The 454,684-nt window shown below is 38.1% G+C and overlaps 9 protein-coding genes, 1 long non-coding RNA gene and 2 other non-coding genes across 17 annotated transcripts; 7 read left to right on the top strand and 5 right to left on the bottom strand.

Moving 5' to 3' along the window:
- Positions 1-15,583: 15,583 nt before the first annotated feature.
- On the bottom strand, positions 15,584-22,509 carry LOC150076286 (major facilitator superfamily domain-containing protein 6-like). Its single transcript, XM_090387308.1, has 4 exons — positions 22,376-22,509; positions 19,834-21,285; positions 16,066-16,233; positions 15,584-15,741 (listed from the first exon to the last, which is right to left on the bottom strand). Exons 1-4 carry the CDS (start codon positions 22,470-22,472, stop codon positions 15,584-15,586), a joined length of 1,875 nt encoding a protein of 624 aa, XP_090243434.1. The 5' UTR covers positions 22,473-22,509.
- An 83,922-nt stretch (positions 22,510-106,431) lies between these two features.
- LOC150076285 (major facilitator superfamily domain-containing protein 6-like) lies at positions 106,432-116,524 on the top strand. The gene is made up of 6 exons (XM_090387307.1): positions 106,432-106,484; positions 107,568-107,646; positions 110,893-111,010; positions 111,640-113,103; positions 116,053-116,214; positions 116,361-116,524. The coding sequence occupies exons 2-6, from the start codon at positions 107,581-107,583 to the stop codon at positions 116,522-116,524; spliced, it is 1,974 nt and encodes a 657-aa protein (XP_090243433.1). The 5' UTR covers positions 106,432-106,484; positions 107,568-107,580.
- Positions 116,525-116,877: 353 nt separating this feature from the next.
- LOC150076284 (major facilitator superfamily domain-containing protein 6-like) lies at positions 116,878-174,575 on the top strand. The gene is made up of 7 exons (XM_090387306.1): positions 116,878-116,987; positions 163,552-163,655; positions 164,685-164,848; positions 166,577-166,685; positions 166,840-168,273; positions 170,871-171,035; positions 174,505-174,575. Exons 1-7 carry the CDS (start codon positions 116,878-116,880, stop codon positions 174,573-174,575), a joined length of 2,157 nt encoding a protein of 718 aa, XP_090243432.1.
- A 16,659-nt stretch (positions 174,576-191,234) lies between these two features.
- On the top strand, positions 191,235-219,221 carry LOC150076283 (major facilitator superfamily domain-containing protein 6-like). Of its 5 annotated transcripts, none has more exons than XM_090387015.1 (7): positions 191,235-191,400; positions 196,767-196,802; positions 200,120-200,212; positions 204,064-204,175; positions 205,727-207,184; positions 216,775-216,939; positions 217,511-219,221. In XM_090387015.1, the coding sequence occupies exons 3-7, from the start codon at positions 200,195-200,197 to the stop codon at positions 217,651-217,653; spliced, it is 1,896 nt and encodes a 631-aa protein (XP_090243141.1). In that variant the 5' UTR covers positions 191,235-191,400; positions 196,767-196,802; positions 200,120-200,194; the 3' UTR covers positions 217,654-219,221. The 5 variants fall into 5 exon arrangements, with proteins under 5 accessions (XP_090243141.1, XP_090243138.1, XP_090243139.1 ...); XM_090387012.1 differs by having other exon boundaries at positions 200,116-200,212; XM_090387013.1 differs by having other exon boundaries at positions 191,235-191,436; positions 200,116-200,212.
- Positions 219,222-231,738: 12,517 nt separating this feature from the next.
- TRNAQ-UUG (transfer RNA glutamine (anticodon UUG)) lies at positions 231,739-231,810 on the bottom strand. Its single transcript has one exon. It is a non-coding gene; the product is annotated as a tRNA-Gln (tRNA).
- Positions 231,811-237,625: 5,815 nt separating this feature from the next.
- Positions 237,626-251,417, top strand: LOC150076281 (major facilitator superfamily domain-containing protein 6-like). The gene is made up of 6 exons (XM_090387305.1): positions 237,626-237,653; positions 239,921-239,982; positions 242,300-242,378; positions 243,949-245,406; positions 247,493-247,657; positions 251,242-251,417. The coding sequence occupies exons 1-6, from the start codon at positions 237,626-237,628 to the stop codon at positions 251,415-251,417; spliced, it is 1,968 nt and encodes a 655-aa protein (XP_090243431.1).
- A 9,498-nt stretch (positions 251,418-260,915) lies between these two features.
- Positions 260,916-267,110, bottom strand: LOC150076280 (uncharacterized). The gene is made up of 4 exons (XM_090387304.1): positions 267,095-267,110; positions 265,501-266,955; positions 261,358-261,522; positions 260,916-261,136 (listed from the first exon to the last, which is right to left on the bottom strand). The coding sequence occupies exons 1-4, from the start codon at positions 267,108-267,110 to the stop codon at positions 260,916-260,918; spliced, it is 1,857 nt and encodes a 618-aa protein (XP_090243430.1).
- A 2,919-nt stretch (positions 267,111-270,029) lies between these two features.
- On the bottom strand, positions 270,030-354,886 carry LOC150076278 (uncharacterized). Of its 2 annotated transcripts, XR_016547809.1 has the most exons (5): positions 354,864-354,886; positions 288,128-288,208; positions 282,505-282,685; positions 271,404-271,522; positions 270,030-270,119 (listed from the first exon to the last, which is right to left on the bottom strand). It is a non-coding gene; the product is annotated as an uncharacterized LOC150076278 (long non-coding RNA). The 2 variants fall into 2 exon arrangements; XR_016547810.1 differs by lacking the exons at positions 282,505-282,685; positions 288,128-288,208; positions 354,864-354,886 and adding an exon at positions 279,525-279,629.
- On the top strand, positions 288,594-288,675 carry TRNAS-UGA (transfer RNA serine (anticodon UGA)). Its single transcript has one exon. It is a non-coding gene; the product is annotated as a tRNA-Ser (tRNA).
- Positions 312,889-356,996, top strand: LOC150076277 (uncharacterized). The gene is made up of 4 exons (XM_090387303.1): positions 312,889-312,979; positions 313,926-315,365; positions 319,316-319,480; positions 356,959-356,996. Exons 1-4 carry the CDS (start codon positions 312,889-312,891, stop codon positions 356,994-356,996), a joined length of 1,734 nt encoding a protein of 577 aa, XP_090243429.1.
- A 9-nt stretch (positions 356,997-357,005) lies between these two features.
- LOC150076276 (uncharacterized) lies at positions 357,006-375,477 on the top strand. The gene is made up of 5 exons (XM_090387302.1): positions 357,006-357,020; positions 358,668-358,776; positions 362,366-363,835; positions 367,881-368,045; positions 375,404-375,477. The coding sequence occupies exons 1-5, from the start codon at positions 357,006-357,008 to the stop codon at positions 375,475-375,477; spliced, it is 1,833 nt and encodes a 610-aa protein (XP_090243428.1).
- Positions 375,478-397,517: 22,040 nt separating this feature from the next.
- Positions 397,518-443,776, bottom strand: Polr1D (RNA polymerases I and III subunit AC2 l(2)37Cg). The gene is made up of 5 exons (XM_090387625.1): positions 443,626-443,776; positions 434,112-434,212; positions 423,725-423,801; positions 412,325-412,404; positions 397,518-397,709 (listed from the first exon to the last, which is right to left on the bottom strand). Exons 1-5 carry the CDS (start codon positions 443,656-443,658, stop codon positions 397,638-397,640), a joined length of 363 nt encoding a protein of 120 aa, XP_090243751.1. The 5' UTR covers positions 443,659-443,776; the 3' UTR covers positions 397,518-397,637.
- Between the last annotated feature and the right edge of the window lie 10,908 nt (positions 443,777-454,684).

The following is a 454,684-nucleotide window of genomic DNA, read 5'->3' as shown; positions in this document are numbered from 1 at the left end:
CTGCTATACACAAGGATGTGCTTTGCTTGCTTAAATGCCTGATCTGGCCAACGTTCACCATCAGACCAGTAATTCATATACCTTTATAAATAATCTAAACTTAGGTTATAGGTTGTAGTTTATGCTCAGTGATCACTGAGCATAAACCTACCTAATACCGTGTTGGTCCACCATTCGCACAGATAACAACCGCTATTCGTCTAGGCATCGACTCCATTAGATGTCTGCAAGATGTTCCACTAGAAGAAGTCCTTAGGGATCTCCAGCCATGCTGCCTGCAAGGCTTTCCACAGTGTCAGAACAGTTTGCATGTCCATATGCCTCACCTCCCGTTTTAAATCAATCCACAGGTGTTCAATTGGACTGAGGTCAGTCGAATTTGAAGGCCAATCAAAGCGAGTGATATCGTCACTGTGTTTCTCGAAGAACTTATTAACATTAAATTTAAATATTTCATAATTTTATATAGACTATTTTTATCACCATCACAGCAGGATTATACCCATGGTGGCCGGATGTTTCATAGATAACTTTGATTATGTACGATTATAAATTAAAACAAGATATACGTAGAAAATAGTTTAGAGGAGTTCACTACAACAGTGTATCATCATGTCAGCACGTTACCAACAGTGCTGAGTCACATACAAGATATCTGAAAGAAGGAGTTGCCTCAAAGGTGTTTGTTACACTCACAACTAGATGTCTACGTTTCCTGACCCTTACCAATTTCTGTAGATATATTTCCATTTATGGAGCGCTTACTTATGTTTTGCAACGTCAGCATTTTCAACTGTTTTGCTTTATCTGTAATTCTAATCTTGAATGGGGGTGGCTCTTGGCAATCGTCCATTTCAAGGTCCTGTAATCGGTACTGAATATTGGCTTCTGTAGTGAGGGAGATGCTGAAGCTCAGATTTCTGTGATATACAGGATTGCTGGACGTATCTGCTTGTATCTGTTTGTTGTTTCCCTATCGTGAGTGTAGAGTAGGTGTTGCATCGCTCTTCATCGAGGGAGCTGAACCGTTTGAGGAAGTGCTCGATGCGGCCTGCGAATCTGAGCTTGAGATCAAAGTATACTCCGAGATAAACCAGCTCTGAGCACATCTGAGATCATTACATTAGACGCGCTTCAGCCTTACCAGTTGAAGCGCATGTAATGTAGGCGTTGCAGTGCCCATCTGTATTACTGAAGGGATTGTATATTTCCATCAAGAGGCGAATCATAAACGTTTTTCCGCAACCAGACGGGCGGGTCAATAATATTTGAGTTAGTTCGCGATTGGGAGATAACAGACTCCAAATTACATGTATCAAAATTCGATACTCGATGTAATGGTAGCTGCCAACGGCCGCTTGATAGGTTAGGGGTAAAAAAAAGCCTGCTTTTACTTTCGTTTTCTTTGAAGTAGAATCTTTTTCTACTTCAAAGAAGTTGCAGAAGTCCTCGTTGGTCATCAAGTTTTCGCGTTTCTTTGCAATTGCGCTGGTCGGTTGAGCGTGGCGAACTTTAGATCCTCATTCATCACTCTGTTTGGATGATTGTAGAAGTTTCGAAAGGGGTCTTCTTTTCGCAGTCGCGTTACAAGGCTATGCAGGTCATTACTGCATGCTTCGTTAGGGTCACCGTCGTTATTGTCTTGACGTATTACATATATTACACCGTTGTCACCGTCTTACATATTTAAATCGTTTTGGGAATGTCCAAGTCTGATTCGTACAATTTACGATCTAGTGTGAGCTTTTCGTTGTCGTCGTAGATCTTGATATATTTCATCTCTGTTTCCTCATTGCGAAATGGAATGTGCAGCGTTACCATCTCGCGCTTGTACTCGTTGAAATCCTGAGCCAAGTCGTAGTTTCGATAGCGTATTATGCGTGGATACTGTAGATTCTTGAAGATGTCGTTAGCGTTGCATTTGTAATTTGCGACAAAGCATGACAGAGTAACGTGATAGTATGATTGTAACAATACAAATCATGCTTTTTTCAATAAATTACTACGATCAAGTAGGTAATTAGGCTATTGGCCTAAGCTCTTCTAAATATTGATTCCGTAGAGTAACAACAGCTTCAAAAAAGAAACAAGTCCTACAAAAGATTGGCAGTCAAGACAGAATCGTCCTTTCCCGTGTCAGGGCCCACTTTAATCGAAAAAGCTGCTGCAATCTAAGAACATCTTGACTGCACTCTGAGGAAAGGAAAGCCATACTATGCTGCCCCACAAGGTGGATTCAATCAAATGCTTGATCCTCAAAAATGGCTCAAATACTTCGCCATGTTCTCAAGTACAACCACAGTGGCATCTACAGCTGTCCTGCCTGACTATGAAAACCCTTCAGATGTCCTGGGGGGGGGGAAACTATCCAGTTAACGAAACAGGAGCTCATACGTGCCATCAATTCCCTTCCTACAACAGCCGCTGCTGGGAGAGAATAGAATTCCGCAATTTATGGTCAAATGGCGGATCCCATTTATTATAGACCATCTTCTCTAGATCTACAACAGATGCTTCACTGAGCATTACTTTCCACCCGAATGGAATACGTAAAAAATGTACCCTATCCTTAAAAATCAATTTGCCACAAACGTCAGCCAGTTTAGACTCATTTCAGTTGCCTTCAATCAGTTAAAAACTCTCGAAAAGGCTTTGCTACCCAAACTTACTCACCAAATCCTCCAGAAGAAACCACCTGAAATCCACTACGCCATCCCAGGAAAATCATCAATCACTAACTTGGCAGCCACCACAGAACGCATCCTCTCAGCATTCGAACAAAGATTTGGGCTGGTAACCATATATCTCGACGTAAGTGAAGCCTTTGATGCCGTTTCGATCCCCTTGCTCCTTCTACTTAAGGAGAAATTTAATATACGAGGTGATATGCTGTGCTTTTTCGAATTTCTGCTCTGTCACAGAATTCTCCATCGGGAACAACACACCCTATCCTGTGACATCACTGCCGGACTACCGCAGGGGATATCCCATCTGGTGTCCTGTTCACGACCATCGTCGTGCCCATTATTTCCTCCATGAACGGGCTCTTATGCTATGATGATGACCTCAAACCGCTGACGCAAGTTAACCCTGGCTTAGCAACAGGATCAATTCCCAACTTCAATCTAAAAATCAACCCACAGAATTCTGCTCGGGTTATATTCTCCCTTAAATCCGTGCCAACAACTGCTCAACGTGTCACTCGGAGGGATACCAATACCGAACGTACTCTCGCACACAGACCTTGATGTTCTGTTTGATCGAAAGGTGTCCTTTGTCAACCAGATCAACAAAATCAGTACCAAAATTTCGCGTCTAAGGTGGATCTCAAAGCAGCAGCTGCAATAAGTTTGACATCCCTTCACTGCTAAAAAGTTCATCACCTGCACGATCTACCCCGCCATTCTCTATGGTGCAGAAATATGGGCCTCAGTCGCACCTCTAAACCTTAAGCGGGTGTACACCGCTGAATACTGGTTATTGAAATGGGCCAATAATAAGCTTCATCTGCCTCCCGCTACCACAACCACCATGATGGCAGAAGCACTCGAAATCCAGAGGGTAAAGTTCCTGATCGTGGAAAGGAGGCTGTTCTACGCAGGCAAACTCATCACAGGCCAGATATCACCTCCCAATATTTGGAACGTTTGCTCTTGGAGGATCGCACATAGTGTGCATAATGTTAGGGTCGGGCACCACCTGTGGTGTCCCACATCTGCGCCATATGTACGCTGTGAAGAGATAACGGTACTCCTGTAAATGCCAGAACGGTGTTGCATGATGTAGTTTTGTGTTGGGTTCTGTTGTGTGTCCTGGCATTTGGCCGCGGGGCCCCCAGTGGAACCCCACTAAAAGTAAAAAAAAAAAAATAATAATAATAATAGAACACTTGTGGCTCACCACAAGAGGCTTACACTCACTGAGAGGTTTCTCCCCAAGCAGATGCTCGCCGCCCTGAACTGTGTGGACGCCGACTCTGACAGACTAATAAGTAAGAAGGACAGATACAACTTTATCAAAGCCCTTGAACCCTGACCTACTAAAAGAGGATCACGATGCTCCCGTCCCCGTGTACAAATCTGCCCTGCTGAATCATTGCCAAGTCGTATTCTGTTTTTCTGCATTTGTATTCAGTTCTGTATTTGCATTTATTTTTGCATTTGTACGCTGTATTTTGTAACCTGTTTTGTATTTGTATGCCGTACTTGATTCTGCTTTTCTCAAACTGCTACATGGAAACCTTTGACGCTCATCGCCGTGATGGGATATTGTGCTGTAACTCTGTATTTCGCGATAAACATTTATTTAAGCAACGGGCCTGTGTATCCTATCACCAACGTTGATTCGGTAGAGTAAGTAGCGGGCGTGAGCATAAATTACATCGTTCATGATTTCGGTTCTAGCTCTTCGAGGTGTCGTCAAAGGTATTTACACAAAAAACATCTTTCGTGCGTACAAGGTACACACGCGATGTTTTTATCCTCTGCATATACTAACTAATCATTTCGAGGGCATACGAAGGGGATAAGAATCGCAGTCAATAGAAAGCCAGACAGGACCCCATTACCACCTCCTTGGATAGTGGAACTATGTACGATTGGTCCATGCACTCTTGTTACTTATATTTATAAGAGTAAGCTCCGAATTAAATAAACCGTATGCGTTAACAATATCGATCAAGGCAATTTAAGCATTTATACATATTGTTTATTATATTTAATTATGCAAATTGTGTTTAACTTAAATAAAATATTAACTGAGATGTTGGTAACATGATAATCCAGATCGTGTCCCTGAAAAGCAAATTAAAGTACTGTAGACTTTTTTATACTTAAATTCATATAATACTCTTTCTGTCATCTTCGATAAACACTAAAGAATTGATTTCAGAACAATCACCGAAATATCTGGAATTTGGAGCTGTATCTATAACGCGATTACTTCCTGGATCATATATAGTCACTGAACGTACTCAAAGCTTGACTTATTTATAATCACACAGTTAAAAAAAAGGTCAATGGGAACGGAATGTTTATTATATTATTCGCGGAAGGCTTGGAAACATTAATCATCGAGATGCAAACAACTTGATAGCTATTACTCATTCGAAATGTAAATACACGAGTGCACAGTTCAGTTGATGTCATATTAGACGAATCATATTTCCAAGAAAGTCGCCGTTCGTTCCAGCTATCAACTTTGTAGAGTCTACCCATTAAAAGTCCCTGACCTGTCTCAATCAGTGAGGAAACGATCAACCTGTCAAGTGTCTGTTTGCAAAAAGCGCCTTAAAATGCGATATCATGTCTCTGAAAACTTAAAACTTCGGAAACTTATTTTATCTCACCAAATATCCGATTTCTGTATTTGCTATTGAACGTTTAATCAGAAGAGGAGATGGGGAGGCGCTATGAATTTACTGCACGTTGTTGGTTAGAGTGTGCGCTATGTTGGATATATGCAATCTCAGCTTTCCGAAGTTGGAGTGGAGCGATATAATATTAATCGGTTAATCACACTATTCGGGATACGCGTCAACAAGTAAACAAATCTTGAACCTTTGGGTTTTATGACCGGCTCTTCACCCGAGTGTGCAGTACAATGTCCTTCTGGAGCAGCCAGCCAACAAATTAAAGTCGTAGTTATATAGGGAGACTGGATGAAATGTTTATCTGCTTCGCGTTATATATTAGTTCCCATATATCAGATTAATTAATACACTGGTGTGCAAAACTTAAGGACCAATACTATTTCTAAAGGTTACAACCACAAAATCTTTACTTGAGGTACTCTTTACTGATGAGAGTAGATTCAGTCTCAGCAGCGATTCTGGACGTCAGCTAATCTGGCGAGAGGTTGGAACACGGTATCTCTCCGCAAACATCACTAAAAGGGATCGATATGGCGGTCGAGGTGTTCTCGTCTGGGAAGGCGTTATCTTGGAAGGACATACACAACTCCAGATACTGAAAGGCGGTACTGTAACCGGTGCACGCTACTGTATTGAGGTAATCCTTCCCCTTGTGCATCTGTTCCGAGGTGCCATTGGCCCTGAGTTCGTGTTTATGGATGATAACGCCACGCCCCATTGCACTGCAGCTGTTAATATGTTTTTGGAAAGTGAGTACATTATTCGTATGGATTGGCCTGCCCGTTCTACCGATCTAAATCCCACCGAACACATATGAGACGCTCTGGGAAGACGTCTAGCGGCACGTACACACCCACCAGAAAATGTTTACCAGCTGAATATGGCGCTGACAGAGGAATGGACGATGTTATCGCAAGAACTTATCAACAACATTGTTCTAAGTATGGACAGGCGGTGCAAAGCTTGCATCGACATTACGGGTGGCCATATCTCCTACTGAGGACCACCTCTTCCCTTTGTTCCATCTTTGGCAGTAATGCATCTGTATCATGACAGCCAGTTCTATGCTACTATTTTTTAATAAAGTCCCTCTGTACCGTTTTGTTTCCGTTGTTGTGTCGGTGTTGTTTCCTTCATCATTTCTGTACCTCACGAGGTTCCTTTGGTATGCTTTTCCCATATCCAGGCCACTCCTATGAGAAGCTACAGGTGAAAACCTGACTGGTCCTTAGCACACCAGTGTATATATCAAACAACAAGCAGAACAATCCCCTCGTGGGTAGCACAGTTGGTAGAATCGCTGTTCTCCCCACACCGGACGGAAAAGACCTGAGTTCGCGTCCCGGAATTTTTATGGGTCTTTTTCACAACATGGCTCAGTTAGTCGGTCTCAGGCGAGGGTAGGATGATTTTTTCTCCTGAAAACTTGGGTTTTTCGTCCAGAAAACAGAAAATCACACGCTGGTTACAGACAATATGGTTTTAGGAGTACCATCGAGTAAGGCTCACACGCTGTTTACAGACAATATGGCCTTACTCGATGGTACTCCTAAAACCTTACCACAAGAACAACAAGCAGAATAAACTCTGTCCGATAGATGATAAACCCGGAATACAACAGGTAAAATTACATCACATTTCCTCCTGAGACTGAATATTACAGTACCAAAACGTGGTTAGAAGCTTGTCCAGTTCCAGTTGGGATTACCCAGGCTATGTCTACTGGAAATACCAAAATGTAGAATCCGAACTTCGTGCTGTTATGAAGTGTCTGTGCTGTGAGACTCTTCTTCAGCATATTGCAATCTTATACATTGGAAATTTTACCCATCAAAGAGTGTCATCTGATGATGGCTGCCTTTTGGGTTATTCATGAACTTCTGTCAATTCAAAATTAGCAGGAAGAGTGGAAGAAAAGGGAGAAAATCGATCGGTGAATGGCTGTCAGACATATTGTTGATTCTGCTGACATATATGGGGCACGCATATATCGATCAATATAATTGATATGTGCAAAATGTTTTCAATAGAAATAATGGGTAAAATTCAGAATCTCTAATTTTGCGCGCAACATTGCCCAGGGTGGTTCGCAAGAGATTGAAACTTGATGCTAACAAAGTGCGAATCATCCAGGAAATTAAGATTCATGAAAAAACACAACGAGAGGACTTCACTGTTCACATTCTTAATCGTATAGACGAAGGTGAGCACTTTCTGAAAATGTCGTTTTCAGTGTTGAAGCGAAGTTCCACCTTTCTGATAAAGTTAAGAGACACGATTGTCGCATGGGGGGATCTGAAAATCCCCACTCATTCGTGAACACTAGCGTGATAGTCCCAGGATAAGCTTGGTTGTTCACTGTCCTTCAGTCAGGTGATCGGGCCGTTTGTCTTCCACAAATACACTGTGAATTCCGCAAATTAGCTAGATATGCATCTCAGATGGAAGATGTGCGTGTGGTCACTGTGTTCTCTCAGCAAAATGAGGCATCACTACACTGAAACTTGCATGTGAGCGATTTCCTCAATAAAAATTCACTTAACCAATGCATTTCCATGGCTGAGTTAGTCGGTCTCAGGGGTAGATAGCAAGGTTTTTTCCCCAGAAACTTTGATTTTTCGTCCAGCAAACAGACAAATCGACCATAGAACACACGCAATTAACAGACATAAGACACAGCACGGCAGATTAATTTGATTATTCGGCTGGCTTAAAAAAAATTAATAGTGACCGATGGATTGGCCGATATGGTACCCCCTTCCATCGCCTCCTCGTGTTCGGCTTTCATACCTATGGGTTTCTTTTGTATGGGCTATATAAACGACAATGTACTGTAAATGCAAAAAATAAACAAATAAATAAAAAGAACAATGTCACAGAGTTAAAAGACCGATTTAACAGGTAGTGGGTGACTTCCATTTCTCAAAAACACTTGCAATGGCTATCGCCTTTGCCATTCTACGTACGTACTACCAAATGTGCCCGTGTGGAGATTTACTGAAGTACAGATGTGTGATATAAATTCTTTGAGTTGCTTTATTAAGTACAGCAAACCGTTTTACAATATCTAGTACAATAAAATTTTCATCAAGTTTCATAATCAGCTGCATAATCTATAAACCCTGCATACGTGGTCCTTGAGGATGTCACAGATATTCTCTCAGATATGCCAGACAAGCTGTACTAGCTACCTGGGAGTCTAAAACGCTGATGGAACTGATATTCGGGTACCATTCAAGTCAAGTAGACCCAATTTCGGAGAAGTCCGGATGGTCTGTGACAGCCAAATCCTCTGCTTGCACCTTCACGATGGTGGGACTGATAGTAATCCTGGGTATAACCTCCATGTAAAAGTACATGGTGTGTGACCACCCAGGTATGAACCAACGTAAGTAGAAGTCAAGGTGTGGTGCCCACACCACATGGAGGAATGCTGTCCCTCTGTGTAACCAGACAATACTAGGTGGTAGATGACTCTCATCAACCGGTGCAATACCACCACTTTGCTTATTGGAGGCTTGAAGTGGTGGAACCCATGTTTAGTCTCCAGAGCTAAGTTCCGGTCAACTCTTCCCCATCTCTTCCATCATGCAGTATGATTGATGACTTTTGAGGTTATGATGAACATCGTGGCGAGATCCAATCTTCCTTACATTTCAAGGGTACAGCTCTAAAACGGTGTTCGCAGGCCAGCCGCTAGTTAGTACAACGGACCGAACCTATTGGTGACTCTCTAGGAGGCTTCCGGATCAGCTAGTGTATAATCTTGCTACCTCTACTCTGCTAGATAGTGACTGGAGGGAGTCCGAGTAGTGTTTATGCGGGGGGCATTGTCGAGGCCACGTTATGTCAAGGATCTGGGTATATTCTTACCATGTGTACGCCATATCCAAAACTTTCATTACTTCATACACCATGTTCCCCCCTCCCCACTTTTTCTTAGTATTGAATACACAATGAATTGTCAAACTAATAGAGTAAGCTTATCTGCTAAAAGATCTAAACCTCCCAAACACTTCCTAGTTCATTTCACAAATATACGTGGGCTGAATTCTAATCCCAACGATGTCCATTTCCACTTGCAGTCTTCCAAACCCCATGTACTTTTTCTGACAAAATCTCAGTTATCGGTTGATTCAACTTCCACCTTTCGCCTCAAAGGTGGTACTTGTGCACATGTCCGATATTCCCTGTCAGAGACTTGGTAATTTGGAATCTCCTCTCTTCCATCATCTCTGGCTTAAAATCTCTCTACCTCATTGTGTAAGATTCATCCGTTGTCTCCCAACTCCATTAATCACTTGGAGCTCTTTGACTTCCTCTCTTTGCAACTTGACTTTCTCCAGTTCAACTTTCCTAACAGTGAGGCAATTTTCCTTGGTGATTTTAATGTTCACAACTGCAGCTGGCTTCCGTTTTCCAGTCGCTTTTGCAATTTCTAATGACCTTGCACAGATTGTACATTTACCTACAAGAATACCGGACAATCCTAACCACACAGCAAACACGCTTGATGTTTTATTCACAAACAACCCTTCTAAGTACACGGTCGAAGTGAGTGGTCCTACAAGTTCGCATTGGATAAAAAATACAGGCAGAACTTACTCCATCCACTTCCTTCTCAGGACCGCATCACATGACATTAGAACCTGCCCCCAGAGGCCCTGTCTATCCCTGCCATGGATCCATCACTACAGCGTTCGAACTTTCTGCGCTTGCTTAGATGACCCCAGCACTGTAAAAAGCTTGCTTCCTGGACAATAATCTAACTTGATGACATGCTGTTGTGTAGATATGTTCATATGTAAATTTTTCATTTGCTTTCCTCCACTTGTATAATTAGTAATAATATATTTTTTTCTACTATCTCATCCTTGTTTATTACATTGTATTAGACTTTGTAACCTTGTATTAGCCTTTACTGTAAACCCCTGCCTTGTAGCCGTGAAGGGTATTGTGTACGGCATGTGCGTTCTGTATGCAATAAAGAGTTCTTCTTCTTCGTCCTTTAGGTACCTCAGATCACAACTTGGTGATTGTCTCTTCTCCAATGGAGCCTTTATCTCATGGCTATTCCCAACCTCGTATTGTTTGGCATTACAAGAATGCAAAATGGGATGACCTACGAGATTTCTTTTCTTCTTTTCCTTGGTCAGATTACTGTTTCAATACTTCTGATGTCAACGTTTGCTCAGATCGTGTCAGTGAAATTATTCTTGCAGGAATGGAATCCTTTATCCCACACTCCAATTTAAAATCTCGTCCTTTATCTAAACCTTGCTTTTCCAATAAATGTGTTAAGGCTGTTCAAGAGAAGAATGTTGCATATCGTAATTGGCTTGTTTCCAATTGTTCAGTTTCATTTTCTGCCTACATCAAAGCTCGCAACAATTCTAAAGTAGTCATTAATCAGTCCAAACTAGATTTCGAACAGGCTAAGAGTAGAAAACTTGCTTCTAGCCCTAATGGTAGTCGAGCATTCTGGTCTCTTACCAAAGCTATTGGCCGCAACTTTTGCCCATCTCTGTCCCACTTCTGTCAAAACCAAATGTTTCTGTTGTTATTTTAGCCAAGGATAAAGCTGACTTGCTAGTATCCCATTTTTGTTCCAACTCATGTATTAATGATCTTCGTAAAAAACCTCCCACCATTCCCAACACGATCCATTCAATGCCTCCTGTAGTCTTCCGTCAAAAGGATGTCAGAAGGATTTTGACGAACATCGATTCTAAGAAAGCTATAGGTCCTGATGGTATTTCTCCACTTGTTGTCATAACCTGTGCTCCTGAACTTACTTCTTTGCCGCCTTTTTTCACTTTCTTATTCCAAAGGTATTTTTCCTTCTGTTTGGAAATTTGCTCATATCCAGCCAGTTCCTAAAAAGGGTGACAAATCCCTCCCATCCAATTATCGTCCCATTGCAATTACTTCTACTCTTTCTAAAGTAATGGAGAAATCAATTAACCGCCAACTCTTAAACTACCTAGAAACCTCCCGTCTGATCAACGATCGCCAGTATGGATTCCGACAGTGCCGATCCACTGATGATATTCTGGCTTATGTTACCCATTTATGGGCTAATTCAATGGAAAAGTTTGGTGAAACACAAGCAGTTTCTCGTGTATTAATGACCTTCTTCCATTTACTGGAAATCCTATCCACAGTTTTGCCGATGATAGCATATTGCATTCCACTTACCATTTTGAGAAACCTTGTCCTGCTCAATCAGCTTCAACTTCTCGAATACCTTCTACCAATTTCTTAAATGCAGATCTCCAGGTAATTGTCCAGTGGGGCAAAGACAATTTAATTGATTTCAATCTTTCTAAAACTCAGTCTTGTCTAATATCTCTCAAAAAGGATTCTTCTGCTCCTATGCTTATCTTTAGTGACACTCCGATTTCTAGGCAAAATGATATATCTCTTTTGGGGATTATCCTGACTTCCAATCTCTCTCTTGGCACAAGCACATTACAAATATTGCTTCCTCTTCATCTAAAAAACTTGGTTTTCTCTTTCACTCCCGGCGTTACTTTTCTTCCAAACAGTTGTTCACTCTTTACCAATCGCAAATCCGCCCTGCCATGCAATATTGTTCCCACATGTGAGGCGGTGTCCCCAAAACCTCTCTCAGGCTTCTAGATTCCATTCAGAAGAGGAGAATTAGGTTAATTAATGACTTTTCTCTAATAGAGTCTCTTCACTATCGTCTCATAGACGTACTGTTTCTGCTGCATGCCTTTTCTACAGATACTTCCATGGGCACTGTTCTTCTGAATTGGCTTCCATAATTCCCGCTCCCTCTTTCAAAACAGTCCGAACACGTGCCGCCCCCAGCCAACATCCATTTACTGTCCAACTTCAAACCCACAGAACCAACTTTTCATCTTCCTCGTTTATTCATTGAACTGCCGTTTTCTGGAACAACCTTCCTTCATACGTATTTTCTGAAAATTACAATCTACAGAAGTTCAAGTCCAATGTCAACAAATATCTTCTTTCGTCTTCTCAACCTCTAACCCATGCACTGTACTAAGTACTATAGGTTCTAATACCTCCCGTGTTTGGGGTTTTCATAATGCTCCACACAATTCCATGGTTTCATAATTCAATGTTGGCCTCTGATGACTTGCAGTGATGGGTTATTGTGTGCGCGTTTTCTGAGCAAAATAAGAATTCTTTATTTCCCACTCCACCAAAGTCACGCCCTTCAAGCATGACACATCGCTTTTCATACTGCACTAAACATCTTAATGAAAGATTTGTGTGCCGCAGTTCGTCCTTGTAACTTCCTGTTGATGCGATATTCGACCAACAGTCATGGAAAACAGCCTTCTGTACCTCACGGACACCGTTCGATGATTCTTTTGCAATTTTGGCACAGTTTGTTTCCGGTAACTTCGAATTGTTCCGATAAAATGTTGTTATTCGTTCGTGTCCTCTTATTTTTGGTAACGCCGTATTTGCTGGGACGAAATAATTGAGATTAAAATCATGTTGGATCTTCACTAAATGCAAATTTAACAAGCACAGATCGACAACAATCTAGCAGGAACAAATAAGAGAGAAACTTCTTCATATAAATACTCTAATCTATTGATATATGCATTTTGGGTCTAGGTCGGAGTTCCGACGTGTTGCAATGTCTAGCAGGCGGCTAGCCTGTTTGGGTAGGAGTCAGGGTTCAAGATCCATGGGGTGTTGTTGCAGTCCTAACCAGAAAAGGTTACTACAATCGTATCTGGAGGCAGCAACGGGGGAATACAACTTGATCCAGATTGTAGCATAGCATTATTTTTTTTTTTCACCGAAAGCGGTTGTATTGAAATTCTTAGCGCTCGTGTATATTAGGCATTAATAAAATTTGTATCTGTATATTGATAATTGTACGTTGTATATTTATTTGTACCTAAGTTGCTGATGCGCCTAAACCATACAACAGCTGTGTTCACAGATGTTGTCACCTGCTTTGGAAGGAACTTGTCTGTCAGTGCAGTTCTTATAGTGAGACTCTGACGCAGATGTTGATCTTAGGCAGAACTGGGAATTCTCCAGGAGCTAGCGTCCTAGATATTGGAAGATATCTGGCTGGCAAGTAGTTTGGCCATAAAAACTAGCCTCTTCTCCATGGCCAAGGACTTCATTTTTCTATTCCCAAGACCACACAGAAGATCAAGGAGAAAATTCACGGCATGGTTGATAGCCAACCTATCCTCAATATCGCGTCATTCATTATAGGCGATTTGAAGATGCCTACGCTGATACATGAAGAAACTAAAGATTTATTATAATTATTGGGACAATCGACTTGGTCCAACTGGTCGCAACCTCCACCAGACAAACCGGATGCTTCATCCTCTATTCTAAAACCTCCCACATCTTAATCTGATTGCTTAACATAACAGCAATCAGATCATTGATTACCTGATGACTCTCTCATCCGTTTAGCGTCCAGAATTACCGAAGTAGGTGGAATTAATGAAGTGACAACCAGAACAATATACTCTGTGATGGTTCTGGGATTTTCTAAATCATGGAAGTAAAGCAGTGTTCCAACGATTCACTGAGCTTTGATCATCATAAAGCAGTAAAAAATCCGCATATTTTTTTATCATAAAGGAGAAACTATAGCCAGCTGCTTTAGCCCCTACTTGGGACCGCCACTGTCCACCAAATACTTAAACCCATAAGTAATTCTTTCATATCTCACGGAAGTGAACTTTAAAGATTGACAATGTGAGTTAACAGATTTAACATATTCCAAACTAGCAAATAAAATTGTTTAAATTTCCATTCTAAGCACTGCTAAGCACATATGAATTTTGAAGTCTAATTCATAGTTCAACGGTGAATTAAGAAGCATTAAACAAATAAAATCACATGAAAGAAAAGGCATTCCAGGAAATCGATTATATTGATTGTTGGCCCCTAAACCTAAATGATCTCATCGATAAGCTAAAACATTCTTTGAACTATATCTCTAACCAAGAACACCTTATAAATAGTAACAACAGGTTACACAACAAATCTAGAGCTTGAGCTTTCCTCTATCCATGACTGAAGTTCAGTAGCACTGAATGGACTCCACAGTGTTATTGTGGAGTCCGTTGTAAATATTTTAAATCATATCTTGTAAATGTGGGACAATACCGGCCATATGGATTCATTGCGCAGTACAACCAACATAAAGACGAAATCCCAAAGAACCCAAGAATTAGGACTATCTCATTAGACTGCTCGCTATTGGCCCTCTCAGACAGTACGAGATCTGAAGACGTACGTAACAAGTACAGGGCAACGTTGGGAAAAAGTCAAAAATTAGGATGATCTTATAGGGGAACAAAAATGGTGATATTGTTATCCTCCTACTCTCTTGATATCATTAGTACCAACGTATACACGTTAGTACTAATGATATTAAGAGTAGGAGATCTGAAGACTTACTTAACAAGTACAGGCAACGTTGGGAACAGTCACGAGTTAGAATTAAATTTGAAAGTGTCTGCAATTCTGCTCAGACGCGATAAGAGGGAGTACACGTTGAGAGCCTTGTCAATCAATTCGGCCCTGGAGAGAATGTGCACGACTCATGGGGTTGAATTTTCAACATGGTCCGTGATTATTAACAGAAGACTGTTTTTACAGGGATGGGATTCACTTAAACAGAGGGGATGCAAGAATATTTGTTGAAGAGGCAGTAATAGGCTGTTCGGAAAACTGCTAGCTTGAGGGTGGGGGACTCTTTCATCTATCCGCCATAATACTTTTAATGAATTCTTCTTCAGGATTACCATTTTTTTTAGTAAAAATGGTAATCCTGATTTTTTTTCATCAGATATTTGAGTCTCATCAACAGAAGTACAGTATTAGAAAATGTAGAAATTGGTTATTGAAAACAATAAGCAATCCTACTTTGTACCAATCATATTCTTTAAAATATGTTGTTGTTTTTACCAGCGAGTTTTTTCTAAATGTTTTTGTCTGTGTTCATAGTTATGTATGCATACAAATTACCTTTTTAATTAAATATTACTGTAATTCAACATGCAAGTTTTCATTAATACCTTTTTCTAGTTAGTTTCCTTCGTTTCAAATTCCTGGTATAACATATAGCCAGCTAACATATATCTCAGAAAAGTGAAACCAATGCTATATGATTTCCTTTTGAAATTTTTGGGCCATGTCGTGTCTGTCATATATTTCAGAATCATTTTAGATAATTATTTCAGTTCTATTTTTGAGCAGTTCAGATATTTCACCTTCTGATGAATGTTTTTTGGAATTAAGATTCCTACTTTCGTCTTGTTCTTCTTTTTCATCTTCTCCTTCCATCCGACAAACGAGATCGTAATCACCACCTTGTGTCTTCCCTAAAAAAAGAAAAGAAATATCACCGTGTTTTAGAAATTATCCTTCACGTTTTCATCTTATAGGATATGCTTATACTTTCTATTAAAATATTAAGTTATATTCGTTTAGAATTAAAAAAAAAATCTATACTTTCATTTGCTGGTCGAATTGCATCGCTAAAGGGCAGCCACCAACAAACTACTTCTGAAGAGATGTGCAAAAGTAGCTCTAATCTCCGAAGACAGACTGGAACTCCTCCATCCCTTGGAGCGTTTATTAAATTTGGTTATTATCATCATATTCTACTAGACATTAGATAAGGCAAATTAAGTTCAGGCACTTACTTTCATTGTCTTTTTCTCTGACTCGCCTACATTTTGGAATGATAAATTTGTATCCGAGAATGTATAAAATTCCGGTGGCAGCTGCCACTGTACCCATAATTCGAAAGGCAATGCGGGCCCCATAGTAGCTCATAATGCTACCACCTATAAGGCTTCCCAAGCCGCGTCCTGAAAGGATAAACAGAATATAACAATTTCTAAGGACGTGTGTAAATTTGTCAGAAGTTGGTCCTCCCAACGTTTAGAGATTAAATTGTATTTTTTAAATTTTAAACTTAAAGTAATGTGTTTGCGATTTGAATCTACCTAAGGAGGCAAGAGCTTTTGGAGGTCTAGGCTGAAGGAATAGAATTTACTACCAAGGGAGGCAAGAGCTTTTTGGGTCTAGGCTGAAGGAATAGAATTTACTACCAAGGGCTATAACTGTATCTGTTTTTCTTAAACGAAAATAGAGGTTTCTTCATATTTTGCTATGAAAGATTAACTTTGCCTCGGTTATGACGCTGATGGACTGCATGATACCCTTGGAAGAAAAGATAAACCAAAAGAATGGAGGTTTCTCATTGAGTTTTCGAAATTAAGTCGAAAAGCTGTTCTTCTCCACGATAGAAACGTACGTCCATCTAAACCATCTGGTTATGCTGTCCATATGAAAGAATCCTATGAGGACGTCTCTTAAGAAAAATTGGGTATGTTCAATGAATATAGGTGGCACATCTGCGGAGATTTTAAAACTATTGGGATCCTTTTAGCTGGACTAAAAGTCTGTTTCAATTAGTCTGTTTGCCTTTTATTGGAATCCTTTTAGCTGGGCTAAAAGCCTGTTTCAATTAGTCTGTTTGCCTTTTATTGGGATCCTTTTAGTTCGGCTAAAAGGATCCCAATAAAAGAATACAATTTGGCTAAACAAAATATTGTTACTTTTTGTGCGAGTGGTCGGGTCAGCACCGTTCATTACAGTTCATTACTATTCGTCCCTCTCGCATGGTTTTTGTAGTTGAACGAACAAACATATTTTTACCATTGCTTCACAAAGTTAGATCTAAAGAAGAATTTCTTACTGGACAGAAATGGACATGGGCTTTCGATGTTTAAAATTAATATTTGCACGTATTAGTGATGGAAAAATCAAAGGTGTATTCGTCGGTCCGTAAATCAGAGACTTACTGAAAGAAGACTGTTTCGAAAGAGAGTTAAATCCTTTGGAAATGGAAGCTTCGAAATCCTTCAAGAAATTTTTTAAACATTTTTTGAGCAACAACAGAGAAAACAACTATAAAATCTTGATCGAGAATTTTGTTCCAAACCTAGGGAATCTTTGTTGCAATACTTCTCTAAAAATGCGCTTCCTCCATTCCTATTTCGATTTTTTACCAGACAATTTTGGACAACTTCGTGATGATCACGGTAAGAGTTTTCTTCAGTTTATTGTTACCATGGAGAACGTTACCAAGGAAGGTAACGCATCTCCATGGCCCAGAATTCTGGAGGTCTATTGCCGGAGAAAGCAACAATTTGTTTGTTAGCGCTAGGGTAGATGCTTACAACTTTGCACTGCCAAACAGTCTTTGCCCTGAAAAATGCTAGAAAGCGTTACAGATTGAGGTAAAATTATTTAAAAATTGCTTAACTGGCATATGCAGCTTGTAATCGGGTTTTAGACGCATCAGCAACTCAGGCCATATATATACAGGGTGATTCACTACCAGTGCGACAAACTTGCAGGAGGTGTAGGGGGCACAAAGATGAATCGGAATCACATAGCATTGCAGGGTCCGAAATGCCTTCGTCATGCAGTAGAGGACGTTGAACGGGAGGTCGCGTGAACAGCGATCCCGCTGGAAGTCAGCATTTGCGAACCGTTTCTGTTGAAGAAACCAAGTAGCAAAAGTCCTCCGGAGTGGATAATCCGCAGGCTCCAATGATTGGACGCGTTGCAGATGGTATGAACTCATTTGGTTTGTTGACAGTATCCTTCATACAGTGGATTGGGAAATACCCAATCGTTGACCTATCGCTCGAGTACTCGTACTCGGATTGCCTTCTGCAAGACGTAGGACATTCTCCTCATTGTCTGGCGTCCTCGTCGTTCGCTCTCGATTCATGGTACCTCTCGTGAAACAACCAGTCTCACGTAACCTTCTGTGCACACGTGCGAAAATCGTATGATGAGGAGCACGCCTGTGCGGGAAACGTTCCTGCTACAAGTGCAGAGCGGCGTGCCCGTTACAGTCCGCAGCTCCATACGCGAGGTGCATGTCGGCCAGTTCAACGTTTGAATACTCGTCCATCCTACTGCCTCCGGAACCGGTTCGCAAATGCTGACTTCCAGCGGGATCGCTGTTCACGCGACCTCCCGTTCAATCGTCCTCTACCGCATGACGAAGGCATTTCGGACCCTGCAATGCTATGTGATTCCGATTCGTCTTTGTGCCCCCTACACCTCCTGCAAGTTTGTCGCACTGGTAGTGAATCACCCTGTATATTATGTCTCTAAAGTGGATGTGTTCAGTGGTCAATTAGTCTGTTTGCTTGCCTAGTTGCGAAAAAGCCTCACAAAAATTCTTCACGTCATCGACGGGATTCGAACTCAGCTCTTTTTCACTCGGCTTGGGGAGGACGGCCCTTCTACCAATTGGGCTATCCGCGAGGGCTTAGATATAGCATTGCAATTTCCATATCCGCTAGTGAAGCATACACTACATTTTCTTTTAGATGTATCCAAAGGAAATAATCGAATTCGAGTCGGAAAAATGACTTGGCCAGGCCTCTTGTCTTGTCTTCCTATCTATCGCCCAGGGTAGGCAGTCTTAATGTAAGTTTATAGTGATGCGACTGAAATGGGTTGGAGTACTGCCATCAGTGAATCACATGTTTCGTCGAATATCCAAAAATTGATGTTATTCAGTCAAACATTTTCCGATGTTTGATTGGATAATTGATGGGATTATCCTAATTGATGTGATATACAGTTTTTACATTTGGGGTGTAAACTAGTAATAGGGTACTTTTGTCATCTTCTATAATACGGAACTCGTCTGAACTAGTATTTCTGGGCAGTTGTTAAGTTGCAGGATAAAATGCAAATAAAACCTAGTTCAAACATTTAACAATACAAAAACATCAAAAAGACAAATAGCATTAAAAAACACGGTTATAACGTAATTTTTGGACACCAGTGCGTACCATTTAAAAAAGAAAAGGCACGAAGAAAGTGTAGGAGAGGTGATGCTACAGTTTGTATTTCCACAAAGGAAACCTATTAATTCACATATCCCGTGCTAACACACTGGGCATACGTAACATATTACAAAAACAGCAGTACGATATGTTAGACCAGCGATTCCCAACGGGGTAAATATTCACCCCACTCTAGGGATCAGTGGTCTTGAAGAGGGGTCGATATACATGCCAAGGGATCGAACAGGGGTCGACGGTCAAATTATATAATAATAATAATAAATATAAGGAATATAATAATATGATTTAAAAATATAACTATGAACATATGACCATCTTAATTTTTGTATCAACTATTATCAATAGATTTTTCTTATAATTCATCCATTAAAATTAAAATGTGTGTGTATTTTTTGGATGAGGGGTCGATGAGGGAAATATGCGTTTTTAAAGGGGTTGGCAGGTAAAAAAAAAGGCTGGAACCCTTGTGTTAGACAGTTCCCATAAAAGAAAATTACATATTACTTTTAATCTTTATAATACTTTATACAAGCAGAAAAAATTTTAAAACTAGCTACGTGTTCTTACCAAATCCATGATAAATTGATCCAAGAGTCGAACTGACAGTTGCCAACATGCCATCGGGAGAGAGTTCGGCGCCGTAAGTTACAACTGCAACCCAAAACAACTGATAGGTAATCGATTTTGTGGCTTCAACTAGCAAAACCCATGACGGATCCACAAGATAAGAGTATCCAAAGCAACGAACGAAGTACGCAAAGAAACCGGAAAATACTAAAGTAATTCTTCCAAACTTCTTTATCAACCACTTTGATGATAACAGTAAAGGAATTGCCAATAATCCCGACACAGTGTTCCTAAGCCCAATAATGTATTTAGGGCAGTTCAGGTCAACAAGAAACCATGTCGTGAAGGATCCTACAAATCCACGAACTGCACCGAGAAGAAGCAGGGAAATTGCAAGCATCATAGTTTCTGGATTTTTCAATACATGTAAAGCTTTCCGTGACATATTTCTGGAAGGAGGAACAATCTCAAGTTTCAAGATGATTGCCATAACTAATGTAACAAATACAAGTCCGTTAAACAAACAAAATGCTGGAAAGTATTCTGTTTGACCACTCTTTTTGCTGACAAAGTCAATTAAATATCCTGATATTGGCGAGGAAACTACAGTAGCCAAGGATGCCCATAGCCTTTCACGACCAAAGTCTCCGTTATACTTCTTGGTCATCATCAACGTGGTTACTTCCAGTAATCTGTAGCATACGGTTGTGCATGTGATGTACGTCAGGTACAAGATAAATGACAATACAACAGTAGTTGCTCTGTCTTTCCACTCATGATGACATCTGGCAGTGAATAGCTCGGACAGCGTATGTTCTTTAAGATCTGCAAATTCAGCTGCACACGCTATGGTACAATTGTGTTGAGAGGCAGAAGAAAACACACATCGGATATCATCAACAGTTACGTTGTCTTTGTTCATTGATTCTATGTCGTAGACACACACGTTTTCTTCGGAACTTTCGGAATTCGTCAGTGTCAAATTGGTAAAGTTCATAAACAGTGGGGTGAAGCCACACCAAGTGTGGTCATCATTTTCCAAACAGATGTCACTAAATGTTCCGGCGATGGCTGTTGTTCGATCGCACTGCAATTTACATTCTAGTAACCTTAGTGACGCTGTAATATTTGATTGAGATAAACACTTTGTACTCTGTCCCGTCAAGTGAGGACTTTGATCATGGGTGCATAGGAAGTTCGCCGAAGTGTCTTCGCAAATTGGAGGTGGAACAGCCGGAAGGAACAGCAAGCCCACTGAAACTGCCATTGTGGTGAACAAGAAGAATACGAGAACCAGCTTGTGCTTTCCGACCTTGTCTGCTACGATCCCTGCTAAAGGAGGACCCAGAAGGGCTGGGATCGGAACGAAAGTCATTATGGCAGTTGCTTCACCGACGCTTATACCTTTATGTTTCAGATGTACATTTAGATAAGGTCCAAGGCTGGAGTATGCTTTAAAAAGAAGTTTTCGGTTATTGTACAAATATCGAGTTGACAATTCATATAAATTGATTTTTAAAGCTTAATCGTCAGAAATCTAAATAATAAGAATCGAAATCTATATATAAGAAATTGAAAATAGATTTCTTATATATCTATATAAAAGAAATCTATTTTAGATGTTCAGAAATTAAATGAGAATATATTAAAGTAACAATCGTAATAAAATTAGTCATAGCTTTCCTTTAGTTCAGGTGGATGACAATTCAGAACATTGAGACACCAGTGAGCCTAATTCAGTGAAAGGAATCACGGGATGGGAATATAGTGTATGCTAATTTCAATAAAATTATTTTAGTGGACCTGAATTAAATTAGAGTGTTTCGATACTTTGTCAACGTTGAATGAATAAAAAATGACATTCTTAATATTTTGGACAAGCCATACAATACAGATTCGCATAATCAAACACATGCTGGGAGAGGATTGCATGCAACACTTCAATAGCACTCACTATCACTCTCATTTACACGAATATAACCTGATACTTGAGGTAAAAACGGTCCTTATGGTTGAGATCCTAGTATTATATTTGCAGTTTATTTAAATAATTTTAAAAATATATATTAATCCTCTATATAAGGTATTTATTTATTTATTTGTCTTTAATTATGTCTCCATAATATCTGTCCAACGTTGCCTTTGTGACTTCTTCCCCTGAGTGGGAGAACCTTCTCAAGATTTCATCACCAACCACTTTTGCTGAAAGTAACCAAGTGTTTTCATCAGCCACCTTGTGAGCTGTAAGATCTCAGAAATACAGAAATCCTTTAATTATATTCAGACAACCGATTTTTTCTCTGTAAAAAACAAACAGTTTTTTTCCCTTGTAATAGCACTTGAATATTTTATGTTGGTAAGCCTATTATTCTGACAGATGCTCTACAAAGAAGAATTTAAAAAATCGTCGGATAACTGTACAGTAAATCTCTAGTTTCTAGATTGCCCAAATAGAAATTTCTGATTTAAATTCGGTTAAACATATTAAGGGAAAAAATCGTTTTACAGTTTAAAATAAGTGCAAACATTAGAGAAACGTTACCTGCAAACCAGCAGAATAAAATGATCTTCACAGGTATTAGATTCCTGTTGAGTCTTAAACACTCCCATCTGGATCGATTTTGCTGGGAGAATTCCATTGGCTTATTCTCTCGCTGAAAGAAAAATTATACAAAATGATTTAATGCTTACGTTCTGTAGTATGTGAGTTACATCCTTTGACTAATTCACTCTTCCGATTAACACCAGTTCGATTATACAATTTACTTCATACAGTATTCCGTTGGCTGATTGAATCGAGCCCGACTCGTTCGTATCTCGAACAGACAGTTGGAGACGATTGTCTGTTCTGCACACGAAACTTACAAAACTCTCCTCAAGTACGCCAAATGGTGCGCTGCCAGTAAACTATTTTATTTAAAACGCTGAGTTCTATAAGTAGTACTTAAAATACACACATACATTTGCCAGTTTGTTATTTTGTTCAAGTCTGAAGGTGTTTTTTAATCATTCAGTAATTCGCTACATTTAGGTATATTGTACGAACACACTTATGTCCGGACAATATCGTAGGTAATTGTGATGGTTTACTACGAGAGAAGTTAAAATGAAGAGAATAAAACATTTAGACTGAAAGTTAAGCTTCAAATAAGCGTCCAACTTGGAAGAGGAATCACTATGGAAAAGTGTTAATGCCATCAACAAATCAACTTGCATACTAGCTATAAGAGCAAACAAGAGGCTGTAAGATAATGTTTTTTTTTTTCTTTTTAATGAAAATCATAAACCCAAAAGTTATTAGAAATTAGCATCGTGTATAGATTGTAAGTTGTGAACTCATGGAAGCGTCTCTAGAAAAGGCATGCAGCAGAACGAGAACATTTATGAGACAGAGCGTGGAGAGACTTTGATAAAGACCGCCGGTCACTAATTAACCTTCTGCTCTCTTTTCAGCCGTGTCTAGAAGATCGCACGATGGCTTTGAGGGTACCACCGAGATATGGGATCAAAAGAAAGTGCAGCTGAGAGAGAGAGAGAGAGAGTCATCTACCATCACCTGCAGAAAACGATCAGAGAAGAAACCGGATACACAATTTCAGAAAGCAGTTGGTAATCCATAAAATGGAATCCCATTTTATGGATCACAGTTTTTTTAGCAGTCCTTCATGCCCAGTACTACCAAAAGTCTTAGAAATGTCAAGAGCATCTGCTTCGGTTTCATCAAACTTTTCCATTAGATTTATCCAAAGATGAAGAATATAAGCCAATATATCGCCAGTTGATCGACACTAAGGGGGATTCCATATTCATAATCATTTATCAGATCAATGATTATCAACATGGATTCCCTAATTAATCAGATCAATTAAGAAGGTTTCGAGATTATTTAAGAATTGATGGATTTCTCTTCACTACTCTGGAAAGAGTACAGGTAAGTGCATTAAGGAGATAACTGTATAGGGGACAGATTTGTCACCTTTTTGAGGGACGGGCTAAGTATGAGCAATTTTCCAAGCAGAATGAAAACCACTGGTCGAATAGGAAAGTGTAAAAAGGACAGGAAACAGAAGCCGGCTCAGGAGGACTGGTTTTGAAAAACAAGTTGAGAAATGCCATCAGGATCTGGAATCCACTTACACTACTCGGCAAAATTAACAAAACAAAATGTTTTACATGAATATTTTATTGCGAACAGTATTGCCGAAGGCGAATATGTGATATAATAGGCATCCTGGCATGCAAATTCTGAATATTGTTTGAAATCGATCTACCACCTTACAGAGCCGCATATTATCCGAATTATTCATGCCTATAAAAACAACGGGTTGCGACCACATCCCTTCATTCCCGTTTATTGACTTGCTCAGTGGGATAGCCACATCTCCAGTACTCAGGACAGGAAGTCATCATCGTCATTCAAATGATTCTTTGAGATGGCGGCCGTTGGACGACCTGAAACCGTGAGTTCGTAGGGGGAGGTAGCATGTTGGCTTACTGTGTCACTCAGTATCATAGCACTATGGAGACAGTCTGAAACTGTCTCCATAGCAGTATGGTGACAGTTTCAGAAGAGAGGAATCATTACAAGAAGATCTGGCCAAGGTCGCCTGAGGGCTACATCAACCAGAACAGACTGCTATCTGGCTCTAACAGCAGGTTGTTGTTATTGGCTTTTAGGAGCATCGGCGACTAAGGCCATGTTGCTCCGTGTATATTGTCTGTAAACTGCGTGTGAGTTCTGAGGTCGATTTTCTATTTTCTGGACAAAAACCCCGAATTTCCGGGAGAAAAAAAAACCATGCCACCCTCGCCGGAGACCGACTAACTCTGCCATGTTGTGAAAAAGATCCATAAAAATTCATCCCATTATTTATCGACGGGATTCGAACTCAGGTGTTTCCACCCAGTGCGGGGAGGACAGTGAACCTATTAACTGTGCTACCTATGAGGGCCTAACAACAAGACGAAGCCCTACGAAGCCCTGTTAACAATTGTCTTTTGAGGTTGCTGTGATCACAGGTGAAAACATTTGCAACTGGACTGTGTTAAGACAGCGCAGTTCAAGTGGACTCTACACAAGGAAGCCAGTGGTTTGTATCTCATTAACTCCAGACCTCTTCGAAACTGTGCGATCAACATGTAACTTGGAGCCTTCACAAATAGAGAACAGTTCTATTCTCTGATCAATCCCGTTTTAGCCTACAAACAGATTCTAGACGTCATTTTATCTGAAGACAACAAGGAATGCAGTATCATTCCTCCAACACCAGAGAAAGGAACACTTATGGTGGAGGCAGTATTCTCGTGTGGGACGGAATGACGATAAACGGCTACAGCCCTCTTCATGCTTTTGATAGGGATACCGTAACTGCGCTGTTTGTTATTTGGTTTTTAGGAGCATTAGCAACTTAGGCCATATTGCTCCGGGATATGCGGTGGTCATTCCCTGACCTTTCCGTATCCTCCGTATTTGGTGGTGACGGGCTCGAACCCTGGTCTAATCAAGAAGCGTGTGCTACGCACTGCTGCTCCTTCCCACCTGGCTACGGAGGCGCCATCCGTAACTGAGCAGAGGTATACGGAAAACAGACTCTCGAACCCTATATGCGACTTTTTAGGGGTGCAGTTGGCCCAGATTTTCTTCTCATGCACGACAATGCCACTGCACATAGAGCTCAAGTGGTGGAGGAGTATCTTGAAAGTGAAAATATCCAATGATTGTCGTGGCCGCATGATCACCAAACTTAAATGCGATCGAACTTGGTTAAGACGCCACTGGGCATCGCATTGCCCAATGGCGCATTGCCCATTGCACGTCGACAGCCAACTCCTCGGTTACTTATTAAACCAAGGTCTGCACTGGTGGAAGAATGGAATTTGTTGCCACAGAATCGTATAGACAACGATGCATCGAGTATGGTTCACCGCTGTTAAGCCTGTTTAGACATTGGAGGGATCGTACACCGTACTGATGTCATGTGATCATATTTTGAGAATCTTGTAATGTGACCTTTTTTATAATTCTTATACAATCCCTATAATGTCCCTTATATCTGTTTGAAGTTCTCGCTGTCTCCCCATTTCATCGTTATTCTATATAACGAGGCAAAATTTGGTACACCACCGTACCAAATTTTGCCTCGTTTCATCGCAAGCTCGACGAGTTACGCCATGTTTTCTGTGTTCTAGTAATTTTGTCGAGCAGTGCAGCATCAAGATTGTTTAGAAATAGAAATCTAACTAATGGGACGACTACAGAAAAAAAGCAGGATAATAGTAAGTTGGCTTTATCTTTAGCTACATGAGGATTTAACAAAATTAGAAGCAGACATGGACAGAAGTTGAGGTCAATAGCTTTGTCACGATACTAGAATGCTCGATTACCATTTGGACAAGAAGCAAGTTTTCTACTCTTAATTTATTTAAAATCAAGTTTGGATTGCTTAATAACTCTCTTACAATTCTTTAGTGTAAGCAGAAAATGAAGCTGGAGATACGGATGCAAGCCAATTGCGATATGCAACATTCGAAACATTCTTATCTTGAAAACGCATATATTGGAAATCCAAAGTTTAGATAAAAGACGAGGTTTTAACCCCTTAACAAGTGGAATAAGGGATTTCATCCCTGCAAGAATAATTTCCACGATACGGTGTGCGAAAACCCTAGAATCAGGAGATTTAAAACAGTGATTTAGCCAAAGAAAGAAAGAAAGAATAGAAATTCTGTAGATCACATCATTTCGCTTTTTTTTTTTTTTTTTTTTTTGTAAGGCCAAACGACACGAGGCTGAAAATAGCTAAGAGAGAGAGAGGCTCTAGTGGTGAAGAGACCATCATCAAGTTGTAATCTGAGCAGGCTGGAGGATCACTGACGTTGTTCGTGTGTTTGGGTTGCTCGTAAGAAAAAGATCAAGAGCGTTGGGTGTATGATTAGAATTGTCTATTCTGGTAGATAAATGAACAAGCTGTGTGTAGTCAGCTGGACGAGAGTCAAGCATCTCGTCCAGCTGGGTCCGTGCATCTAGAAAACTGAAAAGTGATAGAGGCAACGGTTGAATTTTACAGAAAGGGGTAGTAAAATTTTATGCTACAAGGAATTCCAAATTAGGAAGTCTCTAACAATGAATATCAATGCAAGACGTATGCAAAACTACCGTATTTGAAGCTAAAGGATAAGGTGAATAAGTACGAAAATTGAGATGAGTAGTGGTTGAAGCAACTGATAATTTGGATTCTGTCAGCAAAAGTAAGTGGGGCTTAGCAGACTGTAAGGTGGAAATGGACATCATTGAGATTGACACTAAAACCATGTTATATTTGCGAAATGAATGAGCAAGGTTTTGGCCGGTTTAGATCTTTTGGATATAAGTTTGTGCTATTCGTTTCCTATTCACGATGCATTCAGTAGATAATGTAAAAGTATCCGGAATGCTTGATTGGCAAGAATAACAAAAAGTCATATTAGGGCCTCTCGAGAACTAACTCAGCTGCTCACGCGTAATATGCCCATAAATTGCTTGTGTTTCCTAGTCGATTTTCCAGTTTTCTGGTCGATTTGTCTGTTTTGTTGGACAAAAACTCATGTTTCCATCGGTGGAGAAAACCTTACTGCCTAAGGACCGACTAACTCAGCTACGGGGTTAGATGGTCTAAAGCCGACTAACTCCTTGTCTGAGTTAGTCAGCTTGAAAAAAAAATTATAACCACTGTGTTAAACGTGCGGTGGCAAGGATAAGATGGAAAAAGGTGACTATGGAGGGATTTGGTGCTGAATTAAAGGATTAATTGCAAGATTACGACTGCCTAAATTTAAAGTATGTAGCGCTCCTTATAAAAATTTAGGCATTGGCAGTATGTCCTTCTTTAGAGACCTCCTTTTTGATATCTCGAAAGTAACCTTTAACACAGGTGCCCTTGTAACTGTTTAAATAAAGCTAGAAATACGTTGTTACATTTTAAGAACTAACAGGCAACACTGAACTTACTTTGATTCTGTTGCTAATTGCAGAAACCGCATACTTGACGATCCCAGTGCTCTTCTTCGGTAACCACAGTGCAGTGAACTTAGGCGTAATGTGAGTCAAGTGTTTTGTTTCCGACTAGGATTAGTCGTCCTGTTTTTTTTTTTTGCTGGGGAACTTCCGAACGTGTTGTAAGCGTTGAAGGTTAATGGCTGAGGGTAGAGAAGGGCGGGGGGGTTGTCATTAACGTAAGTGAAGGCTGTTTGAAGGTCAATAGAAAGCGCTTTTATATATTATATATATATATATATATATATATATACACTGTGCTGTCACTTTATCAGGTACACCTACCTAGTAGCGTGCTGAGCCTCCTTCAGCCTTCAAAACAGCCTGAATTCGTCTAGGCATGGATTGAACAAGATGCTGAAAACGTTGTGCAGGAATCGAGTACCATGCAGACATGAGTGTGTCAAGCAGTTCCTTGAAATTCGACGTGGGTTTAGGTCTGCAGCGAACAGCCCTTTCCAGCTCGTCCCAAAGATAGAATTAAGATCCAGGGACTGAGCGGGTCACTGCAGCAAAGAAAAGTCATTGTCATGTTCCTGGAACCATTTCATAGTGATTCGGGATTTGTGCACCGGCGCATTATCATGCTGGAAGTAACCATCTGACTGAGGATAAATTGTCAACATGAACGGATATTCAGGTACGATGTGGCATTCAGACGTGAATCGATGGGTATCAATGGACCCAACGTGTGCCAAAAAAACATTCCCCACACCATGGCACTTCCTCCCCACCACCTTGCACAGTAGTCGTTAGATATGACGGGTCCATGGATTCATGTTGTTTTCGCCAAATTCTGAGCCTTCCATCAACATGATGAACCAGGAACTTCGAATCGTCAGACCAAGCAACTGTTTTCCAATCCTCGATAGTCCAGTGCTGGTGTTGCTGTGCCCACAGGAGGCGTGCTCTCTTGTTCTTCATTAATAACAAAGGTACACGATGTGGCCGTCGTCTGTTGTAGCCCATTCGCGACAAAGTGATTCTGAAGTGATGTGCGACATTGTGGCCTGTCTGTTTGCTTGCACAATTCTAGCTATCCTCCTCTGACCTCTCTCATCAACAAGCGATTTTCTTCCACAGGAGTGATGTTGAGAGGATGTTTTATGTTCGTTGCACCATTGTCGATACACCCTTGAAACTGTGGTGCGTGAAAAGTTCAGGAGAACTGCCGTTTCAGAGATGCTTTGTCCAGCACGTCTTGCACCTACTACCATGACACGTTCGAAGTCCGTTATATCACTCCTTTTCCCCATTCTTTCTACGGTTTGTACGCTTAACTGATACTAGAAAGGTTGTTCTGCTGCATTTATATCCACAATTGTGATCATGTGTACTTGCAACGTTGTGGGACAAACCATTTGTGTGCACAGCAGGGGTGTACCTAATAAAGTGGCAGCACAGTGTATATATCTGATGATGGGATCCGGAAAGGATACTGAAACGTCACCTTTGTAATAACTTTACGAATTAGATCAAAAGTTAAATTTATATAATCCACGTGATAAAACAGTGATGTGATTCATTTCAAAATTAATCAATGTCCGAAATGCCGACCGGGCTAGCCGGGTAGGTAAAGTGCCTGCCTGGCAACCTAAAGGTCGCGGGTTCGATTCCCGCCTCGGGCTGGATATCACGATGGTGCCGAACCAACCGGTTGGTTGGATATCCCGGCCACAATACACGAAGGAAGCAAGAAAAAACTGGTTCCTTCGTGTATTGATCACATCATACGAAATAAGAAAAAAAAATGTCCGGAATGAGGTTAAAATAAAAGATTTCATACGATTAAAAACAAAAGATGGCAAATTAAATTGCTTCCTTGAAATTTCTCTCTCTCTCTCTCCAAATTCCACAGTCGTAATGTTTGTTATAGACACAGATTTAAAGAAGTTATTCTGGATGATATCTTTCATAATAATCTAAAAGACTTCTATCCAGAGAAGAAAGAGGAAAACAAATTATTTTTAATTTTCAGACTAAAGCTAGATCAAAGAATCCATTAAACAGGGTGCTCGAATTATTTCACCAGATTCATTCCATTGTGATCTCGCTGGATCGAATTTTTACGATGGTCATGCTATAACGTTAAAAATTTTACAGTCATGATAAAATGTTTTTGTTGTGTGATGTTTGTTACACATCAGAAACCTTCACACAGAAAGTTCCTACTTGATGTTATTCTACCAGGCAAAAGCAATTAAAAAAAATTCGTGTTAGGGTTACCCGAGGGAAAAAACTCATCCACCTATGTGTATTATTGTCCATAAATAGACTCCGTTCTTTGGTCGGCTTGCCTATTTTGCTGGAATTAAAATCCTGGATTCCGGAAGAATCATGCTCTTCTCTGCCTGATCCTACTAACCCAGCCAGTGTAAACGCCTATAAAAGTATCTCACGCCATTAGCGGGATTCGAACCCAGACCTTTTCTACAGAGCGGGGAGGCTGGTGATTATAACCACTCTGCTACCTCGAGGACATATATTCAACGAATGTCCTCCCAAAGAAAATCTACCCATTTACACCATTTTTTAAAATTTATTTATTGAAGAAGGCGTCCCAGATAGTTTACCTGGCAACCCCACCATCTATCGCAATACTGTACAGGTAATTTTAATTTCATCAAGCAAGATGTCATTATGAGTTTTCTCTCCTCAACCAACTGGGATGCTCTTTCCACCCTACCGATTGGTGAAGCCACTAATGGCCTTGCTTCCCTCCTGACGGCAGTGGCTGTTCAGTGAGCTTCAAAAACCATTAGAATCTCTAAATGGACAAAACCATGGTTCTCAAGCGGCCTGAAGCCCGCCTTTGTATATAAGCAGCGTGCCTTCAGGAAATGGAAGAATTCTGGAACCACATGCGATTTTATTAACTTTTAAAAGAAAGGTGCATCTTTTCTGAAGCAAAAACGACAAGCCAACTATAGATATATAGCTAACAGCTTAGTATGCTCGAAGCGACCATTTGTAAAGTACTTCAAGGATAATCAGATGGATGAGAGTCTCTTCATAGAGTGAGCAGACAATACTTTTGGTGAGAGTTGCGTAAAGGAAGAATCCAATCGTTCCTTCTCCATCCCTTTACGTGATTTGACTCCCCTATCTACACTTAATATCACAAAGGAAAATCTGTTGAAAGTAATAAACGAGTTATCGAACAAAGCTACCGTCGGGCCTGATGGATTTCCTTTGTTCATCATTAAAATATCTTGTGTCTTCATTGTGGATGCTCTTTTACACATCTTTAACGAAATTTTGCGAACATCTTCGGTGCCTCAAATTTGGACACACTACTGCGTCAAACCCATTCTGAAGAATTCGAGGCGTAAACCTGCGAAGGATTTTCGTCCGATCTCAGTGAGCTCTTCGCTCCTTAAAGTTTTTTAAAAGACAATCCTAGCGCAACTTATTGAGCACTGTTTTCATCACAGACCATGCCACCTTCACAACGTTGTCCCTGGCAAATGTACTACCACCAATCTCTTCCAAACGCTATTTCACATACAGGAAGCTTTAAATTCTCGAACGGAGCTCGACATAAATTTTCTTGACGTTAAATCTGCATATGATAGGATTTTAATCACATCTTTACTTAACATCTTGAAGAACTATGCACTTCAGGATCTCCGATAACTCCTCACTGTATTAAAAAAAAAAAAACATTTTGCAGGAAAGACGGGGTCCTTGTTGAGCACAATGGTCTCTCCAATCCTTTACTATCTTCAGAGGGTTTCCACAGGGTAGTGTCTTATCAGAAACACTGTTTTCAACGGCTTTGGAACCTCCGCTAACAAATTTCCAAAACATGATATCGTACGACGTACGCCGACGATCTGAAGCTCTTCATTCATTGGGATCAGCCGGAGAAAGCGCTCTCTGTCCAAAGAGCTGCAATAAAACAAATCTCTCAGATAAGCATCTTTCTTCAATACATTGGTCTTGAGCTAATCGCCGAAAAATCTGCCCGGATGACGTTTACAAAGAGGAGTGGAATAAATCCAATGCACGTCTATATAAATGGACAACAAATTAAACTTAACTCTCACAAGGACCTAGATTTGGTCTGAAATTCGAACCTGTCTTTTCTGGAACACTTCAAGGAAGCAAGAAATAAATTCTTCTCAGCCCTTTGGTCAGCTCGACAGGAACTTGTGGATTACGGAAATAGCAAGCTGATAACTAGGTTTGTCCGACCTTGTGTGGTACCGATAGCATTCTATGCATCGGAAATCTGGTCTTCTTGCCCCTGTAACCTACATGAGGCAGTTCTTGGGGATTGAGTGTTGTCTTCTTAGATTCCTCAATAGGACTTTGGGACATCCCCTTACTATCTCTAGAGGTGCACTACATTCGCTGCATGGAATGACCTCTTGGAAGCAAATCATCACCGCTCGTAACATAATTATCCTCTCCAAGCTCCTTTCGGGTAGGTAGCCTGGATGCTCCCAGCATCGATAGCCTCATCATCCTACCAACGAAGAACAGCAGAATAACTACCCGGCAAACATCTATGATCATTGGAGCTATCAAGATTACATCAGGAATTTAAAAACATACTAAAAAATTATATATTAAAAACAATTCAAAAATGTAAGTTAGAATCCTGGAAAAAAATTTAAAAGCTGCTAGAGACCAAGATCTCTAGGGCCAGATTAAAAAAAATGCAGAAACAAAATAAATTCTGAAGATATCATTACGGTTATCAGAAACAGTGGTGACTCTTTAAACTGAAACAATACAGCCATATAAATTCTAGATAGATTCTTCCCACGGGATGATTCAACTCGTGATTCCTCTTTGCAGGCTGACATCAGAAATTTAAATGAATCATATTCGCTTCAATGTTACCTTTCTCATCAGCAGAATTAAAATCTTCAGTTAATATCATGAAAAAAGAAAAAGTGCCGTGAACTAGTTCTATTGGTATGTACTTTTATCAAACGCGACCAAATCAATTGCTTTTTTTCTCTTAGTAAATATTTGTTTAGTATTAGGTACCTCTTCCTTTTTTGTCCCTTTTTTAAGGAAAAAAAGCCATAGATACTGAAAAACAATAATACCGAAACAAGGAAAATCCTCAATATGACCCAAAACGTAGTAGTAGTAGCAGTAGTGGCATGTGATGCAAGAAAGTAAGTGTATGAGCTTATGCAGCATCAGCCAAAAAAAAAAAAAAATCACACCATTCCCTCCAAATGCCTGTCCAGTTCCTCCTTAAATTTATTTAACCTATCAACTTCCACAACGACAAATGGAAGTTTGTTCCAGCAATTAACCACCCGCAGGCTAAAGGCAAATTTCCGCACATCTATTCTACAGCTGTCTTTTCTTAATTTGAATTTATGCCCCCTTAGGTTCGTAATCTGAACAAGTGGAAGGATCCCACCAGACTTCAGCGTGCTCAATCCATTCAAGGCCTTATACACCTCAATCAGATCACCGCGCAGTTGCCTAGTCTCCAGCCACTGCCATTTGCAGAACTTAAGCCTCTCTTGGTAAGAGGATTCCCCTCACCAATCTTGTTGCCCTTCTCTGTACGCGCTCAAGCAAATCTACATCCTTCCTAAAATGAGGCCTCCAGCCCTGTACGCAGTACTCAAGGCGTAGTCTGAGCATTGCCTTATACAGAGGGACAATCACCTCCTTTTTCCTGCTAGCAAAATTCCTATATATCATTGACAAAATCCCATGACCTGCCCTGGCAGCCTGTCTGCATTGTTTAGAAAACTTCATATCTGGCTGCACAATTACTCCCAGGTCTTTTTCATTTTCTACCACCTTAAGTGTAGTACCACACAGTTGGTACGTTTCTCTGGGGTAACTTCTACCCATACGCAGTACTTTGCATTTGTCAAGGTTAAACTTCAGTTGCCACTTCATAGCCCATCTGCCCAAAATATCTAGATCCTGTTGCAGTAGCACACTGCCATTACTGTCATTAACAACCCTGCCAACCTTTGTATCATCTGCAAACTTCGACACTAAGCCTGATATACCTTCATCAATATCATTGATAAATATACAAAACAACAGAGGACCCATCACCGAACTCTGTGGGACTCCACTAATAACATTAGTCCACGAAGAGCAGACCCATTAATTACCACCCTCTGTCTTCTCCCACTCAATCATCCTTTTATCCATTGTAGAAACTTATCCTTAATACCATTCTGCTCCAATTTGTACAATAGTCTTCCATGCGCAACAGTGTCAAAAGTTTTCCTGAAATCCAAATATATGATATCAAAATTTTATTTTTTTCATCCAGTTCCTTTGTAACCACATCATAATATCCTATCAGATTTGTCAGACAAGACTTTCCCTTAACAAACCCATGCTGTGTCTGAATTATTGCTGCAGTCTTGTCTAGATGATCCTGCAATGCATCTTTAACCAGTGACTCCATTATTTTACCCGGAACAGAAGTTAAACTAACTGGTCTGTAATTACTCGTTGCACCCTTCGATCCCCCTTTGTGAACTGGGGATACATTTGCACATCTCCAGTCCGTGGGGACCTCTTCTGAGTCCAAGGATGCTCTCATAATTATGGCTAAGGGTTTGCTTAGTTGCTTTGCCGCTTCCTTTAATATAACTGGATAGATCCCATCCACCCCAGGTGCCTTTCTTACGTTTAACTTCAACAATTTCTCCTCCATTTTGCTCTCAGTTATTACAAAATCATTAAGCACCCTGCATCAATTTGATGACCTTCTGCCATTTTCAAACCTTAATAACTTCTCATGTGTGAATGTAGATGCAAAATACTCATTCCGGTTGTTTGCTATCTGAGCAGGATCATCAATCAATAGTTGAACCACCGATATCAAGTGGACCAATCAGATTCATCCCCTTCCATTTAGAGTTTATATAAGTAAAGAAATCCTTGCTGTTTTTCTTAGCATCTTTTGCCAAAGATTTCTCGTAATCTGCCTTCGCCTGCCTAACCTCCGTTGTGACCTGATTACAGACTAGCTTATATCTGCCTTGGATTCTGAGTCGCTTGATAATTTATATGCATCCCATGCAATTTTCTTCTCTGTAACGATCTCATTAGTTCATTTAATAACCATATAGGCCTAAACCTTGAACAATATTTCTTAATAGGTATGAAACTTTTAGTAGCATCCAAGATTAATTCCATGAATGCTTCCCACTTAGAATTTACTGTTGGTATCACCGTCAGTTGATCTCACTGTACAGAATTTAAAAACTGTCTGACACCACTGTACTCACCTTTAGGAAGCAAAAACCCTTTCCTTTACCCCTGATGGTAATTAAATCTTTAAGTAAATCCTACATCAGTACACTGTGATCACTGCCACCTAGTGGTTCCTTTATCTGCAAATTCTTAATACGTTACAGGCCAATTGCTTTGCTTTCACTTTTCAGGGAAAACTACTTGAACGTTAATTAGTCTCAGAATTAATTCACTCCTCGCAGAAACAAATTTCAATTGATCTGTTCAATGCCAAATTCATACCAGAACGCGGGTACGAAGATGCATTGCTTGAAATGAAAAAGCTTATTTATAGAGTTCGAAGGTGCATTCGACGTACTATGATGGAAGAGTGTTCTTCGTTGTCCTCAGTCATTATACCTTCTCATAAATTCCGACTACTTTAGTAATGATCTGCCTTGATAAAAACTGAAAGCCAATCAGTATCAAGACATAGTACTCGGGCTGCTCCCCGGGGTTTAGTCTCTAACTCCCGGTGTTGAACTTCGTTCTAAATGAGTGGTTTCACCTCCCTCGTGGGCAGCAAAGTTGGTAGAATTGCCGTCCTCCCCACACCGGGTAGAAAAGACCTGAGTTTGAGTCCCGTCGATTACGTAAAGAACTTCTATGGGCTTTTTCATAACGTGGCTGAGTTAATCGGTCTCAGCAGATGGCAGCATGTTTTTTCTCCTAGAAATTCGTGTGTTTCTTCCAGCAAACAGTAAATCGACCACAGACCTCACGCAATTTACAGACAGTATACATTGAGCAATATGGCCTTAGTCGCTGACGCTCCTAAAAACCCTACAACAACAACAACAACAACTGGCTTCGCCACAATGACGACCTGACAAATATACAAACAACAGTTCACGCAAATGACTTGTCCATCCATGTCCAAGGGAATTCCAGAAGGGAATTAGAAATTGCTGCAACCGATATTAAAGTTGCAGCAACCAAAATATCAAAGAAAATCACTTCCTGTAGTGTCCTGACGAAAACACATAGGCGTTCTCATAAGTGATCGTTTGGCCTTCTCTTCAAACTTGCAACATTGCTCTAAAAGATTAAAAACTTACAGCAATGCTCTTCAGCATACCTAGAAATGAACTGGAATAGAAGCAATGCTCTCGGTCCATCGTTCCGTCTTTAATCCAATTCTATCATATGCTTCTTGTATCTGGTTCCAAAGAGCTAGCCTTCTTATTGTACAGCCCCAACTGGACACTATAAAAAAAAACTCTCCTATTAGGGCCACCAGAGAATTACCTTTTCTACTCGTGCGTGCTATGTCTGTAAACTGAGTATGTTCTCTAGTAGGTTTGCCTGTTTTGCTGGACAAAAAATCAAATCAAGGCTTACAGGGAACAGAACCTTGCTGTTCTCGCTTGAGGCTGACTAACTTAACAAGGGGTGAAAAAACCCATGTAAGCTCCCCGAGTCACTGATAGATTTTGAATCTGGACCTATTCTTAGAAGCCTATGTGTATTATATACATAAATTGCATGTGTTCTCCGGTCGATTTGCCTGCTTCGCTGGACAAAATAAAAACAGAGTTTCAGGGAAGGGGTGACGTTGCTGTAAACAGCGAGAGACCGAATAACTCAGCTAAGGAGTGAAAGTGAAAAAAAGCCAGTAAAATCCCTGACGTTATTAATAGGATTCGAACCCGGGTCTTTCCACCCGGTGTGGAAAGGAGGGCTGTGCTATTCTTTTGGCCTTGTACGCACATGACGTACATTCTTCACACCGGCGCTACAAGCAATTTCACACACCTCACCTCTTAAATATCTTTGGCAGCTTAGTCTGCATGACACATGGTCGTCCTACGTGTTTGGAGATGCTTGCTTTCCGTCTACGACTAGAGGAATTTCTCAAGTCTTCTTCAGTCTAAACCGTAGTTAGCTGACCTTTGGTGAAGGGCATAGGAGTTTCTTTCATGAGTTATTTCGGGTTTCCCAGCTCGCACAAAATGCAAATCGCAGCGAACAGACGTCTCTACAGACATTATACACATACAGTTATGAGCGTACGCTTGGAGGGCTGTAAATACCAATATATACACCTTCTTAAATATATATTGATCGATCCTATTGATGATCCAGAGAGAGAGAGAGAGAGAGAGAGAGATAAAGAAAAACCTGGATTCTACTTACCAACTCCTGGTAATAACAGGTGGTCCTCACTATCAAAAGTATTGTATTCCTGAAAATCATTTGTCTGCTCTAATAATGTACAGAAATGGTTCTCCTCGATCTCTGCACGTCCTCATTCTTGAAAACAGAACGTAGATCATTGAATTCAAAGCTTTTAGAGTTCAATTTTACCTCTAACAGAATCTTGCTTTTGCGGTGGGATTGGCAACACATGATTTATTCTTGCCCATTCCATGACCTCAGGCAAGATATCTCAATTATATCGCATCACTTTGCTCCTGCAAATGAACACGATTTAATTTCAAATAAGGAAACTTTTAAAATCTTCCAAGAATTGCCAAATAAATACAATAACTAACCGCCTCTATTACTATCAGGATATCTACTTTAAAACTCAGCGCATTCTTTTATAAAATAGTTACCTGCCCCGAACAGAACCTATCATTGATTAATGTTCATGCATTTATTCTACTTCATACAGGGCAAAACCAGAGAGCCATCTGTTTTCCCTCTGTCTTCCGATTTCGTCCTGGCTTATGTGTCTACCTGAAATTTCATTACAAAACAACGTCTATCTGGCTACGTCCGCCCGCCTCATTATATCCTCTGACGTGACTCCTGGCTGAACTCCAGATCGTAACTCCCTGATCTGGCTACATGATAACGGCTGCTTGTTAAATCTTCCTATTTCACTATTGTTCCAGATAGTGTGATTTTGGAGTTTAGTATTCTTGACTGTCCTTCCTAGACAGTTGATCTCTTTGTTTTCTTTCTTTTTTTTGTTTTTATTTATTTATTTATTTTTGCTGGTTCTACTTTCTCGTGTTCCATCCTAATTAAAAAAAAAAGATTAGGCAAACCACTTCTGATCTAAAATAGGAGTAATGAAATATCGGGCATATAAAGAGAGAGACGAAAATTTTATAAAATTTCATTATGGTGAGTTCAGCATGTTCAGGAAGAATAGGCAGGATCGAAACAAAAAAGGAAGGGAAGAGGGAGTTATGCTTCTTATCAAAAGCTCTCTGAAAGCGATCAGGCTGTACCCGGAGACAGGTCACGTTGAGACAGACATTGAGTTTGCGTGGCGCAAGATGACCTACGGTGAAGGGAAGATGAGAGCCGGGGGTGTACTGTATAATGAACCGATTCTGAGGAGTATGGCAAAATTCTCTATAGGCAACTGGAACGGGTAGCCAAGAGTGATTGCCTCATTATGAGAGATTTCAATCTACCTCTTATAGACTGGAAATCATGAAGTGGCCATAATCTATTTGGAAACAGATTTTAAGCCATATAATTGTTATATTTTTTCAAAAATATAATCTCAAAATAAATGAATAATAATAATAATATTATTATTATTATTATTGCTCTTATATTATTTCTACCTGGTTGGGGGTTCCACTTCGTGACGGGCATAGCTACCAAATACACAGGGTGGTTGTTGTTATGTCTGGTCGAGGAACAACAATAGTAACAACTATTGGTCGAGGAACTCTCTAACTATCCTACAGGTGTTGAGGATTGCAACTTTCTGGAGATCCTTGTACGTGTTCGCTCGGAGACCTATTGTTGCTAGACTCTTGTGTAGGGTCTTTGGCACCATACCGGTGATTGAGGCGATGATCGGGATGGTCGTAACTTGTTGCATATGCCACACCTCTTTGATCTGTGGCATATGCAACATTTTGGGCAGTGCTATGTCAATCAGATAGGTAGCTTTTTCCTTCTTGTCCACAAGGGTTTTGTCCGGTCTCTTGTGTGTTACTATTATTATTCGCTAATAATATTCTCGACTTGGTTTTTACCAAGGATTCAAACTACATGCGAGAGCTCAAGAAACCAATGTCATAAAATGGGTAGTGTCTAAGAGACAACCCATTGACCCTTAAATGTTAGCTCAACTCCGCCATGTTATACTGTGATGATATATAAAACGCTGTAAAATGGCAGAAATAAGTGTAGCACTGTGTGCGTGCATGCGTGCATGTGTGTGTGTGTGTGTGTTGTTTGGTGGTTTTTGACTCATTTGCTACCAGGAAGCAGTGAATATCAGGACGGCTGCTTTCCAGTACTCAAAGTGATCAAATTAAAAGATGAAGGCTTCATTTCAAGAGTGAGGACTTAGTGGATTGAGCACATCTTGAATTTTATAAATAAGAGCGACAATTATACGCTATTGGATACGAGTATATATGAAGTATGGGAAATGCTAAAGGGATTTATCCTGGAAGCTACAAACTCATTTATTTAAATAGAAAAGTTCAACAAAAGAAACATGCCCAAGCGGATGATAAGAGAAGACGTGGGTTTCATTGAGCAAAACAAAAAGCATAGGATAGTTATAAACTTTCGCGATATACTGTTTACATGAATATTATGTAACAAAACCATTGATAGATAAGATAAGCCGAAGCTGAATACGAGATATCACTAGTAAAGATAGCTAAAATGGAGACAAAGGGTTCTTTTCGTGATTTCAAAAAGGAACAGAGTGAATCAGACAGACCCCTTACTTGATCGAAGAGGAAGAGCTAGCAAAAGTGACAGACGAATGGAATAAATACTTTGCAACCATCTTTACAGTGGAAAGTGCATTCAAACTAGGAGGGAACAGTAACAAGGTGTCAGAGTAGAGTCCTGCGCGGCTCCACTGTGTTAAACTCGCACTGCTGTAAGGAAACCACACCCGAACCCGACCAGCATTGTCTGTACCTGGAATCTGACCTGCGACTAGAAAAAAAAAAAGTAAAAATAAAATATATAAAAGCAAAAGAAAAATAAATGATGTATTATGGAAATTTGCATTAAATTGTATACACTTCAGTTAGTTTTAAATTAAAATAAATCAATGAATATTTTATTGTATATAATATATAAAAATTAAAAAGAGAAAATAATTAAATCGAAAAATATATTTAAAATATAATTAATTTTACAATTTTTTTGGTAGATGATTGTGCATAAACTATCAACAGTTTCTGAGTTCAGCTGTTTTTCTGAACCAGGAAAAACTGTTTTGTTTTAAATCCCTTCAGTTCTCCCAGAGAAGAGGGAGGAACGTACTTGGAAAAGACCGAACGAATTTACGCAAATCGCTTAATCAGACGCAACTGGAACTCTAACACAACAGCCTTGGAAATGGTGAGGAAGGAGGATGCGTCCATCCTTGTCTTCTCCCGATTTAAAACTATAAATACTCATTATTTATTAATTATATGAATTTGCACTTCGATAGCGCTTTCTCACGAGAGGGAATCAAACGCGTCCTCAAAATCAATGATTATAGCCAGCTTCGTATTTGGCTGTTAACTTATTATCATAAAGGAACAAATTCACAATGGCATTCTCACAGGATCTCCCGGAAGAAAAATTCCTGCTCGTTGAATAATAGTTGTTTTTCATAGAATAGATTATGTATTCTGAGGGCGATCATACATTAATTTTCCCATATTTGATAATTGCTCAATTCGTCTATAGACTTTAGGATCTGATAAAGGTTTCTCCGATTTACGAATTAAACGTAATAGAGAAATATTTAAAAACAAAACTGGAAAGATACTCTCAGAAAGATATTTATTAAATATTAATAATAATATAATGTTAGAAAATAATTTAATTACTCTCAAGGTGATGTCATCTTTTCAATGACATCACAACCCAGTCATTTGGTAGGCTTAACCTTGGACACATTTATGCGGAATGTCCGCATAAATGTGGCCACAATTGCTACCGTGCCCACAAGATGGACTTTTGTGCGTGCAGTATTAGAGACGTATGTCTGTATCCTGGACAAACGAAACGCTGTCTTACCATTGTAAATGGTCGATCTCTATGTGCATTCTGGCCAATATAATTTCTTGGTAAACCAAAAATACACTCTAAAATTCTTGGAGTGAAATTTACTCCAAGAATTTTTGGAGTGAGATTCGGTGCTAAACTTAAATACTGTTGTTTCCTGCTTAATATCCTTATAAGAGAAACCATAATCAATTAGATTTTTATTGTAAGTGTCCTCCAAAATATCCTCACTAGAACAATCCTTTGGTACATCGTAAACGAGCACTGGAGGATCAACCCTCTTAGGAGAGGAAATTTTGATACCTTCATTTGTAAGTGACCCAGAAGAAGCTAAATTATTGACAACAGCTTTATTTGCTGTCTCCCGAATGGCTCCTTTATTTCTTGCCATCCTTATAGATTTTACTTTCATTGTATTTAAATCTTGTTTCAACTTGTTAGCAGCTATTTCTTTGACATAATGAGTTAAGTTCAAAATATTAGCCAGTAGGATAACAACGTTTGTTTGTTTCAGAGGTTTTTTAACTGGAGATCCAGCACGAACTTGTGAGGCAGTTTGGCTGTAAACATCTTGAGATATAGCTTGACTAGGAAACTCTTTTGTAGCACTGTAGCATGTGTTTCTTTTATTTATTTACGGTAGTATTTACACCAGGACTACCAACATGAGCAGATTTTACCACCATGGAATGGCCTCCCGTGATCACGGGAGGCGATTCCATGGTGGTAAAAATCTGAAGAATGGTCTTCGAACCATGTTCTAGTCACCGTGGCTCTATGGGGAGGTGCATTGTCCTGCTGGAAGAGTCCTTGCCCTGTGGGTCCATGATGACCATGAAGGGATGCAGATGATCTGCAAGGATGTACACACGCAACCTAGACCGTTCAGAGATGCATCTAGATGTACCAGAGGTCCCAACGTATGCCAGTTGAGCACGCCCCAGACCATTACTGACTGTCCACCTGCCTGAACAGTTCCTAGTTGACATGATGGGTGCATAGCTTCGTGCGGTTTCGCCAGATACGCACCCTCCGTCCGCTCGAAATAACTGGAAACGGGACTCATCGGACCAAGAGACCAGTCTCCAATCATCCAAGGTCCAGTGCCGATGTTCTGGTTCGCCCAGTTGAGGCGTAGAGTCCTGTGTCCTGGTGTTAGCAATGGGACGATGGTGGGTCGGCGGCTCCCAGAACCTATTGCGGCTAACGATTGCCTGATGGTCTTGGCATAGACGTTTTTGGCATCTCCTTCGGTGAAGTCGGTGGGGATTTTTGCCGCTCTCGCTCTTCGGTTGGCTGAAACAATGCTAGTCAGACGTCGACGGGCACGTTCATCCACCACCTTTCACCGCCCACAGCGCTGTCCACGATGAGATGTTATTCCAGAAATGGCGTGTTCCCGATACACTCTTGACACTGTCGAATGGGGATAGTGCAATTTCTGTACCACCTCCGCAATGGACTGACCCATGAGTCGGGCATCCACTATCATCCCTCTTTCAAATTCGGTTAACTCACCACATTTATCCATAGTGACATCGAATTACCGTCTATGTGAATGCAGTGTACATGTACCTATATACTTGCCAAGAGGTGGGTTCGTCCACTAGCGAGAGAGGTGGCAGCGCATTGCCCACGAATTCTGTCCTTTCAGTGCGTATACAACCTCGTAAAACATACCAAGTCAATATGTATTTTACATACAGTACATTTAACAAGGTCAAATCACATAATTTACTGGCATACATAGGTAACATTTACAAATTTGTGTAGACTAAGCTTTAATAGGCCGTGCAGTATGAGTCAGGACCGGACCTTGATACTTCAGTAGCTGGATCTCTCGGACTCTTTCTACTGGATAGTAGATCTAGCATCTCCATCAAAGTGAAGGTTTCTAGGTTGGTGTAATAACATAATAATAATTGTTATTGTTATTATCCCAACCTAGTTAATTATTATAAGTAGGTCATGATACAGTTAGATGCAGGAGCGCCTTGATTTCAGTAAAAATTTTGATACACCTTCCTTTGAAAGGCTATTTATATAAGATGGCACAAATTGCAATTATTGGTAAGATCCCTCGTTGCATTAAGGGCTGGCTAAAAGATAGGAGACAAAGAGTAGTTATTATTGGACGTTCCCTAGGGTGAACCAGAGGAGTTCCTAAGGGATCAATATCAGGAGACCTAAATATCAGGAGACCACTCTTCGCCACCGCAAGAAAAACAAACACGATTTACATGATCTACAATGATATACTGCAAAGGTGGAAAGCGAATTAAATGACGATTGAATTTGCTTGCCACAAGGCGCAGAGTTTGATAAAGTTCAAAGCAGAACTAGGAGTTACTGTTTGAGAATTTTTTTCTCTTTGCGTTTTTGGCCGATTCAGAAAAAATGTGCCTTCTTGCATCATTTAGCCATTATAATACTAATAGAAAAAATAAAGTTATTCCTGGAAATTTATAACTACACCTTGTAGACATTTAATTGTACAGCACAATTAAATACATTTTGAGCGTTTCTGGTTTAAGCTGTATAAACGGCACTTAAAAGCACATAATTCCAACCGTCCTGGATTGAAATAGAAGCGTAATTGTTAAATCTGCTAAAGGTGGCATTAGGTGAATGCTAATCTTAAAAATAGTTTAGTTAGCCGGAAAAATCAAGTGGTAGGACACTAACAGAAATGCTTTACATTTTGGTAAAGTCCTTTGGGTTCCATCAAACAAATCTATTTCACTAAATGTTATGCAAGGAGGTAGATATAAAAGGATAGGTAAATCTTATGTGAAACACATGGGGTTACATAACTCAAACCGTAATCTGATGAAACCTTACGTAATTCAAATTACAAAATGATCGTTTCAAAGGTCTAAGATTCCGATATCCGTAATCTGAGGGTCAGTTCTTATCAATCGAAGGTCATACCCAAATTCTGCAGTTCTGAAAGGCGTACAATATTGGAATCCATCCAAATCTTAAAAGTGACAATAATCGTGATAATTACTCAGTCACTTGAACACAAGTGTAGGTTGTAGATGACTTCGATGCGCTCAACATTTTGGCATTTTATTGTTAGCTATTCATCAATAACAATTTTATTAATTTTTAGAATAAGTTTGGAAGCTTAAATTATTTTGCTACTTTAGTTACTAAAGATATAGCTCTCCCAGAAATACTTTGTTAATTACACAGTTTGTCCAATGATATAAATTTTCCTCCGTTCTCATTACCACGGTAAGTTGAATAATAAAATTATTATTATCAATTTATTTCTCTGTTGAAGAGCCACCCCGTGGAAAACAGACATTGGCTAGAAGGGTGAGAGTTACATTCTAAGGTGTGAAGCGGACCCATGAGCAAAAGGTTACAAAGTCCATGGGATGTTCACCCTGCAAAGTTTAATACAGAATTTTGGAATACATGAGTAGTAATGATTTTATAATAGAATATTTAAATTTTTGGCATCTTGGAACATCGTAGAATATTTAAAATTTTGACATCTTAAGTTGACATCTAGAATACTCAGAATTATGTATAGTTAAAAGGGATCAAAATTAAATGCAGTTTTTGAGCCGAGTGGCTGTGCACTACAGTTGCACGAGACGATAGGAGTCAGCAAAGACTTGCAATCTGTAGGCTTTTTCGTTACAGAGCTTTTCCGGTTCAATTCTTAGTTGATTGAAGAGTTCTCTCGTGTTTGCTGGAAAAAAGCGACTTAGGCTGTCCAGGTTTTTTAAGTTGCTTTGAAGAGGATGTCTTGTTTCAGCAATCCTGGTGGCTTCTCGACGAGAGTGAAACAAGCAGTCAATACTGGGAGCGTCTAATCTTCCTGTTATCTAATTTCAATGTTTATTTTAAACATCCCAATAACAATTAGAAATCTTTGCCGTTTGTGAGTTGAACTATTTTTTCTTTCGCTTTTGAGTTATAACAGGTATGAAAATGATGTCTATAAGAATAACAGCAATATTCCAATCTTTATAAATGGCCACTTTACAAATTACCTTAAGCAGTTGTATTGGGAAACCAAACAATTAATTAAAACATATGGGGGACTCCACTAATGTTATTAGTGGAGTCCCACAGGGTTCGGTGTTAGGTCCACTGTTGTTTTGTATATTTATCAATGATATTGATGAAGGTATATCACGCTTAATGTCGAAGTTTGCAGATGATACAAAGGTTGGCAGGGTTGTTAATGACAGTAATGGCAGTGTGCTACTGCAACAGGATCTAGATAATTTGGGCAGATGGGCTAAGAAGTGGCAACTGAAGTTTAACCTTGACAAATGCAAAGTACTGCATATGGGTAGAAGTAACCCCAGAGAAACGTACCAACTGTGTGGTACTACACTTAAGGTGGTAGAAAATGAAAAAGACCTGGGAGTTATGAAGTTTGTGCAGGCAGATATGAAGTTTTCTGAGCAATGCAGACAGACTCCCAGGGCAGGTCATGGGGTTTTGTCAATGATATATAGGAATTTTGCTAGCAGGGAAAAGCAGGTGATTATCCCTCTGTATAAGGCAATGGTCAGGCCACGCCTTGAATACTGCGTACAGGTCTAGAGGCCTCATTTTAGGAAGGATGTAGATTTACTTGAGCGTGTACAGAGAAGAGCAACAATATTGGTGAGGGGAATGAAGGGATCCTCTTATCAAGAGAGGCTTAAGTTCTGCAAATTGCAGTGGCTGGAGACTAGGCACCTGCGCGGTGATCTGATTAAGGTGTATAAGGCCTTGAATGGGTTCAGCACGCTGAATTCTGATGGGATCCTTCCACTTGTTCAGATTACGAACCTAAGGGGGCATAAATTCAAATTACGAAAGGACAGATGTAGAATAGATGTGCGGAAAGGATTTGCCTTTAGCCAGCGGGTGGTTAATTGATGGAACAAACTTCCATCTATCGTTGTGGAAGTTGATAGCTTGAATAAATTTAAGGAGGAACTGGACAGGCATTTGGAGGGAATGGTGCGATTTTTTTTTTTTTTTTTTGGCTGATGCTGCATAAGCTCATACATTTGCTTTCTTTCATCACATGCCACTACTACTACTACTACTACTACTACTACATACAGTTATAAATTTTTATGGTTAAAATATGGAAGGATTTATGTCAAGTCATTCCTTTATAAATGGCCACTTCACAAATTACCTTTAACTAATTGTATTGGGAAACCAAACAATTAGTTAAAACATACAGTTATAAATTTTTATGGCAGGATTTATGTAAAGAAGAATGAATCATCAAAAGCCATATTTTGAGTTCAAAAGATCTGCAGAATATAAGATAGACTCTTTTTATTTTGTATGATTGGAATTTATTGAAATGTGGAGTAAAGTTAAAACTAAGTTATCAGGTATGCTTTTTGAGGAATCACAGGTTTTTAATTTACCTTTAGATTTTTTGAATAATCCTATATTGAGGCGCTCGTAAATTAATAAAAATCAGTTCTTTCCGTTAACAATGAATATCAGACCATTAAGGAAAAATTGGTTTAACTTCTTGCATTATGGTACATGCAATGAGAGAATATATTTCATGTATGGTTTTAACTGAAGTTAACATTAAAAAAAAGATGAAATTTCTCATTATGACATACATATATGGTTATGACAAGGTGTATATTGTGAGAGAGTTTAGGAGAGGTGGTGGAATAACTCATTCTTGAGAAAACGCTTAATTAATTCTTGTGAAAAGTGTTGTTTGATATTATTAGGAGAAGATCTTAATAACACACTCATGATGATTTCTATAAGCTACCATCAGAATCTGTAAACAATTTCCTAATCCTAATAGAAGCGGAAAACACAATCTTGCAATGGGATGACATACGGTCTTATAAGACTATACTTGTAGGAGATTTTAATATTAACATTAATATTGGATTGCATTACAATAACCGAAGTTAAAGGGAAGAAGGAATAGTTTTCTGTACTCTTGGTGGAGGTTATTGCACGGATGTTAGAAACAGGGTGCTCTCCAACTAATTTACTTTCATCTAAGGTAATTACAATATATAAAAAGGGTTCACCGGATGATTATTATAATTATAGATTTATAACAATAGAGTAAGTATTAACTAAGATTATAAATTAACTGCTTCCAGCTCTTCTTGCCTGTATGCACATTACGTTTCTGGGAGCATCGGCAAGAGGAGTCTGTCTGCAGGTAAGAATTTAATCTATTTTTATTTACCTAATTTAATATCTGGTTCTATTGTAACAATAATCCAAACTTGTAAAATCATAACATTGGTAATTGTAATCGTAATATCGATAATTGTATTCAAATTTGTAACCCTTTCAATTTTTATTTTTGTTCCCCCAACACCAAGCAAGGTCTGATGATGGGTATCGGTAAGACACGTGAAATGTTACCTTAATATATAATAATTTAGGCGAATAGCTTAATAAAACTATATTATTAATTTCACGTGGTATAAGAGTGATATTAAATATAGTAATAATCTTAATGGAAAACAACCACGTAACATCCTTCCCTAACTATATTAACTTTTCTCAACCCGAGAGGTTGAAAACAACCCCTCCACAGCAAGACCAGTTTTCCTCATTTTCCACTCTATCAGACCAGCTTCTGAGTAAATAATCTCCACTCATTGTTCAGAAATGTACTGATTCTGCTGCAGGGTTACCGAAATCAGTAAGGCGACTCCAGTCCCCCCCCCCGTCTATCTTCTGGTAGAGATACCCAATCTTAATACTCCATAAAGCTATTAAGGGTGGCACCCTTTAGCGGATATTCAAAAGTCTTCCCATGCCACCCTAAATGTGCAGTATTCAAACTGTCAGCCTCAACTAACTGAGAGGGCAACTTGTTCCAGCTATCAAAGACTCGCTGGCTAAAAGAAAACTTCCAACAATCTAATCTAAACAACAAGCCCTGAAATAAAACAATAAAAGATATTGCCATTTCCTCATTGAATGTCCTCTACAATCAACTATCCGAAAATCCAGCTTTCGTTCGCTGTTCAACTTGCATGAATCTTTCACGTTGTTACATATTCTTGACAATGATGCAAATTTTGAAGAACTGTTTGACTTTTGAAATGGTAAATTTGTGTAATTGTCTTTGATCATAATAACATGTAGACTTAGTCAAAAGTAAATCATGAACAGGCACAAATGGCCCAAGAGGCTCTTGTGCCAAACCCTCAAATACAATAACAGCAACTTGTACTTATGTTAACTGAGGTAAACAAACAAGCAAAAAAAAAAAAAAGAAAAAACCCAAACTATTACATTAGGGTCACCCGGAAAGTTAATTCATATACCCATGTGTATTCTGTCTGAAAACTGCGTGTGTTCTCTTGCTTTGATGGACGAAAAAAACCCAATTTCTGGGGCGGAACCTTGCTATCTACGCCTGAGACCGATTAACTCAGCCACGGAGTGAAAAAAGCCCATTAAAGTTCCTCGCATTATCGACAGGATTCGAACCCAGGCTTTCCACCCGGTGTGGGGAGGATGGTGTCGACACCACTGATCTACCGTGCAGACAACTGAGGTTAACAAATACAGGGTGTCTCAAAAATACTGGTACAAACGTTTAGGGGAGGTAAGTAACATCTAAAGGAATGTGAATCGCATAGGAACCCATAACCGGAAACGTCACGGGAAAGTAGTAGCAGAGGCACAAGCAGAAATGACACAAGACAGTAATTAGTGGCAAACATTTATTTGACATAATATTAGCAATGGAGTACGAGATGGATGCATTTCATGATGTTACAACAGATGCTCGAAGGTTCCACCATGAGACGCGATGCATGCGTGACACCGACGCAGCATGGATTGCTGGACACGGTCGAACACACCTGGAGTATCTTTGACACTCGCAGCAGCGCAGACGAGTCTCCCCCCCCCCGAGATCCATTTCCGTTTCCACAGGCGATTCATACACGATAGATTTGAGGGTCCCCCCACAGAAAGAAATCAAGGCTCGATAAATCAGGTGAGCGTGGGGGCCAGGCAACGGGTCCACCACGGCCAATCCATCGACGCCAAAAACGCCTGTTCAAATGGTCACGAACACACCTTCCATAATGGACAAGCGCCCCGTCATGTTGAAACCAAATGTTGCGTCTCACATTTGCTGGAACATCGTCAAGTAACCCTGGTAGAACTTGTTCAAGAATGATCCGATATTTAGCGGAGTTCGTGCGGGATGGTAACAGGTATGGGCCGACTAAGCGGTCACCGACCATACTTGCCCACACATGTATTGCGAAGCGATGTTGTGCCGCATGGGGCGCATACCGTGCCGTGTGGGCCCTCTGCTAATCCATACACTAGGTGCATGTCTGCCAGCTCACAGTTCGTATATCGATGCATGCTCTTCGTGCGGCGACTACTGCTTGAATGAGTTGGGTTTTTTTTATAGGGTAGGGTCGAACAGGAGATGATCGCCTGTTGTCTTCGCTAATCGTGTCAGCTTAATTTACAGCCTACTTTCGTCTCAGTGTTATCCTGATCCCATGTTTAGTATATACATTCCAATAGTGAGTTGGGTCCCATCAGGTGGTGATCGCCTTTCCTCAGTTCTCTTGTTTTCACTCATTGCTTAAGACAATACTACCCTTTTCGTTTCAACCACTTAAACCATTTGTATATCGAGCACTGTTTTTTATGAAATATGAATTGGATTGAAGTATCAATTAATTAAATGTACTGAATCATGTAGAGGAAAATCTTAATCAGTTATGCAGAGCTAGTAAGGATTTCGAACAAAAGATGAATATGGCTAAACAAAAGTAATGATGAACAGGATAATGATGAAAAGGATATAATCGTTGAAGGAGCAATAATTGAAAAGGTGGAGTCATATAGTTATCTGGGACAAGTCATTAGCTGTAATAAGGATAAATGGCTAGAAATCAAGAGAAGGATAAATTTCGGATGGATATCAGGAAATATAGTCACATACTGAGGAGCAATGTCCCAATTTGTCTGAAACGTAAAATAATGAACCAATGTATACTCCCCACCATGACATGTGGAAGTGAAACTTGGGCACTCACAAAACGAATGGAAGAGAAGCTGAGAACTACACAGCGAAGAATGGAACGAATTATATTGGGAATCAGACTGTTAGACAAGAAGAGAAACACATGGATTAGGCAGCAAACACAAATAAAGGACATTCTTACCAAAACTAAAGAACTGAATTGGACTTGGGCAGGACACATAGCTCGAGGACACGACGACAGATGAATTAAGAAAATAATAGAATGATGCCCAAGAAGAGCTAAAAGAAAACCTGGAAGACAACAGCGGAGATGGACAGATGAAATTCACGAGTTCGTGGGTAGTAAATGGATGGCCATTGCACAAAACAGAAGAAACTGGAAAGTTGCTGGAAAGGTCTTCATCCTGCAGTGGATTGAAAACGGTTGATAATGATGAACTCCATAAAAATATGTTTAATCGTAACTTTTGCCAGACCTGTTTATTTTCACTTTTTCTGAATTGGAAACGAGAAAATTTAAGAGGACTGAAAGGCATAAAAATATGAAAACTTGTGATCTGCTGGGGAGTCGCTTGAAAGTGAGCTCTTTTTTTAAGAAAAATTATTGCATTTATCTTTGATATAACCCGACTACACTGAATACCATCAAGTTCAGGATTATCCCAGCTATCTGAATCTGATGATTCAGAAATGTCTAAAAATAATCAGGTAATTTATAACAAAAAAATTCTATAGTTCTAACTGACTGATCTTCATTGTGCGAGAAAATGTCACACCGCACAGCTATTACTTACTGCACTTATCTGTAAAGTCTTCCCCTACTAGGAATTAATGGTGTTCGTCACTGATGGGCGTAGACTCAATGCACATGTGTTTTTTTCACAATGAAAGACAAAGTGATAGGTGTATTATAATAGACACTCCATTGCATCTAAATTATATCATTGAAAGCACCGGAATTTGATATTCTTAACAAATTATGACTCGAATTTCAGAGTTTTGAAGTATTATGCTGTAAAGCTGCGTTCACACTAGTTGCAGAAATTCGCAAATAAATAGAATTTACTGCCCCTATAAACTAATAATAATTATTATTTATATTATTTCTTATATTATTTTTATATAAATAATAATATATTATTATTTATATCGATTCTGAATGCGTTATTGTTGTTGTAGGCTTTTTGTAGCATCAGCAACTTAGACAATATTGCGCTGTATATAATATCCGTAAATTGCGTGTGTTCTGAGGTCGATTTACTGTTTTCTGGATGAAAAATCCGAGTTATTGGGAAGAAAAAAACCATGCTAGCCTCGCCTGAGACCGACTGACTCAGCCAAGTCTGATGGCAGATGGAATATTGCAATACACAATGTCTTTCTTACTCTTTGCATTGTATCTCTCCACATTAATTAAGCAAAAGTCATCAGACTAATCACAGTGGTTTGCAGGTTCCTGCCAAATCATGAGTATTGCAAATGGCATAGCTTTCTTTTTACCATTTTTCCACGATCTCAATGCTTCAACACTGGTTTTGGAAACTTTATGATGTCCCCATTGTTTATCTTGATCACAAGAGTTTCACTCAAAAACAAGCACAATACACAATTTTTACAAATTTTGTAATATCTTGTCTTTGCTTGAGGACTAATAACTTCTACAAATATAACAAAATAACTTCGGATTGTTCGAACATTTGCGTGAAGACCTTTTACTAACTTTTCAGCACAGGTTTAACACGATAACCTCAAAAATAAGCTCAGCTCATATTGATACGAATAACGAATAACATATCTGAAACAAACGTAAAAAAACGGAGTTAAAAACATCTATTAATTTACAAACATCGAAAAACCATGGTGAGTGGTGTCATTTAAAACTTTATCCCAAGTGATGTGACTGGAAAAATTATAATTTTAGAGAGTAGTACATTAAATAACCACTTTTTTGAATAATAATGGCTATTTTATATATAACGCGCAGTGGTTTAAGTAAAGGTTAATGTAAACGAATTATAACTAATAACATAGAAAAAAATATACATAATTAATGAATAAAGGATAATCGTAAACCAATGTACATGTTATCTTATCAAGAAGCCACGAAGCCACAACGTGATCGCGGTTTTATTGAAGCACAAAGTATTACGATTAGCCAGAACAGTTTGGGATAATTCTACAAAAAATTGGTAGCTTTTCCAGTTAAATTGATATACATCTAACCTGAATCGTAGTCACTTCGATACTCTTTAGAATGAAGGAAACTATTATTAAAATAAACAAGATACTTACTTTATCGGCCGTTCCCATGTAGGCCAAAAATGAACCTCAGCGAGCTGTCTTCATTTACTGCGATGAATAATTAGCGCCGCCTGGTTTTTATGCAAGTGTTACTAAAAGCAGTTACCATTTTAAAATTATAAGCGACCCCTGGGTGTTTGGACTTTCAGTCGCTTTGATATATGAAAATAAATGTAGATGTACTAAAAATATTACATACCGTACATTACAAAAATAAAATAACGTAACGTAATGATATAAAATATGAAATTAAAATAAAATAATAAAAAATAAAAGGTAAGAGTATTGCTTTTCGAGGAGAATGTTTTCAATGCACTCTACCGAACACAATAAGGATGGCTTAGTGCCAAGATTGTTATGTATATCCATATCTAAGTGGTGTAAAGGTAAATTCCGATGTGTAATATACAGCTATGTTGCATTCTTTGCACTGTTATTGCAGCTGAAGGAACCACTTATTTTGTAAAGGCTGTTTTTTGTATAGAATATAATTAAATTTGGAGGAATGTTGTTTCTAACCAATTTTTGGTAAGTATTTTTTAAGTGCTTGTATCAATATGACTTGTTTATTACAAACATGTGCATATCTAATAACACTAGCCAACACGTTTTATACCTCCAAGAACTTAAAAGCAATTTTGCTTCATTCTGGCAACGAATTTCCACCAGTTCCTGTGTTTCATTCAGTTGGACTTAAAGGAAAGTCATGAAAGCATGTCTAAGGGTCTACATGCAACAAAATACCAGGATTATGGTTGGAACATATGTAGTGATCTTAAGGTTATTGGTTTGCAGGGGGAGGGGATTCACAAAATATTGTTGTTTTTTGTGTTTGTGGGACAGCAATGCGACAGAAGAACATTATGTTGTGCAACACTGGGACAAGCGGGACGAGTTCATACCAGGACAATGTAATTTAAAATATATTCCTTTAGTGCAATCAAACAAGGTTCTTCTTCCACTCCTGAACATTAGACTTGGATTGATGAAAAATTTCGTGAAGGAACTAGATAGAGAAGGTGACGCATTTGCATACTTGAGAAGTGTGTTTCCTAATTTAATCTATGCCAAACTTAAGGAAGAAATTTTCGTAGGACCCCAAATTAGGACACTCCTGAAAGACGATGTATTTGAAACCAAGTTAAAGGAGGTTGAACTGGCAGCTTGACGATCATTTAAGGCTGTAGTACATGGTATTTTTGGGTGACAGGAAAGAAGAAAACTATGAAAAGTTGGCACCTAATTTTTAAATGAGTTATAGAGAACGTATAATATTTTTTTACAGTTGTATTACAAACTTGAATTATACGTATATATCTCTTTATTTTAAAATTAAACGTTTTTACATCTTTTGTCGTAGACGTGATAGAGACTTTTATGGTGATTTTCGGAATCAGCCCGTTTATTTCCTCCAAATTCACATATTTTCATTGCGGAGGTATGACAAAAAAATATTTTTTTGTTGGCTAGTGTAATATTTTTTATGGATTTTGCGGGAAATATTAGAATCCCAATGACAAAAGTGTGCAATTAAAAATTTCGTTGTATTTCTTTTATCCTTTAGATTTAATGTAACTCTTTCATTTGTGTCTTTTTGAATGATCTCTAAATCTAAGAAGATTAAGATGTTGGTGTTGTCGCTAGTTTTCTTTAGTTGAGTTCTTCAGGGTAGATTTCTTTTTGTCTTTTGTCAAAGTCACAGTTGAAAATGGCAAGGTCGTCGACGAATCGGAACGCGGTTAATTTTATTCCATTTTGTTTTTGGAACTGTGATTCGAAACAGTGTAAAACAGGTTTGCTTTTTAAGAATAGATTTTTAAAAATATTATTAAGGATCGATGCAAACTTTTTGCTTGGATTGTAACAGCCACTATTTTGCTTGGATTGTAACAGACACTATTTTTGTTACTAGTAATAAATCTAAAACCTGTTGGTTGCTTTTGGAACTTTGTGAAATATGTACAGAAATGGAAGTTTGGTTATTTAAATTTTTTGCTTAAGCTTGTTGTGTAGAGCTTATTTAATATACTTTTTGTATCAGTTTAAACCTGGGTGTATGTATCACTGTGACTTATTTCTTCCGTAAGAGTATCAAAATAAAACTTTTTACTGAAAATGGCAAAGTTATTTGCTGCTTTATCAATTTGTAATGATCAAATTAATCTGCAAATCTTTAATTTGGGTTGTTTTCATGCTTTTAATTTGCTTTTGGGGCTAGGTATGTTAATTAATTTAAACACGGCGTTGAACATGATCGTATAATCCACATTTAAAATGCTTCAAATGCAATGTTGTGCTTACATGCTAGTTTGAAGCAAAATAAATTATTTTGTATCGAGAATACAGAATAATTCATTTTTCTGCAAATTTGTTGAATTGACATTTACACCGTAGTTCATGAATATTTTGAGATCTTGACTTTTAGGTTATTAAGGACACCCATTATAATATGTCCTTGGAAAGGATCCAAGAATTTGGCATATTCTGGGATACTACATAGGTAGGAAAGATCTGACTCTCTTAGTTTACCAAAATTTGTTCCTAAGGGTAATAATAATATTCCTAGAGGTGGACAGAGTTTAAATCTTATTTACATTTCTAGTTTAGTGTTTCGGGCAAGAGCTGCTTATGTTGGTTGAAAATATTATTCCCCATTTTATGCTTCGCAGAATTTATGCATGCATAAATTTAATATAGCAGAATTCTGGTGCTTTTTCGTAGTAATTATTTAGTGTTCTGGTTTTGCCAACGTCCCCAATGATATGCAGCAAGGGTTTATTGTTAAACGTGTGCTTGTGGAAAATTTTCATAAGCTCTTTTAGTACGATAATTTTCATCTTGGTCGTGTCGATTACTTAGTTATCCAAATATATTAAGAGTTGTGTTGAGATCGAGTTTTTAGCTGTAGGAATTTTTGTCAAATTTGCTGCCCCGATATTTCTTTTTCTGGTTGAGATTATATGGTTAAAATGAAATAAATTATGTACACTGAGTGGACAGAACTCATGGGATACCTACTTAGTAACGGATAGGCCCACCTTTCACCGGGATAAGGGCAGTCACAAGGCGAGGCACTGAGTTCACTAGTTCACGAAAGCGTTCCACAGGTATTTCCATCCATGCTTGTTACACCACAGTCCATAATTCCGTCACATTCCTGGGTGGAGGATCCAAAACTATAATGGACCTTTCCTCAGCATCTCTGGCTCTCATAACCACAGGGTTCATGTCCGGTGAACGCGGGAGGCCATTCCATGGTGGTAAAATCTGAGGAATGGTCTTCGAACCATGTTCTAGTCACTACGGCTTTGTGGGAAGGCGCATTGTCCTGCTGGAAGAGTCCATTGCCTTGTTGGTGCATGATGACCATGAAGGGATGCAGGATGGTCTGCAAGGATGGTCACATAACCTGGGCCGTTCAGAGATGTGTCTAGCGTACCAGAAGTCCCAACGTGTGCCAACTGAACACGTCCCAGAGCATTACCGACCGTCCACTTTCCTGAACAGTTTCTTGTTGACATGACGAGTGCATAGCTTCGTGGGGTTTCCGCCAGATACGCACCCTCCCGTCCACTCGAAATAACTGGAAACGGGAATCGTCAGACCAGGAGACCCGTCTCCAATCATCCAAGATCCAGTTCCAATGCTCTTTCGCCCAGTTCAGGCGTAGAGTCTTGTGTCGTGGTGTTAACAATGGAAATCTGGTGGGTCGGCGGCTCTCATAACCTATTGTGGTTAATGATCGCCTGATGGTCTTGGTGGGCACGTTTATGGCACCTCCCTCGTTTAAGTGGCGGTGTTTTGCGCCACTGTAGCTCGCCAGTTAGCGGAAACAATGCAAGTCAGACAATCGACGGCCACGTTCATTCAACAACTTTCTCTGCCCACAGTGCTGTTCACGATGAGATGTTATTCCGGAAATGGCGTATTCCCGATACACTCTTGATACTGTCGAACGGGGACAGTGCAATTTCTGTACCACCTCTGCGACAGAATGACCCATATGCGATACAGTGATCCCTAAGGTATGTGTTTACATATTCACATGTATGTTATATATTCGCAGCCCTGGGAGGGAGTACAAGGGAATTAAATTTTATATTTGTGTTATAACAAAGCTTATACATGGTTATACAGTATATTGCGATATTGCAAAGCTACAACAAAGTGGTGCTGTGGGAACTCGTGTTTTGTTTAATTATTTTATGTCTCTTTATAGAACTATATGTTTATTTGCCCCTAGTACTTTGGAACCCAAATTGGTAGTTGTCATAATATTTCAAAAGAAAACAATGGTACATCACTCCTCCAAAGCCCACAACCTAACTGACTACCCTAAAATTTTATTTTTAACCATTTCTTTTATCAGAGGATTCTTAATTATGGAGTTTTCTTTTATTTTCCCCAATCAGGATAATTCTCAATGAATTTTTCTTAGAGCTGTATGAACTTCTCTTGAATAAAGAGACATAGTCATAAACATAACATAAACATAGACATAAACATAACAGAGATTCATTTTCAATATCAAAATTTACACATAAAATTACAACATTCTAAGTGAAATGCAATAATATATTTACCACCTTATTCTCAGCTATATATAATTTGAGGAGCACCTCTGTATATTCCCTTTATATATTCTTTTAGATCTGAACATGCAATCCTTACATACTCTGACGTCTCTCCTCAAACCATGAACAATACACTTGCATAATGTAAGAGTTCATTATATATATATATATACTTACATCAATATTGACCTAGAACATAAATCCTATACTTTAGCTAAGATTTCTTTTAAACAAAGAATTTCAAAACCTTCGTTCTCACAATGCTTTTGAGCCATAGGAAGATAACACATTCTCTCTCATCACTCTTTTCTTCTAATTAACACAGTTTCTCCACTTTATTTTTATGTTTTAGTTAGTTATTTCTACAACGCTACCTTACTCACTGTTATCACTAGATGCAATTAATTCCCTCAGTCCTATTCATACTTTAGTTTCTAACAGTCAATACTAGGGGACTTACTTTCTCTGCCTTTCTCTTTCTTCCTCCTCCAATTGGCGATCCTTCGTTTTTGGTCTTTCCTACGCTTCTACGCGGCTGCCTTCCTTGAACTTGCTTATTCATTCGCTACGTCTACATCTCTGGAGTGACTCTTGGATCCTTTGTTTAGGGAAGTCGGATAAGCTATAATTTGCATTATTTACTGGTTCTCTCAATAAAACAAGGTTCCTACTTCTGGAACATTCATCTGGCTATCCATTTAGACTTTCTTCTCTCCTTTCTGCAACTACTTTTACTCCTCTGCACTTTCACCTCAAACCAAAGGCACTCCTACATAACTTGTTTTAACAAACCTACCCCTTCACCTTTCTCCATCAATTCAACTGACCTGTCCCGTCACTTCTTTTTAACTCTTCTCCAAAACTTTCTTCTCCTCACTCCTTCACATCACTCCCGTCCGCTCTCAATTGCTCCCACTCTTCCTCTTCCTTTTGGTTCTGCCTCTCTCTTCTCCTTTCTTGACCAATCACTTTCATTTTCTCTTTCTGCATCTTTATTCTAATTTGCTCACGTCTTCCTCCTTTGTCCTTAAGTTTGGTCCTAAATCTTACAGCGCTTAGCATAAAAAGAAGAGCCAAATACAAAAATTGCTGCTTTAGCGGTTGTGGTAAAACAGGAATTAGACTTTTAGAATTTAATTAGGATTTTTAGAATTTCTAGAATTATCAGAATTATGTGGGTTCAGGAGGATACAATGCTCAGTACAGGGAGACATCAGTGCACTTACCTCAATGTAAAGAGGGGTGAGGTGGACAAAGGCATACGAGGGCTTTCTACGAATTTTTTTAGGGGGAACAAAGGAGAACAGAGGTATGGCTAACGCATGACATGCTTATGAAAATATGGCGCATACTTAGAACGTATAATTCGAAATTATACGACTCGCATTCCTGCCAGCGATAAGCAGCTATAGTCGAGAAGGGATAGTAATATTAAATAAATTATAATCTTAGAGAATAGTACTTTAAGTAACAAGTTTTTGGATAATAATTGCTCTTTTATCTCTAATGCGCAGTGGATTAAGTAAAGATTAATGGAAATGAATTATAACTAATAACACATCAAAACATATAGTTAATAAATAAAGGATAAACTTAAACTTACATATTATCTTTTCAAGAAGTCACAATATGGTCGTAGTTTATGGAAGTAAAAAGTATTTCGATTAGCCAGACAGTTTTGTGCAAATTCTGCAACGGAAGCAAGACTTTGTTTCCATTCCTTCATCACCGCAGTCGCCAATTCAGCAGTAAATACAGTAGATGCGCTCTGATCGAACTTTCCAGCTTTTCTGAATAGTATCAGGTCAGAGGTATTAGCATTAGCATTATCATTTTACCAGGCTGCAGCAGAAAAATGGGAGATTTAATAACCTTGAAGACGATATCTTCTACGTATCCCTATCTTGGTGAAGACGCCCCATTTTTGTTTATTAAAAAATCAAGAAAGGTGAAAATGAGATCTTCTTTCTCGTCCTGAAGAGTTATGGGTTGGCGAGAAAAATTTGAGCGGTTAACATTATCGCGATTTTTTGAATGGGAATGGGTGCACTCCCTAAATTTTGTACGGGTGTAATTTAAGTCTGAATGTAAAATGCATCATTAGCTCCTGTCTGAAATAGTTAACGAAGCTGAATTGTTCGAGGGCAGTCCAGTCCTGGTAGCGGAAATGTTTTTCTGGCTTACGTACAATTCTTTGTTTATCCAGAATGGGGTTCTCCTTTGGTGTGAAACCAGTTTCCTCAAAGATGTCTTTATGTGTATGAGCAGGAGCGAATGGATCGGGATTATTCCTGATGTTTTAATGGTGGCGAAATAAACGTCATTACAATACACCATAATGACAAATGCACTTGCACTTCGATCCACTGTTTCACGGTTACTAAAGGCTGTGATGCAGAACCGAATTATACCTCTAACTTATAATCGTCCGTTTCGGTGCTGCACCTTGTGTTAGAATGGCTAAATTACAAGAAAGTAAGTTTTTTTGCAATGGTGCAATGGTAATAATCACTATATTTCCATATCGGGTTGAACAGCTCTATGTTCGAATCGAGTCAATGACGGGAGAAATTTTTTTTAAAAATTTCCTAACAATAAATAAAAATTTCCCAATCGTTATACTTTTCCCATCGCCAAAAAGTGACTTTCTAATTCAGATTTTTATTTTACCAATAAAAGACGCCTAAGATTACAACTTAGTGATGGTTTCTCCTCCAGTGGAGTCCCCCATTCTCACGGCTTTTCTCAGTCTCGTGTTGTTTGATATTACAAAAAACGAAATGGGATGATCTGTGAGATCAGCCCATTCCCTCTGCCTGAGATCGACTAACTATAGCCTCGATCGAAGAGGACTTCAGAAATTTCCCAAGTCTTCGACGGGAATCGAACTCAGACCTTCGAAAGTGTGGCAGAAGGCGATGTATTATTCCTACTAAGCTGCCACGGAGGAGAGCACAGAAAAGAAAAACAAATATATCACATTTAGGATTACTAGAGAACACAAACTCATATACACCCATGTATACTATGTCCTCAAACTGCTTCACTCTGTTCTTGGATGAGACGAAGAAAGGAAATCGAAACATTCTTCTGCTTATTGTTGGCGATTTGTCGCCATGGAACAAAAGTAATGGTAAAATTCCTTCTGTCGACTCTGACATCCGAAATTCAGAAAACAGTTCACGGGCAATGCGAACTGTTAAAGTTCACTATTAAGACACAATTCTACATTATTAATCGCAAAAAGCTGTCCTTTAAACCAGATGTTTCATTTAAATGAAACCTAGTTTTTTAGCCAATACCTCTCATGGAATAACTTTCTTTATACAGAGTTAAAATGTCACTTCTTTTTTTGTTTTTTTAACACTCAGTAGTTCCTTATTTCTTGCCATATTTATCACGAAACATAAAAAAAACTTACACCAAATACTCTTTCTGAATGACGGTATTCGATTTTATAAATTGCATCTCTTACTTCTCAATTTATATTATTGCAAAGCATTCTAGAATCATCTACAATCTTCTGTAATATCGCAAAGCATTCTAGAATCATCTACAATCTTCTGTAATATCGCAAAGCATTCTAGAATCATCTACAATCTTCTATAATATCTATACAATACTCCCACTCTCTACAATATTCTAGAATCATCTGCAATCAGAGTATGACGACAGCAGAATGAATCAACGGACTCATCGTGTCAGATGTCAACACTGCAGGCTGGTAGCTGAAGCTGAAGTATGATGATGGTATTATTATTATTATTCAATTTATTGCATATGCTGCACCCCCGAATAGCCTTCAGCTAGGAGGGTGCCTATATATTGTGCATTATAACTTAGACAGAACACATAGAAGTCGTATATAAATTACGCTTACATAAACATATTCTGGTGCAGCATAAGCCTCAGGCTTCCTTGCACATTATGGCTAATAATAATAATTGGTTTATATAATATAATGCAACAAATAACATCTAATGCCAACAAATAAAGCACACACACAAATATACAGTGACACGAGAAAAATATAGAGACATACGAATTCATACGTATCGTAATATGTACAGCTAACACATAATAATAATTTTAAACAAAATTAAATACAAACAAATAATAATTTTAAACAAATTAATTCTTCTCTTTAGAGGAGCAAAGTAGGATTCAACGGAGATTCCATCCTGAAGGAGATAATCAGGAAACGTCTACAGTTGTGTGTGGTGGTACATGTCCTGTATCTTCTGAATTTTGTACACTTTCTCATCACAGAACTTGTGGGATCAATCTTCAGGGTGTTGTACCTTTGGAGGATGTTAGACGGAAAAAATCTTGTGAGCATTGTTAAATTCTGTTATAAGATTCTTAGGGGAATCCACGGGTCATTGCAAAGGCCGCGAGAAAGCCGGGCCTACAACAAGATTGTGGACATTTGGCGTGTCAAGACGATCGGTGAGGAGTTCACAGAGGTTGTGCAGATTTCTTGCAATAAGCAACTGATTCCAAGGGGTGCAACCAGGGTTTGCATACATGACTGATCTCGAGATGGTGAAAGGTAGCCATTAACACGGTTCAACCACCTTAAAATCCAGTACTCGATACCCATGAATTTTTTGATGTTGGTGAGGGAAGCAGAGGACCAGAACGTCGAGGCATACATGGGATAAAAAGTAAATTCATGATTTTATGAACACACACGAAGAATTGAAACAAACTACAACAGGGAGTGTTTAATTTTTTTTTTTTTTTTTTTTGTTTTTTAAATGACAATTCTAGAATGGGCTTTAATCCAATGGTAGTCTGGGGCGCATTTTTTCCCATTTCAACCTCTGGATTTTGTAGATGACTTGAACGTTGGCCAAAGTGCATCAGAGCATCCGTTCATAGTCACATTTTATCCGTCAGATAACGATTACTGCAAAGATAATGAGGCATGAGGGTGATTTTTTGACACTGCATTGGCCTACTCAGTCACTGGATCTCAACTCGTTGATTGTCTGTAGGAGGAGAAGACACAAATTCTTCGCGAGAGGGATTCCAGTCGTACAATTTGAGCTGGCTGAGGGATGTGAACCTGTCTATATGGGCCAACAGTCCTGTAGAATGCTTTTGGCTCCTCGTGAAGATCATACCCTCATGGCTTGCTTTTATGTCGATGAAACTAATAGATCTGCCACTCAGTGTCCATTATCATTTTCTAAATAAAAGTAGGAAACGGGTAGAAATATCCAGTTTCTAATCTAAAACAACAACTGGCATTGTTGTTTTAGATTAATTGCCTATGCAGCTAAGACAGCTGTGGCCAATTTAATCACAATTTACGGTCCGTAAATTTTATACATTCTAAGGTCCATCGGCCTGTTTTATGGAAGAAAATTTGAGTTTCGGGGAGTTAAAACCTACTTAACCCTTATCGAGAATAACTAACTCGACCGCTGTGTAAAAGCTGTAACATAAATTTGAAATTAATTTTAATACAGCCGATTGCACGCTTTTTATCACCGAGCTATCAGCATTCTAATGCTCACTCTTCCTCCGTGTTTAACCGAAACAAAAAAAGAACCTGAAATACTAGGTGGCGCAGTAACAGAGTCGTGTTGGTTGTTATTAATTGTAGTTCATCTCATTAAATAAAACTACGTATAATTCCCAATAACGCAACACATTTATTCGCTAAAATTCTGACAATCAGCCGATGCTACAAATACAAGTTTCTCATGAACAATTATGAGAAAGAGTAAATTCATGATTTTATGAACACACACGAAGAACTGAAACAAACTATAACAGTATTTACTATTTTTTTTGTGTTTTAAATTGCAATTGTAGAATTGGGCTTTTATCCAATGGGATAAAATGACCTTGAAAATAATTACAGTAGGATGAAAGGCAGTTAACGATAATTACTGTATTTTCGCAATACCAAAAAAATTCTTTGCTCTGTACTAAACGTTTAAGGTAGTTTTGGAAGATAAAATGCTAATACAGGTCTGTATTTATAGCATTTTTCACTTTGGCTTTCATCTCCTTTATATAATCGTTTTTTTGGAGGAAAGCCAGGCAGTAGAAATGAGGTAAGCAGAAAATGATGCATATAAGCTAGATAAGTGTTCATTAAGGCTATAAGGCATCAGTACTGTGTATCCCGTAAATTACTCGCATTCTGTGGTAAGCTGGCCTTTTTATTGGAATGACAAAGACTCGGAAATGCTCACTTTGACTTTAAGTTGGCTTGCATTCTTGTAGTTCTGCTTTGGATGAAAGCCAGGCCATAGAGAACATCCTGAGGTAAGTTAAAAATGAATGATGAGCACCAGGATTGTCTATTGTTCTAGATAAATGTACCAAAGTAGCTAAGACTATGTTGTCTATAAATTACTTAGATTTTATGGTCATCTTAGTCCTTCCCGAAATCGAATCATTCTGTCACCGTTTGAAACTCCTTTCAGAATTAAATGTCGTCAACGGAATAATCACTCCCCCATGCTTTCCTCAGAGGGAGGGAAGTGGCATACCCACCATGGCGGGTATGCCATAAATGGCGATAAACACTAGGAAACAATTTTGAAAGAAGTTTGTTCATTCAAAGAATTTTAACTATTGCTTAAATTTAGATCTGATGTTTCTTTAAAACGTGAAGAGTTTAAATTTCGCAATAGAGATAATTTCTGGCAGGTCACGACCATTTACTGGTTAGTCACCGACATATCCACAATTCCACCTCTTCTCATCAACAAATTGTTGACTGTTGTTGTAGGTGCATCAGCAACTTTGGTGTTTATATTATAACCTAATATAAATACAAAATATTCAATGCGTTTGCGCGTTTGCACTGCATATTTGGGTATTTATATTTTATTGGTTGGCATCACTGATTGTTCTAATTAAGCGAATTTGTATTGATAACAAATTTATAAAGATATTATACTAATTGAAAATTTATATTGATAGCTATTCGATATTCTTCTATATTTCTATTATAATAGATAAAAAAGAGCGATACGTAAAAGACTATAAACGTTCTTATTTAAAATATTTGCAGTACCGATAACTAGAGTGCTACAGTACTTAAATGTGATAACTAAAATGTTGTCAATTTGTCATGCAACCCAGAAGGAAATGCTTTTGATGCAATGATGTCAGCAGGTCTAGATCTCATTAGTCAGAGTGTAGATGGCAGTTACACCGCGACAACCATTGAATGCCAATTGCAGCACAGCATATACAGGATGAGGCAGTGAAGCGGGCAATTTTAAAATTTCAGAATATCCGTATATCGTGTATTAAGTGATATTAATGATGAAAGATAACTAGTCTACCGTGTAGGGTTAAGCTTTTTTAAATAATGTCTGATTCATCACAATATGCTATCTTCATATTGTGATGAATCATATTGTGATTCATCACAATATGAAGATAGCAAGTCCCAACGATTGATGCTATGTCCAAAAAAAAACCATAGATGCTTTGTACAACTGCAAAATGCTTTGATGCATCTGGGATGTCATTATCTGCATCATTCACCACTAAGTTGGTGTTATGATCCGCATGATGAATTAAAATGCATTTGATTCCATTTATTTTATGCTGGTTTGTACCCCGGAATAAACCCCCTCATAATGATAGCCCCATCATATCCTTGACCCCGATATTTAGAAAGATCCAAATCATTTGACTGCAGTTGCAACCAGTCGTTGTTATACCTGCAGCAGTCTGATTGGTTAGATGAACGAAGCTAAGAAAACGACTCCTCGACCTTTAATCCTGTAGGTTTATTTCCAGTATCGCTGTTTAAAATTTTGATGTATACAGATAATGAACAGCTGATGTGTTTTTTAAATGTCCCGAGTTGTGTCTAATTTGACAGAAAAGAAAGGTGAGTCTTTTGTTTCCGTTATTCATTGCGTTTTTAAATGCATATTCATTCTATCAACTCATTTTGTGTTTAGGACAGATATTTTGATGTGGCAAACGGCAAATTCAACACTTGTCTCCTAGTATCATCATACTCGGCTAAAGGTTTTACGTCAGATAAAACGTTTCCATGCTATGTGTCTTTCAAACTCTCTCTCGATGACCTCGAAATGCGATTGAATTTTTTGATAATTTTAAAGTTATTTTGATAAACCGCTCCAAAACTTCAACCCAAAAATTACTTTCTTGTCGTAAACTATTTCTACATTTTTATCCAAACATTTGTTTTCCATCCACCAAGAAAGAAACAGTACAGATTCAAGACAAACACAGTCATAAATCTTGTTCAGAGATGCATATTTCCCATTCTGGCTTATGCCTCCGAAATCTGGTCTGGTGCTCCCCAAGTTACCGCCAAGAAATTCCTTGCCCTAGAGTACTGGGTTCTTAGCTGGCTGAATAGTAAACTTAGTTTTCCCCATACATACAATATTCAGGCAACAGCTTTATGAAAACTTAAACACAAATCCTCTGCAACAGATGATCAACGAGTCTGGAATCATGCTTCTTGCAAAGTTAATTACTCTGCAAGCGATTCACCGAACTTAGCCAAAATGTGTCCCAGGATAGAAAGGTATAACAAGCTTGCAAAGTAGCATTAAATAGTCGCTAAACTTTGTTTAGGCGAGAATATTGTTTACAGCAGAAAAGGAGCATCTCGATTATTGCGTTCGATAAACTAATGGCTCACGAGAAATAAAAATATAGAAAGGAAGGAAAGCATAAAGAATATGGAAGGAAACACAAATAGATCGTGCTCGGGCAGATCGCGGTTGCTACTCCTGTTCCTATAGTAGAAACCTCAACGTAGTTCTGTGAACATACCATACTTAAGTGTTTAAGTCAGTTGTGTGATATATAAAATAATAAAAGAAAAAAGTTACAAAATAAATGAATAAAATAAAATAATAATATACTCCTTGGTTAGCCAATCGGTGGCTACAAGTTTTCTACGTTTATAAGACACCAAAGAGGCTAGGAGTATAGACTATACATTATGTATAAACCTAGCAGCTATAGAATATAAGTTAGCCCTGATATTATTAATATCAATGGTGCAGTTAATCAACTTTTTATATTTGATAATAAGGAGTACTTTTTTGATATGGTAAAACAGGTAGGTTGTATTAAATTGGTTACACAGAAGCTTATTGTAGAGATTTCTGATATTTTTATCTATCATTTTTTTGCTATTGTATATAGTGGCTATTCTGATACATTGAGACAGAATGACATTAGAATGTATCTTTTTGGAGATACACTGGTGTGCAAAACTTAAGGACCAACACTATTTCTAAAGGTTACAACGACAAAATCTTTACTTAAGGTACTCTTTACTGATGAGAGTAGATTCAGTCTCAGCAGCGATTATGGACGTCAGCTAATCTGGTGAGAGGTTGGCACATGGCATCACCCCGCAAACATCACTGAAAGGGATCGATATGGCGGTCGAGGTGTTCTCATCTGGGGAGGCGTTATCTTGGATGGACGTACACAACTCCTGTAACCGGTGCACACTACTGTACCGAGGTAATCCTTTCCCATGTGCGTCTGCTTCGAGGTGCCACTGGCCTCGAGTTCGTGTTTATGGATGATAATGCCACACCCCATCTCACTGCAGCTGCTAATATGCTTTTGGAAAGTGAAGACATTGTTCGTATGGATTGGACTTCCCGTTCTGCCGATCTAAATCCAATCGAACACAATATGGGACGCTCTGGGGAGACGCCTAGTGGCACGTTCACACCCACCAGAAAATTTTCACCAGCTGAAGATGGCGCTGACAGAGGAATGGACGATGCTACCGCAAGAACTTATCAACAACATTATTCTAAGTATGGACAGCTGGTGCAAAGCCTGCATCGACATTAGAGGTGGCCACGTCTCCTACTGAGGACCACCTCTTCCCTTTGTTCCATCTTTGGCTGTGATGCATCTGTATCATGGCAGCCAGTGCTATGTTGCCATTTTTGAATAAAGTTCCTCTGTACCGTTTTGTTTCCGTAGTTGTGTCGATGTTGTTGCCTTTATCATTTCTGTACCTCACGAGTTCCTTTGGTATGTTTTCCCATATCCATGCCATTCCTATGAGAAGCTACAGATGAAAACCTGACTGGTCCTTAAATTTTGCCCAGCAGTGTGTTAGAATGCCAATGCGTGAAGTTAAAGACATTGAAGTTGAAAACTTCACATTTATTGTATATGTTGACTGAGGTCTGAAAGTTATTAAGATCTATATCTAAATCAAGGTAGTTAGTTGGCTGCTAGGTTATTATTATTGGTTTTTTTCCAGCGTGAGTTCTTCAGGGTATATATTGGACTGATCTTGTAGGAAGCTAGGGCAAGTTGCTACAAATAAATCGTCTATGTACCTAAACAAACAGATTTCCAGAGGTAGTGAGGTTTCATACCAGTACAGGTATAGATTTGCAACGATGCAACTGGCAGTGCTACATAGAGATACCTATAGTTTGTGGTAAACTGTTTTACCATCAAATTACCATTGTTCTGTTTTAAAATTGAACGGTAAACTGTTTTACCATCAAATTACCATTGTTCTGTTCTACCATTGATGGTAAAACAGTTTACCAACTAACCATAGATTTGTTGGTAAACTGTTACTTGCTAACTTCTGATGTATTATCCTGGCTACCTGGTCGTGGCTACGAGTGTACTCAGTCTGGGTGATCTCCCTGCATCCCGCGTATTTGGATCGTTTCTGAGGCCAGGTGGCATCGTCGACATGTGTCATCGGATATTCGGGCTCCTTGGCGATGTATTTTCTATAGTTTCTGGTGCTGATTACCTGGTCTTGGATGGCGAGCATGAATCCCTCAGTCTCGGGGAAAAGCGTCCCACTCGTGAGGCATTCATGGAAAGCAATTTAATCTATGTGATCTTGATGGAGGTCATTGCAGTGTCTGCAATGACACTGCAATGACCTCCATTGCAGTGTCTGCCATGGAGTGTCTTCTTTGCCCATCTTTCTAGCTTCGTTTGTGCCTTCTGAATGGGAGGGGACGCCTCGCTTAGGTTGCGTGGGGTATATAGCTTATCTATCTTCCTTATGGCCTGGTGAGTGCTGCTGTGTGTTTCTGGAAGTATTCCTTCAGGGTAGCAATCGCTGTTTTCTGTTGCTTGATGAGGTCTATCAGGCCCCTTCCTCCTTTCCGAGCAACTGTCAGTCTCTCCATGGCTGACGTTGGATGGTGTTTGTGGCTCTTGGTCATCATTATCCTTGTCTTTCTCATGATATCTTCCAGCTCGGTGTTAGTCCAAATTATGACCCCGAAGGAGTAGTAGTAGTAGTAGTGGCATGTGATGCAAGAAAGCAAGTGTATGAGCTTATGCAGCATCAGCCAAAAAAAAAAAAAAAAAAATCACACCATTCCCTCCAGATGCCTGTCCAGTTCCTCCTTAAATTTGTTTAACCTGTCAACTTCCACAACGACAGATGGAAGTTTGTTCCAGCAATTAACCACCCGCTGGCTAAAGGCAAATTTCCGCACATCTATTCTACATCTGTCTTTTCTTAATTTGAATTTATGCCCCCTTAGGTTCGTAATCTGAACAAGTGGAAGGATCCCACCAGAATTCAGCGTGCCCAACCCATTCAAGGCCTTATATACCTCAATCAGATCACCGCGCAAGTGCCTAGTCTCCAGCCACTGCAATTTGCAGAACTTAAGCCTCTCTTGGTAAGAGGATCCCTTCATCCCCCTCACCAATCTTGTTGCCCTTCTCTGTACACGCTCAAGAAATCTACATCCTTCCTAAAATGAGGCCTCCAGACCTGTATGCAGTACTCAAGGCGTGGCCTGACCATTGCCTTATACAGAGGAACAATCACCTCCTTCTCCCTGCTAGCAAAATTCCTATATGTCATTGACAAAACCCCATGACCTGCCCTGGCAGCCTGACTGCATTGCTCAGAAAACTTCATATCTGACTGCACAATTACTCACAGGTCTTTTTCATTTTCTACCACCTTAAGTGTAGTACCACACAGTTGGTACGTTTCTCTGGGGTTACTTCTACCCATATGCAGTACTTTGCATTTGTCAAGGTTAAACTTCAGTTGCCACTTCTTAGCCCATCTGCCCAAATTATCTAGATCCTGTTGCAGTAGCACACTGCTATTACTGTCATTAACAACCCTGCCAACCTTTGTATCATCTGCAAACTCTTCGATATTAAGCCTGATATACCTTCATCAATATCATTGATAAATATACAAAACAACAGTGGACCTAACACCGAACCCTGTGGGACTCCACTAATAACATTAGTCCATGAAGAGCAGCACCCATTGATTACCACCCTCTGTCTTCTCCTACTTAACCATCCTTTAATCCATTGTAGCAACTTACCCTTAATACCATTCTGCTCCAATTTGTACAATAGTCTTCCATGCACAACAGTGTCAAAAACATTCCTGAAATCCAAATATATGATATCAAAATTATATTTTGCGTCCAGTTCCTTTGTAACCACATCATAATATCCTATCAAATTTGTCAGACAAGACTTTCCCTTAACAAACCCATGCTGTGTCTGAATTATTGCTGCAGTCTTGTCTAGATGATCCTGCAATGCATCTTTAACCAGCGACTCCATTATTTTACCCGGAACAGAAGTTAAACTAACTGGTCTGTAATTACTGGTGTCACCCTTCGATTCCCCTTTGTGAATTGGGGATACATTTGCACATCTCCAGTCCGTGGGGAGCTCCCCTGAGTCCATGGATTCTCTCATAATCATGGCTAAGAGTTTCTTAGTTGCTTTGCCGCCTCCTTTAAAATAACTGGATAGATCCCATCCACCCCAGGTGCTTTTCTTATGTTTAACTTCAACAATTTCTCCTCCACTTTGCTTTTAGTTATTACAAAATCATTAAGTATCCTGCTACAATTTGATAACCTTCTGCCATTTTCAAACCTTAATAATTCTTCATGTGTGAATGTAGAGGCAAAATACTCTTTCAGTTTGTTTGCTATCTGAGAGGGATCATCAAGAGTATGTTAGCACTGACACTGCATAGGTGTTTATGGCTTTAACTGTGTTCCTTCTGTTCAGCTTTGTTTTCAGCAGGCTTCTGAGTCTGTGATGGTATTTTTCGGTCAGGCAGGCTTTAATTTCTCTGTGCTGTAACTGTTGAGCGTACACCATCCCCAGATATTTGTAGGCGTCTCCTTCTGTCAAGGCTTCGATCTCTTTACCAGTCTGCAGTTGGTAGTTTCGGTTGACTAATAATCCGTGAGTCTTGCATTTATCTAGACCAAATTCCATCCTAATCGGGCGGCCAGTCGCCAGTTTGATAAGAATGTGTTACGTTTAATCAAAGAAAATTGCTCGTTTATTAACGAAATTCGTTAATTGCCTGAGAAATGAATCTATCTTCCAAATTTCACGATACCTTTCAGCTTTTGGCCCAATGCATTGGCATAGTTACCCCACTGTCAACGAGGTGATCTCCGTGTCTGAGCAGACATTCTCCTATTCTTCCACGCATGTTTCCCATGATACGGTATAGCATCTCCAAAGGAATACCGGCAATATCTTCACGTAATCTTCCTTTCTGCCCGTCAGTACAGTGTGGACGATGAGAGTACACCTTTCGTTTTAATTTTTCTTTCCATACAAAAAGTCAAACTCTGACATAAAAAATTGATTCGAGGTTGGCATTCGAGGTGAGCGGACGCGCTTAGACAGGGCTCCTCAGTTAAGTGGTTTACTTTTGGATAGTGCTTTTAAATATTTGATTTATTTAGATATTGTTGGATTATTTTGTTATAGGTTTTCCTGTAACTGTTTGATTTTAATAATATTATAGATATACTTTTTTAAAGTTACTTTCATTGATATTTATTTAATTTTATAATGGTTGTTACGAGATCTGCCTTAAACACGTCACAGGGTATCGTGACTCACACGGAAATAGCAGATGGCGATTTACGGGTGAGTCATGATTTAATCCGTTGTGGAACCTGTGGAATGTTTTCCAAGGTCGACCTGGTGACTAATCCTACCTCACCTGGGGATTCTTTTCTTTGTGATCGATGTAAGGAGTGCACCGATCTTAAATTACAATTTGGTGCACTGAGGGAACAATTTGAGTCCCTGAAAAAACGAGTGCTTGCCCTCGAAAATAAGGCATCTGGGAGCTCGTCAGGGACTCAAAACTCCAGCAATCTACCAAGTGATGCACACCCGATTCGAGCCTCAAAACAGAAAAACCAAGTGCAAACTACTCTGGTTAAAAAGGACATTGTATTATTAGGAGACTCCATTGTCAGGGAAACGGGGAATATTTTTTGTAATAAAGATAGGTGGAGCAGAACCAGGGTATGTCTGCCGGGAGCAACTATTGATGATGTCACCAACAGACTGTCAGATTTTAAAGGGGGTAAAGAAAATATTATTATTCATGTGGGGACAAACGATATTAAACGTACACGATCTGACGATTTGTTGGAAAAATACAGGACCATGCTGAGGAAATGTCGCAAGCTGGGCCATAATGTCTATGTGTCTGCAATTCTGCCCAGACACGATAGGAGGGATTATATGTTAAGAGCCTTGTGGATTAACTCAAGACTTGAAGGAATCTGCAAGGCTTTAGGGGGTAAATTTCTATCAGCATGGCCCACACTTGTAGGTAGAAGGAATTTGTTTTGTAGAGACGGGATACACTTAAACAAAGGTGGTGCAAAAGTTTTTGCCAGTATTATTGAGGATACCTTAAAGGTTCAGGGAAACTGCTAGTTAGGGGGGATGTGGGTAATACTGACACGCGTTTATCTGATAATATTGGTCAAAGTAACTCTTGCACATACCTCAAGAGTTCTTATCTGTTACCCCAACTGGACGTATTACCTAGATGTTCTGGGGGCACAAACGTTTCACGTGGGCGGGTAGCTAATGCCAGGGAAGAGAGCCTAAAAAACTTCAAGGGTTGTGTTAGGGTTGTTAAATATACAAGAACAGTAAATCTTAATTGTTTATACAGTAACGTTAGAAGTGTCGTCAATAAAATGAGCGAATTCGAACTGCTGGTTAAAACAAGTAACGCGGACATAATAGGGCTTACAGAGACGTGGTGCCACCCGGAAACTGGGGATGATGAGTTTCAGTACGGCTTGTATAATGTATTTAGGAAGGATAGGTTAGATAGAAGGGGTGGTGGGGTAATGCTTCTTATCAGAAGCAGCCTGAGTGCGACGATAGCTTTCCCGGATTCAGACGTTTCACATGCTAGTACAGAGTCTGTATGGTGTAAGATAGTTGGAAACAAAGGTATAATGCGAGTAGGAGTAATCTACAGACCAGGTGATTGTGAAGATTATGACAAAAGCCTCTACATGCAAATGGAATGGGCAAGTAAGCGTCAATGCCTTATTATGGGTGATTTCAATTTGCCTCTAATTGATTGGAGCAAATGGGGAGGAAACTCGACATGGGGAACAAAATTTTTAAATCAACTAGATGACTGTTATTTGTATCAACATGTCAGGGAAAGTACTAGAGAAAAGAATATCCTAGACCTCATCATCACACATGAATCAGATGACATAACAGGGCTGACAGTAGAGGAACCAGTAGCAGGAAGTGATCACGGAGTTCTACGGTGGATGATGACAAGAGAGGAAGCAGAAGTAAAAGGCAAAGGAATGGGTTTTAATTTCAGAAAAGGAAATTACGATGCCTTAAGGTACTACATGGCCTCTATTAACTGGGTAGATATCGCGCAGAGAATGAATACAATTGAACTGTGGTACGCTTTTAAAACATTAATCACAGATGCCTTGAATGCGTATATACCATTAAAAAAATACTCCACGAGAAGGGTTCCAAGTTGGATGAATAGTGAAGTTGCCACATTACTTGAGCAGAAAAAGGTGGCGTTGAAAGGTTACAGAGCAATAAAAAGTACTGAAGCCTATAACAGCTACAAGGTGATGTGTAATAGAGCCACAGAAAAGGTTCGACAGGCAAAGGCAGTTTATGAGAAATCACTAGCAAACAGAGCAAAGAGGGAGGATAAAGAATTCTTCACATATATAAATGCCAAGAAGAGCAGGACAAACCAGATCGGACCTTTATGTAAGGGAAAGGGGATAGTAATAAATACACCAGCTGCCGTTGCAGATGAACTCAACAGTTATTTTGCATCGATATTTACAAATGAAAAGCCTTTTGTGGCAAAGGGAAATTGTGGGAGCGAAGTTAAAAAATATGTAATTAATGATATTGAAATTTCGCAAGATTATTTAATGAAAAAACTTTCGAGCCTACAGACCACTAAGGCTCCTGGAGTTGATGGAATATACCCTATAATCTTAAGAGAGGCGGCAAGCGAGTGCATTGAACCATTGAGACTAATTATGCGAGCATCATTAGACTCTGGGGAGATTCCCTTGGATTGGAAAAGTGCAAATGTATCTCCCATACATAAGGGTGGCTCTAAAAGTGAAGTTGGAAATTATCGACCTGTCAGTCTGACTTCAGTAGTAGGGAAAATCATGGAGGCAATGATCAAGGGTGGAATTCAGGATCATTTGGATCGAATTGAAATTCTCAAGGATACTCAGCATGGTTTCGTAAAGGGAAAATCATGTTTAACAAATCTGGTTCGCTATTTCGAAAGGGTCACTCACGAGCTGGATTTAGGGAATAATTTCGACATTGTTTATTTAGATTTCAGCAAAGCTTTTGACTCAGTCCCACATGAGCGGTTGCTTTATAAGCTGGAACAGGTTGGAATCACTGGGAAAATCCTTAGATGGATAGAAGGATGGCTTCAGGGCAGGAGGCAGAGGGTTGTGATAAATGGCTATTCCTCAGATTGGGTTGATGTAAGAAGTGGGGTTCCCCAAGGATCAGTATTAGGGCCACTGTTGTTTTTAATTTTCATAAACGACATTGATGAAGGGATAGAGGGCGTGATGTCTAAATTTGCAGATGATGTTAAAATTGGTAGAGTAGTTAATGATCACTGTCAAGCTGAGCTTCTTCAGAGAGACCTAGATAGACTTCAGGAATGGTCAGAAAAATGGCAGCTGTGCTTTAATCCAACAAAGTGTAAGGTATTACACCTGGGAAACAGTAATCTCAAAATAACTTATTCACTTGGTGGAGTTCAACTAAACCCAGTACTGGAGGAAAGGGACTTGGGTGTTACGATACGGTCAGACATGAAATTCTCTGAGCATTGTAAACAGGTTGCAAGGAAGGCCCATGGTGTCCTATCAATGATCTATCGAACTTTTGCAAGTAGAGATAGGGACGTGATAATCCCATTATATAAGGCTTATGTTAGACCACACTTGGAATACTGTGTTCAAGTATGGAGACCGCACCTGAAGAAAGACATCGAGCTTCTTGAAAGGGTGCAAAGACGGGTAACTCGCCTGGTGAGATCGGCAAAAGGGCGTCCTTATGAAGAAAGACTTCGAATATGTGGGTTGCAGAGTTTGGAAACTAGACACCTTAGGGGAGATTTGATTGAGGTGTTTAAGGCTGTGAGAGGCATCAGTAAAATGAATGAGGACGAAATTTTCAAGATTATAAATGATGCTAGAACTAGAGGACATAAATTCAAGTTACGGGGGGAAATGTTTAGATTGGATTGCAGGAAGTTCTATTTTAGCCAGCGAGTTATAAATTACTGGAATAAGTTGCCTTCATGGGTGGTAGAGGCCGACAGTTTGGGGAAATTCAAAGGTCATCTGGATAGTACTTTCGGGTAAGGGAAGCACATAGGATGATAGGTTTAATTTCCTTTTTATTTATTTTTTATTTTATTAATTATTATTATTTAGTTATTTATTTATTTATTTATTTATTTTTTTGTTTTTATCATTGTTTTGTTCGGATTTATATATTTTTTTATTTTTTATTTTTTTTATTATTTTTTTTTTTTTTGGCTGGTGCAGCATAAGCCATAGGCTTTCTTGCACCATGCGGCCGTTACTAATACTAATACTAATACTAGGTCTGGGGACCTTGATGGCCAAGAAATCATATCATTACTGGAGATGATGTGGTTATGAAAAAGCAGTAGTATGGACTCCATTGGAACCATTGTGGTATGAGATGTCGCGTCATCTTGTTGAAATCAATTGGAGGTTGAAATCAACTGGTTCCTCATTAACTTGAGGAACCTTAGTCGCTAATTCATCAATCTAAAGAGTTGCGTTCATGTTAGCGTAGCGGCTTAATGTCACAAAACCGTTTAGATCAAAATCTGGAAACGTTACCAGTATTGTGTTGATGTATGTTGAATTGGCCAATTTTCTAATTGTAGCGTTTGAATAAATGAATTAATAAAATCTGAACTAGAGGTTCTTTTTTAAGTAGTTTAATCTTCACTGAATATTTTCTTTCATTTTAGTTGAAGGAATCGACGATGCAGTCCGATCAGCCAAGTAAATCCAAGTGGGAATGTTTGAGAATTAACAAGAATTTGATACCTGTGAAGGTGATTTTGTTCTGCTGGTATGCAGGTAATACTGTATTTTTTTCTTATTTTTGTACTTTGAAATTTCATAATAAAACATATTCAGTTTTAACACTTCATTGAAGTGAGAGTTTCGTGGTACTGATACCCCGGTGCCAGTTGTCAGCTGTTCTTTTTAACTAAAGCGAATTTTTAAAATTGTAATACACCAAAACAATTTTAACATTTCAACAGTAAAGAAATATATTATATACTGAACGTATATCTAAATTAAATGGTTTTATTGTTATCGAGAGGCGGGCAGAGTATTTTCTATACAAAGGCACATTCGGTCAACTAAACCAAATTGCAATTGATGCCAACATTTCGGATCATCTCTGGGTTTCCATTCTCAAAACAGCTGATAGAAAAAGGTAAACTAAAAATTGTACTCACAGTGAGTTAGCATTGGTTTTTATAACTTTGAAATTTCCAGCTTTAAAATTTAAACTTTAAAATTAAAGTTTCCATCTGACTACTTTCCAACTTTTGTTTATTTAATGAACTGGTCCTCATGACTCTAATTTACATCATTGACATTAAATCGGCATACGATAGAATATACAGTATCTTCCAGCTCTCTTTACTATTCTGAAGCACTACTTCGCTCTGGCAGATACCTTGCTACAAATCTTGAAGTCCATCCTACTTCCCACACATCTGTCTGTTACCGTCAACAACTTCCAGGAACTTTCGACGTCACAAGAGGCATCCCACAGGGGAGTGTGCTTTCAACTATCGTGTTCGCAGCAGTTTTGGTACCTTTTCTGGCATTTAATAAGGGGTGGTGGGGTAATGCTTCTTATCAGAAGCAGCCTGAGTGCGACGATAGCTTTCCCGGATTCAGACATTTCACATGCTAGTATAGAGTCTGTATGGTGTGAGATAGTTGGAAACAAAGGTATAATGCGAGTAGGAGTAATCTACAGACCAGGTGATTGTGAAGATTATGACAAAAGCCTCTACATGCAAATGGAATGGGCAAGTAAGCGTCAATGCCTTATTATGGGTGATTTCAATCTGCCTCTAATTGATTGGAGTAAATGGGAAGGAAACTCGACATGGGGAACAAAATTTTTAAATCAACTAGATGACTGTTATTTGTATCAACATGTCAGGGAAAGTACTAGAGAAAAGAATATCCTAGACCTCATCATCACACATGAATCAGATGACATAACAGGGCTGACAGTAGAGGAACCAGTAGCAGGAAGTGATCACGGAGTTCTACGGTGGATGATGACAAGAGAGGAAGCAGAAGTAAAAGGCAAAGGAATGGGTTTTAATTTCAGAAAAGGAAATTATGATGCCTTAAGGTACTACATGGCCTCTATTAACTGTGTAGATATCGCGCAGAGAATGAATACAAATGAACTGTGGTACGCTTTTAAAACATTAATCACAGATGCCTTGAATGCGTATATACCATTAAAAAAATACTCCACGAGAAGGGTTCCAAGTTGGATGAATAGTGAAGTTGCCACATTACTTGAGCAGAAAAAGGTGGCATGGATAGGTTACAGAGCAATAAAAAGTACTGAAGCCTATAACAGCTACAAGGTGATGTGTAATAGAGCCACAGAAAAGGTTCGACAGGCAAAGGCAGTTTATGAGAAATCACTAGCAAACAGAGCAAAGAGGGGGGATAAAGAATTCTTCACATATATAAATGCCAAGAAGAGCAGGACAAACCAGATCGGACCTTTATGTAAGGGAAAGGGGATAGTAATAAATACACCAGCTGCCGTTGCAGATGAACTCAACAGTTATTTTGCATCGATATTTGCAAATGAAAAGCCTTTTGTGGCAATGGGAAATTGTAGGAGCGAAGTTAAAAAATATGTAATTAATGATATTGAAATTTCGCAAGATTATTTAATGAAAAAACATTCGAGCCTACAGACCAGTAAAGCTCCTGGAGTTGATGGAATATACCCTGTAATCTTAAGAGAGGCGGCAAGCGAGTGCATTGAACCATTGAGGCTAATTATGCGAGCATCATTAGACTCTGGGGAGATTCCCTTGGATTGGAAAAGTGCAAATGTATCTCCCATACATAAGGGTGGCTCTAAAAGTGAAGTTGGAAATTATCGACCTGTCAGTCTGACTTCAGTAGTAGGGAAAATCATGGAGGCAATGATCAAGGGTGGAATTCAGGATCATTTGGATCGAATTGAAATTCTCAAGGATACTCAGCATGGTTTTGTAAAGGGAAAATCATGATTAACAAATCTCGTTCGCTATTTTTAAAGGGTCACTCACGAGCTGGATTAGGGAATAATTTCGACATTGCTTATTTAGATTTCAGCAAAGCTTTTGACTCAGTCCCACATGAGCGGTTGCTTTATAAGCTGGAACAGGTTGGAATCACTGGGAAAATCCTTAGATGGATAGCAGGATGGCTTCAGGGCAGGAGGCAGAGGGTTGTGATAAATGGCTGTTCCTCCGATTGGGTTGATGTAAGAAGTGGGGTTCCCCAAGGATCAGTATTAGGACCACTGTTGTTTTTAATTTTCATAAACGACATTGATGAATGGATAGAGGGCGTGATGTCTAAATTTGCAGATGATGTTAAAATTGTTAGAGTAGTTAATAATCACTGTCAAGCTGAGCGTCTTCAGAGAGACCTAGATAGACTTCAGGAATGGTCAGAAAAATGGCAGCTATGCTTTAATCCAACAAAGTATAAGGTATTACACCTGGGAAACAGTAATCCCAAAATAACTTATTCACTTGGTGGAGTTCAACTAAACCCAGTACTGGAGGAAAGGGACTTGGGTGTTACGATACGGTCAGACATGAAATTCTCTAAGCATCGTAAACAGGTTGCAAGGAAGGCCCATGGTGTCCTATCGATGATCTATCGAACTTTTGCAAGTAGAGATAGGGACGTGATAATCCCATTATATAAGGCTTATGTTAGACCACACTTGGAATACTGTGTTCAAGTATGGAGACCGCACCTGAAGAAAGACATCGAGCTTCTTGAAAGGGTGCAAAGAAGGGTAACTCGCCTGGTGAGATCGGCAAAAGGGCGTCCTTATGAAGAAAGACTTCGAATATGTGGGTTGCAGAGTTTGGAAACTAGACACCTTAGAGGAGATTTGATTTAGGTGTTTAAGGCTCTGAGAGGCATCAGTAAAATGAATGAGGACAAAATTTTCAAGATTATAAATGATGCTAGAACTAGGGGACATAAATTCAAGTTACGGGGGGAAATGTTTAGATTGGACTGCAGGAAGTTTTATTTTAGCCAGCGAGTTATAAATTACTGGAATAAGTTGCCTTCATGGGTGGTAGAGGCCGACAGTTTGGGGAAATTCAAAGGTCATCTGGATAGTACTTTCGGATAAGGGAAGCGCATAGGATGATAGGTTTAATTTCCTTTTTATTTATTTTTTATTTTATTTTTTTATTTATTAATTATTATTATTTAGTTATTCATTTTATTTATTTTATTATTTTTTTTTGTTCGGATTTTTTTTTTTTTTTTTTTTTTTTTTGGCTGGTGCCGCATAAGCCATAGGCTTTCTTGCACCATACGGCCGTTACTAATACTAATACTAAAATACTAATACTAATTGTAACTTTGTTTCTTATGCCCACAATCTGAAGTTCAACGTGAGTTCAAATCATCCTCATCAGATCTTTGATATTAAATCAACTTAACCCTACACAGATAATGAAACTGGAAAACTTTTTTGGCCATATTGAGGACTTTTGCGTACCAGGGGCTCATATCTGGTGAGTATGGGCTTGGCTCACCAAGGGTCATGAGCTGGATATTATTATTCTTCTCTTTCTTGGTGATTCCCCTCTACGTTTGACGCTCTCTCTCTCTCTCTCTCTCTCTCTCTCTCTCTCTCTCTCTCTCTCTCTCTCTCTCTCTCTCAGGGTAAGTCGGGAATTTTTTTGGTTGGTGCAGCATAAGCCTCAAGCTTCCTTACACCATATAGCTAATAATAATAATAATTATGTAGTTAGTTGGGCGAAGGTTGAATGGGATTTTCATCCAGTAAAACTGGCAAATTCACCAAGAACCTAAATGCAATTTGCACAAACGACATACAACAAAATGCCTGTTGCAAAAAACCCAAGTAGCAGTGGGATTTATTTATTTATTTCAAATGCAGTCAGATCCTTGGATTTGACTCGCTAATAGCACCCGGCCTCGAGACTGACTAACTCAAGATACTGAGGAGGAAGCCACAACTACCGACAGCTGTCTCGAACCCCGCTCACTCCACTCAGTACAGCATTGAGCTCTTGCTAACATGGCTACTGGGGCCCCTAGCAGTGGGACGCAATTATGCAACTCCAAATTAGAAACATCAGTAATTTAACTCTACACAAAGCGTACAGAGAAGTCGGAGATCTATTCCTTATAATTTTGTGGAAACGTGGATCAAAGCTAACTTTGATCCACGTTCCCCCTCCACTTCGTCCTTGCCTCATGGGATCCACTTAAAACCAACAATGACCAAATGACCAGATACGAGTAAAACATTTTAGTTGATTTGATATTATTGATTTTATATTTTGTATACTTACTGTAACCAACTAATGATATAGATTTCTTTTTCATTCCAGCAACCTCTAGCTTCGCACCTTACCTAATTGTGCATCTAAAGAACAAAGGAATAAAAGTTGGCGAAATGTCTACCATATTAACATTCATTCCAGTCCCTACGTTGTTTGGCCCTCCTGTAGCAGGAATTATAGCAGACAAGATTGGAAAATACAAAGTGGTTCTCGTATTTTACATGTTAGCAATCATGGCAATTTCAGTAGGCTTACTGTTCATTCAGTTGCTCCACCTCCCCTTTGCGAACACCCGTCGGTGAACTTTCTCTGCAATCATTCTCAAGCGCCTTACTTGAGGGCAGATAGTGCAGAGTGTCTTACGAATCGAACATTACAACATCGTTAAGGCTATCGGAGTGTGAACTGCAATGTGGTTCTTCAGCACTCAGCCCGGAGATATCTAAAGATGTCTGTTTAGGAAATGATAATCACACCTGGTGTGGCCTTTTCGCACAGTTAAACACTACATCTATATTATGAATGTTTCCGATTTAACATTAGTAGAATATGGACCTCTAGAAGGCAACAACTGCATGTATGTGGTAGGATTAATGTACAAGGACAGTATAACTGTTGGTGACATCAGATGTTGGTTTCCTTCCACTTTACAAGGCAAATGTACCATATCGTGCAGGACTGGATCAACAAATCTTAAGGAAAGTGATATGTCCAAGTTATTTTCCCCCAGGTGTCGATATGTGTGGCAGGAGAGGGCAGCTACTGTTGTACTGTCTTTCATTTTATATCTATCGTACGTTACGTGTGAAATAACATGCAGCAGATTACTCGATGCTTCAATATTGACAATGACCAAGAGGTTCAAAGGGGACTATGGACGGGAAAGGATGTGGGCATCCTTAGCTACTGTGATATCTTCGCCTTTGTCAGGATATTTAACTGATGTTGCCAGCAAAGCCAGTGGTGGCACCAACTATTTTCCAACTTTTGTTTGTTTAATGGACTAGTTCTTGTGACACTAGGCATGGTAATTATCTTGAAACTAGAAATTGTTTCCCCCTCGAAAAAGTTTTCACGCGAAGCTCTGCGTTTATTAAAAAGTCCAGAAGCTATATTTCTTTCAATTGTTCTTCTTGTCTTGGGTGTAGTGCGTGCATTTGTGGGGTCATTTACAGCGTGGTTACTTGTTGAAATTGAATTCTCCTAAGTACATCATTGGTTTGAGGAACACTGTGGCAGGATTACTCGCAATTCCATTATTGCTAGCGTCGAAGTGGTTGATAGGGAAGTTCGGAAGAGCCACTTTTATTTTTTTTGCTTTTTGGATTTTGCGTTCGATGCATTGGATGCTCGTATCTCGTAAACCCAGAATGGATTTTAGCGCTTGAATCTTTGAACCGTTTTGCTTTCATTTGCTCTGGGTTGTAGTGATCACCTACGGTGCTCAACTTTCTCCCAAAGGCATGCTGGCAACTGTTCAAACCATGCTTGGAGCAATTTATCTTGGATTCGGTAAGATTTTTTTAATAAATATTTAACTTAAGTTGATATTTAGATTACAACATATTAGGTAAATTTGCTCCAATTACTGCTAACAAACCTTTGTGACACCCCATAACCCTGCCTTTCAATCACTAACCAATTCACAATATAATTTCCACTAGGACTAAACTTCCGAAGTACCCAAAATCAACAACAGATAGATCAGCACTATTAAAAATTCTCTTCAAGCCACCATTAGAATTTTCTACCAAAATGTTGGAGCCTCCGAAATAAGCCGAGGCTCTCGAAAAACTCCACTTGTCAAAAATATAGATATAAATTGCCTATCAGAAACATGGCTCCAACCTGAACAAGAATTAATAGCATATGCTCCTACTGATGGATGTCCATCGTTGTACACATCGATGCGACATTCCGGAGGAGGCAGAGTTGCCATGTTCGTTAAAGATCCCAACTGAAATTTCTTCACGCTACGTCTAGTAACTCCTTATTCTATGAAGCAGTACTCGTGACAGTGACATTTAATGCTTGCTTAAACGATTTAGCGGCAATTTACATTCCCCACGGTACCATACATTGCTACCGTTAATGATGCTACAGGTCTGGATAACGAGTAAATTACACCATCTCAGCCCTCTCCTACAAGGACTAACCAAACCTCTTCCAATTAAATTTTAGAATAGTCAAATGACGATCCAACAAGAGGCATTAATCGTCTCGACCTGATTCTCTGTTCGGGAGTTTTCAGAGTCAACATTCACCAGAAACCTCCTTCAAATCTGATAACGACCAATTGCATTACTTCTTTCACTGCCCATGCCTAACTTCAATTGCCATAATACTGTGAAGAAGAAGAAGGCCATAATTTCTCCGGCTCTTTTTGATCCAATAAGTGCCTCGAAGCAGCAGGGAGTATTTCATGCACGTTCTTGAACGATGTGACCCAATTCTCGCAGTTGATCTCATCACGAAATGGGATATATTCAATCACCCTCTATGCTGCACCGGCCAAAAAACCGTTCACATTTCTCCGAAGACTAGGGCTTGGGTGTGAACAAAAATTTATCTTACAATTTTGATAATAAGCAATCCCTTCACAGGCAGTGCAAAATCTCTGGTATCACTCAAGACAGAATGCTGTATTCCAGAGCAAGAACTGTTTTCAATCGACACAAGCTTCATTCACAGATGCTATTTTAGACGGGAAAAGGGCCATACGCTCTTTCCCTTCTAGCATTGCCCTTACTCTTTCCTTGCCATACTAGCATGATTAATTCAAATATTGATCCAGATGAACTGAATGGGCCATATTAACAAGTTCAAGCTAATTCACTCCTGCAGCACTGGTCCTCCAACACTGAGTTTTCTCCTACTGATGACCTCTACGTTTCTATCATCAGACGGCAACTTATAAATGGTTACCCACCATGTACGGCAGGCTAGATAAGATACCTCTCCACGTGAGTATTCCCTGCCCAATGGAATGAATACGTTGTGATCTCACCGCCTAAACCAAAGTTCCAACAAGCCCAAAGATTTCAGACCTATTTAAACTTCTTCCACCCTTTTTACACTCGTAGAAAAGACACTCCTTCCAGCATTAAGCCAACAGCTCGTGCCATAGAACCGAAACGACTCCACCTCGCAGTTGCAAACAGATCACTATAACAAACCTCATGGCGACGCAGGCATCCATCCTTCAAGCATTTGCAACTAAATCTTAATTAGCTATTGTGTGCACTTATATTGAAGCTACTTTTTGACAACCTAGACATCACCCGCCCTTCTCAGCCTTCTGCAATCCTTCTATAGGATTAATGGCAGTCTACTAGCTTTCTTCACCGCTTAATTGATGGAACAGAAGTGGCCGCCTGACAATGAGGATGTGTTACTATATTTCGGATGATCACCGCAGGAGTCCCACGAGGTGAGTTCTTCTGACCTCCTATTCTGAGCCATACTTATCATACTCTCTATCTACAGCAGAGTTTGTATATCTAGAAGACTGAAGCAAGATGTAGTTGTATACACTAAAAACAGCAAGCGAAAATTACATTACTATTAGGATCAGTGAGATCGTAGAAAAACGAATTTTAAAGAAAGAAAATTAGAACTTTTAGGTAATTTTTAGAGGCAGGAAAACAATAGAGGCGACAAGAGAATTTTACAGAATGGTGTAAAGATATTTGAGCCAAAGGTGATTGAAAATAGGTGACTACAGATTACAAAGTCCCTGAAGGAATATTCGCCGGACACATGCACAAAATTGAAGAAATCATAAAGCGAATATTTCGAGCAACCGAATTGAGATTCTGTAAGAAAACGTAAGTAGGAATTGTCAGATTGCAGGTGAAAATGGAAATCACAGATTGGAAATGAGGTCATGTTTATTTGCGATATTAATGAGGGAGGTTTATGCCTTTTCGCAGATGAATTTGTTGGTGGCACCTGGGAATATCAGTTCAACTCCATCGCGTTCGCTGCGGTGATAGAGGGACATGCCTGTAGTCAGAAAACAAAAGAAACCATTTGAGGTTACGTGTGGTTGGAAACTGAGCCTGTCGTCCAGTATGATGCCATATGTGGCACAAACTAAACATCTTGGCATCATACTGGACGACAGTCTCAGTTTCCAATCACAAGTGAACAGTTTAGCAAACAAAACAAAGCATTCACCGCAGCCATCATCAGGATCTCCCGTTCGGGACTGTAGATGCATTGGCAAGAACACGCAAAGCTGTGTTATTGCCAATTGCCTCCTATGCTACTGGGTTCTGGTTCCATAGGATCCACTAACAGTAAAATTCGGCCAGACTCATTTCCATGCAAAGAACCATGCTGCTTGCGACACACCGAGTACCAAGAACAACCTCGACTAATGCTCTGCAGGTTTTATCAGGGGCTCTCCCCTTGGACCTATACATAACTTATAGAGGCTGCATCTGCAAACACAAAAAGGCCTACCAACCTCATTTCCTTGGATTGGACTGCAATCCTGCTACAAATATCAAACAGGAAAAAATAAACCTATAGAAGAAACTCCTCTCCCTTTGGCAGGTTAGATGGGATGAAAGTTCCACTGGAGAGATCACCAGACTTTTCATCCCGGATGTCACCATTGCCACGAATACGCCGCATTGTAATTGGTTCTACCCGTCCATGAGCACATCTACATCCTAACAGGACACGGTGCTCTTAAGCGAAACTGTTCTAATTCGGACTGGCGACAAATGCTCATTGTGCCTGTGGGGAAGAGGAATTCTGGAACCACATCCCATTGTCCTTCCTCAACTACGAAGAACAACGGACAACACTTAAAAATAAGGTCCAGAACATCTCAGAGGACAATCTTAAAGCTTTAATTGAAAATGAGACTAACTTTCAAGCCCTTCAAATCTTCACCAACGTCTTCAGCAGAAGAATGTAGATGCGGTCACCACACTAGATAATTCAACAAACCCCCGCTGAGATTTGTTGAATCGTTACTTATTCTCGGTGGGCACCACTACCACCCAGATGGCACCGTTTCAGAGCTTGTCACAATAGTCTTCTCTTTTAGTGAGCGTTACTTATTCGAGGTAGTGCAATACATTGGCAACTCGTTGTGAAGGAGGAGCACAAATATGAGATACTGTACAGATAAAATGATGCCCCTTTTTTCATACTACAAACGTAGTTTTTCGTTTAAGAGTTTTCTAGAATAATTACACTCTTAAACATATGATGCTTTATTGCTATCAATCTTCATTTTGACACAAATAATTATATATAAAAAATGAAATAATTACATATTAAAAAAAAACAGGAATTGACCATTAAAGTTAATAAATCTCCAATCGGTCCAAGACATGAACAGGTGTTCAACACAATATATTTTACAAATAATGACATTGTCTGTGTGAGTTAATGACGTTCACGTTTGATTAGAATAATAAAAAGAGACATTGAGGTGGTAGAGCATACTTTTCCACAAAATCTAAAGGAAACAAAGCTGTTATTTATACAGTATAACAGCTATGATTCATCCTTTTAAAATTTACTTTACTCATTCATTTTACTGAATTCCTTTAAGGTATTGTATACCTCCATCAGGTCTACCCTAATATGTTTATTTGCTAAGCAGTCTGCACCTTCTAAGTCGTCTTTTATACGGACATCCGTTATCACCTCTTATCAATCTCGTTGCCTTTCTCTGAACCCTTTCTAGAAGCTCTACGTGTTTCTTCAGGTGTGGCCTTCAGACCCGAATGCAATATTCTAAATGCAAATAAAAATAAAGTGGAAATAATATTCAGTAAAAGAATAGACTTTTGAAAGAAAAGAATTTTGTAATTTATATTATGGAATGTTTTATACAAAATCATCTGATGCTTTGTATTCTTCTTTTAGGAGGTGGTATAGGAAACCTCATAGGTGGTATTATTATGAATCAGTACGGTTTTCGTATTGCGTTTAGAACTATGGGAACAGTGGCAGGTGTTGGTGGAATTTTATATATTTTGGGATCCAGTTTTATCCCTTCAATTTCGAAGGGAAAAATGATGGAAAAGAAAGAAAAAGAGAACGACAAAGAGAAAAATAATGAAGGTAAGCGTAGTTACTTGTTCTGCTGTTATGAAGTATCCAGTGTGGAGCAGTTGCACAATGTTGCTTAAAGTGTATGACATTCCATCACACGCAATTTTTCATTAGATCCGTTTTGTTCAGATGTCGTAAACTAATAAAAAGTAGAATTAATTTTTCTCTAGGAACATTGTGCTATTAAAATTTAAATGTAAAGTCATTAAAATAAACGACATTGCAAGAAGAATTTTAAATATACTCCTATTTAATTTAAAATAATAATAATTACACTAATTATTATTATTTGGGTACATTTATAGTGCAGATATTCTTATAAGAGTAACCTTATTCTGATGTTTAGAATCAGGATGTTCCCTTGGCATAGAAATATGAAATATAATTCTCTTGGCATAGAAATATGAAATATTTTTGTGCCAAGAGATCATACTGTATATTGAACTATTTCTATGCCAAGTGATCATACTGTATATTGAACTATTTCTATGCCAAGAGATCATACTGTATATTATTCTGAGTTTAGAATCAGGATGTTCCCTTGGCATAGAAATATGAAATATAGTTCTCTTAGCATAGAAATAAGAAATATTTTTGAGCCAAAAAATCATACTGTATAGTGAAATATTTCTATGCCAAGTGATCATACTATATATTGAAATATTTCTGTGCCAAGAGATCATGCTGTATATGGAAATATTTCTATGCCAAGTGTCATAGTGTATATTGAAATATTTCTATGGCAAGAGATCATACTACTGTATATTGAAATATTTCTATGCCAAGAGATCGTACTGTATATTGAACTATTTCTATGCCAAGAGATCATAGTGTATATTGAAATATTTCTATGCCAAGAGATCATACTGTATATTGAAATATTTTTATGCCAAGAGATTATACTGCTGTATATTGAACTATTTCTTTGCCAAGAGATCATACTACTGTATATGGAAATATTTCTATGCCAAGTGATCATAGTGTATATTGAAATATTTCTATGCCAAGAGATCATACTACTGTATATTGAAATATTTCTATGGCAAGAGATCATACTGTATATTGAAATATTTTTATGCCAAGAGATTATACTGCTGTATATTGAACTATTTCTTTGCCAAGAGATCATACTACTGTATATGGAAATATTTCTATGCCAAGTGATCATAGTGTATATTGAAATATTTCTATGCCAAGAGATCATACTACTGTATATTGAAATATTTCTATGCCAAGAGATCATACTGTATATTGAACTATTTCTATGCCAAGAGATTATACTGCTGTATATTGAAATATTTATATGCCAACTGATCATACTGTATACTGAAATATTTATATGCCAACTGATCATACTGTATATTGAACTATTTCTATGCAAAGAGATCATACTGTATATTGAAATATTTCTAAGCCAACTGATCATACTGTATACTGAAATATTTATATGCCAACTGATCATACTGTATACTGAAATATTTCTATTTCAAGAGAACTCCTGTTGTCTTGAAATAGGCAACAGTATGATCGAAATGTATATTTTTAACGTATGATCGAAATGTAGGGTTTATTTTTAATGTATGATCGAAATGTACGGTTTACATCCTGTATGTAGCGTTATGCATAGATGTAGTTCAATATATTAATTTCAAGATGAAAAAATATCGTGACTAAGAATACAATTTTTGAAACAATAAATATTTCTCTTATAGGTAAACCAGAAGAGATCCATTCAAATCCTATATACGTGGTGGAAGCAGGTGATGGGGCAAAAGAAGAAGGAGAATCAAAAGATAAACAAATTAATTCAGAAGAAATTTCAAAAAATAGTTAACCTTCTTAAGATTTCAAAGTGGAATTTCTAGAGAAACAGCGTTTTAATTAACCACCAGAAACTAGCAGTTTTTGTGAGGATTTTAGAACTTGCTTGCTGTCTCATATATTGTACAGGAAAGTTTCTCTGGTTCCTTCAGGACTATGGTATTTATATACTGTATGATAAATTGCTTTTAATTTGTAATTTACACTATACTATCTTGAAAAGCTCTTGAATTATAATGAATTTTTGCGTTGAGCAGATATTAGGCTGCAGTGAATATAGAAATGGCCTTAGTATATATCCCTCGTGGGTAGCACAGTTGGTAGAATCACCATCCTCCCAACACCGGATGGAAAAGACTTGAGTCGAGTCCCATCGATGACGAGAGGAATTTGTCTGAGCCTTTTTCACAATGTGGCTGAGTTAGTTGGTCTGAGGCGCGGTAGCATGGTAGATCTGCACTGGATTCATTCTACACTGTTTGACTTTCTGATAAAAGTAGCTCAGACTCGAAGAGCGTGAAGGTAATAAGTTTTGATATTTTAAAATGACTCACAAATAGAATAATTGAGGACTGTCAATCCTCGTAATCTCCCAGACAAAATTTTGTTTTTCAAAAATCAGAAACCAAAGCGATGTTGATAATCTTTTTTCGATAGTAAGGGGATATTCAAAAGGGATTTATTCCACCGGGTAAGGTGGAATAAATCCCATTGAATAAGAAATTACTGTCTACAAACTTTGGATCATTTGGTTAAAATAATTTGCCAGCTAACGACTCCGTTTCGAAAAAGGGAACTAGTTCCTATTTACAGGGAGAGCAAAAGAAAATCAGGCGGTGCCTGAAAATTCCACCAGAAATTCCATCATTTTATGGAAATCCAATTGATTCAAAAGAATGCCTTCCAAGAATTTTTAGTTTTGATAACATAAAATGGTTTAATGGAGAAAGATCAAGAAATAAGGAATCAATTGGGCATTTTACTCTCCCTCTCCCCACTCCAGCCCCAGTATTGACGTGAACCCTGCAAGGGTCCACGTCAATCTGGTGCATGAAAATTCTCTCTCTGAGACAATTCAGTACGAGACAATTCGGTGCAAGGCATTTCTCTTTATGTGACAATTTGTGGCTGTTACAATTTGGCGAGTACTACGATTCGGTGAATTTAATTCGGTAGTTCGCTATATGACAAAGCAAGGCAGAAAATGAATTGCAAACGTGCTATGCTGTAAATGGTTAATTTAGAGATCACGGTACGGGCTGATTTTTTGACGTTAAAAGTGTTTTTACTGGCATTATTCCAAAAAAATTGTAACGAAAAACCGTCATGCTAAAAGCGTTACGGAAGTGACGTCATCTTCAGCTTCTGCAAGAAGCGAATTATTATAACTTGTATTGTTGCAATCCTACTTGTATTGTAAGATGTAAAATCTTACACATGTTAATATTTTAGAAATGAGTGAGATTTATTTAAAATAAAGCTTAGGAAATAGCAAAATAGGACAGTAAACATTATCAGTCACTAATATTATTCTAGGTCACTCACAAGGAATTAAAAATTAGACAAGGTTGAATTAGAGAAGGGAGCGGTAAGCTATTAGCAATTAGGGATACATTTCAGTTCCCACCATGGCATAGAACAAACAATAACAACGGGAATGGTGGCAGCGACTACTGACGTGCAGGTGCGAATAACTATGGCTCTGAAAGAACAAAGGGCTGTAGACTGAACATTGTCGGACATCCCTTTGTCCGGTGACACCTAGATATCGGTTTGGTGGTATTGGCGTCTGACTGTAGGCGATGGCATGGTTGTTAGATCATGAAAAATAAATCCGCTAAGCTTAACGAGGGGTGGCGAAGGTGACGGCGAACTTCAAAGCAGCGGATTACCTGGGAAAAATTTGGAAATTTATTAAAATGAGCTCTGAATATACAGCTTGAGAAATTTTAAAGGACGAATAGGAAATGATGAAAGTTGACCAAAATGAGAAGATTGGGTAAACTCAGAAAAAAGGCGAGCAGGAATTATAAGGGGCGTTGCTGAATTCAGAGTAACAAAAAGTCAGTGAGCAGGGGGAAACGAAATGAGACCCAGCAGTTGAGCTTTATGTGGGCGGTTATGAAGATGAGTTAGAAACAGTGAGAACCTCGAGTTGAGTATGTGGGGGTGTGTGGAAATGAGTTAGGAAAGACAGAGTTGAGTTTTTGACAATGTTAGTGGGAAAATGAGTAATAAGTTGTGTAGGGTTAGATAAGTCCTGTCCTATCCTGTCAGTCAGCAGGGAAAGATCTGACAAAGTTAAGATGGAGTAGTGAAGGGTTAGATAAGTTTAGTGCAGTCTGTAAGTAAGGAAAAGTTAGTGGAGTTTCATAATAGAAGAGAACAGTCGAGTCAGTCCGTCATCGGAGGAAGGCAAGGGTAGTGGCCTGTATGCAAATAGGTCAGTCCGTCGTCGGAAGGCAAGGGTAGTGGCCCGTATGCAGATGAATGAAGTGTAAGGAGAATAAGCCTGTCCATCGTCTAAAGGCAAGGGTAGTAGCCCGTATGCAAACGACTGAGAAGTGTATGGAGAAATAACCTGTCCGTTATAGGAAGGTAGTGAAAGTGGCCAGCGTGAAAATAAGTAGTGTAAGGAGAAAAATAACCCTAGTCGACCATCTGAAGGCAGTGATAAAGGCAAGGCGCAGATTAGTGAGCTGAGAAGATAAAGTTGAAATTCCTAGTCCGCCAGAATAGCTGAACCGAAGGTTAAGTAGCAGTATCGAAGACGAGCCCATAAATTTCCTAAAAGACACAGTGATGCCCTATTCAGACGTAGACTACAGCCCATGGAGAAACTTGAAGTTCTGAGATGAATGCAGTTGGTAAACGATGATGCCATTCCCAGACAAGGAGCTGAAGGCCCCAAAACGGAGAAATCCGATTCGTAAAATTAAGTAAGTGACTAGTTATATAGTATTCTCCCCCACAAATAAAGGGCTGTTGGAACTCTAATATCAGATTAGTATAATGTTTAGATAGATGTTAAGGGAAGGATGTACAAAGATATAAATATATACATAAATATAGGGATAAGTCAGATGATAGTTTTGGGTTTTGATTAATGTATAATTAGACATATGTAGAAAGGCAAAGGAGAGAAATTTGATATTAGTTATTGTTTAACATATAGATATGATATATTTTGGAAGGGAAGAGTAGAGAATACAGAGAAAGAAATAGCCTTATGAATGTAGCTAACACTTGGGACCAGCATTAGTCCAGAAATTGATGTCAAATGTACTATCTGTCTTGATTAGAGAAAGTTGTGAAATTATATTCCCCAAGACAAGATGGAGTACTAATTAAAACGGAAGTTAAGAGTGAAATTCCTAAATCAATACATAAGGTAAGGATTTGATTTAAATAGGAGAAAGGGTGTACCTAATCCTCTTAAGTAATTATTGTTCATGTGTGAAGAAGAAGCTATAGCAGTTTTTGTAAAAATATTAAGTTTGTGGTGTATAAAGAAATAACCTTTCTAGTGTAAAACCAATGTATTTAATTGCCATATATAACTGATAATACATAGGCAAACTTGAGTAATAATAATATGTGCTTGAAAGTTGAAAATTTTATATTGTGTATATAAGTGTAAATAAAATGTTATGTTGTATATTAATGTGTGTGTTGTTTGTCATTCTTGAACACTCAGCCTGTCCGAAGGGAGTTATAAATAATTAAGAAGTTCCCTTGAATCTGGAATTCTCCTGTGAATCCAAAGTCAGATGTGTAAGTGGGGAAATTAAAATAAGGTGGACAACAACACATAATAGGGAACAAAACAAAATAAATAACAACTCATATAATAATTAAAATAAATATAAAATATACATATTCATTGTTTTCCACCCCCCACAGTATGATGGCAACAATAATTTATCTTCTACTGAACCAAATTTAATAAATTTTGCTCGGAGCTTCATCTTAGCTCTCTACTAGAGGAAAAGCTTTCAAACCTCTGAAAATTACAGTAGTTTTTCCAGGATAGTGTAAAATATGAACATGTGATCAAGGGAATATTAAGGATTAAGGTTTTAAGATGCAAAAGACTTTCGGAAATGCGTTAATTCAAGAACGCATCTGGTTTCAAGTCACCTGGTGTTTTCAGACTGAATGTAATATTTTTTTCTTTAGAATAAAACTCTGAGGCTGGGAAAGAGTTGTGCACATTTATGAAAACATTCTTCAACTTGGACATGTCATCAGATCTTTCGATAAATACAACACTTAATGGAACAACTACAAATGGTGTATTTAGTCGTGAACTAAAATCTCTTCAATGTAAAAATTATATATCCTACTTTAGTCATCGCAGACCAGTAGTTTCAGTAACCCACATGTAATTATTATTAATAAAATAAAAACGTTGTTATATTATTATCCATGAATTTTATTAATATCTGAAAATTAAAACGTTTTTAACGCCTGCCGATGACTCTTAAATTTAAAACACGTTAAATATGCTAGCGGAAAGATACATTACGTACCTGGTACAGAATTATGGGCTTTTTGATAGAGCTCACTAACCACCTCCATTTTTAGGCGAGTTTTCATATATTTGTAAAATCATAAGGTTTTCACCATGTCCGTCCGCATGTAATAAGTGGACTGCTAATGGAAAAATTTTAATAAAAAAAATTATGTTTGGCTAATTTTGGAAAAAATTTTCGAACGATATCAAATTTTATTAAAATTGGAACAATAGAAGTCCGGAAATTATATTTTTGACCATCCTCATTTATTAACTCAACTTCCATCGGATGGATTTTCATATAAATTTTATATTTGGCTCATTTAGAACGATTTTCACACATTAGAACGAACCGAATTGACTCGATCCCAAACTCGCACAAATAATGGATTAAAAAACCTTGACCTGGTATCTCGGACTCGTCCATTTCGAAATTCTGTGGTGCAAAGATGGATTATAGTAGAAACGCGAAACTGGTAACTCCTTCTTCGGCAAAAATCCGACCAACTGACACAGCTCACCAAGTGACAGAAGTACTAAGTAGACCGCGCATGCGCAGTGTGCTTTTCGTTCGGAACAATCGTTTGGATTCATCTTTTTGTTTTGTGTAACGATTTTATCCTTTCCCATCTTTACTCATACGAAGATAAGACACAGATATTATTGGAAAACTAAATTATCTTCCAGGCGTGCTTAATTTTAATTACATGATTTAGTGTGAAACGCTAACGGTAGATGGCAGCACAATTTAAACCAACAAACGAAATTCGTGATTATAATTTGACAGTACTGTACAATAAAAATTAAAGAGGTATATTTGGGACTTTAAACATCGGTCTTTTCCCAATTTTCCTTTACACTAAAGCATTTTACAAAGCACTTAGAATCCAGTACTTCTAGTCAAGAGGACTGGCTACATTTCTTTCCAAAAAAAATTAACAAAAGCATGCTGACCAGAAACTATATCTCGATATTCTTAACACATGTACCATTTAAAGACAATTAATAGAAGCTTATTGATTGCGTCAACCTCCAGTTCCTGTGGGCGCTGCTGGAGTACCACAGATAAGTGGACCGGACCACCCACTCCTCTTCTTTAAAAATATATTAAAAGTAACATTTTCTTGAGATGAAAATGGACTAGAAGAGGTCAAGAGGAAGACCTTGGAAAAGATGGAGAGATCATATTAGAGAAGATGTGGAAGAGAAGATAATTTGAGTGAGAGAGAATGACAGAAGATACGATTTTGGAAATAGAAAAGGATGGAATTCACCTGACCCAACCCTAGGTTGGAACAAGGAGAAAGATTCAGATAACGTTTTCTCCTCTTGGTCCAACATCCTACCTCAGAAGCGTTCATCTACATGTTCGAAACTAGGCCCAAGTCAAAAACTTCCCAATTTCTACCGTCTCAAGAGGGCCCAAATAATTAGGGAAAGCATGTCTGACCCCTTCAATGACGTTGTTTGATTATATTAGTCGTAGCTGCTGTGACATCTGCTTTAAGGGAAAACGGTTTTCCCTTTAATGACTTCTTTAGGTACGGAAAGAAAAACCAGTGGCGCATGGTCAGATGAATAAGGAGAATGTTGCCAGACAGTTACAGTGTTTGGAGAGATATTCTGAAAGCAGGAACATCATCAAGTTGCTCCCAAATCAGGAACCTTCCTTCTTACAGCATCTCTCAAATGCTCAATGATCAAGCACAGTCTTATTAACCGTATGACCTCCCTCCTGGTATAAATTCATGGTGAATTATGCCTTTATAGTCAATAATTAATTCTAGCATAAGATCTTTAGACCTGTCAATCCAATTTTTTTAACTTCCTGGAGAAAAAGGGAAACTTCTATTCAGAGGATTAACGTTTTGTTTGCAAGTCCTAAAGATACACCGCGTGACTAGGTTACTAGGAACCTTTTTTTCCTAGATGTGTAAAAAAGGTATGAAGAATAGGACAAGGACATCGTCAAGACCACTTAACCAAGGAAGGAAGTAACTTTCAAGCTGTCTTGAGTGGAAGATCAATGATCACAAATGTCCTGAATCCTCTTCACTGGGTCCAAAATATTTTAGTAACAAATCACAATTAGTTGTTTTCTCCTTTGATGTGAAGTCGGGTTTCGATTGGATTTCAATCAGTGTTCTGCTCATATTCTGCCATCATCACACCTTCGGTGCAGATCCACAAATAATTTATGCACCGGAATATTTTCAAAGTGTAGTTAAGTTCACCAGAGGTTAACACCACGATAGGCGGTACATCTTCGATACTACTTGTATTCGTCATAGAGCCCTTCTTCTCAGCCCACCACATCTAATCTCCTATTCAGATGACATAAAATTCTTCAATTACTCAAAATAAGTTATGCACCATAATGATCTGGAGATAAAGTGGAACACTAAACGACTTCTTCATCCCACACCTCGAAGACTCGAAGACACAAGAACAACTGATGAATAACCCCTGGCTTCTAGCCGTGAAGGGTATTGTGTACGGCATATGCATTTTGTATACAATAAAGATTTCTTCTTCTTCTTCTTCTTCAAGATACTATATGCCATGTCGTCCATAAAGTAAGAGCTCGCTTGTCGTTGGGATTCCGTACACATTGTCCAATATGCTCAAAGAAGCATGCTTCGTATAATACTCTTTATTTTGTTGGTCCGATTACTTTCCTACCCTTTCTTCTCCATCGTATTTGGAGCTGCACTTTTTTTTTTCAATATTGCGCTGTGAGATGCCGAAACTTGAATGCTTGGACAGTACAACGTGGAAATTGATTATGCTAACCAGCAATATCATAACCAGAAGCCATCTTGTTGCCCGCATACCATATGGACCCGAAAAAGATGACTCAATCACAACTGGGAAGAGGACCGCAGGACACTGCTCTTCCTACTGAATCTATCCTGCATCTGAAGCATACTCCCAGCTAATATAATAGCATATACAACAAATATACAACTAATACACAACAAAGACCGAGAAACTGCTCTCACGGAAACTATTAACCTGGAATGCAAACTAAACGCATGCAGCAGAAACAGAACATCTATGAGACAGAGAATGGAGAGACTTTGTAAGAGATGGTTCGTTAATTGACTTAACTGCCCCATTTTGAATGGAGTCTACAAGCCTGAGAGAGGTTATGGGGGCACTGTCCCAGATGTGGGAACAATATTCCATGGTAGGGTGGATTTGAAAATTAAGTCGATAGCGAAAGAGAACACCAAGTTTTTAGGATGTAGAGGAAGAAATATTTTGTGATGTGCTGATGCCAAGAGAGATTAGAAGTCAGTGTAATTCCTAACAGAGATATGTGATCTTGTCTGGAAATCTGTGTCATTGACAATAAGCAAAAGAGCAGAAGAATCCTTTTTGCGAGATATAAGATAGGAGTGTAGTTGGTGGTAGTAGGGTTTATACGCATCAACAATTTAGGCCGTATTGCGTAGTATATAATGCGTCTGTAAACTGCGTGTGTTCTGCGGTCGATTTGCTGTTTTATTGGATGAAAATCTCCAGTTTCGGGAGAAAAAACCACGCTGTACACGCCTGAGACCGACTAACTCAGCCACATTGTGAAAAAGGCCCATAAAAATTCTTCGCGTCATTGATGGAATTTGAACTCAGGTCTTTTACACCCGGCGGGGAGGACAGTGATCACATCAACTGTGCTAACCACGAGCACAAACAGGACTGAGTTTTAAAAGTAAGAATATTTCACAGGTGTGCATTAAGTTGTTCCGTATATGGTTTCGCATTTTCTTGTGAAACAGTTCGTCGGTGTACCTGCGACGTGCCGTTCTGCGCCTCATAGAACATAGCAGGTGGGGACATCAGTATGAGTCGACATCAGGGGACATATAATAACGGAACAAGTTCAGCCAGCGAGCGCATGTAATTGCGATCCAAAGCGAATTTCCTGAGGTCTACTCCGATCATTAGCAGGGCTTGTATTGTACGAAGTACTTGGCCGGGTAGAAATCCGTCACTGATCTTCAGCCTGTTCCCGCTGTAGCTGAAGAAGACGGGTGGCTCTTAGGGAAGGAAGCGGAACATGCCACTGACATAACTCCCAGAAGTCAGGGGAGTTGATCGTGCCAACCAGCATTTTGATTCTGGTTACAGTTCTCCTCATGCGGATTATTTGAGGCAGCCGAGGGATTTGAAGTTGGTCAACCGTGCTGGTGGTCCTCTGTTGGGGGGGTCGATGTTTGCGGGTTGCCCACTTCAGTATCCAGTATTCGCTGGCGAGGATAGGTTTCGTGAGAGAAAGTACCGCGGAGGCCCATATTTCAGAGGCATAGAGGAAGGTAGGATACACAACGGTTTGCAGATAACTGATTGTAGTTCTTGTGTCTGTGATATGAAGACGATGTTGACGGGAAATCCAGGCAATTTCGCTGACCTTGCGTAGGACACATTCGATGTGACAGTTGAACCTATGGTTTTGGTCGAAGGTTACACAGAGCTCTTTGTGGCTTATGCGCCATTAAATTCCCATAACAACAACAAGATCCTTGTGTTTAGTTACACTTGGAATAATTGCGCCCTCCAGTGAGGGTTGTATGAATGTGGGATACTTCTTCAGAGAAAAAACCATAATAACGGATTTTTGGGGGTTCAGTTTAAGACCGAAATGGTTGAGATACTCAGAGAGAGCTATGATCTTATTACAGATTTCCGATATGATCACTCTTCTGTCGGCTGATGGTGGTATTTCCGATAGGAACTTTATATCGTCGGTGTAGGTAATAACATCATCTCTGTTACACACAAACGGAATAAGGAGGGCGGTAAAAAGTAAACCCGATAAAACGCCACCTTGTGGCACACCAGCATTGATGGATCGGGTATAGGAGAGGTTGCGATGAGTGAGGTACACTGTTCTATTCCACAGGAGGAGTGCAGAAAAGCGAAAACGTCACCTTTTATCAGGAAAAATTGGTTACGAGATTCAGAAGGGCTGCGATGTTGAGGCTATCAAAAGCAGCTTCAATATCGGCATAAACAACCACCATTTCTGATCTGGCTTCAAATGCATTTAGAATTGCCGTTTGAACTGCCAGAAGACTGGAGACAGTTGATCTATTAGGGAGAACATAATGGAGTTGCTTTGATGGTTGTGGAAGAAGATGGCGTGTTGTGTGCGGAAGAAGGGCTTTTCTAGTAGCTTTAGGAGGGTGAATGCAGTGGATATCGGTCTATAGTGCTTCAGCTGGCTTGGTAGTTGAACTTTTGGCAGTGGGGCGAGAGCGTATTTGCTCGAGGATGCAAGAAACGGTCTATGAGAGAGGATGGAGTTGAACAAGTAGAGCAGAGAAACTAGAATATGTGGACTGAGGCACTTTACAATGAAATGCGGGACTTTATCCACGCCAGCAGTGCATGACTGAAGCAGCGAATTGATGGCTTGAAGAAGCTGTTGTCGATCGATTTGAATGGAAAACAGCTCATCATCTGGACCAGAAATGGGGTCTGGTTGGTAATCATACAGTTGTGGGGTGTCATCGCCTTGACCTCATAATATATGAGGTCGAGGCGATAAAGACCTCTAGTTAGGCCTTCATTTATGATCCTGCGGTCACTAGGTGCAATCTTAGCCATAAATGGCCCATTGAGTTAACTTGGCGCCATTGGAAAATTAATTAGAGATCAGCATTTACGGAATCGGTAACCAATATTTGAGAAGTTTAAGTTGTTTGTGCAGGGCAAGGTTTCTCAAACTGGAAAGTACCCTTCCAGTTAAATTATCATTAACCTTATAGTTAAACGATACTTTGTTATGTGTTATGTTCAAGTTACATCACATAATTCACTATTGCGAATGATGTAATGCAAGTTTATATCAGTGAGTGATAACATTGACTTATTTACAGAACACGATGATAGGAAACAGTAGATAATTCTAAAGATAAATTCACTAATAATAATAATAATTACATAATTTGTTATCATAAGTTTTATGCAGAGAAAGGGAACACAGTTTTTTAAAACAAGTGAAGCGTGTATGAATATATATGATTAATTATTTAACATCGAACCAGATATTGATTATGAATGCTTTTTCATGCGCAGATATCGAAATAAACATGTTTGTTTCAAAACTTATACATATGTAGGATAATACGATACCAGGACCATCGCGATAGCGCTGTGGTTATAATCACCATCCTCCCACACCTAGTAGAAAAGGCCTGGGTTCATGATGGAGTGCGCTGCAGTCGCTCATGGGTGTATACACCGAACTGCAAAATGCATTTTGGTCAGTTTCAAGTGAAATGCCACCTGGGGAGGAGCTCAGTGAGTTCGAACGCGGACAAATAGTCGGGTGCCATATTGTAGGACTTGGTGTTCGACGTATTTCGGTTGTTTTGAAGTTCTCACGGACCACTGTATGGGACATCATACAGGAGTGGAAGAGGAAAAGATACGAAAAAGTTAAATCGCGACAACGCATTTTTAATGAGAGAGGTCCCAGAAATGTCAAACGCGTTGACAGACAAAATCGCCACTACAGTTCCAGCAATATCACTCAGGAGGTCCATGAGCGTACAGCAAAGTCTATTGGCAGAAGACTGGATCGGGATGGTTTTCACCGGGGAGTTGCAGTGCACAACGCCGTGGTACCCGAAGGGAACCATCAACGATGGTTACAATGGAGAGATCGTTGTAGAAACTGGACATCGGAAATCCGTTTTCTGGAATATGAGCTGAAGGATAAGTTGAAGATAAAGTGAAGATTTTTCTTCTTCTTTGCATGTGTCAGTAAGTTGTCTTGTTATCAGTAGTGTTCGTTTAAATAAGCTTCTTACTTAGTCCCAATGTATGTGAGAGAGAGACCCTTAATTTTCATTAAATCAATGCAGTGTAAATTTTCAATCAGTCTCACGCGAGAGTTGCATGGAATTTCCAGAAGGAAAGTTGATTCTGAGTTTGAAGTTGGGCAGCAAATAGGCGTTGACTGGATGCTGGCTAATTATGGCTGTTAACGGATGTAGACTAATCATTAAATCTCGAAGCAGGTTCATGTTAAAAGAGATTAATTCTCTTTTCCATATATAAAAGCACTCAGGAGTCGTTGCCCTTCTTTTTCAAAAGAGAAAGAACACTTTAATAGTCAATGACGTATCACAGTGGTGTCACATTGAAATAATTTAGCGGACAAAGTGGGTAGAAATGAATAAATAATATAGAGTGTGTTCCAAATTCCTTGAACGGTTTTTAGAAATAAAAACATCATAAAGAATTTTAAAAAGTTATTATTTCTTTATATTTTTATTATTTATTTTTATTTGTCTCTTTTTCTCGTTATCTTCGTTTCAGTGAGTAGAAATGATGACTTCTCAAGAAAAGATGTATCGTGTGTGCCTTGCGAAGCCAGAGAGACACGCAGGTAAAAAGAAATTTCAGGATGCTCATTGGAGGAAGGAACCGACCATACAATCGCAAAGAGCATAAGACTCTTATCGGACAAAAAGCGACCAAGCATCAGATTCTGAATGTTTCGTCAATGTTTTTTTGGAAAGCCCACGAAAATCAATTGGACCATCAAGTTCTCCTCCAATCTAAGTTTGTCAGTACGTGAATTCCTGAACAGAAATTTTATTTCGATCGAGTGGGGTAGTTCAATTCGACGGTCTCGCTTTCACTAGAAAATTACTTCAGTTCAGATGTTAATCCACTGAATTTAAGCTTTCCTTATTGTCCTGGATTTATTGATAACCATGCACACAGTACAAGTAACATTATTACCATTCCCCTCAATAAATATCGGCGTCTATTTCAAGGACACCTTGTATATTGCAACGGAAGCATTCAGATGTGAACAGAAGCATTAAATATTATAGATACCTGTTTATATTATTAGGAAGACGACAGCAGAGGAAGCGAAATCCAATTCTGCGTGAACCACACTGCACAGTTAAGTGCAACTAACTTGAATAATATCAGGAATACGTACTTCAGAAATACAGCATGCGATTTCGTTGATAGACACTCCGATCAACCGACTTCTGGACATCCTCCACCTTTAATTTATAATTTAGAACACATGATCCTCGCTCATTCGTACTTCCAAAAAAAAATCGACGCTCCACATTCTATGGTGAGGACATGGTGACCCGAACTCACCATGTCCTCACCTCCTCTCCGCCTCACTACTTTTTTTTTTCTCTCTTTCTTCATCATCTCACGTCCACGAATTCAGAACTCTCTCTCCAAGCTGTAACTTCCACCTCTAACAACTGAACTCTCTCTTTTCTTCTTCTTCCTCTGACTCACATCCAAACCCTTTTTCCTCAGCAAGTTGAAATTCCTCTTACAGGACTTTCGACCAATCCTAATACTCTACTAATTTCTCACTCTTTCCTATTTGTTAAAAAAAAAAAAACTTACCACAACTCTCTCCCTTGTGAACAAACCAAATCGTCTCTCTTATAATTTCTTGTTTACTTCGTTTATTTCGCACCCATTAACACTCTTTCATGTCTGCCGATCGACTCCAAAATGCCTGTTTTCGTGTTTACACTTTCCTTGCTAAATGTCGCCAACTTGCCTAAAATCCGGTACCTCTGGCGCGGTTTTAAGACACAAACGCCAGACTGTCCACTCATTTCCTGTTTACTTTCAGGAGCGCAGCTCAGTTCAAACGCGCTTCATAATTACCCAATTTGGCGGACCCATTGTCTTGCTCCTAGCAACCCTTTTCTCGCCTGTTTAAAAATGACCATTCCTTCCCTAGTACGGGCCACTGTTTTGTTCACTCTCAGTTCACCCTCTTTGTATACAGTATTTTTTACTTCTAGTCTTCAGTTAACTGCTATTTTAATTCACACATTTATAACCTCCCTATTTCTAAATGCAGTATTTTCCAAACTTTAACAGATACCATCTTCAAACCTTAATATTTACCATTTTCTCTGCCCTACTTGAATTTATTCATAAATACATATTTTCGTTTAATTTGTAAAAGTGTACTGTTATAGCTCCATCAGTAACAGCGTACTATTGTGTTTCTGGTGTATCGAGATAAGTTCAGCAACCAAATAACATCCTGAAAACGGCAATTCTGCGGCTAGAAACAGCTCATTGATGTGAGGCCAACGGGGACTCGTGTAGAAAGATTACAGTCAGTCAAATAACAACCCAGTACGACATTGGTGATCAGAGAAGTATTTCACGATGCAGGACTCCTTGTCATGGCTGACGACCAAACTGTGTTTCACTCATGTCAGCAAAAATCAAGAAGGTACTTTAACACTGGACAGTGATGGATTAAAAAAAAAAACATTTCCTGGTCTAACGAATCGCGGTTCCTGCTGATCCCAAACTGATGAGCGGATCCAATTATGGCAAAAACAGCGTCAATCAATAGACCCATCCTAAGGTAATGTCAGCAATGTAGGCTGGTGATGGTAGCGATGTAATTTTGTGGGAATTGTTTTTGTTGTGCTCCTTGATACAAGTGGAGCAATATTTGAATTCTACAGATTATTTTGAAATCTTTTCCGACCAGGTACATCCCTTTGTGAATGCGATGTATCCATCTCCGAATAGACCCTTCGAATGCGCCGTATCATTACGTCAGAATTGTACAGGACTGGCTCCAGGAACATGGGAGTGAGTTCAATCTACTGCGGCGGCCTCTTCAGTCACCAAACCTCAATCCAGTTGAGTATCTGTAGGATGGTGGGAACGGGCTATATGAAATAGACACCCGCAAGATGTAAACCACAATGAATTTGGTCATACTTGACAGTTTCCAGTCAAGTGATATGATATTATGATACTTTAAACTAATAAACTGATATTTATTGTAATTTATTCCTAATTGATTTCTTTTTTCAACAGATGACGTTCAAATTCCAATCGAAAATTGTGCAGAAAACGTCCGAGAAAAAAGAAAAGAAACTCCCCGCAGATCTCAGTTCAGAAAAATCTACAAACAGTACAAACTTGTAGAAACTTTATTCTCTGTAATATTTAGAAATCAAAGGTCTGAAACGTAATCAGAATGTAGAAGGTTATTGGAAGTTCGTACAGCATTGATGCCTTTATTGAAGTGTTTCCAAAACAATTATTTTCAAAATTATCAGTACAATTAACATTAATAAAAATAGAATAGGCCACTGTGATATGTATTAAAAAAATAATAATCTGTCTAGACAAGATTCTAATTTAGTTTTCTACAAACCAAACTTCCAATTTTATCCTAATTCGCAAGAACGTAAAGTTAAAGAAAACTCAAAGAAGGAAAAGAAACAATTTGTAATTCCTACAACCAGTTTAAATAATAATATATATTTTATTATTGAAAATGGACGATTGAAATTATTGCTGAATATTATTGAAAATGAATGAAAAATATTCATTTCTTTTCAAACTTTGCGAGTAATATAACAATAAATGATAAATAGTCCATCCGATTTAGAAAAACTGAAAAAAAAAAGGCTTTTAGGATACCAGACAATAGGAAAATTTCTGCCATAGAAAGCGTATATTTACGAAGGTGTACTTTATCTACCAGCAACACCAATGTCCTTCACGGTTCTCTGGTTTCTTTCGTGACAGCGAATTCATCCATTCGTCACCAGGTGCTTGTTGTGGTGGATTCTTTATTGGTCACACGAGTACAACGGGAAAATCGCCAAGCTTGACAAGGAGATAAAGCTGATTGTGGGTTTAGAACTTAGCGTGGCATAAAATCAGGTAGTATTTTGTATAAATCCAAACTGTTTGCGTAAAAACTTGTTAACATTTTTAATCTGTTAAGTGCTTTTCGTTATGTAAGACAGTAATTACTTTACAGATACACTAAAACAATTTCAATGAGCGCAACACTTTATGTTCTTTGGCAGCAGGAGTTTAATCCATTGCATAAGTCGCTCATTCTGAAGGCAGAATGCCATCATGCCTAAATTGCGTGGCGTGGAATGCTTCAGAACGCAGAAAACTGTTGCCCTGCGTTGAACTTGAACAATAAGTATACCTCAGACAGTCTATACGATCTCTCTATACAAAATACACTGAGTTACAATAAACAAAAATGTTAAATTAGTCGATTTGTGATGGGAGCTAATTGGTTGTCGTTCTCAACGAGTAACTTCGGGTTATAACCACTTAAAAGAGACAAATAAGACTTCCTAACAAAATTCACAAATTTAATACACATATAAAGCATATACAATGCCCTACCATTAATATCCGGACACCCCCTCCATGGATGGGGAAACAGGTCTTACGCATGCGACACGTCACAGAACCTGCTATAAATATGCACATGGGCTTCGAACGGACAATTGCAAAAGTGGGTATGCAAGATGTCACGTTCAACAGAATTGCCTCAGCAGTTTAACAGAATTGATCACCTCAACAACTGCTAGACGCTGATTAACATGGTGTAAGAAGCGCGAATCCTGGACTGTAGAGCAATGGAAAACAGTCCTATGGACAGACGATTCGAGGTTCGCGCACTACCAGTCTGATAGCTGTTCCTAGGTATGGCGAATGCCAGAGGAACAGTTCCTTCCTGTGATCCTGCCAACAAATAAGTTTGATGGAGGCAGTGTCATGGTATGGGGGTCCTTTCATGGTTTGGCTTAGGCCCATTAGTCGTTATCGACAAAGCCATGAATTCTGTGCAATACCAGGACAGTGTGGACAATTATGCACTTCCAAAATTATGGCAATACTTCTGGGAAGGTCCATATCTGTATCAGCAAGACAACGCGCCATACCATACTGCTCGTGTCATAACAGAGTGGTTTGAGGCCAGGAAAAGTTGGATTGGCCAGCCCAGAGTGCTGATCTGAACCCTGTCGAGCATCTTTGGGATGTATGGACCGTCCGGCACGTGCACGTCGATATCGCCCAAAGAACAAGGCTGAACCGATGGCTGCGTTAAAGGCCGAGTGGAGGAACATATCACCTGATATTTATAAAAAAAACTGGTTGAGAGTATGCCGCAAAGATTGAAGGTCATCATAAAAGCAAAAGGTTTTAGCACAAAATATTAAATGACACAATAAAAGCTCTTTTTTTGTCTAAAGACAGATGTCCGGATATTAATGGTAGGGCAGTGTACAATGGCAGTGACCCAGTTTTATCTTTCTCCTTCTAAAAGTGCTTTGATCAAGGACCAGAAAAGAAAGACTTTATTGGATCAATGTGATGTATCATGTTATTAAATTAAATTAAAATCTTTATTTTATGGTAAAACATGCTGTACTGTTCATTTCTTTTTTTGCCCATCGTAGCTTAATGGGCCAGGGGTTTTACAGAATATATAGAGAAAATAAAAAAAAAAACACACTGAAAGCCAGAGGACTCACATCTAGAACACTGAAAATCTGCTAAGATTTTTCTAATCATTTATTTAACCATACAGTACAACGCCTTCTAGACTGATGTCCACACTCAAGATAGAAAACATTAATAGTATAAAATTTGTGAACTACTATACATGACCATTATCAGGTGCAGTCTCCAAGTCGAAGGTTCGCAGTCATGATTCGCCACAGCTTTCTCTCTTGGGCAAGTCTTTTTAGTTCATAGTACTGCTTCAAGTTGGAGCACTCTTTTAAGTCATCTAGCCATTTCTTCTTATCTTCCCTTGTCGTTTCTCCTTGAATCCTTCTAATGCTGTAACTAGTCTGGTTCCGGAAGATCCTCTCATAATATGTCCAGCACACATCCACTTCCTTTTCATCGCTTCTTTTTTTCAATAAGTTGTAATCACTTCCCAATCTTCTCTAAACTTCTTCATTCCTCGTCTTATCAGTTCAGGCCGTTGAACACAGCTGGACCAAGGGAGTCAGCAGTGCAGTCAGAGGAGAAAACCGTGCTTTTTCAATTTTTACGAGTGTTCTTCTTATATGAGAAATTTCCCCGCGATTAACTACGTATTTTAGAGGCTGCAAAAATAAACTTTGCGGTTATATTTTGTCCACGTGGATTTGAACTACAGTCAACTCAAACGCGAACACTACTGTACTCCCGATATATTCACACACTCGATAGATGATGATGTAAATAGGATAATTTCTAATTCGCTAAATTACAATTGCGAACTGCCTACCACTCTCATCAAGCCTGAAATGTTGTTTTCATACTCCTGCACGACCATACAGCTCATGCTCGAGTATAAAACTAAGAGTATTGACAAGAATATTATCATTAACTTTATTAGCGGCCTCGTGAATTCGAACCTCGGTCAACTGAAATGCGTGTTCTGCAGCACTTTCAATTTACCACTTGGCTACATTGAAAAACGTGCAACATAAACAATAGTCCTCAACAGGCGTATTCCAGGAGACCTTTGATTTTACATTTGGTAGGCAGTTCGCAGTTGTAATTTAGCGAGTTAGAAATTATCCTAATTAGTTTGGAACTTATCCCTAAGATCATTTATATCTGCCACGTGTTTTATTAAGCAAAATTTTCCCAATACGAAATCCAGATTGTTAAACTGTTGAGTAGGCAGAACTTTGGATTGCAAATGGAAGCTCCATAGAATTATTTCGACCAGTGTCTAGCAGGAAATGTTTTGAAGTGGACTTATCCAGATAACTGGGTATCAGAATGTCCCCTTGACAGAGTTGAATGTTAAAATGTGAGCCTCTTTGTTATTTAACACCCGCGCTAGAAGATCATTTTTGGTAATATACAAAATGTATTTGCGCAATTTATTCGTCTAAGATTGCAGTTACCTTCTCATTATTTTTCAGCTACAATGCTGATCGGTTAACACACTGAGTAGATGCAAGTTGGCAGTACACGCTACTAAATGCTGTCCCACGAACAACCCCATCCCCTTTCCTGTTTTGTGAATGGTCGTATTCCTACACGTACGTTATGACTCCAGCTTACGTTTCTTTTCCAAAGAAACTAGTTTTGCGTGTACGAGGAAATAAGCACAAACTACTAGTTGCATTGCATGTCTTCCTAATAGAATTATCTGCATGAAATAGACAGAGAGAGAGAGAGAGAGAGAGAGAGAGAGAGCTTCTCTTTGGTTGAAAGCTGAAACATCAGAGATACTCTAACGACAGCATCATAGTCTTCACTTTGAAACTCTGTCTATTATTTAGGAACTGAGTATCGGGTCTCTTAACGTTTTACCATTCGCTGAGGTAAGTCTGTATTTCCTCAAATAGATTATATGCGTTGCATAGTTCGAAGTACTGGTGGAACTTCCTGTACTACTCCAATGAACGGGTAGAAGAATTTAATCTCTCACGGATAGCACGGTGATTACGATTAAATTAGTAGGTCCATTTTAGTCTCGGGTTTTTCATCCCAAACTTACCATAGACTAAAAGCAGTTTACAGGTCCGATAAAATGATTTCAAATAGCCTGATTTCCCACAGTGGGTAATCCCTTATCCCTTAATATCCCTCTTGGTTATATGACTTGCAAAGCATTTGATGAATTTTGACAAATTTTCTCCTGAATCCATCCATTCCTTCCGGTGTTGCAATTAACATGTCACACCACATTGGACTAAGACTTCCGGTTTTTTTTTTGGTTTTTTTTTTTTAAAGAACGAAAGAAAGAAGAGAAGAAAGTAAAAGAAAAGAACGAAAAAAGAAAATAAACGGATTTCCATAGAGAGCATGGAGTATATGACATTGCAATTGCAACAAAACGCTTCCAATACTATATTTCCAATGTTGTTTAAACTCTTCATATGCAGTAAATTCTCTTAGTTTTTGTAATAAAAAATATTTGTAATTAACCTTGGCCATAGCTCGCGATCCAGTTTGAGAAACGCGAATTATGTGACTTTGTTTTTGAAAAACTTAAAACCTCTTATCTCAAAAGAATGAGTTGTTATTTATGATTACTTTTTGTATATTATTGAATCACTGCCTAATGAACAGTACATATATTTGAGAGCATTAGATATCAGGCAGTAATTTTATTTGTTTTTAAATCTTCCTTCACTTTTAAATAGTTGTAGAGTAAGTAATGATGCAAATGTTTTATGTTTACTATGTTCTGTTTTTTAACCCACCATTTCTGACAACCGATTGCAGAGTTTGAATTCTCTGTTATGAGTTCACTCACAGAGAAAAGGAATTCATTTTATGCATGCAGTCATTTCGCTGAATGTAAGTTTATGGTGTGAAAGTAAATGATTTAAGAGAACCTTTTAGAGAATATTTAGATGTTACGTATAATCATTAACATTGTCAAACTGTTTATTAAGTAGGTTTACCTTTCCGATGTCCAGCGAGGTAACAGCAGGGGACGGACCAAGAACGTCAAAAACAGAACCGGATGGTGATAAGGTAAGTACTTTATCTTGAGATTTACATTAATTAAGTAGTTTCTCAGCAAGACTATTCCAGAAAAAAAAAGAAAAGAGTAACGCGTTCGTCTCGGGAAAGGTTTAAATCTGAACATTAGATATATTTTAGTCTTATATTTATTATGACTTTTCTCCTTTAAGGGATTTTATCAGCCCCTTAAAGGGATACTGCTACCAAGTTCATGGCGCTCTTGGTTCTGCCCACTTACTACTATTATTATTATTGTTGATCGAGGAACTCTGTTACTGTCCTGGATCGAGTATTCCAGGATCGAGGATGATTATTACTTGTTCCACATGCCACACTTCTTTGGCTACTTGTCTTGTGTACTTCCTGATCGCTTCTTCATAGGTTTTATAGAGACTGCTGGTGTTGGACACCGCTGTGTCAGGTAGGTAGGCAGCCATTTGCCCTCATGAGTAGAAATTTTGTAAAATCTCCGTCCCACACCGGGTGGAAAAGATCTGAATTCGAGTCCGGTGGACGAGAGGTTCGAGTATCTGTTCTCGTTACCTCTGCGCAGTTACGGTACCCCTATCAAAAACATGAAGAGGGGTGCTGCAGTTGATCATTGTCCCTTTCTCTGATGTTGGAGGAATGGCACCGTATTCCTCGTTGTTTCCAGATGAAATATCGTCTAGAATCTGTTTGTAGACTAAAATGAAATTTATCAAAGGACAGAAATGTAGACTATTTGTCAAGGCTGCAAGTTACATGTTCATGGCACTAGTTTCAACGAGCTCTGTGATGGTCTGGAGTTAATTGAATACAAACCACTGGCTTCCTTGTGTGCGAATTAAGCCTTCTTAACGCTGTCCGGTTGGAAATGTTTTCACCTGTGGCTGCAGCAACCTCAAGGTCTCTCTTGAGGTTGCTGCAGCCACAGGAGAGAGTTGATGACGGGACATCGTAGAGTTCCGTCTTGCTGTTAGAGCCAGATTGTGTGGTCTGTTCTGGTTGATGCCACCCTTCCTCGAGCGACCTTGGCCAGCTCTTCTTGTAATGGCTCCCGTGTTCTAAAACTCTTCCATAGTGTCGAGGTGACACTGCGTGACACATTAAGCCAACGTGCCACCCCCACCTGCGACTGTCCTTCAACTTGTCCTACGGCTAGCCTTCTCAAAAAGTCATCTAAACAACGATGACTTGCCATCCTGAGTACTGGAGATGTGGCCATCCCACTGAGCAAGCCAAAAAAACAAAACGGGAATGAAGTGTTGCGGTCGCAACATGTGTTTTTTTTATAGGCATGAATAATTTGCATAATGTGCAGCTCTGTAAGGTGGTAGACCTATTTCTATTGGATACTCGGAATTTGCATGCCAGGATGCAAATTATTAAATATTCGCCATGTCCACACGCCATGTGACAATAAAACATTCATGAAAAACAAATTTGTTCTGTTAATTTTGTCGAGCAGTGTGTTTATTAATACACTGGTTTTATTATCGGTTACGAAATGGCGAGATGCTTAAAAGAAATTACTAAATTTAAACTTTTAAACTTAAATTTAAACTTTAGATTTAAACACTTTCTCTAAAAACAGGCATATTTTTCTTGAAAAGAGTTCACATTAAACAGAATAAATGTTGACGATTTAGCAAGCTTCTGGCACTTAAAAGCCCAGCAGTGGAAACATTCTTCCTCGCAGACAGAGAGTGAAAATCTGAGAATTAGCGAGAGAAGAGAAGCACATCAACAACAACGGTGTACAGAACTGTGCATGAAAGCCTCGTATTCAAAAAGGTGTTAGCCTGTTTGTTTGTTATGCGTTAAGGAATTAGGCAGCTAACACCACGAGGCATCGGTATATTATGTATGTATTTGAACGTATTCTTCGTGAATGTTTGTAGGTATTCTTCCGTATATTTTTCTGGAGGTGAAGATCCAAATTTCCTGGAGGAAAAAAACACGAAACACTCACACAAGAGAGACCAAATTGGCCATGGTATGATACTAAAAAAAAACACAAAAATTCCTATTCTCTCCATAGGATTTGAATCCATGACTTTCCCACACAAATGAAAGAACGCGGATTGTAACCAGTGTCAATGTTAAGCTTCAACAGCAACATATCCTGATTACTCTCATTAATCACCTTGCCATCTTTGTTGCAAGCGTAGTATGCATTTATCAATCACAATAACATTAATAGATATAGTAAACAATAATTGACTGAGCACTGAACCCTGGGAGGTTCGCTGGTAACATTAGTCCAAGAAGAGCAGTGTCCATTGGTAACCACCGTCTGTCTTCGCCCACTCAACTGTCTATCTATATCTTAATGTCACACTGAACTAATTTGTACAGCAATATTTTATCTGCAACAGTATCAAATATCACGAAACAACGTTGCCCATGAAATTCGATGATATGATCTCCAAGTTGAAAGAAATACAATCTATAGCAAGTGTCGAAAATTATGACAACTATTCGGACTGCTGTTCATGTACGCTTGGAAAACTAAGGATGATCACGACATGCATCTGTAGAGGAAACTAATATATGATCCGAACTTTGCTCCTTCGGACTTTCATCTGGTAAGAACTCTCTGAAGTAGAAGAAGAATGGTTGAGGAATGTTTGAAAAAATATCATTCTATGCAGCAAGGGCAGATACACTTATCCCAAGTTGGAACAGCCATTGCAGATCTTTCACTTGAATGGCATTTTAAACTCTTGTCGAAGCATATCACGCTTGCTTGCTTGCTTGTTTAAAAAAGGTAAGTCTAGGTTTAAGATGTCCCTTTTCATTAGATTGATTTAATTTCCCATGAAAGGGGTAATCAGTATAGTTTCCTCGGGGTATTCAGAGGTGGCCCTCGTGGTTATCACATTTAATATAATCACCGTCCTCCCCACACCAGTTGGAAAAGATCCTTGTTCGAATCCCGTCAATGACACGAGGAATTTTTAAGGGCTTATTTTCACGACGTGGCTGAGTCATTCGGCCACAGCGAGGGGAAACATTTTTTTTGTTGTTTTTCCAGAAACTGGAGTTGTTTGTCCAACATACAACAAAGCGCTACATAATACGATATTTATAGATATATCACAAACGGGACAATATGGCTTTTTTCTGTTTCATTTAACAGGTTTTACTTCGCTCTACGACCAATTGATTGTGGCTAAAATATTACTTAGACATGCACTCTAATAAGTTATTCTTGACATAAATCATAACTGTTTTGATGGACACGATAATCACTTGACTTTATGTTTCAAGCAACAGAAGGAATTTGGACAGTCTCCTATCTCTACATCCATACGGTCAAGATGGAAATGGCTGAAACCTAACAAAAACCTCATTCCTGCAAAGATTCTGCTCTTCTGTTGGTTTTCAGGTAATTATGACCCTAATTTATGTTATCTATTCTGGTTGTTTTATTATTATTATGTGCACCCAAAAGCCATTGAAATATTTCATCCAACCATTTACAATATGACATCAGTCCATTTGAAATATGTCATCAGTCCATTTGAAATATGTCATCCACTCTTTTAACGTCTTAAGCCTTCCCAGTCGAGGAGAATCCAACGCGTTAATTGGTGGGTCGGAATATTTCATGGATTTGAGGCCTTTATGAAACTCATCCTAATATATGCATTGCGTGTCGGCAATTTTTTGAAATTAATAATTAATTGGATTGGTAATATCTTCACTGTGTTCCTACAACACTTCTCGTGCAGCGTTTGAGCCCAATGAATTTAATCCATTAAGAAACCTGTTCATTTAAATGCATGGATTAGAAAGCAAGATTAATTTATTTAGTTCTATTTATAGTTATTTATTGATTTAAATTTTATTTATTTTTTGGGATGTATGAAACTTTCTGAAAATTCGATTCGCTTTTGGGCTGTTCTTTTGAATTCTGAAACTAATTTTAGCTATAACAAAACAGGGTGAATGAAACAAACTCCTCCACCTTCATCTTAACTAATGACTGAAATGTTTCTTTTCCTTTTTTTTCAGCTAACGCCTGCCTCAGTCCGTTTCTTATTGTTCATCTGAAGCAGAAAGGACTCACGGTTGCCCAAACTACAATCATAGTTACGTTTCTGCCCATTCCTCAACTACTAGCGCCGCCTTTAGCAGGAGTCATCGCAGACAAGATAGGTCGAATAAAACCTGTGTTATTATTTATTCTTACAGCACTGATAGCATTTTCAATCGCCATTTATTTCATCCCAGACATCCCACCACCCTTCTGCTTAGAAGAAGAACCTGTGATAATGGAATGCTTGCCCTCACAATTGCCTCTAGTGAAGTTCGCGGGAAGCGAATGTAGATCAGACCCGAAAAATACAACAGTTCAACTGTCCCAATGTTCTCTGAAATGTCCAGTTGGGAACCAAGCTGAGAATGCTACTGCGTGTTTTGGAGCTAACAGTGATCATATGTGCTACAATATTTCCTTAGAACTCAATACGACTATTCCTAGTGAAATTGAATTCAGATTGGTGAAATCCCCATCGTCATCGGATTTTTGTGTCTATGGAGTGGAAGCGGTGAAGCTGGAAAACGAGAATAATGCTAAAGTCGAATGCATTTTACCAGATTTCGAAAGTCATAATTGCACACTACAATGTGGTGTATTTTTGCCAAATTCATCTCAGTATGGAATTGAAGAAATGGTCACCAAAAGGAAGAAATGTGAGAATCTCTGGGAAGATAAATTACTTACAGTTGTACTTTCTTTCATATTTTTCCTGTTCTATCAGACGTTTCAGACAACATGCTTCCGTATGGTAGATGTGACCATTTTGATGATGGTGAAAAAACACAACGGGGACTTCGCTCGCGAAAGAATCTGGGCATCTCTGGCCCCTGTTTTAGCATCTCCATTGACTGGCTATCTCGTAGACATTGTCAGCAAGAAGATGGGAGTGACTAATTACTATCCAGCTTTCTGCCTGTTTATTGCATTAACCCTTGTGACTATTGTGATGGTTTCCGTGTTGAATCTGGAGGTGAAAATGCCTTCAAAACAGATGTCCAAAAATGCAGTGACTTTGCTTAAAAACCCGGACCTAGTAATCCTTTTAATAGGTCTCTTCTGCCTTGGAACTGTGAGAGGCTTTGTTGGAACCTTCCTTAACTGGTTCCTCGTGGACTTGAAGAGTCCAAAATACATTCTTGGTCTAAGGAGCACGGTAGGTGGAATTCTGGGCATTCCGTTTCTTCTAGGAGCCAGGTGGCTAATCAAAAAATTTGGAAAGGTGACCTTCATTGTTCTTGGATTCTTTGCATACTTCATACGATGCGTCGCAATGTCATATTTGGTAGATCCTCTGTGGGTACTTGCCATTGAAGTGATAAAACCTCTTTGTTATCATATATTTTGGGTAGCTGTTGTTACGTATGCTGCGAGCCTTTCTCCAGAGGGTCTCTTTGCAACAGTCCAGGGATTTATTGGAGCACTGCATTTTGGAGTAGGTAAGTATTCTGAAGTTTGAATTTGCATAAAGATATAAATATGAGGGAATGTTGGGGAATCAGAAAATACTTACTTTCATATGGTTGTCAGTTTTATTTCTGTTGAAATTTCTTGATTTTCAGAACAACAAACTATAAACATTGTAAACGCGAACACGTAGAGGAAATATGGTGAGTGATGGACATCAGATTTCTAGTAAATTTGTTTTTATTATTTTTGTATTTTTATTGATTAATCAGTTTCATTTATCTGTTCGGCAAGAATAGCCTGTAAGAGTGAAAGAACATAGAATTTACAACATTAGGCCGATTTATTTCCAAAGCTTGGTAAAGCTTATAGAGCAGCAAGAGGAAGTAACAAGAGAGAGTAAAACAAAACTATGAAAAAATCAGTTAGTTTGGTATTATGCAATTACAAACACTTACATGCAATTAAAGACAAATCATTATGGTGCTTCGCTGTGTTCATGGTCTAAATATAAATAATTGCGGTACTGATGTAATCTACTAATCATTCTTCCGTTCTTCCAATCCGCTCCTATCCTTTCCATATAATCAATAATTTAGACCAGTGTACCCGATAAACGCTTTCTCCAAATCTATAAAACTTACAAATACACCTTTTTTTTTTCTCTTTCAGTCAAATTCTCGTCACACCTACTGCATCCCTTGTTACCTCTCCTGAAGTCGAACTGTCCTTCTCCCACACTTTCCTCCATCCTTCCCACCATCCATCTGTTTAATATTCTCAGCATTATCTTTACCACATGCGTCACCAAACTCATATTTCTAAAATCTTTACGTTTCTCGGCATGGAATTCCTCTTCCATTGGTATCATTACTGTAGACATAAAATCTCTGGCAATTTCCTTTTTCTTATTAACCTACGTAATTCTGTTAATTCTCTTAAGCCCCTGTCCCATCATCTCCAGATTATAAAACCCTTGTCCCATCATCTCCAAAGTCCCATTTTCCTTCCATCTTTTCACACAATCCCACATATCTATTTTACTATTTTACTTTGTTCCATTTCCCGTTTTAATTTCTCTAATTGACCCATCCTATTCATTGTCCTAACCATTTTCAGTACCATAAAAATTATGGTACTGAAAATGGTAGTGTTCTATAACTGTGTAAAGTTCTTTACAAACGTTTTATTGAAGAAATTCTAGAAATAGAAGGCAAGTCAAACCGACAATCTCTAATAGGATTATTCAGTTTCTAGATAACCTCGAATCAAGTAATTTTTAACTAATATCTCTAGGATTTTTGTGTTGTGCAAAAAACTTATTCCTAACTGCTGTAAGATGTGATAGATTGATTTTCACGAGCATTGTTTCAATGCCTTACTAACATAAGTTACACTTCCATCAGTTCTTAGTGTCTTGAACCCAAAAGATCGTTCACCACCGATCTATTTTTTTTTTCAAACTTATCAACCAAATTAATAATACAGTTGGAGGAATACCGTTGTCTTTAAATATCTTTCTCAAATTTCCCGTCCTGTATTATCAAAGCCATATTGGTCATTTTAAAAATGAAAAAATCAAATTGCTACTAGTGCACTTATTCGTTTACCAATTTGCAGTTGATACCACCGTAGTCACTTTTCGGGAAGAAAGAAGAATGGATACCATTAACAGCGTCACCAATGAACAGTTCACATTTAGAAATTACCAGTCATAACAAGTCCCTCCATTTCCTTCTTCGTGAAGGAAATGGAGGGACCTCGAATTTGAATCTTTGCCAATCCAGAAGTGCTTATCAGTTACGCCAAACAAACGAATATACAACTTCACAGATTGTCTATTGATGAAAATGGTGCTGGCGGAATTAAGAACTGGACACGTTACGCATTCTAATAATACTATTTAACTTTTCACACATGGATGTTTTCTCATAATTGCAGTGTCTATATTATTCCTCATGAACGAGAGGCTTCATAACATCTTCCCTACCAGTTGCGCAGTGGATAGCCTCTCTAGTCTCTTTCACATTAAGTGAAGAAGTCCGGAAGTCCACTTTCCGTTCAAGGTAAATTTAATGTCTGAAGGGAGCACTGCATGGTTTTTACCATTGGAAAATCGGATTTTCCATCCCTCAAAACAAACAAACCAATAATTTGAATTTCTTTGCCCTTTTTAATTATTATATTTTAAAAAAGGCAAATAACAGTGGCTGCTGCTGCTACTGCCATCTTGCGATGTTCATAATTACTCTTCTTGCTGTAAGGGTCCTGCAGTGTTTGAATCTGATGTATTTTTATTCTGTTAACAGACGAAAATGTCTCAGTGGATTTCTGTGAGATTTCTGTGTGTTGACAAGCGACCATGCTCCAAATTCTAGGGGCCCCAGAAATGCTATTTCGAAATAATCATAGTTTTGTGGAGGGATAGAATTCTGTCTAACGTCCAAGATTCTCCAGATGCCTCCCAAATTCGTTAAGGATTTGGTTCCCCAAATTCATTGCTGCCCGAAAAGAAAGCGATTTGAAAATAGTACCTTCTCTTTGGAAATGGATGCTGGTATTTGAGGCAGGAAAACAATTACTCTGTCAGAAATTATCAGTAGACTACGTCTACTGATAATTTCTAACGATCTGTACGATCTGATAACTTCTAAGTTACATGATTTAATCGAGTGGTCAAATGAGAGCAGAGAAGTGCACGCGGTTAAGTTCACATTGATTTAAGCCCAACCAACTGCTAAAATGGTGGTATTCTTGCATTCTGCATCCTGTGAACTCCACTAGCCTTATATATCTGCTCCAGAGTATAAACAGAATATTTATTTATGATTTATATTGATCTAAGAGGGAAGAAAACAAATGAGATCGAACTTCATGCGATGACTTGTAAAATGAGAAAAATCGCTCTCTTAAAACGATCATTAATTTTGACTTAAGATTTTATCAAGCTTTTATCACGAATATTTTCACTGTATTTTCAGGTCGTGGCTCTGGAAGTTTAATCGGAGGTAGTGTGATGAGTCAATATGGTCCACGTGTTGCCTTCAGGTATCTGGGTGTAGCATCGGGAATATGCGGATTTCTGTATGCAGCAGGATACTATTTGATTATCCCTTGTTTTCATAAAAGGGATAACAAAAGTGGTAAGCAATGATCCAACCTTCTCTTTACAGAAAATTATTTGCTTTAAGACAAAAAATTCAATTGCAGATAATTAGAAGTTTATTAGATCCCATAATCAAAGTACTAGTTTATTTCATTGTTTTATTTTATCTTTTTTCCCCAACAGACGATATTTACATTGGACTGAAAAACCATGCAACACAGGCTACCCAGAAAAATGGACCACTCCCTTCAATTGCTAATTCAGATGAAGCTATGGCGCAAAAAATCGGAGGAAAATTCCCTACAGTTCCTAATTCAGATGAAACATTGATAACCAAAACCTCATGAAGAACATTATTTTTTGTACAATTCCTTGTAAATATCTGATAATATAAGATTAAATTGTAACACAATGAGTATTAGAAGTTCGTATACGTCTGTATGTCTTTTTGAAGTCTCTCAAACAAACACTTTCCAAATAATCATTAGATTTCTCAGTACAGATCTTCAGCCTTGTATACTCATAACATTCTATATTATTCGTTTTCGCTTTGTTCAGATGAAACTATCGTAACCAACTAGTTGGCCTATTGAAAGATAAAGAGAAATGCTGCGTGCCATCATCTCTGGTGCTTTCGATACTAGGACCACTCTTGTTTTTGATTTTCTTAAGTGGGATCAATGAAGGAACAGAGGGCGTGATGTCAAAATTTGGAGATGATGTGAAGATCGGTGGAACAGTCATCGACGCCAAGCACAGTTTCTTCGGAACAACTTATGTAGAATTCAAAGATGGTCAGAAAAGTGGCAGGTCAGTTTTAATGAAGCAAATTGTAAAATCTTGGGGAAGAGCAACTCCAAAATAACTTACACACTTGGTGGATTGAACTACAAGCAATAAAGGAAGAAAGGGATTTGGGAGTTACAATACTGCTGGATGTGAAGTTCTCTGAGAAGTGTAGGTCAAGGAAGTCCCATGGTGTCTTGGCGATAATGTATTTTCTTGTGGATTTAGAGAGATCACTGTATAAGACAATTGAGAGTCCACACTTGGAATATTGTCCAAGTTTGGAGATGGGACCTGAAAAAAGACATCGAGCTTCTTAAAAGGTCCAAAGACGGGCGCGCCTGGTGAGTTCAGCAAAAGGGACGTCCATATGAGGAATGATTTAGATTATGTGGGTTGTAGAGATTGGAAACAAAAGAGCTTAGAGGGGATTTGACTGAGGTATATAAGTCTCAGAGATGTGAAAATAAGTCGAGGATGAAATTCTCACTGTTATAAATGATTTCAGCACTAGGGGGGGGGCATAAATTTAATTAGTTTATTTATTTATTAATAAATTAATTTAATTAATTTAATAAAAATTAATCTAATAAATTAATTTTTTATTAGTTTTTCGTTGAGACTGACTGCCTCAGCAGTCACGAAGCAGTCTTCTTGAACAAATATTTCCAGAAGATTCACTGCTTCTCGTGCAAAGTCCCCTGTTTCTTATAACGAACAGGGATATATGGAATTCTTTTTGAGTTGTTCTCATTTCAAACATCACTGTTATCTCTATATTGTTTTAAGATGTAAATTTTGCTTCTGCACTTCTCTACTATGAGCCTCAGTAGATGGGAGCAGCAGCCACAACGTATATATATATTGATCTCTGATTCAAGCTGTAATAAATGAAACTATCCAATTTTGTAATTTATTTATAACACGATGTGTACCAAACTGGTGAACAATATCCACCAAATCTACTAATTTTTCTTTTTTCTATAAGTTCTGGAAACATTTTCCCTGAGGAACATGTTTCCAGCCAATTCTCTTCGGATCTTCAATAAATTTAGGATACACCCTGATGGCTTCTGTGAAATCAAGCTCTACAGGAAGAAAATCCTTAAGAACTGCTACCAGATAATGAAACTATGATTTTCATTGATTAAAATTAAAATCTTACAGAAATGAAGTATGCCACCAAAAAGTGAAGGCCCATGACCTTTATGGTGTACATGCAATCAAGGCATATCTCTTGCTTTCTGTTACCATAATCTTATTGGCGTAACCTTTCAAATTACGATTTGGCAGTCTAAAGCTGTGTCCACCTCGTCTTATGGTTTTCTTTCCATCATCCTTCTGGTAGACATTTACCGCCACGAATCTTCCTAACGTCTACGTTTTATTCTGCAGAAAGTGAAAATGTGATATATCAGGTTCCTGAATTAACATTAAACACTGACAGTTGAACATTAAACATTAATTTAACCTGAACGAGTTTCCGTAGTTTGAAGCTTTCATTCCTAAACTTTTATTGAGTTTTAAACTATTGTATACCATTTGGCATCTCTCATATTGTGGAGTTATTTTCACAGATGGATTATCAGTCGTTATACCACCGAGTACCCACCTACCCGCCCACTGATGAAGGGCCAAATAGTCCTGCAACCGCCGTCTGGGTGGTGGTGGTAACCACTGAGAATAAGTAATAATAGTCTTTTCTATTGGGGAAGCGTTACTTATTCAAAGAATAACGAACAGGCAACCCGTTGTGAATGCATACACAATATGGGATATATGAAAAGAATGGTGCCGTGTAATCAACTTTGGTTGAATTACTACGTACAGATTTGATGCATTGCACTAACTCGTATGTTTAGAAAGCAAAATATTCAACTATTATTAGCTTAACATAGGCCTGTATAATTTTCTAAATAATAGCATTTATAGATGTAATAGAAGAATGCGTTCTACTGCATCTATGAATTGTTGAATTCATAGATAGTCTAAACTTGGGAAAAACACAAGTCCAAAATAACGGATACACCTGGAGGGTTGAATTAAAAACAGTAGAGGAAAAAACAGACCTTGGGGTTACGTACACCGGATGCATTGAAGGCTCATGTCAGATAATACATGTTTCTCATATGTTTTATAAATACAGAACGTGGCTATGAACAGATAATCGAAGAGTATATTTTCTGTACAAATATACACATTCCTTAAACATACATATAACAGTTATTTACAACATTAAAAAATTCTACTTCTGTCAAAGAATTAAGCACCTTGTCCAAACCACATGAATATGAAACAATACTGTTTCATAATCATGTGGTTAGCTGTACACTTGAGTTGCAACGTATTGGGCGTTCAATTTAGTTTATCTATCAAGAAGCACTCGTGGGTAGCATAGTTGGTAGGATCGCCGTCCTCCCCACACCGGGTGGAAAAGACCTGAGTTCGAGATCCGTCGATAATGTGATGAATTTTTATGGACCCTTTTCACAACGTGGCCTAGTTAGTAGGTCTCAGGCGAGGTTAGAATGGATTTTTCTCCCGGAAACTTGGGTTTTTCGGTAGCAAACAGAAAATCTACCTCAGAACACACGCAATTTACAGGCAGTATACACGGAGCTACTAAAACCTTATTACAACAACAACCAAGACTAGCGAATTTTATTCTTATTTAAATTTTAAACATTTCAGTTAAATTTTACAACCAGAATTATCACAAAGTAAAGGCATCTGCGACATTTGTATTCAATATTTAGTGTTTCCTCACACAGGGTGAACACTTTGCACATCTACAGCAAAAAGTACCCCTTAATATATTAATATATTACTCAAAGGTCAAAATAAATATAGTATGTTAAAAATATTTATTTTTTTCATCCTGAAAAAAACTAGTATCAGTACTACGTATAAATTTCAATTCTTAACCAATAAAGCCGACACGTATACAAAAGAACTAAAGGGATTGAAGGATAGCTTTGACTATATAAAACTTTCAATGTTATTAGCTCTGCAAAAAAGGTACACATTCTCATTCATTCTTCTTCTTCTGGCGTTATAACCCAGGGTGAGTCTTAGCCTTCTCAACGATGTTCCACCAGTAAGCCCTCCCAGAATCAAACTCCTCCAACTTCTTGTTCTCATGAGCTTTAAGCCCTCTTCATCCATCCATATTTTCCGCGGTCTTCCTGCCAAGTTCATGGTTCATTCTTATCCTCCAGGATCCATCAATGTCCTGTATGGGCCCAAAGACGTTTTGCAAAATTCTACGCTCGAACACTCCCAACAACTGCTCATCTTTACTCGTCAATATCCAAGCTTCACAAATGTATGTTACGAATGGTCTAATCACATTAATATTTAGACCGCACATTTAATGTTTTGACTAATGACAACGCATTTCCTTACACATTCTCATCATTAACGTGTATTTAATGAAATTCCAATACTTAGGTATGTTTAAGTCGTTTTATGGGATCATAACAACAATTATTTCGATATTTTTTAAAAGTTTATTGATTCAATAATTGAATACTACACATCAGAGGCTAAAACTGGTTACAAAATAACTATCTGGCATATCATATATTAAATGATTAAAGCATGTTGTTGTTAAACTGCTGCAACGAAAGAATTTAATACCTGTTTATCTTTCTTAGATAACTTAGGTGTTCTTTTTTTATCTTGTTTATATAGAATTATCAGAATATAATATTATTAGAACTGTATAATACCTACGACACATTAATGAGGTTTTTAACTGTATTGAAACTATTATATTGCTCTTTTTTAATTATATACATTCTTCTGCTATGACAACGCTTAATTTCTCGAAAGGTGTTGCGCAATTAGTGTGGTTAAGTCATAAATAAAGACACTGAAATAGGAAAAAATTAAAACAGCGTATTTAAAATTATCTCCTAGAAAAAGAGTCCAATTTTTATCTTGGAGTATCATAATAAAAAGAGAAGAAACAGAAGTTCTAACTGGGACTTTTCTTACACATCGTCAATCCGTTCAATATGTTGAGGAAGACGTCGTTTTTTAAAAGGTGAACTCTAGCTCTCATGTTGCCTTTTTGATGGGCGCTTTAGGAATTTCAATCGTTTCGGATGCCATATGGAACGTGATCATTTATAACTGGAATTCAATTTCATTAAGGTTCTAACAGAAGCAGTTGGAGATTATATTAATAAGAGTGTGAATGTTGTGTACTTCAGTGGCTGAGAGATTCATACGAAATCTGGATTGGTAATATGTTCCAGTATTTGCCGTTGTTGTAGATCCAAATTTAATAGCGAAGCTTCCAGTGTAGCACGCGATGACGCTGTTTTATTTCAATTCCGTGGTATGTTTTAATCTTGGATGTACAGAATTACAATTGTGGAGTAAGTTATCGTTTATAGATCCGTCAGCGACTAGCAAGACAGAGACATCATCTACTATAGCGAATAGTTTGATATTTGAGGGGGGGGGGATTAATGCGATCTTTCATGGCATTTAAATATATCTGCTATTGGGGGAAAAACACCCCAATCCCATGGGGAACCCATACTGTGTATGTTCTCTCCAAATATAAAATATCATCTTAATGAAAAACAAAGTTAGTTTAAGAATATTACAAAGCTGAGAGACATGCATGCTTTAAAGAGACGTTCGCTTAAGAGTACTTTACGTAATTTTACGTGGTGTAAGGGGGGATGGGCAATATGGAAACACCCTTCTTTTGCTTTTAAAACAGATTGTATCTACGTGGAATAGAAAATAAAACTTGAACTATTTTAAGGGGAATATTGGAACATTCTTCTAGTAGGAAAGTTCCATGCTCCTTGAGTAATGAAGGCGGAGGAACTCTGTTTATCACTCTCCTCTCCAAATATACCTGCAGCTCAATAACTTTCAAATCTGGTGATTGCGCAAGCCATTGAAGATGCTTAGCCTCAGTTTCATGCTCTTCAAACCAAGATTGGATAAAATCTGACTGTGTGCGTATTGCAGTATTATCATTTTGAAACATATCATCGTTTGTGGTAAACAATGTTTGCGCTAGGGGATGACCAGGTCACTCAAAACATTAAGGTAATCATTGACCAGTTCATTGTGATGACAGTACCTAAAGAATACCAAGATATTGCTACCGAATCCACTGTTGATCCTCCTCCATGTTTGATGGTTGGCACACGACAGTCAGAATCATACACTTCCTTTGGCATTTGCCAAACCTAAACTTTCCCTGATATTGAAAAAGTGTGAATGAACTCGTATGAAAATATGGCAGATTTCCAATAATCATTTACATAGTTTTTGTGTTCCTTACACCATTACATCATCTTTCTAGAATTACCATAAATAACGCGTGGAGTGGCGTGGCGTGGCAATAGCAGCTCTGCCATAAATTTCAGTTTTATGAAGTTCTCCCCAAACTGTTTCGCTAGAAACTGGATTGCTAAGACTCAAATTAAGTTCTGTAGTTATTTTTGAGGTGTATTTTTATATTTTCGAGATCGAATCCTTCTCAGTGTCTGGCGGTCTCTTTCAGTCTGCTTGGATTTTTCTGCCACATTTCATCCTATAAAATTTCGTTTCTCCAATCGCCAAATCAACAGTTTTGGCGATTTTAGTGTTTCACCGATGCCCCTGCTAAATGTACAACAATAATTTGACCTCTTTGGAATTCAGGAGGGTGGTCAAATAAGCATCCGCTTTTATCATCTTTCCTTCACAGTACTACTGCAAAAAAATATCACTGCATAATGATAAATACGCCATCTAGGCACTGAGGATTAGGGGCAACGTATTATTATCTGGGAAACAATTATATAAGCTCTGAAGTCTCAAGAATTTTTAGATGGTAGGCTGTCGATGGACGTTGCTGTTGAGGTCTTGAAGAGAGTAAAGTTTTAAGTGAAAATGATGCTTTTGCACTAACCTATGTGTTAGTCATTCTATCTCGTAGCATGAGGCCTTTGCCCTTAAACAATTTATAGTTTTAAGTGATTAATGAGTTGTAGTGCCGAGTTCGGAACAGCCTGTCCATCTGGTGGCTCCACACCGGAAAATGCCAGGATTCGATTCCTTCAATGAAATGAGAAATTTTTATGGTCTTTACTCAATGGCTGAATTAGTTGGGCTAAGGTTTCATGGTTTTCTTTCTCAGTTTTTCATCAAGAAAATTGGCAACTCGACACGCAATTTACAGACAACATATTGACGCCTCATAGTCTTAGTTGCTTTGGCACTTAAACTTCATTTACTCATTGGCATTCGCATTTTGTTCATAAAAGTAGGTGACTACGTAATTAAGTTTGTCATGAAGCGTTTAGATTTTTCTCCATCGAAGTGAACCCTAATTACTTTACCCGATAAAATAAAACATTCTTTAATGTTCGCATTACATTATTAAATAGAAAAATTAATCAATGACACATTAATTTAGATATGTAAGAGAATTAAAAATAGTTCGCAGTACAGTATTTTGTTCTGCGATAACATTTTTAATTCAGTACAGAACGCCAAAAACTTCATTTGTGACAAATTCAAAGTAAATATTCTGCCCTGTTTCTTGCGATATTTTTAAAGCGGGTATTTATTATCTTACCCGCTAATTTTAAAGCGGGTAAGATAACGAATAAATCCCCGAAATTTATTTCGGGTATTTATTCGTTATCTTCCAAATAACATCGAAATATTTAAAATGGAAATATTTGAAGCAGGAAATGATTATTATTCTCCCTCTACTCAATCTGTACCTCACGCACAGATACAACTTTTCCTTCTATTCGCTTTTCTGTTGAATTTCACCAATACTCTTTCTAAATGTGTCCATTCGTGCAAATAACTAAATGTACTCAGGAAGGATTCAGCTTGTTGCGATCATCCATTTCAACATCTCGGGAACAGTTTAGATTATAATCCTACATCATAGTTGAGTGGTTTTGGCTATTTCTCACGCATGGGAGCCCTCGGTTAGCATAGTGACTAAGGTTGCTGTTTTATCACGCCAGGTAGAAAAGGTCTCATTTGAAATCCTGTATTGAAAGAAAATTTTATTATTTTTATTTCTCCTAGGAGATACTCGGTTACAGCCACTGGCCAGGGGGTGATGATAGATATTCAATCACTGTAATTGCGGGTCCAAATCTGCAACTCGTTTTTGTTTCTTTCCAGGTGTTTTTATCCAGTATTGGGCTTTCGGTGAATCCAGCCGAGCAAATGTCATTGTGTTCATTGTGGCGATCATTTGACTCCAGTGGGTGACCTCCAGATTGGAGTATAATATAGCTGTTGAGATGGTAAAAGGCTCAGCTGAAATTCTGTTTAGCTACCTCAAGAGCCAGTATTTAAACCCAAGGAAAGTCTTGACACTGCTTTCAGGAGCTGAAGACTAGATTTGCGAGGCATATAGGGGAATTGGAGTAACACATCTGTTACTCCAATTGGCTTCATCAAACTGGGGTCTCTGGGGCCTTCATCAAACTGGGGTCTCTAATGTCAATGAGTTCCCTCCTGGTTCTCCAGAGCCCTGCATACGCTTTCTTACGAATATATGCGAAGTGCGGAAGGAAGGTTAGCCCTTCGTCCCATTTGAGTCCGAGGTCAGCATGTGACTGAAACTTTTGGACAAGGATGTCGTTCACATATATTTCTATTTTGTTTCGATTTATTTCTGTGCAGTCTTGTTTTCATTTAAGTGTAGCCCGATACCATTTAGATACTCTTGAAGTTCTTTGATTTTAGTATTAGCCATTTGGTTTTCTGATCTTCTGAGGCAATAAAAAAGTTTATATTGTCTGCGTATGTGATGAAGTGCTTCTTGTTTTGGGCTAAGAAGGCTACTGCATATGTGTGAAGCTGATGCTATCAGCCGCAGCACAGTTCGTCATTGGGCCAAACAATTAACATTTCGAAACGATGGACACCGATTTGTGCAGCTTTCCTTTTAACTATATTAGGCCGTGATATAATTAAAATGTTTATGTTATCGGATCCGCTTACTGTTATTATTTAATATTTTATATTATGGCTATATTGATCTCTGTTTCTTTGCACGAGGTTATAAAGATATCTTTCGTCTCTTTAAAATTTCTTCTAGCATTCTGGCATTTTGTTTCTTTTTATTCTAATTAATATTAATTAGAATACATACATATTTATTATTATTTCAATTCATATTCCTTAAGCTTTCAGTTCTTTAATTTCTGCTTATCGTTTTCTCAGTTTCTTTCTTTGCTTGTATGTATAATTTCAATTCCGTTTTCATTAATTAAGTCAAACAGTCGGTTTCTCTCTTATACCAAACTTGGCTGCTGTTTCATGTACACGTTTGGAAACCACTGTACAATGCGCCATCAATATCAGTGTAAATGTTTCTCTTTCTCTCATTCGATTCTTTTTAGTACACGCAGTTCAGAACTATTCGAATAGTTTTGCTCTGCCCGGCAAAACTATTTGAAATTGCATATCGGCGTGTCCTGATAATAAATGAATTAATTAAAGTTGTAAGTGAAAGTAAACAGGATACAGAAACATGGCAATAATTGCTGTGGCATACGTGTTTGTTTATTATTATCAGTTTCAAAACAAGATAACTGCACACTCATAAGTCAGTTTATTATAAAGGCTTTTACGTATACACTGCTGTTGTACAATACCTAGCTTATCTTGCTGCGTATTGTACTTAAGCTACAAACAGAAAACGTAAATTCGACGTAAAATCGAAAGGTTCAACCACGTCTTAAACTGGTAGCAGAAAGATGATGTTAAAGTTCAGCGTGTTCAGATGACCAGACGATTTATTCTGACATCCTGACCTTAATTAATTAACTGTAGGTCATTTAAGGGCCTCCTTTTGTTCCAGAGCGGAAATGGCAAAAGCGATTAAGCGAATATGGGGACATTTGAACAAATTATATGATACAACGTATTTTATTGCAGAATAAAACCACAATAGCCCGATATTATCAGCAGGTGGCGCTACAAATAAACGTATTCACCCATGCCTAGCATCCTTTTTCCCTCTACTTTCATTACAGTTGTACTAACTAATGTAGTTCTTCGAATAAACTGCTCTCACCAACGCAGCGTACAGCCTTGGCACACCAATCTGAACCATCCGGTTGTTCAACTGTCCATCTGTCCATTCCAGGTAGGTTTTGTAAGAACAGATTTATCATCCATTAAAACTATATCTTATTCTTGCTTTAGCAGCGCAGAAATACAGCGCTGTACCTTAGATTTCAGAACTACAACTGTGTGGTGTATTTAGTACAAAGTTCTGATTCGGTTGACCATCGTCATGAATGTCCTGATTCAGTATTTGTCAAATTATATTTTACACGAGTCACCGTCATAATAAGCATTTCTTATTACTTTTAAACTTGCCATAATATGGGTGTTTTCCACACAGTCCTCTCCTCCTTCTTACAGAGGAGCTTGTAGGCAACAAAATGACTAGAAACACCTGTGGAAAAAAAGACCCGAGTTCGAATCCCATCACTGACCCGTCTCAGGTGAGGACTGCGTGTTTTTTTTTTTCCTGTAGAGAGTTCAGGTTTTTCGTGCACCAACCTGAGAACACGCGCAATTACAGACAATATACCGACGCCTCACAGCCTTAGTTGCTTTGGAGCTTAATGTCTAGTTTCTCTTTTCGAATTTGTTTTTGTTTTTTTTTATTTCTGAGAAAAGATCTGAATGACATATTTGTGCCAAGGTTAAAATAAGCTGTTTTCACTTTAAAATTATTATTTGCTTAAGCTCTTTATGGTGTTCTGTTTCCACCTGTCAAGACTTTTGAACTAAAGTATGTTTAGATTTAACTCGAGTAAATTATTGCGATTTAGTAACACCACAAACTGTATATGAACTTTTGCCAACTGTTTTGTTTGTTTTTTTCTAGTTTTACTCGGGTTAACTATTACTTTTTTTTTTATTTAAATAACCTTCAGGAGAAGGATTAAGAGTAGATAATTTAATATAGATTACTGGACGATTTTCAACACTTTTACAATAGTATAATAAGAATGTCATGTAAGATAGCTGTCAGCATCTTTATCACAAACCAGCACTTAAAATACGCACACACACACACGCACATAAAAATTCTACGATAACCAAGTAAAGTGTTTATTGAAACTTCCCTAAGAAATCTGCTAGCAAACGATTGCTGTACATATCGATATTTATATGACTAAACAGTTTAAAATTGTACAGGATTTTTTCTAGGTTTTCTACACACGAAAATTGTTTGCTTGTATTTATTGATTTGAAAACATGTAATCGATATTTAATTTCCATTCTACTGTTACAATGTTGTAAAACTAATAACAATTATTTCTTGTTAATAACAGCTGCTATTGGGAACCGGGCTTGATGTACCTACAATGTTTTAGAAAACTGGCTGCCACGAACAGCATCCTTCATCGTTGGAAACAACCAAACGTCACTAGATGGAAGATCAGGTGAATATGGTGGATGTGGAATAATCTCAATTTTGTTTTCTTTAAAAAAATTGCACCTTAGCAGCCCGATGGGGCAGGGCATTGATGGAACGGTCCTGATGGAACCGTGTGGACATTCCTTTTGAAACGGTGAGAGAAACTTTTCTGGAGAACACCTACAGTGGGATGAAACTTCATACGAGTATTCTCCCACTGTAGTGCCCTTGAGCAGACGATGTGTAAGGATTATTCCATCAATGTCCCAGAAAAAAACAACCGTCATTTTCTCTCAACTTTCAGAAACACGAAATGTTTTGGGTGGTGGCGACCCAGGGTGCTTCCGTTGGATGGAATGACGCTTGGATTCAAGATCGAACAGTGGAATCCATGTATCATCCATTTTTACAATCGTGGAGAAGAAACAACCATTCATTGAAGCATCTGGAGTGAACATTACTTCACACGGAAAGTCCACCTGACTGATACCTTGCTCGCTCTGAGATCTTCATGAAGAATGGCATACTCGAAGCCGAGAGAAATGTATATAGCTACTGCAGTCATCCAGTGTCGATCTCCTGTCGCCAAAAACAATTTACTCCAATTTGTAGATAAGGGTCTAAAGATTCAATGTCTTCGTCTACGAGCTTCGTTCTCCTAAGATTTCAATCCCTTACAAAACTTTCACACCTGCACATTTTCACAGTCATAACACATCAGAACAAACTTCCAACATTTCCCCAAGAATTTCAATAAGAGTTTTCCCGTTTCATGCAAATACCAGATAATTACGTGCTATTCTTCATAACTGAAGACAGCAATTTCAAATATTACAAACACACTACTCTATTCAGCGCATTGCAATCGATATGGCATGATGTATCTTGCTATCATCTCTTGGGTGTAAAAGTTTTGTGAGGGAGGGAAATTTTAGGAGAACGAAGCTCATCGACGAAGACCTCGAATCGTTCAATTTACAATGCTCCAAATTGAAGTTTTGGCCACCCGAAAACTAATTCACATGCCTAGTGTAATTGTTCATACATTACGTGTTCTTTGGTCGATTTACCTGTTTTGCTGGACAAAACATTCACATTTCCGGGAGAAAACCCTTACCGTCCAAGACCGACTAATTGAGCCATAGAGTGAAAAAAGCTCATAAAACTTCCTCGTGTCATTGACGGGATACCAACTGGGTCTTTTCTACTTGGTGTGGAATTCCACCAGTTTGCTAATTCATCCATTTTAGTAATCCCTCTTATAAACCTAAATCAGATAACCTCTGAGGTGCCTAGTTGCCAGCAGGGGACATGTGGTCTTACAGTTGCCTTATACAGTGGGATTATGATCTCTTTATCTTCTTTCTATCTTCCTTTTTTTCCCTAAAACATTATACATACCGTAATGGAACTTGTCATCATCAGTTTCCGGGTGGCATCACGTTTCTGTCAGCCCTAATTATATCAGCATTAGTTGTCCTAACCAGAAGTTCGAATTCAGCCATTTTATTGACAATACCCCTAACATTACTGTAGACATAGTTGAGACTAAGTAATCGTGTATAGTTTACCTACTGACACACCCCTTTAAGTTATTTAGGTTTGTATTCGCAGCTTTATCTTCCCCCTCATTTGAAAACATTGCTACCCCTCAGAACATCGATATAAGTAACGGTGATTTCCGAACCGTGCTCATATGCCTCGAGGATCTTGGTAGTGGAGCTGACTAGATTTGTAGCAGTGGATCTTGACCGGGTGGCATAGTGGATCTGCGGTGGCTGATGTGGCATTATTTGGGTGGTTAACGTTTCAGAAGAGATTTCTCAAATAGCTTTAATAGGCTTGATGCAGAAGAAATAGGATGGAAGTGACTGGGCTGAGAAGCAAAGCGTATTTTTGGCAGTGGTCTTACTAGATAGACATGCCACGTAGGAGGGAAGAATTTTTGATGAAGGATTTTGTTGAATAACGACAGAATTGGATCAACAATAAATGTACTCAGGCATTTCAGCATAAACTGAGGAATCCCGTCTGCGGCCGTAGGTGCTAAACTATTTATTGCATCAATCAGTTGATATTTGGTGAGTTGAACTGAATTTAAGAGGTCGGTTGAAATCGGATTGATTGGTAATTTCATTGGTGTAATGGATTCTGGCTGAGCCGCAAACCTAGTTAAGTGGTCGAGCCAACTGCTCAGATTGAGTGAGTGGATGGTGTCCTCTGATTTGCTTCTATGGAAGGGCTTCCCTTTATTTATGGTAGCCTCTAGGTGAAGTTTTATTGCCTCCCTCTTGTTCCTAATAAAAAGAGCCCTAGCTCGGGAGAATGCAGTTCTGTCAGAGGGTGAGCCGGAGTTTTTCCACCGCTGGTGCATGTTCTGTTTGACGTGGAAGCTTTCAGAGACTTTTGGACTCCACCAGGCCCTTGAATGCTCTGTAATGGTTAGCTTCTTTGCTGCAGCATAGAGAGAGACAGTGGCTATCCATCTTGTCATTAGATCAATTCCGAGTTCAGGGCCGCATTCCTCAAGCATTATGCAGCCCAGGCAATCCCCATGGAATTGCCTGGGCTGCATAAACACACCTTTCAGGATTGAGGTATTTGGGCGCTGTAATTATTTTGGCTGTGACTTTCCTCCTGACAGAAGTGATGAGCATTTCTGTTTGCACAGAGAGAATGATGGGGTTATGATCAGACTGTATGTTGTTTGTCGGGTTTTGATTAGCTACACAATTTGCTGACGCGAACGCGAGGTCCAATATGCTTTCGCCCCTCGTGGGTGGTGTGCTCACCAGTTTAAGACCTAATATGTCTAGATACTGACTCAGTCTTCTCTTGAGGCTCCCCAGGGTATTTGGGAGATTGAAATCCCCACACACGATATGCTTCAGTGATGAATGGAGATGGTTAATCAGCCAATTGAGGAGTTCATCAACTACTTGTGCGTCTGGAACTGGTGGGATATACACTGCGACAATGTTGAGAGAAACGTTCTGGCTGTTGTTGTTTTTAGGTTTTAGTGTGACTAGAACTGCCTCGAAAGAATCGGACTGGCTCGATACTGAGTGGAGGATAGAAAATACCTGCTCATTGAACAAAATTGCTACTCCTCCTCCTCCTCCTCCTCCTCCTCCCCTGCGGTTTTCTCTAGACGTACACACCATCTGATATCTTGCAGGCCAAGTAGAAGAAAGTGTTTCTTCACTGGGATCAAGCCATGTTTCTGCGAAGCAAACCACGTCCATTGAACTAGACAGCAGGAACTCCTCAACTTCATTCAATTTGTTCCTCATGGATCGCACATTTTGAAATAGGGTTGGAATGAAGCTGGTCTCCTGATCTTGACGAGGGATGTACACTGTCTGGTCCGTCTGTGATGCGTTGCTGGTTTTCGATATGTTGAAACCATGACAGAGATCGTAAAATTCGGAGATAGAGATGACGGAGATTTTGAGTAGTTCAATCACCGTTGAGAGTCCCTTTTCCGTAGGTATGTTAAGGGCGAAATATGGAATTACCTTTTTGCTATGGCCAATCCCATGTAGAGCAGTTCGGTTGTTAGTGGGGAATAGAAATACATCGTCTAGTCAGAGTCTGGACTGTTGTGGACACCTCTCAGGGGTATTTGAGGGTATCGCTTCTTTTCTGCTTCGTGTTTCATAAGATGGCCTGATGATGGTGCCATTTGGTACACGTTCCAATCCTTTCCAACTGGCTTCTGTCACAATAGATGCAAAAAGAAGCATAAGATGTAGCTACGAGTGTTCAGTTTCTGAATCTTTAAATCCAACTGGAGTTCCTCAAACAGTACTGATGTACTATTTGAGGAACTCGCTCATATTCCAAATGAAGTCTAACTTCCTGATCCAATTTACTTTCTTTATTCTCCAAGTCATTGTTTTGCATGTTAGTGAAACGGTGAGGGGTTACGGAATTGCTGTCGTCCAAAGTATTAAATATTTCTACAGGTGCGTTATCTTCTCTTTGAGGAAGGGGGTATCATCCTTCCTATTGGCCGTTGCTGTGGTTCCTATTTGTTTTCCCTTTACACAACATTTTCCCAGAAATCCTTTCCTTTTGCCCAGTGACAAGCGAGAGAGGCTTGAATACCCCGTGCATAACAGGCATATTCTGTGCTTTGATTTGCTGCAGATTAAGGTTTCGTCTGCAGAAGTATGACAGAGGTCACATGTGCCAGCAGTTACTGCGAGTGTTGTGTTCTTAGTCATCATTGCCGTTAGCAAGCAGCTTCCTGTTATTGCTGAATTAAAAGATTAAAAGAATTAGAGTCCCTGAGGAAGAGTAGCGGCCGTTTTCAACTCCTCAATCAACTCCGCATATTATTCATAAAACGATGGTGCTGATATAAGAGAAACAGGACGATATAAGAGAAACAGGAATGAGTGGAGTACTGTTGTCATCTCTCTGCTGAGAGTATTCTTGTTTTGTTTTGTTTGTGATTTACATACATAATTACTTAATATATGCTCTAAACACTTTATTCTTGCTGGATCAGCCACACCCAATGTTGGGTTTACTGTTTAGGTCAGCTAAATTTAATGTCAGAATTTCGTATCTGAAACACAGCAGTCTTGAATGAATAAATATCCAGAAACAATTCAGGATGTTGTGAAAGAACACTTATGCAGTCGATAGATTTCATTCGCAGGTTGAATAATGAAATTACAAAATACGATTTTGTTACGATTATATTAACATATAGCATGTTATAATGAGTATTTTTTCAGTCTGTTTGCAGGACGAAAACTCGAAATTTCGCAAGCGAATTTGCATATAAAGGAACCACTAGGTGGTAGTGATCACAGTATACTGATGTGAGATTTCCTTAAAGGGCGTAACTACGATCAAGGGTAAAGGGAAGGGTTCTGTTTTCGTAAAGGTGACTATAGAGGTCTCAGACAGTTTTTAAATTCTGTACAGTGGGATCAACTGATGATGTTAACAACGGTGAATTCTATATGGGAAGCCTTCAGGGACTTAATCTTGGAGGCTACTAGCCTTTTCATTCCAACTAAGAAATAGTGTTCAAGGTTTAGGCCTAAATGGATATCGGATGAATTAATGAGGCTCGTGGCAGAGAAGAAAAAATGTATGGGATGGATAAAAATTATCAGGTGACACAGAAGTTAAGGCAGAAATAAGCTAGTCTGTAATCAAATCACAAAGGAGGTTAGGCAGGCAAAGGCAGTTTACGTTAAATCTTTGGCAAAGGACGCAAAGAAAAACAGCAAAGAGTTCTTTACTTATGTAAACTCTAGAAGGAAGGGGATGAATCACATTGGACCACTTAACATAGATCAGTTGACTATTGATGATCATGCTCATGTAGCTGATAAACTGAATGAGTATTTTGCATCTACATTCACACATGAGGAGTTATTCAATGAGGGGAGTGCCACAAGGTTATCAAACTCTAACAGGGAGCTAAGTGATTTTGTAATAACTGAGAGCAATGTGGAGGAGAAATTGTTGAAGTTAAACATAAAAAAGGCACCTGGGGCAGATGGAATCTATCCAGTTATAATGAATGAGGCAGCAAGGGAAGTAAGCAAACCCCTTAGCCATAATTATGAGAGTTTAGATTAAGGGGAAGGTCCTCCATGGACTGGAGATGTGCAAATGTATCCCCAATTCACAAAGGGCGTTCAAAAGGTGACAACCAACTACAGACCTGTTAGTTTAACTTCTGTTCCGGGAAAAATAATGGAGTCACTGGTTAAAGAGATGATACAGGATCACCTAGACAAGACAGCAGCAATAGTTCAGACACAGCATGGGTTTGTTAAGGGGAAGTCTTGTGTGACCAATTTGATTGGATACTACGATGTGGTTACAAAGGAACTGGATGCTAAAAATAATTTTGATATCATCTATTTGGATTGCAGGAAAGCTTTTGACACTGTTGCGCATGGAAGACTGCTGTACAAATTGGAGCGGTATGGCATTAAGAGCAAGTTACTGCAATGGATAAAGGGACTGTTGAGTGGGAGATGGCAGAGAGGGGTAATAAATAGACACTGTTCGAAATGGACTAATGTTATTAGCGGAGACCCCAGGGTTCGGTGCTGGGCCCATTGTTGTTTTGTGTATTTATCAATGACATCGATGAAGGTATATTAGGATTAATGTCCAAGTTTGCAGATGATACAAAGGTTGGCAGGGTTGTTAATGACAGCAATGGCAGTGTGCTACTGCAACAGTATCTCGAAAAGTTAGGCAGATGGGCTGAGAAGTGGCAACTGAAGTTTAACATTGACAAATGCAAAGTACTGCATATGGGTAGAAGTAACCCCAGAGAAACGTACCAACTGTGTGGTACTACACTTAAGGTGGTAGTAAATGAAAAAGACCTGGGGGTAATTGTGCAGTCAGATATGAAGTTCTCTGAGCAGTGCAGACGGGCTGCCAGAGCAGGTCATGGAGTTTTGTTAATGATATATAGGAATTTTGCTAGCAGGGACATGTAGGTGATTATTATTCCGTTGTATAAAGCAATGGTCAGGCCTAGAGTACTGTATACAGGTCTGCAGGCCTCATTTTAGGAAAGATATAGAGTTACGAGAACGGGTACAGAGAAGGGCAACAAGATTGGTGAGAGGAACAAAGGGGTGTGCTTATGAAGAAAGTCTTCAGTTCTGCAAGTTGCAGCATCTCGAGACTATGCACCTGCGAGGTGATCTGATTGAGGTGTATAAGACCTTGAATGGTTTGAGCACGCTGAATTCTGACGGGATACTTCCGCTTGTTCCGATTAAGAACCTGAGGGGGCATATAACCCAGCCACAAAGTGAAAAAAGCCCATTAAAGTTCTCGCGTCATCGACGGGATTCGAACCCGGGCCTTTTCCACCCGGTGTGGGAAGGACGGTGACGATGCCAGTGTGCTACACGCGCAGACAGATTGCTATACTAAAATAAAAAAAATACTCAAAATTATTTCAAAAACTAACCTGTAATAAAGAGCTTCAGAAATACGCAGCAACTCACACTGCGTATCGCCTCGATCCCCTATTGCACATTTAATGGGGGGGTCTACACAGATATACGGTTTGCATTTAATCCAAGTAAATAATTAATTTTTCTCATTTATTGAACACTTTCTTATTCATAAAACGATGGTGCTGGTATAAGAGAAACAGGACATGACGCTGGTTGATTCATGATTTAGAAGCAAACAGCAGAGTGCAGTACTGATGTCATCTCTCTGCTGAGAGTATTCTTGTTTTGTTTTGTTTGTGATTTACCTACATAATTAAGTTATATGCTCTAGACACATTTTTCCTGCTGCATCAACCACACCCAATGTTGGTAGTCTTGGATGAATGAATATCCAGAAATAATTCAGGATGTTATGATGGAACGCTTATGCAGTCGATATATTTCATTCGCAGGTTGAATAATAAAATTACAAAATACGACTATATTAACATATAGTGTGTGTTAAAGTAATTAAGCCTATGAGGCGTCTGTATTATGTGTACGTTTTTCAGTCTGTTTGCAGAACGAAAACTCGATATTTCAGAAGCGAAGCACACATCCCCGCTTGAGTCTAACTAACTCAGCTACATTTTGAAAAAACAACAGTTTTTAAAATACCCGTTACGTTTTGTGGTGACGTCATCAATAACGTGACTCTCCTTTCCCAGGCTCCTCCCCGTGACTCTTTTCGCGATCTTCGACTTCCCTCTCCCAATACCTTTCCTTTGCATGCACCAAACTTCGTTATTTATTTTTTTTATTTTAAATTTTGCTCCTGGATGGCAGCACACGTATATTTTAATATAAGTATTTTAGTAGGGTTTAAACCCAGCATTAATAAACTCAGAGGCAAGTGCTTTAACCATTGAGCTATTTAGACATTTACATATAACGTTGCAAACCTATTATTAGAATGCAACCTGAACTGATTTTTTTTTACTAAATTTGAAGTATTATTTAAACTTTTAATTAATGTGTTATTTTGAATTCAATGTGCGGTTTTGATTTTAATTCTTTTTTTTTTTTTGTTTATTTTTAAAGTATTCACGAACAAAGCAATATAAGAAACAAATTAAATAATCAATGGTATTATTTGAACATAACTATTCTTAAAGTGTTCATGAGCAATATTTTTAATCAATTAATCAATGGTATTTTGTCAACTGAAAGTAATTTTAAATTTATTTTTAATGAATCGAAGAGACACAGATTTATAATGAAACTCTTTTATTGAATACTGTTTACAAAATTATTTACAAAAAAATCATTATCCTAAAAAATAGATCAGTATTAAATAGCAGCCTAATGGATAACAGAAATATCAAGAATAATAACAAAAGAATTGTAAAAACTCAACTGGTCCAGAAATAAAGAAAGATCAATGTATTATTTAATGGTTTTATTTTTAAATTATTCATGGGACATAATCATCATTAATGAGCACGTAATTCCAATCAACAAGTGTATTTTTCTTTTCATGTTTTTATTGAGTGTTATTAACATTATGTGAAATTATAAATTTCACATAATATTAATAACACTTTTTTATTTTTTCTGCGTTTTTTATTCTGCTTACAATATCAACGTGCACATATCTTTACTAATAATTAAAATGTTTAATGTTATTTGAACATAATTATTTTTATTGCGCTTAATCAGAAAGTTAATTATTTTTAATTAATGACGCTTAAAAGATTAACCAATATTTCCCTGAAAATATAACATATATTTTTCACTTCTAAACTAAATAACTGAACCATAGATTTTACCTATGAAAATCTTTTATTGAGGTGTATCGTCCTTCCTGTATTCAAGCATAGAATTTCGACTTTCCAGGAGAAACACATACAGAATAATTTCGAACTTATCCTGTGTGTTTTATGGTATTAATGCTGTAATATAACTTCACCTACCAATGCGATGTCACAACCTGGAAAAGGATGCCACATGCCATTATTTTCCAAAAAAATATTAGCTCTGACTTTAATGTGTAATGTATGTGTATACAAACAATTTGACGCAGATAGCAAGTACATAAAGATGATTTCCTTCTCAAATGTCCATTTTCGCTAGTGACTCATGGCATTTTAGCGTTTCATTTTACAGCAGACTCTCGATTTACCGGGATCGGATTAACCGGGACACTTCAATACTCTAAATTAAACAAAAACTTGAAATTGTTCAAAAGTTTGAAAACGGTGCATCCGTTAAATCTCTAAAGAACCATTATAACGTTGGTGACCAAACCATACGCGACATTGTAAAAAATAAAGGGAAGCTATTCGATTTAAAATCGACATCGTAAGAAATAAATGCAATTGGAACAACCTCTACTCCAAACCTGTAGACGAAGCAATAAATGCTCTTTCTAATGAATTGAAACACATAGCTCTCATTGGTGCGTTGAAGGCATCTAAAATCTCCTCAAAAACCAAGCGGTGGTTCTGCCCTGAGCCAAAGCATGTTTTTAATGTAAAACAAAAAGCCTACTGAGATTATAATTGTTTTCGCCTTAACCCAGTGAAGTTCTTTTCAGAATATTTAATTTTGACCGTTATGATGGTGCTGACTAAGAGAATAAGTGACAGTGGTACTAGTAAATCTATTAAGAAAAGGAAAGGGATCGAGTGGGATCAGAAAATTAAAATAATAAGGATGTATGAAAATGGCCAAACATCAACAAGTATCGCACGGAATTCAGATTTGTCAGTGGCAACAGTGACACAATAAAGAAGAAAGACAGAATACGAGAACCGTTAAAGGATCGGCACCAATGAAGTCAACTATAATAACCAGGGCTACGAAATACAAATCAGTTTTTACAGTACAATAACATGCGTTTTTTCTTCCTTTCATGTTTTCTTTTCTTATGTGTCATCCCGGCTGCTTCACCGCTGTCCCCAGAATTCACCATAGTCAACCAATCAATTGGCGAACCCCGTTATTATGCAATGTACTGCACATGGGTAGCAGTAACCCCAGAGTAACTTATCAACTGTGTGGAACTACACTCAGACTAGTGGAGAATTACAATTACAAAGAGCTGGAAAAAGAATTGTGCAATCAGACATGAATTCTCTGAGAGTGCAGACATGCTGCCAGGACAGCTCATAGGGTTTTGTCAGTGATATACAGAAACTTTGCTAACAGGGATAAGGTGATTGTCTCTTTGTGTAAGGCCTTGGGTTAGGCTGCATCTTGAGTACTGTATACAGGTCTGGAAGCCTCACTTCAGGAAGGATGTAGAACTGCTGAAATTTTATGCATGTGTGCAGAGAATGGCAACCAGATTGATGAAGGGAACAAAAGGGTGCTCTTACCTAGAAAGGCTTCAGTTCTGCAAATTTTAGCGTCTCGAGACCAGGTACCTGCAGGGAGATCTGACTGAGGTGTTTAAATCGTTGAATGGATTGAGTAAGCTGAATGTTAATGGTATTCTTTCACTTGCTGAGACTACACGGATGAGGGGGGGTCACAAATTCAAGTTGAGGAAGGATGGTTGCAGGATAGATGGGAGGAGGTTTGCCTTCAGCCAGCGGGTTGCTGATTGTTGGGACAGGCTTCCATCTATTGTTGTGGAGATGTATGGGTTGTATAAATTCAAGGGAGAACTAGACAAATTCTTGGAAGACGGATGAGTGAGCGGTGCTTGTTTTTTTTTCGCTGGTGCTACGTAAACTTGCTTTCTTGCATCATTTGCCATTACTACTACTACTACTACTGATACTGCTATTATGGTAAAAATAGATGATGAAGCGTCGGCAGGAAGTAAGTGAACGTATAATATGGCTGTGACGTATCGAACTAAAAAGCTTTTGTTGACGCTCACATCTACAGATCACGAATTGTATCCAGCGCCATTTTACTCCCATGTAACTCCAGTTGAGGAAGAAGATTCATCGCAACAGTAAGTACTGACTAAATCATATTGTATCATAGTTTTTGCGCTATAGATATCGTTGTTATTATTATTATTATTATTCCGCCGCAATAGACCGCAGAAAATGGCTGCTGATTTAGTGCTTGATCAACCAAGAATATTGAAAACTGTTTGTTTTAAGTAAGTCGAAGAGTTTTCTTTTCTGTTCTTTTTCAGTTAATTATTGTTACAGTTTTGTGAAATTCTCAAACTTATCCTTTTGGCAAACATCAATCGGAGTACTCTGAAAAAAATGTTAACTTGCTACTATATTATGGATGGTAAAGAGAAAGTATCATTATGGGTGCTCTTTAAAAGAAGCAACTTTTAAAGGAATAACTAAATTTAGCAAATAGCAATGGAGATATGCTTTATATATGAAAGAACCGAAAGAATGTAAAGAAGCTAAATCCTATTTAACAGAAGAATCTCACTATCTTGTAATGCGATTTTAGCATTAAATGATACCGATAACTTCACAAAAGATGCCCAATTGCGTTTAGATCAACTAAATGTGGAGGATGCATTATTGACGTTAATGAGTAAAACTCACTTGTTGAATATTTCTGCGGTATATACAAAATTATAATTGCTCCACGTTGTTTTATTGGCCTTTTTCACAACATGGCTGAGTTAATCGGTCTCCTGCGAGTGTATCATGGTTTTCCCCACCTGAAACTCGGGTTTTTCATCCAGAAATCAGCAAATCGACTGCAGAACATATGGAATTTACAGACATTATACATATATACGACTCAATACATCAATACATTATCGATTAATTTGGCTAAATTAACAGAATTCATTCTGTCAATCACATTCACGTTTTTTGACTGAGCAAATCTTGAGTTTAAAGAATGCGCTTAAAAATAGATGATATTTTAGTACATTTTGGAAGCAAAATTAATTAATAGTAAAAGAAGATTCTGATTTTACTTCAACCTCTTCCTGGTGGAAAAAAATAGGTAACTAAAAATCAAATTAAAAGACAAATATGTATCTAATAAACTATAAAATTTGAATAGACAACAAGAGCATTGTATTATAAGAACTACTTTATGTTTCACTTATTCTTTGCTTTTGCTCGAATATTTGGTAATTTTGATGATATTATCGATTCAAAATTATTGATGTTTTTCTCTTTGGGAGTGGAAGATTCCTATCTCAAAAATCTTGGTTAACATCGAAGGTATTTTCCTCCAACTGGGCAGTGGCCCTTATACTTGCTATGTTATGCTTGTCTACCTTCCACCACCTGTTCTCAAATTCCATCGTAAGAGAGTTCTCTTACGATGGAATTTGAGAACAATATCGACCAAATTCTTGATCAACATCTGAGAATAGACATTTAATTGTTTTAGGGGACTTTAATATGCTACATGCCTACAATGGATGTAAGTCCAATCCAACTAATGTTTGGACATTTAAAGGTAGATTTCAAAAAATTTTAATCTCTTTAAATCTGAATCAGATCTGTGAATTTTCAACTAGAAATGAAAACTACTTGGATTTAGTCTTCAACTTTCCTTTGGTAGTCTTTAAGCCAACTAATCTTTTCAAATCAGATCACATTCCCGTGGCTTTTTCCTTCTAGAAGAGATCAGTTAAAGATACCGATTTAGAACGAAAACAGAAGCTCAATTTCAATAAAGTGAAATGGCCTGATATGAATTATGCATTTAAAAACTGTAATTGGGAATTACTATTAAAAATCAATGATCCTGAAGAAGCACTGGACTGCTTTTACTAAATCATTAACAAAGTTATAAAAACCTTGTTCCATGCTATAGTGCTCCTGATCCAAACTACCCATACTGGTTCTCTAAGGAACTAAAATGCCTACTGGCAAAAAAACGAAAAATGCATAGTAGGTTTAAGATAAATAAGGAAATATGTTTTTATAATAAATATTCTTACTTAAGAAGACAGGTTAAGATGACATTAAAACAGGACCACAACAAATACTTGGGCTTCGTCGAAAGAAGAGTCTTTGAGGCAAAAGATATGAAGCCTATATTCAGCTAGTTCAAAGAAAAAAAATCAAAATTCGGCTGTAAACACGCTAGATATTCCCAATGATTTGTCATCTTTGTCTGAGGAAGACTACCTTGCTAGCAGCTTTGAAGAAATTTACAAAACAGATACAGCAGATGACGGGATGGAAGGTAACAAAAATTTTCCTCTCAACTACATTGATATACTAACAGTATTTGAAATCAACCAAGCAGAATTGTGGAGCACAATCCACAGTATGAAAAAGAACCTCACACGAGGCCCGGACGGTATCCCTACTGTTTTATGAAAAACAATGCTGAACCACACTTGTAAAGCCATTACTTCACTTAATAAAATTGTTCTTTGAGAGTGGATTCTATCCAGCTGAACTGAAAAAGACCTTTGTTACCCCTCTTTACAAAAAAGGAGATCCATCCTCACTCAACAACTAAAGACCAGTTTGTCAATTAAATACACTCTCAAAGATAATTGAATCCATTGTAATGAAGCAGCTATTTAAATTTATGAAACTTAATTTGTCAGATTACTCTCACGGATTTATCAAGGGTCGTTCCACCTGCACAGATATGATTTCGTTTGTCTCGAATATATTACCTACCTCGAATATATTACCTCGAATAGTACCTTCTTAGGGAACCTCAACAACGGTCATAAACCTTATATGTACCACAAATTATCAGTACCAGGCTCACTCAGACCAGTTAACCCTGTCAGTGCCTGGGCCTAGGGCACATCTGGTAGGTATAGGTAGCAGTGAATAATTGTCCTAGATCATGGTAGTAGTGAATAAGTGTCCTAGATCACAGTATGAACCACAAACTATTAGTGCCAAGCTCACTAAGACCAGTTAACCCTGCCAGTGCCTGGGCCCAAGGCTTAACTGGTAGGTATAGGAAGTAGTGAATATTTGTCCCAGATCACAGTAGCACTGCAAGAACAAGAAGGAATGATTGAGGCATAGAAGACAACAAGAAGGGAGGAAAGGGAAGGAAAGAGAGTAAAAGGAAAAGGGGAAGAAGAGAGACAGAATAAAATCAAGGGGCAGGTCACTGAATCACATTCCCAGTGCCCATGCCTCAGACATCTCACCCTGCAAGCAGTTAAGTGCCAATGAGAACAAAGCAGGTTGACTGCAACACTGACATCACAAATTACACCAAGGGCCAAAAACTTTGTACCTCACATCAACAGTACCAGGCACAATAAGGCCAGTTAACCCTAACATTGCCAAAGCCAAAGGCACATCAAGTGAGCAGAGGTAATGGGGTGAAATTCCCAGGTCACAATAGTATGACATGGACAACAAGCAAAGATTGAGACATGAACAACAACAAAGAAGAAGGGAAGGGGAAGAGAAGGAGAAAAGAGGAAGAAGGGAAGAGAAGGAAGAAGGGGAAAGGAGGGAAAGGGAAAGAAGAAGAACAAGAGGAAAAGGGAAAGAAAAGACTAATACCAAGGGGCATAACACTGAACAACATACCCAGTGCCCATGCTTAAGACTGCATAGGAAAAGGTACACACAAGGACATATCCAGGAGGAAAGAAAAGAGAGGGATGAAGGAGGGAAGAAGGGAAGAAAGAAGAAGAAGGAAAATGGAAGAGAGGGGAAAAAGAAAGACAAGAAGAAATGGACACTACCATGCCAGATTGCGTACCAATATGAACTGATCACATCATTCCCACTCTTGGTCAGGATTGAGCCCTGCAAGAGATGGAATAGTACATCCCTCCCACTCTTGGCCAGGACTGAGCCCTGTGAGAGATGGGGTATAGGGATATCGAAAAGTAAATGATAGTCCTTATATTATTATAGTTTAATTTATTTTATTTTATTTATTTTATTTTAATATATTTTACTTTATTTTATTTATTTTAATTATCTTATTTTATTTTACTTTACTTTATTGTAATTGTTTTATTTATTTTATTTTACTTTACTTTATTTTAATTGTTTTATTTATTTTATTTTATTTTATTTTATTTCATATCTAAGGGGAAATAAAACCAAAAAAGTGTGCCCTGGTAATTCTGAGGGGACCTTCCCTGATGCATTACCCGGCCACACAGGATTAACTTGATGGGACATCAGACATCCAAAAACTTAACCACAGGACCGGATCAGTCCGTGTCCTCTTAAGATACAGTAGATCCTGGCTGCCTCCATGTGGCTAGGGATGGGAGTGAGGGGCTGTGACACAAACCTGCCACAGCCCCCTACTGCTAAATGCCAGGTGCCGGCTAACACACAACGCAAACACAACACTAATGCACACCTAATTACATATTTCATCTATCAGATGCATTTTTTTTTTTTTTTTTTTTCTTCTCAAAATTCAAAAACTTAAAAAATTTAAAGAAAATTTTTTTTTTTTTTTTTGTGTTAAATATATACGTGAAATTTTGATGCTCTTTTAAGTTCTTTTCTAAGCCGGCAACTTGGCAAAAAGCCTAACAAACGGCGGATATAGGGGGAACCCTGGAAGCCGCTAATAACTTACAAATACACTTTCTGTCTCGAATATATCCCAGGCGCTTGACGAAGGTAAACAAGCCGACTCCATCTTCCTTGATTTAAGCAAAGCCTTCGACAAGGTAGTCCATCAGAGACTAATCAATAAACTGCATCGCTATGGTCTCAAAGGACAGGCACTAAACTGGATTGCATACTACTTTCAAGTTAGAGAAATGTGAGTGACATTTAAAGGTAAAATCTCATATCCTTTCAAGTCTGAAATTGGTGTCCCACAGGGGTCATCATTAGGCCCGCTATTATTTCTTATCTACATCATCGACCTGCCAAGTACCCTTGGAGACTACCAAATCAAAATCCTACCAAGAGTGGTGGTGTGTATTCTTTGGACTTGAAACGCTGGATAAAAGAAGAGATAAAGCCGACTTGCTCCTTTTTAACCAGCTGTTAAATGGTACCCTGAATTGCCCTCATCTCGTCTCGCAAATAAATTTCAACGCACCGACAAGAGCTTTAAGAAACCACCCACTGCTAAAACCATCCCATGTGAGAACAAATTATGGATATTACAATTACTATAACAGGACTGCAAGATCAATCAACAAAGCAAATGTGGAGATATTCGACATCCCTGGACACTTCAAGAGGCAACTGAAATTGCTAACCTCATCACCTGAGCCTTAAAATTCTTGCAAGTTCTAAGACTGATTGTGTAATGTGTGTGAAGAAATACCGGTGCTCTACCTTACTCCTACCTGTTCACGGATCAGTCCTGTTTTTATTTATTCAGTTTTATTTTTATCTGTAGATTTAAATTTACTGGTTTGTCTTCTCTTTATGTACATTTACTTTTCGCTTTACTTTGGCAATTTATACTCCAAACTTCTGCTTTGAAGCTGTGTAGTAATGCTTTGCAAATGCACCTTCAGGCACGTTTGATTGCTGTTTTGTAGCTGTTAACAATAATAATAATTCTGGCACAAAGATTACGTGGTTTATCCCTGGTCATGCGTGATGTAGGAGTAACATATTGCGTGTAACTTCCTTTCGGCAAGTGTTCAAGGTTGCCGCTCCGTGTCCCTGATTGGTATGTCCCTGAATTTGAAAATATAGAAGCCTATTTAACTAGAAAGTTAACAAATGAGAAGAATATGGAAATATGTAGAAGAGAATAAAGCATTCCACTGTCTTTATTTTTATTTTAGCTGGCTAGCACTTAAAATGGAAAATTTCCGGAACAAAGCCAAACACATGAACAAACGGAATGAACAAAACATTGATCTGACGATATGAACGCAATTGCTCAATTTTTAACCAGAGATCAATGGATTAAAGATAAACGAATACGCTGTGTTATAAAAATATCATTACGTACTTCGATAATCACAGGAGACCGGAGTGATAAGATTTATCTGATGACCTAGAGCTTTTGCAGCCAACTTCCACTTATTCAAAATTGCATCAGATGACATTTCAAATCGAATTTAATTAAAATTCCCGGCATTGTGGAATAGTACACTGCTCGAAAAAATTAACAGAACACGTAGAAAGCGTTGTGTGACGCTTGCAGCTTGTGGTGAAGCGGGACAAAATTTATTATGGTGATGTACCATAGAATAACGATGAAGTGAGAAGACAGCGACATATAGCCACATGATATCAGCACGCTATGCGATTCCTTCCAACAGCTAAACAGGAATGACAGTTGGGTAAGGTCAATTAATGAGGTTAATCTTTGTCTAGCATGCATGTGTCCTTTGAGTGAGGCTCTGCAGGTTGGCGTCTAGTGGATCCTATCAGTGAATAGGCGTGAGGACTTACCCTACAGTCCAACAATAATCAACCTATCAGGGTAGAACTGTAAGAGGTATGGAGGAATAATTCCATAGGAAGGAGTCAGCAAGTCGTGGTAGGCCATTAGAGGGATTAGTTGTCCTGATTGTCATCTGTCTGTTATGGGTTTGTTTGACGGCTGGCTCGTCTAATTTCAAAGATTGATTTCGCAAACTCATTGAAGGCAAGATAGCAACATTCATCCTACAGTAAGAGGTGCTCATTATTCTGCAGGATTTCTTTTATTTTGGTAACTAACCTGAGTCGGGGATATTCGTACTCAGGACAAGTGCACATAATGTGGTCCCAACTTTCTTCGTCTCCACAGTATATAAAGGGTCATTTTCAATCCCCAGCTTTGTCAGTTGGAGCTTTAAAGGCCCATTTCCCGTAAGGAGGAAGGTAACTTGTAGGTCTGGTGAATACCAGGGAGGAGGTTTCCTACTAGTGAATGAATTTATAGGATGAATTTCCTGGAAATTATTCTCTTTCCAGAGTTTTCCCAACTCTCTTGTCAGATTATTGTAAGTTTTCCCTGATTTTCTTCTTCTTTTCATGCCTGGGATCATTTGTGAGGTCAAGGGTAATATCAGCTATTGTCGTGGGATGCTTCTCTTCAAGCGTTGCAAGAGACCTCTGAGGATGACCTCCAAGTGGAGGAGCAGACAGCCTGAAAGGACCAGGATTGCAAGAATGCTAACTGTGTGGCACGCCTTGTAACTGTAAGTAGCACTGTTCTCTGGATGGAGTTTAGTTTGCTGCGATTTCGTGACAGTGTATTCCTGATACACCAGACAACTGTACCATAGCAGACGATGAGGACGAAAATAGATTTGTAAATTAACATCGAGGTCTGACGCTTGAGGTCCCAGTCCACTCGACTAATCTGGGTAACCATGGCAGAGTACTTCTTAATCTTGTCAGCCAGGTACTTTAGATGAAGGTGAAAGGTGAACTTTATCAATAAGTATTTCCAAATACTTGACTTCCAGTGGAGTCTTACGGAAATATTGTCTATTTTAATGACTGGTGGTCTAATTAGTTGCAGTGTTCCTTAAAGCAATATTGATTAGTCTTCTCGCTGGAGATCACCAGCCGATGAGTAGCCACCTACATCTGTAGCTTTGAAAGGGCTCTGTTAGCATGAGCTTCCAGGCCAGCTCTTGTGTGGAGCATTCACTACTAAGACTAGGTCATCAGCGAAAGCGAGAGACACAACATGCTCGAGGCCCGTCACAAGAAGGTCGTCCAGGACAATGGACCAAAAAAGGTCCAAGGACCGGACCCTGCGGCAAACTCGAGCAACCTCGAATGGTGTTCTAGTGGCTAACTGGCACTTGGCAAGTGACAATAACCAGATGGTGACTTACATACGATTTAATATAATTATACAAATTAAATAGAATTTTAGCATTCTGCAGCCTGCTTAGTAAGCTGGACCACCACCATAGTCGGTTAAAGGCCCAGTAAAATCAATTATGATGGCAAGCGAATACCTGTAATCAGTGGCGGTTGACTTCGATATTAAGTTCCGTATGGCATCCTCTGTGCTGAGACCTACGTATCAGAGAGGCTAAATTTTCATCTGCATAGTACTTGAAGAGCTAGTAGAGGATGAGTCTTTCCAACAATCTAAATAACATAGGAAGTAGGGCTATGGGCCTATACGACCTCGATTCTTCAGGTTCCTTGTCAGAATTTTTTAGAATCATTTTGAGAATAAATTCTTTCCAGATGATTGGAAAGGTGCCGTCTGTGAGACACTTCTTGTAAGTAGAAAGCAGGAATTTTGGATAATGGCCAGCAAATTTCTTCACAGCATCCACCTCGGAGGAGGTCTTTATCAGGCGTCTTATTTTCTTGGATGAGTTCAATTTCTGCGAATGGCTGCTCCACACTCTCAGAGGTGTAAATATCATTGTCAGGAAAATTGATTGCTGTTCCTCAGTTATTTTGTCATTGAGGAAAAGGGTGTCCAGCTTATTAGTAACAGAATCCTGCCAGGTGTAAGTAAAGATTCCATCAGGTCTGGAGGTTGAGGAGAGGACTTCACCCCTAGGCCGTTTATTTGTCACTATACGAAAAACTACACCCAATAGGTCATTATTTCCGGATGTAGAAACCAAATTCTGCCATGAAGCCTTTTTATAACGTCCGATAGAGGTGGTGTAGTTGTTTATGAGTATCCAGTATCTTTCCCTGGCCGCCTCTCCTCGAGCAACGGGAGTGAGCGCGAGCTCTCTGAAAATCTTTCCTTGTTCAGCGAATTATTCTCCTTGGTGCCTCAAGGTCCGCATTTCACCACGAGACGGCCTTCTGAAAGTGTTTACTTTTTGGGATTGCCACTTTATAGGCAACTCTTATGGTGTTAGTGAGATTATTATTATTATTATTACAGCCATATAGTGCAAGGAAACCTGAGGCTTATGCTGCACCAGCTAAAATAAATTTCGGAGTTACCCTGAGAGAGAGAGAGAGAGAGAGAGAGAGAGAGAGAGAGAGAAGTAGAAGGAAATCGCCAAGAAAGAGAAGAATGATGATATCCAGCTCAGGACCCTGGGTGTGTCAAGCCCATACTCACCAGATGTGAGCCCCTGAGGATATAGTGTGCACAATCATCAGATGAGACGCCAGTCAGACGAGAGGAGCCTTCATGTAATGTAGCCTTCTTGACAGTAAAAGTTGAAGATGTCCCCAATCCGCTTTCTTAGTATACAGAAGCACGATGTCATTGAGAATGGATGGGGACAACATGATCCACAGAGCGACCAAGGGAGAAGGTGATAGCCCTGTAATCAGGGGTGGTTCAAGCATCACAGACCGTCCATTTGCTCAGTTTACGGGAAATTGTCGGTGTGGCCAGGGTAATATCCTGGTATTCTTCCAGTGGGTACTACTGGGCGTGGGAGGTTCTCTGGCTAATTCACTACTTGCAGGTTGAAAGCTGTTATGAAATTTTCTAACTCTTCACCAAAATATCATGAGTTTGGCTATGCCACAGTGGAGAGCGGCAATTAGCATCAATTGAAATGATCAACTTCCCCCATGGGAGGAAATCAAGAGCTCCTTGAATAATTCTAATAGCTATTGCTGTATCTTCACCTGGCCGAATAAATAAGGAGAGTATATGTAGAGAGCCCAGGGCAGAGGTAACCTGAGCAGATGCACTTATCGTGTACAGAGTTGAGTTATTTTCATTGTGATATCAGTGTTCTTGACCACAATAGCAGCCCATGGTGTATCTGCAATGCATTGAACTATCCTGTAAGAATTCAAGTATCCAATAACCTTACTCTTTCGTGCACATGGTTCTTGTAACAGTATTATGTCAATATTTTCCTCTTGTGATTTAAGCCTAATATGATCAACCACCATCCTGCATTGCGCATTTATTTGAAGGAATCTAAGCTCTTGTGTGCTAGCCAAAGTTTGGTTTCTATGCATAGTTAGTGCAGGATTGGTAAGTGCTCTTGCTCCACTGTAAATGGTACAATTTGTATCTCTGATCGAATGCTGGTGGGTTAAATTATTATTATTATATTAGGGTTACCTGTAATTGATTACATAAACTCGCATTTATATCTGTAAATTGCTGTATTCTCTGGTCGATTTGGCTGTTTTGCTAGAAGAAAAAAAAATCCCAGTTTCTGGGGGAAAACCTTCCTATTTACGCCTGAGACCGACTAACTCAGCTATGGAGTGAAAAAAGCACACGAAAGTCCTCGCCGGAATTCGAACCAGGGACTTTTCCACCCGGTGTGGGAAGGACGGTGATGATACCACTGTGCTACGCGCACAGACTGCTGGTAGGTTAGTTTGGCGATCTTACAATTTGCCTATACAAGTGGCTAATCCTTTTTGGGACATTCTTTGTATTTGTGGGCAGAGGTTGCCTCTCGCTGGACAGGTGTGCGAGGTGGGTCCAAATCGCAAACATCTGTAACATTTAGGCACCGGGACATGTTCCCTAAATCGATGGCTTCCCCAGCCGATGAAAACCCCTTTCTTGTTGGCTGATAACTCAATTACCTAGTTAACTGCTGTTCCCGAATTGCTCTTAGTGCTGTACTGAGGAATGAGCTAAGTATCAATATCTTCCTTTGCCATTTGTGATTCAAGGTTTTTAAAGTATAGCTGCTGGTTAAGTTCAGTACTTTTATCCAAGTCGAAGACAACTACGGTAGGGTCTCTACGTTTGGGCGTCTCGACTATTAATCCTATTGCGGGGATGTCAGGGTTGCTCAGAATTGTGAGAGCCTCCTCCTTCTTGTATTTGTTTCAATTATGCCAACAAAATATTCCCCAACAAAACATTTCCCATACCATGATATCACCTCCTGATGCTTGAGTCGTCTTAACAAGTCAAACAGGGTTCATAGCTTCATGAGGTTCTTCCACACTCTTTGTCTGCCATCAGTGCAAAACAAAGTGTATTGTGACCACACGATTTTCTTCCGTTGTTCCACTGTTTAATCACAACTTTCTCGGCTCCACTGTAAGCTGATTTTTCTGTTTTTCTCAGCAACAAGTGGCTTCAGAATAGACAGGCGGTTGGCAATACTCAATTTCTTTAATTTCCTGAGTTGATACGGGTTGAAATAGGGCAGTTCTGGGATTAGTCGAATTCAGACGTTGTTGCTGCACACTGCATGTCCTATTTTATCGTACAATCCTCCTTAGAGAACGAAGGCCTCGCTCGTGAAGCATTCTCGCTCACGATAAGATCTTTTTCAAAGTCTGATGGATCACGCGTTTTCTCCATTCTGGATTCAGATTACTGTAGTCGAACAGCACGTGCAGTCTTTATATTCAACGATGCAATTCAACGCACACACCGCAGTTTTCTTTGTATCTATTTTGCATTTATTCGCTTTTATTTCCATTTCTTTCTCGTATTTTTTTGGCCAGTGTGTGTATTTAATGCATATTAATGCACATATGGTATAAGATAAGAGGCCTTAATCGGATCAGTGTCTTTAAACTGAAGTACAGCGTACGGAAATGAAATTATTCTTGTATGGATGTACCTGGATGTGCCATATGAGGAAAGACCATTTCCCAGCTGCTATTACAACAACGATGAAGTTCGACGGTAGTAATGTGATTTTATTGGTGTTTTTTCATTCTTTTTGTAACATTCTGAACGATTCTTCCTCATCTGCATTATGGCAATTCTTTGGAGAGGGACTGTATTTTTATCAGCGGACAATGCTCCTTGTCACAAAGAACAGTCAGTACAATAGCGAGAGTAAAGTGTTAAACTTGCCATTTCCAGCCCAGAGCCCAGAAGAAGACGTTCTAGTTCAAGCGGTTGGCTTGTCACAGCCTTATGGGAGTTGTGAGCATGATTCCACTCTTCTCATACCTCTAAAAACTTATCAATTTGTAGAATGAATCCCCCAGAGGATTAACGATGACATGATTGCCCACGAGGATCGTACATGATATAAAATCCCTTTTTTGGAACCAAATGCTTATTTTTTATTTCATGTCCCAGTATCTGGAGGATAATAGCACCACTTTCAGCTGACCATCTCTATGAAGAATGCAATGGATGATGCAGCACCTCCCAGCTGGCTGTTTTGGAAAAACAGCGCTGGGAGGTGCTGCAAGTTGTTCAAATTTATAGAAGTTTCTCGCAATTGGCGCTTAACCTCTGATGGACTGTTGTCTTTCTGCAACCCAAATCTGCATAACAGCCCGATGGTTTTTGGAATCTGATATTCCTTTCATATTAGCATATTCTGCTTTTATTGTGGCAATACTTAAAATTTACGCAGATACAATTCATTGGAGTAATTTAGAGACCAAAATACTGCTGACACATCCTCTAAAGCCCCAGAAGAACGATAAGATCCTTCACTCGGTCGTACCAGACATGAAATTGTATGTCATGTCACGTCTCAAACGGTAACGTAGAGGAAATAAGAATCTATTTTACAATTAAAAATACTCGGTTGTTGAGTAAGTTTGTCCACCAAGTTGCTATCCACTTTTGCATTTAAAGCGATATATCCTGTATCATTCAAAAGTTTTAGAAGAAGAGTATAGTTAATGATATTAATCAGGATTAAGTGTATTAATTTTTTAATCGCAACATTATGTAATTAAATAATTTTTGTCTCCAGTTGCCCAAAGAGGATTATTTAAATATTCGATCGCTTATTATTATGTCCCGATAGAAGATCTCATTGAGAGCATTATAAAAAGTTTAGACAGTATGCTAATATTTCATGTTTAAGTCAATTAAATGGGATGCTGTTTTTTATTATTGGCGATCAAGTCCTACAGTGGATTCTTCTCCCTATTTGATTCTTTTAAACAATATTTCGAAGTTATTTTTCACTGGAATAGAGAATGAAAGTTAAAATGTAACTTTTTTCGATTTAATAAACAAATTAGGTAAAGAAGCGTGCAAAAGTGCTGAGTAATAGTCTTGTTGTTTGCATCCTAACGAAAAACTTCGCAGGCACGTGTCTTATGTATGAGAAAGTCGAATACAGAACACGACGTACTTTCAGGTAAGAGTAAAATTACTGCGCGTGTATTGTACAAGGTTTTGCTAATTAAGTTTTAGGACTGAGTCAATTTAAAGAAAACCGGATGGCATAATGAAAAGAGTTTTTAATATTTTTCGAAGTAATCGCCTTGAGCAAATTCACGCTTGTGAGATCAATTACATGGCTATCGGGAATGGTTTTAGATCCGTTTGAACTGACTGCCACCAATTCCTGTCTCATATTTCTTTTAATGTCCTCTACCGTTAAATCGACCTTTCAATGGGGATTTGAGGTCGGGAATAAGAAGACCCAGGGGAAGTGTAAATGAGAGTGTCTCAGAATAAAGATGACAGAGACAGAGAGAGGGGGTTAAGCTGCACATTCTCACAGATTGCCAAACCTTGATAATCAGAATAAAATGCATTGTCATATAACAGCAAACAAGTCCTTTATCTAAAAACTGAGATCTTTGCAAATTCTTTAACAAAACGATCCAAAAATTCGGGGATAATATTCTTTATTCACATTGTCTGTCTTTATCTTCTTTTTCCCCAAAATCAAATTCATGCTGAAAGGATAAGATTTGACGGCTTAGAGGTCATTAAAAGAAATTGAAAAAGGAATTGGTAGTGATCACTGCAAATGCGTTTAAATTGGTTTACAACAGTTTGTTGTTATTTTTGTTGTTATAGAATTTTACACGCATCAGCAACTTTGGCCATACGCAAAATCCGAGTTTCCCCCAGAAAAAAACTATGCTACCCTCGCCTGAGACAGAGTAACTCAGAAACTTTGTGAAAAAGACCCAGAAACCCAGATCCAGAAAAATTTGGGTAAAATGAACCTTACATGGTTCATATTACCCAAATTCCAGGAGGATTGGCATAAAACGAATCATAAATATCTCGGAACTTGCAACCCGTTAAGTTTTTCACCTATGACCCTGTATTGGGTGTATCAACAGTGGTTCAATAACCAAGTAAAATCCAGCCAATGACTATCCCGTGATCGGAAACAGCTCGTTGGTGCCAGAAGTCACTCGACGCTCTGGAAAGACATGAGTATTAAGAGAAAGACTATAGTCAGTCAAATAATAACCCAGTACAACGGTGGTAACCAAGGAGGCATTTCAGAAGGCACAACTCGTCGTAATTTGTCAAGAATGGGGTATCGGAGCCGACGACCAAATAGGGTTCAATTCCTGTCACCAAAAAACAAAAACGTATGGTTACAGTGGACTCAGGAAGAGCAGAAAAGTGAATTATGGATTTGTGTTGCCTGGTCTGACGAATCTCGGTTCTTGCTCTTTCATGCTGATGCACCAGAATATGGCAGAACTGCATGTGTCCAAGAACCCCCTCCTGTCAGTTGTCAACAATGCAAGCTCATAGAGGTGGTGTAATGGCATGAGTAGAGTTTTCACGGAGCACTTATCAATGGATCAACATTTGGATGCCATATGGATATCTGTAAATTATTATTTTTGGTCGGAAACAATTTCAGAAAATCCACATTGATTATTGGAAACTGTTTCCGACCAGGCTTCAAGTATACAATTTCCATGAAAGAAATTATTTCCTACGTGGCTATAACGTATCCATTTCCAAATGGATTCTTCTGTCAAGATAGACCCTCGTGAGTAGCATAGTTGGTAGAATCGTCGTCCTCCTCACACCAGATGGAAACGACCCCGGTTCGAATCCTGTCAATGATGCGAGGAACTTTTATGTTCTTTTTCACTCGGTGGCTGAGTGAGGCGGTTTTTTTGAAAATATACACACTTTTTCTAAGGAGGAGTTCTTCTTTCGTTGAGCATTCAAACCAATTGAGTGGATTCAATTGTTGTATACATCCTGTTGTTTACTAAGACCCTGGTTTCCGCTTTGTCAGCGATTTTTCTAGTGGGCAGGGATAACCTCGGCTTTGGCCGTCATGCTGTTCGAGAAGCCTATACAACCTCGTGAATTATTTGAAGTTTTCCAAATTGCATTAAACTATTTATTCGAAAAGTTGGTGATTCTAAAGTGCATTTGTTCAACTTGAGATTGCGACAGTTTTAGAAATAGAAGCTTTTCAGTAAAGTCTAGCTAACAATAAAGGAAGTGAATTGCTATGCTCAAATTATAGGAATTAAGGAATCCCAAGACAGTGAGGATACTCCATAGCAGTAGTTTGATTACAGAACAATACAATAGTTCTGGGTTGACTATGGTGCTGTTAGCTAATTTGTCGTTTTTGATTGGCTTTGGAATGCAGCTGGTCAAAAGACAAAGGGCTTGGTCAGTTCCAGGTTAGATATTATTTTTATTGTGGTATAGAGTATATTTAATTGATTGAGGCCTCTTGTCAAAAAACTGACGAGCAATTTATTGCATATTTATGTTAAAATGTCCACAAGTAAGGACAGTAAAATTAGGCAGGCAATGATTGACAACCTAATCTTACTTAATCTAGTAATGGATGATACAGATGTTGAGAAGCAAGGAAACTCAAAACATTTCAAAGCGATTCAGTTTTTGAGTGATTAGCATTAGCCACTGAACCACCTTGGGCCAAATTCGCAATCAACCGTTCAGCCGGCGAAGGGAATTGACTCCAAGGTCCTTTCCTCTCCTCACAACAGCGTGACAACACATTGTCATTGATATTCACTTCATGAAGGAAAGTTTATATTTCATTGAATAGAAATGCCGATTCCTTTCGAAGAAGTACGAGGGTAGCTATCAAGATCTTCTGAGTATTTGAAGGTTGGACTGGGTGGTGTGGGGGCTGAAATTAAAGACCAGAAACTCGTTATTTTGTATTTTGTCTTCAGTTGATCTGTTTGTTGCAGATGTGGTTGGGAAAATGCAAAGTTTATCGTCCTCTAAATGTGAGGTTTTGAACCTCGTTACATATAAGGTATTCGGGTCATTAGGAGTGACGAAAGAAAGAGAAAGTTTATGATGAAATCAGATATGGAAGAAAACGATGTAGTTCAAACAGGAGGCTAGAAAGGCAGACGGTGTAATGTCTGTGTTTAATTCAAGGACCGTTCAAGTAGGGAGAAGTACGTATGTCATCGTCCCTCTGTATAAAACAATGATGCGACTACATTTGGAATACTGTATGTTTGGAGGGAGCACCTAAAAGAAAAGGAGCTTCTCAGAAGGAATGGAATCTTGAATGGTGACCAGATTAATGGGGGGGGGAGGGTTGTTTTTAAAAATGCTGCAAAGTTGGCAGAACGTTAGGTGTGTGTGGGAATACCCACAAAAACTAAGGTTATGAGGCGTCACTATATTGTGTTTAATTGTGTGTGTTCTTCTGTGGGTTTTCTGCAGGAAAAATTCGAGTTTCCAGGAGAAAGAAACTACGCAACACGCGCCAGAGAAGACCGACTAATCCAACCAAGGTGTAAAAATTCCTTGCGTTATTGACGGGATTCGAACTCAGGGCTTTGCAATCCGGTGTGGGAAGACGTCGATTACGACTACTACGCTATCCGCGAAAGCTCGTTTTAAGGTAAGATTTTATTAAGATTTTATAATGGCCTAAAAATAAGTAAAATGAATGAGGAGGGTGAAATATTTTCTCACTAGTAAGGGCACAAATGTAAAATCTTAGGCAGTAATCAAATACGGAGTCCCTTGAAGTTTACCTCTGGGTATCACGTTAAAAGATCGATTATCCGGCATACATGGGGAGGGTAGACCTTTCCAAGTATCTAGATTTTCCCTTTATCCGAACATTCCATCGACAGTAAACCCAATGGATAACAGGCGTAAAATTACAATTTGGGATATGTCCCAACGTTAATCATATTGTACACAACAAAAAGTATGTATAAGACAATCGAAACAAGTAAGATTTCACCTTATTTTATTTAAAAAGCTTGTAATTATCTCTAATACTCTAATATCAATTCAAGCCAAACGTTTAGCTAATGTTGATGTTGTTTTTGATACTATTTTTCTTCAGGAGATAAAAATGCAAATGACCACAGTATCTAATTCTCTCAAAGCCTTTAGGAACTATTAAATCGCAATGGTGAATTTATTTGCGTTTCGCATTTTAGTAAGTTCCCACAGTTTGACGTTTGAAAGTTAAAAAGCGATCATACGTTTTATTGAATACCATTGAATAGCATTCTTCGCGTTCTGTAATACTAAGCGTTTTGTAATGAAAGGAAATAAAAATGTTATCACATTTTTTGAGGTTATGGAACCGTGAAGAGAACTGTTGTAACTGGTATCAGCGGTTCAAAGAGTAATGATTGTTATCAAGCGAGTAGACGCCTTTATCCTTTTTAGAAATCGCCATTTAGTGGGCTATCCCACAAATTTTTGTGTGAAAGCAAACATGGACCAGGTAACTGAGAGAAAAAGAAATAAAATATATACATTCTTGGTGCAAATTTGTTGCAATTTCTGAACTTTATTACTGCTCGCTCTCTCTCTGTCTCATACTTGGAACCGGCATCCCATTACTTTTCGAATCCATCTACAAAATCGAAAGTGGAAACAATCGGAAAAGTGCTTTTTCTTCCTCTGTAATAATCACCAACTTGTAATGTTTCACTTCCCCCATTTTAAAGGAAATGACAAATTAATGATTTTTGTAAGATTAGTAACCAAGAGAAATTTCTGAAACAAGTCGATAAGTTGCTGATAGACAGTTTATCGTCCAGTAAGGCTAGAAAATCACAGGTTACCGGGAAGGTACAGAAGGACGTGTGATGTTATCTCTAGAGCAATGTCCTCATATGTTGCTGTTATCGCGATCCCTGGAACATGTTTAATTAGTAATATGCCTCGGTAATATTGCTTTAGTGATCGGTAAGGAAGAAAAATTACTGCCTTGACCTCAATGCCGTAATGAAAAACAAGATACAGTTATACATTTAAAACAAGATAAAGTTATTATCAGCATTTCAGAAATCAAAGGTTTGTGTCGAAAGATCTAATCTAATATTAAAATATCGCAAGACGTAATGTAATTTGAGAATTTGGTGAACTTTCCTTCCACCCACCACAAAAATGACGCAAAGAAGGAAATTCTCTGTTTAACAGAGCATTGGGTCAAAATAGAAAACATTTCCCTACTTTTGTGCTTCTCAGACTAAGATTTGAAATATTAATAACAGCTGGTAATACCTTTAGCAATACAGTATTGATATTACGAAATCTCTCATACCACTAAACAAAAAACGATGGCCAAACTTTTTAGCAATGACTCTCTGAAAAAGATGTCTCCAAAAGTATAGTACATTATTCTACATCCTGTTCAGCCTGTAAAACAACCTTTTTGAACGACATTCTTCTATAAAATCTTTGTCCAAGACACCCAGACTCCGTTGTAAGGATCTTTGGCCCAGATGTAGAAGCGAAGACAAGTTACAAGTATAACTTGTAACTCGTCTTCGGTTACAAGTCTTATCTACAGTTACAAGTGTTCGACCCGAACCTAAAACAGCTCTTCATCCAAAGTGAAATTCAGGCTATAGATGCCATCAAGAAAATATTAACAAATCATCCAAAACAATGGATAGATGACCATGATAAATCAACACTTATGAAAATTCCCCATCACACCATCCTGGGTATTTTCTACTAAAAAGGTTAGAACCTCCGAAATAAACTTGAAACCCTTGATCAACACCTCAAGTCTAAAAGGGTCGATATAATTTGCGTCTATCTGATGACACTTCAAGTAGGAGTAAACTTCACACTAGGATATCAAGGTGTCATTTCAGAAGCAGCGGAGCAATCATTTTCATAAATAGATACCAGACTCTGAATATAAAGAGGAAAAGGAAATTTTAAAATCTAAACGACCTATCCAGGAAGCTATTTAAATCATTGCGAACAAAAGGGAGACATCATGCAGCAAGAAATGTTTGTGATTCTTTGTTGAGTCGAAGATCTAAAACTTGTAAAAATTCAAAAGATCTGTTTATCCTGTTCTCAAGACGATTCAGCTAATCGGAACCATCTTGAATTTGGTGGGTCCTTTATCATTATGGATTTTGTTTTCCACTTCATAAATGTATGCGGTGCATGTTAAGATTACACCAATGCTTTGACCATACCTTTCTTCATGAGATTGTGTTATTTGGTTACTCGTTTTGATGTAAATAACCCAAATTTTTTTATAACTGTCTTCATATCTTCCTATTTTGTGCCACTTGGGGCAGCAAAGTCAGTTTATTCTATGTGCCCTTGCTCTTGTAGGAGCAAAGGGCTACAGTCTCAAAATAAATCTCATATTGCCTCTAATAAATGATGGATGACAGAAGTTTGACTCTTCGCTAGAGGGGGATACTACGGTATAATGTTGACAAAAGCTCTTTTGGACATGACGGATGTAATGCCATCCCGTACATCAATCATCCGGAGAACCAACGACAAGAAGTAAACCGATACAATCCAATTAAGACTACCCGGTTTCCTTTTCGTGTGAAACTTAGAAAAGCAGATTGCATTTACAGTGTCAAATTTTGTGCTTTTCTAAGTAGGATGTAATTCCAGTTACCGCGTGATTCAATATGACCCAAATACCTGCCAATCCTGAAATTTGAGGCTTTCAAAAACCTTAAGATAATCGACTGTTGTGAAGTTTACCACTATTCAGATTAGCACTATCAGCGTGAAAACTTGCCATATATAAATAAGGAATTAATTATTTACTAAAACCCATTTGTATCTCTTAAACTACTTTTAATATCTAACAGTTAAATATTGTATGTAATGTGTTATACATATGTATATCACGTTACATACAATGTTTAAATGTTAGATAGCGTGGTAGTAGCGTACAGTGTATTGGAAGGAAGAGGACTTTGTGTATTGTGGCTACAGCAGCCAACGTGTCATTATCTACACTTACACACACACCCTCCCTCTCTCTACGTTTATCACTTGTTAGCATTCAAAGTACGAAGTCCTGTCATCATTTTTTGATTAATGCATTTCCCATATCTACAACAGAAATTCTACAGCGCGATCCTTTTTTTGTCCTTTATTGACTCGGTCTAGTGAATTCGTACATTTTAGGTACATTATTCGTACCTATTGTTCTTAAAATATACCTATTGTATATCAGGTATATATAGAATACCTATAGTATATTATTAAAATCTGATACATTATTCTATTGTATCAGATTTAATCGAATTACTCTAAAAGTTCTTCACTTAGGTTTTACTTTAATGTATTTTGAAGTTTTTCTTTAAATATTTCGGCTTGGCTGTCCTTCCTATGAAAATGAGACGAAAAGGTGAGCAATTCCTTTTATTTTTATTCTGTTTAATGATGTAATTCCTACAGAACACCTGTCCTCTGGATATCCAAAATCGCAAAAGAAGTGATCGAAATAAGTAAAGTGATTATGGTCCAGGGCCCAAAACTAAACGCACAGAACCACATAATCTTAAAACCTCCTTCCGAAACTTTAGATACCTTGATGATCACGCCAGTGCCAAGTTACTGATCTCACTAAAAACTAAACCAAAGAGCAAAGTTTAATTGATCAAAAGCAAATTTTATGTATACAAAATGTGCACTGTGAATGAATCCAATTGTTGGCCATTAAAAGAGTACACTGTTTCAATGTAGACTGTACCTCAGTATTATCTATGGAAGAACTTCCTAAAACAGAGACTTTTTAGGATGTCCTCCACAGCTCTGATGAAAACAATAATCAAACTCAGCTTTGATCTACCTCGGCTTCGGCAAATACGAGATGGCCAACTACTCGTCAACAAAACAGCATTTACATTAGAAAACTTCCGTCCAATAGTGGAATCACGAGTCAGCTTTATCCTCGAGGCTGCTCTCTAACACGTGACTTTCGCTCTCACGTCTTTCTTCCGTCAAGCAGAACCCACCAGTCACTGGTCTCTCTGCGTCCTTACTATTGCACTTTGCTCTTGTTTAGTGGTGTTCGTCCTTCCCTTTGTCGCTCTTCATCGGCCTCTGATGGAACAGCTTGTCAGAAACGCATGCCGAAAGCTTAATTTAAATTTCAAGCAATTTCAGGTGAATTTTATCAACTTCTTATTTTAATTTTAACTTTAGTAACATTAATTCGGATAAAATTTTCTCAATTAGTTTGTAAGTTTAAACCGACTGTGCCCTGAGCTTGTATGGATTCGAATCCCTCAATGATGCCCAGAATTTTTATTAACTTTTTCTACAACTTGGTTGAGTTGTCCAATCTCAGGAGGAGTTGCATGTTTTTTCTCCCAGAAACTCAGGATTTATCTCCATCAAACAGAAAACTAACCGAAGAATAGACGCAATTAACAGACACCTAACCTAACCATGCGTATAGATTAATAATCCCAGTTCTCAAAGTTTGTTTTCACACTACATCCTGAAGTTCCAATATCTCATTAGAAAACATTTTAAAGCGGCAGTAAGATTAATCTTTAATGTGGAACTTGTCAGAAGACAGGGACTCATGAAATGTATGTTGATGTACACTTAACTTTTGACAGGCTAAAAGTAAATCGATATACAGTTATTGATATAATAATTAGGAAATCGGTGGGTCATGATAACAATTATGATAAATAAAAATGGCGAAAGATTAAATGATAGATAAAGTACAAATTGTTAGATACGTACATTGAATTATATATAATTGCAAACATAGCAGAGGTTCCATGAATGTGTTATACCATGAATATAATTAGTATAAGATAAAGAGGTAATTGGAATCAAAAAGACTTCCTGATTAAAAATTATTTTCCTTCTGGTATCCAGAAAGTCTGATATTTCAAGAAAAATATCCAGGCTGTTAAAAGACAGAATTATTATCAGATTATGACGATATTCGCCATTTCTCAGATGGTCATTTCAAAAGATCACTGGAGCCTCATCAGTGGAAAGTGAAATATTTGTATATGAATCTTCTTTTCGAGCGTTACTCTTATGGGACGTGCAAATGGCGAGGGGGGCATTGTATGAGCCGCACCAGGGCCCCCGATCTATGGGGACCCCAATCGAGGGAGTCATCAAAATCTCACCATAAATAAACGAGGGACCTTAACCTCCTTTTGCATCCGTGCCCCCAAGTACTTTTGCGTTTGTTCGAGAATTTCACTCGTTATCCTTCGGAACATTATGACATTGAGTTTCTGAGGCGTGTCGCTAGGAAGATTCATATCGTAATGCATGGCTTCGCACTGATGGCTAAATGGCGAAAATTATCATAATCTGATATTTTCATCTGTCATATAATCATAGTCCTCCGCACACCGTGTGCAAAAGACGTGACTTTGAATTTCGTCAATGACGCGAGCTTTTATGGATCTTTTTTCAAAATCCGGCTGAGTTAGTCGGTCTCAGGCGAGGGCAGCGTGGTTTTTCGTCCAGCAAACATCAAATCGATCAGAGAACACGCACGCACGCACGCAATATGGCCCAAGTTTCTGATGCGCATAAAACTCTGCAATAACATCGTATATTAGCATTTCGATAACGCGGCTGCAGTCTAAAGTTCGCTGATGGAAATCAGTAAACTTTAGAGTAATAAAGAAGTTTATTGAAAAAAACTTGGGAAACTTTAGTGTTGCAAATTAGTGTATTGAAAAGTATAGATTGTATCCAAAACATTTTTGTCGTTGTAATCAGTATATGTGGGATTTTTTTTAAACAATAAAAAAATTACGTCTAAATTTGACCATCAGGGAGCCGCACAAGGTGATTATTTTAGAAGAACAACACAGGGTTACATTTTCACCAATCTTTATTGACCATCATATCTCCACATGAATCTCCATGTGGAGATTTGATGGTCTATTTCAAGCAATCGATAAAAGGCATTGTGTTCTCTACAGCTGCCTTCAAAATTTCCTATGAAACGTACACTACCTCTTGAGAGACGGCGTCCTTCAAATCTAAAAAAGAGATTTCCATTCTAAAGAGTAAAAGGGAAATCCCTGTAAGTACGGTGCTTCAGATATCCCCACAACCAAAAGTCTGCTGAGTTACGGAGTTAGTTTGGGCGATCTCGTAGAACAAGGATAAGGAAAATGGCGACTGATAATTCAGTCTTTCGTAAAGGTTTCTCGTAAGAGCCGTTTGACAATACAGTATTTTCAATCTGAAAGCTAGCAAAATTCTGCATAAAAGTGATGCTTCCATGTAAATCAAGTTATTTAATCTCTGGGACAATTTTGGTCTTCAGTAAGCTAAGGTATCGTGTGCCGGTAATTTTGCATATTTCAAAATTTTCTTGATTGCTAATAGTTTAAAAGAAAAAGGGACCAATAATGGCATGTGCCGTTTATCCACACCACGTTGTAATCGGTGAAGCGAATCCTCAACGTGCACATAAGAGTTTCTCCATCCCAAAAATTCGACAGTTTGTGCTTGTCACAGATCCACCAAGATCAAAGTGCACTCCACCCATCCAAAGGATGTTAAATAGCCATGTTGGATCTAGCGCAACCTTGTCAATCATCTACTGGCCGAAATCGCGATGATTTCGAGAGTCTTGTGGATCCAATCGATGCAGATGTCTGATTTTTATAGGAAAACGGATGTTTATATCTTTAGGCAACGTTCTAAAGCGAACTTCACTGCACCTAAAGATAAGAAACTTCAAGCTGTAGAGCTTAAGTTTCTTATCTTTACTACGAATAATAAGGACACTGCCAACAAAGAATGGAATTCTCCAATCCCAGAGTATTCCGTATTTTATAAAGAACTTAAAAGCTAATTTGTTTATTGGAGTGAATAAATCGCCAGCCCCTTGTGGTCAAATTTCCGAATAAATTTTTTATTGTTTCAATATCTTCTACATATGATGATCACAATGCAAGAAATCTTTTTTCGATGCTATCTATAGTTTTTGATTATTAAATATAGGAATTCACTCGAACAGACCCCCTGTTGGCCACGATGCGAAAAAGTCTATAAAGATTCCCTCCCGTCTTGACGGGATTCAGCTCGGTTTGAATCCGACAAGAATCCTATCATTTTCCATACGGTAAAGAAGTTTAGCAATCATAATTAAATGTGCTATCCTCATAGATCAACGTTCATACATATGAATTCAGAGGCTATGGTGCATCTGAAAGGTCTTATATAGTTTACAAGGACCTCGTTCCTGTACTTCAGAGCACTCAACTTGCGTACTTTGAAGATGTGAAGATAAGTGCAGCAGCCAATCATTATTTCCCATTCCCCAGACTACTAGGAAGAAAAAAAAACAATGCTACCATCGCCGGAGACCAACTAACTGAGTTATTCGGTCACGTCATTGACGGGAATCGAATTCGGGTCTTTCCCACCCGGTGTGGGGAGGACTGTAATTATACCAACTGTGCTACCCACCAGAGCACTCGTGGATAGCACAGTTGGTAGCACAATCACCGTCCTCCTAGGCATTGACTCCACTACCTGGCTGAAGACGTCGGTAGGGATCTGCAGCCATGCTGCCTGTAAGATGATGGTTGCATGTCCTTACGCGTCACTTCCCGCTCTAAAACATTCTTTGTGTTCCTCGAACCACCCGTGCACAGTGAGGACCGAATGACAAGGCCCATTATCGTCTTGGAAGATCCCGTTTCTGTCCGGGAAAAAAATGCATCACAGGGTGCATATGGTCTCCTAAGAGCGGCCGGTAAATCTCAGTAGTGAGACGCGCGTCCATACTCAACAGGACTCCTAATCCTTGGCAGTAAAATGTGCTCCATATTAAGCAACCATCACCACCTGCCTGGACAGTAGGCACCACCAAAAAGCTTGTTGCACCAGGTATTTGGACTCATCCGACGAGCCCTCGTTTCCAGCCCTCCAGCGTCCAACTATCGTTGTTGACACCACAGCATTCGCCGTCGACGATGATCAGCGGTGAGGAGAAGGTGTCTCTTGGGTAGTCTGCTGTATGATCCCATACGTCTGGGTGTGCGGATCATCGTCATCTGGTATATTCTTGCATCCCCATGTTGAAATACTCTCCCGAGACGGACTAGACCACGGTGTGGAATCAAATTACAAATAAATGCTGACGGAGCACATTTGAATGAAAATCTGAAGGTAACTTTGAAGAAATACGTGCCTTCAAACAAACAGGGGCTGTTAAAATTCAAAGTCAGATTTCACATTAGAATTTTAAAAGAAATGAAAAATGAATTCTGTAAGAATATCTTTATTCCCAGATACACTTCATTTTTGCTAATATTAATTCTGCCTATATATGGATACGTAAAACCCACGTTGTCCCCTGATTGCAGGGTCGGGCAGACCTGATCTAGAAACTCTTGTCAGTGCTGCCATCTCTTTTCATATGTAGACACTGTACACTTGAAGTGTCATCTTTTTCTTAGGCACACACTTTTACTAAGTGCTTGATTCGTCGAAATAACAACAGCCCGAAATGTGATACATTTAAATTATGTAAATGAATAATTTCTTATTATATTCTCAGCCATAATTATGAATCGATTAATTCAAGTACTCATCCAAAACTTTTTCTTATAGTACTTCGATTTCCTTATTTACAATCTGAGAAACCCAAGCGTTACTGGCTGAGTATGATCAGATTCAAAGTTCTTTGAAGAATAAGATCTTCGCAGACTCTTTTTAAAATAAAAGTTAGGCTCTGTTTTTTTCTCTTCCAAAGCGCAGTGCACAGTGGGCCTGCTTGGAGCTCGCTACTTTTTGTCACTGTTTTGAAAGACTTGCCAATAGCTATGTATTGAAGAGGGAGTCGGATGTTTTTATGCTTTCACATACTCAAGCTGTTGAAATCTTCAAGCCAACTCAATTTTTCTCTCATTGCAATGAACTGGAACTTGTTCATTGCAATGAAGAACCAGCATCAAAATAAAATATCTGAATATAATGCACATACAACTTAATTAGAATTTAACGACACCAATATACAACAGTGAAAAGTTTTAATTTTAAAGCTTTAAAGACCTCGATCAAGTCATCCTTAGATTCACAGTTCTGATATCATGTGGATTCAACAAGGGCAATGGCTCACGGACAAGAGGAATTTGTGATTAGAGTACACAAATGGACGAAACTATGGATCATTTTATTATCGCTTTAAGATCGTCCCTCTCTGCTCCAGACCACAACAACTCCTTGGGTCGCTTTTTGTTTACAATATCAAGACCTCTATTACTAATTATCCATAATTTCTTGAACAAATACTTTTCATAAGATTCCGCTTAAATTCTAACCATCAAATATTTCTCCTGCCTGCCTGTTTCCATTTACGTGCTCAACCTCTATTCCATTTCCTTCAGCTAAAAGATAAATACCACGCTGATTATACTCTTATATGTATAAGAAATTAATCTTCACTCTGTCTCATTAAACCTAATATCGTATAAATTTTAATGTCTTATACTCTTTAGTTCTCAACTTTATCACCATATGGTCTCGCACCCTGTTGGTGAGAAATATTTAAATTAATAAATAAAGAATTTAAGTCTCTTTTAAAAAACTATTGCCATAAAATTCTACGATGTGCAGCACCTTTGACCGTGGGCTGATAACGTATGTGACCATCCTAATCATTAAAAATGAATTTCTTGTTCCTTGTTACAGATTCCAACAGTTCTCGTCAACTACTTTTATCAGATGTAGCGAAACCAAGTTACACAGAGTCAGTGTGTAATTTGTTGTCTGCGGAAATCATGATTAAGGAAGATTGTGAAAATCAGAACGGGGAACCAGTTCAACAAAATAAAATCAAGGGAAAAAATGAAGCGGTAAGACATATTTGTTTTATGTTTTTTCTTTTCTATTTCTTTATTTCGTATTATCGGTATGCAAAAAGTGAATCACTGGCCTGCTCCACGTGCCAGAGATGGCAACCAACTAGTGGCAGTATATGTTTGATATCTAACATAGAGATCGTATGGGTTGCCAAAAAAAGCTGGCTGGGACCGCCTAGTTTAATAAATAAAAACAAAATTAGCCCAAAATAGTAATTACCATTGTAACTGAGCTCAAGCACCATGAGACAACCCTCGACTCGAAGTAACCGTTCCTCCGACACCTTAATTACCTTCCGACATAGGTCAGAAATTATACTGCACTGGTTGCACTAGTTAGCAGGAACGACAGGGGAGGCTTAACAAGCGATCTCTCAATCTCCTTTACAAAGCAGTCTTCACTCCAGTGGTAACGTATGCAGTCGGAATTTGGTTCCCCTGCGTAGTCATTAAATCTAATCAGAAAAAGTTGGACACCATACAAAGATGTATCCTGTTAACTTTTACAAATACCTGTTGTACTGTGAGTACTCTGTCCCTTCAGGTATTTGCAGACGTCCTTCCCCTGAACCTGGAGATCTCTCGCCAGGGACTTCTTTACTGTCTAGCTCCATCACAGTTCTAGCCAATGGCATCGAAGAAGAGATAAAATGGCTGGCGACATTTCTTCAATAAACCTGGAGAAACAGGTGGTCAGATCCACCCTAACGCTTTTTCACTAAACTTTTTAATTTATTTATAATATAAACCAAGTCTTCCTGAAAAGTCCAGTCTGGATTTCTCCTGGACTTCAAACTACTTATCTCATCACAAGACACGGCTTGATCAATCACAAGCTTGCATCTGTGGGCATTGTTCAAGATCCACACCTGCTGCTGCTGCTGCTGCGGGCAACGATTGAGACCACATAGTCTATGACTGCCCTAGTTATGAGGATCTCTGTGACCACCCCTCTTAACCATAACCCAGGATGTCCCAAGAGGATGGGAATACTGTTTTATCAATAACAAAGCTTTCTCAAGCTCGTTCAGGACCTCTTTGTGAGGAGGAGAACCTTGATCGCCCACCCACCAAATGGAAATAGCACTGACGCCTAAAAAAAGATACAACTACCACCTCCAACTTCCTCTTGGAGCCTACATACTGACAACATTACTAACGGATCTCAATCTACTGGACTGACACTACTGTTGGATTTGACCAGACCCAACTCACATGGACTATCCCTGAATTTGACTCACCCTGAAATTGACATCAACAAGCCTGCTCGTCGATTATGCTTATGCTAATCCAACCTTATGGTTGGGCAGAATTTCTTGGTTGTAAGACCTGATAACCCTGGTCTTGACACCAATCAGAGTGAGGTAGGGTGATAAAACGCAAACCCAACTTCCTGGTTGGGAAGGATCTGCTGACTCTTTCTCCGGACAGAGTGGATAAAATGGGGTCAACCACCGATTCTTGACATGATTAGTAATGGCAATAAATAATGTTTAGTTGTGCAATGATACATCATTATTAATGTGAATTGTACCTGTTTTGAACTTCGTAAATTTGTCCACTTTTATCCCTGAACTGCCGAAGCAAAAATTTCTATTTAAATTATACACTACCCCTTTGTTACCTGTAGGAAGTACCGAAGTTGATTTCTAGTCAAGGTTTATAACCCTCGCAAAGAAAACTTCCTCTTAATTCTTTGCTTTATTTTCATTTCATTTCCAGAACACGAAGAAGGAAACACCTAAAACTAACATTGAAAAACTCCGGAAATTCATGAAGATAAATAAACAGTTAATTCCTTTAAAAGTGGTGTTGTTCTGTTGGTTTGCAGGCAAGTATTCATTTATTTTTATTTTAAAGCTAGCATATATTTAGTGAAAATCCTGTAGATAATTATTTCTATAAAACAATTTCTAAAAAAATTATTTCTAGGAAATTCTGTAAATTATTCTGATTTTGGTGTTAATCCTTTAACTCTTTTTCAGCTCATCTCACCCTCGTGCCATTTGCCGTTGTTCATCTGAAGCAGAAAGGACTGAGTGTCTCCCAGACCTCCATCATATTAACATTTTTACCCATTCCTCAGATACTCGCTCCTCCCTTGTTTGGGATGATTGCCGATAAACTTGGACGATACAAACTAGTGTTGGTCTTCATCCTGAGTATGTGCCTGTTTTCATCATTAGGATTGCTTTTTATTCCATCCATATCACCTCCTGATTGCGAACAAGTGCCAATCAATATTTCGTGCAGCGGCCCGAAAAACACACAACTAAAAGAACAGAACTGCGTTAAGCAACCACCTGATGACAATATTACCCTTTTCCTTGATCAGTGCCAGGTGTCGTGTTCTGGTGACCACTCCAACTTCACTTGTCTCCAAAGTGAGGATCATGAGTGTGAAGAAATACATTCAGGCAACAACACTGATATTCAGAAGAACTTCACTTTCAATGTAGTCTATGGTAATACTTCTAATGGTGTTTGCACGTACACTGTCTTTCCGCTTTCTTGGAATAATATCAGTCTACTTAAAGACAGCTGCTTGTTTTTCGATCCAACCTGCACATTGAATTGCTTGGTTCCACTCGAAAACAGTCCAAGCGGAAAAATCTCAGAAGTACTGGAAGTTCGATGTATTTCCAACCGGATGAAAAATATTACAACCATAATAATGGCCTGCGCATTTTTTCTGATTTATATGACCTTTTCTCAAGTGTGCTTTCGCTTTACGGACTTCACGACATTGGTGATGTGCGAAAAGTATCATGGGGACTTTGGTCGTGAAAGGATATGGGCATCATTGGCTCCCGCAGTTTGGCCTCCTCTAGCAGGGTATTTAATCGATATTGCCAGCGAAAACAGCGGAGAAAGGGAATATTTCCCTGCGTTCTACATGTATTTTGGACTGGTGGCATTCACAGGCCTAATAGCCGTAATCCTAAAATTGGAGGTGTCCACCCCATCTACTCACATGTCAAGGAAAGCATTTCAACTTGCTAAGAATCCTGAAGTGATCCTTCTTTTTATAGGTTTGTTTTACTTGGGAGCAATCCGAGGATATACTGAAACATTTCTCAACTGGTTTCTTGTAGATCTGAATAGCCCCAGCTACATTCTTGGACTAAGGAATACAGTGTCTGGACTTTTTGGAGTTCCTTTTCTACTAGTTTTTAAATGGCTGAGGAAAACAATTGGCTCAGTCAACCTGATTATCATCGGTTTCTTTGGCTACAGCATTCGATGCATAGGCTATTCGTATATGTATAATCCCGTATGGGCCTTAGTGTATGAATTGTTGGATCCCATTTGCTACAACACCTATTGGTCAGCTGTTGTTCTTTACACTGCAAGCCTTGCTCCTGAAGGAATCCAAGCCACGATACAAACCGTTGTTGGAGCGCTTTATTTCGGCGTTGGTAAGTGTTTTGTTTTTATTAATAACCACTGTTTTCTACTTAACTTTCAATTATTTAAATATACAGAGAGTAACTTGCAGATTCTTGTGAGAATCTGCAAGTCTGTTAGAAAGTTTTCTACAGTCGGAGTCATATAGATATTTTTTAAATAATTTATTCACTAGTTTTAAGAGCCACATGTGGAAAAGGGATAGAGCGATCCAATGGGGTTGTCTATTAAAGGCTGAAGTTGAAAAAACACAAAAGAAAATCTTCGACATGTGATAAATAAGGGACTGGCTTCCCATAATCTCATCTTTTTTTCGTTAACTCCAGAAGCATACGCAGATTTAGGCTTTAAAAATGAGGAAATCATCCCAGATCCTTCGGGGACTAATGATCTCTTCGTCAACTAAAAATTTAAATACGAGCGGATCAGGTTAAGCCCGAACTCATATTCGTCACGGAGAATGAGCAGATAGATACCAAAAGACCCATGGAAAACATTTTTCCTCTCTCCCCCCTTTATTTAGCTTTGAACATGTCAATTTGATCCGAGGCACTATTCATACGATAACTGACCCCAGTGGAGGTAGATCTTTCTGCACCGAACTTCTTCCTCAATGGGATGTATGTGTGCCTTGGTTCTGATTCCTGTTATTAGATACAGTCAACAGGTGAAAAGCCTTCAGCAATTCTCTGTGATGCGGAATAAGTGAGGAGGAGTCAATGACCTCGCTATCATTACAGTTAATTTGGTGCCGCTGCAAGGCTGAAGTTTGTTAGTGCGACTAGTAATTTGCATCGCTCCAATGTGTAATTTGGAGTTGCAAAATCAGATATTTGAGTAGTATTTCTTAAAGGACAACTAATTACGTGCTCTCTTTTCTTTTAACCGTATATTTTTAAGTTCAAGTAATATTGTACCTTCGAATAAAATGTTCTTCGTTCAGGGCTGTTCCATATTTCCAGCCAATAGGAAAATTGAGCTTGCTAGTTTGATGGTAATAAGCCCTTGCGAGAAGAACAGTGGATGACAGCTCTCTTTAGTGGATTCCAAAGTAAAAATTTTGTTTTAATGTAAAATTTTTGGGCAAACAGCCGAATGATACTGGAATAAACAAAATCGATATTCTAGACTGACAAATTAGTATTCTAACTTCATGCTTTTTCCCCACGGTTAAATCAACCAGGCAGTTTCTCAAACTAGTTTTTGTATCGAGTTCTAAAAAGAATTCAAAAAACGCCGATGCTCTCTCATTTCAATTTCTCAACTCTCGATTTTTATTCTGGTTGGTTTCAGAATTTATGGATTATCTGATTGATAAAAAATACTCTTTTAAATTTTTTAAAGATTTTGAAAGGGATTTTTTAATAATCATAATCATAAACCATGTGTCATATCTCTGTTTCATATGTGACGCTGCTAATTTGTTATTTTTTCCCTTTTGTGAGATAAGATATAAGATAGTGTATTTCTTTCATAAATTGTGTATCATCAATGAAAAAAAATTAATAAGAAAGTTTCTCTGTATACTAAATATTTTAATCTGGCTCCATAAAGTTGAAGTAAACTTCACAAAAGAGCTAACTAAATAATCACAGAGATTAACTGCTCTTTAATGCGGGAACAATCACTCCTGAAACAAACTATCATAATGGTCTGATCTTCTAAACAAATAACCGATTTAACTTTTTGGAGGCCATCTCTTTGAAAGTAGTGCAATACCTGGGCATGGTTCTAAATATAAGTCTCTTCTACAATGAGAATGAAAGCCATTGCATTATCGTTGGTCGCAAAAACAGGACAATCCTGCAAGAATCTTATAAAGATTGGAATGCCACTTTTTTTGCACGGATTCTTCTTCTTCTTAAAGAAGAATTATTATTGATAGTAATGGTGGAAAATGACGCAAGGAAGCAAGCTTATACAGCATTAGCCAAAAGAAAACACTGCGCACCTCAACTATCCAACCCATCTAATAATAGATCTAATCATTCCTTAAATTTATCTGCCCACTTCCACAAAACCAGGTGATTGTTCCAACAGTTACTCTCTAGTTGAAAGCAAATTTTCGCACATTTATCCTGCAACCATCCTTCCTCAATTTGAGTCCATGATTTGTTGTGGAATTTCCCTACGAACTTTAAATATAAAGCACTTAAAAAGCACTACTCCTAAGAGAGAACTAAAGTAATTTGTTATTTATTTTAAGTAAATGCCGTTATCTCTTCAATTCATGACAGAGACACAAAGAGAGAGAGAGCATGCGACTTTATGGGCCACATCTTCAGGTGTGTTTCGTAGTAATCTGCGTGCCACGGCACTCCCAAAACACCCAGCCAAAGTGGCCCAACACGTTTTCAGGTCAGCGGTTGTGGTGGGCATATTTCAAAGACCACTGAGGGTATTCATTATATGTACGCCAACAGCGATCATAAAACTAAACAGAGATCATTGTGGAATCGGTTTGCAACTGTAAAATAAAACTAAAGTATATTGCAAAATTAATTATGTACGCAATTAATCAATTACTTCATATTTGGTTTATTTTTTGTCTTACCATAGTAACTTCTGCTGGTGAATTTAAAAATAACTGATTAATGATAATTAACAGGTAGAGGAATAGGAAGTCTTATTGGTGGATCGCTGATGAGTAAATTTGGAGCTCGAATTGCATTTAGGTCTTTGGGGATTGCCGGAGGAATAGGAGGATTTGTATATGCTGCTTTGTATTACTTCGTTTTGCCACTGACACGCATTAAAAGGGAAACGAATCAAGGTAAATTAGTATTTGTCTTTATCTCAAATTTTACCTCATAAATAACTCATTAAAAATATACGAGGTTAGATTTAATTAAATTTATTTTATTGTTTTTATTTATTAAATTAATTAATTAAATTTATCAATTCGCAATAACCCTTCTCAACATTTCATTTTGTTTAGTATGAGATCCAAACTCAGATAACCAGATCCAAACTCTGGCAACTGGTACGTTGATTATGGAACCTGTGTTTAAACATATTGTAAAAAAGACCCACTGTGGCCTAGCTAGTCAGTCTCGGAAGAGGGCTGTGTTTTGTTGAAATTTTTCTTGTTATATGAAAACATCAATGTGCAGCCTATTCCAAAAAAGTAGATAATCGCGTTTTCATGCAGTCTTCATCTGAGCTATTTCAACTCTTTCTAAAATAATAAAATAACCCATCGATTAGACAACCATTTCCTAAACGAATTTGGAGTTTTACGACCCAGTAGCGACTCCGTCGACGTGGATCTTCAATGGACCTTGCTCATATCAGCCATCTTCACAGTAATGATTTACTGTGATGTAGTAAATACATACAACACAATTTCCACCACGGCGATTAGCGAATACAAAACAGTGAATGATGAACACAGAAAATAAGATATATAATAATACAAAGACATGGAATAGCATTGATAATAACATTTCAAGTCTAGGAGTTCTAAGGCGTTACAGTTCCTAACTACTGGTTTCGTGGGAAGGCTGATGTGATCGTTGATTTCCACCTGAGGGACACTACCGAAAAACGACACCAATCTGATGTGCTTGAAGCATTAAGTTTATTTTCCACTGAAGCTGAATGAGTTGGAATCTTCGCGGATCTTGTGCATTTTAGAGCATTGATTAATTTGTATCCGTAAGTTTTTTCTTTATTACAGAGTTAGCATTAGCATTAATAGAGGCATATGATGCAAGAAAGCAAGCTTATATAGCATCAGCCAAAAAAAAGAAGAAACTTTCATTCCACCAATCCATTCACTCCAAATGTTTCTCTAGTTCTGCCTTGAACTTATTTAAGTTTTTGACCTCCACTACGACAGATGGAAGTTTGCTCCAACTATCAACCATCAGCTGGCTAAAAGCAAATTTCCCCAAATCTAGTCTACTATTGTCTTTCCTCAATTTGAATTTATGTTCCCTCAGGTTGGTAATCTGAACGAGAAGAAGAATCCCATCAGCATTGAGCATGCTCAAACCATTCAAGGCCTTATACATCACAATTAGATCATCTCGCAGGTGCCTAGTCTCCAGGCGCTGAAATTTGCAGAACTTAAGTCTTTCTTGGTAACAGCAACCCTTTCTTCCACTCACCAATCTCGTTCCAGCAGCTCTAAATCCTTCCTAAAATGAGGCCTCCAGACCCGTATGCAGTACTCAAGGAATGGCCTGACCATTGACTTAAACAAGGGACAATCACCTCCTTATCCCTGCTAGAAAAATTTCTGTATATCATTGACAACGCACCATGCGCTACTGTTGAAGTCTGTCTGCACTACTCAAAAAATAATAATAATAAATTTCTTTATTCATAGAAATGTAGGACACGATTCCCGCTACAGGCAACCAGAGGAATCTTACACTGCTCGATTACCCGCAGGTCCTTTTCATTTTCTACCACCCGGAGTATAGTGCCACACAGTTGTTACGTTATTCTGGGATTACTTCTACCCATATGCAGTACTTTATATTTGTCAATGTTATATTTCAATTGCCACTTCTCAGCCCACCTACTCAACTTTTCTAGATCATACTATCATTACGTTGAACGGTTGAAGGTGCCATCCACTCTGTTCGGAGATGCTAGCGTTTGGTTTAGAATGAGCCTACCTGATCAGTACAAGTCTCTTATGGTGGACCTCTGATGCAGGTGTTGATCTTAGACATGTCTGGGGATCCTCCAGGAGCAAGCATCCCATGTATTGGGAGATGATATCTGGCCGGTTAGAGTTTGGCCGAAATTAGACTCTTTTTCATAACTATGGACTTAATTCTTCTGATTTCGAGAGCTCTTGTACCATGTCTATTGTCATAATGACCGCGTGAGTGGACAACGCAACGCTAGTGTTTCAGTGTTAGTCTTGCTTCTTTCAGCTATTGGATCTGGTTTGCAGTTCATTGGGTTGGTTGCAGTGACAGTCTTGTTGGCAAGTTAACACAGTGGTGCGCAAAATTTAAGGACCAGTCAGGTTTTCACCTGTAGCTTCTCATGGGAATGGCCTGGATATGGGAAAAACATACCAAAGGAACCTCGTGAGGTACAGAAATGATGAAGGAAACAACACCGACACAACAACTGAAACAAAATGGTACAGAGGGACTTTATTCAAAAATGGCAACACAGCATTGCCTGCCATTACATAGATGCATCACCGCCAAAGATGGAACAAAGAGAAGAGGTGGTCCTCGGTAGGAAATATGGCCACCCCTAATGTCGATGCAGGCTTTGCACCGCCTGTCCATACTTAGAACAATGTTGTTGATACGTTCTTGCGGTAACATCGTCCATTCCTCTGTTAGCGCCATCTTCAGCTGGTGAACATTTTCTGGTGGGTGTGGACGTGCCGCTAGGCGTCTCCCCAGAGCGTTCCCTATGTGTTCGATGGGCTTTAGATCGATGGAACGGGCAGGCCAAACCATGCGAACAATGTCGTCACTTTCCAAAAGTATATCACAGCTGCAGTGCGATGTGGTTTGGCGTTATCATCCATAAACACGAACTCGGGGCCAATGGCACCTCGGAACAGACGCACATGGGGAAGGATTACCTCAGTACAGTAGCGTGCACCGGTTACAGTACCGCCTTCCAGTATCTGGAGTTGTGTACGTCCATCCAAGATAACGCCTCCCCAGACGAGAACACCTCGACCGCCATATCGATCCCTTTCAGTGATGTTTTCTGGGTGTGCCAACCTCTCGCCAGATTAGCCGATGTCCAGAATCGTTGCTGAGTCTGAATCTACTCTCATCAGTAAGAGTACCTTACGTAAAGATTTTGTGGTTGTAACCTTTAGAAATAGTGGTGGTCCTTAAGTTTTGCACACCAATGCATGTATCGCTATAGTTACTAATTCACTTTATCGATACAGAGGCCACACGTTTTACATTTATGTTTCTTTTTGTCTCACTATACACAATATAATATTTACATTCTAAATACAATATTTAAATTTATGTTCCGACATAAGCCTAAATTCTTTAAAATGTTTCTATTATTAAGTAGTTCAAGATGTCCGTTTTCTAAACTCCTAAGTGTTATTATTATTTAATTTCATCCTAATTCGGAAACTTATCCTTTTCGTTGAACTTTCCTTGTGTGTAAATTATTATTAAATCAGTGATTATGGGAAAAAACCCTTCTTTAGCTGTTTCATTAAAATTATAATTTTTTAAATACCTATGGTTTTAATTATAATAAACTTTTATTTATTAACCTTATTTCAGGTGAAGGAAAGACAGAGAAATCAGCAAAGGCGAAAAATGCGTTGGATGAACCAATAGAAACCAAAGGCTAAATAAGATATTTTTAAATAACGTAATATTTTTTAATTACAATTGATTGCAATCAGCTTCCTCTGAAATGTTGCAAATACCATGTATGTATTTGTGTAAATAGGAAAGGGTGCATTTAAAATCTTGTATATTTGTGGTACAAGGTGTTCCAGAAAAATGAGCCACATTTGGGTTCCCATGTGATGGAAAACTCACTATCGGAGCGTTGGGACTGTTTATATTTGCAAATCCAGTTGGGGATTCTGGTGTCTTCCAAAATGCACTATCAACAGGATCTACAGTGTACCAAATCGCTTACTTTTATGGAGATGAGACTACGTATATGAATATTCTGTTTAAGCTCGTCAAAACTTTTGAACACATTGCAATGTTAATATTAAGACGAGTTGGTTAAAACTTTGTTTCATCTAACCAGAAAATCTTCAGAACAAACCTCTTCCTTTGCCAACGATACAGTTGGAATCGCCTTTGGACCACGCTCCCTATGAGGAATTTACTGATTCCAGTAAGCCACACTAATTTGTCTATTGATCATGACCCTCTCTTGTAAGTTTCGAATACCATACCAAAAAGTTAACATTTTTCTGGAACAGTCTCTGTATATAACGTGTAAGTTCTATTTTGTATAATTAACAATTAAAAAATACAAAAACATCAACAATCTATTATACGTATTCACAAAAGCTTCTTTACTTGTGTAAACACTAGAAGGGAGGAATGGGATGAATCAAATTGGTCCACTCGATATGGACGGTTTGGCTGTTGATGAGCCTACTCAAGTTGCTGACATACTGAATGGGTATTTTGCATCTACATTCACTTATCATGAATCCTTTAGGAATGTGGAGGCCAGAAGTTTATCAAACTAACAGGGAGCTAAAGGATTTTGTAATAACTGAGAGGATAGTGGAAGAGAAATTGTTAAAGTTAAACATAAGAAAGGTGCCCAGAGTGGATAGGACCTATCCAGTTATATTAAAGGAAGCGGCAAAGGAACTAAGCAAACCCTTAGCCATAATTATGAGAGCATCATTGTATTCAGAGGAGGTCCCCGCGAACTGGAGTTGTGAGAATCTATCCCCAATTCACAAAGGAGGATCAAAATACTGTTGCACAGATTGGAGAAGTATGGTATTAAGGGCAAGTTGCTACAATTGATAAAAGTGACAACAAAAGGGCTTCAGGGAATACTTCGATGAGTGGACTCATCGATGGCACAACTGGAAGGATATCGAATCTCCTTCGATTATTCTAAGGCGATTATTTCAAAAGAGAGAGATCTAAGCGACGACAATTAAAGTAGATCGATTCCTCGAATTAAATTAAATTATCGACCTGTGTATAATCAGGGTAGAGTAGAAATATTGAGTATAAGTAGCTTAAAGTAATACACAAATATAGTCGAGATACAGACTCATTTAGAACAAAGGACAATTATTTGATTATTTATAAATTCAACAATTTATATTCACGGTTCCCTAACGTAATAATAAATGTTTCCTTAAATCAATTTAGTCTTATTTTACTTATTGTAAAAGTTTTTCAATAAAAGCCATTAGTATGGGTAAACAGAAGACTGGATTGCAGATGGTCTTTGAGCAGCATGTTGTAGATCATTAGAACAAACTACCTCCCAAGGTGTAGAGAGGCAAATTTTAAGGAGTAAGGAAGTTTGTTTCCTGCTTCTTCTTCTAGAAACGCAGCTGCAGAATAAACCTGCTTCCTTGTAGCATTTACCCATTGTAATACTATTAAAAAAGAGAAGAATATCAAATATAAATTAATCACAGAATAGTTATGAAACTTAAGTAAACAAGACTAGACATATATTATGAATAAATTAAGCAACTAACTTATCACACACTGCCGTTTTTGACAATCTAAATGGTGGAACAACGATATTGCCGATGGTATTCAACTCCACTCATGCTATCAATGGTAACTTCACCTCATGCGGTGTGTTACCATAACGTAGTAAATTCCATACCACGTAACGAAATAAACTGACAATGATAAATATAAAAAGAAGAAGTAACAAAATATTACTTTTTCCTTATTATGAAAGACTCCTTCAGAGGACCCCAAGACGAAACTTTTCTGGAGAGTTTCAGATCTGATGACTATAGCTATGTCGATGAAGCGCATTCAGGTCAGCTTCTTCGGTTGATGGTGACCTACTTATATTTACACTTTAAGAGGATCGATCCTGCTGTAACTGTTCAAGATAATTTGCTCAACTAGGAGGAGAACCAAGCGGAGGACTTCCTATAGTGGAGAAAAATTCTAGGGGCAGTTGAAAGTCATTCCTTAGCTGTTTCGCTCTCAGTCCGTTTACTTTTCACCCACATAATTCGTGGTACTGGGTGCTTGATGAGAAAGGATGGAATTTTACCATGAATGTGTCACAGAATAGCTGGTGATGACACTGACCCGCCAATAGAAATTTTTTCCATGTCTACTATAAGGTTTTGCAGTGTTTGTTTTGAACTGTTTCAGTCAAAAAGGCCATCAGGCCAAAGTTCGCTGACAAGTAACGCAGAGTTTTAAAGAGCCTCACTGCGCAAAAAAATGAGGTCAAAAATTGCACCATGAAACAGTCTAAAAGATTATTTCGATGAAAGAGGACTTGTAAGGCTTTTGAGACCTTCTGAAGATGTTCTGTGCGCATTCTTTGCTCCAAAGCATACGGTAATGAAATTTTTGAATGCAGATGGCAGAAACTCAAAGACAAGAAAGCTATACATTTAATTAACATACGTTTTGATCTGGTTGTGTTTTTATTTTATAAAAACAAACCAAGAAAAACGGCATTATTTATGATATGCTTTACAGGTATCCAGAACAATGTGCACAAGTTTTCGCTCGCAACATCTTGTTGAAAATTGTTGGGGGAGATGAATCATAATACCTCCATCACTAGAAAAGAAAAAACAAAGATGAGATTGCAATCTAATCATCAGAACCTTACTCTGCAAAGCAGGACATGATCTTTTTTCATGAAAGCTCCAAAGAGGAAAGATATTAGAACCTATAATACTTAGAATCTTAGTAAATAAATAAGAGGAGTCAACCTATATATAGTACGTGGAACCCTTCCGTACGATACCCTCCAGAAATTAAAACGGAAAAAAACGAAAAAATCGAAAACTTACCGGAACATTAAAGTAAAATATAAATAATTAAATAATTAATTTAACACAATTCAAAATCAATTAAAAACAATTAAAATTCAAATTAACGCAATTAAAAGAATCTAAAGAAAATAATCAAAACGATTTTCCTTCCTTATTTTCTTTAGATTCTTTTAATTGCGTTAATTTGAATTTTAATTGTTTTTAATTGATTTTGAATTGTGTTAAATTGATTATTTAATTATTTATATTTTACTTTAATGTTCCGGTAAGTTTTCGATTTTTTCGTTTTTTTCCGTTTTAATTTCTGGAGGGTATCGTACGGAAGGGTTCCACGTACTATATTGAGGTTGACTCCTCTTATTTATTTACTAATATTATTACCAACGTAGAACATATTGAGTTTCACAGCTCTGATTCATACTATATAAATACTTAGAATCGTACATAGATTGAAAGCTGAGAAGAGGCATGCATTGACCTGCTACCACACAGCACTAGAATTTTGTAGAAAACATTACATCACATTTTCCCATGCACGTTGAATTCTGTTACACGAATCTTGTTACATATTGATATAATGCTTTAGCGTTTGCAATCTGTGAAACGCCAGATGTCAGCTGAATTAATAAAACCTCACCTTGTACAGTACATATAAGAACATAAAGATATACACTACGGAATATGTTGGTTAGGTCATTTTAAAACACGATCAGAGAAACTCGACAAAACACACAGACACACACGCACACGTGGTTCTATTCTCCAAGACAGTTGTAGATAAAAATAAGCAATGATATATCAGGAAACTATTGGGGAAAAAATTAATTCTACAATTAGGGTTATGCTTGACAAGATGTGATTCTGCCACTGAATACTGAATTCTGTGATTCTGTCACTGAATACCAGTGGCAGAATCACAGAAAAACAAGAAAAGAACAAAGGAACATTCACTCCCACCAGTCCAAAAGCACGACTCCCTCCCCAAGGAGAGACACGCTCATTCACCAAAGAAAGAGTGCCACTTCCACAATAAATGAATTTAAAGAAAGACTGGAGAATGACTGCACTTGTGAACTCCAAAAGGATATTACTTCATTAAAAGGATTGTATCTTCGTACTACGGTAGTACAATAACACTTTCCAAGGATAACCCTCGTTGGAGCATTAATTTCTGTGGAATATATATATATATTTAGTGCCTTTTCTACTCCAGTCCACTCACCAATTCAGTCACCATCTAAAAACAAAACGTGTACCTGAAGAGAAACACTAAAGACGCGATAGCGCAAATTATATTTTAATTTAATTTTCCTAATCGTATTCATATATATTTTAATATATAAATGTTCCTATAAAACCCTTGGCTTCGTGGCCCTCACGCCACAATTTATGATCCCAAATCCAAATCAGAAAGCATGAAGTGGAAACACAAGGGATCTTCGACCACAAAAAAAAAGTTTCGAACCCAACCATCAGCTGAAATAATGCTGCCTTAATTTTCTGGGATGAAAAAGGATTGTTGTTAATTATTACCTTGCACCCAAAACCACAATAACTGGGGAATATTATGCCAATCTTATGCCGCAGTTAAAAGCCGTAATTAGGGAAAAAATAAGGAGAAAACTGGATCATCAGGTTTTGCTTCTCCATAACATTGCACTCGTACCACAAAACCCTCGTTGGGGAGGCTGAAATCCATAAATGTGAATTTGAACAATTAAACTACCCCTTGTACAGCTCATATTTGGCCCCAATTGAGTTTAATCTGTTTGGAATCTTCAATTCATCTTCTTAGAACTCATTTTAAAGATGATGAAGAGTTAAAAGCAGCTGTGGAAATCTAGTTTGATGCCCAACTTGAAGATTTTTTTATTTTTTAAGGATTAAACTCTTTCTCTTTGCAGACTAAATGCAATAAGTGTACTGAACTTCGGGGAGGATTCGTTGAAAAATAAAAAAAACATGGAATTTTGTACCTATATCTATTGTACTCTATTCTCCCAACTTTTTGACTGTCCCTCGCATCAGCAGTGCAGGATATTACCCCCAAAGAAATACGCCACGGAGTTCCTTGACAGAATTTGCAGCCAGCATTTCCGGCTTATGTTAACAAGAAGTACAATCACTCATTGTTCGACTCTTTAGAGCTATCACTGCTGCATGACTTTAAGATCTAATTTAGGCCAATCCACGGAACTTACTTATTTTATAATAAAACCTGTTTTTACTTGATTGATCTGACCGCACACGGTTCAAAAGAAAAGCCTGTTGATTAACAGAAAAAAAAACTTCATCTCCTTTAAGTTACTTTTCAAGACCATTACGGGTTTTCTTAAATGCTGTTGCGAAACAATCAGAATGCCAATGGTTCCCTCCAGTCACTATGTGCTAATCCCCATTTCCTCAAATAAATCACTTGAAAGCTTGTTTTAATTCATAAGAAAGTCTGTTGAGTAAGCTTCTGCTAGGGTATCAAGTGGATAATTCATAAAATGCCAAATATTTTTATTCTGGTCTTTGGGGGTAGTCATCATTGATTTGCTACCGACGTAATCTCATACACAGGGAAGGAAACACCTTAAAACAGTTGCTCATTTAATTTTGGTCCATGGTTTCTGGTGGTAGAGGTACACGTTATCAAGAACCATTTCGAAATGTTACCTTTTATATTCTAACATCGTACAGAATAAAGCTGTTATTACGTCGACGAGTTGTTCAGCTCCATAATTAGTGATTCTACAGAAGACGCTGAATCATTTTTACTGTCCCAGGTGTGCATTTCCTTATATAGTATAGAGTGAACATAGGCTTACTTCAAAGTAACTTCGACTTCTTTTACACAAGCACCTAAAGTACAATTAACTGTAGAAGAAAAACTAACAGAAAGCCTTGTCAAAAAAGTCGCCGAAGGCTTTAATCAAGTTAGAAAGTATCACAATGCGATGTCTTGGGACCGCACTATAGATAAACAACACTACACTTCTCTTAAGAGGAGTATAGGCTTTTCGAATCAAGACATTTTCCAAAAAGTGCGATAGACCCTGTTGGACAAAATGAAATTTTGCTACTTTGATTCATACCATTATCGAGCCAATCAATGTTCAATGGCATTTTTTGTTTTGTTCTTTTTTTGTCGCACGAAATCCTTGAAATCAGATAAATCGACCGCACATAAACCTACGAAACCGATAAATGAAACCTTGTGGCCTTATGTGATCATAACATAGCAAGGAACCACTCCACGGATTTTGTTGATGGAACTGTTTTTAACACTTACGTCATAACGTTTTTTTATCTAAAGTTACAAACTGAGAAGTTTAAATGAGCTGAAACAAATTGATGGTAACTTTTGCTTAACTTTCGACAGGCTTCTCCCCCCACACACGTATAAATGGAATGTTTATCTGTCCCACTTCCTGCCCGAGCTAGAGACATTTGGGGCAGTACTGAACACAGATGATAGAGGCATGATTTTTTCAACGAGGTTGAATAAAAATAGCTGTGGACTATTTTTTTCTTCTTTATTTACTTCCAAATTGTTGCTTTGCTTTTAAGAATGGAGGGACTCGCCTCCGTTTAGTAACATTGTGGGTAGAATACTTCGTAGGGCTTTGCGCTGGCTTTTTTAATAAGCCCCTCTCCCTTTAACTAAAAAGATTTTCGGGAGGAGGAGGAGGAGGAGAAGGAATATTTGTCATACCGATGCCACATGCCAAACATGAACCTCGCAGGCAGCACGGTGGTAACGATTGCTAACATCGGGAAAGGCCTCGGTTCGCAGTAACTTTAAAACAATCACATCAGTAATTCATTACGTCCTTAGTAACCTGACGTGTTAAAAAGTCTTTTCAAAAGAAAAAACAAAGCACCACCTCAGTGTCAACGTTATTGAAATGTGGAAAGTTCTCTTCCTACCCAGTCCCCCATAGTTGTCCTTGATTAGGTTACTATGTCTACCACTCCAAATACTGGTTTCTTAGTGAGTACACGGTTTTCTTCGAGGATACGAATAATGCGAAGAAAAGGTCAAATTATAATAATCTTCATTCGCTTTGCTTGAATTCAGTTCGGGCAGAACTTATTCATACAGGGATAACTACGTCGAATTAACCAATATCGCTCAGGAATCTAGGTCTTCTTTTAGCAAAAATACGATTTTCAACTTGTGCGCATGTGTGACTTTACTAACTGCGTATTACAAACCACAGTACTCGTATTTCTACACAAGGCACGAACATCATACTCTAGAAATGACAAAGAAAAAAGAAAATAAAAACTTCTGTTCACAAGCAAACGATTCAAATATGATTCCTCCCTTTCCTTTTCCAGGAAATGATTGCGTTCATCCTTTGACTTGGCAATATTCCACCATCTGAGAAGAGAACAAACGTCTAATGGTGTAAAATTTCTTAGATTTTTTCTTAACTTTTCACTTGTACCTCTGCAAATATTCTAACAATAAAGACACTTGATCTTTTCTTCGTAGCCAGTTTATCTCTTGTCTAAAAAAAGCACTTGCACCTGGATTCAGAGGAGGCTACTGCCTTTCTTCGAATGTTCGGTGTTTACCTCATTCTGTATAAGTTCTCGTGTTTCAAGTCCGATCTGAAATTTTAGTGTGGAGAGCACTGAAGTGCCCCATTTTGTTTTCCAGCTTAATCCACCAACCTTAAAATTGACATTATCTCTCGGAAGACTAGAAACTTCTATACATCATTTTCAATCCGCATCAATGTATACATAGGACAGCCTTTTCTTGGTGAAATATACTCTCAATCATGCCACCCCTTGCTTCATGAATAGCTTGTTATACCAACGCTACAAATAAATAAAGAAATTTAAAAATGAATTGTCCAATTCGGCTGCATTCCAAAGAAGGCAGTTTCAGTTAGTCTATGATGCCGCAGCTACATATGGGTGCAGGACTTGTTGGATTTTGAAAGGAGCATGATCGTGGATATGTAAAAGATTAGTAAATCTATAACAAGAAGAGATAATGTAAAACGGATGTTTCACTGGATCAGAGAAGAATATAACTTGTGGTTGATATTGGATAGAAGTAGATGACTACAATGACATCTTGCCCGACATCAAAGTCATCGATTCTCCTTGTGATTAACGATGCTCATGCTCCAGAGACATCGTGAAAGTGCGATCGATGAGTTGGTTACCCAAATCAATAACTTGTGCTACCTACTGCAGAATAAGGGCAGTACGTGTTGTTGTTTTATGGCGGGGGCAATAGTCTAATTGCAAGTTCTCCGCTATATCCACAATGGCATCTGCAAAGATGAAGGATCACACATTTAGGTAAATATTTTAGACCCTGAGATGAGTCAGAAAGCCTTGAAGTGTCCTCGTTAGTTAGTCAATGGATTTATGCATCGTGAACGTTAGCCAAACTGTATTTTGTGCGATTATTATTTTATTTACACCAATCTGAACTATATACTCCAAAAAACGTCAGAATTTGCGACAGAATAATATAATACATAATGTTTGTTTACAGAAGGAAGTTACATGTACTGTGTGGAAGTTAAAGACATTTGACAGGATCTTATGACAAAGCTAACGATGATACACGTAACGTGAACTTACATTTGGAAAATAAGCCAACAGTTACAAGCAGCAGAATATGAGCAACGATTGAGAATTATTTTCGTTTTTGTCTACACCTGAATCAGCTCCTATTTGAACTTGAGGCCTGGATTTGATGACCAGATGCACAGCTGGTGAAAGGCAAATACGAGCATAGAAGTCACGCTAGTTCTTAGCGGGAAAACTGTTTCCTATGCCAACTTCATGGTCACCTTAGGAGTGGGAAGCAGAAACAAACTGAGACGGACTTTGCACGGATGGACAGGCTCACAGGCTCTTGAGTCTCGTTGCTTAGGACAGGAGAAGCGAGTTCCATAAGTAAGAGAAGAATACAAAATAATGGTTATTGAAGCATTATTATACACGGCTACTCTCACTTAAAAGCTACAAAAAATTAACTATAAATTTATTTAGTTTTTGAAAGGATCATGGGCAAAAAAAAAATCCTAATCCTATTTATCATTTGTAAAATGTAATCAGTAGGATGATCTTCGATCTTTTCATAGATCATAGATCATTTTCTACAAATGTTAAATAGATATTAATGATGGATAAGAGTCCATTAATTGTGCAATGGTTTGTTTTTCCAGTATATTCAGGTATTTAGCTTGCATTTACAATATTTTAATTTTATTCTGTACGTGCTTTACGACAGTTTGTCGAAATTATCATTGGACGCACAGATCTTGATAAAAACTCGTTTTAATGCCGCAACCACAAGAGAAACTCGCTCTACCAGAACAGGTTCCAGGAGAACTTTACTGAGCGAATCATTATTGGAAGATAATTATCCTGCTTCAGATAGTATCACGCCACACAGAGAGTGCCATTAAAAAGAACATAATTTCAGTTCTTCCATAATGCAATTACAACTGTTTCTGATGTTTGGTGAGTCTTTCTTCATATCTTGTTGTTTTCGTAATGCGTGCTGATATTTAAACAGAAATATATTGTTCTTTAAACGTACAGCGTGATTTCCATAATTCAGAAATGTCAGCCATGATATTAAAATCATTTTAAAATTCAAAGAGTCCAATTCATTTTTTCAATGCACTCTTTTTGTGAAATCATATAATAATTATGAATTCGAAACAAGAATTCGAAAACAAGATTATTAGCTTTATGTAGTGCTCTGCTTTGCTTATGAGATTCGAGTATCAATTACGTAATTTACACCCTATCCGGTTGCTACGCGCTTTCCCCTTCAGTTTTGCTGTCTAGGAGATCGTGACCTAATTGAAAATAAAGGTATTAGGTTACTGAAGTTATGTATGCAAAGAGAAGGTGCTGTGGGCATTTCCCCTGGTAGATTATTCCACACACGTATTCGCAACTTGCCTTACCTTCGTAGACAGATGGTATTACAAGAATTTATTATTAACTGTTGTTAGAAAGGTAAAAAAAAAGGGAAAAAATAACTGCCGATTAACATAAAATAATTTCCCACGGATATTTTCCAAATGAATTTTTAAAACCTTCATTCTTCTCGTTACTGTTACTTTTAAAGTTTTTAAATAAGCTTTTAAATATCTTGTTGAATATTTATGCGAAATTAAAATTATAAGTTTAAATATGGAGATGTGGATGAAAAACTGCGACACTTGAGGAAGCTAAACATTTTATAAATCTTTAAAGGGAAGAAGCATTAACTAAAGTGAAAGACTAGATAGTGAAAATATGGACTTCAAACTTAGAAGGATTTCGGGTACAGTTTTTTTGCCCAAATTTAGTACTTTTGTAATTTTATTATTAATTGTCTCGAAGATTTTTTAGTAACTTTAATGTCCTTCTAAATGATAAAAGATATAGAATATGGTACAAATTTTAGGAATTTCAGAATTCCATATATTAAAAAATAAATTAGCGACACCTCATTCCAACTATAAAAGAGTCTTTAAATGAATATCAAAAGGTCAATTCTGCAAAAAAGAAGTTATTCAGGCATTTTTTTACAATTTCTCTTTAAACAATGATGGCCTAAATTTATTTAAATGCATATTTAAACTGTTAATCAAAATTTAATTGTTTTTCGATAAATTGTGAATTTTATTTACTTTGTCATTAATTATTCGCCAACTATTTAACGTATTTCCAAATTTTTAACTTGAAAAATAATTCCTTCTTTTAAATAGCCCGATAGACAACGATAAAAGTGAAAAAAAAGTAGTAAAGTCTATTCGAAAGACCGTTTTAAATGCGTCATTCAACATTGATGAAGAAATTTCTGGATTCTCGGTCAGAATGATAATTGGGAAATAAAAAACAACGGATTAACTTTTCTCTGGCCACTGAGATCCTTCCTCTACACTAGTGGATTTTCAGTTTTGATAGGGTTGCTAATTATCAGTCGCAATAAAAAAGATACACGCAAATAATACGAAACCTTTTTATAATTTGTTTATAATTATAACTTGTCTAAAATTATTAATTTTTCATCTAGTGATGAAATAGATTGATTAATATCGAATGTTAATTCTTAAAACTGCCCTCTCTACCGTGCTGTTAAAATTCGACGGTGTATTCGAACTTCGAGGAATCCGTTGAAAAATATTATTCAGCGCAAAGAGAAAGACTACCAAAGAAAATGCGAACTTCAGAGTTTTGGGAAGTTGCCTTTTCCATTACTAAATATAACTAATGAACAAAATAATGCATAAAATGTGCATTTTTATTTCTTTGATTATGGTCTGCACCTTACTGATTACAGCTGCTCCATCGTATGGTTGTGCAATGAATTTTTCAAGATGTTCAGTTCTAAAATAGGGACGTGATAATCCCATTATATAAGTTCAGTTCTAGAGATAGGGACGTGATAATCCCATTATATAAGGCCTATGTTAGACCACACTTGGAATACTGTGTTCAAGTATGGAGACCGCACCTAAAGAAAGACATCGAGCTTCTTGAAAGGGTGCAAAGAAGGGTAACTCGCCTGGTGAGATCGGCAAAAGGGCGTCCTTATGAAGAAAGACTTCGAATATGTGGGTTGCAGAGTTTGGAAACTAGATACCTTAGAGGAGATTTAATTGAGGTGTTTAAGGCTCTGAGAGGCATCAGTAAAATGAATGAGGACAAAATTTTCAAGATTATAAATGATGCTAGAACTAGGGGACATAAATTCAAGTTACGGGGGGGGGGAAATGTTTAGATTGGACTGCAGGAAGTTTTATTTTAGCCAGCGAGTTATAAATTACTGGAATAAGTTGCCTTCATGGGTGGTAGAGGCCGACAGTTTGGGGAAATTCAAAGGTCATCTGGATAGTACTTTCGGGTAAGGGAAGCGCATAGGATGATAAGATTAATTTCCTTTTTATTTATTTTTTATTTCATTTTATTATTTTTATTTATTTATTAATTATTATTATTTATTTATTTATTTAATTTTTGTTTTTATCATTGTTTTGTTCGGATTTTTTTTTTTTTTTGGCTGGTGCAGCATAAGCCATAGGCTTTCTTGCACCATACGGCCGTTACTAATACTAATACTAAAATACGCTCTGATAATATAATTAATAAAATACATTACGTGGGAAGTTTCGAAGATTTTAAATGAGATGTATAACCCAAGTTATACATCTCCTCCATAGAACTCGTTAGTCCTCTATAGAACCCTTCTCTTCGGGAAGCAGAAGATTGATAGTTTTCTTTAGTAAAACATCATAAAGCGTGGTCAGTTCCAAATGCGCAAAGGTACATGCAAAAAATGCATTTTCTTCCATCTACTCAACAGAATTCATATTCCATGGCGCGGCTGGAACTCCACACTGCGTGCTGTTTTACTAAGAACCACAAGTTTCCATTTGGCCCGAAAAAGAGAACTGGAAAAGAACTTTATAAAATTTCAGGGTATTGAGAGCAAGGGTTTTGTAGTATATTTTAATAAAACTAAAAATTCTGTTACCAACACGTGGCTTAATTGTCTCCTCATTTTGTGCTTTTTGGATTGAAGAAATCAGCAAACTTTTCGTGTATTTTTCCTTCCTTTTCTCAGCAGAAAACAATAGCGACGTGTTTTATTATCAGCACATCTGTCATCATCAAATATAATAGCATATGCTAACAAGGAATTTCGTCACGGCAGACTTCTAATATGTAATTTAATAATTCAAATTGAATTGTTTTTAGAGGTTTCCCTAAAAAAATTTGGAGTCTTCGGATGAGTACTCACGTTTTCATCAAGCTTGCCAGCAAATTCTAATAATACACAGAAAACACCAGGTTTCTCTGAATTTGTTGTTTCATCGTGGTTGCGTAAGAGTAGTTCATGCATTCCACAAAACTAGATAATCATTTATTTTCAAGGATATTTTCCTGATTCCTGGGAAAACTTAATCGGAATTTTTTTTTTCCGATTAAGTGTATGAAGTCAATTGTTTTGGTGTTGGTCCATGTACAATCATAGGTGAAATCAAAGCGCATTATGGGAAGGACTATCGTGGTGTTAACATAAAAACATTACTCCAAAAGCGCCAAACGTTTTCTCAACCAAAAGACAATTTAAGATTAAGAATTTTATAACTGCAGGTTTACTAGCAATGACTTAAAGATAAGCTACGATCCTCACTTTAAAAAATCGTTTTAAATAAGAAATATCACGTAGTCTAAGTCATCGTATATAGTTTAAAGTATTAAATTAAAATTGAGCAAAAATTTAAAGAAATATATCAGATGTAGACGAAATTCAACTTAAATAAATAAAATATATTTTACATTAATAAATTTAAGCACGATTTTAAACTTTTATTAAAAATAACTGAGTGAAAGAGTAAACAGCATAAAATTTCGAATTCACCTTGCGACATTTTTCGTCGCTGTCAAACACAGCTGGTTAATCTATTTCTGATGTAGGTGTTTATTGGCAGTAATCCAGCTATGCAACTCGTGCCTACCCTGCAACATCCTTCCCTCTCGTGTTACCCATCCCTCACACAAATATCCTCCTCCGCTCCCTGCTTTGTTCGGTAGTTATTTTTGCTCCGCATAACAGTTCTGTTTCGAAGAAAAGGTGATGGATGTTCGCGTCCTCGAATACTTCAAATGCCTTTTATTGTACACGACGCCTTAATAATTCAATGAGTTAGCAGTTGTTGGTCTACTCCAGGACATGGACACTTACAATCTCACACGGTATACATTCTGTTGAAGTGAGTCATTTATCTGAAATAAAAGAGGGCGAAATATCAAGAGAAGAGCAGACACGCTACAAACAGAACAAAATCATATATGTAGAGAGAGAGAGAATAAATAAATAATGACAGAAACTATATATATGTCTGATTCGCTCATGTGTAATATGCCCATAAATTGCATGTGTTCCCTGATCGATTTGCCTATTTTGCTGGATGAAAACCCGGTTTTCGAAAGTCCATAAAATTTCCTAGCGTTATTGACGGGATTCGAACCCGGTCTAATTATAATCACTGGCGTGTAGAACCACTTCTACTATGGCTTTGCAGGTATTATTGAGAAAATTACCCCTACACTATGAAATACAATACAGATATATGATGTATCACCTGAAGAAATCGATACCTGTCACTTTGGATGATGTGCAACTCGACCTTGATGCTTCTTTAACATTTGAGAAAAGAAGGCTTCGTTCCATTTATGTAGATTAATGGCAAAGAGACTGGTCAGCTTCGAAACTTGGCGCCATGACCAGAGAGTTTTTACCATCGGTGAAGGAGTTCAGGAAGAGAGAATCTTTGTGGTTTGCACCTGGCTTGCATGGTACATTTTTATTCTCCGACCACGGGAGTATTAATAGCAAATTATTCGAATTAGGATCGTCTCCTACCCCGCTTTGTCTCTGTGGACAGGAAGAGAATGTTAACCACATTATTTTCGATTGTCAATATTATCAAGACTACAGACAGGGGCGAATTGCAGCTTGTTTCAGATACATTCACAATGAGAAATAAACCTGCGCTTATCCGATCTCAAGCGGCATTTATAGCACTGAACACCTTTGCGTCACGTGCTTTTAAAAGAAGAGAGGAGATTAGACTCGCTAATTTGGGATAATTTTATCAGAAGTTGATGATGATTGGACACTCATTGTAATCAAATATACCCTGCTGGACATTGAACCTGTTCCTGTATCTAGTGTGTCTAAATTCTTGGTGTTCTTCTGAAGACGTGGAACCTGTTTATAGCGTGATTGGGGTAAAAAAAAATTAAGTGCTTGGAGCAATGTCTACAAGAAATTAGACATAATTATATTTCAAAAAATCTTGCTGATCCTAGCTTCTAGGATGGGATCCTCCATGGGATTATTTCATGCATGAGATTATTTCATAGCATGAGAAGTCAGTCCACTTCCCCACCTCTATCTCCTTTAGTCTTGCTTTATTTCTTCTACCTTCTAACTATTGGAGGGTTCCTCTGTTTGATCCTCCTCTCTTCTATTCTTTCCTACCTCTCCAGCTCCCAAACTCCTCCTTCTATAGCCTTTTCATTTCATCCTAATTTAGGCTCTCTCGGGTCTTTTGCCCTGGGTTAGTCCAGCAAGCGATAGTAGATCCTGGCCGCCTCCACGTGGCGGGGATGGGGTTGGGACGTTGTGATCAGGTGTTGCTACTTCCTATCTGCTAAGAGCCAGGTACCGGCCGAAAACATAACATAACATAACACACCATATCACTACACTTACACATCCAACACACTACATAAAAATGGCCGGTTTGGGCGTAAGCTTCTACACAAGATGTACGACGGCGGCTGATGGGGAAAACCCTGAGATCCGCCTCAACAACACATGAATATCCCCCTGAAAATATCCCCCTGTACTATACACGCAGACTCAGTCCATGGTGTACAGCTACTCTCTCTCTCTCTCTCTCTCTCTCTCTCTCTCTCTCTCTCTCTCTCTCTCTCTCTCTCTCTCTCTTTGACGCTCATATGGCAGAACCTAAATTTCAATCCTTTTGAAGATCGAAGAGATATTGGTGTAGAGCTCCACGGGTTTTTTTTCCTCTCTTGGTTTTTATTCCTATAAATAGCGCAATACACGTAAGGAAGGCGGACCTATGGGCTTAGGACTAATTGACAAACTTGCTGTACTTTGTTGAAGTTCTGTTATGAGACTAACATTCTATATATGCTGGCAGAAAATTAAATTAATGGTAACATAACTACTAGGAGCAGTAGTAGCAAGAAGATAAATCAATTAATAAAGTGAAATTCAGTCTAAATGGTTTACATTTTGATTTCGGTCCTTCTGAATAAGTTGAAGTTCATCAGTAAACTGAACTGCGTCGGGTGTTTTTATATTATAATGTGTTACTTCTCCGATCAATCTACTAATTCAACATTCATCTTCTACATCCGAATGACCACATCTGAGAAGCTCACACCATCGGTATACATTTTTATAGATAAAACAGCTGTCCCGCACATTCTATTGTAAATTTTGCTTTTGCCAAACTTCTTTAGACAGGAAAAATCGACGCTTCAACAGCGGCCAACTGAAATGACGCGACCACTTTGAAAAAGTGATTATAAGCTCCATTACTGCCATTTATAAACTTATGCAAAGATTCTAATAGGTATATAATGTGCGCTCGTCTGTGAGAAATGCAAATTCATTCTATTTATTCGTTATCACTGTCTAAATACATGTACAGGTTGCGAACTATATATGTGTGTTTATAAATGTTTATACGTACAGAAAAATAAATGCGCAAGCTGAAAGCAAGCAAGAAAGAAGAGGATCTAAGTGAAAAAAGCATCCTGTTGTAGAAACAGCCAAAATCCATACGCGAAGGACCAAGCTGATGCAATCGGGAACGAACTCTGCGGTTTCGTAATTGACAAGCGGCCAGTTGAGCTGGCAAGAAACACCGTTAAACACGTGGTACGCCAAAAATACGTGACATCCTGCTAATTTTAGCAGGACCGCTTCTCTACAGTGGCAGCGTTCAGTAACTTGATGGAAAACAACAACAACACACACACATAGGGTGGTGCAGCAACCACACCGAAGGCCCCTCACCTGGAACAGCTGTGTCATCTCTCAAAGGTTGCATATACCAATCTGTTCGCTGGAAGTGCGCATCTCTCGCATTTTCGCCTCTCCGAATCAGAGGTCATGTCGGTAAGAGCCCTTTCATTCCCTCAATTGACAAATTGGGTTCGTTTAAATCTCTTTTCTTTTCTCTTTTTGTGCATGTTACGATTTTTATTCGAGTTGGTGTGCGCGTTTTTATAAAATACATGTCTGTCTAATAACGTCTAGAAAAAAAACCGTTTATTCTTAAAAATATGTTTATTTAAAGGAACAAAAAGAAAAGGCTTTAGCGAGAGTAAGATTAGACCCTTTAATATCAGTTTATTATTCATTCATATTTATGGAATGTTCACTCGAATTTTACTGTAATTTGCAGAGTTGGTCGATTCCTGGGATTCCTTTGGCGTGGGTGCCCGAGGTTAGCTCTCAATTTAGAAGCCAGTGTCTGCCAATTATTGATAGTAGTTATGTTTCTATATTTCACGCAATATATGTAGTACTGTTTAAATCAAAAATGGTGTTTTCAGGTCTCTAACAATAATTCATTTATTGTTCTAATAACTGAAATGTTTAATCACATGTCTGGAGTAACGTTAAAATTAAAATAACAATTGTAATTGATATACTAAATACTTAATCAAAGGGGACAATAGTTATAGCTAATGATTGTAGAATTAGCTTAGTCTGAAATAAGAAACTTTAGATCAAAAAGTATTTAAAGGACCGTGTGTATGTTTACAAATTCTATAAAGATAAATTACGTTAAAACATTGTTTGAAACCTCTCGAGAACAAGATTCTTTTGAATTTTGTTCTCGTAAGGTTTTAAAGCATTTATTTTCTGATTTTCTGTTTTCTCGGAGGACGAGGGGCAATTATGGATTACTCTAATTTTTTTAATTATTACTTCAATTTTTTTCAAAATATATCTTATTTAAATTCAGCAGCTTTATTAAGAAATCTCGCGCTATGCAAATCATTATGGAAACCAGCCTTTGTATAATGGTTTTCGGTGCAGTCAGAGCAGCAAAATAATTGAGGTTTTATCGTGAAATTGATACGCTGATTTCTGGTGTATAGTTTGAATTGGTGACTGGTCTATTTTTAAACGTATTCACATATCTCAATAACGTTATAATTATCGTAATTGAGAGATGTGAACACGTTTCAAAAGCTGAGTGAGCTGAGTCAGCAAATTCTGCCTGAAAGGACAGTAAGTCATTTTAATGTTTGAATTGGTGACGGATCTATTTTTGAAACGTGTTCACATTTCTCAACAACATTTAGTGAGCTGAGTCCGCAAATTCTGTCCTGAAAGGACAGTAAATCATTTTAATGTTTTTTTTTATTAATAGGACGAAGCGTCTTCCATTCCCCATGCATAGAAATATCACTTTAAAGATTAATATTTTGGAGCAATCTACGTTTTACATCAAACCACTTTTTGGGATCTCAGATTCCCGTATGTTAAAAAAAATTAGAGGTACCTCCTCAATTCTAATAATAAAAGCGCCTTTCAGTGACTATCAAAGGGTCATTTATGAAAAATGGAACACAGGATATGGTTTTTTACATACGCGAATGATTTCCTTAGTTGTGTGAGAAACTGTAAATTATCGCAAGAAAGTGTACATTACAATATTATAAATTAACTTACATGAGAACAAATGATTTTCGAAGGAAAAATGCCCTAAGGTTTCGGGTTAACGTTAAAGTTTAAAAGATTCTGTTTTCTTGACATATATGAAGAATGGTTATGGTACGAAAACTCTTAAAACTTTCAAGATTTTTTCTTTTTTCTATTTTTGTATACGAATAATATTTTTCGACACGAAGCAGACAGGAAATGGGGCTTAAAAATTGAAATGGTGTGGCTCTTTGCTGATTTAGGGTTTCCAAAAGAAACTAGAGGGAAAGGAAGAAAATTTTTTAAAGGGATAACTCTGCAATGTCAATGAGATAATATGGCTCCTTGAGTAGCGAAAGGATAGAGAGAGCGAACTGAATAAAATGGTCGCCTAATGAAGAATAAATGAAACCTTCAAAAAGAATAGAAGGGAAATTCGACCTCCGATGCTCCAGCTAGGGAAACTATCCCTTGTAGCTTCCCAAGAGGAAGCTAGAGAAAGGTTAGTCCTGGGGTGACTCGTAGCTTCCCACGAGGAAGCTACGAATCACCCCAGAAGGAAGAACGTAATGTTCCGATAATGACTCAGACCAGAAGAGTCTGAGTTGAGTGGATGTAGCCCGGACACTACGCAAGCATTAATCAAACACAGTCATAACCAGCAAAGGTGAAAAAAATGAAATGGAAAACGTACGTCTCTAGTGAGAATAAAATATTTCTCGTTTCAAACTTAAAATAACAAACGTGTTAAATGTCTTAAAATAACAAATATTAAAATGAATTAATTTCCAGAAAAAGGAACTAATGTACTAAGGAACTATATTGCAACTGTGACGTCTCAGTCTTTATTAAACTTCCTCTCTCTTTCCACTTGTTAAGTCGTCACAAACTCTCAGACCCTCCCTCCTTATTTTGCCCTAAACGTAATAACGTATATGCGGACGGAATCTTAATAGATATTATTAAGGTGAAAGCGAATTTAGTCACTCTTCCGATCCATACTCTGGGCTCTTTTATCTTCCACCTACGCGTGATAAAAAAGAGCTGTTTCTTAATTATAAAACAGATTCTTAGAAGATGACATTTGGCTTAACTTTATCGGGTAACTCCGGTTTGGCAACGTACAACAACAGACCGTAAAACGTGTAGTCAGCTACACCTGTCAGGAATGAGTTTCCACGTTAATCTTAGCAACACAACTCAGTACTGAATTATTTCTTATTTTTGTTTATATTAAACTTCGCTGTATGTGAGCGACTCTTTATCAGATGAAAATGTAAGAAATATGTTACTTAAACTGTTGAAATAGTTAAAAATATAGCGTCACTTTTATTTTTTAATTAATTTTTAGTCCATCATGTTATTAAATTTGTTGTAATTCTATCTAATCATAATCTTTATTTTTTTACGAATAACTGATTCAGTAAATCTGATTGTTTACTATTTCGATTCGATAGGTGTAAAAACTGCGTTTAATTGGAGATTTCTCCAATTAAAGCCATTTATTGAATCATGAACCTATTAACAGTTTTATTTGAACGAATTCTGATTTAGTTACAAATGGATGTAACAATTATATGAACAAGGCAACAGACCTCGTGCCGAATATCAAGTATCTAAATCCTCCTGGTGGGATAATTTAACATATAAATGTAGAAATATTAATAACATGGATTTTATTAGTTGTAATATTGTATTAAATAATATTCTAATAGCAGAATTTAAAGCAATATTATTAGATTACAATGGTTGTCTTTTAACGACTGGATCTTTTAGATTTGATTAATGTTTTGATTAATAATGATATAATTGCATTACCAGAAAATATTACACTGCATCTCGATTAAACTTTGTTGTATGTTAAAAATATACAATATAATATCTTATATGAATAACAAAAAATACAAGGATAATATTTCTTTGAACCATAATGAGTTTCGCCGCATGTATTTTTTTGTTTTGTGTATTATGTATTAGGGTTATTTTTAAATTATTATGAGCAATATTGCCACTGTTATAAAATTACTCCTAGCAGCATATTATTACTACGGTCGCTGTCCATCCACACCGCTTATAAAAGGCTTAGATTTCATTTTGGTGAGAACGAAGGGCACTGTTATGGGCTTTTTTCCACGCTATATCAAAGTTTGTTGGTTTCCAGTAGGGACCGTATGGTTTTTCCCTCCCGGAAACTGAGCTTTTTAATTCCATTTTAATCCCATAATGGAAGAGTTAGGTTGGTTAGAAAAGTTTCAACACTGTCACGTGTTCTTCGTAAGGCGACAACCAGGAAGGGCTGTTGGATCATTCTTCATGAGCCTGTAGACTCAGATAAGATTTCAAGATAGGATTTTGCCAAGAGGGAAAGCATCCAAACTTTTAGGTTATTCTGACTTGAGGTCCTTTCAGCCATGTTCATTTACAAGAAAAAAAAATTAAGACAATGTTTAGAAACTGTTCAGATAGATCACTCGCTGGACTTTGGTGTCCAGGGTTAAAATCCTTCTATACATGATAACATCTTTGCTATATTCTGGTCATCATTATTCTATAATTGAAAGATATGTTAATCATTCCTTAAGATCTGATGTATCTTTAGTGAACAGCGTATCTCACAAGTTACCAATGGAACGATTTCTTTAAAAAATTGCAAAAGTGAAAATCAGAATCCAGTCTTGTTCCAAAATGCATGTCTTCTGTTGATCCCTCTTTGACAACATTGATTTTATTTCACAAGTGGATTCAATCCTTTGTTTATGTATTTCTCAGATTCGAAGAAATTTTAACCAGAAGCAGAGAGAACAATTCTTCAATCGGCACTCAGAGCCACTTAGTGTTCGTGCTTCATGCGGTGTGATAATTGGTTCCTTCTCCAAAATCATTCTCATCATGAAAACTTTAGATGTTTAAAGAATAACTAGTAATACATTTATCATGCAACTATTATGTTAAACAATTTCCTTAACAGTTAGCTTTAAAATATCTTTGTTTTTCGTTTTTCACAGGTTTTAAAGTGCACACACGTGTGAGGAATGGATTATCAACAATGTGCTATCTTGGATGGTCTTGAACTCTTTCTCAACATCCTAGACTGGTTTAATATTAATGTTATAAGGCTTCTCAGTTATAAGGGGTCAGTAAAATACATCACATTCCAACCAGCGACTAATTCGATGTAGTTCCCCCAATACAGTTCTATTTCAGACAAGGAACGCAAAAGAGTTATTGACTTATGGGGTGAAGCAAGCGATTTGTTACTCAGGACTGACGGTTCGAATAATTATTAGCTGATTTTCAGAAGTGGCATGTGTCTAGCCAATGACCAACACCAGTAATTTAAATTATCTTTTCCAACTTCTGCATGTAGTAGATTCGTTCTTTGAAGTACGCAGGAATTCAGTGAGTGACATGCATATAAAAAAGAGTTCTGGATGCACAACAGCTCTTTGAGTTTTTTCATTCAATTGTAAAAACTCAAGAACATCTTTATAATATTCCAAAACCTTGAAACTGTGGAACAGCTTCAAATGACTTCATAATTTCCATATTTTTAAAATTTTTAAGTGATTTATGCTGTTAATATGCTCAGATTTTTCTTATATACATCAAAATCTGTTTGGGTTAATTAATGTATATTAATTTACGTAATTTTCGTGTTTCGATATACCGGATATGTCTCACTTTTTTCGAATGAGAATACCCCATATTCGCCTTGTAACTATATTTGATTTTTCTGTTGATGAACTAAGCATGTGTTATATGATAGTTCTTGGCGTTATGATTCTGCCTTTCCTATATGTAACATCTATTTTCGTACTGCTGTCTAGGACAAGCTGATTCTGTCGTCTTGAAAATAATACTTGGTAAGTATTTTTTTTATTTTTATTTAAATACTTAATGAGGAAATTAAATGTTAACTTCCGATATTTAAATAAATCTTTCTAGTTTTAATATACACTACTGAAAACAATCAGGAATATCTAAAAAAAACAGTCTTCTTCGTTGGAAAACTTGATGCCGTTATTCATCAAGGCTAATTTTCAGTTTGAAAAATTAGCTCTACAATTGCAAAGAGAAAGACTGCCTACTTCGGCCATATTATGTGGCCCACAATATTACCTGCAGAGACTAATCCTGCAAGGAAAGATTAAAGGCCAAAGGGCAAAAGGAAGACAAAGAAAAGAGTGGCTTTGATAACATTAAAGAATGGACAAGGGTCTTACGATACAAGAACTATTTCACAAAGCAAGAGACAGAGTTGACCGGAAAATGTTGTTCTCCAACGTTCAAATTGAATCAAATATGAAAATAATTTGATAATAAATAAAATAAAGTGGAGGAAAAGTGTGGAATCAATGTAACTCATATAGATGTAGTGTAGATGGAGCTCTAGTTGCTCAGTCGAATTAAAATTAGAAGAGAAAGGCAGTCAGTCAATGGACTCGATACCACCTTCACTCAACCGCATTGTCAATTAGCCATACCAAAGAAGTAGGATATTATCATTCATAAAAAGGAAGTTTGTTGCCCGACGGACTGTTCGTTGCAGAATATCATCTCTCCTTCTATTGTAATCTCTCAGTGATCAGTTCCTGACGAAAACGTTTCTTATGGTCGCATGTAAGAACTTCCAAGACCATCAGTCTACCTCTCCCCTCCATCAAACTGTTGTTGTTTCTATAAAAGAGAAGGGTTCTAGAAGGTTCCATCTTTGAGTGAGATGAGGATTCTCCAAAAATCAAGTTGAAAGCTGAACGTGAGAAACACTTGGTTCCAGCGACCACCAATCCAACCACCATTTTCTTGAGCACTTTCTGTGGGGTTCTACGCTGACGTATAGGGCCAATGAAATATAAACTATTAATCGATGACCATAGAATTTTCTCTGGCAAGGGGGTTTCGTATGAGCTAGATCTCTTCTGGCGACGGAAAATTCATACTCCAGTTGCATGGTTCAGCCATCAGTTCTGATGATCCCACGTAGTGGTCATCTGTCGGTAAGATTGACGATGGGTAGTATACCGGCCATTCGAGCTGTTTTTGCATGTATTAATATACGAAATAAATTACAGAGTGAATGCTTTATGGCATTATGAGTAGTTGGGTAGCAAGTGTTTAAACTCTACCCAGCCTCCAGTCCATTAATGGCTTCCCTAAACTGGATTCATATAATTAGGAAGCTATCTTTCGATAATAAAGTTCAAAGATTAATCACCTACCAGTAAATGTAGATATCCCATAATTGTTTTGAGCAGTGCATTTATAATTTTGCCATAGTTTATTTAACTGAAGTATTAATACTTTATAAGTGTTAGTAAAAAGTAAAAAAATCTTAATTTCGTGATAATCAAAATATGAACTTTTTCAAAAAGCCTACTATCATAAATAGTAACACAATTCTACAATATGATTTCTAACAGCAGGTGCGTGATAATTTCCCATTTTATTTTACATTAGCAAAAATTAAATACTAGCAAAACCAGATATTGATCAAGACCTTAGATTCCCAAAGAACGTATATATGAACTTTTTTAATTCAAAAATCAAAAGTCTTGGTTTTATGATCACTCAATGCGAATCAGCGACGATATTACATTTAAAATGATATAATAAATAATGTTAAACGCATCCACTTCACTCCCACCATCCCTAACCTATTATAATATTCTCCATATTTATATAAATTCATATAATTGCATAGTCATGGGTAATTATTTAAACTATTTTAAATGATCCACTCTTTTAAGTAAATGATTCATATTTTAAATAAATATGATAATGACATTTTAATAGTCGATAAAAACCACAATTATAGAAAGATTCAACACTACAAGAACTTTAGGACACGTCATCGTCATCGTATCCTAAATATATAATTGGCTTAATATGCTTCATATTTTATTTATGAAGTTATACATGAATGCCCTCAGTCAGACTTCATGTGTCTGAATTGAAGAACTCAAAAATGATTCTTTTATCAGAACGTACATTCACAACTGGGCTTGCACACTTTATAAATCTTGCAGAACAGGCAGTACACAAGTACAGCAGTGTATTGCGGCGGGGCACTCATTTGGGAGGAATTTGGGCTGTAGAAAATCGGAGATTGTCTCATCAGTGTTCAATATGGATCAATATGACGTTACCATTGACAAAAATGTTTCTTCTGAAGGAAAAATCATAATTGATGGCAGGCACGTGTTTCCGTACTCTATTTAAGGTGACGTTTAGGTATATGTAGATATCATGGGCATTGGATACTCCAGGAGTTTCCTCTCTTTCCCAAGCAGGACAACAAATTCTTGTCCATAATACTTGCGCAACGTATGTCTATGTCATAGCCTGATAATTCTATAGATTATTGGCATAATAGGACCAAAATACAGAGAATAAGAGAAAATTACTCTCCATAATAAGCATCTGGAAGAAAAAAATGGTGATGCCCATCTCCTTTTGTAATGTGAACTGAAAATTCAATATCAGTAATTTATTCTCATGATCCAAAGGGATAGCCAAGACCACGTCATCGACAGATTGTCCAAAGCCGAATTAGATCAGCCGGATTATTCAAAAGGTCTCCAATTCGTTTCTCGGTAAAAAACCGAGAAACGAATTGGAAATTTTTCCCTATCTGTAATCGTACATCCTCATTCTTATTCACAAATCTTAGCACGATAAACTCTGATGAAGACTGATTGATAACAGCAGAAACAACTGTACTTATTATAATTTAGCACTTTAATAAGTTTACTTATAATATATAAATCTCAACGCAGAGAGCCGTGGTCAGTTATTATCATAACATATTTCTTCTATTTGCATCATACCAATCATACATCAAAAAGATGCTGCCTGGCCTTTTCTTCCGATGCAATACTACTAAACAAGACACGTTCCATCTTTGTAAAAAAGGCATTGAGAATTTTTCTTTTAATTAATATACACTTCCCTTTATCCATTCTGCAGTTTGTTTTATTCTGTAAAGTTCCTTAACAAAGTACTTTTCTCTCTTCTAATACACTTACCACCAGTTAATCTTATTGTGGATAATTCTTCAATTTTATATCGAACAACAATATCTACTCAGATCCCGCATTGTTCATCAGACTCCTAACTTAAAACGGCAGGAGGTGTCCCGCAGATTATTATTATAAGATTATTTTCTATCTTCATCAGGTAGATCAGCAAGTGATGGTTGTACTCGCAAATTGACCCAGACAACTGACCATTAACCTACCCTTTCGTTTGCGGAAACATGGAGAAGGAGATAGAGGTGAGTAGCTTAATTTATTATTTGAATCGTTCAGAGATAAATAATTACGAAAAAAAATATTTAGCCTTTCATAATTATTTATTAATTCATAATTAAGTTATTTTACACTGTAATTTATCAAACACGGCGTAAAAACACATTATAGAATTATTTTGATAAAACTTTTAGGAACCGGGTTCAATATATGAAATTTTGTTGGTTTTTTCCGTTATTTTCATTAAAATTGCATCTCCAGAGGTGCATGCTGATTTACGATTGTGAAATCAGTATCGAAGAGAGAAAAGAATGAACAAACAAGTTCAGATTAGTATTTATTTTCATCATACAATCCTATTCAATGCGAGTGTATATATCATCATCAGTAATTCAATCTTGTGACTGGTCAGTTCCTCTGATGAGCTGTTACAATCTTTGTCTCTCCTGAGCCGTTTGTTTTAGTTCCTCAAAGTTTTGAAAGTCCTGTTTAATCCTCATCCGGCAACTTCCCTATGAAAGTTTTTTGATCTACCCCTAGGGCGTTTTCTCTCCACAGTCCCCTCCATTGCATCCAGAAGCAAACAACCATGTCGAATCACGTGGTCTCAGTCTAATCAACTATCTTAGTCTAGTTGATCTTATTCTACCTAATTTTCCCTTTTTTCTTGGACACGTCTTAATACTTCCACATTCGAAACTTTTTCAGCCATTTAATTTTTTCCATCCTGCACCAGTACCACATCTCGAAGGTCTCAAATCTCTTTTTGTCTCTCTTTGTTAGAATCCATGTCTCTGCTGCGTATAGTGCCACTGACCAGATATATGTCTTTATTATCTTCTTCCTAATTTCTTGTGACAATCTGTCCTGTAGAATCAAGGACAGTTTATTCTTAAAAGATTGTTTTGCCATTGGAATTCTAAATTTAATCTCAGTTAGACATGAAACGTCCTTTGCAAATAACTGCCCCAGATACCTAAAGTGTTCTACCCGTTCTATTCTTACTCCATCGATCACAAGTTGGAAGGGAATTAACCTTTTACCAATCATCATTGCCTTGATTTTCAGCGCTTTCTTATTTAGTATTTTGATCATTTTTGCAGCGTAGCAGGGCAACCTGCTAGTATGGCCTGATCGCCTGCAAACTTAACAGCCTGTACATACTTTTCGCCTATTTTAATCCCCCACTTCTTACCCCAAATGCCTCCTTTATTATCACTTCAGCAAAAGCATTGAACAAACCAGGTGAAAGTATCTCACTCCCTTTTTAACTTTAGCTTTTCCCTGTTAATTCTCCCCCCCCCCCACCGCATTTTGTCTTCTATATAAGTCATAGATCAGTCCAATAATCTTCTTGCATCCGATTTTCTCAAGCAATGGAAACAGTTCTCTACAGATTACTCTATCAAACGCCTTCTCATAATCCACAAAACACACACAGAGGTTTCTTTCCATGTATACAGAGTGTCTCAAAAATACACGGCATAACTTCAGGAATGAGTTCCTCATATGTAGACAATAAAAATATTTTATATCAACGTAGTTCCGGAAATGCTTAGTTCCCGAGTTATTAACTGGAATGTCTTATCTCCCGCAGGTGATTTCCTCCATCACAAGGAACTGACAGAATCTGGTGGTTTTCCATTCCGACCATGTAGTCAAATCAGGAGTAAGCGGATATGCACTTTATGTACGGTTTGGCGGACGGCAATATTCTGGAGGCTCGTCGTTTGTACCACGAAAGGTTCCCAGAACGAAGATGTTCAGACAGGAAAACGATTGAAAGGTATCCATCGCAGCCTTTATGAACATGGGACCTTTTACACCTCGTTCTGCCGACAGAGGACGACCAAGATCTACGACTCCTGAAGTAGAGGGTTGGACCAACTGCCTGGCCTCCACGCTCACTGATTTAAACCCACCAGATTTCTTCTTGTGAGGCCATTTAAAGTCATTGGTGTATTCGACTCCGGTAGCTGATGTGGAAACTCTCCGCAATCGAATTGTGACAGGTTGCGAGACAATACGAAACATGCCAGGAATTTGGCATCGTCTTCGCGAGTCCATGAGACGTCGATGTGAGGCCTGTATTCAGGCAGAAGGTGGACATTTTGAACAATTACTATAAGGTGATGTGAACAATTAAGTGTCATAGACAGACCTTCAAAACTCGGGAACCAAGGATTTCAGGAACTATGTTGATATAAAATATTTTTATTGTCTACATATGAGGAACTCATTCCTGAAGTTATGCCGTGTATTTTTGAGACACCCTGTATATCATAAGTGTTTCAAATGTTTACTCATAATTATCAGTTTAATTATGCATTTCTAGGCAGTTCTCAGACCAGGCCCATCAAAAAGAGCATTTGTCTGAAACCTGTGGATTAGTATTTAGACGAATTACCACGCTAAGAAGCCTTCATATTTAATTGCTAATTCCTACCAAACATGGAACATTAAATTAAATTTAATGAAACTACTTTGCACAAATCATATTTATTTAAAGAGCTAGTACCACGTGAATTTTCTTGAACAGATTCCATCTATGATAGCTTCATTAAGCCAAGGCTCCAAATGGCCACAGTTAAATAAAAATACAACTCTCGTGGTTCTTACTGAAGTTTTACGGATGGTGTTGTCTTGTGGTAGCGTAGAGTCAAAGATTCGAATCCTGCAGCCACGAAAATGCACAGATGAACATTAACTGAGCGCTGCTCTGTTGCTGCCGTAACAAAAATTAAGTTTCGGTTGTTTCTTCCCAGTGGGTGGTTCCTCAGAGTAAAAAAAAAAAAAAAAACAGAAACTTTTTTGAACGCGTTTGCTATTTTCTGTTTTTTTTTTTTTTTTTTTTTTGTCCCATATGGCTTCAGGCATTAAATTTGTACCCCAGAATCTCTCTGAGCACGAGGCATTTGGGCAAATAGCCAGCAATAGGTAATTCGTCACTTATTTCACAATCTACGTAGTTCTTATCTTGGATCACTCAAGCATGACTCTGGAAACTATTACTGCTTCTATTCGAATCCAAATATTTTAACTATTCTACTAAAATTTCTGATTATTCTCGAAGGCAGTTACAAATCTAGTCTTGCGACCTGGAAGGTACAAGAGGGAGGGGTCAACCACCTCGGATTTGGCATCGGTACTGTACTTACAAAGAACGTCTTTGAGCAATGTGTCATAGACCATCCACCTGTCCTCGCTCTCTAATTTTAACAAATAAAACCTTCACATTTAACTGGATCGCAATTTGAGCTTGGAATGTTACGGTTGTACCTTTATGGATTCACTGTAATCGGACGCCCAAATCTGACTAATTATTATTTTAGCCTCGTTTCTATATAATGCACCATTTAAGTGTTTGGTATACAGAAAAATCATCCAGTAGAAACGCGACTAATCATTAAAAATAATCCCAATCTAAAGAACGGTCTCATCTCCTGATATTTAAAATAGAATAATTTTTCTGTTTATACAAAAGGTTAGAGGAATTCGCAAGGACAGTACCATATTTAGCAGAGATAGTTAATTCCGCGCTGAGAGTTAATTTTCTTCAGGCACTTAGATAACCACTTGCACACGGACAGCTAAGCTGGTATGTTAGGAGTCGGTGTATTTCTGCAAGAGTTGTGTTTTTCCACGAGAGCGATCTGCAAGAATAAGAGGGGTTTCTATTAGTAAATTACTTCCGCAGACCAAGAACTGCGAAGGTGGTTTTGGTCTGGAATAATGATTTAAGATTATATCTCTTATGTTTTTTTAATCGCTGGAATAAACCTCTTTATTATACATAGTTTTTTGATCGTAGCCTTTAGCATTTGACTTGAGTTATCATCTGAAAAAAATGTGATCATTTCTGATTTTATATTTTCAGGTTTCACCGAACGCTAAGTCAGATCCTACTCCAAAACGATGTTTGCCACAATGGCTGAGAGTCAACAAACACCTTCTGCCACTCAAGGTTTTCGTGTTCTGTTGGTTTGCAGGTAAATTTAGTTCTGATATTTTGTTTTCCCCATTTAAGTGTCACAATATCACAAACTAGCTAACATAATTCAAAAGCCTACGAGCAATTAATTTTAAATGACATAGATGCACAAAGAACCCCTCCAATCAAATTTGATAGAGCATTAAGAAGACTTTTAAAGCCGATTCTTCTTGAAACTGCGGTTCCAGAATTAATGCTTATTTTTCGTAGAATTTTAAGCTTATTTCATTCGAATTTTCTACAGCCTAAAAATTGTCCATGAAAAATGAGCATTGTGTTCTTTTTCACCCAACTGATCCTATTCGCATTATTTCAACGCATTTTAAAGCAAGGGAAGCTCCCATTAACCGATAACATTTGCAATATCTTGAAACCTCCCGTCGAATTAATAATCACGAATACCCCCTTGGAGCTTGCCTCTATCACTCAGATGCAATGGAATATCTCGAACAGTCAAGAAAACAATTTCCTCTCAACACAAGATCATTTATTCTTTAATGTATTTAAAGAAATGTGGGACATACACCAATGTGTTTCGTGCCTCTGAGTTGAGCAGTACCGAGAGAACTGAAGTAAAGTGAAATATTTTAAGAATATGAGCATGGACAACCAATTGTTATAAATTGGTTGAAAATCCTCCATCAGTCCAGTCAGTGTTTCTCAACTTATTCTTATTCAGCTGTTAAAATTTCTTGCTTAAACTTTTGAACTGTGTACAGTTTACTTCTGAAATAGTATCCTTAAGAAAACTCGTCATAAGGGGATCAGACTTGGAAAGAACGGTAATGAACGATATGATTGATACCCCACCATTCTGCTGAAGAAAGAGAAAAAATCTTAGAAATTTACTCCTCTACTCGGAGGAATGCAAACCAACTGAAGAATACACTCAATTACTGACACAATATACTGACAACTCCATAGCTTTAGTTCTTCGGCGCTTAAGACCTATCTAACGTTCTATCAGTGGTTATGGTCACTGACCTACCACATCGTGGAGAAAAGGTTCGAATCTTGTCTCAGCGGGAGAAAATTTATTGGCTTTTACAGAAAATGGCCATGATATTCGGTCTCGGAATCCATGGAGTGGACTTCGCTACCGTAAACTCTGGTGTTTTTCATCTAGGTAAAACAAACAAACCAGTCACAGAATACACGTAATTTACAGATACTGTCACCTCATAGCCTCAATCGCCTCTGCTCTGATTCTAAATAACACAAACAGAGAAAATATTCATTGAAATATAAACTTCACAAGTTTTCTTTTTAGAAAATCAGACAGCTTGTAAGTGATGTAAACCATCCAAAGAAAAAGAAAAACTGGGGGGGGGGGGATAGAGAAATTGTATCTCATTGACAGACGAAATCATGTCCTTAGGAAAAAAATTAATGTTCGTAGAAAGAATATTCAAAAAGGTTGCGTGGTTAAAACCTAATTATGCGTAATATAACTAAATACATATTAAAAGCAAAATAAGAGAGTTATAAACTATTTATGTATTTCTATGACTCATTCTAAATAAATGAAAATAATCTCTTTGTCTTCTAGGTTTCCTCACTCTCATACCTTTTGTGGTCATTCACCTGAAACAACTAGGACTGACTGTGGCTGAAACATCCGCCATATTCACTTTCCTTCCCATTCCACTTGTGTTAGGTCCTCCACTGGCAGGAATTTTGGCCGACAGAATAGGAAACTACAAACCAGCGCTCCTTTTTGTCCTGGCCATGGCAATTGCCTTCGCTACAGGAATCTTATTCATCCCTCCCATTCCAACAGATGCATGCAAGTCTCCGGTTTCTAAGTTGATCTGTGAACCGTCCACAAATATACAAATGATGCTGGAACAGGAGAGTTGCAACCATCCTCTTAACCGTACGTTCAACCTTCAGATTTCTGATTGTAGTATTCAATGCATCAGGGAGAAAAACACAGATAAGCAAAGTGAGACAGTTTTGTGTTTGGGTGATGACCCAGACCAAATGGTGTGCCGAACTGTTGGCCTGAATGTCACTGTCCAAAGTACTATTCGCGTGAATAATTACACTGTCCCCACTTCTTCTTCTTGCAGATATCCTACAGAGATTCTGGTCTGGAATAACTCTACCGTATCCAGCAGCTCCTGTTCCTTGCCTGTCCTTGGTAAAAACTGCAGCGTCCACTGTCCCGTCTTGGAAACTTCCTCTCTTGATAACAGCCAAAGTGACCACGTCGAACTCAATTGTGCCCTTTACTGGAAGGGCAAGGTTACGACAATAGCCTTATCCTTCGTTTTTGTTATTGGCTACATTCTTTTCGTCAACATCTGTTTCCGGTTCATGGACGTAACTACGGTAGTGCTGATGAAGAAATACAACAGTAATTATGGTCGGGAAAGAACTCCTTCGGCTCTGGCCACGCTGATTTTACCACCACTTTCTGGATATATAATTGACGTCCTCAGCGAAGGCACGGGTCGTACGAACTATGCACCTGCATTCTATATGCACCATGGATGGGTAGTACTTGGAGCCATCATGGTCATCATTCTAGAAATGGACGCGAGCATTCCTTCAAAAAATATGTCTACTCAAGCGGTGCACCTGTTGAAAAATCCAGATGTCGTATTATTCTTACTGGGATTGTTTTTCCTTGGTACAATATGGGGTTTCACCGAGAACTTTTTGAACTGGTTCCTAGAAGATTTGCATAGCACCAAACTGCTAATGGGCTTGACGAACACGGTCAGCGGTGTTACAAGTTTCTTCGTGTTGTTGTGGTCTGAGTGGATGATGAATAAAATAGGAAAAGTGAACATTATCATCATCTCGTTTTTCTTAAATCTTATCCGTTGTGTCGGTTATTCGTACCTGGAAAACCCCTGGTGGGTGTTGGCATATGAGGCCGTTAAACCATTTTCCCTCCATCTTATGTGGAACAGTGCAGTAAACTACGCAGTCAGTCTGGCTCCAGAATCGCTGTTGGCCACCGTCCAGGGAACTATTGGGGCTGCTCATTTTGGAATGGGTAAGTAACTAGATCTAGATGCATGCGCGGACAAAGCATGCTATTTCTTTCATTAAATTAATGTATTTTGGTTGTATATACCGTTATTGCATTAGTAAATCCCTTCAGAACAAAACTTAGGTTATAACGCACTGTGTGGGGAGGATGGCGATTGTACCAACTGTGCTACCATGAGCGCCTTCAGATAGCCTTAGATATATATTAAACTATGGGCGTACAGTATACAAATTCGCAAGTGTTTGAAAGAGACTATACGTGTCTGCTATTCATAGAATTTAAATAAAAATGAAAGATGATGTTGTTGCACTACCTGAGAATTTTTTAATGATGTTTATTGAAGTATTACCGAGTCAATATGCACTTAATACAGGTTGGATACTTTTCATTGTCCTGCCGGAAGATGGGAGTTCAGCATAACCGTGAAACGTAACCAACTTGTAACCTACATTAAGACATATGAGAACTTCAATAAATATCTAAAACAAATTCTCAAGTGGTGTAACTGTGTATTTTATTTTTATTTAACTTCTAAAATAAATTTCCATTAATTTTGCTGAAGTGTGACTTAAGTACTAAGTTTGTTAAGAGTCAGATTCCAACTAAGATGCACTCGTGCGTAGGACTGTTGCTAGAATCGCTTTACTCCTCACACCGGGTGAAAAAGGCCCGAGTTCGAACCTTGTCGATTACAGGAGAAATTATTATGGGTATTTTTCACAACGTGGTGACTGAGTTAATCGGTCCTAGGCAAGAGTAGCATGGTTTTGCCTCCCGGAAACTGTGGTTTTTCGTCCAGCAAACAGAAAATCGACCACAGAACACATAATTTACAGCCAATATACACGGAGCAACGTGGCCTTAGTCGCCAATGCTCCTAAAACCCAATAACAACAACCAACTAAGGTATTATCCAGATTATCTCATAAACAGACACAATTGCTTTTAACAGCATTAACGACGGCACCCTCGGCCAATCAACACTGTTATAATATTAAGCAATTTGAAAAATTCTTTCAAAAATATTCAGTCTCATCCCATTTGATGAAATCATCCGCGTCAAAAAAGGGTTTATTTACCCTTTTTTCAGGCCATTGAATAATCTCAATTGCTGTCCATTCCTCATTGCATTTTCAGTTTATACTTTGACTTATTATATTCAAAACATCTAAAGGTGAATGCCGCACAAGTTCCAATTGTTTTAGACGAATCACGCTTGAAGCAGTGATATTATATATTATTTATTACTTTTTATTTTGCCAAGGAGTGGTATTTCTTTGTAATAATGTTTTTTAAGCCTCTGGCCTCGCAATACAGGGCAGGTTCAACTTTACGTTGTGCGATGTAACATTCCTTTTCATTAATAAATTTATTTTATTTTATTTTATTTATTTATTAACTCAGTCAAAGTAATTTCACTTAGAGCTGAATAGCAACACATTCTTTCAAGCCAGAAAAAAATATTTCACCAATTTATAAATTATAATTGCAGTACAGTACTAAACAGTAACAGTATTTTTGAATATTAGAAAGCTATGATATTCTACTTTCGATGTTTTAATATATATATATTTCTGTAAATTGGCAACAGATGGCAGCACGTGCTAAACAGTATTGTATATTTAAATAATCGCCTTAATTACTATTAATCATTTTACTGAATAATATAAATACGTCACTAATGTTGCTGTGAGATGTTCGTGGGTTTTTTTAAGTGCATCGTTAATTATAAGCTAAAGTGCCAGCGACTCTGGCATGCCACCATGGCAAAGCAACAAACAGCACACGTGATACTCTCTTTTCTGCCAAACTTCTCCATGGCTACTCATTTATGACGTAACTTGGTGCAATAAACAAAGAGATAAACAGGAAGTCTGGATATCTGTTGTTAAAGTAACGCAAGCAGAAGTAGGTAAAGCGCTCTGCAATTTTAACCTTCGAGACTAAAAATTGCAGCGTTGCAGAACAGACATTCCTTTATCTACGTCAGAAACAGAAAACTTGTAATCACGCTTTCTGTTTATAAAAAGGTTTTTTCTCTCTCTTTGTAGTAACCAAACGCTTTTCGAAAACTCCATATTTCATTTGTATATATGATAAGTGGCTTCCGATTTATACCTTCTAAACTGTCAGTGTGTCCCTGCCCATGTTCAACTATAATGGCGATTAGCAGAATAATGTAATCATACTGAGAAGTCAAAAACATCAAAGAAAACTAAAATTCGAGTTTATTAAATGCTTGAGCAACATGACTGTTGATGATGTCCCAAGGACTACAAAACATATTTCATATTAAGGTTACCGAGAGAACAAACTCATCCAGCAATTTTATTGTTCGTAAATTACTTGCATATTTTAATCGGTTTGCCTAAGACACATCAAGAGAGCTGCGTGTAGGTTGCCATTGGCGATTCAGGTGGCCTGATGGCCACTTAATCCTACCCGGTAGGTCATTCCAGGAAGATGCATTTAGTGAGGTGTCTGTGGCCCAGTCCGATTTTAACAAGTCCATTTAGGTCAGGAAAGGTGAGGTTTAGGGATGGCAGTTACAATGTTCCTATTTATCAAGTGTTTGAAGTCAAGTCCGTTTGTCCAATTAGGTTAGGAAAGGTGAGGTTTCGGATCAGATGTTTGGAGTGTTCCTATTCTGCGTTGGCGTTAAGATATTTCGCCCGGTGAAGAGTGCTTGCGCAACTTAATAAACTCGTAGTACTAGTTTTCTTATGTGATGTATAAGTGTTCATTTCCTGGAGGGATGTCTTGTATATGTGTAAAAAGGATGCTGCCAAGGTCCACATAACGTTGACAGGTATATACCACATGGTTACAGTCTTCTATTTCACCACAGTAGGGGTTATCTATGATTCCCATGGATGTTAGCTTGTGGTTTATTGATCCGTGTCCGGTAATGAGGAAGGTGGGATAAAGATCGGGAGAGAACTAAATTTCTTAGTGATGGGTCCCTTGTTTGTAGCAGGGTTATGCGGCTACAGGTATTATTATTAGTAGTAGTAGTTGTACTAGTGGTACAGGAGAAGCAGTCCAGGATGGTGTCCTCTGTGGTAACACAGTTGGTAGAAAAAGGCCTGGTTTCGAATCTCGTCAATGATGCGAAGAATTTTTATGGGATTTTTTCAGAAGGCTGAGGTAGTCATTCTCAAACGAGGGTTGCGTGGTTTTTCCTACCGAAATTCGAGTGTTTCGTCCAACAATCAGACAAATTGACCATAGAATACACGCAATTTATAGACACAATATAGTGATGCCTCATAGCCTTAGTTGCTTTGGTGCTTAACGCGTTGGCGCATACACACAGAGATAGAAGGACAGAATACCACGAAGGTATTCCTCCTAACTTATTTAAATTTTTCGTGTAAGACTTTTGCAAACATCCAGCGGGTATCTTTCCTTTTTCTTTTTTTCTTTTAATTCTCAAAAAGTAGCCAAGGTGTAACCAAAGCAAAAAATTAAACCCATGAATTGATAATCGAAGGATATCCAATACTTTTTTGTTTTTTTATTTCCAAAAATAATATTCAGTGTTCAGATCTCGTCAGAGTTAGAAGAATTCTCGCCCCGAGTTATTCGGAATTTTTCAGCCTGCAGAATGTGAAAATTCACATTCTGCAGATATAATACACTAACCAAAGCAATAACGCGAAGCGCTAAAAAAAAATCCCAATCCAATACTTTTTTAATAAATAATCATAAAACCCCGTTCGTTTATTAGGAAATAAAGAATGGACGATGTATTTTATTAGATAAAAGTAAACGTTCTGTTCAGTAACTAACACATTTCTTCAGTTTTACGGATAAAAAATTTATTAATATCAACTTTCGTCCATAGATGTCGCTACTTTCAATACATGGCTGTGTCGTCTCCATTAGCAACAGCGATAATTGGCTATCTCAAATATCAGCGAAAACTGGGATGTAAATTATCCCAATGACACTTTTTAGAACTTCTAACTCTGAAAACTGCGCAGACCACAAACAGATGAAGTGAAAGTGAGCTTTTACGTGTATTTGTTTTGAGATTGAGATTAGAATATTCATTCTCGGATAATAAACGTTTGTTTATTTCAGTGACCTTGACATTGTTCGCCAGCGCTTTATTATTAGCCAGCACTCCAGCTGTTTAAAGAAAACATGGACTCGTACTAGAAGCCAAGAAATTTAAACCACTGCGCCATAACTTACATTTTTTTCTTCTACTTTTTTGTTAATCCGTGGTGTAAAGATCAACTTTGAGTTTGGGGATCGTCGTCGTCTACTTCATGAGGCTCCAAGCCAAAATATTGGGAAAGGCTTCAAAAAGTTGCATAATAGTCTTAGTGTGCTTATTGTATTTATGTTCTTAAAATAGTGGGCATCGTCTTCTTGCTTCGCTCCATTTCAAGATGTCTGCTATTTTATCTTCGATCTATAGGAGGATGGGGGGATGTGAGGAGATGCCTCTTTCCTTGTGCATTACATAACACGGATGTAGTTATTCTTCAGTACAGCGAATTTTATATTCTTCGTGTTTTTGTTTAGTGAAATACCTCGAGTTTTCAAAAGGAAAAAAATAATCGAGGTTCATGAACACAAGCTGATCTGCTTAATGCCATGCGAGCAATAACTAAAGACAAAGGAAAGTTAAGGAAGTAGGAAGAAACTTCGGTATTCTAAAAAGAAGCCGTCGGAAGTCAGTTTTGTGCAACCGTTTACTTTTCGCTTTGATGCAAATGTGCAACAACTACTTCTCCTTTAAGATATGCCTAAATTAGACAATGGGGGCCATAGAAATCGTCTCCCAGCAGTAATTCCTGATTTGCAGCACTACACTGTATGAGTCACTGCCACGACTAATGCTGGTTGTACATATTCACACTTCATTATCCATATTTCTACTTATCGCAAATCCACTGGTCAACGATATATACAGGAGAAACTGGATATTGAATGAGATATATTTAGATAGGAGGCAGAAGGCAGTTTCGTTGTGACAGCAGTGGTGTTTAAGAAACAAAACAGCATTTATTTAGTATGGCGGTTGATATGTTTATTCTCGAGCATATACGAACATGTACTGAATCATAACTTGGAACAATCGGCTTGGAAGATAATCAACAATGAAGACAAGAAGAGGAGGCAGGATCTGAATATGGGGGATAATAAAAAGAAGCCTGAAGCCTAATTCAGCCAATTTGGCATGTGTCTGATGTGTGTGTGTACGTGTGCCGAAGCACCGTCCTGCAAAAACAGCACTCCTAGGATAAGCTTGCCCCCATGTTCGGCCTTCAATTTCTCCTTCAGTTTGTCCAAAAGTGAGAAATTATACTCAGCAATTATCCCTTATCCCTTTTCCAGATAATGAATGAACTAAATACTATCCTTGTCCAAAAAGACAGAGACCATGTCCTTCCCAGCAGACTTCTGGGTGTGGAACTTCTTTGGACGGAGGGAGCCACTGTGCCTCCACTCATTCGGCTGTTCTTTGGTCTCTGGATCATAATGAAACAGCGATAAAGCCTGGGCTATCCGTTTAGCAAAAATTCGTTATCAGACATCAGCATGTATCATGGTATGAATGTCAATATTTTCAGGAACTGTCGCAGAAACTGGTCTTCCTGTCCTCTCTGCATCCTCAGTGTCAACAAAATCCATTTTAAATTTTGCAACTGGATTTTGATGGTTGAATAGCATGGACATTGTTCTCCTAAAGGCTCCAACCTATCTGTTGAATTCCCTTTGGTGTTTTTCCCTGTATAAAAAGGTACTGTATTTCATAATCGCTCTTCCTTAACTTGGCAGTGACGACTTTCTTCAACCTGTAAAATTTAAAAATGGATATTAAACTTTTTTGAGCCAAATGGGCCGTTTAATATAAAAAGATATGTTCATTCATAATTTGACACCTTTCTGTCAAAAAAAAAAATCGGAATTGGGTCTGGCAGAGAATATTTATATGCACACCCCCAAATATATATATTTTTTATCAAGTAGAGTTATCAATTTATTGATTTACTTTTTTTATCATCACGAAAATAGAACATCTATAAGTTGATGTAGATTAAACTTGTCTTATGTGACAGATATTTATCATTTTAATATAGATATACATTTTCACTTATATGCAGATTGTGTTCATATGAAACGGTTTTCGAAATAAGAGACGTATTTCGAATTAACGCGAATATACGCACATCTCACCAGCCACCAGCACTTTCAGTTTTTTTAGAACTGCACAAGCTGTCTGAAGCATTTTTTGAGGAATTTTTAGAATTGTTACAATTCAAATAGGTGGGGGGGTGTCTACAAATCAATCAGTATCTGTTGCAATACTTTTTGTACATTATTTTGTAAAAAAGAAAAGCGTATGAAAAGTTTCAGTAATTTCTGATTATGCTGCTGGTTCCAAGTTGTCACCTTAACACGATCCTATCCTCACTTGTTCAGGCATAGCTCGAGTATCGAGATCTTTAAGTGCACATCGATTCTAATTTGATACTGCTTTTATTATTTTTTTATGAAAACTCTAAACACGAGAAGCATTAGAATCTATAATACTTCGAACCGCGCATGGGTTGCAGGTTGAGAAGATGAAATCAGATATTTGTTGGCATTGGACTTGAACTTCTGTAGACCGTAATTATTAGGAAATACATAAGAAAGTAGGTTGTTCCAGAAAACGGCAGTTGAATGAATAAACGAGGAAGATAAAGTTGGTTCTGTGAGTTTGAAGTTGGACAGTAAAAGGACGTTGGCTGGTTGGGCACATGTTCAGACTGCTTTGAAAAAGAGAGGGCAGAATTTATAGAAGTACAGTGCCCATCTGCAGAGAAGGCATTCAGCAGAAACAGAACGTCTATGAGAGAGAGAGAGAGAGAGAGAGAGAGAGAGAGAGAGAGAGAGAGAGAGAGAGAGAGAGAGAGAGAGAGACTCTGTTAGAGATAAGTCATTAATTAGCCTTTAGCCTAACTGCCCTCTTTTGAATGGAATCTAGAAACCCGAGAAAGGTGTTTTGGGAGCACCGCCCCCCAGATGTGAGAACAATATTCCATAGTAGGCTGGATTTGAGATTGGTACAGAGTGAACAGGAGAGTTACCTGTTTGGAAGAAAAGTAACGACTAGAGCCAAAGAGAAAACCGAATTTTTTAGATGCAGAGGAAGCAATATTTATGATGTGCTTATGCCAAGAGAGATTAGAAGTCAGGGTAATCCTCAAAAGAGATATATCAACTTGCCTAGAAATCTGAATGTCATGGAAGTTAAGCATAGCAGCAGAAAAATCGTTTTTGCGAGGTATAAGAAAGGTCTGAGTTGAAGAAGGATTGAAATCAACTAAGTTGTCTTTGCCCCACTGGAAAGTTACCTGGAGATCGGCATTTAAGTAATTGGTAGTGGATATTCGAGAAGTAGAAGCTGTTTGTGCAGGGCAACGTAATAGGATTTCCGGTCAGTGGGAGATGGTTATTAATATACATGAGGGAAAGAATGCCAGAAAGAACTGAACCTTGGGGAACACCAGCATTAGTGGAGAAGTTAGAAGGACAGAAAGCCTATGGGCATCACCCGCAGTGAGTGGTCAGAAAGAAAACTGGATAACCAATTACAAAAAACAGTTGGAAAACCATAAGATGGAAGCTTGTTTAGAAGACCTTTATGCCAAACACGATCGAAAGCCTTTGAAATGTCCAGTGCAACTGCTTGAGTTTTACCAAACTTTTCCTTTGAATTTTTCTATAGATGGGTAACATAAGCCAGAATATCACCAGTGGATCGAAACTGACGGAATCCATACTGGTGATCGTTGATCAGATAGAAGGTTTCTGGATAGTTTAAGAGCTGGTGGTTAATTGATATCTCCATTACTTTAAAAAGTGTAGAAGTAAATGCAATGGGATCATAACTGGATGGGAGGGATTTGTTATCTGGCGGATATGAGCAAATTTCCAAGCAGAAAGGAAAACACCTTTGCAATAAAAAAAAATGAAAAAAAGGCGACACATAACTGCAGAAAGTTCAGAAGTACAGATTTTAAGAACAAGTGGAGAAATACCATCAGGACCTGGAGCTTTTTTAGGATCAAGATTCTTCAAATTCCTTCTAGCATTCCTTCGACGGAAGACCACAGGAGACGTTGAATGGAGTGTACTGGTAATGGTAGGAGGTGGTTTACCAAGATCATCAATACACGAGTTGAAAGAAAAGTAGGTTATTAACAGGTCAGCTTTATCTTTGGCTGAAGTGGCAATAGAACCATCTGGTTTTTACAGAAATAGGAACAGAGATTGGCAAAAGTTGCGGCAAAGGACTTTGGACAAGAACTTTGGACTTCTTGTCCAAATGGGTCATTACCCATTTGGACAAGAAGCAAGTTTTCTACTCAGCCTATTCGAAATCTAGTATGCGAGCTTTGGTGTATGCAGATAATGAACTTGGAGATTTGGGTGCAAGCCAATTACGATGAGTAACATTCTTCTCTTGAACAGCTTTAGAACATTTATTGGAAAACCAAGGTTTAGATAAAGGACAAGATTTTGAGGTGGAGTGAGGAATAAAGGATTTCATCCCTACAAGAGTAATTTCACTGACACAATCTGAGCAAACGTTGACAACAGTAATCTGACCCTGAAAAAGAAGAAAAGAAATCTCGCTGATCATCCAATTTTGCATTCTTGTAATGCCAAAAAACATGAGGTTGAGAACGGTCTCGTGTATATTCTGTCGATTTTCTGTTTGCTGGATGAAAATCTCGAGTTTTCGGGGGGAAAAACTATGCTATCCTCGCCTGAGACCGACCGAATAATTCAGCCATTTTGTAAAAAAGACTCATAAAAATTGCGCCCGTCATTGATGGAATTCAAACTCAGGTCTTTTCCACCCAGTGTGGGAGGACGGCGGTCATACCAGCTGTGCTACCCCACGAGGGCAACCAGCAGATGTTTGTCTGTCGCTATATCTGTAACACCATGTTTACAGAAATTCATTCCCACATCGACTGTTTCAGATTTGAAGGACGTAATATGCCAGGAGGCAGCGAACTGTCCATCAGAAATTTTGAAGACAGTTGTGGAGAACATACCGCACCATTTTTATTGCTTATTAAAAAATAATGGTGAACACCTGGAGATTTGATCGCCAATAAAGATTGGTGAAAATTTTACCTTTGCGTTATTTTTCTAAAGCAATCGCTTTGCGCGCCGTTTGGAGGTAAAAATTTGAACTAATTTTTTGTTGTTTAAAGATATCCCACATAATTATCATGATTACAGCGTTAAAAACTGTTTTTCGATTGAGGGAATTGTTGGAATTATTGTTTATAAGTTATTAATTTTAATAAGCGAAAAAAGGATTTTATAATCATCCTGTAGTATTGAATTTTTAACATAATGAATTTATGGACATAATGGATGTCTGGAATTACCCCAATAATCAAAGAAAGATGCCCTGAAAACTCGTATTTCGCTTAATGGTGTCAAGGAACAAATTCGTAGGGATTCTACCATTTAACGATATACGTTGCTGTTTCTTGTTTTATAGAATGAAAATTATGAACTCTTGAAATACGTATTTTGATTTTGAACTTTCGTTCATTCTGTTACAGGACGCGGTTCTGGCAGCCTTATAGGAGGAAACCTGATGAGTACCTACGGAGCCCGGACTGCATTCAGGTCTCTCGGAATAGCCTCAGGAATAGCTGGATTCCTGTATACTGTTATGTATTATTACGTCTTACCGGGCTGCTGTAGCACTTTGCTAGAGAAAAGAGGTAACAAAGAAATATTATTTAAAATTTTGCCACTTTGTTATATTATGAGTATTATTGATCATATTCATTGGAAAGATTTAATAGAAATTTCATATCAGATGTAACTCCTGTACGACTAGTTCCCGTATCACCATTTGTTCCAATCTGTGAACAGATAGTGGTCTGGAGCATCTTAAAAGTGGGTTAAAGACGCTCCAGACCACTTATTTTAGAAAGAAGTTTTATTCTTATGATAAAGAATTAGTTGGTTTGCATTTCTAGATTCCCCAAATTTAACATTTAGACCATTCAGGTTTACAAGCTGCAAATCTACAAACAATGTTAAAAACAGTTGTTGTAAGGTTTTTGGAGAAAATGTCTTAGTTGATATTTTCAGCAACCAAGGTCACAAGACCATAATAAAAGGACACTAAAGAAATACTTGACTAAGCTGCTGAGACATGCTTTCTTGTTGTACACTACATTTTACCAGTAGTTTATTTTGAACATATTGTGTAAAATCTGTAAGATTTCTTTTTCTGTGTTCTCTCAACATATACTTCCGTTTGCTAAAAATTTACTTTTCTTCTAGATAAAAAGAATAAAGAAGAAGAAGAGAAAAACCAAGGCCCAGACTGTGATATTAACTTAGTAGAAAACATTCAGAAGAAATCGCAAATCTCTAAAGACTTTACGTTGCCTCGGGATGAGGACATTGAGGGGAACATCAAATAGTACATCGCTGTGTTGATCATAGTTTGTGACCACAGGTTTATTCGCTGGCACCGCCTCTATTTACTCTAGTTCAACCTTACCATTCATACAATGGAGGAATCATTAAATAATCAACGCCCTCTGCATCATCTGTAGGCAAATTAGCAAAATCAATTGAAGTTTCTCATAGTTCTGCATTGTCATCGATGTTAAATACTGCCTTTAAGACTAGTTGGATATAACCTTTAGCGCAATGGTCCTTATGGTATTATTTTTCGTTTATCTCTCACTAAATACCAATTAACATCGAAAATACAATCCGGTTCTGTAATTAATTTACCAAAATGAATCTTAACAAAAAAACCATTAATCTGTTTGTTAAAATTGACAAAGTTACCATATTTATTCATAACAATTAAAAATGAAGTGGAAAAGGATTTCAAAGAAAACAACCAGCAACATTTAGGAAGAAAAATTTATAGCTGAATCCTCATGTACCAAATAAAAAGGTGGTAGAAAATGCAGCAATATACAAATAATTTGTTTTCGTTGCAAAGGTAGAGGTACTGGTAATTCGCATTTTCATTGAAATATATTGCCATTTCACTTCTTTAAAAAAACAAGGACTGGAATAAATTCGCGAGTACATAAAGCACATGGATAACATGGTTATATAAGTACCTCAATTTCAAAGTACGCGTTAATAAAGTTTTCCAAAGAAAACCTGTTACAAAAAGTTACTCGTATATCAATAACAAGTACAAAATCAATCCTAAGTGCATCATAATGTCAATCAGCAGGAGTCTCTAAATGACTCTATCTCTTTTAAAGCGATATTATTCCTACAATCTTCAAGGAGCACTTTCCATCAAACAAAGCCCCTCCCCTAGCTATCCGAAAGTTCCTATCCGATCCCTGCTGAGGCTTCAAATAATTTTTATTATTTCTTATACAAACTTGGCAACACATCATACAATGATTGATTCACAAATCCATAAGTGAAAAATAGGTCAAATATGACCGCTGGGTATGAGTAAAGGGTAATGACCACTGACACTTAGGACGACGTATTTGACATTTTATTCTAGCCGCTGCTGTGACCTACCTGACGAGTCATTCTGGTAATAAATATGGGTCTCTTTCCGAGTTCAAGGTTACTCACATCCAGTTTTGTTTAATGCCGTTAAAGTCATTTTGGAATTCAAATTAGGGGATTTCCCCATCTTGGAACTTGCCCATTCCATGCGGATTCTCTCATAAATAACCCTAAAATACAAGCGTCGGATATAGTCATTGAACTTAAGTTTTCGGCAACGTATAACTCATATGCGTGGTATAACACAACCCAAAGAGATAAAAAAGAAACCGTCAGTGTGGGTCATTTTACATATTTTTCAGAAGTTTGGATTCTGTTAATGTGGGATCATTAAATGTAATTGTCATTAAAGAACAAAAATCCTCTCTGAACTCTAAGAAATTCGACCACACAAAACAACTGTGTTTATTGTTAATGGAAATCAATGCAATATATGTTTTTATTTACCGTTCATCGTACTAATATGTGTTGTATAATACACGATATACGCATATGTGATATATTATATATTGTTACAGTGTATTTACACTTCTAAAAGTGTTTAATAAAGCTCCATTACTTAATGTGTGTGATTTTTATAGAATAGACAATAGTCTTTCCAGAGTATCTATGATAATATGTATTCAAGTGATCTTTTCTTTCTTTCTTTCTTAATATAGTCTCGCAGTGAACCCAAGTTTGAATTTCAAAACACATTCTTAGTTTGCTTCCACAGCTAATTATTCAAGTTAGATATATATAAAAGAAATTCTATATACAGCATATCTAACTTGAATACACCAGTAGAATTGGTCATCCTCAACAATTAGAATCAAATCCCATGAAGTTGTCAATGATAACTTGACACTTACAATTTCCGTTACCATGAAGTTTGAATCACCTTGTATTTATCATCTACGTATTGTCTAAAGGTGTGCAGTAGAATTTTGAAAGATATTTAAAGAATACTCGTTAATATGTTAAATAAAATATGCATCGCAGCCCATAAATATAACCACTTTCTTTTGATAAGTGCTTATACGAACTACGGTGCCTTTTGCGATCGTTCTATCCCATAGATTTAAATATTTATTGTTTTTAAGACGAAAACAAAATGTCTAAAAGTGAAAACAGCACTGCATTTAGACTGATGAAGATTTGCTTCATCAAAAAGTCTAAAATTAAGGTATCGTTTTACTAACGAATCTTTTATGGTCAAAAGCCACTCCTTCATCTTCTCTGTTTGAGGGAAAACCCTGGAAATTAAGATTGAATACTGCGATTAACCGGAGTAGGTGAAATATCACCTTCTTTTCATGCTTTTCCTGCAGAATGACCATTCACTGCTGTCAACAGTGGAAAAATTATTGCAGCGGGCTGTTATAGAGACATGTCACGAAGTGGCAACAGGTTGAAGTACCTCATGCATAATGAAGGTTATCTGAGGTCAGAACAATACCAAAGATTCGCGTTACCAAATGTACTTTGGATAGATATCAGACTTCGCTTGTAGAATGTTTATACGGCTTAAAATGAAACAAAAGATGCCATGGTCAGTTTGAAAATAGAAACATTGCCAAACTCCTTTTATAGCATTCATCTGTAATCCAAATAAGAAAGCTAAACATCGCCAAGAATTCCCGGGTGAATTCAGGGCCTTACAAAACCGTTGTGAGTGTATTTATGCTATTTCCATAAAGTAGTTAGAATCTTCTGTTAATTACTCGAAATCAAAAACTTATGGAATTCATTTAATAACCTTAGCATCTAAGGCATAACGCATTTGTACACATTATTAACTAAATACTGCGGCTGAAGTTCTAATTGGAGTTGAAGTCGCCTAAAGCAAACTACTCGAGATAAAATAGAAATTACAAATCACATCTGTGTAGTCCTTCCCCCTTGGAATGAAAGAAAACTTGCCCATAAGCCTAATATGCAGGATAAGTTATCCAGAATGCATTTTTGACTTGATTGATTATCAAAGTTCTATATCATGAAAGGAGGATTTGTGTGTAAATGTTGTTTGGGGAGATTTAGGATCTTCCTTTCACTGTTATCCGCTTCATACGTGATGCCATATGCGTAGCCTTTGGGTTTTGCCATTTGTTACTCGTCTGGAGAAATTTGGATTCAAGTCCTGTCCTAGGCCAGAGGAATTTCTAAAGGCTTCTTTAATCGGGGCTGAAGCTGGGCTGTAGAGATCGATATTAAGTGGGGATGACACGCTTTTCTATTATTATTTTTTAACAGCCTTGGTTGAAGTTAAAAACAGTGGGTGGGACAATGAATGACAGAGTAAAATGAGAAAAGAACCCAAAAGGGATGGTTTTCCTGGAACACCACCCTTCTTTTGCTATGCTCATATTTTAATGTGGGCTGGTTATTTACAAAACTGTACAATCTTTTAAAACAGATATACACCTGGGAGGATTTCGTAAATATGTATTTGTGTCACTGCCTATCAGTCTCGGTTTACGCTTCAAAGCAAAGACGTGGACAACGCATTATATAACATATTTTCTTTTATTTAGCGTTCCTTTGCCCTTTCCAATTTGACAAACCCCACAGTCCTGTTCTTTTGATAGATTTACGAAGCCCGAGAGAATATGAGGTCACTGGGTCGAGGGCATCGTGTGGCTTCGCTACGATTACGCTTAGATTAGGGTTTATGTTGCTATTGTGACCGCAAAATGTCAAAAAATATTTCATTCCGAAGAGTTCCGCCTAAACGTCTCTCAACAACGAGTGACCTTGCAAGAAGAAAGTGCGTCAGGATGACTTCACTCGTTCACTTCAAGATGTCTTTACAGTAAACGAGACCCGAATACCGGAAAGTGTGCTAAAAATAACTGCTAGTAGACTCTTACGGGGGGAACATCAAGATTTATTTCGTTGTGCTTTGGCAATCGGATTTAAGTAAATAAATAGTTGCAATGATACCATGTGTGCAAATAGCTCTTTCAAGGATTCATTATCTTGTTTTTTAACGTTATTATTTAGCGTACACAAGAGATACGAGAAGCAACGTCTGTCTCAAATAGAACATACTTTCTAACTAACCCAAAGGCGGCATCAGCATACTCTCACCTACACGGCAAACATTACAAGGTAAAGAGGTCAGACACGCAGCACAAAAACCCTCTTCAGCTCCAACTGGTCGCCATTCTAAATATAACAAGTGCCGACACCTCCAAATGACACCTAAGAGTGCACTAATATTAGAACAGAAAGCGTTCATTATTAATATAAGAAAAGTGGAGACCTTGTGTTAGTTGAACCTTTGAAATAATTCAAATTACTCTGCCGTTTGTATTCCATATTCGCTTCTAGGAGTTAATGGTCCTCAGATTAAGAATAAATTGAAAATGACAACACGATATTAACTGGTGACTCGAAGGTTGTTTGAACACGCATTTGTTAAGACTAATAAGTTGTATCTCTTCAACAGAAATAAGAAAGGAAAATTTATATATGAGCACGGTTGCGCATTGCATGATTGAAAAATCCGAATTTCCGAAAGGGGAAACCATGAAGGTCCGACTAACTACAGTGTGAAAGAAATGGGCTAAAAATATCTCACGTCTTGACGGGATCCGACCCAAGCTTTTTCCACTCAATGTGAAGGATAGCCACAGTGTGTGGCTATCCTTCACCAAGGCAGCTAAGGTTATGAAGCGCCACTATATCGTTTTAGGAAACTTCATGTGAACTCAGTCTATAGTCGACTCAATTTCATGGACTATAATGCTCTATCCTCACTGGACTCAACTCGTGGAAATTCTTAGAAGTGGGGATATTCTGCGGATGGTGTAGCCAGTCAGATCTTCGGGGATGAATCCAGTTAAACATAGCTGGAATGCTTTGGGCAAACGAACTGGAATTCATTAGAACACCGTGGCCTATCATTAGTCTTAAATATAACATACTAATTTGTATAATTTTTGCACTACTAATACCATACTTCGTAATAACGATAGACTTTGCAGGAAAGCCCTCAGTTTGGACTCTATGATTGCTATTAATGAAACTAGGAGCAAATACAGTTTTGTTGGCTAAAAAAGTATTGAAAATATCAGTCAGTTTAATATCGTTCCTGCCTTCGGTGCCAGTGTGCATTGTATATACGTAATACGCCTTGAGCTGACTCAAGGTGAAAAATATCGTTTTCTGGGGCTGTTCATCGGCAACTGGTAAGAAATTAGGAAGAGTGGAATTTCCAAGATTTCCGTTTAGAATGTGTGAATGAAATAAAGAACTGCTATGGTCACAATGACTCAACGTCATTAATTTAGACTGAAGCCTACAGGATTAGGAATGGAACTAAATATATACAGTTTCAAAAAAACACCTTACTCGGAGAGAAACTATATTAGGACATCAACTATTCCTACTGCAAATATTATCTGCCCTAATAAAAACAGCCACACACTGTAGAAATATATTCCTGAATAGAGATACCTTGCAAAAATGCGAAATCAAAACAATTCCAAGTTACTTAAATGGAGGTGTACTCTTTAAAATCAAATGATGTCGAGAGATTCTTTATGTAATACGATTGGGAGTTAGTTGCTATTCAGATAAAGCGCCGAGGTAGCTAAAGGGCCACTGAAAACTTACGCAACAAATAATATTTTAAATTTTCTAAGCATGTTCTCCATCGTGACGATAGTTTCGACCCCTTCCTTCATTATTATATAACGAAATACTGAGTTTCTTTAATTTTTTTGAAAATATTGTTAGGTAGCATTGTGTGACCAACCCTTCCGTCCGCAAGGCTTTACATAACTCCCATACTCCACTCATCCTTGCTTTAAGTAATTTGCAAATGGCAATGGAACAACAGGACATTCCAGATGAAAAATCATGTAGGCCTTTTGCGCGAAACCGACTAATCTATCTGTAAATTTACAGTTAAACAAGAACATACGATAAAAATCATATGGATCCAATACTTTTGATCGACACGCATAACAGGCATTGCAGTGTAAAAGGTATTCACTAATGTTAAAACGCACTAGTGTATTAGATGAGGTTAGTCAATAGTTATCAGACTAGCTAAAAGTTGAAACAAACAATCAAAAATTGTAAGTTGTTGAACCTGCAGTGCGAGAATACCTAAGGTTCAACAACCTTTCGGTTATTGAGATCATTAACAGCTGGTCTTGAAGTTCTGGAGGTTGTAGGATTCAGGTAACACGTAAGAAGGGAGAGTTCGAAAGAACGGAAATAGGTGGCGTAAAGAGGAAACAAAAAGAAGTTTTGTGTTTGGTACTGAAGTGTGAATGGACAGTAAATGGTTGCCACATTCTTGCGGATTTGAAGGAAACCGGCTAAATTCTAGAAGTTCTTGCGATCTCCGACTTCAAGGTAACAGTTAAAGAAATAGGTATATTTTTAAATAAAGAGATAGATGCTATCTGTAAATTTGCAACTCCTTTCTCTCATCAAGTTACATTTTGTTTCTGAAGATAGCCTGGACTGTTGCAAGTCAGAGCATATTTTATTTGTACATTTTATTGTTTTTAGTTTCATTTTTAAATTAAAATATATTTTTTACTAGAATACCCGTGGCGAATATATGATGACGCATTCACAGCACCACCGGGCTTTTGGTGAATTTCACGACAGTCCCAGAAATCATTCATCATTAACTTCTTTGGTATCTACGCAGATACATTTAGACTTCTTTTATGGCAATTAATCAACCAGATATTTTCATTGCATTCGCCCGAATTCTAGTTGGAAATGGAGTGCCCCACGATTCATCTCATGATTCGATTTTTGACAATATGGTATTTGGAAATGATGTATATCATTGATTATGGCAGCAACCGACTCCTTTTTCTGTGCGCAACAAGAATTTAATAAAGCGATGGGACTGTAAATCATTTTGGATTATTAATTATTAATTATTAGGATTAGTATTACTATTAATCGTTACAAATTATGGATGGCATCAAGCTTATACAGCATCGGCCAATAAAATCAATCCAACTCTTCTATCCATCCTCTCTAATAATATATCCAATTCCGTAAATTTATTCAAACTACCCGCCTACACAACACCAGATTGTAGTTTGCACCTACAATCAATTACTCTCTGACTGAACGCAAATTTTCTCATCTCTATCCTGCAGCATCGTTTTACAATTTATGTTCCCTTAAGTATGTTATCCGAATTTACAATTGAAAAGGTACAACGTTTCTCGTATGTGTAGTTCATCATCATTTCATTATGATAAGGAACTTTCGTCATCATAAAAGAACAGCATTTCGTCATCTATCATCATAGAAGTAAATGCAAAAATTTTTTGCATTAATTTTAATGTCTGGGTTAAAATATAATCTCCAACCTTGAGCAGTTTTGACAGCTGTTCTGAAGCTATTAATTTTCATATGACAGTCAGGAGATTTAAGCTTAACAAATTCTCAAGAAATAAGAATTTGTTAAGCTTAAATATCAAGATGAGATATTCTTGATATCTCATCTTGCATATTTAAGGATACAAGATGTGATATTCTTGCTGGCGGTCATTGGACACCTGACGGTTTTGCTTTAATAATAATAATAATAACAACAGAACAACAGAAGAAACCGATTGAAAACCTGAAGGATTACTTCCAGAAAACTATAGTGCCACTCTGCGAGGACATAAGGAGATAGACAAGCAACACACCCAACTCAACTTAAGCGTGGACACAAGAAGGAAATGGCTGCCTGCCTGATCGACATAGCAGTGCCCAACACCAGCAACCTCCGGGAAACCCTACGAGAAAAAGATCAAGAAGTACACAGACCAAAGACAGAAAGTAAAAGAAATTTGACATAGGGACCAAGTACTCGCACGGTATCTAAGAGCCTCCATAAGAACCATGCAGCAATAGGCCTCCCAGAGATCACTTACATGGAACTCCAGAAAACAGAAATCCTGAGACATGTAGGACAGTCAGAGAGATCCTCGATCAATAGTAATAATAATAATAGTAACCGGACACAACCAGTCACTCCATGCTCTTGGTACCAGTACTCGTCATGGCATGGAAAAAAATTCCATAACGAGAAAAAGTAATAATAATATAATTTACAATACAATACAATTTATTCATCAAAAAATAAAAATAATAATAATATGGCGCTATTAGCCCAGTGGTTGCCACTCCGGACAACCAATGTGATGAACTCTAGTTCGAATCCCGAAGTCACTTCATCGGACCTAACTCTCCAAAGGTCGAAGTGATGGCTGAAACAAATAGTGACGCCACCTAGTTTCACTGCCGACAACTACCGTCCACCACTGAATGAAAAAGCCAAAGCTAAACATGTACATTTCCCTAGCTGAATGAAGAGGAGAAGTAACCATATTGAACGTATGCATCAAGTGTGGCGCAGGACAAAGTCACTCGCGTTTATGGATCAGTTCGAAAAGTCAGAAACAGTCTCCCGTATGGCTACCGCAAGGGAAAGGCAAGATCATCCAGCCCAACCAATTGAAAGTCCATCCTGCGCAACTGCGCTAGTGACCACTCAGGAAGGAAAAAAAAGCAAATACATGAACCTGAGCATCGAAATGAACACGTTCATCATGCGAACGTAATAGGAAACTAGAGAACGACAGGACGGAACTATACATCAAGTGGTTGGAACGGTTTCCGACTGCTCTGGTCACCAAACAGCGAATAGCAGACCAGAGATGGACCATCGTCACGAAGCACCTGAGAGCTCCTGCAATCTTGAAAAAAATGAAGCAGGATTTTAGCGAACAACTGCAAAGAACAAAGAATACGAGCAGAGCCAACAAGAACTGGAGGAGGACAAACGCCAAATACAAGAACTATAACCCAGACCAGTCGAAGTGGAAACATATGAGGTCGCGAAAATCAGAATAGAAGAAGAGTGAAAGAAGGTCCTGGCAGATTTCGAGGGCATAGATCCCACAAAGTTTCTGTAATCCCAACGGGGTGATAGAAGTAAGAAGCTGATCAGAAAAGTGAAGACCATCCTCAAGAAAGACAACATCCACAGCAAACACGAAGCCTATTATCATAGAATCTAAGGATACCTGGATACCCCTCAAGCAAACCTCCTTGCGCTCATGAAGTGTCCTCGAAGATATAGAGTTGCCCATTGGAAAACAACCGGATATTCAATGACAACCAGAGAGCCTTCTATAGGAACAAAAGACAAGACCGGAAGGAGTGCAACGGACCACCCGACCAGAAGGCACTGAAGGAATTCTGGAGAAACCTGTGGAGAGCAGCAAAATTAGCCATAACGGCCATGCCCCCCTGGTACACTTAGAAAGGAAGAACTCCATAGACAACAGATTGTAAAATTCAGGAGGAAAAAGAACAACAATCCATCAGGAAGTCCCACAAACTGGCAAACCCCAGAATAGATAACATCCACAACTACTAGTAAAAGAAGTTCAGCTGCATACAGACACCTAGCGGAGCAGTGAACACAGATAATCAGGCATCCTAACACAATGCCAGAGTTCTCTGATTCAAGGAATCACCTAGCTCAATGATAAGGACAAAGACACCACAAAACAGGAGACGTACGGACTGATCACCTGCCTCCCAAAATCCTGACCAGCTGCATAAACTAATAAGATATTAGACCATTTGGAAGCACAGAACATCATGGCTGAATGGCAGAAGGGATGTAAGCAAATGAGAAATGGATGCAAGGAGTAATTCACCATTGACGTCGCAGTTATGGAGCAAGCCTCCAAGAAACATTTCAATCTATACATGGCCTATATCGATTGCCTTTCACTCATCCCCATAGCTGGCCGATAGATACGTTGAAGATCTACAAAGTCAACCCGGAAACATCGTGAATCGGTCTGGAATCAAGAACATCACGACCAGACCGATTCCTTCTGAAGGAATCGGTCTGGTCTTGTGGTGAACAGTGGGTTCACTGAATCCATTGTTCACCTTGCTCAATAACAGCAAGTACGGATATACCCTACAAGAGGAAAGAAGAACCTGTACTCTCTCTCTCTCTCTCTCTCTCTCTCTCTCTCTCTCTCTCTCTCTCTCTCTCTCTCTCTCTCTCTCTCTCTTATTTGATGTACATTGATGATATCAAACTCTATGCCGCAACCGAGAATCAACTCCAACAGCTACTCCGGATCACTACACCAGGATGCAATTTGGTTATTATTATTATTATTATTATTATTATTATTATTTTGTAGTTGTTGGCGCATCGGCTTCTGTGGCCATAATGCACCTCCCAAGGTTTTTGCAGTACTTTGATCCAAGCCCGAGGCGGGATTCGAACCCGCGACCTTTGGGTTGCTAGGCAGGCACTTTACCCACCCGGCTAGCCCGGTCGGCAGCAATTTGGTCTAGACAGATGCAAGACCCATGGACTGCAACACGGAAATCCAGTAGGCAGAAACTACCAGCTGAAGACCGGTGAAGATATTGAAGCCATGCCAGAGGGAATGGCTTACAAATATCTGGAGAAGATGCAGGCCTGCAAGTTAGAAGTTACGTAGATCAAGGAGCGCCTGACTGAGAAGTACCATCAGAGACTGAGGTGCCTGCTAAAATCAAAGCTGAATGACGGGAACGTGTTCAGAATCATAAAACACCTTCGTACTGATGAAAATATGATGACGAAGAGCCGCCAAGACCAATCGAAGTCGGCATCGAGAGACTGACCACAGCCCGGAAAGAAGGAGGGAAGGGACGAACTAACCTCATTTAGCAAGATAACAAGGTGAATAAGAACCTTTCGGATTACTTCCAGGAAAACACAGCACCAATCTATCAAGCTATAAGAAAGCGAGACAAACGGCACACACTGCTCAACCTCAACAAGGAAAACCCACTCACACAACCAGGAGACACAAAGACAGAAAGATGGTCAAAGAAGGCACTCCATGGCAGATGCTACACCGGGACTGTGTCATAATAACGGACAAGACGATCCGGCACAACAGAGCAGACTTAACGCTCATTGACGAGAAGGAAATGGCGACCTACCTGATCGACATAGCTGTGCCCAACACCAGCAACTTCAAGAACACATACGAGGAGAACATCAGGAAATACGACCATCCCAATCACCGTGTCAACCACCGGAGTGATGGCAAAGAGTCTCCATAAGAACCTAGTAGCAAATAGGCCTCACAGAGAACAATTATATGGACCTCCATTAAGCCGCGATCCGGAATATCTGTTTGATAGTCAGAGAGAGTGCCAATAGTAATAATAATAATAATAACAACCGGACACAACCAACCACCCGATGTATGCACTTGTTAGCAATACGAGGAGAATATAATCACATACAGGAGAACTGTTTTAAAAAATAATAATAGTATCACTTTATCCCAGCTAAGCACGGCCGAATTTCTTAGTAAGAAGTCCAATGTTGATGGAAGAGCAGTTCAGATTCGAACCAGATTCCGAGATACGTCGACATAGAGGAGAATAGAATAGGATTTCTTCCGTGGAAATATATTCTGCTTTAATTTCTTTGGGTCGATTGACGATTGAAAGGAGAAAGATAATTTACAGAACAAGCCGGCTTTTGGTTGATGTCAATCTAAACTTGAAGATGTCCTCTATGGGCAGATTAAAGTGCAACTGGACCGCAAACACCGGAAGGAATCATTTTTACAATAACTAGAGAAGGCGTCAGCCAAAGGAGATGATACACCACATATTAAGTTATTTAACATTATGTGGTGAAGATTTTAATTTACGAATTCATTCCAACATTTCGTATAATTGTGGTTAACGCGAACTTTACTCTTTCCACAGGCCTTCTTTCGGTATATTATTATTATTTATCGGTTTTAAACCCTGTACCCCCCTTTAATCACTGAATTCATTTTTTTATACCTATTATTCGGCTATTGTGCGCATATGCCTTCCATTTTGTACTCCATACCTAAGAAAGGTGTTTTCATTTTTGGGTGTGTGTGCTTTTGATTTTTCTTTGAAAAAAAGGGAAGGACACACCCAGATTCTTTTCTGATAAACAGACCCACGACCTGTAGACATGGTAATCATAGCAGTCAATGGCTGATATCTGTTTTTCTTAATTTGATCTTTCCTTGTATTTAGCGCAGAGGTCTCTTCTGCTCTAAGTCTGCTCTACTTGTTCAATGAGACGTTTACAAAAGGTCGCACTGTTCGCTCCATAATTAATAGACTGACCTACAGACAACCAGCGATAATATTGAGTTGAGGTCGAGACAATGGACATATCACGCACATAACGAGTTACGCTTCACATGACCTACGGCTCCAGGCATTCCGTGAATTACCGTATTGGTCACTGCACGGCAACCTTCGGCAAACTGCCATCATTCCGGTTGAAGGAAAATGTCCGACAAGACACATAATAAATAAAATTAATTTTCTGTTTATACTCCGGAACAGTCACGTAGGATCAGAGGAGTTATCTACCCGTATACCAGCCTGGGCAGATTGTAACATCCAGGTTTAATTTAAACAAAAACTTTGCCAATAATGATTGAAATGCTGTTTAAGGATTGTTTATTTTTTGCATGATTTCTTTGCCTTTTAAGTTGCTTAACTCGGCACTGATTACGTGTCAGGTTTCGGGCAATACAGGAAGTGTTTGTCTCACTGAAACCAGCAGTTTTTGACGTTTCTGATAAGTTTTTCGTGCCGTGCAGAAAACTGCTTCTTTTGTTCTTCTCTTCATCTGCATCTGCCGTTATTCCTAATACCAACTGTTTAGAAACAAGAGTTTCCTCGGATGGGAGGAGCAAACATGTGTCAGAAACTTTACTCGTTCTTTGTAGAAAAATTTTCGCACATTCTTCAGAACATCGGACATTTGTTTCGAGTTTTTCGTCTCAAAGTTTAAGGGGAAGAAACATATAAGTTAGTACATCGCATTGTTTCTATACTCAGTTAAACTAACCGAAATTGTAGGACAGACATCATTATAGAGTACTTACATTATTAAAACGTAAATTAAACATAATATCCATTGCATTTTTGCTAGCTCTAGCTGGAAGATTTAACGTAGGAATATAAATGTCATAAAATATGACAGTTTGAATTCTTTTACAATTTTGATCAAAAGCTTCTGAGGACTAATGAAGCCGATGGTTAAAAGCAGATCAAAACAAATTGTATTAATTTGTCTTACTTTCAAACGTGAGAAACTCAGTGAAGACAGAAAGATTTAGCATAATTGAAGAAACGGGAAAGAAAATCTCTCTTGAGCCGGACGTGATTCGAACACGCAACCTTCTGATCTGGAGTCAGACGCGCTACCATTGCGCTACCATTGCGCCACCGGCCCATCTGGTCATATTCTCTTATTTTTTAATATCAAAGCGAGTTCTTAATTTGGCCACCTAGATTTTTTGTTATTATCCAGAAATTAATAGACGCAGGAATGTGAAATTTGTGGTCAAAGCGGGAGTGCAATAGCACACACTAGTTTCAGTTGACCTTGGTTCTAGCTCACATGACTACTAAATACGACATTGATTTTATCCTTGTCAAAATAATTAGTTGTAAACTCCGCTGACTATTTATTTGCTCGGGCCGAGTATAAGCAAAACGTTTTTTATAGGTACTTTATTTGGCAGTGAATACAGAGGCAACTCATTGCAAGTCTCAATTATTGACAGAAGATGATTGCCATCGTAATAAAACTGTTGCCTTGATCGAACAATCTATTACTCGTTTTCTGTTTATCATTTTTTATATAAATCTCGTGAAACTGCAGCACAATTTTACGAAGTTATTTATTTATTTATTAACCAAATTTCTGAAATGGGTCGCTACTGTCTGCAAGTGTATCGATTACTTGATTCAAAGCAAATCTCATAAGAACGTCTCTTTCTGTTGCCCTAAATATGATACATTCCAAGTGCTCTTGAAATACTCAGCTTTGACTCTCGTTTTTGAGCTGTTTCCAAAGCCAAGTAAGAAACAATTTCGCCTCTTTTATCATATAAAGATAAATAGCAACTGAACTACTAAGTATAAACAAAAAAGATAAGAAAACTAAATTAAGGTCCCACCGAGATTTGAACTCGGATCGCTGGATTCAAAGTCCAGAATGCTGACCATTACACCATGGGACCACGGTGACGCAATCTCGATTTCAATAATTACCAACGTTTTCCGTTTTAATGGTTCAGATTCGAACTATCTCTGGAGTGATTGTAGTTTTATGACACCTGCAAATGATTTTTTAACGAAAAATGGTGCCACCCCCTTGCTGTGATTTTTTATGAATTTTCAGTGGGCCTTGTTCCTAAGTTTAGTAAAAATTATGAATACCCCACTCCATCGAATTATCTCTGCTTTAAGAGATATCCAAAATTGTGATATCTGGAGTATCTTTGGCATAATAGATGTATCTTAATGTCATCCCCTTGTCCCGAGTAATCCTAGGAACGTTTCCAGAACATTAAGCAATAGAATACCATTTAGAAATTAGTTCCGCAGTTAAATATGAAAATCTGAAATGAATAAGTGAATTCTGCTGTTTCCATTCATTTGGAAACAATAAAACAAATCAAAAGTGTCGTATATGAGCTTTAAATGTCAAAGAAAAGCATTTTCCTTTCCTTTTTATGCTGCAGTTGATTTATACGTATAATTACTGTTATGTGGAGGCTCAGCTTGTTGTGTATGTAAGATACCTGTTTCTGAACCGAGTGACCCAGTTCTGCATCCTTGGACTTTATTTTTTTATTATTATTTTATTTCATTATCAAGTTGGTCTAACGGCTGGGATGATAACACATAAATGGATTTGTATTTCCTGCTGGAGTTAGGGAAATTCTCTCCTTGACAAACAGACAAATTGACTCGTAAACAGAAAGAGGCAACTTAAAAACACAACGAAAAGTGGTTTGAATGGCCAAACTGTAGGACAAGATAAGAGATGGAAGCTCTTCCTAAAGGATTATTGATCCTTTCGGTTATGAGCCCTCCTAAAGCTCTTCCTATTGAACAAATAATACATTGAACTTTTTCAAGTGCGAATAAAAATGGTTCCATTCAGCTATAAACAGAATTTATTCAGTTTACCAAGAAAGGAATAACTGTTAAGCATTTCAATTAGAACTGTACAAATTCTTAATACTATGTGCGTGTTCTTGCTGCCGCGGGAAGAAAACAACCCACATTGAGTTATGAACGAAGCATCGTTCAAAAAATGAAAAGATTTTCTTTTTATCTAATAAGAACCGTTTCTTTGGCTGCTTGAGTAATCATTGGTCGCTAAGAATTCCAAACAGCCTATGTGGTCGCGCATAACCATCTCTCTCTTCGTCAAACTGGTTCTCAAAAATAATTACTTCAGTGTTGGAGCAGGTGTATGGGAGAAGTAGGGAGCTGTTCCTCCCATTGAACAAAGAAAGTTGCTTGGGGGGGGGGGGCGAAATAACCCGTTCCTCCTTTGCGCATAGAGTATATACCGTACTATGGAGAATGCACTGAACCACTGACATGAAGAATAGCACATGTTCATTGCGGTTAGATGTTACAGAGTACAGAGTACGGTTTTAAAGTAAGATTAGATGTTTCATTGACAATCTAGAGAGCACCATCTCAGGTATGAAGTGATTCCATCCTCTTTTGACCTCCTTTGCCTTTCTTTTGTAAAATAATTTTGTCATTCTGAATAGGTTTTTTTCGAGTAATTACTTTAATGAAAATTAGCGTGAAATTTTAACATTAAAGTCAGTTCGAAATTTGGTCTTTTAATTATCGTATAAAGAAATTTCAAAACTTCAGTTCTGTGCGTTACTTTCTATACGTGTATCGAATATGAAATGAAGAGCGTTATCTTAGTCTGTATTTTTTCGTAATTAATATTCTAATTTTCAAAATTATGTCAATTGTTTTGATAGTTGGTAATTGGCTTCACTCCTCACTGAGTTCTATAGGAATCAGCACTTCTCTCTGATGTAAGTTTATAAAATGAATGATTTCTGTGTATTCGTACGCCATACCGATATCTGTTCAGAAAAACATAGAATCAAAATCAAAACTAAGAATCAAAATCAGAATCACGTGTTTCAAACGTTACGAACTAAATTTAATAGCAGATATTTTTAGGGTGAAATTTTCCATTTCGGAATAAATAAAGGAAATTTTTGCGAACGAGGTCAGTGGACTTTTAAAATTGACAAAATGCAGGAGTTATAAAGAATAATTAAGAGTAAAAATGAATAATTGTAAAGAGCAAAGCGATAAATAATTTTCTAAAATTGTTGTAATCAAACAACCATAAATAATCAACTACAGTTTTGCTTTTTTATTTTTATTTTTTCGTATTTCCTCGTGATTTTATGAAGGGAAATATTCTAATGCACGCTTATTTTATATTATGTCATTTTATATACTAATAACAGAATAACAAAAATAATAATAGAATATAATTATAATAAATTAATTAACGTAGTTATAATAGAATAATAAAAAATACAGTTATCAGTAGTTTTTCACATTCGTTTTCAGATACGCATGATGAAGAATCCCCTTGAGTTGCAAATGGGAGAATATTAGATAACTAAGGCACTAAGTATTCGTAAGAATAGTTAGAGCAAGGGTGCTCAACCTTTTGGAAGTCGCGGGCCAATTTGAAAATTTGGTACACGTCGCAGGCCATACAATAGACAAGTCTTATATACCGCTTTTAGGCTCAATTCAGAAGCAACACCTAAGGGAAAATTTGTTGAGTAAAAACACTTCAAACCAATTGCAGTGTTGTTCCATACACTTTACTATAATGCGATTCTTTAATTTTTCGACTTGAAAATATTGCCCTTCAAAGTTGTTTCTGAATTCGACTACACGTATTGAGAAAACTGACTCTGTTTATTTTTTACTAATAATTCAATGTCAGGAACTATTTCTGTGGCAGCTAATCGGAGGCAGTGCTCCAGATGACAATCAGTAATTTTTGTCCTCAATTTTGACTTGGAGTGCTTCATTCTAGAAAACATCTGTTCACATAAGTACATGCTTCCGAAGAGGAGAAGATTCTTGGCGCATACATTCTTATATTGACAAATATTCCCTTTTCTACATATTTTTGGTAAAATTCTAGGAGCGACACTTCATGAAATTTGATTTTCAGGTCTGAGTCACATTGAAGGTCAATAATTTTCATCTGGAACACCCAACACATTCACAGAGAAGGGGTTAGTTACCACATTCAGGGTACTTTCTTGAGGGCGGAAATCTTGGAACTCGGTTTGGAGCTGAGATATTGCAGCCACATATTGAGGAGCGTATATTGCAAACTGCAATTTCAACATTCCTTGGAAATGAGTTAAATTCTGGTCTTGAAGTTGGCACTTAAAGAGTTCTAATTTCATCTGAAAAGCTATGATGTGCTTAAACAGGACATGCACATGACTGGAGCTTCAAATTTAACTCATTCAAACGAGAAGAAATGTCCGTAAGGAAGGCAAACTCGGCCAACCACTTCGGATCGTCGAACTCTGATACTGGCTTGCCTCTTGCTGTCATGAACCCTCGGACGGCATCTTTCAACTCAAAAATCCGCGTGAGCACTTTTGAACGGCTTAACCATCGCACGTCGAAGAAGTAGAGAAATGGGATGCTGATCATCACCATGATCAGCATCCCATTCCGTCTGTAGAAAATTTCGAAACTGTCGATGATTCAAACTCTTCGCTCGGATGAAATTCACAATGTATGTCTGTGATAACTTTCACGATATTTTCAAACCGAGAGATTTGACACATAAATTTTCCTGGTGAATGATGCAATGGTATACATTATATATATATTTTTTAAATATTTTTTGAAAATTTCGTTGTGTTCGCAGGCCACAACGGTCCACATGGTTTGAGCATCTCTGAGTTAAAGCAATGTATTGCATGTATTTACTGTGTATCAAGCATAACTTTTGATAATAATAATAAATAAATAATAAATTAATAAATAAATTTATTTATTTATACTGTACTTCAAGACCAGTTGCTAATGCTCCTAAAAACCAAATAACAAACAATTATTCATTTTTACAATCATTCGCTTTTAAATTAAAGATTTAAAACCTTGTTCAGAAACGTTGCCGAAGCAACCCCTTTCTAAATAAGAAAAGTTTCTTTTTATATTCTAGAATTATCGCCCCAATATACCCCAATGAAGTTCACAACTTCATTTTTAAAAGTATCCAACAGAATAGCACTGATTTAGCAATGGGAGGCATATTTTTTGTGGGTGGTGTACGGATTTTATTGCCCATAATATTCGTACATGTTTATTATTTCTTTATTGCCCACAACATTCGATCATGTTTATTATTTCTTAGTTACAACCAACCATATTAGATTAACACATTTAGAATAAAACGAGAAGACGCCCTCCTATAATTGTGGACAAAAAATCCTCTGACCTTCTGTGGCTCCAAAGTATAAAAAATTATATTTATTTATTATTTTTATTCTGATTGGGATAATATTGTAGCGGATCTGTTTTACAAAATGGTTCTTATTTATTTGTTATCTGGGATTTCCCTCGTTAAAGATGACGAAGAAAGTAATATTTTCCATGAATTTGTCTGTTGCCCTTCAAGGACTGCCAAGATTTTCAAGAAAATACTTAAATCAAGTAAAGAAGTCTCCACACCTTTATATAATTTAAAAAGAAATAGATATTATTAAGGGGAGGAAATGACTAATAACCGTTTACTGCAGCTAAAAGGGGAAAGTCTAAAAACCCATCATTGGGAATAAACTCCATGAAATTTGTTTTTTCCTGCTATACTTGGAGGTCACCTTCTGTTTTACGATCTGATACCCAGAAAGGTAGCCTAAGTGCAATATGATTCCCACATACTTTATCAGAAACGACTGTTAAAATACTCAAAGCTAATGTTCGTGTTCAGCCATGCTAAGATCCGTTACCCGTAGCTAAGAAATTTCTTTTATTCTGAGAAATACATTTCCCAATAAAGAAAGTAAATAGCGAAACATTCATTAATTAAGTAGCGTCAATTTTTATAATTATAGTTCAAGTAAGCGATGACCTAGAAAGATTGCAAGTAAAATAGTTAAAAAATTTACTATTGCGTATTTAAATTTCACAAATGAGTTAATACCAAGATAAATGTATAATTTTAGGGGTTGTATTTGTGTGTGGACGGGGGGGGGGATTCCTATAGAAGAACGTACAACACTGGTCTTCTACCGGCGTTGTACGTTTCATATAAAATTTTTAAATCTCCTCTAACAGTTTACAACCTGTTTACCTCTTTTCTCAATAGGCAAGTTGAATTCAACATTGTTCCCAGAAGAGTTTGAGAAAATACCTCACTAAAATATGTCAAATATAAATATGTGAATTAATTTCATATCAAGTTGGACTTTAAATTAATCATGGGCAATTTATAAAATCACCCTTCATACTGGTACTGATATTTTGATCTCGAAAAGAAACCAATCCTTATAATTTATAATTATAAATTTATAATTATAATTATCTGTATAAATTAAAAAATATTTATATTCTTATATAAAGTGTGAATATCTTTATATTCTCAATATAGGGTATTTTTATTATTTTATTTTATTTTATTAAAAAGCAAACGTGCTCCACGTGCACCCAGTTATGGGTGAAATCGCGTGACTCATTCGTTAAAAACACAGGCATAAATTGGTTTCATACTCAGGCCAATAATCACTTCAGAATTAAAAATTAATTCCAAGCAGGCAAACTGAACGAATACCATTTCACAACCGTATTTGTATATTGTTCGGTCTGTTTTCGGGAAGAAAATCCAAGTCTTTTCTTATTGCCATACAAAATGGGAAAATACAAAAGTGATAATATCAACAAAATAATCTAAATTAACTAATATTCTATATTTACATTATTCGCATATTCTTAAAATTTTGTAATGGGATCTATATGGATAAAGTTTATTATATTGAAGTAGGTAAGTAGAGGGGGTTGGAGATAAAAACTATACAACACTCGAATAGTTTTCCAAGACCAGAAAACGGGGAATGGACTTCATGCATGTTATCTGAAATATCTGTTATCTGGTTCCAAAATACCAAATATTTTCCTTAGAAAGTGAAATTTTACGTAAAATGGACGTCAAAATATCGAGCAGGCTTTACTTTTATTACAACCGGTACAGCTCCTTCCGTGTGAATTATCAGAATCTGCAGGTTAAAAATGATGAAGGTCTGATCTTCGAAGACAAGTTTTCCGTTTCTAAGAATGACATCGCCATTCTGGACACGCATACAAAATAAAAAAAGTTAAAAATGTAAGATAAAAGTCATTTCGAAAGGCGACTTTCATTTTCTAAGCACATTTTCTCTTCGCTTAAAGGCACGCAAAAAACCAAAGTTGACACAAACAAATCGCTTTCAAAGACACGCAATAAAAGCTAAAAGGAGTATGAACGTACGTAATCATTATTCATGGCTGTCCGGGACATTATCTGTTGTTTCAGTAATCTCAAGCGGGAACAAACAGAAATAACTCCGAGTAAGATATTATTTTAAATTATCATAAAATTGTCGTTTTATTTATAGTACGACCGGTCTTAAAATTTGGAGTTTCATTCGCTGGCGTACTGCGTTATCTAGCCTATTTGCTTTTCGTTTCTTTTATGACTTAAATAATTAAAGTAGCATTTCCGACAACCATTCAAGAAAAGAGACAGTGAATGAATGTATTTCGGAAGAATTATTTACTCCATGACACGTAAAGGTAGAACATGTGGGAGTAAACTTTTTTTTTCTAGAATTGTCAACACATTCGTCAGTTACAAAGCGGAATTTTATTGCTATCCTGAAAGCTGCTTAGCTTGAATTTCTCCTTCTGTTTGTTTTCGAAAACACGCAGCTTCTGCCTCAAAATATTATGCTCCATTCATATTTTGTTTGAAGAACTTTTTCTCCCTTCCTTATGGAGCTCCATGACTTTAGCCGCTGCTGTTTGTCATGAAACTCCAAACCAACCAATCTCCCTTCGTTGCCCAAAAAGCAACTTGTGTTTTTCTAAGTTGTAGTTGCTGAATTCCAAACATTGCTTTATATCCATTTATGTTGTGAGTGATGTGACGATTCGTTCCACTCAACTGGATTCAAAAAATTCGATCAGGCAATTGGTGTTGTTCGCATAGAACTAAGAAAGCTTATCAGTAAACCACATAGGAATAGAGATTTTTGGGGTCGTGCAAAGGTGCCTATTAAACACACCTACAAGGTTATTGGATTTATAAAGATACCTATTGGTTCAGAGAATACGTGTACTCCTCTTTATTATTCAAAGTTGAAGTAGGAATTTCCGATTTAGAACCCCAACAGGACCACCTGCATCACACACCTCGAAGTTATTCTGCAGCATTCTGTGAAATACGTCAGTCTCTAAAACTCACTTCTTTTATTACCTACGCCTACAACTGCATTTTTCGATATCTCAAGCTAATATGACCTCACTAAACACTCTCACTGTGTCATCGAAACAGACTAGTAACCATAAAACATTTATGGTTATAGATGGTCCTGTATCTATTCTGTACAGGACCATAGAGGTCTAGCTGAATTTCTTCTGTATCCAACATTTCGAATAATGACCACATTATTGGACCTAAAAAAAAACCAAACCAACAGCTGCATTATATGTCCTCCATTACCTTTAAATAATCATCTTTAAACTGGTAAAGGCTCACCTTGGAACTGTTGTTTTTATTTTATTTTCTAAAACCTTTTTCTCTTCTGCCCATTCCTATTTTATTCCAGTATATGCGCTGTTAATGGGTCCGCTGTGTTCTTTGCATTCAACACTGGCTGACTCTGACAGAATAAGAATATCGATATATTCCTGCTACTGTTCGGTTGGTTTTCTTTATCGAGGGATCTTTGCACAAACAGTACACAGAGTGGTATAATCATCTCTTACCGGAATTTGGTGACATACTTTCAGTATGCTCGTAGTTCGTTGGCCAATTTATAATCGTAGTTGAACTCTTGAGTATTTCAAATATTACGACTACATCGAAAAACCGAAGTAGCAGTTCAGCTATGGAATTTAACAATAATGAATATTAATATTTTAGCTGTTGAGAAAATTCTCATGTTATTCTCCATACGGGTATATATTGCTAGAATGAAATGTGATTTTCTTTCAGATGACAATGCACTACACAGAGGCAATAAATATATACATTTTTATTCTTTATCTCAGGGACGCAGAGAAAGAGAACCAATCAGGACAACAAAGAAGAAATAGTAATGGATGGAGGCGAGGTACGTGCACTGTTCTTTGTTCTCAAATGTTCTTATGGGTAGCTGATTGCCGAGTATTCTTTTCTCTAGCTACTATTATGGGATAATAAAAAGGTCAGAGACAGCGGGTTAAGTACGTATATAATGTATTAGTCTTAAAATCTTCCATAACGACTATTTGGCAGTCTTTGTTGGCGTGGACCGTTCATTCCCAAATAACTGACCTTCATTTCTTTAGGAACAAAAGCCTCAGAAGCTATTTAATATTTAACAGTGTGTGGGAGGGGGGGGGGCATGGTAACTCCCTTTAGAGGAAGTAGTATTTCCTGTTCATTCAATAATGATGTCAGTTTTTGCTGTTGAGTTATAGCTATTGCTTTCTGCTGAAACAAAATAAAAGTTTTATATGGAATCGACCTAGTCTGCAGTCCCTCACAAACCAGCAAACAATTCTAACTGGATAAATCAGAGGCTAAATGAAAATGGTACCACAGCATCAAGGAAAGTCGTCGAGTGCAAGATGTCAATATTCGTACTCGTGGAAACCCACAACCTCGCCGATACACTTATGAAATTACAGTATATTTTTTTTAAATAGGATTTAAAATTAGGTACTCTAGAAATCGTATACCTAATATTCATTAACCTTAACAAGAGGACAAGAGAAATTTATATAGTCAGTATCAGAAAAGTTTTTGATACTGTTATCACATTGCATATCAGTGCAATGTGGTAATATAATGCCCATTGCAGAAAACACTCTACGAGAATCAAAAGACTATAAGTTGGAAGCGAAAATAAGCAAGATATACAGCCATAGGAGTGGTCAATGTGAATATTATTATTCTTTGATAATAATATATTATTATTATCTATTATTCGTTGCAAAGAGACTGAAAGCGGTAAGTAGATTTGTCGGATCGTTTTATGATGATCAATGTATGAACAGCGTATACTCCATTGAATAAGTTTCAGCGGTATCACATTTCGGGACAATTGAGGTTGAATGGTTTACCTGGTAAATTGGTGTCCACGTTGCTTTGGACAAGCTCCTAGGACCTTGGTAGATATTGATCACAGTGGACAACAGAACACGCTCCATTATCAAGGTTCTAGAGCACTGAGAGAAACATTAGGGAGGGAGGATGAATTAATTCCCCAATCGGCTATGAAGGACACATTTTTCTCTCTGAGAAGGATTGGAGATAATAATGGTTCATCTTTGGTGCATCCAGCAACAAGAAGCACAATTTATTGAACACTGGCAAAGCTCGCGTCAAAAAAAAGGACTATTTATTGACACCAGCAGAGCCCAGACTGCATTCACATTGGGCATCGTGTCGATTCTCCCTTCACTAAATCTTATCGTGTACAGTTACTTCAGTGCCGCAGAGACAGAGCCGACTGTGAAGAAGAATGGCAACGGATTGTATTTAGTGATGCGTCAAAAGGTTCTGCTTGGGGAGGGATGACAGAAGGAACTATATGTGGCAACGCCCCGACCTCAACCCACATGAACATCTTTGCGATGAACGGGAGCGCAGAATTAGGGCAAGGCCAAGGTGGCTCCCTTCATTAGTGGAATTAACAAATATTTTAAAGGAGGAGGAGTAGAGTTCAGCACCAGATTTCTACCAGAAATTAATAGAAAGTCTTTCACAACTAATTAAAGTAGTCATTAGGGCCAAAGTTAGGTCAAAATGCTGCGAATTTGTTTTAATTAATGTGTGCTACGAGTTACGTGACTTTTGTTTGGGTGTATAGCTTGTATTGTCAAAGTTTTAATTTAAAAAGGATTCTGTTTTTATGTTGGATATATGTGTAACAACATACATTGTTATAATCGGCTTTCGATTATAATAATTTCGATGATTTTTGGTCATGACTTTCAATTGATGATGTCATTACATTAAAGATCCTTCTCTTAAAAATTTACTACACTCATTGAAACCATGCTGCTCACTTACATCAACGTACAGGTGAAAATGCTTAGTAAACAAAGGTGATTCCTATAAATTTTTGTATCAACTCAGTGCTCTTACTAATAATGTTATTCATTGAACATTACTATCATCCAGCTAATAACATCCTTTGCCTAGTTTTAATTAATATAAACAATGAATTATATTGATTTCTCTCTACTGAAATCGAAATTGAACTTATCTAAAATTGCCACTTTGATTTGGTTGTTTCGAAAACTTTGGCAAGGAGTTAATAGTCGGATGGTTTTTCAGGAAAACTTCCAGCATCTCATTTTACCTTGGATTAACCCACCGCGAAATTTCCCGTTTTAAAAGTAAATAATTCTATCGTTGTGATGCTCGCTTTATATTTTCAGAAGAAATGCAGATGGGAGTGGTTGAAGATTAATAAATCACTGCTTCCTCTAAAGATTGTCGTCTTCTGTTGGTTTGCAGGTGAGTTCAATATTTTATTTATATTCTGATATCTGTAATAAAATAGAAAAACAAACTAATTTACGAGTTTAATTCATCATATCCATCGATTACTTGTTTTTCATTACACACGATATGTTAAAGTATTATGAAGTAGGTCCCTCGACTTTAAATACCAATTAGGATGAATTATTCTAGCTATACAAATATTCTGAATGTCAAACTGTGCCTTTTGCTGAACAAGTGAGGGACACCCATGACTTTGAGACTCCTGTATTCCAAGATGACAATTGTTTGGTTCACAGGGCCTGTAGTGTTTTAAACTAGCATGAGGAACACCGTAGAATGATAGGGAATTTAAATTGGCCAGCCAAGTCACCAAATTTAAATCCTATAGAGAATATGGAATTACCTTGAATTGAAAGTGAAAACAAAACAACAGCAGCTAAGAAACCTGAATAAATACGTGCTCAATTTTTTTTCAGAATAGACTAATATTGATATAAACCATTTAAGGAGATTTAGCTGAATCCCTACCAACGAGAATTCACGAAGAAGTGATTCTTCCTAGAGGAAGGATTACACATTATTAATTAATAAATTACACAGGTAATTAATTTTTTTTGTGTGTGCGGAGTGTGTATATGTACGCTCACAGAACGCCAACTGTCTGTTCCCCTAGGTCGCGCCTTCGTGTGATTCAGAGAAACATATTTCTTCTCACTTTGAGGATCTTACTCTTGTAAGGTCCTCAAAGCATTACGAAAGGTAACCAAAAATATGCTGGGAAGACAGAAATGTTAGGAAAAAGCACGAAAATCTGTAGAGAAACAGATTTTGGTGCAAATCTCGTCTTATCGTATAAGCAATACTGTACATGCACGATAAGACGATTCGTTGAGAGCGTAGACTTCAGTGATTCTCAAAATGATTATTGGAACATCTTGGTGTACAGAGGAATTAGGAAAAAACTCCATTGATTTCAATGGCACTCATTATTTACTTTTGCTGCTTCAAGAGTTTAGAAACCACTGGGGTAGAGTGTAAACAAATCATGTCCCTCTGCACTACGCGCTAGAATCGCCCTCATGATCTACCAGATTTGTGAGCAATATGTGTTCTTTTGTTTAAGGGGACATAACTGGACCGCACGCACTTAATGGAAACAAAACACGGATTACAAAACTTTGGTGACAAATATAAAACCGCGTTATCTGAAATCTACTGTTGGGAAAAGATTGCTGTACTTCCAACCATTCCCTCATATACGCAAAATCACATTAAGAGAGCTTGGCAGAAGCGACACGAACTGCTTTAAATATGCAATAGCGACTGAATTAACCAAAAAAATTAAATTCTCTGGTTTTGGCCATAGAGACTGTAAACATAATTTATTTATTTAGTCCAAATAATTTTATTTATTCATATCCTTGTATATTATTGATGAAAGCACACAGTGTTCTGTTTGCTTCAATTTAGAACTCAAAGGCAGACAAACAAATAGTTGCTGTCATTTTTAGTATGAAGATAACGACATCAGTTTTTATACCTCAATTAAACTTTTTTAAATAATCATGAATTTTCGTTTCAGGTCACGCAACATTGATGCCATACATCGTCATTCACTTGAAAAACTTAGGACTGACCATAGGGGAAACGTCAGCCATATTCACCTTTCTTCCGATCCCTCAACTTCTCGCTTCTCCACTAGCAGGGATCATTGCGGACAAAGTAGGCAAATACAAACCCGCTCTTCTCTTAGTGCTCATCACGTGCATCATCATGGCCACGGCGATTTTATTCATACCACCCATATCAGTCACTGTATGTGAATCTCCATTTGCCAAACTCGTGTGCGCCCCTTACAAGGATCCCAGCGTTACTGTACTATCGACATCGTGTTTAAGTAGTATTAATTTGACCTTTGATTTCAGTTTGGTGCAGTGCGACGTCAAGTGCCAAGTACCTCTTAGCGAAGACGAAAGCAAACAAACGGAGTTCTGTGTTGGACACCAAAGCGTGTGCGGAATTATTGATCTGAACTCGTCCGTTGCCGGACAACATAACGTTAGTGTGCACGTGGACAGTGTGACGCATTCGTCCTCTCCTTGCCAATATACCACCAAACTCCTTCACTGGAACAACGAAGTTGTTTCTTCCAGTCAGTGCGTTTTGCCAATGTTGCATAACAACACGTGCACCCTTCTATGCAGCATCCAGGAATTCATCTCCAAAGAAACCTTCAGTGAGCCTCTCAAGCAAGAATGTAGTGTTAACTGGAAGGACAAATTTCCAACAATCGTTTTATCATTCGTCCTTGTGCTGTTTCACATGACCTTCGTCACCATCTGTTTCCGGTTCCAGGATGTTACCACTCTACTGATGACCGAGAAGTACAACAGCAATTTTGGTAGAGAGAGGATGTGGTCATCTCTCGCTGCCCTCATATTCGCTCCATTGTCTGGCTACGTCATAGACGTCTTCAGCGAGAAGAATGGCTACACCGATTATATGCCTGCCTTCTGCATGTACAACGCCCTCATTGCCATAACTGCTGTCATGGTGGTGATTCTGAAGCTAGAGGTCGCAGCTCCATCTAAGAATATATCTACTAAAGCTCTCCAGCTTATGAAGAACCCCGAAGCAGCACTGCTGGTGTTCGCCCTTTTTTGCCTGGGAACCTTATGGGGATTCGTTGAAAGTTTTCTCAGCTGGTTTCTAGTTGACTTAGAAAGTCCGAAGATTTTGATTGGGCTCGCTAGTACAGTGTCGGGATTCGTCGGTTTCATTACATTTTTGGTCTCTGATTGGTTTATAAGGAAGGTAGGAAGAGCTAATGTTGTCGTGCTAGCCTTTGTGGTTTACAGCGTACGATGTGTTGGCTATTCGTATCTTTACAACCCCTGGTGGGTGTTGATATACGAGTCCATAAAGCCCTTTACCCTGAACATGTTGTGGGCTAATGTTGTGACTTACAGCGCAGGCTTGGCTCCGGAAGGACTACTCGCTACCGTTCAAGGCTGCATCGGAGGACTGCACTTCGGCATTGGTAAGGTGTTTCTATACTTTATTTTTTTCCATCTGCTACTTAACACTTTCACTGCTTATTAGATAAAAGTTCATTTAGAGAGATAATTAAATAAAATTAGCAGTAATTTCAAAATTAGCACCTTCGTACGTTGAATGAACCTTCATATGAGTTATCAAAAGCTGCAATGAAGCTCATTTAAAGCGCGATCTAGATTTTACCAATACTTCATTTATATAAAATGGGCCGAAGAAGTGCTGGTGTCATTAGGAACATTGGGCTACATGTGAGTACATTAGCCCCATGAGAATGTTAAAGAGATCATCATTAGACTTCGGGAAGATCCTCTTGGACTGGAGAAGTGCTGATATCTCCTCGATCTACAATGAGGATGAAAAAGAAGCGATGGGCAACTATAGATGGTAGTTTAGTTACATGATATTATCTGTGGTAAAGGATACGAAACAAGACCAACTATATATGTATACAGGAACCATCGTATACATGTATAGTTGACTGAATAAAATTAAACAAATTAAATTGAATAGAATTAAACAAACATTACTAACATTAGTAGCTCAAATTTTTCACATTCATAATTCTAAGAAGCCATTAGAATTATGAATGTGACCGCAACGTTAATATTTATATTTTTACCACAATTCGTTGTACGAGTTGATCGAAATTTTAAAGTGAGAATTATTTGATCTGGTTACCTGCTATTATCTAGAATTTTAATCCTAAATTTATTGCTTTAAGTGAGCTGATCTGAAATTATATTCCGTTGGCCGCGATTCTGTGACCCATTATTTAAATAAATCTAAAAAGTACCCAGTTTATTTTGTCGGGGCCTGCAGGATTTTGGATTTATATAATTTCTTTTTTGGTTTACATTTATCTAACTTTTTAGCTATTTGGGACATTGAGGATATCTATAAATTATTCACCTTATTTTGAAGCTCAATTAAAATTTTATTGTAATAATTAATAAAGCAACTCAAAGAATTTCTTATCACATAATTGCACTTCAGTAAACCTCCACCATGACACCTCTGATAGCACATAGAATGTCAAGACGGTAGCTGATTTCATTCCAAGTGTTTTGAAGCATCTCTTGAGAAATGGAGGTCACTGCCTGTTCAATGCAATCTTTTAACTCTATGATGGTGTTAACTTTTCTTGCATACCTTTGTCCTTTACGTAACCTCATGCAAAGAAATCCATAGGTGGGAAAGGAGGAGGCCCTGAAATGGGAACATCCCGGCTGACCCATCGGTTAGGAAATTTTTATTGAGAAAATCGCGCACATGGAAGCCCCAGTGTGGTAGTTCTTCACCCTGCTGATAGAACACATGTAACTGCATATCTTCCAGCCAAGGTGCAGCCTACAATTCGAGCATGTCTAGGTAATTTGGAGAGTTCATAGTGTTGAAATCGGCTACCTTCTTGATGCTACCAAAGGTGCCAATGTGGAGGTTTACTGAAAGGCGGTTGCGTGATAAGAAATTGGGATAAGAAATTCTTTGAGTTGTTTTATTAAGTGCAGCAAACCGTTTTACAATACCTATTACAATAAAATTTTAATCGAGCTTCATAAACAGATGAATAATTTAAAGATATCCTGTATTATAAATCCATAGTTCTTCTGTATCTATATAACACGCACTGATGGGAGGACCAAAATATAGCGAAAAGGGCAATGAGTCCATGGACCCATTCTGCCAGGTGTGAACAATACAAGCTGGTAATGGCGGTGTAATGACGTGGGAAGTATTATACCTCCACTAAATGAAAAAGAAAAGTATGTAGATAAAGTTATCTAAACTCTAAATAGCATAAAATACACAGAGATGTATTTTAAGGCATAAAGGTTGGTCGAAAGCGACAGTGTGCTTTTAGAAAAATTTTTTACGTATCTCTGTGAAGATTTAAAATTTATTAAACTTTTTTACTACGTGCATCAGGATTCCCCTTATCCGCTACCAAATTATTCCTTTCAGAGCGCACAGCTAGCGACTAGAATAAATGTGTACGTCCCTGAGGAGGGCAGTTGTGTTTGTAGGTGTGATAAAGTGAACAATGCTATCTGTGTGTAACCTCTTTACAGGTCGAGGCTCAGGAAGTCTTATCGGAGGTAATTTGATGAGCAAGTTCGGTGCACGAATAGCATTTCGCTGTCTTGGAGTGGCGGCCGGAGTTGCTGGCATCATGTACACCTTCTTCTATTATTATCTGCTGTCCTCCTGCAGTAAGAAACCACTGGATGTGAAGGGTAAGTGACCAAGTACTTTAAAGGGTCTTAGATGAAATGAATTGCTTGCGTATGATTCTTTTTTATAAATTATAAATCCAAACCTGCTACCTGAATAGCGAGTTTCGGTTTTCTAGTCATAATAATAAAAATTGTCCTTGCCCTACGCGACAAAACAACTATTTGGACAGATTCAGGAAGATAATGTAAAAAAATAACAATAGCCTGTTTCACTAATGAATAAAATATATTCAAACATTGTTTAGCGTACATTAAATATGTCCATATGTGTAAACTGCAACAACAGGAGATGCATGGATTTTATATATAGGAGAGAAAGATGAAGTTGCAGCTAAAAATCCTTTTCTCATATATATGATATCTTATTTAAGGGGCTCTAATCTTTAATAAATATTTGAACTTTTAAAACGTTCAAGGGCTCGTCAAAACGCATATACAAGATAAGTCATCATTGCTGGTTTATAAGGAGAACCTTTTACAATTACTGTCCATCACTGTCATAGACAGTGGAGAACAGCTGAAAAGGAAAGATCATAACAGATACAGCAAACAGATTTAATAAATAAGTAATAACATAAAGAAATCAATAACCCAAAACTAGTATAACAATTAAACAATAATACAAAATTAGAAATTTAATTAGAAAATTAAAAATAGGGACAATCAATCGCAGCTGTGCAATTTGGCCGTGCTCATGACACCTGCAGATTCAAACTTGTAGTCCCGATGTTACTCCTTCCACCATGGGAACGAAAAGAACCATATGGAAATAGGTCCGGTGAATAAAGTGTAAGCCTCCCAACCTTGAGTGAGGAAGGTGCTAACAATTGTTGAACATCCCCCTTGTCATAACTTATCACAATGCAGCTCTACGTAATTCACGCTATTAAATGGTAGCGCTAAATGGTCATTGAAGGATGAAGAACATGAAGTGCATCACAGGTGCACTTGAAGGATGAAGAACATGAAGTGCATCACAGGTGCCTTGACCGAATCGTGCAATCTTCTTCCATGGTGAGATGGAAGACTGCCATCTCAGGACACACACGAGTTCTTGATTCTCCCTTCAGCAGATTTTGAGCAGCTGGTAGTTTGAAGCATACAGATGCCCAAACAGCGATATGCTTGGAACTCACTTGCACATTTTTAAGACTCATGGCTGAGAGCCTAAATAAACACAAGCGTTCCTGTCACTGTTTATGCACAATGGGTAGTCGGTACTAGTGCCAAGCATAACAGGAGTTCATTCATGAAAACAGTTACATGGACCTCACGGATAGCACAGTGGTAATAATCACCATCCTCCCCACACCGTGTAGAAAAGGTCTAGATTCGAATCTCTTCAACGACACGAGGAATTTTTAGAGGCCTTTTTCATACCATGGCCAATTAGTCTCGAGCAAAGTTTTTTTAAAAAACATTCGCTTTATTGACAATACACATGAGTCCTTACTCTCTTTGATGAGATTGTTCTCTTCCTCGAGTAACCCTTAAAATTAATTTAAAAAAAAAACTTCTTCATGCTGACTCTTCTCACAATAAACTATGACATGCCCTTGGCAGATAGCTGCATCTTCCTACATGCATTTATTTGTTTGTGGGTGAATTATAGATCCAGTACAATATACAGGAATAATATACAATATACATAAGTAAAGTATACGTACATCTATAAAAACTGTCAACTGATAAGATCAAATAATACTTTCGGGCTTCGGGAAAAATCAATTATCATGCATTCTTGTATGGTCAATAAGTATCCCTAAAACTTGACTACTGTAGAAGCGTTCAAATATACTTGTAGTCTGTCTTCATATTTGCATAAAACTCCAGTAACTTTGCTCGTTTCTTATTTCATATTTCACACTAAGCGTGAATCTACAGTTCAGTATAGCATAAGTAATGTGCAAATAGTAACAGTATGTTCCTGTAAAATATAAATCTCTGTACTCTCGCAACTTTTCTACAAATGAAAGCAATGGAAAGATGTGATTGGTAAAATAATAAATAATACATTTTTGACATCAACTTTCCAAATGTTTTTCGGTCCCTTCTTTTATCTCTTAATCGGACGTTTGTAAAACTGAGCTCTGTAGTATAAATTTTACTATATTTTTTGGCAGCATCTTCAATGGTTGTAAAATTGGGTGTATTCTGTGGTTGGCGTGCCTATTTTCAGGGATGAAAAGCTCAGAGTGGGGGAACCCATGCATCTTTCTTCAAGACCTACTAACTACGCCATGGTGAATAAGATCACAAAAATTCCTCCTGTCTTGGTGGAATTCGAACGTGGCTCTCGTAACATTGTGTTAACTGTGGTCACCGAACTCATAAACGAATTTAATGGGAAATTTTAAAACTCCTCGCGACGAATGATTAGTCTTAATCATTTTCAAACTGATTTAGAAGCCAATTGTAAAATTTCAGATGACAATTGAGAAAAACAATGTCCATAGAAATATCTGTAAAAGTAGCATGCGACAAAAACCGAACGTTTGCGCAGTGAAGATGGAACGAGTTGTTGAGCGAGCACAGTCATTGATTTTAAGCAATCGTTTAGTTTTGAGCGGAGTAGTGGTTTCTTCTGGAGATATGGGGAAACATTGTTCCAGATGTGGGAGCAACATTCTATGGTAGGACGCATAGTTAAATCTCTATAGAGTTAAACTGCTCATAGGAAAAATTATTGAGGCACTTCCAGAGAAAGCCAGTTATAGTCCAAGTATTATTGAATGTATGCACAGGTGAAGTTTATTTTTCATTTATCTTTTTAAAACAGGACTGTAGTTTAGAATGATTAAAGTTAACTATTCACCCCACTTTCCACTCAGGAATTATTTTAAATCGCTTTAATTGGTACTTAAAGAAGTTGTGGTGGACATTCCATTATTTAGTTACATCTACACTGAAAGGTTAAATAAATAGCAAAGAGGAATTCAATGCACTATCACCAGGAAAAAAACTGTGACCAAGATCTGAAGTCGACCGAAGAAAGAGCGTTTATATGATGTATGCTCAACAGAAGGAAAGATATACGTGAAAGAAGAGACCTTGTGGTACTTCAGTATTAATCGAGTTCTGTTCTTTCGTGTAGCCCATGGATTACATTTTACATTTTACTCACTAGACTAAGTAAGTTAACTGCATATTCATAACCCAAATGCTTTTTAGTAACTGCATGAATCTTATAGTGGTAAGAACGTATATTTTATAAATCTTATGAAGAAGAATGTTACCTATTTAATTATTTTAAATTAATATTTTCAATTTAGTTGCATTAAGTGAATGTCTTGAAATTACCATCTAATTCTCGAGCCAAAATTCTCATTTTAGTTCGAACTTTGTGTTTTTATTTTAATTCAATTATGATATGTCAAAACTGCCAAGCATATTCTTTGAGAAACTTCCTCCTCTTCTACGTAAAATATGCGTACAATGTCTACTTTCTCAAGTGAACCAGCAGGTTCTTGCTGTGACGTAACATTCTTGTCTTGTATTTTCATCAACGACGCTCTGACTGTGTGTGTATGTGTGTCAGGCAACTTTTCGAAACTGAAAATTTACCTTTATTTTTGTTTTTTAAGAACAAGAAAGCAAAGAAGAAGGTCAAGATACGAAGCCCAAACAAACACAAGAAAAAGAAAGCGAAGCAAAGTCCGGTGTCCTAAAAGACGGTGCATTAAACTCGATGGATATTTCACCCAAACACAGCATCAATGGTGTTCACTTCATCTTGGCAAATGAAATCACTCATCTCTGACTGTTAATTTATGCGATATTATGCGATTCCCTTTAGGACAATGTGGATTGACTTCCCATCTAGTGACAAATAAAACTACAACCTAAACGAGCTATTTTAAGTTTAAAAAAACTCCAAATTAAACAAACCATAATGCTTGGGAAAAATGTATGCTTTTCCTTCTTTAGCGTTTGTCTGTTACATCGCCTATGGGAGGATAGATTAAAATCACACAGTACATCACGATGTTGTAACTAGTTTTTATTCCATAGATTTTACTTCACTTGAATAAGTATCACTTTATAGAAGTTATTATCACATTATCGTCCATGTTTTTCTTTCATCACATGCCTTTCACAGAAATTTAAACACTCTTAAAGATTTAAAATTCTAAACAAGATTAAAATTTCCTTTTTTCTTTTTAAATTCGTGTTTAAAGGGAGTAGTACAATGCCGAGGCAAATCATGGTGAAGTGCCTCCAGGAATATAGGTCCAGGAAAATGGTCAAAGGACAATTATCACAGCTCCAGAATGGGATGCATGTTCTACTACCGCAAAAGCAGCAAAGAATTAGTTATCCGTATTATCAACATGTGTCATGGAATCTTTCTCCAACTAAGAATACCACTAACTTAAGAACGTGAATAAATAAAAGGGTGAAGTAGCTGTAAAATATATATAATCATCACTCTAAAATTCTCTTAGCGATAAACAAATTATACGAAAAAATTTAAGAAATCATAAACATTTTCATTGCTCAACTATTTCAGCATATGTAGGTGTATGCAGATCCTGACAGAAAATTTTCTGGACTGATCGAAAACTTTCTGAATTTATTTAAAAAAAAGTCACATATAAATCAATCAAACGCATCTCGCGCAAAATACCATCCTCCTGATAAAAGTATAGTGAAAGCAGTGTCCATTCCATTTTAACAACCCCTTTGGAGCTCTTTTTTTCTGAAACAGAGTTCAACTGCTTTCTTCAAACAGGCCTCTGAGGTTGGGTATATTCATACTGTAGTTTTTAGTGTTTTGCACCAACCTTGCGTAGAAATAAAAATAAAAACACCAAGGAAACTGAACTTTTGATAACTGTGTTTATAATAAATTACAATAACCTGTATTTACAATAAATTTAACTTTACAATAAACTATACATATGGATTATTAAAATCTGCTACATTACAATCAATAAAATGCATTAAAATATACTAGATTAAAAGCGATAAAAATCGTAGCTTTCAAAGGCTCCAGCCTTCTTCTTCAGCGGTGTTTTCTTGTTCTGCAGTACATCTTTAAATATCAGTAGGTTAATGGTACTCCTCACGTGTTTTCATTCACACGTGTTCCGTTCTCTTGCGTTGTGGAACCGGAAGTGGCTCGAGCGGAAGTCATACGGAACCGTTCATCCCTTCTGAGGATAGTGGTCTCAAAGATGGGATGAATCCGCGTACCTCTGTCTCTATTAATGTTAATTGTAGAACAAATCCGCAAACTCTCGAGCCACTTACGGTCCCAGAACTTATGCGCCCGATCGGTGATGATAGCATCGTCCGGGGAGAGTTCAACTGATTTGAAGTCGAGATTTGAATGATACTATCCACGTCGCATCTGCTCAAGCAGCCGTTTTAGATTTTCTAGTTTTAGCCTCAGAGAACATTCCTGTGATTTTTCACCCTACATATTCGCCAGACTAGCCCGGTCCTTGATCTTTCCTTGTTTTCAAAATTGAAAATCACGCTTAAGTTGCAGAAAGAATGGAGCATCATCACCAGAGGAACTTCCAAAAAGTAGCAGTGAAGCTGTGATCACATTCAGAAGGACAGCATTTTGCGGAAAATGTGTTTAATTTTCAGATAAGATATTCTGCATGCATCCTTTAAATTAAATAAGGACTTAAATGCAAAGGAGAACCAAAGTTTTCTTCATATGATCATTCAAATTGTCTCAGATACTCCACTCGAGAAAATATTCCTGACGGTAAAGTCAGACAATTCAAAGATTATGTTAAGAAGGGCTTTTTTAGACAGTTCAGATTGAGATGCAAAATGGCATCCTTTGATCATTAATTAATTGTGAAGATGGTCACAGAGGTTATGTAAGTGTTTTAGCACAATTCAGTTGATATCGGGATCTGGGGTTTGGTTATTTCTGGTTGGTTGCGTTTCTGGATGAACAAAGTCGAATGCAGCAAGGTCTCGCACAAGGTCCTTCATTAAATCTTCAAATCTATGGAGTAGAAGATTAAAGTCGTCTGTGAGGAGCGTGTGACTGAAATGATGACGTGGCAGGCAAACCAAGAAGGGTGGTCTGCTCTTGTGTTATGGGCATGATCAAGTGGAACTAGACGACCCAAATTTGTGTTTGCATATTAACTAGATAGATTCGGTTGTTTCTAACAGTGTGATTGTACAGAATTCGTCTGAAATTTCATTCATTCTTTGAAATTTCCAGTATTATCCACCAATGTTTACAAATGTAGAACATTCAAAGAAATAAAATTTGGTTTGATAAACTTGTGATTCCAAAACATATACGGATATATCTAATGGATGTTTTGAATTCATATCAAATTTCCCAATAGTAATAATTTTCACAGTCACCGTTTCCTTCAAAATAAACCGAGATTCGTGGTATATCTACGTAATTATGATCAAAACGTTCTCCCATTATTTATATAAAACTATTTCATTTTCATTTCTTTTGAGGAAAACTGAAATGGAGAATTTTTTATAATTTTGCGGGTAAAGATCTGAAATCAAGATAAGAAATGAAAAGTAAGAAACTGAAAATTGGATGGTGGTAAATTATGCAATCTTTTCATTCAGTAGAAAGAACTTGTAACAAATTATTCGAGAGATGGAAACAGTAGCAGAAAAGTTTCTAGAATATATATTTATACATTAAAATGTATTTTCATATTTTGAAATGCAAACAAAATTTGAAATAATGATCTCAAGTAACCTAAAGTAAAATAGATGAAAGTTAAAGTAATTTAACGTAAAATAACTTATTCATATTAAAAAATCATTACTTCCCATGACTATAATACTGTTGTCGTTGAGTTAGTTAGAGATTTATTGGTAAGGGCATATTTTTCTATTGACCAGAATTACGTTTTTCATGAAGAAAGCCATCTGATAGCAGAAAATGAAAGACCGTGTTCTTTAGCAGCATTTATTTATTGAGTTAGTCGGTCTCAGACGAGGGTAGCGTGGTTTTTTCTCCCGGAAACTTGGGTTTTTCGTTCAGCAAACAAAAATTCGACCACAGAATGCACGCAATTTACGAACAATAAACACAGTAATATGACCTTAGTCGCAGATGCTTTAAAACTCAACTACTACAGCCTTTCATTAGATTTTTCATCTTATTTCGCCTGTGCTTTAAAAATATTCGTAAGTCCTATTGTAGCAACCTTTTAAATTAGCTAAATTTCTAAAATTGACTAATTTCTACACTCCAGCTGCTCCACCTCTTTGAAAACAACAGAATACATAATAAATAAAGTGGAGTATAAGGTCCTGAATGAAATAAGAAAAATGAACGAGGAAACATAAACAGAAGAATCAGGGAATGGCAAACAAAAATTTAGGAGGGTAGTAGAAGTTGGATCTTATGTAATTTCTGAATGAATGAAGATTTCCAATCTTATAAAGCTTCTGAAATTGTAATATTGCCGATTCCTACGAATGACGAGATTCAATACGCTCTCTGGACTTTAAATTAAGACTTTGGAATGTGCAATTTATTTCAAACACCGGCGAGCATCAGCTAAAAGGAAAGCACGTTTTTCCATGATTTCTTCCTTTCAGCGTGTTAGTGAGAGGCGTTAACAGTTATTCTTTGTGAATAAACAACGGTACTAGGGTTATTATAGTCGAGGTCGCTGCCAGTATTCAAGGAGGATGTGTATGCTCCATCACGTACCTACTGACGCAACATGCGGGTTAGCACAAAGGTCCGTAACTACTAGGACGATAATTGCAGACAGAAACAGAGAACACACTCGTTTATAGAGAGGGGTGAAGGCTACAAGGATTAATATCACACCAAAGATCTTTTATAACCGGGTAAGTCTGAAGCATACCACTCTTACATTCCAAGTAAGAATGAATTGCTTTGGAAAGAACAGCAGAAATCTCACCAAGAAACAGATTGTACAAAAGTTGCGAATGGTTAGCTATAAGAGCATAAATAAGAAATATACTACACTAAAAGAGCAGTTATAAAAGATCTATCATATCATATGTTAACCATTTCCAAGACGTGCCAGAGGAATTTTTACACTCGGACAAGAACTGATATTGTTGACTCTAGGTCCACCATTAAAACTAGTTATAATCTAAATAAGTGAAATTAACCAACTGTAATTTACTTAAATGGAAAGGAATAAAATCGAAAGATTGAAAACTATAAACAAAAATATTGATAGTGTTAATTTTAAATAAGAATAAAAATAAAAATTAATATTAAAATATTAATTTGATCGGCTATCTCTCCTCAGATACAGCTGCCCATGGCATTTTCTCATATCTTCAGTGCCATATGGAAGGACCAGCAAATATAGATGATTTGGACGAGATGGAATCCACTACCCATCCAGGTTTAGGGTTAGGAGGTCCTCGCTCTTCTAATCCAGGAGTTTCGCAAGTTTTCGAAATAAAGAACACTGGGAGGGTTGGGATTTAAATAAATTCCTTTCCTTTAATAACAATACACGTTAGTGCAAATGCATTACGCGTATACGCATTAAATAGTCAAAGTTATTACAGTGGCATCGTTGCATTAATCCCATGTGAACGCCTTCACGAGTTGCCTATTCGGTTATACTTCGAATAAGTAACGCTTCCCCAATACAGAAGACTATTGTTACTTATTCTCAATATATACCACCATCCAGGCTGCCATTTCAGGGCTATTTGGCCCTTCATCAGTGGGTGAGTAGGTACCCGATGATGTATTTGCGCTAACTTATATGTCTGTAAATTTTCCCTCAATCTGTGGGTTTAGCCCTGAATTTTTATTAAGTATTAAACTGCTAAATACCATTTGGCATCTCTAGTACAGTATTGTGGTATTATATTTACAACTGGGTTGTTAGCTGTTATACCATCAGGGTACCTACCCTCCGAACTACCACAGAATTGTAGGAAAATGGTCACTGTGATCAAACCTATGCCACCAAAAATCGCAACTATCTAAATGTAATGTGTTCGGGAAGTTTTATTAAAGAAAATTCTAGTTTATTAAAGTCACTATTGCAGCTCGAAATAAGTTGATTTATGAACAGTGGAGGCCACATATTGTGTGATCACTTCTCGACTCAGCTAAAGTTACCGATGAAAGAAGGATGCAGGTGTTTTAGTGCTGTTCAGCGATGCAGAGCGGAAATATGTACACAAAAGTGGACAGAAAGAAAGCGTTAAAATCAAGCGATATAAAATACTCTAATATGAGTGTCCACCACTTCGAAAAAGTCATCACTAAAAATGAAACTGTCAGAATGTTTCTAGAAATCCATAGAAACCATTAAAAACAAAAAAATGTTGGAGTTAAAGAACAAATCGAGTATTACGTAATCACTTCCATTGCACGTACGTAAACCGCGATAAGGCAAAAAACGATAACATAAATCGAAGCACTGATTACAATAAACTTCGGTTTTTCTGAGTATTAGAGTACGTCCGATCGGGACTTCGCAAAAGGGATAAGCACTGTATTTATACAATCAAGATCTGATAAATATTTTAATAATGTACAAATATTGCAAACTTTTCTTAAAAATCTTAACACTGCGTGCAAATTTTGTCGTTTAGGTCAGAGTTTCCAATACTCCCTCAGAGACCTAGTGATATCCCTATTACGACGTGTTTTGGCCATCCTTCCATCCGGATATTTGTCAGCTGCTGTATTTTGGCTGGTGGAGAACTTCCAAGAACTGCCCTTACAACATATCCTAGACATTCTCAGTTGAATTCGGATCCGAATGGTTCTAGGATCATGTGATTGTTCCTAGAACCATTCAGATATAACTCTTGCACGGTGGACAGTTGCGTTTTCGCCTTGAAAGCTTCCATCCAATTCTGGTAAAATAAAACCTTACAAGATAAAGCTGATCCAACATGACAGAAAGACTGGAGATAATACACACATGAGACATATGAGAGAAACTCAGTACGGGCCACACGGAATATACCCCATTCCATGAGGCCACCTACAACCGCTTGACACGAGACACTCTGGATGCATGGCTTCAAGAGGTACATGCTACACTTTCACCCTGTTGTTGGGTGCAAAAAGAGGGTAAACCGAGACTCGTCAGAGCACATGATCTTTTTCTACTATTCCAGAGTCCAGTTTTACTGTTGGTCGAGTTTTTTTTTTTTTTATTTTTTACTTTTTACAGAAAGAAGTGGCTTTTGTATGGGCGCATGGCTCATGATTCTAAATCCCAGATTCTTCAACCCCCGCAGCATTGGTCATGGTCTTTCTTTGGCAAAATTGAATTTTTGGTCATTTGTTGCCCATTGGACTTTCTATTCTAACAATTCTCTTTAAATACAGTTAGATTCCAATAGGCAGCGTTCTCATATTTTATCGAAATGCTGTTCATATTATGGTAACTCGGACTGTGCTTGTCATCTAAAAATACAAGTACTTGTAACAGCTAAGATATTTTAACTAAGGTTCGAAATTACCCGTTCTTATCATAACCCAAATTAAATTTTGTGAACGAAAACAGTAATTGTTATTTTTTTTGCATAGAAAAAATTTTGAATTATGATTTTAAAATTGAACAGAAGCTAATACAACTGATTTAAAGATAATCATTTATTGATAAGAATTTCACAATTTATTCTGGTAAAAAAATGCAGTGATACAAATTATAGAAAATTTTGGATATTTAATAATAAAATATTGTTTCCTTCACACAACTTACTTTTTAACTTATTTACGCATAACTGGGATCAAATTAAAGATAAGAGTAAATAAACTGAACATTGACTTATAATTTAAGAAGAAAGATATGAATAAAAGAGTTAAGGATTTTTAAATGCTCGTCACATTAAATGGGCTTTTTATATTTTAATATCAGGAAAAATGATACTTGAATTGAAGTAAAAATATATTAATAAAAGTTTTGATAAATTAATCAAAACCTAATTAAAGTTAGTTGAAGCTACTTCACATCATAACTTCTTTTTTTTTCTTGTTCTTAATTTAACTATAAATGTGTTTTTCTTTTAACGTTTATTGATTACTAAGGAGATGTTACTCCTATAGTGCGGGCCTTTGTGGGGTCCACTCCCTCGAATTCTGCTAGGGTCTTCTTTCACTCTCCTTCCATTCTGGATATCGCGATCTCGTCTTTTCTCACTCCGGCTGCTCTGAGTTGTACTTGATGTTCCTCCTCCAGTTCTGGTTCGGTTGTGTCCATATTCGTTGATCTTTGTAGTTGGTCGCTCACATCCTGCTTGGTTTTTTCCCAAGATTGCAGATACTATCAGGTTCTTCGTGATGATCGTCCTTCTCTGGTCTGCTATCCGCTCTTTGCTGACTTGGACACTCGGAAACCATTCCAAACACTTCGTGTGTAGTTTCGTCCTGTACATTGTCATGTTTGTCTCCAGCTTCGTTACTTCGTAGTATGCTCGCATGATGAACGTATTCATTTCGATGCTCCACTTCATGAGTTGGCTTCTTCTTCCTTCCTGGACAGTCACTTACTCAGTCTCAGGAAGCACTTCCAGTTGGTTGGACTGTGTGACCTTGCCCTTCAGTTGTGGTAGCCATACGGGAGACAGTGCCACTTGCTCCACCGTTGTCAGCGGAAGAGTGTCTCCGACTTTTCGAGCCGACCCCTCTGCCTAAAGCCTGAATGCGAAGACTTTATCCTGCGCCACACTCGATGCAATACGTTCAATATTTCTGCGTCTCATCTTCATCCAGCTCTGGAAGTGGACCTGTTTAGCTTTGGGTTTTGCAACCAATAATGAGTGGCAGTTACTGAGAGCGAAAACAGATGGCACCATCTCTGCCTCACTTAGACCTTGGGGAGATAGATCCGTTGAAGCGACTTTTGACACTTTATATTTGACTCATTGAAGGCGTTGAACCTAACTGATTTACGGTTGTTAAAGGAAAAATGCATGAATTTGGCTTAAGAGGTAATATATACAATTCAGTCTCGCAAATTGGCATATTGTAGAGGCAGCCTGACTCTTCTGAGACAGGTTGTTAACTTGGGGGTCGTGTTCCCTCAAGTTATCCTAATAATAGTGAATACAGTAAACATAAATTAATACTTTAAAATCAGGAGTGTCCCTCAAGGCACTTTTAATGTTCCAACTTTGTTCGTTTTATTCATGCATGATATGTACAATGTATACATTTTACATATAAATTAAATATATTACATTTTTTAGTATTAAATATATACTGCACATGTTTGATGGTCGTTACATTTTATTAAAAAAATAAAATGAACACCGTTATTTTCAATGCATCTGAACAATATGGTACCAAAAGTGAAATATGAGTTTAACAAAAATTAGGTACCAAGAAATTTTTATGAATAAATAACTTAAGAGCACGATCTCGTCCAACCTGGTATCATAGAATTTGTAGATGAAAGTCAGGAATGCTTGGCGATAATAACAGATTATATTATATGTTTATATCAAGCTGTGGAAGACGCGTTGTTTTTAGACATTATTAGATCGGAAAATTCCATTTTGGTAGCCAGAGATCTTTCATACATTCAGCAATACAATGGAAATGAATGCCAAATAAATGGTGCGTAATAATTCTGTTAGTTATCGGAGTACATTTTACAAAGTGAAAACAGAAATAGGCACGTTTTGAAAAGGTTTGGCTTAATTATATCCTGTTGATTCACAACTCTGATTAATTCTACAATGTACGAAATATTAACACTGTACGTCAGTAATAATCAGCGCTAAAGATTTCAAATATCAGATGTATTGAGTAAACTTTTCAAGACAAGGCATATGTGAATTGGCAAATCATACCATAGTCATAATATTCGGACCATTTAGCATTTTGGAGATTAACGCTATCTAAATATAGGACAGATTTTCGTTGTTTATGGCAGCATTAATGTACGTTTATATGATCATGAGAGTTTCTAAATTACTTTCGAACGTTGATTTTGAGTCATAAAAGAGTTAAAAATATATTAATTTTTCTTAATACAATTTCAATTTAGTTTAAATAAAATTCGCCATTTTCTTAGATTTAAAAATAGCTCATTGCCTAAACATGGCGTACTAATTTTATAGGAGTATTCTAACATTACTCGTAATGTTTCTAATTCCTTAACCTTTCAAATACACCTATCAGTGCTTCATAAACGAATGGAATCGAATTGGCTCACCTATACATTATCAGGCTTTTATGTCGACTTCTCACTGAAGTCGAATAAGCCTTTTGATTTTGCTAACCAGCAAGATATTGCTAAACTACTACGGATACTTATTAGAAAGGAAATCCTCACTCTCTAATTAAATTTGAAGAACTCACGTTAGAAGGGAAATGAAGCTCGTATGATCTCTCGTGAGTTTGAGGTTCTGAACATATTTCCGTTAAAAATATTGATGATACTTGATTCTCCTGAAGAATTAACTTCCTTTTGCTTTTTCCTTCTGAACAGCTGAGTTCCTTAGCAGAATTATTCAAGTTGTCCGCTGTCTGTTCGCATTTCTCCTTTTTACCTAAAAAATAAAATTGGCGTGCATTTATCTAAGGATATTGACAGTAAACAGGAAATTAGGCAAAACTGCAAAATAGAAAGTTCTGACTGATGGTTAAGCCTATATTACGATACGCTGATGGTGGACAAAATAAAATAACAGTCAAGGAGAAATAACTGCGCAATTATAATTACCCAAAACTGTATATCAGTTACAGTAATATAATACGCTGTACAACTTACATGATTTTTGTTTCCGCTTCTCGTAAAAATAAGGCAGCAAGAAACGATAAGCCAGAGCGTGCAAAATTCCACATATTCCAGAAGTTATTCCGAACAAGCGGAATGCTGTCGCTTCTCCAAGGCTCCTCTTTAGACTTTTCCCAATAAGACCCCCAGTAGCCAGACCTGAAAGAGAAACAATTCACTCATTTCGTAAACCAATGCTTAGACTACAAAGATTCATTTGAGAATGTTAAAGCATTTCACTGAGTTAGTTTGCTTTTATGTGGACACGAGTTCAAGAGTCCTAATAGAGACTTGTGATCTTGTCTAGAAATCAAAGTGTTATCGATGGGTTGCAGTACACTTCTTTTTGCCAGAAAAGAGACGAGCTTGAGTTTTAGAAGAATTTGAGTTAACTAAGGGGTGTCTTTTTCCCATTGACAAATTACCAGGAGATCAGGATTAAGGAAAGGAAACAATCTGTACTATGAAAACCACAAACACGAAAGGTATTAGAACATGTCGTGTCACACTACAGATCGAAAAAAGATCTTCTGAGCTCAATTTTTAAGGAAACCTAATCAGTACTAACTAACTGGATAATTGTCTCAGTATCTCCACTCATGAGGCGACTTTGTAATAAACGAAACCAGACCAATTCTTCATAATAAAAATCAGTGGTTTAAAAATACGAGAAAAAATACGTAACTTAAAAAAAGTGTCAAAAAGATCATTGTCATCTTTATGAAATCGTTCTTTTTTGAATGCCTATTTCAATAATGATTTGTTTTATTCTTTTTAAAGCAAAATTACAGCAAAAGCCCATGACTTATTTTCAAAAATAGTTTGGCTTCTTTTAATTCAGATAACCTCGAACGAATAAATATAATGACTGTTATCCAACTATCAATGAATAAAGGAAGGTGATACGAAGAACAATCTATAGTCCAAAATTTCTGGATGTTTCCAGATGCATTACAGCAGCATCTCTCATCCCATGGTATGTGCTTGAATCTTGCGATACCCTACTAACAGTCGACCTGTTAACTCAATGGATTATTACGGTAGCTCAATACACTGCCTCAAAGACAGTCACTATCACTCCCCACTCTAAAGCATGGTGGTCCCCACATCTAAACTCCAACTTTCAACTAAAGCAGCGACTCCATAAGCAATGAAAGCAGTTTGGTAAAACTAATGAGAGAATAGCCTTTTCAAGAACAAGAAACATTTTCAACAGCCAAAAATCCTAGGCCATCAAGAGCTATTTTGATCGTTTGCTAGCAATATGTAAGATACCATACACTGAACAAACCACCAGTTTCCCAGAGCAACTCGACCCCCCAGAGGTGGGCTGACTTCACAACCAGATTTGAAAACGTCGCGGGATTCACCGGTAACCTCAACCACATATTCAAAAAACAAACAGAACTCTCTGACAACTATCATCATATCAAAGAATCAAATCTTGACAGCCTTGAATTCAACCCCGTCCTCTACAGCTGTGGGTAGTCAAAAAAATCAAATTATTATATTAGGGCCACCCATTATTTCTAAAATATATCCATATATGTATTTTGTCTGTAAATTACGTATGTTCTCTGGTCGATTTGTTCACTGGACGAAAAAACCCGTTTCTTGGGAAAAACTTTGCTATGCACGCCTGAGACCGACTAACTCAGCCACGGAGTGAAAAAAGCCCATTAAAGTTCCTCGCGTAATCGCGGGGTTCAAACCCGGGCCTTTTCCGCCCGGTGTGGGGAGGACGGTGACGATACTACTGTCCTACCCGCGCAGACAGCTGTGGGTACTAATGGAATACCGCAGTTCATTTTGAGATGCCTGGGACTATATATCATCCAGCCCCTTGTTAGCGTCTTCAATGCAGTGCTGACCAGCCGCATCTTCTCCCATCAATGGAATGTATATCTGGTAAGGCCACACCAAAATATAAGAAAGCCGTCATTGGAAAAGCACTTCAGACCCATCTCCAATTCCTCATGTTTTCTGAAACTACTAGAAAGAGCCCTCCTTCCAACTCTAATAACTCACATACTTCCAGATGCCCCACCACAAATTCATTCTTCATTACCAAATAGGTCCACCATTACCAATCTCCTTGCCACCACCCACAGCATCCTTACAGCATTTGAGAGAAAAGAAGAATTCCTCGACATCGAAGCAGCTTTTGGTGCCGTTCATGTACTTGACTCCTATAACTGCTTGAAGACCACTACTCTATAGGCGGGGATGCGTTGCACTTCCTCTCATCACTCCTTCTCAACCGTACTATCATATTCCATCATTCAAAAAAAAAAAAAAAAAAACCTATATCAAGCAAATATCTACAGGAATACCACAAAGGGAGGGAGTCCTATCTGGTCTCCTTTTTACTGCATTATCTCCCCTTTCATAAGCTATAGACCAGATGTATTGTCTTACGCGGATGATTTAAAAATATTGACCATCATCCAAGCAAACACAGACCCATCTAGGATCACAGAGGGAATTAACAGTGTCCTCCTCGCACTAGCGGGCTACCTTAAACAATTTGGCCTTAACATTAACCCAGCGAAGTCTAAATGCATGCTCTACTCCCTGAAGAAAGAAACAACAATCATCTCGCCAAACGTCAGTGGAGTTTCCATCCCGACTGTTCTATATCATCTAGATTTAGGGGTTGTCTTCGACACAAAACTCAGATCAACAAGCACATTGACAAACTTATCAGTCGTGCGGCGCACCTGAAATGAAGAGCGAAACAACACCTGCATTACGTTTCAGACAGGGTTACAGCAACAAAATATGTCAGAACCATTATATACTCCCCACTACTTTTATGTAGCTGAAATCTGGGCGTCAGCAGCACCAACGATCAAAAAACCCATTTGGGCAGCGGAATATTGGCTCCTCAAATGGATAACCTACAAGCACAGATTCCATCTCCATGTTCATACAACTGAAATGGCCCAGGCCCTGGGAATCCCCAGGCTGCCCTCTCTCATTGACGATAAAAGACTGATAATCACAGTAAAGATGTTGACAGGTCTGATCACATTTTCCTTCATTCTGAGATCTCTGTGGCTGGAGGATTCATCTGCCCAGCTCAGAACCACTCCAACTATTTGCTCTCTTCATTCACGCCTCCACCTATCAGACCGTTTCCTACCACACCAGATGCTCGGACGAATCCAGAATATTGACGCCGACCTTAAGAAATTTGCCTTCAACCGACGATATAGACGAAGGATCTCGGCCCAACACCCTCCATGGACAGCGAAGTCAGCTTCATCTGACAATCGCCAAACCCCTTAATTAATACAGGGAATGGCGACCACAGCGGACGTAGCGCCACCATCTCTTGACAAAGCGTTGCAACCCATCGCAACCGTCTAGACGGAAGTGAAACTGCCCCGGTTAGAGACCCCTGTGCATTAATTAGTGAGCATAACGAGAAACGATCCTGACAGTGCTCTTGCTGCTCTCTCCCATGAACTGTGACGACAAGTCACTACTGTAAATTGTATATGTATTTGTCATTTCGTTTTATCCCTGAGTCATTTAACGTTGCAATGAAGATCTCTCTCTCTCTAAATAATTAAAGAAAATATCAAATAAAAAAAACACACAAAGAAAACCATAATTCATACATAAGTTAAGTCTTCAGAAACAAAAGAAACAAATTTATGTGTATATTCCCTATAAAGTCATGTGGGTATACCAGGAACATATCTAGATGAATGGCAAAAGAGGAAATCGCAGTAAATAGGTTATAAATTAAGTGATAATAGACAAAATAAAAGACTAATCCGAAATATCAGGTTTCATTTTGGGGAACAAGGTTCCCAAGGCAGGGAAATGGAAGTGCAGTTGAGAGACGATCTAATGATACACCCATAGAGTCTAAATTAACCTGAAAAGTAATGTTTTGTACTTTCAGTTAACCAACTGCTATTACCAAATCTCTCAGTGTTTAAGTAAGTTAATGCATCTTTTTACTAACTTTTTTCTAAATCTTCCATTGCTATTAAGGAGTGAAAATTGTAACTAGTAAAAAAATAGGGTTCTGAGGACTTAGCAAGTATCAATTGAATATTATCATCACTAAGATAATTCAGAAATTATAAAGAATTAAAAGTTAATCCATAATCTAGCAATTACCTAAACCAAAATGGATCCCAGTAATAATTCCAGCAACTGTGGCTACGAGTTCCTGAGACGTAATCTTCGAAACATACCAAGTGATTACAATCCAGAAGAATCTGTAGCAAGTAGGCCTCATGAGTTCATACACCATTGATGACCAGAAACTGGTTAGAAAGGAAAGGCCAGTGTAGCGTATCAAGTATATAAAATAAGCCAGGACAATTATATTCGCGCATCCAAATCTTCTAATACACCAACCAGAGGTCATCAAAAACACAACTGAAGTGAGGCCAGAAACGATTAATATTAGTTCCACTAAGGTATCTGTATAATCCAAATTTTCTAACAAGGAACCGAGGTCAACGGAGACAAATCCATAAAAAGTCCCAAGCAAGGAAACTGTGATGAACAGCAGCAATGTTTCAGGATCTTTGCAGAGAAGATTAAAATGTCCAGACATGTTTTGGGAAGGTGGAAGCTGCATATTTAGCACTATAACAGCAATGAATGCCACTCCAATGAGCCCATTGTACATATAGAACGCTGGAGCATAGTCTGTGGAACCTGTTCTTTTCCTGTACGCGTCAATCAAGTAGCCACACACTGAGTATGCCATGGTCACTGCCACCTGGGCCCACACATGCTGCCTCCCGTAATCCCCTCCGTGAACTTCTGTTACAATTAGAGCAGCCAAATGTACCAGAGTAGAACAGATGCGCTCCAGAGTTCGCAGAGTAAGCCAGAGAAAAACAGTTAAGGAAAACAAAGTTGATTCTCCTTTAATATCGAGCACACAGGTTGTCAACAGGTCATTACTGGTTGGGTTTGATTCGTTGTTGCTGCCAACCTTACAAAGCATTTGACATTTAGAGAAGTTCGTTTGCAGAAAGAAAAACTTGTCTTCCACAATCTTCCTGTTGTTCCAGTCCAAGACTGAGGTGCCGTATGTACATGGATCGGACCCAGAAAGTAAAGTATTGACTACAATAGTAAGGTTTGGTTGCTTTTCATTGCTGGGATTTAATATGATCAAATCGCAAACATGTTTTCTATAGCCACCGAAACAAATTCTTAGCGATTCTCTTTTCTCCAATTTTGGACATTTAATTGCACACTTAACAAGTTGAACCGCGTAAGTTTCGTTGATGTGATCATACGAGCAATTTTCTTGGCTTACACTCAGACGAGGATTCAAGGACTGCTCAAAGATCATATTTGATGCTACGGCATTACACCGGGGAGGCGAAACTGGTGGTAAGTACTGAATACAGATCGAGATAATTACACATAATGCGAGAGACGAAAGCATCACTTGGTTGAATCTTCCTGTCTTATCGACGACCACACCCACTAGAATAGGTCCCAGAGTAAGAGGAATCGGCTCGAATGCCAGGATGCGTGCAGTGTCGTCTGAAGTAAGGCCTTTCTGCTTCAGATGAGAATTCAAGTAAGGTCGAAGGCTGTACCTCCCTGTAACCAAAAAATGAACTTTAAACAAAGAGTAATTTACATTATTCATTCATTTTCTTGCTTGTACATACATAATTAATGCTTATAACGATATAACACTTCTTACAGTATACCAATTCTCAGTAATATGATAAAATACCAATTCTCACTAGCATGACTAGAAATTTCATAAAAAATTCTCTGCTTGAGGGATTATTAGAAATGAGCAGCCAAAGACAATTACTTAGAGCACACTTAAATATATATCCTTACTATCTTGAAAAGCACTATGTAACAAGATTTCAGTGCTGTTAATGGTATTATGGTACCGATCAACGATCTTAACACAGTTAATGAGAGGGAGCGAATAGATCGCGAGCTACTAAGACTGTCACCGAATCAAAAGCAATTCACTAGAACTCTTATTAGGATAAATTGTCACGAGTACACGGATTCGTAAGTCTCAGCTTTCCCATCATTATTTCCTTTTATAAAGTAGGTGAGTCCATTTGAATAATATCTGCCGCCATCAGTGGTCAATTTGGACCCGTGAAGGAGGTTATATCCGATCAACTGTATGCAAAGCAGGGAAAACTGTAGATGTCAAAGAAAATCATGTGTCAGTAGTATGGAAAGCCCTGTATTCAAAACTTTTGAGGTTCAACAATATCATTCTACAATTCAACCTCTTCTGAGGTTGGTTGTTGAATGACATTATTTATTTGTCACTAAATGCTTCCGGGATCCGCTTGTGCTTTTCAAAGCTTGGACTGGTTGAAATAGATGAATGAACAAGAAGGATACTACAATTAGGAAAGGACTCGTTGAGCTAACAATTATAGAGATTTAAAAAAAAAAACTGTCATATTAGGGCCACCCGAGAATTACCTCATCTACCCGTATTCTGTCTGGAAATTGAGTGTGTTCTCTGATCAATTTGCCTGTTTTTCTGGACAAAAACCCAAATTTCCGTGAATGACAACCTTACGGTCCTCGCCCGAGATCAACTAACTCAGCCACAGAATGAAAAAAAAAAAAAAATTCCACCTGTCACTGAAAGGGTTCAAACCCGAGGCTTTTCCACCTGATATGGGGTTATTGTTGTTGTTGTTGTAGAAGCATCAGCGACTAAGGCTATATTGCCCCGTGTATATACTGTCTGTAAATTGCGTGTGTTCTGTGCTTTATTTTCTGTTTGCTAGGAAGTTTCCGGGAAGAAAAGCGATGCTACCTTCGACTTAAACCGACTAACTCAGCTAATTTGTATAAAAGGCCCATAAAAATTCCTCACATCATTGACGGGACTCGAAATCAGGTCTTTTCCACCCGGTGTTGGGGAGAACGGCGATCTTACCAACTGTAGTACCCACGAGGGCCCAGGTATGGGAGGGAGGATAATTATAACCACTGCTAACTGAACAGATAGCCGGAAATCTTGAAAGACGTTACATAGCTCTGACAGACGTCTCTGTAAATAATAATGTAGATAATCCAGCCATCTAGGATCGCCGTCCTCCCCACACCGGATGGAAAAGATCTGACTTCGAGTTCCATCAATGACATGGGAAATTTTTATGGGATTTTTCACAACGTGGCTGAGTCAGTCTCAGACAAGGGTAGCATGGTTTTCTCTCCCGAAAACTCATGTGTTTCGTCTAGCAAACACAAAATCGACCTCAGAACATACGCCATTTAGGTGAGTCCATTTGAATAATATCTGCCGCCATCAGTGGTCAATTTGGACCCGTGAATGAGGTTATATCAGACCAATATACACGGAGTAATATCGCATTAGTCGCTAATGCTCCTAAAACCCTACTACAACAACAACAACAATCCAGCCACCATACATACATACATTGGATGATCCATAGATTGGATGAAAAATCGGAGTTTCCAGGATAATGAAAAAAAAAACTCTACAGCTGCGTGTAAAATTACTCCTATAAGTTCCTCCTGCCTCGATGAGAAACTTTTTTTAAACTTATGCCAACAACGGGTATAGAATCCATTCCTTTTACCTCCCAGCGCAGGCTCTCTTTGGCAGATTATTCGGCATGATGCATCGCTGTCTGTTGCCAGTTTGGAGAGGTATGGGTTCGATTCCCGTTGACAACTTGAAGAATTTCTAAAGTCCTTTTCATTCGAGGCTGTAGTTCTAAGGGTGAAGAATGTAAAATTTTTCCTATGAGCTGTTCTCAATTGTTCATCCCGAACAACATGCAAATCAGCAGGTGAACACTCACTTCTATAGACGTAATACACTTATGGTTATGAGCACACGCTTCTTTAATACTAATTTTTATTTTTATATTTTATTTATTGTTCTCAGCACGCGAGAGCAAAATATATATTAATTTTCCTCTTCTCATTTCTAAACTGTGAAATGTATCAATTGTGTTTTAATCATTGTAAAATTGGGCGAGCTGTTTCTTTTTTTCAATTGTAACATATTCGAAAATCGAAAATTCGAAGATGAACTCTCTTAGTGACAAAACAAACCAGTCGATGCTTTTGTTATTTTATAATCAGTGATTAGTTATCTTTGATTGAAGAAGCCTCATATGCAGTCTCAGGAATGGATTCTATGCCCATCGTTGGCCGAAGTTTATTCCTATGGAGACAGAGAGAATTTTTCGGAACATTTTTTCAAGTAGTGGTAGAGTTAAAGTTCCCTAGGGTTCTCTCCTCAAAGGAATAGTTTATCCTCACTTCGTGAGGATAAACTATTCCTTTGTTTAGGCAAAATGACCAAGCAATACGACCGCATATTCTGAAATCCCTAGGAAATCGAGAATTTGATCTTTGGTCTGTGATCTTTATCAGTACTTATAGCTCATCTCTTGGTATCAATCATTTTACCAGTCCAGGAGCTTCGTGTTCAATCATCCAATTTACTTACACGCATATATACAATATATTTAAATATATACTTAGATACACGCTTATTTTTGGACATCTCTTGACATTGAAAAAGTTATTTGAATACGATGTTGTTCCTTTAGAGAAATCCCCACATGAACCATCAAACAAGAGTACAAATATAACTTACATTTTTTTAAATAAGCATCTGATTGTTAGTCCTTACCTCCAAACCAGAAGAACATGATTATTTTTAGCAGTATTAGAGGTCTGTTGATATTGAATCTGGGTAGAACCTTCTGATATCGGGAAATACTGGAATACTGCAGTGAAAATATAAATGTCGTGCCATTAGTGCTATTATTTTTATCAATTCAATAACAGAGTGAGTTCTGTTAAATACACGTGAGAACTGAATAAAAAAAAATACATCGACTGATAAAAAATATAACGTAGTATAAATTAAAATTGAAGTATAAATAATACAATTATCGCAGGAAATATAAATAAAATTTTTAAAATAATAATAAATTAATTTAAATATTCAAAAGTGATCAAAATTATGCCAATTAAAATATTACGATTATTGTACGCAAGTGGAAGGGCATGTAGGCTCAAAACTAGAAATTGGTTGCTATGTTGAATGAAACAGAGGCTTATGTGTTCCAAAAGGACATCTTCCTTTAGAAACTTGACCAGTGATCCAGGCTGCCAGTTCTAGTCCAAGATGGTGTAGGTCGAATTAGTGGTGCATATCACCAGGAAGAAGCCATAGGGATGGGAGCTTAGTCAATCCCATGTTCCCTCGAGAAGAGAGTTTTGATATTTTGTTTTAGTCCAGTGGCCAAATGTGGATATGAGAATCCTTTCTTTGATCAAACAGCTCTTATTTGCACGTTTCCTCCAGTCTTCATATCGTACAATTAAGTTCGTAGGGCTAGTTTGTAGCGGCGACAACATCTCCCTAAATACCCGTTCTGACTGGTTAAAGTACCTAACTTTGTTAAAATTCTCAAAGATATGTGTCAATCGCAAACCCTGACGTATGCGGAATTGTACGCCAAGAATCTTGAAAGATACCATTCCGTCATGCCGGGTTATGTCTTGCACTCTCTGATCTTTACGTGCATTGCAGAACAATATGAAGTCTGTTGGGTCTTTCATATTCCGGTCGTTAAGCATCTATCTGATTGCCTAACGTCATATCCTGTAGGAGCGTAACCGAAGTCAGGCTGAGGTAAACATTCTACCGGGGTTTTTCGCTAAGGCTTTGTGGGGATTTAATATTTTGTTGTTAAATAAGTTTTTACACTTAGCAAATACAGACAGTTTCAATTCAGACAATTTTTTTTTTGAGCCACTGCAGTTCCATGGAATTTTCTGGGACTTGCGTTCCAGAAACAGGAACTCAATGTTAGAACACGCGCAAATTACTGCGCTGAATCGAATTCTCTTTCGAGGTTTATCAGGGGTGTTTATTGTGGCTGCATTAAATATCCTAACACCGTTGCATAAAGGGAAATCGACTTTATAGTAAGGTAGGAATTAGGATGGGAATTTATGTTATTTACAAATACATCTTATAATTTCAGAGCTTGAATACTTACGTTGCTGCTGTCCATTGTAGCTTCGCCGCATGAATACAGAAAGTGAGAAGAGGGAGAGAGTATAAGAAGGGTGGAGCCAGGATTTCTTTGGAGCTATTTCTGTTTACTTCATCAACAATCTGAAAAGTGAAAACAGATTTCGCATTTATATTAATGGTAACTGTTCGTGCCACAGTGTTGTGACATCTTTATGAGACTCACTCCTCCTCTCTTCACGTTTATCAAATAGAAAAATACAATTAACGAACAGCGGGTAAAGGATGAGGCAATTCTCTGATTTTACGAGAGAAAAAAACAAACTCCCACGCCCTTTACCTGCTGTGATCATTGCGTATTATGATTTATATTTACCAACGCTACCATGACAGAATCGTTTGTGCACCACCTTTTCAGATGGAAAACCAGCATCGATCTTGTCGTCTGGCACGCGTATTTCTGCCGAATGAATTGAGATACGCTATTTATCGATGATCATATTTGCCAGAAATACAATTTAAGGCAACCTTTTCTGTTTTCCTCTAGTCATTTTGATGGAAAACCTTTAGAATGCACATTATGAATTAAATCTGACAAGCTCTGCAAAGAAAATAATGAGAAAATAGCCAACGTTAGTTCTCGACCTGCATTGGAAGATCAAATAGCAGAAGAGAATGTACTCTATTAGTGAACGTTGTTTCAGTTCATTTTGTGAAAGCATAGCGGCTTATATTTATAAATTACAAAAGTCCGCAGTCATTGGAACGTTCTTTAATTTCACCTTCACATAAATTATAGCGCCATCGTGGGTTGCATAGCTGGTATAATCACCGTCCTCCCCACACGGATGGCGAAGGCCTCAGTTCGAATCCCGTCAAAGACGCGAGGAACTTTTATGGACGTTTTTCAAAACGTGGCTCAGTTAATTGGTCTCAGGAGTGGGCAGCGTGGTTTTTAATCCCGGAAACTCGAGTTTTTCATTCAGCAAACAGTAAATCAACGACAGGACAGTCAATTTATGGGCATATTATATAGGGCGCAATATGGCCTAAGTTTCTGATGCGCCTAAAAACCCTACAACAAAGAGACAATGAATTATAGATGTTGCATGCTATACAACGCCTTCCACAAGAACTAAAGAGCATCGGACAGTTCTCTCTGTGTGTCATTTTGATTGGTATAAAGTTATTCTTGATTTCTGAAATGCCCCACATCGGGATGGGAACACTTTTATTGACATTTTTCAGTCGTGGCCGTGTTAGACGACCCTTAACGAGAAATGTATAGTTTTTTTTTTCCTCCGGGAAACTCTCAGATTTTTCTTTGCACAAAGTAGCCAATCCATGATCAGATACCATGTGAGTCAGTTCTCCATACATCTAGATAAGAGGACACGTGGTTCACAGGTAGAGTAGCACCGACAGAGTTTTACACTGTATATTGCTGGGCAGGGAGCAGGTCACGTACTTGCATTAGGATCCTTCTCTTGTACTGCTTGCCACAGGCGAACTTGTTCAGATCCACGTCAAGTGACTGTATGCTTGTTAACATTGTACTCATGCATTCCTTGATTCAGTCTCAACTGAAATTTAATTACTCGGTGATCACTAGATATCCAATCTGGTTCGACAGCCCAATTAGTGAATTAAATCAGATGTCTGAATAGTTGACAGCGTAACATCAATGTTCAATTCCTCATTGACTGCGCAAAACGTGCTATATTCAGGACTCCTGTTGTGAACGAACAAGTCATGCTGAGCAGTTAAGCCCTCCAACAATCGTTCCCGTTCATCAGTAGCTCTACTGAACCAAAATTGTTTTTTTAGAGTCCGTGCAGATTGTAACTCTCTCTCTCACTTTTCAAGTGGACCAGCAAGCTTTCAATGTAATTTAAGTGTAATGCAATGTCACCATGATGATGAAAATAAATGTTCACCAAATAAAATTTAATCTCCTCAGTTTCAGAGCAAATGCAAACAGCATCAAGCGTACAATATCTATGGTAGCAGGGTGACGGACAAGTTGTGATTAAAAACGAGAACTGTTGCACGTAAATTGCTCTGACTGCACGAGGGAATTTTTGTGCTCAGTGAATGAGCCCATGACTTTGCCGTCGCATTTGTACAGCTTCTGGCAAGATCAATAATTTCACGGTTGCAGGTTATTCGCAATTCATCCGCGACATTTCTGGGCCTTTGCCCATTGAGTTGGTCCATTTTGTGCTATAGAGTTCTGCGTACCAATATGTCGCATGTTCCTTTTCCATAGTACTGTCCTCTGAACTTGTCCTAGGATTCGTTTTTAATAGTATTGTTCCCCAAACCAAGACTTTGACCGCAGCACTATATAAGATTTTATTCCTTGGTAGACCTGCAGTTTCACCCTGTTCCACTGATCGCACTCTCTGCAATTCTCTTATTTGAATTTGATATTCCTCAACATTAGCTCCAAACAAAACACTTCTTCATTTAGACTCTCCTTATGTACTTATGCCAATTCAAATGCCATGTTTTCAAGTTCATCCCACCTCGAAAGGATTTGTGCTACAGTCGTACGAATTCTTCCATTTCCTTCATCAAATACACTGCTCGACCAAATTAACAGATGAATGTTTTTCATGATTTTTTTATTATGAACAGTGTCGCCCAAGGCGAATATTTGATATAACAAGCATCCTGGCATACAAATTCCGAATATCCAATAGAAATCGATCCACCACCTTACAGAGCCACACATTATGCAAATTATTCATGCCTATAAAAACACGGATTGCGACCACATCACTTCATTCCTGTTTTTTTTTTTTTTTAGCTTGCTCAGTGGGATGGCCACATCTCTAATACTCAAGGTGGCAGCTGATCTTTGCTTAGATAATTCTTTGAGATGGGGACGAATGGAGCCGGGAGTCGCATGTGTAGGTGGTACATTGGCTTAATGTGTCGCGCAGTGTTGTCTCAGCACCATGGAAGCACTTTAAGGAAACAGGAGCCATTACAAGAAGAGCTGGCCAAAGTAGCCCGAGGGCTACGTCAACCAAAACATACAGCAATCTGGCTCTAACAACAAGACGGAATCCTACGATATCCTGTCATCAACTGTCTCTTGAGGTTGCTGCGGTCATAGGTGAAAATAATTTCAGCTCGACTGTTAAGAAGGCTAGATTCAAGTGGACTCTAGGATGAAGCCAGTGCTTTGCATCGCATTAACCCCAAACCACCGCAGACCTCGTCAGAACTGTGCCATGAACATGTGACTTGGAGCCGTGAAAAATGAGTTACAGTTTTGTTCTTTGACGAGTCCCGTTTTAGCCTACAAACAGATTCTAGATGTTATTTCGTCTGGAGGCAACGAGGAATACGGTACCATTCCTCCAACATCAGAGAAAGGGACACTTACTGCGGAAACGGTGTTCTCGTGTGGGGCTGAATAAGGATCAGCGGTCGCACCCCTCATCAACTTTTTAATAGGGGTACAATAACTGTATAGAGGTACCGACAACAGATCCTGGAACCCTCTGTGCGACTTTTTAGGGATGCAGTTGGCCCAGATTTCCTTTTCATGCACGACAACGCCACTCAAGTGGCGGAGGAATATCTTGAAACTGAAGATATCCAATGACTGCCGTAGTCAGCACGATCACCGAACTTAAATCCGATCGAACATGTGAGGGACACCCTTCGGAGTCGCATTGCACGCCAACAGCCAACTCAGTCACTTGGTGAGCTGAGGTCTGCACTGGTGGAAGAATGGGATTTGTTGTTGTCACAGAATAAGAGAGAGAGAGAGAAAATCTTTATTGCAACTAAATGAAACAATGTACATATATAGATTCAAGTGAAGTTGCAATTTTCCCGTCACGGCCAACGGCCAGGGGCTCACATCAGAATAGATAATTAGTTAATAGGTAATAGATAAATCATAGATAATAGATAATGCTCACATCAGAATAGATTATGGATAATGCACACTGTAAAATTAAAAATGTAAAATGTAAACATCTCATTACACTTCCTCACATTACGCAGTATTAACTATATTTACAAGTTACATCACACGGTTATATTTACAATAAAATTTACCATAAAAATATCTTATTTACAATTTTATTATTTAAAAATTTTATATACAATAAAAATATCTAATATACATGAATGGCACTTCTCTGTCAAACGAATTTTGTCGTGGCACAGGAGAGCTTGGCAGATGGTGTGGACGGCGCAAGAACTTCTTATTCGATTCTGGGATTGAAGCGAGCTGCTAACACTTCTTTCCTGTAGGTTTTATTGCTACAAAACCTCTGCAAGTCAGCGTCGAGGTGCTGTACTTCCGGTAGCATTTGGTTTGGGAGGAAGTGGTCTGAGACATGAAGCCCCCGATTCCTCGAGCAAAGCATCGGGGTTGACCGAAGTTCTGGCTTGGGTATTCGCCAGTAACACGAATCCCAAATGGACGGTGTTGAGATCTGACCCGTAATCATTTTAACTGTAGCTATCAGTCGTTGTATTTCAATGATATCAGGCAGTCGCTGCATCCCCAGTGAGGTAGCTAAGGCTGTAGTTCTGTCCTGAGGTGGGGGACAAGCTTTCCGATTAGCCCATTTAAGTAGCCAGAATTCTGCAGCGAGGATTGGTTTCTTCGTTGTAGTAGTTGCTGATGCCCACACTTCAGCAGTATAGAGGAGTGGAGAATAGATTATTGTTCTGATGAATTTCTCAATTAAACGAGGCTCTTTAACATAAATTAGTTGTTGTTTAGCTAGCCATCGGAGAGAGGCTGCTCTGGAAGTGAGCTTGTCTACATGAGCATGAAACCGAAGTTTTGGGTCAAATACTATTCCCAAATCCGCATGTATAGGAGTGGCAGATATTACAATTCCATCGAGTGTTGGGGCAATTATTGTAGGGGTTGGTCTGAGAGAGAACACCATTAGTTTTGTTTTTTGTGGGTTGATCGAAAGTCCATACTGTTTGAGGTAAGAGGCGACGCTGATGAGACTATCATTAATGCTTGCTGTAGCTTCAAGGTGATTTTTGGAAGCAATACGAGTTAGAATTTTTATATCATCTGCATACGTGATGATTTTCTCATTGTTACGGACAAGAGGCGCAATGACGGCTGTAAAGAATAAGGCAGATAGACATTATTATAGACTTTCTTATAGTCATTCTTATAGAATTCTTATAGACTTTCTTATATAGAGCATGGCTCAATGATGTGAGGCCTGTTTAGCCGTGCATTATATGCAGTATTGATGTCATGTGACCGTATTTCAAGCATCTTTTAATGACTTCTGTAATGTGACCTTTTTGTAAATTCTTATAAAACTCCAATAAATGTCCCTTATACCTGTCCAAAATTGCTCGCTGTCTTCTCAATTCTATGGTACACCACCGTACCAAATTTTGTTCTTCTTCATTACAAGTTGCACGAGTTACACCACGTTTTCTACGTATTCTGTTAATTTTGTCGAGCAGTGTAGAAATTGCTGTATGCTACTGCGGAGCATTCCAGTGATCTCTGTCAGAGAGCGTAAACAAACTTTGCCATGTTTAACCATAGGAATACCCTCAATTTTTTCCAGCTACGCGATCACAAGAATCCCGGTTTGTGTGTTCATGTGCTACTCCATCCGTGATATCGTCCGACCCTAAACTGTTTTATCCGGTTCAAAGTCAGGCAGAAGCTATGTTCAGTACCAATTACCTGAGTAAAACTGCAAGTGGAGCTGTTATATCTTCCAGTGAGAGTTGTTAACCAACAACACAAGGAGTTTCTAATTTACTATAATGTGATATGCAGTTCTCATCTCGCATGAGTTCCATATCCATATCCACATTCCGTTGTACTCGCTCTAACTCCAACGACTCACTTGCATGAAACAGTTTCCGTCTTATCATATCATACTTCTAGTGCTGATTTTTTTAACAGTACGATAATTTTCCTTGGAATGAGGAGTATTTTCTAAAATATCCCCTTTAGTTATTTCTACATTTGTGCCCTACCTAAAAGCCAGCCACTTGTGATCTAACTCATCATAAGCACCATCTGTAGCAGAAAGGGAACTGTCCTCAAGCTACCCAAGACATCTTCTTCTCAATCCTTGTCAGTTATTTGCGTTACCCTAACCTTATTCTCCCACATTCGTCAATCTTCTCCTTTCCAGGAGTTTTATCAGCTGTGACTTGATTCTTCCAGTCACCCTTGCTCTGCCTTCCTTCTTCCGATTTGGTTTCCTATTCCTCACACTCTTTTTCTTAGTCAGCTGTATACTTTTTTTGAAGCATCAGTTTCGTAGTTTTCTTCATTAGAGTTGATGTTCCAAATTCTTTTTCAGCGTTACTATTTGGAGCCATCGGCAAAATATCCGAGCGAATTTCCGTGACCCTTCTTCCAAAGTCAGTTACAATGCCACTTGAGATAAGATCATCTTGCTGTGAAATTTCCATATCATCAACGTTCTGAAATCCTTTAGGAAGCCCCTGTATTCCCTCCTTGTGTTTCTTTTGTGATTCAATACAGTCCTCTTTTTTCCAGTCTCATAGTCAAGAAATGATTCAATACACCAATACAGTAATGGTTTAAATAATCAGGTGGCGCTGGGATCTTCTACCTCCCGCAACAATGATATTTGAACCAACTAGTTATGATTCCTTAATGCTTCCGGTGAGTGAAAATACTGAAAAATTTATTTCTACACAATGTCGCTTTCTAATGGAGCAAATGTTTGATCGCAGCAAAGGATATCTGATAATTTCCCATTTGAAATATGTCTCACATTTTGAAAGACGCTTAAAGACGCATAAAAATACAATATTACAATATATCGTTCCAATTTCCTGAAACAAAATATCACCCCTAGTAGAACTTCACTTCCTTTATCATATCCACGTATCTTTCTTGCTTTTTAAGAATCTACTACCAATAAATCTTCAATTAAAATCGCAGCGCAAAATTATGTCTTCAGCGTGAGCGTACATACCTATGATATGATTGCCGTTTTTAAATACGGCAAAATTCAAAAAGATAGATTCCAGGAGGCTTCCAGCAGCCATCAAAATGGTCACCGGATATTAATGCCAGGAATGAATTCCAGTGGAAGGTACCCCATCACTCTCTCTGCTAACTATCATAAACTTCGGATCACTAACCGTTCCTTCCCACACAGAAGTTTCAGGAGATCCAAAACATTGACACTGACCTTCATAAATCAAAGACAAAAGTTGTAGAAGACAGGTTATTCTATCTTCAGATGTTTCTCACTAAATACAGTCTTTGGATTAGACCCTAATATCATTCTTTCACTGCACATACACGATGTAAATGTGCATCAACTTTGTAACACTCCAACTATCTCCAGCACTCTCATCTCCCCTTCTTCACGAAGTACTTCCGGTATAAAAACGACTCTAGTGTCATCCGTTGTGTGAATACCTCAAGAGATCCTACTCCTTGTCACTTCTGAATCTATTCAATACTGAACCCTATGAATTGATTTCATTTTTAAAATTTGTACAACCTTTCTGTATCCTTTGGCTCATAAAAATTGCACTCGATGTATTTTAACCAATTGTAATCATATGACAGTTTATTTGTGTGTATAATTTTGCACCGTATTTTAGTTCATTATATTTTTATTTAATATTATATCTTAACCGTATTTATTCTTAAAAATCAGTACTTTTAATTTAATTAATTTATTATTTTATTCATATATTGCTACTTTATTGTCTAAAAATATTGTCCGTGTTGGGAAATATTATTTAAGTTGTATTCTTTTAAAACCATAGATTTTTGTAAACAAGAAACGTAGCAAAGCTGCAAAATTACATACAGTAATTTTTGATCTCCTCATGAAGCCCCCGCTTTTATTCAAATCCTACGCTACATGCTGTAGTTTAGTCTATAAATTATATCAATCGCTCTAACTTCAAATCGGTTAAAACCAATTCGAAATTGAAACATAATTGACTGAAAAACTTTAACGCGTAGATGTCGCTAAAGTCTGTCAGATCATCAATCTCATATTTAATTTTAAATGTTAATACACTGTACCGAATGTCCTAGCAAGCATCGTAATACCAGTGCGATTATACTCTATACTTATGCAATGTATCATCACGGAAATTATAAGGTTCAAAAACTTACATTAGAGGATAGGCTAAGTTACAACCGCTTAGAACTAATCCAAAGGCTGTGCATCCTTTTCAAGGTATGACATTAACCGTAATGAAGACAGCGCGTGACAATGCGTCATTAATGTAAGCGTATTTGCAGCCACTACGTATATTTTTATACTTATCACGAGAAACCATTTGCATAGGTTTTTGCGCTTCAGTGAACAGAGCCAGTTAAGGAAAGTGACTGTCATAAACGTGCTAGAAAGATGAATTCTAACGACAGTGATGAAAACTGCTAAGGTCATTGAGATTTCGCAAAAGCCTCTGGAACTATCGCTTTGTTATCAACAAATACGAAGAGATGGGTTCGTATTCACGTAAATAAGAAATATTGGACTAGATCCAAGTTCGATACCTGTCTTTTATCTAGCGTAGTTTTGGTGATATGCAAATAAAGGATGGCCATATGCAATTACGCCATTCGTATAACAGATCGGGATTTCCAATGTTTCGAAAGCATTGTGAAAATTTCTCATTGGTATATAAACAGTTACACAGCACTATGTCACAAAGTTCGTTTGAAACATTTCCACTAAAAACTAATTAGAAAGCGCATTCTTTTTAACATTATATTTCAGCGTTAACGATATTAATTTATTCTGTCTGGGATTTCCCTTTCGACTTCAGCCTTCCTAGTCACTATTTTATGATGGAAAGATAAAACATGAGCTGGCGTTAATCTGGTATTGAGGAGCTGTCAGCAGCACCTAATCTGAGTGATCTTGAAGACATTGCAGATAAAGTTCTGCAATGTCTTCAAGTGGATTTATACGAAATCTATTCAGTAAGATCTCAATTGAAACAACCTCTACTCCAAACCTGTGGACGAAGCAATAAATGCTCTTTCTAGCGAATTGAAACACATAGCTCTCATTGGTGCGTCGAAGGCTTCTAAAATCTCCTCAAAAACCAAGGCAAAAACTGAGGGAGGCAAAGCATACTTTCAATCTAAAACAAAAAGCCTACAGAACTTGAAAAAGGTCTGGATCCCTACAAGACCACATCAATTACAGCAAACAAAGAGCGAATTTCCTGTGCGTAAGGAGGAGGGCTCATCTTCAGTATACTCAAAGAAGGCTCAGGCATTCTAAACGCATCGCTACTACACGTGGACATCAGATTGTAATGGATGAAGAAACATTCAAACAGTGGGTACAGTCAAATTTTCACCCTGATCTGGAACAACATCCTCCCTTCCCTGTAGCAGCCATCACAGATACAGCCAGGACCTCACTTACACATGTTACGATCTCGCAAGATATGATAATGAAAGCAATGAACAGCCTACTCAACAAACCTACAGTTCGTCCCGACGGATTTCCGTTCTTCATTCTCAAAATTTGCAGTGTCTACGTGATCGACCTTTTGCATAACACATTCAGCCGCATTCTACAGTCTGGTTTCACACAGACAATGTGGAATATCTATCACATCACACCCTACCAGTACCGAAAACTGAAAAACCGAATGTTCTAAAAGGCTACAGCGCAATTTGCATATCCTGCGGGCTGCTGAAAGTGTTTGAAAAATCGATCCAGCTCATTTTAATCGAACACTGTTTCAACCGACGACTACAGCATCTCCATACATACTGTTATTCCTAGAAGGTCCACACTGTCTAATCTTTTAATGACCAGCTGGGCAATCCAAAAAGCCCTAAATACTAAGAAACAATTCGAAATCGTGTTCCTGGATATAGAAGTAACTTTGCACAAAAGAGCTGGAAAATTTTGAAACATTACTTCAGAATCGAAGGAAACCTACTTGTTATTTTAAACTAACTTCATAACAACGGGAAAATTATTATCAAATATAACCATATATATTGGAGACCACCATCACGACCTTTCTCGGCATCCCACAAGGGGGAGTTCTTTCCTCATGATTCTTTGGCACTGCTTTGGAGCCCTCCTTGCGAAGCACCAAAACTTCCTTTCATATGCTGATGATCTCAAGATGCTCGTCACATTAGATGATCCAGCAAAAGTAGATGCAGTCGCCTTTAAAACACGGAACGTCCTCGTTGAACTTCAGGATTATCTACGATGTCTCGGACTAAAGTTGAACCCTCAGAAAGCAGCTCAGATGATCTTCACAAAAAGGAAGAATAAGAATGAAATTACACTGAAAATCAACGGGACCGCCATTGAAAAGGTAAACTCTCACGCCTATTTGGAGTTGAAGTGGGATGACAGAATAACCCTCAAATACCACCTCAAAATGGCCTGGCAGAAAACGCTTGCTACTCTATGGGCAATCCGACAGGAGCTGGTCGATCTTAGGCCTCGAGAGTTCATCTTGGATTACGTCCAAAGAAATTTGATCCCTGTACCACTCTAACCATCTGTGCTTTGGTCATGGGCCTCTCCTGCTCAACTTCAGAGATTCCTTGGGACAGAGTATTGGCTCCTGAGGTGGTTAAACAGAGTGATGGGCCACCCTTTTACCATCTCTCGGAGCGTGCTCTATGCAAACTTCGGCCTGAACCCATGGAAACCATCATCAAGGAGAGGAACCTGCACACATTTGCCCAACTTCTTTGTGGCCGAATGGATTCACCCGACATCTGGGAAGTGACGACAAACTCTCGGACTATCCAACGAACCCGGTGCAATGCAACACCTTGGCCACGATCTTCACTACAAAACCTGCAATACCTGGATCAGTGTTTCCGGCATATACGGTCGGACCGTATAACTTCCTCGGAATCGATGCCCTCGGCTTTCTGCAGCTCGACGCACTACAGACAGGACATCCTGAAAGAACCGTACAAAGTAAAACTATTCGCTGGGCCACCTTCACAGTTTTGAAACTTCAATGTTATATCATGTCAGCTTACTTGTAAATACAATAAAGTATGTTATTTAATAAGGTATGTCAGCTTACTTATATATTTCTATCCTGAGAAAACAAAAAAAAATGTTTCCCCTGACGAACTAAATTCTTACATTATAACAAATTAATCACAATCAAATCGCAGTAGTCTTTGTCGTAGAGTCCATCGTGGCTCGCCGGCACAATCACCTGAGAAATCTGGTCTTCTTCCTGTAGCTTCGTTTCTACTTCTGCAACATATTGAGATTCCAGATTTCTCTTTTCGCGTTCCCCTCTGTCTGTAGTGGATTGTATCTATTTTTGTGAAAGAAGGAGAAAACAAATAAAAATATCAGCAAAATAATTTTAATAAAAACCTCATTTGTGTTAACAGTCCTGTTAAAATCTCTGTTATTATATTAAAATAATTTAGGATGACAGAAAGAATCCCTCAGTATTCTCTATATTTGCTTATTTATTTATTCATTTCAAAACTAATCGGTTGTTGACGCTTATGGAAGTCATTCATGAAACAGACCAGAGAGTTTCCAGGAGACAAACCCATGCGGTCTGACTCTTGATCGGCTTATTCGGTCACATTATGGAAAGAACCGGTTCTACACCATGTTGGGTTTGAATCCCACTTTGCAGGAGTCAAACCGAGGACTTTACCAGCGGCGAAGAAGAAATGTGATCGTAACCACTAACCGAAGGCGACTTTCACTCAAATGTTTTCTTCATAATTGGAATGCAGATGTAGAAACTTTAGATGCTTCTTATATACGTCATGTGACGAGAAAGAAAAAATTTCCGATTTAAAAAAATTATTTCATCAAAAACGTTAAAAAATAAAATTAATGGCCAAATTAGAAAACATTTTGCAATGGCATCAACAAGCAATTGACATTACAGTATGAAAATATTAGCCCACACCCAAACATATAGGTTTCGGGACCTTTCACGTTTCGGAGTTTCATGCAAAAAAATACTGTATTCATTCCAGCTGCTTCTTAGTCGATCCTGCAGTGAGAAAAACAGGTGATCTTTCCGACTTTCAGAGAAGTGTTATTGTTGAAACATGTATAGCAGCCATAGTTGAGAAAATAAAGAAAACGACTGGTGTGTCGAAAGCAACTATCTCAAAATGGCTCATAATGGAAGAAATGTTAGACGTGATGTGAACTGTGCGTACGAATAGAAGGTCTGGTGCGTAGCAATGACTGAAAAACAAAATTTAGGCAAAGAAGGATCCATTTCCATTCGGACTATGCGGGAGTTGAAAATTCTGGGATTTGGTGGTAGTCGTGTGCCTATACGAAGGTCACTTATTTCTGCAAAAAATCGAAAGAGTCGACTGGAGTGGTGAACTAACTCCAAGGGGGGGGGGGGCTGTATGGTGTGAACCTTCTGAAGCCATGCATCCAGAGTGTCTCATGTCCACCATTGGAGCTGCTGGAGGCGGTATCACGGTATGGTATATATTCTGTTGGTACGGATTGAGTCGATTCATATCGTTAGAAAGGTAGTGTTACCTCCAATGAATATCTTTCTCTCGTTTTGGACCAACTTCACCTTACAATGCTTAATTTTTTCAATTTTGCAACTCTTCACCTTGCAATGCTTAATTTATCATTATTGCGATGGACTCTTTCAAGACAAGAACGCAACTGTCCACTATTTAAAAATCGTATCTGAATGGTTCTTGGAACATTCTCAAGATTCGTCATCTGCCTTTGATGCCTAATTCTCCAGATCTGAATCCACCTGGGAATGTCTGGGATATGTTGGAAATCGCAGTTTGGTTTGCAGTTCTCTACCGACGCCGAATTTCTAAATAATTCTGAAAAAACTAAAGGAATACGGCTCCATCTATCGGCATTGTGAGTAACTTAGTGTGTCACAAATTAAAATGTTCTCTTACTCTGAGGCAATCACACCGTCAGAGGAGTTCACAAGATGGAGAAAAATGCAAGAAACGACCCTGTATTCATTAATCACGGGCTTGAACCACCACGGTCACTCAAAGCACGTGTACTTAACACCCTTTCGCCTCACCACTCGTCCGACACACCATATAAACAATCAAATCTAACATAGTGGAGTTTTTGTTGCATTACCTGTTTATCTTCGTAAATATTGAGCTTTCTGACAGTCTTCCGAGATGGATTCAAGAGACTCAATAGAGAAGAACATCTTCGACATTTATGAACAATTACGAAGATTTCGTAATTCAAAATAGGTGATTTGTCAGAACTTTTCCGCTAATCCTCAATATATTCTTCATTTATGTGTAAAATCCTCTAACGTCATAACACGATAAAAAAAAAGGAATGAAGCGATGACTGAAAAGTTGAAGAGGAATGGGTGTAAGAACGAAATGAAACTTCGAGCTATTGGCTGAGAATTTACCAAAAAAGATCCCAAATATAGTGAATTGCTGATTTATAAATAAACGAAAGCCCACTTAAAGCAACGCTCTGCTTACTTGGAATCTGTAGACTCTTCCTAAGACAGAAGGGCAATAACAAATAGTAAGCCACTAAATAAAGAAACCCGCAGAGTGCAGCAGCTATTCCATAGGATCGAAATGCGGTTTTTGCCCCGAAGTGGTTCATAAGACGTCCTCCGATAAGATTGCTGTCCCTCGACCTAAACGAGAAATATTCATTTGCAAAATATATCTGACTGATTTCTCAACATACAAAATGATAATTTTATCACAAAAATGTTAAGGTAGTCGAGTTAACCGGCAAATTACAGACAGCATGTAAGACACTAGATGAGAGTTGTTAATGGAAAAATTTTTATATATTTGTACGCGTCAGTATTTTACCTGAACTTTTTGCCATTAACTTGTTCACGATACTCCATTCTGTGAACAAAGCAATCGTGCAGGCTGGGCTTAGAAATCAGTCTTCTATCAAATCAATTCGCCCCAAACGCGTATGCATCTACACTGTCCCACCATTAATATCCAGACACCTGCCTTTAGACAAAAAAAAAGAGCTTTTATTGTGTATTTTGTGCTCAAACCTTTTTGCTTTTATGACGGCCTTCAATCTTCGCGGCATACTCTCAACCAGCTTTTTATAAATGTCAAGTGATATGTTCCTTCGCTCCTTTAACGCAGCTACCTTGTTCTTTGGGCGATTTCGACGTGCACGTACCCGACAATCCAATACATCCCAAAAATGCTCGATAGATTCAAATCAAATTTTCAATGCATAAAAATCGATATCTAATACTGTCAATAGCAGCATCTCTATATTTTAAAGCACAAAACTTACCTATTCCAAAATGAATTCCCATAGTGATTCCTTGTACAGTGGTGAGTAGTTCCGCAGGTGATAGCTTGGCTGCATAACCAGCTATGACGATCCACAGAAATTCAAAACAGAAAGACCTCAGTTTCATAAAGCAATACCCACCAGGGATTCTTCAGAAAAGAAATTCCAATATAGCGTATTACGTACACAAAGAAGGCAAATATTAAAATGTTTGGATTACCAAAATATCGCATAATCCAATCAGAATAAAATAATGCTACTATTGATGTCACACTTCCAACTGCCTGGATGAGTCCAATGGTCAGCATGAGGCTCTGTAAGTCAACCATGAACCATGCAAAGAAACTCTCTAAATATCTAAACAGAGTTCCTAGAATGCAAACTACAATGAAGAACAGTACCACTTCGGGATTTTTAAGAAACTTGACAGCTTGGCGAGACATGTTCCTTGAAGGGAGCATCTCGACTTTTAACGCTATCGTAGTAAGCATAGTCAGAACAAGAGTACGTTGTAGACGTAAAAAGCAGAAGTGTAATGCAATCGGCCTTCTCTAGAACTGTACAGATTAATGATATAACCAGACAGAGGGGATGTAATAATCATCGCTATCCCCAAATGTGTTGTTTTCCATAATCGTCACGTGAAGTTTCGTCATGACTAATGCGGAAAAGTGAACCATGCACGAACAGATGCTGGCAAAAGTTAACTGGGCAAGAAGAAGAAAGAAACTAAGAGACTAAGAGAGAGAGAGAGTGTAATTATCTTTCCTTTCATGTTTCCCACACACGAAGTCAATAGTATATCGGGGGTTGGTGCTGAACCCGTCAATTTCTGAACGCTGCATAGCATCGAGCAGTTGTTGAATTTCATAACTGTGTAGAACTTCTTATTTCCATGAACAGTAAAATTCCTCAGTTGGGCAACATCCAAATCATACACACAAATGGACGATGGTATCTGGCTATTCACGTGTATAGTTAAGTTGTGTCCTTCTTCGGGAACTGTACTTAATCTAATGACAAAAGGCATAAGAGAGATAAAAGCTACAAAGAAAATAATGAAAGTATTTTCGGTGCACTGGAACATTCCTCATACTGTTTTGCCATCACAGCAAGCACTATAGAAACAAAATAATAAAAAAATAGCTAGGACTGAATGAAATATGCAGTATTAAACTATTATTATTTTGTCTGAACTTCAACACATTTACTTATAAACATTTTACGAAAATACCTTTCTCCAGAACTGCTTTCCTATTTGAATAAGCGAGCACAGAGAAAATAATAACATCATAACTGTTCAACAAATCGAAAAATATTACGCTAGGAGATAAATAATCGACTATAAACAAATTTTAAATATCACATTATTAAACTTATTTAGCCAGCATAATATTCTGATGTGCGATTTTAAATAGTATTGTTCTACAACAATCCTTACAAATACCAGTGTAGTTATGTAATATTCTAGAATGTACAATCATTTTTTCAGCAAGAATTCTCTAAAAAAAAAATAAACCAATCTTATCGCTGTCCATGATGGTCTGTGGCATTCACCACAGACCATCATGGACAGTGATGAGATTGGTATCATTTCAATGCGATTGCCAAAGAAATATTATTTTCTATGGCAATAGAGAGTAGAAAATAATATTTTAATACTTCAATCGTTATTAAAATATATTTTAATGAATATACAAACAAATCGTACCTCCAAACCAGCATGCGAATGTAAGAGTTTTATTGGCAACAAATGACTACCGAGTACGAAATGTCTGAAGAGCAAAGAGTAGTCCCTGTTCGATGGAAGCTGGAAAGAATTTAATTCAGTTAATTCCCACTTGGAATTATCTTGCTGTTAATTTTATAGAAATTAACAAAAATTTATTTGAAAAGGAATGCGTAAGACAAAAAAGAATCAATCTTTTAAGAATGATTACATCTTTTTAGGACATTGAGATTTAGGGTATTTAAACAGCGCGGTTTAAATACCCTAAACCCTAAATCCCAACGTGTCCAACATAGACTAATAAGCATCTTTATAGGAGCAATAAAGCGGTGTTGGAGTATAATTTGTAACATAGATTTCTTGACAATAATTTCCTTATTGTACTTAAAGATAGGATGCAATGGACTCATCACGGCATGCTGCCAGGGGTTAAAGGTAAACTATAGACATTATCAATACACTGCAGAATGGAAGCCTCCTCAACAATTCATATTGAGGGAAATGGACCATAATCTGCCACGCTGGTCCAGTGGGGGTTGGCAGATCGAACGTATTTAGCAGTCAACGACTTGAACCCCGATCTACTCAAAGAGCGTGTACTACTGCACTCCTGCCCTTGACCCACTCGGCTACGATCAGTGACAGTTCTTGTAAAGATATCATTACCATTATATTAACGATATGTTAAAACAGCATTTCTGATTAATTAATTCGCACAAATGTTTCTCTGAATATACTTACATCGTCATCCATCTTCATCATCCATGTGGTCACTGCAGTAACAAGAAGTCATCGAAAGCGTGTGCTTGTTTCATCGTCCTTCTACAACAGACAGTTTTTTTTTATAAGTTCTTAGAAGATATCAACTTGTAATGAATTTTTCACAAAAAAATTCTATTGTTCATGAACTGGTACAAGAATTATAATTCAGAAATTCAAAGTGCATTACTGACTTGGTATGCCAAGCCACGAGGAAAGGTTCCCTCCTTCACATTTATTCCTTATCCAGTTCACAAATTAATTTTTAACTTCGTAATTCTCGGTTCCATATATATATATATTTTTTAATATAAAGAATAATAAAAATGAGATAAAATTGTCTAATAATTTTTATTTTATTTTACTATTTGTGGCGTCTGTTGGCGTCTACTAATTCTACCTCTAATACAAGGTAGAATTAGTAGATGCGACTCCAAAGCAGCGTAGCGCAGTCGTGGCCGAGTGGTTAAGGCGATGGACTTGAAATCCATTGGGATCTTCCCGCGCAGGTTCGAATCCTGCCGACTGCGAAAAGTTTCCTTTTAATGTCAGGAGTGGGGTAACTCAAGAATTTGCTCTTAGACCACGGTTGTTTCTCATTGTCATAAATGACATGGCGCCGTGTCAAAATTTGCATATGACGTAGAGTAGCAGAGTGCCAAGCAGCACTTCTTCAGGATGACTTGAATAGACGTCAGAGAAGTGGCAGTTTTGTTTTAATGCTGCTAAATGCAAGCGCTTACACTTGGGGAATAGCAACCAAATAAAATAAACGATTTTATTTTATTTAAAAAACAAATAAATTATTGTTTTTTGTGGTGGGGTTGAATTAAAAAAAAGTGGAGGAGGAAAGAGTTCCGGGAGTTACAATACGAGCAGATTATAAAGTTTTCTAAGCAGTGTAAACAGGCAGCCAGAAAAGCCCATGGTGTCCTATCGATGATTTATCCACGTTATCCTGTAGAGATGGAGAGGTCATAATCCCACTTTATAAAGGTACTGTAAGACCACATTTGGAGTGCTGTGTTCAAGTATGGCGACTTCATCTGAAAAAAAAAAAAGACATCGAGCTTCTTTAAAGGGTCCAAAGACAGGCAATTCAAATGGTTAAATCGGCAGAACGATCAGGTCAACCAGGCCTCAGAGGTGCCTGGTTGACCTGATCTGGTATAGAATATACTGTACAGTGTACGGTATATTCTATACCAGACTGAAGCTCGATGTAGGTCGATTGTACAAATGAATCATAATGAAAATGCATATCTGAAGTCTAAAATGCATCTTCAAACAAAGTGTGTGCTGTATACATGAAAACACAAAGCCACTTCATACTATTCAAATACAATGCCATATTTAAAAATTATTTACTTTGTTATTATTTTAACTTTCCTTGGAAATCTTATTTAGATTTTCTTAGATGCCCTCACGCCTCCCAAGGCCTCACTTTTTGCCACCTGACTGCTATGCACAGTACATCTCACGGAAGATTCTCAGGACCATGAGGATAATTTCTTTTGTTTCCCCTTAATCAATTTCCAGGATTGCTCTCGCCAAATTGTGGGAGAGCAAATTCTTAACTGGGAAAACAAGGCGCGTGTTACTTAGAATAACAGGACTCGAAGTAAAAATAAAATATGAAATTTATTACATACATATATACAACATAATATACAACTGAAGTAGATAGCATATGATCATGATATACAAAGTTGACTGAGAAAAGTTTTTATTCCAGAATAATATTTGCATATATTATTCTTATTCCAGTTTCCCTTCACTAGTTAATCTGATTTGACAATTATATAAAAAACATGATTCATTCTTCTTGTCTTATTTCCTAATTAATTCCTAACACTTATACATTCACTTTACCTATTCTTCTTTACTCCTGGATACAATACTGTTTCATATAGTAATAATCAAAATGCTACATTCATTATTCAACCCTTTGTTCTCACTACACTGGTACAATATACTTGTAGACCAACGCAGTTTTCACAGTGAATGGAGATCTGAAGCCATTTTGGAACATGCTTAAGAATTTTAATAGCTGCTCAACAGAACCAGGATCATTGATTCAGATTGCAAGCATACAACCTGTGAAAAAATTAAAGCAGCTCTTTTTGCTCCTCCTTTTCCGAGAAAACTGCAGCTACTGCTGCTTCAACTTATCAATTTCAAGTCATTAAAGATGGTACACTGAATAATCTCTCGGTGGACACAGCCGACATCATTCAAGCGCTTCGGCGGAAACTTACAAAAGATTTTTCAGCTGGTCCAGATAAGATTCCACTTATCTTGTGGAAGAAATGCTTTCCATAACTTAAATATATAATATTGCATATATTCAATCTTTCCATTAAGACTGGTATTTACCCCGCTCACTTCAAAGCAGTTAATGTTATTCCTATCCCAAAAAGAAGCACAAACCACTCACTAGAGAATTAGCGTCCCATCTGTATTCGGAACTCGCTGGCAAAAATTCTGGGCACTGTCATTCACAACCGATTAATGGAATATTTTCATCACTTCATCTGCGACTGCCAACATGGCTTCACCAGAGGCCGATCAAAGACACTGATCTTCTCACTTTCATCTGGCAGCAGGTTCAAGACACCGTCGATCGCGGAGGCCAGGTTGATGTGATCTACACAGACTTTACCAAGGCTTTTGACAATGTCCCGTACAATCAACTTGATAAAAAAACTAAGCCACTATGGAATACTTGACCCGTTACTATCCTGGTTGATGCATATCGAAAACATAGGGTGATCATCGGACAGGAATTCTAAAAGGAATTTTTTTCCATCGAGAGGAGTACTACAGGGATCATCTGTTGGGCCTCTTTTATTCACCATCTTTATCAACGACCTATCGCAATTTGTTGAGAGAGGTGGTATTAAGATCCTAATGTTTGCCGATGATGTGAAACTATATTCACGTATCAGCAGTCAAGATGATGCAGTTAACCTTCAGGCTGCTCTCAACTCTTTCGCTGATTGGGTTGCTTTGAATGGTTTGGAGGTTAATCCTAGGAAATGCAGCTCTATTTCCTTTGCAGCTTCGAGGAAAACTAAGGCGTTAGTTAATCAATATTACGTCAAGGAGATGCCGATTTCCAGAGTTGACGAAGTTAAAGATCTGGTAATCTGGTAGTTACTTTTACCGCTGCATGTGGGTTTGATAAACATGTTGGAAATATATTAAACCAAGCGAAAAAACAAATTGGCTTCATTAAACGGCAGACGTACAGATTTCAAGATCCTCAGTTCTCTGTGCTCCTATTCGAAACAAATGTACCCCCTATACTGGAGTTTGCTTCTCCTATATGGAACCCACACTATGCATATTTGATACAGCAAATAGAATCGCTCCAGATGAAATTTATCCACTATCTTTCCAGACGTAACCCCATGTTTTACCACAGAATCTTCTACCGGAATCTCTGTTCCTACTTCAAGCTTCAACCTTTGGAAACTCAGCGAACCGTTTTTGATTTAAAAATGTTGTACCATATCTTCGCTGGTTCAACCTACCTGCCGAATCTTCTATACCATATTGAACTTCACGCTCCAGCAGTAGCTACTAGACAGAAGAATACATTCCACATCGGTAACTCTAGATTAGAGACAGCCAGGAACACCTTCTTCAAAAGAACATTGACACTCATGAACAAGTTTGACTTGGATATGGCTGTGAACAAGAAACAGTTTCACAGAACTATTTTGGGTAGGTTGACTGGGCTAAAGGGTTAAAGATGCCCTCATTAATTCGTGTGTATGTGATGATGTCTCCTGCAGCAACCTGCTCTCTGCGATTTTTCATGGCGCTGGACTTGACGTCATGAATATCTTTTTTATTTCCGTGAATTGGACTTTTACCGTTTGAATGAACTGCCATTGTACGAAGTGTATTATTATACTATTTATTTTTATGTTTTGTACAATATTCGTTCTGTTATCTTTTTTTTCTGCTCTGTTATACACTTTAACTGGGTGCATGCCTGTTGTGTACATTATATGTTAAAAATAAAATGACAAAATGACAGTTTTACTCAGAGAATCGCACACCTTACTGAGCTCACCAATTATTTGCGTTTGCCCCCTTCAAAGTAGTTCTCTTGAGCAGCTCAAGACGAAACCATTCTCTTCTCCACGAAATGGACACATTTCTGGAACTTGTTTAATAATATTTATTTAAGTGCCCTTGATAGACCCTTCCTCTTTTGACACTTTGGACCTCCTCCAAAGATTTAAACAAAGGAGGACGTTCGATCTGACGGATCCAGCTCTTACGGCATTATCGGTGAGTAATTTCTAATGTTAAAATTAGATCTCAGACGGTACATATATTCGACAGATTTGACTCCATCTCACTTCTTCCTATTTCCAATAATCAAAACTTCGTTGATGGAGACACATTTTATCTTCTTAGAAAGTCCACCGGGTAGATGGCATTAAAATCAACATCAGAAAATATTCCAAAAATGCTTCAAATAGTGGCAGAATAAAATGGAATTGACGGCAAAAAATAATGAAGTGCACAAAGGAAAATAAATAACTTTAATTTACTTATAAAATTATTCGTAGAACTTATCTAGCCACACCTCGTATGCATGGAATTTAGGATTATTAGCAATAATAACTAATAAGCCGAGGATATTGTTGAAGAGCACTGAAGCCCCTCATAAATTACAAAGGTAATGACTCTAATGATATAAGAAAGGCTTTATAGAGTCTTGAGCAGTTAAGATTTTCACTATCGCTCAGATCAAACCAAAACTAGCCAGGCAACAACTAAATAGACATGCTCCTTTTTCTAAAATATCGATTTAAATATCTTAAACGGTATTCATGTATTAAGCTCCTGAATTCGATAATGCAGGTTTGAAAATTTCGAATCATATTATGACGCAGGGTTGCTAAAGTTAGAAAGTAACACTAATAAACATATAAAAAGATCAAGCACTATGAAGTTGGTTCCAACGACTGAAAGAATTATTGTACTTCGATCAAAGAATCTAATTCACCACTTCTTTGATCAAAGTAGAATAATTCTTGTAAAATATTAAGTTATTATGGTCCACAGAATGACTTATCCCCGCTCAAATTTACAATACGTTTTAGTCCTCAGATGTGCTCGAAATGAATGTAGAAATAAAAATATTAGAATATAAATATCTCGATTCTGAAACAGCGAGCAGAGCAAAGAGCTCAATTACACTCATCTGTATTATCTACATGTTGACTAAATTTCAAATAATTTGAAATGGAGTATGTCATCAGTATTACTTAATCGGCCAATTCAAACTTACAGTATTCTTTGTTCTCTTTAAAACATTATCTAAAGTAAACAAAGTTAATGTTTATTTGGAGATGACTGGTTGTTTTGTAAAAACAGCGTTAGAATAGCAAACATAAATGCAAGACAGACACTACGCATGCTTATTTACCATCAGTTTCGATCTTTGCTGAAATGAAGTGTTTTACAGCTTGTGATATTTTTTGATACAGCGCCAAAACTATCACGTAATACTCTGTTTCCTCATTATTTGCTTTCACAAGAACTTAAGCAGTACAAATATCCACGAAAGAAATTCCATAAAACCAATCTTGTGAAGTGTCTTGAGTTCCGTATGAAAAAGCTTTTTCCAGTATTAAATATCAGGAAGTTTAACTTGTGGTTCTATTTGTACAATGCCTTACAGTGATTCATTGGTAGATAAAACTTGGGGGGACATTCCAAGTAGTTTTGTATCGTGCGGTGGACTTTTTACTGTTAATAACCTTCGACTTCGATCCAGCGTTCATTAACGTTCTGTTGTAAGCGGGGCGTTTTTCACAGCATAACTTCCGGTACTCACTGTAGAAATGCTGACTGACAAATTGGTTTGGTGGAACAAGTTCATGCATTGCGGTCAAAATAAAAAACACACTCGAATGTCAAGAGCAAGCTGATATTCGGGCAGACTCCAATGACCACTTCCAGCCATGATTCTCTGTATTTGCTACATTTAACTGTCCGTGATATTTTTATTATACTCTAAACCATCTCCACTGAAATGATGAAGATTTCATTTCATTTCAAAGAACCGAGAAAAATCTCACAATTCGTGGAACCAAAAAACAGGAACTCCATTAATGCTTCCAACAAGCCCAAAATCTGTATATAGTTTGAAAGGAACTGCTTCGAAAAATGAACAGCATAAATGACAACGTATTTTAGTACAATAGGGCACTTTGATGATCACATCTTGTGTGTCATTTAACGATAGTCCCAACCAACAGAGAACATGATTATCAAATTAATTCTAATAACAGAAAATGCTCTTTCTTTCATACAGCTATCGGGTCAGGTCTCTTCATTTTAATATACAATTATTAAATAAATTCATGATGTACAGAATCAAGCCTACTCCCATCTGGAATCACCTAAGAACAACTCCAGAGTTTGCCGGTTTAAAATGAAAAAAAAGTTATCATGCACAAAGAACGAGGGAGGGATTAAACCCCTTTACTGCTTCTGAGAGCAGAATCAACATTGATCCCGAGGATTAAGTTTCTGAAACTTTACAACAAAAATGGTATTTTGTATGAAAATTTTCGATTTTTGCTAATATAATTTTATGAAATATTATTTTTATTTCTTAAGAATGTTTAAGAATGGTTTATGTTCGATAAAGAAAACTAAATTTCGTCTAATTTCTATAAGTAGTATTTTAAAAATATCGGTACAAATTAAAATAAATTTTATTGAAAGAATTTAATAAGAACTTAAGGATATAGTAAAATCACTGCAAGCACGTGCTGCAACCAATCAGCTTCCTTTTTACAGTCCAACTTCAAACTCACAGAACAAACTTTTTCTTCATCCTCATATATTCCTTCAACTTCCGTTTTCTAGAACAACTTCCCTTCGTACGTATTTCCTGATGTTTCCAGAAATTCAAGTATAATGTTAACAAGTATATACCTTTTGTGCTTGGGATTTTGCGTGAAAAAATAATAATAAGGGTGTAGTAAAACGGACAGAGAAACAAATGCTAAAATAAACTCTGATTTTTATTTTCTAAAATGTTTTAAATATATGTTTGACGATTGTTTATTGCTGTTGATAATAATTTTTATTATTTTAAAAATATAGCTCACTCTTTACATCTAAAAAGTTGGCTTCGCAGCAATTTATTCTTCAAAAACAGCATTATCAGTTCTCATACAGGCCTACGATTATAAAATGATAATATCACAAAACGTAGAACATTTAAATCAATTTTCCAAATCTGCATCTTTTTTCTGCTAATGCACTCATCAGCCAAAACATTATGGCGGCCTAAATAGCGCGTGTTGGGCCGCCTTTCATCATGATAACCGCTTGCACCCGGTGGCATCGACCCCACGAGACAGCGAGGAGGGGAGGGTGCCCTCGCGTATCTTAGACCACCTAGACAAAAGGACGTACCCATGTTTGGCAACAGAGAGAGGCGCTGGCGTGCACTGGCAAATGTTGCGTTCCACCTCATCCTACAAATGTTCGATGGGATTGATGTCGGTGAAATTTGACGGCCAGCGAAACACACGAAATGCTCGAACATGATCCTCGAACCGTTCCTACACAGTGCGGACCTTGGGACACGAGCCGTTGTCTTGTTGAAAGAGTCCGGTGCCATCTGGATACATGGTCATCATGTAGAGCAAAACTTAATTCGAAACAATAACGAGGTAGGATCATCGGGTGGCGAGGGTGTATTTAATGGACATGAGGAGACCCAGCGATGTCCATGAAAGCATTCTCCAAACCATGGTACCACGCTGCCTGTTTTCGTCCTACTGTGCAGTCTGGTTGAAGCTGCTCACTGTTCAATACGCACCCATCCAAAGGCATGATGATGCTGGAACCTTGATTCATCAGACTAGGCGACTCTTTTCCAGTCGTCCAATACTCAGGAATGGTTCTTCCGTGTCTACTGTACGCGAAGGTATTGATGACGGTCGGTCAATATGGGGACATGAACAACTGGATGATGCGCATGTTGGGAAACATTTTTCTGCGCGCTCTGGTTGTCTGCCGTTAATTGAGGGATCATGAGCCGTCTGTTGTCCCAGACAGTACATGCCCACCGCCGTTCTCCCCGACTTCTAATAAGTGGTGGCCTCCCCGTTCCGACCACGTTATTTAAGTAGTTGCATGGGCTTCGTACTGACAGAGTGGCCATAATGTTTTTGTTCATGAGTTTATATTCATACATCTGTTCAGAAAAATTGCAAAGAGTACTACAAAACACTCAAATTAAAAAGCGGCACAGTTAAAGTGTAATCTTATTAATTCTTTTAGACGACATTCCCTACCTAAGACCACATCGTGTGAATATGATGTGCACCAGGAATTACTGAAAAGAATATTTTTTTGAAGAAGAGTGTACGCTCTCCTCGCTATGCAGACCTAAGAATAAAATAGTATTTATCACCGTCTGTTTGGAACTTTTCTCTGGTAATCCACGTGCAGTATTTAGTCTGAACTCCACTGAGCATGCGTTCCATTTTTAGTTTCTCCCACATATAAAGTGTGACAATAAAGTTTCCGAACTGATGCAATAAAAAGAATACAAAGTGAAGGAGCCCAAAATAGTTTTAATTTTATCCAAAAGTTTCTGAGAAGCGTCAGCGAAGGCGTCCAAAGAGATGATGGTCAGTTGGGAGTTTTTCTTTTTGTCCTCAACATCTTGAAGTCTTTCTTTTTGAGAGCAGTTTTCACCTTGGAAAAGGAAGAAGTCCCCTGGTGCTAGATCGGAAGAGTAGGGTGGATGTTTAATCTGTACAATGTCGTGTTTCTTTAGAAATGTCTTCATAGCAAATGCAAAATGGGCGGGGCATTGTCGTGCAAAAAGAACCTTTCTCTCGAAATTGCGGCCTCAACTGTTTACTAAATACAACTATCAGGAATTATCAGTCTTCGTTTATTATATCAGTTAAAGGAGAAATATGAAATGCGTGTTGTATTTATATTGTTATTAAAATCCAAGAAGAAATAATTTAGGTACATTACGAAAGTGTTGACAACATACTGCAATCGTTGTTATGTTTTTAATTTATTAAATCACAGAGCGTGAAATACGTGTTGCATTTCACGAAACATTCATTATAAAATATTACAAAACGTGAATGCATTGGGAAGTTGTGAAAAATGGCTGTAATTATTATTCTTTAATCGGCTAGTAATTAATGAGTTATTAATTAAGTTATTTGCTGTTAATGACAGAAAAGAAAAAAAATTAAGGTAATTAAATTTAAGAAATAAAAATCGAATGCGCCAGAAACATAACGCACTGCGTGCATAACCAACTTGCTTGTAGTCTGTGGTCGATGTCTTATTCTTCTTAATCCGTTTACTGTCTGCTGCAAGACATCAGCACCTTCCAGTACGGGGGATTCTTCTCACAACTCCTCACATTGACCAGAAGAGTTGGGGACTTTATGGATAATATATCTGTACAAGTAGGTGTATTCACGAGCGGATTCTCATGTCTTGCCTGTGGGGGAACCCCTTACTGCCTTCTCCTGTTATTCACCAATTCAGCCTGAATTAGAGATAATAGAGGCCTGAATTTGGTTCCAAAATTCAGACCGCAGTGCTCCACCAATTAACCACGAATAGTCGGTGAGTGTCCAGACTCTTACTACCTACAAGTATATTGCTCATTCATTCTTAAAGCAGCTACTTTTCTAGAAACGAAATATAGGTAAGATCAGCTAAGATCTTACCTATATTGGCATTAAAGGCCGGAAGCTTTTAATAAAGTATAAAGATGACATTGCAGATGCGTAGCCTCAGGTGGCTTCAGTTCATTCCGTGCCTTGGGTAAGATCCATTTAATCCATTATAGCAATCATGGATAAAGTATACTGCAACTGAATTGTTGCATACATTTCTATATTGTTGCAATAACGAATTTTAGGTACCTCAGAGCAACATCTATGAAATAAGTTAATCAATTTCTTCGTTTTATCTTTCCTTATTCCACTTATACACTACCCTGCCAAAATAGTAATGAACATACCCAATAGCGTGCAGGTACAATTTAAAGAACTGTAGTTCTGCGTTGCATATATTCGACTAGTTGTGCACACACACACACACACACACACAAAAGAGTCTTGGGTGATGCTATTTCATTCGTGTTCGACAATAATCTCTTTTATATCCATCCGATTCTTTGGTTTCCGAGGCCTATCTGGGATCAATTGTTCCAGTACACCTACTGAGAGGCCATGGCAAAATGCTGCATATCGCTGGGAAGTTCTGTAAACCATTCCTGCAAAATTCACTTCCAGTGGGCTGTGGCATTGACGTCTGGGAACAGTTCCATTGTCGTCTGAGTAACTTTTTAATGAACCTGGGCACAAGAATATTCACGCCTCCCCTCCTGAAGACAAAATCCGCAAGATTAATTAGTTGACCAATGCCATGCCATGAGAACACTTCCTCCCCACCAACCATTAGCGGACTTCACAGGAAAAACAGGATACATAAAGGATCCATCGCACCATCATTCATTCGTCACTAATAACATGAACCGTGATTGGTTTAACTGTACGATATTTGCAGGGTTTTGTGTTGCATCTTTTCAGAGATACATCGCCCATTTTCGCAATTCCGGTAAGCATTGAAAAGGTATTTGCCATAAATGTTTTTGCAGTCTTTCTTTATTACGAAAAAGTAATGTGTTTTTCAATGCTATCTTCCGGTGGTGGACCAGACATCTGCGGTCATGGTTGCGGAAGTGGAGTGTCTTCCTTCCGGCTGGATCAGATTTCGTTATTGGTTTGTCTCATATAAGCCACTGATTGAAGATCCTAGACACTGTCTGCGTAAGTACCTATGATAAATCTAGTGGATTCACCGATCTCGCCTTGTCATAGCACGTGATATATACATCTCAGATGGTATTCATTTGTCTACAGTAGGAAACGTGCAGATTGGAGACATTAGAGAGCGTTGGGTTCTGTAATAAATGGATAGGGCAGTGTATTTTATTCCTGTAAAACAGTTAGGTTCAGTATGAAATACAACGTTAGACAAATACACATTTTACATTAAATACGAAATGCGTGGTACGTGAAGATTTGAGCTTCGATATTCTTCACTTCTCAGTACAGTAATTTAATGCGGTTGAATATATTTTGTTGAAAGCTGAAACTTCTTATCGCCTTTAATCAAGATCACTTCAAGACCTTGTACCCTACTTAAATCAACAGAGCAACAAACGCTGTTGCTGATTAAACGACTCGCAACATGATCAGAGAGAGAGGGTTAAGCATTTTGTTCACATTCAGGTTTTGCAAAAGGGTGTAAATTCGGTGACATCATGTTGGTTGCGTAAACCAGAATCCTCTGGTCTCTATATGTGGTTGGATTACTTCTTATAAGCAGTCGAACTACTACAGGTAAGTGTTATTACTGTATAATCAAAGTAATCAACTATTTGCATCGACAGTCGCTGTAATTTTCGGCTCTGTCTTTCTGGATTCAAAAATTTCTATTTGTATTTCAGTTGCATCACTCACTTTGAACTCCATAGGAATTTAACAGCTCAATGAGTTAATAGTTGGTAAAAGATTAGAGCTAATAAAACTATCTCATTAAAATTCAAGTAAATAAAAACTTCGTTTTAAACAATACCATTTAGCAGTAATACTTCGTACTCGGGGCTCATTTCCGAAATTATAATTAAACACTGCAACAAAAACTTCCTTTTTGTTGAGTATTTAATTAGAAAGTATCAAATTAATCTGATATAGTCCGAAAAATGCATTAAAATACAAAAAGAGAGTGAGAGAGACAAACAGACCGAAGGAAATATATGTGTGTGTGTGTTTATGTATCTCATTACGTTGTGTTAAAATTAAAGGCTTACAAAAATGCAACATAAGTGTTTCCTTGACCATCGAAATTCTTATCTATCATGCTATGTAGCAGTAAAGTAAACTATAAAGTAAACGATGTAGCAATAAACTATTTTAATTGATATTACTGTTATTATTACTTTAAAGGTTCGGGGCGCACCCAAATCTGTATGTCTGTGTGTAGAAGGGTCTGAAAAATCCAACATAACTCACGGGGAACGCCTGAGACTAACTATAGCCTCGATTGAAGAGGACTTTAGAAATTCCTCCAGTCGTCGACAGAATTCGACTATCGAATTCGGCAGCATTCAACCACTACACTCTTCTGTAGTTTAATGCATACGCTACATTGATTATCACTGTAGTTAATGCATTATTTCAAATACACTGGTGTGCAAAACTTAAGGACCAATATTATTTCTAAAGATTACAACCACAAAATCAAACGAAACAGCCTGTGGCAATTTGCATAACTGTGGCCGTTCAGTATAAAGCTGATGCACATGCAAAAATTTAAATCGTGATGAGAGGGCTCACATAAACAGATAAAAGCAGCAAATCAGCAGTTATGTGCAAATTACCGAATGGTGGGTGAGCACGATTGTTAAAGACGTTCGATTGGTTTCATACAGTGCTACAGACAACGAAATGGCCAGTAGACAACATCTGGATGACTTTACCAGGGGTCGAATAATTGGGAAGCTCGAGGAAGGTCGAAGCAAGGAGTGTGGCTGCAGAGTTCAGTATCGCCCATAGCATTGTCTCACGTGCGTGGTCGGCCTTCAGAACGACAGGTACAGCTGTTCGAAGGACCAGTTGTGGTTGTCCACGAAAAACAACGCCGATTGATTACTGCTATATACTCCTACCATCCAAGAGGGACCAATACAAGACAGCGGGATCCATTGCAAACCAGCTGCACAGGACGCAGGATATCGCGGTTTACTGTGGCCAGGCGACTCCACAAAGGTGGACTGTTTCCGGACGGCCAGTGCGCTGTGTCCCTTTAACAGCTGCCCATCGGAGACACCGTTTACAGTGGTGCATCGAACACAAGGACTGGACAGCAGCGCAATGGGGTAAGGTACTCTTTACTGATGAGAGTAGATTCAGTCTCAGCAGCGATTCTGGACGTAAGCTAATCTGATGAGAGGTTGGCACACGTATCACCCCGCAAACATCACTGAAAGGGATCGATATGGGAGTCGAGGTGTTCTCGTCTGGGGAGGTGTAATCTTGGATGGACATACACAACTCCAGATACTGGAAGGCGGTACTGTAACCGGTGCAAGCTATTATACTGAGGTAATTCTTCCCCATGTGCGTCTGTTCCGAAACACGTATCGTCACACCCCATCGCATTGCAGCTGTTGATATGCTTTTGGAAAGTGAGTACATTGTTTGTATGGATTGGCCTGCCCGTTTCTGCCGATCTAAATCCCCATCGAACACATATGGGACGCTCTGGGGAGACGCCTAGCGGCACGTCCACACCCACCAGAAAATGTTCACCAGATGAAGATGGCGCTGACAGAGCGATGGATGATGTTACCGCAAGAACTTATCAACAACGTTGTTCTAAGTATGGATAGGGGGTGCAAAGCCTGCATCGACATTAGGGGTGGCCATATCTTCTACTGAGGACCACCTCTTCGCTTTGTTCCATCTTTGGCAGTGATGCATCTGTATCATGGCAGCCAGTGCTATGTTGCCATTTTTGAATAAAGTCCCTCTGTACTGTTTTGTTTTCGTTATTGTGTCGGTGTTGTTTCCTTCATCATTTCTGTACCTCACGAGGTTTCTTTAGTATGCTTTTCCCATATCCAGGCCACTCGTATGAGAAGCTACAGGTGAAAACCTGACTGGTCCTTAAGTTTTCACATCAGTGTAAATAAATTCTAGGGCCTTCTCAAATCAATCAAGAAGACTCCATCCCAACATTAATGTACTCTAAAAATCTCCTAGTCAATTTGCCTTGAGTCAAGAGTTCAAGAGTTTAATCAGCAGCAGAATTAGCACCATCGGTGACAAACAAAGGCATAACGATTAGATAAGAAGCGCATGATAATCAAGTAGGCAGGGGGGAAGACTTCAAAAGTATTTAGTTTATACATTAAGACGTTATTATCAATTCTGTCAAAAGCCTGTGCTAAATCCAGGAATAGTGCATCGACTACTTTTCCAACAAAAAATGAGAGTTCACTTGTTTATCTGATGAACAAACAAAATAAATTCTATGAAAGAAAGTGGAATGAAGGGCGAACATGATTAAACTCAAGTCAAGAGTTTAAAAGCAATTACGAAAGCAATATCTCAGATAGCACTAATACAGGTTCGAGCTTAGATCGGATCTGTGTTAGTGCCGTCTGATGGGTAGCAGCTTGAAAATCAACTCGCTCGTTTTTGGCAACTGCTGTTATTTTGAGGGAAAAAATTATAGTGAATCTAAAATGTTAAATGAACGAGAGTTGAATCCAAACCGAAGATTCATTTGTTTATTAAATAAACTAAATAAATTCGAAAGTACTGTAGGTTGTCAATAATATTTAAATCCCCGTGAATCAACAAGGAGTATCTCGAAAATGTTGTGTGCATCTAAGAGTACATTACGACATGCTGAACCTGCCAACAAGGGATTTGCTGGTAACTCAGAGGAAAACATAGACTGACTGCAAATATGAGTGTCAGATTCTTATTTGTTAAAATTTATGTATAAAATACTCGTCGCTTATTAAGATAGTATGAAGTAATTCGTTAATGACTGCCCATGTTTAGGAAACCGTGCAAAATTCTGGAGTGAGATCAAAAACATCTGCAGAATATTAACGACTTCCACGAAGAGCTTCCAGGACTTGATGGAAATAGAGAATTACTTTATTGTTTGATCTGTTGACATAAATTTGAAGAAATTAAGAAAAAAACCTATGGAAAATTGTCCTCTTTCACAAGAAAGAAAAATATTACCCCTACCAGTTTTTTTTTTCAGTTCCTTGACTCAATTATATACATTGTTATTCATTAACAACTTAGAATTTGAACAACTGCAAGAAAGATTTTAAGGATAGATCTACATACTTACTCGTATAGACGTATGTAAACATTTATTTTCAATAAATAAAAGCAAATTAGAATTGATGTAGCCGAATTCGTATTCCGTATTTCCACTGCATTAACTTCAAATCTTAAAACAAAAATATGGAAGGCTTCTCAACTTGTCAAAAAATAGAGGCTTGCATTTGGTTCCAAAATTCAGACCGCAGTGCTCCACAAATTAAGGCACAGCAAGAATTTAAATGGAGCGATTAATAACCCTAACAGGTAACACGGTGGTTTGGATTGCTGACCCTTCACACTGTGTGGGAAAGGCCAGGGTTCGAATCCCATCAAGTATAAAAGTATTTATACGTTTTTCTCATGTCGTAGAAGACTAACTCTTATATGCAGCCTTATATAAGATTTTCCTCTTAACTTGGGAGAGACAGGCAAGAGGGCACTAGCCCCAAACATCTGTATTGTAAATTTGATTGCTGTTATCCAGTTAAACTTAATTTTTTTCCATATTATTCTCAAATTCTAGGTAATCTCAACCGGAAGAAAAACCTCTCAACTGCCACTCCTTACTATTTGTGTTGAAGTTGAATGATGGAGGAGGTAAAAGTAGGTAAAGTACCATTAAAATATTACTAATATATAACATTCTGCACACACACACAGCACTAGCGAGAATCACTGCGTGCCTGCTTTATTAGATGCACCTGCATAATAACAAGTATGTTTCCCATTCATCCCTCAGAACAGCATAGATTCGTTGTGACGTGGACTCAACATAGTATAGAAAAACCAAGCTACAGAAACAGCTGTTGCCGATTGGGTAGTTGTGGATCTCTACTCCGAAGAGCTCCTTCCACCTCATCACATAGTTGCAATTGGATTGAGATTTGAGAATAGAGAGGCCATGGAAGTAGGCTAAGTTCACTATAATGTTCCTGAAACAAGTTCTGTACAATACTGACTTGAACATGGCGCATTTGTATTTCCATTTGTGAACAAGGAAGAACTCGTTCACAAATGGAAACACTCCATCTAGGATCGAAAGCGTCTGGTTGGAAACAATTTACAGATAATGAGACACAAATGTTGCTTTATTGGTATCAAGGAGCACAATGTGCACCATGAAAATACCATCACCATCAGCAGCAGCCTGCAATGCTGATACCCTGAGGATGGGACAATGGATTCGTTCTTTTTTCGCCTTATTGTAGTCCTCCTATCAGCGTGAAACAGCAGGACTTCGGATTGGTCAAACCAGGTAATCCTTTTTCCAATCCTCCACATGTTCCTTAACTCATTATAACTGTACCTTGTTTTTTGCTGACAGGGGTCGAGCCCAATTTGGTCAGTGGCCATTGTACTCCATCCATGTACAAGGTATGAGTTGTACATTCTGAAATGCCTCTCCGTTTACCACTGTTATATTGGCTTGTTAATTGACTAGTCGTAGCCTTTCTATTACTCTGCACAGGCCTTCTCAGCCTCCGCTGGCCTCTCCTATTAATGTGCTGTTTTTGACCAGAGAATTGGCCGGATGTTATTTGGCTATTGGACTAATCTCAATACACCCGAGACACAGGAAAACCCTAGCAGATTGCAATTCCGAGATACTCAAAACGTAGCTATCATGCTACGTTCAAAGTCACTTAAATATTTCGTCTTTTCCATCCTCGCACTGGATTATACACACACAGTATCTCTAAGTTAGTTCACCAGCAGTTCATTGGGTGTATCTAATAAAGTGACCAAGTGTCTATAGCATTTAACCAAGAGAATTGTAACATGTAGAATTTTTTATTTATACAGTTATCTTATTTTTCTAAAATAAACTATTTCATTTCGGCATTCTGAGCGTATTTTCTCTTCCAGCAAAACTTCACAGTCCTCATTAAAGATTGAGTCCGGCAACTAATGGTCTTCTTGCTGATGCTGGATCATGATTATTATCATTTTGGCAGAGATAAAGTTATGGACACGATACCATCATTAAATTTTATGAAGTCACGAGGACAGCAGCCGCAACAATTTGTTAAAAGCCAATCCAATCTCATCTTTGGATTTATAAAAATCTATATTATCTATAAATATACATTAGTAAATTAATAAGAGGAGTTTACCTCAATATAGTACGTGGAACACTTCCGTATGATACCCTCCAGAAATTAAAACGGAAAAAACGAAAAAATCGACAACTTACCGGTACATTAAAGTAAAATATAAATAATTAAAGTAAAATATAAATAATTAAATAATCAATTTAACACAATTCAAAATCAATTCAAAACAATTAAAATTCAAATTAACGCAATTAAAAGAATCTAACGAAAATATTCAAAACGATTTTCCTTCCTGAAGCTGACAATGCTTTTCGACCGACTGTCGTGATCACAGGAATGAAAATTACCGAATCAGGCTAAACCTGCAACTTAAATAGTGATTGTGTCTTCGCGCATGCGCGTAAAGGTCCACGCATCGGAGATCAAATATGGCCGCCGAACATTAACAGAATTCTCGTGTAATTTAATTTCAACGGTTTCTGCAATTAATAGTCGCGTATAATTACGTTGAACGTTAAGTATTTTGGCCTCGTTAAATAAAAAAGTATGTTTTTCGTTAATGGCATGAAAGGCTAATTCTGACGCTGCTGAACGAGAAGCACGAACTGAGGCTTCGTGTTGATTTACACGGATATTAAGAGAAAACCGCGTGGAACCCTGATAAGACGAGTCGCAATCACCGCAAGAAATGTTGTATACTAGATCATTAATTTGTGTTGCGAACGCCGAAAGAACCGAGCGATTGTTCAGTATAGTGTGTAACTTCCGTATAGGCCTAGCTATAATTTTAAATTCGGTATCTTTAAAGAATCTGTTAAGCTGTTTGTGCCACTGTTCAACATATGGGACATAAATAAAGTATTTTTTGATATTACTATTGTTGATTGGTGCAGTATTTTGTATCCTATCCTTAGCTTGTACCCTAATTCGATTTATTGTGTTAATGGGATAACCCCTGTTCAAGAATCTGCTAGTTAATATTTGTATTTCTGAGTCTAAAGCAGAATCCGTCGTTGAATATTTATAGGCATTTAGAAATTGATTAAAGATAATCGATCTTTTGTAGGTGAACGGGTGGTAGCTATTATAATGTAGAAGCATACCGGTGTTTGTGGGTTTTCGATAGATGCTAAATTGTATTTTGTTCGAGTCCCGGGTAAGCGTGAAATTTAGAAAGTTTAATGACTTAGTATCCGTATCTTCCCTTTCCAGTGTAAATTTGAGTCTAGAATGAATATTGTTAAACGAATGTAAAATATCTTGGATAGTACTACTATCGGTAATAACTAGAACATCGTCTAAATACCTCCCATAGTATGTGATACGGGGACGAAAAGGTGTCAAATGTATCTGCTCAATCGTTGAGAGATAGATCTCTGACATTAAGCCACTCAGGCTCAAACCCATTGGTAATCCAAAAATTTGTTTGTACACCTTGTCTCGAAAGGTGATGTAGTTAGCCTCAACTAATAGTTTAATTAAGTGAAAAATCTCCTTTATAGGCAGCTTCGTATAATTAATCGGTGTCGAGTTTTTATTTAACATATCCCAAATAATATCTAATGTGTATTCAACGTTTACATTCGTATATAATGATGTAACATCTAATGAGAATAAATTGTCATTGTCGCCGAGTCTACAGTCTTTAAGATTATTAAATAATGTATCGTAATTCTTAATCCCAAATTGTATAACCTGTCTAAAAGGTTTTATAATGTTATATACATGTGTGGCTAAGGCTGAAAATGCCGAGTTCCTGTAGGAAACAATAGGTCGAATCGGAAATCCAGGTTTGTGTAATTTTACCTGACCAAAAAGTGCAGGAATATTGTATGTTCTGGACTTCAATTCCTTCAACTGAACCATAGTAATGTAGTCGTTTTTACGATATGTGGTTAACGTTTTATTGTATTGATTTACCAAATTGGTAAACAGTGTCGGGTCCACTTCACAATAAGTGGAGCTATCAGATACAACTGAATCTAACTTATTAATATAATCATGTTTATCTAGTATTACCACTGTATCTCCTTTATCTGCCCTCTGTATAATAATGTCCTTATTTTCTCGAAGTTCTCGTAAAGCTGAACTGTCATGTGTATTCAATTTAGGAAGTCGTGTTTCTTTTATGTTATTCACTACTTGGTTAACTTGTTGAATAAATACATCTTTTTGTGGAACACTACGAAGTCCAAATTCAAAATCAATTACGCATTGTTTTTTTGGCAGCTTTCGAGGTGGTAAATTATAATTTAATCCTTTGGATAAAAGTGAAATCTGGTCCTGCGATAGTGTACACGAGGAAAGATTTGTAACCTGTTGATATGTCGGTTCGTTGGATACTGGGTGAGGGGGTGTTCGTGAACTAGCCGACATATTCTGTGGTAGTGCGTTATGTGTCTGTGGGGGGGATGTCACCCAACTCGTGTGAACTTGGTCGCAAGCTCGCGACAATGTGTTTAGGAATTTCTTTCCTAAAATATTGCCTTCAAAACAACATCGTTCCGAAGTTTGCCAGGGTAAATTTAAATCAAAAAATTTCAGGCATAAAACAACTATCACTGGCGACATCACGTAATATTGTTAAGCTTGCCTTAAAATCTCGATATTCGGATAAACAAAAATACCTTTCCCAGGTTAGGAAGCTTCGCGATAAATTAAAAAAATTATCTACATCCGAACGATTGGTCTGTATTGAAGACCTCCATAGATTTGCGACGGGAAGCACAGGCCTCAGAAATAAAAAACAGACACGTTAATAAGTTGCAAACATTATCGAATAGTTCAAGACACGTTCATGCGAATTCTAACACATTGTCGCGAGCTTGCGACCAAGTTCACACGAGTTGGGTGACATCCCCCCCACAGACACATAACGCACTACCACAGAATATGTCGGCTAGTTCACGAACACCCCCTCACCCAGTATCCAACGAACCGACATATCAACAGGTTACAAATCTTTCCTCGTGTACACTATCGCAGGACCAGATTTCACTTTTATCCAAAGGATTAAATTATAATTTACCACCTCGAAAGCTGCCAAAAAAAACAATGCGTAATTGATTTTGAATTTGGACTTCGTAGTGTTCCACAAAAAGATGTATTTATTCAACAAGTTAACCAAGTAGTGAATAACATAAAAGAAACACGACTTCCTAAATCGAATACACATGACAGTTCAGCTTTACGAGAACTTCGAGAAAATAAGGACATTATTATACAGAGGGCAGATAAAGGAGATACAGTGGTAATACTAGATAAACATGATTATATTAATAAGTTAGATTCAGTTGTATCTGATAGCTCCACTTATTGTGAAGTGGACCCGACACTGTTTACCAATTTGGTAAATCAATACAATAAAACGTTAACCACATATCGTAAAAACGACTACATTACTATGGTTCAGTTGAAGGAATTGAAGTCCAGAACATACAATATTCCTGCACTTTTTGGTCAGGTAAAATTACACAAACCTGGATTTCCGATTCGACCTATTGTTTCCTACAGGAACTCGGCATTTTCAGCCTTAGCCACACATGTATATAACATTATAAAACCTTTTAGACAGGTTATACAATTTGGGATTAAGAATTACGATACATTATTTAATAATCTTAAAGACTGTAGACTCGGCGACAATGACAATTTATTCTCATTAGATGTTACATCATTATATACGAATGTAAACGTTGAATACACATTAGATATTATTTGGGATATGTTAAATAAAAACTCGACACCGATTAATTATACGAAGCTGCCTATAAAGGAGATTTTTCACTTAATTAAACTATTAGTTGAGGCTAACTACATCACCTTTCGAGACAAGGTGTACAAACAAATTTTTGGATTACCAATGGGTTTGAGCCTGAGTGGCTTAATGTCAGAGATCTATCTCTCAACGATTGAGCAGATACATTTGACACCTTTTCGTCCCCGTATCACATACTATGGGAGGTATTTAGACGATGTTCTAGTTATTACCGATAGTAGTACTATCCAAGATATTTTACATTCGTTTAACAATATTCATTCTAGACTCAAATTTACACTGGAAAGGGAAGATACGGATACAAAGTCATTAAACTTTCTAAATTTCACGCTTACCCGGGACTCGAACAAAATACAATTTAGCATCTATCGAAAACCCACAAACACCGGTATGCTTCTACATTATAATAGCTACCACCCGTTCACCTACAAAAAATCGATTATCTTTAATCAATTTCTAAATGCCTATAAATATTCAACGACGGATTCTGCTTTAGACTCAGAAATACAAATATTAACTAGCAGATTCTTGAACAGGGGTTATCCCATTAACACAATAAATCGAATTAGGGTACAAGCTAAGGATAGGATACAAAATACTGCACCAATCAACAATAGTAATATCAAAAAATACTTTATTTCTGTCCCATATGTTGAACAGTGGCACAAACAGCTTAACAGATTCTTTAAAGATACCGAATTTAAAATTATAGCTAGGCCTATACGGAAGTTACACACTATACTGAACAATCGCTCGGTTCTTTCGGCGTTCGCAACACAAATTAATGATCTAGTATACAACATTTCTTGCGGTGATTGCGACTCGTCTTATCAGGGTTCCACGCGGTTTTCTCTTAATATCCGTGTAAATCAACACGAAGCCTCAGTTCGTGCTTCTCGTTCAGCAGCGTCAGAATTAGCCTTTCATGCCATTAACGAAAAACATACTTTTTTATTTAACGAGGCCAAAATACTTAACGTTCAACGTAATTATACGCGACTATTAATTGCAGAAACCGTTGAAATTAAATTACACGAGAATTCTGTTAATGTTCGGCGGCCATATTTGATCTCCGATGCGTGGACCTTTACGCGCATGCGCGAAGACACAATCACTATTTAAGTTGCAGGTTTAGCCTGATTCGGTAATTTTCATTCCTGTGATCACGACAGTCGGTCGAAAAGCATTGTCAGCTTCAGGAAGGAAAATCGTTTTGAATATTTTCGTTAGATTCTTTTAATTGCGTTAATTTGAATTTTAATTGTTTTGAATTGATTTTGAATTGTGTTAAATTGATTATTTAATTATTTATATTTTACTTTAATTATTTATATTTTACTTTAATGTACCGGTAAGTTGTCGATTTTTTCGTTTTTTCCGTTTTAATTTCTGGAGGGTATCATACGGAAGTGTTCCACGTACTATATTGAGGTAAACTCCTCTTATTAATTTACTAATATTATTATCAACGTAGAACATATTGAGTATTACAGCTCTGATTCATACTATCTATAAATATACAGTAAAATGCTGCTTTGCAATAAATAAAAATTTAAACAGAAGAAAAGTAAACCTAAACAACGAATTTTGTTGGGTACTCTGTACCACTGCCCATGTTCAATAGCCAATAGCAGTTGACAAAGTTTCTTAATTTAAGAGCGAGGTTATAAATAATTATAAATTTAACTGATTTACTGAAAGAGTGCGGTTTTATTAAGAAAATAAGACTTAAAGATGAACATGACGTTATGCAAAATTTGTGAATCGAAAATTTCTAATTCTAGTGGCAGTTGGTCTAATATTAATTATTAAGCAACTGGCTAAACTTAATATAATCCGCCTGTTGAAGAGCTTTTGCAGTTGACTGTCTTCCAAATATATTAGTTATTTTTCAGTTAAGATGCAGTTTTCAATAATATTAAATACTGATAAATAATTTCAGTTAATAATTGACTTCACTAGTGTAGATAATAGACATGAAAAAGAGCAGTCATGGCATCTGATCCTGTTGAAACACGGAGGAAAAGTTAAGTTGCATTTCGTGCCTCTAAAACTTCCATAATAAATGTGGAACCTTTCATAAATCAACCAAAAATGATCGTTAAAGGCAACCAACATTACAAACGGAATTTACAGTTATACGTCATGAGATATATCAGATATAGCACTTCTAGTAATATGTACTAATTGGGGATTTCTGCAAAATGTTCTTATAGACATTATCTTGGTGATACAGTAACTCCAAGGTCGATGCAACAATTTACTTATGGCGATTCTTCTTGAAATAACAGGACCTGAAAGCTTTCCAAAAAAACCTGTAGATGATTATTTCTGATATTGCGAACATCTGCGTTATGGACTTCCTCACTCGGTAGTCGAGTAATTTGTTTTATTTTTAAAAGGCAACATGCGGTTGTTGGTCTGTTATTTCTGAAACCTGTATTTCTTTAACCTGCTTGCATGTCTCGTGCTCTTTTACGCAGACTTCGTCTGTAATATAATGGATGTCATCACTGCTCCCTCCGCATCGTGGAGTAAAGGCCTGCGTTCAATTTTCTTAATGTGCCGAAATTGAAAAATACTTCCAGTTGGAAGCTGAGGAGCATTATGAGGTGATTTAGTCTCAATCGCGGGTCGAAGTTTCCTGTTTTTTTCTCCAGGAACTCTGCCTTTTCATCCCTTAAAACAATTTAAAAATGCAGTACAATATATTGATGTCGTAGCACCGGTTGCTGCTGCTGCTTCACAAACTATCAACAACCCAATCCCAATTAATACCAATAATACAGAGTACGTGATGGAAAAGAAAATTCTATGAAGGGCTGACATGAGAACAAGACAAGCAAGCACCAACTATCGCTCTCGTGGATAACATAGTTGGTAGAATCACCGTCTTTCTCACACTTGGTAAACAAATCTTGAGTTCCGTCGATGACGTGAGGAATTTTTATGGGCTTTTTTCCTAACGTGGCCGAGTTAGTCGGTCTCAGGCGAGAGTAGCACGGTTTTCCCTTTCGAATATTTAGGGTTTTTGTACAGCTAACAAAAAATCGACCTCAGAACCCACGCAATTTGCAGAGTATACACGAAGCAACATGGCTTTAGACGCTGATGCTCCAACCCTATTACAACAACACCAACTATTGCTAGAAATAACATAGTTGTCGTTGTGTTGTTGTAAGGTTTTAAGCGCATAAGCGACTTAAACCATATTGCGTCACATACATATAATATGTCTGTAAATTGCTTGTGTTGTGTGGTCGATTTGCTTACAACACCATGCTGCCTTCTCCTGAGACCGTCTAACTCAGCCATGTTGTGAAAAGGACCCATGAAACTTCCTCACATCGGGATTCCAACTCAAGTCTTTTCCACTCGGTTTGGGGACGACGGCGATTCTGACAGTTTGACTAAATTCAAAGGTCAACTAGACAGCTACCTGTGTGAGGAGGGAAGCACATAATTTGTATTTCTTTATCTACTTGATTTTTTTTACATTGCAGAAAAAGTCTATGGCTTCCTTGCGCTACATGGCGAATACTATTACTGTAACTGTACTACAAGAGAGATATAACATAGTAATTAATAATGCAAGCAATGCATTTTGGATTACGCACTGCTCTCAGTGAAACTAATTACAGCACGCTTGTTTATACACAATTTTGGGATGCAACATTATACGTTTGTTTATTTAATTATAATTTTCATTTGTAGAGTGCTCCAGAAAATCAGGAAAGGAAATCCGCCATCACTGGTTCAAAATCAGCAAGCCGCTTTTGACATTAAAAGTCCTACTTTTCTTGTGGTTTGGAGGTGAGGTTATTCATATTCCAGATTAAGAAAATCATTGTTAATATTATAATGATAATGATAGTCAAATTACAAGAAAAATTACGGCAATTAAGAATTTAAAAAGGATGTAGCAATATATCCTTTGGGAGATGAAAATAAGAAAAAATGTATATACCTATTTACAAAATAAGCTTTACAAAAACCAGCTGTTTAAAACTGAACGCACTTGTTCGAAAAATACGAAATCTTAAGACAGGTATTTTGATCAACTCTCTCATAAATATATATTTTCATACATCCTTTTTTGTTTCTTTGTCATATGATTTCTTTGTAGGTTTTCAAACAATCACAGTCCACGACCGGATTTAACGGGGGGGGGAGGTAATTGCTCTCGAACCCCAAGATCATGAGGAGGTGTCCTATACCAACGGTAATCCTATTGGCCCATGGCATATTTTTTCTGATTTCCAAAAATGTGTCCCAGGAATTTAACTATCTAAATCTGGTTTGAAAACTTCTAGCTTTCTGTACTCTGTTTGTGTACCACAGAGTTCTGTGATACACAAACAGAGTACACAATGCGATGGGGGGGAAACTCCTAGAGCTGTTTTACAGCTAACACTTTACCTAAATCTGGCATTGTTACTATTGAACTCTGAAATTGATTTATGAATCTCCTGAACTCAATCAACCTTCTGATTCCATGCAAGAATCTTCGTTTGAAAGATTCCTTCAGCCCAATATAGCGTTCTGTATTGAGCATGATAGATACGCAACACCAAATAGGACTATTCTGGATGCAAACCTGTATAACCTCCACTTCTCATCTCTCCACTTATTTCGAACTAGCCTGATTAATGCCATCAAAGATCTGTAGCTGCACCTCTAAATTTTAGCGACATAAATAAGCAAGAAATTATTTATTTATTTTCTGGATGTTACTTCTGTTGTGAGGAAGGGCTCTGCCATTCCTACAGTTACTCTTTTGTGCACGCCTTGAATATTACACTAGTATTCCGATTTGAAGTATTACTACTTGTTGATTTGAAGTACCACGGATTAATAATGAATTCAAGTGATGTGTTTCGCTATTTATTTAATGATAAATTTCATAATGTTGTATTTCAGTATAATCCACTTTAAAATGTGAATTATCACATTTGTTATTTTACTTAAGTTGTGTTTTTTTTTTTTCTTTCCAGCGCACTTCTCCCTCATACCCTTCGTGATTGTGCACTTGAAACAGAAGGGACTCACCGTAGCAGAAACATCAAGCATCCTCACCTTCCTTCCAATCCCTCTCATTCTGACTCCTCCTCTAGTGGGTGCCATTGCCGACAAGATAGGTAGCTACAAGCCGGTGATATTATCCCTGATGGTGATATGCGCAGCCATAGCCAATGGAATTCATTACATCCCATCCATATCTCCTCCAATATGCAAACCTGCGCCTTCTAAAATACTCATCTCATCTGGATTAACTTCCCTGTTGATCTTAGAACGTAAAACATGTGTCCCACCAACCAATGAGAATTATAATATTCGCATACTGAAGTGTGTCGACTGTCCCGAAATACAAAAATGGAATAATGAAAGCTGGTCATTTGGAAGTGAAATTAGCGCCATCTGTGATATCGAGTCAAATGAAACCGATGGAACTGAGCTGGACGTAAACGTAACGATCGATAACTTGATTCCTTCTTCTGACCTGTGTATATATGGCATAACGACAACTCGCACGAATAACATCAGTGTCAATGACAGTAACTTGTTCCCTCAGCTAACAAATTATTCCTTCTCATGCGACTTAAATTATTCTACAAACTCAAGACCAACAGAAGATGACCCGTTAACGATGTGTTTACCAAACACAAAAGGGAAAGTAATTACATTCGCTCTGGCTTTCTTCCTCATTCTTGCCTTGTTTTCCTTTGTGAACACCTGCTTCCGTGTTCTAGATGTTGCTATCCTGCTTATGACAGCAACGTACAGGGGAGACTTTGGGAACCAAAGGATATTGGCCCAAATAGCAACAATGGCCTTTTCTCCCATTTCCGGCTATCTTGTTGATGTGTATAGTAGAAACTATGGTAGTCTAAATTACGCCCCTTCCTTCTATCTGTACAACTGCCTTCTCGCTCTCGCGTTCATCATGGTGATTTTCTTAAAACTTGACCATATGCCTCCTTCTAGAAACATGTCCCGTCATGCATTCCAGCTCCTTAAGGATCCAGAAGCAGTGTTGCTCTTCATTGCACTTTTATTCCTTGGAAGCTTCTGGGGATATTCAGAGAATTTTCTCGGTTGGTTCTTAGTAGACCTGAACAGCCCAAAGATTATAATAGGATTGACCAACACCATTTGTGCTGTGATTGCAATTCCTGCTATGCTGGTTTCTGGTTGGTGTATAAAAAAGTTTGGCCACGTCAACCTAGTGCTTATTGCCTTCTTCGTGTACGTTATTCGTTTTATAGGGGTTTCCTTTATTGTAAATCCCTGGTGGGTGTTAATCTACGAAGCTATGAAGCCTATGTGTTCACAATTCTTGTGGGTAATTATTGCGACGTACGCTGATTTGCTTGCACCCGAAGAGCTTATAGCTACGGTTCAGGGATTAATAGGAGGGATTCACTTTGGAGTTGGTGAGTATTGTATAAAAATAATTGTTTAATTTTAGAATACATTTGGAAATAAAGAAATGCTTGTCTTTCTTTGTTTGATATTGTCTAGTGTGGGATGATTAAGTATGTGATGCATTATATACACACCTACATACTTCGCGTTATTTTTTATGCTATTATTTATGTTAATCGCATATATCTGCTTTGAACAGCAATTATGTTGACTGTTAATAAGCCCTTGTGGGTAGCACAGTTGGTAGAATCGCCGTCCTGTCCGCACCGCGTGGAAAAGACTTGAGTCCAAATCCCGTCAATAAAGCGAGGAATTTTTATGGGCCCTTTCCACAACGTGGCTGAATTTGTCGGTCTCGGGATGGGTAGAATGGTTTTTTCTTCCAGAAACTCGGGTTTCTCGTATGGCAAACAGAAAATTGACCACAGAAAAACGCAAATAATAGACATATTATACTATGCAATATGGCCTAAGTAGTTAACGCGCCTCCACACCATACAATAACCGACTGTTAACAAAATTCCAGAATGGCTTCAATCAATTAGATAAATTTGAAGCAGAGGCACTGTTGACTGAATTCAGATAAAGAACAATAGCTGTGTGATCCTAGTCAATTATGAGAGGTGAAATAGTTTGCATAATCGACGGAACTTAAGCCCAGACCTTTTCTATGCGGTGTGGAGAGGACGATGATTATAACCATCTGCGGAGACCACCATTAAAAGTAACTTTCCAATGGAAGATACCATCAAAAGTAACTAGGTAACCAAAGAAAAAAGGCTCAGAAGACTCATCGGAAGTAATTACAGGAAGAACAATAATAACATACAAGAACTTCCAGCAACTCAAAAACTTGGGTCCCACGTGGAATCTCGTAATAACTATTAAAAACACCCACTTGGGCTCACGCAAAACTTCCGAAAACAATTGAACACATATTGCCACTGATATTAACAATCTGGCCTCCACAGTTAGAAACCTGCTGATAACCACTGATGTTTAAGAAACGCCTCGACTCCAGCTAGACTTGACCCACCATCATTCTCAGCTGAAAGTTGCTCCTGAATGTGAGAGGATATAGGCCCTAACAGGACAATTTCAAATTTTCAAACCCTTACATTTAAAAATAACTGGACTACAGCCTTAAGGAAGATACAGATATTCATCGTACGCCACACCATGTCACTGTAGTCTGGCACCACACTCTCAAAATGTGGCATCATAGTCAGCCTTAGGATCAAAAGCAAAAATATTTCAATGAAGTTAATTCTCATGCCACTGCCAGGAAAATATTGCAACGAATCAATATAGAGTTATAGAGAAATTCATCTGAGGCTTTGATGATTTTCTTTCAGAACGTTCAAAGTATTGGAAATAAGCTTCGTTCTCTTCAGAATTTCCTATTACTAGAGGATTTCAGCTTCTTGTCGTTTTCTGCTTTTCAAAGTTACCTCTGAAAAGCAGAAAACAAGTCTTGGTGGACGTGCAACCTACAATATAACCTCAAACGAGAAAATTCATAAACAAGGAGTAAGAGACCTTATCTGTTCTCACAATAGCGAACAAGGGCATTGCACCACCAAAAGCGAATCTCAGAACTTACAAGCCTTCAACGTCATGTATTCATATAAGCACGAATTATCTAAATTGGACTCTACCTCTCAGATTTCAAATTCACATTCTGGGTACAGGACGCGATAACAGAATTTTCATGCTGGATATAGTTTCATGCGTAGTTTCACTCCTAATCATAATTGCAGAGGACCTCGACATACCAACGCCTCGCCACAAGAAAGCCAGGAAGGAGTTGAGTTCCTGTTCTTCCTCGGCTTGACCACACTTCATACTCCACCCACAAGAGGAACACAAAACACACACTTAATCTTCCACAATGTGGATAGAACCTTACTTCGAAACGTCAATTTTTGTCAGTTCACTTACGATCATTCTCCTATCATCTCAAATATCCTTGGAAACTCTGGAGGCAACAAATAAACACAAAACAACTGAATCTGTTCGAAGATTGCTTTCTTCACAAAATTCTTAAAGCCGAATATAATCATAAGAAAGTTTAAATCAGTGAAATGGATGACAATTTCCTAATAGACTTCCTGATGAAACATAAAAACACATCTCACGAGTTTCTACCCTTTGGCCAAACGATCACAGGGAAAAATAAAGAGAGTTAACTGACAGAGATAGGGAAAATAGCGATGTAAAACTTATGCACTTGTTCCTTTTTTATATTTCGGCCAAAATATTGCATCGTAATATACACTGTGCTGCCACTTTATTAGGTACACCTACCTATTAGCGTGTTGAGCCTTCTTTAGCCTTCAAAACAGTCTGAATTCGTCTAGGCATGGATTGAATATGAAGCTGAAAACGTTGTGCAGGAATGGAGTACCATGTAGACATGAGTGTGTCACACAGTTCCTTGAGATTCGACGGAGGTGTAGGCCTGCAGCGAACAGCCCTTTCCAGCTCATCCCAAAGTTATGATTGAGATAGGATTGATCCTGGGGACTGAGCAGACCACTGCAGCAAAGAAAAGTCATTGTCGTGTTCCTGGAACCATTCCATAGTGATTCAGGCTTTGTGCACCGGCGCATTATCCTGCTGGAAGTAACCATCTGACTGAGGATAAACTGTCAACATGAACGGATGCCCTTGGTCAGCAACGATGTTTAGGTACGATGTGGCATTCAGACTTGAATCTATGGGTATCAATGGACAACGTGTGCCAAGAAAACATTCCCCACACCATAACACTGTCCCCCCCACCACCTTGCACAGTAGTCGTCAGGGCGCCTCCGTAGCCAGGTGGGATGGAGCAGTGCGTAGCACACGCTTCTTGATTAGACCGGAGTTCGAGCCCGTCACCACCAAATACGGAGGATGCGGAAAGGTCAGGGAATGACCACCGCATATCCTGGAGCAATATGGCCTTAGTTGCTAATGCTCTTAAAAACCAAACAACAACAGTAGTCGTCAGACATGACGGGTCCATGGATTCATGTTGTTTTCGCCAAATTCTGAGCGTTCCATCAACATGATGCACCATGAACTTCGACTCTTCAGACCAAGCAACTGTTTTCCAATCCTCGATAGTCCAGTGCTGGTGTTGCTGTGCCCACAGGAGGCGTTCTCTCGTATTCTTCATTGATAACAAAGGTACACGATGTGGCTCTCGGCTGTTGTAACCCATTCGCGACAAAAAGTGCGATAGTGGTCCGTTGCGATATTTTGTTCTGTGACCAAAGTTGTATTCTTAAGTGATGTGCGACATTGTGGCCCATCTGTTTGTTTGCACAATTCTAGCCATCCTCCTCTGACCTCTCTCTCTCTCTCTTATCAACAAGCGATTTTCTTCCACAGGAGTGCCGTTGAGAGGATGTTTTCTGTTCGTTGAACCATTGTCGATACACCCATGAAACTGTGTTGCGTGAAAAGTTCAGGAGAACTGCCGTTTCAGAGATGCTTTGGCTAGCACGTCTTGCACCTACCACCATGCCACGTTCGAAGTGCGTTAGATCACTCCTTTTCCCCATTTTTGCTATAGTTTGTACGCTTAACTGATACTAGAAAGGTTGTTCTGCTGCATTTATATCCACAACTGTGGTCATGTGACTTGCAATGTTGTGGGACATACCATTTGTGTGCACAGCAGGGGTGTACAGCACAGTGTAAGTTCTTAAAGACATAATCGACACTATAACTGGGTGAATAAATTTACATTTGTCACATTTTAAATAAAATTACTAAAATCCTTATTGTAGTAACGTTTCAGTTACTTTTATATTTGCCCCGTCAAAGTTATGACGATGAGAATGTACAATGATTCTGATTAGCTTTATGTTTGACATAAAAACGAATGACACCACTGAACACAACACTGGTTAGAATCACTATACACTTTTATTGACTGCATTACATGTAATTCGTTTACTTCTTGCAGGTCGAGGTTCGGGTAGCTTCGTTGGAGGAAATCTAATGAGTAAATTTGGAGCACGAGTTGCTTTCTTTTCGTACGGAATAGCTGCAGGGGTCTGCGGTTTACTTTATGCTGGAGCGTACTATTTCTTACTTCCCTACTGTTTTGGAGTTCGCCATCGGGTATCAGGTGAGTTATTCAATGTCCAATAGTGTAGTTCCTTTACAGTAATGCACTGTCCTCCGACATATTGAGGCAACTCATCCCAAGGAAGTAATGGTAATTCCAGAGGTCACATGACTGGTAGATGCCAGTATCAGCTAAAAGTAGGATATAAATGCATGCGTACTCAATGATGACGGAACAGAATGGGCCGAGAAAAGGATCTAGATCCCTTCACAGGAGGAGAAATAACTTGTCACACATTGGACATCTTTATTCTTCAGATAGCGGAAAGAGTGGGACGCCCAAAATCATCTGTTGGAAACATACAATGGAAGACAGAAGGTCCCATTGAAAAAAAAATTCATCCTAAGCAAGGTAAAGAACCTAATAACCACAAGATTAAATAACTGAAACGAATAGTAAGAGGTAACGGAAAAAGGAACTCCCTAATGAGCTAATGGACTCGCAGTTGATGGAACTGGGATAAGCGAAGGACCACGAACCATCAGAAAAATGCATCATAGAATGGGTCATCATGGTAGCGCAACTGCTTGGAGGCCGAAGTTTGTCTCCCATCAATATTTCCGCTAATTGATGCAGGGAAATCTGCCTTTCCAACCCAAAAACCCACATCTGAATCTAGCTAGATACATTTGGGTTGATATGAAACCACAATTGAGAGCCCTAACAAGATGTCCTAGTTCAAGTATTTAGGGTTATACTGATGTCATTAAAGCCTATAGGGATCATAGTCAGCATTACAAAAATTCACTTTTTTTAACCCTATGTTTTATTTTGTTTTTTTCATTTAGTGTCACAATATGTGTTGGAGGACAGTTTATGTAAGTTTAATGATCCGTTTAATTACTTGTATGGAATTTTAAACATTTCTAGCGAATCAAGTTGCAGACTAGAAATTCTTGAAATTCCATTGACAAGATTCTTACTTCGCAGGAAGAAAGAAATCGCTGATCCAACTACCACAGAGTAGTTGGATTAGCGATTTTACAATTATGCAGCAAGCATTTCATAACTCCATAAAATGGTTGCTACAGCCTGCGATGCTCTAGTAAGATTTTTAAAGTTCTATTTATAAACATATATTATGTATTGTGCCCAACAAAAATTAAATAAAGAGCTGGACTGGAAAATGTTTTTTAAATATTTCCAACATTTCATTCTTCGGGTTCCCATTCTTCTAATATTTGCTTCAATTTAAAATTGTTCCTTTAATTTAATTAATTTTTAAAAAAATTTATTAAAATCAGTTATTTGTTTTATTTGAGATCACGTTAATTCAATGCAAGACAATTCGTTGGTGGCTACGACAATTTGGGGAGGATGACGATGCGGTGAATCTCTGGCAGAATTCGTTGTATGACAAAGAAAACCGAAAATTTTTAACACGTCGGATCACTAAATTCCATAAATGGTGAATTTAGTATCCAAGAGAACCTTGTTGGCACTTTACTTTAACTTCTGTAACTTTTTGTTTTTAGGATATACACATGACGGCTAATGCGCATCTTCTGATGTTCGATTTGCAACCCACGTTATAGTTTTTATTGAAAGGTGTTGGAATTGGAGTCAGAGACCCCTACATAGAAAAGCTCTCTGGTCAATGAGGCGTTTTCACCAGATCCCGTGTCGATGGATAAAAAATATATTCTTTTCTTTTTTCTAAATTTCTGCATCCTCCTTTCAAAGTAGCTAAAGATTTGTCTTGGTTCCTAAACCTTTTACTTCATTGAGTTTGTTAATTTCTAATTTCTGTGTGATACCTGAACTGTCGTGCATACATCAAATTGTCGTAGCCACCAATGGTCTTTCACCAAATATTCTCGTATACCGAACTGTCATGAACTGAATTGTCGCATACACCGAACTGTCATTCATTGAACTATCGCATACAGCGAATTGTCATACAACGAACTGCAATTGATGGATCCGTTTTACTTTAACGCACATTTAAAAATGATATTAAGCAGAACATTAATTAATTAAATCAGAAAAATAGTTTGAACTCTGCGTTTCTAAATTTACGTTAAGAAATTTGCAGTTCTTTTTTTTTTTTTTTTTTTTTTTATGTGAACCCCAAACACGAGAGGTATTAGAACCTATAGTACTTAGTACCGTGCTTGGGTTGGAGGTTGAGAAGACGAAAGAAGATATTTGTTGACATTGGACTTGAACTTCTGTAGATTGTAATTTTCAGGAAATATGTATGAAGGGAGGTTGTTCCAGAAAACGGCAGTTGAATGAATAAACGAGGAAGATGAAAAGTTGGTTCTGTGGGTTTGAAGTTGGACAGTAAATGGATGTTGGCTGGTGGCGGCACGTGTTCGGACTGTTTTGAAAGAGAGAGCGGGAATTATAGAAGCCAATTCAGAAGAACAGTGCCCATGGAAATATCTGTAGAAGAGGCATGCAGCAGAAACAGTACGTCTATGAGAAAGCAAGTGGAGAGACTCTGTTAGAGATGAATCATTAATTAACCTAACTGCCCTCTTCTGAATGGAATCAAGAAGCCTGAGAGAGGTTTTGGGGGCACCACCCCAGATGTGGGAACAATATTCCATGGCAGGGCGGATTTGCGATTTATACAGAGTGAGCAGCTGTTTGGAAGAAAAGTAACGCCGAGAGCGAAAGAGAAAACCAAGTTTTTTAGATGCAGAGGAAGCAATATTTGTAATGTGCTTGTGCCAAGAGAGATTAGAAGTCAGGGTAATTCCCAAAAGAGATATATCCTTTTGCCTAGAAATTGGAGTGTCACTAAAGATAAGCATAGGAGCAGAAGAATCCTTTTTGCGAGATATAAGACAAGACTGAGTTTTAGAAGGGTTGAAATCAACTAAGTTGTCTTTGCCCCACTGGAGAATTACCTGAAGATCGGCATTTAAGGAATTGGTAGCAGATTTTCGAGAAGTTGAAGCTGATTGAGCAGGACAAGATTTCTCAAAACGGAAAGTTGAATGCAATGTGCTATCATCGGCAAAACTACGGATAGGATTTCCAGTCAATGGAAGAAGGTCATTGATATACAAGAGGAAAAGAGTGGGGGAAAGAACTGAACCTTGGGGGACACCGGCATTAGTGGAGAAGTTAGAAGACAGAGAGCCATCTACCATCACCCTCAGTGAGCGATCAGAGAGAAAACTGGATAACCAATTACTAAAAACAGTTGGCAAACCATAAGATGGAAGCTTGTTTAGAAGACCTTTATGCCAAACACGATCGAAAGCCTTTGAGATGTCAAGAGCAACTACTTGGGCTTCACCGAACCTTTCCATTGAAGTAGTCCATAAATGGGAAACATAAGCCAGAATATCACCAGTGGATCGACACTGACGGAATCCATACTGGCGATCGTTGATCAGACGGAAGGTTTCTAGGTAGTTTAAGAGATGGCGGTTAATTGATTTCTCCATTACTTTAGAAAGAATAGAAGTAATTGCAATGGGACGATAATTGGATGGGAGGGATTTGTCACCCTTTTTAGGAACTGGCTGGATATGAGCAAATTTCCAAGCAGAAGGAAAAACACCTTTGGAATAAGAAAGTGAAAAATGGCGGCAAAGAATAGGAGTAAGTTCAGGAGCACAGGTTTTGAGAACAAGTGGAGAAATACCATCAGGACCTGGAGCTTTCTTAGCATCAAGATTCATCAAAATCCTTCTGATATCCTTTTGACGGAAGACCACAGGAGGCATTGAATGGACCGTGTTGGGAATGGTGGGAGGTGTTTTACCAAGATCATTAATACATGAGCTGGAAGAAAAATGGGATGCTAGCAGGTCAGCTTTATCCTTGGCTGAAGTGACAACAGAACCATCTGGTTTGGACAGAGGTGGGAGCAGAGATGGGCAAAAGTTGCGGCCAATAGCTTTGGCAAGAGACCAGAATGCTCGGCTACCATTAGGGCAAGAAGCAAGTTTTCTACTCTTAGCCTGTTCAAACTCTAGTTTGGACTGATTAATAACTGCTTTACAATTGTTGCGAGCTTTGGTGTAGGCAGAAAATGAAACTGAAGAATTAGAAACAAGCCAATTACGATATGCAACATTCTTCTCTTGAACAGCCTTAGCACATTTATTGGAAAACCAAGGTTTAGATAAAGGACGAGATTTTAAAGTGGAGTGTGGGATAAAGGATTCCATTCCTGCAAGAATAATTTCACTGACACGATCTGAGCAAACGTTGACATCAGGAGTTTTGAAACAGTAATCCGACCAAGGAAAAGAAGAAAAGAAGTCTCGCAGGTCATCCCATTTTGCATTCTTGTAATGCCAAACAACACGAGGTTGGGAATAGCCATGAGATAAAGGTTCCATTGGAGAAGAGACAATCACCAAGTTGTGGTCTGAAGTGCCTAAAGGACCTCTCACTTCGACCGTGTACTTAGAAGGGTTGTTTGTGAGAAAAAGATCAAGCGTATTGGCTGTATGATTCGGATTGTCCGGTATTCTTGTAGGTAAATGAACAATCTGTGCTAGGTCATTAGTAATTGCAAAAGCCTCAGCATCTCGACCTGCTGGGTCGGTGTGACTAGAAAACGGAAGCCAGCTGGAGTTGTGAACATTAAAATCACCAAGGAAAATTACCTCACTGTTAGGAATGTTGGACTGGAGAAAGTCAAGTTGCAACGAGAGGAAGTCAAAGAGCTCCAAGTGATTAGTGGAGTTTGGGGAACGGTAGAGAAAACAGATGAATTTGACACAATGAGGTAGAGAGATTTTAAGCCAGAGAAGATCAAAGAGAGGAGATTCCAAATTGCCAAGTCTCTGACAGGGAATATCAGAACGGACATATGCACGAGTACCACCTTTGAGGCGAAAGGAATCATACAGCGAATAATTTGGGCATCTGAGATGAGCAGTAGTTGAATCAACCGATAACTGAGATTCTGTCAGAAAAAGTACATGGGGTTTGGCAGACTGCAAGTGGAAATGGACATCATTGAGATTAGAATTGAGACCACGTATATTTGTGAAATGAATTAGGAAATCCTTGGGAGGTTTAGATCTTTTCGCAGATAAGCTTGTTCTATTAGTTTGGCAATTCATGGTGTATTCAATAGTAAAAAAAAGTGGGTGGGACATGCTGTGTGAAGTAATGAAATTTTTGGATATGGCGTACATGTGGTAAGAATATACCCAGATCCTTGACATAACGTGGCCTCGACAATGCTCCCCGCATACACACTACTCGGACTCTCTCCAGTCACTATCTGGCAGAGTAGAGGTAGCAAGATTATACACTAGCTGATCCGGAAGCCTCCTAGAGAGTTACCAATAGGTTCGGTCCGGTGTACTAACTGGCGGCTGGCCTGCGAAAACCGTTTTAGAGCTGTACCCTCGAAATGTAAGGAATATTGGATCTCGCCACGATGTTCATCATAACCTCAAAAGTCATCAATCATACTGCATGATGGAAGAGATAGGGAAGGGTTGACCGGAACTTAGCTCTAGAGACTAAACATGGGTTCCACCACTTCAAGCGTCCAATAAGCAAAGTGGTGGTATTTCACCGGTTGATGAGAGTCATCTACCACCTAGTACTGCCTGGTAACATAGAGGGGCGGCATTCCTCCATGTGGTGTGGGCGCCACACCTCGACCCCTGCTTACGTTGGTTCACACCTGGGTGGTCACCCACCATGTGCTTATGCATGGAGGTTATACCCAGGATTACTAACAGTCCCACCATCGTGAAGGTGCAAGCAGAGGATTTGGCTGTCACAGACCGTCCGGACTTCGCCGAAATTGGGTCCACTTGACTTGAGTGTCACCCGAATATCAGTTCCATCAGCGTTTTAGACTCCCAGGTAGCAAGTACAGCTTGTCTGGCATATCTGAGAGAATGTCTGTGACAACCTCAAGGACCATAAATAATATCTAGACTCTATTAGATAAAACTCTACTGGTCAAAACAAGAAAATGAACCTGTTTTGAATACTTACATGTGTCGCGGCAAACTATGTAGGATTATACTTTTAGGATTATACCTAATGGAAATCTCGATTCGCTAGAGTAAGTTGACATGGTAGGTATAGCTGATGGTAGAATCCTGTTGTCCCTATAACTACAGTTTCTTTGCTATCTTAATTCATTCTATAATGGTGCTTTCTTATCTTATTGGCATTTGCCCATGTGAAATTTGAACCACTCTCATAACTCCTGTCCAAAAACATTTTGATCCAAATGTCCTTTGGTGGCTTGCGTAAAATTAACTTTCTATTAGAAATTAATTTTTTTTTTTTTTTTTTTTTTTTTTGATATTACAGAAAGAAGAGACGATCAGAAGCCAAAGAAAAATAAACCCGTTAAAAACCAGGAAAATACTGAATCAGATCAAGACCAAGTTTCAACATTTTCGACAAGAACGGAATCTCCACGATCAGAACTAAATACGAGAGATAACCTTTCCACCCTTTAAAAATAACTATGAATGAAGAGATAGTGACATATTTCACTCGTAGTTTGACAGCAAGAACTGGCAGGAATGTTATTTACGAAAGATTATTCCAAAAGTAATGCGCCACAATCTTTTACAAGCTACAGTATATTCATTCCACACAACTGCTACTTTTACCCGTCTTGATTTCAACTACGTGCAGTTCAGGCAGCTAAAATGGACTAAAAACATTAGTTTTAAACTATAAAATAATTTATTACAACGATACTTTATTTTTGTAATTTTTATATGTACAGGAAATACTTCTACGTTTCATTTTTATACCGTAATAAACGGTATGGCAAATTAAATTAAAATTAAATTATTAAAAGACCTTTCTTTTTCTTCTTTTTTTTTTGTTGTTTTCTTTCTCTCTCTCTCTCTCTCTCTCTCTCTCTCTCTCTCTCTCTCTCTCTCCATTTTATAAATACACAAGGACTCAGGTTTCCCAACGCGCTGAAAGGCATGTTCACTTGAGATCTCAATATTATATAAATTATAATATTATATTCTATGTTCACTACTTATATTAAGTTCATACTAACACACATTATAAGTTCACTATTTAATCGGATGATTATCCTACAGTTCTCAATACTTTTGATAGACCTATATGGGAAGTGAAGACAAACATTACACACACTTGTAAATAGAAATATGAGTAACATAAACAGAATGTGATTAATATACGATTTATTTCACTGTACGATAACTTGATAGCAAATATAAACAGAATATCTTCGGATATTTTTTATTTAAATTTCAACTTTATATCAATGATTTATGAAAAAGGGTTTACGGTTTTAGATCCTCCTTCTTGGACAAAATTCTGAAAAAAAAAACGGAAATATTTTTGTATAAATAATATCTAGACTCTATTAGATAAAACTCTACTGGTCAAAACAAGAAAATGAACCTGTTTTGAATACTTACATGTGTCGCGGCAAACTATGTAATTCAGGCACTTGATACGCCTGTTTTATTTTAGGCAAGTGGAAAATACGAATGATACATTAATTATTATATATTTAACCTAAGAATTCTTCCGGACTGCCAAAATTGATTCGGTAAAAATAAACAAAAAAAAAAAAAAAAGAAACAATGGAATAAAAAAAAATTATTTGTAACTGATATATTTCTGTGAAATATTTAAGTTACAAAGGTGCAATATTTGAGTGACGAGGTGCGTTCAAGTTATAACGTCTCCAAATTAATTTCTCACAAAATAATTGAAGTATATGCTCGGAACTCCTTTTAGACAAACAACCAATTAGTTCCGAATATTGTCGAAAGATGGCAGCACAATGCAGTATGTCACAGATTGTATACTGACATAATTGTATGACAGTATACTATGTTTGTTTTTTACTTTATACTATGTTTGTAATACTCAAAATGGCGTCCTTCACTCATGAAGAACCACGTGTTGTTATTCGATTTTTGGATCTCACCAGGAAAAATCCAACTGAAATCCATTGGTAAATGTCAGAAATGTGTCCTGTTGGCCTTATGGATGTAAAAATTGTTGGTAGTAAAGTCTGTTTAGTGTCAAACGGCACCAGGGGTTTCCCCCCCATCAACGCGTTGCTTTCACTGTAGATGTACCAGTTCGCTGGGAAGGCCAGAGATTTAAAAGTGTATGGATTTTGTATGAGTGTAGTGTTGTGTATCATTGTTCATCTGGCCATTTAGCCGCTGGACCCCTGCTGAGGCCCAACGTTGCCCACACTTTGCCCCGTGGAGGTAGACCAGGTACCCAGTAGTTTCAAATTTTTTTACTCTGGCAGGCCCTGCCACCTATTTTCCTGAGATTTCAGTGGCTAGAGCCTATGTTAAAAGAAGGGGGGGGAAGAGATAACGCTAGAGTTGGAAATGCCAAATGTGGCGAGTGCAGTTGGATCTTGTCATAATTAAATTTGAATGTGTAAGGCGTATACTAGTGCACAGACACAGCGCCCCACCAGAAGGAAAAGAGGGGTGGGGAGGAGATAGGAGGGCCGTCACCTCCCCCCACGCCGGGAAACTTGGAGTAAAAAGGGGCGCCAGCCTAGATTGCCAATGAGGCATATATGCAGCGTGGTGCCGCTTAGTCAGGTCAGTAGTCATTCCTGGGACCGCATCCCGTCCTTGACATCTACATGTCCAATCCTAATGGTGTCGTTCCTGGGAGAGCTAGGTCCCCTCCAAGAGGTGTAGTTGTACCAATCGCGTGTCAGACAGACATGGTTTATTTCGAGCCTAGTCCACATCCAGACAGTGGAACTGGTGAACCTCGGCAGTTGAGGTTTGGTAGGGGAATTGAGTTTGAAGTGTTTCCATTGGAGAAATCCAGTTCGGTGAAATAGTATCGAGTCAGGTACGTAAGTTTCGTGAAGGGTGGAAGTCTTTCGAGACGAAGCATGTGAATCAAGATGTCGAACCATTCGTTCCGGGGTCAACATCCGCCGGGTTGAGGAACTGGTTTTGGGTGAGAGAAGATGAAGTTGCCATTTATGTTAGATCCGTGCATACCATTCAGAATGAGCAAGGTGGTGGTCAGCTCGGTGGGTTCCTGCCTTGGAACCCACCGAGCTTTTTCAGAAACAGAAAAAACCTTTGAGAAGCAATGCTCACTCGAGATGCTGCAGTGAATGAATCTTTATTTTCCTCGATTGTCACGATGGATGAGACATGGGTTCCACTCTCCAATTCATAAACGAAACGTCATTCTGTCCAATGGAAGCACACTGATTCACCATCGCCAAAAAAGTTCCGTGTTGCTGCAAGTGTAGAGAAAATGCTGGTTGCTGTTTTCTCGGATATTGATGGAATAATCCTTACACGTTGTGTAGGAGGATAGACAGGAAACTCATATGAAGAAGGAAAAAGTACTTTCCAGGACTTCAAAAAAAAAAAAAAAAAAGGTCCACACAGACTGAATCACATTTTTCCATCAGAACAACTCTTCACGCCATCATTCTGGTAATGTGCGAATTTTTTTAAGGAAAAAACTGAGGCTATCCTCTATACTCGCTTGATCTTGCACCTAGTGACTTTTGGTTGTTTCCAACGACGAAGGATGCTCTTCGTGCCAGAAGATCTCCTAGCCGGCAAGCAGTTGCTTCTGCAAATTACCAGTGGGCCGAATATACCTCCAAAGAAAGCTTTGCCGCGGCCTTCACAGCTTGGAAGAAGATGTATAAAAATGTGTGCAGCTTCTAGGAGACTATGTTGAAAAGCCAGGCAACTGTCACCTCGGTATGTTTTGTACTTAATAAGAAATAAATTTGTAAACCTTATAACTTGAACGCACCTCGTATCTATTAAAGATATGAAATATATTCTCAAAGAAAAATAGTTAAAATAAAATTAATTATAAGAATACGGTTGTTACTTTGCACCTACCAGGGAGGATTAGTAAGTAAGACCTAAAGTAGAGGGGAAAAAAAGAATCATACAGGACTCCAGAATTTGGTAAGGAGATTAACGATTGTATAAATGTTTTGTGTGATTATGTTGAAAAATAAATGCTATATATGTCAGTTTTCTTCTTTGCTCTTTGTTTCCCCTTACTTTGAGACTTACTTATACATAATACCAATAAATCATCATAAAATCATCATGAAATAAATCATATACAATGCTTATGATGAATTTTTCTCCTACATGCTAATATTAATGATCCATTGCCAGGCATTTTATGTACGAGGGGGTATCAGAAAGTTCGTACTCTGACCTAAATAAAACATCAGTAGGAAGATACCATTTTTAATATAAATTGTCTAAATATTCAATAACCAACATGTGAAATTTTATTCCCGTAGGTGATCGTACACCAGAGATGGAGCACAGAATCTGAGGAAGGACACTATGGTTGACAAAGTGACGTATCGAGCATGATCAAGTTCCTGCATTTGCAGGACAAGAAAGTTCAGGAAATTGGTTAAGAAACGAAAGCTGTGTGTTGGCAGAATTGTCCATCCTATGACACTGTAAAAAAGTGGAAACCGGGGTTCCGGTGTGGTCGTACAAGTGTCTTTGACGAGCCAAGAGAAGGAAGGCCATCAACATCCATAGACAGTGAGATGAGTTGCAAAGGTTGAGCAGCTGATGCCGAGTGACAGATGTGTGACGACTCATTTCATCGCAACTGCAGCGGGAATTAGTTATGTGTCTGCCCACAGCATTTTACATGACCGTCTGCACATGTTTAAGGTCTCCGCACGATGGGTTCCAAGATTGCTGACGCCTTCGCAGAAGCAATGTCGAATGCAATATTCTCGCCAACTGTTGGATTTGTGTAATTCGGATGCTGAGAACTTTTTTGATTGGTTGGTGACAAATGACGAATGCTGGGTGTACCAGTATGATCCGGAGACTAAAGACATGTCAAAGCAGTAGAAGTACACCTCCTTCCCACCTCCCAAAAAGCAAAGAACACTCCATCTGCCAAGAAGGTGATGTTGTCCGTGTTTTTGGGACAGAAAAAGGGTTATGCTAATAGATTCCCTACCTCGTGGGTGCGGCTTCGAAGTACTGCAGCACCCACCCCATTCTCCTGCTTAGCACCATCAGACTTCTTGTTTCGAGAAATGAAGAAACCATTGCGTGGACGCTACTTTGATTCGTCTCAGGAGGTCATCAATAAAGTGGAATCGTAGTTTCAGGCAAAAAGTGCAGACTTCTATGAGCAAGGCATTAAACAACTGATCCATAGATGGGAGAAATGTGTTACTAAACATGGAGAGTACGTAGAAAAGGATTTTAAAGTTCCTGTGACGTTTCACCTTTCTAGGGCTATTATTTCTAGGTAAGGGTACGAACTTTTTGATACCCCCTCCCCTCGTTTTACCAAAAAAAGTATCAAGTTTTCCGTAGACCGAACTTGTTTTCTCCCATCAAAATGCTTTCAACTGTTGGATTTACCCCCACCCCCCCATCCCCAAGACCACCTTAGGCTATGGAAGATGCTCCGAGTAGCGCGTTATTCAGTGAGGTGTAGCACTTTATCAACTGCGAGTAATCATTCTTATATTTCCCCTTTTAGAAAATTTTCTGGTATCCTGAATTCCACAAAGAAGGAAACCTACACGAAACCCAAATATATTCGCTGCACCTTCCGAATTAAATCAAGCGACACGATAACTGCGCCATGTCGGGCTAACAGCTGAAACCGGAAAGGTATTTCCACACAGCTGTTTGATGTCCTCGTGGAGGAAGTCTTCGTAATGACAGCAGTTCGCTTCATTTAACTGTAAAAGGTCGTGAACGTGTTTTATTCTCAATATTTCTGTTGCACGGTCTCATCGTTCGTCGCAGGAAGAGTTTTTATCAAGAAAGGAAATGTAAGTGTTTCAATTTCTTTGGCTAACGCAGCGAACGTACGTATATATATTTCTTCGTAGACACCATGACAAAGGTGAGGGTGTATTGCCATGGGCTCGTTAGATTTTGTATGATTTTCACGAGCCCTGGTTAGTGAGTCTGCCTTTACATAGTAAGCCCACTGTCAACTGGTTAATAGCATATTTATAACCACCAAAAACTGATGCTAGGTTTTGTGATAATAATGGACCTTTTTTGCAGAACACCGAAGCAATTGCTATTGATATCTGATTAAATATTATGGTTTAATAGGTTTAATCTATTATAATTATCAAAACCGTTCTTGATTATACGTTTGTTCACGATATCGTCCTATAGTTTTGCATCCACAGAGATAAAGCATGCATCATTCAAAAAGTCTCAACCTGTATTCAATTTATGATACTAATCAGAATTTAATGAGTTAGTTTTAAAGTATGAAATCAATTAAATAGTGCATTTATGTAAATTATTAACTGATATTGTACGTTATAAGTACGAGGGTAACAGTTGAAGGGGGAATGGAATGGATGAATCAGTTTAGTGTGCGGTTTTTTGTTTTTTTTTTTACGTTAAAAACGTTTTTACTGGCGTTATTCCAAAAATTTTGTAACGAAAAACCGTCATGCGAAAAGCGTTACGAAAATTTATTCCAGTTTAATTTATCTTCTACTGGACCAAATTTAATGAAAGTTTGCACGGAGCTTCATCTTAGCTCTATACTAGAGGAAAAACGTTTAAACCTCTGAAAATTGCAGTAGATTTTCCAGGATAGTGGAAAATATGAACATGTGATCAAGGAAATTTTCTCACGTAATAAACGGATAATGTGGACTTATAGCATATCATTCGAAAGCTAAAGATGATTGAATGTCATTTTTTTTCCTTTACAATTAAACTCTGAGGCTGGAAAAGAGTTCTGCACATTTATGAAAACATTCTTCTACTTGAAAATGTCATCAGATCTTTCGATAAATACTACACGTAATGGAACAACTACAGATGGTGTATTTAGTCGTGAACTAAAATCTCTGCAGTGCAAAAATTATATATCCTACTTTAGTCATCGCAGACCAGTAGTTTCAGTAACCCACATGTAATTATTATTAATAAAATAAAAACATTGTTATATTATTATCCATGAATTTTATTAATATCTGAAAATTAAAACGTTTTTAAAGCTTGCCGATGACCCTTAAATGTAAAACACGTTAAATATGCTAGCGGCAGGACACATTATGTACCTGGTACAGAATTTTATTATTTTTTTTTACTCCAGCTATCATAGTGAAGGGTGTTTTCGATTAGATTATAGTTTTGGTGGGCAGGCAAAAAATTTAAATATATATATATATTAAAGCCACCCGAAAACGATCAATAAATTATTGATTTATTTAATTAATAATTTGATTACATAAATTATTAATAATTTAATTAATTATTAACAGTTAATTATTACTAGTTAATGAAATCCTAACTGGTACAGTAAACCGAATTAAATCTCTTAAACTAATTAAAAATAATCGCACTCACATAACAGTAAAAGTGAGTATTTGTTGTTTACATACGTTAAGGCATCAAGTTCTCAAATGTTTTTTCAACCTTCCTATAAAGGGATGAGCCATTCACATTTCCTCTCCCGCGGCTTATCAAAAAAAGTAGTTGAAATGATTAATATCGACACCCTCTCAATTTGAGAACCATTGCATTAAGGAGTCATTCAATAAACACAGATAAAACGTGTGAGCCATAGAATTCTGTAGCTAATGACGCCATTATTTTTCCTTGAACTAGTTTAAACATATGCTTAATAATGATACATCTGTCCTGTTCCATTAACCACATATAGGGATATGCTTATTCGTATGACTCAACTTCAAATGTAACTCCAGAGCTGTTCATCGCTACACCCATAATGCATTTCCTACATTTTTTTTAGACACTGTACTTTGGAGTATTGACATACAGCACATCGAGAAATAAAAGTGCCACGTTTAGCAGTTGATACATTCTCGCGCATTTAGTTTTCAACGCCATGGGGAACGCGAGAAATAATGTTGTCAAGTTTCATCAGAATCAGTATTCAAACAAGGCCTGTCCTATCGTGCATTGGAAATATGGATTAAACACTTCTGAATGAAAATAAATGATCGCGTTATTTTACTGTGACTACTGAAAACCGAAAGTATTGACTGAAGCCGAAAAAAAGGCAGGGAAAGGTTAAAGTAAACAAATATGAAAAAAAAAAAAAACTCTTTAATGAACTTCACTAAATCTGATTGTCTATTAAACTTGAAAAAGTTATATACACATATCTAGGTAGAACGTTTCACCATCCTTTCCAACCCTGTCAATGACGTGAGGAATTTTTGTGGGCTTTTTTTCAAAATATATAAATCGATCAAAGAAGATTCATAATTTACTGATCTTCAAAACATCAGTTGCTTGGCGCTTAGTACATACATACCCACAGGCTAGAACGTTATGAAAAAGAGCTGTACTCTGAAATAAAATACATTAAATGTTCTAGTATTTTATTTAGTGAAAAATAAATAATAAAATGAATAATAAAAATAGAAAATAAACATATAAAATAACGACCTATGAGTTTTCCTTTTCACATAGCTGACCTTCGAATTTCCAAAATTGTCAACCACAATTACCCACAGAGGTAATTTGTTTCAGTATTTGACAATTTAGACACAGTATTCCAAGTGGCTGAAGAAAAGTTCCTACAGTCTAGTCTAAATCTCCTCACATAATATGAATTTACGGTCCCTGGGTCTGGAACCATTTATAACTGAAAATGTCGCCTTATTCATTTTATCATCTCCTCTCAGAGCCTTACAGACCACAAACAGGACCCCTCCAAGCTCCATAGCCCACGTATTCGAGTTTTTACTCATATGGACGCCGTTTCGCAGATCTTACCAAGCGAGTTGCACATTTTTGGACCCTTTCAGGAGTCTCGATGTCTATGTTTAGGTGCAGTCTCCATATTTGAACATAGCGTTCCAAGTGCGGTGTTACAATAGCGTCTCTACAAGAAAAAATGTATGAAAAATCATCGAGAAGACACCATGGGCCTTCCTTGGTGCCTCTACTGCTTGAGAGGACCCCCAATTCTAACATTAGACTAATCTGAAGAGTACCCGTTAATCACGGCCGTCTGCCTCCTGCCTTGCCAGCGATCCCAATGTGTACCAGTTTATAGAGTAATCTCTCGTGAGGATCTGTGTCAAATGCCTTGCTATAATCCAATTAAACAATGCCCAAAATTATTTCCTACATAAAGCTCATTAGAAACTGGGTCAAAATAGCTGACCAGGTAGAATCGTCTTGAGGTCAAGTATATGGAGGAGTAGAAAAGCTTGAGTTTTGCTGTGTGCCGTATAGTGGCAATAAAAACTCTGACTAAAGCTCATTCGATGTCGGAAGTATAATCTCAGTACACTTGTTGAAGTTTAGATGACTCCTTGCTGATGTCTGACACGCTCAACAGGCTGGAGAGAGAGAGATCCTGGTTAGCCATTACTTTACTATTGTAAAAGTATTTTAACTGATAGGAATACATCAGAATGAGGCAATTACTCTGCCAGATCCTAAACGAACGAAAAATATAGTTTTTTTTTTTCAAAATGTTGGCTAAACACATCTGAATCTGGAAAATTCTGTCAAAATAGGTGAAAAAATTTGATCTTAATAACTTGACAAAAAGCACGAAGTGAATTATCACTGATGGAAAAAAATGTTACCACATCGCTCTAAAAATTAAGAAACCGTACGGTAAATTCCTTTATTTAACTCGTGTTTTAAACGATGGGTGCGTGGTTTATTCAGGATTTCATTTAAAATTCTATGAAACTTAAAAATTAGATTTATTCATAGAAATTAGATTTGAAATTCATCTTATTTAAAAGAATTCCTTCTCTCCTGGTCTTTCAAATAGTAATGTTTTCAACTGGCTCCTAGAGAAAATTCATAATGCTGTCCTTTGCATGCACGCACTACTGCATTTTTGAATTATTCTAGTGTTACTCTTCACTTTTCCTCTTATAAAAAATAACAACTCAATTTAAAATTTAAGCCTTCTTTATATTTGTTAGTGAAGTTTACGTTCTATATGGACATGACCTGGTCCAGTACAACAGTAACTCATTTTTCATACTGTTTACATAGAAAGGAACTGGGAGTTGTTTCATTTTTACCTAAATATAATAGTATACTGCAATCTTTTTAATTCTTTCTTTCTCTTGTTTTTTTCTCGTCAAATTAAAAATCTGCTCGGTCCAGGGGCTTTTCAAACATATCGGTAAATCAATGAATAACTTTATTCATTATTCTGGCATTTTTATGATTATATTTACCGATGTAAGAAGCGTTTAATTAAAATCGAATTATTTCCTCAGTTGGATGCATGGCTGATGCGCAATCATTGTTCGATACAGTCTTTTGGCTTCCATTAATGTCAACGTAGATTATACACTGAGCGGCCACTGTATTAGATACGCCTACCTAATAGTGAGTGTGAGTATGCCCCTTTATCCCACAGAACAGTCTCAAATCGTCGTGCCATAGACTGACTCAACGAGGTATCCAAAGCGTATCACAGAGATACGCTTTGGACCTCGAAGATGTTGATTCAATTTCCTTCCACAGTTTTGCAAATTGGATGGTTACGATCTTTAGTCCGTACAGGCCGTTACACGTCATCCAACTAACATGCAATTGGAAAGAAGTGTGGTGACTGGTGAGGCCAGTAGATTGATTTTACTGCCATGTCATTTCACTGTGACCTTGTGACATGGCTAGAATTGAAAAGAATTCTGGCCATGTCACAATGCATGGCCAGAATTATCCTGTTGAATGAATCCATTTGCAGATGGATGCATTGCAGCTGTGAAGAGATGGGCCTGGTACCTCTATGGTACCCAATAGTCGGAAACAATTTCTAGATAACCTGTGGCATCCAAATTATACTTTACTGGTATCAAGGGGACCAATGCGCCAAGAAAACTCTTCTCTCGCTATTGCACTGCCAGCATGCATTATTCACGCAGAGAGGAACGGGCCCATGGACTCATGTTGTTTTCCATAATGTGATCTTCCATTAAGCATGAAATATCAGGAACTAGGATTCGTCAGTCCAGGCAATGTTCTTTCAATCCTCCAATGGTGGCATTCCTACTCTCACTATAATCGCCCCTTGTTTTTGCTGACTGGAGCAGAACCCGGATCGGTTGTCAACTGCGATTCTCCATTCATGACAAGGTACGACGAATTGTGCATTGTGAACTTCCTCTCAGTTACCACCGTTGTATCTAGTTGTTTGCGTTTCTGTTACTCTGCACAATCAGCAGCCTTCTTTGGCCTCTCTCATCAACTAGCTATTCCCGATAGCAAAATTGCCGTTGATCGGATGTCATTTGGTCATTGGACCAATCGCGATACACCTGAGACACAGCGGTACGTGAAAAGGATTTGCACTTTCCGAAATACCATGGCACTGACTACCAAGCTACGTTCAAAATCACTTAAATCTTTCGTCTTGCCCATTTTCGCAATGAACTGAACACATGCAGCGTCCTTACATGTCTGCCCACCTGCATTTATGTCGCACGGCGAACACGTGATGAAAAGGGGGTGAACCTAATAAAGTGGCCACCCAGCGTAATTCTCAATCTTGTCCCTATTGTCAACAACACATTAACCATACGTATGTGTTTTTTGTATTATTATTAATGCGGTTATACTACAATATAATTAGTTAATTTTAAACAAAAAGGAGGAATTATCTCTTGTAGAACACTTCTGTGCTGATACCCTCCATTGTTTAATTGACTATGCAAATAATTTACATGGATTCTTCACACTCGTAGGCAAAATCAGGGATCCAATGCACCAGGGAATCGGAGGCCTGCGCACCCCAAAATACATCGAATCACCGACCCAAATCTTTGAGTGAGAGAAGACAACAAGTCCATATTTAAACACAAATGCTAAAAAAACTTTTAAAAAATTAAAATTAAAAGAATTTCGTAACTTTCCTTTGAAACATTAAGAAATTAATTGTTGGTGTGAGGAGCCCATGGAAATTATTTGCAGAGTTAATTCAACAACGGAAAGTATCAGCACAGAAGTGTTCTACAGGACATCATAGAGTTATTCCTCCTTTTCTTAACTAATTGATATATAACGTAGAACATATTGAGCCATTGCAGTTCTGGCATCTATTAATTATATTAATTACAATACAATAAAAAATTCAGCTTGTTAACTCAGACGTGCTTCATTAAGTTAACACGAATTAGATTACACATCAGAAATATAAATACTACAAGAGCTAACAGCATTTTAATGAACTTTATTTATAATCCGGATAAGATAACTTTATATAATCCATAAATTAAAATGAATTCTATGATACACAAAACTTTTAATATAAAAATATATATTTCGTTATTTTAATTGCCTCACTGTAATTGTTAACCCTTAGCATTCAGATGCCATGAAGGTATATGTGTGTGTGTTTTTCTCCATAATAAAGATTATATTTATTTATTTATTTATAATATATAAATATATAATACACATATATAATACATAAACATAAATCAATTTATAAATAAATATCTCTGAGTAGCTAATATTAAAACAGTTCAATTGTTGTTCTTTCTCTTAAATTTCTAGTTAACAAAAACGAACACACACTGTTCAAAATATTATAAACCGTTATTCAATATCAAGAAGGGACTTCCTTCTTGATATTGAAAGGAAAGGGATTTCCTTCTTGATATCAATATCAAGAAGGAAATTTTTTTGCTCAAATTCAGCTTACACATCATGGCATGGATTCGTTAGGTGTCTGAAAGTGTCTAGCTCCAGATTTGACCATTGTTTCGTCAGGATATTGTCAGGTAAGGGTAGATGGTGGAAACTTTGGGAATGTTACTCGAACCATTCGGATACATTTTTTGCATGGCGGACAGTTGCATTATCTTCTTGGAAGAACCCATCACTATCCGGATAAAAATGAAACATTGCTGGGTCAAGTAGTTCCGATATGACAGAAAGATATCCATTGGAAGACATGACCTTCTAACGGTACGAAAGAACCAACAGAACGGACGCACAATTTGCTTCAAATTCCTGCTGTCTCATTCTTGGAGTATCGACTTTTTTCCACATTTCTTCCTTTTAGAACTCCATTCTCCTTTCGTCTTCCACTCATTGTATACTTTTGAAATGGTTTCTTTCGACATACAAGCGACTTCCTTTGTTTTCTCAGTTGTTTATCCTGCTAAACATGTCCCAACAATATCACTTTTCTGAAACTCGGAAAGATCACCTGTCTTCTCCATGACATGATCGACAAAGAGACCCAGGAAAACTCATAGTATTTAACCGATAACTAGGAACTGGTGATTGTGGCATGTGACAATTTGCATTTTCATACAGTACGTTTAATGATCTCTTGACACTAATTGCAAAAGGTTTCTAATTTTTTGGCCACTGAGTATATATATTCTGTTCATCATGAAGCTATCCAAATGATGATAAAAACCGTATTCCCAATATACTTTTGGATAAAAGCAGTATTCACTGATAATTGTTTAGTACACTGCTCGACAAAATTAACAGAACACGTAGAAAACGTGGTGTAACTCGTAATATACGTCCTGTTCTCTGATTAGCCACTTGTTCGACTAACAGATTCTAGACGTTATTTCATCTGGAGACAACAAAGAATGCGGTACCATTCCTCCAACATCAGAGAAAGGGATACTTACGATGGAGGTGGGATTCTCGTGTGGAGGAAATAATGATCATCAGCCGCACCCCCCTCTTCATGTTTTGATAGGGGTACCGTAACTGCGCAGAGGTACGGAGAACAGATCTTTGAACCCTATGTGCGACTTTTTAGAGGTTCAGTTGGCCCAGATTTTCTTTTCATGCACTACAACGCCACTGCATATAGAGCTGAAGTGGTTATGGCATATCTTGAAACTGAAGGTATCCAACAACTGCCGTGGCCAGCACGATCAGCAGACTTAGAGCCACAGTGGGTAGCGCAGCTGGTAGGATCGCTGTCCACCCCGGGTTGAAAAGACTTGAGTTCGAGTCCCGTCGATGACGTGAGGAATTTTTATGGTTCTTTTTCACAACGTGGCTGCTTTAGTCGGACTCAGGCGAGGGCAGCATGGTTTTTTTCTCCCGGCAACTCGGGTTTTCGCCCAGCAAACAGAAAATCGACCTTAGAACACACGTAATTTACAGACAATATACACGGATCAACGTGGCTTTAGTCTCGCGATTCTTCTAAAAATACAAGAGCAACCAGACTTAAATCTGATCGAACACGTGTGGGACACCCTTGGGCGTCGCATTGCACCCGACAGCCACCTCCTCGGTCAGCTAAGGTCTGTGCTAATGAAAGAATGGGATTTGTTGCCACAAAATCTTATAGACATCCTTATATCGAGCATGGTACACCGTTCTCAGACCTGTTTAGCCGTTGGTGGGGATCATACGCCGTACTGATGTCAGGTGACCATATTTTCAAACATGTTGTATCTGCTGTAATGCGACCCTTTTGTAAATTTGTATACAACCCCTACACATGTCCCTTATACCTGACCAAGTTTCTCGCTGTCTCATTTCATTGTCAGTCCGTGATGCATCATTGGGACAAAATTTGTCCCGTTACATCGCAAGCTGCATGAGTTACACCACGTTTTCTACCTGTTCTGTTCATTTTGTCGATCGGTGTATTATTTCTTGAATTTCTAAAATCCTTTTAGAACTTAAACATAACCGACGATCATCTTGTTATCTCTCTGAAACTGGATATCAATAATTCGAGGGAATTTCTTTTGTGACGTCTTTTCCATTCCGCAGTGATCTTAAGATGACCCAAGAAAACTGCACGTTCAGCTATTATTTTTAAAGCGGTGCACGAAGAAAGAATTAAGAATTCACGTCATAAATATGTCTGCTCTGATGAGGTCAGGGTTAAATGAAAATAAAAAAAAATGAAAACATCCCACACATACAAAAGCATCAGATGGACAAAAATAGGCAAAACATTTTGCATCATATTTCCAGTTCAAGGAATAATTAAGTTTCTGTTAATCAGGATGGTATATGCACGACATGGCTTTGTTAAACGAAGACTTACTGCCTATCACGCAAAAAGAAATAAATATGTTTTCGAATTGGCCTATGGAACTAAAACATTAAATATTTAGTTGCTTAGAACAGTGACAAACATACGCAAGATTTAGTTTGGGAAAAACAAGCAGCGAGCAGATTCATATAACATTTGTTCTTCAGGGTAAACATTGACAGAAGATGATCTACTCGGACCACATGAGTTGTGATTATGGCAATTTGGACTGTAATGGAGCGGGAACAATATACGAAAGATACAGGAAACCTCTAGCAGTTTGGATTAAACAAGATGATTTCGACAGATAAAGGGCAACTCCAGCTGCTTTCCACTACAAATAAAATGACAAAGAAACAGCAGCCAACCGAACTGAGAGTGTGAAAAGTTAAGGCAACACAGTATAATAAACTCAAATAGTTTGCCATTTCGCCAAAATCGTCATTAAATTAATCGAGTTATTCTTTTAATACAGGATGAATTTTTTTTCATCGAAAGTTGATGAAGTCTTGGTGAGTCATAACGTAAGATTAATTATTTGCAAGTATTATTAATTTATTAGTTTGAACAATAATAATTATTATTATTACAAAAACTTTTTCTTCTTTATGGGAGAAAAAGTTTTTCTGACCTGTGACGTATAGTGCTATCAATTCATGGGTTGTGTTCTGTTGTTATTATTACTATAGGTCGTGGAACTCTTTGACTATCCTACAGGTGTTCAGAATTGCACTTTTCTGGAGTTTATCCTTGTAGTTGCTCTATGGGAAACCTATTCCTGCTAGGTTCTTATAGAGATTCTTTGGAACTATGCTGATGATCAACACGGTGCTTGGGATGGTCATTGCTTGTTCCATATGCCACATATTTTTGACTTCCTGTCTTAGGTCTGTGTACCTTCTAGTGAGGGTTATGGCTAGTCTGTTGTCCCAGATCGTCTTGTCCGTTATTATGACACGGTCACAGTATAATTTGTGAGTAGGTGTGTCCTAGACAGCCTGAGGTGTGTATTTGTAATAATTTAAACGTCCTTTGATCAACTGGCATTTTTGAGCTAACTTCTGATGTATTAACCTGGCGACCTGGTCATGTCTATGAGTGTACTCCGTCTAGATGCTCACCCTGCAATCCGCAGTGATGTCCTGGATTGTTTCTGGGACCCGGTAGCATCGCCAACATGTGTCACCTGTCACTCCGAGGTCCGTAGTTCCTGGTGTCTGCGCCAGTAGCACAGTGGTATCGTCACTGTTCTCCCCACCCCGGGTGGAAAAGGACCGGATTCGAATCTCGTCGATTACTCAAGGTACTTTAATGGGATTTTTTCACTCCGTGTCTGAGTTAGTCAGTCTCAGGCGTAGATAGCAAGGATTTTACCTCCAGAAACTGGGGGTTTTTCGTCCTGCAAAAGAGGCAAATCGACCAGAGAACACGCAATTTACAGACACAAATACGGGTATATGTAAGGAATTATCGTGTAACCCTAATATAATAGCTTTAGTAATAGTTTGTAGTTTCTGGTATTGATTACCAGTCTTGGATGACGAGCATGAATCATTCAGTCTCTGAGAAGAGTGTCTTGCTCGTGAACCATACATTGGAAGTGTAAGATGTAAAATCTTACATGTTACTATTTTAGAAAAAAGAGTGAGATTTATTTAAAATAAAGCCTAGGAAATAGCAAAACAGAATAGTAAACATTTACAGTCACAATATTATTCTAGGTCACTCACAAGGATTAAAAATTAGACAAGGTTGAATTAGAGAAGGGAGCGGTAAGCTATTAGCAAAGGGATACATTTCAGTTCCCACCGTGGCAAAGAACAAACATAACAACGGGAATGGTGACAGCGACAATTGGAGAGCAGGTGCCCAGAAAGAACAAAAGGGTTGTAGACTGAACATCGTGGGACATCCCTTTTGTCGGCCTGGTAGTAAATACGGTCAAATTACTCCGGCTAGCAATCTATTTGCGTCTGACTGTCGGCGATGGGAAGGTTGTTGGAGCAATGTAAAATAAATCTGCTAAGTTTAACGAGGGGTGGAGAAGGTGATGGCGAACTTCAAAGCAGCGGATTGCCTGGGAAAATTTTGGAAATTTATTAAAATGAGCTCTGAATATACAGCTTGGGAAATTTTAAAGGACGAATAGGAAATAATGAAAGTTGAACAAAATGAGAACATTGGCTATTCTGAGAAAATAGGCAGACCCGACATAAGGAGGCGGTACGTAATTGAGATGGACAAAAAGGAAGAACGGGATGAAAAAAAAGAGAGGTGTGCTGTGCTGTGCTGTGAGCTTGGAAGGAGTTTTTTTTTGTTGGTGTTTGGTGAAGATGAGTAAGGAAGGAAAAAGTTGATGTTTGGACAGTGTGAGTGGGAAAAATGAGTTGTGTAGGGTTAGATAAGTTAACTAGTTAGATAAGTCCTGTCCTGTCAGCCAGTTAGGAAAGATCTGACAAGGTAATATGGAGTAGTGAAGGGTTAGATAGGTTAAGTGCAGTCAGTAAGTTAAGAAAAGTCAGTGGAGTTTCATAATAAAGGAGAACAGTCGAGTAGTTGGTCATGGAAGAAATATAGTAGAAAGAAATAGCTTAGTCCGTCATCGGAAGGAAGTGAAAGTGGCCAGAGTGAAAATAAGTGAAAGGAGCAACCTTGGTAAACCGAAAGAAGCAGCCTTGTGAAGCTGGAAGTAGAAGCCTTGGTAAGTAGAGAAGATAAGCCTAATCCGTAATCGGAAGGAAGTGAAAGTGGCCAGCATGCAAACGACTGAAGTGTATGGAGAGAAATAACCCTAGTCCATCATCCGAAGGCAGTGATAAAGGCAAGGCGCAGATAAGTGAGCTGAGAAGATAAGGTTGTAATTCCTAGTCCGCCCGAATAGCTGAACCGAAGGTTAAGTAGCAGTATCGAAGACGAGCCCATAAATTTCCTAAAAGACCCAATGATGCCCTGTCCAGACGTAGACTGCAGCCCTTGGAGAAACTTGAAGTTATGAGATGAATGCAGTGGGTAAATGATGATGCCATTCCCAGACAAGGAGCCGAAGGCCCCAAAACGGAGAAGTCCGATTCGTAAAATTAAGTAAGTGACTAGTTATATAGTATTCTCCCTCACAAATAAAGAACTGTTGGAACTCTAATATCAGATTAGTATAACGTTTAGAAGGATGTTAAGGAAAGGATATACAAAGATATAAATATATACATAAATATAGAGATAAGTCAGATGATAGTTTTGGATTTTGATTAATGTATAATTAGACATATGTAGAAAGGCAAAAGAGAGAAAATTGATATTTGTTATTAGTTGTTGTTTAACTTAAAGGTATGATATATTTTGGAAGGGAAGGGTAGAGAAATACAGAGAAAGAAATGGCCTTATGAATGTAGCTAACACTTGGGACCAGCACTAGTCCAGAAATTGATGTCAAATGTACTATCTGTCTTGATTAGAGGAGGTTAAGAAGTTATATTCCCCAAGACAATATGGGGCAATAATTAAATTAGAAATTAAGAGTGAATTTCCTAAATCAATTTATAAGCTAAGAATAAGATTTACATAAGAGAAAGAGTGTGAACTAAACCTCTTAAGTAATTATTGTTCATGTGTGGAGAAAGAAGAAACTAAAATAAGTTATGTAATGATATTGACTGAGTTGTATTGAAGTGGATAACCTTGTTTAGAGTAAAACCGCTGTATTTAATTGCCATATATAATTGTTTAACACATAGACAAATTTGAGAAATAATAATATGTGCTTGAGAGTTGTAAATTTTTATTGTGTATATAAGTGTAAATAAAATGTTATGTTATATATTAATGTGTGTGTTGTTTGTCATTCTTGAACACTCAGCCTGTCCGAAGGGAATTATAAAAAATTGAGAAGTTCCCTTGAATTTGGAATTCTCTTGTAAAGTAAAGTCAGATGTGTAAGTGGGGAAATTAAACAAAAGGTGGAAAGCAACTAATATAAGGGAACTAAATAATAATAATTACAACAAAATACATATATAAAAAATCATTCAATTGTAAATTCCACCCCCCACAGAAGGCATTTAATCTGTGTGAATGGAGGTCATTGTAGTGTCTGCTTTGCCCACTTTTCTATCTTAGTTTCTTCCTTCTAGGAGGGAGGGTCTCGTCGCGTAGGATGTTGAGTGGGGGACGCCGCTTATCAATCTTCTACCAGAACCTAGAAACTCTATCAAAAAAAAAAAAAAATTGTGTGTGTGCCGAGCACACATAGAGAAAGTTAAGTGAAACTTCTTTAGAATAACGTTTATTATTTCAAATGTTACAGTGGTTTAATATTTTAAAATTGCTTTACAAGTTTATTACAAAGTTCTCTTCTTTGTACTCAATGGAAGTGATTTCGGTGGTCACATTGCACGTATTCGTGCTCTATAAGCCTTACAACGCTCACTCGGCACGTTGAATTATAAATTTTTTTCCGTCGAAATTTTTTATGAAATACGGTAGAGAATAATGAAAGGAATATTTTGGTTTTTAAATTTTTAAAATCGGACTGTTATAAGCAGAAATATGCAAGTTAACTGGCGTTATAGGGGTACTGATTGCGTCATGCCTAGCTGCAACGTACGACGTACGTCGATTTGTGTCGCATTTTCGTTGCGATTTTTGTCAGTCCACGGACGCAAGTTACTCCCATGTGAAAACTGCCTAGGGTGCGCCTAAAGAAATTTCACTTCAAAAGTAAGAGCTTATGCCGCCACGATTTCAAGGATAAGCAGAGGCGACTGTGGATTAAGAAAGAAAACCTTGGCTCTGATCAGTTTTCATCCCAATCATCACTTATGGTGCTCGGGCTTGCTATTATTTTCACCGTGCAATAATAGTAAGAAACAAAATAAAACGAAACCATATAGCGTATAATAGTGTTGGCTACTACCAGAGCTTGCCGCAAGATAAGTACCCCAGCCTTGCGAGTCTTGGCAGGCACGTTACCGCTCGATCTAGAAGTAATACGCCATGGTCTCCACAATAGACTCAGTAAAGGGATGCTGACAGAAATTTTTGGCACTAACTAATTAACAATCCATCTAACTAACAATCCAAGATGGAAAGGAAGAGAATTCCCACAGAATTCCAACGAATCGGGCAAACAAACAAACTGGAACCAATCGACCAAGGGAGAGGTGACAGGATTTCTCCCCAACGTGAGGTTGGTTTCTCTCAAGCCACCTCCCTGTTACGCTCCTAGCATTACACGAACTGGGGTAAGAACAAGATCCTAACTGCACCTGCGGTTCCCCAGAGAATCGGAGGCACTTGATATGAGTGCACAATGTATGACAACCAGAGAAGTCTGCTGATTTCTCGGATAGGTCCACTTCCACGTAATCAGGAACATCTGCTCATCACAGAGGAAGATTATTATGAAGAATTTACAGAATGCGCAAAAATCATATTTGAAACCGGGCTAAACAATCTTTGGGGCCGCATTCAGGGGACCCCATCACTACCAAATCCACCTTGCAGGTGCGAATAGAGAGTGTGTGAATGAGTGAATTGAAAAGCCAGTTTGTTGCATGTGTGTGAGTAGCGAATGATCCTGTATCTGCGGTGCTTGTATTAAGTCACGTATTATGTCCGAATGGGAATGGAAGATGTGTAAATAATAGGTAAAGTTAATGTTCTGTATGTATGTACCAAAATAAATGTAAATAAATGTACCCAAAAAAATACTTAAAACGTCCTGTTTGCGTGCACGACTGGCAAGTGTGTAAATGCGCGCGTAATTGGAATGTATGTTGTGTAGAAAGTAAGTAAGTAATTAATTAATAGTAAGAAGATAATAACAAAATAATAACACTGATAATTATTAATAATAACAATGATTATAACAAAATATGAAAATTGAATCAATAAGATCCAATCCAGGAACAGATACCATGTGAACTACTTCTCCATACATCTAGATTGCAGGAATTCGTGGTTCACAGAACAAAGTGACACAGATGGAGTTTTTCGCAGTTCACAGATAGATTTTACACTTCAAATTCAACCCCCTACTGGGTGGGGACTAAATCGCATGATTTTATTAAAGTCCTTCACCTGTACTGCTTGATTGTATAATCGTCAGCATTTGTGTGGGAAGAAATCTTTCACTCATGTGCAGTCTCACACATGTACTCGTGTAAACAGGTGCCTCCCCCTCCTGACCATGACTGCAGGTGGCAAGCACCTTTAAGAAGCTCCCTCCTGCTTCTGCTGACGCGATGCTGATTCCTTTTCCTAGGCGGCATGGTGTCGGATGTTGACGCTGGTTCCAGCTGGTCTGGCCAGTGTGGGAATGTCGCTCGCCACGACGAACACGGCAAATCCTTCCGCATAGGGCACTCTAGCCCTATGACATTCACCCCTCCACCTCCCAAGAGCCCCGCCCGTTCCCTCCCCCAACTTCCACACTCTTCGCCTGGTGGGACCTACCACCCTAATTCTGTGACAGCCTCTTAACGTCCCCCCCACCCCAGAAGACGGTTGGTTACTTCTGCAGGGGCGCCTTTCTATTCTCTTGTTTAACACGCACGCTTCTTATTAGAATCCCATTTTACAATTATGTATTTTATTTATTTGGGAATTTTAGCTCACAAAGGGAAATGTTGGGCGTTCAACTGAGAAAATTCAGCGAAAGATTTAGCAATACATTTACAGCTACAGTCATTTTAAGCAATCAATTTTCAGTAGAACATAACGGATTTTCGTTTACTGCACGCACATGACCATAAAGAAATGCTTCATAAATTAGCATAACCGGTAAGAGTCTTCCTGTGTGAAAAATATGACATCCAGAGCATCTGGATGTCTCTTACTAGCCATTGGGACCACTCGACATAACATATGCATTTTTTTTACCTCTTTTTCATTTGTTTTCGACACTACAAGAATTTTATATAGGTAATGATTAAACTTCTTGCCTGTCTTCCTTTCACTAGAATTCAAGGAAGTAACGCACTTGCTTTACCTTGTCTAATGTAGTAACTGTTGACCTATGCTCATGTTTTTTCATGCTCACACAGCCCGTTTCTCTGAATGTCACTTGACTGCAATGTTTTCGACCTCCACTCAACTTGGCACGCATTACACAACCATAAACACACGTTCTTCCAAACCAAAAACAATCAGTAAGTGTTGAATAATTGTCCGGTGTTATACACACGCATTAGTTTAACACTCTCCTTTCTGAAGATTAACAATTTTGATCAGTTCCTTTATTTCTTATCCAGCTCTCAGAACCATGGGTTAAAATAAACATTGCTAACTTGCCTTTTTGGTAACTCGCTAACTTTCCTTTGCTCTAAATGAATTTATTTAATGGGCTTCATACGCCCTCCAGCTTTACTTATTCTATTATTAATTTCCATGCCTAATTTTCCAATTTCTTTTTCCTAGATACTTTAACAGCTACTTGTTTGTGTTTCTGGTTATACAGTTGTCTTAACTTTCACAACTTTAACTCTAAGGAATAGCAAACAAAGAATGGCGGACCCATAAGTGGAAAGTTGTCCTGTATATACGATTAAATACTATAAAGCCGATATTAACAATATATACAACCAGGAAATTATTCTGTATTAAAAGTTAAGACTAGTCTTCGAGAAAACTAAAATGGAAAAAGAAAAGCATCTGTACTAGTAAGATTTGTAAATCGAGTATAACGTATAAGGGGGGTCGAAGTACAAAATAGTTCGCTTTACAAATAACAGCTGAAAAGATTATCTGCTGTCTACTATTACTTCTTGGAAACACGAAAATGTAAATACGATAATGTAGTTGGAGAATCAATCGCATAATTCAGTTTTAGAGATGCAATAAATAACAGCCCGTGATAACATCTTACTTTTAGAAGATGAAGGCCATGATTATTTGAGAGGTTAGAATAATTATTACAAGTATGATATATTCGGTATTTGTTACTATAACTGAAAAATCGTATTGTAGACGTACGAATGGAGTTGATTAAATCACAAGTAGAAAGATATTTTTGGTAAAACGCCCAAACTTTGTCAGCATATTCAGTCACTGGTAGGATTATTTGTTTGTGTAATTTAACAATATTAAAATCAATAATAGCTTGCAATTTTAATGAACATGCTCAGGCACTACGTAGTGTCTTTTAGATAATGACCGTGTGGCTTTGGAGTCGCATGAACGATTCCAAGAATTCACTGGAATCGTTCAATCTACGAGAATGAAAATGAGAAATTTTGGCTTTGATATAAATAAAATTGATATTGGGGTGCATTTTTGTGTTGACCATAATATTAACATTAATATTAATTTCACGGCAATGAAATTAATATTAATTTCAGTCTGTGCTAAACTCAAAATGAGACAATGTTTTATATTTCAGACGGTTCCTTTTCTTGTATTTTAAATTTTTAATTGCTTAGAATTTCTCTCAAAAATATACGTACTCCCGAGAAAATTTCATCGTGAAACACTTTCGGTTCCTTTCGAATTTAATCAAACCGAAAGTGTTTCTCAATAGCGCGCATAGCCGTTGAAATACGGAAGTTCCAGTTTAACAGGATTGCTTTCTGGAGTGGATCAGGCAGTCGCTGTTTAAAAAATGGAAGTCTGTATACTGAAGTTAGAAAAACTACTTACTTTAATTAAAATGTAAAAAAAAATAAACATTCCTCCTATAACTCAAAGTATATAGACTACGTCCTTGGGTATTATGTAAGAAATTTCAGCAATACGATAAACCTGGATTCATTTTCATGATGGGTAATGCTCTTCCGCGTAGGTTTCAACTCGTCCACGAATTCCTTTAAAACAAAGATGTTCTTCTGATGAGAGTGTCAACTAAATCTAACCTGGATTTGATTGCACATGTCTGGAATACTTTAAGTAGACGAAATGAGATAAGGCGATCCTTTCTCCCAGAATCCTTCACACACTGAGATCTACATTTGTAAAGAGGTGGAACTTATTACCATAAGGCTTTATCATCATACCCTCTATTAAACACCTGAATTGATGTGGAGGACTAGTTTCTCAGGGTAGTCACAGTCTTATTATGATTCATAAAAATAAAGACATATTTATTTTCAAACTCAATATAATCGAGTGTTGCAATAACACTCTTCTAGAAAATATTTGATACAATTACATTAAGTACATATTTTTCTTGATATATCAGATTTCTTTTATTTTGTTTATTTTTCACAAATTTAAAATTTCAAATTTCGTCCCTGGTCCGGCGTTAGGGAAAGTGTACAAGAAACCAACTCAGGAAATTTGCGAAAAATCAGTGTGTAAAAAATACGGTATTGAAAGGGTAATGAATCTTTACTTTTGGGTGAGAACAAAACAAACGCTTCATTCTATTTGCAGGTGGTCTGTATATAATTCCTAAAATATTCTGGGTTTTTCTATAGAGAATTTATTTGCCCAAAACAGTTCACTACTGATTTCCATGAAGCTAAAAATACGGCTAATATTTTAAACAAAAACACACTGTACAGTACGACGTCTTAAGCGCGTAATGTGACCATGTCTTTCACAGGATTCCACTTTAAAGCGTTCTATGAATTAATGTCTTAATCTTAATCTTAGATCTTAATCAGTTATGCAGAGTTAGTAAAGATTTCGGACTAAAGATGAATATGGCTAAAACAAAAGTAATGATGAAAAAATATGCCACAAAAAGAGGTATAATCATTGAAGGAGCAGTAATTGAAAAGGTGGATTCATATACTTATCTGGGACAAGTCATTATCTGTAATAATGATAAATGGCTGGAAGTCAAGAGAAGAATAAATTTTGGATGGATAGCATTCAATAAATATAGTCACATACTGAGGAGCAATATCCCAATTTGTCTGAAACGTAAAATAATGAACCAATGTATACTCCCCACCATGAATTAAATGAAGTGAAACTTGGGCACTCAACAAAATAATGGAAGAGAAACTGAGAACTACAGAGCGAAGAATGAAACGAATTATATTAGGAATCAGACCGTTGGATAAGAAGAGAAACACATGGATTAGGCAGCAAATTCAAGTAAAGGACATTCTTATCAAAACTAAAGAATTAAAATGGTCGTGGGCAGGACACATAGCTCGAAGACATGATGACAGATGGACTAAGAAAATAACAGAATGGTACCCAAGAGGAGCTAGAAGAAAACCTGGAAGACAACAACGGAGATGGATAGATGAAATTCACGAGTTCGTGAGTAGTAAATGGATGGCCATTGCACAAAACAGAAGGAACTGGAAAGTTGCTGGAGAGGCCTTCATCCTGCAGTGCATTGAAAATGGCTGATGATGATGATGAAATAATGTCGGTTTGTCATATCTTATTGGTGTGAGTAGATGAACAAGGGATACATCTGAATATGAGAGGAAATGTCTGAATACATTTCCTCTCGTATTCAGACCTTTAGGTGGTCTGAATACGAGAGGAAATTCTGAGTCACAGATAGCAGTGAATCAATGGCAATCGCGAGAAGAGAAGCAGACAGAACATCCCCTCCACAAGGGAAAGGAGGGTTCTGTCTGCTATTTGTCTGCATTATAGGATATTGTTCAAGTTCGTGGGTAGTAAATGGTAGTGTGAAAACAAATAAAACAGATTTTAAATCAGTGAAATTACACCACTGTTTTTAACTCAAGTCTTTTTGGATGACATTTTATGGTTCTAACTTAACTTTTCAATTGCAATGTATTATTATTTATAATTCAAGCCCATGTGCTGAGGAACCCAGATGGTGCAGCTCTGATTTAAAGCACACATCTACCACATCATCATCATCAAAATATGTGTGGTTGAATAAACAATAGAAGTTGAATAAAATGTAAATGTTTGAAACTTTTCCATTTTCTTCAACGTCTTAACATTGGTTGGCCACCACCAATGTTAAGGTGTAAAAAAATCATTGAAGAGCACTCAAAACAAAATGGAATGATTTAAAGAAGATTAGAGAAAAAATTTAATATATAAATTAATTTTTAATTGCATGATAAAAAATGCCATATAACTACCCTTTATATTCCAGCAATCTGTTGTTTCACAACAAACAAATAAAAAAGAAAAAGTAAATAAACCACTGAAGGCCACACACCACTGAAGAAAAAGTAAACAAACCACTGAAAGTCACAGGACTCGCATCTAAATATTGATAGTAATCAATGTTTAGATGCGAGTAGTTCAAAAAGTTCCTGGATTGTATTCTTTTAAAAAAATATATGCCCGCATTTACAGGGTATTTATTATTGCCGTCCCGAAGTGGTCCCATTAATTCTTAATACAGCGATAGACTAGTTGTCACATGCAATGGTACGTGCGTTTGAATTGACCGTGATTCTAGCTCACGTCACCTAAATACGGCGATGTTCCTTTTTATTTTGCATACCTCTCTGACCCTATTGCTGTTTCTGAGTGCAATCAGAAATTGTTAAAGTTTTCAGAGTACCTGTTTTTATTAATGTCTTTCAATGTGTTCTGCATTTTTCTCCTGGATATCTGAAATATGATGATATCCCCATTCTCTGAGTCAGTAGTTTGAGTTAGGGAACAACAAGAAATCAGAGGAAACTAGATCTGAAGAACACCAAGTGTGGCATTAAAATTCCCGGACTGGTGCAATAAAAAAGAACACGAAGTGAAGGAGCTGAAACCTGGTTTTATTTTTATTCAAAGTAATCACCACATGATTACACCTAATTGCAGTTATTACAAATTAAACAATTTGTTTAATTTGTTGACCTTTTCCAAGTTTTTCCAATATTTTTTATGGTCTGATCCGAAAAAATACGCAATATGAGAGTCCATCCTTGAATATACTGATGGGATTACTGTTTATATTTCGATCGGCTGTCTTGAAACCAGATTAAAGAGGACTATTAGTTCTAAAGGTTTCTGAAAATAGTGATCGAAGGTGTCCGAGGAGATGATGTTCAGTTGGGCGCTTACGTTTTTGTTTATGTCATCAACATCCTGAAATCTTTTTCCTTCCAGGGCAGTTTTCACCTTGGGAAAGAGGAAGAAGTCCACTGGTGCTAGATCGGGAGATGGTTTATCTGTACCAAGCCATATTTCGTCAGAAATATCTTCGCAACAAGTGCAGAATTGCATTAGCATTAGTAGAGGCACATGATGCAAGAAAGAAAGCTTATATAGCATCGGAAAAAAAAAACCATTTCACCCATCCACTAGCTCCAAATGTTTGTCTAATTCTGCCTTGAATCTATTTAAGCTATCAACTTCTACAACGACAGATGGAAGTTTGTTACAGCAATCAACTCCCCGCTGGCTAAAGCAAACTTCCGCACATGTATCCTACATCTGTCTTTCCTCAATTTGAATTTATGCCTTCTCAGGTGTTTATTCTGAGCAAGAAGAAGAATCCCATCAGCATTGAGCATGCTCAAACCATTCAAGGCTTAAACATATCAATCAGATCATCTGGCAGGTGCCTAGTCTCCAGAATTTGCAAACTTAAGCCGTTTTTCGTAAGAGCAACTCTTTGTTCCTTCTTAAAATGAGGCCTCCAGACCTGTATACAATACTCAAGGTGTGGCCTGACTATTTCCTTATACAAGGGGATAATCACCTCCTTACCCCTGCTATGAAATTTCCTGTATATCATTGATAAGCTTGCAGATCTGCACTGCTCAGAAAACTTCATATCTGCCTGCACAATCATCCCTAGGTCCTTTTCATTCTCGATCACTATCAGTGTAGTACCACATAGTTGATACGTTACTGTGGGGTTACTGCTTCCCATATGCAGTACTTTACATTTGTCACAGCAGCACATTGTCATTAGAGTCAGAGTCATTAAAAACCCTGCAAACGTTCGTATCGTCTGCAAACTTGGACATTAAGCCTGATATACCTTCATCAATATCATTAATAAATACAGAAAACAACAATGGACCCAACACTGAACCCTGGGGGACTCCACTAATAACATTAATCCACGAAGAGCAGTGTCCATTGATTACCATTCTCTGTCTTCTCTCTCCAGGGCCGAACTGATTGACAAGGCTCTCATCATATACTCCCTCCTATCGTGTCTGAGCAAAATTGCAGACACTTTCAAATTCAACTCTAACTAATGGCTTTTTTTCAACATTGACCTGTACTTGTTAAGTAATTCAGCCGATCTCCTACTCTTAATATCATTAGTGCCAACGTGTACAACAATATAACCTTTTGTGCCCTTAAAATATGATATCTGCTCTTCAACGTCATCAACCTTTGCCCCTGGCAGACATGCCCTGGTCCTGTTCCACCTATCCTTTTTGCACAGTATGTTCCCCATTTCCCTGACAATAGAGTCACCGACAACAACTAGTTCCCTTGGGCCTTGGGGATTGCCGCTGTGTTGCGTGATGTTCAAGCGCGAACTGTGGCGTTTATGTGGGCAGCTGAGAACTTGATGGGCCCCTCGATTGAAATCCTTCGATGACATCCACCCTGTCCTTCAAGCTCTCATATATGCCCATAACAACGCTGAGTTGGTGAAACATTGTCGTGCAACAAGAAACAGCTACCTTTCTCTCGAAATTGCAGCCCACCCAAGAAATGAGCTTGAACAGTCTTTGAAGTACCTGTACGTAGAATGCAGCATTCACTCTCCTTTAAGTACAAATTCCTTGTGAATGGCACCCTGTTTGTCGAAAAACATGATCAGCATCGTCTTGATCCTGGACTTCTATAAACGAAACGTTTTTGGGCCTTGGTGATGATTTTGAAATCCACTGCATGCTCTGATGTTTCATCTCTGGGTCATACTGAAACACCCAACTGTCATCTCCAGTGAAAATACAGTCGACGAAATTAGGGCTATCTTCACCACCGTAAGTGTAGTTCTACTCAAGTTATGTATTTTTGTGTATGGATAGCATTTTGTGTATGAATACTGCTATTCATATTCAGTACCTTGCATTTACCAATGTTAAACCCCAATTGCTATTTCTCAGCCCATCTGCCTAATTTCTTTGGGTGTTGTTTTTGTAGCATACCTGTTAGCCTTCGTATCATCAGAAACTTGTACATTAAGCAAACTTCATCAATATTGTTAATAAATACTGAAAATAGTAAATCCCAGCACAGCTCTGAGGAACTCCACTAATAACATTGGTAGAAGGGCAATGTTCATTAAAAACTACCTGTGTTATTTACCACTCAACCATCCCTTTATCCATAGCAGTAACTTACTCCTAATATCATGCTGCTCCAATTTGAATAGCATCTTTCATTCGGAACAGTATCAAAAACTTTACTGAAGTCAAAATCATTTTATGCATCCAGTTCCTTTGCGTCTATGTCATAATAGCTAATCAGATTGGTCAGACAACATCTTCAATTAAAATATTGGTCCTGTGAATGTCTATTAAGATATAAAGATTTGCTTACCTTTCTTGCTACTTCTTAAATATAAACGGATAGAGCCCATATTTACTTTTACTATTCAGTAATTTCTCCTCAGCTTTCCTTTCAGCTATCACAAAAAATCACGTAGCTCCCAGTTTGAATTAGGTATCTTCTGATATCCCTAAAACGTTCTTCGCGTGTGAATGTAGATGCAAAATATTTGTTCAGTTTATCAGCAGCCTGAAGAGGGCTTTCAACAGTAATACCATATACACATATATTATAAATATATACACACATATTCTAAGAAACACATATAAGGTTTTTTGTTTTTCTAATACAGAAAATGAAGAGTTCTAATCCAGAAGTACTACTCTTAATATCTAAAAATGTTTGCGATACCTTGCAACAAAAAGGGGAAAAATAGGTCTTTGATCTCCCCCAAATCAATGTATAATAACGCCACACCTCGTTTCAAAAATTTCTCAATTAGCTGTCCTAACCGCAGAGTCTCCTTCCCTTCCCCTTCCATGTACCATATGATTTTATCCGTGAGAGATGACTACTACTAATCACCCAGGTGCCACATCCTTCCTGCCACAGTCAATCGCGTCCGTAATATTGGTAATCTCCAGTGTACCTCGCAAACGGAAGACGAATGGCCTCACTTGGCTAGGGAGCGGTTATCGAAAGGAAACTGCATATCGTGAGATTTAACAATAACTGTTCTACGTACGACGAAAGCTAAGGAAGATCTTAGAATGAATGGTTATTCATGATTCCCTTTAGCAAGCTTACCTGAGTTTATGTCGTCACACAACTGGCCAGAAAGGGAAAAAAAATGTGCTCAAGGGATGCGGTTCAAGGTAACAGCACAGGAAACACCTGATCAGTGGGTTTTACGTACCAAAGTCAATTACTTAAAGAAGCCGTCTGAAGGGCAAACTCGAGAAGCCGTAGTGCCGAAGGGTCACTTGACGTGACAATACGTCACCAAACATTGTTACTCAGCGAATTTCCGGAGACAAAGTTCTTTAGATTTTCTGCTGTCGATTTGTCACACTTTGCTTATAAAATGTCTTGCTAATATGCGGTTAGCATAAGTTACACGTCTGTCCTAAATGAACTTCCTCCTTCTCTTACTTCATTTCCAAGTGTAAATGAACGGACCCGTTTAAGCAAAAGTAACAATTATTACTTAAATTCGATAACACGTTCTATTTTCCTAAAAAAAAATCAAACGTTAACAGAAGAATCCAGAGGAAAAGTCCAAAGGATCCAGAAAGGTCAGTATATACATGCAGAATCTGTAAATAAAACTTCCAGTTATATCGAGATGAACTGTTTATTTGACTTTAAGTGAAAGTTTTATCGATTACAACAGTGGTGTGCAAAATTTTTGGAGCTGCAACCCCAAAAAATTTACTAACATATTTGTGAGGATTCTTACCTCTAATTTACCGTCATTCCGTGCTTCAAAAAGTATGAATGTTTAATTTGTTTAAAGACAGCGAAATTAATTTGTTAAACAACGAAAGTTAATATAGTAAACGAATTAAAAAATTTAAATGTTATTACTGATATACAGTATTTAGATAATATAAAAAAACTTTTATGTTTAATATGAACAAAACAAATTTAATAACTTCTAAGACTTAAATAAACATTTTATGCACCTTATCGAATTCTTGAGAGATTAAAATCAAGTTTTAATTATTATATTATTATTAAACTATACGAATATTCTAAATATAAAAATAATTCTCATTAAAAAATCGTAATTATCGTACCATAAGACATTCATTTTTATTAATAATGTCTTATGGTTCAAAACGTATAAAAAGTCAACAAATTGTTTAATTTGTTGAATTTTCAAGTCTTTTCCAATATTTTTATGGTCTGATCCGAAAAAATACGCAATATAAGAGTCGATCCTTGAATATACTGATGGGATTACTGATGAGATGTTCTTATTTCGATCGGCTGTCTTGAAACCAGATTGGAAAGGACTATTACTCACTACGTTGAAAAACGTATAAAGCACGCTCTATTTGTTTCTAATTTAGGACTCTTCATTGTTTTATTAAAACATATATAGGCGATCTTTACTCTTTTCTATAAGTAATATTTAAAATATAAAACAATTCGTATTTCATAAATATGATGTGTTTATTTGTCTTCAGGTTCCTGCAAAAGAAAAGTAAATCCAAACGAGTGCTAAAATTCAGACATGACGTATGCAAAGGTAAGTCCTGCTTTTAGCGACGATTTGAATTATTAATTATAATAATATTAAATGGAATGTAAAGAACTAGTTGGTTAATTATACATGGACAAAAGTTAAAGTGAAAATAACAAAAAGTGCAATAGTTTGTAAAATAACTGATGCAACTCAATGAAGTTTCGTATAGAAGTTCATTATTATGAGCAAATATGTCGTTTTTTGAAATGCACAAATAATGTTAAAATTACTGCTTGCTACAAATGAACATTTAGAGAGGAAGTTATAGAGGAGATGATGATTGCCCCTGATACCTAGACAACGCTTACGACAAACTCTCATGCTGCTAATAAGAGTGTTGAAGAATCTTAGTTATATCGAAGGCCTTTCTGCCTAAAGAAAAGATCGTAATTCACGTGTTACTCTGACGGAAGAGTTTACAATTAGAAATTTGTCCCGACAAAGTATCATGCTCAATGGGTTCAAGTATCGAGTAAGATCTTGATGGCCATCGCACTGGGTATTTTTATATATATCCTCCATACCACTTACGCTATATGACAGAAAGAATTATCGTTCATTAGAAAGAACTGGAGCATTCTGCACCCCGAAAACGAGTAATCACAGCTCTCTCTCTCTCTCTCTCTCTCTCTCTCTCTCTCTCTCTCTCTCTCTCTCTCTCTCTCTCTCTCTCTCTCTCACCCTTAAGAAGAGGATACGATGAGAATCACCCTGCAAATTAAATTTGAACTACTCATCCGTGCACCAATGTCCTTGTGTCCAACTGCTGTTGGACACAAGGACATTGGTGTTGTTGGACATAAGGACATTGGTAATATGTTTACAGCCAATTAAACTTCACTGGAATTAGAACCAGATATCTGACTCTATCGACCATCTAATGTGTTGACTCTTGGCCGAAACTATACAGCTATTCTGGCTACTTCTCTTAGAACTGTCAATATACTCAGGATACTATATTTGAATGGGCATTCAGGACCTTGACTATATCCACCAGTGACTGGCCTGCTCCCGCCCTGCTGACTCTCCACCACAACGAATTGCTCTCTGCCATTGGAATGTTACTCACAGGTGCTTGATATCCATGCACAATCGAATTTGAATGAGACACAACTAGGTCGTTCTATTTAACACCACCCATACTGACACATCGGAACGATATGCACATGGGTGCATGTGCATATTTGCACTTGCATCAGATCTAACTTGATCTAAATACGCAATTTCAATTCCATCTGCATTATAAGCCTGTAAGTCTTTACGTTCTTGATTCCAGATATTGTTAAATTTTTATTAAAGTATGGATTCTGTACAATATGCATACGACCAACCCTCGCACATTCTTGTATTCTTTGGATATCCTTGTATATTAACGGTCCGATAACAAACATAAAAAGGTGAAATTCAATGGCTGCACCGTTTTAAAAATATCTCAATTGGATCAAGGATCTGGGAAATCCATGAAAACAGGTCAGCAAGATCAGAGCCAACTTTTTTAAGTAGCTAAATATTGACAATATAGATATTATGCAATAATTAAATATAAATTATTGTTAATTATATATAAAGAATATGTCTATGTTAAATTTTGTTAAATTTTAAAATACCTATCATCTCGCTAAATCATACCACTTGGATTATTTTTTCTAGGAAGTAACAGAGAAAATAGAAACTGACCAAAATCCATCAATCTGCACATCACTGAAAATAAATAAACCCCTCGTGCCACTAAAAGTTGTTATATTCTCATGGTTTGCAGGTAAGCGGTACTTATTGCTTATATTTCCTATTATGTGTTATCGCGTTTAGAACTAGCAAAATTAAGCTTAGGAAGAGAATTGCACCAGATTTAGTTACGTAAGAACTGATAAATTGTAGATGTGTCAGATGGCGCCTTTCACCTTGAAAATTCAAAATTCGACGAATGATATCTAATTCAGATCTTCATGAAGAGATAACGCCAAAAATTCGTCTTTGAAAATGTGAACGTTTACCTCATTCATATTCTGATGGTCTTCGCCAACTTATGGGCCATTCACAAATTACGTAACGAAAGGGTTATATAAAAATTATTATGATGCAATAAACTGGTCGGGATCATAGGAACATTATGCAAGAGATATTTTCATTCAAAATAAATAAATAATGGGTTGAGTGTCGATGGTCTTTATGATTTTATGTCACAGGAGCTGGGGATTTGCTCCTGCGTTATTAAGATGGAAGGCTGTTCAAAAACTGTTTTTTTTTTTTTTTTTTGTAAACACTAACGACGTTAAATTCATTCGAAAATGCTCATTCATTAAAGATTTTCATCGTTTATAACTGTGTAAGTCTTGTAAGCCTTGGCTATTAGCTAAGACTTGCAAAATTCCCAAACGACGGCAATTCGCTGTGAGCAAAATGCCACAGAGAGAGAGAAGACAGTCTGGCTGCTCAGATTGCTCTCTCTCTCTCTCTCTCTCTCAATGGCCATAGGAAAGGCAGTTTGAAGGTAAACTGTGTAGAAGGTTTTACGAAGTGTACTCATTTTAAATGTCTCTTCCGATCTCTCCCGGTTGGAAGGGACGCAAGAGTTAAAGAATTTAATGGTGCAAGTTCGTACCAGCTAATCAATTGTTGAGAACAGAGGCATAGCTCTAAACAGCTGCCTCGGATGCAAAAATTCCTCTTCGGCTCTGTCCGGAGTCAAATGGGAACTGATGCTCGACGTTCTTTTCTAAAGAGAAAACCAAACATGCTTCTGTTCCGGCGACATCAAGGAAAAAGGGCCACTGCATGTATTGCGGTAGCGGTCTGTTCGAGTAGAGAGGTATCACCTTAAATTTTCGGGCCAATTTCTACATCTCTGAAGGAGACACTTTGATGCTCGAAGGTACAGGAATTCTTGAGTCCAAGTGAAGCTTTTCACAAGGACCATGAATTAATTTTCAGGAAGAATAATACTGTTCCATATGGGACCAAGAATATTTTTCAAATGAGTGGCCAGATAGATCTCCGGGCCTGAATCAGATGAAGCATATTTGCATGAGCTGGAAAACGTCAACTTTCTCCAAAAACTTCCCAGTCGTTAAGATCTCCTCTTGTAGAAGAATGGGATTTATTACCACAACAAGAGCTTTTTAACAGCCCTGCAAACAACATTCGGTTTTATTTCGAGAATTCTTTTGGCTCTCAATGCTTAACGTAAACGCTTTTGGACTTACAGCGAATCTACTAAACACAGCGATATTCTTGTATCTATCTTTTAAACTCTTCAGATCCTATGTGGCCGAAGTATAAACTGTGCATATCGAAGTATAAACATAAAATTTATTCGTTTAGTTTATACTCCCTATTAAACGCTTGGTTGGCGTAATATCATGATTGTGACTTTGAAAACAGAGTCATATTTCATTTTTATGGGATGTCTAGCCAAACAATCAATGAGCAGTCGAATTCAGATTTGAATCAGATTAGAATCCCCTCAATTACCCGAGAAATTTTTATAGGCTTTTCATGCAAAGTTGCACGATTTCATCTCCCGGAAGTGAGAGTTTTTCATCCAACAAACAAGCTAATTGACTACAGAATACAGTACATGCAATTTACAGACTCAATATACTGACGTCTCGCGGCTACACGAGATACGGTTGCTTCAACTATATGGTTGCTTCAGCTCTTAGCGCACGTTGAATACGACTGATGATGTCGGGGACACTTTAGATGTACCATTCAACTTCATCTCAAAAGTTTCCTTGTAAAATTGAGTGTTATAATAATACTCTTCCAGATAAAGATTTGTGTATCAGTATTATTATTAAAGAAATGTTAAAAGTATAAACAAAAGTACTACCATAACAAGGAGAGGTGAGCAGCAGCAAATAGTAAAAATAATTTTAAAAAAATAGACTTCTCTTAGAACAGTATATGCAGAAATTATTTTTCATATTAAATAAATAGTATTTTTTTCATAATATCAACATATATACAAATATCCTTCAATGGTAATGCTCTAAATTTTTTTACGAAGCTACATTTATCCTCGCTATTATTACTTATGTGTAGATATGTACAGACGCTGTATGTTACCATAAAAGCCCGAAATGGGGTAACCAAGGCGAATTGGAAAGTCCAAATAATTTTACCGATTTAACGCAGTAAACTCTGGTAACAAGATTTAGCAGTTCGCATGGTAAAAGCCCGTTTGACAATCGAATTTGCGAATTCCTTTCCATTATGACTGAAGTAGAGTACATGAGCTCCGAATAGAGTGCATATGTTATCTAGGAAACTTTGTGGGAATAGAAGATATATTCCCTATGCCCTTGTTTCAGAATTGAAAAGTGAATACAGGAAATTATCGTCCTGCCTTTACACACTTTCAAATTATCGCTTCTCCGATTTTTAAGCAAGGGCATGGGAAGGACATATTCACTATCTCAAAAGATTGTTTGATAATAATGGTGGAAAAAAAGCATTGATAATTTCTTGGTTCATTACCTTTTTCCGATTTTTAAACAAGGTCGTAGTGAGGGTGATTTTGTTTTAAAATTGAAAAAGTGAATGAATTATTGAGGTGAACAAGTTTTGATATTTCTGGCTTGATATTTCAACTCGTGTTAGTAAATCCTAGAAGATACCAATGCGAGCTAGTAAATTCTAGGAGTCAACATATATACTAAAAGTCCGATATAAAAGTCCTACATATATATATATATATATATATATATATATATATATATATCCCTTCTGACTCTTATTCTGCTAATTGCAATAGCATCGTATTTCAACATGTGGTGTGGCTGATACGCAGAATCACCCAAATTGACGTCCTCATGCTTGAACGAACAGCCAAAGACGACAATTCATAAAAGCAGCCATGCAAGAGTAATCGCTTAGATGGGAATGTCAGTCTTCTACAGAAGTAATCTGCGACTACAAACAGCACCTCCCCATACAATTTACACGCACAATTTTCATCCAAACGTTGGTCACCTCCCTGCTATTGTATATTTTACTCATTAGTGTTAATAAAACTTTAATTACATGTCTTTGTAGCTTTTAAGTGTGCATTCCCATACTAATGATGATCTATTCCATTTAGATTCAACTGGGGCGCTCATATGTCTGCACGTCTAATATTTTGGAAATGTAGTATACGATTAGTCTTAATGGTATGACGTACATTCTAATGAGCTTCCTTCTGATTATGTCCGTTATATCACAAGGAAGTTCAAGGAAAACTAGTTTTAAAAGAACCGGAAACAAAGCTAATTAGAAGAAACCTATGTACAGTACTTGTATAATGCTTTTGGGCAATTACAAATTTATTCATGTATTCTAACACCATGATTTTCTTTATTTCTTAGCACAAGCCTCGTTGTCACCTTTCCTGGTAGTGCACTTGAAGGAACGAGGACTGACAGTTGCTGAAACATCATTCATCTTCACGCTACTTCCTATTACTCAAATCCTGGGTCCTCCTCTGGTTGGAATGATTGCAGACAAAATTGGAAAATTCAGACCCGTATTACTCGTATTACTCTTCATCAATATTGCCACTGCAACGGCAATTGTATTTATTCCAAAGGTGCTTCCTCTTTCAAATAATGAAACCGAATGTACGACGTTGCTGTGCGCGCCATCTACCGTTATGTATATGACAACATCTAAACAGAACTGTACAAGAAATCTAAACCAAACATTTCTTCTTCAAACAATCGCATGCAACGTGGAATGTCCCGTATTAAACTATGAGGAGAAACAAGATGACACAAGACTGTGTGTTGGAAGCGAAGGTGAATATTTGTGTGATGACGTAAATGTAAACAACAGTATCGTTTCCGAACACAACTTTACCTTAAAAACTGAAACGTTAGAAGATTCTGAATCTTTTTGTGCATATACCGTGAAGATGGTGGACTGGAACAATGTACAGATTACTGGAACAAAATGTATGTTGCCTCATCATTGGCAGACTAATTGTACTTTATCGTGCCACATGAAACAAGATTTTCATATCACAGAAGAAAACACCAACGAGAGGACCGCCCAGTATCTTCCATTTTGGCAACACAAAACGTTTATAGTGACTCTGGCATTTCTTCTGGTCATTTCATACATGACATTTTCAAACATCGCGTACAGATTCATCGATCTCACCGTAATGGTTATGGTGAAAACTCACAACAGTGATTTTGGTCGTGAGCGGATATGGGGATCATTTGCATACGTCATATTCCCACCTCTATCAGGCTATCTGGTGGACTTAGCGGCAGAAGCGGATGTTTACGGCCACTTTTTTCCTACGTTTTTCTTACATAATATTTGTGTTATTGTAACTGCTAGTACGTTGATGTTGCTGAAAGTAGACGTGTTTGCTCCATCCAATGGTGTTTTGACCAAATCTCTTCAACTGTTTCGGAAACCTGAAGCATTAGTTTTAATCTTCGTACTGTTTTGCACTGGAACTCTATGGGGATTTATAGAAAATTACCTCAGCTGGTTTCTTTTGGATTTAAACAGTCCTAATGTTTTGCTGGGAGTGGTGAACGGTATTTCTAGTCTAATAGCAGTGCCAATTCTTCTGTGGTCCGATAAACTGATAAGAAAAGTCGGCATAAGTAATATTTTCACCATTGTATTTTTATTTTATCTAATCCGATGCATCGGCTATTCTTACCTTGAAAACCCATGGTGGGCATTAATTTACGAAATAATGACTCCAGTTTGTGTCAGCCTTCTGTGGGTGAATGTCGTTATGTACAGTGCCAGTTTAGCCCCCGAAGGACTATTAGCTACAGTACAAGGATGCGTTGGAGGGATTCACTTTGGTATTGGTAAGTAAAATTTTGTTAGAAATTACAAATCAAATATAAATGAATGTTAATATCTCTTTACAAGACATTAGTTGTAGGCACTCTAACAACACATTAATGTCATCTCCGTCTTTAAGGAAGTTACAAAGTCGAAGCAAAACTTGTGGTCCCTTGTACAATAAAAATATGGCATTCAGCTTATTACTTCCAATCTGTCAACATAAAGAAAACTTTGGTATATTCATGAGTCATGTTATTACTGGCCCATTATTATCATAGGGGCTCACATCTGGTGAGTATGGGCTTGGCACACCGAGGGTCCTGAGCTGGATATCATCATTCTTCTCTTTCTTGATGATTTCTCTCTCTCTCTCTCTCTCTCTCTGGGTAACTCGGAATTTTTTTTTTCCTGGTGCAGCAAAAGCCCCAGGCTTCCTTGCACCACATGGCTAATAATGATAATGATATTATTTCAGTAATAAAATAATAATGTATGTTAGAAGTGAAGGTAATAAGATAATAATGCTTATGGAGGACTATTCTAAATACATACGATAGTCATCCAAGCTCTACCTTGACTCACCTGTGATGAGCACATCACGCCATTCTTCGTCAATCCAAATATGCTATACGAGTGATCTTCTGGTTCCACTATGTCGGACACTTAATGGAACACACACACCATAGGGTATTTTCGCATTAAGTCCAAATCATCTACAAACCATCACAAATCGTCTACAGACGATTTGTGATGGTTTGAGTTCACGTTCTCTTTGCTGCTACAAAGCGTCCGAGTAGCAAGGGTAGCATTCAAGCGTCGATTGTGATGGGAAAAGAAAGAAATCGTGATCTTACCTTGGAGTTGTTTATAGCTTACTGCCCTGACCAGAACTTCTACGAACAGTCTGAGTGTCTTGGAACCAATTCCACGGCCTGCTGCTCTCACTTTTCAACATAAAATGGTATCGTCAATAGGTTGTGAAATTGGCAAGCCACGCGCAACTTGCATTTTGTCTCCGCTTCCAGTCTCTCCAAGTGGAAACCCGAGCAAATCAGTCTTATATGACGTTTTCAGATACTGTACTTCACCGTGATGATTTGTAGTTGTTAGCAGTACTCATGTTATAGACAAGGAAATGTGTCTGCATGATTATCGTGTATTTAATTAACTAGACAGTCGCACGTTTGAATTTGCAGGTACTCGGCCTGTATTTGTTGGAGATCTTAGAAATTACATCCGCGCTTCAGTTTGTGAACGTGTACTGTCATTTGGCCACAGTGGATCGATAAGGTGGCTCATCCAGTAGATTTTGTAGTGATCCTGTAATTGCGTTGATCAACGTATGTAGATTTCTGTGGGTGAGGGAGGAAGAGGGAGAGAGACTGCTATGGAATCATAATTGGTTTCAAAGGCATTTCAGAAACCAATGAAACATGTGTTGGTTTCAAATTCTCTAATATTATTCGACATTCTTTGTCAACTAATACTGGAGGATCTGAAAGACAGAAAACTATAGATTTCTTTGGGAGGGGCTGGGAATGTCCTAATCGCTTTTGATTCTAAAACCTTACCAGGGAAAACGAGAGATACCCTGAAAACTTAGTGCCGAGCTGACTTTTTCTTATCGAGTAATGCCCAAGCATTTAAAATATATACTACTCTCCAAAACCTATCTGAACATCTCTGTTTTCATATTCTATTAGACCTTCACAGATAAACAAGCGGCTCATACTGGTATATAATGAAGGGGTATGCGTCATGGCAGGTAGAGCCGAGCTGACTGATTTTGATAGGGGTGTTATTGTCGGACGCGACATTCCTGTCTTGTCAATTTGTGCAGTTGCTGAAAGCCTTATTATGAACAGCGAAGTCCTAACAGTTAGTTGGTAAGCCTAAATCTTTTTTTTTTTTTTTTTCAATTTCAAATAAGACAACTGAATATGAAGAAATTAAAACAGCAGGAAGATTTTTCAGATCGGCCTTCATATGTAATATAGGTTTTTATCTCATATACCTAAAAAAACGGGCTAAATTTTAAACGACTTTTTTAGTGCTTATGTTGAACTATACGTGAACTATAGTTCAGGACGGCATAAATCGGTTGCATGTGGTCCGTATGGCAGAAATGAAACCCTCACTAAATACTCTCTTCCGGAAATTTTAGAAGTCCACCAGCTTGGTCACCAGTCCATACGTACACTCCGAATTTCTAGTTAATCTTTTCTACAAAGTCGTTTCTTGAATTTAAATTAAGTGTTGGGTATCCAGAGAACTGTTTCTCTCGTTTGTTTTAAGTAAAGAGCGGCAGAGGACAGCATGTTTGATTCAACAGGATAATGTCGCATTCCATACTGTAGATGCTGTTCGAAGATGGTTTATGCACATGAATGTAGAAAAGTTCTTGTTCTTCAATTCATCCCATGCCTGTTCCGTTGGGTTCAGATTTGAACCCGACGGAACGGGTATGGGATGAACTGAAGAACAAGAAGCTCTTTATACTGACCCTTATACAAGGTTTTAAACTGGAACAAGTTTGAATTACCAGCTGGATAGGCTGGCTAAAAGACAGAAGACAGAGGGCTGTCATAAATCGTTAGTCTTCAGGGTGGACCAGCGTAATAAGTGGGGTCTCTCAGGGATCAGAGTTTCAATATACCGTTATGAAGAACATAAAACTTCACCTGTTAATATAGGTAGCAGATAATCATAGGTTATAATCCCTTCCTCCCCAAACAGGTGGAAAAGGCTCCGGGTTCGAATCCCGTCAATGATGCGAGGAACTTTTACTGGCATTTTTCACTCCGTGGCTGAGTTGGTTGGTCTCAGGCATAGATAGCAAGATTTTTCTCCCGGATACTAGGGTTTATCGTCCAAAAAAACAGGCAAATTGACCACAGAATACACACACACAATTTATAGACATACAGTAATACAAATGAGCATATAAGACAGTTCTTGGGTAGTCTTAATATGGCCCTAATAAATGCTATATTTTACTTAATTCTACAATAGCAATATAAAATATTGCAATTGTATGTATTTATTTTTTATATACGTACAATTTATAAAATAACTCATTCTGTTATAGGCCTAATATTACCTATTTTCATTATTAGAAGATTGTTAAATTATTTTTTTTGCTTTCAGTAAATCCTTCGAATAATTGGCACTCTTCTGTATGACACAACTATATCACAACCACTGCTATGGGTAGGGAAGCAGTTCCGCTTCCTGTCATACTCATCTCCCACATCACCCCTACCACCACCACCCACATTGGATGACTAATCTTTATACGGGCCACGTATCTTTTGGCTGTACAAGTGCGCTCACAAGCCGATTTGCATGTTTAAGGGCCGAAAATTCTAAAAACTCACGGGAGGAAAACTCTTTTCTCTCCACTTGAGACCGATTTGCTACAGCCTCGATTAAGGCGATTTAAAAATTCCAGTAGTATTGTATTGACTGCTTTGATATTTCCAAGCAGCAGTGTTGGAATAAAATTAAAATTCGTAAGCTTAACTTGCGTTCGATTTCGTTCATGGAAAACTATGCGCTAAGATTGGCTACGTTCAACTTCGAGACAAATATCGTTATCCACGATATTTGTCTCTAAGTCGAATAAACACAACGCGAATATATCATTATCCACGGTATTTTCACCTATTCTTGTGACGCTATACAATTTAAAAAGATATTATCAAGGCAGAAACGTGGATAATGGTGTTTGTCTCTAATTAACCTGCATTCAATTTTTATTGAATGCAGGTTAATAGTACGAATTTTGATTAAAGAATTTCTACTGTCACAGAAGAGAATCGAACCCCTGTAGAAGGGGCGACGTACAAAGTATTTGGTTTATACCATAGTATTTTGTATTGTATTGACTAAGCTGATACGAAGGACACTCTGCCGTATAAAGTTGCAAAATACTATAAATAACTAAACTTTAAATGATTGTTTTGATGGATATTATGTAATGCTTTTAGCCAAATCTGTTTTAGTATCGAAATTTCACTTGATATTATTTAAAATTATGACTAATAATTTGTAATAATTCTTTAGGAAGAGCATCTGGAAGTATTATTGGAGGAAATCTGATGAACCATTTTGGAGCACGAGTAACATTTCGATGCCTAGGAATAGCCTCGGCAGCAGCTGGTGTTGTGTATGCGTTGATTCACCATTTCCTACTTCCTTGGTGGTGCACTAGAAACGAAAACAATTCAGGTAAATAATTTCTGCAAATAATTTTCACCATCCCTATTTAATTAAGCTCAAATTCACGTTTTGCTTCTGCCTTTAATTAATTTACCACAAATATCATACACTATAGCAAATTAACTTAATTATTCTAGGTTTAATCCTCGATAAATAAAAAATATGTGCATATACACTTTTTTATTTGTTGTTTGTAACACATAACACGGCAGAGTTACCATAGGATTGCTGGGATAGCAACTCCGCCTTATTATAGGCGGCAGGAGTAACGTACTGACAAAGGTCAATCGATGTAGTGGTGTAACTGTCCCGTTGGTAATGCTATGTGATACCATTTTGTCCAGACGGACGCAGAGTGTACAGCCAAACCTATTCTAGCTTTCAGTTCAATGACATTCTGATATATTATTCCACCCTGATACGTTCATTAAAGTCAGCAAGATCCGACCCTACTGCCTCTAACAGTAACAGGGACATTTGTTAGTTAGTTAGTTGGTTGGTTTTTAGGAGCATTAGCAACTAAGGCCATATTGCTCCGGGAAATGCGGTGGTCATTCTCTGACCTTTCCTCATCCTCCGTATTTGGTGGTGACGGGCTCGAACCCCGGTCTAATCAAGAAGTGTGTGCTATGCACTGCTGCTCCTTCCCACCTGGCTACGGAGGCGGCGGGACATTTGTAGTTATGAGGCTGTCACAGACATTCTCTCAGGTATGCCAAGCTGTGCTTGTTACCTGGGAGTCTAAAATGTAACTGATATTCGAGTGACACTCAAGTTAGGTGGATCTAATTTCGGCAAAGTCCGGTCAGTCTGGGACAGCCAGATCCGCTGCTTGCACCTTCACGATGAGACTGCTAGTAACCTTGGGTATAAACCCCCATGTGCAAGTCCTGAAATACGGCACCTAGCATACTAGAGGTGACCACCCAGGTGCGAACCAATGTAAACATGGGATCGAGGTGTGGCGCCCACACCACACGTCTGCCGCTCCTCTGTGTTACTAGGCAATACTAGGCCGTAGATGACGCTCATCAACCGGTGCAATACCACCACTTTGCTTATTGGAGGCTTGAAGTGGTGGAGCCCATGTTTAGTCTCCAGAGCAAAGCGCCAGCAACCCCCATCTCTTCCATCATGCAGTATAACTGACGTCTTTTGAGGTTATGATGGGCATCATGGCGAGATCCAATCTTCCTTACATTTCGAGGGTAAAGTTCCAAAACGGTGTTCGCAGGCAGGCCGCTAGATAGCCCACCGGATCGAACCTATTCGTAACGCTCATCCGGATCAACTAGTGTTGTATAATCTCGCTGCCTCCACTCTGCAAGATGGTGATTGGAAGGAGTCCGAGTGGCTATGCGGGAGGCATTGTCGAGGCCACGTTATGTCAAGGAGCTGGGTATATTCTTACTATGTGTACGCTATATCCAAAAATTTCATTACTTCATACAGTATGTCCTCTCCACCTTTTTTTTACTTCTGTAGCTATGAACAAAACATTTTTATTTAAAGAAATTAACAGCGTGTTGGCTCACCTTTTGCCATAATAAAATTTCTAATAGAAATCTACTGGTATTGTACTCCACTCCTCCTCCTGAGCGTTCGTGAGCTGCTCTGAAAAATGACTGTCTTCGTCTTTTCAAAAACCTGTGTTCCAGCTCATCCCAAAGACATTGGGCTGAGGTCAAGCTCCATGGTGGCCACTGAAATGTTCCTATGCTATATTCTTGAAATATCCCTTCTATATGCCTTATATTGTGGCAGTGTTTATGTAAGGACCGCTTGCATGAAACTGCTACAATATAAGGTACACAGAATTGTGTAGAAATTCAATGCATTGAGACCAGTGAACAGACTCCACATCTCCAGAGCATGACACTTCTCTTCCGCACTGTGAAGTTTGGAGGAGGAGGACTCAACAAACTCAGGAAAAAATCAACGTGTTCAGGTATTAAGCATCGCCATTTTGGACACCCTCCATTTTCAAACACGTACATTAGACTGGAAGGGCAAGTAGCGCAGCATGTCACTCCATAGGAGCCATTTTCATTGATCCACAGTTCAGGTTCGGTGTGCTTTGCACCGTGCCAACTGACGGTGTGCATTTGTATTTACTATCAAAAGCTGTGGGCTGCAACTCTTCCGTGAAAATTCATGGCTTGCAGTTCTCTGCGTAAGGCAGAAATATTCACAGTTTTCTTGTGGCCGATCGCAACATCAGATTCGCTAAAAAAGCCGATGCCCTCGCAAGGGGCATCGGCTCACGTCATTCAGTGTTTTATGCTTACTTGGACATTTTGTTTGGGCTCAATGTCACCAAGTTATCATTCCTCTGAAATTTTAATCATGAAATTGAATCAAGAGTTTCTGATGAAGAAGATATTAAAAATTGTCACATTAGGGCATCCAAGACTGAACTTATAACCCCGTGTGTATTATATCCATAAATTGCGTGAGTTCTCTAGTCGATTTGCCTGCTTTGCTGGACGAAAACCCCAAGTTGTAGGGGGGGGGGGACCTTGCTATCTATGCCTGAAACGGATTAACTCAGTCACGGAGTGAAATAAAGCCAATAAAAGTGTCACTGAAGGGATTCGAACCCCGAGCCTTTTCCAGCCGGTGTGGGGAAGATGGTGATTATAACCACTGTGTTACCCGCGCAGACGATGAAAATATAGACAGATGATATCCATGTGTGGTGGCTCTTATATTAATTGGATGACTCTGATAAGAAATATCCTTTTTTTCATTTTTAGTATTTTAGCCTTACACTTTTGATAAGCAAAATTTGAAATCATTTCCATTACCTCTCGGCTAAATGGAAACAGCAAAAGCTAAAACCTTTGCCTTACTGTTCAACACAATTGAGAAAATGGAGTTATGTTTTTGGTTGCCAGAGTGTCAACTCGAACTACGTATAAAATACGCGTTTATAAAACTAAATAAATAATAAAAACTCGGTAATGAATTAAGCTGAGGAAATCCTAATAAAACTATGTGTTGATGTTTAAGTAAATTTTTACTGAAACAGTTTCAAGGGAATATTAAGGGAATGCTAACTAACCATCACAATACCAATATTTAAAACACAAAAAGGGAGGCTTCAAGGTTCTGCTAAATCTCGTCAAGTCAAAAAATGCGGAAATAACAAATAACTAATTTTAAAGAAAGTATATGTGTGGTTAATAAATAGTAATATTACAAGTCTGTTAAAACAAAATATATGTCGAGAGGTTTGTTGTGAAAGAATATAACCAAATGCACAGATGATAGATAGCAGGAGCTCGGAATGGGGGGGGGGATCGGACCTCAGGTCTAGGGTAATAAAAAGTAAAGTGGAGCCATTATCAACCCACTGCAGGATGGAAGCTCCTCAACAATTCATGCTGAGGGAAATGGACCATAATCTACCACGCTGGTACAGTGCGGGTTGGCAGATCGACCGATTTTAGCAGTCAGTGGATTGAACCCCACTCAAAGAGCGTGTGCTACTGCACTCCCGCCCACTCGGCTACGGAATCCAACCACAAATATCGCTCTAACCCTGAACTATCTAAGCCAAAATTAAAATCTAAATTGAATTAAATTTAAAACAAATACCTAAGCAAAAATGAAAACCTTAATGAATTAAAGTTAAAAACAAATATCAAATAACAGTTAAATTTAGAATACGGCACCCCATACCATGGATCATTGCGAGAGTCAATGACTGATAAGCCTAGTTCCTCCTTTGGGTTGCTTTCCTCGCAGTGATTGGGAGGTCTAGTCCTCTGCGTAATTTTCTTCATGTGTTTGCTAGGATGCTTTTCCCGTACAGTATAGGAAAGATTAATGAAAAACAGGAATAAACACGCTAACTTGAACAGGTACTGTATACTAAAGAGGTCACGTTACGTTATGCGGATATTCGGTAGTGATTCGAGCGAAAAAAGTGTGGTTTTAAAGATTAACGAAAAAAAAGGAAGAAACACATTAATAAACGGATACCTACAAAAGAAATTAGGTTATGTTATGCGGATATTCGGGAAAGATTTAAGCGAAAAACAAATGTGGTATTTTCCAGTTAATCTTTAGTATAAGGTACCCCACTAGGTTAGTCGTTTGAATCCCTTCATGGTTAAATTTAGTGCACGGTACCTTCTTCCCCTTTGCCGCTGTATTAAAATTGGAAAGGGATTTCCAGATTTTAATGAAGCGGCCAAGGTGGGGGGGGAACAGGTACCGTATAGTGGAATAAAATCGGAAAGGATTTTCCAATTATAATCCAGTGAAAAGGGGCGGAAGGTACTATAAACAATTCTTGGGAGCAGTCAGTACCGTTTTACCACCAACGGAAAATGACTAAGATCATACAGGCTGACAACATTGGGTTAGTGTGTTCATTCCATTTTCAGTAAACGGTACTCGTCTTGGTTACTGTGCTTTTTCGCTTGAATCCGTCCCGAATAGTCGCATAATCAAACCTGACCTCTTCAGTACACGGTAAAAATATTTTTCTTCAATATTTAATAAACCTGACAAATTTAAAAAAACACAGAGGAAAAAAAAGAAAAAAACTAACCTGACGTCGCATTCATCGCCGCTTCAGTCGGTTGAAAAGGAGTATTCACTCTATCTCAAACCACCCGTATCAGCAGCCTATCAAAGCAACGGTGTGTTGGTGTTGTTGATAATACTAAAGTAATTTGGGGTTATGGATTATTACTAGGATATATATACTAAATGAATGTGTTTTCATTCGCCCAAACTCTTTCATTAACTTCAATCGTTCCCATTCACCATAATACTCAGTCACTGTCTTTTGCTTCCATACTGAGCCACTTTCTTTCACCATAACTCTTTCTCATTCCCTTTTAGAGGGAATGAGATTTAGGCCTCAATTTATTAAAATTCATTCGAATTCCCTTTTTCCCATTCCCTTACAGATAACGCAATGAGATTGGTGAGCGGAACAAAGGGGGTGCTCTTACCAAGAAAGGCTCTGCAAATTTCCGCGTCTGGAGACTAGCACCTAAGAGGTGATTTGATTGAGGTGTTTATGGCTTTGAATGGATTGAGCAAGCTCAATGCTGATGATGGGATTGTTCCTCTTGCACAGACCACACGCATGAGGGAGCATAAATTCAAATTGAGGGAGGACTGTTGCAGAATAGATGTGTGGAAATTTGCCTTTAGCCAGAGGGTGGTTAATTGATGGAACAAACTTCCATCTGTTGCTGTGGAAATTGATAGTTTAAATAAATTCAAGGAAGAACTAGGCAAACTATTGGAGGAAATGAATAGGTGAAATGTGAGGTGTCTTTTCTTTTTTTTAGCTGATGCTGTATAAACTTTCGTTCTTGAATCATTTGCCACTGTAATGCGAAAGCTTGGAAATGCGACCTGTTCACGGATGGAGAAAAATAAATGAAGCTGTTCAGTTGAGAACAGAACTGCCATGTTGTTGTGAGACTGTGTCCTAAAAGAGAACAATGAACGGGACTAGTGGTGAACGACATAATTTGAGATAAAAATCCTGTGGGACCAGGGAAGCAATGACGACTAATTCTAAATAAAAGTAGTTAGGGCAACTGGTAGAACCTTTGAGCTACTTATTATCAAAATTAAAACCTAGTATTCCACTGCACTACACAGCATATTGACAGTTCTGCCCTTCCTATACTGTGCCACAATTATGAGGGTCATTTTTTGTTTCAGTGTGACAATGCAGTATATCATACTGCACAGCCTGTACTGACTTGGTCTGAAGACATGGACGTTCAAAGGTTTCATTGGCCTGCCCACGGCTCCCACCTAAGTCCTATTGAACACCTTTGACATGAATTGAGACGTCAGTTCGAGCTAGACCAACAAGTCAGCAATTATTAGCTGAATTAACGAAGATATTTAAGAAGGAATAGGCCAAAATTCGTCCTTCCTCTTACCAAAAACTGGTTTCGAGTAGACAACAAGGATACGATGTATAATTAAGGTCACAGGTGGGCCAGTCTGAGACGTTATTAAATACTGCATCAATGACTGGACATTCAAGTATTCTGTTACTTTTGATACTATATTGTATACCGCCTTACAGTGAGTGGACAGAAATCATGGGATACCTACCCAAAAACGGGTAGGCCCACCTTTCGCCTGAATAAGGGCAGTCACACGGCGAGGCATTGAGTCCACTAGTTCACGAAAGCGTTCCACTGGTATTTCTATCCACGCTTGATGCACCACTGTCCATAATTCCTCACATTCCCGGGTGGAGGATCCAAAGCTCCAACTGACCTTTCCACAGCATCCTAAAGATGCACCACAGGGTTCATGTCCGGTGAACGGGGAGGCCATTCCACGGTGGAAAAATCTGCGAAATGCTCTTCAAACCATGTTCTAGTCACCACGGCTCTGTGGGAAGGTGTATTGTCCTGCTGGAAGAGTCCATTGCCCTGTGGTTTCACGATGACTATGAAGGGATGCAGATAGTCTGCAAGGATGGACACGTAACCTGGACCGTTCAGAGATACGTCTATACGTCCCAACGTGTGCCAGTTGACACACCCCAAACCATTACCGACCGTCCACCTGCTTGAACAGTTCCTCGTTGACATGACGGATGCATAGCTTCGTGCGGTTTCCACCAGATACACACCCTCCTGTCCGCTCGAAATAACTGGAAACGGGATTCATCGGACCAGGAGACCCGCCTCCAGTCATCCAAGGTCCAGTGCCGATGTTCTTTCTCGATGTTCAGTTGAGGCGTAGAGTCATGTGTCGTGGTGTTAGCAATGGGACTCTGGTGGGTCGGTGGCTCCCATAACCTATTGCGGCTAATGATCGCCTGATGGTCGTGGTGGAGACGTTTCTGGCATCTCCCTCATTGAAGTCGGCGGTGATTTGTGCCTGTCGCTTTCCGGTTTGCTAAAACAGTGCAAGGCACTGTTTTTAGCAAACCGTCGACGACCACGTCCACAATGAGATGTTATTCCGTAAATGGCGTATTCCCGATACTCTTTTGATACTGTAGAACGTGGATAGTGCAATTTCTGTACCACCTCTGCGATAGAATGACCGATGTGTCGGACACCCACTATCATCCCTGTTTCCAAGTCGGTTAACCACAACAAGCGGTGGATTCGTCCACTAGCGAGAGGGATGATAGCGTCGCGTTGCCAGGAACTAGGTATCCCATGAATTCTGTCCTTTCAGTGTAAATATACATACTGTGCAACACTTTGTCACCCGCCTACTCTGTTGAAGAATTATTATGTCAGAACAGAGTTACTTTTAAATGTTGTTCTTATCTTATAACAATTTCTATCATAATCATCCACATTTCACTTCAGGATTGGTATAAGTATAACTTAATTTTCCTTTTTCTTTTCCAGATGAAGAGAGCCAACAACATGCACACATCGGAACCACACAAAAATGTAACGACAGCAAAGAAATTCCTGCCTGAGGCAAACTCTACGTAGAAAAGTTATCTGTTACAATAACACTGTTGAGTTCGAGGTAGCGCTTTTGAACAGAAGGGAAGATTTTATTTCGAATAAATATCCCCTAAGCAACAATAAAAAATCATCAAATGAGAAGAAACCACTTGATGAGATGTTTGGAGTTACTGTACAGTAGTATGGGTGAAACTAAACAGATTTGCAAATATGAGTAGTTGAATTCTCAAAAATATCAGAAAGTGTATGTCGAAAACATGTATTTCTTTAGATACGTCGTATTACAGGATGGACAGTTTTCATATTCTGTATTTTATTTATTGGTAGAATTTATGAAACGTTGAAACAAATTAAGCAAACAAAAGTAATGGCTCTTTTGATTGTATTTAATTCATGTCAAGTGTTATTAAACATCGTTCTGTTATGACTGTTTTTAATCTTTGATCATAAGGAATCATTTGTCTTAATCTACGACTTTTTTATTGATCGTAGCTAGCACAGTGGCCCTGCTGTCCTTCCAGGCTATGTTCAAATGCCTATTACACTAGCAAAAAACAAAATAAAACGAAACAAAAAAAAAACAAATATATATATATATATATATATACTGTATATAAAAGTCCAAGTTTCAGATTCTAAAAGAAATTGACTTGATTCCAAAAACATCAAACTTATATCTTTATCGCATCTCCATTGAAGGGTATAATGAAATTTTAGTAAATATCATACAATAACACGTACGCTATCTTAAAATTGAGTCATATATTCATTTTAAAATACTGTAATCAAAGATATAACCTACATTCCATTTCCTTAGAAATGTTTTCCACTTAGATAATTTTTCTTATAATCCCTTTTGCTTTCCCTCTTAAGAAAGCAAAATGGATTATAAGATTATTCTATTTCCTCCAGCAGTAATCTCCAATCATGGCAATATCCCAGTGACCTTGGTACAGCATTTCCGTCGTCGATATGCCGTGATGAAAGCGTTCCTCTTATAATCCCGAATTTTGAGGAGAAAAACTGAGATGGGAATGAAAAAAAAAATTAATGTCAAAAGGCATTCGGCAGTCCATATAACATTGTAGTAAAGTTGACACCAGAGATTTATAATTATCTTCTTTCCTTCTTTCAAGAAATCCATATACAACTGCTTTAAATGATCGCCAAACTGCTAGTTCAATATCCTGTACCTTTGTTTCAAATATGTCATTAGCATTAGCATTAGTAGAGGCATTTGATGCAAGAAAGCAAGCTTATGCAGCATCAGCCAAAAAAAAAAAAAAAAACCCCACTGCTACTTCACCCCTCCGTTCGTTCAAAATACCTGTCCAGCTGAGCCTTAAACTTATTTAGGCTATCAACCTCCACCACAAGGGATGGAAGTCTGTTCCACCAACCAACCACCCGCTGGCTAAAGGCAAATTTCCGCACATCTATCCTACATCTGTCTTTCCTCAATTTGAATTTATGCCCTCTCAGGTGATTTTTCTGAGCTAGAGGAAGAATCCCATCAGCATTGAGCATGCTTAAACCATTCAAGGCTTTATACACCTCTATCAGATCACCTCGCTGGTGCCTAGTCTCCAGACACTGTAATTTGCAAAACTTAAGCCTTTCTTCGTAAGAGCACCCCGTAAGAGGATCTTGGGCATACCTTCAGACCTGATCTATTCTAGACCTGATCATCCCCCATGAACCAGATAGCATCATAGGGCCGACAGATACAGAAAGCATTCGCTAGGAGTGATCACAGAGTTCTAAGTTGGACGACGAGGAAATAGGTAGCAGTTGTTAAAGGCAAAGGGATCGGTTTCAATTTCAGGAAAAACGATGACTACATAAGATGCCACGTGGCCTCTATCAACTGGAGAGACAGCACAAAAAGTGCGAACACAGAATACAACTATTGTATAACTTTAAAGCTATAGCCACAGAAGCCTTAAAAGGCTGCTGTGGCTATAGCTTTAAAGCTATCCTCCTCTCACCTTGCTAGGCAAATGCCCATCTCCACCTTGGTCACCTGCGACGGCGCAAAACCGCTGTGAAATGGCCTGAAAAAAAGTGTGTCAGGCCTCTTCGTACTAGGGAGCAGCCAACACCTGGGCAGTTGCGCCTAATGTCCGTTCCAAGCTTGAGGAGCCAGTTCAGGTCCATTATTCACTGTCAGTGCTCAGTGCACTAAAATACAGCATCCGCCGGAAGTAGTGCAATACCGAACTATTATATTTAGGCCACCCGAATAATTAAATTCATCTGCCATGCTGTGTCTTATGTCTGTTAATTGCGTGTGTTCTATGGTTTTGTCTGTTTGCTGTACGAAAAACCCCAGTTTCTGGGGAAAAACCTTGCTATCTACGCCTGAGACCGACTACCTCAGCCACGGATTGAAAAAAGTTCCTCGCGTCATCGATGGGATTCGAACCCGGGCCTTTTCCACCCGGTGTGAGGAGAACGGTGACGCGCGTCACCGTTCTCCTCACACCGCGTCACCACTGTGCTACGCGTGCAGACATGTAGTGCAATACCGGCGGGTGGGTGGTTAAGGTTGACAGCTTAGGGTATTTCAAAGCTCCGCTGGATAGCTACCTACGGTGGGTTATTTTTATTCTCGCCATCCTCCTCACACCAAGTGGAAAAGACTTCAGTTCAAATTCCGTCAATGATGGGAGGAATTTTTATGGGTCTTTTTCACAACCTAGCTGAGTTAGTCGGCCTCAGGCGAGGGTAGCATTTTCGTCCAGAAAACTGAAAATCGACTTCAGAACACACGCAATTTACAGACAGTATACACGGGGCAACCGGCCTTAGTTACCGATGCTCCTAACAACCGAACATTACTATATTTCATTTATTTATTTTATTTTTTTGGCAGGTTAAGCAGAAGCCCAGGGCTTCCTTGCAGCATACAGCGAATACTAATGCTATTGCTTCAGCAATGTCAGCTGTGTTATAAACGTTTCCACACCCATTACATCTGATTCGCATTCTTTTTCTTTGCATTCATATGAAGAACTTTCTATCATTGTACTTTGCTCTTTCCAGCCCTGAGTTCGAATTCCGTCAACAACGTGAGGAATTTTTATTGGCTTTTCACATCATGGCTGAGTTAGACTGTCTCAGAAGATAGTAGCATGGTTTTTATCCTCTCTGATTTTTCGTTCAGCAAACAGAAAATCGACCACACGCAATTTACAGACAATGTATACGGAGAAATATGGCCTTAGTCGCTGATGCTCCTAAAACCATACTAAAACAACAACTTTGCTCTTTAGAGTGATTTCTGACATTTAGCCATCACGAACTTCGCCTTTTCTCTGGTACTATAACAGGTCAACTTGTAGCTGTCATATACACTGGTGTTCAAAGAAAGTGCATCACCTAGGAATTTCACATTTCTAACCCTTTTTCGGGATGGTAATGTTACATTAATGACTAGCATCACAAATAGAAATATAAACAAAAGATATTTATTAATAGTTAAGGCAAAGCTAAGTAACATTTCACAGGTGCTCTCAAAATATTCAAAACTGAGCATTTGCAACCTTTATATAACAGGTAAACACGACAATTATAGCCGAAATGTTATCAGAAGCCCTCAATTCGCTTCAGTTTATCATTTTAAATTGAAAACAAAATGAAAAGTTCACAGTGCAAACTAATATTTAGTTGAATCGGCTCTGGCCCTGATGATAGCAGTACACCGTCGAGGCATTGACAAGATCGATTTCTGAAGATAATCAACTGACAGTTCGTGAATCCAAACACGAAGTATGGCTTCTTGAAGTTCACGATTTCTTTCTGGCAACTGCTGTTATTTGGTTTTTAGGAGCATTACCAACTAAGGCCATATTGTTCCGTAATATGCGGTGGTCATTCCCTGACCTTTCCGCATCCTCCGTATTTGGTGGTGACGGGCTCGAACCCCGGTCTAATCAAGAACGTGTGCTACGCACTGCTGCTCCTTTCCACCTGACTACGGAGTCACCTCTGGCAACTGCAGATTCCACACGATGCCAACAGTTCTCTATAGGATTCGGGTCGTGTGAGCACCAATAATGTTCTCTTCGTTCGTCCCCCACACATAAAATCTGACAATCTGATGACGACATAATCAATTACGAGAAATCTTTGGCAAAGGACGCAAAGAAAAACAGCACAGTTCTTTACTTAAGTAAACTCTAGAAGGAAAGGGATGAATCAGATTGGTCCACTTGATATCGACGTTTTTACTGTTGAGGACCCTGCTCAGGTAGCTGATAAACTGAATGAGTGTTTTGCATCTACATTCACACGAGGAGTTGTTCAATGAGGGGAGTGCCAGAAGTTCATCAAACTATCAGGGAGCTAAGTGATTTTGTAATAAATGAGAGCAAAGTGGAGGAGAAATTGTTGAAGTTAAACATAAAAAAGGTACCTGGGGTGTACAGGATCAATCCAGTTATATTAAAGAAGGCAGCAAAGGAAGTAAGCAAACCCTTAGCCATAATTATGAGAGCTTCCTTGGACTCAGGAGAAGTCCCCATGGACTGGAGATGTGCAAATGTATCATCAATCAAAAAGTGACACAAATAACTATACACCTGTTAGTTTAACTTGTGTTCCGGGGAAAATAATGGAATCACTGGTTAAAGAAGCATTGCAGGATCACCTAAACAAGACTGCAGTAATAGTTAAGACGCAGCATGGGTTTTTTAAAGAGAGGTCTTGTCTGACCAATTTGATTGGATACTATGATGCGGTCACAAAGAAACTGAATGCCAAAAATAATTTTGATATCATATATTTGGATTTCAGGAAAGCTTTTGGTACTGTTGCACAGGGAAGACTGCTGTACAAATTAGAGAGGTATGACATTAAGGGTAAGTTGCTACAATGGATAAAGGGATGGTTGAGTGTGAGACGACAGAGTGGTAATCAATGGACACTGTTCTTCGTGGACAAATGTTATCAGTGGAGTTTCCCAGGGTTCGGTGTTGGGCCCATTGTTGTTTTGTATATTTATCAATGATATTGATCGAAGTATATCAGGCTTAATGTCCAAGTTTGCAGATGATACAAAGGTTGACAGGGTTGTAGACAACCCTGCCAACAGTATGCTACTACAAATGGATCTAGAGTAAAGACAGTATGCTACTCCAACTGGATCTAGATAAGTTGGGAAAATGGGCTGAGAAGTGACAACTGAAGTTTAACATTGACAAATGCAAATTACTGCATATGGATAGCAATAACCCAAGAGAAATGTACCAAATGTGTGGTACTACACTCAAGGAAGTGGAAAGTGAAAAAGACCTGGGGGTAATTGTGCAGTCAAATATGAAGTTCGCTCAGTAATGCAGATGGTCTGCCAGGGCAGATCATGGAGTCTTGTCAATGATATATAGGAATTTTGCTAGCAGGGACAGGTAGGTGATTATCCCATTATACAAGGCAATGGTCGGGCCACACCTAGAGTACTGTGTACAGGCGTGAGGGCCACATTTTAGGAAGGATGTAGAGTTGCTAGAATAAGTGCAAGAAGGGCAACAAGATTGGCGAGGGGAACAAAGGGGTACTCTTACCAAGAAAGGCTTACGTTCTGCAAATTGCAGTGCCTGGAGAGTAGGCACCTGCGAGGTTTGTTTTGTTTTGTTATTTGGTTTTTAGGAGCATTAGCAACTAAAGCCATATTGCTCTGGGGATATGCGGTGGTCATTCCCTGACCTTTCCGCATATTCCGTATTTGGTGGTCACGAACTCGAACCCCGGTCTAATCAAGAAGCGTGTGCTACGCACTGCTGCTCCTACCCACGTGGCTACGGAGGCGCCACCTGCGAGGTGATCTGATTGAGGTGTATAAGGACTTGAATGAGATGGGCAAGCTGAATGCTGATGGGATTTTTTCTCTTGCTCAGATTAAAAACCTGAAGGGGCATAGATTCAAATAGAAAGACAGTTGTAGAATAGATGTGCAGAAATTTGCCTTTAGGCAGCGGGTAGAACAGACTTTCTTTTGTTGTGGAAATTGATAGCCTAAATGAATTTAAGGCTGAGCTGGACAGGCATTTGGAACAAATGGAAGGGTGAAATGGGAGGGTTGTTTTTTTTTTGTTTGGCTGATGCTGCATAAGCTTGCTTTCTTGCATCGTATGCCTTATACTAATGCTAATTGTTGCAGACAAATCCCGAATCTAGTTGTCTACCTTATTACGAAAAGTTGCCCATTTTCACGACAATGGAATCTACCATTTATTAGGGGATTCCATTAGAGGATTAAGTTTCATAATAAATCTTGAACAAGCAGTATGTACTTCAGTAACCTGTTCTGAGACCCGGAAAAAAGGTCCGGAAAAAAAGATCTTATCCCACCCCCATCCGCCAGTGCTAGAAGAACATGGACTTTGAAAACTTTCCACGATTTAATAAGCTTAGTCCAGCAGTCATAAAAATGTATCCATAATAACTTTTCACCTGTCAGTTCAAAGAGACAGAATCAAAATTACCCAACTTTTTTATATTTCACTCCCTCACCAATGAGCCACTAACAAATATCTCCCCACTTGTTATCTAGCAATACCTGGAGAATGCTGCAGGCTTACCAAAAAATGGTAAGACGACTTATATCCGAAGATCGCCTGGTGGAAACACTCAATCAGAAACATGCTGCAGAATTTCTGAAATTGTCTTTTGGTAGAGTAAATATAAGTGACGCACCATACGTGATGCTAAATAGCTCTAAAGGTGTCATTACGAAATGTGACCTAATGAACATCACAGAACTTTTCAAGAATTAAGCGATCAGCAAGTAATGTAAGTTAAACACATTCCGATACAGAAAGATAGCATTCTAGTACTCACAAAAAACATTTTCCTTACCTTTAACAGACTCACTTTACCAAGCTGTGAAAGCTGGCTACTTAAATTGCCGACTACGTCCTTATATTCCTAACCCAAGATGCTACAAATGTCAAAAATTTTAGGGTCACTCCCAAAAAGCATTAGAGTACCAGTCTGTCCACGATGTGGATCCACAGAGCACAATCAAACGGAAATTATGAAATGTCCGAATTGCAATGGAAATCATGCAGCATACTCTAAAAATTGAGAAAAAAATCCAGAAATGTAGAGAAGAAAATAACTTATCAGGAAGGTAAAAATCGCATCACACTTCACTTCCAAACCTTCTTATGCCTTTATCTTTCCAGAGGAAGCAGTCTGTTGCATCACAGACAAATTTTACCTCACCCAACATCTTAATTTCCGCCTGGGCATGTACAGTTCTTTCGATACCAAAAAAAAAAAACAATGAATCACGCAAATGCAGGTCAAGATAGGAACAGTCTTATCAGTTCCTCCAAGAAGTGGGTCCTTATCAAATGCAAAACGTAAACTGAAAAAAAAAAAAAAAAAAAAAACACGGCAACAACTATTGATCCCAAAGAATCACAAATGGATATGTCCCACCAATTTTGGCAAGAACCATTACTTGAGACACACAGAATTTTGACCAACCCTTTTTTTCCAAGGGAACGAGCTAAAACTGAGAAACACAAGAATATTAGCAAACAGACTCAACTTCTTCCCCAAGAAAAATTAATGACGAACTTCATTCAATGGAACTGTAGAGGATTCTGAAGCAATACCAATGATATTTACTGATTAATAAATGTACGATCCTTCTGGCATCTGTTTACAAGAAGCCTATCTTACTCCCTCAGGCAATCCTACGATAAAAATTGTAACCTAATTAAACCAAAATTGTAACCTAATTAATTGTAATCTTATTAAACCAAAATTAAGCAATTTTAAAATATATAACTGGTCTGATGCACCCTTAAAATGCTGCACCTGAGGCTGTTGCCCCGCTCGCCCACACCTAGGTCCAGCCCTGGCACATTATCATTGGAATAACGCTTAGGTTTTAATTTACCTTCCATCGAATCTTTCTTCATAAAGGACTTCAATGATTTTCTGAGAAAACTGTCACCCCCAATTTGCCATACTTTAATGCCCACCACCATTTGTGGGGTTCTTTAGAAACAGACGGACGAGGTTGATTAATTGAAACGTCCTTAATGTCCACCTTGCTAAATATGGGCAGCAGTACATACATACACCTACCTAGTGGGTCATCCCTAGCAATTGATCTGTCCATCAGCTTTCCCTCACTATACCCAAACTTTGGTGTTTACCAGGATCCGCTAAACAATGACCATTTCCTAATAATCTGCACACTACAAGCAAAACTCAAATAATGAACTTTGCAGGAAGTGGCAGTTGACAAAACCAAACTGGTCAACCTTTAGTTCTCATATGAAACTATATCAGAATTTTATCCATTAAATGATTATATAACAAAGAAAATAACAGATGGAACAAGTGCCTCCATTCCACAAATATCATCACGCCGAAGATGGACTAATCACTGGTGGAATCAATCAAGAATGTACAAAAGCTAAGGAGTAGAAAAACAAAGCATGGAACCGATTCTGTAAATATCCTACTACTCTCAACTTCATAACCTATAAATAACTTAGAGCAAAAGCTTGACAAGTTATCAGAAAAGCAAAGAAAAATTTCTGGATAATATTCGCTTCATCAGTTAACAGACACCAACATAAGACTAATTTGGAAGATCAGACTGCTCAATAACAAGCTTCTATCAGCTCACACTCCAATCATCTACTGGAATGGGAATGAATTATCCTCTCCAAAAGGTATCAAGAAAATCTTAGGAGAAACATTTTCTCATATATCAGCACACAGCTTAACCTTTAAGAAAATTAAATCTCAAGCTGAGTAATGCAAAAATAATTTCCATACAAATTTCCCTATAACCAGCTATTTGGATTATTAGAACTGAAACAGTCCATAGACAAACCTCGCGATTGTGCAGTTGGTCCATGTGAATTTTCAACTCAATGCTATGACACATTTATTATTATTACTAGCCATATAGTGCAAGGAAGTCTGAAGCTTATGCTGCGCCAGCCAAAAAAAATTTCCGAGTTACCGTGAGAGAGAGAGAGAGAGAAAGGGGGGGGGGGGGGAATCACCAAGAAAGAGAAGAATGGTGATATCCAGCTCCGGAATCTGGGTGTGCCAAGCCCATACTCACCACATGTGAGCCCCTGGAGTTGAGGAATGAAGCAGACAAGCAGACTTACTAAACAATATCGTATTTTTCTAGAAAATGTTTATCCAAGGTCTTGGCACCATTCAATAATTGCAGCCTTTTTAAAACCACGGAAAGACCCATCAAATCCTTGAAATTATGACCTGATATCACTTTCTAGCTGTCTCGCGAAAAATCTCTTGAAAGAATGATTCAAAACTGCTTAACTTGGCTATTATAAACCTAAATGGTCCATGAGGTTGTCACTGACATTCTCTCAGATATGCCAGACAAGCTGTACTTCCTACCTGGGAATCTAAAACGCTGATGGAACTGATATGCGGGTGACACTCAAGTCAAGTGCACCCAATTTCAGCGAAGTCCGGACGGTCTGTGGCAGCCAAATCCTCTGCTTGCACCTTCACGATGGTGGGACTGTTAGTAATCCTGGGTATAACTTCCATGCACAAGCACATGGTTGGTGACCATCCAGGTGTGAACCAACATAAGCAGGGGTCGAGGTGTGGCGCCCACACCACATGGAGGAATGCCCCCGCTCTGTGTTACCAGGAAGTATTAGGTGGTAGATGACTCTCATCACCCAGTGCAATACCACCACTTTGCTTATTGGAGGCTTGAAGTGGTGGAACCCATGTTTAGTCTCCAGAGCTAAGTTCCGGTCAACCCTTCCCTATCTCTTCCATCATGCAGTATGATTGATGCCTTTTGAGGTTAGGATGAACATCGTGGAGAGATCCAATGTTCCTTACATTTCGAGGGTACAGCTCTAAAACGGTGTTCGCAGGCCGGCCGCTAGATAGTACACTGGACCGAACCTATTGGTAACTCTTTAGGAGGCTTCCGGATCAGCTAGTGTATAATCTTGCTACCTCTACTCTGCCAGATAGTGACTGGAGAAAGTCCAAGTAATGTGTATGCGGGGAACATTGTCGAGGCCACGTTATGTCAAGGATCTGGGTATATTCTTACCAAGTGTACGCCATATCCAAAAATTTCATTACTTCATACAGCATGTCCCACCCACTTTTTCTTACTACTGAATACACAATGAATTGTCAAACTAATAGAGCAAGCTTATCTGCGAAAAGATTTAAACCTCCCAAACACTTCCTAATTCATTTCACAAATATACGTGGTCTCAATTCTAATCTCAACAATGTCCATTTCCACTTGCAGTCTGCCAAACCCCATGTACTTTTTCTGACAGATTCTCAGTTATCGGTTGATTCAACTACTGCTCATCTCAGATGCCAAAATTATTCGCTTTATGATTCCTTTCGCCTCAAAGGTGGTATTTGTGCATATATCCGTTCTGATATTCCCTGTCAGAGACTTGGCAATTTGGAATTTCCTCCCTTTGATCTTCTCTGGCTTAAAATCTCTCTACCTCATTGTGTCAAATTCATCTGTTGTCTCTACCGTTCTCCCAACTCCACTAATCATTTGGAGCTCTTTGACTTTCTCTCTTTGGAACTTGACTTTCTCCAGTCCAATTTTCCTAACAGTGAGGTAATTTTCCTTGGTGATTTTAATGTTCACAACTGCAACTGGCTTCCGTTTTCTAGTCATCCGACCCAGCAGGTCGAGATGCTGAGGCTTTTGCAATTACTAATGACCTTGCACAGATTGTTCATTTACCTACAAGAATACAGGACAATCCTAATCATACAGCCAATACACTTGATCTTTTTCTCATAAACAACCCTTCTAAGTACACGGTCGAAGTGAGAGGTCCTTTAGGCACTTCAGATCAAAACTTGCTGATTGTCTCTTCTCCAATGGAACCTTTATCTCATGGCTGTTCCGAACCTCGTGTTGTTTGGCATTACAAAAATGCAAAATGGGATGACCTGCGAGACTTCTTTTCTTCTTTTCCTTGGTCAGATTACTGATTCAAAACTTCTGTCAACGTTTGCTCAGATCGTGTCAGTAAAATTATTCTTGCAGGAATGGAATCCTTTATCCCACACTCCACTTTAAAACATCATCCTTTATCTAAACCTTGGTTTTCCAATAATTGTGCTAAGGCTGTTCAAGAGAAGAATGCTGCATATCGTAATTGGCTTGTTTCTAATTCTTCAGTTTCATTTTCTGCCTACACCAAAACTCGCAACAATTGTAAAGCAGTTATTAATCAGTCCAAACTAGAGTTTGAACAGGCTAAGAGTAGAAAACTTGCTTCTTGCCCTAATGGTAGCCGAGCATTCTGGTCTCTTGCCAAAGCTATTGGCCGCAACTTTTGCCCATCTCTGCTCCTATCTCTGTCCAGACCAAATGGTTCTGTTGTCACTTCAGCCAAGGATAAAGCTGACCTGCTAGCATCCCATTTTCTTCCAACTCATGTATTAATGATCTTGGAAAAACAATTCCCATTCCCAACACGCTCCATTCAATGCCCCCTGTGGTCTTCCGTCAAAAGGACGTCAGAAGGATTTTGACAAACATTGATGCTAAGAAAGCTCCAGGTCCCGATAGTATTTCTCCACTTGTTCTCAAAACCTGTGCTCCTGAACTTACTCCTATTCTTTGCCACCTTTTCTCACTTTCTTATTCCAAAGGTGTTTTTCCTTCTGCTTGGAAATTTGCTCATATCCAGACAGTTCCTAAAAAGGGTGACAAATCCCTCCCATCCAATTATTGTCCCATTGCAATTACTTCTACTCTTTCTAAAGTAATGGAGAAATCAATTAACCGCCAACTCTTAAACTACCTAGAAACCTTCCGTCTGATCAACAATCGCCAGTATGGATTCCGTGAGTGTCGATCCACTGGTGATATTCTGGCTTATGTTTCCCATTTATGGACTAATTCAATGGAAAGGTTCGGTGAAACACAAGTAGTTGCTCTCGACATCTCAAAGGCTTTCGATCGTGTTTGGCATAAAGGTCTTCTAAACAAGCTTCCATCTTATGGTTTGCCAACTGTTTTTAGTAATTGGTTATCCAGTTTTCTCTCTGATCGCTCACTGAGGGTGATGGTAGATGGCTCTCTGTCTTCTAACTTCTCCACTAATGCCGGTGTCCCCCAAGGTTCAGTTCTTTCCCCCACTCTTTTTCTCTTGTATATTTATGACCTTCTTCCTTGACTGGAAATCCTATCCGTAGTTTTGCCGATGATAGCACGTTGCATTCCACTTTCCATTTTGAGAAACCTTGTCCTGCTCAATCAGCTTCAACTTCTCGAAAATCTGCTTCCAATTCCTTAAATGCCGATCTTCAGGTAATTCTCCAGTGGGGCAAAGACAACTTAGTTGATTTCAACCCTTCTAAAACTCAGTCTTGTCTTATATCTTGCAAAAAAGATTCTTCTGCTCCTATGCTTATCTTTAGTGACACTCCGATTTCTAGGCAAAATGATATATCTCTTTTGGGGATTACCCTGACTGGTATCTCTCTTGGCATAAGTACATTACAAATATTGCTTCCTCTGCATCCAAAAAACTTGGTTTTCTCTTTCGCTCTCTGCGTTAAATTTTCTTGCAAACAGCTGCTCTCTCTGTATAAATCGCAAATCCGTCCAGCCATGGAATATTGTTCCCACATCTGGGGTGTGCCCCCAAAACCTCTCTCAGGCTTCTTGATTCCATTCAGAAGAGGTTAATTATTGATTCATCTCTAACAGAGTCTCTCCACTCACTGTCTCATAGACGTAGTTTCTGCTGCATGCCTCTTCTACAGATACTTCCATGGGCACTGTTCTTCTGACTTGGCTTCTATAATTCCCGCTCTCTCTTTCAAAACAGTCCGAACACGTGCCGCCACCAGCAAACATCCATTTACTGTCCAACTTCAAACTCACAGGACCAACTTTTCATAATCCTCCTTTATTCATTCAACTGCCGTTTTCTGGAACAACCTTCCTTCATACGTATTTCCTGAAAATTACAATCTACAGAAGTTCAAGTCCAATGTCAACAAATATCTTCTTTCGTCTTCTCAACCTCCAACCCAAGCACGGTACTAAGTACTATAGGTTCTAATACCTCTCGTGTTTGGGGTTTACATAAAAAAAAATGCTAATCAATTTGGCTTTTGCAAGCACAGATCACTCCTTGACCTTATGATCAAAATAATCTGGCATTCACAATTCATTCAATTAAATAACAGAACAAATGACAACTGTGAGTCTGGACATTGAAAATGCATTTGATACTTGCCGTTATGGCATCCTGTAGGATCTTTATAAGCTAAGACTTCGAGGCAATCTTCCTCTCTTTATTGAAAACTTTCTACATCGATCCTTCCAAGTACGATATCAAAATACTCTTTCCAAGCACTGTACACAAGGAGTATACCAGGGATCGGTACTAAGCCCCATTCTCTTTGCTCTAAGGCTTTAGATCAACCATATGATGAACTTTCAAATTCAGTGCAAACATCTTTTTGAAGACAATCATGTAACTTTCAAGGTATGGCATTCACAAAAAGACAACTGCAAATGATAATCAATGGAACCATTGCATAGGAAAACGCAATGGCTATCATCTACCAAAACAATCAAAAGGAAATCCACATCCAGACCTAGAATTACAATATCATTCCATGTGCTGCATTGAATTAACACTAGACAAAACACAACTTCTTGGCACATGAAAAGCAAGTCATAACCAACTGCTTAGGAAAAAAAATTAACATTCTTAGAGCAAGATCTGCCCAAAACTGGGGTACTGATCATGCTAGCTTTCTCAATTTCTACCGAGCTTATATCGGCTCTGAACTATTACTCTCCAGTCTATGGCACTATTAGGAATAGTGCACTAGCATGGCTTGAACCTACACAGCACAACGCCTCAGAATTGCATTTGGAGCCTTTAGAACTTCCCCAGCTCAAAACGTAGCTCACGAACCACCATTACATCTTAGAAAGAAAATTTTATTAAACTATGCATTCAAAGTTTAGAGCCTGCCAACCCATCCTATTTGGCCATAACTCTTCCAGCCTTAATGGACTGCTCATTTTAAAAATAAGCTACAATTCAATAAACCTGCAGGCATTAGACTCTGAGATCCCTTCAGACTGGAATCTACAGATTGAAAAAATCTATCAAGATGTGCTCCTCCCTAACCCATAATTATGGTTAAATTGATAGTTATTTCAGTCAGTGTGGCAAACATTCTATGGTAAGCTTAAATATAAGACAACTTCATGCTATCCACACCCAAAGTTATGCTGAATATAATCAATACACTGATAGTTCGAAATCAGACAAGACAGTAGGTGCTGCTTACCTGCTTTCACTGTTTCTGCTCCTTGTCATATCATCTTTACCGATATTGCCTATCATCTATAACAATTCTTTAAGCTCTATCAACTGAATGAAACACACAATCATCACCCACTACTGAAACAACTCTGATCCAAACTGATTCATCTTCAAGACAAACATACAGAGTATTCTGTTGGATCTCAGCTCACTGTTGAATACTTGGAAATGAAAACGCAGATCAGAATGCAAAACAACCAATAAACTCAAATGTAATTGATATGAAGATTCCTGTCTAAGACTACAAAACAAAGTTATACAAAAAATTATACGAAAAGCCTACTACTCCCAATGGAAATATATATGGCAAGAACATAGCAACAATAAACTTATGGAAATTAAGACCCAACCATCCTTCTGGCCAGTACCAGGAAGATAAGAAATGAAGCGGTTCTTGCAAGAGCATGCATTGGACACCTTCATATAACATCTTTACCTTCTCAGAAGCAGAGACCCTCCACAGTGTACTCACTGCCATAATGCCCACACAGGGAAACATACGAGGGGTTTCCGAAAAGTAACGTAACACATTTTTCCTCTTGATGTTTAATAATACAAAGTTAAAATTACACTAAGAAATAAGTGAACATGCACTACTTTTCCATAAAATCTCCAGTTTTATTGATGCACTTATCCCAACGATGGATCAGTTTATCAATACCAGTTTTTTTTTGGTAGTTGTTGGCGCATCGGCTTCTGTGGCCATAATGCACCTCCCAAGGTTTTGGCAGTACTTTGATCCAAGCCCGAGGCGGGAATCGAACCCGCGACCTTTGGGTTGCCAGGCAGGCACTTTACCCACCCGGCTAGCATCAATACCAGTACTGAAGAAGTCCATAACCAACCATGCCATCAGGATACTACAGGACTGGACCATCTTACACTGCCTAAAAATCTTACCAACTAAGACATCCTCAATCTTACTGAAAGGCTCCCTTGACCTGCACAGGCCGCCTCAAATAAAGGTGAACAACACCACAGTGAAACTCCAAAGCCAGCTTAAGTACCTGGGGGTGATATTAGATTGTAATCTTTCCTTCAAGCAGCATCTCATACATTTAAGAACAAAGATAAGGAAGTACTCTGCACTGTTAGCACGTGTGGTCTGTCGTGACTGGGGACTTAAACGTCGCGTGCTCTCCTTATATTATAAAACGACATTCCTACCAGCTATAACATACGCCTCTGCGGTTTGGTATCACAAGGCATCAACCGCCGTAAATAGACGCATAATCGACTCAATCCATAGAACTATCCTGTTAACCATTACCAGAGCCTGTAGCACCACTAGCACTGTTGCCCTACAGGTCTTGGCCGGAGCCCTTCCCCTTGATCTGGACATCATACATACTGGAATAGCCTATTATATAACCAAAGGAATGCCTTGCACCCACCAAGACTACACAGTGGATAACAATGCAACCCACAAGGCTGAAAAGAACAGGCTACAGAAATACCTAAAAGAAACCTGGCAAGACCGCTGGACAAACACAACAAAAGGGAATATCACCAAAAAGTTCATCCCGGACGTAGACAGAGTATACCCCATTCTTCCAACCTGGCTGCAACCCGGACTTTACACGACCTACCTCCTTACGGGTCATGGGGCTTTCAATGCAAAGCTTACAGCATTGGGAATAGTGGAGGATCCACGTTGTACTTGCGGGGAACAAGAAAGCTGGGTGCACATTATGTTTGAGTGTCCAATACGAAGACCTTAGATGCAGACTAATAACTAGAGTTCACTATCTACCGAGGGATCTCGAGTCACATCTACTAGATACGCAAGAAGAATATTTAGCCTTAACTGATTTTGCCCAGGGATTATTTACCAGGCGCCAAACACTAACCGCCATATACAGAAGACCTTAACGGCAAACCTGCAAATAGCAGCGAGACGACATAGAGGAGCCGACTATAAAGACCTTGGACTGACTACAAAATGCACTGGGAAAGACAAGTGACAATATAGATTGTCTAACTACAAGAGTCATGATTACCGCCAATGGAAGCGAAAAAACCTTTAAATAGTCGTGACATCAGAACAAAGTGCCCCAAGACCCACTACAAAATGACAAAAGGTACTGTAAGGACTAGCAAACATCACGGAAGGGATAAAACCCCATAATGACAGCCAGTAGACTTGATTATGACCAGAAAATAGGCCCCAAACCACATGCAGTCTGGAAGGATGACATCTCAGATTTAACCCCCTATTAGTGTCCCACCTAGATGAGACTCAACGGCCAGCTTTTTAGGGCCTGCAAACTGATGGAGACGACATCCGGTGGCACTCTCCCGCCGGAACAGCCTATTGGCGACCCAAATCCGCACTCTCTTGAGCGGATCTTTTTTTTTTTTTTTTTCAAACTCCTGGGGAGGAGAGGCTTGCCTCCCCAATTTTTCTCACTCTGGTGGGGCACGGGCATGCCTCACCACCTACAGGGGCCATCTACTCTGTCGGCCCCTTATTTCCAATTTCTTCCCCCCAGTCTTCATCCTCCCCCCAAACTTTTGTCTTGCACAGCGTTTAGCCCTACATGTCAAAATCAAAAGAGAACATCAAAATTCTTGCCCGAACCTATTTCGTTTTTAAAACTCACTTTGACCGCACAGCCCCACGTCGCATTCTATTAATACTAACTTGTTAAGTATCACTAATATCAACCTCGATTTATTTATTATTATTATTTTTTATTTTTTTTATTTATTTTTTATTTTTTGGTCCTAGCCACTGAAATCCCAGGAAAGTAAGTGGCAAGACCAGCCAGAGTACAAATATTGGTAACACCCGGCCGGCCTCCCCATGGCGGGTATTGGTAACGTCGGGTCTCGCTAGGGGCCCGGCGGCTAACAGGCCGGACGAACAATGGGCATAACAAACTACACAGTACATATCCCACACACTTTTAAATCTCTGGCTTGTCCGATACAGAGAACATACGCGGAGATGGGAGAAATCCCAGGTGCCATCAGACCCCGAACATACCTAATACGTAATAAAACCAACATCGCACCACCTAATGAACTTCCTCATCCGAGGTGAAATGCTTTCCTGAAAGGTGTTTTTTCAGAGGGCTGTACTGGGATGTGAGTTTTCCAATGTTTATGGTGCAACCACTCACGAATGGTGCAAGCAGTGTGTGGAGTTGCATTGTGCAACAAAACGCCACTAGTCAGGAGTCCTGGTCATTTGCATTGAATGTTGGCATTGTTTTTCCAACATTTCACAGTAAAGCTGTGCATTGATTGTTCCTCCATTCGGAAAGAAATCCACCAACAGATTGCCTTGGCGATCCCAGAACACTGGCCATGACTTTTCGGACACTGGGAACAGTTTTGAATTTTTTGCGCACAGATTGTGGATGTTTCCAAGCCATGGAGTCTTGTTTGCTCTACGGGGTAGAGTCACAGCAGACGTTTTGTCTGCTGTGACTATGAGAGGGAGAAAATCCTCCTTCGCAACAGGTTCTCCAGACACATCCCCATGCGTTTTGCTGTGCCCTCCTGACAATTGTTGGGGCAACCAGTGGCAGCACACCTTTTGAAAACCAAAAGGACATCGTGAACTTTCGACTTACCCACGTTCACTATTTGTGCAATTTCAGTTTCTTGCCTGTTTTCATGAATGATGCCCTCAATGCACAAAATGTCTTGTCTTGCTCGCCCAATGTCGATCTTCAATGTAAACACAGCCCACTTTAAATTCATTGCACCAAAAAACACACCTGCTTCTTTGTCACCACCTTTTCACCATATAGAGCAACCAGTTCAGGGTGAACATCACTCGGTGAAGACTGAAGACCCTTTTGCTTGCAAAAAGCAAATAACTTCACAAACGCCGGTTTTGGACCACACTCACACGGTAGCCATTTTGCAACTGGAATCTGCCATAAGACAACAGTACCGCAACACTGCACTGGCAGTCTTTTTGAACATTATTAATAGGTCTATCTGTCCACTGCGTTTAATCTCTTTTCCTTTCACCATTATTAAGAAAAAAAAATGTGTTACCTTACTTTTCAGAAACCCCTCGTATTTTACTTGCCTGCTATTATCAGCAGGAAAGGCCATAAGCATTCCTATCTCTAAGAAATTTACAGGAGCCTATAACAATGAAGCACACCTTGGGAAATAAAGCAATCCTAGATGAATTTTTCTCCTTTCTAAAGATAAGGATGTTCTCCCCCCCTCTAGAAACTAACTTGAAACTATTATATTAATAATTTGAAAGGCTCAATATGGCATCTGCAGCCCTCGTGCCAAACCATCAACAAATTCATCTTGTAATGCATATGTAGTTTTAAGATCTATAACTGCTTACATTGGGAACAAAAAAAACCCAGTCAGTTAAGCTATTATCAACTTGTGAATGTATGCTGCAGGCTACACAAGCAAATCAACTTGTGACAAATAAGGGAATCATTATATCCTCCGACCAAGTATTCAGCATGGATCTTGTAGCAACAATTAAGGTTATAATTCAACTCACAATTACAGAATTAACTTTACCACAGAATTTAAATCTACAAGATATTACAAGAAAATGCAGTACAAGATACTGAAAAGAATGTAACTTATCGGAATTAGTTTTAGAAAATGTAAAAAAAAAAATTCATAAAATTATCAAAAAAAAAATGTATAAAGCTAGAGAAAGAAGAAATTTACAAGATATTTAAACAAATTAAAGAAAAACAAAAAACTGTCTGCTAATCTCTTAATCCAGTCTTCAATCTTCTTGAAATATAATCCTAGAGCCCAATGCCCCAAATCCACTGACTACAGACTACTTTTTGCTGCATTTATATGCGTTGCACTCCACATACTGCCGACTACGCAAATGGGGACAAAAAAGTCACAACAGAACCCCTGCAAAGACATTTTCACTGTCTTTAAACAACTAGGGGTTACTGAAGATAATAGTGGAAAGAAGAGGATGATGCATTTTTGATCAAAGTGATACCAGTACAGTGATGTAATCTGCTTTAAAAATTGTATTGTTTCATGAAAACTAATCGCAATCCAGAATTTCGGTACACTGCATTCACATAGACAGTAATTCAATGTCAGTATGGATAAATGTCGTGAGTTAACCGACTTTGAAAGAGGGATGATAGCAGGTGTCCGATGCATGGGTCATTCTATCATGGAGGTACAGAAATTGCACTATCCTTGTTCAATAGTATCAAGAGTGTATCGGGACTATGCCATTTCCGGAATAACATCTCATCGTGAAAGCACTGTGGGTGGAGAAAGGTGGTGGATGAACGTAGCCGATCATTAGCCGCAATAGTTTATGGGAGCCGCCAATCCACCAGTCCCATTGCTAATACCGCGACACAGGACTATGTCTCGAAAGGACAAAAGAATATCGGCACTGGACCTTAACTGATTGGAGACTGGTCTCCTGGTCCGATGAATCCCATTTCCAGTTATTTGGAGCGGATGGGAGGGCGCATATCTGGCGGAAACTGCACGAAGTTATGCATCCCATCATGTCACCAAGGAATTGTTCAGGCAGGTGGGTGGTCAGTAATGTTCTAGTGTGTTCAACTGACATGTTGGGAACTCTGGTATGTCTAAACGCATCTCTTAATGGTCTAGGTCACGTGTCCACCCTTGCAGACCATCTGCATCCCTTCATGGTCATTGTGCACCCACAGGGCAATGGACTCTTTCAGCAAGACAATGCGTCTCCCCACAGTGACTAGAACATGATTAGAAGAGCATTCCACAGATTTTACCACCATGGAATTGCCTCCTCGTTCACCAGACACGAAGTCTGTGGAGCATCTTTGGGATGCTGTGGAAAGGTCCATTCGAGCTTTGGATCCTCCACCCAAGAATGCGACGGAATTATGGACGGCAGTGCAGCAAGCACGGAAGGAAATACCTGTAGAACGCTTTTCCGAACTAGTGGACTCAATGCCTCACCGCGTGACCCCTTATCCGAGCAAAAGGTGGGCCTACCTGTTACTAGATAGGTATCCCATGATTTCTGTCCAGTCAGTGTATATGGTCACTGTTAGGGATACCCTAGGCACATCAGATCACAATTTGATGATTGGCTCTTCTCTAATGACAGCTAAATAACTGAGAAGAAAAACTGTTGAAGCAATAAATGCTGATCTTCAGATAACTCTACAGTGGGATAAAGAAACTTTAGTTAACTTCAATCCTTCTAAAACTCAATCCTATTTTATTTCTTGCAAGAGTCTACTGCTCCTATGCTCAACCTTTGACAACACTTAAGAGTTCTAAACAAGATCACATATCTCTATTGGGGACTACATTGACTTAAAATCTCTCTCTCTCTCTCTCTCTCTCTCTCTCTCTCTCTCTCTCTCTCTCTCTCTCTCTCTCGTTATAAGCACATCAGAAATACTGCTACCTCTGCAAAAAAATAACAAAAAAAAAAAAAAAGATTTTATTTTTGTTCTTTGTATTCTAAACAATTACTTTTCTATTACAATTACTCACTCTTCTGAAATCTGAAATGCAATGTACCATAGAATACTGTCTCGCACCTGCAGTGGTGTGCACAAACCACTGTCAAGCTTCTAGACTCCATTCAAAGCAAGCAGCCAGGTTAATTAATGTAAGACCCCTCTTACAGTCTCACTCACACACACACAGTTTCTGCTACATGACTTTTCCACAGATACTTCCATAGGCACTGTACTTCTGAATTGGCACCTGTAATTCTCTCACTCTCTTCCAAACCAGACTAAGCACATGCCACAAACAGATGGCATTCATTTATTGTCCAACTCCAAACTCACAGAACCAATTTTTCTTCATTTATTCCTTCCACTTCTATGGAACAATTTTCCTTCATATGTATTTCCCAAAAAGTGGAATCTATCAAAATTTAAGTCTAATGTTAACATAATCTTCTACCTTCTCAACCTTCAACATATGCACAACAGTACTATGGGTTCTGATACTTTTCATGTTTCACAAAAAAAGGGGAGGGGGATTTGGACACAGCTGATTCTCCATTTCCCTTCTTTTTTTTTTTTAATTGTCTAGCCACTCTATATACATAGATGTCTGATATATATTCTAAGAAAAATGTCCAATGTATAATACTGAATTTTCTTTTTTTTTATATTTTCAATGAAATTCAGTTTTGTTTCATTGAAATTAAAGCATAAAAACACTTAAATTTCTAATTAAAAATTACATTAAATAATTATTACAGAAATCCATTAATAAAAGATAAAGCACACTCCAAATCAAAAACCCAAAAATTTTTTCAGACAAAAAAAAAAATAAAAAATTTGGGTTTTGCCAGATCCCAAGCCACTGTTATCAACAATTGGTGGCACTACTACTGCCAGGTTCCTGCTAAGAAGATGGCAATACCTTCCACATTCTGAGAAAGAACTGAAATTGTTCTAATCTGTTTAAAATACACAATAATTAGAAAATGGTCATAATAACATTAAATCAAATGTTTCCAAGATGAATAAAAATAATTATTTTTATTTTGGCAATCAATGTTATTCATACATATTTCATATGGTGTCACTTTGATGTCTTGCAATCTGAGAAGACTAATAATACCAATCTGAAAAAAAGTATAAATGCTAAAAGTATGCAAAATTCAAATTTTCAAATTATTTTCATAACTTAATTAAGCTGTAAATTTTAATGAGTGAAATCAAAACAATGAGGTAAAAATTCAGTTTAAAGTTCTTCATAAGTACTAGTCTTTTGGGAAAAACAAATTACATGTAACTTCAAAGAACTTTCTCAATAGCAATGTCGATTACAAAATAGTTCTACAATCCCATGTCTAAAGTCTGAATCCTCTCTGTAACTTCTAAATTAGCTTGATATTCTTCTACACTTCTCTGTTAAAAAAAAAAAAAAAAAAATATCATTCATTGTTATAACTGAGGCTATAAACAGAAAAATAAATAATTAAATTTAACTAAAAATGCGTTCGAGGAATATCAAATAATTATTTTTATTTTAAAAAATTATATACCTCGACGTAATTTTGAAGGCATAGTAAAATATTAAGTCCTTTTCTTGGTAAATACCATGAAAAATAACTACATCTCCCTTTATAAAATATTTATCATTTCATGTTGTTTTAAGTTTGACCAGGTAATTTTTATGCATAGATTTTTTTAAATTATGTAATTCATGTGCAACTGTAATTACAGTGGTAATGATGTTATGTTAATACTGTATTACAATAAAATGTACAGTATTTTATACATCTTATTCAGTACATAGGAGACAATCAGGTAAAGCAATTTTTTTTAAGTATCAACAACACACTAACAAGAATTGCAATTAATGGCTTAGTTACTAGAGTTAGTATTAGCCATATAGGAAGCTACAGGGTTTTCTGCAAAACCAAAGGAATAATAATAATATATACAAAATAAACAATATAAAATAAAAATGTTCAACAAAAAAAAAGGAAATAAAAAAGGAAACTGCCTATGTATTCCTCTCATGTAGAAAACTATCCAGCTGACCTTTCAATTTTACCAAAGTGTCAGCCTCAACTATTTGTGGAGATAACTTATTTCAGTAATTAACAACTAGCTAGCTAAAAAAAAAATCTTCTTACAACCCAGTCTAAATCTGTTGCGCTGTAATTTGAATTCATGGCCACTAGTTCTGAAATCATTTATAACAAAACTTGAACTTCATTCATTGTACCATTCCACTTGTCCCCAGAGCCTTATAGACCTCAGTCAGGTGCCCTCTAAGATGGTCCAAGCTCTATAGCACACATATTCAAAGTTTTTCTTCATATAAGTGCTTTTTTGCAGAATCTCACCAAGCAGACTGCCCCACCTTCAGACCCTTTCAAGCTCAGTGTTTTATTTCAGGTGCAGTCATGCAACTGCCTTACACAATAGATTATGCTCTTCTACCACTGCACACAAATGTTCAATAAATCATTGATAGGACACCAGGAGCCTACCTTACCCCTTGTCTACCTGCTCAGAAAACTTCATGCTCACCAGTATTTTAAACTCCCAAATCTCTTTCTTATTCTACTATTTTTAATGCAACCCCACCAAGTGCATATTATTTTGGGGTTGGTATTCCCTAGGTGTAAGAACATGCATTTTACTGGATTAAAATATAGCTGCCACTTTTCTGATCATCCTTGAAACCCATTCCAAGTTAATCATAAAGGAGCACTGCTTGGCACTGATCATTAACCACTCTCCCAATCTTAAGATTTGTGAATTTTGATATCGTGAACTCTAGCCCTTTGTCAATGCCATTTACAAAAATCAGAAACAACAATGGTCCCAGAATCGATCCTTGAGGACCCCACTTCTAACATCAGACCATCTGGAAAATAACCATTAATAATAATTATCTGCTTTCTGTACGGCAGCCACCCTGAAATAAATCATTGGTAAGATTTTAAGATGCACTATATCTTAGAATCTTACTAGCAATCCTGGCACATTCCATTTTATACAGTAACCTCTTGTGATGGACTAAGTCAAATGCTCTGCTAAAATCCAAACGAACAATGTTCAAATTATTTCCTATATCGAGGTTATAAGTGTGTCAAAATAGCTAATAAGTTTGATTAAACATGATTTTTCCTTTACAAAACCATGTCATGTTCCCCTCAGAATTCCAGTTCTATCTACATGATCCTGTAATACACTTTTAGTTACCGCTTCCATGATTTTCCCTTCACTGAAGTCAGACTATCCAGTCAGTAGCTAGCTGCTTCACTCTTAGAACTGCCAATATGCAGCACAGTACAATGGCATTTCTCCAATGCAAAGGAATCTCTCAAGTCCAATGATGCCTCTCTAATTAACTTTAATGGTTAATTGCACACTAAAACACATCCATCAACTCCAGAAGCCTTATTCAAAAGTTTTTACAATAAATAATCTGTTATAATTACAATATCTCTAATTTCTTACTGCTCAGCCTCGCTTGTACAGAGTCTCCTCACTTATGAGGGGTCTTTCATCTGTAAAGACAAATGCAAAGTACCTGTTTAATTAATCAGCAACATCAGCTGAATTATCTACAACTTTTCTACACCCATTATGCAAGGGTCTGATTTTAATCATTTTCTTCTTTGAATATATGAAATGCTCCTTGAAACATATATGAAAAACTCCTTGACCTTGTTTTTTGCTCTCTTAGCAAGTGATTTCTCATACCCAGGCTTTTTGAACCTAACCTTTTTGATTACACAAGTTGTCTGTCCAACATGCCTAACCTTTTCTGTGATACTAACCATACTATTACAGATAAATTTATAGGTTTATCTGTAACAGTCATCATAGGCTTCAGTACTTTTCCTCACTTTCGTTCTATTTTTTCTTGCTCTATTAGACTAGCCAGATCTGTGTTCATCTATATCAACATCTTTCTCATGCTATATTTTCTTAATGGTATATATGCAGTCATGACTTCTATGACTATTGCTTTAAATATATTCCATAATTTAATGTATTCTTCCTCTCCCTGCTATCTATCCAGTTGACAAAGCATTACAGTCTTAATCTATCACAGTTCCCTTCCTTGAAATTAAAACTGCCTTTACTTTTAAAAACTGCAACTTCTTTCTTCACCTTCCAAGGACTGCATAATCACTTCCCACTAACGGTTCCTAACTATGTGCCCTGTGATGTCATCTAGTTAATGGCTAATGATTATGTCTGGAATATTCTTTCCCTAGTATTTTCTCTAACATGCTGATATAAATAATAACCATCAAGATTTTTTTAAAAACTGTCCCCCATGGCAAGGATGCCAAACAATAGGAGATTGTCTGGCATCCTGGTTGTAGATGGACACAGGGCAGGCTTGCCAGGTGATCACGTACCTGGTGACTAAGTGGTCAGAAACAACAAACATGCACACTACACAAACATAACATTACACACATTTCTGGCAGCTTTACAGATTTCTGTGTTATCACAAAGTACCTCAGCAGAGTCAAACTAATGTTCTGGAGCCAACATTAGTTCGACTTAGATACCTTAGATACCATGTCTATATGTCCCCCAATGATGAGAGCTTCCTTCCTACTTTCTCCTTTCAATAAATAGCAAATTGAAATTGCCCATTAACAATTTCAATTTGCCTGCCCATTCCATCTGCACGTAACAGATGTTATCATGCTCTTCACAATCTGCAGCATACCCAACTCTCATTTTACCTCTGCATCCATTACTTCATACCACACAGATTCTATGCTGACAGTATAAGTTCAGAATCTGGAAAAGCTTTTGTCACACTCAGACTACTTTATATAAGAAGAATGATAACACCCCTTCTATCTTGCCTAACCTTCCTAAATACACTGTATACTCATCATCCCCTATTTCTAGCTGACACCATATTTCTGTTAGCCCAATTATGTAAGCATTACATATCCTAATCAGGAATTCATATTCGCTCATTTTATTGACAATATTCCTGGCATTACTGTAGATAGTTAAGATTAAGTGTTCTTGTATACTAATCATTTAATTAATCTTTATTGTACAAAAAGTTGATACAATATACCCATCACGGCATGCTGCCAGGGGTTTCACATCGATAGTAATATAATAAGATATAGTAAGAAGATAATAACAAAATACTAACAATGATACTTATTAATAATAACAATGATAACAACAAAATATCAAAACTGAATCAGTAAAGTGCAATCCAGGAACAGATACCATGTGAACCACCTCTCCATACATCTAGATTACAGGAATTTGTGGTTCACAGATTAGAGTGACACAGATCAAGATCAAGTTTTTTCACAGTTCACATATATGTTTTACAGTTCAAATTCATCCCTCTACTCGATGGGAAGAAGATCACATGCTTTTGTTAAGATCCTTCTCCTGTACTGCTTGTCCAGGCAAACCGGTATAGATCAATGTATACAGCGATTGTATAATCGTCAACATTTGTGTGAGAAGAAACCTTTCAGTCATGTGCATTCTCCCATGGGTTGAGCACAACTGTGGCTTTGCTTTCAGTGCTGAAGGAGGAACTCTCCAGCAGATCACATCCTAGATGTTGGGGGGGGGGGGCAGAGATCTTTCTTGTGAGCATTTTCACAATGGTCAGGCATCTGTTCCATCTTCACTGGCAATCATTCCAGACCGAGAGCCATGGCCATCGCTGTAGTTCACTGCTGTGAAGGTAACTGCATCTTCCATGTGGCCCATTTAAGTAACCAAAACTTGGCTGCATATAGTGGCTTTAACATTTGGTCACAGCACCCCAAACCCCAAATTTCTACTCCGTAGAGGACACATTGGAAAATGGAGGTCTGGATGTATTTCTTGATAATGCCTGGGTTTGTGATACAAGGGTAATTCAAAAAATAAGTTACACTTGACCATTGTAGCACAGGAGACATTTATTGAGGTATGTAACATTATGCAATAAAAAGCACATACCTTGCACTACTTTTCCACATAGTCACCGATTTGGTGTAAACACTTCTCAGAACGTGTGACTAAGCATTTGATTCCCTGATGATAGAAATCCACTCCTTGGTCATTCAGCCACCATCGAACTGCTGTTTGCACCTGCTCATCATTTTGCAAATCGTTGTCCCCCTAGATGTTCTTTCAGCTTACCGAAGATGTGACAGCTACAAGGCAAAAGATCGAGACTGTACAGCAGATGTTGCCATACCTTCCATCCAAAACTTTGGAGCAAGTGTCGTGTTGTGCGTGCATTGTGTGGCGTGCCGTTGTCCTGAATGAGAATACCTTTGCTTAACTTTCCAGGCCTCTTGTTTTTCATGGCTGTTCACAAAGACTGTAATGTTTGGTAGTATGAGCCAGCATTAATTGTTGTGCCTTTTGTCATGAATTCAGTGCAAACAACTCCTCCACAGTCGAAAAATACAGTGGCCATGACCTTTCCTGCTGATGGTGCAACTTTGAATTTCTTCCACACAGGCGATGTTGTGCGTCTCCATTCCATAAATGCTCTCTTCATTTCTGGGGTGGTTGCACCCACATTTCATTGCCAGTCATGGCCTTCCACAGAAGGAAAGCTAGAGAAGACAAAAAACGTTGAGCTTGCTGTTCGTCTGTCAGTGAACAAGGAACCCATCGTGCACACAATTTGCAAGTCAAGATATTCACGGACAATGACATGAACACTGCTTATCAAAACATCCAACTCCTTTGCCATTTCGCAACTGTCAGTCTTCGATTATTGTGAATCATTTCATCAACCTGCATCATGTTGTCTGCAGTGGTCGACGTTGATGGCTTTCCTTTTCGATCAGCATCTGTCAATTCTGTGCAACTACTTTCCAACCGCTAGCACCACTTCACTATGGCTGGACGCGACATTGCATTTTCCCCATGCACCGGCATTATTTCACGATGAAGCTTTGAACAATTCGACATTTTGCCCCCAAAAATCGTACTGTTCAGCGTACCTCGAATTTGGAGTAACATTCTAGCTGTTGTGCCATTATGAATGCTTGTTCCTACACAACTGTTACTGCTACGTCAATGAAACTCACCTACCAGGGGGTGCATGATATGAACTCCATTCCGTGTAGGTGCCACATTTGTTGCACAATTATTCAAAGAGATGGTGGCAGGTACAATTTATTTTTTGAATGCCCCTCGTATAAAGAAGGTGCTGTTTTTCCATCCAGCAATTTTGGCTCATTTGAAGTCGTAGATGTTCAAGTTGGTAGTTGAACCATAACTGCGTGTCAAAGATCACACCAAAATCACAATGTTTTACTACACTTGATTTTTCCATCATGCATTGGCTGGACTGTTGGTTCGGGTTTCAATGAAAAGACCATGCAATCAGACTTGTCTGGATTAATCTTCAGACCAAAGAGTTTGAGACAGATTCCTAGTTGTGTAAGGCTGTTGTTAATTGTATTTACTACATCTTGCACGTTATCCGAAGGCTTTATTGTGATTAGCATCTTTAAATGGTTCGCATACAATATTATGTCGGTGCTATTATTTACTAGAGGAGCAATGATGGTAGTAAATAGGAGGCCCGATAAAATGTCTCCTTGCAGTACCCCTGTATTGATGTTTCTTTGATAGGTCCTGCCACCAACGGTTAGCATAATGGTCCTGTTGGTTAGTAGTGACACCAGGAACTTGAACAGTTCGCCTTCAATATTATAGAAGGATTGGGGATGTTTTAAGAGTGCCGAAATTTGGACACTGTTAAAAGCCGCTTCCAAATCCAGGTAGGTTATCACTACTTAAGATCTTTCTTTGAATGCGGTGATGATATGGTTGGTCTTCATTTGGAGGTTACTGATTATTGATCTGTCAGGAAAGGTATAATGTATCTGAGAATATTTCTGAGGTAGAATGTGATTATTCAGTGTTGTGAGCATTGTCTTCTCTAGCAGTCTGAGGAGGCATGAGGACTGAGTGATTGGTCTTAAGTCCATGGCTGTGGTTGGGATACCGATCTTTGGTAGCGGCCTTATAGTGTAGAAGTTCCACACAGATAGGAAGAATTCTCCACGCAGTATGACATTGGATATTGGAGTAGTGGATTGATAATTAATGTTCTCAAACAACTTAATCATGAACTGAGGGATTTTGTCCATCCCTATAGCATTCATTGCTGGCATGTTGATTGCAATAATAAGCTGATGCTTTGTGATTGTCATCATAAAGGGCATGTCCCTTTGTACTCTGTCATCAGGGATATGAAGCATTGCATCAGGATCAAGGCCATTTCAATCAAACCTAGTGATAAAGTTCATCCACACCTCAGGATCAATCTGGTCTGGAAACTCATTACAGTACTGAGAATGGGACAGAATTCATTTTGCAAGTGTAGCGTCCATATACTGTCAACGGTTGGCTGTTTCAGCCACAAGGCATTTGTCTATGTCCAACTCCTTTGGTCTCATAATGCATTTGGTGTGCACTTTCCAGTCAACAGTTATCAAAACTAAAGAACTAAAATGGTCTTGGGCAGGACACATAGCTCAAAGACATGATGACAGATGGACTAAGAAAATAACAGAATGGTACCCAAGAGTAGCTAAGAGAAAACCTGGAAGACAACAACAGAGATGGACAAATGAAATTCATGAGTTTGTGGGTAATAAATGGATGGCCATTGCACAAAACAGAAGGTTTGTTTGTTTGTTTGGTTTTTAGGAGCATTAGCAACTAAGGCCATATTGCTCCGGGAATATGCGGTGGTCATTCCCTTGACCTTTCTGCATCCTCCGTATTTGGTGGTGACGGGCTAGAACCCCGGTCTAATCAAGAAGCGTGTGCTACGCACTGCTGCTCCTTCCCACCTGGCTCCGGAGACGCCACACAAAACAGAAGGAACTGGAAAGCTGCTGGAGAGGCCTTCATCCTGCAGTGGATTGAAAATGGCTGATGATGATTCCAGTCAACATTGAAGTCTGGTGCTGGTAGGTGAAGAAGGATCACTTCAGAGTCAAATGCCGTTTCTAGTGTGTTGTCAACAGTACATGGATTGGAGGCAAACAAAAGATCTAACAAGTTCTCCCCTCTCATGGGAAAGTCAATGATTTGGTGTATACCGATTGTGGTGAAACTGCTTAGCATTCTGTCAAGGAGATTGAACAGATGAGGGAAGAGATTAAAGTCTCCACAAATCAGGTGGATAGCTGATGGGTGGAAGCCTTGGATAAGCCAAATGGTTACTTCGTCACTGATTTCGGCATCTGGAATATAAATTACTACAATACCAATGAGAGTGCTATTGAATATGCAGGTTACTAAGAGGTCTTCAAAACAAGCAAAACTGCTGCAAACATGACTTTCCACCTTTACTCGAGGGGTCTTACAGAAAAGTGCCACTCCTTCAGTTGACCCTGGAATGTATCACCGTGGTGTAGCCTGCAGCAGTGGAGCATGTAAAAGTCACCTCTCCTTCTTCCAGCCACATTTCTGTGAGACAAATTACATCATTGCTCCATGACAGTAGTAGCTGTTCCAGAATTTCCAGCTTATTGCGTATACTGTGCACATTTTGGTAAAATAACTTTAAGATAGTAAGCTGTGGAATTTTTTTCCATACCACCTGTCTAGCTGGACAGCCAAATGCCATTCGTGAGGGTCTGCCCTCTGTAATGAGAACAGGGATTAGTGACCTATAATTGTTACTCTTCATTTGGTCGCACTCAGTCGCAGCAGGTTGTTGGTTCATTCGTGTGGGCACGATGCTTGATGCTTCATTGGTTAACTCGACGAGTCAGCTAACTAATCAGACACACCCCCTTGAAGATATTTGAGCTTTCTTTCTCAAGCATTAGTTTCCCGTTTGTCTGACTCATCCTGATGCTAAGTACATCTTGCTGTCATTTTGTAGCCTCAGACAAACACTCTTGAGATTTGTGCATTATTTATTTCAGTTATTTCACTTAACCCAGCAAAATGGGGAATTGCGTAGCAGCACTTCTTAAGATGAGACAGATTCATCTGGAAAATGGATTAACTTTATTCTAAATAAGTCCTGAAAGAGTCAATGGTACTATTTCGAAAGATAGGTAGGGAGGAGGAATTTTTTTTTTTTTTTTTTGGTAGTTGTTGGCACATCAGCTTCTGTGGCCATAATGCACCTCCCAAGGTTTTTGCAGTACTTTGATCCAAGCCCGAGGCAGGATTCGAACCATCGACCTTTGGGTTGCCAGGCAGGCACTTTACCCACCTGGCAGGAAGGAGGAATGGTTATGGAGTCAAATTGGCACCTGAAACCTTCTCAGGAACCAACAAAATATATGCTGAAAACATGGTGTTGATCAGTTTCTTCCTCCCCAGTAATATCTAAATATCAGAAACATACTTTGTGTATTTTTATTGAATTCTTCAGTGAGGGCAGCTAGAATAAGCTATAGAATTGACCTAAATCAATCTCAGAGTCTAGCAATATATACTGAAACTTTGGTGTCTTACAACTTTACCTTAGTGAATAGCATTTTAATGTCTGAAACTATTTTATTATTTTATATTGATTTTAGCAAAAGTAGGGATGGCTCTAAATTTTTCTAAGAAAAAAAAAAAAAAAAAACTGACAAAAATCCATTCACTGGAAAAACAGACCTGTCACTTGCAGATGAAGAGTACACATTTATAACATGTCAAAACATACACGTGCCATGTTTACTGATAAAAACAAAACCAGCACTTTACAGCAACTCTATTCCTAGTTAGATTTTCTTTTCTTTTTGTATGGAAACCTCAAATATGTATTAGAACCTGAGCAGTCCTTAATAACAAAGTGCAGAGAGGCTGATAGGATAACTGATGGAATTATATTCAGGACATCTGAAATCAGGGACAAAGGTGTGATTATTCCATTAAATGGGATAATCACATACATTGCAATGGAAGGCCACATGTTAAGTACAGCATACATGGAAGGTGGCCTAATTTTACAAGGGATGTGGCTCTTTCAGAATGGGTGCAGAGAAGAGCAACCACATTCATCAAGGATACAAAAGGACTCTTACCATAAACAACTACAGTGCAAGGGAACTGCACTGAAGTATTTATAGCAACAAATGTATTGAGTAAATTCATGCTGATGAATCCTTCTCTCAGACAACACACATAAGGGGAGAAATTTAATCTAAAAATGGAAAGCTACAGAACAGATATGTGTGGAAATATGCTTTTAGCCAGAGAGTGACTGTTGAACTAAACTTCCATCTGGTGTTGCATATGTGGATAGTTTGAATAAATTTAAGAAAGCATAAGAAAAATTATTAGAGGGGAAGGATTGCTAATGCTAATACCATACAGAGGTTGAACAGTGCAATGATGAGTCAGTTTGGTGTGACATAAAGCAAAAATGAGAGTAGTAATGTGTTATAGGTCTAATGACTCTGATGAGTACAACGAACAACTGTACAGTGAAATAGAGTGAGCCAGTAAATCAGAATGTCTTATAATGGAGGATTTTAACTTCCCAGATATTGACTGAAACTTGTGAATTGGTCACTCGCACACTAGCAAGATTTTTGTGGATTTATTGGATGAGTTTTCTGCAGAAGCATGTTCGAGAGGCAACCAGAGGGAGTAATGTCTTGATTTGATTATTAGCAGTGATTATTCATGCATTAAGAATCTGCAGATAAAGGAACCACTAGGTGGTAGTACTGATGTGGGATATACTTAAAGATGTACCTACCATCAGGAATGGTATGTACATCTAAAAAGGAAGGGTTTTTGCTTTCGTAAAGGTGAATACAGTGGTCTCAGACAGTTTTTAAATTCTATACAGTGGGACTAACTCATGATGTTACCAAAAGCAAATTACAAATAAGAAGCATTCAAGGAATTAATCTTGGAAGCTACTAGGCTTTTCATACAAATTAAGAAATACTGTTCAAGGTTTAGGCCTAAATGGATGTCACATTTTTTTTTTTTTTTTTATGAAAACCCCAAACGAGAGGTTTTGATTTTGATTTGGTAGTTGTTGGCGCATCGGCTTCTGTGGCCATATTGCACCTCCAAAGGTTTTTGCAGTACAGTGATCCAAGCCCGAGGCGGGAATCAAACCCGCGACCTTTGGGTTGTCGGGCAGGTACTTTACCCACTCGGCTAGCCCGGTCGGCCCAAACGAGAGGTATTAGAACCTATAGTACTTAGTACCGTGCTTGAGTTGGAGGTTGAGAAGACGAAAGAAGATATTTGTTGACATTAGACTAGAACTTCTGTAGACTGTAATTTTCAGGAAATATGTATGAAGGTTGTTCCAGAAAACGGCAGTTGAATGAATGAATAAACGAGGAAGATGAAAAGTTGGTTCTGTGAGTTTGAAGTTGGACAGTAAATGGATGTTGGCTGGTGGCGGCACATGTACAACGCACTGTTCATCTGAAGCCAATTCAGAAGAACAGTGCCTATGGAAGTATTTGTAGAAAAGGCATGCAGCAGAAACAGTACAGTTTCAATGAGACAGCGAGTGGAGAGACTCTGTTAGAGAGGAGTCATTAATTAACTTAATTGCCCTCTTCTGAATGGAATCTAGAAGCCTGAGAGAGGTTTTGGGAGCACCACCCCAGTTGTGGGAATAATATTCATGGTTGGGCAGATTTTCGATTTGTACAGAGTGAACAGCTGTTTGGAAGAAAAGTAATGGCAAGAGCGAAAGAGAAAACCAAGTTTTTTAGATGCAGAGGAAGCAATATTTGTAATGTGCTTGTGCCAAGAGAGATTAGAAGTCAGGGTAATCCCCAAAAGAGATATATCATTTTGCCTAAAAATCAGAGTGTCACCAAAGATAAGCATAGGAGCAGAAGAATCCTTTTGCGAGATATAAGACAATACTGAGTTTTAGAAAGATTGAAATCAACTAAGTTGTCTGTGCCCCACTGGAGAATTACCTGGAGATCAGTATTTAAGGAATTGGTAGCGGATATTCGAGAAGTTAAAGCTGATTGAGCAGGGAAAGGTTTCTCAAAATGGAAAGTCTATTCCATTCTATTGCTATTTTCGTCCTTATTTAATTACGCCTTTATCCCTACCCCATCCTGAATTTAATACCTCTTTCTATACCAAGTGCTTCTTACTATTTATTTTAAATTCTAACCATAAATTAGTTTAATTCTTCTTATCTTCACAAAATTCCAAAACTAAAATATTTTTTTCTCAAATTTACTCAAAATTCTTCATATATTTCAAAATACCTCTTCCTTTATATGTATACATATATTTTTTTTAGCTTTATCCTTATTTTTACCTTGATTTTCATACCATTGACACTGCATTGGGACTACCTTGTCCATACTGTAAAAGAATGTGCTAACCTTTTTCTTTTTGGCTTTATTTCACATTTCTTCTACTGTTATGGACAAGTAATGAAATACTGTTCCTAATATGTGGTTGAGTGTAGTCCCCTGATGAATTATTATTATTATTTGCCATATGGTGCAAGAAAGCCTGAGGCTTATGCTGCACCAGCCAAAAAAAAAAAAAAAAAAATTCCGCATTACCCTGAGAGAGAGAGAGAGAAGTAGAAAGGAATCACCAAGGAAGCAAGAAAGAGAAGAATGATGATATCCAGCTCAGGACCTGGGTTTGCCAAGCCCAATACTCACCAGATGTGAGCCCCTGGGGTTACCTAACCATGTATCAATATTTACTTCTGCCGACATTAGACTTTGCATTTTTGCCTTCCCTCTATTTGACCTATAACTAAATTTGCCCACCCATATCTGATGACAGCTCCACCGCTTTCTATTTTTTTTGATTTTACTTTATCTTGTTTAATCATTTGTATTAATAACGCTAGTTTACAACTTTATTTGGGGACCAATGAAGATATCCTCCTTAAGTTTTGCATCAGATAAACTGGGAAATTTACTGCAAGGGTATTTAAAGCAGGTGCCATCCTTATTCAATGCTTTAACAAATTGCAAAATAATTCGCACTTGATATGCAGTGGAAGTAAAAGTATTTTATCTGGCTTCACCAAACTTTCATGTACAATATTTTTTGATCCCGGTGTACGATTGTGCCTCCAAGGCAATTGCTTCTTTGTCCAATGCAGCGCTTTAGCGCTGTTGCCCCAACAACATACATAACACTTAAAGTCTCCACATAGTTGCCATTCGTGATCTTGATATTTAATTTTCTCCAGAAGCAACTTTAGATTGTCATAAGTAGACTGAATGAGCAACTGGCACAGATCTTATCTCCATTATACAAGAGAACACCTCTTAAACTAGTCTTAGAAGAGTCTATAAATAGTCTCCATTCACTAGGAACATATGATGGAGCTCCTAAGGCACTTATTAAACAAGCGATATCACTGCAATATACAAGAGGACCTTCTTGTGAAAAATACTGTATAAACTCCCTTTCATGATTTCTGTACCAGGAAAATGATGTACCCAGAGCAAGTAAGTTCTTTGCTTGAAGTCTGGATCCCAGAATTTCAGCAGCATACTTTGGAAGACCTAAGTCCCTTACTAAATTGTTCAGTTCAACTTGTGTGAATTGCTGTGGCGTTAAAATATTTTCTGGTTGATAACATCCTCTTCGCTAACCTCTTTAGCTTCTGCTTCGGTGGAAGAAGACGTGGAATGCAAAGTTTCTGGTGGAGGTTTTACAGGCAGATCAGGTCCATGCAGAACCTGTCTTATGGCTGACGGTAAATCTGGATATTTGATGTCTTTTTATTTTTTGAATTGTAACCATTAATGTCACATACACAAAAGTAACATTCGGCATGGCTTACTGGCTCGCACCACACCATAGGAATAGCAAATGGCAAGCACACTTTTCTTCCTTGACTCCATTTTCTAAGATGCTCGACACACGTATGGCATACTTTATGCAGTGGCCACGATTTATCCTGATCGCCTAGTTTTATGTCAAAGAATGCATAATACGATTTTTTTTACAAAATCAGTAACATTTCACCTCTGCTTCACAGGAACAAAACAACCACATATGTAACAAAATATGTCGGGACTGTTTATACACTTTCTTGTTGCCATACTAAAATAAAACTAACACACAATGAGAGCTCACGACGGTTTTTACAGGAGTACTGTGACCGCATAAGGGATGTGCCACTTATATAGGTTGAGTGGACTGTACAAACAAGTGAGTGCATGCTCAGACAAGTTTAACCAGTAACTACACACAGGAGTCTCCCAGACTCCACTCAGAAAATAAAATTCTGGGAACCACAGATGGGCCGGAAGAGTGGGGTGGGGGCAGTCTACCTTCCTGGGACAAGGTCGGCTACCTTTGCAGTGTGTGTAGTTACGGGTTAAACATGCACAATCTGTTGTATTTGAGGCAAATATTTGATACTGATTACGAATATAGGGGTATAAAACTTGTAAGCCATTGCAGAAACTATAGTTATGTACACATTTGTGTATAATAATACTTAGGTAATATTTTGTTAATGAATTATGAAAAATCTTTATGTGATAGAAACAGACTTCAGTTTAGTAATCAGTAAACATGCATAAATAACTGCCACATACTTTTACTCAAACCCCAGATACACTGTGAACCAGTCTAATTTTACTATACAGTTCTTTCACCTCCAAATTGGCTTTGCAAATTCAGCCCATAATTTTCTTAATTCATCATAACCTTTAGGATATTAACATTCTTTCGCCTTTTTCATATCTACATTACTTTTTTATGCTATTCTTATCCTTCTAGTCCCTGGCAATTTGTGTAATTCTCACCTCCATCTATACAAACGTTTTTCAGATTTATTTACACTTACATGCTTTTATATATATATACTGCCAGTTAGTGTGTATGTGTAAAATTCAATGAAAATCTATTCACCAGGAGTTGAGTTGTCATATGCAAATGGCTGAACATGAAAATTTTCTTTTGCAAATGTGTTTTACACATTTGCAAAAGAAAAAGTTTCATCTGATATATATTTAAATATCTAGTTCGTGACAATCAAATTTCATAGAAAATGTCCGAAAGACAATGGCAAGTCATTATTTTTCAGAAGTGTTTACCTCAAATTTTTCAAGCATGTGTTCACATATATTGTACAATTCTTCTAAGCCTCTTTTAAACACATCTGTGGCAGGAACACCTAAAGACAAATGGTGACACGTTATATGTATACTTATTTCACATTAAAAAAAATTAAACCCAATAGCATAGCCATATTTTACAACATAAAAGCGGCTATGCTACTGTCATATTTACCAAAATTCTAGACAAATGGCACCAAATTTCATATACAGGGCCACTTTTTTGTAATATTATTATGGTTTAGGCCGAGAACTTAATATGAATTACAGGCACTTAAAAATAAAATATTAATTAGATTATACAGTCCTTATAATTTGTAATATTTACTTATTCAATTTAAATCGAAACATTTATTTTATGTGTACATGTGAACAGGCGAAGAGTACATGTGAACAGGCGAAGTTTTTATGGCTCCAGCTAATAGAGAAGTTTTTGCTTTTTAACTGAGTTAAATTGGCATATTAATTTATTTTCTAGAGTTGCTTTATATTTCTAGTAACAATACTTTAGTTTAAATTTGAACTTAGAGATTTTGTAGGTTATTATCAGTAAGGGTATCAAATCCACATGTTGGACAAGTTTTGCAGCTCCGTGAACGCTAAGTTTTTTAATTATATTTAGCCGCTTTATTGACTTAATTGTTAGATTAAATTATTTTCTATAAGTAGCTTATAGACACAGATAGTGCAATTTGGAAAGTAAATAATACCTAATTTCCGTAGATTTTCCGCTTGTAACTTGCTGCCATTGTTAAATGATACAGCATGTGTACCAAACTAGATAGCGTAAGGTTTAACAGAAAAACTAGATAAAAAATTTAATTGTACTTTTTTACCTAAATAAATAGAGCAGCCTAGTTTTTACAAATGTAACATCATAAATTAATACACATAAGTTGACAGGGATATGAAAGTCATATAACATAACTCAGCGATAATATTCAATACCGAAATACAGTAGCCAGGTGGGCAGGAGCAGCAGTGCATAGCACACGCTTCTTGATCAGACCAGGGTTCGAGCCCGTGCCCACAAAATACGGAGGATGCGGAGAGGTCAGGGAATGAACCACATATCTCCGGAGCAATATGGTCTTAGTTGCTAATGCTCCTAAAAACCAAATAACAACCAAAATACATATATATATATAGTGTTGTAACTGCATTGGGATATAAGTTTAGGGTTATATTGCATTGGAATTTTATTGAATTTGAATAGAAATCATGACAGACCAGAGCAGCAATGCAAAAGGCTCAAACTAATGCAAGTACTGTGGTTCAGGGGAGAACTGAGGGAGACAGTTGTCCTCTGAATCACAGTCTATTGAAATGCACTGCTTTTTTGATGTTTGTGGAGCAATCAGGAATGGGACATGATATTGCCAAGGGGAATGTCTTTGTGTATGCACGATGAAAGGAGTGTGAGGAAATCAGGCGTCAACTCAGCATTGTTATGGGCTTATATCAGAGCTTGAAGGACAAGGTGGATGCCCTCAAAGGATTTAAATTGAGGAGCCCATCAAGCTCCCAGTTGCCCACATCAATGCCAGAGCTTGCCCTTGAACATCACGCAACACAGCGGCAACCCCCAAGACAGAATGCATTGGTCCCAAAGGAACTAGTTTTTGTAGGTGACTCTATTGTCAGGGAAACGGGGAACTTATTGTGCAAAAAGGATAGATGGAACAGGACCAGGATATGTCTGCTAGGGGCAAAAGTTGATGACTTGTAGAGCAGATATCATATTTTAAGGGTACAAAGGGTGATATTGTTATACACTTTGGCACTAATGATATTAAGAGTAGGAGACCGGCGGAATTACTTAACAAGTACAAGTCAATGCTGAAAAAAAAGCCAAGAGTTAGGATTTAATTTGAAAGTGTCTGCAATTCTGCCCAGACAGACAATAGGAGGGAGTGTATGATAAGAGCCTTATTGATCAATTCAGCCCTGGAGAGATTGTGCAAGGATAAAGGCGTAGAATTTTTCTCAGCCTGGTCTGTGCTTGTTAACAGGAGAGACTGCTTTTACAGGGATCGGATACAGTTAAATAGAAAGGGTGCAAGAATATTTGCTGATGCTATCGAGGCAGTGTTAGGTGGATGAGAAAGCTGCTAGTTTGGGGGGGGATACACGGACTAATAGATTAACAGTAGTCACTAGCAGAGGTGAAAGGGATTCTTGCACTGCTTCTATTGAAATGCAATTAAGCAGCACCCTGGAAAGCAAGGCAATGAGGATTTCCAGGACTGCTGGGAATCATAGTGAAACAAGTAAATACATGGGCTGTGTTAGGGTAACTAAGAATAGAAACAGGTGCATGTATACTTACACATACACCAATGCTAGGAGTATAGTTAATGTACAGAAAGGATAGACAGGACAGGAAGGGAGGAAACGTTATGCTGTTAGTTAAGAAACACAAAATCTAAGGAAGTGCATCCAATTGATGTTGGTGGACAATGCAATGTTCAGTCTGTATGGTGTGACATAAGCACTGGGAAAGGAAAAATGAGAGTAGGTGTGTGTTATAGGCCTAATGAATCTGATGAGTATAATGAGCAATTGTGCAGAGAAATAGAGCGGGCCAGTAAATCAGTGTCTTATAATGGGGGATTTTAAATTCCCACAGATTGACTGGAATTTGTGGGTTGGTCACTCACACACTAGCAAGGCTTTTCTGGATTTATTGGATGATTATTTTCTACATCAGCATGTTCGGGAGGCAACTACAGGGAGGAATACTCTTGATCTGATTATTAGTAGTGATTCTTCATGCATTAAGAATCTGCAGATAACGGAACCACTATGTGGCAGTGATCACAGTGTGCTGAAGTGGGATTTACTCAAAGAGGTAACTATTTACCTCTTTGAGTAAATAGGGTAAAGGGAAGGATTTTTGCTTTCGTAAAGGTGACTATGGTAGTCTGAGACAGTATTTAAATTTTATACGGTGGGACCAACTGATGTTACCAACAGCAAATTCAAAATGGGAAGCATTCAAAGAATTAATCTTGGAAGCTACTAGGCTTTTCATACCAACTATGAAATATTGTTCAAGATTTAGGCCTAAATGGATGTCAGATGAACTAATTAGACATGTGACAGAGAAGAAAAATGCATGGGATACATATAAAATAACAGGTGACACAGAAGCCTATGACAGATATAAGCTGGTCTGTAACCAAGTCACAAAGGAGGTTAGGCAGGCGAAAGCAGATTATGAGAAATCTTTGGTAAAGAATGCAAAGAAAAACAGCAAAGAATTCTTTACTTATATAAACTCTAGAAGCAAGGGAATGAATCAGATTGGTCCACTTGATATTGATGGTTCAACTGTTCATGATCCTGCTCAGGTATCTAACAAACTAAATGCATCTACATTCACACATGAGGAGTTATTCAGGGAGGAAATGCCTGAGGTGTATTAAACTCTGGCAGTAAGCTAGATAATCTTGTAATAACTGAGAGTAAAGGGGAGGAGAAATTGTTGAAGATAAACATAAGAAAGGCACCTGGGGTGGATGGAATCTATCCGGTTATATTAAAGGAGACAGCAAAGGAAGTAAGTAAACCCTTAGCCATAATTATGAGAGCTTCCTTGGACTCAGGGGAGGTACCCAATGGACTGGAGATGTGCAAATGTGACCCCAATCCACAAAGGAGGATCAAAGGGGGAGACAGGTAATTACAGACCTGTTAGTTTAACTTCTGTTCCAGGAAAATTAATGGAGGTACTGGTTAGAGAAGCATTGCAGGATCATCTAGACAAGACTTCAGTTATAGCTTAGATACAGAATGGGTTTGTTATGAGGAAGTCTTGTCTGAGCAATCTGATTGGATACTATGATGTAGTCATATAGGAACTGGATGCAAAGAATAATTTTGATATCATATATTTGGATCTTAGAAAGGCCTTTGATACTGTTGCACATGGAAGACTGCTGCACAAATTGAAGCAGTGTGGCATTGGAGGCAAATTGCTGCTATGGATAAAGGGATGGTTGAGTGGGAGAAGAAACAGAGTGGTAATCAATGGACACTGCTCTTTGTGGAATAATGTAATTAGTTTAGTCCCTCATGGTTCAGTGTTAGGCCCATTGTTGTTTTCTGTATTCATAAATGATATTGATGATGCTATATCAGACTTAATGTCCAAGTTTGCAGACGATACTAAGATTGGCAGGGTTGTTAATGACACTAATGACAGTACGCTGCTGCGACAGGATCTAGAAAAGTTGAGCAGATGGGCTGAAAGGTGGCAAATGGAGTTTAACATTGACAAATGTAAAGTACTACATATGGGAAGCAGTAACCCCAGAGTAAAGTATCAACACTGTGGTACTTCATTGACAGCAGTAGAAAATGAAAAGGACCTGGGGATAATTGTGCAGGCAGTTATGAAGTTTTCTGGGCAGTGCAGACGATCTACAAGAGTAGCTCATGGTGTCTTGTCAATGATATACAGGAATTTTTCTAGCAGGGATAAGGAGGTGATTATCCCCTTGTATAAGGCGATGGTCATCCGCACCTTGAGTACTGTATACAGGTCTGGAGGCCTCATTTTAAGAAGAAGAATGTAGTGCTGTTGGAACGAGTACAGAGAAGGGCAACAAGGTTAGTGAATGGAACAAAGGGTTGCTCTTAGGAAGAAAGGCTTAAGTTTTGCAGATTACAGTGTTTGGAGACTAGGCACCTGCGAGGTGATCTGACTGAGATGTATAAAGCCTTGATGGTTTGAACATGCTCAATGCTGATGGGATTCTTCCTCTTGCTCAGAATAATTGCCTGAGAGGGCATAAATTCAAATTGAGGAAAGACAGTTGTAAGATAGATGTGCAAAAGTTTGCCTTTAGCCAGCAGGCGGTTGATTGCTGGAACAGGCTTCCATCTGTTGTTGTAAAAGTTGATTGTTTGAATAGATTCAAGGCAGAACTTGACAAACATTTGGAGCGAGTGGATGAGTGAAATAAGGGTTTTTTTTTTTTTTTTTTTTGCTGATGCTATATAAGCTTGCTTTCTTGCATCATATGCCTTTGCTAATGCCATATAGCACAGGTATGAAATTAGACCTCCAGTAGGATTTTGTATGGTTAATATGCATGGCCATTTCCTTTAAAGTACTGTTTAACCACCGAAAAACATGTAATAGCAGGTCATAACAAATGGTAATTTTCAAATTTCCTCAGTTTAATCCTAAAATCAAAACTTTCTTATTACAATAAGCTACTTAGAGAAGTTAACAATATATTATATTTTTATTTTCAAAAATATAACTGGAATAAACACAGAAGTGTTGATTAACCCAGTTCTAGCAGAGAGTTAGCTCCTATCTTGTGTCACTTTTTTAAAATCTTACTTCATTAATGTTTTTCCTTCTGCATAGAAATCTGCTCGAACCCAATCAATTTCTAAAAGGAAATTGGTTGGGTATGAATCCATCCCTTCCAATCACCATACTATTGCCAATTCCATTCTTTCCAATCAGCATCCTACTGTGCTTTGCAACCTTCCTAAATTAATGGGGAAATCCATTACCAAACTCCTACACTATCTTCCCTTCAGCTAATTAATGCTCACAAATATATGGATTCTGTTATTGCAATCCAATGTTTATATTTTAGTTCATATTGGTCATCTGTGGCAAATGTTCAGTATAAAGACCATCTAAGCAATCTTTTATTGCAATTTTTGCAAATGGTAGTTAGTTTTCCTTTGTAATCACTCAGTGTATCTGATGCTAGATGGCTCAGCGTTTAACTTTCAACTTATGCTGAAAATCATCAACCTTCTGTGACACTTTTTCTTCGAGCACTGCCATTCATTTCGTAAACTTTTTAACAGTGTTTAACTACTCTTACTCATTACAACAACGTAAGCAAGTCATAGTCACCAAGTGATATCCTAATGTGGGTGAGTAGAACTTTGAAAATATACATTTGATTGGAGTAGTAAAATTTTGCCTTGGTTGTGTGGAATTAAATGTTTTTTTCTGTGCATAAATCAAGTCATTCTTTATGGAAGAGATTAACAATGAAACTGCCTCAGGAGCTTTACTCTTGTGTTTTTTTTTTTTTTTTTTTTTGTTATGTATTATTCGTTTGGTATAAAGTTACTTGTAAATATTTTCCTTTCATGCAGCTTCCAAGGTTAATCTTTTCAGTAAATGGCAATTTATTTACACATACAAAGAGAAAAAAATAAATATATATACAGGGTGTCTCAAAAATACACAGCATAACTTCAAGAATGAGTTCCTAATACGTAGACAATAAAATATTTTATATCAACATAGTTCCGGAAATGCGTGGTTCCCGAGTTATTAACTGGAATGTCTTATCTCCTGCAGATGATTTCCTTCATCACAAGGTACCGACAGAATCTGGTGGTTTTCCATTCCGACGGTGTACTCAAATCAGGAGCAAGCAGATATGCACTTTATGTACAGTGCATTGGCAGACGGCAATGCTCTGGAGGCTCGTCGTTTGTACCACGAAAGGTTCCCAGAACGAAGATGTCCAGACAGGAAAACGTTTGAAGGTATCCATCACTGCCTTTGTGAACATGGGACCTTTACACCTCGTGCTGCCGACAGAGGATGACCAAGATCTACGACTCCTGAAGTAGAGGAGGAGATTTTGGATGTTGTGTATGCCACTCCTGGAATCAGCACACGCAGAATAGCAACGCAACTGGCTGTTCAATGTTCGACTATTTGGAGAGTGTTGCGAGAACACCAACTGTATCCTTACCATCTGCAATGGGTACAGGCCTTGTCACCAGCAGATTACTCTGCACAAATAATGTTCTGCCAGTGGTTCTTGCAGAAGTGTGGTACAATTCACTTTCCTGCCTTAGTGATATTCACAGATGAAGCACAGTTCACACAAGACAGAATCCAAAACTTTCACAATCAGCATGTATGGGCTGAGGAAAACCCACATGCAATTCTTCCATCACATCATCAACAGCGGTTCAGCCTCAATATCTGGGCGGGTGTTTTTGGTTATTTGGGCCCCACGTACTTCCAAACAAACTCACAGGGCAGGCGTACAGAAACTTTCTGAAAAACAACATGCCTGATTTTTTGGACGACATGCCACTGATCATTCGTCGACAAGCGCACTTCATGCACGATGGCGCTCCTGCACATTTCAGCCACCTAGCCCACAATTACCTGAATTGAAGGTTTCCTGGTCGGTGGATAGGTAGAGGTGGACCAACTGCCTGGCCTCCACGCTCACTGATTTAAACCCACTAGATTTCTTCTTGTGGGGCCATTTAAAGTCATTGGTGTATTCGACTCTGGTAGCTGATGTGGAAACTCTCCGCAATCGAATTGTGGCAGGTTGTGAGACAATACAAAACATGCCAGGAATTTGGCATCGTCTTTGCGAGTCCATGAGACGTCAATGTGAGGCCTGTATTAAGGCAGAAGGTGGACATTTTGAACAATTACCATAAGGTGATACGAACAGTTAAGTGTCATAGACAGACCTTCAAAACTCGGAAACCAAGCATTTCCAGAACTATGTTGATATTAAATATTTTTATTGTCTACATATGAGGAACTCATTCCTGAAGTTATGCCATGTATTTTTGAGACACCCTGTATATATATATAGATTTAATTCCAAAATTTCACAAGTGTAATCAAACATTTTTTTTAGTTGTACTCTGACATTGGGCATTTTTCTGTCTGCTGTTCTAAAATTTCTCTCAGCTGTTCTTAAGTGATGTCAACAGATCATCAGCTCATGCAGTAAGAGAAATTCATGCTTAACAAAGTTTACCAAAAGCAATAACACAAAAAAAGAGAAAAACGTAATTTTTTTTTTTTTTTTTTTGGATATTTTCCCGACATAGACACACATTGTTAAGAAGAGTGACTAAAAATTTCTCTTGATTAATTAATACCAACATGTTTTGAACTTGTATGTATACTTCAAATCTGTTTAAATCTAAAGGAACATATTTTGGTCCCATACACATTGGAACTAATAATATTGAGAGTAGGAGATCTGAGGACTTACTTAACAAGCACAGGGCAACGTTGGGAAAAAGTCACGTTAGGAATGAATTTACAAGTGTCTGCAATTCTACCCAGACATGACAGGAGAAAGTAAACATTGAGCGCCTTGTCAATCATTTGGCCCTGAAGAGAATGTTCAAGGGTCATGGGATAGAATTTTCCTCAGCATGGTCCAAGCTTGTTAACACAAGAGACTGCTTCTACAGGGATGGGATACACATGGGAAAGGGTGCAAGAATATTTGCTGATGCTATCGAGACAGTGTTAGGTGGGTCGGAAAAATGTAGTATAGATTAACTACAGCTGCAGAGAGAGGTGTAGGTGATTCTTACACTGCTTCTATTGGAAAATGCAGCAGCCTGGAAAGCAAGGTGTCAAGGATTTCAGATTCTGCTGTCAGTTGTCATGGAACCATTGAATACATGAGCCATGTATACAGTAAGAACATGTACACGTACGCTTGAATGTACACCAATGCTTGGAGCATTGAAAATAAATCTGATGTATTTGAAGTACTGATTAAGTCATCAAATGAAAACATTGTAGGGATAGCAGAGACATGATGTCACTCAGGCATAACTGATGCTGAATTTGAATATAAGGGAGTACAATGTATACAAGAGAGAAGGACAAATAGGACAGGTGGGGTGGAAGGGTTATGACCCTGAGTGTGGAACTGCACTCAGGGTAGTAGAAAATGAAAAAAAAACCTGGGAGTAATTGTGCAGTCAGATATAAAATTCTCTGAGCAGTGCAGACATACTGCTAGGGCAGCTCATGGGGTTTTGTCAATGATATACAGAAACTTTTTTGCTAGTAAGAATATTTTTCAGTTGCTACAATACCCTCCTAAAGAATTCTACACTACAGGGGTACTGGCATTCCCACATCAATGGGATAAGCGTATATGTGGAGAGGAAAGAATGCATAAAATCCTGCCTACTATGAACCATTCATTGATGTGCAACTGGATCAAATCTCTACCTCCCCCACATATCCAGCAGCTACAGTAATGAATATCTTTTAAGGGGAATTTACTAACCAAATTACTAGGCTCCCATGGGATATAAAATTAAATTACAGCAGGTTCTTGATATCTGTTGCTGTCCCTATCCATTGTCCACCTTTTAATTTAACACCTTTATTCTCTTATGTCATCATGTCACCACCTGCCCCACACATGTATATAGCTTCCAATCACCCGATTGTGTCAATCTACAAGGAACACTCCTGGTGAGAGGTTCTTAAACCAGTTTTCTATATTATTTTGTAACAAAATATATAAATTGCTCTCTTTGTAAAGTCAAATAAGAAAGCAAACAAGCCAAGAGTAGTCCCCACTCCAGAAACAAAACTGAAAATTACTGCTTGCTTTGAAACTAGTATATGAGCAGTCAATATTGGATGCAAACATGGAATATCACCTATAAAAGATGTTTGAAAATTAGCAATGCTTAGCACAATTAGCTTGCAGAAAATGGAAAAGTTACTATTGATTGGGATTTCTGTTTGGCAAACTAAGGTAGTTAATGTAAATTCCATTTTGATAAAGCAGAGGGCTAAGAGTATTTTCAAAAAACACAAGAAAGTTCAGATAAACTTTTCAGAAAGTAAGGGTTCAGGCAAGTTCAATAAATTTAAGGCTTGGGGAGACCACATTTGGAATCTAAAAAAAGACAATGAACTTCTTGAAAGGTCCAAAAACAGATGACTCAATTGGCGAGAGTAGCAAATGGATCCATTTTTTAGCATTAGCATTTGTTTATTATATTATTAGCATTTTAGCATTAGTTGAGGCATATGATGCAAGAAAGTAAGCTTATATAGCATCTGCCAAAAAAAAAAAAAAAAAACTTTCCCATTTCACCCATCCGGTCACTCCAAATGTTTGTCTAGTTCAGCCTTAAATTTATTTAAGCCATTATTGGATGTTATTTAAGCTATTATTGGATGTCCAAATAATTTTTTGATACTCATGATGAGTGTCAATTGCTTTGTGGAAATCATTAATACATTTGACATTTTGGAACGTAAATACGAGAGCACCACAAATGTCAATCAGCCATCAGACAAGAAAGTGTATCAATCAATGAGTGATATACCCAGTCAGACTACCAAGTTCAAAGAAAGGCCCAAAAGATCCGTCTCACCTGAGAACAGAGCTGTAAAATTATGGCTGAATATGAACACAAGAAGCATTAGTTGTCCACAGTGAAAAAGAATTTGTTTTGTAATAACAGAATGCAAGTTATATGGGTGGCAGTAGATATGGTACACATAAGCACCCCACCCAACCCCTTCCACAACTGCCTTTATGTTTACTGTTCCACAGTGTGCCACTGACAAATTGAAATTTAGGCATTCTTTTGTTATTACTTGACATTATCTATAAATGGAGTGATTATGGTACTTTAATCTAAAAATCAATTAATTTTAAACAAAGTTAATCACATAAATGTTATTGTTAAATTATTTAGCAGTAGCTTATCACTGCAGTAGTCACCTCTAATTCTGTAATTAAAAAAGCGAACTCATAGAAGATGAAAGGTGAAAAACAATTAAAATTACCTATTTAAAACCAGCCTTAAGGAAGAAAGAAGTGCAAAACTTTTCCCCCAAAGTTGTCATGTATAAAAAAAATCTGAATTGTGTACTAAAAACCAAGAGCCTTGACACAAGACTTTCGACATCATCATCAGTTGGTTTCAGGATAAGAGAAGAAGGTGACAGACTTTATAGTGATCCCAACTCCCAGGATGCATTTTTTTATAGATGACAACCTCGGAAAAAGTTGTGCACTTCTTTCTTCCGATGGCATGTTTTAAATAGTTAATTTTAATTCTTTTTTACCTTCTATGAGTCCACTTTTTTAATTACAGCATTTAGAAGTGAGTACTGCAGCCTCCGTAGCCGAGTGGTCAGGAGCGGGAGTGCAGTAGCACACGCTCTGAGTAGACCGGGGTTCAAGCCCTTGACTGCTGAATACGGTCGATCTGCCAACCCACACTGGATCAGCATGGCAGATTATGGTCCATTTCCCTCAGCATGAATTGTTGAGGAGGCTTCCATCCTGTAGTGGGTTGATAATGGCTGCACTTTACTTTTACTGCAGTAATATGCTATTGCTGAATAATTTAATGAAAAACTTAGTACTTCAAGCTCTAGCTAAACTAATACAATTGTCATATAAATGTATGATAGTGACCAAATTTCATTCTTGTAACAGTAGAACTATACTTTCCTGCTTAAGCCTATTTCCTCTCACCTAATACAAATAGAAAGAAATACAGTTAATTTAGAAACATCCTTAATACATAAAGAACAAACTATTAATTCAAGTTATTAATTACCGTATGTCTGTATCCTAAGGTAGACTTTGCTCTCTGAAGGATGTGGAATAGAATAACCGCAAAATTTGGTCTGTGGACTGAAATAATAAAAATTTAATAATAACACTACGTAACCAAAAAATATATATATGTTTATATTTGACTGTCTCTTCTAAGTATTTTCTGTACTGAATCCAGTGGTGTTATTCATTGTTGTTTAGTGCAATTTTTGCAATATCCTTATGAATTGCATAATTGGATAACAATACTGTAATACATAAGAGCTCTCATAATATTTGTATAGTATTTTTATTTTATTTTATTAATTGTTATTTATTATTATTATTTTATTTATTTTTATAGCTACAAAACAAGGGTATAAGTTATCTTCAGACTTGTTCTGCTATGTCTGAGGATGTCATATAGATCTAAAGCAGGTGAAACATATCATTGGTGGAACCAAGTTTTGCAGTGCATATGAAGCCTATTTTGGAATGCTTATGGGTGTCCAAGACAAGCCATAGGGACCTCATTTCTACAGTGGTAGTTTTGGGTCAACATTAGAGGGGTGGTTTCGTAGTAGTCATAAGTGTATGCCTTTTTATACCTCAAGTATGGAACTGCTATTTCTGGATGATGAAGCTGGTGAACAGGATAATTGAAATTACACCTCAGGAGCCTATTTTGTAATCAGCAAGAAATGGGTAACTTAATAAGAAACTTAGTTCTAGCCAAATCTAATGCAGAGCTCCTGATATCTTGTTTAAACGTGTGGAATCTCCTGTACCCCAACTGCAAGGTTTCCATATACAGAAAAAGACATGTCACTTATGCACATTTTTTACACCATACAGAATCCTTGTGCTATTGTTTTGATTTGTCTTTATAAAAAAATTGGCATTAGTCATAATCCATAAGACTGGAGCCTATTCATAGATAGTTCAAATAAAAGTTTGAAAGCCATACTGCTTCATGATGGGAATATACATCCTTCAATTCCTATTGCAGAAGATAAGAGTATCACGTATCACCAGTATAAATAGGACATCTGTGGGGACATTGAGGCACTGGGGTTCCTTCTAGGTTTTCACAGTAGTTTCACTAAGTTTCCTTGCTTTCTCTACTTCTAAGACAGCAGGGCAGAAGATCAGCACACCACAGAAGAGGATACTCTGCCAGAATTAAGTGGGATCCTGGTACACATAATATGTAAATAAATCCTTCCTTTCAAGTAAAAGACCTTGCTTGAACTGCTCCACATCAGGCCAGGACTGGTCAAACAATTTATTAATGCATGGATCCTCAAGGTGACATCTTCAAGAATATACACAATCCATGATTTCAAAACTATTACAATCTATATGTTTTCACAACACAGAGGGCAGCCTGTCCTCTGCTGTTGTTTCCAAGTGGTTAACCATTCTTTTTTTCTTCCAGTTAATTTGGAGGATAGTTTTTTGAGCATATTCATTTTCTGTGCACTTTAAAAAATGCCTGGGGAATGCACCATGGCAGCCTGTCCTAATTATTATTCAAAAACCAGAGGAAAAACTATAACAGCTTTTCTGAAAGATGAGGATCTTTGTAAAAGTTGGCAGCTCAATTATAAGAAAGGTGACAGCTCCCAAGAAACAAATGCAGTTGTGTGGATAGTTTTTCTGAGGAAGGAATTAATTTCTCCATTTGACAATTCAAAAAATATTAAAAGGCACTGCAGCTCAAACCTGCCTGTATGTTTTGATTTTGGTCCTAATTCAGAGAAGAGATGAAGGCATAACATGAAAACAGAAATGAATTGAGCAGGGTAAAAAATTCTGTTGATGGAAGGGAAATTGTTAAGTCATTAAGAAGGGCAAATGTTCAAATTATGGAAACACTATATATGTGTGATAAGTGAAAAAACAAAATAAAATTGTTAGGGGAAAATGAAAAGCAGCAAAAAGGCTTCAAAGGGAAAATAGAAGCAAATGCAAAATGAATTGCTTACATTGTGAAGGCTGTTGAAGCATTAGAAGAAAGAAAAGAAATGTACGTAAAAAAAAATTTGCTTCTTACTTCAATTTTTACTCCAGAACAGATACAGGTTTTGTTAGGTCAAAAATTGATTCTATGGAATTATGAAATATTTCATCTGTCATAAATTTAAGTACAGTTTCCAGGGGGAGTATTTTTTTTTTTTGTTGGTTGTTGGCCCATCGGCTTCTGTGGCCATATTGCACCTCCCAAGGTTTTTGCATTTTCTATTCTGATCCAAGCCCAAGGCGAGATTCGAACCCACGACCTTTGGGTTGCCAGGCAGGCACTTTACCCACCCGGCTAGCCCAGTCGGTGGGGAGTTTATGCCTATCTACTTGAAAAATAAACTGCATTTGCTGCTTCCTGCTTTGTCAACATTGTGCCACTAATCAAATAAAATAAACAGCTCATGTAGAATTCAAGCTTCAACTTCAAAAATTACTGAATAAAAAAGAATATGCACAATTTCTATTGATCAGATGATTTCTGAAACAATGTGTTACAATTTTGATGCAGATGAAGTTATGGGCCCATATTAATGCACCCCCATGCATAGCAGTAGGCATGCATAGTAAGAAGTATTAATTAACTTTTTCCAAAGTAGATAAATATATATGTTTTTCGTGTGGAGATACTGAGGAGTACATATGTATATATACTTTTATCAAGGTTGTTTCCAGTACATTTCAAATAATATTACAAAATCATCCAGTAAGTGCCACCATCCCTATCTACATTTCTAGGGAACTCTAGACAGCAGAAAAAGAAAGCTGTCTATTTTCGACTTTCAAAAGCCAAAATTATTTGGAATTCATATCCAGAAGTTGACGAAACTGAATTAAGATATACATAAAGAGGTACAAAAGATAGAATTATATCAAAAAGGAAGCAACAAGTTTTTTAATGACTGCTTTTATTGAATTTATTAAGATTTTTTTCACATTCTTTTACAATTTTTTTTAAAATTCTGATGTTCATTTTTGAAATAATTACTTTAATATTGGGCAACAAGCCAAAACAAAAAAAATATATATTTAAAATCATTTATGTCAGTTTTCATTTATATAAAATTTAAAAACTTCATAAAGAAACTCAATCCACAGAGCCCACTGCTCAGGACAAAAACACGTTCAAGAAATTTAATCCAGAAAAAGTTAATAACTGGAGGAAACTAATACGTATTTTACAATTTTGATGGCAATAATTACAATCTGAATTAAGTAATAATGAAAGCAATTTATGCCATACACAAATTCCCTGCACTTCCTCTTATTTCAATTCTAATATTTATAAACCAAAAGTTATGGAAAGAATTACATATATTACCCAAGAGTTATATCTTCAAAAACCTCTACAACAAAATAAACACAGCTGTATTTTCAGAAATTCCACATACGGTCAAATTATTGTGGAAGCATACATTGGACAGTGGTACAAAAGCAAGACATTGTGATTAATAGCTTCCTTTTCAAGAAACTGATAGAAAAGGATGACAATTAGCTAAAGATGATATCAAACACGAGTTGAAAAATATAAATATCAAAGAAGTCAAAACAGTAACATTTCAAGTTTTGCAGAAACCTTTTACTGAAATGCATGTGACTGGAAGTAAAAATATTCTGCCTTTTCAGCAAGGTCTTCTAGTAAGATATAAAATAAAATCTGTCATTTTAGTTCATAAAATCTGTTCACTGTAGTCTATAAGCGAAAATATGGGCTAAAATATGTTTTGATACATAGAATTAATTGAGGCAATTAATTGAAAATTCTCCTCTCAAACACATGCATCAGAATGCACTTATAATCATCCTTCACCTCTGAAATTTCAGCATTAGTAGAGGCATACGATGCAAGAAAGCAAGCCTATGCAGCATCAGCCAAAAAAAAAAAAAAAAAAAAATTGCTCCCATTTCACCCCTCTGTTCATTCCAAATACCTGTTCAGCTCAGCCTTAAATTTATTTAGGCTATCAACTTCCACAACAAATGATGGAAGTCTGTTTCACCAATCAACCCGCTGGCTAAAGGCAAACTTCTGCACATCTATCCTACAACTGTCTTCCCTCAATTTGAATTTATGCCCTGTCAGATGATTATTCAAGCATTGCTTGAAACTGCTTGTACTTGGATTCCAAACGGGAATTTCTTAAACTCAAGCATCTTGCTTGAATTACATCATTATTTAATTGCATCCATGCTTTCTTCTGCTTCTCTCGTCTGCAACCCTGTAATACTAAGATGAATGAAGACGGAAATGCAGTTTCACTAAACAATGACCCCACAACAGGCCCAACATCTTATAGTGATCATAAATCACACCAAGCTTTAAAATACCTAGCTGGATACGTTGCCTTCAAATGTTAAACAATGTGCCCCAGACTGAACATAAAAATGCACCTCTCAAGATGACACTTAAATGGCAATTCAATACATATAGTTATATCTCAGATCCTAGCTGTATTGATTTAAATAATCACACATAAAAGGAGAATTTAAATTGATGCAGTCAGCAAAGGATTACCTTTTAACTTTTGATTACATTCTGATTATAGGCTACTGTGATCACACACAAATAAAATTATAATCAAAATGAAACAACATGCACAGAGACAAAACACTTAATTAATGGCTTTCTGTACAACCATATTGAAAAATATTAATATACTACACATACAAGGTGTGGCAATAAAGTTCCCAGACTAGTACTATTCAGTCATGTTCAGAGTTTGAACATGAAAATAACGGAAGTGGTATGTTGTAATTCAAACTAAGCAATGACCCACAACAGGCCCAACATCTTATAGTGATCATAAATCACACCAAACTTTAAAATACCTAGCTGGATATGTTGCCTTCAAATGTTAAACAATGTGCCCCAGTCTTAATTACAACATGACGATAGAGAGATAATCTAGTAGGCTGACAGGCTGCCAGTTTGCTAGTAGCATTAATGTTCCGTGTCATGATTTTGCAATGGAGCAACAAACAAATATCAAATTTTCCTTTGAACTGAGAAAATCTGCAACAGAAATGTATGAAATATTAAAAACTGTTATGGTAATGAAATGATAGGTTGTACGAGTGTTTAAATGGTATAAGCGGTTCAAAGACGTGAGGATGTTTGCAACAATGTGCCCAACAATGTATCCAAAAAGTGGACATCCGTCAACCTCTTGTAATGAGGACAGACTTGAAAGAGTTCAGGAAATTGTGGCAAAAGATCATTGTTTGACCCTCAGAATGATGGCTGATTCGCTGGATACGAATAAGGAGACAATCCATCAAATTCTGCATGATGATTTATTAAAAAGGAAGGTCTGTACAAAATTTGTGCTACACAGCCTTACTGGTGAGACAGGAGCAACAAGGTGTCATCATGAAAAGACTTCATCCAGATATGTGAAGACAATCCTAATTTTTTCAACTGTATTTTCACTGGAGATGAGTGTCGGGTGTTTCAGTATGACTCAGAGATAAAACATCAGAGCATGCAGTGGACTTCAAAATTATCATGAAGCCCCAAAAAGTTTTGTTTACAGAAGTTTCAAATCAGGATCAAGATTATGCTGATTATGTTTATCAACAAATAGAGTGTAATTCACAAGGAATTTGTATCCAAAGGGGGAAGAGATGACTAGGTTCTATGTACGGGTGCTACAAAAACTATTGAAGCACATTTCCTGAGTGAGGCCGCAATTTTGAGAGAAAGTCAGCTAGTTCTTGTTGCATGACAATGCCCCCACACATTCCGCACTTGCTTTGAAAACATTTCTGATGAAACATGGCTTTGTACAGAACAACCATCTCCCAGCAGATTTCTTCTTCTTTTCCAAAGTAAAAACTGCCCTCAAAGGAAAGCGATTTCAGGATGTTGAGGACATAAAGAAAAGCATAACTACTGAACTGAACATCATCTCTCTGGATACCTTTGCTGAGTCTTTTCAGAAACTTTCAGAGCAGTTTAATAAGTGCATTTAATCAGGTGGTAATTATTTTGAGTAAAACTAAAACCATTTTTGAACTCCAACTTCGTGTTTTTATTACACCAGTCTAAGAACTTCATTGTCATACCCTTGTATATGCCCCTATCTAGGGGATATTTACAATATTTAGTACATTTTTATTTTTAAAGTTCCATAATATATAATTTTCTGATAAATATATATTTACAGAATAATTTAAAGGAATTAGGAAATAATTGAACAAATTAGAGGGGATGGACAGATGAGGTGGGCAGCATTTTTTTTTTTTTGCTAATGCTATACAAGCTTGCTTCCTTGCATCATTTGCTACTACTATTACTATTATCTGGTACAGCTGAAATGAGTACAATGCCAGTCATCCATCAAGCTCCAAAACAGCATATCAAACATAATAAGTAATGACATGTTTTGCATTATGCCCTTTCCAAAATATTATGATATATTTGGTCCTTGAGGATGTCACAGATATTTTATCAGATATGCCAGACAAGCTGTACATCCTACCTCGGAGTCTAAAACACTGATGGAACTGATATTCGGGTGACACTCAAGTCAAGTGGACCCAATTTCGGCACAGTCCGGACGGTCTGTGACAGCCAAACCCTCTGCTTGCACCTTCATGACGGTGGGACTGTTAGTAATCCTGGGTATAACTTCCATGCACAAGCATATGGTGGGTGACCATCCAGGTGTGAACCAACATAAGCAGGGGTCGAGGTATGGCAGCCACACCACATGGAGGAATGCCCCCGCTCTGTGTTACCAGGAAGTATTAGGTGGTAGTTGACTCTCATCACCCAGTGCAATACCACCACTTTGCTTATTGGAGGCTTGAAGTGGTGGAACCCATGTTTAGTCTCCAGAGCTAAGTTCTGGTCAACCCTTCCCCATCTCTTCCATCATGCAGTATGATTGATGACTTTTGAGGTTATGATGAACATCGTGGCGAGATCCAATCTTCCTTACATTTAAAGGGTACAGCTCTAAAACGGTGTTCGCAGGCCGGCCACTAGTTAGTACACTGGAGCAAACCTATTGGTAACTCTTTAGGAGGCTTCCGGAACAGCTAGTGTATAATCTTGCTACCTCTACTCGGCCAGATACTGACTGGAGGGAGTCCGAGTAGTGTGTATGCGTGGACATTGACGAAGTCACGTCATGTCAAGGATCTGGGTATATTCTTACCACGGGTACGCCAAATCCAAAAATTTCATTACTTCATACAGCATGTCCCACTCACTTTTTCTCACCATTGAATACACCATGAATTATCAAACTAATAGAGTAAGCTTATCTGGGAAAAGATCTAAACCTCCCAAACACTTCCTAATTCATTTCACAAATATACGTGGTCTCAATTCTATTCTCAACGATGTCCATTTCCACTTTCAGTCTGCCAAACCCAATGTACCTTATCTGACAGAATCTCAGTTATCGGTTGATTCAACTACGGTTCATCCGAGTTGCCCAAATTATTCACTGCATGATTCCTTTCACCTCAAAGGTGGTACTTGCGCATATGTCCGTTCCGATATTCCCCGTCAGACACTTGATAATTTGGAATCTCCTCTTTTCGATCTTCTCTGGCTTAAAATCTCTCTACCTCACTGTGTCAAATTCATCTGTTGTCTCTACCATTCTCCCAACTCCACTAATAACTTGGAGCTCTTTGACTCCCTCTCTTTGCAACTTGACTTTCGCCAGTCCAACTTTGCTAACAGTGAAGTAATTTTCCTTGGTGATTTTAATGTTCACAACTCCAGCAGGCTTCCATTTTCTAGTCACACCGACCCAGTTGGAAGAGATGCTGAGGCTTTTGCAATTACTAATGACCTTACACAGATTTTTCATTTACCTACAAGAATACCGGACAATCCTAACCATACAGCCAACACGCTTGATCTTTTTCTCACAAACAACCCTTCTAAGTAAATGGTCGAAGTGAGAGGTCCTTTAGGCACCTCAGATCACAACTTGGTGATTGTCTCTTCTCCAATGTAGCCTTTATCTCATGGCTATTCCCAACCTCATATTGTTTGGCATTAAAAGAATGCAAAATGGGATGACCTGCGAGATTTCTTTTCTTCTTTTCCTTGGTCGGATTACTGTTTCAAAACTTCTGATGTCAGCGTTTGCTCAGATCGTGTGAGTGAAATTATTCTTGTAGGAAGAGAATCCATTATTCCACACTCCACTTCAAAACCTCGTGCTTTATCTAAACCTTGGTTGTCCAATAAATGTGCTAAAGCTGCTCAAGAGAAGAATGTTGCATATCGTAATTGGCTTGTTTCTAATTCTTCAGTTTCATTTTCTGCCTACACCAAAGCTCGCAACAATTGTAAGGCAGTTATTAATCAGTCCAAACTAGAGTTTGAACAGGCTAAGAGTAGATAACTTGCTTCTTGACCTAATGGTAGCCGAGCATTCTGGTCTCTTGCCAAAGCTATTGGTCGCAACTTTTGCCCATCTCTGCTCCCACCTGTCAAAATCAGATGGTTCTGTTGTCACTTCAGCCAAGGATAAAGCTGACCTGCTAGCATCCCATTTTTCTTCCAACTCATGTATTAATGATCTTGGTAAAACCTCCCCCCCCCATTCCCAACACGCTCCATTCAATGCCTCCTGTGGTCTTCCGTCGAAAGGATGTCAGAAGGATTTTGACGAACCTTGATGCTAAGAAAGCGCCAGATCCTGATGATATTTCTCCACTTGTTCTCAAAACCTGTGCTCCTGAACTTACTCCTGTTCTTTGCCGCCTTTTTTCACTTTCTTATTCCAAAGGTGTTTTCCCTTCTGCTTGGAAATTTGCTCATATCCAGCCAGTTCCTAAAAAGGGTGACAAATCTCTCTCATCCAATTAAGTCCCATGGCAATTACTTCTACTCTTTTTAAAGTAATGGAGAAATCAATTAATCACCAACTCTTAAATTACCTAGAAACCATCCGTCTGATCTACGATCGTCAGCATCTATCCACTGGTGATATTCTGGCTTATGTTACCCATTTATGGACTAATTCAATGGAAAAGTTCAGTGAAACTCAAGCAGTTGCTCTCAACATCTCAAAGGCTTTCGATCATGCTTGGCATAAAGGTCTTCTAAACAAGCTTCCATCTTATGGTTTGCCTATTGTTTTTTGTAATTGGTTATCCAGTTTTCTCTCTGATCGCTCACTGAGGGTGATGGTAGATGGCTCTCTGTCTTCTAACTTCTCCACTAATGCCAGTGTCCCCCAAGGTTCAGTTCTTTCCCCGACTCTTTTCCTCTTGTATATTAATGACCTTCTTCCATTGACTGGAAATTCTATCCATAGTTTTGCCGATGATAGCACATTGCAATGCACTTTCCATTTTGAGAAATCTTGCCCTGCTCAATCAGCTTCAACTTTTCGAAAATCTGCTACCAATTCCTTAAATGCCGATCTCCAGGTAATTCTCCAGTGGGGCAAAGACAACTCAGTTGATTTCAATCCTTCTAAAACTCAGTCTTGTCTTATATCTCACAAAAAGGATTCTTCTGCTCCTATGCTTATCTTTGGTGACACTCTGATTTCTAGACAAAACGATATCTCTTTTGGGGATTACCCTGACTTTTAATCTCTCTTGGCACAAGCACATTACAAATATTGCTTCCTCTGCATCTAAAAAACTTGGTTTTCTCTTTCGCTCTCTGCGTTACTTTTCTTCCAAACAGCTGTTCACTCTGTACAAATCGCAAATCCGCCCTACCATGGAATATTGTTCCCACATCTGGGGTGGTGCCCCCAAAACCTCTCTCAGGCTTCTTGATTCCATTCAGAAGAGGGCAGTTAGGTTAATTATGATTCATCTCTAACAGAGTCTCTCCACTCGCTGTCAGATATTGTTTCTTCTGCATGCCTCTTCTACAGATATTTCCATGGGCACTGTTCTTCTGAATTGGCTTCTATAATTCCTGCTCTCTCTTTCAAAACAGTCCGAACACATGCTGCCACCAGCCCACATCCATTTACTGTCCAACTTCAAACTCACAGAACCAACTTTTCATCTTCCTCGTTTATTCATTCAACTGCCGTTTTCTGGAACAACCCTGTTTCATATGTATTTCCTGAAAATTAGTCAACAGAAGTTCAAGTCCAATGTCAACAAATATCTTTCGTCTTCTCAAACTCCAACCCAATCACGGTACTAAGTAGTAGTAGTAGGTTCTAATACCTCTGGTGTTTGGGGTTTACATAAAAAAAAAAAATTTCTGGGAAGGACTTTTGAAACTTATATACTTGAAAAATCAGTTTCAAATCAGGCTGTTGACCAGATTTGAAACACACTGGCTTTACCAAGAATTTTAAGAAAACAACTTAAAATAATATAACATAGAAGATTTTAGAAATAAAAACTCAAAAATATTACTCAAAAACATAAAAAATTCTTACTTTTTCATAATCACATGACGTAGAGAGTTTCCCAATGTATGATCCTCATCATTTAAAACAAAAGTTAGACATGTTTCATCATCTTGATCTTCTACTGGCAACTATAACAAATATGAAAATAAAAATCAGCCCTACACATTAAGCTTTTTGAAAGCCTCACTAGAAATCTGTAATTTTAAAGTGACCTGGTAAATAAATAAAATAATTAAACTTTTTGAAAGCCTCATGCCAGAAGTCTGTAATTTTGAAACCACTTGGCTAATATCAGATGTAATTTTGAAGACAAAAACATCCAACCATACAGTTATCTAAGAGAGCATCTTAAGCTTCAGAAATTATGCAATTAATTTACTTCCCGAAGAAGCTTTCATCCTGATATGTTTTGATACTTGATGCCTTATTCAGAACGAGTAGGAGATCCCATCACTTCTGAGAGTTTTCTTCTCCTACAAACTGCTACAAGAGTACAGAGCAAACACTAGTTTACTGAGTTTTTAGGACCACTTTCTAAATACAGGTAACCCTCCTATAACACGGTAGTTAGGTTCCATTAAAATGCCGTGTTGTGCGAAACCGTGTTATATGGGACTAAGAAAAAGGACAAAAAGGGGGGTTACTTTCCAAAAGCTAACAAAAATACACCATTCTAGATTTAGAGTCTCTCTTTAAAAAAATCAGTAATCTGGTTTTGTTTGCCATGCTCCTAAAAGAGGCTGGCGAAGCGGACCAAATCCGCTTTGCCAGCCTCTTTTTTTGCCAATAATTCTTGAGCATCTTCAGTAATCATATCTTGTTTTATTTTTTTAGGAGCATCGGCGACTAGGGCCATATTGTTCTATGTATACTGTCTATAAATTGCTTGTGTCCTGAAGTCAATTTTCTGTTTTGATGAACGAAAAACCCGAGTTTCCGGGAGAAAAAAACAATGCCATCCTCGCCTCAGCCCAACTAACTCAGTCACATTGTGTAAAAGACCCATAAAAATTTCCCCCGTCATCGACAAGATTCAAACTCAGGTCTTTTCCACCTGGTGTGGGGAGGAAGGCAATTCTATCAACTGTTGATTCTATCAACCTACGAGGGCTTCAGTAGTCATATCATCAAGCCTTTCTCTCCTATCGACATAGCAAGTTCTACTATTGCACTGATTCCAGTTTCTGCCGGTTTGACCATATTCCTTGAATGAACTGACTCTGGCCATACATTTTTCCACAGGCATTTAACATTGATGGTTTTACTTCTTTGAGCAATAAAGCTATGATTCTGATACAGTCCACAAATGAGAAATGTTTCCATGCCTCCATTACTTCAATAGATTCGGAATTAATGTTTTTCCAAAATCCATTGTAATGATTTTCTGATGTAATGAGTTTTAAAGGTGGATATAATGCCTTGATCTAATGGCTGAATGAAAAAAGTTGTTTTAACCTAGTACAACTGTGGTGGCAGAAACATAATTTCAATGTCAGGGTGATGGCTTGGCATGCTATCCAATAGCAATAAAACTTTGAAATCTATATTTTTCCACAAGTTCAATAGCACAGAACATAACACGAGAATTTCCCAACAAAATAAAATACAGAGATTTCTCAGTGTGTTTTTTTTTTTTTTTTTGACTAGCAAGTCAACGGTGGAAAGCAATGAAGATGGTTGTGCCAAAAATCGACCTCCACCCCCAAGTTGCAACTTAGTTTTTTTGAAATTAGTAAGCATGCCATTCAAAATATTCTCACAGACCTTTTGGTTTATAATACCTAAAATTTTTGCAACACTCTCAAATGCTAATTTAGAAGCTCTGGTATTTAGAAGCTTCCATGTCTCAATACCAGAGCTATGCCTTAATTCCTATCATTAACTTGCCTGTCAACCTTTGAATTATCTGCAATACTTAGACTTTAAACTCAATATTACCAATAATAATAATAGTGAAAACAGTAACAGAAAACTGAACATTAAGGACCTCCACCAATAACATTAGTCCAGGTAGAATAATGCACAATAATAAACATCTTGTCTTCTGCCACCATTATAGCCCAAGTAGCTTATGCGCCATTAAACCTCCATATCTTCTGCCACTTAACCATCCCCTATATACAGAGGCATGGCTCTGTAGCCGAGTGGTCAGGAGCGGGACTGCAGTAGCACACGCTCTGAGTAGACCGGGATTCCAGCCCCTAATTGCTGAATACGGTCGATCTGCCAACCTGCACCAGACCAGCGTGGCAGATTATGGTCCATTTTCCCTCAGCATAAATTGTTGAGGAGGCTTCCATCCTGCAGTGGGTTGATAATGGCTGCACTTTACCTTTTTTATATACAGAGGCCCTAATCCAGTCTATAGCATACTACTCTTATTTTTCCTTTGCTTCCTGCTACCTAACACCATACATATTTAATGCTGGCAAGTGATAGCTCTGAATCTAGGAATGCTCTTGTTGGACACAGGCTTCTTTTGACAAATGACATGATTTACTAGCAACTATCCATCCTATCTTTGTAAATTGCACATTGGTTACATCATCCTTCCATACCATGTGAAAAAAAGGTCTGTGTTTAAATCCCCTCAAAAATGGGAGAAATTTTTATTGGCATTTTTCACAATGACCAAGTTAGTCAATCTCAGCTGTGAGTAACATGGTTCCCCCCCCCCTCAAATTTTAGGTTTCTCATCCTGCAAAACAGACAAAAAATAATATACTATAAGTGCTTAAACTTCTGCTGGAACAACTCTTAATATAAAAATGTCTGTCAATCCAACCTTAAGACATCATACATGTCATAACAAAGATCACCAACCCCTATTATTTGGTGGCATGAACTTTCACTAAGTAATATTATGTCAGTGTTCATTGTCCTAACCTGTCAAAAGGTCTTATTAACAATATGATGGAACAGCTGTAGATACAGTATGAACTAAGTGTTCGTGTGTTGTTCACCACTTTTCTTATAATATATATTATAAGAAACCTCTGTCTTCACCCACTCAACTACACCTTTATCCATTATAGCAACTTGCCCTTAATATCATACTGATCCAATCTGTACAGCAGTCTTCCATGTGCAACAGTATCAAAAGCTTTCCTGAAATCCAAGTACATGATATCAAAATTATTTTTTTGCATACAGTTCCTTTGTAACCACATCATAGTATCCAATCATATTTGTCAGAAAAGACTTTCTCTTAACAAAACCATGCTGTGTCTAAATTATTACTGCAGTCTTTAGCATTAGTAGAGGCAGACAATGCAAGAAAGCAAGCTTATGCACCATCAGCCAAAAAAAAAAAAAAAAAAAACCTCCGATTCGACCCCTCCATTCGTTCCAAATACCTGTCCAGCTCAGCCTTAAATTTCTTTAGGCTATCAACTTCCACAACAAAAGATGGAAGTCTGTTCTAGCATTCAACTACCCGCTGGCTAAAGGCAAACTTCCGCACATCTATCCTACAACTGTCTTTCCTCAATTTGAATTTATGCCCTCTCAGGTGATTATTGTGAGCAAGAGAAAGAATCCCATCAGCATTGAGCATGCTCAAACCATTCAAGGCTTTATACACCTCAATCAGATCACTTCACAGGTGCTTAGTCTCCAAACACTTTAATCCGCAAAATTTAAGCATTTCTTCGTAAGAGCAACTCTTTGTTCCATTCACTAACCTTGTTGTCTTTCTCTGTACTTGTTCCAACAGCTCTACATCCTTCTTAAAATGAGGCCTCCAGACCTGTATAGAGTATTCAAGGTGTGGCCTGACCATCGGCCTTATACAAGGGGATAATCACCTTATCCCTGCTAGGAAAATTCCTGTATATCATTCACAAGACACCAATAAGCTACTCTTGCAGACCATCTGCACTGCTCACAAAACTTCATATCTGCCTGCACAATTACCCCCCCAGGTACTTTTCATTCTCTACATTCACTGTCAGTGTAGTACACAGAGTTGGTACTACACTGACATTACTCTGGGGTTACTGCTTCTCATATGTAGTACTTTACATTTGTCAATGTTGAACTTCACTTGCCACCTCTCAGCCGCCAACCGGGCTAGCCAGGTGGGTAAAGTGCCTGCCTGGCAACCCAAAGGTCGCGGGTTTAAATCCCGCCTCGGGTTTGGATCAAAGTACTGCAAAAACCCTGGGTAGGTGCATTATGGCCACATAAGCCGATGCGCCAACAACTACCCAAAAAAAAAAAAAAAAAAAAAAAAAAAAACCTCTCAGCCCATCTGCTCAACTTTCCTAGATCCTGTTGCAGCAGCATACTGTCATTAGTGTCATTAACAACTCTGCCAACCTTCGTATCGTCTGCAAACTTGGAAATTAAGCCTGATACACCATCATCAATATCATTTATAAATACAGAAAACAACAATGGACCCAACACTGAATCCTGAGGAACTCCACTAATAACATTAGTCCACAAAGAGCAGTGTCCATTGATTACCACTCTCTGTCTTCTCCCACTCAACCATCCCTTTATCCATAGCAGCAATTTGCCTCCAATGCCACACTGCTCCAATTTGTGCAGCAGTCTTCCATGTGCAACAGTATCAAAAGCCTTTATAAGATCTAAATATATGATATCAAAGTTATTTCCTGCATCCAGTTGCTTTGTGACCACATCATAGTATCCAATCAAATTGGTCAGACAAGACTTCCCCTTAACAAACCCATGGTGTGTCCGAGCTATAACTGAAGTCCTGTCTAGATGATCCTGCAGTGCTTCTTTAACCAGTGCCTCCATTAATTTCCCTGGAACAGAAGTTAAACTCACAGGTCTATAATTACTTGTGTTGCCTTTTTATCCTCCTTTGTGAATTGAGATCACATTTACACATCCCCAGTCCATGTGTACCTCCCCTGAGTACAAGGAAGCTCTCATAATTATGGCTAAGGGTTTGCTTACTTCCTTGGCTGCCTCCTTTAATATAATTGGATAGAACCCATCTACCCCAGGTGCCTTTCTTATGTTTATCTTCAACAATTTCTCCTCCACTTTCCTCTCAGTTATAACAAAATCATCTAGCTCACTGCCAGAGTTTAGTTCGCCTCTGGCATTCCCCACCCTGAATAACTCCTCATGTGTGAATGTAGATGCAAAATACTCATTTAGTTTGTTAGCCATCTGAGCAGGATCATCAACAGTTCAACCATCGATATCCAGTACACCATTCTGATTCATCCCATTCTTTTTATGGTTTACATAGGCAAAGAACCCTTTGCTATTTTTCTTTACATCCTTTGCCAACCATTTCTCATAATCTGCCTTTGCTTGCCTAACCTCCTTTGTGACTTGGTTATAGACCAGCTTATATCTATCAGAGGCGCCTCCGTAGCCAGGTGGGAAGGAGCAGTAGTGCGTATCACATGCTTCTTGATTAGACCGGGGTTCGAGCCCGTCACCAAATACGGAAGATGCAGAAAGGTCAGGGAATGACCACCGCATATCCCGGAGCAATATGGCCTTAGTTGCTAATGCTCCTAAAAACCAAAACAACAACAATATCTATCGTAGGCTTCCATGTCACCCATTAATTTATATGTATCTCATGCATTTTTCTTCTCTGCCACGTCTCATTAGTTCATCTGACATCCATTTAGGCCTAAACCTTGAACAATATTTCTTTGTTGGTATGTAAAACCTAGTAGCTTCCAAGATTAATTCTTTGAATGCTTCCCATTTTGAGTTTGCTGTTGGTAACATCATCAGTTGGTCCCACAGTATAGAATTTAAATACTGTCTCAGACCTCCGTGGTCGCCTTTATGAAAGCAGAAACCCATCCCTTGATGGTAGTTACCACTTTGAGTAAATCCCACTTCAGCACACTGTGATCACTGCCACCTAGTGGTTTCTTTATCTGCAGATTCTTAATGCATAAAGAATCACTACTGATAATCAGATCAAGAGTATTACTCCCTCTAGTTGCCTCCTGAACAAGCTGATGTAGAAAACAATCCAATAAATCCACAAAAGCCTTGCTAGTGTGTGGGTGACCAACCCACAAATTCCAGTTAATCTCTGGGAAATTAAAATTCCCCCATTATAAGACTGATTTACTGGCCCATTCTATTTCCCTATACAGTCTTGTCTAGATGATCCTGCAATGCTTCTTTAACTAGTGACTCCATTATTTTCCAGGTAACAGAAGTTAAACTAACAGGTCTGTAATTACTGGTATCATCCTTTGATCTTCCTTTGTGAAAAACAGGAGCCTCCGTAGCCAGGTGGGAAGGAGCAGCAGTGCGTAGCACACGCTTCTTGATTAGACCGGGGTTCGAGCCCGTCACCACCAAATACGGAAGATGCGGAAAGGTCAGGGAATGACCACTGCATATCCCAGAGTAATATGGCCTTAGTTGCTAATGCTCCAAATAACAACAACAACAACATCCTTTGTGAATAATGATACATCTGCACATCTCCAGTACATGGGGACTTTCCCAAGTCCAAGGATGCTCTCGTAATTATGGCTAAGGGTTTGCTCACTTCCCTTGCCACCTCACTTCCCAATCCACCCAGGTGTCTTTCTTATGTTTAACTTCAACAATTTCTCCTCTACTTTGCTCTGTTATTACAAAATCATTAAGCTCCTTGTAACAGTTTAATAAGCTTCTGCCCTCCATTTCCCTACAGAATTCCTCATGTGTCAATGTAGATGCAAAATACTCATTCAGTTTGTCAGCTAACTGAGCAGGATCATCGACATCAAGAAGACCAATCTAATCCAACCCCTTCCTTCTAGAATTTATATAAGTAAAGAAGTCCTTGCCGTTTTTCTTAGCATCCTTTGCTAAAGATTTCTTGTAATCTGCCTTCACTTGCCTAACCTCCTTTGTGAATTGATTACAGACTAGCCTATATCTACAATAGGCTTTTGTGTCACCTGATAATTTCAATGCATCTCATTCATTTTTCTTCTCTGACACGAGTCATTAATTCATCTGACATCCATTTAAGCCTAAACCATGAACAGTATTTCTTAATTGGGCCCACTGTTTTTTTGAATATTTATCAATGATATTGATGAAGGTATATCGGGCTTAATGTCCAGGTTTGCAGATGATACAAAGGTTGGCAGGGTTGTTAATAACAATAATGGCAGTGTGCTACTATGACAAGATCTAGAAAAGTTGTGCAGATGGGCTGAGAAGTGGCAACTGAAGTTTAACATTGACAAATGCAAAGTAATACATATGGGAAGCTGTAACCCCAGAGAAATGTACCAAATGTGTGGTTATACACTTAGGGCGGTAGAAAATGAAAGAGACCTGGCAGTAAATGTGCTGTCAGATATGAAGTTTTCTGAGCAATGCAGACAAGCTACCAGAGCAGGTCATGGGGTATTACTATTTTCAATGATTTACAGAAATTTTGCTAGTAGGGAAAAGGAGGTGATTATCCCTTTATATAAGGCAATGGTTAGACTGTGCCTTGAGTACTGCATACAGATCTGGTTTGTTTGTTATTTGGTTTTTAGGAGCATTAGCAACTAAGGCCATTGCTCCGGGAATATGCGGTGTTCATTCCCTTGACCTTTCCACATCCTCCGTATTTGGTGGTGATGGGCTCGAACCCTGGTCTAATCGCGTACAGATCTGGAGGCCTAATTTTAGAAGGATGTAGAGTTGCTTGAGCAAATACAGAGAAGGGCAACGAGATTGGTGAGGCGAACAAAGGGGTCCTCTTACCAAGAAAGGCTTAAATTCTGCAAATTGAAGCATCTGGAGACTAGGCACCTGCGAGGTAATCTGATTGAGGTGTATAAGGTCTTGAATGGGTTGAGCAAGCTCGATTCTGATGGGATTCTTCCTCTTGGTCAGATTACGAACTTTAGGTGGGCATAAATTAAAATTGAGGACAGACAGTTGTAGAATAGATGTTGCCTTTAAATTTGTTGTTGAATTTGCCTTTAGCCAGCAGGTAGTTGATTGTTGGAACAAAGTTCCATCTGTTGTTGTGGAAGTTGATAGCTTAAATAAATTGAAGGAGCAACTGGACAAATGGTTAGAGGGAATGGATGTGTGAAATAGTTTTTTTTTGGCTGATGCTGCATCAGCTTTCTTTCTTGCATCACATGTCTCTACTACTATTAATAGTAGGGCCAAATGATGTAAGGAAGCAAGCTTATGTAGCTTCAGCCAAAGGGGAAAAAAAATTAGACAAATTATTTCCATAATTTGTAACTCTTAATAATAGTATTTTTTTTTTTTTTTTTTTAGGAGCATTAGCAACTAAGGCCATATTGCTCTGGGGATATGCAGTGGTCCTTCTCTGACCTTTCCGCATCCTCCGTATTTGGTGGTCACAGGCTCGAACCCCGGTCTAATCAAGAAGCGTGTGCTATGCACTGCTGCTCTTGCCCACCTGGCTACGAAGGCACCAATAATAGTATTAATAGTGGCAAATGGTGCAAGAAAGCAAGCTTAGAGCAAAAAAAAAAAAAAAAAAAAAAAATCCCATTTCACCTATTCATCCCCTCCAATAGTTTGTCTAGTTCTTCCTTGAATTTATTCAAACTATTCACTTCAACAACAACAGATGGAAGCTTGTTCCAGCAATCACCAAACTGTTGGCTGAAGCCAAACTTCCGCACATCTATTCTGCCACCATCCTTCCTGAATTTGAATTTGTCCCTATCACCTTGTGTGCAAAATCTGAGCAAGAGGAAGAATCCCATCAGCACTGAGTTTACTCCAGCCATTGAAGGCCTCTTCCTTAAATTTATTCAAACTACCCACTTCCACAACACCACATGGAAATTTGTTCCAACAATCAACTAACCACTGGCTGAAAGCAAACTTTTGCATATCTTTCCTGCAAACATCCTGCCTCCATTTATTTCCATCAATATTTAGCTTAGTCAGCCATTAAATACCTTAAACACCTCAATCAAATCTCCTTGCAGGTGCCTAGTTACCAGATGCTGAAATTTGCAGAACTGCAGTCTTTTTTGGTAACATTACCTTTTTGTTCTCCTCACTAATCTTGTTTCTCTTCTTTGCACCTTCTCCAATAGGCCCACATCCTTCCTAAAATGGAACTTCCAAATTTGTATGCAGTACTACTCCAGCTTTGGAATAGCCATTCCCTTACACAACGGGATAATCACCTCCTTAACCCTGCTGGCAAAATTCCTGTTTATCATTTACAAATTCCCGATAATGTAAGGCGGACATGTTATTTGTAAGCGGGGGTAATAAATAGCAAAAAACAGAACACAAGACTGCTTGGATATCTTGCGTAAATTTACTAATCAAATTAATGAATATATGAAGTATAGCGAAAGAGTGAGTGAGGGGGGTCTGTCTACAGGTATGTCTGCCCTTCTACGCAAAAAAAAAAAAAAAAAAAAAAAGAGTATAAATAAAAAAGTAATGAAATAAAAAAACTCTTCATTATTATAAACTCGCTGAAGGGAAAATAAATTCCTCTCACTCATTTTCCGCTTTTCTATAAACCACATAAACTACAGGTAAGATAAAAACAAATCACTGGAGAAATTAGATTACTTACAACTTCGAGGTACCTTTTGTTACTTGAGGACATCACTTCCGCTGTCTAAAGAATAAATGCAAAAGTGCCAACTTAATATTAACAACCATATCCGCTAAACAATTTGAAAACATACAATAGGAGCGGAAATCCATAAACTGCATCTAAAAATACAATTAATGAAGTAGCATTTACTTCGCCAAATGAATATTGAGAGGGGGCGTTCTATGTTATTCGTGTTCTATATAATATAATATAGAACACGCTCTATATTATACGCGGGCGTTCTATATTATACCAGCAGACTAGTGTTTTTTGTTGCTGTTGTAATAAGCGATTTTTTTTTTTTTTAATTTTTAGGTAGTAGTTGTTGTTGTTGTTGTTGTTATATTAGGTTTTTAAGAGCGTCGACGACTAAGGCCATATTGCTCCATGTATATTGTCTGTAAATTGAGTGTGTTCAGAGGTAGATTTTCCGTTCGCTGGACAAAAAACATGAGTTTCCCGGAGAAAAGGGCATGCTACCCTCGCCTGAGACCGACTGACCCAACCAAGTTGTGAAAAAGTTTCATAAAAATTCCTCTCATCATCGACGGGAATCAAACTCAGGTATTTTCCACGCGGTATGAGGAAGACGGCGATCCTACCACTGTGCTACAAAGGAGGGCATCTTTAGATAGCATTGCAAGCACAAAGCTCTCAAAAATCCGGTAGGAACCTCTCGAACTTCCCAAGTGTAAAATTAATATGTAGAGGTATACGAGCCACCATTACATCTCAGAAGTAAAAATTGTATTGGTAAACTGTGCAACCAGAGTTTAGAGCCACCTAACTCATCCTATTTGTCCACACCTCTTGCGGTTTCAAAGATAAGTGCAATATAGAAATAAGCCTCTGTTCAATAAATCTGCAGGCATTAGACACTACAAGATCACTTCAGATTGAAACTTACCGAAAGAAAAATTTTAAAATTGTAGAGGGGTTCACATCTATCAAGATATAAACTCTTCAAACCTGGGGCAGGCAATGATTATGGTTAAATGTGACAGTTATTTCAGTCAGTGTCGTAGACATTCTTTGTCAAGCTTAAACAAAAGACAACTACATGCTATCCTTGCACAAAGTTATGCTCGGTACAATCAGATATATACTGATAGCTCGATATCAGACAAAACCGCATGCGATACAACAGATTCTTACCTGCTTTGACTGTTTCTGCTTTTCTACAAAGAGAGTTCAGCACTTTCCTTGCAGAAATTTTTGGCATCTACCAACCTGTTAAGCACTTCGACTCTCCAACCAGCACACAGAAGTTAAACTTACAGGAGTGTAATTATTGTGTCAGCCTTTGTGATTTGGGATCACGTTTACAAATCTCCAGTCCCTGAGTACCTCCTCTGACTCCAAGGAAGCTGTCATAATTATGGCTAAGGGTTTGCTTACTTCCTTTGCTGCCGCCTTTAATATAACCGGATAGATCCTATTAACCCCAGGTGCCTTTCTTATGTTTATTTTCAACAATTTCTGCTCCACTTTACACTTAGTTATTACAAAGTCATTTAGCTCACTGCCAGAGTTTAATACACCTCTGGCATTCCCCTCCTTGAATAACTCATCTGTAAATGTTGATGAAAAATATTCATTCAGTTTGTTAGGTACCTGAGCAGGTTCATCAACAGTTGAACCATCGATATCAAGTGGACCAATCTAATTCATCCCCTTCCTTCTAGAGTTTACAAAAGTAAAGCACACTTTGCTGTTTTTCTTTGCATCATTTGTCAAAGATTTATCGTAATCTGTCTTGCCTGCCTAACCTCCTTTGTGACTTGATTATATACCAGCCTATATACACTGAGTGATAACTGAATTCTAACCACCTACCTAATACTTCGTAGATCCTCCTTTTGCTCTCAGTACAGCAGCCATCCGACGTGGCATTGATTCAACAAGATGTCGGAAGCGTTCAGGAGGTATGGCCAACCAAGCTATGTGAAATGCTGTCAGCAATGCAGGTATGAAGGTGATTGGTGTATTCCGACGCCAGATAGGCCTTTCCACAGTGTCCCACAAGTGCTCTATGGAATTGATATCAGTGGGAGTTTGGAGGCCAATAGATGTACTGGAAGTCAGAACCATGTTCCTCAAACCATTCCTGCACAACAAGTCCCCAATGGCTCGGCGCATTGTCATCTTGGAAGACACCATCGCCATTCGGGAAAAATTGTAACATAGCGGGGTGTACATCGTCAGCAGGCAGTTGACGATAGCGGAGACCACTAATACGTTGTTCCACGTGCACCAAGGATTAAAGTTCCTGCCAGTGAAACATGCCCCACACCATACAACCGCCTGCACCGGGTTGCACTTTTGATACCATGCATGATGGATAAAGAGCCTCATGTTATTGAAGCCAAATCCGTACACGACCATCCACGGTGTGGAGTAAATAACGTGACTCATCCGACCAGCACACCTTCTTCCAGTCTTCTAACGTCCAATTTGCATGCTCTGTGCACCAGGCGAGTTTTTACGCTGATGAACCTTGGTTACGAGAGGATGGCATAGCGGTTATCTGCTGGTATAGCCCATACGTGCGAATGTGCGACGCATGATCATGCCAGATATCGTTCGGGTCGGCCCATGTTGTATTGGGTAGACAATTGTTCAATAATGCTGCGCTTGTTCGCCTATATGAGTCGTGGGACCGGGCGCTCACTTCTAACATAAACCTTTCTCTGACCTTTGCAGTTTTGCCGTTGAGTCGTTGTTTGACCGTTTTGACGCCAGTCCTGGTACGCTTTAACTACGGCGGCTCTGGAATACCCCACCGTTCGGGAAATCAGGTACGAAATTCAGCCGTTCGGGAAATCGAGGCACCAGCTCGTCGTGCACCCACAATCCGACCTTTATCAAAGTCCGATAAATCCTTTCTTCTACCCAACATGCTTGGAATTTTACTACCTATTGAACCACTTACACCTTGTCTATGCTACGTAGGTCGACTAACTCCGCACACTCGTACGTTACGTTGTCAACGGGTCGCATTCAGTTTTCACAGGGATGGTCATAATTCAGTGATCACTTATTGTATACCACAGGCTTCTGCGTCACCTGTTAATTTATATGTATCCGATGCATTTTTGTTGTCTGACATCTGTCTCATTAGTTCAGCTGACAGCCATTAAGACTAAACCTTGGACAATATTTCTTAGTTGATATGAAAAGCTTAGTAGCTTCCAAGATCAATTCTTTGAATGCCTCCCATTTTGAATTTGCTGTTGGTAACATCATCAGTTGGTCCCACTGCATAGAATTTAAAAACTGTCTCAGACCACTGTAGTCACCTTTATCAAAGCAAAAACCGTTCCCTTTACTCCTGATGGTAGTTACCTCTCTGAACAAATCCCACATCAGCACACTGTGATCACTGCCACCAGAGGCCGACTGGTCAAAAACTTACAGGGAAACCCTGGTGGGCGGGAGGCCAGTGTGATTTTGGCCATAAACAATATGACCATAAGAACTAGTATGAGACCGCTACTTTTCCTTGGTAAGAATTTTTGACCGAGTCCGCCTCTAACTGCTACCTAGTGGGTCCTTTATCTACAGATTCTTAATACACGAAGAATCACTACTGATAATCAGATCAAGAGTATCACTCCTTCTGGTTACCTCCAGATCATGCTGCTGTAGAATAATCATCTAGTAAATCCACAAAAAGCTTTGCTAGAGTGTGACCAACCCAACAAGTTCCAGTCAATATCTGAAAGTTTAAATTTCCCATTACATTCTGATTTATTTGCCCACTCTATTTCTCTGCATAATTGTTCGTTGTACTGATCACAGTCATTAGGCGTATAAAACACTCCTACTCTCATTTTCCCTTTCCCAGTGTTTATGTCACACCAAACTGACTCAACGCTGCACTATCCACTCATGTCAACTGGCTGAACTTTATTAGATTTTGTGTTTCTTAACTAATAGCATAACCACTCCTCCCTCCCTATCCTTACTGTACACATTGTAGTCTACAAATTCCAATTCTGCATTCTTTATATCTGTGTAACACCGCATCTTTGATATCCCAACAATATCTGCTTTTGATGTTTTGACCATCACCCCCAGGGGCGCGTTAACCAATAGGCAAAAAATATATCTGCTTAGGGACCCCGATCAGAGGGGGGCCCCCAAAATCACTGTTTGAAAAATTGATTGCTGTTTTTAACTAATATTTTTAAGTTATTTTCATCGGAAACTGACTTTCTACTTGAAGATTAATTTGAAAATGATATTACCAATTTTGATGAAATTTTATATTTAGTTCTTCCTTAAATAGTTAAGTGAATTGAAAAAGTAAACACTGCCTTGTATGGAACCAGCGCCCCTGACAGACTTATGCTTAAGGATGTTACCACGTAGAACGCAGGTGACCGCTTATCTGGAACTAGCAGCGAAATGCAGCTAAAGCTTCTCACAGGCTATGATAATAATTGAAAGTGGAAGAGAAAATATTTTTGCGAACGAATTTTAAAATCTTAAAAATAAAATTCGAATTTACAACATGCTGTAAATCTTTTAAAATCATTGTCATTATATACAGTGGAGGACAAAAAAATTGCATCACCTTAAAAAAAAGTACCACAGCACGACCTTATTTTAATGGAACAGCATGACAAATTTAGTCAGTCTTGAAGAGGTTCAAATGTCTTTTTTTTTCCACATGGAAAATCTAGTTCTTCATCCAAAGAAATAGGCAAGCAGACCACAGAACACGTCTGGTTTAAATTCACACATACAGTGATGCCTGTGGCTTTAGTTGCTTTGACATAAATTCAAAACGAAATATGTTTTAAATTCACAAATACAGTGATGCCTCTGGATTTAGTTGCTTTGATATAAATTCAAAACAAAATATAACAAATTGGGCCCGAATAAAGCTAATGTGGTAAAAAAAATAATAAATAAATAAACATGCATATATTTAACGTGTTTGGATATACTCCTGTGCTCAGTTCAGATTAAGCAAAATTGGTTACATCACACAAGCTTGGTCCTTGAGGTTTCACAGACCTTCTCTCAGATAGGCCAGACAACTTGTACTTGCTACATGGGAGTCTAAAACGCTGATGGAACTGATATTCAGGTGACATTCAAGTCAAGTGGACCCAATTTTGGCGAAGTCCGGACGGTCTGGGACAGCCAAATCCTCTGCTTCCACCTTCACGACGGTGGAACTGTTAGTAATCCTGGGTATAACCTCCGTGCAGAAGCAGACGGTGGGCGACCACCCAGGTACGAACCAATGTAAGCAGGGGTCAAGGTGTGACGCCCACATCAATGGAGGAATGCCACCCCTCTGTGTTACCAGGAAATATTAAGTGGCAGATGACTCTCATCAACAGGTGCAATACCGCCACTTTGCTTATTGGAGGCTTGAAGTGGTGGAACTCATGTTTATTCTCCAGACCTAAGTTTGGTCAATCCTTCACCATCATGCAGTATGATTGCTGACTTTTGAGGTTAAGATGAACATCACAGGGAGATCCAATCTTTTTTACATTTCGAGGGTACAGCTCTAAAACGGTGTTCGCAGGCCAGCCGCTAGTTAGTACACTGGACCAAACCTATTGATAACTCTTTAGGAGGCTTCAGAATCAGCTAGTGTATAATCTTGCTACCCCTACTTTGCCAGATAGTGACTGGAGGGAGTCTGAGTAATGTGTGTATACTGGGGGAATTGTGGATGCCACGTTATGTCAAGGATCTGGGTATATTCTTATCATATGTATGCCATATCCAAAAATTTCATTATTTCCTATAGCATGTCCTCCTCTCACATTTTCTTACTATTGAATACACCATGCATTGTCATACTAATAAAGTAAGCTTATCTGCAAAAAGATCTAAACCTCCCAAACACTTCCTAATTCATTTAACAAATATACGTGGCCTCATTTCTAATCTCAACGATATCCATTTCCACTTGCCGTCTGCCAAACCCCATGTATTTTTTCTGACAGAATCTCAGTTATGGTTTATTCAAATACTGTTCATCTCAGTTGCCCAGATTATTCGCTGCATAATTCCTTTCGCCTCAAAGTTGGTACTCGTGCATACGTCCGTTCCTAAATTCCCTGTCAGAGACTTGATAATTTGGAATCTCCTCTTTTCGATCTTCTCCGGTTAAAATCTACCTCAATCTATAAAATCGTGTTTTGTCTCTACCGTTCTCCCAACTCCACTAATCACTTGGGCCTTTTTGACGTCCTCTCTTTGCAACTTGACTTTCTTCAGTTCAACGTTCCTAAAAGTGAGATAATTTTTCTTGGTGATTTTAATGTTCATAACTCCAGCTGGCTTCCATTTTCTACTCACACCGACCCAGCAGGTCGGTGTGATTAGTGTGACCGCAATTACTAATGACCTTGCACAGATTGTTCATTTACCTACAAGACTACCAGACAAACCTAACCATAGAGCTAACACGCTTGATCTTTTTCTCACTAACAACCCTTCTAAGTACACGGCCAAAGTGAGTGGTCCTTTAGATCACAACTTGGTGAACGTCTCTTCTCCAATGGAGCTTTATCTCATGGCTATTCCCAACTTCGTATTGTTTGGCATTAAAAGAATGCAAAATGGGATGACTTAACGAGATTTCTTTTCTTCTTTTCCTTGGTCGGATTACCGTTTCAAAACTTCTGATGACAACGTTTGCTCAGATCGTGTCAGTAAACTTATTCTTCTAAGAATGGAATCCTTTATGGCACACTCACTTTAAAATCTCGTCCTTTATCTAAACTTTGGTTTTTCAACAAATGTGCTAAGGCTGGTCGAGAGAAGAATGTTGCATATCGTAATTGGCTTTTTTCAAATTCTTCAGTTTCATTTTCTGCCTACACCAAAGCTCGCAACAATTGTAAAGCAGTTATTAATCAGTTCGAACTAGATTTTGAACAGGCTGAGTAGAAAACTTGCTTCTTGCCCTAATGGTAGCCGAGCAATCTGGTCTCTCACCAAAGCTATTGGCAGCAACTTTTGCCCATCTCTGCTTCCACCTCGATCAAATCCAGATGGTTCTGTTGTCACTTCAGCCAAGGATAAAGCTGACTGCTAGCTTCCCATTTTTGTTTCAACTCATGTCATTAATGATCTTGGTAAAACATCTCCCACCATTCCCAACGTGCTCCATTCAATGCCTCCTGTTGTCTTCCGTCAAAAGGATATTGATGAATCTTGATGCTAAGAAAGCTCCAGGTCCTGATGGTATTTCTCCACTTGTTCTCAAACCTGTGGTCCTGAACTTACTCCTGTTCTTTGCCGCCTTTTTTCACTTTCTTATTCCAAAGGTTTTTTTCCTTCTGCTTGGAAATTTGCTCACATACAGCCAGTTCCTAAAAAGGGTGTCAACTCCCTCTCATCCAATTATCGTCCCATTGCAGTTACTTCTACACTTTATTAAATAATGGCGAAATCAATTAACTGCCAACTCTTAAATTACTGTCTGATCAACGATCGCCGGTATGGATTCCGTCAGTGTCGATCCACTGGTGATATTCTAGCTTGTTACCCATTTATGGACAAATTCAATGAAAGGTTGGTGGAACACAAGCAGTTGCCCTTGACATCTCCAAGGCTTTCGATCATGTTTGGCATTAAGGTCTAAAAAAGCTTCCATCTCATGGTTTGCCAACTGTTTTTTGTAATTGGTTATCGTTTTCTCTCTGATCGCTCACTGAGGGTGATGGTAGAGGGCTCTGTCTTCTAACTTCTCCACTAATGCTGATGTCCACCAAGGTTCAGTTCTTTCCACCACTCTTTTCCTCTTGTATATTAATGACCTTCTTCCATTGACTAGAAATCCTATGTATAGTTTTGTCGATGATAGCAAATTGCATTCCACTTTCCATTTTGCCCTGCTCAATCAGCTTCAACTTCTCGAATATTCTCTACCAATTCCTTAAATGCCGATCTCCAGGTAATTCTCCAGGGAGGCAACGACAACTTAGTTGATTTCAATCCTTCTAAAACTGTCGTCATATCTAGCAAAAAAGGATTCTTCTGCTCCTATGCTTCTTTGGCGACGCTCCGATTTCTAGGCAATATCTCTCTTTTGGAGATTGCCCTGATTTCTAATCTCTCTTGGCACAAGCATATTACAAATATTGCTTCCTTTGCATCTAAAAAACTTGGTTTTCTCTTTGGCTCTTGGCGTTATTATTGTTCCAAACAGCTGTTCACTATGTACAAATCGCAAATCTGCCCTATCATGGAATATTGTTCCCACATCTGGGGCGGTGCCCCCCAAAACCTCAGGCTTCTAGATTCCATTCAGAAGAGGGCAGTTAGGTTAATTAATGACTTCACTCGAACAGTCTCTCCACTCTGTCTCATACATGTACTTTCTGCTGCATGCCTTTTCTAGATACTTCCATGGGCAACGTTCTTCTGAATTAGCTTCTATAATTCCCGCCGTCTTTCAAAACAGTCTTAACACATTCTGCCACCAGCCAACATCCAAGCTCTGTCCAACTTCCAACTCAACTCACAGAACCAACTTTTCATCTTCATTTATTCATTCAACTGCCGTTTTCTGGAACAATCTTCCTTCATACGCACTTCCTGAAAATTAGTCTACAGAAGTTCAAGTCTAATGTAAACAAATATCTTTTGTCTTCTCAACCTCCAACCCAAGCACAGTACTAAGTACTACAGTTTCTAATACCTCTTGGTATTTGCAGTTTTCATAAAAAAAAAAAAAAAAAAAAAAAAAAGCAGCAATATTTGGAATCATTGGCCCATGCAGACAACATTACTTTTCCTAAAGTATCAAGGATATGAAATTTGACATTTAACCGAAATCTCATTCAAAAGGAATTCCAAGAGAAAAAAATAAAACTTTCAGGAGTACTGAATTAGAAAACTATCTCTATTTTTAAAAAAATATTTTTATTTTATAAGTAAAAAATGTTTTTACCTCTTATTTACAGGTAAAAAAATTTTATTTAATCATTGAGAACAATCTTGGTTTTCTGAAAGGGTCTGCAAAAATTGTGTTAAAACTACAAGGACTATTCAATAAATGATCATAATTTTCACAAACTGTTTCTAGGGTAGGTGTGAAATTTAAAACCAAACAATGCTGCATTGCCTAACAACTGCACTGCTTATTCATGTGCATGGTTTTGGTCAGTCAAGTTTATGCCTGCTCAATTTTGCCTATGTAACAACAGACATGGCATGTGAAGAATAGCATGCTGCTTTCAAATTTTTTCATTAAAAAAAAAAAATCAGATGAAGAGTATGAAATGAAAGAGGTTATGGTGAATCCATGGTTCCACAGCTCAGTTCGCAGGCAGTTTAGAATGTTTAAAGATGGATGTGAGTCAATCACAAAAATCTGTAGTTCTGGAGCTCCAACCACTGCCGTCACCGCAAACTATAAATACTGCTTCTGTAATTGTGAGAGAAGGCAACTGGCAATAATGACAATATCAGTAGGAAGCACTTACAGTATTCTCCATGACATGTTTGTGCATGCTGAATTCCAAGACTACTTACACCATAGCAACAGTAAGTTCATGGCGGTTTGTCAAGAGCTGCAATGGACAGTTCCTGAAGATGGTGAGGTTCTGCACAAGGTGATAATGACAGATGAGACACGGCTTTGTCATTTCAACCCAGAGAGTTAGCAATGAAACTGTTTGGAAGACAGAGCTTTGTTCCTTACTCCCTGAGTAAGACAGTAAGCAACACATTACCAACACTAAAAAAAGCAAAAGTTGTGGCTTATGCAGGAAAGGTTATGGTCATATGTTTTTAACATTCAAGAGTGTTGAGAGGAACAAAGGGGTGCCCATACCAAATTAGGCTTAAGTTCTGCAAATTGCAGTGCCTGGAGACTAGGCACCTGCGAGGTGATCTGACTGAGGTGTATAAGGCCTTGAACGGGTTAAGCAAGCTCAATGCTGATGGGATTCTTGCTCAGATTAAGAACCCGAGGGAGCATAGATTCAAATTGAGGAAAGACAATTTAACCTCGGGGGCTCACATCTGGTGAGTATTGGCTTGGCAAACTGAGGGTCCTGAGCTAGATATCATTCTTTTTTGGTGATTCCTTTCTACTTCTCTCTCTCTCTCAGGGTAACTTGGGAATTTTTTTTTTGACTGGTGCAGCATATGCCTCAGGATTCCTTGCACCATATGGCTAATAATAATTATAGAACAGATGTGTGGAAATTTGCCTTTAGCCAGTCAGTAGTTGATTGCTGGGACAGACTTCCATCTCTTGTTGTGGAAGTTGATAGCTTAAATAAATTTAATGATAAGCTAGACAAGCATTTGGAGTGAATAGATGGGTGAAATGAGGGTTGTTTTTTTTTTTTTTTTTTTTTTTTTTTGGCTGATGCTGCTGCATAAGCTTGCTTTCTTACATTGTATGCAACTAATGCTAATGCTACGAAATGGTTTACCAGCATGTTGTGCTGTCATATGACTGTTATGGGACCTTACTACAGAACTGTACTGCACACAGTTGGGTGGATGCTGCAACACAATGAGAGACCTCACATTGCCATACTGTCATTGAGCACTATAAGCCAGCATTAATGTCAAATGTGTTCATTTGTCATTAATGCTGGCGTACAGTCCTGACCTTGGAACCTGCAATTTTTTTTATTTATTTCCAAAGTTAAGAGCTGAGAGAAGTTATAAAGACATCACAGGCAATTCTCAAATGCAGGTAAAAATATTGCTTCCACCATGTTTTAGAAGAAATGCAGAAATGGCAGAGTAAGTGCATTTCAACAAACGGGAGCTACTTTGAAAAGACTATCAAAATATGGATGATTAATAAAGGTATGTTGCCAAAAAAAATTTATAATCATTCTTTAAAACAGTCTTTGTACAAAAGCCTCTGTTCCTACCATTGGCTTAAATTTTAAGTATAAGGCACTTTCATGTCAACGAAAACTGTTTGAGTAAACATTTAAATTTGAATATTTCTATTTTATTATATGAATCAGATTCAACATTTTTGTCTTCAGTAGTTCTATTCATAAACACGAAATGGTTTCTAAAA

The sequence above is a fragment of the Mastigoproctus giganteus genome, chromosome 13 (assembly GCF_048544385.1).
Source record: "Mastigoproctus giganteus isolate SK-2022 chromosome 13, ASM4854438v1, whole genome shotgun sequence".
In the NCBI taxonomy this organism is placed as follows: domain Eukaryota; kingdom Metazoa; phylum Arthropoda; class Arachnida; order Uropygi; family Thelyphonidae; genus Mastigoproctus; species Mastigoproctus giganteus.
This window is presented reverse-complemented; position numbering and strand designations above follow the sequence as displayed.

What these genes read in the sequence shown, in the direction of transcription:
- LOC150076276 (XM_090387302.1), top strand. An exon ending in TATATTCTCATGGTTTGCAG is followed by an intron (nt 358,777 to 362,365) that starts GTAAGCGGTACT and finishes TTTATTTCTTAG; the next exon opens with CACAAGCCTCGTTGTCACCT. An exon ending in AGGGATTCACTTTGGTATTG is followed by an intron (nt 363,836 to 367,880) that starts GTAAGTAAAATT and finishes ATAATTCTTTAG; the next exon opens with GAAGAGCATCTGGAAGTATT.
- LOC150076284 (XM_090387306.1), top strand. Translation starts at nt 116,878, where the DNA reads ATGTCAAAATTTGGAGATGATGTGAAGATCGGTGGAACAGTCATCGAC. An exon ending in ACCCAAGCGTTACTGGCTGA is followed by an intron (nt 163,656 to 164,684) that starts GTATGATCAGAT and finishes TCCTTGTTACAG; the next exon opens with ATTCCAACAGTTCTCGTCAA. An exon ending in GTTGTTCTGTTGGTTTGCAG is followed by an intron (nt 166,686 to 166,839) that starts GCAAGTATTCAT and finishes ACTCTTTTTCAG; the next exon opens with CTCATCTCACCCTCGTGCCA.
- LOC150076286 (XM_090387308.1), bottom strand. Translation starts at nt 22,472, where the DNA reads ATGGAATTCTCCCAGCAAAATCGATCCAGATGGGAGTGTTTAAGACTC. An exon ending in ATCAATTTATCATGGATTTG is followed by an intron (nt 16,234 to 19,833) that starts GTAAGAACACGT and finishes TTATCCTTTCAG; the next exon opens with GACGCGGCTTGGGAAGCCTT. An exon ending in CAGAGAAAAAGACAATGAAA is followed by an intron (nt 15,742 to 16,065) that starts GTAAGTGCCTGA and finishes TTCTTTTTTTAG; the next exon opens with GGAAGACACAAGGTGGTGAT.
- LOC150076285 (XM_090387307.1), top strand. Translation starts at nt 107,581, where the DNA reads ATGTCCAGCGAGGTAACAGCAGGGGACGGACCAAGAACGTCAAAAACA. An exon ending in GCTCTTCTGTTGGTTTTCAG is followed by an intron (nt 111,011 to 111,639) that starts GTAATTATGACC and finishes CTTTTTTTTCAG; the next exon opens with CTAACGCCTGCCTCAGTCCG. An exon ending in AGCACTGCATTTTGGAGTAG is followed by an intron (nt 113,104 to 116,052) that starts GTAAGTATTCTG and finishes CTGTATTTTCAG; the next exon opens with GTCGTGGCTCTGGAAGTTTA.
- LOC150076281 (XM_090387305.1), top strand. Translation starts at nt 237,626, where the DNA reads ATGGATAAAGTTTATTATATTGAAGTAG. An exon ending in CGTCTTCTGTTGGTTTGCAG is followed by an intron (nt 242,379 to 243,948) that starts GTGAGTTCAATA and finishes TTTTCGTTTCAG; the next exon opens with GTCACGCAACATTGATGCCA. An exon ending in GAAACCACTGGATGTGAAGG is followed by an intron (nt 247,658 to 251,241) that starts GTAAGTGACCAA and finishes TTGTTTTTTAAG; the next exon opens with AACAAGAAAGCAAAGAAGAA.
- LOC150076280 (XM_090387304.1), bottom strand. An exon ending in TGGGATCCATTTTGGTTTAG is followed by an intron (nt 261,523 to 265,500) that starts GTAATTGCTAGA and finishes TTTCTCTTTCAG; the next exon opens with GTCTGGCTACTGGGGGTCTT. An exon ending in GAAGCGGAAACAAAAATCAT is followed by an intron (nt 261,137 to 261,357) that starts GTAAGTTGTACA and finishes TTTATTTTTTAG; the next exon opens with GTAAAAAGGAGAAATGCGAA.
- LOC150076277 (XM_090387303.1), top strand. Translation starts at nt 312,889, where the DNA reads ATGTATATACCTATTTACAAAATAAGCTTTACAAAAACCAGCTGTTTA. An exon ending in AATACGAAATCTTAAGACAG is followed by an intron (nt 312,980 to 313,925) that starts GTATTTTGATCA and finishes TTTTCTTTCCAG; the next exon opens with CGCACTTCTCCCTCATACCC. An exon ending in AGGGATTCACTTTGGAGTTG is followed by an intron (nt 315,366 to 319,315) that starts GTGAGTATTGTA and finishes TACTTCTTGCAG; the next exon opens with GTCGAGGTTCGGGTAGCTTC.
- LOC150076283 (XM_090387015.1), top strand. An exon ending in CGTGTTCTGTTGGTTTGCAG is followed by an intron (nt 204,176 to 205,726) that starts GTAAATTTAGTT and finishes TTTGTCTTCTAG; the next exon opens with GTTTCCTCACTCTCATACCT. An exon ending in CACTTTGCTAGAGAAAAGAG is followed by an intron (nt 216,940 to 217,510) that starts GTAACAAAGAAA and finishes CTTTTCTTCTAG; the next exon opens with ATAAAAAGAATAAAGAAGAA.
- Polr1D (XM_090387625.1), bottom strand. Translation starts at nt 443,658, where the DNA reads ATGTCCTCAAGTAACAAAAGGTACCTCGAAGTT. An exon ending in ACAAAAGGTACCTCGAAGTT is followed by an intron (nt 434,213 to 443,625) that starts GTAAGTAATCTA and finishes TATTTGTTATAG; the next exon opens with TTGCCAGTAGAAGATCAAGA. An exon ending in CCTTAGGATACAGACATACG is followed by an intron (nt 412,405 to 423,724) that starts GTAATTAATAAC and finishes ATTTGTCTTTAG; the next exon opens with GTGTTCCTGCCACAGATGTG.